The following is a 576,716-nucleotide window of genomic DNA, read 5'->3' as shown; positions in this document are numbered from 1 at the left end:
AAGACTTCACGCCGGCAGGGATGTACCCAGGGACCCTCAGCATCTACCACACCAGCCTGTTGAGGAAGAAACAGAGCTCCCTCTCTCTCCTTCCCACCTGACTTTTCTGGCCTCTTCCTTTCTTGCACATCCACTCATGTCCACAGCCAGAAACCCCTATTTTGCTTTCCTAACACACACCTTCCAATCCCCCAGTCCTGCTCCCTAGCTACAGTGAGGTTTCATCTTAAACTGGCAAGACAAAGCTGTCCAAAGGAAATGAGAAGCAGACTTGTCCTGCTTTCCATGCCCAAGGGGACGCCACGCTTAAAACTCGTCTCCTGCACGCATGTGATAAATGGGATCCACCCAAAATAAAGAAATAAACTCAGAGGCACACCAAAGGGGGCCAAAATCCCTAGGTTATTCCTGTATTACTCAGTCATCTCAAGGAGAGAGCAGCTATCTGCTGGCAGCTGGTTGAATCATCAGCTACCTAATGCTGCTTGGAATGAATATAGATGCTTTGGAATTGCCTTGTGTGAGCACCACAATATAGACAGCTAAAGCAGCTTTGCTATCTCCAGAATGGTGACTGACAAATCCAATCGACAAAGTGACTCTGAAAGCACTCCTGGCAAAGTATGAAAGGGGAATTAGAGGCACTGCAAGCCCCACTGCCCATTGCCTTCGCGTCTTTGCGAGGGAAAAAGACTGGCAGTGCCCTGGCCAGCTCGCCTGCTTTGTTCATTTAACACCTACTAATTCATCACAGCCACTTGCTCTTTTGGTGATTTATTTCATTGCTTTCATTACTCCCAGAGCCTCTATAGCATGTGAGTGTGCCTGTGTAGGGGCAACAGCCCTCTCCATCATATCTAATGGCAAGAGTCTGTCACCAGGGGCCTAGAGGGATGAAAACAGTGGGAAAGACGCATTGGGATGGATTGACCACCAGGAGCATTCATCTTGGCTGTATGCAGGAGGCAGTGAGCCTAGCTTGCAGGGCTGACAGCTAGGGATGGGATTTCTAAGGGGCTCACACAAGACTCTAGCATCCATGGCCCAGTTTTTCCCAGCAGAGACTGAGTGTCTCCAAGGACGGCTGTCCCATGGGAGCCAAGCAGAGCTCTGCCCTCAGGGCTGGGAAGTGCCACTGTAACCACTGGCATGCAGGTGTTATACAGACCATCTTTTTTCTTTGCTCTGTCCCCAGGGAAACAGGACCTGGCTGGTGCTCAGTCTGCAGTGGCTGTGGTTTAAGTGATGGATGACCCTAGCCTGAGCTACAAAATAACGATTACAATGTCTATTGCCAACTCATGGTCTCCTCATGCTTATACTTAACAGGTTTCCAGCCCCAGTGAGTCCGTGTGCAATGAGTATCAGTAACCTGCAAGGAAAACATTCATGCTTAACTTCTCCCCTTCCTCTTCCCACAGTCCCTACTCTCTTGCCTATTCTCTCATTTCATACCAGCCCTGCATGTCATTACACTCTCTCCTCCTTTAGCTCCTCAGGGTGGTTGGGAGGTGTGGACAGCCTCTGTTGAGGGACCATGACTCCTCTCACCAGCCTTGCTTTGCCATCCTCTAGCCAACGGTGCTGGCAGGGCCCACGCATTAGGCTGAAGGACATCTTGTGTGGGAGCCTGCAAGGGGCAGAAGACAACTAGCACATGGTGAACTACCCTTGGATATCAAGCTCAGAGATGCGGTGACAATGTCATCAAGATGTAATAACCTTCATTCCAGTAAATGAAACACGGTGGGGGCTGTTCCCGTGTCTTAGACCAGCTGTCACGGAGTGGCAGCTAGCAAACTTTTTGCTAACAAACTCCCTTGGACTCCAGATCAGGCTGGCTGCAAACACACTGCCTAATGGGAATGGCCAGGGGTAAAATGTTGGTTTTGCTGGAAGAATACCCGAGCATTGCCCAGGGGAGCAACTTCAACTGCAGGTGAAGACCTTCTTTGAGCAGGGCTGTGAGGTGGAAGGAAGTCTTCAGCCCCGTGACCTGCTGCAAAACTACTTGGACTGGTGGCTTGTGGCAGCACGACAACACCAGAGATGTCCTGGCTGGCCAGAGATTTATTACAAGCTGGCATCATGCTGTCCCCAGCATGAGAACAAGTAGGATCTGGGCTCTGGAGCAACAGATGCTTTGGGTGGGAGGGAGCCCAAGACTTTGGCACATAGCAGGAGGGTTTTGGGCACTCGTCCTCAGCTGTAGGAGAGGAGGAGGGGGGTTACAGAGGGGAAGGTTTGGCAGCAGGTGGGAGGGAAAAAGTCTCTTCCTTGCAGGCTGGGAAAGAGGGCTTAAGCATCAGGTTGCCTGGCAATGGGTTTCTAGGCATCAGAAATTGCTCTGATCTCCTCTAATAGTGCGCTGGCTCAGAACAAAGCCCCTCTCTGGCCCTTTAAAGACGGGGAGGAGGTGAAGGCTGGAGATGCATCACCTGGCAACAGGATGCTGCCTCTCCTCTCCCTCCGCACCAAGTTGCACTCAAGATGCTCCAGCATGTGCCAGGCTCAGCCAAACACTTGGACCCCTCTGGGGTGAGGGGGGTCAGGGAAAGCCAGGATGATGGGAGTTGGAGAAGGAGCAGGTGTGGTAAGGAAGGAATCCACTCCTGATGCCCAGGCTGCATTGGCAAGCACCACAGATGGTGGTGCCACCAGAGCTGGGAGGCACCTAGACTTTGAGAGCAGTGACCTGCGTTGGTCGCTGGTGGGGTGAGGCAGCAGGTTGGCTGGGATGGCCTCTGGGGAAACTGGGATTGGGAAATGACCAGGAGTAGGAATTATTAAAATGCTGGGATTGCAGCTGGATGGTCCAGCTTGGTCTTGCCTCTCTGTTTATGTGTAGTCAAGAAAAAAAAGACTGCTTTTCCTACCCAAAGCCCTCACTTGACAGTACTGGAGTCAATAATTTTTCTCAGGTGTCCAGGAAACACACAAGCTGAGCTGACCTGCCCCATATACCCTGCCACAGAGAGCAAGGATTGATCTTCACAGATCTTGTTGACTCCAGCTGCCAGAACGACCTCTCCTTTCCAAGCTCAATTGTACTATTATGATTGTACATTAATCTAGAGCTAATTGCCAGGTAATTAATCCAGTTTTGCTCACTCCATTTCAATCCCCTTATGCTTCTAGCTGAACACTCCTTTGCATCCCACCCCGGATCCTCTTTCAGAACCTTTGCTCTCACCCCTGCTGCTGCCTTTGCAAGTGCATGGGATACCGCAAGGGAAACATTGGTCCTTTTAAAGGAGCAATACCAAGGCACAGCCATCGGTTTGCAGGCAGACAGGGAGAGACCAGGTTCCAGGTGCTTCCAAACCCTTTTATCTTTGGAGACAGAAGGGAATTAAAGCATCTTGAATTATTAGGACAGAGTGTTGGGGATCAGCTTGGCACTCAGTTCAAATCCCTGGCTCTGTCACTGACTTACCATATGTCTTTGAACAAGTCTGCCCCTTGCCTTCCTAGCTGTAAAAAGGGCTAACAGCAGCCCCCTCTTTTGTACGGCTGTGTGGCTTGTTAAACACTGCAGAGGCACTCAGATACTCTGAATTTTAGAGACATTCCCTTAGCTAGATCATCATACTAGAATAATGACTGGAAATATGGTGAAAACAAACCAAATGAAACACTTCTTCACTGAGATTTATCAGAACAGAGAAAGCACCATCTACATACCCAATGTATTTCATAATCCTGTAGGATTTGGGAAAAGTTTTTCTGGGGGACAGGCAGGGAAGGAATAAATCTTTCTGTCCATCATAAAGTGCCTGAATTAGAGTTTGTTGGTTTTTTAAACCCTTTCCTCCCCATTGTTTTAAATGACAGAAGCTACCCTGGCGAAGCCTGCGCTGCGCGAGAAGGAGCAACGGGACACCGGGAAGCCGAGGTGGCAAAACATGGCTTTCAAACAGCACTAATGGGAGTGCAGGGGAGAGCTTGTTTGCGTTCAGGTAGAATGAGTTAACTCTGTGGGGCGTACGGCAGCAGCCGCCTCGGGGAGAGGGATGGAGTTGCAAAGTGCCTGATGACTTTGGCAAGGACAGGTCAGGTGGGGAGAGGATGAGGATGTGCCTCTGCCCCCAGATGTTCATCGAGCTTGGTGCAGAGCCCTCTTTGTCAGCCCGGAGAGCTGCCATGCCAGCCTCATGCTTGCTTCCAGCACAGAGGGCCTCAAGGGGCATGAGGTAATGAATGCATCTTCTGCAGACTACAGGAGCTAATTTCCAGTGGTGGTGAGTGCCTGTCAGACTCACAGAAAGGTTCAGCCTGTTTGGAAATGGTGAGATAATCCCCACAGCATCTTAGTGCAAGGAAAAAGAAGGGCAGGATTAGACCTTTATCTGTGCTAATGCAGAAGGATGTGGTCTCCAAAGAGCTTTCACCTCTGTCAGCTAGCCCCAAGCTATGGTGTGAGACCCAACAGCCCCATCTTCCAGCCTGAGTTTGACTCCAGTGAAGGGTGTGGGGGTTAAAGCCCCTTGGTGTGACAGACCCTAGTGTAGGTTTTGCACGTACATGGAGGGATGAGATCAGGCTGCAAATGAGAAGCAGACCCTTTGAGTGGCAAACAACAGGTTCAGAGCTGGAAGGGAAGAAATAGGAGAGTGGGGCAGGAGGCTGAGATGCCAGGCGTACCCCTCTCTGACCTGGTCCCATCATGCCTGCCCAGCCGCATGCAGATACACTTGCAGACCATGAGGGCTGATGCTACCTTTACCACCCCCTTGCAGATGTCCCGGATAACCTGTCTGCAGTGGCACTAGACACCAACGTTTCAGAAGCTGGATAGAGCCTGGAACACCCTCCTTGAGATCGCCCTGCAACATGGCACGTCAAAGAGTATACATCTCCTGGATCCATGTCAGTGCTTCCATTAAGGGTTGTATAGTTAAGTGATTGGGCAAATTTATGGGTGGAAAAATCCATCCAGGGTTGTTAAATATAAAAGCTCTTTCACAAAAAATCCATGAGTTGTAGCTCACTGGGGGCAGAAAGAGTGTTTTAGAAAGAATCACTCCACACTTTCACATTTTTTTTAGACAATCTCTTGATACCTACTGGTGGCCACTCTTGGCAGCAGGACAATGAGCTGGAGCGATCTTCTGTTTGACCTGCTATGGCTGTCCTTATTCTTTAACTCCTATCGTCTCTGTCATTGCTCCCTCATTAATGTAAGCATTGGCTCTTCTGACAATTTCCTTCTACCCACATCTCCCATCCACAGAGGAAAGCATGGGATCTGCAAGCTTTCCCACCTGCCCGTGGGATTGTGTGAGGGCCTGTGATTGGTACCAGTCTCTAACAGCAAAAGGAGAGCTTTTGGATGGATCTGTATTTGTGAGGCTTGCATGGAGCAGGGTGTGCCTGGCTAAGCAGATGGTGGAGGTACCAAGAATGGAAGAGAGAGTCCAAGATGGTCCAATGGATGAAGAAAGTCCAGAGCACAACCATCATGGAGATGCTCAGCATTCGCAGGGGATCGGGTGGAGGAAAATAACCCATAGCCCGATTGCCATGTTGGTGAGTTGTAAGAGAAGAGTTGCTCTGCTCCTTCAGAACAAGACAAGGGGAATGAAGGAGGCGAATAACGCCAGTGGTAGCACCTGGAAGGGCTGGATGGAGGGTGCCAGGGAGCAGAGGTGCTCATCCTCCATTGTGCAATGTTGGGGGCTACCGGCCTATGAGCATCCCATCGCTTTCCAGTACAAGCTCATCCATGCTATGGACATGCTGAGTCACAGAGCGAGGAAGGCTTTCATGATTTAGGACAGCCCAGAATCCAAAGAGCACCATGAATACTCCGTAGATATAAAGCTAACCTGCATGGCTCACCTCAGCCTGAAGGACTGTGCTTTTCTGTTTTGAGTGAAGGACTTCTCCAAGGAAAGAGAGAAAATATTTTTGCAGGTTGGGAAAAGTTTCATATTTTAAAGAGCAGCTGCAGCATTTATTTGACCCTTCATGGGAGATATTCATTCAGATATTGTATGTGTTAATTCGTTTTCATCTCTGCACTGCGTGAGGCTGCAAATTGAACCATTTTTTGAAAGGGGGAAAGGGAGTTGCAGGTGAATTCATGGTCCTCTGTCCATGCAGCACATGCGTGCTAGGACTGGGGACAGAAACCAGTCCCCTGGGTTTTGGACCTTTGTTCCATCCATGGGAGAACTTTTCCTTCTGTATTCAGAGGACAAAAGTGTTTACACTTAGCATGCCAGGCAGGGCTGCAAATACTCTTACATTCAGGCACAGCATTGGCTCACTGTAGCCACCCCGACTTCATGTTTCATCTGGATGAAGTGTTGAGTGAAACAAAACTGGAACAAGATGGACCCATTCTGGAGTAAGTGTGACATTAACAGGGGTAATTCCAGCTGTAAATGTGCTGCTTCCCAAGGAATAATGCTTAACAAGTCCCTGCGGAGGTTTAGTCAAGATGTGAGCTCATGTTCTTGTCTCAGTCCAGCTGTGCCAGGGTAGGTATCACCCCTAGCCTCTCCCCAAGTTTCTCCCCAACCTCCTTCATAGATTAGCTACAACAATTTAAATAGTACGATCCTGCTGGCCAAGCTTGTTTGGACTGAAATGGTCTGAGCAGTGTTCACCCAACACTTCATGGGTAAGCGTGAAGTTCGCTGGGGTACGTCCAAGCTCACAGGTTGTTGGGCCTGTCTGGTCTACAATGTAGTGTGATTTAGTGACGTGAGCTCAGGATGTTTCTGGTTTTACACCCTCCTGCTGCCAAGCCTTCCCATCTTGCAGTTATGTTGGCACAACTGGTAGGGTCCACAGAGTGGACAAGAGCAGAGAGCGGGCTGGTTTCAGAAAAAGCCACATAGAAAGTCTGCAGAAAAAAACAGATATTTTAGAGGTGGGTGTATTGGGTTTGCGTGGCAAGGTTTTGGTAGCAGGGGTCGGGGGGGGGGCTACAGGGGCAGTTCCTGTGAGAAACTGCTAGAAGCTTCATCTATGTTTGATAGAGCCAATGCCAGCCAGCTCCAAGATGGATCTGCTGCTGACCAAGGCCGAGCCCAGCAGCAACGGTGGCAGTGCCTCTGTGATAACATATTTAAGAAAGGGGAAAAAAAACCTGCTGCGGAGCAGCAGCTGGAGAGAGGAGCGAGAATATGTGAGAGAAACAGCTATGCAGACACCAAGGTCAGCGAAGAAGGAGGGGAAGGAGGTGCTCCAGGCACCGGAGCAGAGATTCCCCTGCAGCCCGTGGTGAAGACCACGGTGAGGCAGGCTGTCCCCTGCAGCCCGTGGAGGTCCACAGTGGAGCAGATATCCACCTGCAGCCCATGGAGGACCCCACGCCAGAGCAGGTAGATGCGCCCAAAGGAGGCTGTGACCCCACGGGAAGCCCCTGCTGGAGCAGGCTCCTGGCAGGACCTGGGACCCCATGGACAGAGGAGCCCACGCTGGAGCAGGGGAAGAGTGTGAGGAGTCCTCCCCTGAGGAGGAAGGAGCGGCAGAGACAACGTGTGATGAACTGACCACAACCCCCATTCCCTGTCCCCCTGTGCTGCTCGGGGGGAGGAGGCAGAGAAAATCGGGAGTGAAGTTGAGCCTGGGAAGAATGGAGGGGTGGGGGAAAGGTGTTTTTAAGATTTGGTTTTATTTCTCATTACCCTACTCTGATTTGACTGGCAATAAACTAAATTAATTTGCCTGAGTTGAGTTTGTTTTGCTCATGACAGTAATTGGTGAGTGATCTCTTCCTGTCCTCATCTTGACCCACGAGCCTTTTGTTATATTTTCTTGCCCCTGTCCAGCTGAGGAGGGCAGTGATAGAGCGGCTTGGTGGGTACCTGACGTCCAGCCAAGGTCAACCCACCACAGTGGGTCAGTTGTCCACTTCACAGCATGGCCCATACACCATTCACTCAGCCCACCTAAGGGATAGGACCAGGCAGGAACAACCAGCAAGAGGAAGGGATACCTAAAGCCGCTTCCATCTCCAAAAACTATGTATCGTCAATCCACAGCCTAAAGGAATAACCAGGGGAAGGTGGGAATACCCTAAACCGGTATTATCCCTGAACACTTTGTGCCATGAATGATTTGCCACCGTTCCCCCGTTCATCACTCCCGCGCCAAGTCAAATACCTTGGAAAACCACGCTGGTGGGCACTGAGCGCTGGCCTGGCAGGTGCTGGGGCTGTGGTGATGGGAAGTGACGCGCAAACGATGAGTTGATTTTCACGGTGTTGAGGCCCGGAGGGGGTGTTAATCTGCACCTGGGAAATGTCACATCCAGTCAGCGAAGCCCTAATGGATTGTTTGCTTTTCAGCAGCGGGGGAGTGGGAAATCTGTAGCTCGCGTAGGCTTGGTTGAGTCAGAAAAGAAACAGCTATTCCCCTGTGCCATCTGGGACAAGCGAGATGCGGTGATTGCGGAGAGGACGGAGGGCCGTATTCAGACACTTGCTATTCGGGATGCTCTGCCTCGTGTCTCCAGGGAGCCAGAGTCTGGCAGCAACTGGCAACAGGACGTCTGAAATGCCTTCTCCTTGCTCGAGCTTAGATGTCCTTGTAGCTGCAAAGATAAAAGTTATCATGAGCCTACCCTACCCCCTCCTGAACAGGCAATCTCTAATGCCTCAGTCTCCCTATGAATCTTTCTGCACAACTGAGAATTTAATCACAATCCATATAGAGATATGTATACACACTCACATGCATGTATATACAGAGAGTAGTAAATTCCCCCCCCCCCCCCCCAAAAAAAAAGGGGGTTGGGAAGAAGTCTGAAATTATTTGTAAATTCACATTGAATTTAATGAATGATTTAGGCTAGGAAAGAAGAGACAAAAGGGAAATTTCAGAAAAATAAAAAAAAAATTGTGCTTGGGCAATGTCAAGATTAATGTTTCAGTTGTTCCAAGTTTTTCTTTCAAAGTAGCATTTTCATTCTAAAAATGACCAAAATTTACTGTGTTTAGCTCTGGGGCCCCCAACATAAGAAGGACATGGACCTGTTGGAGTGAGTCCAGAGGAGGGCCACGAAGATGATCAAAGGGCTGGAGCACCTCCCGTACGAGCACAGGCTGAGAGAGTTGGGGTTGTTCAGCCTGGAGAAGAGAAGGCTACAGGGAGACCTTACAGCAGCCTTCCAGCACCTGAAGGGGCCTACAAGAAAGATGGGGAGGGACTTTTTACAAGGGCATGTAGTGATAGGACAAGGGGTAATGGCTTTAAAATGAAAGAGGGTAGATTTAGATTAGATATAAGGAAGAAATTCTTCACTATGAGGGTGGTGAGGCACTGGAACAGGTTGCCCAGAGAAGTTGTGGATGCCCCCTCCGTGGAAGTGTTCAAGACCAGGTTGGATGGGGCTTTGAGCAACCTGGTCTAGTGGAAGGTGTCCCTGCCCATGGCAGGGGGGTTGGAACTAGATGATCATTAAGGTCCCTTCCAACCCAAACCATTCTATGATTCTATGATTCTAAAAGGAGAAGGACCAAAACTGAAAACATGAAAATGGAAGAAAATTATTTGTTCTGGATTTCCATTGTGTGTGGAATGAAATGTTTTGCTTTTAAACTCAAAATGCAAAAAAACCTGCTTAGTTTCAGGTCAGTGAGTCACAAACACAACTCCATATTTTCTATGTTTATTTCCCTTCTAAAATATTTTTTGGGGGTCAAAAGGAACCAGCTTGCTTTCTCATTTTGGGGACTTTTTTCAGCTTTGATGTAAAGTAAATTACATCACATTTCTTGTGTACCTCCAAAGTCATCAACAGGGATACATTATTTTTTCTCATAATTTCCTGCCTATTACCTTGCTCTTTAGGTCTATCTACACTGGCAGGTATCTGTGGCTGTAAGCCCCTTCTCTATTCAGTTTGACCCATCACCTGTGCTGGTGTGTATTCAGCCCTGTAGCCCACTCAGTATGACTTTCGCCATCAATAGCAGAAGGCTAGTGCACTGGCTTTGTGTAGACCTGACACTGCAGGGTCTCAGGACGGCTCTGGGCTTGCCGTGCCCTCAGCTGCGTGTCCCTGTGATCACAAGTGTCCTGTGGCCAAGGGCCTCGTGCCTGACCTGCCTGAGCTCAGCGCTGGGGACACCCTTCATGGCCAAGGGCTGCCGCCCCGGGCAGGCACTGCCCAACAAACACCAGCCCTTTGTGTGCCCGGGCTGGGCGCTGGGCAGCTCTGCCACTGGCGCTGGGGACCAGGGAAGAGGGAGCAGGTGATGGGGAAAGGGGGAATGAAGATACCCCCGGGGGGACCCAAGAGTGAGGAGGAAGAAACCCCACCATGAACTTCACTTTCCTTCTTGTAAAGACATCAAGGTGGTGACAACTCACAATGTCACCACTTTTCTGTTGGAGGTGACTGCTACCTTCAGTCGTAGGGCCCAGAAGGACACTGCCAGTGTGTGCATCACACCAAGGAAAAAGGGGACACTAAGAAGTTTTTCTTGAATAACCATTTTAGCGTAGAGAAGATGAAATCTAAAGGTGTCCTCCAGGCAGTTTTATTCCAGACTAACAGAGCAGCATGTGTCCTGGGTCAGGATATGGGACCAATTTTGAAGCTTGCAGGTGAAAAAGTTTTGGAGATAGGCATGAATTAAGCCTTGAGTGCCATGCTGAGATGCAAAACAGCATTCCTCATTAGCAGGAAAGGCTCAGGGCCATAACAGCTGCCTGACCACACCACACTGATGGTAGAGCATCCTTCTCAACTACGCTGGGATGAGCCTTAGAGCACTCTGCTAATACCACATCTATATAGGTGGGATATGGTGTTGTGGGCATAGTTTGGCTGTCCCACCTAACCTTGAGATGGTGATCCCAGACATGTCACTGGATCCTGGCAAGGCTGTTAGGTTGCTTTCTGGATTTGGGGCAGTCAAAGGTCAAGCTGTTTACCGAATGCCTACAGAGGACAACATATAGGCCAATCTGGAACTTGTGTACCAAGTGGACCTTGATTTGGGAGAATCTGCATGGAATTTAGATTCATTTTGATTGACGTCATAGCTGGATCTCATTGACAAATCCTCCCTGACACAGAAGCTCTTTATTTTTCATGTCTCCTTCTGACCTACTCAGCTAATTCACTCTGAGCCCCGGGATGTGACCTCTCCATACATTTGCACAAGTGAAAAGTGACATCCTCTTGAAAAAGGTCACTTCCATCATCCCAGCATCTTGGCTTTGAACTTCTGAGCCTCTCAACTTTTACCTATGAGTTTGAAGAAGCAAAGAGGGGTTCCTTTTGGAAGTTGAGAACCTCAGTCTGTGCTGACATCAAACACTTCCCCCTCCACCTGCAGTAAACCCAGATTCCCTCTCCAATCTCCTTGTTGATGTAAACTAGCCATTCTTAGCAAAGATGTCATTTACTGGTGCTTGAAGGCTTAAAAGCTTATAGAGCTGCTTGAATAAGGGAATTTGAAAAGAGAACTTTTTTGTTAATGAGAATTTTTTTAGCAATTACGATGTTTTTAGTTATGTGACATTTTTTATCACAATACCATTGTTTAAAGGACTTACCAAACAGTCAGCAAAGCAAGTTCAGCAGAGCAAGAATATCTGTCAAATTCTTAGCTTAAAGAAATGTCCACTGCAAATCCTTTCTGATGCGATGGTGTTTCAAACTCTTGGCAAGAAAAACAATGTCAGAAAGTTCACTCCAAAAGTTATCCTTTTCCGTACCTTAGCCAGCCCCATTTGTCTCCCTGGTGACTTTGCCCAGGCCCTACAGAGGGCAATGGTGGGTGCACCCTCTCATAACGGGATCCCTTGAGTTAGAGTTGATGCTCCAGCTCAAACACTCTGTGCAATGCAAGTGACACAGCTCTGAAGGTAAAAACTGAAAAAAAGCCTTGCAAAACCCTCCTCTTCTCTGTGAGCTGGTCTTGGTGTCCCACCAGACAGCAAAAAAATTAGGCATTGCTTTTCCTTTCTCTTGTGCAGTGTCAGTGGCCCTTTTCTGAACTAAAGTCCCTTAGGACTGCTGAGAATTTGCCTTCTCCTCCAGTGAATTCATCTGACTTGTTATTTCAGAGCTTCTCCTATTATTTGCTGAAAATTTCTGGAGAGCTGGAACTGGCTTCAACAGCAGCTGTCAATGGTTCTTGTTTAATTACAGGGGAGGGGGAGAGGGGAGGTCCTGGGAGAGTTTGGGGTACACAGGCTTACCAAAATCCGTATCACAGGAAAGAATAAGAGAAACAGGACGTACTGAACTTGGCATGAAGTTGGGCAATAGTTATCCTGGCACAGAGTGTGCCTAAACATTGTAAAGAATTATAGAAGCAGGCTGTTAAACTGTCAGCATGCATTTCTGTGATCCAGGATGATATGAAACATTTCCTTGCAGCCTAGGATTCAAGAGAAAGGAGTATTTGAAGTGCTGAGCAGATCCTTAGAAATCAGAGATTTCCCATCCATTGGGAAATTAATTGTTGCTTAAAGTCACTGTGATTATCTTCAGACAGTGGTATCGCCAAGTGGCCAGTCCCCCCTGAACTTGAGACCCCATCAAAAAGAAGAAACCTGAGTCTCTTTCACTCCAGACCATGGTTCAGCCCCTGCCTGGATCCTGGCTCAGGGTTATATTCCCTGAAATATCCTAGAGGGACCTGGCCTGGGGAATAGCATCTCCAAGCAGACTTGACACTCCTACCTTCTCACCCTGCCACAAAACAGGATCCTTCCTACTGATTTTTAAGCTGTCCCTTTTCCTCAGCAGGACCCAGACCCTGTGCCTGCTACCTCCTCCAGCCTTCCTCCATCTCCATGTGCTCACCCCAAATGCTATCCCAGCACAAGACTCACCACTGCGCTTGGGCGACTTCATTTAGATGTCTCCTGGGGTACTCACCATGACCTAGAGCTCTCCAGAGTCCTGGGGGTGGCCTAGGAGCTCCTGCATGGGCACAATTTAGTTGTACCAACACGCCTGCCATCCCTTCTGGCTTCTCTGATCCCTGAGTACCTCCCTTAGGGTGGGTGAGAACATCCCATTTTGCTTTCCCACATCCCTACAAGAGGGAAAGATACCACTACCACGGTGAAGCTGGAGGAAAAGACCCTTCCCAGGGAAATCCTAACAGCCCAGAGACCCACAGCCCCCAGAGCCGAAGCAGGTAATCATCATGGCACCATGGCACATCAGGGCACCTCCTGCCTCTTTTCCCGTAGACCCTTCAGAACCACACATCCCAGCTGCAAAACTGATTTTTCTCTGTGACATGATCTGCCCCCAGGCCCCTCTGCTGTCCCCTGACCATGCGTAGGGTTTCCAGCATTGTCAGCTGAGACAAGACATGAGGCATCTCTGCAAAATGTATGAGCGTCGGCTGCCTTGTCTATTTAGCCCAAAAGCTCTGTTGGCCTCACATCTCACTCAGTGCTTGTGTAGCACCTAGCACAGGCAGCACGGCTCCGCGTTTGGCGGGGAGTGCTGCCATGCTGCTAATAATTAATAATAATATGGGGCTAAGCACATCACCCTAGCAGAGCATTGACTGCAAAGCCAGCCACACAGCCAAGAATGAAGATTAAAAGGGGGGAAGAAATCTGGCAGAGACTTACTTAATTTAGTACATTTGAAACCCAATAATTATTTCTTTAAAAATAGAATTTGCTGAAGCAACTTCTAGCTTTTCATTCTTTTCTTTTCCTTTTTTTTTAATCACTGCATAATAAAGTAATTAGTAATTTGTGTCACTTCTGTATTTTTTTTTCCTTAGTATAATCACAAGGGGTGACCCATTTCCACAGCACACTTAAAAAAAAAATATAATAAAGAGAGGCAAAAATCAGAGCTGGTGTTTGAACCCTATCAAAGTAAGTAATACACGTTATGCCTCCTCAAAATGATGATTACATCACTGCCGACAATTTATTAATTAGAGAAACCCTGGATGGTGGAGCAGGGCAAACACTCTGCAACAGATTCTGGTCTCAGCTGAACCCAAGGAAATCCAGCGACTTCCCCAGGGTAAGGCAAGCAGATGCATGGCTCCACACTGATAACGGTTTCTGGTCTGTATTTTATCTGGATGTACAAGACACAGCCAAATTGTCCCTGTTGGGCTAGCTGTTGGTGTTTGCAACCAAAGTGAGGAAGGAAGGGAGAAGGAGACAAATGTTTGGAGTGAGAGATGGGGAATGTGACCTCCTCTGCAGAAGACCATGGAGGTGAGCCTCAGCCAGCTGCCTCCTCGTCGCGACCATCCTCGGAGAGCTGCAGACTTCTCTCAATCTAGTGCCTGGCTTGGGGAGATCCATTTGTGTGGCAGAAAAGAGGATCTGCTGCCCACCTTCATTCAACCCATGGCTTAGAAAGACCCTGCTAAGGTCTTAGAGGGATTTTGCAAAAGTTCGGTAAGACTCTCTGTCTTCTCCATGCAAGTCATGCAACCCTCCTATGCATTCTGGTGTCCTCTTAATTCAGTACATATCAGCAGCTGGACAAGGGGCAAGAGGATTTTCTTGTGTGTGACTTTCTGGCCACTCCAGGCATCCTGGTGATTCAGGACTTGCTAATTACTCATCCCCTCTACTTGGGCATATCTACATTGCTTCCTGATGCCCTGCAAAGCCTCAAAGGCAGCTGGAATGAAACTCAGATCTGGACCCTGATTAACTGCTGACACAGATGCAGGTCTGTCAGCCCAGGGTTTGTACTACCCTGCCCTCTCTGCCAAAGAGGGTTTGCAGAGTACCCCCAGGTACACGGCCATTCCCTGGCCTGAGGTGATTATAGGTCCCGTTGCTCCTTTCTCCTAACACGACACCAGGCTGGAGGCTGGTGTGGGACCCTTTTCCACAGGGAGGGACATGGGACCCAAAATCAGATCTGGAGTAATCAGATCTGACTCTGTAACACAGCGGTAAAGCAAGATTCAGTCCTGGCTCCTTTTCCAGACTGTGCTTCTGGTTTTGTCCAATGAATCACTCATGCAAAATGCATAAGCACTGGCTGGAGCAAAGGTGAGCCCTCTGGACTTACCCCTTGCCCCAAAACGGATATGAGACAGACTCCTGAGCACTTAGGAACCAAAATAATGCTGACACTCCTCTCTCTCTCAGCCTGACTTGTCTGCAGACCAAGGCTGGAGTTGTTCAGCGCTGACAGAGTGAGCCAGAAGACAGTAACTGAATTGGTTTGGCACCCTCCCTCAAGAAAAGTCCCATCACATACAGCTTTAGCTGTGGTCTCCACAGCTTTTAGACTGCTTTTGTCTGGCTTAGACCTCCCTGAGCCCCCTTACCCCTGCCAAGGAGGTAAAAATACATAGCTCAATGGCTGGTCTGAGAACCCCTGCCAAAAGGAGGTACCCCTTGCTCCCACCCAGATCAATGCTTATCCCTCCAGTTTCTCTCCATAATGGTCACTGTCCTCCCTTCCCTCTCATCCTGGCATGATTTTAGAAGACAGGGCAATGATATCAACAAACAGACAAACCCCGAGAGACAGCTTTTCTCTCGAGCGATCCAGCTTTTCCAAAAATGTTGGAGCCAGGAGATCATGGAGGAGCAGTGTCCTGCTACATACATACTAATGTTGCCTTTAATCCCTCTCAGCCAGTTTGGAGGAGCTAAGTGGGAACTTTGGTATCCTCAGGCTGAAGTGTTTCTCACTCCTGTCCCTCTCTGCTGACGCCCATGTTCATACTATTGCTTCCAGGTTGCCACTGCTGCCAGACATCTTCAGGTCACCTTCTTGCCCATTCCCTGGCTTGATTTCCTCCTAGCATCATACAACAGCTACCACATTTTCCTTTCATCAGAATCTCAGATGGACAGGTCAGAGACATCATGTTCAAAGACAAATCAAGCCCCATCCACTTTTTTAGGGAAAAAGAAAAGTCTCCTTTTTGAAGCCTCTTTTCCCCAACCTTCTGCAATCCAGGTGTCACCAGAAACTTCAAAATGAAGTCATTAGCCTGCACCCTTCTTGTTTGTGGAGCAAGAGATCATCTGATACTCTCCATATGACTCATAAATGTCCCACTGACACCTGCCAGGAGTGGGCTGGAGGAAGGTGAAATCTGGCAGTGTGGTTCGCACGAGGACAGTGTTAGAATAAGGGACTGATGTCACCTTATCTGGGGTTTACAGGGAAATGTTGGCAACAGCAGGAGCCCAAAATACCATCCGCCCCTTTTCCTCTCCACCTCACTGCCTGGACACATTTCTTTCTCGTCACAGGGAAGGTGGTTTCCTTTGTGCGAGTCTTGCCTGTCATTGCAGATACAAGTTGCATCTTCAGAGGACTTAGGATTTAGGCTGCAGGTGTGCTGAGACATCAACTGACCCATTGGCCCAGCCATTGCCTCTCTTCTTGCCCTCACGATCTTCTTGTTGCCTGTTCCCTTAGACTCTGAAGTCTTTGGGCTCAAGACAAACTGTTTCTTCAGTATTGGTGCCATATCTTTTTCAGATTTCTCCATAGTTTACATCGATACAAATTAGTTAAGGCCAACCAACCAACCAAAACCCAGTTCTTTGGACTGTTGGCTAAGATGCTGCCTGAGATGACTGCGTACCAACTGCCTGTTGAGAATATTCATGGTCAATGTCTATCCTCAAAACATGCCTGGGAATTGCACGGGAGCATGCAAGCTGGCATGGACTAAAACCATTTCAGGAGCCATCCTAACATCAAACCACTGCAAGCACCTCTGTTTCTGTGCCCGGGAACATTCCTGCACTGGTGATTTTCCATGTAAAGGTAGCTGCAGGGTAACATATAGCAGTCATGTTGTGTTAGGTGGATACAAGTTCAGGGCCAGGTCTAAATACCTGCCTGGGACTAATCTAGCTTTATTTATCTATCTCAGAGCTAGGCATCTGTAGGTCTGTTCATGGTAAAGGAAGAGAAAGGTACTGTTAGGGACTGATTAATCTGACCTCTTCTGAGAGAAACTCTCCCTAGAAGTGGTTATTTTTCAGTAGGGTACAAGATGTATGGCACAGAAGTAGTTACAGGCATCAGCTTTTAATGAAGTGAGTTGTCCTGGTTTCGGCAGGGATAGAGTTAATTTCCTTCCTAGTAGCTGGTACAGTGCTGTGTTTTGGATTTAGGAGGAGAACAAAGTTGATAACACACCGATTTTTTAGTTGTTGCTGAGCAGTGTTTACACTAGTCAAGGACTTTTCAGCTCCCCATGCTCTACCGACTGAGAAGGCTGGAGGTGCACAAGGAGCTGGGAGGGGGCACAGCCAGGACAGCTGACCCAAACTGGCCACAGGGACATTCCATACCATGGGACGTCATGCTCAGTACATAAACTGGGGAAAGCTGGCCGGGGGGGGGCACTGCTCGGGGACTGGCTGGGCATCGGACGGCGGGTGGTGAGCAATTGCCCTGTGCATCACTTGCTTTGTATATTCTTTTTTTATTATTATTATTATTGTTATTAATATTATTAATATTATTATTATTATTTCCCCTTCCTTTTCTGTCTTACTAAACTGTCTTTATCTCAACCCATGAATTTTACTTTTTTTTCCCCCGATTCTCTCCCCCATCCCACTGCGGGGGCCGGGGGGGGGGAGTGAGCGAATGGCTGTGTGGTGTTTAGCTGCCTGCCGGGCTAAATTACAACATGAGTGAATCTTCCTTTTCCTTGGTTACCCTAGAGAAGTCACTATGTCTCTGTTCCTCAGCAAAGAAATGAAGCATTTCTCTTTTTTCTCAAAACAACAAAAGTTACGGCAGAGACAGAGGTGGACTAGGTGTCTTGACCCTTCAAGCCAAGTGTGAAGCCAAACCCGTTTTCATACCTAGAGACCTTCATACACAGACACAGGGATCTGGTCACACTCCCAAGCACTGTGAAAAGAAACTCTCTGATGTCCTCCACCCCTCTGTGCACTTTGCATGTGAATACACGCTCCCTCCTGTAGATACGATGGGTAGACTGATGGGTGGTTGCATTCTCCAAAAAGACCTTTAGCTCCCTTTCCTTGGTGGATCTATCTGGTGGGTCTAGGAGAGCTGTGACCACTCTTCATCACCACCACACCCTAATGAGTCAGACTCCTTTCCACCTGTCTCCCCCTAATCACATTGGGGACATACAGTTTGGACATAGGTGACAACCACATGTCGTTGACCCTACATGTTGCGGAGAGCAAGAGAAGCATCTTCCCACCCTCCCTTCTGCCAGAGTCAAGCACATTAGCACTTCACTTCAGCAGCTGTTTCTTGGGTTGTGGTGGGTGCTGCCATTCATATGTAGATCACTTAATAATCCAATGTATGAATGCTTATTCTGAGTGTCAAGGATTATTTCAGAACCAGCCTTGTGGAAAATGGTATCAAAGGAGGAGGGGGAGGGAGGTGGATTGGAGAGAGACACATTGGAACAAGGAACTACAGAAAGGTTGTTTTATTGTTTTTTTTCCATCAAAATTGCTGGAGACAACTGGCTTCGTCCCACCCCGTGAGCTGCCATCACCAGAACTCCCCAGAACTTCAGAAGAGCTTGGGTGGATCTGCACAGAGGCAGGTGCATCTACAGGCTGCAGTTTCAAGTTTCTTTTGGAGATCAGCGCCATTAGCTCCAGCTGCAAGGTAATCCCACAGCAAAGTCCTTTTTTTTGTTGTCCTTACAGTGTTTACTGAGTGAGTATGTTTCTGTGTGAGACTGTCTCACAGTCCTTTGCATTAGAGTGCTTTGAGTTGCTTTCTCACCTTGTTATATCAACAGCCCAAGAACTCCTCTGTCTCCTGGAAGGAACTGTGTGAAAGGCAAAGGGTGCACAACCAGGTTTTGGTACGTGCCCTGCACCCTTACTGCACTCGGCGTGACTTGTCAGCTCAGATGTAAACCAACATTCATCCACTTCACATTTGGGTCAGGCTTTTCTTGAAGACTTCATAGGGGGTTCAGTTTAAAACCCAGGGGAGCATTTTGCTTAGGTACATAAGCAGACAGAGCTCTCCTGGCTTTCCTACCGCAGCATCTCAGCTGTCGGTGCACAGTGCATGCTTCGATGTCCTTTCCCTTTTACAGCCTGTAGTCATGCTCCACAATATGGTATCTGGAGTTTTTCATGGAGGAGCGGAGGTGGAGGAAAGGGAAGTTTCTCTATGCACAAATCATCCACCTCCACCACCAGCCAAGCTTAAGTCCGAGCCAGTTCTGAAATCCAGATGTGTGCAGCACTGGATTGCCTAAAGGCAAGGGCTCCTCAGGCTGGGCAGGGACGGTCAGGCAGGGTCAGGGCTGTCTGTGCCACATCCTAATTGAGTAGCAGATATCCCGAGGTCAGCTTTTGCTCCAACCTCAGGTAGAAACAAAGTGCCAACACAATGAGGACTGAAAGGGCGATGAAGGTAGACAGCTTGAGAGAAAGCACCCACATCTGGGATCCCCTTCACTATGATCTCTTGTACACATTTCCGAACTCAAAGGTAAATGCAGACCAAAAATGGATAATTTAGTTTTGGGGGGCTGCTGGGAGGATGGGGGGGCACTTTGTGTAGCTGATGAAGGAATCTGATGCGTGTTTCTATGCTGTATGAACTTTGTGGCAGAAATCTGAACCATTTCAAACAGAATACTTACTTTCTCCCTACAAGCTTCACTGCCAACAGTTGCCATGGGAACTCAGCCCACGCACCAGCCAATCACGTGAATAGATTTGTTTTGTTAGTAGTAGTAATATTAGCATTATTTTTGGTACAAGAGACCAATCATTGCTACCACTTCTGTTCAAATAACCCTTTACTGTAATATCTTTGATGGGATGTGTGCCTGTGCCCAGTGCTGCCTGGATAAAGAACTGCTGGCAAACGTGCCATTGGTCCAGAGTGGCTAAGAGAAACCTTTCCTTCATTAGAGGATGATCTATATGCCTGTTGCTGTTAGGTCCTGAATCCCTGTGCTAAGAGGGAGGGGAGCGAGCTATGAATCTCAGATTGTCATCTGAGCAAATCCGATACCAGAGCCACAGAAAAGGAAAAACGAGAGCGGTGGGGAGGTGAAAGTGGGAGTGAGCATTGTAATAGCAACAGAGCTAATAGGGAGAGTCAGGGGACTGAGGAGGAGAAGATTAATACTGAAGGGAAGGAGCCTGCACTGAAGTGCAGTTTGTCATGCTGTTTGCAGATCTGGTCATGCAATTTGCAGTTCTGTTCATTGGCCATAATAAATTGAGCATGTAATACATCATATCTGGAAAAGCAGATCCCTTTGCAAGCGACAGCCACAAAGACCCCTTGTTAACAGAGGAGGACTTGAATAAAAAGGCAAGTTGAAGCAAAGGATGATAAACGAACAGTCTCTGAGCAGCAGAATAAAGGTTTATGCCATGTTGGACCGTGTGCTTCCTACAGAGACAGAGAGAGAGGACAGGTGGGTATCTGAGCACTCTCCATCTCTCTAACTATGCTGATATGCTGTCATGGGGGTCACTTCTGTGCATAAAAGATGTGCGCAGTACAGTCTACGTTTACAGGAAAATTAGAGAAAGAACAGCATTTGGGATGAATTCACCTTACAGGGAAGTGCAAACTATTCCAACTTGACAAGTGGTGTCTCTTCCAAAACATCCAGAGGTCTGCAGCAACACGGCAGGGAAAAAGGTTCAGGGATGAGAAGACTGAAATTTATGAGTCTTCTGCATTTTGTAGTCATCAGGATCTGATGTGGTAGACTTGTAATCCACCCTGTGCCTCCCAGGTCTCTTCGGAGAACTTTCCATTTTCACATGGGAAAATCTTCCCCGGTTGTGAGGACCATCTGTATGCGCATGTGGATGAGTGGTATCTGTATATATGGGATGAGACAGAAAGCAAGCACCAGTGATTGACATATGTGCCTTCCCCATCTCTTCTGCCAGTTAGAAAGTGGGAGAGATATATGCTTATTCCAAAGACCTCTATGGTAATAGCGCAGGCAGAGATAAGCTGGTTAGTGGTTGCCAATGATTCCCGAGCTCACGCTCGGGCACAACAGCATGATGTGCTGGGAGATGGGATGTGTTTTCAGGCTTCGTCAAACCAATTATGAGCCTTTTATCCTGCAACAACTTTGCCTGTTGTCTGCAAACCATTTTTGGTGTCATCAGCATGATAGCCATGAAAATAGCATCGCTCATGAAATATGTCTGACTGCTTTGCCAAAGTCTTCCCAAGGAGAATCCCAAGATCTCTTAAAATATTTGTCAGGGCATTAAACCCTGAAAAGGCCACAGATAGATCCCAAATATCCTCTGCTTTTTTACAGAAATAGAATAGTCTGTGGTAGTGATGTGTTGATTCAAAAATTCTGATAGCATCCGTGTTATGGGATACATAAGTTGGTGATTTACCTCCTTTGGATTTTTCCCTTGCACTCGTTAGCCATCACAGCATCATGTTTGTTATTCTCATGCTTGGTAGAGTTCCCAGTGTTGTCAGATTTCCCAGCTGAGATTGAAGCAGCATTGCATATATTCTGCCATCCAGGACAACATGGGATGCTCCAGAAGAACCTCACTTCCAGAAAGACCAGCTGGACCTCTGCACTGCTCCAAGGTAGCTAGCTGTGACTTCAAGGTTACCAGCTGCAGTAAGGGTCTGGGAAAGAGTTTTTGCCAGTAGCTGTTTATAAGGACAGCAGAGGGGATCAAAGACTTGAACATCAACAGCATGAATCCTGCTCTGGATCATGCATCCTGCAATGAGATCATTCAGTTACGCCTTGTTTCAAATTCATATTAGTTCTTCTTAGGGCTTTGCCATAGTTACTAATCAATAGCAATACTAACAAACATCTCCTCTGTCTGACTAAGGAGTATAATGTCTTTGTTTTCCTTTTTTAACCTGCAAGCCAGATTATTAAAGTCTTTTTTTTTTATTTTTATGTAACGGGGGAAATTTTATACATAATTATACCCACTATTCAATTTGTGTCAAATGATATTCCCAGGTATAAATCTCCCTGCATTTGTTCCTGCAGAATAAAAAAGAAAGCTCAGTAGGGTCAATGTGGTGTTGAGCTGTAAAATACAAAATGCTTTGGTTTCCTGGAGGAGCCACTTGTCACGTTTGATGTCGTTGTATTGCTCTCTTTCTAACAGTCTGTTGTTTGATGCAGTTGATTCCTCTGGTAGGAATTTATTCATAGGGAAATGTAGGAACCTGTTCTACTAGAGGCCTTTTGCAGTGCACTATGGAGCAGAAATGTTTTTAAACTAGGCTCCTAAAAACAAAGGTTTTGTGTTCAGCCTGAACGGAAGGATGGAGTTCATCTCAGCTAACTGCAGGTATCTACAGGTGGACATCACCATCTGAACTTGTAATCCAACTCTTCTTCTCCCAAGGGGGAAAAGCTACTTCAAGGACAACATTCATCTGACTTATTCTAGATATCTTCTTTAGAAGACGAGGTCATGCCTGAAGCACCTGTTTCTTTCCATAGACTATAAAGTAATCTAGACCACTAGATCACAAGGAAAGGTCTACTCCGCAGACATCCAACAGCAGATGAAGTGAGTAGCTAATCCAAGAGCAGAGAGGATCATTAATAACTATCTCACTTATTAATAACTATCTTACTTAATCACAGTTTCATCCAATTTGACCTTGATCAACTCTGCTGCAAATCACAACATTTGATTAGACGTTGGCTGCAGTCACACTAGATGAACTTCATCTCCAACCTGGTATGATCGTGTTGTTGGATAGAAATTTGAAAATGCTTGTAGGAGGTAATTTTTTTAATTTAAAAAAAAAGAGAAAAAGCATTGTTTGAGAATGACTGATGAATGCAAGGCTCTTCTAAGTGTTCATCTAGCCAAGTGACAGAGATTACTATTGGCATATGTCAACACATGAAACGATGAACAACTGAAACTGTTACCCATGGAGATGGTCCTAAAGAAGTCATATCTCTTAAACAGGCCGAAAGACAAATAATTATCATCCAGTAAGCCTAACTGGAACCTTCCTTAGGGCAAGGGTGGAGGAGGCTATAGAAACTTATTTAATTAATCAAGTGGTCCACATTATAATTAAACCAAAAGCATAAAAACAATTATCTAGTTAACTACTAGTTAAAGGACATTTCTTTTAATGACTTTGTTCCGTTCCACTTCTAGTTGCGATGCACTAGATGAGATGAGCTAGATATAAGACTTTCCTACGTAATTCTAAGCTAAAGAGTGCTAGATTGTCTCTGCTTAATGGTGAAAATTAGAGAGAGAAAGATGTGTGTGTACAAAGCTGTATTCCCAAATATGCACACTTTTTATTCTCCAACCCCTGCATACACCATTAAAACAAAGTGCTCTGAGTGTAAAACAGTGGAGCATTAAAAAGCCATTAATCATTGCTTTGTATTCCTTGCTGCTAGATGTTAATTTCAATTTACCATCACCTATTCAGTTCCCCTTCAGCAGAGTGGCTGGCTCCGTTCCTAAAGGCCAGGACAATGAGGGAAGGGGGAGAAAGTCACCTCAGACAGAGATGGGGGGACGTGGAGGGCGGAGGGGCTCCCTTGGGACACGATTCTTCTCTTCCCTCTTTTCTCTGTATTTACATCAGGAATTAGATTGTCCAGATGGAGGAGCTTTCGAACTCTACTGAAGGAGACAATGACATTTCCCAGCTGTTCTTAAAAAAAAAAAAAAAAAGAAGAAGGAAGAAGAAAATTGCTGATTAGTCATGTCTGGCCCACGGGGTAACAATTATCATTATGTTAATTGGGGAAGATTCAATAGTGAGGAAATAAGGAGAAGATAGCCTGGTCTCCTGCCAGCCAGTTTGCACCTTCTGTGGAGATGACTCTAGCCAGTTGTGGGGACAGAGCCATGTGCCAGCCATGTAGGGAGGGTCAGGACTGGAGCCACCCCACCAGACTTGCAGGTGAGGGAATGGAGAGTTTCAGTGGGTTGTGCTTTATGTTGGGGCCTACCTTGTCCCTCCTGGGCTGTTGGAAAAGCTGGAAGTGACAATGCTCCTGGTTGAAACACCTCTCTGTGGCGCTTGAAAAGAGCTGGGGTGATGGATCAGGCTGGGTCCATGAGGTGAGGTGTTAACAGATATTTCAGCTTGCTTTCTCCCAATATTCCACATCATGCATATTAAGTCACGGGGTAAGGGTTTGTTACGTCTGGTCATGACATGAAGGAGCTATTGGGCTATAATAGGAAGAAGAAAACACCATCAGATAGTATTTCTTTAATACCAAAGCCCAGTTTTGGTTATTCTTACAGTATCTACAAGTTCTGTTGCCTGTCCCCACTGTCCCTCATTCCTTTAGGGACACTTTGTTTAGAGGGTTCATTTCTTCTTGAAGTTATAGGGTCTTATGATGGGGTTCAGGGTTAGAATCATAGAATCATAGAATCATTGAGGTTGGAAAAGACCTCTAAGATCATTGAGTCCAACCATCCACCCAACACCACCATGCCCACTAAACCATGTCCCTAAGTGCCTCATCTACTCGTCTTTTAAATACCTCCAGGGATGGGGACTCCACCACTTCCCTGGGCAGCCTGTTCCAATGTTTAACCACTCTTTCAGTAAAGACATTTTTCCTCACGTCCAATCTAAACCTCCCCTGCCGCAACTTGAGGCTGTTTCCTCTCGTCCTATCGCTTGTTACTTGGGAGAAGAGACCGACCCCCACCTCGCTACAACCTCCTTTCAGGGAGTTGTAGAGAGCGATGAGGTCTCCCCTCAGCCTCCTCTTCTCCAGGCTAAACAACCCCAGTTCCCTCAGCCGCTCCTCATAAGTTGCCTCAGTTGCCTCAGTTTTCCCAAGGCAGGCATCCTGGTTTTATCTTACACTGTAAGATGAACCCCAGGCTTGCAGGCAGGCAGGAACACATGGAGTTGTATGAGAGCTCCTCTCCATGTTGCTGGTTCCAGCCCAGCCATAGCATGACCATACAGCATCCACTCTGTGTTTAGGAAGGCTTGAACATGGCACTGAGATGTATCCCACTGTCCCCCATCACAGAAGAAGCAAAACCCTTCTAGGTCTTCTGGGATCCCAGAATGTATGGGATCCCATATTAATATATATATATATAAAAATGTATATACACACACATATAAATATATTGAGCACAAATGAGTGAGGTGGATAGCAGCAGGGAGAGATAATGTGTCCTCAGCCTCTTCTACTGTATATGGATTGGTGGGTGTCATCTCAAAAGTGACAGTGACAGTGCAGTGAGCAGGCAGACCAAGGAGGACAAGATCAATGTGTTCAGGGGATATGAGCATCTTCAGAGGGCACATTCCTTTAGGAGGGAAAAAAAAAAAAAAACTTCCCTGTGATCCAGCTCTGGCTTCTGCTGGGCCATGTGTGGGAGTAGCCAGTGACATTGACAAAATATTTGGTCCCAGTGAAGCTATGCTGTTTGGCAGCAAGGTACGTCATGCCCCTCAACGTGTTATTTTCAAAACTTGATGCCAAAATATGTGTTTTATGAGCTGGAGTGTGACAGAAACTTGCCTGAGTGAGCAAGGCTTGTTGGGACATCATTGGACCCAGCTAGTGCAGCATGAGCATTGTGTCTCTCTGGAGGGGATCCCAGTGAAATGGTCCTGTCAGCTTGTCCAGATTTCTGCCTGCAGTGAGCCACTGGTTCACTCTGGAAGGGAGCCCGGGAGCACACGTGTAGGATGGATGCCCAAGAGACCAGGCACTTTGAGAAGTGAGGCAGAGTCCCCACTTGGCTGTGTGCATGCTCTGCTCAAGAAGAAAGAGCTGAAGCAGGTCCCTATCTCCAGGGCCTCCTTCTGTGAGCATCTCTTCAGATCCGGCACATGGGTCCAGCATGGCACAAACCCAATCAGAAATAGCTTTGGCACAGCTGCCCAAGTGATTTCAGACTGTGCCTTCTCTGGCCATGTGGCCAAGCTGGAAGAAGTGTTGGAAAAAGTCAGCTCAGCCTGCAGAGCCAGGATCTCATTAGGCACGGCAGAGAGGAGCATGGAAAACAAATACCTGGCACCACGATTTCTCTTTAGCAAGAAGGGCATAGATTCTGGTCTAGTGGCAAACACAGTATTTGCAACAGATCCTCCCACCTGTCATGCCCTGGTACAGATAGAAGGTCTCATTAAAGTAATCAGCCGTGGAGATGACACTATTTGTGCTCTCAGCGTAGGCTCTGAATTGGTATCAGGGTCTCTGAAATAGGCAGGCTGGTGAGGATGCTGCAGTATGCATGAGCAATAAGAGGGGTCTCCTATTAGCACTGACCTTTGGGGAAATGAAAGTGAAGAGAGCGGAGAAGGAATAAAAAAATATCAAGTCCAAGCCAGTGGAATGTCTCTTGCTTTGCCTGGTTTATTCATTGCTGCCTGCTTCCTTATTTACTGTTTATTTATTTACTTGGAGGCGAGGTGACCTTCAAAGCTGCTGCTTGTCACTAACAGCCTCTTGGTTGCAAGTTGCATGTTAATTTTGGCTTAGACGCTGAAGCTGAATGTCCTAGGCATACTGCGGTGGAATCTGTGCCTCTCATTTTCTATGCTATTTAAAAGCAGGGGTCCGCTTTGGGTAGCCAGGCTGGATTTGCAGGCCTAAATAATAAAAGGCTGTAGGGGACATGTGGGCCTGTTGATGCAATCTCCCCTCATTTTTATTCCACCTCAGCCGACTCGTATAAGGGATGCTATGACTGTCTGCCATAGAGGGATATTTTGCAGGTCTCACAGCAGATGTGGAAATGTTCTCTTCCTCCAAACTCTGTCTTTGCAGGGAGCAATCATCTGTCTCCCACAGATTATTTATCTGTGGGATAGAGTTTATTTTCATTTTTAACAGTCGGTAAAACCAGGCATCTTTCATCCATCCTTTTCCACCTATCAAGGAAGTCCATGCAGGTCTTCAAGGTGGGTTTATAGCCTCCAGAGCGGCAAGGTCACCGCATCGACAACCACAAATGCATCCAAATTGTGTCTGTGGAGAATGATCTACAGAGTGGCTGTACTCACAGTGGCATGATGAAAGGAGGGACTTCCAGGGCAGGAGCCAAAGGAAAATATCAGATGTCTGTGGTATTTGTACCACTGCCAAGATGACAGCAATGATTTGTTGGCAGCCATACACTTTGAGCCAGGACCTTGCAAGCCAGGCATCTCGTGGCAGGGTCTATAGTGCGCCCTCGACACTTCCCATTTGGGACGCTTCCCTCTGTTTCTTTATTATTCCAAATAAATACAGTGCTCTGCTTAGTGTCCTAATTAATGCAGCCTGCTCTGAAGCAGGGGCTGACTCTGGGCTATTCTGAACAAATAATAACATCTCCCTGTGCTGTTAGACAGATGCCATACTTCACCCAGAGACGGAGGTTTTTTCTGGGAGTGAAAACCTATCGACCTGGGTCTCACTTGCACAAACAGAAAATTTTGCTTCTTTGAAAAGCAGAGGAAATGAAGGCAGGCAAAAAAATAAAGGCAGGAAACTAGTTTCTTGAAGGGGAGGGGTGTGAATGGTATAAAGTCTTCCTTTTCTAACCTTAAAAATTAATTATGTTGAAAATTGTCCCAAACAGTGGAAATATTTCATTTAAGATATAGGTCCCCCTTTTGTGAACACTCAACCTTAACTTAGCGAATCCTACCCATAATTGAGGATGAACAACCCTCTAGGAGGAGCTATTTCTTTCCCTTGGCAACAAGGTCTGTTTCAAAGATAAGAACAGACTGATGTAATAAGGAAAAAGGAGCTCTACACCAAACATTAGAAAAATGCGTTACAACAGATGAATGGCAACACAGACACAGGCTGATTTCAGCTAAGCTCTGATTCCTGACCAAGATCTTGAGACCCTACTGCTGATACAGAGGAAGAGGGAATCTCCAACAGAAAATCAGACTATTTTGGGTGTCTCTGCTGACTACAGGACAATCCCAGTGACTGGGCTCCTACCAGAGGCACTTCAGCTCCATGCCTTGAGTTAGCCAGGTGATGCCAGGGCACAGAGAGAGCTCTCTGCAAGGGCTTGCTTTTCTGAATAAAGAAAGCCTGGAGCATGGGCAGGAGGGGGAGAGCCTGTGCTGGAAAACAACAACCCCAAGACAGCCAAGTCGGTCCAATGTTTTAAAGCAAGGTCTTAGAGCACTGCCCTAAATTCACCAGAATTGCTAACGCAGTCCTCAGATGCATGAGCTGGGACATGTTGAGTTAGATGAGGCAAGTCATTTTTTCTCTGGGTATGGAGGAAAGGGGGAGACCCAGTTCTGATGTCCGTGCCTGCAAGGGAACATCCAGTGTTTGGAGAGACATCAGAAGATGTCATCCCCTCACTACAAGAAGGACGTCGAGGTCTTAGAGCGTGTCCAGAGAAGGGCAACGAGGCTGGTGAGGGGTCTGGAGAACAAGTCTTCTGAGGAGCGGCTGAGGGAACTGGGGTTGTTTAGCCTGCAGAAAAGGAGGCTGAGGGGAGACCTCATCGCTCTCTACAACTCCCTGAAAGGAGGTTGTAGCGAGGTGGGGTCGGTCTCTTCTCCCAAGTAACAAGCGATAGGACGAGAGGAAATGGCCTCAAGTTGCGCCAGGGGAGGTTTAGATTGGACATGAGGAAAAATGTCTTTACTGAAAGAGTGGTTAAACATTGGAACAGGCTGCCCAGGGAAGTGGTGGAGTCCCCATCCCTGGAGGTATTTAAAAGACGAGTAGATGAGGCGCTTAGGGACATGGTTTAGTGGGTGGTGATGTTGGGTCGACGGTTGGACTCGATGATCTTAGAGGTCTTTTCCAACCTCAGTGATTCTATGATTCTATGATTCTAAGAGAGTGACAAAAATTACCTAAAAGTCTGGAGGGAAATCTCTGACCAGGAGACATTTCAAACACTTACCCGGTTCAGTTTTTAAGAATGAACTCTGAGAGTTTACCTCTTTGTGGAGATGGGAGAGTTTCAGAGGGGGGAATGAAGAAAAGTGCAACTCAAGCCAGGCTGGAGGAAATAAAGAATAAGGTGAAACAGGGAGAGGATTTAACATGCTGGAACAAGTTCCCAAGGAAACTGGTGGATTTTCAGTCTTTTCAGAACAAACTCTGGAAATTAGGCTTCAGTTCAACACAAGGGACTGGACCCTCAATGAGAGCAGGTAGGGAAAAACAAGTGGGTTATGATATAAAGATAAGATTAAATAAACAAAGTCACTAGTTGCTTTTAAGTATATAAATGTGTGAAATGAAGCTAAGGTTCAGGCCAACAGACCGATGGTGGAGTCCTTTCCAGGTTTTGGAGCAAGATACAAACTGTCTGAGCACATTTAAGGCTCCATCACTCTGCAAAGTTTAATTTTGCAGCCCTACCCTGATAAAACAGGGGATAAATGGCCCAGGCATGCAGAGTGAATAGGACGGAGCAGTAATAGATGCAGAAGTGGAGGAGAGTCCTGGAGACTAAGCTGTGCTGTTACTGCTATCAGGAAGAAGCACAACAGTTGTTTTCCCGGGCACAGCTACAGCGACACCAGGAGTTACCGGTGCCCAAATCTGAGCGAAGGACCTGACTTCCTAGAGCCCTGGCTTGGGCAGTGCAGGCAGTGGTGTGGTTTTCTCTGCTACTCAACTGCCTCCTTCACCTATTCCTAGGGATGGTCCTGACAGTCAAGAGCTGAGCTTAGGTTTCACCCCCTACCTTCCCCAGGTTTCAACTTGGTTTTTTTTAGCCTGGGCCCTCCTACTAATTTTTTTACCAAATCACCAGCTCCCCTTTCTTTCTCACAGATGCATATTCTTCTTCCACCCCCACCATCTTGCAAAGATGTTGTCCTACCTCTGCAGCCCTGCCAGGCTCATCTAAAGCCTCATGATCTGCTGTCAGAAATTATAAAGACGTTCCCAATTTCCAGGCTGAGCAGCCAGGATCACATTTGCAATCAGTTTTAATCACAAGTGTAACTGAGTGGATTGCAAGTGATAAGCCCCGTCTGCAGACAGCTGTGATGTAATGAATATGACAGTTCAGAATTGGGTCTGAAGGTTATTTTGGGGGAAGGCAGATAACCACAAAATTGGGCTGAGAGGAGGGGAAAAAGAGAAAGATAAAAAGGGAGCCAGTGCTTCAAACTCACACCACTAAGAGATCCCCTCCCTGCCATGCAAGACAGGCTTAAATAATCAAAATTAATTTGTGGAGGAAGGCAGCCACTCAAAGAGAAATCAAACAGGTGACCACAGCTGGCATGAAATTTCACAGGATGAGAAGGCAAGAGGGCTGCAATGAAATAGCTACCAGCTGTCCCTACCTTCATCAGTCTGGAGGAGTAGAGACCCCTGTTCTCAAAACACTGATGCTGAATACATGAGAAACAGTCTTTTGGAACAAAGGCTAGGAAAAATCACCTGGGAGCAAACCTGGTGTCTTCAAATGCATTCTTGGCTTTTGCCAAATTCAAGTTATAGGTCAGCCAAGCGGTCGACATGTCGAGTGACCGATACCACAAACTCCTGCCTCATGTTTCTCTTTTCCGTGGCCACAAATCTGCAGAGCAGAGTCCTTGCCATAGTTTCTCTCCTGCTCTGATGGCCACATGCTAGACCCAGCCTGGTCTGCAGTCCACCAGTGCCCTGCATCTTTAGACAGAGAATTATAGAGCAACAGAAGTACAGCAGAGCAGTATGGGGCAGGTGGTGCCTGCTGGGGAGTTTCATACGCTTCACAAGGCTTGGCTCATCCACAGACCTAGTCATCTCACCAGCAGTCCTCCATTGCCCTGCACCAGGGACAATGTTATTCATGAGGCCTGGGGTTATGCAGATGTGCTTTGCTGGAGCAGAGATTGAGGTAACTGGAAGGAGTCGACTGATTTGCAACAGAAGGGAGGAGAGACATTAGTCCATCAATTAAGCACTATCTTCTGGTCATGGAGTCTATGGACTTGGGAAAGGGAGTGGCTTGGTTCATGGTGTCATGAGATCTTACACAATAAATCTGTGATCACATCGCAAGCTAAGGAAGGTTAGTTCAGATTTGTCCCATTGAAATGGGAATGGAAACAGACCAAAGGTTTTTACCGCTGGACCAGGCCATGGGTCTATTTCTCCTGCCCTTGCTGGGTCATTTCAGGCCATTGGTCCATCCATCCAAAACTCTCCTCTTGTCACAATGGATCATGGCATCACCCATTTCTGCATCCCGTGTCTTGGTGTACTGCTGGTGTGCTACCTCCTGGCCTGTCAGATCAAATCACTGGCTTCTCCCGCCTCCAGCCATTGCGAATATTCAATGAGTCAGAAAGGAGCTAAGATCAACTTGACCTTCATCAACAGGATGATGTCACATACTGAAAGAAAGACATGATAAAGGTAAAGGCAAGCAGTCTGATATCCCTCCTGATTTCTGTGTCCAGAATTGTAAACCATGATGAAAGTATCTGTTCCTAACGAAAATACAGCTACCTCTGCTGACCTCAGTCTGCATGCTGCGTGCTTAGAGACAGGTATCAGTCCAGAGAAGAGCAACCTTCTGCATATTCACTCCCTAAGTAAACTCTTCTCTAAAGCTGACGTGGGTGAAGGTCAGTCTGAGTGGAGGAAAGGAGAAAGGTGGCCAACAAATTTCACTCATATAGCCTTTTGTTAAAAATGTGCCTCGTGCGTTTTTGTCCTAAAATCCCAGGAGTCTTTGCACTTGTCGTAGGGAAGTAAATTCGACTGAACTGTTAATGTGGATTAGCTGAACTGCAAGAAAACACAGGTATTTTTATTCAGTTACAGTATCCTTAGTCTGACTCGTCCTGATCCCTTTGGGCAGAGTTATTTTCCCCACAGAAGAAATGCTGTTTGATTAGTCCACCTGTCCACTATATTAACCACAGGTTCTCTCTTCCAAATTTCTGTGTCCAAGCCCAGCTTGTGTGTTGCTTGTGCTGCTCTCCAACCAAGGGCTGGGGGATGCTGTAAGAAGGAAAGACAGGTCTGATCGACTGTCATGCAGGACGTGTGGGTTGAATTTCCACTGGATGAGTGACCTTAAAGTTATTGAATCAACCTGCACCTCCTTGCCCCATGTGTCAAAACACAGCATTGACAACCATCTGTTCTGCCTTCACACCCAACCCACGTGCTTCTAAGATGCTTTTGGCACAAGCCTGGGTGGTGCAGGCTCTCTAGTGCATGTGGCCCCTCATCACCACTGCAGGGCTGAAGAAAAAGAGGGCTTCCAGTGTTATGATGACAGCGTCTTGACTTGCAAATGGACACCGTGAATCCATCATAACAACTGGCCTCTACCTCAGCCAATGTTTCATGTGAGATGGACATAGAGGGAATGAGCTGGGGAATTTGTAGGACACTAAGAAAAAGACATGTCCACAGTCATTCCATGACCCAGTTGGACTACAGGACTTGAGCTCTGGCATATGTATTCACTCAAAAGGGCTCTGCCTTCTTAGTTCATAGAATCATAGAATCATAGAATAGTTTGGGTTGGAAGGGACCTCTAAAGGTCATCCAGCCCAACCCCCCTGCCATGGGCAGGGACATCTTCAACTAGAGCAGGTTGCTCAGAGCCCCGTCCAACCTGACCTTGAGTGTTTCCAGGGATGGGGCATCCACCACCTCTCTGGGCAACCTGTGCCAGTGTTTCACCACCCTCAGCATAAAACATTTCTTCCTTATCTCTAGTCTGAATCTACCCCCCTTTAGTTTAAAGCCGTTCCCCCTTGTCCCGTCACAACAGGCCCTGCTAAAGAGTTTGCCACCATCTTTTTTACAAGCCCCCTTTAAGTACTGAGAGGCTGCAATAAGGTCTCCCCGAAGCCTTCTCTTCCCTAGGCTGAACAACCCCAACTCTCTCAGCCTTTCCTCATAGCAGAGGTGTTCCATCCCCCTGATCATTTTTGTGGCCCTCTTCTGGACCTGCTCCAACAGGTCTGTGTCTTTCTTATGCTGAGGGCTCCAGAGCTGGACGCAGGACTCCAGGTGGGGTCTCCCCAGAGCAGAGTAGAGGGGCAGAATCCCCTCCCTCGACCTGCTGGCCACGCTTCTTGTGATGCAGCCCAGGATACGATTGGCCTCCTGGGCTGTGAGTGCACATTGCCGGCTCATGTCCAGCGTTTCATCCACCAGTACCCCCAAGTCCTTCTCGGCAGGGCTGCTCTCCATCCCTTCATCCCCCAGCCTGGATTGATACCGGGGGTTGCCCTGACCCAGGTGCAGGACCTTGCACTTGGCCTTGTGAAACCTCATGAGGTTCCCACAGGCCCGCTTCTCGAGCTTGTCGAGGTCCCTCTGGATGGCATCCCGTCCCTCTGGCATGTTGACCGCACCACTCAGCTTGGTGTCATCTGCAAACTTGCTGAGGGTGCACTCGATCCCACTGTCTATGTCATTGATGAAGACATTCAACAGTACCGGTCCCAATACAGACCCCTGCGGGATGCCACTCGTCACCAGTCGCCATCTGGACATTGAGCCATTGACCACTACCCTCTGGATGCAACCATCTATCTTCTGCCTTACCAATGAAAATGTCCAGCTCTGTCCTTAGCAGATAAGCTTCCTACTGATTCTTTTTGCCGCTGGATGCCAGTGAAATATTTCTGAATCTTCTGCCTGCCTATATTTCCTTAGACTAGCTCACTAATATCCCACAACTGAGTGCTTTTTTTCCCTAGGTTAAAAGAAAAAAAAAAAGGAAAAACAACTACAATTCTCCTTATGGACTGCAGTATGGAAAAAATGGGGTGGCATCTTTTGAAACATGGCCAGAGCAAGGATGTTTCAGCACCAGGATTTGTGTCTGGTAGCTTTGGGCTAAGTCAGCTGTCCTGGTCCAACTGGCATTTTAAAGACATTTTCAGTGAGTAGGAACAAGTAGTTGACAAAACGTCATCCAGATGCATATATGCCGGGTGAACCCCCGCCTGGCCTCCCTCGCCTTCCCAGTTGCCTTTACACAACAGATATGGGGCCCTGGAACTTGAGGGCCAGGCAAATGAGGATGTAGACAAAGGTCCATCCAGGAGGTTGCCTAGGGTGAGGCAGTCAGCCCCATGCATTATGACTGCCTCTGCTAAGAAAAAAAGGAGGGTAATTGTCATAGGCGATTCCCTTCTGAGGGGAACAGAGGGCCCAATATGCCGACCGGACCCGTCCCACAGGGAAGTCTGCTGAACGGGGAGCTCTTGCTGGGACTCAGGAAAAAAAGGAGAGTTTACCGCTTGTGGAAGAAGGGGCAGGCAACTCAAGAAGAGTACAGGGATCTCGTTAGGTCGTGCAGAGAAGAAATGAGAAAGGCAGAAGCCCAGCTAGAACGCAATCTGGCCGCTGTCGTTAAAGACAACAAAAAAAGTTTTTACAAATATATTAATGACAAGAAGAGAGCCAAGGACAATCTCCATCCTTTATTGGATGCGGGGGGGAACATTGTCACTGAGGATGAGGAAAAGGCTGAGGTACTCAATGCCTTCTTTGCCTCAGTCTTTAACAGGCAGAGCAGTTATCCTCAGGGTACTCGGCCCCCTGAGCTGGAAGACAGGGACGGTGAGCAGGATGAACCCCCCATAATCCAAGAGGAAGCAGTCAATGACCTGCTACGCCACCTGGACGCTCACAAGTCTGTGGGGCCAGATGGGATCCACCCGAGAGTGCTGAGGGAGCTGGCGGAGGAGCTCGCCAAGCCGCTCTCCATCATTTATCAGCAGTCCTGGTTAACGGGGGAGATCCCGGACGACTGGAGGCTTGCCAATGTGACGCCTGTCTACAAGAAGGGCCGGAAGGAGGATCTGGGGAACTACAGGCCTGTCAGCCTGACCTCGGTGCTGGGGAAGATGATGGAGTGGTTCATCTTGAGGGCGCTCACAAGGCATGAGCGGGACAACCGGGGGATCAGGCCCAGCCAGCACGGGTTCATGAGAGGCAGGTCCTGCTTGACCAACCTGATCTCCTTCTATGACCAGGTGACCCACCTAGTGGATGAGGGAAAGGCTGTGGATGTGGTCTACCTGGACTTCAGTAAGGCCTTTGACACCGTCTCCCACAGCATTCTCCTCGAGAAACTGGCGGCTCACGGCTTAGACAGGTGGACTCTGCGCTGGGTCAAAAACTGGCTGGATGGCCGGGCCCAGAGAGTTGTGGTGAATGGAGTTACATCCAGTTGGCGGCCGGTCACGAGCGGTGTTCCCCAGGGCTCAGTTCTGGGGCCAGTCTTGTTCAGTATTTTTATCAATGATCTGGGTGAGGGGATCGAGTGCACCCTCAGTCAGTTTGCAGACGACACCAAGTTGGGCGGGAGTGTTGATCTGCTCGAGGGTAGGAAGGCTCTGCAGAGGGACCTGGACAGGCTGGATCAATGGGCCGAGGCCAACTGTATGAGGTTCAACAAGGCCAAGTGCCGGGTCCTGCACTTTGGCCACAACAACCCCGTGCAACTCTGCAGCTGCCTGGCAGAAAAGGACCTGGGGCTGAACATGAGCCGGCAGTGTGCCCAGGCGGCCAAGAAGGCCAATGGCATCCTGGCCTGTATCAGAAATAGTGTGGCCAGCAGGAGTAGGGAAGTGATTGTGCCCCTGTACTCGGCACTGGTGAGGCCGCACCTCGAATACTGTGTTCAGTTTTGGGCCCCTCACTACCAGAAGGACATTGAGGTGCTGGAGCGTGTCCAGAGAAGGGCAACGAAGCTGGTGAGGGGTCTGGAGAACAAGTCTGATGAGGAGCAGCTGACAGAACTGGAACTGTTTAGCCCGGAGAAGAGGAGGCTGAGGGGAGACCTCATCGCTCTCTACAACTCCCTGAAAGGAGGTTGTAGCGAGGTGGGGGTCCGTCTCTTCTCCCAAGTAACAAGCGATAGGACGAGAGGAAATGGCCTCAAGTTGCGGCAGGGGAGGTTTAGATTGGACATGAGGAAAAATGTCTTTACTGAAAGAGTGGTTAACCATTGGAACAGGCTGCCCAGGGAAGCGGCTGAGTCCCCATCCCTGGAGGTATTTAAAAGACAAGTAGATGAGGCACTTAGGGACATGGTTTAGTGGGCATGGTGGTGTTGGGTGGATGGTTGGACTCGATGATCTTACAGGTCTCTTCCAACCTTAATGATTCTATGATTCTATGATTCTATTCACTGGAAGCTTGTTTATCTTTCAGGGAATAATCTGAGCAAATGCAGATGTCTTCTCTACAAGAACTTAAGAACTGCAGTATGAGGTCACACTGATGGTCTAGCTAGCCTGACTGTCTACCTCAGTGGCTATATGAGAAGCCAGTTAGGAACACATATAAGCCCAGCTATAGTTCATTAGCCCAGCCCATAGTTCATTTCCTTTGTAAATCCCCATCACCAACAGCTGCTGCATTCATGATTTTAGATGCTTTCCCCCTGCTTATCCCATTTATGAGAGTGGCCATGTGAATTGATCATTCCTGGACACATTTGAAACCAATAGAAAAATGTTAATACTTTCAGGACATTTATTTTGGGTTCTTTCTTCTGAAATAGATGCTTTAGGCCAGATGTACTATGCCCTTTTAGTCCACTCTGACCATGAGGGGAGTGCAGGGTAACTAGCTCACATGTTGACAACTACCCTGCAGTTGATCAAACTTTGGTGAGATGTGCCAGTCCCAGCAGAGGTGAGCCTGTTTGCTCCTACTCAGTAACTCATTCACTCTGTAAAGGTGTAAGCTGTTGTTGGATGGAGTGGTGACTGTGCTCCTTAATTAGATGCTTCAATCAAGTGAGAAATGCTAGCCGGGATAAATTAAGAACTTATAGTTGCCTTGACCAGTCCCATTCCAAGTGTTTTTTGCTTCTGAAACCTCTGTTCTCTTGTATTGTGTTTACTCCGGAGGAGTTACAAATCCTCAACAAACCTGGTCCGCATCTGCACAGACAGCTTCAGCTGCTGCCAGATTTCAGAAGGGATCCTAATACCCTTTACACTAGCACACAAAACAGCCTCCAGCTGTTTCCAACCCTCCAAGAATACCCATCTGGAGTCGAAGATCAGAGCCCTGGCATGTCACCCAATAGCATATGGACTTCAAATATAAGGCCTCAAGGCATAAACCAGGTCAACTCCTGAGTGTTCACTTTCATATGAATGCCTGGTCCAGAAGCTGAAGATCTGTCAGCAGATGCTTCCTCCTGCTGTATAGCCAGACTTTGCACATCCACCCAGTGCCATCAGTGATATGCACTGCTCTGCTGTGTGCCTCTGGGTTTCTCCTTCTGTAATCCAGATCACACCCTTTGTGACCCTACCCCCTGGAGACACAACAAATCCCTTTTCAGACCAGTCATCCACCAGATGCTGGTGTTGTGAATTGTCAAAATACTTTGATCTCCACTGATCTCCTGGTAGGACCAAGCTGCTAAGTTTTTTGAACTAGTCTGGGCTGAAACTGAGAGACTATAATGACTGTCCTTGTGGGTATTATTAATATTGCATTTGACGTGTGTGGACGTGAGCCGTACTCAAGCAGAAGTGGTCATGGCATTACCAGTTTTGGCCATCTTTTAGCTCAATTCTCCTGAAAGAGGGACAGCTTCACCATAAATAGGGAAGCTTTGCTATACGTAAGGAAGCTGAAGTACAAAGAGATGCTCTGCCATGGACAAGGTCATACAGAAAAGGCAGCAATGCAGATATCATGCCCTTTGCACTGTGACTTCATGTCTCCTGGAGCCTTACACGATCCCTTGTGGAGTTGAATTCTGGCATGGTCAATACTCTTTTGCACTGTTAAATCCTTTTCCTCTCCTGATCTGACTGTAATACTAAAAGGCAATGTCAACTGCGTAGCACAACTGCAAAGCAGTGAGGTTTGATTCATGGTCATACCTCCAAGAACTTGAGAAAATTTCTAGGGTTTCAAGTCCTGCATAATACCACACAGCAAATGTGAAGCATCAGTGTACACATATCTCTGCAGGAGCCTTGAAGCTGATCCAGAAAAGATGTCAGAGTCCTGCCTTCCTGAAGGGCCCGTACGAATTCCCAAGTCCTTAAACACAAGCATTGAGGTGCCATCGGGAACACAAGGGACACGGCTACAAGGTAATGAAAAAAAGGACACTAGGCAAGCTGTCCTGTATAACAGCCTAGTACAGGATGTGGTGGAGCATCCCAAGAAATTTGTGCTGGAAGGAGGGTGGACATCTCTGGAGGCTGATTTTAATGACTCCGAGATGAGCATGGCTGGGAGAGTGGGGCTGACTGTGCCAAGGACAGAATGAAGTTTCCATCCTTTGAGGAAGCTTGGAAATTAACATGTTGGTGATTAACATAATGCAAGCACTGATAACATCCACGGTGGATGACACTGTAGGTCTACTTAGCCCAGTATAGGGAAGAGTATAAGATCAAGCACGGAATAATGCCTATATTTCTACAGCCTCTAGAGGACCAAATCATAAATATTCCTAAGGTATCTTTGTATTTACTAGGAATTCCATGAATCTTTTTCCCATTAAGTTGTTTAAAATTTTTAGATCAAGTAAACTTTTAGCACTTGCTGTATCCCTTGGCAAGGGGGGATTGACTGCAGATTAACTGCACATTGTGTGAAGCAGGTTCTTTGTTCTGACCTGCTATCATCTCAAGCACCTTTTTTGTCTTTTCAGAGAAACAAAAAATAGTTGGTCTCTTTCATCCTCTTCATGCCACTCAGAATCTGATAGACCATTATTGTACTCTGCTTCAGTCACCTCTTATTCAGATGAAATATTCCTAGAGTACTTCGTCATTCTATACCTTTGATCAGTCTGTTGCCCTTCTACGTATCTTTTCCGGTTCTGCTGCATCCTTTCTGGGAGGGGGAACACCAGAGCTACTCAAAACATTCAAGAAGCAGGCACACATTGAATTTACCCAGGGACATAACAATGCTTTCTATTTTGATCTCTATTCCTTCTCTATTAATTCTTAACATTCAGTTTGCTTTTTGTCACTACCATTGAACACTGAGGTGACATATTCATAGAACTGTCTATTATAAACACCAACTCATTCCTGAGTAAGTAATAGTCCATTCAAGGCTCATAGCTGTATGTAAAGTTAGGATTGCTTTTTCCCCTATGTGTACTGCCCTATACTTATTTCCACAGAATTTCAGCTGCTATTTTATCATAAAATCACTCAGCAGTATGACGTCCCTCTGCAATCCTTCCACATCATCCCTCATCATTACGACCTTGTATAGCATCATCAGAGGATTTAAGTCAGCTCATTACATCACTTAGCACCAACACACCTGAGTTACATCTCCCTTATGGGTATTTGCCTACCTTTCCATCTTGATGACTAGTCTCTGTTGTAAGTAGCAGAAATGAAAACCCCTACAGAGAAAACATGCTTATGCTATTCGTTTCTCTAAGTTCTTGGGTACAGGCAGGTAGCACTGACACAAGTAATGGCTTTACCTTTATCTGTGAGTGCATGTACTGAATTCAGAGCAAGCTGTTTTGAATAGGCTGTGAAATGGGAGCCTCTGCATGTGCGCTTGCCTGTGTATCTTTTCATCTGCTTCTTTTTACTGGTGCACATGTGACTTTGTGTGTGGCCTTCCTCTGAACTTATTTTACTTGCTTTTTGATTGCAATAATAATACTAGTGTTAATAAGAAACCTTCTCCTTCAAATTCCCCAACGCCAAGAAATGAACTTTGAAATATGAAGGTTAGCAAAGACTTTGGGAACAACTTTGAAAGCAGCTAAGCTGTAAGCGATTGCCTTGTCCTTTAATCAGATGCTTGGCTTTGCAGCTCCAGCCATCTTCACGGATTAACTCCCATGAACTTTCTGAACTGCTTTTATGGAAAAGCACATCAAACAGGTGACTCCACTAAGAAGGAATTAATCAATTAAGCAGAAGCAGAGAAGCCTACTCTCTGCTGAGAAACTGGTTTACTGCCACCTTCCCCCTCCCCACCTCCTCCCTTCCACCTTGCTCTAAAACTTGTTTTCTTTATAGTAGGTGAAGGAGATTGAAATTTAGATGTAGGTTCATCCCACACACAGCTTCCCTTCCTGCCATTTTTCTTCTAAAATAAATACATTTTGTCTAGTCTGTAATTGTGAGCTCTGCAGGGACCAGCAGTCTCCAGTTGTGGCAATATCACTGGTGTGCATTTCCTAGTGAGCCAGGATGAATAGACTGAACGATCTTGCCGTGCCTTGGGTGATGAGCATTTGTCTCCCTGTGGTGGAGGGTCGTAGGTTTTCTGCATCTCCAACAGGAGCTATTTAGGATCTGGCATTTCCATAGCTATCTCAGAGGCCAGCTGTATGCTCCAGTAAATCAGTGAGGTGGTAACAGCAGTGTGGCTGGTGCCCCTCAGACTAAGTGGGAACCAGCTGGATGCTTAAGGCGCAGTGCGGTCCCCTAGCAGATTACCAAACTACATGCCTAGGGGAAGACAAAACGAGGTCAGCCATATTGCTGCTGCCAGACACAGGGGGAAGCTACAGGGTAAAGGGATTCACACTCTGCTATGCGACGGCACTGCTTGGGCACCTCCCTGCCAAAGACTGCTAAGTACGTCCTGAAAATCTCAGGGTTTAGCCTCAAGAGGCAGTTATGAGCTCATGTGTTCTCATTTGTGGTGACTGACAAGCTATGAGCATCATTGAAGATGAGCCAGTGGCTGGGGGTCTGAGGTGGGAGCAGCCGGCTGGGATGCAGCTCAGCTCTCCACTTCTGTGCGGTCGTGGGTGAATTGTGTAGGCTTGGATTCAATGTACGGCTTTAGCCAGGTAAAAGGCATCTGGTCTGAGTTGGTCTTCTAGGGGCTTTCTAGTGTCAATGGAGAGAGAGGAATTTCCAAGGAGAAAATTACTCCTTCCTGAATTAAGTGTGCAAATCAGGTAGTATGAAGTGGTCACTGGAGATGTGAAGGAAGGAACCCAAGTCACTTGCCAGCCATCGTGCTCCTACATGCTATCATAAATATCTGTACCTATTTAGGGCACCCACCAATGCTCTAAAATTGGATTCACAGTATTTAGCTCTTCTTTGTATGTCAATATAGAGAAACTAGGGATGCAAGCTCAGATTTCCTTTTTTCTCCCCCAGATCAGGCTTCTTTTGACTTGAAAAGGGATGATCTTTCATGACAGGAAGAGTTATGAAATTACAGTGTTGCTGCAGATGGCACTTAAGGGAGGTTCCTCCCATCTGTTTGCTCTTGAGAGTGTTAAATTCCTGATGTTATAGATTTTTGTAAAAGGCAAAGCATATTTCCAAGAACATGAAGTCTGAGCTACCGTATCAGCCTTCACAGCCACATGGACAACGAGCAGGGGGGCAGTCTGCAGAAATTTGGCTGTATGGCCTCTGTAAAAGCAATTTTGCCTTTTTTCTGCAAGATGAAGTGACCTCCCAGGACAAATCTATCTACAGCTTCAGGAGTACTTGGAGTCCAAGTCACAGCTTTTGTTAACTAGAGAGTTGGAGTTGCTCTTGCATGATCCTTGTAATCTGGACTAGGATATACTGCGTCATCAGGACCTTCTCTCCCTGGTCACGTTCACTCCAACATATCAAGTGATAAGGAGACATCTTAATACTTCTGTTTCTTGTCTGTACTGGTCCTACAGGGAGGCTGATCTACAGGAGATGGTGAGAGTTCTTCTTCTAATTCCCACCCTAAACCAATTCCTGGTCTATTTATCCTCATTTTTACTCATGTTAGCTCTGTCATTTTTCTTAAGTACCTCTTCATCTTCCCTGGTGCTTACCCCAAGTGTATTTAGAAAAGTGCTTTTATAAATGGAAAAGATCTGTTGGTTTTCAGCTTATTTCCAGCTGGATAGGTGTTTGAAGCATGGCTGCACGGGTTTCAGGTGGTAGGAAGACAGAAATGTATCAAAGAACTAGTTAATATCAAAGCAACTCCCTCACAGAGAGATGTCTCCTTCTTCCAAGTACTGCCTCGTTAGATTCTGTATGGTATCTCTTTTTTCTAGATCTCACAAGAATGCCAATGGTCTAATAACTTCTGCTAGCCATGCATGGCTACTTTCCTGCTGTCACCTATCTGGCTCTATGGATGATTCAGCCTTTAGGCTATGGTTTGGGATGTAACTCGTTTTTCAATTCAACCATTCCCCAATTAATATAGAGATGCTGGGACTTCCTTACAAGGCTGATAATCTAACTCCAAACATGGGTGATTTCCATGCTTATGTCCAGTCCTTGGTGTACACTGTGAATGTGACTTTGTGCCACTGTCTCCAAGGCTGCTGGGAAACCAAACACACTCTCCTGATTGGATTTTTTCTTGGTGATTGTCTCAAATGAATAAACTGACATTTGCAGACAAACTGCGCTGTCTGCACAGGTAATTGTGGGCTTCGGGTTAAGAAGAGTGTGAGCATTACTCTTCCACCCCAGAGCCCAGGGCACACAGAGCCTTCCAGCATCAATGGAGGAGGACAGAAGCACAGAACAGATGGAGTTGGCAGCACCTCTGGAGGTCATCTTGTCCAACCATTCTGCTCAAAGCAGGGTCAGCTAGAGCAGGTTGATCAGGTCTTTGGCTGGTTGGGTTTTGAGTATCTCCTGAGATGGAAACTCCACAGCCCCTCAGAGTAACCTCTCCAGTGTTCAACCACCCTCACAAGAAATATGGGGGGTTTATTATTTTAAACATAATTTTTTTGTATTTCTATTTGTGCCCGTTGCCTCTTGTCTGTTCACCAGGCACCGCTGAGAAAAGTCTGGCTCTGTCTTCTTTACACCCTCCCATCAGGCATTTATACACATTGATAATATCCCCTTCTTAAGATGAGCCTTCTCTTCTCCAGGCTGCGGTCCCAGCTCTCTCGGCTTCTCCTCATATACCAGATGCTCCCATCCATTTATCATGTTTGTGGTCCTTTGCTGGACTCTGTCCAGTATGTCCATGTCTCTCTTGTACTGGGGAGCCCAGACTGGAGATAGCCCTCCAGATGTGGCCTCACCAGGCCTGGGTAGAGGGGAAGGGTCATCCCCTTCAACCAGCTGACAACCCTCTTCTTTAAAAAGGTCCTTCTGTTTTCAAAAACCGAGATTTGAAAGCAAATCTGTGCTGTCTGTCTGAGAGTTACAGCACACAGCTGAGTGGTTTCAATGCCCAGCACACTTAGTCCTCAGCTAAGATATTTTTGTAGCAGGGAATTCTGATAAACTTAGGGTATCTGCAGCATTTTTAAGGTTTGTCAAAATCAATCCTGCAGCAGTAAGCACTGATGTAATGGCTTGTGAAGAAATAAAAGGGAGAGGAAAAGGTGCATTTTATTTTTGGATTGAGAGTTAAGACGTTTCAGATAGTTCTATTTCGTGACTTTAATGAGCAGTATTTCTTGATCCAATCTTTTTCATTGCATTTTTGTCCCCCAATCATAGGATTTTTATTTTAAAAGACACAAACCTGCAAACATTGTACCCAGCTCTGCTTGAGCCTTCTGGAAAGTAATATGCCAGTTTTGGAGAGGATTGCAAAGAGTAACTGGCAACAAGACTGGGCCTGTGATTTCTATTTGCTTGTCATTTAGAAAAACAGAAGGTGGCTGATCACAGAGAGGAGGCTCTGCAGGTTCAGTGCTCCTCTGTTTTGTGACCCTCAAAATCTTGACACCAACAAAAAGGACACATTGTATCTGTAGAAAAAAAAAGCCCTCTTATTGTTAGCCTAATTACAGTATTAACAGTTGGTTCAAAATATAAAACATTATTAGGTCACTAATTAGTTACACTAATTATTAGTTACGCTAATACTCACAGTCCAAAGTAGCACAGAAAAGCATCATTAATAATAAAGGTAAAATCATTATGCAAAATAACTTCCCTTTTCTGTGGTGTGATGCTCACCCTGCCAGCATCCCTCCAGACCCTACAGCTGAAGGCACCAGTGTCCTACAGCAGAAGCTTGAGGGCTGTCACTGCAGTCTTCACCGCCCTGAGGTCTTTTCTGGCAGGAGTGTGATGTCCATGGTGGGGTTTCTTCCTCCTCACTCTTGGGTCCCCCCGGGGGTATCTTCATCCCCCCTCTCCCCATCACCTGCTCCCTCTTCCCTGGTCCCCAGCGCCAGTGGCAGAGCTGCCCAGCGCCCAGCCCGGGCACACAAAGGGCTGGTGTTTGCTGGGCAGTGCCTGCCTGGGGTGGCAGCCCTTGGCCATGTGGGGTGTCCCCAGTGCTGAGCTCAGGCAGGTCGGGCACGAGGCCCTTGGCCACGGGACACTTGTGATCACAGGGACACGCAGCTGAGGGCACGGCAAGCCCAGAGCCGTCCTGGGACCTTGTGGTGTTGGGTCAGTGCAAAGTCCATGGTCTCCTGCTAGTGATAGCCAAAATCATACTCAGTGGACTGCAAGTCATTCATGGCTTCTGGGAGGAAGTGGGATTAGGACCTTGGTTATACTGTGCAACAAATCAGATGAAAAGACTTCACTGAAGGAGACTTTCCCATAGCTGCTGGTGTCATAAGTATGCACTGCTACCCAGTATCGATCCATTTCTGCCAGCAGGACAGAGGAGTCTCTACACCACAACTAAGCAAGAGTCTGTGTTGGACCAATCATGGCACTAAAATTGAACACAGAAGGGTCTCAAACAACAATGTGTTTGTCTGGAAAAATCCTCTCTCCCTTCAGGGGGTTGGACTAGATGACCTCTGGAAATCTCTTCCAACCTAAATTATTTTATTATTCTATAAATGAAGCCTTATTATATGGATGTCACCAGTATCTAGAAAGCAGCATGCACATGCCTGGAGTGAGTGGAAAACAGTCACCCCTGTAGGGACCAGTGCCAGGATCTGGACTGCAACATGCAGATCTGATAGGGAAGAGCAGTGGATCTAGAAACAAACACGTGTACACATCTCTAGCATGATCACAAGGCATTGCCGACCTCTGAGCGTGGCGGGCAAGGTACACAACCAGCTTCCCAGGCTGAAGCAGCTCCACTTGAGCCAATCCCATGGACACAGCAAGGGCTCAAGATGGGAAATCCAGGCTCCTGCAGCTCCCAGCACAACAGGTCTGGAAATGAGATATGGGCTTTTTCTGCCTTACGGCTATGCACAAGATGCTAATCAATGTGCTTCGTTGTAATGATGAAGGACAGCACAGCCACATCAGCACATAGTCCACTCTTGTCTCCAGCAGGACCTCAAGTTCTTCTGCATCACCATTCCTTCCATGCCCCACACTGTGGTAGAGGCAAGTTCAGCTATCTTTTCGATGGGACTGAAGAAAGCAGAAAATAGATGAAGATGGATGAAGGCTTCCACTGAGACAAATAGCCGCACTTTAGCATGGCTGTAATGCAGTGGATGGGATCCAGTTGCCTCCATAGACATAAAGTTTCATTTGAGATGCCCCAGGGTGTCCTGCCTGGCCTCTACTACCAGCCCAGAAGGATAAAGCTCTCCAGTTGATCTTGTGCCCTATCTGCCAGCCTCAGACACCCACGGCATCTCAGATGGCACCTGGTGATACATTTAGAAAAGCGCTTCACAACTCCTCTGACCTCCAGGCCAGGTGGGTTGTCTGACATCCACTGCTTCTCTAAATATAGGCAGGTACCAGAGGAGATGTCTGAACTCTGCTGGGGCTGTTGTCTCCAAACTGTTCCAAAGTCAGAAATTAAAGAAGAAAGAATATTTCTCATTAGCTGTCGGGCTCAGAGGCCTGTTCATCTCAGTGTCATGAGAACATAATTGAAAGCCAGGCTGTTTTTCACTTCATTTTGTGTTTAGGCTCATCCCCTTTGCCACAACTTCCCACAGTCCTTTTTAATGATGAGCATAAAAGCCTGTTTTCAAAGAACATCTTTTCCTGTGGTTTTAGTCCTCTGATATCCTAAAGAAAGGAGGCACAGAGTAGCACATAACACATCAGAGTTTGCCACGTGGTAATGGCCTCCTCCTCCTCTTCCTTAGTTTAACATTTTCTTAAGCCTCCTTTCCCTTTCAGATATCTTATAGAAGAAGAACAGTATATAGGATCGGCACTTGCTGTCCTGCTATAAAGCCCAGAGGATGCCCTGTAGAGGTCTATAGTCAATGAGATGTCACGCTAGCTTGGATAGCTGAGGTCTATTACCAAAGCACAACCTGCAGATATTTATCAGTGGGGACTCTACCTCTTAATGGAGGCGCAAGCCTCTGGCACTCGTTTCTGAGCTGGTGGATGGTATAATGCTTTCCCTGCCATCCCTTTCCTGACTGCCCACTTTTACCTGGTGTTTTCAAGCATTTTGACTTGTCTAAATAATTGCAAGGCTGTTCTCATATTCAGATGTTTGGTTTTTTTGTCCTGATCTCACCTCTGACAGTTACAGCTTCCCTCAGCAGCACGGCAGGCAAACGGGAAAGTCCGTCTTGTTCTAAGTGGCTGGGATAAGCTTTGTGCTGAAAATAAAACTACGCTCTAAAACACACTGGCCCCAGAGTGCAATCCCGGACAGACCTTCTGTATCTGTCTCCAGACTGAAATCTGCCTTTTCTGAGTCCACAAATCTTCCTGTGCCTTGCAAACAAAAGTGGTACTGACCCTCCCTGCGTCTGTTAACGTTGATGGCATGTGCTAGTCTGGTTGCTGCTGAAGCACTCACCTGGCTTCTCCACAACAGCCTATTTACACATGAAATGGGAAACCCTGCCTACCTTTACAAGGCTTGTATTTTGACTGGATTAGAAAGGTCTAGTTACAGCATGTTTTACAAATGCCGCTTAGTTCAATGACTTCAGAAACAGAGAGGCAGTATCTGCTGCATCACCTCATCTCTCACTAATGAGCTTTGTTTTGCCTGATGATTTGCAGTGGTCACAGCCATGCTCTCCTGGCTGAAGCGTGGCATACACTGAGACCTGGTGACAAAAAGGCTTCCTCAACACCTGTGTTTAGTAGCATCAAGGCCAAGGACTTGTTGCTTGTTGGCAACTTCTCAGCCTACTCTGAGCTGATGAAGCAACAAGTCGTCATGGTTCAACCAGGGAGTTCCCCCAGCCGTGCTGCACCATCCATCTGCTTAGAGGTAGTGAGAGGGAGAATTACCTGTACCTACTGGCGACCTCTGAAAGCCTGTCACCTGGAGAAGGATATAAGGTGATGGTGTTACTGGTCAGGGCACTTGCACACACAGTGGAGAAGAAGTGGAGAAGAGGGAAGAAGTGGAGGTAAAGTGCCGACGACCCGTACTTTCAGATGGGCCCTCTGCACTGCTGGTTTCTCTAATTTAGGTGTGGATGGATGGAGGCATCTGGGCTGCACCAGGCAGGGAAGGGCACAGCTGTGCATGGGGAGGGTTGTGACACTTTGTGGGACCTTTCTTGAATGATTCATATGTCAGCACGGTGGGCAGAAGCTGGGAGGTCAGTGGAGGCTGCAGGGAAGAGAAACATCCTGCAGTGTAAAAATTAGGAGCAACCTGGTGCTGAGGGATGGGAGTTGTGGGACCTCAGCTCCCTCTCTCAGACCTGAGGGGATGTGACATGACTGCAGCTTGCTGAAGCATTGGTTTAGGAACCAAAAGCACCTCTTTTAACATGTGTTTTATCCCATCTTGAAGCCTTTAAGAAAGCGTTTCTGGTTTTCACTTGCAGGGTATTGCTTCTGGTCTGGTCTCATGCATCTCTCCCTACCTTATCCTCCTGCTGATGGTGCTGCCTGCCCTGTCACGTAGCCCCTCCTCTCACAAGCTGCATTCAGAGGCCATCTCCCAGACCCATATCACTTTCCTGCACCAATGGTCTCTTTATATCCCAGATTTCACCTTAATGGTGGTGGGGTCTATTAGGCAGATTTTATGTGAATGGAGTAGGGACTGATGGGCTTTATTCCCTGATCGATTAACACCTCTCTACCCTTCAGTACCAGTGTAATTGTGAACCACAGACAGTCCGGGAGGAAGGACTGGTGGGTTTGGGTTAATTTTTCCCTTCCCCCTGCTTCTTTCTTATTGTGACAAGAGAAAGAAGGGAACAGCAGAGGGGATGCTCGATTCCTCGTCTGACAGTACCCCTGGAAGGTCATGGGAACACCAAACCTTGTCTCCAGCTCACAGAGATACCTCAGCGGCAGGATCTGAGCAACACCCTTGTCAAGTCTGGACTTCATCATCTCCTACCTCTCACCTAACTTTGGTCCAGTCCTGGACCCTCTCTGCTAGTCTACCAGGCTTTCATCTGAGTGTTTCCTCTCCTTTCCTTTTTTTTTTTTTGGCTGGTGTTAGTTCCCTGCACACTGAGCTGACAGCTACATTAAGAGACCAGAAAATACCATAGCAGAACTAAAGCAATTATTGTAATGTAGCTTTAACAGGGGCTGCAATGAGATAGAATTAAAAACGTGCCAGTCTCATCACAATTTGGTGTTCCCGTGACCTTCCAGGGGTACTGTCACATCTCACACCACAGATTCCCACAAACCTACCTCTGGTCAGAGAAATGGTGGGGTTTTACACTCCACAAGGTCTGGCACAATGGGAAGGGGACACTATAAGTGGCATTTTGCATTTGCTTGCAACGTTTTGAAGCACCCCTCCATACCTGGGCCACTATGGGGCACTCAGTCTAGCAGCCCTCTCTTTGGGGCACCAATATGGGATTAAAGTACCTCTGTGGATTCAGTGCGGGATAGAGATTTACTCACAAGACAGAAACCATGGAAAGGGAGGATTCATCATCCACTCTGGGGTGCTCTCTGAGCTCAGCAGCCCTCCCAGGAGCTGTGCTCTCCATGATTTCAGCCTTGGTCTCTTCTGCAGCCACTCCTGCCTTTTTTGTTGCCATCCTCAGTCAAGTGAACCAGCTGTGGCTGCGCTCTCCAGGCTTGGACTGCCTTAGCCACCCCACAGCCCTTCTCCTTGCAAGCCAGTCAGATTTGCCTCCCAACTCCTCATTCTCCCCCACAGCTGCAGCAACACCCACACCCTGACCCGCAGCTCATCAGCTCCTCGTGCAAACCCTCCCTCCCACCGCAAGAGAAACACATCAACCTCCCCGCCCTCAAAAACGCTGCCCTAACCACTGCTCACTTCAGAAAACCACGAATATGACACAGGCACACCCTTTACAAAGCAGACACTCCTCCCCTCCCATACGACCACGCTGCAGCTGCGGGCAGCAAGCCCTTTGCTTCCAAGCGTGCTTTCCTCCCCACATGTGCTGTGCATTCAGAAGCATGCCCGCCATGAAGACATGCCCCTTTCTCGAACCCACACCCTTCCACACACAACACAAACACACGCTCTCGCACTTTCTCCATTCCCACAGCCATCCCTTATTCATTAAGGTCTCCATAGGAATTTTCAACTTTGTGAAGAATTGTTCATAATTAGTTAAAAAGAAAGAAAAATAAAGTCTCCTAAGCTGTCAGCAATCCTCCAGAAAACCAGCAGCAGATCTGAGCGCCATTTGGTCTAATTAGTCTTGAAATTTCACACAACATATTTCTCAATTTTCGATGGAGAAGAGGATTAAAAAAAAATCCCTCTGAGGAGAACAACAGGAGTATTTTTGCAGTGGGATTTGATGGCAAAGCCAAAGGGAACTCTTAATAAACAAATGTGCATTTATATTTCTTTACTGAATCTTTCACAACAGTTGCTCCATATTCTGCTTCTACAGGCATGTGCAGGACTGGGGTGGGGCCAATCTGCAGCTGGCATGAATCAAAATAGTTCTTCCCTCAATATATATTTCTTAATTTTCCTCTCCTACGGTGAGGTCGAAGGTTATTGGTAATCAGCTTGTACCTCCCATCCCGCAGGATGGTGGTTCTGTTGGTGGAAGGGTGCTGAGATACAAAACAGAAGATCCAGCTGTGTCATGCCCATCTCCGCACCTTCATTGACCTCTGTAGACTGCAGCAAGTGTTGGGCTCTAATGTATCAGAACAAAACTGTACAGAGCAAGTGAAACCTGCCTCCACAGACAGGTACTTCTCAATCCACATATGGCATCTCCAGGGTTCCTCACATACTTGCAGGAGCATTGGTAGAAGGCCATTTTTTGTGGGTGACCAGCTTTAATTGACTCTGGTGATGGTGGTATCCCATGGCTTGAGGCAAATTAACAGGTTGTCTATGTGAGATGTGAAAGAGCAGAGTGTCTACGTCCCCTCTGCAGTCAGTAGAAAGAGGATGGGTGTCCTCATGGTGTGAGGCATCTAAGACGGAGGTGTAGGTGCCAATCTCGTCAGTGATTGTGGAAGGAGTCTAGACAATTATCTAGGGATGGTATCCAATGATTACAATGCAGAATCTGTCTCTGAGCATGTCATCCTCAGCTCTCTTGATCAGAAGAGACAGCCAGTGTGGGCAATGAAATTTAGCGTGATTCGGCAATGAAATTTAGCGTGATTCATCTCTTCCAGAGATGACATCCACTTTTCACTGGTTGAATGACAGCTTAAACTCTACTGATGATATTGACTCAATCTCAATTGTCTGCAAAGAGAGCCAGGACACCTAGCTCAGGTGCAGACTTGTACATTAAAAATACCCGAGGAGGGGAGAAGAATTTAGCTAGGTAAACAAAGACGTTCGATGGCATTTGCGATGCTGTAGACAAGGATGGATATACAAACAGGCCCGCATGTACGTTCAGGAAGCTCTCATCACTAAAGTCAATGAAACCCAGAGCTCACAAAATGCTGGAGTCTACTGTAGGGTGGGATAAAGCGGGTTTTAGTGGGTTTAGGTTTTTGTTGGATTTGGCAAGAGAATGGGCACCCAGATCATGTGGTGACCCATGCCTCACAGACTCCAGAGCTTAGGTGTTTGCATCTGAAGCTGACTCCCACCCTTAAAATTAAGTGAGACAAAGCCCACCCATAGGAGATGCCTAAGTTTTAGATGGAAAGAATCATCTGAGATGACTGAATGTGCAAGACAGAGCACAATGGAGGGTTAGAGTCCGGTGAACTGCAGACCCCAGGTTGTTTAAACGTTGGTCATAGGAATATGATGGATGGTTTAGGAAATTAATTCACAGAGATATGTGAGCACCCAAGGTGTCCTGCTGATAAACATCCTGGCATCCTAAACATCCTAAGGTAACTGACAGTTCTGATGAAGTCTCAGCTAAGAAACTGTATAAGGGTTCCCCCAAAAAACAACCTCTCCTGGAAGTTCAAGTAAGATCTATGGACCTCACAGCTCTTATTCTGACGGCTTCAATAGGATTTAGTTATATTCCCAAAATATATTTAATTGATTTTTCAGTGGGTTTTTTTTAAATGTTAAAAAACCAATCAAACTGTGCTGTTAATCAACTCCTTGGCAGCTCCAGAAAAACTGTGGCATGGGTTATGCTGAACCTGTGCAAACTTGGGAGAAAATCAGTCCTGAGATTAACTCTGCAACTTGAGCCTCTGTAGTATTAGGTCTGAAAGAAGCAATACACCTGCAACTAAGCAATGGGCAGCCTTGGACATAACTGCTGAAAAATAAACCTTTTCTATCCTAGAGGGTTGGTAGGTCTCACAGGACTTTGAAAACAGAAGTAACATGAATTTCTTTCTCCAGACAGAGCAACTGAGGCCCAGAGATGAGAGGCCAGCAGTGAGGAGCGATGTTGATGTCCTCCCATCCCTTGGGCCACCTGATGAGCCCAGTACTTAGCATGCCAGGCTGCAGAAGCAGACTAGCCTGTCAATACCATGGGAGTCCTCTGTTCTCTCATGAAGTAAGCAGTCATGCTGGCACTGGCATAAGGAGTGTATAGAGAAATAAAGTGTGGTCTTCCACCTTCAAGTCAAACCCTGTATCCTGCCTTGGGATCATTGGATACTGCACTTTTTACATGAGAAGTGGAAAAGAGAAAAATTACAAATTGCCGAAGTCACAAGTGTTTTCAGTCCTATTTTTAAACATATGTCAATAGTTGAGAGTGAAGATGGCCGCTTAGTGGTATTTTTAAGGTGTTTATATAGTTTTAAAAATCTCAACCTTAAACTCTTAAGACTTATTATGACCTTAGGACTCCACTGTCTCCTGGTAGACTAATAATCATTAGCTCAAGAAGCAGGGTCACAGAGTGTGTGATGGGGACAAATTTAAAGATTTCCCCATTCAACCTTAAATACAGGAGAGCAAAGAGGAGCTGGCTGTTTTATTCAGAGCGTTCTACATGGCACCGGGGAAAGAGGAGAGGGTCTTCGTGGAAGCAGAGGCATTAGCAGGGGGAGACATTTAGCATCTGGATTGGAACATGACTGTAAGTTTAGCAGCTGTTTTTACCAAATGGGAGTAAACCTCTCCCAGAACAAATCAGCCTTGTCATGTACAATGCTAAATCCTGAAGGAAAAAAAAGAAGAAGATAGGTGAGATCTAAAACTGGCCTTCTCTCACCATCAGTGATACTGCAGGGAATTTTGCAGTCATTGAGAGGTTAATCTGGGTACTGACTGCCCACCTGACTCAGCCTTCCTGCTCCTCTGTGGTGGATATGGTAAATTTTTCCATTTGCTGTCCTCAAGTATGGTGTAGCATAGCTAGGGACCGGTAATGGATCTCAGCAGGAAACAGCTGTGTTCATCTAGAGCTTTGTGGATGAAAAAATATTGCCTAAAATACACAGAAGAAACCTAATCCTTCCTCACTGAAAACCCTTTGTGACCCCCTATGTTTTAGTAACTGTAAGGCAACTTTTCTGGCTCCAGCGGGGAAGACCCTGAGGCTGTAAGAGGAGAGATGGAGCAGCAGAAGAGACATCATACAAACCACTGGCTGTAGGTATCACCCAGAAATGCCATCACCACACTTTTACTCACTCTATCCTTTGGCACAAAAGCCAAAGGAAGTCCCTAAACATCATCTGGTGTTGCTGTCCAATACCAGAGGTGGTAAATGACGCCTCAGAGGGGTAAGTGTCTGGGATGCTCGAGGGGTAGGAAGCAGCATCAACTATCACCTCTGCCTCGGTACTTGGGGTGGCTAAGCCATGGCTACATGCGACTGCGTTAAGCTGCATAGCCTCATCTGCTATCCATTGTTTAGGCCAGTGCTGGAAGGACCATGCCTTTGTGGTTTCTCTGAGACCAGAGAGTGGTTCCTGCTCCCGGCCAGGAGACTCAACAACATGGTTTTGGCCTTGCTGCATTTGGTCTTGAATGGTTCAGGGACATGGAAGAACTGCGGGACTAAAGGCAGGTAGTAGTGCCTCATTTTATTTGCACAGGCACGTGTTTTTGGAGCAGTCCTCTCCAAAGTTGCACTCATAAAACCAAAACTGCTTCCCAGTGCTCCATGCATCTTCAGTGCAACTTCCCTCATCATTAGCTTTGTCTGTGCAGCTCTGAAGCCATATCATCAGCCCATGCTCTCTCATGAAATGGAGTCCACCTGGGTTGGGCCATCATGGTAGCTGAGCTGCACCTCCTTGGAGTTCCTCCTTTGCAGCCTGACAAGCAGCAGGTGCTTGGGAAGCTCTGCAGAGACTTTGCTCTGTCCGGGTGGGATCTTCTGTGTTACAGCTCTAGGTGTGAGAGGGACCAGACAGCATGGCAAAGAAAAGCTCTTCACTTGGTTTCACACCTGCTTCTAGGATTCAGATCTCCTCTACTGGAGCAGAAAGGATGTTTTTATGGTTACATCTATCATTTTGGGCAGCCCAAGCACTAGAGAGGGACATGACACACATTGGATTGGGATGGGCCACAGAAGGCCTGGCTATGGCATGATCAGTCCCTGCTGCAGTCTTGGGAGCCAGTCACAAAAAAAACCACTTGAGCACAGTCGTCGTCGTCGTCGTCGTCGTCTTCTTCTTCTTCTTGTATTATTATTGGTGGTGGTGGTGGTGGTTTTAATTTATCTTATCTTACCTTACTCGTTAAGAACACTTGTTCTTAATAATTGCTGCAGGAAGAAGTTCAGAAACATGTAACAATTAAAAACAGAGATGGGGACCAGGAAGAAGAGAAGAGAAGGTGATGGTGGAGAATGGAGAAGGAGGGAAAAAGAGTCCAGATATTCCCAGGGGAGAATATAAACAAAGAATATTTAATGGTGCTTTTGTAAGTCAGTCTTACACTGCTTTCCAAGAACGTCTGGAAAAGGGAAACATTCATTCTTTTTGGAGAAATTTAAACCCACAGGGTTTGTTGGACAGACACCCCTGCCTGGGGAAGTGAAATTCTGGTGCTAGACTTCCCTGGGGTGCTGGAGGCTGCTTGGGTCTCCTGTAGAGGAGGAATCAAGCAGGAAGGAGATGAGGGTGAGAAGGAGATGTCCCTCCGTGGTGCCCATCTGCTCCCATCTCTCCAGGGACCAGTTGTGCTCCACAGTGGATGGATCCCTGCTGAGGGCACAAAAGTTTCAGGTATTCCAGGCCGGACCTGGTGTAAGCAAAGGGCTGGCAGAGGAAAGGAGTGAGAGCGAGGAGCATGATGCTGATGAAAAGCCATGTTGTCTTCTGGTTTTCTGGTCATCAGGGTCAAACCTCCCTTTGCTGTCCCTTCAGCTCAGGACACATCCCTTCCTCATCTTCAAGGACAGGTTTGCCACACGACATGAGAAAAGGGGTACAATATCTCCTCTACCCACCAGAAACCAGTGCACAACCTGTTAAGGTAATTGCCCATCTCTTCCCACTTTCCACTGGAGCAGTGTCAAGAAACCCAACCTGGGAACTCAGTTTGCGTTTCGTCCGGGTCTGCAGTCGGGTGGCTGTCTACCCACAGCAACACCACGCCGATGGCAGCTGGTGCAGCAGCATCACCCGTGCGCACGGCTCCAGCTCCAAAGAGTTTGGCTGCCGAAGGCAAGCGCAGGAGCGGACAGGGAGGAGGCATGCATCCCACATGGCTGTGGGATGACGTTACCGTCAGGTGAGGAGCAAACATGGTGGGAACAGCCTGGGGCCCCAGGGAGTCTGGAAGGGCTTTTCCACATTTCTGCCACACATCCAGCAGCTATAACCCAATTTATAAAAGGAGACAGATCTCTGACAGAGGCATTTCCTTCTACAGTCATCCAGAACTGTAAAAATCCAAAACCATTGCACTGGGAGAAAGCTCTCTCTCTCTCCACCCCCCCTTCCTTCCTTCCTTCCTTCCTTCCTTCCTCTTTCTTTCTTTCTTTCTTTCTTTCTTTCTTTCTTTCTTTCTTTCTTTCTTTCTTTCTTTCTTTCTTTCTTTCTTTCTTTCTTTCTTTCTTTCTTTCTTTCTTTCTTTCTTTCTTTCTTTCTTTTTCTTTCTTTTTCTTTTTCTTTCTTTCTCTCTTTCTCTCTCTCTTTCTCTCTTTCTCTCTCTTTCTCTCTTTCTCTCTTTCTCTCCCTTTCTCCCTTTCTCCCTTTCTCCCTTTCTCCCTTTCTTTTTCTCTCTCCTCCTTTCCTTTCCTTTCCTTTCCTTTCCTTTCCTTTCCTTTCCTTTCCTTTCCTTTCCTTTCCTTTCCTTTCCTTTCCTTTCCTTTCCTTTCCTTTCCTTTCCTTTCCTTTCCTTTCCTTTCCTTTCCTTTCCTTTCCTTCCCTTCCCTTCCCTTCCCTTCCCTTCCCTTCCCTTCCCTTCCCTTCCCTTCCCTTCCCTTCCCTTCCCTTCCCTTCCCTTCCCTTCCCTTCCCTTCCCTTCCCTTCCCTTCCCTTCCCTTCCCCTCCCTTCCTTTCCCTTTTCCTTTCCCTTTTCCTTTCCCTTTCCCTTTCCCTTTCCCTTTCCCTTTCCCTTTCCCTTTCCCTTTCCCTTTCCCTTTTCCTTTCCCTTTTCCTTTTCCTTTTCCTTTTCCTTTTCCTTTTCCTTTTCCTTTTTTTTTATTACTTTATGTTCTATTTCATCTTTTTCTATTCCCTATCCCCTCTTTTCCCTATTCCTCTTACATGCCCCACGAAGTGTACCCTGCCAGAGGACGTGTCAACAGTCCCAGGGCACACCAGCCTTGGCCTCACCCCAGGATTTACCTACCGCAGGGGCTGTCTGCCTCCAGCACAGCTTCCCGCATCACTGCTGCCTCCTTCCCCGGGAGAGAGCAGGACCGAGCGCTTTATGTGCCCTTGTCACCAGCAGATTAATGAAAGCTGGGAGCACAGAGGGGGGACGCAGCAGACTGAACCGTGACCAGATCCCACTGCCACCCACCCCTCTAACACAGCAATGATTTCTGGCTCAATCTCTCACCCTGCCAAGATGCACAACAAATGGTGGGGAGAGGTGATAAAAATGACCCTGTTCATTAAACAAAGGGCTGTCATAGTCTGTATCCATAAGACGGACTCATCTCCCTGGGTTTTTCCCCGTGATGGGGCTGTGGTGCTGAGAAGGCTGGGTACGGTTTGGGTTTTCCACACCTAATTGTTTAGGCCAGTGCAACCCGGCTTTATTTTGCAGCTCCCATAGTCTTAGAAAATACATCTTCATTTCTAGCAAGACAAGTAGTATACATTTCCTTGCACACAGGCTTCTTGTGCCGTTTGAGGTGCTCTAGGCTAGCACGTGTGACAGCCTGCGAGACTCCCAAACCCTTCAGAAATGGTACTGAGGCCAGGTGGGGAATGGGATGTCTACAATGGTACCCAGCACCTATTTGTAGAAAACCCAAGGGCCTGGCTGTTCCCACGCTCACTCAGCAGGGGCCATGCAAATTCTTCCCTGTGCTGGAAACTCTCCCACCATTTGATTTGCACAATATTGCTTCAGCTTTCGCAGCGCCCTGCTGGAGGGAGATCTGAAGCCAGCCCTGAAAGTCACGACAGCTTTCTTCACTGAAGGAGTGCCACCGCCACGGCTCTTTTCAAGACTTTCTGGCAATGGAGAAATAAAAATGTCAGGGAGCAAGAAGTTATTCTAAATAACTAAGGTCCTTACTGACATGCAAATCGATATAATAATCTAGGATGAAGTTGTAATGCTTGTTCAGGTTCCCTAGCCTCAGTTTTGTGGCATTGCCTACACCTCTTCACCGCATTTTTAGACTCAATCAAAATTTACACAGAAAAACCAATCTGTATTGTGACTTAGTGGAAAAGTGGAGAGAAAGGAGGGAAAAGCTTGACGTTTGGGGATTTGTTTGGGTAAAATGATGCATGTTTGACTTTCCCTTGGAAATCTGCAATTTATTATCTCTGTCCCAGCTGTTGGCTGTCTGGAAACCTGAGAAGGAATTTGCACCTGGGGAACAGGTGGATTTGGGAAAGGACATTGAGGTGACTGAGGTGCTCCCATGACCCAGCCCAGCCTCCCAGGAGCAGCTGATCACACGCTCCAGGACTGAATTTTCCCTGGAGATGGAAGCAGTAAAGGGACTGAAGAATGAGGAATTGCAAAAGAAATTAGATGAGGAGGAGGAAAAAAATAAAATCACCAAAGACATTTCCAATTTGCACATCTGTTAGGAGGGAGTGTGGAAAAGATTATCATGATGATGATGATGATAATAATAATAATAATGGGGATGAGGGGTTTTATTGTGAACCCTTTCCCCCGCACCAAGCAAGGAGGCAGTTACCCAGAGCAGCCAAACAGCTGTGACTTTGTTGCCTACTTGGCTGAGCTGGCGGACGGCATGCGGCTGGCTCGGGGAGCAGAGCAGGCACCAGCGTCCCCACCACTCCTGCTTGCTGGCGGTAACGGGAACGACCCTCCTACCATCTCCTACCTGGCTCTGAATCCCTCCTTTTCACCCTTGTCCCTCTGGCAGGAATAAATCGGCCGATGCTCTGCTCCCTGCCACATCCCAAACTCACTGTAAGGAAGGGAAAGAATCCTGGTGACTCAGAGGTTTGCAGAGCACAGCCAGGGTGACAGATGCAACAGGAAAGTTGAAAGAGAGAAACAATTTGCTCAACAGAGCATCAAAGGCAAATATTCCTTCACCTCTGTGCTGGTTTTGGCTGGGACAGGGTTAGTTTTCTTCACAGTAGCTGGTATGGGGCTGGGTTTGGGATTTGTGCTGGAAACAGGGTTGATAACACAGGGATGTTTTCATTACTGCTGAGCAGTGCTTACACGCAGTCAAGGCCTTGTCTGCTCCTCACCCCACCCCACCAGCGAGCAGGCTGGGGGTGCACAAGGAACTGGGAGGGGGCACAGCCAGGACAGCCGACCCCAACTGCCCAAAGGGATATCCCACACCATATGACGTCATGCTCAGCATATAAAGCCGGGGGAAGAAGAAGGAAGGGGGGGACGTTCGGAGTGATGGCGTTTGTCTTCCCAAGTCACCGTTAGGCATGATGGAGCCCTGCTGTCCTGGAGATGGCTGAACACCTGCCTGCCCATGGGAAGCAGTGAATGAATTCCTTGTTTTGCTTTGCTTGCACACATGGCTTTTGCTTTACCTGTTAAACTGTCTTTTTCTCAACCCACAATTTTCTCACTTTTACCCTTCTGATTCTCTCCCCCATCCCACCATGGGGGGAGTGAGCGAGTGGCTGGGTGGGGCTTAGTTTCTGGCTGGGGTTAAACCACGACAGCCTCTCTCATTGATTCCGCACCTTCTTCAGAAGTTACTTCCCATCGTTTAAGTCACTTCATCCTACTAACCCACCAAAAGCAGGTGAGATCAGGATGGGTTAGCACAGAATTACAAATATATTATTGGGATATTTTCTGTGAAGACAAATAGACCTTAAAGCGTATTAATGTCTAATGCCAGAATGCTGTGCTTAATTAAGCAGCTACAGGGGCCATTTACAAATGTGATTTCTGGATTGATTATCTGTAACTCTCTCTGCAGACCCTATTAACAGCCTCCTGTGAATAGGATTGTTTCCTATAAGTGTCTCATTGAGGAAGATGGGGTGGATGCATTTGCCAGGCATCTTATTCCAAAGGATCAACCTGAAAATATCGACTAATCAGTAACAAGCGTTGATAGGGGCAGAGAAGGAGGTATAAATCTCCTCGGGAGCTTGTGGGGGGAGGATAACAGTGATGAATCTGCAGATTAAAAGGCTGTTGCATTATCATTGAGAAAGGGTATTATGTGTGTGTGTATATTAGGCCAGATCCAAAGCTTGTCCTGTGTGTTTGTGTACAAGGCTTGATAAAAAGCTTGTCCAAAGTAACAGAGTGAGATTTGGGTGCCCTGTTGAAATGGTCAGAGTCGTTAAAGTGTCCAAACGGGAGGCTGAAACAGAGGAAACTGGCAGCGGGAGGACAGGCTGGTTGTAAAACATTTCCCAGGAGGATCTCGGAACAATATGCAACATCTTCTAGAGTAACTTTGCATTGATTTCTATGGAGCTATTCTGCTATAAACCACCTGGTTTCTGCCCTTAAATAATCAAGTTTTATAGCCCCCCTGTGAAGAGGGATAGCCAGGAATAGAGCTTGTTCTTTGACTTTCCATCAGTAACTGCTAGCTACCTCCCGTTACGTACATTTTGAAGAACAAGATTTAGACAAAATTGTGCAAAGGCTTGTTCCCAACATGGCAAGAGCATCCAACCAAAAGGAGAATCCAGCAGGTAAAGCACACAGACACCTGCCCAAAGGACTACAACAGTCACAGTTATGTGGGGATACCAGCAACCTGGTTTTCCGTGGTGCAAGCCGCATTTCCAGAGTTTGCTCATAAATGCACACTAGCTAGCAGGGCGACTGAAGTCCTGAGGTCTTGCAATACAACCTTAGCTGCCACTCTTGCCATGCCAACTCTTCACTCAGCAGCAGTGCACAGTCTGTTCATAGCATGGAGGTGCTGAGCAAGAGAGAGCTGTTAGCAGGGGTGTTGTGACAATGAGGTGCAGCATCAGGTTATATGGCAGAGGCAGACCAGCAGCATTAGGAGAAACTTCACAGCAGTGTGGCATTTGGGCTTCTCTTCCACTCCGAGATCCCACGAGATAGCTCAAACTGGCTTTGTAAAGCGTGTAGGCAAGTGATCGTAGCTTTGCATACATGCCACCCTGCTAACTACAGGATGGCCAGCATCTCTAGCAATGAAAATCTCATGAACCAATGCCTCCAGACCTTCAAAGGCAATTTTCTAGTGGAAAAAGGGGTATATCCTGCTCTGGAAGGAACAGCCTTGTGCCCAGCAAAGGCATCATGTCTCAGCTGAAGGATGGTGCCAGCCCTCTCCCTTGGCTTCCTCCTGGCTGCAGAGCAGGGAGGACCGGGAAGCTGCCTGGGGAGGAGGTCCGCTGCTTCCCAATTCCATGTGTGCCCTGGGGAGGAGGGAGAAACAACAGCACACACACAGACACACAGAAGAAGAAGAAAGGGGAAAAAAAAAAAAAAGAAGAAAAAATAAAAAATATGTCAATAATTTAAGAGACAAAGCTTCTGCCATGAAACCCAATCTATTTCAGGTGCCTGCAGCAGGTTTTGGACACCTTGATTAATCATAACTTGCTACATATTATTTCCCTATAAACAAACTACAATGTTACTCATATAAACAGCTTTATCTTGACAGCTGCAAAATGCCAGGATTTAATGTCGAAAGAACAGAGTTTCACCATATGGTACCACTCCAGGCCTGAGACGTTATAATCCACAGCATATTGCCTTTCGGAAACAGCGATTACAAGGAAGGCTCCTCTCCCCTCTCCTTTTAATTGCATTTGTTGTCTCTAGTTCACATTGTCTCCTCTTTTTCCTGACAGCTTAGAATATATCAGAGTCTCTCGGGGGGGCTTAGGTTGGGTTGTTTTCTTTTCTCAGTTTCTATTCTGGAGAGAGGGGCTTGAGAAGGCACTGAGGGTTTGAGTAGCTCTTCGTAGGGCTCAGGGTTGCGACACCCACCCTAGCTGATCTTATCTCCCAGCCCACTAACCCACAGGCTGACAGATCAGAAAGGGCTTCATGATTATGTCTACATTAACTAGAATTGCCAGATGGCTCATGCACTGGAGACTTCTCATCCCCTACTTGCTAATCCCCTTTTCTTTGATGAAATCACATGAGAAACTAATATTAACTTTCTCTTTTTCCTGCTTTCTGTCAGAAACTAGAGGATCTGAATCAAGTTCTCCACTCCTGGAGACCCTCTGTTTGGGTTTTTCCTGTAAGGAGCTGTGAGGGTAGATGTGAACACAGACAGGGCGGCTAGAAGACAATGCCTGGGTTCAAGAGGATGCAGGCTGTGATGATCTAATGAGAGCTCCGTTCTTTCTTAGGCTCAGGTGAGGAGAAATTGGTTGTTTTACATGTGTCCCTACTGTGGTAAAACTTGTGCCTTGGTTCTCCCAGGCCCAGACTTGTGCTCTCTAAGACCTAGCCCCATTAATGGTGTCAGTTGAAAATGCAGCAGTGCTGCACTCTGATCTTGGACAGGAATCAGACGATACGGGCACCATCTGCTGTGTTGATGGGCAACAAGTGAGGAAAATCCGCTATATCCTTCATTTTTCAGCATCAAGTAAGACAAGCCTGAAATTGTCAGTCAACCCCAGCTCTGAAGCAGCACCCAGGGACTATACCAAAGTGACCCAAGTGGAAACCAGTCAGATAACCACCTTCCATGCGAGACCTCTAGCATGCCTCTGACATGTTCCAGTCCTAGACATTTCCACCTGTACATCTGTATTTGATGTCCCTGGGTTTTGTGCAGGTTTCTGGTGGTCATCCTTTGTGACCAAGGAAGGGGATTTTTTGTAGTTTTGTATTTTTTGCAAGGGTTTTGTTTGTTTGGATGTGTGATTGTCATCGTGGCTGCTGAAAGAAAGTTTTTACAACTAAGCTGTTACAACTCCTCTAGGCTCTCTGAAGATTTGGATGCAGTTTCTGGTTCTGTTGCAGAATTCCTATGTGACCCAACTCATGCAATTTTTATGAGTTTCAGTTTTTCCCATCTGAGAAAGGAAAATAAACAAGATGGTGCCTTTTTTCTCTCTGTTCCATTGCTCTTCATGCATACTTGTGATGGTTCCTACCTATTGCTCTGGCAACAGCAATGTTACATCCCTTTGGGGTGGATATAACCTCAAATTTAGGTCCCTTTCTCTGACAGTGATGTCCACTTTGCAGTCCCTTTTCATGCTATAAAGGTAGGAATCTGCACGGCCGTTGGAGGCAGGGCAGGAAAGTCATGGGGTTAAATTGCAGCAGAGAGATTAGCCTTGATATTAGGAAACACTTGCTAAGCGTAAGGAGAAATGAAGTGGGTAGTTCTGATCCTTGCAGCAATCCTGGTCACTGCTTTGGCAGGGAGCATAACCACCACCCAGAACAGCGCGTGGAAAGGCAGGTGGGAAAATCCATCCCGGTCCCGGCAACTGAGCCAGTGACAGTGGATCAGAGCCAGTCAATAGCTCTTGAGTTTCAGCAGGGAGCACCTTGTTCATGAAACAAAGGCAGACATTGGCAACATGCACAAAATTCAAGGAATCAGTGAGAATAGGGTTGGGCAGGCACCCACAAGGTCATGTAGACCCCTCTTGACTTAAGCCACGTTCTTATCCTTTCTTTTTCCCACTTCTTCCTGGATCTCTGGGGACCTTACCCTGTTCCAGCACCCTGATGCCCTTGTCCTTAACTAGTCTTTCCTCATGGGCTAGATCTCCCCTGCTGCAATTTAACCCTAGACTTTGCTCTCACATCCCCAGTCTCCATGAAAAGGGTCTACATTGCTCCCATGAAAGTGCCTGAGGGCAGACTGATACATGGCACATTTTGGAAGTTGGATCTATGTCATGAGTCAAATGATGGAAAGGCAGATGGTAAGACTTTGGGCTAAATAGTTCACATTAAAGCACTGTTTTGTTACCCTTTTTAGCACATAAATTGATAACAGTGTTGAAAGGGGGAAAAAAGGTAAATTGCCCACTTGCCTAAGTGGAATAGCAATGGGATTAATCTTCTTCCATTTCAGATGTCTAACGGATGTATCCACAATGCAAATACATGTCTTTTATGCAAAGCTATTGCTGCACAGCTCATATTAGGAACATGGACACAAACATAAAGAACTGGAAAACCACTGGGCCCGTTTCCCTGGCTAAGAGGCAATGGCGCCTTGTTATCCTCCTGCCTCTAGATGTGGTGTAATGGCTTTATCTGTGCCTGACGTGTGAGCTGCTGGGGTGGGAGCAGGGTGTAAGTTATGGCAGCTCATAACGTAGTATCTAATCTGCACCACTGATGGGGAGTGACTACTTCAAGACCAGTGAGATACCTCCAGGTCCTGGCACCACAAGGGGAACTGAATGTGCTGATGTCTACTCTGCCACGGGAGCAGCAGAAAGCCAGAAATGGACAAGTAACAGTACAGGTCCCACCAGAGAAACACCTCAGGGGTGAAACAAGGCAGGTTTGTAAGAGCAGCCACACTGAGGTTCAAAACAGCCAACCCCACAGGCTGCAGCCAAGAAATTCATGCTGGGATACAACCAAAACATCAAGTTTATGGATAATCATTACACTGGATTTATAGTTCATCCACAGGATGGTGCATTAGCAACCTGGCTGGACCCTGGTTCAACACTGACATGAAAAGCTTTCAAGCACTACAGCAGCTAGGACCTTCATCACTGAAGAGATAAGTGCCGTTTTTCTCTCAACACTCTTAAAAACGTTGAACAAAGCTGTTCTGCTTGGCTAAAGTCTCCCTACATCACTGTAGTGTTCCTTCCTTCCTCGTCTCTTTTGATCTAATTTACAAAGAGTAATTAAAATCCACAGCCAAAACATGAAATAGTTGGGGCAGGATGACATCCTTCCCATTAGCAGCAAGGGGTGAAAGACAACGAGCGAGGCTGACAGTGCAGATGCGGGACAGCAACGAGTATGGAGCCCAGTCACATCCTGATGAATTGCAGCTTGATGTCTCTGGGCCATCTGGTCTCCTCCTGACACGCTGCAGGATCCCAGGGCCAGAAGGGGAAGGAGAGCTCATCACTGAGAGGCAGTTAAACTGATCCAGGGTTGGTTGAAGTGGCACTGGCATGCAGTGAGACACAAATAAGCACAGGGAGTGAAAACTGCCCTCAAAGTACGGCTATGAATAGCAGATAACCATTCCCACTACAGTGCAAGGAGGCTGCTCTGCGTAGGGATGGAAACTACAGCTCATTTGATGAATCTGGAAAGAAATAACCTCTGTGAACACGAATGAAGTCTAATTGCATGACAGCCACGTGTGCTAGCAGGTAAGAGCAAGAGACCTGAGTGCTCACTGACAGCCACAGCTGATGAGACCACCTTGCCAGTATGCTTTGTAACCCTTGTAGCTCACTCCTTAACCATCCCAATCTACCCAACCCTGGGCAGATACTCCAAAATACTTAGCTTGAAAAGGTGCTGAGCACCTGAACGCCAGCGACGGTCAATGGGACTATAGCTCAGCACCAGGGTAAAGCAAGCCCTGAGTGTGCCTATTGCTGAGCTGCTTGGGGAGCTTCCATTTGCCCATCAGTCCTGGTTTAATTAACAAGTGACCCTTAACAAAGCCAATCCTTGCCTGGTTACTTGGACTACCCTTGTAAGCAGTGGGAGAAAGGAGCACTGCCAGACACCTTTCTTCTCATCCTGCAGTGGCTGCCTCAAGGGGAAATGATGAATTGTGCCTTATATGCTGGAAGGTCTGAGGGTGACTGGTTCAGGCACAGGCTCTACTTTGCGGCCAGATGATGTCTAAGGTTAGACAAAATGAATTCCAGCTGTAATAACCACTCCGGGCTACAACCAGCCTCGGCCACACTCAACACCGGAGCTGCTGCCCAGCTTTGCCAGACAGGTTGCGGATAATTGTCCAGGACTCTTTTCAACAATTTTGCTGCTCTTTTCTCTTTTCCTGGCAATAGGTAAAGTTGTTATCTTAAGCATAACACATTTGCACACAAATGGCGGTCCATGTCATGAGCAACAAATCATGTCTTGGCTTAACAAGAGTAAATATACACACACCTTGTAACTGCTGTCCCTGGGGTATCCACAAATCAACAGCTGCCAGCTATGTAAAAGTGTCTGTATTTGAGCACACTGTGGAAAAAAATACTGCCTGTGACCCACATGTAGGTAATCCTTGTTCAACAGCATGAAACAATGTTCAATAAAGTTCAGCCCCCCCCATTCACTCGCTTTCGAGCAATATACTTCACCGTTATTGAGAATATTAAGAACCGCAGCAGCATACGACCTGTTAAACCTTAATTAAAATTTAAAAAATCATTTTTCTTTGAAATGTATAAAACTCTAAAAGCGGAATCCATAGATGTTATAAATTATACAAAATATTTTGTATCTATGTATGTATATTTAATGGAATCGTTATTATACCCAATTACCTCACAAATCTTTTAATATTTCATTAAACAGGTAAACTATTTATACATTTTATGCATAATATAACATTAATTCAGCATCACCTCAGTCTGCACACATGCCTTCAGATTTGCTTTCATTTGCATATTCTTGAATTCACACAGTAAGTTTTGCTAATTAATTTTTATCAGGAGCCCTATAAAGCAATGCTGTATTCTCACTCCTCCAAGGATGCTTTATGCAGTCGTCTCCTCCCAGGGAATGATTTAATAAGAGAGAGGACTTTTCCTGGGACAGTTAATGGGGCTCACAAATTCAAAGCTAAGAGTCTTCCTTATGGCTTGGGTGGCTTAAACAATGCAAAAGACATTCTCCAGCTTTGACCTAATACAAGGGGTGAATATGTGTCCCTGTAAAGAGCTTCCCGTGAAGAACAGAATCTCACCTGATTTCAAAATCACCGTTACAAAGTCTGAATTTTTGTCCCGGTGTTTGGTAAAGCATTAAAAATAATATCAGTCCAGACAGAGAGGTAAATAAAAAATCCTCCAGGTTCTCTGAATCTTTGTATTGCGTTTGGAAACTCTTCATGTGATTGCAGACTCTCAAGGTTGAATAGTCAAAATAAGTCGCTTGCGTGTTAGCTTGTAGAGGCCAATGTTGTAATCCTGTGGCATTCAGCTTCAAAATCATCATAAAATCTAGGGGAAAAAAATTGCTCTAGCCACCAGAAGAGTTCCCATTATTCTCTTCATTACCAGTTATAATACAGTTATGCAATCGCCTTATACTTTAATGCAAGCTTTTAATAGTAATTTCATCCTTAAAACTTCAGCAAAATCAGCTGAAATCCTTGTAAATCAGAACAGCCCAGCTTTTGGAGAAGCATTCTCCTTCCTTTATGATTGCAGTTAATTAACATAATGCACTTTCTGCCTTCCAAAATGTCAATTTTATCCACCCCCCTGAATTTCACAACAGTTCACCAAAGATTAATCACTAAAAGGAGCATTTCTGTTTAAAACTAAATAAGCCAGTGTCATTACAACTTCCCAAATACTACCGTTAATAGTCAATATGAACTGGTGACTCTTGAGCCGAGTCCCACCATGGGGCACAATTCATAGATGCCTACACGTGGGTAACTTGAGCCAAGCCCTTAATGCCATTACCTCCAGCTGAGCTGAACTCTCCTCTTACAGGCAGTGGAGTAAAAGAAGCACCTGCCTGAATCTTAACTCTGCATTCGGGTGAGATGAATCATGCCCTGGAAGTGCCAGGATCTCTCCAAAGACTACAAAGGGAATCTAGACAACCAACTTATATGTGATCTTCTATAGTACAGATGTCTACATTCAGTCAAATGAATCCCACCCAGGTCTTCAAAGGGTTTGTCCTCATTTGTCCTCATCTTTCTCTATCTGAAATCATGGGAGGACCTACCAATCTTGCAAGATTTGGGCTGGAGATGATGGCCATCCTGGGAGATAATTTTTGAGCAACGTAGTAATGCCATGTTGATGATAGATATGCAACCTTCATGCACAGGGAAGCAAAAAGCTGACCTGTCCCAGTCCCTGATCCAGACAAAGCTGCCTGATGCTCCCTCTGTTGTGCTGTGATCGTGCTGTGAAACACCAGTGTTTTCATTAAGAACAATCTCTGTAGTTGTCAAGCAGCATGAGATAGACACCCTCATGCCCGCTCCTCCTTCCCAAACTCCTCCCTCTAAACTTTGTTCGTTTCCATGCTGTCTGACTGACATTTCTCCTTGGGTGATCACTGATGGGAATTTTGAATTGGAGCTTTTTAACGAAGAGCACTACGGAGCACAGCAGCGAGTGACCCATTTTTGGCTGTGGCGAAACTATGGATAGATGATACTAGAATTAAATTTGGACCAGGAAGCGGGAAGTAAAGGCTATTTCTTTAGGTGTCAGTAAGGAGAATGAATCAGTCACAATTACTTAAGGAACCTCAGGGAGCAGTTCAAACATATGTGATGCATGAAGGCAGATCTAATTGGGGTGATTTTTTTGGGAAGCGGTTCATCAAACGTGCCTGTCTCCATGGTAACTGAACACATAGGAGTGCACTTGGTCCGGCTGATCACTGGACTCCTCGGCATGTGACTGTCCATCTCTTAAATAAAGCCTAATTGGTTGTTTCCAATCTTTTTTCTTAGGCAGGCGTCTGACTCTCTTCTATAAATGTTACACATGAATGATTTCTTCCTCCAAAATGCAAAAAGCCGTGCTTTCCAGAACAGATCCGGTCTGCTGAAAGAAGTGCAGTGGGGGTAGCCTTAGACATTCAACCCCTCGGTCTCTAAAGAAAACTTTATCTCACGTGTTTATCGTGCACTAAATCTTGTCCAGATGTGGTATATTTTCCAGAAATCATTGGACCAACACATACAGGGTATGAAGCAAACAAAGTAATCATGACCTCGCATTGAATCTGAGTACTACATATATGTTTTTCATTAGTTAATTGAATTATATCCCCACATGGACCATGACCATGACTGCATTAGTCTCCATCAATCAGCAAGTCAAAACACACTCAACCAGTATCCTCTGCTCTTTCCAAATGAATGGAAATGGATCAATAGAGAAAGCAAAAGGCTAACTTCGTTTTTGCAGATATTGTTTCCCACTTACTTGTTGTGGACTGGCAAATACAGAAAAGCATGGAAATATAAAAGATGATAAAAATAGTTCTATTGCAGTTTCTAAAAACAAAACTCTTGAAACTTTTTTGTTCTGCAGGAGCCACAGAGGTGCATTGCTGTATTATTCATAGCTCTTCTTATAGATCGCTGGATTGGGACAGTTAATTATTTTTCAAGATTAGCCCATAGATAAAATCATACAGATTTAGAGGACAATGCTTTGTGTATTGCCAACAATGCATTAGTTCGTCTTTCAATTGATAAAATAATTAAGGGCTTGGTTGAAAAGGGCATATTTCTCTCTGTGGCCATTGGTGCCTCAAAGCATGAAATTTCAAAATGTTTCCGATAGTTGTTCACTGAAAGGGGAATAATCCATTTTCTGCCTAATTATTTTCAAGAGAGCAATAAAAACTGTATTAGGAATATTTAAAAATGTAAAAAGTGCACTACATTCAAATGGTTTGAACTTTGGCAATGTACCATCATTTGCAGATGATAATCAAAATGTTAACCTTGGGAGAAACCATTTTGTCTACAAATTAATGACAAATAAGAGGAATATTAGCTTCAGACTAATTGCTAAGTTCATATACTGCTTCATACAGCAAAGTAAGTTATATATAAGTTGTCATTTGGTTCTGCAGGTTATATAACTAAGTTTTAAATCACTTTTCCTCATCTGACAAAGGGTTTCAGAATGACAGAAGGTACTTAATAGCTCTCACTGTAGATTATGAAAACACTGAAGAATGTCACCATTAAATGGATGGCTGTATAACCTAAGTGGGTCTTCAGATGTTTTCCAGTTATTAGAAATTAACTGTTATGGCAGAAGAAGATTGCTCAGTTATAATTTCCAAATTCCTGAAGGATGATGAAGATGGGGATGATACTTTCAGGAACTGAAAACTAACTGGTTTTATTTCCTTTCACAAAAAGTTAAAAGGTTTTTGGGATTGTGGGTTGTTTTTTTGTTTTGTTGTTTTTTTTTTCTTTAATGGCACAGTCATAAAAGTAAAACAATCTGATCTTGTATGAGAAGAAATTTATGATATAATGAGTTCACTGAAGAGTAAAGTTAAAACAAAAAATGGTCAATCCTTTGGTCACACTAGTAACTCCTATCAGAAAACAAACCATGACAAAGTAGAAAATACAGAAAAGGATTTTAGTTCTCTAATGCTTGACTTCACAATTTGATTTCGGCAAGTGAAATCACATTAATCAAGAACCTATCTTTAAATCACATTACTCTGGAACTATTTTCAAATCTCAGTTCTCTCAGTTTCTTAAAAACTAATGGAAATTATGCTGTTCAGTTATATCCTAAATGCAGCATGGAAAGAGCATTTTCTGTGTGCAGAAAGCCCTGCTCTGGGCTTGCCGTGCCCTCAGCTGGGTGTCCCTGTGATCACAAGTGTCCCATGGACAAGGGCCTCGTGCCCGACCTGCCTGAGCTCAGCGCTGGGGACACCCCGCATGGCCAAGGGCTGCCACCCCAGGCAGGCACTGCCCAACAAACACCAGCCCTTTGTGTGCCCGGGCTGGGTGCTGGGCAGCTCTGCCACTGGCGCTGAGGACCAGGGAAGAGGGAGCAGGTGATGGGGAGAGGAGGGATGAAGATACCCCTGGGGTGACCCAAGAGTGAGGAGGAAGAAACCCCACCACGGACATCACACTCCTCCCAGGGAAGACCTCAGGATGGTGACAACTGGAGGTTCTGCTGGAGGTGACCAGCAGAACCATCATCCCTCCAGGGGGTGGAGGAATGGTGGCAGAGTGAACATCATATCAAAGGAAAGAGGAGATATTAGGACATTTTCTAGTATAACAGTTTTAAGTGTGTTTAGGACTTTTCTGTACCACTTTGGACTGTGTTAGTGTCATTGTAACTGGACTAATAATACCTGTTTGTTGCCTTTTGATTAGAGTTTGATTCGACTCTAGTTAGACTAAATACAGGTTCTTGGCTCCAGATGTGTCCTTTTAGCCCATAACAAGATATTGAGCGTAGCACTCCCTGATTCTGCTCTGGACCACTCTGTCTTGCCTTTTGCAAGATTTGCTGTCTCTACCCTACAGGCAATTACCCCTAAGCAATGGGATCCAAACCAGTTGGTGCTACATGTCTAGGGGCAGGAACTGATATTTGGTTGTCTTTTATTTAGAAGGTCTCTGGATAAGCTCATAGGTGCAATGGCACCTCCAAGAAGTAAGGATTGTGTTAGGGAAATGTCTGTCCTTTTGCCAGTTGAGCCATTCAGAGAGAAAGAAGACTTTTCACTTCATTTAAATTCTAGGTAAATTTATGGTTTGTTTTTTTGTTTGATTGGTTGGTTTTTTTTCCCCTGTTCAATTTTTGCTAGCTGTATTGTCTAGTTTTCACATATAAATATTTTTATTTATCTTCTTCTGGAGGTTAGGGTAATTTTAAGATAACATCCCAGCACTCTCTCCTTAGAGATGTTGTAATCCTAAAATTGGGTACAAACTATGAAGGGCCCAAAGCCTTAGCACAAGCAATAAAATACTTCAAGGGATAATAGGATATGCATCCACTTTCTCTGCATGAATGAGCTGGTACTGCAGAGGTCAGAAGAAGGAGAAATGTCTTCTAATAACCAGCAATAAGCAGGAAAGCTCTCTGTCGTGTTGCAAGGTAGACAGGAGCATGCCTAAAATGTTAGGGTGCTGAGAAAAGGCTTGACAGGGAGGTATGAAAGCACGTTTACTCTTCAAGCAGAAAAGGGCAGCAGAAATGGCGCTGTGGGCTGGACTGGACGATGAATTCAATGGCACAGCAAGAGAGAAGCTGACTCATAAAGTTAATTGATAGCTGGTTGGTTTGTCACTTACATTTTTCAGCCAGACCCCCTCATGGAAAAAGAAGGATTCTTTCTTTCATAGGCTTTAAATGATTGTGAGATTAGTGGCCTAGGAATTATGAAGTCCTCCCATTGACTCCCTCTGGCTCTAAGCATTAATCAGATAATTGTCTGGGATGTGAGACACATCTACCTGCTTCTTCCTCCCAAGCCTGAGTACTAAAGCTTACCTCTGCATTGGGCTGACTTCACCCAGGCTGTGTTTTGCTAATGTAGATTTTCTGCCTCCTTTTTTGTGCATATTTACATGGAAGCAGAAGATATAGCGGAGAGAAGAGGAATGGTCTTAGGAACACAAGACCAGGTGAGGTGCCTTGGTCCACTGCTATTAAAAGAACTATGCTATATAATCTCTTAAACAAAGGCATCAAGTTCCATCTAAGTAGTTTGGTTTCTTGTCCTATGTCCTCCTTCGATAGCATACTCTAAACCTTCTGGTTCTGACGGTTTGACTCTTTTTTACTAATTTTCAGTCTAAATGTATTCACGAGCCCTCTGATCTCTCTCATTATGGTCTCTGCATTCCTGCCCTTCCTGTCAGCTGGTTGAAGAGGTTTTGCCACCTTCCCTAGTTTTTATGTAGCCCAGTGAAATTTTTCTGAGTGATAATTTGCTTCAGGAAATGAAATGTGGTGAGTCTCCTCTCCTAAAATAGGCTTTGCTGCTCCTCAATCATCTGATCAGCCCTTAGTTGTGCTTGTTCCAGGATAAGTTAATTTATAGAACATGGGTGTCCCAAATTGCGCGTTGCATTTGCCTCCCTACCAACATGAGACAAAATTGTGCTGACCTTGCAAAGAAACTCAATTTCACATCAGTTATAGAGGAAGAGGCAGCTATCAGGGTGTATATGGGAGTGGAAAACAGGTGGAAGAGATTGGATATTATTCCCGAGATCATGCATAAGACAGGATCCATCACTTCTGATACCATAATGAAACATCGCTAGCACAACTTTAGTTCACAGAAGTTCCTTTTATGGATTTTTTAATCAGCATCGAAACAACTGGCAATCATGACATGTAACATAGCTTAGAGTTAACAACCCCCTGAGATGAGTGAAGACAGCTGTGCCTCAGAGATGTGTATTCATGCCCTCTGCAGATGCCGCTGTCTTTGTTTTCATCTGCTTCGCAATTGCAGGGTTTCTCTGCAACCCCAGCACCTGCCTGGAATTTCTGTGGCTGGATGTGGGCGTCTATGGGACGGGCACCTCTCTTTGAGCTAGTCACCTTTACAGCTGGTGGAGTGAATGAGGCTTCTTGATTTATGACCCAAAAGTGCTTGCTGTTGACTATAAAGAGTGCCAAGGATGAGACGCAGTCACGTGCCCTGGATCTGGCTAAAGACAGGTTGGATGAACCCCGTTGTTATTTTCCTCTTTGAATGAGAGCTAAGAGTGAAATGAAAGGTAGCAACATCCACAGAAAAGGACTGTCTTCCAGAGTCTCGGCAAACGGGACCTGCTGGAGCCCTTATGCTTCACAGCTGCCTTCCTCCATATCCGTGTGTTATCCATAGATCCCAGAAATATTTTATATGCACATGACGTTTCTCACATCTCTCAGGCTTGCATGCCCAGTACAGTGTGGGGAGTAATTTTTCTCATCATTGCTGGTAAGATTTCAGCTCTGACAGTGGGATACACCTTGCTGGATATAATATAAGAAGCGGGAAGAATTTTGAGTGACTTTTTGTCTGCTGAGCAGGTTTTGCAGATGTGTACTGCTACATAAATCAGTTCATCGCTGATTTGTAAACAGAGTGCATTTGAGGAGGAGGAGCTGTAGGATTTTTCAGTGAAGGCTCTTGACAGCTATGTCTGAATGCAGCTGGCAGACAAAGGCAAAATGAGATCCAATGGCAGGAAGGAGAAGGTGGAAGGATTTGAAATGAAAATAAGAAATAGACTTGTAATGCTTTTTTGGTGGGATGGATCATCAGCACAAAAAATCGTCTTGGGGGGCGGGGTAGCTTCTGCCTTTGAGAACTTTATAGGTAGAGTGATCTAAAAACTTTGCCCTGCCTCATGTACTAGCTGCTGGGCTAAGAGTGAGTGGTCAGATTTCTCTGGAGGTCAGACAGGGTCAGAACGGCCCTTCTGGCCTTAATGCCAAGGCATTCTCCCCTTGCAGGGGAGAATTAGCATCCGTGTTTATAAACAGGGGAAGCAAGACAAAGGAGCAGCAAGGGGTGTACTGAGAACTTACTCATCCTGCAGTGCTGGTCACTGCCCCTTTCTAGGCAATGGCTTCTCCCACCGCTTGCTTGGTGTATGGTGATCACAGCCGCCCAGTGGGTGCAGGCTCAGTCCCGCTGCAGGTGTTCAGCCGTGCTCCGATGTCAGTAGGGGCGACGCAAGGAAAGCTCCCTGCTCGCCTGTCAGTGCAGGACTGATGGTGAGCTCACTGTTCGGCTGCAAAATAAAATTATGGTCGGAGGTAGAACACGGGTCCTTCACTCCTGTCCTTGCGTATCTGTCACACTGCGTGAAGCATGCTTCACTGACCCATTTTATACACCAGCCACAGGTCCTGTTGTTCTGATATAACCTTTCTCCTGCTCCTCCACCAGGAAGCTCCAGGTTGGGATGCTCAGAAAGGAGGAATGTTTTTCCCAACCCTCTGATCCACCCATGTGAACTCTGGGACAGAGTTGATGTGTGATTTGAACACATCATATCTCATAAAGAAACTTTCCAGAAAATCTGCAGAACTTTCCAGAGGGGAAAAAAAGAAAAAAAAAAAAAAAAATCCAGCTGACACAGCCCTGGGAATCTGTGACTGTTATCATTACTTGCCTGGTAAGGAGTCGGGACCATGCGGGTATCTGTCACTGCCAGAAGGCTCTTGAACATCTGTTGCAACTGCAGCAGCAGCAGAATGAGGAGGAAAAGATTAATCATGCTCTGGATGTTACTGGCTAATGCATCTTCCCTGCTAGCCTTCAGTCAGTGACAGGGGTGTCCTGAACTATGTTTTGCAATGGGCTCAGCAGGGACACCCAGACAGCTGGGAGGCTCTGGCCTTAAATGGCTTCATTGAAAAGTTGCTCTCTGGTTAGATTGCTTTTAAATGCTGCTAACTTCCCCCTTGTTCTTTCCCCCACAGTCCCAACTTCAAGAGGGAGGATTGAGCCTGGAAGTGGATGCAAACAGGATTTGGAGCTGGGATGAGGCTGGCTTCATCTGAACAAAGCAATCATCACAGCCTGTGGGGCTGCTGTGGCTTTTGGGAACAGAAAAAGGGGATGCAGGTGTGGTTCTGACCCATATAAAAGGTATGTTTAGAAAAAGGTGAAAATAGAAAGCAGTTACAGCAACTACAAACTCTCCCATGGTTGGATCAGCCAGTGAGTGTTCAGGGGGAAACATTTCTAACGTGCTTTCGCCATGCCTTCAGGGGCTATCATGTGGTGGGGAGAGGCTGCCTCTGTGTTCAGTGGTGCAAAGGGCTTCTGCTCACAGCAAACTCTGCTGCTACGTGTCTGCCTCCTCTACGGGTCACGGCCGCTGCCCCAACATCAGTAAAGGAAAATGGAGGGGAATGAACTAGGTCCAGCTGGCAGGGTGCATGTAGGTAAATACCATCGCTATGCTACCCAGGCCACTGGCTGTATGGCTAAGAGCTTTATTGAGCTGTCTTCATAGAAAGCTTTACTGGCTATGGCTAAATTTTCTTTACGGTTCACAGGTCTCTCCTGTTTCTCTTTTTTTAAGATGATGCATTACAGGCTTTCAGTGTCACCTGAAGGTACTGGGGAGTCTTCTGTCGCTCGTGGTAAGTGAAACGGATGGGTGTTTCATGGACCCTTCTATTGAATGGCTGCCGGACACTGTCAGTGATGGCTCCATGAAGCAGAAGACCTCCTACAGACCCAGTCCCATTCTGATAATTCTTATACTGAATCAGAGCAATTGGGTTTCAGTAGACAGGTGTTGCCTGGAAGGCCAAGGTAATCTCCATGGTTTCACCTCACACACATAAGACGCACTCAGTTGCTGGCATCCCTTAAAGACTTCTTTCTGAGTTCTCTGAAGAGGATGCAATTACAAGGGATCAGTCCCAACCCCATGTTAGGAATAACCGATCTGTCCATGCAAGCGAGGAGCAGCAAATACATCTGTGAACACGTCAGGGTAAGTGCCAATAATGATGATTAGATAAACTCCCAGGTGCTGAGATGATGGAGGGCAGAGTCATCGAGCTGAATGCAGGAATAGACTGTGAAGGCAGTACATTTTGGTACCATGGCATTTCACAGTTCCCTCACATTTTTGTTACCTCACAGATTCATGGTGAAAATGGGGTTTTATTCGGTTTTGACAAGATCATTTCTCCCTCTGCAAGACAGGCCATTTAAGAAATAAATGCTGCATAACAGTATTTATCTGAAGGCTGTGGAAGAAGGAAATAAAATAGGAAAGAAAAGAAACTCTTTCTGTCTGGCTGTCTGTGAAGGCAAAGCCACAGGCAGCAAAGACCAGATTCAGCCAGCCAGTCTCTGCTTAGTCTTGTTGGTGTCTCCTACTGCCTTCAGAGGCCTTCAGAGGTGAATAGGCATCCAGAACCAGTGAAGCCTGACCCCAGGGAGAACAGATATTTCCAGATCTAGAGTAAGATCTAGGTGGTTTTATTCCAGGCCTATATGCTATGCTTACCCCCATCTCCTGTGATGAACCAGAGCAGAGAGACTGTCCAGCTGCCTGGCCATTCCACCACTGGAGAAGGGTCTGAGGGGACATGGTCATCCAGTGGAAAGCCCTGGGCTCTGGATAGGAGCATTACCGCAAACCACATCTCTCACGGGGCACACAGGAGAGATTTCAAAGTCATTGGATCTTGGTTGTGAAATGACTGAAGAGCTGTTGGCAGTTTTGCTACCAAGCTCCACCATGGAAAATCTCCTTGCTCCCTTGAACGACCTCCCTCCTTCCTTCACAGAGTGAACTGCAATTAGCATCTGTGTCTGCTCTTTAAAGAAGCTCAGAGCGAGAGCAAGCAGCGCCTCAGGCCATTAGCCCTGGCGCCGTGCCACGAAGCCCTTCCGCAGTGTGTCTGCCACCGTGATGGATGGTGGCAGGTTTCCGAGCTCGGCTTGTTCCCAGCCAGTGACTTACAGTAACTTTCTCTGGGGGTTGAGGGTAGAGGAGGAACAAATGGTGCACGAAGCATACGTGGGGGAAGGAGACGACTCTGGGAGGAAACTCCACCAGTGCAAGGATGTGTACCGTCCCTCCCTGGCCACCCATGGACACCAGCTACCACATATTGTGGAGCTGCGGGAATGATAACTAGAGATGGTAGCCAGGGGAAAGACCATTCCCTGGAGGCTGGAGATACAGGCAGTTGCTAGAGGTGCAGGGCGTGTGGGTGGCATGGGCGAAAGCTGCTGGAGGTGCCGGGATGAAAGGCAGCTGGGGAAGTGCTGCAGCCAGGTGGATGCTGGGGATAGCGCAAGGCAAGAAGAAAAGTGGTACTGAGGTAGCGCTAAAATGATGGGTCTGACCCTACCTCAGCCTCACAGGAGGGAGAGGCAGGCAGGTGAATATCACAGCCTGATAAAAGCCAATTGCTGCAAGGTGCCAATATCTTGCTAAGCCAGAATCCCAAATAAATGCAGCTGCATTTGCAGTGCTGAAGGTATTTGCCCCAGGGAGTGGTGGCCAAGGTGCAGAAAGGTCATGTCCACAACGTTTAGGGAAGCCTTTTCCAGCCCATCACCTGGCATAGCACTTGGCTATGGCACACTGTGGCCTTAAGATAGTATTATTATTTTTACTATGCTTTTTCCGGTTCAAAGTGCCTGACATACCACGTGTAAGTGTGCTTGAGCCTTTTGTGGGATCAAGAGCTGTGGGGACAGTTTAGGACTGTGTGGTGGAGGGAGCCAAACCTGGGGAAATTCTGGGTATAAGAGTTCTCCCGAGTGAACAGCCCTCGGATTCTTCATTTATAAAGAAACTGGGACTGATCTAACACACACACATTGGGGACAGTTTGGAGAACCAGGACCTGGAAATGATCTTAACAAACACAGAAACACAAATGTCTGAAATTGCCTGATGCCAAGCTAACTTACTTAAAGCTGGTCAGGAAAATCCTGTGCTTCTTCAACTGCTTATTAAATAGAGAATGACAAAGTCCTCGTGGTGAGATGTGCTTGCATCACCGCGTGAATCATTTTTCCTTCTCTTTCCTATGAGGCACGCTGTACAAGCAACTGCAGCGCAACAGCAGTCTTGTTGCGCCTCCATTTCGGTGATCTTGATTGTTATTAACGATAATAACAGCACTTACAGGTCCTAATCAGGACCAGCGCTCGATGCCATACACAGGATGGTTCCTGACTGAAACACCATACGAGCAGTATATGCACCTCTTATACCTCCCTGTTCTTTTGTGAAACTGTAGGAAGGCATAATTAGTCTGACATCATCAAGAAAGCTGCTTCTCGTTACTTCCCCAATTTTTTCCTTTTCCAAACAACATGTGAGATTTGCCCTTAATTTTCTGTATGCCATGCATTTCTCTAGAGACCAAAAAGCTGTTACTCCCTTGAAACACTACTAATGCTACTCTGACACCAGAAATTTTGTTTTTGTCAGCTTTTATAAATTGCTACCTAATATTTCAGCACCCACTTGATTTGTGAAATTCTATCAATTTTATTTTAGTTTAAGCCCTGTGAGTTATAAACACAAATGCCTGTGATGTGCTGTAAATTTGAAAGCACATGAAACGTTTGTGCCCAATTTAAGAGCACGATAAAAGATCAAAACAGTTTGCTGCACTGGAAACTCATGAAAGCTGTGCAAAATGCACTCAGTGAAGAAAACTGTAAATGGAGAAAGTACCTATGCATTATAATTCTGCACATTTATGGGGAGGCAGGTTTCAGAGGTAAAGAGGTGCCTTGCAAAATTGTCAGAGGCTATGTGAGTTTATCAAATTGTGAAATTTGGCTGTCGGAGTCCTCTTGGCTACTGAAAATACTGTATAATTCAGCATCTCCAAGCACTGGATGTTGCAGGGAGTGAGGTCCATAGGTATACAACGAACAAGTTAGTGGCCACGAATCCAGTGGAGCCCTTTGCAGCTCCCCTGCTGAGAGATGAGTAGGAAACCTAATGAAGCTGTGTGAAAGATGCTCCCAGGTGGCCAGCAAAAGGAAAACACTCTGGATCCACTGCTAGAAGTGCACTGAACATGAAGTGCCTTCCAATGAGTTTGATTCTGATACCGATATCCAAAAGACCCAGCCTGTAGCACCCAAGAAACTACCGTCTGCCCAGCTAGTGAAAACCATGTGTCATCCCATCACCTGAGCTGTGATTTCACCTTCCTCCCACCCAGCCTTGTCTCTCTCTGCTAGATTGGAGGACTCAAAGCCCACAAGCTCTGCTTCTGTAAGCTGATGTTCCCAAGAGCTAATGAACATGTTTCAAGCAATCAGTCATTATGAGCCTGTTCGCTTCCACTTGTGCTACAGCTGAGTCCGGGGTCCTTGGGGAAACCGTCTCGCTTGATTACCACAGAGTGCACGGGTGTTATGTGACCTTGCTAATATTGTGGATCTACCTAAAAAGTGTATAATCATTCTGCAGGCAAACTTCCTAGGCAATTTCTTAGCAAGCGCTGAAACATTTCTGTGTTGGTCCAAATTGCTTCCTCTCCTTTTCCCATTTGGGAAATAAACAGATTTTTCTGTTTGTGAGGGGAAACCAGTCTTTACTTCTTGAGGCTGAACTGGGAAGCCAAACATACCCTCTTCAGTATTACTGCTGTCATCTTCATTGTCCCCATGGGGCTTCTCTCAGCCGTTACCCATCCCTGGCAATTTTTCTGGACTGTGAGCACTGAGCTAGGACAGATCCCTTAGTACAAGTGCATGCAGTGTTTCCAATATACAAAACACTGCAGTGAGAAAAGTAACAACAGCCCTGCTGCACTGCACATTCCCTGAGCAGAGAGCAAAGCTGTGTGGGAAGCTGAAGGGAGGACATGGCAAAGTTTGAAGCAGAACGTTTTACCACAAGATTTTATGTCCTATAGCCTTCTGGGTCCCATATGCTTTGGTTTTTGTTCTGCTTCCAAAAGGTGCTGTTTGTCCCGTGTCTGTTTCTCAGTGTGCATAGTGCTGAGTATTGTGAACTGTATTTGCCGTCTCCTTTTTTTTGTTGTTTCTTGTTGTAAAGCTGTATTGGGTTTCCATGGCAAGGTTTTGGAGGGGGGGGGGGGGGGGATATAGGGGTGGCTTCTGTGAGAAGCTGCTAGAAGCTTCCCCCATGTCCGATAGAGCCAATGCCAGCCGGCTGCAAGACAGACCCGCCACTGGCCAAGGCTGAGCCCATCAGCGACGGTGGTAGCGCCTCTGGAAGAACATATTTAAGAAGGGAAAAAAGTTGCTGCACAACAGCAATTGCAGCCGGAGAGAGGAGTGAGACTATGTGAGAGAAACAACTGCAGACACCAAGGTCAGTGAAGAAGGAGGGGAAGGAGGTGACCCAGGCACCAGAACAGAGATTACCCTGCAGCCCGTGGTGAAGACCATGGTGAAGCAGGCTGTCCCCCTGCAGCCCATGGAGGTCCACGGTGGAGCAGATATCCACCTGCAGCACATGGAGGACCCCACGCCGGAGCAGGTGGATGCCTGAAGGAGGCTGTGACCCCATGGGAAGCCCACGCTGGAGCAGGCTCCTGGCAGGACCTGTGGCCCCGTGGAGAGAGGAGCCCATGCTGGAGCAGGTTTGCTGGCAGGACTTGTGACCCCGTGGGGGACCCAGGCTGGAGCAGTCTGTTCCTGAAGGACTGCACCCCGTGGAAGGGACCCACGCTGGAGCAGTTTGTGAAGAACTGCAGCCCGTGGGAAGGACTCACGTTGGAGAAGTTCATGGAGGACTGTCTCCCGTGGGAGGGACCCCACGCTGGAGCAGGGGAAGAGTGTGAGGAGTCCTTCCCCTGAGGAGGAAGGAGCGGCAGAGACAACATGTGATGAACTGACCACAACCCCCATTCCCCGTCCCCCTGCGCCTCTGCGGGGGAGGAGGTAGAGAAAATGGGGAATAAAGTTAATGCTGAGAAGAATGGAGGGGTGGGGTGAAGGTGTTTTAAGATTCTGTTTTATTTCTCATTACCCTACTCTGATTTGATTGGTAATAGATTAAACTAATTTCCCCAAGTCGAGTCTGTTTTGCCCATGATGATAATTGGTGAGTGATCTCTCCCTGTCCTTATCTCGACCCACAAGTATTTTGCTACATTTTCTCTCCCCTGTCCAGCTGAGGAGGGGAGTGATAGAGCGGCTTGGTGGGCACCTGACATCCAGCCAGTGTCAACCCACCACAAAAGCCATTCACAGCAGAGGAAGAGAGGGGAGGATAGTTCAACAAGGCCAAGTGCCGGGTCCTGCACTTGGGTCACAACAACCCCGTGCAGCGCTACAGGCTTGGGGAAGAGTGGCTGGAAAGCTGCCCAGCAGAGAAGGACCTGGGGGTGTTGGTCGACAGCCGGCTGAACATGAGCCGGCAGTGTGCCCAGGCGGCCAAGAAGGCCAATGGCATCCTGGCCTGTATCAGCAATAGTGTGGCCAGCAGGAGCAGGGAAGTGATCGTGCCCCTGTACTCGGCACTGGGGAGGCCGCACCTCGAACACTGTGTTCAGTTTTGGGCCCCTCACTACAAGAAGGACGTTGAGGTGCTGGAGCGTGTCCAGAGAAGGGCAACGAGGCTGGTGAGGGGTCTGGAGAACAAGTCTGATGAGGAGCGGCTGAGGGAACTGGGGTTGTTCAGCCTGGAGAAAAGGAGGCTGAGGGGAGACCTCATCGCTCTCTACAACTACCTGAAAGGAGGTTGTAGCGAGGTGGGGTCGGTCTCTTCTCCCAAGTAACAAGCGATAGGACGAGAGGAAATGGCCTCAAGTTGTGCCAGGGGAGGTTTAGATTGGAGATGAGGAAAAATTTCTTCACCAAAAGGGTTGTCAAGCATTGGAACAGGCTGCCCAGGGAAATGGTGGAGTCCCCATCCCTGGAGGTATTTAAAAGACATGTAGACGTGGTGCTTAGGGACATGGTTTAGTGGTGGACTTGGCAGGGCTAAGTTAACGGTTGGACTTGATGATCTTAAAGGTCTTTTCCAACCTAAATGATTCTATGATTCTGTGATACTATAATTCTTGAAATTCACTTGCTAAACCATTTTTAACACCCTGGATTATCTGCCTGGCCTCCAGGTGTGACTGCAGAGAGTAACAGGTTTCTGCTTCATGCGTATCCCATGTCACCTTTACCAACCCTGTGTGGGGCTGTTGGCATTAAAATATCACCATTGAATGCAGCTGATAAATCAGCCTTGCTGATGAATTGAACATCATCACTTCTTGTGTTTGATAGGAGGTGACTGGGGTGTTGAAACAATCTGAGATCTCCTTGTTCATTTGCAAGGGATTTGGCAATAGTGACCCTTCTCTAATACTGTGGAGCAAGAGCAGATAGTTTCAGGAATGCCACAGTGCACCAAGTTGTTGTCCAGCATGGGACATGCAATACCTGACCCTCTGCTTTCAGCATCCAGTGCAAGAGCAAGGGCACACTGCATTTCACTTTATAATGGCGTAGGGAGGCTAGAGAGCTGAGGAGATGGGGCCTCAGCTGGGAGAAAGGGCAAGCAAACAGGAGGGGAAGTCTGAAGCAGAGAAATCCACCAAAGAATGCAGGATAGCATAGGCTGCGTACCAGTGTGCACCATATCCCTTCTCTGCTGGCTTGAGATGGGCTCTGGGAAGGTTAAGATGGCCTTCAGGAGGTGTTATTGGGTGGAGAAAGGACAAGTTTCCACCATTCCAGGATAAATAGCTTGTACTTGTATGCTACAGGCAGCTGGGGGAGTGCAGGCAGGCAGAGAGACCTCGCAGACAGGACAGGCTTGCTTGTGTTCTCAGGGCACTTTGGAGGATGACTGAAAGTAGCTGCAGATGGTGGCTGCGTAATAAGGTGTGCAGGTTCCTCTGAGCCCAACAAAGGATAAAAAAAGCAGTGGAGCAAAGGGATGTGCAACAAGAAGAAAGACTTTCCCTTTACTCTCTTGCTGACCATGCGTCTGAAACTGGTGTGGCTCAGGTACATCTGGGAACAAGGAGAAGGCAGGTCATCTGCCCTACCTGACCTCAAGATGCTGGGTACACCTAGGACCAGCCCAGCCAAGGGAGCACCCCTTTCCCTGGACTGCTGGAGGGGTGTTTTTAATTATCTTCCAGCACCTCATGTATAGGGGCCAGGGGAGAGAGAAGGCATCAGTTTACAAGACAGGGAAGAGGAGAAAAGTGGCATCTCCCAGCATGCTGTGGACTTGAAAGCTTTAGCACAAGGAAAAGTAAGCCCTGGAGCACTACCCTAGCATAAGCTATTCCCACTTCTCTGTTCTTCTTCTTTTCCTAATTTTCTTCCCTTTGATCTTGATTTGCTGTTTCTGAGACTTGAATAATTTCACCCTTGGACAAGTGGAACAGATGCAAACCTTCTCTTTCCTTCCTTAAGACACAACCCGCAGGCACTTTTCTGAATTTGGGTGCCTGTGAACTAGATCTGCCTTCCATCACCAGGTCGCCTCTGGTCTGGGTTTTTCTAGGGTGGACTAAGGAATTTACCTCCAGTGAAGTTGGTCTCGGAGGATTGGCCATGACAAGCACGGTGTGTCCACCCTGTAATTGGTGTGGCCCTAAGTGCCTGCTGCAAGGTAGGCATCCTCTTTACTTCAGAGGCCGTGTGCAGTGCTGTGTCTTTATGACGTTGATGGTTGGCAAGTTTGGACTCCATGGTCAAGTCAGTGTAGACATGGTATCTGAGGTTTAAGGTTCTGTCTCAGCTCCTTTCTCATATTCCCCAAAATATCTGCTGATGTCTTAGAGCAAAGTAATCCATTGAGTTTACCTGGGCTTGAGATGAATTGAAGTTGAAAGGTGTTTCCATGCATTGCTGAGCTCATGGCAGCAAGGAAAGGAGCAGGGCTGAGGTATTTCGGTTCTGCGAGACTCATACTACAGATGACCCACAGTGACTTCCGTAAGACATGTCTGGAGTGATCTCTAGGAAACATTAGTACAGATGGATAAAGGCAGACAACAGGAATTCTTTCCCGGGATCATGCTGTGACTAGAAAAGGAAATATTGCTCCACTAACGCTTATTGTCCTCCCAGTTTTAGAAAGAGTTTCAGGATTTTTCACCTCCTCCAACGTCACTGAGAAAGGGCAGAATGGGACTTTTTTCTGAGCAAGAGGGAGTCAACAGCAGGAGCAGGGAACGATGATTGAGCTGAGCTCTCTTTGCAGTGCCTGAAGGGTTAATGCTGGGCTTAAGCCAACCCATGGATCCCAATAACCTGCTCAGAAAGGCCTATGGGTAACTCCAAAATCTTCTTTGTCTTCAATCTTTTCCTGCCCACAGCATCTCTCCAGATTCATACATTCTCTCTGTGTGCTAGAAGACAGTGGTTTCCTTTCCTTTGATGCCACTATTTTCAGTTACACATTGTCCCCACTCTTCTGAGATGAAGATGTAGAAGGATTCCCACCCCGTCACTGGGAAATACCTGCTGTTCCTAAAGAACCCAGAAGCCAACCCTGAGAAAAGTCTCATCCTTCAAAAACTGCTACCGGCCCCAGGCAGGCTTGAATTCTGTGACTAGGCAGATTGTTTTGGAAGTATAACTCCTCCCACAGACCGAGCATTTGTCATTCTTTCTGTGAATTATGTCGTATTCCTAACAAACTATTTGTTAGTCACACGCTTTCCAGTGCTTCTGTGAACAAGATTTTTAGGCTCTGAATTGCTGGGAAAAGTGAAGACTGTTTGTTCTGCATGTTTTAATTATGAATGTTGTTTCTGTCTCCCAGCTGGACAGACTTTTTTCCTCTTCTCTCTTTGCTGGTTATCAATACTGAAAGATACTGGCCAAGTGGCCGGAGCGGTGAATCCTTTTCTGTTGCAGATATCTATCCTGAAGATAAGTAGCAAAGGAGATATTGGCAATAGTACGGACATTTAAGTTAATGCAGACCCACTCTCAGCCAAGCTGACTAATAAACAAAAGAGAGAGGGGCTTGAATACCAGAAAAATATTTTCAGTGTGAGAATGCCGATTCAGTTACAACAGTGATTGAGGAAATATGATTTTCAAGTCCAAATCTGTCATAAACTGGCCATGTAAGGTGTCTTACTCTCAGCCCATGCCTTAAAAATACACATTTTATTTTCTTCACCACTTTTATCCAGATATAGATTGCAAATGCTGAAAAGAAAAACCTTGGTGGAAAATAGACTATGCGTAGTGTCCTGCAGAGCTGGAGTCCAGGCCTCAAGTTCTAACCTCCTGACAAGTTCTAAGAGTATGTCACAAAACAGCCCCATATATACCCTTCTTCACTGGAGTCAGGGTCTGCACTGGTTTCATCGGTGGTATCAGCCCTTTCTCCTAGAATATTTGCTTCCTGCTGCCAGACCATTTTGGCCGGGTGATGGCATCTTTTACTTTGCATGGCCCAAGCTAATCTGAAGTCATCATCAAGGAGTATTCATGGCTCCCTTGAGTCTCTGGAATAGATTAGCCGGGGCCTTCTCAGCATGTCTCTAACCCCAACGCTGCTGAGGCCACTACACAATTAGCCAGCAATTGTGCCGCAGCGAACAGATTGCACTGAAGATAACCAGATGTGAGCAGATAAAGGGGCCGGTGGAATTCAGGCCATGTGTGTCTTATCTCTGAAAGCCTTCAATAGCTTCTCCAGCCCTGAGTTCAAACAGCAGTCACAGGCCTGCAGTGTCTCATGCCAGGATCTTTATTAGGCATCATTTCTGGTGATCTAAGCCCCCTCAACCTGCCAGGTGAATGAGAAAGGTCAGCAGTTTGAAGGTGAATGCCGAGTTGTGTACTGTCAGATTCTTCTGATCACAGGACATCTGCTCCTGCTCATTCCTCTGAAGGTATCAAGGCACTCATGACGCAGGACCACCAGGGCCTCCAATGAGGATCATAGCAGCCACCTTGGCCAACGCTTGCATGCTCATTTGGCTCTGGTTGCATCAAGTATGGGGGCTGGGAATAGATATGGCACTGCAAGGTAGCGCTGAGCAGGCCCAGACAGACCTTCTCTCAAGTAGATTTTCATTCCTCCCTGCTGAGGGGTGACAACAACACTCTGGCCAGCTGCTCCCTGCTCAGGTGGGTTGGGGCTAAACACATTGTCCCTTCATCCGGGGCTGTGAGGGAGGGGAAACGTAGCTCATGAGAAATGACCCCATCACATCAGTTCCCCCCAGTTTTTTTTATTATTCCTGACACCCTTCACTAGGAAGTATCCATGCTGAAGACCATAAACACATCTTAAACTCGATTCACTACAGACACAGCAATTTCAGGGATATGGTGGTCTATTCCCCAACCTCCCATACACCTAATATCAACAGTAGTACCAGCGATGCAGCACACTTCTGTTCAACTAGCAAGACAAAACCTAGCCTTTCAGTGGAAGGGAATTTCATTGAAGACTAAAATGAAGAGCTGTCCAACGTCATAGAGTTTAGAGGCATCAGGTAGAATCTGAAATCCCATACAAATTTTGAAAACTGTCCTCCTATATCTAGCTATATTCAGTCAGCGTGGATGTGTTGGTGCTTCTAACATCCTTCGCAAGTGAACCATCAGCAGGGCCAGATGCAAAAACGGGGAAGGCTGCCTTACCTTGAAACTCTTGGTTTTTAAGAACCAGAAAAGATCAAATGAACACTCCTGTGTGCTCAGGGCATGGCTGCTCTAGAGCACATCTCAGTGTCCTCTACTCCACGTAGGTTCCTGTAGCTTTCACAGGTCTCTTTCAACGCTTTCATCCCTCTCATGAGTGAAGGTTCAACAAGAAACTCTTTCAGTCATCTGATGAAAACATCTACCAGGCTTAAATGTGGCTACAGACCACACCTAGAAGTTTATCTAGACATTTTCTTAGTCAGATCCAGAAGTTTGGGTGTCCTTAATATACTCTTTTCTTTTATTATCCTTTTTTGCAGTTGAACATAACAATTCAATAAGCAACCTCCTTCCCTCCCCTTTCATTCCCTCTCTGAAAGGCAAACTGATTACTATTTTTTTTTAAAGAGTAATCTAAGCTTTACAGGACCTCTACTGTCAATTTCAGATATTCCATTGACAACTCCCAGCTAGATTTATCTCCAAGGGTATTCAGTGCCTTCTGATAGCATTATCCTTGTGCTAATTCAAATTCTGTCCTAAGGAAGAAAAAGGAAAGATTTCCAAAGGGGGTGAGAAATAACAAGGCAAAAAAATAAACCTAAGCAAGCCTCTGAGGCAATTCCCCAGGCCAGAAATCTGGAACAATGTTTTGTGCCTTCCCCTAACAATCAGCTTCCCAAAGGGGCAGAATTATCAAATATTACATGGGGTAATCTTAGTAATTAAAGAATTTATACATATATATGAAACACCATAATGGTGATCACAGGGCACAATCCAGTTTGCAAAGTATTTTTCTGCTGGGATTCACCCAGACACTTGCTGTTTTATTATGAGTTGGCTTTTTTAAAAGTTTGAGGTGTTTTTAATATATTTTTTCCAGATGTTTCACCTCATAACATTTCTGGTTTTACTATATGGCTCTTATTTTTTTGCCCAATTAATTTCTTTCTCTGTCTCTCTCTTTCCCTGCTCTTTCTCCCTAAATTTTAGCATGTGATTTTTGGAATGTGGTTGCAGCAGAACCCTGCACAGTTATGTCCATGAGACTGCTTGGAAGAACATTGAAGAAGCCTCAAGTGAGGAGCAGGAAGACATTGGAGTTAGTCATGTGAGGCAACTTTCAGAGATGGACAGAAAGCAAAACCCAAACCAACCAACCAACCAAAGAAACAAACAAAAACCAGCCTTCAGGGATTCCATCTGATTAAGAAAGCCATCTGTTCAGATGACAAACCTTGCCATCCTGGTTGGCCAAACTAGGAGAAAAAGTCTGTAGGAGGGTATTTAAAAACAAGCAATCAGAACCTGTCCTTACCTGTTGTTGAAAATCTCCCTTCTCAACGAGCCCCCGCCACTGACTTAAAGCCCCCGTATGACCCTACATGTATTTTTGCATTTTTGCTTGGTGAAACAACCTTCTCAAGTGTGCTAAGATTGCATTATCAGAGAAAATAATGCAAGATACCCTCAGAATTGGCACCGCTTGTCAGGAAAAGCCTTTCCAAGGGTTCTGGAGCTGCTGCCTAAGTCAGAGCAGCATGAACCTTTTGGCCTTTAAGCTTTAAACTCACGTAAGCATGTAAGCCATCTTGGCTTAAATAAACATGACAAGTATGCTACTGATTTTGCTGTGTTTTGACATTGGTACAACTCCCTCCTGACTTAAAGGGAGTTTGTGATCATTTATATCATAAAATATAGGAAGGGTAATGAAAATGACAGATAAGGCATAGAAATCTCTCAGCCAGTGAGAAACGGTGCCCTGCCATTTCCCATGTATGGATGTCCAGCACCTCCAGGTTGTGCTTCTTGATCTATCACATCAAATTCCTAAATTCAGTAAGTTGCAAAGGTTCTGGTGGAAGAAGAGGGGATATTGGTATAATGTAAAGTGCTCAAGTCCATTTTTTTCTTATCTATGCACACTGACCAGCTGGTCTGTTAGAAGAGGTGGTGTGATCTAACACATCACCCAAGATTTGGACCAGCAGGTTCTAGTCCCCGCTTTGTGTCTGACCCTAGAAATTCGCTTCCTTTCTGGAAGATCTAACCTTTGACTCAGCTTTAGTTTCCTCTTTCTGAACTTGTGCTGAGGGTATTTTATGATGCCTGCCAGCTTGAACTTACAAGGGATTTGCAGTTTGGCTGTTTATCAACCATTGAAGGCAAGCTTTGGGAAGCGTGGACCACCTCTGAAGTTCAGGCTGCCCAAAAAGGCCCACAGACAGACCGAGGTTGGAATCACTTAGACTTGTCTAATATGTAATGCTGAAATGTCCCAGACTGGCTTTCTGTTTTGCAGGCTGAATGCCTGCATGAAAATACCAGCAAAAATATAAAGGGGTGGGGTGCCCTTTTATCCCCTAAACCATCAAAGAATGCAATTAAGGGAAACTACCCAGTCTGGCCCAACTTGAAAAGAACAAGGGCAGCCCTTTCATTCAGAAGGTTTAACGTGGGTTAGATGTTTGCAGTATGGTTTGGGCTAGGGAATGGTTTGTGGGTAAAAAGAAGGGAGAAGCAGACTGAGCATTGCTTTTACTCTCCAGGATGAAGGGAAGGGCGTTGGATGTGAGTGGTTGACTGGCAGATTGGTCTGTAAGACAGCGACTGCTTTTATGTTTCTGTTAAGCAGGAAAGGAAGGAGGAAGGAGATGAAAGGAAGAAGATAGGATGGGTGGGGAAAATGAGGAGACCTGGGTGCAGCCTGGAAGCATCATCCTGTGAAGCAGGAGGTGGAAGAATGGCAGGAAAAAGAATGGATTTACAACCTGACACCCCCACAGATGGCTCCTTGCATTTGTCCTTTTGCAGACAAACAGACCCCACTTGAATTATGGGGCTATAATTCTATTTGTGGATGGTGGACGGGAAGAAGGGGGAGGTTGCAAGAGCTGTTTGGTGGTTTATGACCTCCCCAGAAGCCCTTGATGGAATTCCAGCCCCATAACTCACAGCTGCCTCTTCTGGATCTAATTCACTGGAGGTCTCTGATGTGGTAGTTAAGATCGAGTTCGGTGTTGTGTCTTGCCCCTGCTGGGGAGTTAATCAGATTGCCTTTGCTAATCCAAAGCAGGGCAGTTTTATGAGACAGTGTTTCCCTGGCGAGTGCATTCTGGTTTGGCTTGGGTACTGTGAAAGCAGAGAGCAGACTTAGGTACCGTTAACATAATTGGATCAGTGTCTGCAGCCGTATTTCCTTCATAGTCATCCATCAGAAAGAAAGAAGAGCACAGGACCGGAGCCACGGCATGGCCATCAAGGTGACCCTGGTGTCTTGAACCCTAGAGGTTTTCCATTTGGCTCTCCCTAGTGACATCAAGGGGTTGTAAGCTGCCTGCAGGTCTGCCCTGCACTGCAGCTGGTGAGTAAGACCCAAGTCAGGGCCACGAGATATAAATCAGGACATGAGATTTAGCTCGTGTCCATGCCTGTAGACCTGCCACATTACAAAGAAGGACAGGTCCTGACAGTACCTCAGGGTCTGTACTTTGGCACTCTGGTACTCCTCCAGCAAAGGGTTAATCAAACTGGACAGGGCAGCACTTATAGGACCAACTTGGTGCCTGTCAGTAGAGTCTGAGGGACAAAGGTGGGATGCCCTGGGATGCATCACTTGTTCCAGTGGATAGATTTCTCTCTGGCATCATCTCTCTGCCCCCAAAAAGGCTGTGTTTCAAAATTAAAATCTAACTTCAAAGCCAACCACGAGCATTTCTTAGGGCTCAACCTCCTATCCCCATGTACAGCCCTGAACAAGTAAGCATCGCATTCTCACAGTCATAACAGACCGAACCTTTTAAGCAGCTCCTTTTCCAAGATTTTATTACAAACATCTCCTGACCCAGTAGACTCTTTTCCCAATATGTCTTTCTGTGCTCGAGCTCTGTATATTTGGCCCAGTGAAGCAATTGTGTCTAAGAGCATACAGGGCAGAGGGAGCCCGACTGGATGCAGTTTTATCCATGAAGGTAAAAAATCCCTGGTACATACTCTTCCCAAACTGTGCATTGTCTGGGAGAGGGTTAGCTGGCACTGTCCAAAATTGTGCCGGGGAGCATGTTAACAGCTAAGCATCACAGACAATTTCAACATAGTGCTTGATACTCCACCTTGGCCTTCTTTTATTTACTAGCACAGATGTAGCCAGGAAAAACATAATGCCTGCTGGTGTTGTCTGCTTGTCATGTTCCTGCCCATAAAATGTTTGTGTGTCATGAATTGTGACTAACTGGTGATCTGCTTGCCTGTGTTGTAGGAACAAGGGCTGCATCCCATATGGTGTACTGAAAGAAAGCTGGCCTGTGGAGATGTCTTGGCATCACGTTTGGTTTTGGGAGTTATAAGGTCAGTGAGTACATTTACCATTAGAATTTATGAGAAGGCAGGAAATTCAAAGAAGCAAATAAAAATAAAAGTTATTCTCCTTTCAGCTTTTTTTCTTTGAATGTCTTCGCTGAAGGCAAAAGACCAAACTGATTCCTGCTTTCCTCCCGAATGCTTGCTGGGTTGTGGGAACATACGACACGCCACAGAGTTCAGGGCTCTGCTGCATTTACAGCAGGAGACATTCCCTTTCCTAAAACAATTACAGCAAGAAAGGTCAAAGCAGACCCACTGGTGGGATTCATCCCACCTGGCTTTAGAAAGGCGTAGCGTAGCCATCCATAGCTGGGCTAGTTCCCCCCATCCTCCCTAGGGTCAGCAAGAGGAAACAAGCATTTTCCTTTGTCGTTCACTGATCCATTTTAGCCATCGAGGTTGCGATGAGACGAATTGTATCCTGAAAGGACCCATTTTTCACTGGTGGCTGTGCAGGGAGACAGGACAACTAGCACAGATGAAAACACCCACGGCCACTCAGATAACTCCCCAGCATGAGAAGAGGTCATTTTGCAGAGATCCTGCTATGATGGCTCTGAATAAAACCTCACTGATGCCAGAATCATTTTCTCGCCATGCAGTGTGCTGGCACACCTTGATACTGAAGCTAGCAGGTCTCTCCAGGGCAAGTGACTCAGAGTTATGGTCCCCGTCACTCTCACCCCCTCGGTGAGGATGATGAACCTGAGGCTGAACACAAGGAAGGGAGAGTCTGTCAGTTCCCTCGTACAAGTGATATCCAGCCGGCGCGAGAGAGCTGATGCTGGATTTATACTCTGCTGAACCAGAAAAACCTCCAGGAAGGGGACTGGTGGGGGGAACAGCTTAATACAACGCAGGCAGCCGAACCTGTGAAGTGTCAGAAAGCAGGTGAGGGAACCGGGAAATAATAAAGGCAAATTGAATGCTCTCCAGGTTGCTGGAAACAGTCCTTCTCAGCTGACATCTGGGATCGCTTTGGGAAGCTGAGCTGCAGACCAGCTCCTAACTTTCCCCTGAGAGCTGAAGACTGGTTCCTAGCTTTGCCCTGCCCTCCCCCCTGCCAGGTTTTTGATGGGTACTTGGGGGATGTTATTTACACTGGGGATGTCACGGAGATGAGGCAAATGGTCACCATTTCCTCAGTGGAGGAGCTTGAAGGAGGGGTGGATTGAGATGCAAGAAATGGACATCACCTCTCGTGGACAGTAAAAGCAGGAAAGCTCTGAAAATGCCTCTTTTCTGTAGCTTGGGGGTGGGATAATCCAGTATGGACAGAGAAACACCAGAGATCTTAGTGAAGAGATGGTGAGATGGATCCTGCTTGCTTTGTAGATAACTGGTTGGCCTTGAGTATCCAGCTTAGCCCATTTGGGAGCTGAATAGAGTCATTTCAGAGGCTGAAACTGGGAGAAGTGGCTGGTGCTTCCAGCACAGTGTGCTGTATCTGTCATGCACTTGCAAACACAGCCAACAGGACCTGAGTTGAGGTCTCTCAGGATCTCCAGAGTGACCCAGCAGGCACCAGCCTGATGCCCTGTCCTGTTGCAGACATTCATGTCAGAGGTTTTTCTTCTCACTCCTACTCTTGCAGCTCTCATTGAATCAATAGGTAAATTCTCCACTAAGTAGTAGCAAGCCCATGCATGTAATCCCCTTGAAAGCAAATATTTTGAGCTTACAGCTGTCAACAGGGAGTTACCACAAGCCTGGAATCTGTTTGTTTGGCTGTGCTAAGTAATTGCAGCCCCATTTAGTGCTTGGAAGGGTGTTTTTGTGGGAATAGTTGGTGTTGTGTTGTTTCCTGGTCTTGGCACCGAATACAAGAGGAAACTGTGGTTCGGTACGTATCAGATATGAGGTTTAGTTACAGGATCCCAGTGTAGGTCCCAACCATGCCCTAACCTATGGATTCTCACAAATGTGCAATATGCTGCTGGGTCCAATTGCAAAAAGAGTGACTGGGTTGATTGGTACTGGGCAAAAATAGGCTGCAGAGACCCTAGCTTTGCCTCTGAGCCGCTGTGTGATTGCAGGCAACTCATTTCACCTCTTTGTGCCTCAGTTTCCTCCCCACCTCTTCCTTTTCCTGTCTCACTGACATGGAAGCTGTTATTTCTACAGGGATACTCTCGCTGTTTATGCAATGTCTGGCAGAGACTCGGCCTAAAACTACTCTTGGCCAAATGTTAAGTACAACCACTTAGTCTGGAAGGAAGTTTTCATGAGGTATTTTAGTTTAGGTTTAAAAAAGGCCCCAAAAAGCAAAAGCCTTCATAACTCTTTTCTTTAGAGGTTTTTTGCTTTTATTTTTTTTTCCCCTAAATACAGTAATAATTCAGAATAGCTGAAATCTGAAGCACTTCTTTGCACATTATGCTTTTCTAGCATAAGTTCCTGCAACTTATAAGTTCACCCTGCTGCCCAGAGGGGTCTGATGGGTGATACCTATACAGGCAACACACTGTTGTGACTGACTGACCCACTGCTGGAACGTGCTGGCAGACTGATGCGAGTCCTTCTGGGTGACAAGGACTTTTCCTTTGCTGTGTCCCAAGGAGCAGCTGGACAGAGATGTCTCACTTCCATGTCTGGACGTGGTCAGTCTGTCAGTGTACGTATGCTGCTCATCTACAGGTGCCCAGACACTTGTTGAAGCCTATTGCAAAAGCTGTCAGAGCTTCATTTTACCCCTTTCCCTTTTTGAAGCCCACTTTCTTACTTCCTTTCCATGCTCTCCACTGAGCTGAGACTTGCAGATCCAAGTTCAGCCAAAAGGTGTTTGCCTTCCGCAAGCCCTATGTTGGCACCGTGGTCTGCAAATCCCATAAAACCTGCCAGCTGTCTCATTCCTCGGTGGGTGACAGAGGCTTAGCCCTTCGGAGCGTGGCAGGAGTTGCACCAGCTCGAGGTATGCAACCCTGACTCTTTTCCTCTCTGCTGAGTGAAACGGAGGACAGTGGTACAGGGCTGGCTGGGAGAAGGGGAGCAGTGGGAAACACCGGGAGCATACACAGGCAGAAGGGGCTGGTAAGGATGTTGATGCCACTGCCCAGCTCTTGGAATGACAATGAGGATAAGAGCTTTGTCCCTGCTTTGTGGGGAGAGGGAGGTTGGTGGCTACGTGCAGCGCTGGCTGCGAGTCTGCTGTGGGATGCGAGATACAAGGAGGGAGCAGGTACACGGCTCTGACCTCCTCTGCCACATCTCGTTGCTGTGAGAGTGGTGAATTATGAAAGACGGCAGTTTCAGTAGTCCCCACCACCACATCCCCTTTCTGCCTCCAAAGGGACCTGGCTCTGCTTATATCACTTTGGCTTTTCAAGAGCAGGGTCAGTGAAAAGCACCTATGAATCTTTTATCTCCAGTTTGCCTTCAGATGAGATGTTTCAGGTCAAGTTTCCTGTCCTTTGGGGTACATGATGAGGCTGATATGTTAAACCATGCAGACCTGTGTCACGGCAGTGCAAACCCTGCCCAGGCTTGGCCAAGCCTGCCATCAGTCCCAGGGAATCTGACCTCCTTCATTAAAGATTTACCCTTTGCAACAGCCGTTCAAAAGACAGTATCATAAGATAATAACAATAAGATAAGGGGAGCACAGTGGTTGGGGAGCAGATGTGGGAAAGGGAAAATGGATTTTCCCCTCTTGCTTTAAGCTAAGCTTAAAGAAACACTTAGCTTAAGCTTAAAGACACTCTAGAAACTGGAGTGTCCATCAGCTGCTCCTTCTTGCCATGTGTGGGAGGAGAGCAGGGGTAGGAGGCGGGGGGAGGAGGGAGGCTGCATTTCTCACTGCCTGGGGAACATCTTCAGCTTTGAACATACATGCAGGGAAGAGAGACCATGCCTGGCAGCGAGAGGGCTGCAGATCTGCCCACAGGCAGTTGTTCCTTCCCTCCGCCTTGGAGAAACATCCATCTTCTGCCTCCAGCCAAGGATGCAGATGCTGAGGACAGATGATTTCTTCCTATTTGCATGGCCAACCACGAGTGCTGCAAGCAGGGCTTGCCCCAGCAGCAGCCTCAGGCCTGGCATGACATCCTGGGAACAGAGAAGCAAGTGGGCTGGGGTGCTTGCTTGTCCACCTAAGACTACCTATGACTCTTCCAGGCTTGAAACCCCATGTGTTGATTGCTACTCTACTGTAATGGCCAAGGAGTCAGGGGCTCCCACTGAGAACTTTCAAGAGCCATAGGATATGGCTCCTTTAACGGCATCCCTGAATTCATGATCTTGTCAATCATCTTCAGAATGCACAACTGATGACACCCCAAAGGCAGATGGAAAGGAATAACCTGTCTGGATCCCACCTGTCCAAAAAAATTTCAAACAACCCAATAAACGGGTTCTTGTGTGAGAGAGAAAGAAAGAGAGAGAGAAAGGGGGAGAGGTGGGAAGGAGGGAAGATGGAAGGAAGGAAGGGAGGAAGGGAGGAAGGGAGGGAGTGCATTGGTGGAAGAAGGCTTTCCACAGTCATTGGTTGACACAAGCGTGCTGATCCCTAAGCCTTTGCCCTCTCTGTACATATAGCGGGGGTCTGCTCAGCTGGGATCCACTTCCCACCACACTTCACCAGCCCGGCCCATGGGCGTAAGTATGAAGCCAAGCCCCCAATGCCAACATGTGCTGACTCTCTGGAGCACTAAGGAAACTCTGGAGCATGTACTGCGGATAGTGGGGGAGCCTGAACTTGGGAGAGGGCTCCTACGGTGTACATGTGAAGGGGACTTGCTTTGAGCACTTACATGGTCTCCAGTCCCATGCTTCCCTTCACTTGAATTCCCTCTCTCTGGCTCCATTTGGCCACAGGAAGCCGCAATCACAGCCTGGGGCATTTTTATTTCTTTATTTTTTTTAATAAACTTTATTCTATATTACAAATAGGTTTTTTTTCTTTTTTGTTCTGGACTGCAAAATAGGAATGCCTTATATTTACATACACAGGTATACAATTAATTATAACAAAGGTACAGAAGCTTTGCCTTTACCAAGTAACAACGGGATTCCAATTTAAATAGTATAGATTTTATTTATTTTTTAACTAGGATCAATTCAAAAGAAAATCAAACCAACAACAACAACAACCTAAGAAAAAGGATCCCAACCTCCTTTCTAATGCTGTCTTGACATCTCTTTGAGGCTGTTAGTAACACTGTAGTGAAAGGATATGTCTTTACATTGATTTTGTATTTAAGGTGGAAGCTTTAGCAAAACAGAGAATGAGACTTCTGGGCTCATGTGTATGTCCAAGACACAGGGTCAGACACTAGGAAGGGCCTGTCTTGTGATGTTAAATAATCCAGTTGCCTCTCATCTTGCTTCTCTGGGGAAAACACTGGGAGCATTTAGCTAGCACCTAATCTCTCTGCTTCCTTACCCCACTCTGGGCTGGAAAGTGGCTTTGCTCCAGGGACTGGAGGAAGAGCAGCATAGAAATTGTAAATAACACAAAGTTTCTCTTAAGATACTTCCGAAAGGACTGCAAGCTTGGACATGTGCCTTGATTTCTCCAGCTGGCTCTATCGGAAGGTCAACGGCAACCTCTCCTGCTGGGAAATGCTGTCCTTGGAGTCAAGGAGCCACACCAGACCACACTGGCAAGAGAAGGGAATGCTGAAAGAGCCTAAATGTCCTGGTTTTCCCCCTGTTTTCTACACCCAGGTTTGCTTTACTGAGCTTCCCTGCACACTGCTCTCTGCTGCGAGTGTCTTTGAGGTGACTGGCTTCCAAGCAGAAAGAATTTCTTGAGGTAAACTCTCCATCTTTAGAACAGAAGATTAACACAAAAAAAAAAAAAGCCAATGAACAAACAACAACAACAACAACAACAGAAATCACACACGTGACAGGTTGATTAGACTAAGCAGCTTTATATCCTCGCTGGGTTTTTTTTGGTGGTTTTATTTTTTCCAAGTGTAAATCTTTTTTTTTTTCTTTTTTTTTTTTTTTTTTTTGACATCTTTCTACAAATTAATTCGTTGCTGTAAGCCTGTGTCCCCTTGGGTGCTTCTCTAACAGTGTAGTGAACTGAGCCATCCCAAATAAAACATGGTTGACAAGCTCCGTTTTCAAAGCATTCTCTGCAAAACGGTTATCTCCTGTAAGACAACACAACTTTTTTGGAGGAAGGGGCATTGCACAGTGGCAGAGGTGAGGGACTGCAGGACTCCATGGACCAAACAATACTCTGAAATGGCGACAGCATTGGGTGCAAAGCAGGTAAACTCAGGCTGTGAATGGCCAGGAGGCTGAGGTTCACACCATGACATTGAGGTTCATTTGCTTCATCAGTTGCCTGCTCCACAGCATACCAAGTTTGGATGGCAAGAGTCAGAACATCCCAAGACCTCCACCTGCCCTGGAGGACAACTCTTTTACTACTCATCAGATGCACAGAGCAAATTGTCCTGGCATCAGTGAGGCTATGACAATAATTCTCTACCCAACAGCTGTCATGGTGACGCATCTGCCAACATTGAAACGCAATCTACTATGATCATGTAAATGATCATATCTCCCTGGTTTGGAGAAAGAGAGCTCCCTAGTTTTGAGAAAGAGATCCATCCCTGGGCTCCGCTGGTCATCCCAGGAGAGGAGTGTATCAGAGGCTCAGAGGAGTTTAAACAACAACACTGATTTGAAAGCTGGATTTTTATACTGATTTCCTCATTCAAGGGTGGGGGATATGCAAACTGGGCTCCTGGATGCAATTTGTGGTGAGTTACCCCAAACCAACACAAACCTGGTGGGACCACAATGCACGTTTCTATACAGTGCCCTCTGTCTGGCTTCTGTAGCTAAATGCTGAACCAGGGAGAAGAAAGGGACTAAAACCACCTTGTTGGGACTGATGGGGTTCCAGCAAAGTGCTTATCTGGTCACGGCAGCTTCCCACATCAGCAATGGCCACCGCAGAAAGCAACAGATTTCTATGGAGGAGCAAACCTCTTATACACTAGAGCCTGCCTCAGAAGTTTGGGAAGCAGGACCAGTTTTTTTCCTCTGTCTCATTCCTTTTACAGCGCCAAGCAGTATCTCCACACTATCAGATGAATCTACTTCATGAGTAATTCTTCTACAGGCTGCTGGGAAGGGTGAAGCATGACTTGTTTTACTGATGCCTTGCTGATGCGAGAAAGTAGTCCTGGTCACCTCCAGCAGCCCAGACTTTTCTTTTTGGTGTGAGATGGTCCTTGGACTTGAGGGTCCTCTGTGGAGACACAAATGTATGCCCCACTAAGAGGAGCCCTGGGACTCAGTCCTTTCAGGTTTCCAATCTTCCTTTGGAAGAGTCTTCCACATAATAGTGTCTCTTTCCAAAGCACTTCACTAAAGCCTTGGGGAAGGACAGATCTACATTTTGTGTTTTGCCTTACTTTTAAACAATTTTCCTCTTGATATTAGCTAGTTTGTGCTTGGGTTGTTTCATCATAAGAATCCTGGACTTCAGGAAATGTGGAAGGGACGTGTAGTCTTTATGTCAGCTGACTCAACAGTGAGACTGGCCACTGGACTCTTAAAACTCTATCAGTTTTCAATAGCATTATTAAAAATAATGATGACAATTATGTGATTTACTTGGTCTCTCTCCCTTCATGGTAAACACCTTCCTGTGGGCTAATGCACAAGATCTGGAAACTTTGGCAATCACTTTTCAATTAAAGCAAATACCAACCAAAAATCTGCTGGTAAATCTTCTTCATGTCATAACAATTTTTTATGGTCTCCAGTGTCAAAGAAGTATGATAAGACAACTGCAGTGGTAAAACTACAGATGAGAAAATTGGCATAGCCCTCTTACCTAAGGGAGCAAGGCTGGCGTATGGTGGATTGGACCAAACCTTCAGATATGTTCAGGACAGAATGAAGAGTGGGAAGAGAAGGACTGGGGCATGTTGGGAGAGGAAGGTGCCCTTGGCTGGCTGCATTTCTCCTTTTCAGTAGTTCTCCTGTGCTGTCTGTTCAAGCGCTAACAATCTCTAACGCCTTCTTCCAGATAACACGCAACTTTTCCCACAACAGTGTTTACTGGAAGGCTCAGTCTGCAAAAGCACATGACATGATGGATTACACCTCAGATCACTGTGTCATTGATAGGTGAGTACACTCACAGGGAGGACACGATGTGTTTGCAGAGGGACTGTTCACCTTTTGCTCCTCTAACCCAAGCGCAAAATCCCACAGCAAGCTCTGCAGTGAAGAAATAATCTTAGCTCTCTCCGTAGGACCACAGAGAGTCTTCACGAGTTCCCTTTCCCCATTTCTGATGGTGCTGTAAGCATCAGCATTCATTGTCTTGACTGCAGTGTTGTTTGAGAAATACCCATAAAGATCAGCCTATCATCTGGCATTTTCTGGCTATTAGGAGCCTGTCCCTTGACTTCTAGGCACTTTGGCTCCAGTTCTCTCCATGTAGCTTGAAAAACAGTGTGGAATACCACCTATTGGGCATTTTTGGTCAAGTGTGGAAAGGGAGGTGGCGGGAAACAAATCAAAGGAAGAGGAAAAGAATGCATCCATGTTGTAGTAGGGCTCATTCTTCTGCTTGTGTCTTCGTTTTTAGTTGTGTTTTACATGCACTTAAAAAATAGTTAGCTCCACAGGTGAGGCTGGGAAGAAAGATGCCAAGACCTCTCATAGACTGGGGGATGCTGGGACAGTGGTTGGAAATGGGGAGGGCACTGAAGGGGACAGGGGAGGAAGCCCATGCACTTACATCATGATTCTGGCACATTTTCCAAGCGAAAACCAAAACCAGCTCAAACACCAAATAAAAAAAAAACAAAAAGAAAAACAAAAAGAAAAATAAGGAGGAGATGAAAAAGAAGCAAGATACAGATTTTTCTTTCAAATCCTGGGGATGGGGGAAAGAAGAGGATGGAGACAAAACGTAAATGCCTAAATGGGAACTTGGGAAGGGTTAAGACACCAACCTCATGGCGCTTCCCATTTCCCCTAAGTGTTTCATTCTCAGTGTCTCTGAGGCGTTCAAGTTTTTCTTGAAAAATATATATATATTACAGATGAAAAACTCCGTACCAGCAAGAAGAAATAAAATAATAACAATGGAAAACAACCATAATAAAACAAAAACACAGCCCTGAAAACATCAAAAAGAAACAGGGTGAGTCTCAAATTTCCCCTGTGGTGTTTCTCTGACTTCAGTAACAGTGCAGGATTACACCAGTTCACTTTTATACTTTTTTTTTTTTTTAAAACAGCTTCTTCTTCCTTTCATGTGCGCATGTCCAGGCAGTATAGCCCATCACTCATAACCACTTCCCTCCAAGCCAGCTATTCGTCCTTAGACTCCTACCATGCAGCTGTGAGTACAAGGCATGACAATAGGGTCCATGTTTATTTTTTGTGGCACTTTGTTTGTCAAAACCTTTGGTTTCTTCCTTTTTTTTTTTTTTAATTTTCCTTTTTTATGTACTTATAAAAAATATTGTGTTTGTGTTGTTGTTGTAATTTTCTTACCTCTGGCTCTGGTGGGACTTCCACCCCACTTTCACAGCCATAATCAATGGATCTGGAACATGCGCCAACATTACTAAATGGATCAACAAAACCATCGCAGAACCAACCAAGCCCAAATCATCCCCAATGTGCAGGCCTCTTAAAAATGCTGAGATGTCCATAAGGTGCGTGATGAGTCCATCAGCTCAGCAATCAAACAGAAAGCAAGCAAAATTAAAAAGGAAATAACGCACACGCGCACATAGATACACACACACACGCACACGCACAAAATAATAATAATTATAATCAAGATAGAAATGTCTGGGGTTTTAAAACCAAGACGTGTCCCTAAGTTTGCTGTTTCAATATGAATCTTGTGATATTCTCCCCACAGACACATCCAGTTTTGGACTGCTGTTCTTTAAATGGTTTTAGAAAGACTTGCCTACATGTGTATCTGCTTGGCTGAATGAAACCCGCTTGCTGACTGACTCCTGTTGGCACCACATCCCCCGTTAGACGCACTCATGATCCGTTGCTCTGAAGAGGTTCTGGTTTGCTAGCAAGAGGCATGAATAAAACCAAATGCACTCATTCTGTAACCAATTTACACACCCTGTCTTTACCCCTTCCTCCCTCCAGGTGCAAAGTAGATCCAGGCTGTAGCTCTGAGGATGGTGTGAGATGGATGTGGGCTGATTCTCCATGGCATCAAGCCACTCCTCCATCTGCTAGTGAGCTCTGTTCATTTCTGGTGAGATGAATGCAGACCCAGCTCTTGCCTCCATGGTGTACAAGATGCAAGGTTCTCCAGACCCTGAGGGTCTCCCACTACGCTGAACCATGGTGATATCCGGGCTGGCAGCTGTATGAAAAAAATAGCCAAACACAGAAGAGACGCAGGAGCTCACTCCTTTTTAGCTGGCCATGAAACAGGTTGAGATGTTGTTCTGGAGGAGATGAGCAGAGGATAGGACGGGGTAATCACGCACAATTGTCCTGTGGTGACAATGACATCTGAAGGGATAAGGAATGCAAAGAGACAGCACATCCTTCCCAGGCAGCAGCTGTGCCTTCAGCAAGGCCTGTTGTTTCCAGAAATGGAGAAGAGGAAAAGCTGGGAGTTGGCACCAAAAGGCGGATGAGCTTCCAGCGGTTCAGAGACCTCCAGAAGACATGCAGTTCGGCTGGGGGTATCTAGGTAGAAGAATATTTTGCATTGTTTCATTTGGTTTTCCTCAAAGATTTCCTTCCAAAATGTGTGGTGACATTTCCTCTTAGGAGTGGCTTTGAAGGAAGCTTTTACCATCAGTCCTATTCACCACCTTGCTTCATGGCAAGCCCTTCAGTATCCTTCTGATATTCCACCATGAGAAAACAATAGCTTTGTTCCAGTTGAGGAAACAAAACGGAAAGAACTAACAGCTTTAAAAAAAATCCCTCTGGTTGATTTTTGAGGCCAAGCTCCTTGCCTGGAACAAAATGAGACTTGTGGCTCTTGTTTTCCAAGCTGAGGTGGGAACGAGGGAGATGCTGTGCTGTCCATTGCCAGAAGGAACAGAACCACCACCAACAGGATACCACTGAGCAGAGAGAGCATTTTTGCTGCAGTGCTACGACCAACAGGACACAATGGGAAAGACGGAGGGGGACACAGGTCTCTTTGAAAAATAAGAATAACCATATGAAACACATGGGCAGGGGAGTGTCGGTCTCCTCCTCCCCTCTTGACCCTTCCCCTGCCCCAAGAAAGCAGCTACACCACTGTTTGCCCAGGCAGATAAAAGCCACAATGGTCCCACTCTGGACGGAGCTGTGGCATTTTTCGGGGATCCTTGAGGTTCCTCTCCCAGTGGGTCACTACCAAGAGATAGAGTTGCAATGGCTCTGCAGGAGAGGATCTCGATTTGCTCCTGCCCTCCAGGATCCCTGCAGGCAGGCTGCCTTCCCCTTGGGGAGACTTTTAATAATACTGAGTTCATTTCCAAGTCCACTCCAGAGGTTACAGCCCTAGGAGGGCAGTTAAAGCAGCATGACAGAAGTGACCTCCCAATTTCCCATCTGCAGAGTGATGATGTGATGTTGGGGGAAGGTTTGGGGTGGGGCGTTCTGTGTATAATAGTTTTTCTCTAGGGCAAAGGCAGAGGGGAAGCTGTGAAAAGGAGAGCTCCACCTGAATGTCTTGATGTCCCCAGAGCCAAGATTCCTCTGTAGTCTTTTCTTTTAACCCCTGGGGCTTTGTTGCTTTGTCCATAGATTTTGAAAGAGAAAGAAATGAGAGAGAGAGAGAGGAGTGCTGTTCAGGTGACTCTGCTTACAGCCGATCAAAACTTGCACTTGGTAAAGATGATGATCTTGAGTGAGGCACGACTTGGTTTATCCCTCCCAGGGCGTCCCTGGCAGGACAGTTCTCAGCTGTCTATGCTCATGAGGGTTATGACTTGTTCAAGTTTGTAGGCAAGTTTCTGTTTCCCAGCCTGGTCATCTTGATCAAGGGCTCCGAGAATCTGGAAAAAGAGAGAGAAATAAGTTGTAGGGATTTAATTTTTTTTGCCCAAAAGGACTGAGTCGAGCATCTTACAGCAGCAGATGAGGGTCAGCTTTCCCTAAGGTGGGTCGCAGGCTTAGCTTAGATAACACAAAGCAGGTCAGTCAGCAGAGAACTAGGCAGGCAGTTTGGGATAGAGCTGACTAAATGCAGACCTCTACATTGCAACCAATCAAATGGATTCTTATCTTGGAGATCAGTTATTTGGTAGCTTTATTCATCACCTTGCGATGCCACTTGAGATGCCTTAAGGTATTTCACTCGGTCTTCAACACACAGAACCATGCTGGTCACCTTTAAGTCGTGTGTCATGCTTGCCGGACCATTTTAGGGTGGTTTAGGGTTTCTGAAATGGCACTGGGCACATATGCTTAAACAACTTTTGGCCACATGTGATGCAGAGCTCATGTAGGGCTCCTCTGTAGCAAGCTAACATCTGACCGTCCACTACTGCAAGCCAGCTAAATCTGATTGACCGATAATAGGAGACAAAAATAACAGGGATCTAGATGGAAGAGTACTAGGGAGACCAATAATCCCAGGCCCTCCCTTTCCAGACCCCAGGCCTTGCTTTTTGTTCCTTAAATCTATCATGCCCCTATCCAGGATGAAGATAGGTATCTGTGAGACATTCTGGGCCCTGGGAACGGGTGGGCTGTCCCATGGTCCTGCAGAACTGCTCTTCCCCCACCAAGGCTCTTACCTCCTCGCTGTACTTGCCAACGTAGGAGTATATCTCTGAGAGCGCACTCATAGTGTTGAACTCATTCATATGCATGCGAGACTGCTCAGCCAAGTATGCGTTCATGTCCTGGTCACTGATTGCTGGCATTTTGGCGATGTCTGAATAGTACCTGAGAGAGAGAAATACAGGTGTTTCTTGGGGGGAGAAGTAGGGAGTCAAGAGATGAAAGCCATCAACAGTAAGGAGAAAGGACACACTCTCGGGCTCTTCTGGCACATCAATGATATACCTGGTCATGCTATTCTTTTACAGCAAGGGAGATGACTTAGCCAAAAGTGGAAATTACTGAAGCGCTATTCCTGGACACCAGACGTGTTGTATTCACCCAACCCGATTCTGAGACTGAAACGCCAAAGAGCATCCTGCAAACTTTCTCCATGCCATCAAAGAAGTAGGCAGTACCTATTGATGCTGGATTCCTTTGTCAGGCCTTCAAGGGCTTTGAGCCCTACCTCCAGTCCCACAGAAAAGTCCCACTCATCCCACTGAGAGCTCAGGATTTTGCTCCCACAGACAAAAAAAGCTTTGCATGCTTTCTTGCACCGTTCACACTAGTACAGCTGCATCCATTGCTAACAACATCCACCTCCCGCACTGAATCCAGTCTATCCCAGCAACTCCTCTAATGCTCAACATCTCCCTTTTGCCCCAGATTTTAAGCTGGCCTGATGTCACAGTTTGTGGCAACAGGCTTCAAAACACCCCCCATCCCCGCTCTGACTGGGGAGAATCTTCTTCCCTTCGGAGTCAGCGACATTCCCCTTGAGCTCAAGAGGACTGGGGTTTTATCCGTAAGATATGGAGCCCCCTGAACCCTTGCCCATCAGGTTTCATCAGCAGAGTAAGGTCTCTTTAAGGAAGTTGCTATTTTCAATGTCCTTCGTCCCCCGGGTAAGGCAGGTCTTGGAGGACAAGGTTTGCGGAAGGTAATCAGTCACTGTCACTTGCAGCTGTGCTCTGCTGTCAACTGGTTAATTAGACACCATCATTTACATTTTTAATTTCTGCGATTTGACATTCTGTGCACAAGGAAAAAAAAAAAAAAGAAAAAAAGCCCATAGCTGCAGCAATCCACAATTTTATAATTAGGAGGCAGAGGGGACGGGGAGCCAAAAGAGCTGACAGGTGTCCTGTAAACGGCGTTGAGGCACCTGCTGAGATGGAGGCTGTTTTCCACTGCAGAGAAATTGGACACTGAAGTGCTGTATAATAAGGATCCTTCAGACAGACAAGTGGGAAAAGACTCTCTATGGCAGAGCAGGACAAGCAGCTGCCGAAGTCTCCTATGAAAGACAGCACAGTGCAAGAGCATTGGGAGGAAACCCCTCCACACCAGAAGGCTCCAGTTTTGCTGTCTGGTTTTGTGCCCTGCAGTCCCATCCTGATTTACTGCAATGGGTTGGTCTCAGTTGCTATCCTGGCTTTGCAGAATGGGGTTGATGTAACCCTCGGGACAGAAAGGCATAGGAGGCAGAGGTCCTTCTCCCAGCCCTGTGCATAGTTTTCCAGCCTGACTGCTTCCAGAGCTAGACTCCGGCTCATCATAAAATCTTATGCAAACCTCATTAACTTCGCTGCAATTTCCAGTATGCACAACATTACTCTCCCTGGAGTCCTAGCATCTTGTCTTCTGGGCTCAGGACCAGCCAAAAATCCTGGTCTAACTCAGTCCCATGGTCTAAATATTTCCCAGCCCCAGCACTCCAGTGATGATTGGTCTGGGCTTGGTTTTGCTTTACACTTTGCCTAACCCCCAGCCCCCAAGTGGACCTGAACAGATGTCTATAAGGGAAGGAGCCATCTGGAAACCTCATGAGGACCTGTCCTGCAGAACTACCTCCAGGATAAGATGATGAGCAGGATGAATAAATATTTCTAGACCTTTTCCACTCCCAGAAAACTCAAACAAGTCTCAGCATCAACATATGGACCAAATCAGACCAGCGCTGCATGCACTTCTGACAAGAGAAATCATCAGGGACTGGTGGCATCCATGACAATGCTATTGCAGGTTCCTCAGAGCCAAAGCACATTGCTGAGAAACAAGGAGTCTTATGGCCAAAAAACAAGGTGTGCCTTGGCACCCAGAGAAAACTACATCCATGTGCAACCAGCACAGTTCATCGACTTGTGGGGAAAAACAGCCTGCAATGCAGTGAAATTCATTGATTTATGGTGCCTAAGAAGAGCCCATGGAGAAGAGCCCAGCTCCTCATGAATATTGCATAGGCACCCTCCTGCTAGGCGAAATGAAAACTGAAGGGGATTACATCACTGCAAAAATAAATGAGGCCGGTGGAGGAAAGCAGAGGTACTGTGTTGTATTTGCCAGTCTGGCTCTGACAAGCAGTTGAAATGCTCCTTTTCCTCCCTGGTTTGGATGGTCATCAAATGATGGCAGACAGTGGGTGCAGGGCTGGGACACTTCTGAGAAGTGAAACACAGACACACATATCGTCTGCTTCTCCAAGTTTCTCCTGTCTCCCTTTCACCTGGTAGCAACGCTCTCCTGGGTCAGTGACTCACAGGGGTCTAAAAGCTCCTGGGTCCCTTTCCAGCCCTGCAGAGATATTTTCCCAGCAGCATAACACTCCCATGACTCATCTGAACAACGAAAAGCAACACAAAATGCTCCCTGGAGCGAAGGACAGGATGCAAGAATCTGAGTTTCAGGGCTTGGAGGCCTCTCCAGCCACGACAGACTCTCAAGCTGTGATCTCAGTCTTCTGGGTTCATGGGCCATTACCCACCACCATACCAAAGTGTCCTGGTCTCCCCCGGACTCAATTCCCTGGCCATCACACACCTGAGCAGTCATTTCTCATTAAGACTGCAAACCAAGATATTGTGCAAGTGTGTTTCGCGGGGAAAATAAATGAAAAAGAAGGAAAAAAACCCCATGTACCAATAATCAAACCTAGCTGCTAGTCCCAGGAGAAGACATATAATATCCTTCCATCAGAACTCTGCCATGGCCAAGTGACTTATTTATACAGAAGTGTTTCTAATGAAGCCATCATTGCGCTATCTAAAGAAATTATGAATGTGTATATTAAAGCATCCTAGCAGGGAGATGACAACATCCCTGCTGAGTCTTTATTTACCTTCTATTTGAGCCCAGATCCTCAGAGGTACTTAGGGCCTCTCTGCCATTTGCATACCCCTAATGTCTTCAAAACCACTGTGAAGCTGTCACCGAACCCCAGAGGTCCTTACATTTTCACTGCCGACATTTGCAAGGCTACCTGCGTGCTGCTTCCCTTCGCCCCTGCAGCTGACAGCTCTCACACCATAGCTGAACTGTGAGGCAATGCAGGGAGAGCGAGATGCTCTTTCACCACGCTGCTGCTGTGAGCACCCCAAAGCTGAGGGCCACCGGGTCTCACCTGAGTCATGGGCAGATCATTGACTCACACTTCCATAGCCCCAGAGGCTGCATTAGCCAGCATGAGGTTGGGAATGTAAGACTAAGCCAGATTCCCTCTGAATGAGACAGAAAGGCAGCAAAGCAGCAAGTCTAGCTTAGCCTGCCTCCAAAGGTTCAAGACTGAGAGTCCAAAGTAGAAGACGGTGACTACTTGTTCAGATGTGCACCACTCGCTGGCCTGGTGCTGCAGATTTGCTCCTTCTTCTGTACTCCATTTTTGGTTATCATCTCCAGTGGATCCTTTTCCAGCTGTTTCCAGGAGATCCTTAGATGCACATCAAAAGATCCTTTCTTATGTGCTTGAGTTTCCCCTAAATCACAGGAGGAGACTGAGTTCTTACCTCAAGGCTGCTCATTCTCTAATGTGGCAGGAAACTTGTTCGTTAGACATCAGAAGCCCTCGAGAAATTTGTGTAAATCCCTCACTCAGGCACATCAGCAAATAAAATGGAGGATGTGAGGATTACTAGACCATAGGATATGACTTCATAGGTATCACTAACACTGCTCAGCCCAGCCTGGCTTGAACAAGAGAGCCCATGAGACCATCCACTGCCACTATCGTATGGGGAAGGTATTTTGGACACACCAGTATGTAGTAGTGCTCCCTCTTATTCTCAGAGAATAATTGTTCTTGTTGCTTTCACATCCTCCTCTTTCCCTGGGTTGTGTTTGTTTTGTTTTGTTTTGTTTTCCTAAGGAAAGCAATAAAACAGTGACCTGGGAATACATCTTGCCCCCTGTTTAGCCAGGGGTAAATGCTCTTGCCTTCGGTACCAACCAGGAAAGGCTCCTTAGTGGAGCTGCTTCACAAGAATGACTGTGCCTGCTGCCACTCAGTAACTCATTAACTCATCAAAAGAGAAGAGAAAAGCCGTGTTGCCAGTGCTTCCTGAAATTTTCCAGCACGCCGTGGTTTAGGCAGCTTAGCATGGAGCTAATTGCCTTCCAAAAGATCTTTTTGTCATGGCTGTTGTTGTGCCTTCGCTGGGTTGGGACTGCACTCATTAATAATCATTTTAGCATATGAAAAGCTTGTAACGAATCCATGTGCTGCAGACGGCAGACGCAATTACAGCAATAACATAATTAAGGTTATGCAATAGCCGGCTGTATCCAGATCACTGAAGGAGGAAAAGATGTATGAAAGGGATATGGGGGACTGCTACAGCAGAGAAGGGTTGAAGGAAAGCTTGGGAACAACCTAGCGGCCAGCTCTTTTATGGGATGAAGTGAAGCAACGCAAGGGCATGCTGTCAGTTCTTCTGTTGACATGGCATGGCAGTTTTAGCTTCCTGGGAGGCATCTGAGCTGTGAAGTTTGCGTTTGTGCTGATTCAGCTACAGGCAGCCGCAAGACTCTGTTAGCCCAGACTGATCCTATTTTGGAGGGAGGTTCAAGGCCAGGGTGTTGGACACCGATTGGACTTTGGCAGTAAGAGCACGACAGCTAAGCAAAAGGTACCGTCCCCAAAGTTAGCTGAAGATCTGCCAGTTCTTCCAGAGATTTGCCTTGAAGAGCTTGAGGGAACGATCCTGTCTGTGTATGCATCCCCTAGCTGGGGCAATGATTTTTTTTTGCACGTGTATGGCTTTTCCTGCTGCTTTCCATCTCAGAATAAACGGTAGAGAATGGGCGGGCAGCACTGAGTCAATGGCTGAAGAGTGAATCGGTGAACAGGCAGTTTCTCTGGGAAAAGATACCGTCCAGCATCATCTCAGTGCAGAGGATGCGTGGGTCTGAGGTTGTACTCTCTGCATATAGACACATTTTCATCTTGCCTGCCGAAAACTGCACTATGTCAGAGCAGCATGTTACTGTGATGAGAAAATATCAGGAGCTTTTTGGAGACTAAAGGTGAAGAAAGGCAAGCGAACAGTCTTCAGATACACCAAAAGCTGCAGCAAAGAGGCAGGGAATGAGCTGTACCCCATGTCCCTGGGGATGTGATGAGACGACATGGGCTTTAATTACAGCCAGGGAGATTTTGGCTGGCCATCAGGGAAAACACTCTGATGGGAAGGACAGGGAAGCGCAGGAATGGATTGCCTGAGGAGAGCAGAGGCTCTGTTGTTGGAGGCCTTTAAGAAAGGGGTAGACAAGCATCTGTCAGGAAGGCTTTAGACAGAACTGATCCTACCCTGAGGCAGGAGCTGGTTGGGTTGACCTCCTGAGGCCCCTTCCAGCAGCGGTTTTTATTATCTCTACTGACAACACCCCCCTACCTTAACCCTTGGTATGCTATATCTTGAGCCTTCTTTCTGGCAGGGAAAGGAGACACAGAAGACTGCATTTTTTAAAGTAGAGCCAGGATTTGTACCTGTCATTTGATGCTCTCTTTTAAAGCCTTTGGAGTCACCCCAATGTTTCTGTTTAAAACCTCAATAACTTACAATGTTAGGGTGCGTGCAGCTTATAATCTTTATTGTACTAAACTAGTCCAATTTGTCTTTCTTTCTAAAGTTAGCTGCAAAGTGGCCAACAGACATCACAAGCTCTGCACTGGAAGAGACCATCTATTGACTTCAGAGTTCTGGAACCACAGGCTGACAAGTGACGTAGGTTAGATCCCGAATGGGGACAGACTATCCATTCTGCATACTCCAAACATACTCCCACAGCATTTTCTATTAAGCTTAAGACCTCGACATCTAAAGGCTTATGCCATGCAAATCATAGTTGCTCCAGGAAAAGGAAATAGATGAGGTCACGTACCCAGGACCTGGGTACCAACAGCTAGGTCAGGTAACGTTTGTACCCAGGTTAACATAATAAACTGCAGATGTTGTAATTCTGAATCCCACAGATCAGGTCACTTTAAACCTCTTTTAGTCCTGAACTTGGCAAGCCTATTTTGAATGGTCTTCATTAGAAGATTCTCAAGGTGTTAAGAATATTTGCCATGTCTCCATTGACTTTCAGCTTTTCTTTGAGTGGCTATTTTTAATGCACAATAAGCAGCCAAAAGGAGACCAAGTCCTTGCAGGGATGAGAAAAAAAGCACCAGTTCCTCTCCTTGCAGCACTGCAGGTATTTTGGGCACCAGTGTGCAATGGAAAAACTCTCTGGCTTCTGCTTTTTGTGCTCTGCCCCTTTTCAGTTTCCCACAGCCCTGCCTCCGTGCCAGGCTTTGGTAGGGAAACATCGTATTGATTGTGATGCAGGCAATTAAACGGTGTTAATGAAGTTCAAACAAGTGTTATCATAAGCTTGGCAGCATGGAGAGAAATGAAAGGTCAGCCACAGCCCTTTGTCATCTTTTCAGTGTGGTGTTGAATGCTAATGAGACAGTCCCAATTAGAACAGGCTCCCCTTTGTATTGCTTGGGGATTGCATCAAATGCTCCCAAGTTCTCCAGATTTCTAGGCTCAAAGGGGACATTTGAAGTAAACTTGAAAAGATGCAGATCTGAAGCTGCTCTAATGTAAACTCAGCAAAGCCTATGGAGTTTTACTAACAGAAGTCAGATGAGAATCTGGTCTACCATTCCCATTCTTTCCCTCTTTTTTCAATAGACTCAGATAATCATAATTGAAAAGCCTCCACCTTGTTTCAGAACTACAGTCTGACTCTTCATGGCTTCAACAAAAGCCAAATAGTCTGTCCCCATTTCCTGGGTTAATTCTCCCGCCTCAGTCAGGCCTCATCTTCTGCCGCAGGAAACCCAAGTTCTGCACCCCGATACTTTTTAGCCATGCATTTTCACAGCGAAAGAGCCCTGCTTGTGTAACTTGAATGCTGAACCTGGTTTTCCCAAAAGTTGGGGTTTCTCAGTGGGTTTGGTTCAGCGGGCAGAATCCACCTCTGCTTCCAACAGCATTAAAAAAGGGCTGTTGAAATCAAACTCCCAGTTGACTACCATGTGGAGGTAGACCATTGATCAGGCCAGTATCTGTAGCTATTCCCTTCCCAATGTACATTCACACTCTAAAGAGGTAGAAAACTAAACTTTGAAGGATTGGAGCTATGTACTTTCACCCATGCCTGCTTCTTGTGCCAAGGTCATTCCCTGCTTTGAGTTTTGTGAGTCCTAAAGGCACACACCACACTAAGAAACCAGGAGTTGCAAAGGGAAGGCTTGGAGTAACCCAGCTCGGCTACCATTTCAACAGACCTGTTAAAAGACAGGAGCCTGTCTTTACTCCAGAGTGCCTTCAAGTATGGTTACAATCTACAACTGCCTAATTGCCCTCTTACAGATTCTTCTTCATCAAAGAAGTTCATTTGATTTCAGGTTCTTCTGATTTACTCAACTGCTTTTTAAACTCCTCCACTGAAAATCTTTTTATCTTATGATTCACTCTTTGAAGAAGTCTAGTGGGCTTGAAGGATGCCGTCTCCAGCTGATACTGACTACAGAAATAGCTCCAACCAGTACTGGAAGCTATTGGATTTGGAATAACTCTCTCAAAGTACAGTTGCAGAATGGAGAAAAGGAATTCATTAACTCAGGGTAGAATTGAAATTATATTCTATTCATCCTTGATATGTTTTTTCTTTGATCTACCACAGCATCCAGGTGCCACTGCCTTGAGTCTGTGGAATTGACACAGAAAAAATATAAGCAGGGCAGAAACTCTAACCATATTCCAAAACCTCCAGCCTCCCCTTGGGCTTCAGTTCAAGTTGTCAGACATCAGTGCAGATAACAACCCAGCACATGCTGGGCACAGAAATCCAGTGCTGTTTACTAGCAGTAGGAGGTGTTATGTACCTCGTTTGCAAACCCAGTTGTTCGGGAAAACTTCTAGGGAAATGCAGCACCTATTGCTGAAGATCTCTGGGCAATAGGATTTAGCTCCAAAAAGTTGCAAAGTGAAATCAATACTGGGGAAAAAAAAAAGGAAACTGCAGCCTTCTGTTTATCCAGGAAAAAAAGTTGTTGCATGAGGAAACACCCTGTTCTCCACCTTCGTGCCTCCGTTTGTCATTCAAATGTACCGTCTCCAAAGATAAAAAATCAACCAGGATCATAAGTAAAACAAAGTATTTGTCCACAGAAACCAACCACCCACTACATGCGAGGTTGCTAAAGCGTCACTAGAGTATGACACCTTTGGGTCACTGTTGGTGCAAACTTGATTTCTAAATGAATCTCAAACACCTCTTTCCCCCTATCCAGGTCAATCCAGCAATCAACCTCAATACATACTAAGAAACTTGGACACAGTACCAGAAGTAGGTCATAATTAAGCAAGGTAGCTCGTAAGAGCCTTACAGGTTGCCTAGAAACGACATTTGCAGAAGTGTTTAACCACATCTAAAAATAATTGTTCAGACAAATTGGAGGCCAATGGGAGCATTATTGTAAAAAATGTCACCTCATGCCAACTAGGGGACAGAGCTCTTTGATCAGCCGTGCCCTCCTTTCACAAAATGAGAGAAAACCATCCCCACCAGAGGAAATACAGTGGTTTACAGCGCAGTGTGCCTACAGTAGCAGAGGTCTCATATAAGCTGCACGGCGTGGTATCAATTTTAGACAATGCCTATGAAGTCACCCAGGCAAATCATTGCTTAAAACTGGATGGCATTGTACAGGAATGATCTGTAAGATAAACCCATCCTTGTATTTACAGAGTAGTAATCATTCTCCATCTGTGCAGTTCCCAAATCTGTCAATAACACCAGGCAAGCGTAGCATATTGGAAAACAAAGCACAGATCAACTTCTGCAAGGCTTGCTCTGGCAGACACGCTCCTGCTGAATGGCGTGCAAGATGCGCTATTTGCTTGCCCTGCAGAAAATCTTAGAGAAACTGAAGGAATAGTCATCTTGGTTGTATTGCCTGTAGTGTGGCTTTGCCAGACACTGACCTTCAGTGCAGTAGACTGAACAGTCCAGCTACAGGTCTTGCAGATGTGGATAAAATGCTTGGAAAGACCTCTGACCTTTCAGAAAATACCTGCAGAGCTTCAGTCACCAGCCTGTCAATCTTATGGCATCTCATTCAAAGCACAGAAGAGCCTCCAAGGAAAGCTACTGGACTCAGAATAAGGGGAGATAATTGTACGACCTTTGGGATCAAGGCAGCGTGGGGACTGTCACAACGATGCTGAGAACAGCAAACCACTTCTGGTCTGTGTGGAAAGACTTAGAAGCCCACGTACTTCACAGGGCTCAAACACATCACCTCCCCTTCCTTCCTCCCTCTATCACTTCTCAACAGTTTCTTCTCAAGAGAAACAATGATGGCATACACCTTCAGTTCACACCTCTAATTAAATTTCCATCTCTGCTGCAAGGCACGTGGGAATAAAAGGCTAACACGGAGCTTTCTGCTTAGGCAACAACCAAAGAAAAAAAGCCCAGAGGCAGCTACCAAAAGCAATACTGATGATGCCTCCTACCTCCATCCATGAAGCAGGGCCTCGCGGTATAACTTGCTTATGTCATTCCTATTTCTAGAGCTAAAACTCACCTTTCCACCCAGTTCTTGTAGCTGGGGATGTCCTTGGCGTAGAGAAGCTTGTTGGAGGGTGAGTCTTTGCCCAGACGGTGCTCTGAGGTCGAACAGGAGTCCATGAAAGTCTGAGCCACTACAGAGAGGCAGGCATCTGTGATGCTGTTCTTGTGGATGTCGAAGACGAACTGCGGGTTCTTGATCATGTTCACCCAGAACCGTAGCGGCAGGCTGCAAGAGGGGCAGGGGGGGTGGAAGAGGTGAGTCAGTCAGTGCACGGTTCACAGGCTCTGTTGTGTGAGGTTATAATGCTGACTGGTGGATGGGAATCAAAGATCACAGCGTGGAGATAAGGAATCTGGGATAAGCCCTGATATACAATAAATTGGTCCCCTACAGGACTCTAGAGACAGCAGTGGAGTCACCTCGGCAGTAGCTTTTTCCCTGTTATCCTTACAAGCCAGATTTTGTCAGTCTTAAAGTCAGTGCCATCTTATCGAAGATGCACATAAATTAATGGGAGTATAATTGAGGTGATGAAAACGACTCCTATCTTCTCTACGTTAGGGTGCAATGCAAAGTTGTACCTGTTGGCTGCTTCATCAGACAAGGATAGGCATCACATCTGCAAAACTTATGGTAAACACTTGTCATTGGGGGACTTGGCTTTTAGCCCTCTGTCCTGGTTTCGGCTGGGATAGAGTTAATTTCCTTCCTAGTAGCTGGTACAGTGCTGTGTTTTGGATTTAGGGTGAGAACAAAGTTGATAATGCACTGATGTTTTAGTTGTTGCTGAGCAGTGCTTACACTAGTCAAGGACTTTTCAGCTCCCCATGCTCTACCAACTGAGAAGGCTGGAGGTGCACAAGGAGCTGGGAGGGGGCACAGCCAGGACAGCTGACCCCAACTGGCCACAGGGACATTCCATACCATGGGACGTCATGCTCAGTACATAAACTGGGGGAAAGCTGGCCGGGGGGGCCGCTGCTTGGGGACTGGCTGGGCATCGGTTGGCGGGTGGTAAGCAATTGCCCTGTGCATCACTTGCTTTGTATATTATTATTATCACTATTACATTATTATTATTATTATTATTATTATTGTTATCATTATTTTATTTCAATTATTAAACTGTTTTTATCTCAACCCACGAGTTTTTCTCACTTCTATTCTTCCAATTCTCTCCCCCATCGCACCAGGGCACGGGGCGGAGGAGTGAGCGAGCAGCCATGTGGTGCTCTGTTGCCGACTGAGGTTAAACCACGACACCCTCATAGCAACCTTATGGGAAGAGAGGTAGGTAGAGCTCTCAGGCTGAGACTGGGAATGTTAATGGCACACACTGTGTGCTGTGGACACCATGTACTGTCACACTCCACAGCTCAAGCCCAAGACCACGTATGATCCCAGCATACTGGGCATGAAGCAGCCCTTACGTGACAGGGAAAACCCTGTTGCCTCAAGGAAAAAAGGAGAACAAGTGTTGTAACCTTTGAAATGAAAATGTATCTGCCCTAACTAAGGAAATGTTATTCCAATTGCAATCTAAAGCCCTTTTTTCCCCCCTTTTTCTCAAAAGATCAGTTCATTTGTGTGAGATGCCCTGAGGTATCTACCTCCAGCCTTTGCCTCAAGTCTTTCTGTGTCAGGGAAAATGCATTCATACGATCATGGCCTAGGAGCTGAGATGTGTCACTGATCACAGAGTCAAACTCTTGTCTCTCTGTCAGGTAGACTGTTAAGTCTCCCTTCAGTGTCTGCACCTTCCCAAGAGGAGGTTATTCTTCAGCTTAACAAATTCACCTGATGTTCAGGCTAAACTCCCCAGTTCCTCAGTTCCTTCCATTTGCTCATTACCCCCATGTGTTCACAGCACCATAAAAAATTCATCTCCAAGTTCCCATTTTGGGTAACAGCAGGCAGTTTAGCATATCCTCACAGAGAGATGACACCACGTTTTCCTAAACCATTGTACGTTCTCCTGAGCCATCAAAATCACAGAGCAAGTGTAAGAAAAACCTCACACAGGTAATCCTATCTTTGAGTGGTTAAACATTGGAACAGGCTGCCCAGGGAAGTGGTGGAGTCCCCATCCCTGGAGGTATTTAAAAGACGAGTAGATGAGGCACTTAGGGACATGGTTTAGTGGGCATGGTGGTGTTGGGTTGACAGTTGGACTCAATGATCTTAGAGGTCTTTTCCAACTTTAATGATTCTATGATTCTATGATTCTATCAGCCAAGCAGCCTCCGTAGGGGAAGGGGAAGAAGTTCAGGAGAAGGAGGAGATGCTGGCAATGACAGCTGATGGGAGTTGTGGGAGGGAAACATTTTCGGCTGGGAATGGAGGATTCATCTTTTGGGGGATGAGGTGGATGAGTGAACCGTGCAGAACTTCTTCTGCAGGTGTTTGGATGGCAAACACAGCCACAGTGAGGACGAGCAGAGAGTGCATGTATGTGTGCCTGAGTGTTTGTACAAGTGTGGGGAGGGGCTGGGGGGACGATGTCCCTAGCTGGGAATAATGAAGCCTGTGATGTGACTTTGAGTTAATTTAATCTGATTGAACATATTTCTTCACACTGCCCCTTTTCCCACATACATACACACTCTGCCTTCCCCCCTCCCCCTTAAATAAACCTCCTGCTCATTTAGTCTGAGTGGCTGCAATCAGCCTTAGATTAGTGCCGCAGATAATGTTAATAATATGCTAATGTTTCATTAGTTGAAAGCCTCTTTGGTGCATGGGGTTTCTTTTTTTATGTCACTGCGCTGTGACGATCTGCCATCAGCATGGCTGGTAAAAAGAAAAAATGCATGAGCTGGGAGCCCCATGGCTCTCCTCTGCTGTTCCTTTTATAGTCCCTGTATTTGCACAGGAGAAGGGGAGGGAGCGATTCCCCAGAGGACTCTTTCCAACAGGGAGACTCAGCGGAGAGGAGCCGCAGAGACCTTTCCTCTCCACCGATCCTGGCTTTTCCCCGCTGTCCCATTACGTGTACGAAGAGGGGCTGCTGCCTGGCAGAGCAGGGGGCTGAGGTCAGATTTTGTCACTCGCTCTGAAGGAGACTCACATCCAGCTCCAGACCCTTTAAGTGCTTAGTACCATTTGAGATGCTCTCCTGGTCTCCAGCTGCCAGCCCAGGAAGGTACAAGTCTCTTGTGGGTGCTGCACATCCCCTGTGGATGTCTGGGATACCTTAAAATATCTCAGATGGCACTAGATGTCTATGTGTGGGCAAACAAATGGAGCTCTAGCTCCCCTCTGACTATAGTGGGAATTCAAACATCCAGTCTAGATGAAGACAGTGGTGCTGAACCCTCTCCCATGCCTCCCTAGACATTCCTATGGGCCTGGACACTGCAGCAGTTAAATACTTCACCATTTTTCCGCCTATATCCTCATGAGGTCCCTCAGAAATACTGCCATCCCCACGTAATACAGGGCAAACTGGGACCTGTTTAGCCAAAGCGCTCCGTCCTTGAGAGCATCCTTTGGATTCTGGGATCTTCTGACTTCCCCATAGGCTTGGGAAGACTGAGCCTGGTGCTCTGAACCCCACACCAGGCTGCTCAGCTTCCCCAGCAGCCAGATCCCAAACCACATGTCCCTCTCCTCTCCTTCCAGTCCAGGACCTGGTGCCGGACTGTACTGGGGTGTCTCACTCACCAATTGCTTTTCCAGGTGTGCCGCACGTGGGGGTCATGGATGTTGTGCTTGTCAGCCTGCTCATCCAGGAAGTCGAACATGTATTTGATAGCTAGGGGAAGGGCACTGCCACGGTGAGCAGTGCTGAAGATGGTCTCAAAGAGGTCGTCTACAAATTTCTGGAGGGTGCCCTGTTGGGAGAAAGAAGGAAAGAAGAATGTGAGATACCAAGTGAGAAGAGGATGCTGAATTTTGGTACCCCACTGAAAACAGAGTATGTCTGTGGATCAGGCCCAGAAAGTGTGATTGAAAAGTGGGAGCCGTCTAATATCTGTTACATGTGACATGATTTGGAAATTTCAGTACAGATGTCTTTAAGCAGGCATGTGCATCTTCACAATACCCGCTACGTCTGGTTAGCAGCCAGACGTAGTAGGTCAGGATGCTACCTGCCCTCTCCGCTACTAGCACTCCCTGCCAGGGACGGTGGCTGAGCTGTGGCGGGATACCTTGCCCCATCTCAGGTATATGGTGATGGAGAGGCCCGGATATGTTCCCACTGAAATTTCTCTCCTCTGAGTCCTATCCTCAACTGCTTTAGTGCATGTATGAGACAAAAACTAGCCATTTTCTATGCTGGCTTTCATCCAGGGCCAATTCTTAAGCTAGGAATAGAAGTCAGATGGCTGTAGAGCAGAGCAGAAGGTGTCATTGAGGCAAGTGGGACAAGAGTGCTTGTAGAGAGACAGCTGTTTTAAATGTGTGAGTAGTATAATAAATAACACAAACTTCACCTTAATGCCCAAGAAGCCTCCTCATTTCTTACTACCCATTGGCATGGAACTGAGGCAAACCCTAGAAGCAATGCATAGATGTGTCAGGTACTGCTCTGCAGACCTCAGTAATGTCCACTGCAGAGACTGCAGAGGTCTCCTTATGCTCCTCTGGAGGAGAATCCCAGATCCTGTGCTTGGAGAACCACGCTGGACAAGCCGGTGAGGACAGCTGACCTTTAGCAAGAAGGTGAAGAGCTGGAATATCGGAGGGTGACCAGGCTTGGAGAAGGGGACAGTTGAGCTGTGATAACCAGATGAGCTGCAGGCTAGGTTTGGGGGCAAACCAGGCAAGGCACGCTTTCCCTGCTGAATGGGGAGCTCTAGCCCACGTTTGAACCTCTGCTCTGCCACCAGAGCTGCACAGGTATTTATATGTGAACAAATCATACGGCTGCTAAAATAACCAAAAAGCAATCAAATCTCCAAACAAACGTTTCCTGATTTGCAAGACTTCCTCTTCTGAAAAATAAAACCCTCCCCTTTCTCTGCAGACCCAGGAAAGAAATTCTCCTTACTAGAAACGAAGCACCAGGTTCCACCAGGGTGGCTCAAGTTTACATAGTGCTAACAAGTACTTAATTAGAAAGCTGGTGTCTCTTGCTTATTCACCGCTTGATTTATCCTTCGGGAAACAAACAGAGGTACCTTTTGCTTGTATGAACTCCTACAGGGTGAATAAAGCCCTGCAGCACATGTCTGACTCAGAAAGGGCCCCCAAGGGGAAATCTTGTTGGTCTGACATGGAAGAGCTGCCCTCAGGTTCCGTTTCTGGAGGGAATTAGTTCTCTACATGCTCACCCACACAAACACAAAGAAAACCTCTGAGGCTTTTAGGCAAGAGACTCTAGGTCTCAGAGGTCAGGGATTTACCAGAATAAAAGTCATTGTCAGTTTAACTAAGTATTCCCTGGGATTGTATTACCAGCAATTGCTCGCTCTCCTCTTTCCCTCCCTCAAATGGTCATGATGAGAAAAGAAAATTGCTTAGCCCAAGAGGGGAAACAATAAACCCCCAGCCTTTCTACTCTCTGTTGCTGTGCAAGTTTTGCAGCTGCTTTCCTGCCATCTCCACAAAAAAAACCAAAAACCCCAACGTGTTGAGTTTGTGATCCGGAACAGAAAGCAAAAGCGATTCAGTGGTGGGGTAGGGGACGTATCCCCAGACAGAGTAAATCAGCACTGGTCCAATGCTTGTTGGTTTACACCAGCTGGGGCCCAGGCCCTGGGGAGCATCATTTTCTTTTTACGTTGTGTGATCCGTAACAGCATCGTGATGGAGGGAGCTGGGCATGTACAAGAGCTAAAGACAAAGCCACTTTATCTCGAAATCCCACTGCAACATAGACAGCCTGCGCGAGGATGCGGGGAGAGTCAGACACCAGAGGCAAAATGAGTTGAGGAACAAATGTGCAGGTAGAACTGTATGGTAGGACTTAAGCATGTGATGAGACCTGTCTGATGGGCAAACAGACAGCCTTTGCATGAACACATGAAATTGTGTTTGTGCCTATTAACACCCTGACAAGAAAAGATAATAGTCAAAATTTCAGAGAAGGGAGGAAGATTGGGCTGTTTGATCACTCAGAACAGGGTGAGATAACACCGTGATCAGCCACACCTGAGCCACAGCTACCCTACAGTTTCCACTTCTGGGATGCATCGAGATAACTCTCATGTTAGAGAGATTCGGGCACAAAGACGCTCTGTGCTGCAAGAGCATGGCAGAACTGCAAAGGGAGCCTTTCTCTGATTATACTGCCTTCCTCCCCACCTGCCCCAGTCCCTGCTGGGGTGCAAACGAAGATCCTTGCAGCCTCTTCGTTAATGCAGGCTTCTCCAAGGAGACCACCATCCACAGGGTGGAAGAGCAAATAAATGTAAACTCAGACAACTGCTTTTGCCTACGCTTTTGTGGAGCCTTTACAAGTGAGTTAGGTGGAAGATAGTCTCGGTTAGAGATGAAAGAAGGTGAAAGGTTGGAGAGCTTTTGTCAACCCCAGAGCAAGCCAGCTGCAGCAGGAACCGGCCATGTCCTTCGCAGGGAACGGACAGAGTGGTGGTGAGTGACAGCGAGTTCTTTCTGTGCAGTGGCAATTAAGCCACTTTCTGTTGCTGTCGTGGAGCCAAAGTCCACTGCAGGACTTGTCAGCTTGAGTGATCTCCACTTGTGCAAGTGTCCTCCCCATAATGCTGCATCCCCAGTTATGCTAAACACTCACATACTGCCCCACTACAGAAGTTTTGCAGGCTCTGGCAGGCACCCACGCAGGAGGCTTGTTTCCAGCATTTTGGGGAATATGGATTGAGCAGATGAGATCTTACCAACTTCCCAACACCCAAGAAATGTTATTTTGGGAAAGCACAACCAGCCAGATCACAACATAAAGGAGGACTTGGGTCTGCACCACCCCTGGGAGCAAGTCTTCACAGAGCGGGCAGTCCTTGCCCTCCCTGCAGACGTGCCATGGGCCAGGGGTGATGTCTGAGATGTGTCTCGGGACGTCCCTGCTCTGCCTCCACCTGACTTAATGTGTATTTTCTCTTTGGAGACCCTGAGCTTTCCATGCCTCAGCGGGGATGGGCATCTAACTCTGCTTGCTGTCCTTGGAGCTGGCCACCTATTAGCCACATCACAGTCAACTTAACCCCCTGCCAAGTCATCAGCAAAAGAGTCTTTATGGGCCCAGAGGAACGGTGGAGAAGAAGGACTTGTACCACAAAACTCAGGGGTTTGTGTCAGAGGACCCCATTTCAGACTGTGAGGTGTCACACATCCTTGGAACCTGATCTGGGTACATTTACTCCCTGGCTCTTCATTTGCTCAATTTTGGTACAAGCTACAAGCCGGTATAATCGACAACCCCAACACACACCTACCCCTGTGTTGACTTTCTCCACCAGTCTCACGGCCCTGGGTTCTTTACCCCTCATTGCTTGCCAATGTCCCTTTTCCGACTCTGCTTTCTAAACTCGAGCTCCTTCCCTCCATGCTTGGAGCACTCCTCTTGCTCTGTTTTCCTTCTCTCTTTATCCCCCTTTGGCATCCTTTGAGCAGTCTCTCATTTCTTGTAGGAAAGAAGTTCCACTGCAGCCTTTAAAAACCAATTTCTCACCCTCTTTCCCCCCCCACCATGTACCTTGGTGGCAAGTAGCCTTGTCAGGTAGATCTCAGAAACCATCTTGCTGCCCCGGTCACCCTCTTTTTGGTCACCATGCTCGTGGTTCTTCACCAAGTGCCACATCTTGACTCCACTCTCAAGGTCAGGGGTGATCATGGGGGTGCGGGAACGGAGGCTATCCGGGCTGCCTGTGTAACGGATCATGTTTTCTGCAAAGAGAGATGAACGTGTCTCAGCCCTAGTAGCACTCATATTGGGATTAATGGGTTTCACCAAGAAAATATGCTAATGACATGCCACCTAATAGAAGTTTTTTGTCAGACAGGCAAGAAGACCTCTTCTGTCTGGGTTCCGTAGCAGGTACCTCTCCCATTCTGTATGCAGAGTGGGTGCTCATACAGATTCCGGCGTGGGGCTGAGACATTCACAGCTGGTGAGTCCACCCTGGGGAGATGTTAGTTTGGGTCTCCAAAGATGTTAGTTTGGGTCTCCAAAGCGGGAAGGCTTTAGCTATACTGCGACCCTGCTCTCACAAGCTCAGCATTCCGTATTAGTATTAAATAAATTTTCAATTTGTAATCAAATCAATTTGTAACAATAGGCAGCAAGGGCGTATCTCCTGGTGAAATTACAGTGTGAGGCAGAGAAGCCCCCAAAGCAGCTGTATGGACCAGGCCTTATTATCAAAGCATTATCTTATGACCGCGCGATTTGCTCAGCAAAGACAAGGGATGATGCCAAGCCAGACATGATGTCAGTGTCTACACCATTAAATTAAACAAGGTTCAAACACTGACTTTCAGTTGCCCATGCTCTTTACCTCTTATCGTGTTCCCTGGCAAAGCTTTGGTCTGGAACAACCAGCACTGTCAGTGTCAGACACTGCCCAGGACTGGTTCAGGGGATGGTACCAGCTACTCATCGTAACCGGTATGGACAAGTACAACTTGTTTTACCCGTACGGATGTTAGCCAAACCACGCCACGATGCTTGGCATTATGGCCAGAGAGCAGGCCATGGCCTTTTTGCATAGTAATATTGATGTAGCTAAGATGACCTCTTGCCTAACTCCCCATCCCCAGACTTAGGAGGAGCTGCCTCCCCTCCCTCCTTTGGCGTCAAAGCAATCCAATAACTCCTGCCCAGCCATCCTCTTCACTCCCTGCTCCAAAATCTTGTTTTGACAGAAAGTAAACCAGACCCCCAGGTGGGCCTGCACAAATTTCCTCTCCAAGGACACCTTTAGCCTCCACATTTTACCTCCCTGTGCCGCTGAGCGATGGCATGAGGCATTCCCCGCTCCCTGACCTTCCAGCAATGCTGCAGATAGAGTCTTTTCCAACCGTAATTAACCGAAGTGTTGCACCTTTCTGTAGCAAGATCTGAATCAGCCTCATTAATGCATTACCAATCTCTACATATTAATTATCAGATGGAATATCCTTTTTCTCTCTGGATGCTGTTTTCTTAATTGCAATTAACAATCACTTTTGACCCACCACATCTTCTCCTCCCCCTGCATTCTTCCCCACTCCCTCTTCCTGAAAAATCAAATGGCAAAAGAATTAAACAAATCCAACAGAAATTAACCCCCCTCAAGTCTTCCTTTTCAAAGGTCACTGTGTCTTTCAGTAATTGCAACAACATGGCAAAGAGGATGAATATTAATAAGGTCTGGTGGATTGTTTATGTCCTTGGAGAAAGAGGAAGGGGGCTCCTCTGGACATTGAGTAACTCTACTTTCCCTCAAGCTAAAGGGAGTAAGAAGGATCAGAGATGATTTCATAAATTAAAAAATAATAATAAACTGATATGACAGCTGCATCCAGGTCGGAGGGTGGTTTTGCAGCACTCTGGTTGCACATTAGAGATGTTTTGTTTTGCCCTCTGGCATCACCATAGTGAAACACATCCTGGGCTGCCATTCTAGTGCAGGGGAGAAAGGTGTGTGATGGTGTGAGTGAGACTCAGGAGGTCTCTGGTTCTACAGAAGAATTTCCACCTGGTCTCTATTGCACAGCTGTCTCATTCTCAGTTGTCACATGGGTAAAGTGGGAACAACAATCCACGGCCTTGAGATCTACTGATATAAGACCTCAGTAAGACATTTTTATTATTATACCAGGTGCAAATTCCCTTGGGATAGTAAGATAGCTGGGTGGGACACCCAACACTCACACTGAGATATAACTGTAGACAGGCTACGCCCCACGTGGATTGTGGTTGCTCGTAGTCCCAGAGGCCTCTCATCTGTGCCACAGATTTGTCTTCACAACAGGCCATGCTCCAAGGACTTTGCCCACCAGAACGACTGAGCCCATACAGTGTGCCGTGTTTCTCCCTTGCCTCTCCCTGTGCAAACTCTAAGAGTGAGATTCAGTGATCCAAAATGTAGGCAGCTAATTATATAGGTGTCCTGGTTTTGGCAGGGATAGAGTTAATTTCCTTCCTAGGAGCTGGTACAGTGTTTTGGATTTAGGATGAGAACAAAGTTGATAACACACTGATGTTTTAGTTGTTGCTGAGCAGTGCTTACACTAGTCAAGGACTTTTCAGCTCCCCATGCTCTACCGACTGAGAAGGCTGGAGGGGCACAAGGAGCTGGGAGGGGGCACAGCCAGGACAGCTGACCCAAACTGGCCACAGGGACATTCCATACCATGGGACGTCATGCTCAGTACATCAACTGGGGAAAGCTGGCCGGGGGGGGGGGGGCACTGCTCGGGGACTGGCTGGGCATCGGTCAACGGGTGGTGAGCAATTGTACTGTGCATCACTTGCTTTGTGTATTATTATTGTTATCATATTATTATTATTATAATTTTATTTCAATTATTAAACTGTTTTTATCTCAACCCACGAGTTTTTCTCACTTGTGCTCTTGCAATTCTCTCCCCCATCCCACCGGGTGGGGGGGAGTGAGCGAGCGGCTGCGTGGTGCTTAGTTGCCGACTGAGATTAAACCACGACAATAGGCTCCTCCTTTTGTTAATGAGGGAGAAGTACTTCCTAAGAGCAATCCAACCACTTGGATCAGCAGCTTGGACCAGTAGCCTAAGTTTTAGATGTCCTCCTGCCATTCCTCAAGCAATCATATCAACTTATCATTCTCTCTGCTGGTGCTCAGTCTCTTGTAACCACCATGACGTTTGGGATCTCTCCTCCAGTGCTCTCTCAATCCGTATCAGCACACAGGCCCTTACCATACTTGCTGGCTGAGGTCCGGGAGACCGTGGAGTTGTTGACTGCGTTGTAGGCAGTGACTTGCTTGGAGACTAAAGCTACCACAGATCCATCTGGCACCTGTAGAGAAAAAGAGACTTTGTCAATAAGCTTCTGAAAACTGGCTGAGGAGCATGCAAAGGACAGCAGAAATTCAAGCAGCAGAAACTGAGCCATCAACCAGTGTCACTGTAGGCAGGACATTAGTTTTAGCCCAAAGCTTCAAATGTTTTCTTCAGTGGGTCTATTAACAAAAAAGAGAGAAAATCTCCTGTTACACTACTAGAAGCATGCACTTGGGCCAAAGGACAACTGATGACAAAGCAGACTCTGCTCCGTTCAGGTCCTGATTCAAAGCCCAGTGACGACGATGTGAGTCTTCGCATTAACCTCAGTAAAGCTGGCAGTAGGTTCTTCACAAGGAAGCTTTTATGCAGAACAGGAGCATGAGAAGAATAAAATCCTCCGAGCTATTTCAAACATCAAGGACGGGATGTCCCATAAGGATGATAAAACTGATGTGAAATTTTCTATTCCTTCCACCTTGATTGCAGGTGATATCTGGGTACCTAGCTCAGAAATGGATATCTACATTTTCCACTTTGACTGATCCTGTCAACCTCTCCATGCACAGTCTCCCCCTTCCACATGACAAATGCACTGCTGGACTGAAGTGACTACCACAACTTCTTTCTCTTCGCTGTGTCAGAGGGTCTCAGACAGTGGAAAGCAGCAGGTTTGGAGCGGCTGTGCTCCAGGATGTCATGGGATAGTGTTTCAACAGACAACAGAGCTTTCTGAAACGAGCCAGACTTTCCATTTCTACAGCTAGGCAATTCATGTGGGTCCCGTATCAGAAATGTTAACAAGCCAGTGGCTCAAAGGAGCCATATCAGGAATATCTGTTATAAATAAGACATCATAAAAAGGAGATGGGTGAAAAAAAATCCTGCTAACAACGTCTAACTCTTGTCTGTGTAATAATAATAATTAGCACTTGAATAGAGTTTTTCATCTTCAAAGCACTGCAGAGGCTAATTAAATAGCCCTTCAGCAATCATGGAAGGCAATTATTGGCTCTGTGTAGTTTTAGCCCCACACTACAGATGGGGAAACTGAGGCAACAGGAATATCAGTGTCTGTCCTAGCATGCTCCGTGTCTGCCCTCAGGACAGCCAGGGTAAATGATGTAGAGATCAACACCCTGGCAGCTGAGGAACTGTTCTGCCCCAGCTCATCCCTGTAGCTGGGAGCTCGTTGCCTGAAGCAAACAATTGGAAAAAGCATAGAAGGGAAAGAAATTTATGCCTGGTTTGTTGGTGAAATAAAATAGAAAACATCCCTGCTCCCCCTGTAAAAAAAGTGTTCTGGAGTCAGCCAGCAACGTTTCAGTCAATCTGGAGTGAAAAGTTTTGTTTCCTTTTCAAATGATTGCTTGCTGCCTCCTCAGGTCAGCTCTTAAATGAAAAAAAAAAAAAAAATCTTGTTATGAAACATAGATTGCTGAGGTGTGATTGAGGAAATGACAAAATTGTCAGCATCGGATTAAACTTAATGAGGTGCTTTTTTGGGGGTGTTTTGGCAAGGGAGGAAGGAGTGGGGGGAGCTTTTGACCAAAACTCCATTTTTCATTAAATCTACCACTTGTGTAAGATATTTTTGGACATCTTTAGCCCTCTCTTATGTATCTCAAGGTCATGCAGAGATGAAGGGAAACCCTGTCCCAAGGCAGGTCACATAGACCAGGACAGGGATTGAAAACAAGGGTTCCTAGGTCAGTGACAACTCCACTGCACCATGGTCTCCAGTCATGCTGCTTTTCTCCTCCTTCTTCCAGACACTAAGCCTCCTTCTCTTCCATTTTTCTCTCTTCCATCCTTCTGAACTCTGCTAGCATTACAAGGCCTTCGATGCATTGGAAAAAGGGGGATGGAAGGGCTTGTTTTCTGTTTGTCTACATGATAAATGTTAACTCGTGTTCTCCTCATGACTACATCTCCTCTTCACATCCTTCACTCATCCGGGATGTCCCTCCTTTGAGAGAGACAGAGGATTTTTTCTTCCCTTGGCTTCATCTCTAATGTTGTGCAGGGCAATTACCGCAAGGACAGTGGAACAGGATGGATGTACTCAACACAGGGGCTCTGCCCAGTTGTTGCCCACTCAACCATTGTTTACCTCTGCATCTTAGAGAATAACACTTTACCCTTCTCCTTTCTATTTTCTTAGCTGATCTACCTTCTACTCATCCTCTCACACAGTTACCTGATAGTGTGCCAGCGTGTTGAGCCTCTTCCAGTCATTCTCTATCTTGGTTGTGATGTCTTCATCCTGAAGGATCATCCTTGCCCCGCTTGCTTGCCGCCACTCTGCAAGGAGAACAGGGACATTGAACTCTGCTGCGCAGAGCCTCTGAGATAGGGGACAGAGTCCTGGTAATCCCTGCGCCCATGACCCATGTGGTCACACATGTGGAGGCTGCATCCGTGTAGCAGCATGTCAGTCACTGCCTTTATACTCTGTCAGACGCCTCCAATCACGTACAACATACGGAAGTACAAATGTCCAGAGCCCCCTTTCCAGAGGAACAGAGAAGACAGATGAACTATTAAAAGTTCAGGAAGATGGTTCAGGAAAGTATGCAAAAATCATAGCCATATGGCAAAGTTCAGAGTCAAGTCCTAGGTTATCCAGACTGCTTTCTTTACCCTTGATAAAATGATATTGCAATCACAAAACAACTTTTGCACAGGAAACACCCACCCTTTTAAAGAGTGACACCATATAGAGATCAGAATATCTATATATCAGTTGCCTACAGAGATGAGAGGTCCAAGGCTAGGGCACAGCAGCACGCAGTGTTGAGCTCTATACAGATAAATAAAACAGTGGCCAGAGAGCTGTTGATCCATTGGCACAGCTGAACAGAGCAAGGCCTGGTGCTTTAGCACCCTGATTATTCACAGTGCTTAACTCTTAGCTTACTCCCTGGCTCTGTTCTTGCTCCAGCGTGGCTGTTTTGCAAGACCAACCTGTCCTTGCGTACGTTAGCCATCACCATGGGACAGGAGCAAATGAATGTCACTTATGTCAGGGATAGAAATTCATCCTTGGTCCTTCTTCCTTTAGCAGCATAGACACAGCCTTTATCAATACCTGAGATATGTCTAACTGCCGAGACCTAGCCACAGAGAGGGCTCCCCTGGGCAGAGCAGTGTCTTGTTCAGCAGAGCACCAGACCCTGTGCTGGGCTCAGTTCATCTCCATTACTGCTCACACAACGCTTCTTGCTACTCAAATCCAGAAGTGATGGAGAGCCAGAAGCCCTTAGCTTCGGGCACAGTAGAGGCACAACGGGGAGGAGAGCCAGAGGCAGAACCAACACCCTGCTCCGTGGAGCATATAATCTCTACCAGCCTTCAGCAGCGTGCTTGTGGGCAGAAGGGCTCCAGTTTCTGACCACATCCAGTCCTCCAGCCTCCACCCTGAAATGATGAATGCTTCTCTCCTTCTGCAGCACTGGAGCACCCCGTCACTGCCCCAGGGTACCACCTTTTGCTCAAATCTTGAAGGATGCTCCATGTGGAAGATTGTCACAGCTTTCCCCACAGGGGACTCACAGACGTGCCTATAGGCAAGGAACACATAAACATGGCCAAAAGGAGAGAAATGTAGTATCACCTGGTGACACCAGGGAAAACCGTGGCTTAGCCACGGACAACCTGGACCATCCAAAGCTATCTTTTTGGTTGCCATGTCTCAGTCACAGTGACCCAACCACATACAGTTTAGCCAGAGCTAAAGCAGAAAGTCTATTCATTTGCGGGAGTTAATTAAAATGAACTCTTGGATATGGAGACATCACCTGCCACCCCTGCTTATTTCTGCTAATATAAAAATGCAAGGACCATTGCAAATTTCTTTCGGTTTCAGCAGTTTTCTTATCACATAATTAAAATGTATTAGGAAAGCAACCCTTGCCTTTATTATTCATTTAAATTAGCAGGAAGAGGTCAGCTGCTGTGTTTATTGCTGGGTGTTACTTTGGCTGGAGATACTCAGAGAGGAAGCAAAGGTTACGTTGGCTAAGCACTGATCCTGAACTGCCCTTCATTTACTCCAGCTCCTTAGATCCTCGTGATGTCCGAAGGTGATGCTCTCTGCTCATTCCCAACTGGACTGGATTCCTGAAAGCTAGCTGGTCCCAGACATTTCTGGGAAGAGCACAAAACGCTGGAGTTTGGGCTGGGCTGGGAAACGGTGCTCTTATGAAGTGCCCCACAGAGTGCCAAAGCCACTTCTGCTGTCACAGAGTGTGTCTCTTATGTGCCTTCCTCACGGTCTCTTGGGGACGGTGTCTCTGACATCCCTCCTTCAGGGCTCTGCATATTACTATGGTCCTCCTCTCTTCTGACTTATCTTTGGGAAGGGACACACGCTCACGTAGTGTTTCGGGAGGGACGCGCAGGTTCTCAGTGTTGCACTTGGCTCTGATATGAAGGGTAGGCACAGCTTTCCTCATTCTGTGCTTTATTTGTATTCAAGGGCTGGACAGGGTCCTCAGAGCAGCAGAACCTTTCCCTCTGATCCAGGGGAACTGGGGACATCATGGGATGTCCCCTCAAGCCCTTTGTGCTCCTGCACAGACGCAGGGGATTACCAAGCCCTTCCCCTTGGCCTTCCTGCAGAAAGGGGCCACGCGAGGAAGAGGAAGGGCCAGTCTGACTCGGCACAAGAACCACTCCTGAGCAAGACAAGGGGGAAAACACCCTGCAGGGCAGGCTCAGAGCATCTGGCTTCAGTTTTGCAGCCCGTTTGCCCTGTCCAAACACAAATCACTTCATCATGCACCTGAGCAATGACAGGGAAAGGACCCCCAGTTGCGGTCCCCGAACTCTTCCTAGTCTCATAGGAGCACTGCACGCTCCCCTTCTCCATGAGTGCCAGCTGAGGGGGTCACACACCGATCTGCAAGGAAATGCGATAGCTGTGAGCAAGGGAGTGGGAAGGGAGGGTGCAAAGGAGGAAAAGGTGACCCTGACATCCACGTTCACAGCACTAAGTGAAAACTGTTAGCTCTGTCCTCGCTGGCAGCACCCAGTCCCCCCTCTCATCAGATCTGCGCACTTCTCTGCAAGCCGGCACAAAGGAGAGACATACTCCAATCCAATTTGTTACACTTCCACCTTCCAGAGGGAGGGAGGGAGAGAGGGAGGGAGGTAAAAAATCCCATTATCTTTATCAAGCCTTCCAATCAGGAGCAGCAGTAAATGCAAACTCAGGAGACAGCTGCTGTGAAGCCTTTATATTTCATTCAGCAGATAGTGTATCTTTTTATTGCAAGCAGGAATTACTTCTTTTTTTTCTTTTTCTTTTTTTTCCTTTTTTTTTTAAGAAACAACCTTTCTGTTCAGCTTGACTGGGAAAAAGGAAATTCCAGGGGCCTTTGACAAAGAGGTGCTTCTTTGAGCTGTAGCAATGCCTGGCTAGGGAATGACTCTATGGGGAGATGGGAGATGGGGAGATGTCCTCCTGCACCTCAAATCCTACAGAAAATGTTACACCTCCCTCATGCCTTCTCTCTGGTCTGGGTCACCCTGAAGGTGCCCATTGAACAAGGGAGAAAAGTGTAGCAGAGAAAACGTTTTTCAGGGGCAACTGAAATACCCAGATGGATGGAAGACCTGCCAGATCACTCCAAGTGCCTTCATTTGAGCTAGTCATCATCAGTTACACCATCCTTTACAGGCACTTCTAGGTCATGATGCACACAATCCATTTCAGTCAACTGTTCATGCCATATACAGTGCTTCCCACCCTTTTCCTAAAGACCCTAAGTCTCCCATGAAGGGCCATGAAATAGTTTGTAGCTGACTGTGCACAGCAATGGCATGTGGAACAAATGCATGAGGCTTACCCAGGCTCGATGCCTATTTCATGATCACTTGTGCTCATGAAAGATTAGTCTGAAGAGCTGGGGGGCTGCTTTCAGTCCTATGAGTATTTTTTCTCTTCCCAGTAATTTCCACGAGAGAGACAAATTGGCATAGGAATTAGGAGAATAAACCCTTTGTGTGATGCTGTGGGTACCGGTACAACCAGGTGGGTAGGAAACAAAGAAGGGTAAATGTCCAGTATGTGATGACCTCTAGGGAGAGAGGAGAAACTCCGCTCTGCTTCTGGGGTAGAGAAAGGACCACCATGGCTGGGAAAAAAAAAGTTCATATCAGAACGCATAGGTGGAAGATACCTGGGAAATATTTCATCCTGGGTATGCAAGCCATCTGCTTTACTGTAAATATACTACAGTTAGACCCAGTTTAAATGGCTCCTAAAGGTTGAACCCCTCACCTCAGTACTGCACCATCGATGAGGTAGTGAAAGCTTGCCCTGACACGGTCCACAATGAGCCTGAGTCAGCATCACTGAGTGCAAGACAGTCCAACCTAGCAGCTCCCATCACCTCAGCAGTCCATTTCAAAAAGCAGCCGAAACACAGGGAAGAACGAATGCCTCAGCATGGAGCCAAATTCTTGTTTTGTGATCCTCACACCCTAATGCTTTCCCAAAGATGGGGTATTTTATTTGTGGCAAGGGCTTAAAAAAAATAACAATAACAAAAATAGCCACTGCAGAAAGAAGCCTTTACTCGGAGGGCTGCAATTTGGGTTTTGGACTAAAATGTAACCTCAGGGTGTCCAAAGTAAGTGCTTTCAGCTGACAACCACCTCCATGAGTTGTCTGGGTAACTGCAAAACATTATGACATTTGTGACACATACAAGTCACTCTGCCTGCAGCTACCCTGCATTTAACAACTCAGAATAACTCATTAGCTTGTTCGCTTTCTTCCATGTGAGCAATCTGGCCTTAGTATGGACAGAAAGCCCAGAAAATTGTAATGGTAATAGAAAACGGTGTTGCTGTTTAGAAAACCATCGATTTCAAGGCCAGATTACAGTCATCTGCTCTGACCTACTGTTTAGCATGGACTGGCGGGGCTGATCCAGCCGCTTTTGCAGTTCTGAGTATTCAGCCTGGGGCAGGTCGATCCTGAGAGCTCTGTGCTGCTTTCTAACGGCCAGCAGTGCTTTCTGCTCTCTCCTTGCTGCCTTCACTGTCACCAAAGGGTGGCAGGTGCCAACAAACATCTTTTCTTGCAAAGAGGCTGGGCTGGAGCTGTGGCTGGATGTGCCTATCCTCTTGTTCCTGCTTCACTCATGCCAGCCCTGCTCCTCCCACCTTGTTAGCTGCTGTGCTAAAGGAGCCTGCAACTATATTGCTCCTGGCAAGACACTTCTACTAGATGAGGGGGTTTTTTGTGTTTTGCTTTGGGTTTGGTGTCCCCCCCACCAACTGCATCATCAATGCTATCGGCCAAACAGCTGCTCATTAAGCAGTCTCCTGTCAGTATGGACGCCTGTCCTCTGAGGGGTGCACACGCTCATAAATACTTTCTGGAACTTGCTGGTCCTCAGCACCACTCAGCAGGTCAATACTGCTTAAAACAGCAACAGTCCTGGATGCAAAATTGTCAGGCTCCAGCTGGGACCCCGCACACACACACTTCTGTATCTGCCAGTTGTCAGAGCTACAATAAAATCTGCAGACTCCAATTTATCCCTCGTATTTGCAACATGCAGGTAAAATTCCTGCCTCCTGGTATGGATACATCATTCATCCCCACAGCAGAACAAACTACTTTCCTCTCACACTCAGTCTGAGATCCGAACGTAACGGGCTCTGTGGCCACCATCCAGCATCAGAGAGGTCAAGAGATCTGGCTGTAAACCCCAGTCCTCCGGTCTACTGTGCCCTGGCGCCCTGTCCTATCTGCCCCCATGCTCACCTTAGCACTCACCAGTCCCCTGCTGACTCACAGCAGCTCCAAAATCGTCTTGGATCCTTTCTGGATGATGTATATGATCTGTTCTTTATTGTCGCTGGTTTTGGCAGTTTCTTTCGTTATTCTAACTGCCTTTCATGAGCAGGAATCTTGCTGCAATTTCTGTCAGGAATTCCCTCCTCCCCTACACATACGCACACACATATAGACACAACTTTAATCCCTGACTTCTCATTCCTGCCTCCATTACTGCCGTGAATTGTTTCTTGGTGCCAGTCCGTTCCTTCTCCTTTTGATTCCTCTTCTACTTTGCTGGGTTTTATAGACTCCATCATTTTCCACTCAAGTCTCTTTCACTGAAGGTCACTGAGGGCACATTCTGGCAGATACAGCCACAATACCGTCCCCAGCTCCCTATCAGACACCTCAGCAATGTCCTGAGCAGATTTTTCTACATTATTCCGTAGTAGCCTCCAGGTGTAGTATCACATCTGCCTCTGGACCCCAACTTCAGACATCTCACTCCTCCCAGCATCCTTGCTCCAGATTTTGGGCAGAAATAGATTTTGGCTTCAGAGGCACGCCTGCACTGAGCTGTACAGCTCCCTGTGTGCCCCATAGATCAAAAGCACAACTGCCTAGAAACGCAAGTGAAGCTGCTGCAGCTCTTTCCACCCTCCAAGCAGACCAATGCACGAAGGAGCAAACCACTGAAAAAAACCCACATGAATACATTAACAGAGGGACTAATCTTTCCTTAAGACCTCCTAGTCCTCTGCAGAAAGGAAACCTCAGAGCAGCAGCTCCCGGCCCTGCTGGTGGCGGTGGGGCGCTGGCAGGAGAGGGAAGCAGTCAGGGGTGAGATGGATGCAGCCCACTCAACAGAGGATGCTTCATCCCCTTTCCTGTGCCCGCACAACAAGTAATTAATACTGCTTGGGCTGTGACTATCTCAGGAAGAATATATATATAATCCAAACCCTCACTATTCAGGAAAGAGCGAGGAATAAATCTCTGCAGCCTGAACACTGCTGACACCACCACCCTGGGCATTTGGTGCTTTTTCCAGGAGTCTTTGGCAGGACAGCGAGAATCACCCCAGTCATGCCTTTTCCATACCCTTGTCCGAGCTGAATTCTGTGGGCAGAAAAGCAGGATGGCTACCGGTCTTTTTAAGTTCTCAGGGCCAAAGATTTCATAAGCCAGGAGCATATGCCTCAGTTTAATCCTCTTTTCTGCCCTCTCACCATTGCTGCTGCTCTGCCTTGCACAAGCACCAAGGGTACACCCAGTCTGGAGACGTGGCACTTGCCCCAGCAAACAGTGTCTAGATTGCGTTTGGCTGTCTCCCATCTCCGCTCTCCCCCCTGCCTGGGGGCAATCAGGGCCCGTTGTGCACTCACATACCCAGGTCCATATCAGCAGCTTTGGGCCGGTGGGAGCAGGGCACGTTCTTGAAGATGGCATCGAGGATTTTCTCCTTGACCTGCGTGATGGTGTCACAGTTCAGGATCTTCACCGGGATCTCGGGGCTGTTCACGTTGTCGGGGTTCACACAGCTCAGGACCTGAGAGAGATGCAGTCAGACCCACTGTGCATTTCACAGCAGCACGAGTACCCTGTGGCCACCCTTACGCACCCACCTTCTTGCAGGTCCCTGCGTCCTACAAGCCAGAGGGATCTAGAGTGCAATAAGGTGGAAAATGTACACCAAGAGTATTCCTTTCTTTGAGAGGGCACATAGACCTGGTTTCACGCAGGGGGATTGCATCCATCCGTGCCTGTGCTGCTCTCAACCCTTACCACTGTCTGTGCCCAGTGAATTAAAGGTAACTCGGAATTTGGCTCTCAGCTAAGTGCTGTGGGTTCCCAGATGTTTCAGCCAGTGATTTGGGGCTGATGTGAAGGTTTTTCTGAACTTGTGTCTCACGCCACTTGTCTCTGTGAAGTGAAACTACTATATCTGTGGGAACAGCCCCTTACATTTCAGCCTCATCTCCTTGGTGTCTTTGCTATATTAATACCAGAAATCCCATGAGTACCAGCTCAGGTTCTGGTGCTTTCAGTAAAAATGGCATTCACCACATGGTACCAGACAACGGTCATTGACACGCTCTTTTCATAGAAACCATTAAACATGCAGCCAGGCCTGACCCTGGTTGGAGCAGAACTGGTATCCAAAGGGTTCTCCAGAGCTTTCCTTGGCCTCTGATCCATTCCCTGCTCCCTAGAGAGCTGGCAAGGTGACCTAATTCAGTAGTGGCCTCCTTGCATTGCCACCTGACATTGACAATTCAGGTAAAAGTACTCTTTAATCTCTCAAACTTAAGTTTCTCCATCTTCTGCACAGCACAGGACTGACCAAGACCCTTCTCAGAAGAACGCTATTAATTTGAAATGCAGGGCTTCTTAAAAAAAGAAACACAAAATAACAACAACAAAACCTTTTGCTTTCACATAGAGAACAAGAAAATTGACCCAACTAGAGAGGCCTCTCATTTCTCAGAAGGAGAATATCATTTTCTCCAAAGACTCTGCCCAAGAGTAAATGCAAAGCATATGGGGTGGTGAGGGAGGGAGGGGTGCCTTAAACACATACACACAGTGTTTAACAGCAATCTGCCCACTAACTCTTGGCCATGTCTTTGTCGAGCATTCTGCTCTCTCCTGGTTACTGGAGTGTGAAGTCTATAAACTTTTATAAACTTAGCACACCTTTGCACTTGGAAGGAGTGTTCAGTGATGCTCCTGGCTATATACGGTCATTAAATGTTCCTGTGCCACTTTTACAAGTGCAGACATGTTAGTTTTGATGCCTTAGACAAATTCTACCTTGACTGTAAATTCTATTCTGTAGTATGCAATAGGTACTGAACTCTCCATCATTTTCCATCTTAACCTACTAAGATGCAGTGGGATCTCAAAGTGGCTTGAAACTGGGTGAAATCATATCAGTATAATTATATATTGGCTCACCAGGCTTCCTTTGGTGCTGTTACGCTCAACTAAGAGGGACTTGTGAAGATATTGCTTACAAAGAGCTCTGTGATCTTTCCGGATGAAAGGGGAGATGTAAATATGAGATATCGATTAGATCATAATGTTATTATTTATATGTCACTTCCAGAAGTATTGAAGAAGCATCAGTTCAGATAATAATAACAACGGCACAGATTTACAGTTCTGTGGCATCTTTCATCTCAAAGGATCACAGAACTATACATAAAAAGCACTGTTGCAATGCCTCCAGTGTTGAGGTTTTTAGTTGCTCCCTCCCATTGCACATCTGTAGGGAAATGAAGCAGTGACGGCAGGCTAGGACAGCTCTTTTGAGAGTGCTATGAGGGTCACACATGGTTCTGGAGACCAAGTTGCTCTGCAGGTCTCTCTCAGCGATCTGAGCTCAGCTGAGGTGAACTGAGCTGATGCCAGTCAGAGCAAGCTGTGTGGTGTGATTCCTCTCTGATGCAAACAGCTGGGGTTCAGTTCAGTTCCCCACATGAAGGCACTTAGTACTCTTTAACATAATCTGGGCTACCCTGCCAGGCATCTAGCTGCTGGTCCAGAATGGCCAGCATCTCCTGCAGGTGCTGACCAGTGCCCACCACACCAGTACCCACCATGCAAGGTAGACCATCATCCAGCTGGAAGCTGACAAAAGGTGATTTGCTCTTATAACTTGGTTGCCCTTGAACTTCACGGGGTGCCAACTTTGGGAGATGGCAGAAAAACTCTGCCTGGGTGAGCCACGATCATTCATGCCCTGACTACAGTAGCCCTTGCTCTCCTCTTTTCTGGCTCAGTTGGAAGAAGAAGGAGCAGGGAAGGCAATGTTTCAAAGGGCTGTGCAGAGAGAAGTTTGCTCTTAGTGGTCTCAAGCATAGATGGGGGCAGCTGGTAGTACCTGTAAACCCCTGAACTCCAGTGTGTTCATATCAACGACAGTCAAGAGGCTCCTTTCAATATTTTAGGGAATTCAAGCATTGCTTATAGAAAGCAACACCCTTCCCAGAGCACAGTGGCTTTGACATATATGCCCCAGGCTTCACATCAACTCTCAGTTGGTATTTTCCAACTATTCTCTTGTGGAGCACTAAACTTTTCTCAGTACAAAGACCTGGAATTTTGCAGGCTGCACCTGTGTACTGCACGCACTACATGGCTCTTCTTTGGAGATTGTCACGGGCCTTATAGAAGTCATCCTTACACCTCAGATGATTGAAAATCTCTGCTCCCCATCCAACAGACTGAAGCTCCTAATCATAATAAGGTGTCTGCAATGGAGAGAGAGATTCCTACCACTCCTGTGGAAATCCTCCCAAGGGTTTCCTCTGTTGTCCCCCCAGCTTTCTATAGATTGTCCCTGGTAGGAGGTGACCAGGAGAGAAAAAATCTAAGCATTGGCTTTATCCATTTAGCAGAGCTCACATGCTCCAGTCTCACTGGAAGAGTAAGGTTTGCCCTGTGCTTCACCCAGGGCTGTCCTCATAACAACCAATGTAAGACAGAGAACTAATCCCATCGCTCCTGCAGTGCTGCTCAGCTATGTCAATACAATTTCAACGTCAACTGGTGGGGAAGAGATCCCTGAGATGGCCTGTGTTGTATTCCTGCATTAGTCAGTCTGAGGGAAGTTTTGCGATGCTGATCTCCTGAATGCATTCACTGTTACTGCTCCGTCACCCACTACCTGCCTTTGAGCCCTACGGGGCAGAGCTAGCAAGGTGGGTGAAGGGGAGAGGAAACTTCAGTGTCACTCAAGGAGGTGCTGAATGTTTTGTCACTGAGAGGACACCAGCACTTGGCACCACTGTTCCGTCATGCATTGAGGTCTGTGTCAGCATAACATAAGGACGGTGCCAGTTGTGGGGTCAACATGAAAAGGTATGGGACTGGGAGCAAGCGGAGTAGTAACTTCTGAGCCCTGCTCTCCCACTGACTGTGTATGACCTCGGGGCACATCATCTCACTGGATTTGTGTTTATTGACCTTTTTTTACATCCTTGGGCTTTTTTTGTCTGCCAGCCCTTCCAGCCATGAGCTGTCTCTAAGTGTATATACACATGCAATGCCTAGCACAGCTAAGCCCTGATCTCCACTATGGATTACTGGCATTGAAATAATAAAGGCACAGCTTGTGATTACTCATATGGGGACCCTGGCTCTGAGTTCTCTGCGGTGTTTGAGTGGTCTGCCCTGAGACCAGGACATCACTACAGTTTCTGTCCTGGGGACAGACATCTTTCTCTCCCTTCTAGATTGGGCTAAGGAAGGTCCAAGGAGGCTAGCATACAGTGAGGCTTGGCAGTGAGCAAGGAGGAGAAAGACCCCCAAAGAGACCAAGCATGGGAGAGCCTTCTTATATCTCAGTAGTGGCTTCTTCCCTGCCACCAAAATTCCCTGAAAAGCCTTAACCAAAGGCAGCTCAAAGCATCTTTATCCATCCAGAATATGTTGTCAGGAGAGATGATCCAATTAGGCTCTCAGCACTGGAGCCGCCGAGGTGTGCAGGGAGCACGCAGAGCATGCCACTCCTCAAGACATACTGGGCAGCTCTCACCTACCACCCCCAAGCACTAATTAGCCAATACTCTTGATAGCTTTCGATACACATCAAGGTCTTTGCTCTCCTGCATTATTTGTATTAACAGAAATGAAGCTGACACAGGAGACGGATGGTCTTTCATCTCCCAGTGACAGCAGAGCAGTGGCAGTAGGGAGTGAGGTTTTTGCATCTGGACTCTGGTTTGGTGAATGGTTAAAAAATCATGGATTCTGGCAAAGGCAGATGGCAGTCAGCAGGGATGAGATCTTCCTGTCTCTCATAGACAGAATAATCTAGCTGGGTTTTTAATAACACTGCAGACCAGAGATGACGAGCACTGACTGCTAGCGAAGACATTAACACAAGAGAGTGTTTCTTTGAGGAGAAGTAGGGAGAAGACCTAATGGTTAGCTGCAACACATTTATTCTAGTAAATCACACCTGTAACTTGCTCAATTTCTCTGGGACTGAAAAATCCAGTAAGTACAGAAATTGTTATAGACTGCGAAGACCCTAGGCCACGGAGGGCTGCTTCCTGGGAGAACTGTAGGACCTGGCAGATTGGAGCTATCTGGTTTGGAGAGAAATCAGACTGAAACAATCTAAATTTAGTGAATGAGGTGTGTATTGTAAAATCAGTAATTCCAGATGTCTGAAAGTGCTCTGTCTTCTTTCTTCTCCCTGGATATGTCAATTCCTTTGGATCTGCTTTTCACTCAAACCATATTTGAAACCATGACTTAAAATATTTAGTCATGATTAATGAAAGCTAAAGGATAAATGCCTTCCAAAAGAAGCCCTGGCCTTGTCTTCCTGGAATAATGACAATAAACAGCCTGTTTCAATGCGCCATGCTGCTGGAATTGTGATTTAACTCAGTCAAGCCGTCATCTAGCACTCATGAAACATGAACAACCCAATGAATTTTAGCTGCACACACTGCAAACTCACAGTGGTGACCACGTGCATTTGGTAGAGAGCAGGAGACATTGAGGGAATTCCTATATTACAAATACTGAATCAGTTCTTGCTTTATTTTGTTACTATATATTTTTAATAAAAGATGACAGACTGCGTAAGGAAGGTAGAGGAAGGACAAAATAAAACAGAAAAAAAGAGAAACAGAAAGGAAGAACAATGCTATTCATATTCTGCTGCTTCTTAATCTCCTTCACTGAAGCTGATCTCTGTAAATCTGCTGAGATTCCTATCGGGATATATTTGTCTGCTCTTGAGATGTAAGAGGGAGAGCTGATTAACATCAAACGACACAAAGCGAATGGAGGAGAGCTTTGTTCAGGCTGATGTATAATTACTACCCTTTGCTGGCTGCTTTATATCAAGCCTAAAAGGATCGAAGGGATTTCCTTTGGTGAAAGCGATCACTCTGTGTCTGCATTTTTCTTCCTTTTGCTCACTCTCTCCATGTGAGTTCAGGCCTCCAAATTGCTAGACAACCACACGTAATAGAAAAGAAGCACTACGCTGCCGATTTAATAGGAAAGTCACATTTTTAATATGCAAAATAAAATTGTGGTCTTACATAAGAATAAAGTCTACCCCCCCATCAGACTTGTGTTCTATCAAAGCTCACCTCTAGACCGCCTGTAGTTACTGAAGAAAAGCAGGCATTTCTAGCATCAGCCCATCTGAGCTAAGATCTAAGACAGGTCAAGGAACTAATATCGACTGGACACAGCTCTCACAGCTAGCTAAAGTTAAGTGAGATGAAGGTCCCTCATTTGAAAGTGCAAACAAAATAATCTGGTAAGTTCAGAGCATCTTTTGACCATCCTAAAATTTGGGGTTGGGGTTTTCTGAGAACAACGACATGGGAAATAAAGAATTTAGAAGGATCATTGAAGACTTGGAAAGTGTTCTTCATCCCACAGAGACTTAGAAGCTCAGTGGATTTAAAGTATCCAGGAAAAAGTGAAGGCCCACAAACACTTACACTAAGAAGAGATATCTAATGGTCTTTAATTGTTCTTTAATCAAGTGGGAAAAGGGTGTAATCTCAGAGTAGAAGCTAAAGCTGGACATATGCAATGTATATCTTCCACCATGCAGACAATTATATTTTGAAGCAAATGACTCAGTGACAAGGATTAATATTCTTTCCCTTGAAATCTTTAAATCAAGTTCATTTTTCTTTGACTTGTGCTTGCTCAAGAGGAATGGCTGCATCAGCTCTAGAGAAGACCTAATAGGTCCCTCCACTGTGTACCTCTAACATATTCCTTGATGTTGAAATCTTCATTGGAGAAACAGATTTTTTTTTTTTTTTTCTGTTGAGGATTATTCTAGAGAAGACCCTTGCGATACAACCTCATAAAAATTATTTTTGCTGTAACTTGCAGGAGGCCACAGGCTTTGCACTGACCCAACACCACAAGGTCTCAGGATGGCTCTGGGCTTGCCGTGCCCTGAGCTGGGTGTCCCTGTGATCACAAGTGTCCCATGGACAAGGGCCTGAGCTCAGCAGTGGGGACACCCCGCATGGCCAAGGGCTGCCACCCCGGGCAGGCACTGCCCAACAAACACCAGCCCTTTGTGTGCCCGGGCTGGGCGCTGGGCAGCTCTGCCACTGGCACTGGGGACCAGGGAAGAGGAAGCAGGTGATGGGGAGAGGGGGGATCAAAATACCCACAGGTGGTCCCAAGAGAAAGGAGGAAGAAACCCCACCATGAACTTCACACTCCTCCCAGGGAAGAGCTCAGGGTGGTGACAACTTGCAGTGACAACCCCACCTTTCTGCTGTAGGAAGGCTGTTACCTTTGACTTACAACTCAGAGGGATGTTGGAAGGGTGGGCATCATTCCAGGGAAAAGGGGTAGATACTGGGAAGTATTTTGTCTAACAGAACAGAGTAAATTGCCCATATCTATTGTCGTCACATTCACAGACGTATTCATGACACAAGGTTCACACTTGTCTTCCAATGCTGCCGGACCTCACCTAATCCAAGGAATGGTAAAGGATTGGCAATGTCGGCCCGCCCTGCAATGAGTGCAGATGCTTTCAGAGAACAGGCAATGCCTTTGGGGAGCTGGAGGTGCTCTGGGCATGGGGCAGGGCACAATGGAAGTAACTTGGAAGCAGCCGTCTTTGCAAACATGCTCTGCAAGGGGATGCTTCAGCCACAAACCTTGCTGTGTTAGGGGATGCGACTAGTCAGTCTTCAGCAGGGTTACCCTGCTGGGTTGCAACAATAAATTGTCCCAGAGGGTCAGCACGCCCATCACTGGCTTCTTTTCTCTAAATCCCCTTTTGCTAGAAGAGGCTGGACAAGCCCATAGGAAGGTGTGCTCAGAGCACTCACCAGTGTCTTGTAATCAATCTGCTGTCGGATAAGCTTGTCCTCACTCAGAGAGTACCGGGCCTCCCCAGTGATCGAGTCGATGGGACCCTTTTCCATCTGCTGCTTGATGGCACAGAAAAGGGAGAACAGAGGTTCACCAGCACACTCCTGCAGAGGTAAGAGACAACCGTGAGGTGAAACAGGAGGAGCAGAGGTCAGAACCCAACCTACATAGCATCTCAATGACTGCCACGGCTTGCCATCCCCAACCACTTGAGGCAGATGCATCAGTAGAAATCAGTCTATTCCATACAGCCCGGGAATAGAGGTGACCCACCACTTCTACAGAGTGCAACCAGCCCTCTCGAGTGTCCTGTCACGGGACAAAGGTGTCAGTGGTCCCCGGCAATGTTGAGGCTTGCAGAGCCTTGTAGGAGCTGTTCAAGTGATTGCCACCAGGCCAGAGCTTTCCACTGGAGCAGGTGGTGGGATGGGTCCCAGAAGACCTGGAGACAGGTCTGAAAGGGAGATGGACTGCTGGTGACCTGTCCTCGGTGTCTGGGCAGAGTCCACAGTCTCCCTGAGCACTCTCATGCTGGAGGCAAATAGGGATGCTCAGGCAGGAGCAGCTCCATGACCCAGGGGAGATGTGCCCCTGGCTCTGTAAGGTTGCATCAGTGATGTCAGATGTGTGGGGCCCAGCACAGGACAGCAACAAGCAGCCCACAGGCAGGGCCAGCAAAGCACACCTCTCCCTAATTTCTCCTTCCCATCATTCGCACTCACTGCACTCCTATTCCCACACTTTTCCTAGGCTCTCCTCCCTTGCTGCCCTCCCTCTGCGCATCTGCTGCCATGCACCTCTCCTCGTGCTTTCTTCTATTGCCTCCCTTCCCCTTCATATCTCCATCTTTCCTCCTCTCCTCCCCACCTTGCCCTCTCCTCTTGCAGTTTGTCCCAACTCAATGAGCAAGGTCATTTTCCTCTGGTGTAAATCCCAGCAAAAACAAGTTAATAATCTGAAGCAAAGTGGCCCCTTTCTCAGTTCCTACACCTGTCTCCCACTTAATTAGCTTATCTGCCAGCAGCATATTGCTTCTGTGTGCCTGCCTCTTGCCCTTATCAGGCCTCTGTTCAGGCTAAGGCAAGAAGACAAGTAGCTGAGTGGGGTGAAAAAAGCCTATTATAAAAGCAGCTTTTTAGAGGGTCACCTCCTTATATCCTTTCCTTTCAGCTGAAAGCAGGAATCTGATACTGAAGTCACTGAAGTTACCTTCCAGGGACCTTCAAAACTTTCCCATGTATTCATCCTTGGGCTGGTTGTGCCTGGGGAAGGTTCAGGGGAATAGGATTGATTTGTAAAGCCTTGAATTGCCAGGCAGAGGGTGGCTGTTCTGTCCAAACGGGGCTGTAAGGTGTAGGGATTTCTAGCAACTGCATTGGGAGTGGCGGAGAGGTGCAGAGCCCAGCTCCTTCCAAAAAGGCTGGCTCTGAGTTTGGTGCCTTGACAATTAGCGTGCTTGAGGCTCAGTGTGGGTCCCCAAGAGGAAACTGCCATCACACAGCAGTCAGCGGCAGGTCTCAAAGGCTGAAAGCCTCTTTTTTTTACCACACACCACCCCAAGGAGGCCCTCCAGGAGGAACGAGAGGGCTCAGGGGGTGTCTCAAGTCTTTTCGCTGTTTTGCTGATGAGCACCCTGCAAAGCCAACCCTACCTCCCACTGGGATACAAAGCAGCAACGGGCTCAGCCCCTGCTGGGCTCTGGATGCAGCAGTCAGGTTTACATGGTGTATTGCGTCCAGCCCTCTGTACTCAGCGGGTGTATGGCCATGCCCAGGGCAGGCTTGAGGCAGCCTTATGCCAAGAAGAGCTTGGGCTTGGCCCTAAATTAAACTAAGCAGGGATCTGGTTATGGTTTGGGTAGAGCAGGTTAAGTATGATGGAGGCCCTGGGTATGATGGAGGCACTAGGCCTCAGTACTGCCTCTGAATTGGGGTGGTAGGAGATGTCCAGCCACTATACGCTGAAAATATGGGTCATCATGCGATGGAGATCTGAGTCTGCTAGTAAAAGGAGAGCGTTTTCAATACAGGTCTCCACCAGGCTCTGAAATCCTTCATGTTTCAGCACTGACCCTTAGATCCCACCTCCGTACAGGAGTTAGACCAACAGGCTGCCTCTCTAACAAACTGTCCCTCTTTGTTCTCCCTGGATCAGAAAACAGCCCCTCTCCCATTAGGCAGTGAGCTCTCTCCTGAGGATAAAACCCTTTCCCCTTATATCTGGGAAGTTTTTGCCCCAACTAAACCTTGCCAAGAAGAAATGCATTAAAGCAGCTGTTCATCCATGCTCCTCCTCTTACCTTGAGGAACTTGTACAGAAGGAAGGTGAACCAGTTGGTGAGCATTTTCTCAGCCACAGACTCTGTCCTAAAATCAGCCCAGGAGAAAAAGCAAATTGGAAATGAGTTACTCATGCTGGTCATATCAAAGGGCCAGTCAAAAGATTGGCTTTGTCCATCTTACTGCCCAGATCTCTGAGCCCCATGGAAAGTCTGGCATGACACCATCAGGATTAAGCGTGTCCTAGGCTCTCTGTTTTAGCTTTGGATTTAGGAAACCTTCAGGCAAATCCTTACTGCCCTGTCGATTCTCTTGTGACTAGGGAAGTCCCCATCTGTCTGTTTCTCAGTTTCTCCATCAATGAAATGGAGATGACAACATTTGAGGAAACCTTCTCAGAGGAGCTCAGGAAGGATAAATCCATCAAATATGAGGAGCTCAGAGTTAGGCCATATGACAAGTAGGCTATATAAATACTTAAGACAGACAGACAGACAGATCTAAATCACCAGAGAATAGTTATCTGGCACTGATTATCTCCCTGGCATTTGGGAGTGATTATACTCCTCAATGTATCAATATGTGGCACAGTCACAGAGCTCATCCTGTTGCCCTTGAACACTCTGTCCTCAATCAGACAAAAATCCATCTCAAGCCTTCAGGGTGAACTTTTCCTACAGAAGGACCGACTCAGACCTGTAAATGTGGTTTGGGCACCAGGAGCACAGGATAAATCTGTGTTGGCTCCAGTACATGCACTGGTGCTGCTCAAGAAGAAAGCAAGAGTCCCTGCCTGGATGAATTAAAGTGGGTCTTCCTTGTCCTGGCTATCACCAAAGCCACCCAGGGGTTCTCACTTAAGGCTGCAGCTCGCTTTTTAGGTTCCCTAGTCCTTCAGCATAAAGTTGATCTTGCTTCCTCTGGAGCATGGGACTTGCAAGGGGAAAGGTTTGCATCACTGGAGCTGTATGCTTGGAACCAGCCAGCAACCTTGCCTGAAAAGAGTGTCCACCAACACAAAATGATGGTCCCTTCCCTAGCTAAACACAGTTGATCTTTTGCCTGGTGTCCACAGGGATTTCTCTGTTCTCACGGGCACATCTGACTTAAATGGTGGGGATGGTAGGGGAAGGAGTGATAATAGGGGTGTCTGTTGTCAGTCCTCTTCTCTTGCCTGCAACCAAAGAGGTGATATGGTCCCAGTTTGCTACCAGATTAATGCTGTATTTTCTTTGTCTACAGTGATCATTGCTGTGTCTCTGCCTAGAGGTTGCCTCTGTCCAAACCAGCCTGTTTGCCCTTTATTCCCCTTGGTCAAAATCACCTAGCTGCTGTTCTCCAGTGGTCATGGTATGATATTCAATTCCAGCAATCCCCACGCTTATCATGGTCTGAGCTCCTCGTAGGGAATGTCACCCAGAAGAGTGCTCTTTCCGACACTCCCTAGTGTGACACCTAGGACCCCATCACATGGTGCAAACTTAGCATTACCATGAGAAAAAGAACTGCAATCCCATTGTGTTGTTGCTCTCTGCCCTGACAACTTTGATCTCTTTGAGGCTGTAGATGTCATGAGGGATGAACACTGGACACAGGCGAGGTGGGAAAACCATTCCAGCCAGCTCCTTCCTCCTGTCAAATACCCCCCAAAACCAACACTGCAGAAAGGTGTTGGAAGATTCCCTTCCATCCACAGAGTCACAGGGAGGGAGGGGAAGCATCAAGTTGAATCCAGCTGCTCCAACTAATTGTCTGGGGACCTCACACCAACATCTGAATCCCAAGGCACTAAGCTATTCACGTGTTCATTGGCAGACTCTGTTCTGGTGCTGCTCAGTGCAGGACCTCCATCTCAGAGCACAAAACACATCTCTGACTTCTCCTTGTGTTTTTAGAGCTTGGAACAGTGGAGGTGCCTTCTTTGTTCACTGTCTCTCCTTCCAAAGGCCACATTTCATTTCCAACAAAGAGGACTAGAATTAGAAAAGAGCTGGAAGAAGGAGAAAGAAGGAAGATGGGATGCTCAGGACAAGACAGGAATGAACAACCAGGGAAGATAAAGAGATGGAGAAAGGGGAAGAAAAAGGAGAAAATGAAGGGAGGAGACAGTTGGAAGGAGGCAGTGCCACCCAGCATCAGAGGAGAAGCACAGAGAGGAAGCCTGGGGACAGCTGGAGGGAGGTCACCAGCCAGGCTGTAGGGCTTGAATTGCATCAGGGAGTCAACTGACACCAAAGCAAAGTCCAGTCTCTGCCCCTGGCTTTGCTACCCTGAATGCCAGGAAGTGCCTTCTCCTCCTTTTTTTGCTGGCTCTCCATAGTGGGCTGTGTGCCAGATGAAAACCCTCCCAGCAGGCAACACAGATCTCTTCCCTGCCCAAGCTGTCCATCGCAATCAGCTGAGAGCTCCTCAAAGTTGGCTCTGAGCAGTGGCAAAAGCCATCCATCTCCAGTAGACTCCCCCTGATTTTACTTAGGGTCCTGGCTTGAATCAGAAGCATTAGTTCAGACCATGAAAAGGGGCTGAATATGATCCCAAAGGGAGAAGAGGCAGCATTTCCCTAGGCAGAGAAAGCACATTAATTATGAAGCAGTAGATTTCTAATTCAAGGGTTCCCATACAACCCTGGTAGTTAAACCTTAGACCTGGCCAAGAAGCACCAACCCAAACTTGTGCCTGATACGAAACCAGTTCTGTTGTCCTGCTCAGCTCTGGTACTGGCTTCAACAAGCTCCCAGTGCCAATGCTCAGGGAGAGACAGAAGATCCCACAATGCAGCTGAAGAAGAGTCTCCATGTGTCTGTAGTTAACTCATGAACAAGAAACGCAGCAGGGCAGTCCATGTCCCAGGCAGGAGAAGGCAGCAGCTGACTTACCAGGGATATGGTACAGTCTGTGTACCATATCAGCAGAGTGCAGCAGCAGTGTGCCCAGGCAGCCAAGAAGGCCAATGGCATCCTGGCCTGTATCAGCAATAGTGTGGCCAGCAGGAGCAGGGAAGTGATCGTGCCCCTGTACTCGGCACTGGTGAGGCCGCACCTCGAATACTGTGTTCAGTTTTGGGCCCCTCACTACAAGAAGGACGTTGAGGTGCTGGAGCGTGTCCAGAGAAGGGCAACGAGGCTGGTGAGGGGTCTGGAGAACGAGAATGATGAGGAGCGGCTGAGGGAACTGGGGTTGTTTAGCCTGGAGAAGAGGAGGCTGAGGGGAGACCTCATCGCTCTCTACAACTCCCTGAAAGGAGGTTGTAGCGAGGTGGGGGTCGGTCTCTTCTCCCAAGTAACAAGCGATAGGACGAGAGGAAACGGCCTCAAGTTATGCCAGGGGAGGTTTAGATTGGACGTGAGGAAAAATGTCTTTACTGAAAGAGTGGTTAAACATTGGACCAGGCTGCCCAGGGAAGTGGTGGAGTCCCCATCCCTGGAGGTATTTAAAAGACGAGTAGATGAGGCGCTTAGGGACATGGTTTAGTGGGCATGGTGGTGTTGGGTTGACGGTTGGACTCAATGATCTTAGAGGTCTTTTCCAACCTCAATGATTCTATGATTCTATGATTCTATGGTACAGTCTGTTCTATGTGACATACTCATAGGTCCTACACAATGCAATTGGAATTTTCAGGTTAAAAGGAAACATAAGCATAAATGAATGTCTTAAGCACACAAAGAGTCCAAAATAAGGATTAGGAGGCATGGGCTCTTGCTGCCCTTATGAAGCTTTCTGGAAGATCCACATTAAAATCCAGAGGTAGTTCAGTTCTGTAACCTTTAATCGTTGACTACTTTTTGGTTAGGGAGGAGATGGAGCAAGATCTACAGACACACTTGCTGAAAGGAATGCTCTGTCAGGAAGTCTTAAATGACCAGGAAACAAGAAAGGGAGAGCGATACAGTCTTCATTCAGCCCTACTTTCATTATTCACCTTTCTCTGCAAAGAGCTTCGTGCCAGCCCTACGGGGTCACGTGAACTGTGGCTGTATATCATTCTGATTTCACACCCTGCTGCACAAACAAAAATCAAGCCAATTTGCTCCTTTCCTCCAAAGATGACTAGCATGCTTATGTTAGACGGCGGGGCACAGGCTGCCCAGCCCAGCTCACTCCAGCCCCAGGCATCCTTACCTCCGGAGCAGCAGTTTGGGGTGGTTCTTGCTCTCCAGATTTTTGTCTATGAGGTCGGCCAAGAGCTGTTTGAGGACATCAGTAGCGTACTCCAGCTTGCTCTGCAGCACCGTCATGATCAGTGAGGCCACATTACCACGGTCCCTCATGGAGAAGCTGCGCTGGGACTCCAGTGTGCGGATGAAGGACAGTAGGAAAACCTTGTTGTTGATGAGCTGAGCAAAGAGCTTCAGGCCTTTCTCCACCCGTTCCTGCCTATAGCCAGGGACCTGCACAAGAAGAAAGGGATTTTATACCTTTCAGTCACTGCCCTCTGTGAGACCTCTCCCAAATGGGTCACACACTCTTTGCTACCTCTCTGCCCTCATCCCTCCAGCTCCTCCAACTATACACTTTGATATCAAGCAGAAGTCAGTTCTGAGACAGGGAAAAGGGAAAAGCTGCTTCAAACAGCAGAAACAATTAAAAAAAAAAAAAAGTCTTGCATCTAGCAGGCAGGTGAGTCCTTCTTTCTGCATCACAGGATAGTCCTGAAAAAAGGAAGAGAGTCCATATGTCATCTGATGATTAGGAAGCCTGAGAGACCTCCTAGCCACAGCCAGATGATTACTTTCCAACCTTGTGTTTCCCTTCCTGAACAGTACATCAAAAAGAGATTGCTAATGCCTGGATGTGGTACCATACCATATTGTATTTTTATTGTAGTCAGACTGAAGTCTCACTCTATCGCCGCCAAACACCTCTTTTTCATCCTTGCAAGAAACCTGCTTACAGAGATTTGGGGTTCAGCTTTAAGAAGCTGGGAGAGGCAGCAAGAAAGTGAATGGGGGAGAGAGCCTAGGGTCAGGTTTTGACGAGATTAAGAGATGCAGTGAGGCAGTGGCTGAGATGGTGAGCATGCAGCTGGGCCTTGGTTTGAAGAACTAGGTAGATGAAGGTATGAGAAGACACGCTGAGTTAGGACCTGTCTTAGAGGTCCCACTGCGGTAGGACCCCTGGGCTTGGGAGGTGAGATGCTTTGGAGACAGAGAGGTTGATAAGTCTCTAATATTTTTCTCAGCTGTGAGAGGCTGGTGAACTAGTTTTTACATAGAACAATTTAGGACCTCAACACTGGACTCTGGACTCCACAGCCTACAGTGGGCTTTACCCTTTCTGGTCCTTCTGGCTCTAGATGGAAATGGAGCCTAAATAGAGAACCCCAAACTCATTCTTCCATGTTGCTGAAGCTGTTCCAGCCCTTGAAAAGTCTTCCCTTGAAGCTGGAGGGGCTCAACACAGAGCAACACATGTCACTGAGGCATGTATGTATTAATAACCAACCAGATTCGGCACTTTAATCCAAAACAAGCTGGCGTGCTTAAACAACCAACTAATGCAAGGCCCCTTAAAGAGTCATTACTTTTTCATTCTGGAAATTAGAGCTCTTAACTCTTTTTGCATACAGCAAATAAATTACTTGGTAAATAGCTTAAGACAACCAACCAACCAACCAACCACCACCCATCCCGCCAATAATTAATTTTAACTTACTTGCTTGAACATTTAATATTGTCTATCCCCAGGTTATTATGGAGAATTAAAAAATAACAAGAAAAGTATTTTTTACTGCATCTGCAAGCAGTTAATTAGCAAATGAACTGGAAATAAGTAAGACCTGCTCACTGCGGGATCCATGCTGGGGCCTTTTGCAATAAATAGCAACTCCTTCTAGGTGCTACAGAGAAGGGAGCAGAATGGGAACTGCCTTCCCTCATATGTTGGTAGCCAAAGATATTGACACCGAAAGAGCTGTTGAAGCTTTACAGGGGATTAAGGGAAAAAAAAAAAAAGATGAATGAAATGAAAGGAAGAAGAGATCAAAGGTAGCCGATTGAAACATTAGCTCTGTGTCTCTCTGTGTGTATCTGCATATGGGAGTATCCTTCTTAAAACCTCTATAAGGGTCAGATGTTATTCTGTGGTCGGCCGGCTGAGGTTAATGCATATAGGGACTGTAACTGGCTGTGGGTATGATGAAAGTGTTTGTGTATGTGTATACCTATGTGGGAGAGAGATTCATCACCCCTCATCTCTTGTGCTCATTTGTTGAAGCTGCTGAACTACTCTTCCTGAGGGAAAGCAGTTTGAGGCCATTCTACCTGCACCCCAAAGGCGAATATCTACAGTAGTCAATGTGTAACTCAGCCTCCTACCCAATCCCACAAGTCCTCGTTGCTGACAGATCAGGGTTTTTTAATGGTTCTCTCCATATAGTTTGATGAATTTTGGCTCTCCTGACGGGAAGGAGCAAAGATGAGCAGGCATCTCTGATTACACAGCCAGCCAAGCATGGTATTGCCTGCGCCAGCTCCTGTTCCTCCCCTCTGCCAACTAACTCCGGTCTTGGCCTCCAACAATCTCACCAGCCCATGCCAGAGCCTCTCTGAAGCTGAGAGCTTGCCAAAGACTTTGCAGAGAGCTCAGCCAACGACCTCCCTGGCCTTGGCCATGGTGTATCGCCTGCTTCTCTGGCCCAGGTATCCCTAGAGCTGAGCCTGTCCATCTGCAAAAGCCTGAAGGAGTTTTGCGGCATGGGCAGACCTCACCCGGGGTCCCATCAAACTCCTCGTTGCCAGTGAGGTAATGCAGGCTGTGTGCAGACCCCAACAGTGCTGGGCAACATCTCACTGTTCTCCCACCGCTCTCATCCGGAGAGTTGGGGTAGGGGAGGCAGATGTGGGCAGGGTATGGGCAGACTGATGCTGTGGTTTTTCTGACTTCCCTGCAAACCACAGAGCGCAGCAAAGGTGAACTTCCTTCAGTGACTGCAGGTTATTTCTATAGGTGTTACCAGGATAAAAGGCTTCTCGGTAGTGTCAGTGTTGTGCAAAGCTGGAGTGACACAGGCAGCTATGCTGCTCTGCCATACAACTTTTTTTCCTGTCCCCTGCACATCTGTAACTAATAAATCCAGTCTAAAAAACAAACCCCAGCAGGATGAAGACTAAGGAGGAGCTTAATACAGTAGTCCTAACGCACATAGATCTATGAGACTCTTCCAAATACATGAGTGATCAAATAGAATTTAACATTTAAGATAGCAGCAATCATCTTCCCCTTTCAACCTGGCTTTTTAATGAGGTAAAGTTTCATCCCTGGTAGGACACAGCATTATAAGCCATCACGTCCCCACCACTGACACAACATCTCTTGCATTCAGGACAGAACAGGGAGGCATGAGAGGAGCCAGAAGCAGGAGATGTTGATTTCTTACCTCCAGATCCCTCAGGACTGGATGATCTTCAATGCCAGGGAAAAGCACCCTCATGGTGTAGGTTCGGTAATCGAGGAAGGGGATCCCAGCTCCATCCAGATCGCTTGTCAGCTCATGAATATCTGTCTGTAGCTCTGCAAAGGCTGACACAAAAAAGGAACGACTCATGTAGCAATGACAGTCCATATGTCCCTAACTGTGATGGGAAAAGCCCTCAGACCCACGTGCATGAAGACTAAGGTACAAGTGGAGAAGCAACTTGTGGAGAGGAAGAAGAAGGTGGACAAGAGCAGTCTCACCTTTCCTACAACATTGCCTTTTCGCAGGGACATATGCCAAGGCTCTCCCTGGACTGTGAGTTAACAAATACAGCTTGGACAGGGTGAAGGAAGGCTGGACTTAGGGAAAATAGGCAAAGTCAGTTTAGATCCAGGCTTGAGCCAGACCCACAGGGTTCAACATTCCTGTTCCTTGGCGATATTTTGTCTCAAAGCTTTGTGGCTGGATCTCTCTCTTCTACCAAAACTGACACAGCATCAGCCTTCCTTCCTCATCCTACCTTCTTTGCACTCCAGTGCCACCCTGGACTCCAGGTTGTCCATCTGCATCTGCAGACGCTTGAGGGTGAGGTCGCTTTCTCTGGATTTGCGCTTGTACGCAATCAATACAGCCACGATGAAGATGATGAGCAGGCCACCAGCCACCGCAATGCTGACAATAGCTGGCAAGCTGAGAGGGCTGTCTGGAGAGATGTAGACCATCCCTGGGGAGAACTCCATCCCTCCTACACGAGCCTAGAGGGAAGGCAGGAAAAAGTCACATTGAATCTGCAGAACAAGCGGGAACACAGAGAAACTGCATCATCTCCCTGACTAAGGCTGAACGATGATCTCCCCTTGTCTCTCGAGTTAAACAGGGCATGAAGTACTTGGATAGAGAACAGCTAAAAAACACCTGAAACGTCATGTAGAAGCACCTCTGTTGGTAGAGTGACCATGAACCCAACCAACAAAGGACTTCTGGTGAGACAAATCTCACCAGTCCCAATGTCCTGGCTACATAGCAGTTTAGAGTTTATTCTGGGTTTTCCATTCCCTGTCCCAAACAGCTATGTTGTGCTGGACTGCCCTGATGACACTTAGTCCCAAAATGCACACAGGACACACAGCTCATGGGTATGGTCTGATGGGTCCTAACCTCATAACGGAACAGGGGACACCTGACCCAGACAGCTGGCACAGCAGCAGTCAGGACAGTGGGAATGTAGAAATCAGAGTCACGATTTGCTTTTGACTCTTTAAACGGAGAAAACTGTACCTGGAAGCCACTGGGACAGGAAAAAAACCCCACAAAAACCACAGAGCCTGGCCAATGCTCTTTACAGCCCCTCTCCTAGCCACACTTTGGCCGGGTGACTGCAGATCCTCACCAGTGGGACAGGGAGCTGAACACAGCTTTCTGCTCTCTGTGCAGAAGGTTCCCAGGGCTGCCGCCAGTCTCGGGGACAAGCTGCTGTGCGAGGACCTTGTTTTTAACAGACAGAAGGAAACCCTGCGGGTGGTACTGCTGCAAGCCCAACAAAATGCTCTGATGAAGCAGGTCTGTTAGGAGCCCATCTTTACAACATGAACACCACTCCCAACAGTAATCCCACGGGGTACTACTCGCTCAAGGCTACTACAAGGTTGTTCAAGGCTATTTGCAGAGTAGGATAAGTTTGAGTGGCAGGGGGAAAAGCATTGCTGACTAGCTTGAGGTATAAAAAGAAGGCTTCTAGGACTGTGCTGTGGTAGGGGAACACTGGTTATGGATCAACATAAAGCTAGGAAGACGCCATGCAAAGAGCTTGAAGGATCGTGACATGGTGATGAGCCCCATCACTTCACCCCAGCTGAGCTTTGTCACAGAGAGGCACAGCAGGCCCTGCAGAAAGTGCAAAATCTTGCTGCCAGGCAGAAATTCAGTCAAGACCCCAGGGCTACATGCTTCCCCCTCCCACTGCAACTGGGACCATTGCAGCATGTAATTGAATCTTTTTCTTTCTCTTGTATGAGGAGCTCTCCCTCACCTTCCCAGCTCCCACGGCAGCTAGTGAAAACATCCCCCACATCCCAGCCTGGTGGCTAGCCTTGTCCTTCATCCCACTGGCTCTCCGTTAATCCATCTGCCTCCAGCATACACATTAATCCCAGGCCTCCCATGCCTCAGCTCAGGCACTCACTCGGGTTTCCTCTCTAGGTTGCAGGAGGAAGAAACTGGCCCAAGGAGGAAGGGTTGGAGCCAGCAGAAGAGACTACGGAGCAGAGAGTCATGAATTAATGAAAAGTTTTCCAGCTGCTCTCGCTCCTCACCACCACAGCCCTTGCTGGGGACATGAATCTCTGTGACCCCACCATCTCCTAGACATTATTCTGGCCCCAGTTACAACCTCTGAGAGGATGTCTGTTTTGCTCTAGCACCAGCTGTAGGCTGTTCCTCAGTGGCTCCTGGCTAAAGTCACCTGGATGTAACCCTTATGTCTTAGACAGAACAAAAGTGAATATAAGGAAATATCTAATTTCCATCCACAAGGTCCTCTCATGCCCTGAATACTCCTAAGCATTTTGGGATGGGGTCTAGAAAGTTAACAATGTCCACAATGAGAAATGAAACTAAACCTAAGCTCATCTGACCAGGTAAAAAAGTTTCAAGGTGACCATTCCTGTAGCATGACATTGATGACTTGTAGAGCATCTTCAGTGGCCTAGGAACAACCTAGCACCCATGTTAGTTGAGGGCGCAACGGTAACTAGTTTTCCCATCTATTCTAAGAGACAAGGTCCAACTCCCTTATAAAGCCTGCAAAAGGCAGAGATTTGGTCTTGGTATGTGGCATGCTCAACTGAGAAGACAAACTGCCAAACTCACATGCTAATCTAAGCACTGAAAGCTATTGCCTTTTGCCCTAGACCACTGTCCCAAATCCTCCCAGCAAAATTTGCTCACCAGTTTGCACAATTTCCTCCCTCTATAATGAATAGATTCATTATATTTCATTTTCTGTTTCCGACAGTGACCCTTTTCCTCCAAGCCTCGTAGTCAGATGAGTCCAGGCAAGGAGTATCAGACTAGAATCAAACAACCCCGTCCCAATCCCCAGTGCAGGTCTGCGCTCAAAGCTCGCAGAACAGCCCATCTCCATGGGTGGGTTTCCTCTCACCAAACATTCGACATGCACATCTGAGTTAGACATTACAGTATGCTTTCAAAGTCAATACAAAGAAAAAGCACTTTCAGTATGTGATTTATGTGAGCTGCTTTTGACACCTGCTTTGACATTAGGATGAGATGTTTTATTCAGTGGAAGTTCCCATTTCTCTCCATTAACTATAAGGGGATCTAGACTCCTAGAGGTAGGTGTCTAACAAAGTTAGCCCCAGTGCGTTCCTTTCTAAAGGTGGTTTCCTGCACTGGGAAGGTCTCACGGTCCACGAATCAAACCGCCATGATCTGAGGAAATCTGTCTCTTGAAGAAGAAAGCCTGCAAGGCTGCAGTACTATTGTGAGCATTTAAAACAAAAACAAGCAAATATGTAGATATAGCCCTACTTTATTTCTTGGGCCACTGAGTGTTTTTGAAGGAAGCTATTTATACCTTCCAGAAGACTGACCATGAGCCCTCCATATTACCAAACAACAGTTTGGCCACCTGTTAAGCCCATTAATCATGAATTCATTCTAAATGGCACTATGGCAGAGCCTGGTTTTCTTCAGCAAAGTCTTAGGGACCACCTGTAGCACTTCAGTAGTTCCTGTTGTGCAAAACAACTGTGGTAGTATCTTTCCTAGTGCGAGTTTGCCCTGGACTAATATAAGGGTCTACCTTAGGATGAGATGAATTGTGCCCTGAACTTCAGTTGCTATATTTGGCCATCTCTCCCTTCACTATACAAAGAGTCCAGTGTGACTTTCTATATGTAAGTGCCTACAGTAGATACCAGCAAGCCTTCAAATGTACTCCACTTCTTCACTGCAGACCTTCTCCAACATAGTTACTCATGGATCTTCCTCGTGTCTCTTTCTTTTCCTTGGAAAAGAGCTTACCTCTGAGTTTTAGTCAATCTTTTTTAACCATTGCTCAGGCCTTTTAGTTCTTTTCTATTTTTTCAAATATGTAACTCTGTCATTGTATAAAAGATATCTGAACTAGATCAAAAACATGTTGACATCAATGTGTGTCATTGTCATTGTTCCTTCCCTTAGAAATAATCTCAGTGTTGCAATGGTTGATTCAGTCCCATGGTCCCCTCTCAGATCTAGGACACCTCACTTTGCAAGAAAGGGTTTGTTCAGCAGTTTACTCAAGGTCACACAGTAAATCGTTGGCAGAAACAGGAGGAGGACCTGGGAGAGCTACCTGTCAATTATCCTGACCATCAAAGTGACATTCATGCGAAACATGGGGATACATTTTGTACCAACCCAAGCAACAGAGATGCTGTGACATGCTGGAGGAGGCATTTCGCAACCCAGCTGTCCCCCTGGTAAGTTCCAGATGCAAAGTCCATCCTTGAGCACTGGCCTCCATCGCAGGTGACCTTTTGTATTTGGTTTCCAGCCCAGACGCTGGCAAAGGGTTGCCTCAGTGTTGGCAGTTGAACGAGAAATCTGTAACTTGCCCCTAACACTGATGCTCATTAACAGGCTTCAGTGTGATCATTTTCCCACATTTCCAGCAGCATCTCTTGTTTGATCAGCATCCTCAAAAAGGGATTATTTTTTTCTCTGTGGCTTCGCTTAAGCTGTCGCAAGCTGCAGGAGCAGGGGAGTCTTCCCAATTAGTAAGACCTGACCAGATGTTCATCCTCCCTGATCCCCAGGGGTTGTTTATTGCTCACCTGACTTTGAGTTTTCTCTCTCTAGGATTGGCTTTGTCCATCTCTGACTAACCATATGTTTAATTATATTCATGAAATTGACAGGGAACGTATATTGCCTTGTTCAAAAGCTTTGGTATTCACACAGAGAAAATCTCTCACTTCATTATTGCTCCTCTTGGAGTGTCTTAATGTGCTTTACAATGAATCGAGAGCCACAGTATATTTGCATGGCTGAAAAGGATTATTACCTCTATTTTCCAGATGACAAACTTTGGCACAGAGAAGTTAAGTAGCCAGTATGAGGTGTCCCAGCAGCAGTCACAAATGAGACCCAAAATGGTCACCATAAACTCTCTATTTTCTAAAAGTCCCCAGAAAATGCTCTTTTTAAAGAGCTATGCAGTGTGTCTCCATCGACCTCTATGAGTCTCACTGCATTGGAATGAATAAATCTGTGACAGATACAGCTTTGGGAGGGCAACAGAGAGGCGGAAAAAAGCGGATCACAAGGAATGAGTAACATTGATCGTCTGTATGTCTGATGTCAGTTGTTAGCTTTTGTTGCGTTTCTACCCACAGCTCGGTACAACTCAGATGAGTTTGCTGATGTGCTGTTTATCAAGCAACAGCACTGAGGAATGCAAATTACTGCAAGTATTTGGAGTAATTTGAAGGAGTGAATAAACCAATGGTGAGAGGAAGAGAAGCTCCTTCTGAGGTAATCACTAGGTCCATTTTTCACAGGTTCCAGGAAGGATATCCAGGAGTATACTAAGTTGTATAAATGTCAAAACCTCGAAGTCCCGTCACACTAGAGTCCATATTCTGCATTTTTTTTTTTCTCCTCTATAAAGGCAAATTTTAGCCGCCAGCATGTTAGTAATTGCTGGGGACTGTGCTGAATTTAACAAAGTATGTCATGTAGGGAACATGTTACATATATGAACTCACATGAGCATCTAGGGTTCATACAGACTGTACAAAAACAGAAGAGAGGCAAACTTTCCTAAAGGGTTTTGATTATGAAAGGTTTCTCACTGTCCATAAAGATCTCCAGGTTACTCTTCTACTCTTCTACTTCTCCAAGTTACTCTTGATGGGGATATTATATCAAGAAGGGTCCCTGATGTTTATGGGATCTACGGAAGGCACATGGTGATGCAAACTCTTGGGAGATCTCTGCCAGCTCTTCAGCATTGGTGTGCCCTCCCAACTCACCCAGGAGGGAAAGGCTGCTGAGGTTCAAGCACCACTTACCATCACCTTGTGCCGTCCAATGAGGTTTGGGGACTCGCACAGTAGCTGCACGTCTGATACGGTCACCGCACAGGGCTTCTCACCAACCAAAACGGTGTAGTTCAGCTTGGCGTTCCCTCCCGCCACTGGTGGGATCAGGTTCTTGCCCTGGATAGAAAGGAATATCACCCCCCACAAAAAAAAGCATCAGGAAAGAGTTTACCTTCTACCTCTAGTTTGTTCCTGTGACGCAAGAGTTAACATTGCACTTGACATTTGTGGTTCATCATTCGCTAACACAGACAGAAAAAGCCAATTTAGAAAGTCATGCAGAGGACAGCATGGATGGCTACAGAGTGTAATCGGTCAAAACAGCCTGTCCTGCTCCTCTCTCTCGGTAACTAAATGAGAAACACTGCATATAAATCTTGCACAAACAGGCCCTCACAAAACGTATTCAGGCAAGTAAGACAGACCTCTTTCCAAACATGCAAGAAGGTATTCTGCAGGCACAATCATTTCTTTGCATATGCACCATGTACAAGTGCTGATACGGAAATGCTCAGTCATAAAATTCCTTCTCTGTACTGCCGTCCAGGTTACAGAAATGTCAAAGGACTAGTATAGGATTTAACCAGGGGTGAGAGGAATGTCTTGAAAACCCAAGAAAGAAATAGACTTGGGTATTTAATTGCCAGCCCTGTTGCAGTGGTAGAAAACGTTCTTCTCTGGCGAACAGCAGTGGGTACAAATTTAGGCTCTACACAGGTAGCTGCAGCAGGAGTTTATATTTTTTAGTTATGGGTATTGGCAGGTGCTGAGCAGTGATTTGTGTTTGCAGATGGTGACTCTGATATGATGCGATATGTTAGGTGCAATGAGTGGAGAAAATCTCTGGGATGCAATCGGGATGCCACTGTGATTCATGGGGTGCTGGCAGACACAGAGAGGCAATAGGCAGCATGTGTTTGTCCTTCCTCATCCAGGCCTTGGTCCCCATCTCACCTTCAGTATGATGGGACTTCCCGGCTTCAGCTCCAGGATCCCTGAGGGATTGAAAACTTCAAAGATTGGGTTTGGGTAGTAGGTGAAGTTGGTTTTGTTCAGAATCAGCAGGGACTGCACGTTGTCAAGAATGAAGCCAAACTCTTCTGGACGCTCAGCGAGCTCAGACTGGTGATTGGGGTCAACAGCCAGCGCCGGAGCCTGGCAGGTCATCTCCGTGCTGTTCTGCACCTCGCAGTTCTGGAGAAAGAAACCCAACACGAAGGAGTGTTTATGGAAAATGCCCCCAGCCCTCCTGGTGGGCAAATACCTCCCAGTGAAATGCTAGCCTACCTACGGCTGGAGGACAGGGAGGAGCAGACCCCTTTGGTTATCATGAGACAGGCTGGTGCTCCCCTGCTTCAAAACATGCCCCATACCCATCAGACAAGCGAGGCTGGGGAGGAAAGCTTTGCCAGGGCAGATGGGTGGAACAGTTTGCAATGCAACTGGGCATCCTGTGCCTCTTCCCTGAGGGAGCTCAGCCTCTGGGGCTGCCAGTGTCACCATCTTCCCCTAACCTCATTTCCTTCTGGAAATAGAAAGTTCTTCCTTTTTTTGTACAGCAGAGACTAGTCAAAGCCTCACTATTGCCCTGCAATTAGCTCTCACACTCTGGGGATCACTCCAAAAGTGTATGTCCAGTGCATGCTCAGTTGTGCCCAGGATTCCTGTTTGAACATCAGGTTACCTGAAATGAAGCCCAGGAAGCTGGAGTGGTGAAGACAGTGGGGTAGGTCTCAGGAGACCCTGAAGTTGGCTTCCAGCCCTGCCAAAGACCTGCGTCTTTTGTGTATTTGAGAAATGGGTAATATTATCCTGACCCTCATTTTAAACAACTAGGAATTAGATGTCTGGTTGTCCTTCAGGATCTGAGCCTTCATCTTTCTACATCGTGGCTGCTAGCACAATGCATCCTGGTCTCACCAGGAGCCAACAGGCTCTGTGGGGAAACAGCACCAGCTCCATGGGATCCCAGCTGTGCTTGATATGAGAATCTTCTCCAAACTAGTCTGATACCTCCAGCATTGAGAGCACACTCATTATCACAGCTAGCATAGCTCAAGCATTAATATTGCTTTGGCTCAAATCAATCAAGAGATAAGTGACTTGGACCAGCCAGTTTCATATTGCAAAATAAGTCAGATATTCTTTTCTGCAACAGCTCTTACAAGGAAGAAAAGGCAGAGGAGTGCTTCCCAGCACAAAACTGGTGGGCAGTTCTACGTAAGCATGTGTGAGATGATGAATAGGCTTCATCATCTGCACAATGGCATGATTGTTTGAGACCACTGTGTCAGGCAAGAGCTGGAGTCTGCTGGAAGAATAAGATGAAGTCATGTAGGCTTCTAATTCTGCAGGAAAGCTAGCTAAGTGTTTGGCTGTGCTGTACCAGGAAATACAACATGTTACCAAAACGTACCTATGAATACACATAATCAGTTGGATCCGGGTTTTCCCAGAGTTCATGAGGGACTGGAAGACTGCCATTCAAGATTCACATCAGACACAGAAACCGATCTCAACAGATATTTCCTGAATCTGGTGAGGTGTGAGAAGTGACAAAATTGCTTTGGATTTGGCTTTATGCAGGGAGATATTAGTTCATGGCAGAGCTGGGATAAGACCAAGACACAGGTTTCTCAATTTGCCAACTGGAGATGCAAATGAATCTACCCCATATTCCTGCATTTTCTTTTTGGATCTACCACAGTTTCACCATTGTTCATGTGGCAGTAGACAATTTTAACGTCCGCAAAGTGCTTTGAGAACCTTGAGTGGAAAGCCCAAGGATTAATCTTAAAACCTGAGAAATGCAGAGGATCTGGACTTTCTACCCCCACCCCAGTTAGTCCCTCTGTATTTTTTACTTTTTGAGCCTCTTCTTCTGGGATGCTCTTTCACACTTGGTCCCAGGAATTGCCCATACACAGCCAACACCCTTTCAGATGCTGTTGCATGGCCCCATCCTCTAACCTACTGTAGGTACCAGCAGATGCTGCCTGCTCCTGGATTTACTAATTGGAGGTGCTAAACTTGCACATTTTACTCCTCTCTCTGGAGCTGCTCAGCAGCTACTGGTAATTGGCTCCTTCCGAGTGAATTGTCCTCCCAGAGCTTGGCAAAGCTCTGCTGGCCTGAGCTGCTTCTGATTCCTCAGTGGCCACTGAGAGCTGAATTAGGCTGTAAATCTAGCTGGTTAAACCTGGATACACTCTTGCAGGATCCCAAATAGTCCGGGGATTGGACACAATAGTAACAGAGTATTATTCACAGTCCCTTCTGATCCCTGCACACTCAGCCAATAACCTGAATTTGGGTCTACTTATGCACAGGCGTGGCTGATAAATAACGCATGGGCCAAGAGAGAGGACAGGTATCCTTGAGCCAACAGAAGAAACAGGCTCAGCAGAGACCAGGAGACCAGGAGCTGAATGACCCTTCATGACGTCTCTCTCTGTTCTTGCGTCGGTTCAGTGCTCCTTCATGGAGAGGATGGGGTAATCTTTCTGAAAGGAAGTCATGCCCTCTTTTCTGGATGCAACAGGAGATTTCAACCTCCAGAGTTGTTAGCCAGCCCCTATCACCACCTTGGACGTGTCACCTCCTGTGATTGATCCCCAGCTCAGCAGTCATACTCACATTGACATGTTCCCTTCCACCGTGCTTTGCCCGGATCTGAGGGTTTTGGATCAGGTCTAGGTGAGTTCCCCACACTGCGATGGGTGTGTTGCCACTAGAGAAGAAGAAATGAAAGAAGAGCATGAACCCAGCTAATAGATGTCAGGACGGAATGCACCAGCAATGGGTGATGTATAGTCTTAAATGTTGATTGCAAAGTGTCTGACCACATCTCACAGTCCCATAGGAAGGGAAGGAAAAAGAAAGCAAATAATTTTTCATTCATTCATAAGGGGAGAAAGAGGTAAAACCACATGCTTGCTAAAACTGCCACACCAAGCAGCATCTGGGTGTTTTTCATTGTTAAGACTCAGCAACCAGAAGCTTCAGTAATGAGAAGAAGAGCGGGAAATCTAACAGGGGCTCTTCAGAATGGTCCACAGACTACATGTCCTGTATCACTTAAGGAAGGGAGCCCAAAAAACCCTCATAGATACTGTCCTGTGCAAGCAGCTCTTGAGAGTTCAGTGCTACCTTTGTTGAGGGCTGTAGTCCCGTCTTGCATATTAAACCTGCTATAAAAACCTCACCCTGAGTAAGATAATGTCACCTCAGTGAACCCACTTCAGTGCTGCCGGGGAACCCGGTCCAGCAGCATCTAGAAGAAACAGAGCCAAAGTCTTCAGACGTGGTGTGCCTAATGCATTTGCTCAGGTTCCATTCGGTGACCCAGGCAGATAAGCTCTGCAATGTGTGTTAGATCCAACATTTGACAGAAGAGAGATTTTCAGTCATGTTGTCCCTTTGCTCGGGCAAGGACTGATTTCCTGAGAAAGCCGATATGAGCCATGACCCTTCATTTGGTAGATTTTCTTGCTTTTATAACATCTCTCTTAGCCCAGCTTAAGATGGGGAGATGTAGACAGAGCCCTTCTCATTCCCTGCAATCACTGTCACCAGAAGGAAACAGCTGTCAGAAACACCCTTCTTTCCTTTCCCTTGCACCTTCCAGCTGCAGCCAGCAGTGCTGTTTGTGGGACTTTGGGGAGCGGGGGGGAGGGAGGAAGGAAACTGCAAAGGAGCCGATGGGTGGGTTGGTTTTGAACGCCGTGTTGAGGGGAAGGGTTCACCATAGGCAGCTTTGGCCATCCCAAATCAAAACAGCATTGCTCTACCAGGGTGAGCTCTGCCTTTGCAGCGCTGTGGCGGAGGCAACGTGATGCAAGGGCTGAAAGGGTAAGAGTTATCCAAGAAAGCAAAACCTTCAGCTGTCAGGGCTCACACAGCCAGGGCAGGATGAGGAAATGTCATCAACGGACAGCCCCATCTCTGAGGGTTTCCCAGGGTGAGTAGTGCTCTCGGTTTCGGCACCTGCCTCCGTAACTCCCCTTGGAAACTGTCCAGGCTGTAGTTTATTTCCTGGAGCGCTCTGCCGAGAATGGGAGGGGAGGCCATGCGGAAATCGGTGGGATTGGGAAAAGAAAGCTCAGAATCCCTTCCCTGCCTCCAGGTAAACCTACGCATACATGAAAGGTGAAACAAGTGCATTATAAATGAGAAAACACCAGAGAATAAACACACTGTAAGGAAGAAGCCTGTGTTGGCCAACACATCTTCCCCAGTTCTGACCTTTGTTTTCCATGTTCCTCATTTATCTTCCTTTATTAATCAGATGGGGCAGGTAAGAATGAATGCAAATATACGTCTCTGCTCAGCAGTATAGCTGTCAGGTTTCAGTGAGCTGGCCACAGCTAGCTGGGACTGTGCTTCAGTCCCTCTAGTTACACCCACACTGATAAACCAAAGGGCCAGGACACCAGCTCAAACACCGGCTGGTGGCCATAGATGCTGATAAGCTGTTAACAGTAGCCCAGGCAATACCTGGTCATGGTTCAAGGGATAGCAAGGGCCAGGGAGCACTCCCAACTAGCAGGAGAGATGAAGCTAAACTGCCTTTGAAGGAGGAAAGATCATTGGTGGTATGGATGAGGGCTATGCACTCTCGCTGGCTTCAGGACCAAAGAATAGACCTGGATTAGTATTTACTAGTTTAAACATAGCCTGTGTGACCAAGAAGCCTGTAAACTTGAAGTCACGAGCCATGAGCTCTGCCAAAGATCATTGTCACAACCATATCTTTCAGCAGGTGCTCCTGTGACGCTTCTCTGAGAGGTTCCTTATGGTCTTTCATACAAGCAATACCTGTACAGACTGGTCCATGGTTAGGACAACATTTGACCTTGAGTTTTGCAGAGTACCTCACGTTCTTGCTCTCTGAAACCATCAACTGTGATGGGAAATTTCTAATGGGGAATTTTATGGGGCAAAAGAACACTTTACCATTTCCATAAGATCCGCTTGGATGGTTGAGTTCTCTTGAATGCACAGGGGATCTCTTCTGAAGTCACACATCCACTTACAAGAGAGCTCCCCCTTCCTGTCTTACAGAAAAAATTCCTTCTCCCCACAATTCAACTTCACATTAAGTATTCCCGCAATCACCCAGGGAGAGCTAGCTTGCCAGAAACCAGAAGAGAAGTGTATAAACCAAGTTGTTCTTTCTCCACTGTCCTGGTTCTTTTGGATTTGTGGCTGTGGGCCTTTATAATTTTTATTTTTGTTTATTATTATTATTATGACTCTCTGCTGATTCAAACTAGAAGGGATTTTGTATCTTTACTCAGCTGAGATTTTTACATGTTCCAGATGTATCAAATGTGTGCACATATGTACAGATATATGAGTGAGTGTATATATATAGAAATCCTTTTTTATTTAATCAACCAAGTCTGTGCACACAGTTTTAAACCCAGGTGCTAAAAATTCTGTATTTGGTTTGGAAACCGAGCTTGCAGGCTCAGACCACAGTTATTAAGCCCAGCCACAGCACCGGATCAGAGAGGGGCCTTTTCTCTGAAAATAAAGCCAAAGCAGTTGTGTTTGCTGAAGACACAAAATCACCCCAAAACCCTCTCTGGCTTGCAAATCAAGCAAACACAACTGTTGCTTGCCTTTACGTGAAAACCACCAGCCACTGCCTTTTGTGTCTGCAGGTGAATACCTGGTCACGGCCACTTCTCGCCCAGGTTGGATCAGAGCCCAGAGAGATGCTACTGCCCAGCAAAATAACAGAGGTGCCAAGACCTCTAAGCTTTCTTAAGTTAACTCCTTATTGTCCCGAAAGATCTGAGCATAATTTTCTGTCTGCAGACTCAGATAATTGCTGGACGTAACTCAGATCAAACCCAGATCAAAAGTATTAATGGAGCCTCATAAAATTCTAGTTACCTGCCAGCCCAGTGTGACTCTTTTTTTTTTTGGCTATGGGAGTAAATTAGCAGTAATCTTTTCTTTATTGTCTTGGAAAATGGCACTTGAGGTTTTAAGCCAGGCTCCGTACATTCATTCACTAATTTTGCAAAGCTGGTTTAGCAGCAATCATCTATCCCTCAAAACAGCTTAGCCCCACAGCCTGGAGTGATGAATCAGAGAATCGCAGTGGATTTGCTGTAATGAATCATACTGCATAACATATGCTGAGGAACAGCCTCCTCGGTCTGTCTCCAGATCCACGTGTCTTGACTAACTTATTTCTTGCCTGATTCTCAGGACTGGAGTTGGCTGCACTTTCATCCACCTCTGTGTGGAGGCCTTACACTAGTGCTTGTCTCCGTTACGACCTGCTGGACGGAGCTCCACAGCTAACAGTTGTAGTGCTTAAAACTGTCCCCGACACCCTGAACCACAGTGGCCATCCTGGATATTGCATCTTCTCTCTCTGCACCCTCCTCCAAGGTTATGCCCCTTTGGAGTGATTCAAAAGTGCAAAAGAAAGAGGATGAAGGTGGAGGTGGGTAGGTCTGGTTAAAATTAGGCACCTGCTGCCACTCAGGTGGATGCTTTCTGCTTTCAGAGACACCGAAGAGAGCAAAGGGTAGAGGTTGTACCTGAATGATGAGACAGGTAGAGTCCCAGTTATCCATCCTAGCAGCTACACACCCTGCAGCTAAGCTGGCACCCACTATACAAGCACCTCTTCTTAATTTCCTTTATGCTGGGAGGTGGGATGGGAGATCCAAGGCAGCAAGCAACGGGATGCAGAGTCTCTGCACCCCCAGGCTGGGCAAAGCTTTGCCAATACACCTGAAGTATCTCCTTGGCTGCTTCTTCGTCTCTTGCTGGCAGCTTCAGTAGAGAAACCAAAGAGCAAATGGACCCCGGAGAACTTCTCCTCCCACCTCCCAGCCAGACCTGAGGCCAGGTGGAGGAAGGTCCCCATGCTGCAACTTTCCTGGGGATAACGGGGGAATCCACTCTCCTAGGCTGTCAATCTTGCACCTTTCAACCGGCACTGAACGCACTTTAATAAAGAAGGGAGTAAAGCGATTTCTCATTTCACTGATAACCTGAACTCCGACTGAAAATAAAACCCCCAAATGGAAAATCCAGACACTAAAGCTTCAAGCCCAATGTGCAAAGATTCAATCCGGCTAAATCGGTAAATTCCCTCACGGTAATTAAAGGCGCTAATTGATTTGTGAAAACATCTTCTGGATGGGAGCTGAACTGGGGGGATTTACAAGCCCTGCTCCTAATCCCCAGATACTCCAATCAGTCCGGTTTGACAGGGGAGCAGAGAGCTGCCATGGGTGAATGAGGGGAGAGTAAGATTTCTTATTTTGTATCTCTTCAAGGAAATACTAGTGCATTTAATGGCCAATTTCTCTCTTCCCGAAGCCTTTTCTACAGGCTTCTGAGAGCATGTGGGTATCACTTTGATGCTTTCCACAACCAGGGCAAATGCTCTTCTCAGACACCTTCCCCTGAACCCTCTGAATTCACCAAAGCAGCATCAATAGGGTGAAGATAAAAAGGGATGCCTAACGAGGAGGAAGGCCCTTTGATAGGGCAGAGACCAGAGCTCCCTTTGTGCTTCATCTCAGGAGACAGCCCTGGGGCTTTCAGGTGTGGCAGCCAAACAAGCAACGCTTAGTCCTAAGCCAGCAAGTACCTGAAGGCTGTGGGAAAGGTAAGAACTGCTGCTTTCAAACCCAAGGGAGATTCACTTCTCTAAGCACAGTGACGACATTTATGCCTGGGTTTAAGAGATCAGTGACTGGTCCTGCTGCCATGCAAAGCTGTGGAGCCAGCCCAGTGGGGCCCAAAACACGGTCATGACCAGAAATAGTAGGAATTGCAGCTTTTAGGGATACAACTGCATAGTTTAACCAGCCCCAGTGGTCTAATATTACTCAGACAGGGAGCATCCTGGTGCTGGAGATAAACCCCAGGCTGCAGTAACGAGGGAGAAAGCTTCAACACTAGGTTGGAGACCTGCTGCTCCTGCCTTTGTAATTAAAGCATGGAGTCTCCAAGGCAAGCTTCTGGTGAGCATTGGCAGCTGGATTTTGCTGCTTTAAGCCAGGAAGCTTTGCTCTGCTAAGTGAAGACGGGGTGCAGGATCATTTAGACTTGGACCACGCAGGGTTTGTTTGCAGAAAGGACCCTGCTCCTGTCCATCCCTCACTAGACTGTGGAAATTTTGTCCCGGGGTACACCTGAGCACAGACACACATTGAGCATCGAAGGTGTTACACTGAATGCACAATGCACTGCTGGCCTGTTAGGTCTTCCGAGGAGGCAAGTCCACCAGAACTCATGGTTCGTGGGCTCTGGGAAGTAGCTCTACACAAATCTATTTCTTAGTGAACACAATGCTTGGAAAGCACTTTTCTGTATCAAGGACCAACACGAACACACCAGTGCTGCATCAGAAAATTAAGGGCAGGTGGTGGGAGGTGTCCATGGGCTGCTTACCTGAAGATGCTCCACTCAGGCTCAATCCTCAGGATAGTTGGATCCTCCACATATTCATACTGCAATTCCTGATGTATCTTGGCCTTGTCCACTCTCACGGACACCTTCACCTTCTCAAAGCCTTCATCTGAGGCAGTGGTGTTACAGACAATGTGCTTGGTGGATCTCCTGTGAGCAGAAGCAAGTAAATATAACCCGGGTGCTATCAGCAGCAAACCAATGGTGCCAAAAACAGAGCCCAGCTACTTACTCTTATGTCCTGTGACCTTAACCTATGCACTGTGAAGTGGTGAAACACACTGCTACAGCGATATGCTGTGAATCATGTGACACATCTATCCGAGGAAGTGGCATTGCCTTTTCACTAGTTTAAACAAAACCACAAGAGCCACCATTTCTCAGGTCTCAGGGTGAAAACTGAACCCCAAGGGAAGTGCAACGCAGACCTCTCTCCAGGAGTATTTCTGTGATTAAATACTTGATGGATGTTTCCTTCCTGCCTGCAGACAGATGCAGCAGCAGCAGCTGCTCATAAAAAGGGGTGTTTGCACCTCAGCTTTCCAGTCTGGGATAATAAAGCTTACTTTGCATTAGGACTGTAAGCCTCATTTAAGTGCAGTTTGCAGCGTGCCTGGGACCTTTGCATGGAAGGTGCTAATATAGTGGGAAGCATTTTATGATTATACTCAAAGAGGATTCTGCATAAACCTCTCCTTTTGGGCAGGGCTTAAAACCAGCTCCGGGTCTTAATTTTGCAGTGGCCCTTACCTTCCATAAAGAGCCAAAAATCCAGGCTCCAAACACCCTCAATCTCCCCAGTCCTGTGATTTGTGACGCAGCCTCATCTTATACCCCTAGAAAGGATAAAGCAGGGTTCATCCTTCCCTTGCAGCACGGCACTTGCCTTCACTGACTGCACCTCCCAGGTGCTCTCCAAATTCCCCTGAAAGACCACGCTCAATGCCTCCTAAAACTCCCCAGTCTCTTCAGTAAGCATCTCCAAGCAGCTGTGGTTCCCACTTGGCCTTTTAAATCACAAGCTGTGACTTCACCCTCTTGAATTATAGATGCTGAATCACACCACAGTCATGACGGGTGGCTAAACAGGATCCCCACAGCCAGGAGAGGGAAGGGCATTGCCCCAAGAGAATGGTCCCAGGTCTCCTGTGAATGAGCCCTTCTTCTGCCAAGGAGATGCTGGGAGAAATGTGCCAACTTCATCTTCAGCCTCTACCGATATTGGCAGCAAAATGTGTTGCGCTGGGTAGTTTTGAGCTGCGGGAGCCCCTGGGAACGGGATTCAGGCTCATTCTCACAGGGATCAGGGAACATTCAGCAGGTAACACTGACATTAAGCTTCTCTGAACTGCAATTGAACAGGAGCCAACCCAGAGCTGAAATGTTGCAAATCATCCATTTCTTAGCACTACAGGACTATTGTGGGATAAAAGGGAGGTGTTTTAATACTTAGAACCGATGTTGTCAGATTTTCTTTGTCACCTCCACTAAAGCAGGGACATGAAAATGAATCTTTTAAATGATGTACTCCCAGAGCAAGTAGCAAAGCATGGGACCGTGGAGAATTGTAGTGAAATTTGACAAGGGGCCATGGCAAAAAGCACATCAAAACCCAATCAAAACAATGAAATAAATCCTATTCTCCCACCCCGAAACACGCACAGTAAGGTTGCACATGGTGCAGAATGCAAAAATCCCATTGCTGAATAGACGTGGCCACAGGCAAAAGAGGCACATGAGGGACAGGGTGTCTGGGCTGCAGAAGTCTCTTGACTGTAATTGCTCACACCTTTCAGACTCAAGCACATACCGTAGGAAGGACTCATCTGTACCTGTAGAAGAGGCAGGGTTGTCGCCCAAAGGTCACGATGACATTGCTGCCCGCATTAAGGTTGTTGCCTGTAATTGTCACCTGGGTGCCACCCGACACTGGTCCCCGCTTCGGCTTGAGATCAGAGAGTGTCAGAGTCTGTGAAAGCAAAGGGTTGTGTTGAAAACACAGCAGAGGAGCATAAGTACCTTCCTTCTCTCTTTTCAGTGATGGAGAGAGGTAGGCATCCCCAGGGGTTAATCATGTGTTAGCTAGACTTCAGAAGATGACCATATCTTCCGACCAAGAGAGGAGCCTAGAGTGACTCCAATATCATAGACACTCTGCTTGAATGCCAGGTTTGGTGGGATGAGTTCAGACCTAACCCCAGTCTCTTCTCCTCAGCCCTGCAAAATCAGGCCTGCCCTTGTACCCGCTCAGAAATACGCTGTGCTTGCAAAGTCAGTTCCACACCTGGAGCAGCTGGAGCCACAATCTCCCATCTCCGCTGCTTGTCTGACACAGCTCAGGTGTCTTTTTGCCATCATGCAACATCACCTCTGCAAGACAAAGCAGGTCTTGAACTGTCTGATTGGACCTTAATGAGGACCCTCCACCTCCAAACTGTGGAGCTCACAAGTGATGAAAACATTCAGGTCTTCAAAAGATTACTCTATGGATCTGACAAGGGAACAGAACCTGCTGTATAGCTCCAGAGAGATGCCTAAAAACTCCCCCTGTGCTCACGGGCTTTTTCCCTGGGAAAGAGGAGAGCTGAGGTTCAGCAGAGCATCTGAGCTGGTGTCTTGCCTCTCCCACATGCCCACCGCATGACCCCAAATCTTTCTCTTTTTCTTATCGGACATGGATGCTGAGACAGTCTAGTACTGCACCGATACAGCACAGCAGTGCTTATGTTGAAATGTATTCTGAAATACTACAGCCACAAAAGGAGCACTTTCCAGATGAACACCTTTTTCCTTTTTCTGCTGATTTTCCAAGCTTCTTTTCCAAACACAACACCATGCTGTGTTAATATATCAAAAAGGGGCACAATTCCTTTAGGGGCCCCAAATCTCAAACTCCTTTTTCTTACCGTCCTGCTCTCCCTTCTTCCCAAAATCAAGATAAAATACTTGCACTCTGAAGGCACAGATCACCCTGTTACCACAATGCAGAGAGGAGACATCCATTTTCAGGGAGAAATTTGGAGTTACAGTTTATTCTTTCATTTGCATTTTAATAGAAAAACTTTCCACTCAGTCCCAAGTGAAAAGCTACTATATGCATCTAAATGAAGATTATTTTTCCCCCTTCTCTTTAAGAATGATGACACAAATGCTTGAAGCTCTCCTCAGCTCCTCTGAACGAGCAGGTACATCACGCAGTCACTTTATTGAGCTTTGGAGACCATTAATCCATGTTTATAAAACCACCTGACACACACCACAGCTCCCTCTTTCACACACGCAGCGTCTTCTCTGTCCCTGTCCCCCTCTGGTTAATCATTTTGAAAAACAGCGGCGAGGTTTCCACTTTGCTTCTGTTTAAAATGCAGCTACTGCTTGGAGAAAGGGCTGAACATGAAAATCAGACGTACAGCTCTGTAGAAGAATCTATTGTCAGAGCTGGACACTTCTTGTGTTTAAACTTGACTGTTTTTGACATGATGGTTTGGAAACTGTTGCTATACTTTTCTGGGAATACTCTCTAACAGCTATTATTGGGATAAAAGATGCAGGAAGAGTATGTAGATGCAAAAGATGCACTTAGTATGTAGTGCTCCTCTATATTTTTCGGGTACCACCTCAAGCTCTGATGGCAACTCCTCTTTAGAGTCATAGAATCATAGAATCATTGAGGTTGGAAAAGACCTCTAAGATCATCGAGTCCAACCGTCAACCCAACACCACCATGCCCACTAAACCATGTCCCTAAGCGCCTCATCTACTCGTCTTTTAAATACCTCCAGGGATGGGGACTCCACCACTTCCCTGGGCTGCTTCCCTATTCACTTTAATATCTTATTGAAGGCCACCACCACTAGTGCAAATTGCTGCTGACCGTGATGGCTGCTGCTGGGAGGTGACTTCCCACCTGGGAGAAAATGGTTGAGAATGGCCAGCTTGGTGCACATAGCCTACACAACAGCACTGCAACAGCATCTGCTTTACAAACCACAGAGGAACATTTGAGTTAACACCCCAAAGCCCCTTGTCCTGCTCCTCGATGGGTTTCCTGCTCTCTCCTCAGAGGTCGATAAACTAGCCATGCCCTTTTGAGGATCCTCGCAGACCAGAACTACATCAGCAGCGCTCCTTGGCAAAGCCTCGCTGTGTCTCGTGCCGATCTTACAAAAGGGTTTGTGGCTGAGCTTTCAAAGTTGCGATAAACCATTAATTATTCACAGTGGCCTTCATAAATATTGCACAGCATGTTTGCAGTAAAACTCAGCCTTCAGACTATTGACCATTTCCTTGCTGGTGAAAGGTGATGGAAAATGCAAGGGGGTCTGGTGGATCTGTAATAGGCTGAAGTGGACAGTGACAATGAGGGAAAGAGGACGGGAAATCTTCTGTGCCTTTCTGGGCGCTTGCCTACTTTCCTCTGCTCCCCAACCCTTTACTTTCCTCCAGTACCTCCTCCACACAGGCTGTCCACAGAGAAGCTGCCATCAGAGCTGTGTCTAAACTGACCTCATGGTGCATGTCAAGACCTTGGTTCCCACTTCATTCCTCCTGGGGACAAGGGCAGAGCAAGATGTGACTCACACACAGCTTGTGCACCTCGGTTTCCTTTCTATAGGTTCAACAGCAGGAGCAGGATGGGAAAGATGGAAGGGGGACCCGTTGCAAATGCTCTCCCGGGACAAGGAATTTAGGAGCAGGCCCAGAAGAGATACAATCAGAGTAGCCCTCATCACCTGCACTGAGCCATAATATACTCATCCAAAGCCAGAATAAAGGCAAACTTGCTTCAGCGTATGAATTGAAAAGTGAAGGGAACTTTTTTTTGATTGAAAGACTATGGCAATAATCATAGCAACAAAATGAATAACTAAGAAAAAAAAGAAATTATTTTCGTTTAGATCATAATAAATTTCATTTCAGCCTGCAACAAAATGCTTTGTTTCCCTTTTGGCTTATTGTACCTTCTAATGCAATTTGCATTTTTGATCACAGATGAGTTTAAAACAAACTAACAGCTTTTTGAATTTAAAAGTTCTGGTTAGAAATGTGGAGAAGAATTGTTCTAGCATCTCTAAACTAAGCTACCTCTTTTTTAAAACACTGAAATTAGATCCTCTGTTGAGTTCAAAATATCATCTCTTCCAATTCTTGCAGGAGAAGGGAAGGCTGAACCTATTGGCCAAATTTGACCCTGTTTTGCTTCAAACCTTCTGAAAAGCAATTTTCCAGAGGATTTACTATGCATCAGAAAGCGACATTTATCTCCCATGTGATGCCCTTCCTTAGTTTTCAAACATCTTCCTTCCCTTAAAGCTGCCACCCACCGTTGCAGGATGCCAAGGCATGTTGTGATGCCTGCAATAACATCTCTACCCTCCTGGCAAAAGAATCAGAGGAAGACAAGCCGCGCCAACAAACACAGCTCCTGCTATGAAAGCAATGGACACGGGAGAGGGAATATGATGTGCAGGCTGGAGAGCGTCTGTATTTTTTTCTGTCTAGCACAAAGGTATTGAGGTATTCGGCAGAGAAAAACCCTGTTGACTTCATGCTCATGCATGGCTGGGATAGCTGGCAGCCGGAAAGCCAGCAAGCAGAGGGAAAAGCTGTCACAGACGGACACGGATGATCAAAATCAGACACTAATTCCAAGAGTAGCAAAGGTGACACGCTGAAGTGTAATGTCCTGGAAAGAGCCCTTCTGTCTGCCTAGTGGGGGCTATCTCTCAAGGTGTTTCTCTGCCCCCACCACCATAGCACCTGAGTAGCATCGGGAAATACAGAGAACAGAGAAATTTCTGTAGCTCAAGGGGGAAATCTAAGATATTTGCATTCATTACCAGTTCCCTTTACCATAAAAAAAATGCTCGGGCATGTGAACAATTTCAGAAAAGACCCGTTCCCTTGCAGGAGTCGAGAGCTTTTGATGGGAACAAAGAGACACTCTCATCTCAAACCTGCACAGATCTGCAGAGATCAAGGCCAGGCAATGCTTGCATGTCCCCAGCAAGGGGCCTTAGAGGAATAAGCAGGTCTCTTGGACAAGGAGCATCGCCAGAAAGGAGCAAAAAACCAAATCCAGTGTACAACGTGTTTGGCTCTGCTCCTCTCTTCCATGAGGCTTTCACCATGGCAAAGCCACAGTCTCAGGCTGAACTTGCACCAGAAGTAGTGCAGAATCAGGCCCAGAGCCCCTCTGACTGCTTTGCAAGCTGATGTCCCAGACAGACGGTGTAGCAAGCCAATTTGCCAGTCCCAGCAGTCTCTCTAAAAAGAGGAGCGTGGCTGCTCTCTGAGTGCCGTCGGCACACATTGAGTGGAAGCTGTGCATGTGGTCCCACCGCTCACCATCCCTAGGGACTTTTGACTTCATCTCCAAATTCCTCATGGCTAAGTCCTCTCTCCAAACCAACCACCCCTAAAAGCTAACTGAAGTTCAAGCTTGATGGTGTCTATCGTTTCACCACGGAGCATCCAAAACAGTTGCCCACTTGCGCTGAGCCCATCATACTCTACAGCTCACCCGCAGCCTGGCTGGTGAACTGGTCCTTCCTGATCTAGTGCTTCTGGGGTGCAGCACTGCTTCTCCGGGACACCCAGAAGACCACCTAACGCAAACACCCCTCGAATGCTACATCTTGCAGAAGCACCTCCCACTGCTATGGTGAATGCCTGTGGCCCAGTAAATGGGAATTTTTGTCCTTGCTAGCAGAAGGCCATGGGCTTTGCACTGACACAACACCACAGAGTCTCAGGACGTCTTTGGGCTTGCCGTGCCCTCAGCTGGGTGTCCTTGTGATCACAAGAGTCCCATGGCCCAGCCTCATGCCCAACCTGCCTGAGCTCAGCGCTGGGAACACCCTGCATGGCCAAGAGCTGCCTTCCTGGGCAGGCACTGCCCAGCAAACACCAGCCCTTTGTGTGCCCGGGCTGGGCGCTGGGCAGCTCTGCCACTGGCGCTGGGGACCAGGGAGAAGGGAGAAAGTGGTGGGGAGAGGGGGGATAAAGATGCCCCTGGGAACACCCAAGAGTGAGGAGGAAGAAACTCCACCACGGACATCCCACTCTTCCTGCTGAAGACCTCAGGGTGGTAATGACTAGTGGCAACCCCCATGTTTCTCCTGGAGAACCTTGGTGCCTTCAACTGTAGGGCCTGGAGGGATGCTGGCAGGGTGAGCATCACCCCCAGGAAAAGTAAGATACTAGGCAAGTTTTTTTCCTTTTCTTTTTTTTTTCCTTTTCTTTTTTTTTTTCCTTTTTCTTTTTTCTTTCCTGTATAGCTTTTTTAACTATTAATGAGGATTTTCTGTACTAATTTGGACCATGGCTGTATGTAACTGTAAATGGACTAATAATTTGAACTATTATTAGATTGTTAAAACATTAATTAGGCAAGCTATTTTTGCTCATAACAAGATTTTGAAAGGAAATGGAAGGAACAACTTGGTGCACTCAGAACAGCAGTGAAGAGCTCAGAGGCTGAATATGGTCAAGGACAATGGACAGATGCAGCAAAGGGGACCAGGGCCCGAGGACCTCCATGGCCAAGGAGAATTTCTCACAGGAGCTTACCATAAAGTAATAGAGCTGTGAAGACCTGGCCATGAACTCTGGTTTGCACTCGGCCACGCAGATTTCCACGAATCCGGCATGCTGGCTGGGCTTGGCCTCCCCCATCTCACATACTATCCTGTGGAGAAAATATGAACCAGAAGCAAGGTTTGAGGGATGGTTTGGTGGTCTGGGTAAGATGGAATTGGAGCAAACAGCCCACACTTCTGGGGAATGGACTGTAGACTTAACCCATCCTCTTCTTTACAATCCAGGATCCAAACTGCGGACTAAGTTATTTTTAAAGAGTGGTGGCTTTTGGCTGTTGGCACTTGGTGGGACAAATGTTTAGCTGGTGTAAATCAGCATAGCTTCACTTAAATACACAGACAAATGCTGGGCTGAGGTCTGACCCCAGGGCTCCCTCTGTCCTCCAGCCTTGCATGGTGGACAGCTTTGCAGCTGCAAGGCTTAATGATCACTCCTGCACGTGGTAAGCTGCTTCTCAGGACTGCTGCTCCCCAAACTGGAATTGAACACCCTTGTGGTGGCTGTTATGTGAAAAACAGAGGATAACTTCAGGGTATATGCCATGAGGATTATCTAAATATGCAATCCAAATACAGTAATAAACGGATTATTAGCTCCTGACCTGGAAGCGAGGAATGGAAGATGGAAGGTTGAGTGGAATGGACCACTTAGAAGATCCTACAGGTAGCAATGACTGTTATTAGGTGTGCTGTGGCCCACTGTCTGCCACACACCCAACTTACTGCTCTGCTGGGATGTACCCTTCCACCAGCGGTTTGCACTCCACTCCGGCCACTTTGACGTGAGACACAATATCTCTGAACTCCAGCCCCAGATTCTCCCCACGGATGGTCACTTTGGTCCCTCCTTCGCGAGGGCCCGTCACTGGATTGATCTGGAGAAACAAGCCAAGAAAAAGGAGAATAATCAAACCACCTATGTAAAGACATCAGCATCCTCTCAGGTGAAAGAAGAAACGATATCAGGTCTCTTTGTGACCACTACAGACACTCCTAATTATGAATGCTGAACAACTGAGGGAACAAGCCTACTCCAGATACATCACTAGGTCCAGCTCCCATGCAAATATAGATCACACATGCCCCAACCTCAGAGTATACAAAATTTTGCCCCAGATCTCATTTACTCTCTTTTAACTACTTGCAAAACATCCAGAGACGAGTAGGAGATGTTTTCTAGGTAGGAGCAGGGGTTTCTGGTTGTGCAGCTGAGCTCTGCACTTTATAGACATGAGCCATGGAAAGGCAGGAGAGGGGCACAGTCGAAAGAAATGGGAGAAAGAACAAGAAGAGGACACAAACGGCTTCAGCCAATTTAAATCCTAAATTCCCAGCCCAAAGCACATGGAGTTTCTGATCTGTTCTGGAGGTAGGTATTGGTCATGCATCACAAACTCAGCTGAAAATGTCCACCTGAAAAGAAACAGCTGAGACACAACAGAAACAGCGTGTCAGATTATGTACGGAGTAGGTGGACGGTGACTGAGACAGCAGCAGCAGTTGCTGTGTGCCAACACGTATTTCTGAAAGAGCTCCAGCTGCCCTCAAGGTAGAGCTGGGGCCAAGGGAAGGGCAAGCACGGGAGCATGGACAGCTTATTTGTGGTGTGGGAGGCCCCTGAGCCCCAGTGTGAGACGAGTGGCTATCCCAACCATCCTGGTGGCTGGTGGCATGACGTTTGTGTCCCAGTCTGAAGTTTCACCAGACCCTAGCAGGGGTAGGATCACTGTGTCTTGCTCAGCAGTGGCTGCGTTGGGCAGCAGAGCCAAAGCACCACCCAAACTCCAAAGCTCACCTCTTCCTCCCATTGCAGAGCCTCACCCTACAGCCAGAGCTGTCTATCTCTGTGCAACATTTCTGGCCCATGCGAAGGGGGTGTGTACGTGGGAAAGCATTCTGCATCACATCCATCACCCTTGTTCAGAGCCAGGCGGAAATCAGCATTGGAGTTGTCTCCTCAACATTGAAACACCACCGAAATCATGGGGCTGGCCCTTAATTATCTCAGTTCTGCCCTTCCAATTATTCACCGTGCCCAAATGCTTTGCCATACAACTGGCTAGTTGAAAGGGGCTTCAAACGTTGCTTTAAAAGGGTATTCCCTGCTGCCCATTCAGGATGCCACGGCTGCCATCTGCCAGCGTTGGCAAGGCGCTCTCTGCAGTGAGGAAGGGGGAATTCCCTGTCTGAGGTCCGTACCCACCGGCTGATGGCTCTGCCAACTGGGAATCTAGGGCTGGCAGCTAGACCCTTGCGTAGCAGTCGGACTGGCAGGGAAAGTCAAGGCACTGGCACGAGCGGGACCGCTTCCCAGTGCTGAGTCTGGCACCAGGGTTAGCCTAATTTCCACCCAGAGGCCAATTTTTAGAAGGTCCGTCTTTAATAAAAGGAAAGAGACCCTGGCACCTTTAGGGGATATTTTATTTTAGGATATTTAATTTGAGGTGCCGTGAACCACCTCCTGAATGAGTGTGTCTTTGCTCTGACCATACCGGGAACCAATGGAGATTAACAATTTAATAGCACAGATGAGCACAGACAAGTGCTTGGACCTGTAGGGTTGTGCAGCATAGACACAACCTCTGCAGCACAAGATCCCTGCAGCGGCCGGGTCTCAGGTCCAAAAAACAGACAAATACCACTTGAGCCAACAAAATCAGAACCATGGCAGGTTCTGACAGGTGAAATTATTATTTGGGTTGGCTGGAGATTTGACCTTTGGACGGTCTGTGGTGATGAGATTGATAGACAAGTAGAAAATGGATAAAAAAAGAGAGAGAGAGGCATTTGTGGTTATTTTCCAGGAAATTAGGAAAGTATCTTAAAAAAATGAGAATGAAAATGAAATTTTTATTCCAGGAGAAACTAATACTGATTGTCTCAGCTGGGGACTCAACATTGAAAACTTGAACTATTTTCCAAAAATATCAGTTTCAAACTATTTTTATTCTGAATCATTAATAAATATCTATTCAAGCAAAGTTTTCTTTTTGAAATACTTATTTTGCTGACATCAGCTAACCCTCTCCTAATAAAACACTATATGTATGATGCCGGAAGGCTAGAATATATCACCGTACCAAATGCAATCTAGTATGTACTCAAAATGAAAAAAGAAAAACAAACTAAGATTTCCATATTTTATTTTATTTCCTTATGTATTAGACACACTTTGTAAGAGAACTGAGTTCCCCGTGGGATATTTTGGTTCTGTTTTGTGGTATTAAACTTGCCATCAAATGTTTTTTACTTGTTCTAGTAAGGTAGGTGTCTAGTAAGCTAGTTCTGTGGTTAGTTAGGGCTCATCTATGCTTGAAAGAGCTTGCTAGCATGGGCAGTACTTCTCACAGCAGGTCAAAAGAGGATTTTTTTTCTCGTATGACTAATGTCATTACCCTGAATAAAAAAAGGTGTAGTGGTGAAAAGGAACATCTTGCTAGAAAAGTCCTTTTCTTTAGGACTAGGGGTGAGTTTGAGGCAAAAGTTTCACTGCAGGAGCCACACAAAACTCAGTGGAAACATTATCATCCTCCTTCCGTCTCTGTCTGAAGCACGAGATTTTTAAAAATTCTTGCTATGACTCAAAAAGCATCAACAGGGAACTTCGCGGAGTGGAGCCAGCACAGCACCTCTGAGCCCCTCCCTGTGTGATTTTTAATTTGTAAAGGCCAGCTTCAGAACCCACTTATTTCCTTAAAACAGGAGGGCCTGGGATTCTCCCAGGAGCACGTGGGAGATTTTTTAACCCCAACTCATCACACTCCCACAGATACGTACAAGAAGAAGGCGTTACTGCGCTGTTTTCACAACGAGAGAGAAGGAGCCTGTTTCTATCACAGGTGCAAAAGTGTGGAACGAGACCTGTCAGTTTTGGGGAGGAAAATGCAGGCAGGGAAACAAAAGCTGCCAGGAAGCCTCAGCTTTTTCTTGAAAGACCCAGAGCTGCGACACCGCATCACAATTTACGCCCTCCGCTCATATCAGCCTAATGCTGCAGCTTGTCACTCTTAAAGGAGGTTTTGTGGCTCAGCGAGACTGTAAGTCCTTTAATTTCACTGAGTGGCAATATAAATACAAGAGCTAGTAAATAAATACAGGTTATGGGAAGCTCTGTGCTGGGTGCACGCGTGTGCTTGTGCAAGTGTGAGTACACGTGTTGTTTCTCTTCCTTTGCCTGCACAGATACTGCCCTGGCTCCTCACCAGAATACGCACGCTCTTACCAACCGCTCCAGACCTACCATTAGCTGCAATATATATCCAGTCACTTGAGATTACTTCCATGCTAATGGCTCAGAAAAAGACTTTCCAAGAGCTACTTATGATTGCACCAGACAGTTGGAATATTTCATGAGCAAATATTGCAATGATCTGTTTGAGCTGTGGGAGAAGTTGGAGGAAATGCCAGCAGAATTAGAAGTACGTCCCTTCTGGAGCTGTAGGGTGGAAAGTGAGTGCTTTGCACTTCATAAAGAGACTGTAAATGCAGGGTTGGGGTTAAAGCATGGCAGAGAAATGTGGATGGACCTTCAGAACATCATACTACCACATGGTCAGGTCCTTGGGTTTTGGACTTCTGCTTTAGTTGGTCATCCATCACTTTCCCAATACCGAATTCTACGAATCTGTGCAAAGTTTCTGAATCTTTCCCAAGGTTTGAGAATCTGAAAAGATTCAAAAAAGGTTTCATCTATCCCCCTATAATTTTCAAGGCCTTAAAGCTGAACTTTCAGAAGTAGCTGCTCATTCTGGCTATCTCTGGGTTTGGTTTCACAGCTTCAGGTGGTTACGGTGGGCTCAAAATTACCAGTCCCAGATAAATCCAAGTGCGGTGGAGGCCTCCACCTTGGAAACATGTTCAAAGCAGTCCGACTGAGTACTTTGGGGACTGATGGATGGCAGGAAGATGGATTGAAACACAGTAAGAGGGGCTCTTTTCAGTGGCATCTGGGAAAACCAGATTCTATCCAGCCTTTGCTTTCACAGAACTTTCACACATGGACATTGGTTTAGGGCTCGTCCATACCACACACATTTTTTGATTCTTAACTGAATACAATTGAAAAAGCCTTTCTTGCTTTATAGTAAAATAATCCACCTAACGTTTCATATTAAACCGCAACCATGGAAGCTGGGATTTCCTCCTTTGCATTTCCCTTCTCTTCCCTGTCTCACTTTCCTCCTTACTTTTCTCATTTGCAGAATAAGGCCCTAGCCACCCTGAAAAGGGTACTCCTGTTAACAAAGGCACACTGACTGAGAAGTATTTAAGGCCGGAGGCAGTTGGTAAGGATGTAGCCCTCATCGTCAAGGCTCAGATCTGTCCTGCTGCCTGCCCTGTGACCCTGAATATGGTGCCCATCATTATGGCAAAGGCGTCCTAAGACAGCAGGCAAAAATCACTTTAGACTGGAAGCCTGATTTCCCTCCCTTGCCTTCTTTCCCTTTCTCTGCTCCCTCTCTCTATGGTTTTCCTATTGTCTTATCTCCCCTTTGTACCTTTGCCCCAGCTCTTCCTTTGGCCCAGCCAACACATTCAATAGGAAACCTTCTAAAGAACACTGTTATGCTGCAGATCCTTCCCCCCCCAGCCTGGCCCTCATTCTCTCTTTATCACTTAATAAGACAGTTCCAAGCTTTGTTTAGTCCAGGCTTGATCCTGCCTCCTCCTTGAGCCTTCAAAGGGGGAAAGCTGACAACTGTACAGGGCTTTGTTTGCTCTGTGGGGACTTCTTTCACCATGAAAAGTCAGCCAGGCAAACAGAAGAGCGTTACTCTGCTGGAGTCAGTGGAGTCTTGTTTTTTTCTGGACATTGACTTTGTCCATGTCATGCTGCCGGGAAGCGTGAAGTACAACCTCCCCTCTTCCTTGACCTTCTGTCAGCAAAGCTCAAAACACTCTGGGATCTCTCAACATCTCCTTCTCAACCAGGCTGGCCAGAGAGGCTATTTCAAGAGACAGTTGGGCTCATTTGATTACCCTCACACTGTCTATTTGAGATGCCCCAGAGCATCTTCTCTCACCTTCAGCTGCTCCTGAAAGGCTTCATGTCACATCTGCCAACTCTGTGTGGGCAGGTTAGTTGCTCTGGTGTTCCTCAGATTGCACTAGCAGACTGTGTTTGTGCAACTGATTCATGTCCACATTGACTATGGTGGGAACTCTGACACCGTGCTCACCCCTATGTTGTAGGCACCTGAAGATGTGTGCCTACCTTTGAAGGCTACCATGGCCTCCTATCCCCAAGGTTGCCTGGGGCTTTGCCTGACCCAGCAGAGCTCAGCCCTGACCTTCCCCTCACCAACCCAAAGACAAATCAGGAAAATAAACCAAGGAAAGGGTACGAGAGGGAATACCCCAGCTTCTTGCAGATCCATGACTTACATCTGTGATCTTGGGGTTTGTGCATTTGCCCTTGGTGCTGGACAACTCCAGCCACTGGCTGTCCTGAGCTGGGCAGTGCTGCTTCAGTGTGCACTGGTTCTGCCCCTCGCACCAGCCGCATTCGAAGTCCGGGTCGGCTTTCAGGCACAGTCCGCAGCTGTCCCGCATGGCCCCGCACTTGTACAGGTGAACTGGAGGGACAGGAAAAAAGAGAGGACCTGAGAGATGCAGACAGCATGGGAGAGTGGTGGGATGTCAGAGGGCAGAATGAGGAGCAAGAGAGGGGAAGGTGTTCTAGGCTGCTCTTCCCAGAGGCAGGATGGGACCTCTCCAGGGGGGTAAATAATGAGGGAAAAAATGTTTATATCCTTCTTGAAAAAAACTGCACTTGTCAGAGTTCACCCCCCATGAAAGATATTTTTGGAAGTTGAGAGCAGAAGGAAGGATGCTGTCCTCAGTAGAGTGATGGACTGCAAGCAGGAGGTCGGGAGGGAAAGGTTCTTAGGCAGTGACTTGGCCTCAGTCCCTTCCTTTTTCAGAGACTGAATGACATACAGTGCCACCTATAACCAGTCTCAGCCTCAGCTCTTCACCCTAAAATGATTTTCTAGACTTGGCCTACCCACAACTTACTTCAACTTGGGGATTTGCCTGGTGTGAAACTACCCAGAACTGAGTGCTAAGGTAATGTCACTCAGGTTTCCCCCTTAACAGAAGGGGGGAACCTTCTGTTTACTATTATCTCCTAAGAGATAATAGTAAATTCACAATGGTTCACTATGAGGCTGAATCCAGGGATTCACAATCAGCCTTTCCCCCTTCTTCTGCTCCAGAAATTCAGTCTGCTTTACACTGTGGAGTACTAAGTTGATCCTCCTCTAATACAGACAGCAACGATTAATGCTTAGCTCCATCTTGGGCTGCTAAGTGGTTAGAAGCAGTCAAAGCTTTTTCCAAATAAAGCCTAAAAAAGTTGCAGTCCTCCTACAAAATAAGATCATGTTATTTATCCTTATTTTACAGATGTGTAAACTGAGGCCTGGGTTGCACAGGGGGCTGATAGCAAAAGTCTCCTCCCTGAAGATGAAGACAGCAGAATCGAGGCTTTCAGACTTGCTTTTTTTCTGTATTTGTGGACATGTTGGTGGATTGCTTTATAAGATGGGGGATTTTCCCTTTGTGCTTCTGTTTTGCTGTGTCAGTAGGAGACTAAAGTCTTGTCTATGGTTATTACCATACACAATCCCAAAGCTCAAAGGCTTTGGATACGTGTGCTGAAAAGCTCTGGCTGTCTCTCCACACCTGCGCCTCAGAAGTCAGCAAGTATTGACCAATGCAAGGGAAAGCTCAGAAACTTTTTATTTCTCCAGGTTGGGTGCAAGAAAAGTTTACAAAACAGCTGTCAACCACAGTGTGCTACAGGCCTCCTGGGATACAGACCTTTCCTTAATTTTCTGTTGGATTTCCTCAAATTTGCTGAGTTGCTCTGTCTGAGTGCTATCAGTGAGTATCTCTGCAGGCACTTCAGTAGGCTTGGTTTAGTTTAGCCTTTCAGCCTACCAGCCCAGCCCATGCGGTGCTGGCTATGAAAGTAGTGGCATCTTGGTTGCTTGAAGGCAGTGTACCCCAGTGCAACTGCACTTAGAAAGGCACTGGGTCTAATCCTGCCTCTGCCTCTCCCTCTCAGTTTTCCGGAGAAGAAGGTCTGCTTGTTTGCAGCACTGTGCGAAGCCCTGCCAGGGTTTTGTGTTTGCTTGTAGCCACTACATTTATGCTAGTGAATAAAGCTCTCTGTGTCCCCGAGAGCATGTAGTATGCCTCCATGTGGTATATCCATGTGCACATGCCTAAGCTCTCCTCCTGACTCAAAACATGATGGTATCATCCAAGTTACACATTTGGGATAGCCACCAGCCAGTCCCACTTCCCAAATTTTTCCTAGTCATTAGTCATAACCTTTTGGGTTTGAGTAACCCAAGAACTTGTAAGGGACTGTGCTAAAGACTAAGCACCACAGAACTTTCTTGAGTTCATCCCCTGGTCTGGTTTACATGAGCAGCACAGACATGCCTAAAGACACAATCATCATGATTATGAGATTGATTTTACTCCTACATCACCTAGCACAGCTCAGTACTGCCCCAAAAAAGGTTCACACTCTTCGTGTGGACCGTGTTGCATCAGAACGCTCAGCCTATAACGGTATCAGAAAACTAAGCAGGACTGGGGCAAACGCCCAAAACCTGACCTCCAACCCACACTGTTAAAGGCTAGCACAGTCCATGGCTCTGTTTGAGCCTGTGAAAATTCGCACTGTCCTGGTAATGCCTTGGCACAGCTTGGAGAGCAGGAGAGTGGGCAGACAACTTCAGTGTGAAGAGAGGTTGGCAGCGTGAACATGGGCTGTGCCACGCTGCTGGATGCCAGGGCTAGACAAGGGTCTCCAGCCTGTTGTGTTTAGTGAGTGGATTTAACCTTCAAGAGCCACGGTTTTGGGGAGGACAGTGCAGGACCTTTTGCATTCAAACTGGCTATTCAAACCCACCGGCTATTTGAGCCAGCAGAGAAGGATCGCAGAGGTGGGTGCACGGGGAGAAGGACAGGAAGGGGTCATGCCATGGGGAGGAGAGTTGCCCTCTGTATTGCTCTCCAGCTTCAATATGGTGTTGGTGGAAACCTCACCCACCACCCCTCAGCATGAGGGTGCGTGTGAAATGGTGTGAGAGGAGCATGGGAGTACCTGATGGGCAGTGGGACGATGGAGTGGGAGAAGTTGTGGAAAGTGCCCAAGAAAAGAGAAGGTAAAGCAAGGGAGGGAGAAACTTCTGAGAGGTGGTGATGTGAGAAGGAGAGAGTCTGCAGGTTTGAGCTGTAAATGCAGAGCAGCCGAGAGGAGAGGTTGCCTGGGGAAAAGACCTCAGGGTGGCTGAGGGTAATGGACAAGAGGGAAGAAGATGTGAATGGACCATCCATCTCCAGCAAAAATGCCTGCCTCAGGGTCATGGCTGGATGTGCAATATCCCACTGTGGGGGGCACATCAATCCTGTGCCATCGGTGGTAATTAAACAGAGCCAGGCTCTGGGCAGGAGGTGGTTTTTGGTCTTTTGTCATTATCATTTTATTTTGTTCAACCTTTTCCCACTGACAAGCTGCAGCCTTTTTCCTCCCCCTCTCCCTTCCCCTGTTCATTACTACATTGTCTCTGAGCAGAGAGCGCCCGATCTCCTGGCATGTTAACTTGAAGAGCATCACTGCAGGAGAAATAGAGGGGGAGAAAGCTGGAGAAGAAGGGGCATAAAAACAAGACACAAAAATTTGGGGAGAAGCGGGAGGCAAAGATGATGAAGGAAGAGGGAAAGCAACACAAGTGGGAGGGAGATTCGTATTTCTCAGGTGCAAAGAGAGAAGTGGGGGGGGAAACACAAAGCACACAAAAAAAATTGGTAATTTGCAGAGTGCAGAGAACAAGTATGCACCAGACAGCACGGGGAGATGATGGCGGCTTTGTTAAGTGTAGGGAGCGATGTGGCCCGTTGCTAAGGTTACCGCTTCCAAGGACAAGTTGAAATAACTCTTTACCTTTGTTCTGTGCCGGGTTGTCAATGTTGAAATTCCCGTTCCACACGACCGTCAGCTCCACCGGCAGGCTGTTAATCTCCATCCCTTCGTACGAATACTAGAAGTGGGAGAGGAAAAGCAAAAAAAAACCCAAACCCAGACTTACATGGTGTCCAGAGGTGGGGAGGGGATGGGACGAGGCAAGAGGTGGCGCCGCAAGTTGTGAACAAGAGAAATGGAGCTGTTAGCTACCTCCCTAATCACCATTACCTGCCAGAAAGCCACAGGATGCTCTCAAAGTCGTGGTTCTTAACAGAGCAAGCCGTGCCCCTCTCAGTGGCCTACTTAGCTGTTAGGTGAATATTCCGGGATTTAAGGGTATTTGCACGTGATGGGGCTTATCTTGGAAATTTACCTTCTAGGTGTTGAACACAGCTCTGAAGAGTATTTTGCCAACTCTTGGGCGCACCTTTAAGTTGTACATGATGCATTGTGGGTCTACCATCCAAATACACCTCTGCTGTGTACTCCACAGATGCTGAGCGTATATGTAAGGTTATCTACGCTAACTCCTGGAAGCTGAGTGAGGTGTCAGAAAGCAGGGAACAGGCATATCATGGAAATACCTTAAAAAAGGGGAAAAATGGAGGTTCTGTGTAATTATAGACCTGTCAGCCTAACTTGACTTCCCAGAAAGAATGTACATCAAATTATTAAACAATCAATTTATAAGCACCTGCAAGACGATAAGGTGATAAAAATCAGCCAGCATAGATTTGTCAAGAACAAATTGTGTCAACCCAATCTAATTTCCTTTTTTGACAGGCTTAATGGCTTTGTGCATAAAGGGGAGGCAGCAGATGTGATTTATCTTGATTTCAGTAGAGTATTTGCTACTGTCCTACAGGAGATTCCCATAAACAAACTAAGGAAATATGATCTAAAAGAAGCCACCGTAAGGTATATGCAAAAGCTACCAAAAGTAAAAAAAAAAGAAGTCAAATAACTCAATGTCAGGCTGGGAGGGTGTTTCAAATGGAGTATTGTTCTGGGTCTGGCATTATTCAGTATTGTCACTACTAACTTGGATGATAGACTACAGGTTTCGTGAATGACACTGCTCTGGGAGAGGGTGCAAGAACATCCAAAAGTAGGGTTAAGAATTCAAAACAAACTTGACAAATTGTAGAACCGGGCCAAAATCAACAAAGTGAAATTCAATACAGGCAAGTACCGAGTATTCTTCAGTAGGAGAAATCAATGTAAACAAATATGAAATTGGAGTGACTGGCCAGTGCTGCAGGAAAGGGTCTGGGGACTACTAAAGATCACAAACAGATTGTGAATCAACAATGCCATATTGCTGCCAAAAAACCAAGCAAATCTCATTTGGCACATACTTGATAAGAGTTTGTTACATCTGTAAGCCCCAGGAGGCAGTTATTTTTCCCTATTCAGAACCAGAAAGGCTTCAGCTGGAGTAGGAGGTATCCCGTTTCCAGCAAATATGTGTTAAGAAAGCCATAGAAATCTTCTGAGAGAGTTGGACAGAATTAAACAAACACTTGTCAGGCACAGTCAAGGTACACAGATCTGGCCTTAACAAAGGAAATGGAAGCTGATCTCTGGAGACCCTCTCCACTCAGAGCTCTCTGACACATGGTGCTCAGTGTATTATTTCAGCTAGATTTTGGTTTATCATAAGCCAGTTCACACAGGGTTCACCCAGTTGCCCATCAGATCCCACCACCCACCTCCATCAACAGCTTCCATCCAACACTTCACCAAAAGGCAAAAAGCCTCGTAATGGGAGATGAGATGGTTGCTTAAGGGACAGAATGGGAACAAGGCAAGATTTACCCTCCTGAGATCAGGAATCTCCCACTGCACTGGGATCTATAGCGGGACAAACTCCCACTTTTAAAGAAAAAGGTGTTTTCCCCACTAAAGATTAAATACAATACAATAAGCTGTCTGGTTTGGTTGGGTATGTCTTGGAGACCACTAGAGAGTTCCCCATCACTTAAAGTCTCAGCGTGGTTTTCCACAAACATGCCAAAGCTCTGAGCCTTTAAAGGTAGGTTTTTCTGTATCCTTAATTGCCATATAATTGCGGAGTAAATCATATATGGTGATTTCTGTCCATTACGGCAGAGTGAGTGCTAGTTGCACGGTAATTTCTCTTTGGACAAACTAAACACAATTAGCCACTAATCTGCAAGACCCTGTGATTATGATCTAGTTGTAGGGTATTTATGGGTTTAAGCTTTGTGGTTACCATGGAAGTAAAGAGCAGCCGCAGGTTAGCAGAGTCCTTTGCAATAGGGCTGTACCCGCCAGTCTCATTCAGTATTAGCATTTTTATGACATTTCTCGGTGTCACTGCCAGCAAGATGCAAGATGATGCAGAGCCGCTTGGACTCACAACACTGACTTTTCACGGCTTTTTGGAGCTAGGAGCAAGGATGGGGAGACAGGAGTGGGAAGGAGAGCGCCTGAAAAGTAGAGAATAATTAATCTTCTGCCACTCAGGAGCTTTGCAAACGCCTGCTTTGTACAGCACTTTGCAACTGCTGATTGGGAATGAGAAAAAGCATATATACAGAACCACTGGTCACCCTTAAGTCAGAAGTTGAGTCTGTAGGTGCCTGAGAAAGCGCTACTTTCTGCTTCAGCAGAGCCTCATGTGTGTGTGTTGGGATTTAGCTGTTAGCAGAGCCTAGACAGGGCTGCCAAGGGACAGGCAGCTGGAGTCCCCCAGAGCCTTTCATCCCACGGAGGATCCAAGCGCCAGCAGCAGGAGCCCAGCTGGGATTTTAGATCTTACCTGTCTGCGGCGCCGGGGGCAAACACATATTCCACTTGTTAGCTCAGCAGACTTGATCCAGAACTAGAAACGGATGCGAGGGAATAAACAGGATCCCCATGGAAGAGCTCCAAGGATGAAGCTAGCTGGGGGCTGGAACAAGGATGCTCACGCTGCCATGCCCGGCCTGCTCAGAAAGCTCATGGGCTGCACGGCAGCGAAACAGAGCAACTTGCAAAGTAACAGCGAGTAAATGCTCCGTCCTCTTCAGACCACAGGAGCTGCTAACTCACTGTGACCCCTGTTCAAAGCCCACTGAACTCAATAGGAGTCTCTGAAAAGGACTCGCTCAGCTGTAACAATAAGATGGAAATATGTTTCAGAGAAGAAAAAGAAGACGATGTATCAATCTCCAGGACTAACAACAGAGCTTCCCGGATACTCCTGCTAAAGAGCATTCATCCCATTAGGGCTTGTATGTATACATTGCCTTGCACAACTTTCCCCAGCACAGGCAAAACTGCTGAAAAGATGTAAATCTGACCCCTAAGTCTGCAAAAACTGGATTCCCACCATGCAAATCAAATCAAAGCAGAAAATTACGGGCAATTTAGAGGCCCAAACTGAGAAAGAGAGGCTGCCCTTCCGGAAAGGCAGACTGGTTCTCATCAAGAAATGCCAAAAAGCTGCTAGAAGGAGCTGTTGTAATCCACAGGAACAGCACAGTGTGATTTGAACTCCCAGATACCAGCTCTTTGTCTCTTAAACTCTTCACTAGCATCAGATACTCCTGCAACACGGGCTGAGCCCATCACATCACTTGGTCATTTTGCCGTGTTGTTAGTGGCTTAACATATTGTATGCAAGCTACTGTAAACTCATTGACTTTTTGTCTCATGGAAGTTCACTACCCTCAGACCGAGAGGGTGGCTGCAAAATCCCAGCTGTCAGTTCTACAACAGCTATGCAAACATTGGCTGCCTTCATGGAAAGATACTTTGCATTTCAGAAATCTGCAAATTCCTGGCTCTTCCGGGCATCCTGTTACTACAGGCACCCTGCGTTAGAGGAACTCAGCTTCACAGACCTCTGAGCCATGCAGTTTGTGCAAATCCATAGCCATGCTTGACCTCTTGCTGCATCTCGTTGGGATGCTGTATCACCAGGTAAAGCCCTTTGGTAGTTCGGCTTGGGCACGCTTAGGACGATAAACCAAGAGTGGTTACATGATGTTTCCCCCTTGTACCTCAAGCATGTCCAATAGCGGGGAAACATCTGCAGACAAACATCATTTTAGTAGTATTTCAGTGTCAGTCTGTTTTCCCTGACAGCACAAAACCCCACTCTTGTGACTAGAGCTTGGGCCTGGGGATCGATTCCTGTACCTGGTTCTGTCACCAACTTCTTGTGTGATCCTGTGCAAATCATTTAATCCCTCTTAGCATCAATTTTCCAGCCATAAACTATAGGCAGAAAACTTCCTGCCCACAGTCATCCCATCTCCTTGCGCTCTTTGCTTCCCGGAGCTGGGACTGAATTTTTATGTCTGGATATCACCCAGGACAATAGAGCTCACATCATGATTAGGGCTTCTCTGTGATATTTGAATGTAGATAAATAATAATAATAATAATAATAATAATAATAATAATAATAGTGCATCATAATAATAGGGAAGTGTGTGTACGGCTCACAGCCCTGTGCTCGTCTTCCTTTGGCCACCCATAAGTGTGTTTTCCCATGATTTCTGTGAATAGCTCCTCATTTTTCCCCAGCTCTGTTTTTTTTTTATCACTCCCTCCACTGTGTGAGCCACACCACAGAGTCAAATGCCTCTGAGATCTTTCGCTCAAGTGCAATGATGCGATAAATATAACATACTTGTTTTTCCTATCCCTAAGTTACACAGCACTTTCAGCTGTACCGTCTCGGGTCTCACGACACATGGACCTGTGAAGGACTTGAGGCAAATTATCAGCAGGGATTTCGCTGCTAGAAATCAGTGTGTGCTGCCTGTGTGTGCCAAGGCCAGGCAGTGGGCAGGCTCACACAAAGAAAGAATATGTCACTGAAGCAGGTAATGGCAATGATCATGGCATGGTCAGGTGGGTCATCTCTCACCCACCTCCCTGTTTCTCATGCAGAAGGCTGCTAATATTGGGCTGACTGCAAGTGCCGGGGATCCCACTGCTTCCCACTGGAGAAACTGCTCGCTGCCCTAATAGATCTAGCAATTTCAGCCATTTCTGTTGACGTTTTTACTTACTTATTTATATGCCTCCTTAGCTCTCTCCTCCTTTTCATTTCCTTCCATCACTCTGTGTCCAGACTGTCGGCAGAGCTATCGTAAGTGCAATAAGGAATGGCAGGCAGGGTCTCTCTGAGTGATAATTGCATGCCTTGGGTGGTGTGGTAGAGGACAAAGCCCAGAGCTGAGAGTCTCAAACCACTTGACAAGAACGATAATTGTCCCGAAGCGTGCTGCCTGCAGTGACTTATTGCTGTTATCAGATGAAATATCTCCAGGGAAGACAGGGGGAGAGACAGAGCTGGCTATTGACTGGACCGAGCACCTAGGCACCATCAGTGCTGGGTATGACATTGCTGACAGACCGTCAGATAGGCTGGTCCCACCTGGGTGTCCTTATAACATCTCTTAACTGAAGTTGAAGCCACTTAGAAAAGCGCCTGCTTAAGATGGTTCTGATCTCAGCTACCCTGGAATAAATCCTGAGGGACCAGGCAGCGGACAGCAAGAGTTAAGGCTTTTTCCTGATCCTATCCTGTGTGAAAGCAGGAAAACTCCTGCATTTTGCAGAAGTTATTCTGAAAGAGCTGAATCTGAGCTTGTCAGTGCCTAGTGTTTGATGGGAGGGGGTAGATCTTGAGGCTTGTGAAGGAAAACAAGCCAAGAATGATTGCTTAGTCTAGCATGCATCATCAACAGAAAGATCTGCTGGCAGGATAGCATCCCTTCAGGGACACACATCACAACACATCCTCCTACCCTTCTTTGGACCATCTCCAAGCCTGCAATGCAGGTGCTACATTCAGTGTCTCATCCAGCAACTCTGCTGAGTAAAAAGCTCTGTTGAAGGGGGCTGATTCAATTTGCAAACAAGCTCATACGGCTGTTTCTAAAGCCAGGTGACCCTCGGAGCAGAGGCTCATTGTATCGCAGTGGCTCCAGACTGAATGCTAATTCTGGCAGGAAAGGAAATAATCATGATGGAGACATATCTACAGCACTCCTTCCCTATTGTCTGTGTCCTCTGCCACCTGCTCAAACAGAGCGGGGTCTTCTCTGTTCCCTTTTTGTATCTGTGTGAATGTTTCTTTCTTTTGTCTGGCTTTCCCTTCCACAGCTCTTTCTCTCAGTGTCTGGCAAATTCAGAGCAACAATGAAATAACATTTCTCAGGGAAAAAAAAAAAAGCAAACCTCAAATCATAGAGTCAAAGTGCCTTCAAAATAAAAGGGAAGAAAAGGGAAGAAAGGGGAAGAAAAGAGAAGAAAAGAGAAGGGAAGAGAGGGAGAGGGAAAGGGAGAGGGAGAGAGGAGGCAGAAAACAGGATAGGAAAGAGTTGAGTTTATTCCAAAATAAGCCTCTCTCCCTGGAGAAGAAAGAGGTCCACCTGAGCCACCACCAAACATGGGACAGGCGTCCTACAGACACCACACAGCAGCAAGGTCATGGAGTGCCTTGGCATTAGCCTGAGACTCAGCCCTGACACCCTGTGCAGCTCAGGAGTAGCCTTGAGTGTTCTAGCATCAAAATAAACATTAAAATCAACATGGTGCTGTCACAGCACTCAGGCATCCCATGAGCAAATGCATCTGGGGATTCATCAAAGCCCACTTCTCTGGTCCTAGGCACTAGCAACTTCTTGGAGCATGCAGGTAGTATGGGAATAGTAACCATTACCTCTCAAAACCAGGCTCATTTATTGCATACCACAAACTCGGATGCTGAGAGAGACTCTCCAGGACTGCTGAGGCAGTCAGTCCCCCACTCAGCCTAACTTGCTTAAAATCATCCTGAGATACCTCATGCTGATGCCTATGTGCGCCAGAAAATTCATGACTCCAAAGGGTGGCTGCTGTCTTCCCTGCTAAGACTTTTTGGATAGATATATAGACTCTGCCCGTGTCCATATAATACCCTTTAGCCTCAGGCTTTCGCTATTGTAAAAGAAAATTATTATTTTTTTTTAAAGTGCAATGCCTTCTTATGTGAAACCTCAAACCTGGATGCTCACAGGCCACTAACCAGTAATGAAAATCAGGAGGAGGGAGGGAGGCAAAGGAACAAACACGAGAGTGTCATTGGGAAGTTGCTTGTTTGCAACAGATCACAAAATGTGTGAACTGCCTGTAATCTTCAGCATGCTGCTTAATGCAGCAGAGTATGTTGTGACGGATTTTAACAAGCGCTGCCCGGCACGGAGTGGCAGAGCTGCAGTGAAGTGGCTAAAGCCTGTAATTAGCTCTTTGACTAATAAATCATCCTGTAGTAGCAGGAATGAGAATGACTCAAATGCATGTCTGGGAGACATCAGGCTCGTGGAGAAACCTCCGGAGAAGCCGTGCTAGGAGACCACCATTGCACATATGCATGGCTCCTGGCAGATGCCAGTGTTTGACCCCAAGACCGGCATTGCCGCGGTGACACCACCACCGTGACTCACACAGGCTCCCTGGGAGGGGGTTACTGGCCCTGCACTGCAGATGGGGAATGGGAGGTGGGCAGAGGCAAAGGGACTAGCCAAAGGTCATGCTGTGAGTCAATGGCTGGAGGAAGGCTGGACTCAAGCCTTCAGCATCTCACCCTTCTTTGGACCCATTACATGCTGACATCCGTCAGACTGTTTATATGGGGTTTTATATGTCCTGTCACCAAAACCCCACATAATAACCTTAACTCTCAGTGCTGACATGAACACCTGTCCCTCTGGAAACCCTTTTGAATGCACACAAGGATGTGGCACTGTGAGGATATGGGCAGGTTAAGCTGATAGTAATGCCTATGGGTCATGGCTAAGGTGCTCCACCACAGCCAAATGCTGGGATCCAAGGGCAGAAGTAACCACTGTGTGGTGACACCAGCCAGCCTAAAGAGCAAAAAGGGCAGTTTGCAACCTACCAACCAGCCTTTCCTTGACTGTGGCTGGAATTGGGTAGGCAATAAGGTAAAAAGGGCTGCAACACAACCCCAGATCCCATTGGGACAGTGCTGTAGGCACTCCTGGTCCTCCTTGGCCCCTGCATCTCTCCCGCGCATGCAGGACTTGCTCACCGAAGTGTTCTGGCACTGCACGCTGGAGCTGTTGAACCTCAAGGCGGGCACCCGCTGCTCATTGCCCTGGATGTTCAAGATGCACTCGTAGCCTCGCTGGCCCGACTGCGGCTGGGGCAGGTTCTTGGCCTTCAGCGTGATCGGCTTGATCACTTCCACCGGCACCAGGATCTTCTCTGCCTGCAGCAGCTGGGGACAGTCCTAGGGAGAGAGAAGACAACGTGCCAAGTCAGCACATGGGTTTCCCAGCCCCAGGTGGAGTCCTCTGATGCTTCTCAACCTTCTCACTTCACGCTTCGCTTCAACCGATTACAAAGCCTTTGCATCTCCCTGGGCCTCAGCCTATTACAAGGGTATTCAAGGAGCATTGCTGGGAAGGCTTAGATAAACAGGTGAGGAAGGATTTCTTTTACAGACCGTCCTTTCCTATTTCCCTTGTTCACACTATAGACTTTCAACCTTCGGGACCCAAGGAAGCTACCTCTGGTGCTTTTTAATACCTGCTCTGTTAATCAGGTAGTAGGAAAGAAATCATGTCCCTTCCAGGGACGTAGCCCGGTCACAATGCCATGACATGAGAAGTGAATAAAGCAACATCTAAGTGCGCTTTCCTGCCTCCCCAACAGCCAACGAACCATTGTACAAAAGGCACAGCTCCAGCTAGCTCCAGCAAGACATGTTGTAAACTACAGAGTCTGGACTGTTAAAAAGAATTTGTTTTGGCTTAGAAGGGGACAGAATATTTATTGCAGATAAATCCAGCTCCCAAGAAACAACTGTTACATAATGCGTGGGGATTCCTTGGAAAGGCTTGCCACCATTTCACAAAAAGAGCAATGCTAACTGGATGTCGCTAATCCAGTGCCTCTTGGTGGGTCCCTCACACAGGTAGAGGTCTGGGCACACAAAACTGCGATGCAGAAGGCTGTACTCAAAGTCTCATTAATTTACACAGCTTTAGTTAGAATAGCAATGCACTGCTTCTTCACAGTACAATCAGACAACTGCAAGCTGTCAAATTCATGTATTCTAGGAAGCTATCAACTCCTTAGGAAATTAGTGCGGCATTTGCCTGGCTAATCCAAGGCAGTTTGATATAAAATGGGATCCTTTAAAAAAACACTACAACAGGCTACAAAACATAAGCATGCCATATGCACAGACCACGCTGTCTTGATCACTTGTGAGTGCCTGGCTGTCCCCTCTCTTAAGTCTTTTCAACTCCTAGATGCCAAGAGAAAGCCTGTCCCCTCTTTCTCTTCTCTGCGCTGTATTTGGCACAATGCCTGCCCTCTGTAGAGCACCACGGTATCGTGATGGTGCAGCCACCCTGTCCAGTCCAGAGAGCCACACCATTTCAGCCTGTCCTGCCCAACGTTAAAGCCAGGTCCAGTCAGTGCAAGCAGAGACAGGGAACTTACCTAAAGAGGTGCAAGCTTAATCTGTAGGTGTGGGCAAGGGATGGCAGGAGGAAAATGACTGATCCAGGGCTGGAAAATAGGGAAAGGGACCGAAAGGCTCAAAAGTGGAATTTATGGCTTATGAGAGCCTGGGAGCTTGTTAGAGCAGATGGTAGAAGCATCTTACTGAAGTAAATATCTTAGGAAGATAAAGAAATGGATTGGACGTGTAACATCTGCAGTTACACCAACCAGGAATAGAATTACAAGAGCCGTCAGTCATCACACTGCGGGTGTGAGCCGATCCATGGCCAGGGGCAGGAAAAAAATCCAGTAATCACCCAACGCGTCACTGCAGTGAAGTCCAGAAGCCTTCCTCAGTCCCCAAAGAGGGTTTGTCTGTCCCAGCAGGGATGCCAGACTGAAGAGCCCTTTGGGGCAACCTGATTTCTCATCTGCACTTATAGGGTGATGCTAATGGTGTAAGTACCTGACAGCTGCTGATGGACTTCAACTGGCTTTGTCCAGGCTAACACCGGAACCAGGACAGCCAAGCACACAGTCACTGGAGCTGGATGGAGGTGAATCATCTTGGATCTGGTGGCAATTTCTCTGTGCTAATCTGGCACAAGGCCTAGCTTAACATGTGCTACCAAGGACTGAGGCTTTATAGGCCATCACGTCAACCTGGCTGGATGGTGTAAGGATTGGAGGTGGCAAGCCCATGTGGTACTGCATTGCAATGACGAGCTTTACCACTGTGATTCTCCGCGGTCTTGGAGATTCTGGTGCTGAGCAGCACTTCAACAAGCAGACATGTGTGAGGAGGCTCCAGGAAGCTGAGTATATGAGCAGTGGAAGTTGCCCTATGCCCCATCATGCACAAGACGCAGCCAGTGTGGAAAGAGGCTGTGTCTGACCCCCAAGAGTGCCTGAGGAGCTACACCATGTTCCAACACTCTCTGTTATTGCTGTTGTATTGTTCCATGATGAAATGTCCCCAGGGAGCTACTAATGCTGAAATGCAATGGTTAAAGTGTCATAGAAGTGTTTGTCTTGACAAAAGAGCAAGGCTTGACAGTCTAGAAAGTCTTTTCAAACTTGGGTCCAATAGGGTAGGACCCTATCAAGGCACACCAGCATTAAGGCTAGCTGCAGAGTTAAGTAGTTACTCATCATGAGAAAGTGAGGCATAATTTTACCCTGGGTGACTTAGACCTATAAAAACGCAGAGGGCAGGGGTAGGAGGCGGTCTAGGCTATATTAAAACATGAGTAAGAGTTTCCAGTTCTGATCACACCAGCAGATACTGTGTGTAAATACCGTTTGGGACTGCATGGCTTCAACACCTCCTGAATCTTCCCCTTCACTTGCCCAACACGTCCTGAGACCTCTGAATCAGCTCCCTCTCTCCTGGCATAAGAAAAGACCTTGGCAACATATTCTCCATTTTTTTCCCTCCCCAGCTATAGGAGTTGAGAGAGAGATGCATTGGCAGAGTGAATCAGTGGGACAGGAGGATGGGAAAGCCCTATCTGCTGCTGAGCAGCCATTTCCCACGAGTGGGCATTTTGCTTGATGTCTGTCAAATAGAAAAGCCTCTGAAGGGGGCTGGAGGGTGAGGGTTGGAGATAGTCCACTATGTTACCTGCAGGCCAATCCCAGCTCTTCAGGCTGGTCTTTCTTGTCTAGCTTTATCCCGTCCCCCTCCACCACTGGTGCTGTAACCTTTCTGATAACACTTGTTTCAAGTTCATTAACAAGCAGTGATTGCGGCAGCCCCAAAACAGGATTCGTTTGCATATAAAAAGCTTTGCAGTGCTGTGAGGAAGTTCATTATAGATAATTGAAGAGGCAAGCGCCATAAAGAGGAAATCCTCCCAATGTGGCTTTATCTGATTGACCTAATGTTCTTTCTAATTGAAACAGGGAGGGGGGAAAGGCAATTTCATTGGGTGATGTACTGCATAAAACCTCAGAGCTTGGACTAGGCCCTGGGTTCGAATTCAAACATAGTACTCATTTTGCAGCCTGTGTCAAGCTCTGGGTGCCTGGTCGGGTTTGTATTTTTGAGGGCAAAACATCAACCTGCTCAGAGCAGACCCTGCAGCAGGACCCAAGCAGAAGGGTCCTTAAAAAAGAGTTCTCTTGGGCATTTGCCAGTGGAGGCAGTTTCTCTTCAGCCTTCCTCTGCAATGGACATCACTTAGGTTGGAAAAGCATGGTTTTCACATGATGTAGGGGAAATAAAAATATCCACTGCCAACAACTGTACCAAGGAAGGGCACAATCCCATCCCTTTTGGTACATAATAAATTAAGCCTTTCCGCCAACTCTAATAAGGGGAGCTGGTTCAGATTGAAGAGGAGCAAAAAGCTGGTTTAATCTGTACCCGGGCAACACATCTGAAAGCGGACTCTTGTTGATTCATTTTGTGTGTGTAGCTTCATTCTATTCCTTAAATGCTTTCAAATGAGTCAGTCTCTTTAAAATAATATCCTCCACCCTTGCCAATTACTCGTATCAGCAGCAATGCACACCTCAAATCACCAAATTTTGCCAATATCAAGTAAGAGAGCTTTTGCAGTGAAAACACTGCATGAAATGGGCTGTACTCATTGGGTCGATGGTAGTTTAATTTTCTTTATTTATAACTCCTCCTAGAATGCCTGCAAACGCGTTTTGCCGTGGCTTGCAGAAATAATGAAGTCTCAGAAATATAAGAACCCTTTCTCTCCTTTTCTCTCACGTATGTGTTATGGCCCTCATCACAGCTACACCTGAACGAGTCCCCAGTGGGAGCCATCATGAGAATTCTGCTAAAGAGGGCAATGAAACCTCTCTGAGGCTATGTGGTCTTAGCCCTGAACTAATTAGTTTGGTTCCTTTATGGTGCTTCATACATATATAGTTATGATTTCATGGAGATTTCACTGTGCTGTTTTCCAGTATAAGCTGGAGACTGACCAGATACTCTGAGTTATCATCCTCTCCTAGGGATGAAGCACGTAGGGATCTTTCGTAGTCTTGTGACATTGCATGGGTTTTCTTCTAACCTTATTTTGTACAGTTTCACTCTCTGTTACTGTTTATGGCCAGGATCATGAGCCTAAGTCTCATCAGTGTTTTCCATTTTCCAAAAGAAAATGGGTCTGATCTTCTTTGAATGGTAGGCATCCTACATAGGAACAGGTAAAACATCTGTGAAGGTTTAATACAATGACCCATCCACATATCAACAGTCTCCACCTTATATTGGTGTCCCAGTTCACTTCTCTTCCCCTGTGCATCTCTTGTCATCCAGAGCATTCAGGTGAGGGAATCTTTCCTACTTTTCCTTCATACTATTCCCTCATGATCCCTAGCAGCATTGACTGCATCTCCACTTTCTACAGAAGGAAACTAGAGCTCACCTATTGCTGACTGCATTGTAGGCATGTTTGGCAAGATAAACGCAACTCTTGGCAATGGATTTTCACCCTTCCTTTCCCAGGAGAGTAGGAGTCATCTCCATTCAGGACCAGACATAGCCACCACCATCTCAAAGCGTCCAGTTCCCCTTTTCTCCTGCCATCAAAATCCATTTCTTCATCCTCAACTTCAGGGTTTTTTTTAAGACTTTCTTTTCAATATCCCTCATTCAGCAACCATCTTTGTGCCTTATCCAAGCCATCTTGCCTGGAAGGAACATGATCACAAAGTTAATCTAGGAGGGGACCATAACTTACTCCAGCCTTTCGGGACCCCACAAGAAATGATACTCAGATTGTTATTTACTCACATATTATGTAAATACAATACATCTTTTGCTCATATGCTCTGCTGAGCTGCAATGTACCACTTTTCCTGTGTCCCCTATGGCTTTCTCACCCTCCCACTCTGTGCTGTAATCAAGTCAAGAGGGTAAGATTTGAGAGTCAGGGACTGGGTCTTTATAGAGATAGCTAGACCACAGCATCTGGATGCTCTGTTAGTTAGGTTAGATTCAAAAACATTAAAACCAAAACAGAACAGGGAAAGAGAAACAAAAGGAAGGAAAGAAAGGAGAAAAAGGAGAGGGAAAACAGGGGGAAAAAAAAAAGTGTTTGGGTTTTTTTTTTGTCATGGACTTTAGAGGAATCAGATTTCACCTGGATAAAAAGCAGGAAAACAGCAAGTTGGCAGGTGAGAGGCAGCAGGGACTGTCCGGAATATGTTGCCTGAACTTCTCTCTCACACCTCAGCACGGTCACCCTAGGTCAGGGCTGTGACACTACCTGAGCAAAATCAGACGCTTGTTTAGCAGCTACCCTGTACTGCTGCAAACAGAGAGTTTCGGACTCCAGGGCTGACAAGCTGGTTCCTTCGATGAATCACTTTTAAGCTCTTGCACAACTTCCCAGCCCCAGGATAATCTGGAGAACAAAGTGGCAAGAAGCTCAGCATTCCCAGTGCAGGAGGGAAAGGGGTGAGTTACAGTCCACGTTGTGTTTACATTATTACACCACTAATTCTTAGCATCATAAAATTATATTTAAAATTTACACCAACAGTGCCGGCGAATGTTATTAGGTTATAAAGTGGAATCAGGTCAATGCTTTGTAGGCAGGATTCCAAGCTCCATAAATTTCTGGATATACTTCCCCAAAATTTACATCGGCACTAGCAGCAATCAAACCAGCTACAAAAAATCTCACCCGGTCAAAGAATTTTTTAATGCACCATATATTTTATCTGCACTTCCTAAGTTTACAATGTTGTTAGCTTGATTGATGGTGTGCTTATTTATTGGCACAGCAAAAGTAATAATACATGAAGAAAATGCTCAGAACTTTAAAGGCAGCTGATGAAGAGAAAGCAACAGGATTTATGGGAAGTGTAAACATCTGCAGAGACAACAAAGGAATAATTGAGTCCTTGCATCGCTGTCACTTCTGGTGGCTCCTTTCTAGTTAAGAGTTTTCCATGTACTCAGGGGCAAATACCAGCTCTCTTTTGTCAGATATTGCAAGTGATTCTGGTGCCTGGGAAGAGGTGGTTGGCCTGGAGGTTGGCGCTCAGTCTGTGGAAGAGATTTGGCCCTCTTCAAGCTTTGTGCCCTCTAGCAGCTACATACCTCAATGGTGGCTTGCACAGATTAGTGTACAGATACTGCTGCTGGAGGAAGGGAACCAACAGATCAATAACAGATCATTAGCTCAGCTGCCGTAGCCTCTTGGGTCCCTGGCTTCAGTGTTGCGAAGGCTAGAGAGCGATGAGTGTGCTGATCACCAGAAAGTGGATACTCGAAAAGCAGAAGGTAAATGAAGATAACTAACCTCCTCTCACATGGCTCACTGCTGAATCCCGTTGATCAGGAGCAAAGTGACCCCCCCCAAGGCCATGCAGGCAGTGCTGGGAAATGACCCACGTCTGCTGAGAGATGGATTCCAACCTAGGACTATTCTGCCTCTGAAGTCAGTCCACACATCTCTGCTGATCAACATTAATGATTTTACCCTCCTTTAATTCTTTATTAATAGAGACTTTCTCAGCTGGTCCATTATTTCAGAAGGATCAAGGTCAGGCTGTCATAATTATCCAAGCGCCACATTTATCCTTTTTAAATAGAGACAAAATGTTAGCTTTCTTTCAGCCCTTTGCTGCTTTGACACATGCTCAGAAGGAAAAGTAATGATCCAGAGAGCAGGAGCCTTCTGATCACTGGATGAAGGGAGTGGACCAGTGACAAAAATAGTAGATGATTGTGTCATTAGGTACATCTGCTCAAAGGAGAGGGGCTACTGGAGACACGCAAGCAGTCTCAGTTCTGGTGTTTCCCGAGTAACTGCCTGGTTTTGAAACCGTAAGAAATATGAATGTGTGCATTGGGGAAGATGGTGTATGTGCAAGAGACAAGATAACCGTGTACTTACTGGGACAAAGTCTGTCATTTGTTACAGGAAAACCCTGGTTAGGTAAGACAGCCCTTCAGAATAACACACATAGTAAAACTGGATTGTGCAAAGTCATGGAAAGCACAGGGCAGATCACAGGCAGCTTATAAAGCAGTAATGAATTTCTTCTCTCATTATTATTATATAAATCTGCATTATTCTGCCTAGCCAGCCTTCCGTCCTTCTGTAAGGACTTCCATCTGAAGTTCGCAAGACTTTTCACGTCTATCAAAACACTGTACATCCATGCATGGCACCTCAGCAGCCCAGTGAGGCTGCAATGATTGAGCATTGCAGTAGTACCCCTTACAGCTCATCCATGTAGGTACCAATGACACCGGCATGTTGCTCCCCAACAAAGCTGTTTCCGATATATTTGTGCCAACAAACGGGTTTTACATGCATAAGGGACATTCTCCAACCAAGCCTCCCTCAGAAGCGACAGGGAGTCTCATGGCAACACTCTCACACGGGGATTTCTGGTGTCTAACAAGGTTTGAGCCCAAGCTGTAGCGCTTCCTTCCTAAGAGAGGACCAAAAGTCTATTTCTCCTCTAAAGCTGACCATTTTTACAAAGTTAGCAGGAACTTGGTATCTTTGAGAGCTCCAGACTTTGGCCCAACTAGGACAAGAATGGCCAACGGGTTCAGAAGTCAACAGAAGAGGCAGAGTAGCAGATGGACCGGAGGTGCACACGCAGGCCACGTTGACGCAATCCCGCTTCCTTCGGAAACCAGGACTGAAGCCCAGAGAGTCATAACACTTTGGCTTCCACAGTGGGAAGGTCAGGACAATGATATCATGGCTCTTGTCACGCCCCCCTCACTGAGATCCGTGACAGCATGAGATAACACCCAAGCCAAAGCAAATGGACTCATGCGCAAAGACAAGGCGGGGAAGGAGGTTTCTGGGCTCAGCCTCCTGGAGATGCCCCAAGCAGGGCAGGAGACACATTCCAGCGTTACCTCTTATCTGCAGTTTCAACATCCTGAGAATGTTTCTCCTTGGCCAGGTCCCAAAAGCTCACATGTCCCAAAGCAGTGAATGCAGCTGATGCTACAATGGAAAAAAGCAAAATCTTTCTGCTTCAGAGCCGGGCCACCCCGCGCTAAATCTGAATGGGGAATTGTCTTTCCTCTTGAGCAACTACCTTTCCCTCAAATTGCAGGGTGCCACACAGATCCTGGCAGTCCTAACAGATGTCTAGATAGCCAGAAAATCCTGTAGCCGCTCGAGGCATCACAATGGCATTGCGCTGAGCCAGGTTATTAAAACAACATAAGCTCTTCCCGATGTTATTTCAAGGGTGCTGTGTTGGCGGGGACAGACGAATATTACCCTATTGCATTCTGAGATCACTTTGTCCTATGGGATAAATAATCTTGCATTACAGAGATGAGCAGCCCAACTGGTATGAGTAACGTTTAGCAGGGACACGGTATTGAGTGTCAGATGTTTCTTACATCTCCATTCAAACTAATCTCCCTGAGTTGCTCCTAGAAATTACATGAACAAGTCCTTGATTAGTCACTCACAGGGTGGCTGGAGAAGCTAAGCTCTAAGAAAACAAGATGCACATTAAGGTAGGATGAACTGCTCACAGGGAGGCCTTTTTTCATCAGTTCTCAGTTCCCGTTGTGATTTGGTTGGAGGTCTCAACAAGGAGAGACATGATGGAGATGCCCTGCGCCGGGACAGATTTCCTGCAGATCCACAACCGTAGTAATCAGAAATCCTGCTAAAAGTTACCGCAAAAATTGAACAAATTACCACTCTTTTCCCCTGCCAGCTGGATGACTGTGGGGCAGGAAGGCTCAGAGATGACAAAAGGCACCTAAAAATAACAGAAGAAACCACTTCACACACAGGCTTTCCATCTTTTTCTTCACCTCGGTGCAAGTCAGTATGACTTGCAAACAGCAGCAAATTATCTAATTTGCTTGTACATGCTCAAAGACTTCTTGTGAACAGGCCAGGTTCACAGCTCCAGGTGCTAAGTAGTGTACAAGCACCTATTAACAGAAAGTCCTTACCCAAATCAGAAGAGGGTGTGAGAGAAACGGACACAGAAAGGTGAACGTGTACAAGCCAATTCAGAGCCAAGAATAAAACTCTCATCTGCTGAATATATAACCTGTGGCCCCACACACTACCTGATACTGCCTCCGAGCAGTATTTTCATGCTCTAACAGGACTCCATGAACAAGGGGAAAGCTTTCTGCCTGGCCTGCAATTTCTGTGTTTAATTTCCTCTTATTATCTGAAGCACCCCCTCTGAAGAGGGTGTACCCACTAGACAATACATCTCCAGTTCTAGGAAAGGACTGTAATGGTGGATGAGGGCTGAAATGCCACAGCCCGAAATGCCAAACCACCAGGAGCCCTGAGCCACAGCTGGATACAAACCATCCAGCCACAGCTGGATCCAAACCAAACCAAGGAGCGGCTGAGGGAACTGGGACTGTTTAGCCTGGAGAAAAGGAGGCTGAGGGGAGACCTCATCGCTCTCTACAACTCCCTGAAAGGAGGTTGTAGCAAGGTGGGGGTCGGTCTCTTCTCCCAAGTAACAAGCGATAGGACGAGAGGAAACGGCCTCAAGTTGTGCCAGGGGAGGTTTAGATTGGACATGAGGAAAAATGTCTTTACTGAAAGAGTGGTTAAACATTGGACCAGGCTGCCCAGGGAAGTGGTTGAGTCCCCATCCCTGGAGGTATTTAAAAGACGAGTAGATGAGGCACTTAGGGACATGGTTTAGTGGGTGGTGGTGTTGGGTCGACGGTTGGACTCAATGATCTTAGAGGTCTTTTCCAACCTCAATGATTCTATGATTCTATTCTATGATCAGCTACAGCCTCCTCCCAAATTACCCCTGCCTCCCTCTGGACAGGATGCTGACAAGACTGAACTCCATCACACGTGTTTGGAAACACTTCTAAGAGCTAAATAGATGATAAACACCAAACCCCCGTGCTGCTTAAAAGCAGGTGTCATGAAATGCATGCATCACAATGCCAGATCCCATCTGCATGGGGTGGCTGCTGCTGCCTGCAGCAGCTGCCTGTCTAGAGCTGTTCCTGATCCCCTCGCCTCTCCGGCCGGTCCCCCTGCCTGCTCACAGCACTTGAAGGCAGCAGGCTGCCTGTAGTTGCCATAGAAACGACACCTTGCACCCTCCCTTTAATGATAGACAGGTGCCAGGGTAAGTGAGCGGATAATCGACAAGCAGGGAAGGATTCAGCGCTCTGGTATTGGCCTCGCTGCAACTGTCATTAGAGTCTCTGAGAAATGATACATTAATTTGAGCAGAGATGGGTTTTCTCTCCTTCCCGTGCTGATGCTTCCAGCAGCCGCCTCTCTGGCCAGGTTAAGAGAGGCTAGAAACAGGAGCGGGAGGGAAACTGAGCAGTTGCCACAGCAACAGGTGAAGATGCATCACCAGAAGGTTTGTCCATGCAAGGGAGCAAGGAGTTGACCATGCTCACCTGATGGCCCAGCAGGTCCTCTACCCCCTCCCCAGTGCAGCCACCCAGGCATTTACACCGGGGTGCATTTTGGGGAGGAGGTGGGCACCGTGCCTTCCTTCTGCACCTTGCAAAGAGGACAAAGCAGAACATTTGGGGGCCCTGAAACCCTGTCTGCTTTTTGAGACCCTGGGGCAAAGACCTCCCTGAACCAGACTGAGATGCACCGGCAGGGTGGGGAAGGGCGCTGCTGAGTTTACTACAGACAAAGTCCATGATGAAGAGACATGGACGTTATCATTTAGAATAGAACAGAACAGAACAGCACAGAATAGAATAGAACAGACTATTTCAGTTGGAAGGGGCCTACAATGATCATCTAGTCCAACTGCCTGACCACTTCAGGGCTGACCAAAAATTAAAGCATGTTATTTAGGGCATTGTCCAAATGCCTCTTAGATGTCTGCCAGTTCAGGTTGAGCTGTCATTATCAGTCCCTGCCTTATTTTTCCCCCTCCTTTCTTCCCTGTTTCCCAAAAACCCCATCCTCAAGAAGGACGAGCGGCCGGTCAGAGCTAAATCTGTGCACTCCACTGCAGAGGCTGCCGGTACAGCTCTTCGTTCAGCATGAGGCACGAGCAAGCACTGGGCAAAGCAGCGCTCTGCTCCTCAGCAGCTGCTCGCCAGCATGCGGCTCACACGGCTTTCTATCGCTGTTGACGAATTAATATTTGAAGCAGTTGTTTCTTTTATGTGGGCTTTACTGTCATTAGCACGTACAACTTGACATAAAACACTTTGGTGTGAGATCTTTTCTTCTGTTCTCTTTTTAGGCAGCAGATGAAAATCCTTTTAATAAGAAGCTTGTTTGGGGGAGGAAGAAAAACACACGCACACGCAAATTGGCTGAGCATGGAAAGATGAAAACCTCTTTCAAGGTAATTAAATGATTATGTATCTTTTAAACCCAGCGGATAACAGATTTGTTATCTAGGCTTGCTTTTGCCTTTTGCCATTTTTTTTCCCTCTCTTTCCCCCCCACAAAGCTAAAATCCTTGCAAGGCCCAGAACAAGATAGTGTTCATCTTCGAGAAGAAGGCAGCACAAAAGAAGACTTAATCCTTTATCCCATCAAGTAGGCTACCCCAGCTTACCCAGCCCTATACAGTTGTCTGTGAAACACTGACATGAAAACTACCCCGCAGGATCACAGCGGTACAAAGACAAGACGGACGATGCAATCGGGTGTATGGGGTAATAGGTATCAGGAGCGACAGGTGCTGTTTCTGCAGCTCCTATCACACAGGAGACCCTCAGATCGATTGTTTCACTCCTCCGTGCCTCTGTTTCCCTCCACTACTTGTTGACTGTCTTGCCCGTTGACAGAAGAAAATGGCTAAGCTCTCTTACTTGGTGATGGTGTCAAGAAAGTAATGGTTGATTTCACAGTGTGTTAGTCTGCAATGCAATGCTTTGTGGTGCAACGCTAAGCCTGCACTACGACTTTAGCTACGGTCAACAACAAATACCAAAAGCAGAGACAGGATGGCCAAGAAAAAAAATAGAAACTTGGCCTGCTCCCCTCTATCTTTGAGACTAATTCTCTCCACTTTTGCCACCATCTTTGGGAAAAACAACAACAACAATCCACTTCAGTATTAAAATGTCTTTTTTTTCCTCATTCTTTCCCTTCCTGCCTTCAATAGCAATAATATCATCTCCCCTTTATAAAGCAAGAAGTCACTCAGTATATTTCAAGCTAGTGGACCTGGCTTTCAAAAACCTGCTGTAAAGGGAAATTATATGCCAAGGTGAAGTATTTCTGCCGCAAATCATCCGGAGACATCGTCAACCCTATTTGATTGAGTTCAGTACCATAATCATAAATACTCTTGCTTTATGACCATGCTGGAGTTCTTCACCAGGACCAAACATGGGCTTTCCCAAGGCTCCCAAACTAGTTGATTCAGCTCTATTATGGGCAGAGCTGATTCACTGAGCACGTGACAAGTGACAGGTAAGAAGGTCATGGCTCCTTGTTGACAGCGAGGGACGTGACTTTTCTGTCCTTCCTCCATCTCTGGTTTAGTTTTGCCAGGCGGTGGTAGGACAGCTGCCCTGTCCCAGCTTGGGGCTGGCTGATCGCAGCTATCCACCGTGCAATTCAAAGGCGCCCCTGGATGGCAGATCACAGGCTATGCAGTTAGAAACAGCATTTTGCCTTCTGGACAGCGTGGGTCATGGCCAAGACCTTTCTGCTGTCCCACTGCATCAGTCTCAAATTCATCCTGCACTCTACATTAATCAGCAACTCATACTACAAGGAAAAAAAAAAAAGTAAAAAATCCAGGATCCTCTCAGAGCACATGAAGAAGACCTGAAAAGAAGGCAGGTGAGCCCATGGGAATCCAGAAACTTGTGAGATGTGCCAAGGAAATGATGGAGTTGGATGCACACAAGGGCACAAGACTCCCTTCAAAGTGCTCCAGGCTGGTCCAGGGGTGATGGGTACCAGCCCGGTAGGTCCATTTGGAGCCCAGGCCACCTGGAAAGTGGGAAGCCTCAGCCCACACAATGGCAAGATGCTGTACAGGCAAAGAGAGAAAAAAAAATCACCCGGAGGTGGGTGTATCAGCAAAGAGAAGGTAAAGGACATGGTGTGGGGGAGGGAAGCAAGTTTGGCATGCCAGCAATGATGATTACAGAGGGAGGGAGTTTCTGGCACCAGTCCATGTGACAGAGTAACACCAATATTTGTTTGCTTGGCAAAGAGTCTCTTGGTGCAATCAGACCATATGATCCTGGAAGCCGGCCATGCTAATCTGCTCAGCAGACTCATGGAAGGACTGCAAATGGGATGGTCCAACCATCCCATGCTGGTAGTACAGTTTCCCGTCAGTACCTCCTCAAGACTTACTGATTTAGCAGGTCCTCATGCCTGGATGGTAGCAAACACACCCCGTCCTCATCCTCCTGGGGTCCAAGCGCTTGCAGAGGAAAGGTTGGAAAGGAGCATTGCAGATGGAGATGAAAGGCCAGTAAAAATAGGCCCACTCAAGGTGATTGTATGTTTTGAGCACTACTGAAGATGGCATTGGGAAGGCTGGAAATGGACCTCAGGCCTGTCAACCTTTTGAGTCATGTTATGTCATTGGGAACTGGGTGGAAGTCTGGATGAGCAATGAAGAGCCAGGCTTGGCTTCAAGTTACCAAATAGTTTCTATTCTTCAAAGAACCCACTCAATGAATAGGCATGGGTACAAGACAGAAAAGGAAAGAATTAAAGGTGAAAGTTAAAAAATAGACAGTGGAAATTTCGGTGAGAGAGATGAGTCAGTGAGAAGATGGCTTCTCAAGAGAAGCATGGGAGATATATGCAGCATTTGTTCAAAGTGCCTTTTGACAAAACCTTTCTGGCCACAGAGCGAATGTAAATCTGTGTTTGTCAGAATGCACTTGTGATGCCATCCTCCCCCAGCCCTAGTGTCCTCGAGGGCCACAAACACACAGACGGCAATGAGAAGGACCCTGAAGCTACGGGCCATTTCTCACGTTGTTGGGCAGAAAGCTATCTCTGAGAATTTTGGGTTTTGCAAGGCCATTATCCTTGCAGATATTGTCCAGTTGTTCCAGTGCTGAGAAGTGTTTCTTCTGTGCAGCAGACAGCAAAACCAGCTCCTGAGCTGAGCAGCTGACTGCCAGATGTTGTCTCCCATGGGAAAGAGGTTTGTGCCCAGAGATGGTTTTGCTGCAGAAGCCAAGTGGGCTGCTGCCCTCATTAGCAATGACCAATGTAGCATACGTGTGTCGCATGATGCTGTCATTGCCTTGTAGATCAATAGTCGTCTTCTAAGGTCAGGTTTATGTCTCTCCCTGCTGCCATGCAAATCGCACTGAGCAGCTTTGCCAGATCAGAGGGGGAGTATTTGAAGCTCAGCAGGAAATCCTCTGTTAAAGGGGACAGAAGAGAGAAAGAGCAATCTCTACTGAGAATGCCCCCCAGACTGGAGCTGTCTCCTAGTCTGAAGATGATACCTTTCAGAAAGAAACCCAATGAGAGGTGGTAAAGCAGCGATGGAAAAGGTGTGCTAAAATGGGCAGATCTGGAGAGGACAATGAGTCCACCGCCTCCTCCCCAGTTCTGCAGAGCAAGATCTTGGAGGGGATAAAGTAAAGACCAGGGGCTGTGCCATCCCCAGTCCCTTCCCTAAGGAACTGGGATGACACAGAGCTTCTCATGACCACCTTTCTGATGGGAGCAGGTGTCAGAAATACTAGGGGTGTGATAGGGGTTGAGGGAGGAGGAGATACACTGTGATTTGTAGGCCCTTCACTTTGGGCAGGGGGCTGAAGGAGAGAAGAGGTGAGAACAGGGAAGGTGAGTCCTGTGCTTGGCACATGAGACACACCAGAGTAGTCTACCAGAGGAGATAAATGGTGGTGGCGTTGTACAGCAGGAAGCTGAGACAAAGTGTCCCAGGGAATGCTGCCTGAGTAAGAGGTTGAGGTCCTTCCAGTTCCTGAAGTGGAAGGCACAGAGACCTGTGGCCAGCAGGACAGGCCAAGCTCTGCCAGGGCTCCACGCGAGGGAATAGGGCCTGTCTGGTTGAGATAGCCTACCAGAAGGGCTGAACCCTGGGCTGCCTTCCTGCACCACTTCACCAGCGAGCGGAGGGTGTCAAGCCCTCCAGCTCCTCAGCAAGTTTTCCAGCAGGTTTACAGCAAATTTTGAATGAATTCTTCTGAATTCATCTGAATAGACGAAGAACTGGCAACCTCCCTGCTCATGAATATTTATGGCCTGTCCCAATGCCACAGCAGTTCAGGATGTCTGCTCCAGAACACCTCAACCAGCACATATGTGACATCTCAACCAGCACATAAGGAAGGGGTGGGAGGGAACGGGGGATGCCATAGGAGTGGGAAGACACTACACGTGTGTCATTTGGTCCAGTAAACTGGCTTGCCTGGGGCATGGGCTGGGGGTAGCTGGGGGAACACGTTAGAGACACCAGACCCAGCAGGCAGCACAGGGAGCAGTGGGGATTTCGTCTTCCAAATGCAACACACGTTGCTGGAGACTCCAGCAGCCGCTTCTGTGCCAGGTGGTTTAGCAGATATCAGACCTCTTAATGGGTACTGGTCCCTTGGGCCAGGCAAACAACGAGCCATCTCAGGTCATTTACCAGACAGGCCAGGATGCTTTCAGACCGCTCCTGACCAGGAAGTAATTAAGTGGCTTCCTATTTGTATTCTCCCGAGCTCCACTTGTCTGCAAGTGCTCATTAGTTACAATACGAGCCAGACAGCATTTGCAGCACAGCAGCCAGCTCTGTATTAAGCCCCAAGGTCCAGTTCAGCTCAGCGACTGGCAATGAGGCATTCCCCGGCCTCATCTGGAGGCAGTTTGATGCATTAGGCACCAAACCCACGAAGCCACAGAGGTGCTCAAAGTATGGCTGAAATCCACTGACACGGTGGACATGGACCTAAATCCTCCCCAGACCTCAGCAGCCTGGGATATCTGCTTAGACGCAACCTCCTTCTCTCCTGGAGGAGATGCATGCCCAGTGTTTCCCATCCCTCCCAGTCCCTTGGTACTGGGAGCTTGCAGTGGCTTTCCGAGGTAATGCACTCCTTGTATTATATGGGAGGGAGAGGGCAGGTCGCTGGGGGTCTGGCAGAGCAGAGAGGAGAGGAGCTCTCTGCAGAGGGAAAGGTGAGGGTCTCCTGGAGGGTGAGCAGAAGAGAGAGAGGGTGGGACTGGAGGTGGAGAAGGCTTCCTGGACTGTTGGTCTGACCCAGGCCAAAAAGCGACATCAGTCCTGAGCAGCCCACGTACGCGGCGCATGCCCCGTGCCCCTGCCTACCTCGGGCAGCTTGACTCGTCCCTCCTGGAAGGAGCAGGAGCTGGGGTCATGAGTGCAGACGTGGCGGTACTTGCACCAGTGACACCGGTAAGGGCTCTCCACGCATGACAGACACCTGGAGATGGAGAGAAAGAGTAGTAACTTGGCCAGCCGGGCCCCGTCAGCCAAAAGGACAGACCTTGGGGCTGACAGTGTTTCTCAGAAGGAAATATAGCCCAGCAAACATTGCTTTCGCCATCACTAGCAGAAGGCCATGGGCTTTGCACTGACCCAACACTGTCAGGTCTCAGGATGGTGCTGGACTTGCCATGGCCTGAACTGATTGTCACTGTGATCACAAGTGTCTCGTATTAATTAGTTAATTTAGATTGCATTCATATCATTGTAACTAGAGTAATAGTAATTAGTGTCGTATTTTGGTTGCCCTGTTACAACTTTTAATCAGACTATCAACAAGTTCTCGGCTTCATACATAAGAGGCGTTCCCCTTTTTGCACATAACAAAATCGTGAGTGTAACACAAAATACAGGATCAGGGGATGGGTGGAAACTGCTACAGCCTTCTTGCCTCCATGCTGAACTGCACCAGTGCCCTGGGAGCTGCGAACACATCATGGGAAGGTGGCGAAGGGAGGGTGGAGTGGTGCCCATGGAGGGGAGTCCCTGTGCACCAGCAGTCCCAGCTGGCTAATCCTCCCACTCACACCTGATACAGAGCCCAAACACAAACTGGGATGCACCGAGGTCAGAAAGCCAAGGATGAAGCAGGGAATTTTCTCCTCCTGTGTCCCCCGTGCTTATTAGCGTGAGATCTGCCCAGGGTGATGTGACTCCTGCGAACTCTTAACTCCATTCTTCTTTTCTTTGTCTCAGCAGAGAAGGAAAGGCTATTGTAGCAGCTGCCCGGCAAGCAGAGGGCATATTTAGGAAGTGACCTACTCAGGGTGTAGGAAAGAGCCATTCTTTCCATCTTACAAGGTTTTGCTCTCTTATGCCACATGGACCCTGTAGAGTAAGAACTGCAAACACCTCTCCTGGCTGTGTTACAGCACTGACTTATACCTACATCACACTTTTTTTTTTTAAATCTAATACGATGTCTGCTCACCAGCAACCAAACTGAGCCATAACAAGCTCTCTGCACAAAACAAGCAGTGGATGGTAGCAACTCCTGGTCGCTCGCACTGTTGGAGATCTTTGTGCAGCTGCAGGCTCTGAAGTACCTGGACGGGACTTGGGGGGGAAATTTTCCTGGCCCTTAGGTTTTTAATGAGCAGGAGTGAAAAAAATGCCTACAGTCGAGTTTGGCTGAGCCCAAGAGGCAGATGCACACCCTCTCCCCTGTCTCTGTGAAATCTCGCTCAACTCCAATCCACTTTCAGCTCTGGTACAGCGAGCTGTTCTTCAAATTGGTAACAAGTGCTTGCTCTGATACATCAAATTAAAAATGGATAGTGTATTATAGTTTGTCAAGTAAGAAACCAAAACATGCCATAAATATTTAACACCACCATCTCTCCTGCTCTCCCCCCCCAACACTTGCTTTCTGACACTGTTTGTCAAAGCAGCAGGAACACAGAAATAGGATTTGCTTTTCCTTGTGAATTGTTGAGCCGCAGTAATTATCTGCTTTTGGCACTTCTGCTGGCTCAGTGGTGGGGACAGAGCCATTCAGCCTTGCTCAGGGGTGGATCAACCTGCTGGAAGAGCATCTTTCTGCAGGAAAGCTGCAGACCCGCTCTGGTGGGGCAGCTCCTGAGCAGCCCTGGGTGCCAGCTAAACCCCAGAAGAATGGGGTGCAGGGCAGGAAAGGAGCTTGCAGGATGGAAAAGATGGTCTTGAGGGTATCAGCTGGGTGTTCCGTGCTCAGTTCACATTGTGCAGGAACCAGCAACTCCTGTCTTTTCAGATCTGAGGGCCCAAGACCATGCTAACCACCTGGGGCAGGCTCCTACTGGTGGGACTGACAGCATGGACGAGGCTTGGAGGTCTGTACGTGTGGGCAGGGTCCAGCCATCCACAAACTTAATAGGAAGATGAGGGGGCCATTTGCTGAGGTCATGACTCGCTTTTGACTCCCTTCCCTGGCAAACTCCCACTGATGTGATGCTCCTCTGCCCGAGGGACACATGAGGATGTATCACTCCACAAGGCAATGCCTTCCTGCAAAGGACGCTCATCAGCAGAACAAATGGTCACTGTACTACTCTTGGTCTTCCCAGGAGAGACCCCACCATGCTGACCACCACCCAAGCGACCCTGTGTCACACCTTGACCCCTGGTCACCTCCGCACCTAACCAACTTCCTGAGGGACATGTGCCCCAGCCAGCAGTGGGTTCTGTGGCAGATCCAGGGGTGGAATGGAAAGCAGGTATCAAAAGAAATGAACATACGAGTTGTGGACGCTGCAGTTGTAGAAGACGAAGCTGGTACTGGCAAAGGTCATACCCGTTTCCTTGGACTTGAGCTGAAGCTGGACAATGTGATGGTCTCCTGGGGAAAAAATAGATACATCAGCGTGTGACTGCTTTGTTAGCCTAGTTAAGCCCTGTTGGCCATGCCACCAGTCTGAACCTGGAGCTGTCCTACAGTACCTTGGCTAATCTATCCTCAATAGCTGTAGGAAGTGCAATAAAATCCTTCTAAAGCCTCGTTCTCCAACAGGTACATCTCCCCCCTCTTACGGTACTGGCGTGATGGAGTATGTCTTCACCACGGGAAATTATCATACCTGGGAGCAGAGTCTGGGATGGATGATGACGACAACAGGTCTAGAGCATACCTCACTAATTTCAAAGATATGGTGACTGAAGTCATCAAGTAGGAAAGCTAAGCTCAGAGAGAGGACGCAGATGTCTGGAATTAGGAGGCTGTTAAAATGGAGTACTGTCCTTAAAGTTCTTCCTTGCTGCTGGTTCATTTGATGTCCCCAGAAGGAAGGGGCCTGTGGAAGATTTGACTGCTGGACCCAAATATTGGTGGCCTGTGCATACACTGCCTGAAGGATAAACATACCTGCTTTCCTGAGGGGATAAAGAAAATTCTACTTTCTCCTCACCCTCATTATTTAACATCTCTGAATAGGGCCCAATATCCAGGACAACCATGCCTGAAGAAGGCCACCTCCAGATCCTGCCCCCAAAGAGAGGTTATACCTTGATAAAGCAGGATGGAGGAATGAGCAAGGAGGGTAGATACCATAACAGTGAGGACAGGGTAGGGGCTTCCAATCTGCAGCCTGGGAAATGCTGATGAACAGGGAGATTCCCACGTGAACAGTTCCTCCAGGTTCACTCACCCCATTCACCCCAAGGTCCATTCACCCAAGCCTTTGGCTACAAAGAACCCAGCTCAGCGTGAGGGACATCTACAAGCCATTGCACTTCCAGAAGGACTAATCCATTTCCACAGCGGACCCATCCACAGCAAAGCCTGCACCTCAGCTCCTACACACCATCTCCTTATTCCCTTTCCCACTGCTCCCATGCTGGGCAGCCAACTGTCACCTCTTCCCACAATACCAAAAGCCCTATTCAGAGCCCATCAGCTGTGGGTAATGAGTGGGTGCAGTAATTGCAGTAATTTGGTGGGGAAAGGACCCATGTTTAATTCAAGACTTCAACCTGGCTGGCCCTTTCACCTCTATTATTTTCCTCCTCACCTGAAAGATTCATTAATCAATCAGGCCAAAGCAAACTTGACAATTCGTTGCAGCGTGCACCTGCACGCACGCTCACCCACCTACAGGCACGCGCATACACACGCACACAGACGCCACACACTTCACTAAACACGTTTTGCTGCCAGTGCTCGACTCGGCTGCCCATCTGCTGCCGCCGGCTTTGACAGCTCTGTTAACCGCTTCGTATTTAACAACTTTGCCAGCGTCTTGCATATATTTTAAAACAGGATGTGAGGATTGGATGGCTCCAGGGATCAGATGTGCTACAGAGCCGCACATCCTTTGGTTCAAATCCAGCTTCTGGCACTATGCATGGAGGACTTGGTCTTTGCAGAGGTGCGGAGCACCAGCTGCTGAAGTTGATAGAAGCCACAGGTGCCCAGCTTCTCTGGAAACCATGCTTCACGTAAATCTCTCTCTCTTGTCCTGCCTCCAGCTTCCACTGCTATTTTTGTTTGCTGGTTGATTGTAGCCTGGCCTGGGACAGACGTCCATACCAAGGAAATAGTTTCTGGCATCTATCTTGGTAGGCAAACATGACCGATGATAACTTGGTGGGACCTGAAAATGGTAACAGCCTTTTGGGGGCTTGTTTGGGGACTGTAATGGGGACTTTACACTGTAAAGTGCAGCTTGGGGAGAGCAGGGAGATGACGGGGACAGTTTGTGTCACTTCATTTTCTGTGGCCGGAGGATCCTCAGAGACAAACTTTACAGTAAAATTTCACAAGAAGCCAAGGACAAAAATAGCAGCATCGTTTCTGCGCCTCTTGGGGTGATCAGCAGGGTCGACGTTTTTACATTAAGTCCCTGCAAAGAGCTGCAGGTGCTCTTGAAAGTACTTAGAAACGTTGTTAGAAAAGGGAAACAAAAAAGGTCAGGAAGTTGTGGGGGGGGGACCATCCTTGGAGACAAAGTATTTTTCTGTGCTGGACCACTTTGGGAGAGGGAGCCAGTAACAAACCCTGAACAGCTGAAGGCAGTAAAGGCCAGGGACAGAGACAAGGAACTGAGCATACAGATCTGAATCCGGGAGGAGCAGGATGAAATTACAGGCAGGATTGTTCAGGTCTGCAGGACTTTCTGGCTACTGCAGGGGATGGCGTGTGTTGAGAGCACGTACAGCTTCATTCCCTGGGTTGTATGACACCAGCCTGGGCAAAAGGTGAGCGAATATCCCACATCCATCTCTTGTCTTTGCTAGATATATGCAACTGCCACTCGGTGGCAGTCTGAAAACACATACTATCACACATATAAGCACCTTAATGCAGGTACTGGTATTGCAGCACAACGCTTGCACACGTGCACACATAAATACACACACATTCAGACAACTCATGGTATGATGTGCTGCTGCGCAGCTCCACCAGTGAGTACCAGCACAGCGTCCCACCTGCTCCCTGTGCTTTGCATACCCTGTCCTCAGGCTCCCAGGAGCCAAACTCTGCTTTGGGAGAAAGCAGAAGGAGAGACACAGGGGTGTGGGGTGAGGAAAGGAGGGAGAAATGGTGCAGACGGAGGAGCTGTGGGATACCCACCGTTCTCTGTGATGATCTGGGGCACCTCTTTGGCAGCTGGCGAGATGCATTGGATCTGACTGCCCACCACCAAGCCATCCATCTCCGAAAGGTCCTCGAAGGTGCAATTGACTCCTGCTGACAGCTCGGGGACATTGTAGGTCTCCAAGACCAGCTGCAAGCAAAGATGGAGGGAGGGAAGAAGAAAAGATAGAAAAAAAGAAAAGAAAGAATACTAAGCCAAACACCAGAGCTGGGACAGCAGGAGAGAATTACACTGGAGAGGTTGGACAAAGAGCCTCTTGCTAGAGAGAGCATCCTCCTTCAACAGAAAGCAGCGATTGAGGAGAGGGATGTGTGTGCAGAGGGGGAAGGGGATGAGATGCTGATGCCGACACAAGTGGTACGTGGCTATGCAGGGACAACTGCACTGCATCCCAGTGCTGGCTGGGTCAGTGGAGAGGAGGGAGTGCTCGCTATCTGTCATGCAAGTGTAAGGTTAGGCAGGGAGTCTTTGGAGCCAGCTGTGAAGACCAGGGCTTTGGTGGCCCCAAGGCACGCGGTTTCTGAGGAAGGTGACTACTACTCACAAGAGGCACTCTGCAGACTACAGAGAAACTGTAGCGCTCCAGTCTAACTCTCTACGGCCTGCTCTCCTAGCATCAGCAGATGGGGGAGCGCTCTGTCACCAAGTTCCTGTGTAAGGAGAGTCTAGTTACAGCCTTCAGTCCACCACAAAATAACGCTGTCTCTAGAGGCACAGCAAACCTCTCTTGCCCATCCCACCAAAGAAGCAGTTGGCCCTGGGGACATGCTGTATTGGGCTGCCATACATAAAAAAAGCTGTGAAGAAGAAATTGCCCGTGTTTTTAGAGTTCCCAACACCCACTGGCATTGCTATGTCATTGCCCATGGTCATGAAGGAAAGGAATCTCATGGCTGGTTTCCACCATGTTTGTCCTCCGGAGAAGGACCCTCATGCTGCTAACTTCCCAGACCAGCTAAGGTCCTGCACCACTGCTTTCCATCACTGAGGGTCCTGCCCAACCCACTAGACCATGTCTGAACACAGAGAGGCATGTCAGGGTACTTCTGGCACCTGCTGATGACATACTAGTTAGTATAAATTTAGAGGTTTTGTGACCAACCACTAGAGCCAGCCACTTGACGCAGGCACAAATACAGATGCTCTCCACGCTTGCCTCCTCCATGAGCTAGCTGAGGCCCCATCTGAGATGACAGTCACTGAAAGGAGACACAAATGCATGCTGAAGTGTTGTTTCTACCAGCACAAAGAACAGAGGAGGTCAGTCTAGGTGACAAAGCAGGAGAGGACGATAACATAACATAATCCTTATTGCTCCCCCACACTGTGTTTTCCTCACTTAGAGAAGGCTTGGAGCTATTTCTTCACACTAGGCACCATCAGGGAGAAAGGATGAGCAGCCAGGCCTTAGCCCTGGCTGACATAAAGCCTTTGTGAGAGTATGTTCATTTTCAGGCAATGGGAATGGCAATGGGAAAGGCGATTTTTTTTTGGTCTTGGATGGGGAGTAGGAAGAAGCTTTGGTTATTGGGATGGATTTAGCACTCAGGATAAATCCATTCTCCCTGCTCATTAATACACTGCTAGCAATGGAAAAGGGGAAACTATTCTGCTTAATAAATATCTCTCTCTGAGCATGGGCAATGCCGAATGAAGGTGTGCCATGCAGAAGATGACACCAATGGATAGACCAGTAGCGCTTGGCAACAATCGTCATGAGCCAGTGCACACTCTGAACAGACAAAAAGTCCTACATCCCACACGCCTGCTCTGGAGCTGCTGTGATGAGGGAAGAACGGAGCCTTCCCCCAACAAGTATCTCTTCTCAGAGATCCCAGAGCAGCAGCCCTGGACTGAAACAGACTCAGATACAATTTTCCAAGTACCTGCTAGTGCCCAAAGTCTAAAAGATTGTCTGGCCACAGAGATACCTTCTCTGCCTCTGTGGGCAAGAACTCAATATCATTCACCCTTTGCTAGAACCCAAGTGAGACTCAGTAAGGACACCACCAGCCATTCTTTTGTTGGTGCTCCCCTCTTGATTTGCCAAGAGACTATCTGTGGTGACTGTGGATGAGCTGGGACACCAGTCTATCTGGGACTGGGCTCAGACTCCCATGGAAATGTTCGTGCAGATTATTGGGCAACAGTCAGACAATGGCAACTTCTGATCCCAGCAGCTCTGGGTTGACTTGCCCTGCCAGAGTAACCTAGAGGTAAAGGTCTTTTATTCCGTTATCAATTTCAGTCGCCCTGAGCCAGCTAGTCCCCCAGGATTTATTCCAACATGAAAGAATTCAATGACTACTGAGAGAATAAGAAAAAGAAACCTTGAACTCCCAGAAGAACAAAGGACTCAAGATGTCTCAGATCAGTTTTGTTTGAAGCCTAGGAAAGTAAAGTCACAGCAAAGTTAAGAGGCTGAAACAAAGCAGCAATGATTGGACATGCAGGTTTTGAAAGGCTGATCTCATTATCACTGAAGAAACCCTAGCACTCCAAAACCTGTCACCTGAAAGATGTCTGGCAGCTGCACCTTGAGCAACACCATTTAGACCTTTCAGGGTGTGGGGCTAGTGAACAACTCATCCAGAGATTGAGCTCCTGGGCCCTGTGTTATCAGCTCAATTCCAGCCCAATTCCAGTATGGCCAAAAAGACAGAGCCCTAGTAGCCTGAATGAAATAGGTTTCTGCCTCCTTCTCAGCGAGTGTTGGGATCTCACCACATAAGGTACTGTTGTTATGAGTCAGGGGAGAAACCACAAACTGGTTAAATCTTCAACAGAGATTTCTTGCCTCAAGCCCAGAAAAACTACTTGAGTAGCTCGAGGCCATAAAAGCTAAACTTTGTGCTGAGGAAAGTCACAAGAGACCATGAACCTTGGCAGCCTTCGGCTCCTCTGCATAGCATCCTGCCTCTCTCCTCTGCATACTCGGTGCTGGAGCCGCAGCAGGGTGGAGTTCTTGGTGGTTTAAGAAAGACACACTTCCACCCAAGATGACAGAAAATTGGAGCTTATTGAAATAACACATGGTATCCCTCACTTGTCCTTATCCTAGAAGGTCATTTCATTATTTCGTGATGATGTCCCTTGCCTAAAGTCCATGCCCAGCCATACACAAAACCCTCTCCCAAGGAAGTAAACAACTACACTGTATGCACATAACATTTGCAGGGCACAAAGTCCCTTCAGACCTGCCCTCAGCTCCTCACAGCAAACAGGGAAGCCTCTTTCACACTTCTAGACAGGGGATAACCAAGGCCAAAATGTCCTCCCATGGCAAATCTTTCTCTGTGCCAGAAAAGTTGCTGGGGAAATTAATGGACTCTGGAGAACCTCTTGCCTCAAGCTGCCAGCCTTTCCCACTCGTGCTGAACCCAGGTTGCACATACCTGGGACTGTCAGACTGCATGGACAGATTAAACCTGAGGGGGACAAGGATTAACGTTCCTCACCAATACGTTGTACTGGGAGACGGAGATGTTGTTGGGATGCACGGTAAGCCGGACGCACTGCTTCATCTCCGAGGCGAATCTCCGAGGCTCGCTGGAGCGCTCACACCGCTCCTTCCTCGTGCACCTGAGCAAATGGGAACAGAGAGGGACAGAGTTAACACAAAGCCAGGCTGCGAGGGTGAGGACAACCCTGGGACGTGGGAGGAGCAATCATTTTCATTGGGAAGTCAACACTGTACCCTTTGGGACCACACTAGCTGGAAAACCACACTCATGCTCTGGAGCGCTCTGACTCCAGTACTAGCAGCCGTGGGATCGCTCAGCAGGCTGGAGAGTTGCAAGGACACCATGAAAGGAGGAAGGGTGTTGGGTGAAAGCCCCATCCCTTGAGTAGAATGCACAGCTCTAGAGATGCTCTGTCTCTCTACCCACATAGCAGGTGCAGTGTAACCTTCCCCTGGGCAAACCCACAGCCCTCACAACTGTCCTGTCCAAGAGCAGTGGGACATCTTAGGCAGGGATGTCCTCTTAGAGTAGCTGTGCATAGCCCATGCTCTTTGGTCCTGCTGAGGAGACTGCAAATCTGTGGTACATCTGGGCTGCTGGTTCCTCTCTGCTGGGAAGGGGCAGCCCTCCAATCCATTGCTCAGCAACTGCTAAGGAGTCCCTGGCAGATTAAGGGGCTTTTGGCATCTGGTTTGAAAGTGCCTGACTAGAGGTGCCCATAGTTGAATTTTAAAAATTCTGGTGTTCCCAATTAGTGACAGTTCAGTGAAAGTGGTGGGTGCACGGCACCACGAAGTGGTGGCTGCACAAGCCCACAAAGCTTACACCATGCAGTAATTGTTGTCGGTGCTTTCAGCACTGTCACTGTCTCTTGTCCTGTCTGTCCGGTGTAAACACAGCCAGCAATGTGAATTGGTAGCGGTGCGCCCCGTTCCAATCCAGATTTGCATTTGCTAAGCATAAAACACATCTGTATTTTAGTCCACATGCGCTGCCAAGGCCATCGCTTCAAGGAAGATGTCTGCCTAGAAATCCACAGGGTTAATACAAAAGGACAGCTCCAACTGCATGCCAATTACCTTTTGCCATTAAGCTAATGTTATGGACTTGCACAGGGTGTCTTCAATGGATTTTGTTATTAGCAGTGCTATTACCCCCCATTAAAATCAGCTATAAAGACTAATTGTGGATGTTAAACTATTCACCCACTCCCAGGTTTCGGAGTCTTAGTTGTGAGAGCATGCAGGGGCTGCTGGAGGGTTAGCTCCAAGATCACCCCTCAATGTCCTTGCTCCCTAGAGCAGAGATCGTGCCCATATGCACGGGGATTTGCAGATGGGGATCTAAGGCAATACATGCAAAAGCAACCCAATATATGGCTGAGCATGAATATTACAAAACTTGGGGTCTGGCCTAAAACTTTAGGGCTTGGCTTCTCTCTAGTGGCTGACGATAGATAAAATGAGCACCTCAATTTCAAACTCAAATTGCTCCACCTTTCTGGTAGAGGAAAGTTTTGTATTCCCAGCGGCACTAATCATAAAGGGAGATCTCTGCCATTCTCAGCACGCCCTCGGTTTGCCTTGCAGATTTGAGAAAGCAAGAGCAGTATTGCAGCTCCCACTCTCTGTTCCCTAGGAGCCTTCATCCCATTAAGTCTCCTTTAGCACTGCTGCATGCTGGATCAGGAATTTTAAACGTGCAGTCTCCAGAGGGTTGGAGGGATAGCTGATTAACTACTCCCAAAACCGTAAGTCCCCTATCGCGGAACGAAAGCCACGGCAAAATGCTGACCTGAGATTTTTGTAAGCAATTCTATAAAACAAATAGACACAGCAATCCCATCAAAGATCTGCAGGGCGTGGGAACTCGTCTCCTGAGAACAGCTTGGAAGGAAACCCTTTTGGGCTCAGTGTTAAAACACAAGCGCACGAATTCTTCAAGATGTCCCGCTACCTCCCATTTATTTCCTCCAGCTGCAGCGCGACAGAAATGTCTGGATTTTCTAAAATTAAACGGGCAAATACCCAGGCTCAGTTCAAGTGTAAAAGCACAGTAGGTTGCAAACACATGCAGCACATTTGCTCAGGAAGGCAACACATGGGTGTAGGTTAAGCATCTAGGAATGTGGTTTGTATTCCCAGCCCCGCCACTAAGCAGGAATATAATAATCCGCGTCTTATCTTGCTGTTTACTGGTCATACACATATAAGACATGTAACTCTTCAGACCAAAAACTCACTCTGTGTTAGACTGATGTGTCTCGCAGCCTTGATATCTGTTGTAAGGTGTGTTGCCATCCAAATAATGAAATGATGAAAACCCAAACCAAACTAAGCCTGGTTTTAATATAATGTTAAGGTTGCAGTGTCAGGCTCTCAGGAACTAAGTACTGCCAGATTGAAAGTAGCTTCTGCACTCCTAAATCTGCTCCCTGCACTGACACACTGCAAGCCAGACTTTAATTACAGGATCACACATTATCGTTCCTTTTTTCCATGATTGACCTCAATTCCACCACTTCCTAACTTTTGACTTTGTCTGACTTTTTCAATGCAATTTCTCAATTTAAAACAAAGGGGTGAGGGGAACCCCAAAACACCCAGCTGTGCCTGATGCCTGAGTCTGATGATGGGGGAGCTCTGCCAAGCTGAACCAAACCGAGCTGGGGTCTGCGTCACCGGGAGGGTTCAGGCTCTTGAGTCAACATCACAGACCCCTTCCTTGAGCTAACAGCATAATTCATCCCAGGTAACTGATCCCAGCTGCTGCATAAATCAAGACTAAAGGGATCGAGCCACCTGCCAGTGGGTTTTGCAGGTTTGTCCAGGCAGAAAGGAGTGATGGGGGCTCTTCTGCAGAGCCTTTTGGTTTCCCCTATCTCCTGTTCCTTGACCACCTTATCTATCCTGAGCTGGAGCACGTGGAGCATCCTGTGGGTTTACACACCACGCTCTCCCAGGTGTCTGCCCAGCACCTGCAACTGAGGTTCTTCAGAGGCAAAATGTGGTGGATTTTCAGGGTCAAAAGTAACCTTATGACAAGGTTACTTGTCATAAAGTAACCTTCTCCCTCCGGCCTTCCTCTGCACTGCCAAAAATGTTCTGCTCTCCCCCAAGAGTTGGGGGAGAAACAGCAGAGAAAATTGTTTCAGCGTGCGCAGAGCAAAGTATTGCCCCCCAGCATCAGCCTCTCAAATCCCTGAATGGTGTTGGCTGAAACGCAGGAACAAACATGGCAAAGCACCCAGCCGCTGAAGGCAGCTGCCCAGAGGGGACATCGCAGTCCAAAAAGTAAGTTCAGCAAATTGTAAATAAAGGCAAACGGGATTTTTAATAAATAAGTACTTCCAGACACAAGTGCCTGCCTTAGAAAAGTGGTCACCTGGAAGGCAGCTGCCTGCACACGGCAGCTGGACTGTGAAAGGGATAATGAAATATCCCAAGCCCAACTAATCATTTCCGTTGTCTCTGTCGAGAGTCAGCGTGTATTTTGGGCCCTGGGAGATGGCTGTGACTCTGCTGCGCTCTCATCTGGTGCGTCTATTACGGCTTATGCAGAAAAAATACCTTGCGCTGCCAGTAACTGTTTCGCTTCAATAAAATATCAGTAACTCTAACATGCGGGGTCTGTCAATATGCCGAGATCACTTTCCACTGCCATATAACCTGATTCAATGCTATTCATGCTATAATTAGCTGATGCGTAACTCCCACCCAGTGGCATCACATTACACTTAAGACACTTAAAAGAGCATATTCCACTCCTGAACTTATTTGCATAAGATTATGGTGTAGACACGGCACTTCTCTGTACGTCTTAATAACACCTGCTATTTCATTATCCGCTGCATCTTTAACAATTGTAAGAAGTGTCCTGCTTCTGTCCAAACCATTAGTACAAACACTAAGAAACTGGTCCTATCGCTGAACCATGAGGAATGTTATTTCCTCCTCATCTCCCATTAAGAATAAATACCACTAACACTAACCCTCTGTTCACCATCCACTAACCAATTATTTTAATAATGTTAAATTAATGCTTCGTGCTTCTATAGCATCTCTCATCTGAGGATCTCAAAGGGCTTTGTCTGGAGCTAATTAAACTTCACAACACCTCTGTGAGGTTGAAGCATTACCACGTAGAGACAAGAAACTGAGGCATAGACACATGTGTGCCAGAGAGCAGAGCAAAGCCCAGGTCTCCTGAGGATGAGATGAAGGCCCTGGTTTGGGACCCAAAAGATCGTGGTTAAGTCCCAGGTCTGCCATCTGGGATGTAAAGCAACTTGCTGGGGCTACATTCTGCAAACACCAGCTGCAGAGGGGTAAGGTGCTATTCCACCTCTACAACAAGATGCTAAGGGTTCTTCTGCCTTGCTAGGGCTTGGTCAAACCAAGCCCAGACTCACTCCACCACCTCCAGAATTTGTCCCTACGTGTCCAAGGTTAGAAGGGTTAATCTGAAGCCCAGAAATCTTTGGAGAGGCTGAGCACAGACCCACTGCCAGCTGAACATGAGCCAGCAGTGTGCCCAGGTGGCCAAGAAGGCCAATGGCATCCTGGCTTGTATCAGAAATAGTGTGGCCAGCAGGAGCAGGGAAGTGATCGTGCCCCTGTATTCGGCACTGGGGAGGCCGCACCTCGAATACTGTGTTCAGTTTTGGGCCCCTCCCTACAAGAAGGACGTCGAGGTGCTGGAGCGTGTCCAGAGAAGGGCAACGAGGCTGGTGAGGGGTCTGGAGAACAAGTCTGATGAGGAGCGGCTGAGGGAACTGGGGTTGTTCAGCCTGGAGAAAAGGAGGCTGAGGGGAGACCTCATCGCTCTCTACAAGTCCCTGAAAGGAGGTTGTAGCGAGGTGGGGGTCGGTCTCTTCTCCCAAGTAACAAGCGATAGGACGAGAGGAAACGGCCTCGAGTTGCACCGGGGGAGGTTTAGATTGGACATGCGGAAAAATGTCTTTACTGAAAGAGTGGTGAAACATTGGAACAGGCTGCCCAGGGAAGTGGTGGAGTCCCCATCCCTGGAGGTATTTAAAAGACGTGTAGATGAGGCGCTGAGGGACATGGTTTAGTGGGCATGGGGGTGTTGGGTTGATGGTTGGACTCAATGATCTTAGAGGTCTTTTCCAACCTTAATGATTCTATGATTCTATGATTCTATGATGCCAAGAAGTAAGTGCTAACTGAGGCCATCCCTCATGAGAGCAGTGAGGTGGGACAAGTGCCTCCAAGAGGATACCTCTCTGCCCCTCCCACTTCTTGTCCATCTCTCCATCCCACCACTGCCTGAGATGCCTGAGTTTGCTTTGGGTGACTCCTGATTTCTTAGCAGAGGGAAATGAGAAGAAGTTGCTGGTGTGCTCTCCCCTCCCAAGCAGGGTGCTTGGAGGTTGGCAGAGCTGCAGATGCTCTTAGGACCTGAGCCAGAGCACCCCTGCAGCTCTGCAGCTCCCATTTCTTGGACCAGGATGGAGACACATGCTGCACTGAGAGCTCTACAGACCAAGATCTCCAGCCTTCTCTCTGGCCATTCATTAGGGTCAAACTACTTCACAGCCCCATGAGCTACGGGCTTTTCCCTTAGTCATACCTGCCAGCAAGGCAGCCCTTAGTATCACTTGTGGTTAACCATTGGAACAGGCTGCCCAGGGAAGTGGTGGAGTCCCCATCCCTGGAGGTATTTAAAAGACGAGTAGATGAGGCACTTAGGGACATGGTTTAGTGGGCATGGTGGTGTTGGGTTGATGGTTGGGCTCGATGATCTTAGAGGTCTCTTCCAACCTTAATGATTCTATGATTCTATGATTGTGATGGCAAATTAAATACATTTAAAAGGCACGATGGCCCTTGTGCCTGGTCTTTCTAGTGGTAATTATTTTCTAAGACACGCAAAACCCTGATAAGATCATGCAGTGAGTTTCTCTTATAATTTGGACTTGCAGGGTCAGAGGTGCTCAGCTGCTCCACAGACCCACGTGGTGGCCTAGGGCCACAAGGCTTCAGGGAGAGGTGGAAAGTTGTTCTGCTAATTCACACCATTAGGCAGATCTGGTGGTCCCTGCTGGAGACCAAACCAACTGACACTCTGAGTGGACAAAATAGACAGGGACAAATAGTCCTTGGAGAAGAAAGCCAAGGAGGAAGTTTCTGTAAATCATTTTTTCTTCTTTTTTTTTTTTTTTTGTGGGGAGGTGGAAATAGCGGTCAGAAAAACAGCATATAGTCCTGACTGAATGTTTCTTGTTTATATCCATAGCTGTTGAAAAAGGAGAAGATTTTGATTCTCTGCTTTCTTTTTTTTTTCCCTTCATTTTCCCAGAAGCAGACTAAAATATCCAACTTTTCTAATACAAGACAAAAAAAAAAAAGTCAGTTTTCTGGCAATGGAAAAGGTCTTATGTGCAATTTTGTCAATTAAAAACAATTTTCAAGACAAAAGAGTGGTGATTGGATCTGATCAGACGTTGCTACTGAGAACAGAGGGGCTTTTTTTTACAAACGGCAATTAGCACATTATACAATTTTTTTATTCAGGAAAAAAAATAATCTTACCATTAAAAAAAAAATGAATTCCCAGAAATAAAATCGAAACAAATTAATCCTTTTTGGAGAAGCCTCACCATTTGATGCACAGCAGTTTTCTTGTGACTGCTTTTGCATTCCAAGACTCATCATCTGGCCAATGAGATGGGCTCGCAGGGAAGAAGAGGGACATGAAGCATCTGTATTTGATGCCAAAGGTGGGGGGAGCAGCATGAGAGACAGCTTAAAGGTTTGGGTCAGCTCAGCAAACCACAACGACACCCTTCCACCACCTCCAAACAGGTAATTTGCGGGCATCGCTGTTTTGCAAAAGGTTTTGACATTTCAGCTTTCCTTTCTGAGTCCAAACGGTGACATTTCCCACAGGGGACAAATTCACTCAACCTTTGACAGAATAATCACAGCTACCCTTTCCTTACACCTTCCCACCAGTGCTGGTAAACTCGAGGTGGCAGGTGGGAGCCAGTGCACACCCCATTCACACCAGGAAGGACAGGCCACCGGGGCAGGATGGGACATTTTGATGGGACACAGGCTTCTTGTTGTCATCCCCATTTGCCTCCCCAACCTGTTCATTGCTAGGCATTTTGTGGTGGTGTGGGGTCGCTCACACTGGGGTGCTCAGCTTGTGCAAGTTGGAGATGTTGCCCCATCCCATTCCTCACCCCTTCCCAGGTCTGTGTTTTTGTGCTCGGACACAGTTGCCCGTGCTGTTCTCATGTCTCTTCAGCTCTTCCCCTCAAATGCACCCGGTCTTTTGGTCCTGCCTTCTCTTCTTCTCAGGTTGTCTGTCTGTCTCCTTGACTCTTATCACAACAGTTGCCATGTGTCTCCTAATCTCCTCATGCCCAACCAAGAGAAAACAGGATATGGGGAAAGAGAACAGGAGCCTGGGTGGAGCGGGGATGGGGACATGGGGAAAGGGGAGGAAGGTGGGGACAAAGGGTCCAGCAGCCAGCTTGCACGTCCCAGACTCTCTGTGAGGACAGCGATGTGGAGGGCTGGTGTGAACAACCCCATGGTCCGAGCCACAAGCACTCCTACCCCTTCCCATTCTTCACGGTCTGACCTTTCTGCCACCTCCAGTGGTCTCCTTGCCCAGGTGTGTTCGATAGATACATCCGAGGAGAAAGTTCAGGAAAATTCCCATGGAGGAGGGTAGAGGGGATGAAAGGAAAGTTTCAGGGAAATCTTATTTAGGTCTCAATTTGCAGACCCTGAGAAGCTCAGACAGTTCCAGCTGTCCTGGAGCAAGACAGGGCAAGAGACAATGATTTTCCATTTCTTCGATCTCTTCACCTCCGAGGGGAAATCTGAGATTTCCCAGCCCAGCAAGAGCCCATGATGAGGCAGGCTGCACTTGCAGGTGGCTGGCAAGGGTCAAACTGAAGAGGCTCCCCTGTCCCCAGCTCAGCACAGACCAACAAATTGGGAATCTGGAATCTAGCAGGGGGTGCAGGCATGGCCCAATAGCAGCTCTCTTTGCCCCCAAGGGGAAGGGGCACTTCCTCCAAAATGAAATAATGATGAAATAAGGATGGCTGTTCCTCAAAGTCTTTGGTCTTGTACCACACCAGCATTTGCGTCTCGGGCAAAGCTGGGGCAAGCTACAGAGCCTGGGAGGTGACAGGGAGACTTCTGGCATCACTGTGTCACTTGGGTTTTCCTCTCTCTCTACACAAACCCAGGCAGCTTCTGGAAGAGGGTCACTTGATGTCCTACCTGTCTCCCCAGCCTGCCTTCCCAGCACAAACATTTCACAGAGGATCGCCCAAGATGCCCTGTCCCTACTCTGCCCAAAGTCGTTGCTTAGAGGCCGGAGAGGATGTCTACTCAAAGACCAGCCAGGTAGGTCGGCGATGCCTTTTGCAAGGTGGTCAGCAGAGGGAGCTCAGTGGAAGCCAAGAACAAACCCTCCTAATGGCATTTTCAGCCAGGGCTGGGGACAGGAGTCCGGGAAAGGGACTGCAGGACATAGAGAGACATTCATTTCCAGGAGGCTCAATATTCAAGCTATCTGGCTGTGATGGTCTGAATCAGTCTCAGTAGTCTGGTCCCTCTTTCAGGACGAGATGCAATATGACAGCTTCATTTTTTATTGGGGAGAAGTTTTTGGTTTCTCAGTTGGAAAGAAGGACGAGACAGGAACAGAGCAATTGAAGGGATCTGGGGACGTGATAAGAGGTTTGTTTTAGCCAAAGTCTGAGCAATGTGTAGAGCCGGCTTTGTGTCTCCTGAGATGGCTTTATCACAAGGGGGGAGCAAGGCTGGGGAAGGAGGGAGCAGATGAAATTTCCCTATCCCTCTGCTGGAGCCAAAGCAATTCTCTGGCTGGAGTCAGGAAAAGGAAGGAGATTCAGTCCCACTCAGACGTAAAGTTTAACGTCAGTTTTAGCAACGTTTTGAGATTTCCAGGTTCCTTTGGGGTCCTAAGAATAGGAATGCCATAAATGTTGAGACGCAGACATAATTGACCTTAAACTTTACGTGGTGATGTGGCGAACAGCCATCCCTCCCTGTCTACTCTTTCTGGCCTCCAGGTTGCCCTCCATCCCTGTCAGAGGATAGCTGAAATTTAGCTCTCCCTGGCATGAAGGAGTTAAATTTTATCCACTGCCTGGGATACTCCATTCAGGACAGAAAGGCAGGAGATGCTGCAGGAAAAGAAGGACAAATCCAAGCTGAGAACACGCAGGGGATCATTCCTGGGAAACCTGACCTGGCCGTGAGAGGAGGGGAAGCTTTCTCAGCAAATTCATGTGCATCTGAGGAAGGAGTTGGACCCTTGTTTTCATCTTTGGCTCTAACCACAAACAGGCTCGCCTCCCCGAAAAACCTGCTCTTTGGGCATCAAAGTTGAGCATGGGCAAAGATGGGAAAAAGGCCATTGGGGTGGCCTGGGGAAGCCAAAGCAGTGGCATTTTTTAACTGGTGGTATTTTGGAACCCAGAGTTCTGTGGATTCTCTCAAAGAGACATGGAAAAGATAACTCAAGAAAGCTGAAATTCATTGTTTGGAGCTTTGCATCTCCCCAGGGCAATTTTTCAGGACCACAAGCCACAAAAAGTTTCAGACCACTAACCAAAGCTCACTCCCACCCCTGCACTTTTCAATGTCCCAGCGGGGACAGTCCTGGGGTGAAAGACCAGAAGTCCCCTCCATCCTTGGGCTGCAGTTTGGGGAGGGAAACACCGCCCTGCCAATGCTGCCTCTTCCCCGCATGCCTCCTGCCCGCCGCCACCGACCCTGTCACTTCGCCAAACAGAGTGAGGATGCTAATTGCTCTGCCTGCTAATCTATTCTAATGCATGGTAATAGAAGCCAAGTTTCTGCCCTGATAACTCTCCCGGCTTATGCTGCAGAACGGCAATCCCACCGCCCGCCCGTTATCTCTGTCCCCAGGTGGGCTCCTCCCTCTATCGCAGCAATTGAATAAGCCCACCCCCGGAGCCCCGCGGGGCGTGGGTGCAAGGGATTTACTCCTCCATATCCCGCCCTACAAAGCCAGGCACTCCATAAACAACATCCCTCCCCCCTGCTTTTGGGGGATTTCATGTCTCTTCTCCTTCCCCTCACTCCCCCCTCCCCAAGTTTCCAGAGCTGCAGATTGTCTTGTCCGTGCTAATCTTGCCTGGGGGGCCCTGAGTTGGCCCATCAAATGCAACCTGCTCCCCCGCCTGTGAACAAAGGTTCAGAGGTGGCCCAAGGACCACACCAGCTCACGCGCTGCTGGGGTGCAGCCACGGACAATCGATTTGTGTGTACACATGTGTGTGCCTCTGTAGGCAGATCCCTGATGAGCATTTTGATGGCTCATTCAAGCCTGAGATGAATGGGAGCATTTCACATGCAAATCCTTGGAAACTTGGAGCCTTTGTCCGATGAAGAATTGGAAATTGTTTGCTGGCACAGGGGGAGGAGAGTGTGGAAATGAGGGAGGGGGTCTGTGGAAGGTGATGTGGAAATAAACCCCTCACCCGGTCCTGCTCAGCATTACAGAAAGGCTCTGTTCCTCCCGTGACAGCCATCTTGTTCAGAGAGACCTCAAAAAGCCCCAACAAGCTCTGCAGCATCAGTCAACCTCCAGGACTGAACAACTTTGGGGTGAGGAATTGGCTCCAGGTGGATCCCAGCCTCAGGCTGCAGATGATGGTGGCATTTCAGCCTGGGGAATTCTACTTTCACTGTCTTCAGTTTCCAGTGAGACCCGTGCCATGAAGCTAGGCTGCCCTGACGAACAGTGGCATTTGTTGATTCCCACCTGACACTGCAAACTCACCTGAAGCAGTGACTAGCACGAATTGTGCTGGAAACACGCAGGTCCCTGGAAGAAACCTGTTCCCCGCTGTAGAAGCAGTCTGAAAAAAGCCAACACGTGTGTTTGACATATGGGAGGATGGGTATCACCTGCCTTCATCCACTGGCCCTTTCCAACCTCCTGCAAGGGTCAAAGACACAAGGAAAGGACATCTCTGAAGCTGCAGGGTCTCTGCTACGCTGTGCCTTAAATCACAGCCCTATGACACCTTTTGTTGCTGAACTAACCAGGCACAACACAAGCCTGGAAGCTAAAGGCAGGAGGAGAATCTCAGAGCACAAAATCACAAGCAGCAGGCAGAACTCAAGCCGAAGAAAGGCACGCGTATGAACTGCAGTCAGTCCAGAGCACTGAGGTGGTCCACAAGAAAGAAATCACGGGGAATCTGCTTGGAACCATCTTTTGCCATCTGCCCGTAAAAGACTGGGCTTCAAATGAAGACGGAAAAGCCCCTGAAGATTCAGCTGAAGGCTACCTGAGTAATACAAGCTTCTGTCTCTGAGGAGACAGTAAAATAACTTTCCCAGCACTGAATTCATTTACAGTCATTTTAAAGAAAATTAAGAAAGAAGAAAGCGAGAGAAAGGGAACAAGGTTGCTAGATAAGGCAAGTAATTAATGAACAAAATTACTTTTCCCAGAGAGCATCCTATCATGGCGTTTCCTATTCATGCTAATAATATTTGTGAGTGTCTTCCCCAGAACCTGGGTAGATAACACCTACGCTCTCCCGCGCTCCTACATGCTCTCCTCTGCAAGGGCTGATGCAAATACTTTGTTCAAAGGGGATGAAGTTCTCTGTTCATGACCTGATTTAGATGCTTGGGAACATCATCCCTGAATTCTTCATGGGAGCTTCTCTCAAATAACTCCAGAGAAATGTATTTGGTCTTTTCCCTATCACTGTGGCCCAAATGCCAAGTATCTGTTGGTGAAGACGATGCGAGGTGCCCGTGCCTCCAGAAAGATAAAATTTGGAGTGTGTTGCCCAGAGATCAGAGCTAATCCAAATCAGTGGTCCTGAGGTTTCCCCATGAATCGCTGCCAAGACTGCAGCGAGACCCAGGAGTCCTAAAAGATGGGTGGGAGGCTTTGGTGCCACTTCAGCCTCACCTCTGAAAGGACAAACAGGGCAGGAAAACTGCAAACGAGGAGCACAGCATCTGTGTTCAAGGAGGTTTGCAGGGAGGTTTGGGGAGCCATGGGAAGTACACCGTAAGGGGTCCCCCACTTATACAGATACTGAATCACTGCCAGACTCAGCCAGCATGTGATTTAATTGCTCTTTCGCTGTTAGCATCTGCTGTTCTGACTTGGGGAAGCATAGCAAGAAGAGAGAAAAGATTTCTACAGGATAGACTGATCGGGCTTGAACATTGTTTATCGAAATCCCCCACTTCTAGAAATCCCTTGCCCCAGCCAGTTTTACCCAGAAAGGTGCAGGGCATAGGGGACCCCACAGAGTTTCTCAAACCAGGCTCTCCCTCCCCACTGCTCCTTTTGACCTTCATCAATATCTCCTTTTTCACGTCACTCTTCAGCTCCTTCCCTTCCCTCCTCCTGCCTGTGTGCATCCGTCCATCTGCCCATGTCCCCTGGCAACAGAGCCAACAGACAATGACGTGAGCTGTAGCTCCGGTATTTGCTGCTGGCAGAGACAGCTCTTCCCTCCGGGCCCAAACTTTCCCCATGCTTTGCAGCAGTACAATTAGAAACCTGAAAAAAACACAGGATAGCACAGAGAGAATTACACTGAGTCCCCATTACCATGCAGACCTTGAAAGGAAGGTGTCTGGCTGCCTCATGGCTCCAGTTGGAGAGGAGAGGCACTCCAAGTGGAGAGTTAAGCCTCACTGGGGAAAAAATAAGCTGAGGAACCTCTTAGCCCAGGATTGGCTTTCTCCATGTGATGTGAAATCACTGTGATGGGATTTGCTGCCTGAAGAAGACAGGCACCCATGCAGTCTCATCAACCCCACTCAGACCGTGTCTGAAGTTCCCAATCCATCTCTAGGGCATTTGTCTCTTCGGAGCAAGGAAAAAGCACAGGTTGACCTGGATGCCCAGCCTTCAACAGGTGAATTGTCTCATAGGTCATAAGTAAACAATAAAATGTGCTTATGTGGTAGTTTTCAGGCCCTCACATGACTGATGCACAGGCTTTTGGTCAGAGGTAGAGCTTCCCAACTACCTAAGTCAGCATTTCACCCCAACTCCAACACAAATAACAATAAAAACCCTACTCAAAGTATGCCTCATCCTGACTTTCACAGCTCAGCTCCTTCACACTGTGCACTAGGAAAGGGAATCTGGGGGCAGACGAAGAAGAGGAAAAATAGAGCAGGAAGGATTTTAATATTGGTCTTACTGCCCTTCTCTGCCCAAACCTCCTCCAGCCAAAAAGTCAGAGAAGAAGCTCAGTTCCTCTCCTTGTAAGCTTTTTCTCCCTACTGAACACTAAGGGCCACATCAGGCAGCCTGAGCTCCCTCTACAGTGGTTGCCTACCGAGCAAGGAGAGCAAGCTGGCTCTGGAGAGAGGTTTGGAGTTGAGCAAGAGTCCACCCCGAGCCAACCCATAAGAAACAAAAAGACCAGGACTTCAGATGACCCTAGAATTGAACCCTACCTCATCCCTCTGCTGCTTTATCCATTCAGCCAAAAGGAGGTGCTCAGGCATTATTCCCCCAAAACACACAAGGAGCTCCTAGTCCCGTCTGGCACGCCCCACTGAGCCTGCCCCTCACACCGCAAGCCACAAGAAAGCACTCCCTGACCTGCGGCTTTGCTGGGGGTCTCAGCTAATGCTCCAGCTGCAAGGAAAAGGCTGTTGGCACGTGATGTATGAATTTCCCCTCATCCGTGCATGGCTGGAAGGGATGGGTTAAACGCTGAAAAATTGCTGTGGCGCTGTGACTGACCTCCATCAGGCTGGGTTGTCAGATGCACGGCAATAGAGCCATTTATTATACATTCCAGGTGTCCATCTCCCACACAGGTTTTCCTAGTTTCCTTCCCTTTAAAAGCACACTGTTTCTGGAGAAAACTGGCACGGTGCTCCTCTCTGGGCAATTCTGAGACTACTGGGTGTGCAGAATGGCCAGGTTGTATTGGTGGCTGTGATAGGAGTCACCGTGAGAAGGTATTATTTCTTCTGGCTGTGACAGTGCACAGCAATGCTCCGACACAGGCTGTGAAGTTGTGATAGTGTGGATCCAGTGTGGGTAGGTGGTGGGAAAGAGCTGGGGATGCTGAAAGAGACAGGAATTCAAGTGCAGTTTCATGGTGTTGGCTCTCATGCATGATCTACCCGTATGAGACCCATCTTCTCATGTCTTTTGGACATGAGGAAAAATGTCTTTACTGAAAGAGTGGTTAAACATTGGAACAGGCTGCCCAGGGAAGCGGTTGAGTCCCCATCCCTGGAGGTATTTAAAAGACGTTTAGATGAGGCATGTAGGGACATGGTTTAGTGGGCATGGGGGTGTTGGGTCGACGGTTGGACTCGATGATCTTAGAGGTCTTTTCCAACCTTAATGATTCTATGATTCTATGATTCTATTCTCCCAACATGATAATATTTGATGGACAAAAGCCCGACTATACCGGCAAAGAGAAAGAGAGTCCTGCTAGACTTGGCATCCTTCAGGATCAACCCTATAACATCCAATCCAGAATTCTGGATTCAAACCATCCATCTTATGGGTTGGTTGCAGGACTCAGGTTTTTAGTTACATCTGGAAGGGAGACAATAGTCTGGCACTGCGCAGTGAGGAAAAGGCCAGGCAGCAGAAATGGAGCCCATGGTATATTTGTGCTCTCAGATGGGTTGTAAAAACAGGGTGAGGACTCTTTGAGCCTGGTTGGATCTAGAGTCAGGCCTATGTTCTGCATGTAGCAAGATGGTGGCATAAAAAGGTCTAGGTTACATGCTTATGTTGTTAAGGTAAAGGGCAGACCTGGCAATAGGTTGAAGAGCATTAAGCCCCACTTAAATGATCCTACTCCAACCTGCACAACTTGCTGAGGAAAAGTCAGGACATCAGCTGGTGGGACAGGCTGTAGCGTGCTCATCCTCACTCATCCCTGACCCACTGAGACAGCAAAAACCTTCATCACTCAGATACGGTGTGGGCCTAGGCTCCGCTTGTACAGAGAGCTGCCGAGCTCAGGATGCCTCTGCTCCTGACGGTGCAGACGTCTTGGCGTCAGAGGAAGCTTGGACCAGCATTTATCTCAGACTGCAGATGTGTCCTCAGGAGCATGGGTAGGTTGGCAGAGCCAGGAGACAAAGGTGCTTGGTGCAGGCTCCGACCCACCCCTTCGCCTGCCATAGCCGTCCCCGCAGCCCGGGGTATTAAGCATCATTTGAATCTGGTGCAGTGCATGAGGTGAAGGTGTTATTATTCAAGCCACTGGTTCCAATGAGATTATCCAGTCTACTGGAGCAGCTTGTATGGACCTCCTCTGAGCCTGAATTTTCACTGTCAGAGAATCCCCAGTCAAGTGGAAAATTAGAAGGAGAAGGGAAGAGGGGGTTGTGGAGGGGAGAAGGGAGGGGATGATTAAGTTCTCTAGAAATTAATTCATAACTAAAGAAATGGAAATAATAACTCCCCAAGCCGATGGACAATCCCCAGTAAACACATTTCAATTTGGAAGCCAGCTTTGCTGCCGTTGCATCGTTTGCTTCCTGGCTCACGCTGCTTCATTGATTTAATTTTCCACCCAAGGTGTTGACTTTGTCCTCGGATTGTGGCTCCTGCTTTCTTCCTGCCAAGGCTCAAGCAGTTCAGAGCCCCCTCGCTACCCCTGGCCGCCCAACCCGCAGCGCCTGGTGTTGGGCAGGTCCAGTGGAGAGCACTGGCTGGAAGTGAGCATCGAGCTGGAGTAAAGCACTGGGGAAGAGACAAAAGGAAAAGAAAGGGGGGGAAAAGGAAGGGAAGGAAGGAAGGAAGGAAGGAAGGAAGGAAGGAAGGAAGGAAGGAAGGAAGGAAGGAAGGAAGGAAGGAAGGAAGGAAGGAAGGAAGGAAGGAAGGAAGGAAGGAAGGAAGGAAGGAAGGATCTCACTTTTTAGTCCTCTTTAGGTTTTTTCTCAGGAATAGATCCCAGCCCTTGACAGGTTTAGAAGCTCTTGTGCAAAGCACACATGCATGCTCAGTGGAGTTCACAGCCAACACCAGCCTGTTTCACCCTGACAGCAAAACATGCATGTCTCTTCGGTATATTGTGACCCCACACACCATCCAAGGGCAAGACAAGACTTCGCCAAAGACTCTAGACTGTCAAAGCTCCAACAAGCAGTTTGTTGGGTGAAGCAGCTTCTAAACAGAGTTGGATATTCAATTCAGAGACAGCAGGGCTCACCTACATGGCATTATTTAATAGCAGTGCCACATACAGCAGCTTTGTCCCCAGCTGTGAGAGATATCACAGTACAGGTTCATAAACGGTGTCCTATGGCCTGACCCTCAACACACCATGTCCTCAGCCGTCAGAAGCCAGACCTGTTGCCCAACAACTGTGTGGACCCGGGAAATGGCAAAATAGCAATGCGGAGCTTTTGGCCCCGAGACGCCAGGACCATGGGTTCAACTGAATACCAGTTAGTGAACAAAGAGCTTGGAACGTGCAGGCTGAATTGCAGCAGGGAACAGCGGATCTCCAGCAGCTCCGGGTTCCTGAGCACAGTGCTCTGCTCAGCTGCTTGGCAGGGATTGCACACACACGCGCACACAGCCGCCCCGATATGGCCTTGAAATGGGGCTGGAGAGAGTTAACAAGTGTTTACCTGATTCCCCAGTGCAGCTCGGTAAAATGTTACTGCTTCCCAGAGGCAAGAAATATAATTTTGCCTTAAAGGTTAATAGTATTCTACTCACTGAGGAAAGAAACGAGTGCTTGAAAAGCTCTTTCATTAGGATCCCAGCCTGCTGCACTTCAGGTGGTACCCGTGGCTCTGACCACCAAGGGGACCTGGCCTCTCCCTCCCTCCTCCCGCCTGCACAGCCAGCATCAGCAGCTCTGTTTGTAAGAAAGATCTCTTCCCGGGGATTCAGAAGTTTCTAGCATTGAATTTAAATTAAAAGCACTACTCATGACCTTGGGCAAGAGTGAGTCCCTTACTCATGAAACGCAAGTGATATTTCCCTGTGCTTTCTGGGGATTTATTATCCTTACTAAGAATAAATGCACCAAAACAGAGAAAAAAACACCCAATCCTCATGGCAGGGAGAAAGCTGAGAGTCCTCAGCAACCAGAGGCTGCCCAGGAAGAACTGCCCTGAGCAAGCCCAGTCCTCACTGAGTCGCTGACCCTCTCCAAGCACACCCTCAGTAGCATTTGGGGGTACGGTGTCCTCCTGCCGTAGAGCAGAGGATGCACCCACAGCTGCCAGGCAGTTGGTGACTGGAAATCATAGAATCATAGAAACATTAAGGTTGGAAAAGACCTCTAAGATCATCGAGTCCAACCGTCAACCCAACACCACCATGCCCACTAAACCATGTCCCCAAGCACCTCATCTACACATCTTTTAAATACCTCCAGGGATGGGGACTCCACCACTTCCCTGGGCAGCCTGTTCCAATGTTTCACCACTCTTTCAGTAAAGACATTTTTCCTCATGCCCAATCTAAACCTCCCCTGGCACAACTTGAGGCCATTTCCTCTCGTCCTATCACTAGTTGTTTAGCCTGGAGAAAAGGAGCCTGAGGGGAGACCTCATCGCTCTCTACAACTCCCTGAAAGGAGGTTGTAGCGAGGTGGGGGTCGGTCTCTTCTCCCAAGTAACAAGCGATAGGACGAGAGGAAACGGCCTCAAGTTGCGGCAGGGGAGGTTTAGATTGGATGTGAGGAAAAATGTCTTTACTGAAAGAGTGGTTAAACCTTGGAACAGGCTGCCCAGGGAAGTGGTGGAGTCCCCATCCCTGGAGGTATTTAAAAGACGTGTAGATGAGGCGCTTAGGGACATGGTTTAGTGGGCATGGTGGTGTTGGGTCGACGGTTGGACTCGATGATCTTAGAGGTCTTTTCCAACCTCAATGATTCTATGATTCTATTCTATGATTCTAGTTACTTGGGAAAAGAGTAAAGAAGATGCTTCGATGAAGAAGCTGCGACCTTTATGTGCTTTAAGCCTCTCTCAGAAGAGGATGCTGGAAAACAAGGCTGCTCCTGGTTTATGTGTAAATACGCCAGGTGCTATGATCCACTTGCTTTCTGCAACCACAGTGGCTTTAGCCCGGCTCTAGACTGCCTGATCAGAGAGTGTCTGATGAGACAGGTGCTGTCTAGGTCCTTCTGAGGTGTGAGTGTCATTTCACAATGCGTTGCTATTGTCTGTGAAGCCTGTTTCAGGATGGGTTGTTCTGGTCCCTGGCTGAATCAGATTGTGCTGTGCATGGGCTTGCTCACATTCAGTCCTCCCAGGCTGCCTCTGCATGTGAACTGGGGCCAACACTCGGATGCTGAGGGATGATAGGCTCTTGGTGGGTCTCTCTTGACTTTCTTCCAAACACAGACCAGCAGGTCAGCTGTGAGGACATCAGGCTGACCTGAACGGATTCAATATTGTGTTTAATTGCCAGTGTGTGAGTCTGCAACACACACAAGACTCAGAGGCCTTCTGCTTCAGCCTTGCTTCTGGTCTCTGCTGCACATTGCCTCCCAAAGCCCTGGCCTGGGCTTAGCATCGGTCATGAAGCAGGCTGACGGTTGCCCTTTGCCCAATTGTTAGCAATGGACGTAAATGCAGAATAGTCATTTAAATGAATATAAAATACAGGGCTCTTCTCCAAGCTCTGTGTCTCTGAGACTGATGCAGGATGCAATGCCAGCACAGTGTCTCCTGAGCCTCCCAGCAGATCCATCACCTCCCCCAGCGGCTCAGGAGAGGATGTGAGCCACAAAAGGCAGCAGAAAGCTAATCTGTTTGCTATATAAAACAGCCAATAATATGCAGGACATTTCCTATTAACCACCACACATCCAGACAATTACTCTGATTGATTCCAATCAGGTTTTACACCGCGCTTTATCCATCAGCACAAAGCTTCACTGCCTCTTAATATCACGGGGCAAACCATTCTTAATGGAGGCTGCCAAACAGTATAGCGTCAGCATTAGCAGTCACAAGAATTGATGAAGTAAATGCAGCGTTAGGATGGCTGAGGTTTTGCAATCTCTGTATGGAAAGTGCAATAAAAAATCTATTAGAGCATCCACACAACAGCAAGCTCACCAATAACTCTCCCTCTATTCTGAATAAATTTCTAATCTGATGGAAAGGACTGAAGAGATACCTCGAAATATATGTCTTCTACAACCAAGATTATTACGCGTGCATGATACTAATGTGATGGATGGATGGATGGATGGATAGACAGACAGACAGAGAGACAGTTGGACAGACAGACAGATGATCTGGTTCATTCCTTGCCTGCCTTTTATCTGGGACTGGGAACTTTTCCCCTCTCTCAACTTGAGCAGAAAGGCTGTCATCTTTGTGGTTGCTGTTTTTAATATGTTTGCAGTAGGCACAGTGATAAAAAAAAAAGGCTGTTGAAGTTAAGAAACAAGCCCCTGTTGAAGAGGATTGTCCTGGTTTCAGGGGGTTAAACCAAGACAAGGATGAGGAAGGAAAGTCCCCATGGGGGACTCCTCAGAGTGAGAGCAACTGGGACCTTCCTCTGGAGGTCTCCATGAAATTTAGAGACATTAACCACCTATTACCTTCTCAAGAAGGGGATGAAAATTTTCTTGTCACTGTCCCCTGCCCTGATGCAAAAAAAAAAAAAATCACTGTACAGCAGAGAATAAGGGTGCACAGGGAGGATGCTGTGAGCCAGAAGGAGCAAGAACAACTGAACTAGGAGCAAACAGCCATAAAGAGGCTGCGACTCCAGGTATCCCACGGGTGCCTGAAGGAAAGAGAGATCAGTATGGAGATGAAATCACCCACAGAGCTCCTGTTTGCGTCAAAGTGTGTGGATATGCGTTTACATAGCACTTGAATAGAGTTAATGTGTGAGGTTTGTAAATATATGCACACAAGGTATACATGGCTATCTAGACAGAAGTGAATAAACCTTCAAGCCCCAGCGCTAAAACAAGACTCTGCTGAGGAGGGTGAGGAAGGAAAGTCCCCATGGGGGACTCTGCGGGGTGAGGGCAACTGGGATCTTCCTCAGGAGGGAGGAGATGGCCAAGCTGTTCCTCCAACCACCGCCGGAGACACCACTGCCCTTCCCACCCCAGTGAACACAGCCACTTTCTCTCCCTATGAAACCAGCAAATTAATGACACAATAGGTCCAGCCCAAAAGTTTTAGCTGTAAGTGCCCTGAGCACTTACATGGGCACCGTGGGCACCTCCTACTTACTCAACCACAAAATACGGGACTGAGACATATGTCCCAAGTTACTCCCTCTGCTCTGTGTATGTTTTTCAAGCATCTTCTACAGGCTGTTTTCCACTCCTCTTTTACATGCCTTATTGATGTGTTTCTGCCTCTTCTATTAGGAAGAGTACTCCACAAGCAAATGAATTTCCATGTCAGGGATTTTCCTGACGGCAGTCTCAGGTGACAGGCTATTGCCAGTTTACTTCCAATAAGCCACATTGCAGAATCCCTGTCCCACACCGATCCTCCCTCCACTAACCTGTTAATTTCTTTACCTGCAAAATGTGGATTTAGCTACTTTGGCCATAATAATGACACGTTCCTGCATGCACAGCCTGCTATTAAGTAGGACTTTATTCAGACTCATGGGTAAATGGCCAGTAGCTGGGGAGTTGTTCTTGCTCATCCCATGGCTGAATGGGTTCCAGTATGGGTTAAAATCTTGGTAGCACTATATCTGCTTGTATTTTGACATCACTAGAACTACAAATTACCCGCACTACTATAAACTAGATCTTGATCCCCAGTGGACGCTTGCAACTCCCTTTAGAAACTGTCTTCCCCCAACACCAACTTTCTGACTACTTTTTTCCCTGACTTCATCAGTTTTCAGCATCTTTTTTTCTTTCTCAGTAGGAAAAAAAAACCCAGCACTTCCAAAGTGCTATCAATAGCATGCATGCAAAATACCTTTGACCAAAGCCCTGGGTTATTTTATCAGATGTCAAAGAGAAAGAGGAATGGCAAACAGCCCAGAGCACTGATCGGAAAACCTGGTTCAGCTTATTAATTTGAACACCTGGCATTGGCTGTCCTGTGCAGTAAGGTCCATAATATGGATTCCAAATAATTAGAGGAAGGTCATGGGCAGGTGCAGACCTTCTGCCTTCACTGAAGCAGCCAGCTCAGGCACACTGGGTGGGGGATGCTGACCTCAGATATATGTGGAGGCCTCATTTCTAGTCAATGATTCAATATCTAATTAAAGCATGCACAGCACCCATGTAGTGATTTGTTGGCATTGCTCTAAAGAAGCATCAGTTGGACCAGCGCTTTGTGAGAGAGCAAATCCCTGTTCCCACCCAGCAATCTCCTAATCTGCAAACAGCCCCTGAAATAAAAATGCTTTTTCTTGTGTTTCTGTAATAACCTTGAACTGTTCCATCTGATTTCATGGATACACTGATGTTTAGAGGAAAGAATTAGGGATTTCTGTCCGTGGCCTTGCAAAGGAGGAAATAGATGAACTCAGAAGATCAGCGAGACACAGGGAGCCGTAGTTGCTTCCCTAGACACAAGACAGGTACTCTGCAAAATTCAGAGTAGAAATCAGTATATCAGGTGAGTGATAGTGCCAGTTTGCAATGACACATATATGGACCCGGGTGGAGGCAGGGGAGAGAGAGTCAGAGAGCTTCAAAGATATTTAAAAACTTAACTCCTTTGGAGCAATAATCGTGGTGCATCTCGAGAAACACACTCCAGCTAGGGAGCTTTTCTTGTAACACGGGATGAAAGTCTGTGCTGCCAGTTACAGGGACTGTAGGGGGCCGGGTGATGCAGGCAGGCAGTGCCTATTTCTAGCCTGCTACCAGGCTGTTGGTTTTTTTTTTTCTTCCTCAGTCTCAGTTTGTGTTTACTTTACAGATTTCTTTCCTTACTTTCACACACAAATCATTAGTAATTATCACATGCAAAGAAAGGGGATCCTCAGTACCAAGAAGTCCATGTCTGGAGGTAGCTGTGAAAGAGGAGCCAGCAGCAGCAAGTCAGATCCCTCTTTGATACAAGAAACTTATCTTGTTAAAATAACTCTTCTTCTATTCCCAGTCTGACCAGAATGGCTGCCCATCAACTCAACCAGTCTATCCATCCCAGAGCTCACAATGGGCACAGCTCTCACATGTCAAGGTGAGATGCACTAACATCCATATTCAGGTATTTCTCAAATCTAGGAGGAAATAAGTCTCAGATCCAGAAGGATCCATTCAGTAATTCCCTGAAGATTGCATGTAGCTCAGGGATTTCTCCACCCTCCTATCTCTCACGACCTTGTCACAATGACTGGCAGGTTGGATTTTAGACCAGCTCATGGCTGTGACATTGACACACCTCACACTGGAATCGTTTAGATGAGTGGATAAAGTTGTCATTCAAAATCCATCCTTAAAGCATCACCCATCACACATCCAGAGGAAATCAATAAATCCAGTACATGTCCTCCCTGTATGCCTGGAGGAAGGAAAACTTTTGAGTCACCATTTTTTAGAATGGAGAACCTGAGATCTACAGGAGAAAGATCACTTGCCCATCGTGCCTCAGTGGCAGTGTTTGAAACGCAAACCAGGAATCCTGATGCCTGGTCCCCAGGGAAAAGACCACTTCATAATAGACTCACCATGACAACACTGATACAAACTTCATCAGCTGCAATCAAAGGCAGGAAAACAAAGGGCGAGATGGAGGGAGACAGCAAAAACGACTGACTTGAGATGAGCTGAGCACACATTTTAATGGGTATTTGGACTCCCCGCTGCTGCTGCTGAAAGGCTTCCGCAATGATCTTGGCTTCCCCTTCATGCAGTTACTGAGCTAATCAAACACAATTCAGCCCGGCGCTGGACTGCTGTCCAACAAAAGCCGCAGCTGGTGAGAGGGAGATGGAGTTTCTGAGCAGGACCACGGGGTGGCTGAATGGAAGAGAAGCCCCCGCTCCAGGCAGCATGAGGCAATTGCCAAACATTGTCTTGCTCCAACACCACGCCAAAGAGCCGAACCAGCCAACCAGGCCAACACCAGAGCCAAAGCCAACTCCAAGGCACGCTGGGCAGGGTGAAGAGCAGTTTAGCGACTACATGTCTGCAAAGGGCTTCCAGACGCACCCTGGCTGGATGGGCATGACAGAGATACTCATCACACTGCACATCAGCTGCACCGTGATTACTCCGTGTTGCGCTAATAAGGCCGCAGGTAGGTGACCTTTATTTAAAAGCTGTGCAAACTCATGGTGAGAGGCCTTTGAAAACACAGGGACATAGAAACGCCTGCAACAGCTCAGCCCAAATATCCGTATAGCCATTCATTCTGTCTCTGACTTAGCAGATACTTGAGTGGAAAAAAATAATAAAGCAGAGATTACAGAGTGAAACTTCTGGTTTAAAAGCCCAGCTTCCAGCAAGCAATGACATGGGGACTGCCTGACCTGGAGCCTGCAGTGATGTCATTGTATTGAACAGCTCTCAACAGTTCTTTCTTTCATTAATTTGTCTAATTGCTTTCCAGACAGTTGTATTTCTGGCCTCTGTAATGTTCTTCACAATGTTGCACAGATGAATGATACATTATATGAAAATGTCCTTTCTTCTGTTTGTTTTAATATTCCACTTGATAATCTCATATAAAGTTCCCTAGATCTTGTGTTATGAGAAATGGTGAGTAATCATCCCCTATCCACTTTCTTCATTACACTCATGATTGTCTGGATGTATTATAGCCTTCTCAGTCATCTCTCTTTTAAGATGAAAATCGCCACGTCATACAATCTCTCCTTGTATAAAGATCGTTAGAAACCCATGTTCCTGCTTCCCACACTTCCCACCTGGTTCGACTATATTCACTTTGACTCGACATGATCAAAAGCGCCCAGTGTACGCAGCATGGGAGAGCACGACGGATCGCCAGGTAATGACACTCTCCGTTGTGCTCTCCATTCATTTCCAAAACATGCCTCGCATTATACGCATTGTTTGAGGTTTGCAGAGAATTACCCAGGCTGGCTTCACCACCTCCTTCCCTACAGCTGGTCACTGAACACCTGGAGGTACCGCCGCCTGCCACCTCTGTTGGTTAACCCTGCACGCATCAGCCCTGAGCTACACTTGCCCTTTTATTACCCTGACACTCGGTTTTGTATATTCCTTCTACAACTCCTCGCGGACTTTTTTACTGTTGACAACCCTGAAAAACCCTCTATCACCAGTTACCTTTTCTGCTTCACTCGTTACCCATTTTTAGCTCATTTATAAACACACCAAACACACGTGGTCCCATGAGACCCCTCCATGGCGTTCCCTCCCCCCCATCATAACCCTTTATTCCTGATCTTTATTTCCCATCTTTGACCGGGTTACTATTCTATCAGAAGACTCTTCTTCCTGCCCCATGACAGCATAGTTTAAATTCTTCACTGTGGGAAAAGTATTAATTCCTCTGTGTTAACCACATCATCCGTATCACATGGACTTCGACTTATTTAAAGAACAATAATAGACTTGTGACACCCACCCCCCTCCCCCAGCACGTCATATGCTTTTTTTTCAGTCTATTCTTAATCCTGGTTCAACCAAATTGACAGGTAAAAAAAGTCAGATTTCTGGATTCTAGTTCTGGGACCCTTCATGAGTCCAACCGAAAAAAAAAAAATGACACATTTTCCACCTTTCATTCCTTCAGTATCAAGGCCAGTGTAAGTAATGAGGTGTACAACAGATTTAATAACGTGGCAATTTCATATCAGAGTTCCTTAAGGATCTTTCAGTGAATGTCACTTTTATGCTCTAAAAGCATTTTTTACTAAACCTTTAGTGGCAGACACTTCAGACAGCTTGTGCCCTTAAGAAAGTAAACTTCCGGGGGAACCTTGTTAAATTTTAATCATTCATTTTTATGAGGTTAGCAATGTGTTTCCTATGTGGGCTGCCTTACGATTGTTTTGCAATTCACATGGTAATGATATTTTTATTATTTTTTCCTTTGAGTACAACTTCCAGTTTTGAATAGTGTCTCTTTACCTTGCCGTTTAAGCAGGCATTTTTAAATTTCTTTTTCATTCCCTTTTACCGTTTTTCAGATCTTTTTTCATAGGTCATATAACTTCACAATAAATCTCTTATATGATGTCTTTATGCAGTCTCCAGGATATCATGAAGCACTTTACCCTTGCGGCTGCTCCTTTTAACAAGCTTCCTCATTTTTATGTTGTTTCCGCTTTGAAGTTGAACTTCACTGCAATTTTTTTTATCTTGCTTCTACAGGACACTGAATTTGAGTACCATGTGGTCACTCTTACAGAGCGATGCATTGATAGCTGTGCCCTGCAGCACATCCCATAAGTAAATCCTAAGAGTAAATCCAGACTTGTTTCTCTTTTAGTGGGTTTACGGGGTACGAGCTCCAAGTGTTGTGACATTTGCTCGGTGCACATGAGGCCGCTTGCAGTCTCTCATTACCACATTTTCTGCCCTCCCAACCTTTTGGATTTCTCTCAGCATGTCACAGTTACTTTCACCATCTTCAAGTGGTCAATAAACCACCCTTAACACCGTTCCCTTCCCTAGGGATACTGTGTCACTTGTGCACAGATTGACCCTATTTTCTTTCTTTGATTTTACACTTTCTTTAACATAAAAGCCCTTTCTTCACCATCTTGGCCTCTTCTATTGTTCCTGTGTGATTTATGTCACAGATGAGCCTCCTTCTATCAAGGTTTTGGGCTGTGTATCCTATTAGCATCTTCATTTAAAGCAGACTACTAGCATGTGCACAGGAGCAAGTATATATTTAATTTTGTCTGATTACCTGTTTTTGTGTGCCCTGATTAAAAGGGGCATTTGTTGGGATTGATTTTGGCTGTTTCTTACTTAAATTTTATCAAGTTCCAATCCAATCACTTTTCAAGGATAAAGGCATGTGATGACTTCACCTTTAGACAATGAGTTTCAACCTTCAAAACCTCTTTGTCAACTAATTTTTATTTAACTGGCAACAGCCAGGTTCCTTCCTGTGTCGGCACTCGGTTTTTGAAAAGGTTTCCTTATTCCTTATAAACTTTTCCTACTCTGTTTTCTTAACTATGCATTGAAACACGGTCTCTGTGCCTAGTTTTGCATTTGAGAAAATGCTTCTATAAAAGTCTTGATTTTTAGCCTGTTATCTTAACAGCTTGTGTCTTTCCTCCGGGATTTTCCTCCTACTGTCTCCTTGCAATTGGGAGCTGTGGCAACATCCCATTAGTATATTAAACAATTCTAGGAAACATTCTCTGATCCTGGGGCCAAATGACATGGTCTGATCACATTCATGCTATTAAACTCTATTAACTTCCAAAACACCTAGTGGAAATCCTCCCTGACCCATTTAATTCCCAAACATGTCCAGGAATTGTTTGAAGGAGCCATAGCTGGCCCAAGCCAAACTATATTCTAATAACTTTGCAGCATAGGTAGTTGTCTTCCAGTGCTGAATAACGTTCCTTGGAGTTGTTTTATTTACTACTACAAATATACATTATATGCACCAGGACCGCAGGATTCCTCCCGTTGGAGTCTGTCTGGATGCCCCATAGGATCTGTCATGTCTCAACCTAGCAGGCAAATCTCTGATCATTCCTCGTCGTCCTCAGAAAAACAGCTACATGTTTACCTGCTGATCAAACTTCCCACCGTTCAGCTTGTTTCTCTCTGTCACCTGTGATCTCTGCCCCTGAAGAGATGTCCTTGGTGCGAGGGGCCACATGGATATCACCTAGGGGGAGATCTTGTCTGTGTGGTTCTTCATCCTTTCTCCAACTGTTAACCACATGTTACAAGGCGTTCCTTCCTCTTAAATTTGCCATAGGGGAGCATCCCTCCCTCTAACCCGATGGAGGGATTGCTCTATCATGTTGCTCTAAGTCTCATCAGTGAATTTCCCTGTGACCTCAAGTCCTTCCAATCTGACCACCTTGATCCCAAAACCCAACACTTCTCCCTAAGGACCAGGAGATGCCAGTACCATTTGCACCTACATAACATCTGCCCATGGGGCAAAAGCTGATGTTCTGTGCCATGACCCAAAGCCCCACTCTCTTCCTGGAGACCTGGCAAACCAAAGGAGCATTAGGATTGTGATATCAGCTGGAAAATCTGAGGTCCAGAGGTAGCAGGGGTGGGATTAAGATGGTAGATTGAGGGTCTTAAATTTATGTGTCAATCTTTAGGTGTGTGAGGTAGCAGGGGTGGGATTAAATTGGTAGATTGAGGCTCTTAAATTTATGTGTCAATCTTTAGGTGTGTGAGCTGACATCTGATCTGCCTAGACAAGGGATTTATTCAGTACAGTCAGCAGACCCCAGAGAACTGATTCGCCTGCTCTAAGACAAGGGCTCTGTTCTGTTGACGACATACAGGGTATGCAAGACAGCCACCCAGGGTTGGCAACTGTGACATAGGACCTATGGAGGACTTGGTCAAAGCAAAAAATGGCCACCAAATGCCTATGTTTTGGTAACTGAATGGAGCCTCATACCTACTTTAGGGTGAGCTGTGTCTCTCTTTAGACTCCACTGACTGTACTGATGGGGAGCAGGATCTTCCTGGGCTGTAATAGGGTCTCAGCACCCAGCTCATATGGAGACACGTGCATACAGAGACTTGGCAGGTCACAGTCAGAGTCCTAAGCAGAGCTGAAAAGGGAGTCTAGCTCTCCCACACACAAAGCAGAGGTGGAAAGGACCGCCTGATTCACTCAGTGCTCCTGCAGGCAACCCCACCATAGCAGCGTATACAGAATTGTTATCAAGCTTTATCATAAAACCAGCTGTATTTTTAGCACTCACTAATCCCAGTGGAAGATTACTTCAGATACTCATTTGCCTCCCAGCCAGAAACCTTCTTCTACCTTACACACTAAATGCCCAGTTTATAACCATTCCCTCTTGGGCCAAGACTATCCACATCTTAAACACCCTTTCTCTTTCGTAGGCATTTAATCCCTAAATCCACACAAACAGCGGTCCTACCTCTGACCACCTTTGTTTTCTACACTCATTGCGACCCATGCCAGTCTATTCTTGCCCAAGCAGCTCTGCCAGCCGTTATGAAAGCCTCTCCTAGCTCCATTTCTTTCTTTTTCCAACGCAGGCAGAAGAGTTGCAGTGTTCTGGCCTGGTACCTTAGGCAAAACAAACTCCGTAACAGTAACACCATAAAATGTAAATCAAGTCGACGGGGGAAGACACCTCATCCACATTTCCATTCTACAGAGACACGTCTGTCTGTCTACCAATGCAGTGACTCTGTGCCTGCTCTGGCGTCCCTCCAGGGTTGTGCCAATGTAACCCTGATCAGATTTTCTGCTCTGCTTGTGTCCACGCTGTTGGAAAAAGTGAGCTAACCTTCATGCCAAGTATCCCAAGGGGGTAGCTGCAGGAGTGACAGGTGGGCCAACAAATTCCCATCTACTTTCTGAGAGTTGTTTCATCTGCAAATAGCTCTGACATGACAGAGACAAGTTGCTATTTCAGATATTTAAAGATATGGTATAACACTGCTTGGCCTTAATTTTGGGCTTCAGCAAGCTATTGATTTTTTGATTCTTTATATTATGTTAATGATGTCATGATCATATCAGAACAGCAGTGTACTCCCGTAAAGCTCCAGAGTGCAATATTTAATAGATACTGTTAGTATTAATTGATTTTGCTGTAATTCATTCTACGCATATTTTCACTCTTAAGGTTTGGGGTTTTTTTAATTAACGGTAAATTCCCTAAACATCCAGGCAGAGTGAAAAGTCAAAGCATTTACTTCTCCTCTTAGTTTTTAATTTGGGAATGGAGGTAGTGGGGAAGGCTGTCCTCTCCAACTCACCCCAATCGATAGCAGGTTAAGTATAACACTCTGTAACTGTACTGATGTGTTCCTGAGCAGCTCAAGAGGCAGCCAAATGATATTTTGTCAGTTGGCCAGATGAGCTTATGCTATGGGTCTGCTCGCCTTCCTTTCTCACCAACCCCTCCAGATCCTCCATCAGTTAAAGCCGGGAGGGAATCCTCAAGGTCAGTTTTTTGCCTTCAGTCCTTGAGAGCAGAGAGGGGAACAGAGAGCAGAGACTCACTGTTGCCCTAACAGTACTAGTAAGAATTAAGTCCCTACCATGCAGAAAAACACATTCATATCTAGGTATACTGAGACCCTACCCAGAGAGACTGTAGAATTCAGATCCATACCTGACAATAAATTTTGAGACAAGGGGCTTAAGATGGAAAAATCATTCTACTTTCTGGGTTACTCATACACTCAAAGTTACTTGCAAGCTTGTTTGCAGGATTGGGACTGGGTGAAAATGAGGAAGGGATCAGATTGATTTGCTCTGATCCACGTCTGCAGTTTCTCTTCTCCCTGAGAACAGCACAGAGCGAAAGCTGTTGGCAACCGTCCCAACTACATCCTCCTACCATTACTAACCGGCTGGCTCTTTAGAGGCTCTGGGTGGAAAAGGGCCAGGGAAGCCTGCAAGGAGTCGAGAAAAGCCACCTCTAGCTCAGCCACATCTCAGTGGTGGCTCCGACAGAGATGCTCAGCTCTGATAGTGCCTTATCAGGCCAGGCAACCCTTGAAGAGATGAGGAGCAGATAAAATAGGAAAGTGTTATCTGAACTGAATTCCTGCCCCCTTGCCCTGCACAAAATAATCCAGTGTTCATTTGGCAGGGCTGGCTGGCAAAAATGTCCTTTCCAAGCGGGTGTTGGAGGCAGGATGCGTCTGGTTGCCTGTTCCCAGCTCAGGGGGTGCCAAGGGAAAGGACAGCTCATGGGGACTCCCATCTCTCTGCTGCAGACAAAACTTGCACCTCTTTGTGGTGAAGGTCTGGGTCTGCAACAAAACAAAAGGAGTCCAGTCGCCTTGTGGTCATCTCCCTACCTCGGCCCTGAGCCATGAGAGTGGGGCCCCGTTAATACAAGTGAGAGATTCAAGAGACCTCACTTCACCCCCTTTCCTTCTCCATCCAGCTGCAGACAAGGCTGTCTTTCAAATACCTGAAGCATCTTGGCCTCCTCTCTACTCCTGCTACTGAGGATCGGAGGGAGGAGAGAGAGGGTGCAACTGCAACCAGAGGACAGCCTCTTGCGAAGACTCGGTTCCCAAGGTCCACACGGGCTGGTGCCCACCATCTGCTGCCAGGCACTGCAGTACCCCTGCATGGCTTGGTGCATATCCTGGCTGGGTTTTGCATTCCACTCCTACTTGCAAGAGGAGGAGAAGAGGTAAATGGGGTCCTGCCATTAGAAAATGGCTCTACTATTTCCTGACAGCTCCAGCCCTCTGCCCCCCTCTCCAGACATAGAAACGAAATCAAGCAGGGATGGAAACAGGAGAGAAACAGCCACATAACAAACATCCCCACATGCAAAATGTGCACTTAGCATCTGCACCAAGCTAACAAGGGAGAAGCCTTCCAGGCATGGGTGAGCTAGATTGAGATTATTTTCTTAACATGTCTCAATTAAAATGTAGATCTCCTTTACTGCCTGGGGCCAGAGGGGCAGGAGGGAATGAGAATTGGGAATGAGATATGGGAGGGAGAAGCAAGATACAGGGGCGTTTGCTTCATTCTTCGCTGTCCTGCCTGCCTTAACCCTTCTGGTGCCACCTCTGCTCTAACAGCCAGACAAGGGCACAGGGTGATTTGGGTATGTTCATTGGGTTAAGCAAGAAACTACACGTGTGTTTGCACCTTGCCATGTCTACTAAGGCTCCTTCTGCTTTAATTAAACAAACCCAAAACTTACTTGGCCAGTGGTGAGATGAAATTATTATTCTCATGCTTTATAGCCAGTACTGTCTGTGAGCCTGCAGTCATCAAGTCCAGCTCCCTACAGGACTTCTGCAAGCCACTCATCGTCCAAAGTGCTTTAAGGTTTTGGACCTCACAGCCACCTGTGAGGTGAGGAACTGTTACTCCTCTCCTACAAACAAGGGGCTAAAGCACAGGGAAATCAAGGATTGGAGTCACTGTAAGTTGGGCATTGTTTGATACAATCATTTAGGTTTCCCCAATAGCTGCTAAAAGAAACTGGCACTTCCAGAGGGCAATTCACTCCACTGCCTTAAACACCTCAGGGTTACAATGAATGTGTTCAGAAAAAGGCCCTCTCTTCACTGGCTGCTGAGACAAGAAACCTAGTAGTAGATGAGGGAAACCTCATCCTAAGTAACTTGTCCAAAATCATGCAAGGTATCTATAGCAGAGCAGGGAAATTAATACTGCTTTCTCTTGCCTATGGAAAATTCTGTAACCAGTGTATCATGCTGGCATCCCCTTCTAAATGTACCAAGGGGTCCAGAACTTGTTTTTCCCAATCAGAAACTGTCCCAGATCTTGTCTTACAACAGTGTCTCAGACCTTCAGCCCACACCAATTCCCACTTCCTCATGTTATTCACAATCCCTCAAATCCCTTTAGCCAGGTTAGGCAGAATCATCCTCCAGCTCCTCCACTCTGTCCCAGCAGAGCCTTCAGCATTTCTGCTCCTCCTCAATGTATTTCTCGGCCCCCAACTTTCTCCTTACTCTTTGCCCCAAGATAAGCAACAAAAAGACATGCTAATTGCTGGTGCAACTTCCTAGGCAGGGAAGCAGATTGTGAAGGAAAATAATCAGAAACCTGCCCTTCCTTCCATTAGCAGGGGCTGGTGCATGCTGTATTACAAAATACAGCTATGTCTGCTTGCGGTGAGCTTGCCCCATGTCCCCACAGAGCATAAAGAAGCCCATAGCCAGTAGCAGAAGAAATTCACAGCCAACACGTCTGTTCCTCACTGTGAATTTGGCCTCCCCCGCAGAAGTATGGCAAGAAAACATGTTTTCTTTGAATATCCTCGTTTCTTGCATCCAGCCGTTAGTTACTCCGGTCTAGCTCTGGGTCCAGGGATGAGACTCTATTAAAAATGCATCCATTACCCCAGCAGAAATTAATTTGGTCCAATCTATTGGGCATTGGAACAGGAGGCAAGAAATGTTGTTCCATGTCCAGATCTGCCACTCACCTCTTGTATAACCGCAGCCCTGGCGATGTGCTGTTTTTCCCTGCTCTCCTCTGTGGCTGACCTGCGCTGGTGAGCCCAGCGGAGAGCTGCAGCCGACTGACACCCATGCTTGCCCCACTACTGGGGCACTTGGCGGGGTTCATTTGCAAGATGTTTTGCTTGAATGTTGTGTTGTACATGAGGGAGGGAATTCTGTATCTCCCCACAAGGCCAAGCACTCCAGCTGCAGCAGACAGCATGGATGGGCAACTGAATTGAGTTCCTTGTGTAAATAAAAACACCTGTGTTTCAACGTCTCCTTATGTTCTTCATAGATTTGTGTTTAGGCACCTGAATTAAGTCATAGAATCATAGAATCATGGAATCATTGATGTTGGAAAAGACCTCTAAGATCATCAAGTCCAACCATCGACCCAACACCACCATGCCCACTAAACCATGTCCCTAAGTAAGCGCCTCATCTACTCATCTTTTAAATACCTCCAGGGATGGTGACTCAACCACTTCCCTGGGCAGCCTGTTCCAATGTTTAACCACTCTTTCAGTAAAGAAATTTTTCCTTACATCCAATCTAAACCTCCCCTGGCGCAACTTGAGGCCATTATGTTCCTACTCCAGATCTAGGTCTCCTTGCTGGCTCTGTCAACCTCCACTTTATAATGTAAGTAAGTCAGGGTACGCTCCTTCCCTGTGGCAGCCCCTGTAACTTTGCATCTCAGCTCCAGTGCACATCTGACAAGCTTTCTAAGCTGATCAGGGTGGTCATAAAGCTTTCCCCTGTCCCTGTTCCCTCCCTAGCTGTTACCCTAGATAGGTACTGTGGGATATCTAGTTATGCCACCCACCAGTGTGTAGTGTCCCAGAGCAAAGGCGATGCTCAGATGACAAAGGTGTGTCCCCTGTCAGGGAACCAGCATACAGGAGGTCTTCTAGAAGGCCCCCAGGTACCACTGAGCACCATTATCCCTTTCTCATTGCATGTTCTAGCACGAGACACACGTCCTAGCCCATGGCAGACTGTGTGCTGTGTTTCACATCAGAGAAGAAGAAACCCCGGAGATCATTCTCTGCAAAGGCTGAAATTTCTGCAGTGCCAAACCTGAGCTGCTAATGTTTCTCTGATGGAGGCAAATCCCAAGTAGGACACCTAACTCACAGGGCAGCATCAGGAGAAAGCTTCTGCTGGAACCCACTGCACAAACTAATTATCTTCCCACCCCTCCCCACTGCCCTCCAGCAAAATAAGCTAATCAAGGAATAAGGTTGTTATCAAAACACATTTACCACACGCCTGCGTCTTACGATCCACAGTGCCCAGTGCTGTCCCCGAGTTGCCTCAGGCAGGCACGGCCACCAAGATAATCAACCTGTGAAGGGCACAGCTCTGCCGTGCACTGCAAGGTAGACCGGAGCAGCAGAAGTGTTCCCAAAAGGGACATGATGGCATCTAGGGAATGGAAGGACATCAGCAGTGCTGGACGCACAACGTGCAGGTACAGCGATGGGTCGGCTCTCCAGGACTAGCAATCGGCTGTTCCTCTCAAAGGGACAGGGCTGGTTCAGAGAGGTTTATTCAATGTCATCACCCATCTGTAGTGAAATGGGATTCCCAGGAGCCTCCGTTTCACTCGGGGCTTTATCACCATCAATAGGCATGCTCCCTGTCCCAAGAATTTCCTCCTGCTCTCTGGACTAAGAGCCCTGATCTCATTTCAAAAGGCCATTGGAGAGCTGTCACATTTGGGGCTATTTCCTCTGCTCCAAAGGAGAGGCAATGCCTATGTGTGAAATGATGGGTACTTTCGCTATACCTCAGCAGACAGATTAAAGATTATCTAGGCTCAATGCAGAATGCTTAATGGGCTAATGTCACTCTACAGAGCCCCCCTGCTGTGTGCTTCCCTCTGTGCGAGGGCTGAAATGCCGTCTCCAGTTTCGATAACTACCTGAGAAGAAGTGGGAATCACTCTGTGCCAAGGCCAATTGTGGGAAGATGACTCCACTTTCCCTTGCTATCAGATGGAGAGGTTCACAGGCCATGTGCACCGGCTGTCTGAGTGCCAGCTGTGACTGGGGAGGAGTCAAATCAAGCACTGTTTGGAGACAAGGCATCTTGACAGCTGGTTCACTCCTACCTTTGCCACCATTGACTGGCAGTGCTAACACTGCCAATCAACTGATTGGAGACTTTCAAACAAATGAAAAATTTCGAATTTCCAGCAATTATTTTTCCCCCCATCATTTATGCTTTTCTCCCCACTGTGTACCAACAGCATGTATCTGGCAATCTCCTGTTGCAATGAGAAATGCCCCCAAATACCTCAGACACACAGGGGTATTGAACATAGCAATTGAAGTAGCCCTGAGCTTCCCCTCTGATGTGGAAGATCAGCCCAGCCAGCTACAAGTTTCCAAGGCAATGTAGGATTTGAGCTGGAAGCCATTTGCTCTTCGTGTGGCTGATCCACCTTTAGGAAGATTAGGACAACTGTTACGTACCTTTGACATGTAGAGGGTCTCCCAGGTATTTGAGGGCACCAAAGGCTGAGCCATGGCAAGACTATGCTAAGGCAGGAAAGGATACAGAAAGCTTTTCCTATAAAAAAAGGTCCCAACCATGATTGTGAAGACTTCATTGTGCCAGGCAAGTGCAAAACACCTGCAAATTGCTACCTTACTGAAGGCACTGCGGTTGGCACCTTGGGACATAACAGCATGGGGAGTACAAAGCAGGGACATCTGAGGCCCTGGTTTCTTGTAATGGAAGCTGAGGGTCTATAGGATCCCCTGTCCCTGCAGGAATCGGTAAATCGCTCTCTTATCACTATCCGTTAGAGCTCAGAGTGGCACAGGACTGAGTGTGATATTTCACCCTCCCGCACTGCTGGGTCCCTGAAGCCTGAGCCATACAGCCCTTCCAGTGCCCCTTCCCCACGCAGCACTTGACATATCCTCCCTCCCCTGCACAAGTGGAGGAGAAGACTGAGAAGGAAAAGAGAGGAGGTGAAGGGGAAGAGAAAGAAAAAAACTCAGCCTGAAAGACAATCACAGTCTTTCAGACAGTAGAAAGTCAAGCAAGGAAAAGACCCTTCAAAAAAGGTCTTATTGCAGCATCTGTAGGCGGCTTAGGTTACCCGAGACTCTCTAGTGATTCAGAAGACTTTGACCAAGAAAGTTAAAGCCACGGATGATCAATGAGCCTCTGCAAGCAGCATCGCATCGGGTTACCTGCTGAGTGCAGCGGGAGCTACACTTTGTAACTTTCTCTTTTTTTTTCCTGGTCTGGCAATGAGTCTGAGCACGGATAACAAACCTCCCTCCCCCTCCACACTAATCCCTCACTCCCTAGAAAACAGCTTGTTTAAGTGCCTTTTTTCCTCCATATCATGTTAGAAATGAGAACTGTAATTTCTGGATACACAAGTACCCTGCAGCTACAAGGCGGACGGGAAGAGCTGAAGAGCAGGAGGATGTGGAGGGCAACTTCCCGGATTCTGGGGCAAGTGTCTGCTGCCAGAGGACGGCATAAACCCCTTGTGAACAGGGCTGTTCTTTTGCGGGGAAACCAAAAAACTCTCACATGGCTTCTCAAGTGTCTCATAAATACCATCTCCGCTGCTGCAGTTATTCAGTTAATCCATGGTCAGCTCAGACTGAGTAATTGTGCATACCAGATTTTGGTCATCCCTTGACCAACCCGGAGCCCACCAAAGGGATCCAAGAAGGTGGCTGGTATGGCCCATATCTAAAAGCCTTCTGTCATTGCTTCTTCATGGGGTGAGGATGCCTACAGGAGGCCACTGCATCCTATTCCCATGGCTCAGGAGTAGGGGGGCCTCTCCTGGCACGTGCTCTTTAACTGGGGTGCAACTGGGGTGCAAAGCCAACAGAGCCAGCTTGGATCCTTAGGTGAGGTTCTTGGGTGCCAGAAGGACACACAAAGGATGTGTGCAGCTCCTCACAGATGAGCAGAGGAATGCAGAGAGCAGAGCCAACTCCTGGCTCTCCTACCTCCACTGTAGGACAGACTGGGGATGCTTAAACAAACCCTCTTCCCTCCACAGCAAATGTCGGTTCCTCCAAACCAACCATGTTTGTTGACCGCCTGCTTTGCTTTGCCTCTAGAGCTGGTGAAGACTTCTGGGGGAGAAAGAAATCACAGATGCCCAAATGTTTCATTTTAATGGGGGAAAAAAAAAAAGTAATGCTTCGCTTCAGAACGACTTTTTACTTTGAAATTTTAAGCAATTTACTAAACCTGAAATAAGATCCCAAAATAAGAACTTCTGAGGTCTAAAGGAATGATTCTCCAATTACTAAATGGTATCAGCCCCTTCTAAAATGGCTTTCCGGAGCATTTCTTATTAAAAAAAATAAGGCCCACTACAAGCTGGAAAAAAAAGTTTTGAAATATCACAAGTCCTCCCAGAAAATGGGACTATTTTCCTCTCTGATTGCAACTTATGACCTGCCAGCCAAGGAGTCCCCATAACAGCAAGGACGGATCCCAGAGCAGAAGGAGGCTGATGCCATGATGTGCATGTTCAACTATTCACACCAGAATTAGACAGAGGCTACGTGAGGATGAAATGAGGCAGCGCAGCCAAAATCTAGAAGTGGCAGCTAACACAACAGAGCCTGGAACAGGTCCCTTCTGCACCCAGCAAGGTCAGCGTATTTCCCCTTTATAAAGTGTTGCCTCTCCCTATAGGGATGCTGCTGCTCTTCTGCCCCAAATATCCATTCTGCTGGCGGCTGGGGTGTTAGGCACAACCCAGAGATACCGTGCAGGGCTGAAAACATGCGTGGTCACCACGTGCACATGGATCAGTGCTTGTGCACGTCTGCTCTGGAGCTGGTGCTGGGCCAGGAAGGGATAGAAAGGGATCATTCAGCTGCAGAAGGGTTTATCCCTCCTCTGGAGACAAAAAGCATCGCCTATCTCTGCCCCTCTGTATGTGAGGGGGAAAGGAGATAGAGGAAGGTAATAGTTTGGAGACGGATGGAGACAGGAGAAACTTGCCGGGGGTTTGGAGGGGTGGTCAGATATTGGATGGCATCTTTGGACACTGCTGCATCTGACATAGGAGGAAGCTGCAATTCATTTCAGGCTTGGAGAAAACTTTGCTCTGCTCTCATCCCTCTCTGTAGCCCCACGTTCGGGCTGGTGACATTGCTGCGACCTTGCAGCTAGGCACAGAGGCACTCCGTGCCAGCTATTAGCTTTTCAGCCTGGTTCCTCCCCCCCTGCCTTGCTCCCACCCCAGCCCTTCGCCCTTCCCTGGAGACCCATGCAGCAACCGAGCGCCACATTTTCAATTTGCACCAACTAAATGATTCATCGCTGCCTAAAGAGGCCTGAACAGAGCCCAGGAGGGGAGCCAAGCTGTAGCAGGGGAAGGGGGGGGGACAAGATTGGGGCTAAAGATACAGAGACAAAAAGCTCTGGTGACCTGCTCTATATCGGCTCTCCTCTTCTCGGGGCAGAAGCAAATCAATCCTCCCCCCCTCCTTTCTCCTGCAGCCGTCTGTGGGTCTGTCTGTCTCTTTCTCTCTCAGCAGACTCGAGTTTCTCGGTGTAAGGTTAGGACAGTGGAGCCGTGGAAATCGATTCCTGAGCCCTGGCACACTGCCCTCCACGCAGACAGCCCAGCTCCGCTGTGAGACGATGGATGGAGAGCCGTCCCCAGGCATCCCCAGACCTCTCACGTGGCGGGAGCTGAGGATAGCTTGGAAATGGGGGTCTGGGGAAAAGAGTCTGCATCAGCCCTTGAAGTGCAAATCCCAAAATAAGAGAAACCCACATGGGAGAGACAAAAAGATAGATGCTGTACCCCATCTGGCAGTTTTCACCTGTCTCCCAGTCTACCACTGTTCCTCTTGATGGGTTATACTGGAGGAGAAAGATGAGTGAAAGGCATGGCTTTGCCCACAGGCAATCTGGTTTCCAGTACCACTCTACCCCAGGTCTGGCACAGCCCGACTGCCTCCTCCATCCCCTCCACAAAACAGCTCCCACATCAGCATGGCTGGATTCAGCCGTGCACTGGAAAGCCCCTGGGATTCCTGACCGGGAGGGAAGAGGGAAGGGTTAACACTCAGGAGGGGAAATGCTTATGGCACATTTCTGTGTGCAGGAGTCATTGACAATGCATCCCACTTGAGGAAAAGTCTGTTAATGAATCTTAAGGGGTTCTGATGTGCAAAAAGTTCTAATAAGACACTTAGTATTATGGCACTCTTACCCTGAATATCCTGCACAGCCAAACCTTGTTGAATGGGACGTAATTGGCTCCTCTGCTCTCAGGGCTACCTAAAAGGATGAGGAAACTGAGACCCAGAGAGGAACACCTGAGGCTGCACTGAAAACCCCTTCCAAACTAGGACTGGAAATCAGATTTCTTGACTGCAATGGAAACGAGGGGGAAGGAACACACTAGAGTAGGATTTGATAACGTTTGCCTTCCAACTGCTTCAAAAAAATCCACAGGGAATTAATCTCAGTGACCCTGCTGCAAGGTACATAAATAAGAGGTGCGACTCTTTTCCTGATAAGGAAACACAGGTTAAGTGACCAGAGAGAGGAGGACATGGGGATCCTGCAGTCAACGAGGTCCAGACTGCGAGGCCAAACTTCTTCTTGAAGGACTGTGTCTGTATGGGGGTTTCTTGTTCTAACTGAGTCGATACTGTCACCCTCACACATCACCAGCCATCACTTTTCTGACACTCCTTCACAATGAGCTGCTGGGCAATCTGCAGTTGTCTCTGCCCTTTTCCCTCCTTTTGGGGATTTATTGCTGGATATACTGATTGCTTGTTGCCACTGACCCTGGACGGCCGGAGATGAAATATCTAGCATTGCTGTGGTACAAGCAATGGCCAAATTCGTGCTTTCCTATACTGCTTGTACATAGTCTGTGCTGTCCCTCCGTTGACAGCAAAACACACAGTGCTCTGTCGGATGGATGCAGGATAAGATGAGATGGAAACATACTATAGAGCTGTATATCAATTGGAAATATTCTCAGGTCATCAGGGTGAAAGTTCCATGGGTTCATGCCTACCAGACCACAACTCAGGACTGGTTTGCCAAGGATCCCTCGAATGATTCCAGAGCCTGAGTCAAGTTTCTGGACAAGTTTTGGGATGGATTACCTAGACCTGATCTGAAATTAAGCAGACTGTCATGGCTTTGGATGAGGGTCACACAAGCTAAAGAGCATCCACAGAAGGTTGGAATATGGTACAGGTTTGTTCCCTTTTCTTCTGTTCCAGAAAGAAGAGGTAGCAAAGAGGATCATTTCAGCTGGATCACTGTCTCCATCAGGAGAGTTTGCAATGCAACAGGAAGAATTCAGAGGTGAACTCAGCAGGAGAAGACAGACACACTGCAATAGCAGGGTCCATCAGAAAAACCCTTCATCGCTGCCAAGGACACTGTGATACTTGGAGTGACAGCACCCTGCGGACCCACGTCTAGCTGGAGATGCTGGTTAGACAGATCCAATGCACTTTCCAGCCACTGTCTCTGCTGAGAAGTTCTTGGCAAATGAGACCACCCTGCCACTCATAGCCAGGAGCTCAGCCAACCTGACACCTCCCTCTCCACAGCTTTGGCAGAGGGCTCTCTGCAGGAGGAGATCAATGGCAGTGAAGGCTGCAGAGAGAAAACTTCGAGATCAATAGCATCATTAAAAAGCCTACAGAAAACAAAGCCAATGAACTAATCTCCCAGTCCTGAGGACACCTGGATCCAGTGCTCCTTGCAAGGCACTGGATAAGCCAGTACTGTAGAATAATGAAATGGTGAAATGAAGTCCGCTCTTGGCCTGTTATACAGAACCCCAAGAATGTGGATATAGACCAATTTGCTCAGCATCCTGGCCAGATAAGCCAAATGAGCACTTTGGCTCATTTGTGCTCATTTGGCACAGCTGAGTTGACCCACACAGGACAAACGCTCAACTTCAGGGTCAACATTTTCCCACAGTGAGCATACAAACCATAAGGTCCCCTTGAAATCTAACTTGGACTGGACCCCACGATGCTTACAGGGACCTGATTCCTCTCTAAGGACAATGGAGATCATGACAAGTCTAAAAGGGGAGAGGTTCAGGTCAGCAGTGGAAAGTTGGAGGTGCTGAGACAAATGTCTGAGCCAGGCTACCAGAGCCAAACCACCTTAAGCAATGGAAACAAGAAGGTAATTGTCGAGCTGCTGGAGGGTTTGATTCAAAGCGCATCAGGGTAGACAGGTGCTTTCCTGGTGCAGCCAGCAGAGTGTGGATCAGGTGGTTGAGGAGATCTGGCCAGTCTTTACCACCCTTCTCTCCCCTTGTCTTCCAAAAAATGCTTCTCAGTTAAACAAAGTCTCCCCCAGCAAGTCCCAGAGACCTTGCTGGAGGTACCTGGGTGACCCATTGACTCCTCTGGCTCAGCCAGGGACTGAGACAGCATTTTGCATCTCTGCCATATGTTATCACAGCTGTTGAGGGAAGATGGTTGGGGGAAAAGCAGGGCTGGGACGGTGGCAAACACCAGCAGGTACTTACGTGTTGTGAAGAACACACCATCCACAGTGAGGGTCGCCTGAGCCCAAGCACTCGCTGCAGGTCTCGTACTGGCTACACGACTCCACGGGCACCCGAGTGAGCTGCAAGAGGAAAGGGGACAACCTGTCAGGCTTTTCACAGGACTCTGCAATGCCCATAATGACTTGACAGAGGTGCCACCCTCCCTGTCCTCCCAGAGGGACATCCCTGCAGAGCTCGGCAGGCCTGGGGCAGACAGAGGGATGTGGCTGCAGATTGCTCCAGAGTTCAACCTGGTGCAATCCCTGTCCAGATCAGCACTTAACCTGGTGCAACCCCTGTTGAGATCAGCACCTCCCCTGTGGCCTTCCCCTCTTCCCCACGGCCTTTCACACTTCATTGCCAGATCATAGAATCATAGAATCATAGAATCATTGAGGTTGGAAAAGACCTCTAAGATCATCGAGTCCAACCATCGACCCAACACCACCATGCCCACTAATGATGACCTCACTTGCACAGTTTCACAGGGAATCGCCAAATCAGGCAGGCTGTGTGCAGACTGTGGTGACCTGGTACCTTGAGACAATTAAACGACATGTGATCTTCTGCAGCAAGTTAAACTCACTGGATCTCAACGCTCTCCTACACTCTGGTTGTGGACCCTGTTGCTTTCCGGCTTCCTGTAAGAACTGAGGTCTCACGATGTCTTTGTCTCCCTCCCATGACCTCCCGCACCACCACCAGTCCCAGGAGAGCATCAGCTCCACTCCCCATTGCCCGTGTATCTTTCCAACCATCAGTTGTCCCATCCCTGGAGAGGTTGCTCGCAGCAGGAAAAGGACAAAGGCTACCAGCCTGGGTATTGAATGAGCTTGCTGTCACCCTGACTTTGCAGCTCAGAAGGCATTAAAGGTGGACCTGAAACACCCATCTACTGCCAAAATACTGCATTTTATTATCTTTTTATTTTCCTTCATCCTTTTTAATTAAAGTATTTCAGTCAGAGATTTCAAAGACAGAAGGAACTGCCTAGCCTGACCTCCTGTCTAATGGACCGGAGCCTTTTGATTCCTATAGGTTTTGTAAGCCCTTTACTTCTTCTGAAGCCAAACATACAATTTGGGCCCAATGACCTGATAGCCTCTTTTCCATTGAATAAGCTTCAGACAGCTTCTATAATATACAGTCAACTGTCAGTGCCTTCACCCCAGCTCATGTCAGCAGGGAGAGTTTATTCCTTCAAATGATATAGTGTGGTATTATCCTGATGAAACACCGCTGAGAACTACCAACTATAAACTGCAGAACAGTTACTCGTGACAAATGACAAAGGAATACACCTGGATCCTAGTGACAATTTTTTACCTGGTGCAACATTCAAGAGAGTTTGAGCTGTGAAGTGACAGATTAAGATTCATTCCGATTGCATCTGTAAATTAACCAAGAACTGGCTTTTATGTATAAATATATATCAGGCAAAATTCCAGCTATTTATGAAGACCTTTTCTGTTTGTATCAGAAATTGTCTTCCTAACCCCTATACAGACACCCCACATGGTAGTTGATAGTCTATGAGCAAAAGCTGAAAATCTGTATTTTTACCTCTGGCAGGTGGCAGTAGCTTTAGAAAACTTCAGGTAGAAATTTGATTGGATTTATTTACCATTGCACCATTGCCTGTGTCAAGTCACCCAAAGAAACCAACTGCAGCTACTGAAAGCTTTTAATGAAAAAAAGAGAATGTGGGAAAAAAAAAAAACCAACACAAAACCACCTTTCTCAAATTGAATCTATTGCCATGAGCATAAGAACATTATACAGGACAGACCACAGAGCAACAAAAATGGGAAGATTAAATCAGGGAGCGAGTCATTCAAACTTCTGTAAGTATCAAGAAGTTTCAAAGGTAAGATGGCTTGGCCGTGAACGCAATTGTTCCGCCTTCCTTAAGCTTCAGGTCAAGAAGGTATCAGCTGTTCATCAAATATGAATTGTATGCTCCGGGATTTCATCCAATTAGACTTATGTTGAACCCAATAGTCTGTGTTGCATCCAACTTCCAAAAAGACATACAATTTTTTACAAGAAGACATCAAGGGGTGGAGACCTTATAATTTCTTATGTCAGCCATTCTCACCTGCTATTTCCACCTGAGAAAAATATATTGTGAATTATTTTTCCTTGATCACATCTAGCTTGACCGTGTCTGCACTGTAAACATCAGAGTACTTGCAGAAGAGGCAGATAATTCAGTTTTGAAAGACTGTAAATCTGCCATTCCTCAATCCAGATGCAATCGATTGTGTAATCTCCACCTTGTAATTAGAAATTTGTGAACACAGTTGGGATTGGCTATGCAGTTCCTGTCCAAACTGCCCTCAGTTTAACATATGGTGCTGCTCGATTTATCCTCATTAGCTGTAGATAGTTTTTCTGCATCTCAGTTTCTGAGCTAGTTTACATCTGTCTCATAGAAGTGAGCCTTGGTTAAGAAGTTTACATCAGAACATGCACTTTTCCAGCATCTAGTGATGTTGGGTTTGAATGTTCTGAGTCAAAATCCACTTGTGACTATGATATATGTACAAGAAAGAAGTCCTAGAGGACTGAAATTTGCTATTTCTTTGCAAATTGCTACAAAAAGAGTAGATAAAAAGCGGTCTCTGTAGGTTTTATTTATTATTATTAAATTAGCCATCAAAGGATATCCAAGCTCCTTTCAGAGGCAGGAGGAACCTACTGGGAATCCAGATATTCACCCTTGCAGAAATGCTTCCTTTTCAGTGTATTTAGGGTACTCGGTCTCGACAGGATACAGATTGTACGGTGCATAGGAGCACACCTTGCTTGTGTCCCTGTCCCAGAGAGCACAGCTATGCAGTATGAGCTTGCACCAAGCTACGTCCCACATCCTGTCAAGCACACCGGAGTAGTAGGTGTCCTGTGTCACCATTTGCATTGCTATGTGTTATTCCTGCTATATGAGGCCTTCTACGAGTTCACCTCAAGTAGCTTTATTGTGAGATTAATTAAAATTGTATCATGCTGGTAAATGTCTTGGGCTGTAAGTGTCAGACCTTCTAATTAATAAAGAAAGGAACTACAAAAAACAAAGGAGCTGCGACTGAAAGGAAAGCCACCTAGGGGTCATCAGCTGAAAAGAAAAAGAACATCAAGCAAATAAGGCACATCAGAGGTCTTATTTTCCTTTGGAACATAAACTGTAATTAATTCAGCTCAGCTTTCCAAGTTGAAAGTTTTGAGAACTGACCGTGCCCCCCGGGAGCAGTCAGCTTTTTATGCTGCCCCTAAAATATCTGAAAAAGAAAAGTCCATGCAACCTCCCAATTACAGTGCCTTGTCATTATCCACAACGGCGAAGGGACTAGACAGCGCTGAAGGTTGAAATCTCCATTGTAAACCAGACTGTGATTACTCCTTCCACCCCTTCTCCATCCTCGGAAAGTCGAACAAACTTTTCAAGGTCATTTCCCAACCTCGGTGAGGCTCCCTGCTGCTGGTCTTTCATCGGGGCGGAACTTGGATTCAACGTTTTGCAGCAAATATAACCAGGGTTTCATCAGACAGAGGATTAACAGAAGCAAGGTGTCCTTCATTTTGTGGCACTATGAGCCAGGTTAGAGTGATTTATATTCCTGCAGTGGTCACAGCTTAACTGATGTTTTGGCCTCACTGTGCTGGAGCAATATGTGGATGTAAGAAGAGGCTGCTGTTGTTTTAAGGGCTTATATCCCATATGTGATGAAGTACATATCCCCATTTTATCAACGAGGCTGAAAGTGAGGCCTCATGCAGCTGAAGTAGGTGCTATCTAAATCATAGAATCATAGACTAGTTTGGGTTGGAAGGGACCTCTAAAGGTCATCTAGTCCAACCCCCCTGCCCTGGGCAGGGACATCTTCAACTAGAGCAGGTTGCTCAGAGCCCCGTCCAACCTGACCTGGAATGTTTCCAGGGATGGGGCATCCACCACCTCTCTGGGCAACCTGGGCCAGTGCTTCACCACCCTCAGCGTAAAACATTTCTTCCTTATCTCTAGTCTAAATCCACCCCCCTTTAGTTTAAAGCCGTTCCCCCTTGTCCTGTCGCAACAGGCCCTGCTAAAATGTTTGCCACCATCTTTTTTATAAGCCCCCTTTAAGTACTGACAGGCTGCAAGAAGGTCTCCCCAAAGCCTTCTCTTCTCTAGGCTGAACAACCCCAACTCTCTCAGTCTTTCTTCACAGGAGAGGTGTTCCATCCCCCTGATCATTTTTGTGACCCTCCTCTGGACCCACTCCGACAGGTCCGTGTCTTTCTTATGGTGAGGGCTCCAGAGGTGGACGCAGTACTCCAGGTTGGTGAAGATGTGGGCTTAAGCCATCTGAACAAGTTCATGCAGGAAGTCCAGGAAAGAGCTGATTATTGAACACTAAGTTACTACGTACAACATATTTAGACTTTGAGTTCATTGAAATTTTGAAGAAATGAAGGTAAGGTTCCTATGGATCCCTGTCCACACACCTGATGGACATCTAGGAGCTGCTGTGCTTCCAAGGCTCTGTCCATAGCAGACCGGAGGGACAGATGATCTCTGATCATCTCTGAGGTAGGCAACATTTCCCGAGCAGCCAGCGCACCATGGGATTTCCAAGATGACTACCGTGCAGTGGGGAGTGTGAAAGACCCCGGAGCCTCAACACTAGCACTGTGCTTGAACGGTGAGACCAAAGGGTCAGGACCTGTATCCCTCAAGCAGCTTCACCATCTAGACTGTCCTCTACTCACAGCTTTCTGGAGTGAGATGCAATCCCAGAGCCAGGGTTGGGCAAGTGGCAAGTGAATCTGATGTCCTTCTCAAGGGCAGCAAGAAAACGATGAGCAGGTCCAGCTGCCGTAGCTGCAGCAGGATTTGAAAAGATATTTCACTTCATCAACACATTCATTCACAGGTCCCCAAAGAAATCGTTCATGAGTTTCTGGCTCACAAGGACATCTTGAAAAATCTGGCAAGATCTGCAAACTGCTGTACAGTTCAGAGCTCACCTGCTACACACGACTTCAGGGCTTTTCACACAACACCGGGGCTGTCCTCACCTCTGATCCAGCCTAAATTCCAAACTGCAGCTTCTCCAGCTCCCAGCCTCACTTCCACCCTCTATTGCTAGTATGAATGAGTTACAGAAAGTCATTTAAAATGAAATGATTGAGGTTTTTTGATCTGATAGACAGTAACAGCTAATCCTGTTAGAAATTTGGCTCCCGCTTCTGCCATTATAAATTCACAAAAGCCCCTGCTATGTGCTCAGTCATAATTTTCTGGATCCCATTTTTTACTTTTTTATTTCAATATACATTACTTTTTTTTTCCCCTTAAACTGCCAACATTCTGGTCAAAACGTGAATCATTGCTCAATCTCTGCTGTTATAATTGGATGTTAATACAGCGGCGGGATTTATTCAGTCTGATGGAATAAGTTAATTTAAATGTATAAAAAGGCATCTTAAGTAGCCAATTTCTTTCCCAACAGTCAAAAGATACATTTCCAAAACATTGAACAGTGCCTCTGTCAAGCCATGTGGGTTCTGTGAATGCTGCTATCTTTCAAGACTCAGCCAGCCCCGAAAAACTGCAGAAAGATTAAGAGAGAAGCTTATTTGATTTCAAAGCCTTGAATAGAGTGTTCATGATAATACAGTTCATTAAATAGAGCAAGGCAAAAAACACCTAAGAGACCACGGGTGGAACCAGATTCTGCACCCTTAACAGAGTCAGTGAGGATGTTCGGTCACCTGCACGGCATCCCAGGATGCCAATTTTGATTTGGCCTGAATTATGGACAATGGGACCTTGAATTCCTCTGTCACGACTGAGATCCTGTGCCTCATCCACCCGACCTACAAAATCAGCAAAAAGCAGGAACACAGAGAAGAAAAGCTCAGGGAGCTGAAGCACGTCTCAGTTATACTGGTAAGAAACAGTAAGACTCACATGCACGTAGATGCTGTAAAACTAGTGGGAGAGGGGATGCTCCTGCGGGGATAGAGATGAGGATCTGGGTTCGATTCCAGCCTGCCACTCCAGCATGATAAGTAAATAACTTGCCAGTCCTGCTGGGACAGGGAATGTCATTTCTCATCAGACACCCCCAAGCTCTTCCTCTTCATTGTAGCGCTCTTCCCAGTAAATCCATGCTTACATACTTGGAAAACTGGAGGCTTTAATTAAGGAGAGTTAATTGGAAGCAGCAGTAGCTGTCAAGGACAACTGACACAATAATTAAACTGGGGGTCAATGTCCCGCTGTGTAGCAGGGTAAATTACCTGTCCAAATATACTTGTTCACAAAGGGCTTCCTACCTACAGTTGTGTGTGTGCTGCTTCTCCTCCTCTCCCCTTTGCTGCACTGAGCTGTCCTGCACATCTTTGGTGAGAGACGTCTTTACTCTGGCGTTGCCAGAGCAAATCCCCAGCCACACTCACACGCCACTCACATGAACAGAGGTAAAGCAAGGAGAGATATAGAAAGATTTGATGCCCACAGCCTCTGTGCCAATAGCCCCAGAATCCTTTAGGGTAAGAGAGATGTCAGTTCCCATCAGATGCTCTCACAATGAGATTGCTATTGGTGCTCCTACAGCAGCACAATTTTCTTTGCACCCCTGGCAGTGCAGTTCTCTTCTCCATGCCCCCCTTGGCAGGACCCGGCTTTACAGCTGGCTCAGAAAAGCCAAGTTGGGGACTTTGGGAAGGCTTCATTTCTGATCCATCAAGTCTGTAAATCTTGCAGCTTGTGGGGAACAGCTCCGGCATGGGAGGTGTGCAAAGCAAGGATTTTGCCCTCTCACCAAAGTCTGTCTGTAATATCAGAGTCTAAGTCTTAGCTAGAAATCCAGGCTCTGCTGAAGGAGAGACCTTTGGCAGGGCAAGATTTGTCTGCTCTTTGTTTTAGATGTCTACCCAGGGATGAGATAAATCACACCCTGGATGTTCCTATGTCTATCCGCCGAATATAAAGGGGTGTAGACAGCCAGGTCAGATGGAGACATTTATAACGTACACGTTGAATATTGGGTGAAGTGAGTCTCACATCAATGCCATACTTAATTTTCTGCTATTCCTGTAATCTCGCCACTGCAAACAATCCTCAAACACGCTAAGCTCTCCCCTCTTCCTAATTGTAGCACCAGAATAACCAGCCACAATACAAAATGCATTTTCTTTAATCACTGGGAGAGTGGTAGAGGAAATCCACTGTGTTACATAGCTAGAAAACTGTTCCAGGAACTCAAAAGACCTTGCGTGATGACACGGACTGTGTTTGAACAAGTGCCTTTCACCATCTGCTCTGTAAATACAACCCTCATGCTTTGCTGCATCCAAGCTCATTCCTGCTCTCTGTTCTGGCTTTATTTACAAAGGAACAGACACTCAGATAGCAAAGATTATCTCAGTCCTTTTCTCAAAGGCTGGGCAGCTTCCCAGGTTCCCCTTTCACAACTGCTCAGCCTACGCCCTGTGCTGTCCCTTCTTCAAAGAAGTCTACCACGCCGTAATGACTCTTGCCCCAAAAGCATCAATGCACGAGGACAAGCTAGGGACATTCCATCCTGCTACGAGTACGGCTGGCAACCTGGAGATTGAAAAGCGTGTGTCCAGAGGTTTCAGCATTAAATCTCATTCAGCTTTCCTCCAAATTCATTCTTGTTTTTTCCTTACCAAGACTGCAAAACTCTTCCTCAGCTGGGATGGCAACAGTGCATCCCATCGGCATGCTGATGTGCTCTCTACACAAGGCAGGAAATTTATCAGGAATCCTTGATGTAAAAGTCACAGTTCACCAGCTTGGAGGTGTGGAAGGAGTGTCAAGTGATTTTACCCAAGCCTGATGAAACCAGACACCGTCTTACCCACCCTGCAAACCACCAGCTCTGGCCGACTTTCTCTGCCTGTAGTGTTCAATCTGTGTTTCTCCCTGCCAGGTCCAGGTAGCTTCAGATCCCCCCTGTCTTGTTTTACTGCTAAATCTTTATCCCACAGTCAAGTGTTTCAGTCTGTAAACTGTAAAACAAATGAGGTTTGGCTAAATGTTTGTGTTCCAAAGCCTTCAAAATAGAGAGCCTCATGTCACAATTAATGCAGGGCCAGCCCAGGCTTAATGAAAGCCGGTGCCTGTGTGGTTACTGAAGCATGCCTGCCAAGCAAGGGATAGATTGTTACCCAGGCTCTATAAAGACTATATATAGATTTAATTGGGACCTGTAATGAAATTTATGTCACTGCAATGGGCTTCCTCAAAGTCCAGCATCACTTGAAGGCTCCTGGTGGAGGTGTGAACAGTTAAAGCACACAGGGAGAAGCTACTAGTTTTTTCTAATGGTTATGGCTACTTTCCAGGTCACCTTGTTCCACCATCTTTCCAGATGTTCCCATCCTCACCCTCAGTTATCAAGGAGCATCTTCCTGCAGATTCATTCACCTCAGCAGCCCCCTCAGATAGCCTATGGTGTCTCCTTTTTGTCAACTCCCATTGATTTAATCCTATCACCACTCCAAATCCCACCTTTATACCCTCATCATCTCCCTGGGTTGAGATGTCTTCATCCCAGTGCCTGGAGGATCATTGCTTCAGCTCTGTCCCCAGCCACCCTCACTCCCTCTTGGATTTCTAGCTCCACTGCTTGATGAGCCATGCGGTTCATGAAGGATTGATCATGTTGATCTAATTCCCTTGTGCAGGATTATACAACCCCTACAAACATTGTCAAGCTGCAGAAATCATGGCAGACAGACAGTTTGAAAAATGCCCTTTTCTTCAGTTGTGATCAGACTGCGATAGCATATAAAAGCAGCTGTACTGGTTGGGATCAACACTCCACATAACCCAGTTCCTTGTCCTCAGCCATGACCTTGTGGCACTAAGGAAAGCATAAGAACAGGGTAAGCATATATGATAAGTCCCCAGTAGCTGCCCAGCCTTTGGCTATTTTCATTCAGGGGAACTTCTGAATCTTATGTGTCTCTATTCCGTAACCTGAACAGATCTTTCTTTAATTTTCCGGTTTATCCTTGAAATGACATTGACTTTTTTGCATCCACAGCATGTTTTGGCAGGGAGTTCCACAGTTCCAGAGCCCACTGCTTGAAGGAATCACCTCCTCTGGTTTGTTCAGGACTTGATTTTCAACAGTTTAATTTAATGCCTTGTAATTCTTGTATTTGCAGAGGTGGTGAACAGTCACTTCCTATCCACCCCCTTCTGCCATTCATAATTTCACCAATCTGAACCATACACCCCAACTCACCTCTTCCCAAGCTGAGGAGTTCCTGCTTCTTCAGTCACACCCCGCATGGAAACCACTTCATACCTCTGATCATCCTGGTTCCCTTTCTCTTTTGACCATCTATTTACCCTCGTTAGCCAAAAAGCCTCCAAAAGGAGAGGCTACCCGGGGACCTAGGTCATCTCTTTACAGCCTTCTCCACCTCTCTCCTCCCTGGACTCTCAGGCACCGACCACATCACCAAAACCTATTAAGCTACTGCCTTTAACAGGGTGCCACCTCTCAGCTTGAGGCACGTGACCGTGCATATCCTTCAGGCCCATCTCAGCTGCGAAAGAAAACACATCAGCTTAAACCATGATTAGGACTGCTTTATCACAGGCTCAGCAAATGGCAGGTAACTCGTAAAGCTGTGTGCACTCGATTGCTTTTAACGACGTGAGCATACGGTGGTACTGAGCTTCACACAGCTCCTCAGAGGACACGCTTCTTCTTGCCACGAAAAGGGGCATTTGTTTTGTTCCCAGATACCCTCACACGTGCCCCCACCTTCAATCTCTCTCCTCTCATCACTGCCTCCTCTCCTTTTATAAGTCATTCTCCATGCAGTGCCGTCAAATCCCGGCTGACACGAGCTCCGCAGCCTGCCACAGGCAGCATCAATTGAAGTGATAGCATCAGCTGAAGAGTTATGAGGTCACGCTGGTTAATCTGCAAATCAAAAACTTAAGATCTGAGGCAGGGAGAGCCATGATAACAATTGCCTGCAGTTGATCCTGAGCTGCAGCAAACATACACTAACCCAGCCTAGAGACACAAAACTGGGACTTTCCAGGGCTATTATAATACCTCTGCCTCTCCAGAGCACTCACCGCCAACAGCGTTACTGAGTGTTTCAGTCAAGAGTTAACCAAGATCCAGGGAGAAAATGTGAAGCAGGCTCTTCCCAAGCCCTTAAATGTATGTCTCAGTTTATTAAACGAGAGAAAACCAGACAGAGCTTACCGCTCAGCTGACGCCTGTGAGAGCTCGGTGCGTTCTCAAGGTTTGGGTGGTAATTAGTGCTGCCAAAAAGACAACAACCAGGCAGAGATGCAGGCACCTATTTTGGGGCATATCTATTTGCCTTTAGATATCTCTGCTGTTTGTTTCAGCGTGGAATAAGTGAGAAGTTCCTGGCAAAGCCCAGCTCCCTCTCTGCAGCACGTTAAATTGTGGAGGGCTTGAAATGCAGAATTCCTACTGAGTGCAATGAGGGTTGAGCCATCCCAGCCCTCAGTGCCCATATTTCAATGGATTAAGTGCATAACCTAGTGCAGCAAGCACTACACATGTTTTCCCAGCTTTCTCAGACATTCATCTTGCCATAAAATGAAAGTTCAAGGACATTTAATTCAGGGTTCATATAAATGCATAGCATTTAAGGTCAGGAGGGACCATTAGATCATCTGTTCTCACCTCCTGTACATCACAGGCCACTAAATTTTTCCCATCTACCCTTATACTGAACCAAATAATCTGGTTTTAGCTAAAGCATGTTGCCTAGAAATACCTCCCATTTCGACATGAAGATACTAAGAAATGGAGAATCCTCCATTTCACGGGTAGTTTGTTCCAGCGGTTAATCACTCACACCATAGAAAGCTTGTACATGCCTTACTTTTCATGTGAATTCATCTGTCTTTGGCTTCCAACCACTGATTCTTATTCTATTTTTCTTCTCTAGATTGAAGAGCCCTTTAAGCCTGCTGTTTTCCCCATGAGGATGCTCAGACATACGAATTGAGTCATTCCTCAATATTCCTTCTGATAAATTAACAGACTGAGATTCTTTCAATCCCTTTGAGGAAATCATACCTTCCCGCTCCCTACAAATAATTCTTGTGGGTCTTTAGTGCTTCTTTTCCTATATCTCGGTGCTTTTTTACAACAGGAGACTCCAGAGCTGACCGCAGAGCATGACTACTACTTGCCCACTCTCTTGCACTCCTCCAAGGATGCAGGATGGTGTCAGCCTGTTTCTGCTACAGGCTGGACTAGGAGAAACCCTTTGCAAGGATGTGAACAAATGACCCACTCATCCATTTCAGTCATTGCTTTCTAGGATGCATCTCCCACTTTCCACCTGACCTGCATCCCGGCTTACGAGACAGGGAAGTCTGCATTTGCTTTGTTTGAGGGAGCCAAAGTCACCCAACCACTCTGTCCTCGTCATCGTTAACGCTGAGCTAATCATTGCACTACTGAATATTTTATCCACAGGATTCAACATCAACTTCCCACTCATTCATGAAAATTTTCAATAGCTTTGGGCCCAATATTGATCCCTGGAGAATATTACTAGGAAAACCCTCAGGCTGTTTGAGAGCTGCCAAGTATTAAGCCATTTCAGAGATTTTTTTTGCTACTTTTAGCTTTTTTTCTTTTAATGGGAACAGGCTGTGGTGTTGACTCAAGTGTTGTACGGCAAGGTAAAGACAGGGCATCCACACAATAAAACTTCATTTCCTCAAAGAATGAAAAATTTCTTATTTTTCATAAAAATATGCTACCCAACTGCCATTTGGCCCAATTCAGGAGTAAACATCAGGAGCTTCAGATTTATCCAGCGATTTTACTACTTAATATTACCCCTTCTAGCCACCATGAATCACTAAAGCAGGGGTCTCACTGATGCACCTAAATTATTAATATATTCCCTAGGATATTTGATATAGGGCATTTCAGGTCTCAGGTGTGCAAAGTCACCCTCAGAGGGGCCCTGCACTATCCAGTGTCAGCGTATTGTAGCTTTACACCTGTCTAAAATGCCTCGGTGTATAGCCCGAAGTTAGATAGGATCAATCTGGGCACTGGAAACCTGTGGGGCTGTTGGGAGATGTGGTTCCTGAGGCTCAGATGACCCCCAAAATTGTGGTTGCCCTGTGACTACAGGCACCGCAGAGGTGCAGCAGCATTGATACAGCTGGTTTTGCTGGCCTCCAAAAGCATGCACAGGTCATCCTTTCTCCTGACTGCTGGTGATAACTCTGAATTCAGGCCTTTGCGTGGATCCCTAAGCTTGTGCAGCAGCACACGAGGTGCTTCATTCCTCCAAACAGTTTCTCTTTCCCTTGCGCTCCTGTAATTTTTTCATATTTTTGTCCAGCCAAAGCAGAAGGCCGAGACTCCCACTGCGCCTTTCTTTTTATGGAAAGACATACATGGCGCCTGGATTTCTTGGGCAAAAAAAGCTGGCATGAGGATCTGTAGAGAAACAGAACTTTTGTCCCTGTAGATAACTGATTCAAACCTGATTTAAGAGCTTCAACACTCCCCGGTACCTCTTTGGTACCGTATGAAACAGCAAGACCTCATTTCAGCTCCTTGCTGCCAGGCATTGAACTCACAAAAGCCGCTGCTGAGCAGGAGCGCTGCCCGAGGGGGGCAACGACCAGGTCTGGGGGGGGGTGACGGTGTTGGATGACTGCAAGATGAACACTGCCAGCTGGCCTGCACTTAAAGCACGGAGACCCAAAGGGCCCCACAAAGCCTTTGCCAACTCCATCCAGGTGGTTCCCAAACTGGCATCTTGAAAGAGAGCAGGACACTGAAGCATCTTAAAGGAGCCCTCCACCTCGATGATCAAAGCCGCGCTGGTTCCACGGCTCTTATTACACCTGCCTCCCTTGTGGGCATCCCTTACAAAAGCCCGCCATCTGATTTGGACTGGGGGATTTGCTCAGGTGCATTTCACAGTGCACACCACTCCATGCAAAAAAAAAAAAAAAAGAATATCAATCCAAAAATACCCTTTTGTCCCCAGCCACAAAGAAGAAGGGAGGCCCGTTTGGCACATAACGCAAGGGGAAAGAAACGAGAGAAAGGAGCAGGGCCAGGCCCTTGGAGAGCTCCTCTGAAACACAAGCCATGCCGGGCAGCTCAAAGGACTCGCTCCTCCTGTCCACCTCCGGCAGCTGCGACCGTGAAGCCCCCTCAGTCCCAGGGCAGCCCCAGCACCTCCCGGCAGGGCTGGCTCACGTGCACACCACCGGCATTTCAAGCGACACTCGTGCATCTTGGCAGGACCTTGCTGACCCTCCTGGACCCTTTTATCCAGGTCTCCCCCACATCCCCAAAAGAAGCCAGTGGCTTCAAAGAGTTTGGAGCCTCCTTGCAGAGCTCAGTGCATCTGACTTCCCTGTCTCGGTAGCTGTAGCAGTGACCTCCTCATTGCTTTTCTTTACTCTTCCTTTTCTCCAGCTAATGCAAACGTGTGCGCAAAAGGGCCAGCACTCTTCACCTGAGGTCCTCAGAGCCTTTCAGGAAGGGGACGGGGAACAAAGAGCATCAGGGATTAGAAGAAAGTCAGGCATAGCACTGAAGTGGCTGTCCCAAGGCCAAACACACTTATGCCTTTATTGGCATGAGAATTGACACCAGTTTTATTAAAGCAATCTAGCCACTCTCTAAATACCGCTGTGGCCACGCGTATCTTGGTTTAAGAAAAGGCTGACCCTCTGATGCATAGACTGGTCAAAGTGGAGTGAAGCTGAGGTAGCTGAGATCCCCTCTCCTGAGGTCTGTGCACTGGATCTGGCCTCCTTTCAGCCACGACAGGCCCACAGCTCCCATAGGATCAGCAGAGACGGGAGGTATTGATTACCCAGCACCACGCTCCCTCTCACGCGTGCAGACACATGCGTGCACGCTCCCATGCATGCACACACGCGTCCCTGGGAGCCAGCTAATGGCATTTGCAAGTGCTGGCAGATTTATGCCGTACCGAAAGGAGCTGTGGGGAACGTTTTTTTATTTACCGGATTCCATTTCACACCGGTGAACCGTAAAATTATAACTACAGCTTTTCTCCGTCTTTTACTGATCCATGATAGCTGTCTGTCTGTCTCTTACCTATCCACATGCATGCAATGTGGCTGCAATAACGTATGTCCTGAAGGAACAATATCATCTCTGCTTCCCGAGGATTACAGCCTGCCTCTTCCAGAAACAGCAACCCCTGCCCCTGGTTTATTAACTGAACAGCAGGCGTTGAGAAAAACCCTCACCAGCACAATCAGGAGAGTGGTTTTCTCAGCATTTATGGAGAGCAGGAAATTAGGAATGTATAATAAAACCAGAGGACAGCCGAGGATCAGTTTCAAACATCACCAAAATAACAGGTGACGAGGAGAGTTTCCTTCCAGTTGCTTGGGATTTTACCCGAGAAGAGCTGTGTATCTCCTGCTTTAACTTTGTGAGTTATAATATCACCTTTTTGGCTCATGTTTTAAAAAAACACAAGAGCTCATTCTCCTGTTCCTTTATCTTCTCCAAAGGACACAAAGATTTTATAGGTATCTGTCCCAAGGAGGGTGAAGGAAAAGTGATGTTTTGTACTTATTTTATTTCTTGTTTCAGCCATTGCTCCTGAATCAGCATCTCCAAACATCCTTCCCTGTTTGGAGATCTTATTTATACTTTTGGGGACAGAAATAGTCTGTGAAGGAGGGAAGCCCAGCCAGGTAGGAGCACAGCTCAAGTCCCTCCCTGGTCAGAGACCCATATCTGCAGAAGTTATTTAATCTCCAATTCACTTCATCTAGCCAAAGCATCTCTGAAAGGGACATAAACACCATCCAGGACTATCGCCCTCCATTGCTTATGAAGGGAGCCTATATGGGAGGTGGCATGAATCTGGAACACGGTTTTTTTTCCGCAGGCACAGCAAGGGTTAGAGCACATCTGCAGCTCACAAGGATGTTGTGAAGCTCCGGGACTAGGGGATTGCCTGGCGCTAACGGTGGATGTTTAGAAAGGCATGTACTGAATCCCTGGAAACATTTATCTCAGACGGTTTGTTTTCCTAAAAGATATGCAGTGTTGCTGAGCTGGGGGCTCAGAGCAGACATCTCCCTGAGGAGTTCTGTGACCCGAGTTACGCAGATCGCGTTAGACAATCACGCTGGTCTCTTTTGGCTTTCAATTCTATGAATTTATAAGTAGTTGCCAAATAGTTTCAATGATAATTGTCAGCCTGTGCTGCAAAGAGCTTAGCTAAGCATACAGACCTTATGTGAAGTGAAAACTTTTTTTTATTATTATTATTATTATTATTATTATTATTACTACTATTATTGTTGATGGGTTTTGTCTTGCTCAGCTTTAAACTACATTTTCTCTATCAGGCTATAGATTTCAGAAGACAAGTTGCCTGACCCAGCGACCAGGCCTATAATGGGACTGCTACAGTAATTGCCATATTTGCAAGAAAAGTACGAATTGCTACTTCTAGATAAACTACACAGAGAGGGGAGATGAAGTTTATCATCGCCCTAAATGTGTTTTGTTTTCTGCTGATGCATGAATGTTCCAGCAATTAGTTTGCTGTGTTAGAGTCCCCTTTTCCACATATTTTTCCTGAGGTTTTATATTGGAGCTTTTGTGAACTATTGACAGTATAAGTTTTTAAGACAATTCACAGTGAAATGACCATTCCAGCACCCTTAGTTAGTGCATGAATCTGAATTTTCTGCTGTTTTGCAGTGCGTTACAGATTTAGAGCATCTGTGATACTGGCAACACTGGGAAAGAGGAGGATGTTGATTGGTGGTGTAAGAGGTATTTACCAAGTTGAGGTTAAGTAATTGAATTCCCATCTGATTAGACCAGGTAGCAGGGCTTCAAAAAAGCCCCTGATTCTCTCCTATTGATTTGCTCCAAGATATTGGAGAGATGTCCTGGAGATACTTATAAATATCCAGTGATATTTATAAAGAAAGACACCAAGGGGAACGCAAAAAGGAACACGTCAACAAGGCTTCGAACAGAGGACTGATCTTCAAAACCCCAGCTCTGACTGCCATCCACAGAAGAAGTCCATACAACCAAGAGCAAGTCACGTACTCCACTGCCTGCTCTGCCCCAAGTGCAGTGTGTTAATGTGAAGAACAGCACAAGAGGGATTCTCACCTGCACTTCCAGCAACTACGCTAAGAGGTCTGGAAGACAATGAAAGCCAAAGAATTCATAGAATCATAGAATCATAGAATCATAGAATCATTGAGGTTGGAAAAGACCTCTAAGATCATCGAGTCCAACCGTCGACCCAACACCACCACCCACTAAACCATGTCCCTAAGTGCCTCATCTACACGTCTTTTAAATACCTCCAGGGATGGGGACTCCACCACTCCCCTCGGCAGCCTGTTCCAAGGTTTAACCACTCTTTCAGTAAAGACATTTTTCCTCATGTCCAATCTAAACCTCCCCTGGCACAACTTGAGGCCGTTTCCTCTCGTCCTATCGCTTGTTACTTGGGAGAAGAGACCGACCCCCACCTCGCTACAACCTCCTTTCAGGGAGTTGTAGAGAGCGATGAGGTCTCCCCTCAGCCTCCTCTTCTCCAGGCTGAACAACCCCAGTTCCCTCAGCCGCTCCTCATCAGACTTGTTCTCCAGACCCCTCACCAGCCTCGTTGCCCTTCTCTGGACACGCTCCAGCACCTCAACGTCCTTCTTGTAGTGAGGGGCCATGACCTCCTTGCCATTTCAAATGTTGTTCCCTTTCCATTTTTTTTCTATTGCTTTTTTTTTTTTTTTTGCATTATTGCAAATTTTGCAATTTTCCATTACTAATTCCTCAACTAACAAGAATCCAAAACATTCTTATATACGCAATTATGGAAAGGGGGTTCTGTATTTAAATGCCCTGTAGTATCAGTGAGACTATCACTGGTAGTTCCTACTACTTGTCCTCTTCTGAATTCCTAAATTTTAATTCAGAGTATCCCATTAAAATTCATCAAAATTGGTTTTTTGAATCAAAAATTAGATTGACTCAACAGTTCCCCCCCAAACCATGTCTGTTTTCTGCAGAAATCTTAATCCTTTCATAAAAGAATTTCAAGAATTAATTTTTCTATGATTCATAATAGGTCTGATTTACTGGTCTGATCTCAGTAAAATTCCATTTCAACAGAGTATTTAGTCATAGTTTAGTATTAGCTTCTCCGTTTCCTTGGCTTTGTTTGTGATTTTTTTTTATTTTTCGTACAATTTGTCAAGCAGAAGTTGATGCATGGCTCTTCTTGAAAAGGATAGCGTGGAGACCAATTAGTCAACCTAGAAACTGGCAAACTCCTCCTAATACGACTGCATGACTACCACAAAATGGCAGCTAAATAAAGATCTATCTAGCTTTTAAAAATATTAACCTTTTTGTTGACACTGCCATTTATCAGAAGGTTTATTCTCTGAATGACGAGATGGATACAGCAAAAAGCAGAGCTAAAGGCCACCAGCTACCCCATCATCCCACAGATGGGCAGCAAATGCCCAGGGGTGCTTTTAAGCATAAAGACTCACTAAGAAACCATTTTGGCAAAATAACTGAGATTAAAGCATGAGTTAGAAGTTCAGTTTGTGTAAAATGCTTCCTTAATTACTTAGGAATTGACAGACTTAGTAAAACCTAATACCCACCCCTCTCTGTCTCCTATTTCTGCTGTCAAGTTGAGCCAGATGTTTCATAAAAGGTGCAAGCATCCTGCAAAAGGCAGGGCCTTGTGCTATGTATCTCTGTATTCTGTAATACCTAGAGACTGGTTTATAATCTGAAGAACTGCAGTTAAGACTTCTTCTAAGCTTCTAGGTTAATTTATTTTTTTAATTAAAAATCACGTTAAAGCACTAAGCTCCAAACCTTATTTTTTTTTCTTTTCTACCTTTGCTTGCAAATGCATCTCCATTGACGCTGTTTAGAACGAAAGCTTGAGGGGAAAAAAAACCCAAATAACCACCTTATTCATTGCCCTGGGGAAATTCTCTCCCGCAACGGACCTGCAGAGTCACTGTCAGTGCCCACTGCAAGGACTGAACTGCAGGACAGGTTGTGGTTGGGGCTGGCTGGGAAAGCGCCAGCAGAAGGAACTTCCGTGGGGAGATGCTGGTTCACTGAATTCAATTCATCGAGCACTGACAGATTGCAGTGAGCTGTTACTAGGCTCAGCACATCAGAGAGGGAGCAGAAAACTTCCAGTAATTTGCAAGTTGTGCACCTGAACTTAGAAATGCTGAGCTGGTTTTGGAGGAAAAAGAATAATCTTTTCCAAATAAACCTTTCACCAGAAAGGCATTAAAGGATCAGGTGTTATGCTCAAAATACCTGTGGTAGCAGTTTATCTGGGCGAGCCACAGGGGTAGGAGGTGAGCAGGAACTCCGACCCAAAGCACTGAAGATGAAGGGTCTGAGACAGAACCGTCTTCCATAGATCCTCATTTGGATAAACGTATATTGTTGACAAGCATTAATAACCCATTAACGAGCAGAAGTCTGGGAGATCTATCTGCAGCAACAGCTATTCTGTTCCTGCTTGGGAAATCATTGCCTCTATTATAACAGACCACTGAAAGCCAAGACAGCTTCACATTTCCAGTGGCAAAAATGGTGAGGGAGGACAATTAATTTTCACCCTTTGTGAATTCAGGAGGCAAGGAGAAGAAAAGGTGAGATTGAGAGATGCTTTTCAAACTGCCCACCAAAGGGAAGGAAATTAAAACAACATCTACCGGTAGTTAGACAAGCAGTCCCAAGCTTGGTAAACAAAGCTGAATTCCCAGAGCATCCTTTAGCTCCTCTAGCTGCCGGCTGTTGATAAGCCCAGGACAAAACCCACAGACAATCTACTGGGAAAGGAACAGGGTCAGAGTGCAATTCCACCTTTAACAAACTGCTTTTCATTTTTACCTTTTCCACTTTGCTTTCCCCAGGTCCCTTCAATCACTATTTCTTTGTCCAGCAGGACTGGAAACTCGAAGCTCCGCGGCGGTGCTTGTGTTGCAGGAGCTCACCTCCTCTGTGGGAGCTCGTGCTGGGGGGACATGCTAACCACATTCACCCTGCAAACCAGTCCTGCTTGGAAAGCACCACTCTGGCATACCCTATTGCTGCAAAGTGAGGACAACGTCCTCTTCCAGGGACAGAGTGCAGCAGAAAACACTAAGCTAATAAGGCACAGTTGCCACCGGGGCAAGTGACCTATTTGTTTCCATTAAAAATGTCTGGCTGTTTCAGGGGCAGGGTTTAATAGCTCATCTGCAGGAAGGAGCTGGGAAGGACAGGAGATTTGATCATATGAAAGAGGTAGGTCTATCAAACGGCGCTCTGAAGGCACTGTGCAGCCTAATAGCTCTGATGTTATCTACTGACAACTTTGAGAGGCTAAAGAAAATCTCTATGCCTACTTCTCTCCAGTTCCCCTGAGGGTTTCCAAGTTTATAGGCAGCATCAAGAAGAGAATAAACCAATTTCTGCATAGGTGATTGGTCAAGGGAATAAACAGACTGGCAAGAAAAATGAAGCAGCAGAGGTGGGTAGCTTATATGAAATGCAAGGAGTCCATCTCTGCCTCCTGAAGTCCTGAGCCACAGGTTACTGTAAATGGAGAGTGTATCACTGTTTTCTGTCTCTTTTGAAGCTCTCTGCTACTTGTTCATCACTGAGCCTTATCAGAAAAAGTTTTCTGGCCTGGAGACATCTCAGTCTGACCAGTGCAGCCAGGCCAGGCAAGCTGTACCCGGCCCATCTCTGTGCCACTGAAGAAGGAACAGACCAACAGCAGCATCCCTTCCTGGAGATGGAAATCTGAAGGATGGTACGACGAGGGATGGGAGATGAGGAGAGGGAAGACAAAGCCAGCACTGAAGATAGATTTGAAGTTTTAGAGAAAACTGTTAATTTGCCAAGCAGCTTTGCATCGTAGAATCGCCTTGATAGGCAGGATCAGACACCTCTACCAGAGATGGTCCCATCTCAGTGGGAAGCTTCTCTGTTACGTGGTGAGGGGAAGGGATGGCATGGAGAAATTTGTCCGTGGAAGATGTGTGCCTGGGGACCCGGCAAGGGCAGGCTTCCCTCACCAGCACTTGCCTTCTCCCCAGTAACACTGCAGACGAGCTTCTCTGTGTCATAGCTAAGGGTCACTTGGTTTCCATTATGAACCTCATTTTCAGGAGGCCATAATTCACATATTTTATACTGCTTGTAGCTGGAAAAGACACACACACAAAAAAAAGCCCCCCCCCAAAAAACCAAACAAAACCCCAACAAACTCACAAAAAACCCCGCCACAAAAAAAGGACACAAAAAGAACCACAATGATGGCTCCAGCTATCCTAAATTTGTTTCTCCGACATGAAGGCTGGTTTGGGGAGGTGTTGTTTAATCTTTTCTAGGGGTTAAAAACCTAGGCTTCCAGAGGAGGTATTTGCTAGAGAAGCTGTTCTGCTCTTTTCTTTTCTTTTTTTTTTTTTTCAGTTAAACTTTAAGGAAAGGCTGAAGATTGCAAATGTGATATTTGGCTAGGAAGGATTCCAGCATGAGGAATCACCGCTCTTCCTCTTCATTTTAAACGACCAGTCTATTTAAGGTTCAAAAGCATATGTTGCTCCCCGCTTAAATTTCATCCCTTTTGTTGCCTGGCTGCAAGCGAGAGGATGCCACTTTTCTTCATCTGGCTCAAAACCATCGTGTTGCTAGATTGTACATCACGGATTATTCACTAAATCTTGGTTATGTGACGATGTGACATCTCAACAGAACTCCCTGCCAGTACTGTGTGAAAATATTCTCAACCGATCCCACCGTCAGAGACAGAGTCATTTGCATGTGAAACTGCTACTGTCTTTGAAAACAGAAAAAGGGCAAGCAAATAAGCCTCCGCCAACACTGCTGCCTCCTCTGATATTGCCTATTACCTGCTAGTGTCCTCTAAATTTGCACCCACCTTCCCAGGTCAGGTGTATTATGTCTTGGACCTGATGAATCTGAAAAAAATCCCGGACGTCGGTGGCAAGGCCGTCACATTCTGGGGTGCGAGACACCCACTTCTTTGTTCCTTATACCTCCTTACTGACAGTAAGGTCCTTAGCACAAAGCCCCAGATCCTTTGTTCAAGGCTCCCCGTACCTTAATTAAGTCCCATCTCTCCCTGTGCTCATACTCATACTAGAAGCAGCACTACTACTGTCAGTAGGACTTGTACTACTTCATCTCCATTTCTCGCCCATTCTTAATCAAAAAGAGGATTCAGCTGACAAGCGGACGTTAATGGCAACAAAAGCCTTCCACGGCATCGATGCAGACTTGGTGCAGTTAGCCGAACTCCACCAGCTTTGGAGGCAACGAGCGTGCAACTGAGTGAAGTCTTAAGTAATAATATTTTAGCAGTTCTCAGACGACACGGGAGCACCGCAAAAATGTCAAACCTAACACCATTATTCAAAAATAGGAGCATGCGATTAGACAAGCAATTATACAACGAGTAGCTTAACATAAATTGTGGGTAAAAATATCAGAAACAATTTTTCAGGATTTAGTGAGGGAGCACCTTGTAAAGCATAATTGGATTAGAGGAGACAGCCAGCATGGATTTACAAGCAGGAGGTCTTTTGCTTAACTAACTTGTTGGAGTTCTTTGAAGCTACAGTATTACTGCCAAGGTAGGCAAAGGAAATGTAATAGATGTTATGCACTTAGATTTCCCAAAAGCAATTGGTAAGGTTTTACAGTGAGATTATCGGCTAATGGAAGAAGTTGTGCTATGAAAGTGGGCTGGCTTAGAAAAATGGCTCAGAAGCAGAAAACAGCCAGTGCGTGGGCTGGCTTGCCATGTTCGTTCTCAGCCTCAGAAGTGAGTTATTTAAGTGCTTGGCCTGGGGAAGAAGGAGGTGGATGGGTTCAGGCTTGGAGATCTCTTCTGCTCAGATTTGAGAGATCTCCCAAGCCTCTCGCAACGTGCAAATCTCCCACAAGAACTCCGTTTATTAGCCCCGAGGATGAGAACAGCCCATGGACATCATTCCTCCTCCAGAAAGGGGTGCAATTCAAAGGCAGCCTGGCTGCACAGGCTGTGTGATCTGCCATCCCTAAGGCTGCTTGCAGAAGGAAAACAAAACTTTGCTTCCACTGAACAAGTCAGGAAAGTGAGGCACAAGCAGGAAGGAAAATGTGCTTGATCTCACCCAGATCGGTGCCAAAAGGAGTGCAGATACCCCAGGGCCGGGCTTTACCCTCTGGCTTATGCTGCCACGGAGCACATTCAAAGCAGAGGACTTTTTGTACATGGTAAGCACAGCCAACCTCAGCACCACAACACCTAAATTTGCAGGGAAAGGGGAGAGGTTTTGGGAGAGATGGGTGCATCGAGGAGTGGGCAGATGGGGTACTGGCAGCGGGCACAGAGCCCTCCAGCAGGCAGCTGCTGTGCTTTCAGCCCCCCATCTGCAGCCAGCAGACTAATTTCTGTGAATTTACATCAAAAGCAGGCTAAGGAGAAGACCTGAGGGGCCAGATTCATATCACAGTCCCCGAAGCTCTCCCAAGAAGCCAGTTGCTCCTTCTGTTTCTTTTCCACATCATGTCTCAGTAGCCAGCAACATTTTGCTTCCAACTCCAGCTGCTTTTCTTGGCTGGCCTTGGAGCCGCCAGAGCCGATAATGCTGGAATCTGGGTTCAATGTGGCCCCGCTGCCGTCCAACAACAATGGTGACTGGGTCGGGGATCAGCAGTGTTCCCAGGCACCGTGCAAAGCTTTTGCTGGATGACCTGCAGACCCTGCTCCAGCTCGCAGACTGCTGGCCGGCCGCCCCCATAATCTCATCCTACCTCTCTCCTCTGCCAGAGCTGTGGCTGTCGTCCACACCACTCCTCCTGGCATCCCCGTTCCCTTATTCCCCCTTCCCACCCCACCAGAACATGACCCAAGTTTGTCATGGATCAGTGTATTTACAAAGCTTAAGCTGAAAATCAATTTTAATTACCAAAATCAGATTGCCATATCAATAAATCACTGGGGACCTCTCGGAGACACAGACAGAAGGTTGCACTTGGAAGTGGAGGGAGCAAGAGATAATGACTCATTTTCCCATCGGGCCCCTCCTTGCATTCACTGGACAATATTCATGAACGTCGTTATCTTTTGTATTATTGAGGGCATAAAAGGGAGATGAATGGAACTGGAGTCAGTTTTAAACAAATAGCATTGGTTGAAACTTGATTTACCAGTGACATCTTGACAAGAGCTCTTATTTTTTGTATTTAGGATAGTGGTGAGGAAAGTGGCTGGAAAACCTTTCACGATGTCCCCTTTGTCAGGGTAAACGATTGATCAAACTGCATCCTGGAAAGCTATCTAAACCTTCGCAATTGGAATGAAAGGAGACTACACAGAGCATCATTCTTCCTATTGCAACAAGCCTACCTAAATATATGATTATTCGTCGCCATTATTACTAGAGGCACTCTCACTTGGGTGTGTGCTACTTCAGAGAGCTCAATGGTTTGGGTCTGAGAAGAGTCACAGCGATAGCACAGTGCCCTGTTTCTTCTTTCCACCCTTGGGTCAGAGGGCTTGCCATGAACTCCAACATTTTTCAGGACAGGCCCGAAGTCAGAAAAGGGAAGGGGCTGCAACCCAGATGGTGGTGGCATGTAAGACGAGGTTTTGAGCAGGTCCCTGCTCTGCGTGCTGGAGGTACAGTGCATAGGGAAGTCATATTCAAGCTCTCAAAGGCAGAGACAAGACACCCCTCTGCTGTAGCCAGCACTCATGCCAAGAAATAGGATTTCTTAGGTTTCAGACCATCAAAATTGCTGCTGGCCTGGGTACATCCTTCCATTCTCTGCTTCCCCCAGCTCTGCCATGCTGGCCAGAGGGAGCTGACCAAGTCAAAAGCAGGGGAGAAGTCGTGGCAGGTCTAAATTGACATCTTCCACTGCAAAACAGCCAAGCAGCTCCACTGTGCCCAATGCCATTAACTGCAGAGTCATAACTCACTCCCCAACAGATGATGGGGCAGAGATATGTGGATATCCCAGTTTAGGGACAAGACACCAACAGCAAGACATATCCTCAAGTACAGCTGGGTACGGATGGTCACCACTGAGCACAAGTTCCAGATCCAAAAGGTACTTGGCTTCTGTACCATGCTGGATAAACCTTTTTTCAGAAGGAATCCAAGCCCGGCCAAATGCCAAACTTTAGGCACTCTTGGAGAGGCCACCATAGTCAAATCAAGCCCAGTCTGACAGATATTTAGGGACCTTCATGTCCAGATCCACAAAGGGACATAGAGGGTTGCTACCACTGACATCAGAGGGAAGAAAGAGCTTAAATGATCAGAGATGCAGTCCACAGCAAAAAGCCATGATCACACAGACTATCTGAGATAGAAACAAGCATTACACTCTGCTCTTGTCAGCCCCAGACCCTTTCCCTGGTCACTGTTCTACACCACGTGGGACATGGGGCTGAGCCCTCTGAGAATCTACCCCTACGTTATTACTGAGCCAAACCCTGGGGTTTTATGTAGATTTGCCCCTCCTGAGAAAAGTCTAATTCAAATAAAAACCTGGTTTTTGTCTCATTTTCTGATGCATACCTGCCAAGGGCTTGTGTTAGGGACTTTCTGCATCTTCCTTTGCAAACCTAGACCAAGTCTCGCAGGACCAAGCGTGAGAGACAGGTAAAAAATTGTCTTCAGCGAGCTATCCAAAAGCACCTAGGAACAAACGCACACAGTCTTATACATCGAAGTTGTCCTCCCTTGCTCTCGTTCCTCTCTGGTTAATATGTCAGGCAGGATACCAACGAGCAGCCTTTGCACGTAAATTGTAACTCCCACCTTTGACTGCCCAGCAGGGGAAAGATCCAGGAGAAACGTATAGAGCAGTTCCAAAAAGAGAGAGGTTGAGAGATGGTGACTTTGGGAAAAGGATACAGCCCAGAGACACCCTCCATCCACCCTCCTCCATCCTGGTCCAAGTAGCTGCATCCAAACCTGAAGGGGTCAGGACGAGAGGAAATGGCCTCAAGTTGCGCCAGGGGAGGTTTAGATTGGATGTGAGGAAAAATGTCTTTACTGAAAGAGTGGTTAAACATTGGAACAGGCTGCCCAGGGAAGTGGTGGAGTCCCCATCCCTGGAGGTATTTAAAAGACGTGTAGATGAGGCACTTAGGGACATGGTTTAGTGGGCATGGTGGTGTTGGGTCGACAGTTGGACTCGATGATCTTAGAGGTCTTTTCCAACCTCAATGATTCTATGATTCTATGATTCTATGAGTCAGCCAAAATCAGACTCAGATGGAGAAAACAAAGCACTGGCCATCGCCAGTGAAGAATAAGAGCTTCCTTGGCAGTCAACAGAGATACTTCTTGCAAAGGTACTTCTTTTAGCTGCCTGATACATTATGAGCACCCAGATGAATACAAGAAGATGCTGCCAGAGACACAGGGTGAGCAAGGGACGAACCAGACCTTCCCGCTGGAGGTGATAACAGCTCCTTGCTGGAGCTCTGGCAGTTTCTTCTAGTGCTAAATCCTCAGGAGTTATTAGAGGTGATAACTTCCCCCTCACAGTCCATCTATTCATGCTGCGTCTTCCCCTACTCATTCTGCATCTATGACACACAGCTGATCCCTTGGTGGATGCAGTTTCTAGAACCTGTATCATTTTTGCTGTAACCTCAGAAGGCCGACTTATTTCTCTGCTGCTATAAGGCCCAAGGTGTTTGACCAGCTGTGTCTCCATTTGGAGCAGGAGCCTGTGCATATACTCCCTGAGTCAATCGGGACCCCGGAGGACAGGGAAGACCCGATCCTGTGTCAATAAGACCGCACTGGAGACAAGCCAGACCACAGGACCAAGGTGCCTTCTTGGTGTGATGCAATCTCTGGTGGGACCGGTGTTTTCTCCAACACAACTATTCTGCCCTTTTTCGGCTGTGGGTGGGAGCAGGACTGCCAGCTGTTGGAAGTCGTTGTGCTTTACACCCACCCACAGCCCTGCCGTGGCCTCTTACAACGCTTTAGCCCGATACACAAGGAGGATTTTTCCGAGAATTTGCAGCGTACGAGTGGTTGCAAGGAAGGATAACGCTGCTCCTTCACAGATGGTCCCTATTGCCATGGTCCGGTTTCCAGAGGAGCAGAGTGGATTTCTGTGCTCAGTGCCCTTCCAAGATGCTAATGTTAGCCGGGCACTTCTTCCCATGCTTGTCTTGAAAGTTTTATTGTAGGAAAACTGCAGGAAACAGGTAAAGAGTTTGCTAGATTGTTGAAAAGAGCTTTGGACCAGAAATTTGAGCTCTCAAACACTCCTCCCACGCAGTCAAACTCAGGAGTGAGAGCAATTTTCTCTTTTATGTTTCTAATATCCCTAATACCTAGCAAGAGAACAGCAGGCAGAATAACGGGTCTTTTGCTCTGTATTTGAGGAAAGGAAGAGCAGGCGCTCACCTGGGTGGGCAGGTGGGACGTGAAGTCGTTTCCCTTGGTTGTTTTGAATGCCCATCTCTCACCCCACTGAACGAGATGGGGGGAAATAATAAAATTATCTTTCAGGAAGGCACAGGTAACTATCATTGCACCAATAAAACATGTGCAGAAACTCCCACTTATGGTTAGAGTGGGGTTGCAGTGGCATTGGTGACACAGCGGCCACAGCATGAGCAGGGCTAGGTGCAAACGTGTGCCCACACTTGGTGTTAAATGGTACGCGTTTATACAAAGCCGTTTCGTCAGAGAGTTTCCTTTGTGGCAGACACAACGTGGTGGTTGTGTACCAAGGTGGTATCTTGAACATCTCCTTCACAGTATGGACTCAAGGTACCTCCCTGGGGTGTAGGACAACTCTGTGCTTCATACATCCTACCTGTGTCTCCATCCACTGGCAACAAGAGTTGACTTTTACTCTTGGCTCTGAGAGACAAACCTTTTGCTCCAGCAGGATGAATAATGATGCTCATGTGTAAGCACGAGGGACAAATGGTGATACTTTTTCCATGTTTTTAAGTGGAAAAACAGTTTTTCCACACAGAGGGTGGGCTTTATTTTAAAAAAAAAATGCACCTTTGTTTGACTTTTAAAAAGAAAAAGATGGGGTTTGTTTCTTTTGGTAGATAGAAAAAAATCTCATTTCCTTTATTTTTTTTTTTTAATTTAACAAATCTACACACAGAGACACATACTTTTTTCTTACTGGAAAAATAGAGAAAAAGAGCAAAAACTGACATAAAGCTGGTCTCATTATCTTCCCCAAAACAATGACAGTTAATTTTTGTGTATAAATAAAATGTTGATATTAATAGGAAGATGAATGTATTCATGAAAATGTTTGAATGATGTAAAAAAAGTACAGTCGTACCTGTGACCAAAAATACACGCCTTTGTTGGTGTTTCATAGAGACTGCCTTCGCAGTCTCCTTTTGCATATGTATGCTTGTTCCTTTCATATGTAACCCATCACCCAGCAACTGCCTTCTCAGCACATACATGTGCTTTCCTGCACATATTTTTTAAGTGCCTGAACATTTGACCCCAGGATTCATTACGAGAGCAGGGTGGTTGTTTGTTGGGGTTTTTTTTTAAATGATAATGATGCAAAAAGAAAAAAGAAAAAGAAACAGAAAATGGGAAAACACATTTGACTCAAAAGTCAGCTCTTCCATCCTTCTGAGTGAGGTTGTCATCATTGCTGCTGCAGCCAGGTCAGAATAGTCATCCTTGCAGGAAAGGCATCCAAATAATGAGTCCAATTAATTGCTTCTTTCCTCTCTGCTTTTGCCAAAGTTTCAATAGTTCAGTTTCCATTTTGATTTCCTGCTTCTCTTGAAGGATATATCCTAGTTATTTGCTAGGGAAACTTTACTTATGGATGGTATATTTTACCATTTTTAGACCTTTTTCTAATTATCAGCATGGGGACTATGTTTTCCTATCCAGAGGCCAAACCCATGTCTGAACAGCCACGACGTATGGCGGTGTCAGTAAAGCCCTCTCTGCAGAAACCTTAAAACTCCTTTAGGGTTCCTTGATGCAAGATGTCACAGTCTCTGAAATGCTGACCATCCTCTCCAGGACGCCTTTGAATTCAGAGTTTAAACCTTGCTCCAAGAGCTGGCTATCAAGGCAAGAACTGTGCTGGCCTTCCGTGCTCAGGTAGGCATTTTCTAGCCCAGAATGGACAGTTTAATGTGTCACCTCGGTGAAGACACACTTTGCTGTCACTAAAAAGATCTGAGAGTCTCTTACCCTTTGCTCTGTTTCAAAGAGGAGTTAATTCAGGGAAGTGCCCGGTTTAATTTGTGCTTTTTTTGCAGGAGATCAGACAAAGTGATTAGGTGATCACGACAGTCCGCTCTCACCTTGCAGTACTGAAGTCTCATCAGATACTGTGAATCTTCTCGGGAAATAGGGATCACCAGGCTAAGCTGTCTCAACTCGTGTTCAAAAGAAGGTCCTTTCAAACACCTTTCTCTGGTGCATTGCGCATTCAAATCTTGGTGGGATGCACTAGGAAATTAATTCCGCAGAAGTGGATAAATGTAATGCCCACTCGCTTCTGCTTTTACTGACAAGCAGGGGAAAAATAACTGAAATGAAATCTGTTGTGGAGGGACAGAGAGGGGAGATCAATAAGATATGACACTGCGGTCCCAACCAGAAACCCACATCTAGTGTCGCATTGCACATAACTCCCTCTCGCTTGCACGACAGCCATCTTGTCCTTACCCTGGCTCCGTTTTAGTGACAGGTCAGTTAATTTTTACTTCTGGCCATGATCAAAAGCAAGACACAGGCATAGCTGGGCTACAGATCTGATTTGGCAAAGCAATGCCTGTCTTCTTAAAAAAACAGTCCCTCAAGCAGTCTGAGAGCGTCGTGAACAAGCAGGCTGTCTGACAGCTGATGCTATTTTATGCAGTGAGCTATCCTTTCATTCACTAGAAATGTATTACATTAAGATTTATTAAATTACATTTATTAAATTAAGAAATAAACTTTAAGCAGGCTTCCTTCATTTGCATAATGGGAGGCTGTGCAGCAGATGGAGAATGGAGACTGTAGGCAGGCAACATAACACAGGAGCCTGCATGTTTTGTAGATTAATATCCTCCTGAACACTCTCCCAGTTGCCTCTGAATGGAAAATAACCACAATTTCCACGTACTAGATGGTGACAGGGGGGTCAGTGGCAGAGGACAATGAGTAAAACTCCTGGACCCCAGCTGCCTGGTATAACCTTATCTATTCAGCATGTTCATCTGGACCCAACTCATATTCCCAGAAAAACCTTTGGAGGACTTCTGGAAAAGCATAGCAAATACGAACCAATGTAATTTTCCAAGGAGGGCGAGTGCTGCCCAGATATTCACACAACTTTGCATAAATAAGCTGGCAGAGATTTCAGTTCCAATTCAGCTAAGTGAAGGAGAACTGCTTGCCAAAGAAAGTCCTGGATCTTCTTTTAATTCATTTTGATACCTAGACCTTAACCCACCATCCACCTGATCCTTATCTGCCGGTTAAATACCAAAGTCTGGAAGACAAATATGGGAGCAGCAAGGAACGGCTCCTAAGGCAACAGAGAAAGTCAATGAAATGGAGAGCACCTTACAGTTCATAATCCTGCTATATCACACAGTTTCATGCCAGGTAGGGATCCCGCTGCTGGCATGAATTAGTCTGTCTCAACACAGAGGCAAACTCAGCAAGAACTCCAGGAGTCCTAGGCATTAATCAATTTATTACATGATTAACTGATTCCCTGTTAGCTGCATATCAGTTATTCATCATTGATTATTTTTATAGTTTGCTAATACTGTAATGGGTAACTGCCTAGGTTATAAAGGCAATTACACTAAATACCAAATAACAAGTGCTCCGGCATTTAACCAGAAAATGCCTCGTCTGCTTCAAAGAGAAAAAACCTAAAGCCACAAAGATCAGGAGGAACTCATCTGCCATCGGGCCAGCAAGAAAAAGCTTAACTTAGAAGAATGAGTGCACAGATTAAAGGAATTGCTCAAAGCCATCTGGAGAGACAAAGAAAGGCCCCTTACGACACGTTACTTAGAAAAGACATCTGGAAACCCGCTTCTCCTGGATCCATTTCTGTGCAGCTGATCCCATCCCAGAACTCAAGAGGACCAAGCTTAGTGGATTGCTCGTGCTGAGCCATATGTGGGTTATACAGGTAACCTTTAGGTACCGGAGCCAGGAACAGTGGCACAATAAAGAAGGGAAGAAAGGACACTGCAGGAAGAGGGGAAAGAAGAAAGATGAGCATCAAATGAGGGTAAACAGCTTAAGACAGTAATAGCAAAGCCTGAAGACCAGGAGGTCAATGTGGAGGTCGTAGGTAGTGAGGTCCAAGGATGCAAATTAACTATTGACCTGATTTTTTTGCATTTCCACCAAGGTCACTCAGCACATTGGGAAACTGGGCCATGTCTGTTTCACTGACAGTAGGGGTTTTTGTATTTTTGATTTTGTGATGTATGTTTTCTGTGCTAAGTAAAGCTGAAGACTTCCTTCTCTCATGGGAGAAAGAGAGAGTTTTTAACTGTCTTCTACCTATCGCTGATTTCCAGAGCTCACTGATTATTAAACAGCCTTTCCCCCACAAAAAGCTATCCCTTAATGATCTCTAGGAGAAACAAATCTGATCTCGCTCATGGGAGCCAGTTTCCAATACAATTGATTTGACCTGAACCTAAGCTGACCACAAAGCTAGAATGGAGATGAGATGCGGAGAAATGGCCAGACCTACGTCAGCAAATCATCAGTCAAGTGTAGTCAAGTCCTGGACTGGGACAAGTGCAGATCCACAGTGGTGAGAGGCTGCAGAGAACTTCACCCGACACGTCTGTGCCACAGAGGGACACACAGAGCTGATGCCAGGTGGACTACAGAGTTAAAACTCCCAGCCCTGGGCTACGTGCCAGAGCACCTGGTCTGCAGACCTCCCTGGTGCTAACTTCTCAGAGATCAACCTTCATTAGAGAAAATACCTGACAAGTTACAGCTCGTGCGTTCCTTCATTGGAGCTATATATAGATCCCCAGTTTAGCTGTAACCTTATGTTTATTCCCCAAGGAACGTGTTACAGCTAACTCCAAAATGCTGATATGCTCTAGGTGTTGGTGACAAGATATAAAGCAAAAAGGGCTGCTTTTGCAAATGCTCTTTGCAGAAGTGATCGCAACCCCCATCCTAGGACAAACTTTGTTTGCATTTCTTTCCTTTTCATTTATTCATTCTGTTTAATAAAAATACAATAAACCAGTAAAAACAAAGGAAAACTGTGTTCTTCTATGCACTAAATCTCAAACCTCAATTTTCATTGGTTTGTCCTCTTACGACATGGTAGAAATGTTACATTCATCACTAGAGTTTACACAAAATGGGACAAAACTTTAGCGACGTCATTTATTTGAGTAATGCTCATGCAAAAACACTGATGAGCCCACCTTATGTGTCTGCAGAAGAAGCTAAGTTGTAATATTTTGGATTTGTCTACACATGAGAGTTATATGAATTTGAATTATACTAGCATAGTTAAACCAGAGCATTTTGTTTGTGGACTTGTATTTCAGTTTAAAACTTCTTTTTTGTTTTAGCTAAACTAGTACTCTGGATCATCCAACAGCAACTGGACAGATATAGAAGTATGATTAAATAGATATAACAGCATCCACATAAAATGCTGGGCAGATCTAAATACATCAGTTTGAAAATGCACCCTGGAATAAATCCGTATAAGTATCTGGGGATGTCTAGATTTTAGTGTGGCACCAAGGAGCGATTTGAACATCTCTTACTCTACTTTCTCTTCAGAAAATGTTGGAAGACTCAAGTCAACTCTTAGCCAGAGCTGCCTGACACTGGTTCCCTACATAATCAATGGAGACAAGGGGCTGGGAGCCCAAGTTCACCACTATCGTATGTGATTAGACTATTTTCAAATGGATATTGGGCATCAACAGAGGAAGCCAGTTCTTCTATGCCTAAAGGAAAGGACCGGGTAACAGAAGAGACAAGCAAAGCAACATGATCCTTTGGACAAGTCAGGCATCTCTGGCCATACTGGAAGCACTGGCATGTGCATGTTGTCCCTTACTATTAAAATGAAAACCCCAACTTCCAGCATATTTTAATGTATGATTCACCATTTGCCCTATGATTTATTTTTATGGGTTCCCCTTCAGGCTTACAATCTCCGGTTCTGCATAAAACCACCTCCAAGACAAATTATTTTTTTAGGGGCAGCTATTTAAGAAAAAGCAAGGAACGTGCCATAAAACATGAGCTGACATCTGTAACGCATGGCCTTTCCCAGAAAACTAATAAAGGAGAACCAAGCTGACGCCGAGAAGGCGCTTCCTCTGCAGATAGGGGAAAAGAGCCAGCGCTTTCCTTATGCCCAGCCTAACGTGCCCATTCTGTATGTGTGTTGTGCTTGTGATACATATCCATATGTACTGGGCATCTGTTCGTGCGCCTGCCGTAAAAATATGTTATGGATATAGCTTTCTAAATGTACATGCTGTACGAGCGCGTGAGACGCGCATTATGGACGTTTGATGTGCACGTGTAGTGTGTCTCTCCCATCACGTAATGAAGCACACGGCACATTTATGTGTATACAAACAAGTGTCATATTTATGACAAGTCGCATTTCCGTTCAGTCGCTTGTGCATGGATGTGTTTGAAGACAGGATGGTGTTGGTGTGCACCTGTGGACCACGCGTGCACGCGTTCACACGCCGATCACGAGATGCAGAAAGGAGGTGCACACTGTCCTTGTGACGCCCGGTGAGACATAGCTCTGTTAACGTTATGCTTGTATTGCATCTACTGTATTATGCAATCCTGTGTGTGCTGTGTGTTTTGTGGAGCTTATGTACTGTGTATTTTATGAGCATGTGCCCTGTGTCATGCACTCGTCCTCCATCTGTAATTCAGGTCGAGGTGATCCAGATCACATGAATTTTGTAATATTAATGTTCATTACGCACACTGCAGATAGTGCTGTGTATCACACGCTGTGCCATGCATGTGTGCACAGTGTGCTTCAGACCCAACGCAGTGTCCAACATGGGAAGATACAGGGGTACTTGGTAGGAGAGAGTCCCTCAAAATGCTGTCTGGTAAGAAATACCCTATGTAAATATGCCCATGTCACCAGCAGAGACACAGCACGACATTTCCACTGCCTGGAGGGAAAATAATTTATGTAGCTGCACATTAAGTTTGTCAAACAAGTCAGAGAAAGGAAGATCCATCTTGCATCTAATCTCCAGGGTGCGGATGGCAAAAGCAGCAGTCTGGAAAGCTCTGCATGCACAAAACTTGCTGAGCCTTCACTCGTCGTCTCACTCCTTCCAAAAAAATGTTATGAGCAATGTGGGGGGTGGAAGACGAAGAAAAAATGAAGAAAGAGGAAGTTATTATAGAATCATAGAACGGTTTGGATTGGAAGTGACCTTTAAAGGTCATCTAGTCCAACCCCCCTGCCGTGGGCAGGGACATCTTCAACTAGAGCAGGTTGCTCAGAGCCCCGTCCAACCTGACCTTGAGTGTTTCCAGGGATGGGGCACCTACCACTTCTAATGTTGTTATGAATATGAACAAAAGAAAAATAGAAAAAAATATAATTAAATCATGGTTCCCCTTTTAACAAAAGACACAGCTGTGAACGTGATCAGAGCAGCTGCGTGGTCACCCTCCCCTGGCAATGTAGGTTGCCACACTTCTATCTCGTCTCTAACCTCTTGATCGTCTTCGTTTCCTACAGTGACTGAAGAATCAATGCTCTACTGTTAGAAACAGGTACTAACCTTTTTAGCACAGACTACAGGAACCCCCACGGGAACTCAGACTATGTAGGTCCAGCTCCCATCTCAACGACGAGCTCACCAGCCAGTTCCAACCCATTTCTTGCTCCTCTATATCTGTGTCTTTGTGTATAGCATGTTAACAGAATAGAACAGGATGGATCAAATTGCCACCTTTCATCAGTTCAACTCAAAATTGAATAAATCAGGCACAATTTGGGGTCAGACTTGAATATCCAGAGTGTTTCCATTTCTAAATGCATGCCTGTCTTTCCCAGACATATTAGCTGATTATTAGACCTACTACAGGGTGATACTTCTATTTAACTCATTTTCTCTAAACACATGAGCTGACTTGCAGATACAGAAAAATTCCCACACGCTTTCCTGTGGTATGCAGGCTATTTTTTCTGTTTTGCTTAATTATTATTAACTGTAAACACATGCTGCATTGCACTTTAGCATGTGCTGCTAGCATAAGCTTGTCCAGCAATAGCAGAATTAAAACCATTCCATAGGTGCAGCACCAACAGACTTAAGACCACTGTGTTGTGTCAGATCAGCAGTTTCATTGCCCTTTTTAAACCTGACAAGCTCTGGCGAGGGCATGTGGAACATGTCTCTTTTCCTCCGCTGATGCCACCAACTACAAACACTTCAGCCTTGTGCCTTACAGAAGCCCGCCGTACCTCCTTCTGCATCCCATCATGGTGGTATTCGAGGTAAAGGCTGTGGCTCCAGGCAACATACTGGCACCAAGATGAAGACAAATCAGAAATGAAGTAGCCTGTATAGGAACATGCTGGTTCACCCACTACTGTTTATAATGCTTGTGGATGATGCCCTTTGGGCTAGTATAGAGCTGTGGCTCTGAACCTACGGTTCACCGATCACCAATGCTCTGCAAGATGACCCACAGCTGTCCCACAACAGTGTAGCACCTCTCCACTCGAAAGTCACATCATGCAGGGCTGTGGTAACCCATAGCAAAATGCCGAAGCTTGTCAGCACGTGGTGTCCGGAATATTTAAAAGCTACTGGGCAAGAGCAGGGGTCTCTTCTGTAGGGTCTGTCACCGCACATGCCTGTGTTCCAGCAGGATTCCCAGGAGAGGGAAAAAATAGAGGAAGGTAGAAAATGATGACCGAGCACTGAGGATTGTTTCATGCACCTTGTTTGGTAAATGGCGACAATGCAGCCAGGGAAGTTAACTCATGGATATCGCCAGGTATGGCATGGATGGTACTTCATTCGCTAAAATAAGATCATCTTATGGTCTTATGGCATCTTACGGTCCATGATGTAAGTCCATCTTATGGTCTGTGGCATCTCTGCACCACCTTAGAGGGTGGTGGAGCAACTGTAGGATATCAGCCCAACAACTGTGGTGCCTGAGCAACAGTTAGACACCTAACATCCAGCTCGACGAGAGTGATGACCCATTCAGACGGCCTCTTACCCAGGAATGCCAGACTTTGGCTCCCTGTACAGTGAATGGAGAGAAACAGGCATGAAACGTATTCAGCACATGTATATAGTAGGTGGTTTGAAGACAATTCTTACATTTTTCTGCTGGTTGTAGAGGCAACCAGGGTCCAGCAGTGCTGAAGAACGGCAGGCTGGATTGTTTACTGTCCCCTTAAATTTATCACAGTTGGTAAGTCGGATATGGTTTGGGGCTACAGAGGGATTTGAGAAATTCCTGCCGGGTTTGTTCAAGAAAACCGTCTGCCAGCCTGGACAGGTCCTTGCGTCTGTCCAGCACACAGCAAACTGCTCTCTGGGACAGCTGTCCTGCAATGACTTGTGGAAGGCAGAGTTTGTTGGAAAGTGAACCAGGACTGCTCAGCTCGGTGTGAAATCTCTGGCATTATACAACACAGGCGGCACACTCCCTGCTTCTGAAACAGATGGAGTCAATTCCGGGCCAGCGTCTGCTTTGCAAATACTCTCAGGCACGGCCGCCCAGATGAGTAGCACTGCTGCTACGCACTGACTCATCGCAGCATCCAATTACTCCATGGCATGGCCAAGCACAGTGCACTGAGAATGTCCTTGTCCCCCATCCTCACTGGCTCACGGCTGCTTCCCAAAGGGTCAAAGAGCCGAGCCTGTGTGGTGCGTGAGATAAATGCAGCCCTGCTCCTGCACTCAGACTGCCTGAGACCAAAAATGGCCTGGGCCCCCACTCCTGGGAAGATGGTAGGGAAATGATGTTCCTGGCTGTTTATAGCTCTTGGCTATACCCGGTACTTCATGTGCTGCATGAATCCCTCAGCTCTCGGAGGCCAGAGCAACCTTCCTCTAGACAAGATGCAAGACTTCCCTGTAGATCTACCACCCAGCCACATACAAGTGCTTCCAGCCCTCTCCTTCCACCCTGTACCACTTTCACCACTATGTGAGGTCTCCCTGAATCATGACATGGACTAAGCAACCATGACAGCCAACGAAGACATGCCCTGGGAAACTCCCCATCACTCTGAAAGTTATCAGCTCTCACCTGAGGACTCTTTCTTCCACCTCTTCGCTGAGAAGATCAGAGCTTCTCCTCCTTTCTGAAGTGTTTTCTATAGATATAAGATACAGCTCTAGACAACTTCATCACTGCCCATCCCTCCCTGATCAGAGTAAGGCAGTCTGTTGGCTGGAAATTGGACCTTCACGATGATGACAAAAACTAGTCAGGGGCCCAAGCAGTTTGGCTAGAGGAATGAGATTTCATCCTGAAATAGTCTCAGAGTGAGGACGGTTCTCACCCCCACATCATACAGGACAGCTGAAGATGTTAGGTTAAAGTAGGCTCCAAATTGGGCCCTATAGCTTTCCGAAACAACCAGGAAGTCTTAGATTCACCGTCTGATATAATCTGATATCTGCTACTGAAAACATCTGTCCATGCACACCATCATTCATTTTTACTAATGGATTTGCACTGATGAATTTACAGAGAGAGGTAAGTGGGAAAAGTGTTTTTCGCACTACTGTAATCTTCTTTTTAAGCTAGTCTCATCTTTTCTGTCTAAATAGGAGCTTCCATAATTTTTAAAAAAGATTAAAAAAAAAAAAAAATAGCGCTCCAAGCTTGCAGGTGACCAATTGCTCAAAAGTGCAAGACCCTTCGTCCCTTCTTTCCTTTAATTTGACTCAGTTTCTCAAACCTGGGGCTTTTCCTGTCTAGATCTGACCATTTGGCTCTACAGACAAGGTGCTAATAATTCAATTTCAGATCAGAGAAAACCCTGTGGTTAGAGTTTCAGTTGCAGGATATGCTCCCCCCCCCCCCCTTCAGAATAAAATAAAAAAGCATAAGAAATTAAATTATGAATTCCTACCTCAAAGTAAGTGTTGTAACAATTTGCTGCTTAACCAGGTGTCTGTACACACATGCCAACACACAAACACGTGCATGCACACAGATACCCACACTCCTATCCCCTCCAGATCTCTTTCTGCGCCAGTCTTCTGATCAAACACACTTCAGCCATCATCAGTTTCATCTTTCCTCATCTACATCAACCTTTTTTCCCTATTTCCACGATCATTACAGGATCAATACAGGCTTTGTACCTTTTCGCTACCTCTACTTTCCTCTTCAAAGCCAGTCCTTTCATTCCCACTCCATTGTCGTAGATCTCATGACTTTTGCCAAAGAAAAGAGACAAATTTTATTGCAGTTCATCTCATCCCTCTCCAAGACGACCTCCTTTTTCCTCCATATCCACTGGTACATAACCTGGCAGAGCTGGCAGGACCAGAGCAGTACGCGATGCTGCAGGTCAGCACGGAATGCTGCCTGCCCTCCAGTTTGCCTGAGCACTGCACGAAATTAATACAGTTGCCACAGGAGGAACGAAGTGCATAGCTACATCAAGGGAACATTGTAAAAATCAGACATTCAGTTCTTGTTGGAAAATCTGCTTTTCTTTTTTGTGGGAAAATCAGTAGAACTTACAAATGATCCATCCATCCACACAGATATATTTGGAAACTACTATTCACTCCCAAATAAGTCTCTTTGCTGAGCATATAACCACCTGAGGACACACGGTAGTTCGCAATAACCTTATAAATATTAGGTACTTTTGCTTCCTTATCATTATTCATCTCCTGGTGCCAGTAAAGTACATAATAAAAATAACCATAAAAAAAAATCTTAGTGAGAACTTTATTTGGAAGAACGTGGATCATTTAAAAGTATGACCTGTCAATCCAAAGGTGCAGCCAATGAAAACTGGATCAAAAATACAGAGCAAAAGTGTTCAGTGGGCACAGGAAATAATGCCAAAAATGGGGAGAAGGTTGCAGCTGTGCAGGAGTAGAAGTTAGGAGAAAAGCTGATAGTAAACAATTTTTCCCTTGTTATGTCTGCCAGTCCTCAATAAAGGAGTAAATCTATCTACTGGGATCAAACTGAAATTCAGATATTTCTGTTGTTTTTTCCCCTCCCCTTATCAAAATGATATTAAAACAAACAATGAGCATGGTTCAAGTGATCTGTAAGGAAAAAGTTCATTTCATTTTAGTCTCCTGCAAGGAAGGGAAAGGAATGAACAGCTATATATTAGAGAGGGGAAAGACAGCACCCCTCTAACTAATAGTTTGCAATATAAAATATGCATCCAAGATGCAGGAAAATGTCTTTAGAGGGTGGTTGTTCTCCAAAGCAGTTGAAATCCACAAAAACATATACTCTTCCCTTCCAAACTGACTAACAGACCCCTCCAAACAGACCAACTTTGTTTTGTCTGGGATTTTCTCTTTCCAGAATACAATGAAGATCTTCACAGCTTCCCAGGGAGAGCAGAAAAAGGTAGGTTCCACAGAGGGAAAAATCCCTTTTCACCCAAAGACTAGAGCTGATGATTTGCATGCTGGAAGCAGAATGAAGAAGTATTGCAAACTGGACAGGGTTTCTGCTCTTGATTTGTCAACGTTAGCTCTTTTCCATATTCGGGAGTCCCAGGGGACACGTGCAGCAGCAGCAAAGCAAACGCTGAGCCCACGCAGGCCTGAAATCCGTCTGATTAGTCCACCTTTTCAGCTTGCTAATGGTGCTCTCCAAGCTGAATCACAAGCTGGCTTTCCCAGCAGCTAGGCTTTCTGAGGTGACTGCTTTCTCTGCTCTCACCGTCCTTCGTTGGGAGAAAGTCTGGACAGCCCACTTAAAGAAGTGACAAACTTGCTGGACAGATTTGTCCTGGTTACCTAAGTTGAGTCCAGACAGGGGACAAATTAGATCACATTTATCTGTTCCTGCTGCTTGTCAGACCATCATTCCCACTCTCCTGAGCTGGAGATGTCCTCCACATAACCGCACCAAATTAAGAGTTATGGGTAGACTGTACCCCATCGGGATAAGGAGAAATGTGAAAATAAACAGTCATAGAATAATGGGGTTCACCCAGGAAAACGTGAAGCAGCAGCAGCTCTAAGAACGCATCCAGCTGCCCTTGCTTCAGAAATACTTATGCAATGACTTGGTTTTGTTATCTTGGAGCTAGAGACTCAGCAGCAATGTCCACCTGGACCTTTTCTTCTCCATGCTACAAATACACACCTGCAGGCACAGACAGACACAAACACGGACATGCAGTTGTGGATAAAATTTAACGGGTGGAATGCTGATGGCTACATGTAAGCAAGCTGTCTAGGCTCCCTCCTTGGAGAGTGGAGAGACACAGGAACTTCTGGGGAGGGATTTGCCCAATCCTAGTATATACACCTAAATAAGAGAGATGGATCACAGTGTAAAAATTACTCTCTCTCCACTGACTGTCAACGGAGTCTCAGGTCACAAGTCAGATGGAGATTTCTCCGTCGTAAACATAGGTGAGTTGAATGTGGCTTGCTATGCCTCAGTTTCCTGGGAGCTCTCTCCATTTGAGCACAGGGCACTAGAAAAATACCAAAGTCTGAAATTTGCTGATCACCACCAAAATTCCCAAATTTCTTACATAGCTCCAGGCTCTGAGCAAAATGTGGGATGGGTTGATGAATGACCAGTCATTTCTTTGTCGGTTGTTAAGCCTTGACTACGATTCTGGAGGAGATATCCCAGAACATCACCTTAGATATGCAGACACCATGCTGTCAAAACAACACTTGACATGCACACATCCCTATGGTTTCTGAAACTCCATCACAACGTTTCATGCAAGCCCACACTTTCCCACTGAGGGTGTCATCATGGCTTCTGCAAAACCATCTTAACCCTACAAAATTAGTGGACTGAGATCAGGGAAGAACAAAGCTATGAAGACTGATAGATTAGCTCTTCCCATCTGTTTCTGACAGCTCTTTCTGCACATGGCCTTTCTTACATCCAGTTATGGAACAACACCAAATATTTGACAATTTCTGTTGGGTATTGGGGCTTTGCTATAGGCTGAGCAAACACGCCATTTGCAAGTTGTTCTGCAGGCAAGTTTCCAACGTACCTCGCCTGTGTATATTCTCCATTTTGCTCCTAGGGTGAGATTTTTAATCTTTTCCCAAGTGGAGAACACTGTCTACCATCAGTCATCACAACACACATTTCTTTGAAGCTCAAGGGAAGCCTGGGCTGCAGTGACCACAAAATGGTGGAGTTCAAGATCCTGAGGGCACCGAGGAGGGTGCACAGCAAGCTCACTGCCCTGGACTTCAGGAGAGCAGACTTTGGCCTCTTCAGAGATCTGCTTGGTAGAGTGCCATGGATGGGACAAAGGCCTGGAGGGAAGAGGGGCCCAAGAAAGCTAACATTCAAGGATCACCTCCTCCAAGCTCAGGAGCGATGCGTCCCAACAAAGAGGAAGTCAGGCAAAAACGCCAGGAGGCCTGCAGGGATGAACAAGGAGCTCCTGGACACACTCAAACACAAAAAGGAAGCCTACAGAGGGTGGAAGCAAGGACAGGTAGCCTGGGAGGAATACAGAGAAATTGTCCGAGCCACCAGGGACCAGGTTAGGAAAGCTAAAGCCCTGATAGAATTGAATCTGGCCAGGGACGTCAAGGGCAGCAAGAAAAGGTTCTATAGGTACATCGGGGATAAAAGGAAGATGAGGGAAAATGTGGGCCCTCTCTGGAACGAAACGGGAGACCTGGTTACCTGGGATATGGAGAAGGTGGAGGTACTCAATGACTTTTTTGCCTCCATCTTCACCGACAAGTGCTCGAGCCTCACCACCCAAACCACAGAAGGCAAAGGCGGGGACTGGGAGAATGAAGAGCCGCCCACTGTGGGAGAACATCAAGTCTGAGACCGTCTAAGGCACCTGAAGGTGCACAAGTCCATGGGACCCGATGAGATCCATCCACAGGTCCTGAAGGAACTGGTGGATGAAGTTGCTAAGCCACTATCCATTGTATTTGAGAAGTCATGGCAGTGTGGTGAAGTTCCCACTGACTGGAAAAGGGGAAACATAACCCCCATTTTTAAAAAGGGAAAAAAGGAAGACCCGGGGAACTACAGACCAGTCAGTCTCACCTCTGTGCCTGGAAAGACCATGGAAGAGATCCTCCTGGAAGCTATGCTAAGGCACATGGAGGACAGGGAGGTGATTCCACACAGCCAGCATGGCTTCACCAAGGGCAAGTCCTGCCTGACCAACCTAGTGGCCTTCTATGATGGAGTGACTACATCAGTGGACACGGGAAGGGCTACAGATGTCGTCTGTCTGGACCTCTGTAAGGCCTTTGACATGGTCCCCCACAACATCCTTCTCTCTAAACTGGAGAGGGATGGATTTGATGGGTGGACTGTCCGGTGGGTGAGGAATTGGTTGGATGGTCGCATCCAGAGGGTAGTGGCCAACGGCTCAATGTCCAGATGGAGATTGGTGACGAGTGGCATCCCGCAGGGGTCTGTATTGGGACTGATACTGTTTAATATCTTCATCAATGACAGAGACAGTGGGATCGAGTGCACCCTCAGCGAGTTTGCAGATGACACCAAGCTGAGTGGTGCGGTCGACACGCCAGAGGGACGGGATGCCATCCAGAGGGACCTGGACAAGCTCGAGAAGTGGGCCTGAGTGAACCTCATGGGGTTTAACAAGGCCAAGTGCAAGGTCCTGCGCCTGGGTCGGGGCAACCCCCGGTATCAATCCAGGCTGGGGGATGAAGGGGTTGAGAGCAGCCCTGCCGAGAAGGACTTGGGGGTACTGGTGGGTGAAACGCTGGACATGAGCCAGCAATGTGCGCTCGCAGCCCAGAAGGCCAATTGTATCCTGGGCTGCATCCAAAGCAGCGTGGCCAGCAGGTCGAGGGAGGGGATTCTGCCCCTCTGCTCTGCTCTGGGGAGACCCCACCTGGAGCACTGCGTCCAGCTCCGGGGCTCTCAGCATAAGAAAGACACGGACCTGTTGGAGCGGGTCCAGAAGAGGGCCATGAAAATGATCAGGGGGATGGAACACCTCTGCTATGAGGAAAGGCTGAGAGAGTTGGGGCTGTTCATCCTGGAGAAGAGAAGGCTTCGGGGAGACCTTCTTGCAGCCTGTCAGTACTTAAAGGGGGCTTATAAAAAAGATGGCGGCAAACTCTTTAGCAGGGCCTGTTGCGACAGGACAAGGGGGAATGGCTTTAAACTAAAGGGGGGTAGATTCAGACTAGAGATAAGGAAGAAATGTTTTATGCTGAGGGTGGTGAAGCACTGGGACAGGTTGCCCAGAGAGGTGGTGGATGCCCCATCCCTGGAAACATTCCAGGTCAGGTTGGACGGGGCTCTGAGCAACCTGCTCTAGTTGAAGATGTCCCTGCCCAGGGCAGGGGGGTTGGACTAGATGACCTTTAGAGGTCCCTTCCAACCCAAACTATTCTATGATTCTGTGATTCTATGATTGGCTGTGCCTTATTTTATTGAAATTTGGGAATGAGTCCCAAAATTACTGATGGATCAGCAGGAAGAGTCATGCAGAAACTTTGTTTTCTTTCTTAGTTTCCCTTGCTTAAAACTGACAGATTTAACCCAAAATAAGGTACAGGCCAACCAGAAGGCAAGAGACAGCTGATGGAAAGCAGTGATGCCGCATGAGACACAAGGTAACCCTAAGCTAAGGTTGGGTGGAACCAGAACCAGGGCAAGACTCAGGAGCACTGAGCACTAATCAATGCCCAAGTTTCCCCTGAACATCCCATTTAGTCCTGCTGAGGCTGTGAATTGTCAGCCTGTTTGGAAGTCCAAAATTCAAGTACTTAACCTCCTCCCTACGGATTTTCCCGTTCAGGGTGGTACTTCAGTACCTCTTTACATTTAAGCAGGTGCTTAACTGCTCTCCTCAACAGGAGTCTAATTGCATTGTGATTTGTCACCCTAATGCTACAGGTAGCCACATCTCCACGGGTGAGTTTTACTCGGGGATTTGAAGAGCCAGGACTGTTTTAGCTCTATTTCTATTCTACCTATGGAGCCTGGGGATCCATTTGAAGAGGTGAAGCCATTAAAATTACAGGCATTTTAATTCTGTTCTGAGCAATTATATAAGCCCTATCTGCTTGTAGAGAAAGCCTCCCTGTGTCAGAGCTAATATTAATTTTAAATCTCCAACCTTTTCAAATTAATGTGAAACTGTAAGTTTCCACATTCTTTAATTAAACATTCTGCTGTGTAATGACTACTTTATTATTTCCCCCCTCCAAATTACTGATTGTTGTCTTACATCACAGCCTCATCGGTACTTATTAAATTAACAAGACTGTGAAACACTTAATGAATCAAAACTCATCAAGTGTTTCCAAAGTTAATAACTAATCTAAAGATTTTTTTTTTACACTATATCTGAATGTGAAATTTATACATTCCCCACACAATCGCTGAAGTTCAGATGGTCCTAATCTCATGAAAGATTTATTACCGCATAGCTCAGTGATTTATTCAACGTTTGCTGAAGCAACACGTAGCATGTGTCAGGAAGGGAGGAGTGTCTTTATTTATTATTTAATTTCCAAGACTTATTCCAAGTTCTTAGGACTGCTCCGTGTGTGTGTCCGCAGACTTTCGCCAAGTAGCAAATCTGCAGTTGTAAACTGGAAGTGGAAACTGGGGTGCACAAAGGATGGCCTAAATCCAGAGAAGAGCGACTGTGCAATGACAGGGACAAAATAACAGGGAATGTACTATTCCATGTTCGAAAATATAAGACCAAAATGGAAAGAGTTTTTTCAAGATTATGAAAAAGTAGACAAGCCTTCCCGTCAGATGCTAGGAGGAAAATTAATAGATATAGGGGGGATATGGACTGTAGATTGTCAGGAAGGGTATGGAGGTACAGCATGTAACCCAGCAAGAACCAGTGTGACAGCATCCTTATCCCCAGTAAATCCATCCCTGGGAAGGCAGCACCATGCCTTACAACAGCTGTACCCTAATCCAAAAGGGCCCAAGCATCCCTGAAAGCAACTGTTGTGCCCAGATAACATCAGCATGATGACTTTGGGGGTACGTGAGGTAAGACAGGGTGGAGACCCATGCAGGTGCATGTGCAACCACCAGGCCACGGGACCCCGCGTGCTTGTGACACAAGCACAGTGATGACTCCCAGGCTCAGAAAATGCAATTACAACCTCCCTGAGTGAAAGGCTGAGTGCAGGTGGACCTGCAGCCAGCGCTGATGAAGCAGAAGGAGCCCACCGCCGTGGTGAGTGGCATGGAGGGGTTGTCACTGGGACAGCCAGGGAGATAAAAGATGCCCTCCATGGTCTGGGTATAAGCAAAACAAGATCATTTCCAAGGTCTCTGCTGGAGCATGCTATCGACATCGCCCATTGCGACATCTGGGCAGCCATGAAGTCTTTTGAGAGCAATCCCTAGAGCAGAACCTGCTTCAGGTGAATAGGTTGGTGAGGAGAAAGCAGAGGTTTTCCAGTGGATTCAGTAACTCCGGTAGAGATGTCTCACGGTGAGCAGAGCACAGGAAACTGGCCTTCCTGCCCACCTGCACCCCCCTCGACAGAGCTACCCCCCTCGACAGAGCTAGCACCACTGCACAAGCCTGGGAGAGGGGCTGGCTCTTAGGTGGGCAGAACCAAAAGGTGAAAGGGAGGAGGCAATGCAAAAAAAGGCAAGGGGGAGAGCCAGAGAGCTGGCAGGATGACCACGGCAGCACCGTCTCAGGCCCCAGCTTCCAGTATCACAGCAGACCTGGGTGCTCAGCTGCCCCTATGGAGTCTTGTGCAACTCGAACAGGATTTATGCTCCGTCCATATAAATTGCATCTCTCTGCCAAGAGCATGATAAATGTACCCTACAAAGCTCCCTCAGGCCCCACTACCCTTTCCCCCCTGCCCTGCACCATCTCTGTTCTCCGCTACCTTGGGGCAGCTGGATTTGTGATTATCCACTCCAACACGCCATCAATCTTGGGCTCCCTTTTACACGTGTAGGAAGAGATATCTTTCTGTAATGACACTGCTGTTAAACCACAACACACGGAGCCTGAAGTACAGCCTTGTTCGGAAAGAGCTCACAAGCAGCTAGCAGGGCTGTGATGAGAGACCAATGACCAAGCCGAGAGAAGAAATGCAACCCAACCATATGGGGCTGGATGACAAAACCCGTCAGGCGGATACGGGAGAGGAAAAATTCATCCGCAATTTACGCAGCAGCAGCTGAGACCCGAGAGTGGCCTTTTAACTGGATTTTACACCAATTCTCTATGATGCATTGCGAGGAGAGAGACAGGCGCAGAAGGGCCTTGGCTTAGCCCCGGGGGCAATTGTGGAGGAAAATGCAATTACATCTGGCTGCTGAACTTGCCCTTGCCTTCCCCTGGCTGTGTATGTTGTGCTCTCGCCTGGGAAAACTCGTATGCAAAAGAAAGAAATTGGAATAAATGGCCCTGCCATTGCCATCAGTGACCCTGTGCCCCTGCTCCCCGTTCCCTGAAAATATATTCACGCCATCCCAAGCACAGTGTGATTGCAGTCAGGGGAGACGGACCTTGGCCCAACCCTCACTGCCCACCGCACCTTTCCTCATCTTACAGCAGACTCTTGTCCCACTCTTTGGTGGACCCCAGAGACATCCAAGACCGGTTTCTCCATAGACTGCACTGGATTTCCACCCTTCCACTCCTCACTTCTCCTCCATAGCCTGTCTGCTCTCTGTTGCAATGTGTTCCCAGGCTCGGAGGGAGGCTGCAGGAGGTGATCCCGCACCCAGATGTTCATCAAGGTGTGGGGGGATGAACGTCATCTGGCCAGGGTTGTCGTAAGAGCCTCCACTGATGGAGGACAACGCAAAGCAGGGGGAAGATGAATCCCTTACGACAATTCACCCAGCCAGGCTTCCTCCCATAAGAGAAAGGATCTACCTTAGGAGGTGACTGGGACTAAGCTCATCCCCAGGACTTCCCCATGTCTGCAGCACACACTCCCCTTAGTTGGCCATGAAAACTCCCCCTGCCTCTTTTCCCTCTTCGTCGCAATGGTAGTTGTGAGTGTTACGTACCTCATAGTGGGGATGAGTTAATTAATTCATGCATGTGACATCAATTAATATTATGACCTTCCCTAGTCCAGTTATACCTATCGATCCAGAGCATTCACTTGTCTTGAAACACCAAGACCTGGACTGAAACAGGGACAATCTGGAGGTAAGCTACACCTCAGTCATTTATTTCTATTTGCTTATAGATTTCTAAAAAAGAGCAAAGTCCTCATGTGCCCGGCGCTGTATAATTTTATCAAATCATGCCATTTGGTGATTTTCTCAAGGTTATAAAGAAAGTGTCTTTTCTGCCATGCTGCTACAGTGTCCCACTGCTGGTGGGATGTGAAAACAGATGTCCTGACCCCCACGGTGGTGTCTCACCTCAGAGATTAAACCCCTTCAAACCTAAAGCTGTCATACTGAGGGATGAGGAGGAATTTGGACGCGGAGCCTGCCAAAGAGCTAATTTCGAGCCAGAGACCACACGGAGCCCTCCAAAATACCCCAACCTGCCAGCGGTGTCAAGTAGTCCATAAATTATCCCTGAAGCCTTCTGGTTTTTATCAGTCCCACTCCCTGATTACTCTTAGAACGTGACTCCGGGCCCCAACACGGAGTATTTATCTTGCATTAATTAGATTAGAAAAGCAGGGGTATTCGATACACCGACTAATCAAGTCAAGGGATCAATATGGCATGTGGCAGAGCCTTACATTGTCCTCACTCCGCAAGATGACAAGTAATGAATTAGTTCTGGAAGGTGCCCAAAATAACACTTTGTGACCTAAGACAGGGGAAACATGAATTTCATCTGTTTCCCCACTAGAGAAGAAAGAGACGGTGCCAGCATGTATATACCGGTATGTATATACCATTCCTGCAAGGCAGAACTGGTGAGGCTGAGTAGTAAAACACAACTCCAGGTTATTGGCCAATACGGAAAGGTATGCTGGACTTCAGGAACATTAATTACAGCAAACCAAGGCGCACTGTCATCGCACCCTGCTGAACCTGCTCCTGCCATATCAGCTGGGCTCTGTGTCCTTCAGCTGGCTGTCCCACACGTGTTGCTGCTGTGAACAAGCATCCTTGGAGGTGACTGCATTTTAACCTGTCTGCAATCTCAGTTGCATGCATTGTGGTCACACTTTGGCAAAAGGCACAAGGTCAGTTTGGATGGCTTATAAATACCGTCTTCAGACAGAGTTACCTAAACCCTGACGCAGCAAGTCTAGGTCTTGTTGTCAGTGAGGATTTCCTGCGGTCTTTGGTGCTCTGTGGTTTAGTTATTGGGCCATGAGACTAGTGAATTATTTTATGAGTAGTGAAAAAAAAAAAAAAAGATTTGGCAGCAGGCATCAGTAGATGATGAAAGTGCAGACTGCTCTGTTTCAGGCAATGATGACTTATCCATGGAGGAATGGGCTTACTGATCATTTTGGGTCATTGTTTATTGTGTTACAGGGCTGAAGGGGGGAGGAAGTCCTAGCTTGAAAGACAGAAACACAGAGAAAGGTGACCCTGAGTTCACGTCAGCATTAAACTGGGGGCGAGAGTCTGTCTGGTGAAGCTGGACTTATAAGAACAGTCTGCAGAGCTGTTTCCAACCACAAGCTATCCTCTGACCAGGATGAGTAGAGAGGAGCCCCTGAGTTACAAACACAGCTTTACTGCGAAAGACTATCCAAGCAACCTTTTAACCTCCTTCTCACCTCTCCTCCCCTCCAGAGCTTTCCTCTTTAGAAAGTAAGTTGTTACAAAGCCACATACTGTTGTTAAACCAGTAGCCGCTTTCTTGCTATAATACCTCTGATAATCCATATCATATTAAATTGTCCTGTTGGGTAGAGGGTTGCTCCTTATTTATGGCAACAATTAGCTGAGGATGGAGAGCGCTCACCTGATGCTGTCTTATGTTCCTGCACATGCTCTCCACTTGCGGGTTTCACCAGCTCTTATTATTAGTCCAACACGACTTCCCAACCCAGACCACTCATTTTACCAACGAAGCCAATGCTCCTAACCTAACTCAGAGATTACCTAGAGGGGAAATGCATGTGAGGGCGAAGACTCTGCCATGTCCCTCGATAAGATGGGGAGATAGTTTGTTCCCCATACCAGCAATGCTGCGCTCAGCGTCTGGAGGGATGTGGAATTTCTGAGTAATTAGGGTCTTTGTAAAATAATCAATTTTGTTCCTCCTGTTCTGAGCATTTGTCTTACATGAATCCTGAACAAACAGGGTCCATTAAGGGAAGGCACAAGAGCAAGACAATCAGTATGACAAGCCACCTCTGTCTTCTCAGCAGCCATCTCCTCCATCCCCCAGGTTGGACTTCCATCCCGAGACCTGCAGCACTCGTCCTGCAGAGCGGAGGTGCTCCCTTCTCCAGCTCGTCTGTCACGCACAAAAGTTGTGCAGCGCTTCTGCAGATTGGGCTCCTACTCCAGCTAGTTTTCTCTCTCCCTGTGCAGCCTGAAGCAGTTGGAACCTGCACTGAGATGTAATGATCTCCTGGTTTTGTTCTTGTGAGTCAGCCTCTGCTCAGTACAAACCTCTGAGCTAATCCCAGCGTGAACAGCTGTTTCTGGCAAAATGAGGGACAACAGGCAGACAAAGCTGCTCCGAGTATTTCTTTCCTTCTTCTTCGGGAACTAAATCTTCCCAGTTAAAGTTCTTGAGGATGTCCATTAAGTTTATTGAGCTTGCAGGAGGTCTCAACTACAGCTCACTGTTTTGTGCTCAGCTGTTTAGATCAGTGCAGCAAACATTTAACAATTCAACAATCTGGTGGGAGGGCAGAGGCGAGGAATGTGATTGCAATTAGAAGGGTGGGGGTTTTTTTCAGGAGTTATCATTAAACAGCAAATGCTCTGCAACTGGAAACATGGTGAATGTTAGAAAAGCAGTTGCAATAGGCACAGTCATTCCAGGCTCTGTCCCTGCTTGTCTTTAGGAGGGAGGCAGAGGTGGTAGGTACAGTTATTGCAGTCCCAGGAGCTGGTTTCCCGTTTGAGGAGGTCTGGGTGAGGTGTGAAGCTCAGATCCAGTTTGATTACTACCTCTTCTCTCCCGCTGTACCTGGGAGGTGAGATGACCTCTGTGCCCATCACACTCTGAATGCTGTTCACTGAAGCCCTAGGTCCCTCATCCGACCTTAGCTGGTGGGCAAGGCTAGACATGAGCCCCCACCTCTCACAGCGCTCCTGCCAAGCATGGTTTCCTTGCTAAACAAAGACACGAGCCTGTTTCCATTGGCTTCCATGGGAACAGCTTATCAGAAAAAGCTGGATTAACATGATTTGGTGTGCCCAGGGGTTTACAGGCGTTGAGAAAGAAGGTGCTCTTACTGGAGCTCCTTTACAAACACTGTTTCCCTTTACTAACTGTGTGGATCACATTAGTATGCAGGGCTACAGATGAGATGAAAACCCCACAGCTGACACGTTCTTTGCAGTCTGCCTAATGAAAGACTTCTCCTGGTCTGTTCTCAACCTACAGCCTCGGGGAGGAGACACTGAAGGGGTGGAGTGATGTGCCCAAGATCCCCAGCATGTGCGTGCCTAAGGCAGAAATCTCCAGTGCCTCGGTCCCCTCCCTTCTTTACTCTTCCCTGTCAAATTCCCCAAAAAGCAGAAGAAATGCAGACGTTGAGATGGAAGGGATGACGAGGACCATGCACTTGCCAGGGTCACTTCATGGTGTAGCCTTCTAACTCACTCTGTTGTTACTTCATCTTTCCTTCCTGGGAGCAGCTGATTTATCTTTATTATCCTCCTCTGTTGTCACTGTCATTAAATTTTGTTGAGCCAAGAGACTCCACTGTGTGCTTTAGTAATTCGATCAGAAAGGAGGGGAAGCGGAGCTGAGGTAATAGGCAGCGTGAAAGAGGTCAGGAGAAGCAGCCGTGGCACATTAAGGGAAATACAGATCTGGGCTCACTTGGAAATGGTAATCATACGGAGCGTGCCTGAGCAACTGGCAGCAATAATCTAGAGCAACAGCGACCCAGAGCCCTGTTTGTTCCCCTCTTTTTTATTTCCCCTAGCTGTAGTCTCATCTCCCTAAGACCTGATCTTGCAGGGATGTCACATCCCAGGCTCCTTTCTCAGGTTTTAGTCTGTCTTTACCAATGAAAACCAGCTGCTCAATTAGCAAGGGAAGAGCTCAGGCATTGCTCTTTCCAACTCGCTGTTTTACATGCGCCTCTGCGTGAATTTGTGAGTTGTTTCATTTAAGCATCAGCCATTGAACAAGCCCAGTGGCAAAGTAATCATTTATCTGTACTATTTTATTTATATGGCAAGAGTTCCCTGCTGAGAGAAGAATCCCACTGCGTTGTGCCCTGCTGCAGACAAGTAGTAAAAGACATTTTGGTCCAAGTTTAAATGGACAAGAGTGGCAGAAAATGCAGGGAGAAAGGAGCTTCAAGGCATTGGAGATGAAATTCATTGATCTCCTAGAGATCAGAATAACAAAGAGAAAAAAATAGAAATTATTTACCTTGGGGGTCAGCAGCAAAGCCCCATTTCTTAAAGCCTAGGCCAGCACCCTGGTTGCTAATGCATTTGTGCTTGCACTGCATCTCCTGTGTGTAAATCATACACCTGTGAATCATCCCACTGAGGACCGTGGGACCATTTCCATGATCCAAGCCCCAACATCAGGAAGAAACTTCACCGGGATGCAAATACCGATGTTGCCACAGCCTTATCAGCGCTGACAGGAATCGGGCTTCATGAAGAGAGCAAAAAGCCACCTTTAGCTATGGCCACGTGGATCAGAGCCTTATAGCTTAAACCGTGTAACACGGAGCAAGATGTTAGCACATAGGTAACCTTAGCTCCTCAACAGTTACAAGAAGCTGGGAAGATAACCCTGAATGTCACTTTTTTGGTACTTCTAAGACGCGCCCTCAAGAGAGATACACAGAGTCATTATTTTTTCCTTTCCTTCTGTTTTTTTTTCCTAGTGCCTTACTACACCGTGTAACGTAACGCCAGCATAGCCATGTGTCTTGTGGTTAGACACGTATATGTACATACAGCACCCCCCACCCCGTATACTCACCTATATGTGCACGGTAAGCAAAACTGTAATGTGCTAATTATACAAACACACAAACCCATATTATTATGGTCAACTACATAAAACCCGCACGTGTTTACACTGTATGCATAGGTAATACACAAAGAGGGCACAGTTCGTCTGGCGTATTTTAAATGCCTTTCTAGGATGAAGATAAAAGCTCCCCAGGAATTCTGCTGACCACCAGTGACCAGTCCTATTCTGAAGAGAGGTGTCATGAATCCATCATTTGCGTCGCATTATAAAGGGAGCCTGCACATCTAAAACAGAGGGTGAGAGCTCTTTTTTACACACATGCAGAAAGCATGTACAGATAGAAAGAAACCGTGTCTCTCTTATCTTGTTTCTTGCCTTCACGTACACATGATCTCACATGTATGCATATACACACACAGATTTCATAGATTCCCTGAAAAAATTACAGAAATAATGAGAAACAATATAGAGAAGATGTCCAGGATCCCACGTGCTGACTGGGCTAGCTAAGGTCCAGCATGCAGCATAGTAAACAGCAATTTCATTGGAATAAATTATTTATTAGTTTTTGAGGTTTTTTTTTCCTTGAAGCTCATAAAGGCAACAATGAAAAATTACTCCAGAATTTATTCATTCTGCATGCTGGGAGAAACATCGTGTGTCTGAGCATATATACAGATATAAAGCAGACCATGCTGTGATCTTATATTTTTACGAACAGACTGCAAGTTTATGCGCACCACAGAAATAAGCAGAACGCCGTAAAAATTAAAGGAGCAGTGCAGAAATCCAGTATCTTTGTGGGCACATAAAAAGACAGAGGTGTAGTTTGCTTTAGATACTATAGATGGCTGTTCACTTTCCGCTTAACTAAGCTGGAGCTGATCTTTGCCAGATGATCTCTTCCATACCTTCAGGCACCGAGATACCGTGCTAGACTTGGGCCACTGCCCTGGACTGCCACAGCAATGCACACACGTTGTGATTCGGGCTGTCTTGCAAGGTCTCTATGCACTCAGCTTCAGTGAAGACCCCTAGATGTTCTTAATTTTTTACTGCAGTTTCCCTTCTGGCCACAATCCTAATACTGCCCAAAGGCTTCCAGTGGTCCCATGCTGATTGGTAGCAACGCCACACTGGATATGCCAAAATCTCCACCGTTTTGAAGTTATTTTTCATTTTATACTGCTCTCTCACAGTTCTTTGTTATTCCATTCATAGGCTACGCCCAGCCTTTCCATTGTACCTCTGCCAAGACTTGACAGCACCTTTGAGGCTTCAGTCATGATGATACATGTAGATAGATAATCTGCATTTTCTTTTTCTTCAGCCGATAATCGAACTTGAAGTCCATCCTCCACTGTTTCTGAAGCCTTAGCATTTGATCTGGGGCTCTGATTTAAGTTTATCTATCTTCATGCTACATAGAAGAACAACTTTATACATTGAAATACAACTCCAGGGTTCAACAGATCATCCTCCGACATCTAAGGATCAGCGGAGGTTCTGTTGTAGCACAGTCAGTTCTTTGCAAACCCTTTCCTAATATCAGACATTTTTCCGGCTGTCCTGAAATTCAGCACAAAAGTAGTCACTGGGCTTTTAGATCTATTACACCATGCATTTTCTATCCTGATAACACAGACATATTTCTGTGTATTTTCTGTATCAGAAATAGTGTGGCCAGCAGGAGTAGGGATGTGATTGTGCCCCTGTACTCGGCACTGGTGAGGCCGCACCTCAAATACTGTGTTCAGTTTTGGGCCCCTCACTACAAGAAGGACGTCGAGGTGCTGGAGCGTGTCCAGAGAAGGGCAACGAAGCTGGTGAGGGGTCTGGAGAACAAGTCTGATGAGGAGCGGCTGAGGGAACTGGGGTTGTTTAGCCTGGAGAAAAGGAGGCTGAGGGGAGACCTCATGGCTCTCTACAACTCCCTGAAAGGAGGTTGTAGCGAGGTGGGGGTCGGTCTCTTCTCCTAAGTAACAAGCGATAGGACGAGAGGAAATGGCCTCAAGTTGCGCCAGGGGAGGTTTAGATTGGACATGAGGAAAAATGTCTTTACTGAAAGAGTGGTTAAACATTGGCACAGGCTGCCCAGGGAAGTGGTGGAGTCCCCATCCCTGGAGGTATTTAAAAGACGTGTAGATGAGGCGCTGAGGGACATGGTTTAGTGGGCATGGTGGTGTTGGGTCAATGGTTGGACTCGATGATCTTAGAGGTCTTTTCCAACCTCAATGATTCTATGATTCTATGATTCTATGATTCTATGATTCTATGTGCAGTCACACTGCCCAGAAGGTTAGAGGAGAATGTAAATAGCCCAGGAGGTGAATGAAACTTTTGGAGGAGAGTTCTGATCTCTTCTGCAATTTGTCTGTAAGAACCAAACCAAGGAGCTTCCACACCTCAGCTCATCCAGGGAGCCATTTCCACAAATTCATTGTATCTCTACATGCTTGACGCACTCTGAGAAATAGCCCCACAAAATGTCCTTGAAGGACTTTGCCATGGGTCACTGATTTTTCTAATTCCTCTGGAGTTCTTCATCAGCACTTCTGCCTCTGGGATCCCCAGCCACATTTTCTACAACAGTGATACGGGTTTGTTTTTTTGGAGACCCTGAAGTGAGGGCTAAAATACTGTAGCTAGCTTTAATTACTGGAGGATTAGCAGTAGTCATCCTGACACTCCTTGATGTCTGAGCCATGCTACTAACTACAGGTGGGTCATCTCACAGTCTGGGATCTGTGTCCCTGGAAGCGGTGTGGTCTCTCGTTCACCTCCTTTACGGAGTGGCTGGGAGCTCTTGCATAGCCAGAATAGAATAGGGTGACAAGAAAATCTCAGTGGACTCCCTTTGTAAGTGCTGCAGTGATGGAGCTGCTGCTGAGGGTAGTTCATGCTATCCTAACGTTGAACCTGCAGGAAGCCAGGTGTATTTCACCCTGAAAGGGCCAATTTCTCTCTCCCACCAACAACAGGTGTCTGGATGCCTTACCTAGATGCAGACAAACATGCCACGGTAAGTTAAGATGAATACCACCACTTCTGCCTAAATGAGTCTGCTCTACCCACAGGTCATTAGCAGACGAGCCCCCCATTCCAGAAGGAGGGATGCGTTACCAGGAAGCCACGGTGTCCCAGCTGCTCTGTCAGCTGGGTACCAGCAGTGATGGCTGCACCGCGCTCAGCCCCTTTCCAGCCAGTGGTGGGAAGGGCAAGCAAGGAGAAAGAGGAAACTCTTCCTCTTGGGATAGTATCTTCCAATAACGTGGCTTGAAGCTCTTTACAAACAAAAGCTCTGGGCTCCTAAGCTTCTTGGGCCATGGAGCGTCCTTTCTTCCAAGGGAGATAAGGTGAGAATCAAAGAGGACCTTGGAAATTTGGGGGTTGCATGGGCATTTTACAGTGAACAGGTCCCTTGTAATATACATATAACACACAGAGATGAATGTGGTGAGCTTGACCCTGGTGGCCTGTGCTCTGCTGAGTGAGGACAGGAACCACCATGACATGGTTTGCACAAGATCGTGCAAGAAACCTTCAGTAGCCACTACCGCAGTCCATGAACTAAGGGATGTTGTTTAGCACTGTTTTTTATTGTGAGAGGTTAGTTCAGCCCACCTTTCACATTGTGGGAGCCAAGGCATGCAGGGGTAACTGTTTTACCCAACTTGACTTAGAACATGAGTGGCTCAGCAGGGAGTTGGACTCAGAAGAGTGGGCCTCCCCAGCTTCCTCCCTCTTGGGTGGTTTGGATGGTGACAACTTTAGGCAGAGGTTGAAAATACTGCCTGCTGCCCTTTTGGCAGGGAATTCACAGCTGCTGGTCTGTCGTGCTCCCCTCTCATTGATAAAAGGTGTCCCTTCTCAGAGAGCTAAGTGCTTGAGGGATGCCCCTGGTGTGTTTGCAGCTTTGCCCCCGTAGTTTTATGGTTATTGGCTATTGCTCCAGCTTTCTCAAAGGAAGCCAGCATTAAAAGAGCTTTCTATATTCCTTGAGTACCTTCCATCATCCCTTGGCAGCAGTCATCCCTTCACATCCTCTCAATGATGTTACTGGCATCAAGCACAGGGCCCCACCAATCCCAGCTCTCTGAAGCACTTATTAAAGCAGAATCGCTCAATAATTCTGTTGTGCTTTCCTGGGCATCTGGTCATTCACCTCTCATGTGCACAGGCAATTAATTTTTAGGTTGTCAGTATAAAGGGATTGAAACAAGAATTTAATTCCAGCCCAGCGGGAGGAACGAAGGAAGTTTTGCTGGTGTGTGAGTCCACCTGCAGGGCTCTGCCCCAGACGCCGAGTGCCCGCGATGCCTAAAGGCCTCCCAGAGTGTTGAAAGTTGGAAGGGAGGGAAGGTTTTTGAGATAAAACAGTCCCCCCTCCTGCCCAATTCCATTAATATTGTGGATAAATTAATAACCATGTTCCTGCCTGGAAACCTCATCAAAATCAGTGGCCCAGGGTGCTACATAAAAATAAATGCCAGACCCTGCTGCAAGGAGCTGTATGTGGCTGTTAGTGACTTGTGCAGAATTACACAGAGACCACGTAGAAATCTCAACAGCGAAACTCCTTATTCATGGGCTAGGACATTTTCATTAGTTTATTCCCTTTCTCTCAACCTTAAAAAAAGAAGAAAGGCAGTACAGAATCATCATTTTCCCCTGGCATTTATTGAAATGTCATTTGAATGAGACCATACAATGCTTTATGTTCCTTTGGGTAACTGATACGGACAAAAGTCGGTAAGAACAGGAAAATTGCAACTCTGATCCAGTTAATGGATATTAGAAGCACAAAACGCTTTCAAATGCACACAATTATTTTTATCTGCTAATTGAGAGGGTGAAAGCTTCTTTCTAGGAAATATGGTAATATATATTGATCAGAAAAATGAAGCTTCTATACCAAACCCTGAGCACGATGCAAGGTTAAGGGATTTTAATTAATGAAAAAGCTTTTTTATGAAATGATGCCACCACTCAAGCAGAGTATACGCTATGACCTCCAGTTAAGTGGAGACACCTTTTAAATATTACACCGCTCATACGAGCATCACTCACTCTTTTTCTCGGCCAGATAAATATCGAACAGACCTGCTGCCGGACCAGGCTGTCCTATTCTGCCCTGCTTGTGTGGTGGCTATCCACTGCTGGGGTGACCACCACAAAAATCTCAATCCCAGATATGGATGTCTTGGTACTTGCTAGTCATCCTCGCTACTGGAGCAGGAGCAGATCTGTAGATATAAAGGAGCTGGGGACCGAGTGCGCACACTGCGTATGTTTCCAATGCACACATTGCATACCTTTCAGGAGGGTTACTTCAAGCCATACCCAGCTTTGTCCCCTGGACTGAACGTGTATTAGCATTGGCTGTGGTCCTGGAGCATATCTGCTGGTTTTATCCGGTCAAAAAGAGTTTGGGTCATACAGTCTGAGCCATTGTGAGATGAAAAGAAAAGCCAGTAAGCAGGGACAACTGGGAGATTCGTTACAGAACTTCACTCCTGATCTGAACAAATTTAAAACAGCCATGCAGATGTACCCACAAGTCCTGTGCCTTTTACTCCTGAAAACAATTCCTTTGCATTTATTTTAAGTCCAAACTCCTACAGTTATCAGACACCCAAGCTGCCATTGAAATTAAAGGCTTCTACCTCTTCTTGTGCACCTGGATTTATTTTCTAACTCCTACAAGCACAAACAGGAATATAAATTAGCTCTTTCTATCACTTATTTTGAAATCTGCCCGGCTTGCCTTGCAAATGGAAATATAATGAATTTTAACTTCAATCGGAAACAAACACTTTAATTGTTCAGTATATTAGTTCTACATTGTTTACAGGATTATTCTTTTTTAGGAGGCACAGTCAACTTAGACTGAGTCCCAAATGGATGGTAAACTGGCAAAATCTAACCTGCAGCAGTGTTTTTGCTACCTGAAAGGTAATATATTTACTTTCACCCCAGCGGGATTCTTCTGCATCTCAGACCTGTACAGGACAGATGCTAAATTGCCCAAGACAGCAGAATTATCATACCACAGGGGCAGAACGAGTCTTTGCTGCAGGATTTAACTGGTTAGCTTGAGTACAGCAAAGCATCTACACGTGTGTCTTCTAGTAACAATATATGGCTACGGCCCTACCTAAAATCTAACCTGGAGCTTCTTTACCTCATGGGACAGACCAGACGCACTCAAGTCAGCTCGTGATGGAGTGACAAGATCGTTCTGCCATAATCTCCAGTGGGAAGAAAAGCAACACTTGTCATGCAAAATTGCTGATATGTTTGCATTTATTGTGATGTTTCTGCTTCATTCGTCACAGGTGGTGTCTGAGCACCTAAGTTTTAGCTGTACATATTCTTTAGCAGAGTCATGGAAAGCCAAATGGAAAAGGATTGCTCTATGCCAAAAGTGATTGCATCCAGGCTTAGGTACGGGGCTCAGATGCGCAGCTGAGTTGAGAGGGGTGAACCCAGCAGAAAGTCTCATTAAGGCAGGGAGAAGTAGACAACACTTAACAACCCTCCAAAGGGAACGCTTCCTTCTAATCGCATGTTTTTATCTTGCTTCTGATACTGCGCAACGAGTTTGGGAGAGGCCAGCAGAGTCCAATGGAAATTCAGAGAAAAGCAACATTATCCACTGAAACGTCAGGCAAATATCGACTTCTCCACAAAAGGCTTACTCAGACGCCCTTGGAGAGCCAATATTTGGCGGGGAGCATTAAAATTTCACAGGCCCTTGGCCAAGGTGACTTTCTACAAGTAGGACTGATCTCTCTCACAGTAAACCCTCCCACCAAGCCTGCCACGTGTGGGCAGAGGTGGTCCAGCTTTCAGCAACCCCTGGTCTCCCCCTGACTGACAGCAAAGCAACATTCATCTGTCTTTTGCTCTGCTGGAGATGAAAATCCTCCTGCCCGGGGGAGGTGTCTAAGTAACAAGTCCAAGGTCCCAATAAATCCATAGCAAAGGTGGAAAAGAAAGGGCAAGTCCAGACACCATGATGATGGGCACTTCATAAATACAGCTGACAGGTCAGAGAGATTGGTAGGTAGATTTCTGGCATTTTAGCCCATGAACACACGCTCTGTAAAGGCTGGACTCACTTCCAGCTGCAGTAAAAGGGAGATTTCATGCTCTGTGGGAATTGTCAGTCCCCAAAAGCTTTCAGAAGCTCGTGACTGCATTTCCTGTGCATTATATCCCATTATGCAGATGCCTTAAAGTAAATGTAAATCACATCAAGACTAATTGTAAAGGGCTTTTGGTTGTAAGAAGCAAAGTGCTTTGAGATGGCTTCTGACGGTCCAATGGCCATGTGTCTTTGCCCTCTTCCCCTCTCACTCCGCACCCTGCCTCTACTCCTCTACACATCGTGATGTCCTGAGCTCTCATAAACAAGGCCAGCAGGGCTCACTGGGTTAATTAAATCAGCGTCATTTGCTGTCTGGAGCTCAAGTGACAAATGCATTTCCAACCTTGCCCCTTTTGAGGGAAGGGTGGTTTGTGAAGCATGACAGTGGCTCGGGACTCCTGGAGTCTGTGCTCACACGTCTCACCCAGGTGAAGGCATCACGGCCCAGTGATTTGGTTTCCCCTCTCTTGTTCACTGGGACAGAAAGCACCAGCGCTGTGTTAGTGCAGTAAGCACATTTTCACTCTGCTTTAAGACTCCTCCTTTCCTGCTTCCCTTCCTGGGCTGTCACGGGGGAATAAGACGTCAGGAGATGCTTGGGAAGACTGAAAGGGACAGTTCCCCTCCTCCCCACTCAGGCTGTGAATGCGAGGCTAATTCTATTAGCCCAGCCACTCCATTATCCAAATAGCCCCTCGCCAGCCTGCCGGTGCATTTGCAGATGCATTAGTGTAATGGTACCGTGCACTGCCAAACACATGCTGCCTTCCATCCCAGATGTGCTTCACAAGCAGATAAGGTGATTCTTGTATTTTTATATATATATATTTATATGTACTGGAGCACCCCAAGATGTCAGCAACTTCAGAAGCTATTGAGCACACAGAGGGGTTACAGAACAAGGCTCATGTTTTGTAACACCTTTTGAGGTCCTACATAAGCGTGGATATATATGTACAAAATGCTGCATGTTGGTTCATCGTACGACAGTTAGGCTATATGCTTTATCATCTGCAAATGTTTACAGTTAGACAAAAATAAGCCCGATTCCCTGCTTTCTGTCTTCTGTACTTTGAGGTTTGCAGAAATCTGTCTAACTCACTCATGCAGGTGGTGATTTTCTATGTTAGCGCAATATTGCCTCTTCTTTTAAGCTGGAGGGTGAGGGATGTAACTCAGAGGAGTACCGGGCGATGTCTGTGTGACTCAGCTTTTCTCTTGCCCAGTCACCTGGCATGAACAGTACAGCAGATCCACATATATCCAGTAGGTCCAGATTTTCTGTGTGTCCTATACGTGTTCTGCACTGCACATCCCTAGAAGAGATTACAGCCCCACACACGGAGCACTAAATTCAGGGTGACTTTTCACTGTGGGGGGAAGTTAATGCCTTGGAGAGGCAGGATGGCAGAAAAAAACCAAACAAATGCAAGCAAAAAAGAACAAAATTATCCCATTGAAATGCACAGGCCATTTCCAGGGACCTGACCCAGCTGAGCAAGAAAATTTCATCTGCCCAATAGAGAGGCTTGCTATTTTTCTAGGACCCTGGGGCAAAATTGTCGATGCTAAAACCTACAAAGAGTCCCTCTGCTTTAAGAAAAAATTATTCAAAACTGCAGTTCTTTATCACGTGTGAATTCTCCTTCCTTCTCCTAAACAGTTGCGTGGGGAAGCAAAGACACACATAAACTCAAACACATACATCAAATACAAATACTTCAGTATTTAAAAGATCTTTTTGCACCACAACCTGTTGTTGTGGTGTTCCTCTAAGTAGAAAGAATAACACCCCAAAGCTGTCTGGGCCCTGAAGACAGGGACAAGGAGTCAGTGCAAATTGTTGGTTGTGTGAACTTTGTGCCACAATTAGTAGTAGGTGGATTGATTGTCAGTTCAAAAAGTAAGTCTAGAAAAGAGAAAGGGGGGCTGTTTGGCTTGTGTGGGAGCAGGGAGAGACTACGATATTTGCCACAAGCACTTTTATCTGTTTAGCTATGAAAATTAATGAAAATAAATGATCAGAAGGCAATAAATGGATCTGCAGCTACCCTCACGAAGGAATGCTGATACACTGTTTACACATCTAATGTTTGTTTTGAGACTCCGCAATCTCCGCAGGATGCTTCCGTGCATATGGTGTTGTCACTGTATTTCTTTTTCCTTTTTAATTTATTGATCCAGGATATAAAAGTGTCCCTGAAGCCCTGGCTTGGTTTTCGGAGGTTCCCTTTGCTGGGAGGAGGTTTGCACCTCAAGCAAACCAGTCCTGAAGGAGCTTGGATGGACAGTGGTGGGTGAACTGCTGGTACCTAAAGAGCAGCAGGAGACACCAGCGGGTTGTGAAATCCAGGGACCCCCCCATTGACATGTTGATTTCCACTGCATTAGCAAATGGAGAGCCTTCATGGCGTGATAGCTGCAACAGGTTGTTATCCTCCAAGGCTGTGTCCACATTATCAAATAAAACAGGCCAAGGACCCTTCTAAAGCCTTGCTGGCAAACGGCAGAATGTCTACATCCTTAAATTTTCTTTTTTTCCCTTTTTTCCTGAAGATGTGGTTGATGTGTCCCTACTGCCCCGGGGACCAGCCCTGCCCATGGTATTCCCCTGAGCCTTGCTTCGGCACCGCCTGGAGGAGTGCTGCCTGGCACAGGGTAAACCCGCGGCAGGAACCGTGCTAATAATTACGTGGTGCTGATGGTGGTGTTCAGTGTTTGAGCCTGTGCTAGCCCTGTTTACCTGGTGATTTCGGCATAGCTCAGGAGATCAGCACATGGAGGTGGGCGAAGGACAGCCTCCTCCTGTGTCCAACCGCTGTTTGGGCAGCACCACTGACAGGTCGTGAGAACGTCATCAACAAGATGACCTTCCCAGCCCCTCCTAGACCTCTTACTGCACAGAGACTTGTCTAGCATCATGCGAACATGAGGTCCTTGTGGTCAGGCATGTGCTCGAGGTGGCTAACAAGCAGCTATCCCCGAAGCACGGACAAACACCTCCAGGGACGCCCATGCATCCATAGACAGCCTTAACCAGATGATGCTACCAGCTCAGCGACCCCACTACACACAGCAAGGCTGCTCCAGTTGGGCCGTGTGGGCTTTCCCCAAACATGTACCCACTCTTCTCCTCTGCTGCCCCTGTTTCTAAGATAGACATCAGCTCTTAATCAATATTTCAAACATTTAATTAGGAGTACAAGCTAAAAACACTAAATGCTCAAGCTGACAGCTTGCAATAGCTCCTGTCCTGTGGAGTAGTACAGAGACGTTGAACCGACCTACACAAATCACATAACATTGTGTTTGTACTACTCTGTAAAGTTGTATCTGCACCGGTAAATTTAATGTGCCCTGCATTATTCTCTGGTCTTAGGGCCAGCGAGTATAGAATAGCAGATGTACATATCATTAAACTCTCTTAGCCTTCAAATGGAGCAGCTGCAACCGAACTGCCTCTCAGAAACAGTCACTGGCCATGGTCATCCCTGAACCATGTCCAATACTGTCTAGGAGACAGCTCGCCAGCCCCACGGTGACTATGTGCCAAGTGCCATCACACCGGTTTAATGGACAAGACAATCCACCTCCAGTGCCTGGTCATCCTCCCCAGTACTGGTACAGATGTAACCTGTAAAGTCCATGGGGCTACCAGTTCGCTGCTTGCAGGAGTGAGGAAAGCCATGATTAAAAAAAAAAAAAAAAAAAAAAGCAGCAACAGCAGTTGAAGGTAATCCCTCCTCCACTCCCAGGCCATTCCTGGTCCCATGCCACAGAGTACCATCCTCCGAGGTGTGGACACAAGGGGTCCTGAGGTCCCGCCGTGAACCAGGACAGTAAATTGGCCAGCTTTAAGCACAAACCAAAACAAGAAATTAATTTGAAATGTTTTCTTTTTTCAACTGTCATCAGTCTAGAAGCACAAATGCAAGACCTGGGAAGGGATATCACAGATCCATATTGACAGAGGAGATAAGGTATCATCAACCTGCGACCTGAAAAATACGATGTTCTCCCAAACAGGGCCCATACTTGCCCCCTTGGTGGGGCACAAACTGCTGGATTTTTGGATGAGGATCACAGAAGGTGTTTTTCTCTTTGCAAGCACAAGGTTGAGATGGACTGTGCAGAGATTAGGTGGATTTTCCCAAAGGTGCGAGCTCAACCTTGGGAAAGTGCTGAGTACAGGGATAAGTAATTAGTGATGGATAGCATGTTCACCAACTCCATTAGCTGGAAAGAAAAGCAAACCTGCAGGATCTGCAGCTGGAAAGAAAAGCAAACCTACAACATGCTTCACATTCCTTCCCTGCATTTTCCTGCCGCCTGACAGCATCCCGACGACCCCCTCACAGCCCACGCTGCCGCCTGTCAGGGGGTTCCCCTCAGCGCAGCTTCACGTCTCGTTGGGGACTGGCATTTCCAATCAATTAGACATGTCACCGCTGAATTTCTCTGCTAATTACTGGAGTTTATTATGTCTAAAACCAGGTTAAACGCAGAATTCCTGAGGTCAAATGGGGTCACCCAGACAATCAGTTCCACATTTTCCATAGCAAAAGAGACCCCCACAATCAGTCACTGCCAAGTGGTTTGGAATGACCAACCTGCCAGTCAATGGCCTGAGGTGAAAGTCTCGGGGATAGATAATGCTCTCGGAGAGAGAGAAAGGAAAAAAAATCTGAACCAGCAAAGAAAAAGGCCACTTCGGAGGCGATTTTAGCACAGACGTGTGAATCCACAACCCTTTCTTGGTGTCTTAGCGTGGAAGGAGAAGGGTTTCCTTCACACATCAAGCAGCTCACGGAGAGCAAGAAGATTCTTCCTTTGCACTAGTTTCTGGGTCTGACCCAGTTGCCAAATGGTTTCAATAGTGTCAGCTGAGGCCACGATGAAAGCAAAGGTGCTCAGGGGTAAGGACCGATAGGCCATATCCCACGAGTTGCTAAAAAAATGTGCCATGAGGTCTGCTACCTGCTTCTTCACCTCTCCTTGCCTAGCAATGGACGCGGTGGTTGTAAGAGGGTTGCGAGCCAAGGAGAGCCTGGGAGGGCTGTTCATGAAAAACAGAGCACACAGTTCCCTTCAGAAGGAAAAGAAAAACATCTCCCCATCTGTTTTGGAGACGAAAGGGTTTTTCAAATCTCTCTTGGCTCACTTCGACACTGCATCCTGTGGGTGAAAGACGTCCTGTCCCTTACCAGCATTTCGCTCAGAGCTGGCTGTAGCAAAGCATGAAACACTTCAGCCCAGCCAGAGCACATGGGGAGGCTCAAAGTGCTCAGTGTTTGCAGTAGCAGCTGCCTGAAGAGCCTTGCCTAAATGTCAACACTGTTTTCAGAAACAATTATAGGGAATGCAGAAATAGCAATCAGGGAGTTACGTACCTCTTCTCCTTCCAATGGCTGGCAGATGAGTTTATATCATGAGGAAGCCAAAAGAGGATCCTTTTAACTGCTGGCCCTGAAAACTCTCTATACATGGGTTTCCCTTCCCAGGATTAAAGGCTTCAGGATGACCAGTGATGCGGAGGCAAGATTCCCGTTGATCCTCCTACAGCTGGAGAGGTGCTGCAAAGCCCTGAGAGTCCACACTGTCAAATTTTTCATCGTCTCTTGCATGGGTTTGGCTGTCCAAATTGCAGTCTCTCAAACAACGTCCAGGAATGGCTTGGGTTTATTCCCTACACAGTCTGGATGGAGCTACCCTCTTTTGGAAAAGTAAGAGAGCTGAGATCTACGGGCACAGGCCACACTGTGCCATTTGCTCTCAGCACCAGAGAGTGTTCCCTGTTTGATTGCATTTATTGCTATAGCTGCTGGGAAAAAAGGATACTGTGTCCTGATGGAGGCTAGGTCAGGGCAAACGTCTACCTGTCTCCTTTGTGCCAGTGCTCTCTGAATCCAACATCAACTATGTGAACCACCCTGGAGTTGATACTCCATCAAAACACGTTCCTGATGTGATGTTTGGAGGAAACACATGGGTAACCTTTGCTCTTTGGGGCAGAACCTACTGACACATGAACTTCAAAAGTGCTTGGAGGGTTCCTTACAGAGAAAGCTTCTCAAATGATGTCATGGGAGCAAGGACCTTGTACAAACATTGTCTTTCATCCTCAAGAAATCCAAAGGGCTTTACAAGTTCATAAATACATCACAAAGGCATCCATGGATCCAAGCCCTCAGAGGAGGGACACGAGAGCAGGTATTTACGTAGGAGTTCAGAACTAGAGGAAAAGAAGTCAATTCATCAGGTGAATTAAAGGAAAGGTTTTCTAGGGAGTCAGTATGATGTGAATAGTGCTGGGATTGGGATGAGACAGCAGAACTAAGAGTTTAAGGACCATTATTTCAAAAAGTCCCAACCTTAACCTGACTTTTATTCAGGGAATGACACACAGGGCATTTGGGAGAGAAATTGTCCTGTGCCTGTACAACATCCACTGACTGGGCAGGCAAACACCTACTGATCTATCCGCACAACTTTCTGCATTGATTTTTCTGTTCCCTCAAATCTTCCCAACCACCCGAAAAATCCTGGCCTTGCTACATTTATCATATAGACACAACCACAGTTGTGTGGTCAGCACTGGGTGTCTTCCTGGGCTGCACTGTCCATCTACACAGGTGGCTAAGCAGGCCAAGCCTATACTACAAAAATACAGATGTACCCTGTACATCAGAGTATTGACCAAGTGCTCAGTTCACTGGTCCAAAATATCTTTCTAAAGGAATAAAGTAAAGCAAGACAAACCAATTTCAGTCTCAGGGATTCCCATAACTTCCTCATCCAGTTAGGAGATAAAACAAGAAAATAATTTTCAGGGTACTTGAGTACGCTTGTCTTCAATCACAAACTAGAAAATTTCCACAAACTGGAAAATAAAAAACAAAAAGAAAAAAAAAACTGAAAAAAAAATGGAAAAAAAATTCAACATCACAGTATGACGTTAAAGTTATTTTTTAATAGAAATGAACAAAAAAGCCAGTTTGCCTTCCCAGGGCAAGTTCTGGAATGGATTTAATTTTCCTGTTTCTACTACACACATCTATGATGACAATGACTATATCAAGTAATATAAAGTGATGAGAGATATTTAGCAGAATAAGCCAAGGGTGCAGAAGACACAGCAAATTCTGGGGCACTTACTTAGAAAAGTTCTCCCTGAGTCTGAGAACAAAATGCCTATTTATCCCCACTAACAAGGAGCATGCTTAGGAGTTTAGAGTTATCACATGAAAAATAGAAAAGGCATTAGAAAATGATAAGTCTGTGCACTTATGGTGTAAGGAAATGCCCCAAGAGAGCAAATACTTGCTTCAAAGAAAGTCATAAGATACATGAGCCTGCAATGGAAGCAACTTTTGAAGCATATTTAAAATGCAATGATTAAGAGAATGGTCCCTGACAGCCACCGGGCACCGACCTGGGAAAGCACTCAAGCATGTGTTAGACTTAAAAGCTTAAACCCAAGAGGTATGGAAGTGCCTATACCTCTAAGCCAGTGTCTCTGTCTTGCCCAAATCCTCCCTCCCTGGGAGCACTGGTGCCCAGGCTGGGCTGGCGTGGAATACCAAAGCAGGGGGATGATTAACAACTGGTGCTTTCAAGTGACCTGCAAATGTAAGGTCTGTGTGAGGCAGCGGAGAGGAGGAGACCTGGCTGTCAGTGAGATTGGAGGAGACAGATGTTTAATGGAGTCCAGGATTACAGATCTGCCAGGCTTCACATGTAATCACCAGCTTCTTAGGTTTCCTTTCTCTTCTCCCCTTCTTCTGGGTCTATTACAGGGTCAGGGGCTGGGGGAGGGGAGGATGGAGATTTTCAGATTTCCAGCTAAATTCCTTGAGCCGCCCTTAATACTCTGATCTATTCCCAGCTGAAACTACAACCTACCAGTCTGGCGGGACTCAGAGGCGGGAGTGGCTTTTTTGTTTAAAACAAGAGGAGCGATGCATTTAACTCCACGGATCTGCCTCCTTTTCCCCAAACAGCACGGTACCTCTGCTGAGCAGCCTGTGTTTGACTCAGAGAGGCCACACCGCAGAAGAACAGCACCGCAATCAATAGTGCCACATGACCCGCACGCCGTGTGCCGGGCGGCACTGTGCCCCAGGGGACACGTCTGCATGGCTTCCCACCCGTCACCTGCTCCTGAGGATCGATAGTCCCTGTCGCTTCTCACCCGGGGAATGACTCTACAAATGCTTTTTGCATTTATGGGCATTGCTCACTCTTTCCTCCAGTCTTACTCATTTTTTGTCCTCTGTGCAAGGTAGGGGGTAGCTATTACTTTGTGAGAGCAGAGCCCCATGAATTAGAAGGACCAATGTTCCCACTTAAAAACACAGGGGAGAGGAGGAGGGAGACCTAGTTAGACTTAATGACCCATCTCATTTCTCATGTCACGACTCCAGGCAACCCCCTACAATTGTGTCCACCGCATGGATACCTTAAGGCAAGGAGTCCCAAAGACGAATTAAACCATCCTCTACAGGAACACAGCACCTTCGAAAGCCTCTGTGCATCCTCCAGCTCCTCTGCTGCTTCTTTGAGCAGCCTGTGGAGGAAGCACCCTGGCATGGGGATGACTCTTTGGCAAGCTAAGAGATGAATGCTGACATTAGGCATTGCTGAAGTTCAAGCCAAATGCAGATCCACAGATGGCAGTATGAAAGCTGTAGTTCTACCCTCAAACATTGGACACGTAGAAGAGGGCATAACTGTAGAGTTCAGGCACAAATATGCCACCACTGTGACTGAACATAGGTCTTCTAATGAGAAAGACTGTTTCAGGCACTAAATTGTGTTAATGTATCTGTATGGACATAAATGCACCCCAAACGCTGGCCCAGGGTTGATTGGGAGACTCAGCTCTGATGCACGACTCTATCACAGGCATGTGGCATGACCAAGGACGTGTCACTCAGCCCCCTCTGCTCATCAGCTGTAAAATTTCCCCAGCAGTGCCCCGACCCAGAGGGCAGTTATATGAATTCATGTCTTGCCAGCAAGCAGGGTTTAGACTCCGTCCATGGCTAAGATACTTGTATTCAAAGTACTTGAGCAGTTGCACTGATACACTCCCCCCCAGCTGGATCCCGGTGATTAATGCAATGTGCTTGCAGAGAAGTCATTTCTCTGGGGTGGGGCAGGTCTGGAAGTGACAGGGTTCTGGCATGGATAAGCAAGGCCAAGCATGAAACAAAGGGATACCGACCTGCATTTTGCACTAAATCCTTCCCTCCAGTGAAAGACTGTCAAACTGCTCCCAGCTAGTCCCCTCCACACAGCTTGGGCTTGTCAACGTTCCTCTAGATGGGATCAAGAAAGCTATAACTTAGTGTCATCTACAGGATGGTTACAAAGAGGAGAATAATTATTCTCTCAAGAAGCATTTCCCCTCTCTAACACGTGCAGCAGAGCTCAGACTCGATACCTGATGGTAACATAGCAAAAGTCCCTCTGAACTTTAGGATCCAGCAAAGCTTTCCAGCTCTCATCAGGGCACGCACATCAGCCTCAGGTGTCAGGAGGAGGCCTGAGTTTTCAAAAGCCAGTGGCAGGAATTGCAGAGAGCTCCAAAAGAGATCCTGATCTTGGAAATATCTTCTGTACCTTCAGGACACATGGAGTTACAGTGGTTTGCCCACAGCTGTACAAGGACTCTCTGAGCAAGGCAGGGTATGAGTATAGGTCTCCCAAATCCTGGACTGTCTCAACCGCAAAGCTTTTTTCCTTTCCAGTGCACTTAGCATAGTACTCGTTTTAGGGCAAAGTGGGCACTTGAATACAGCATCAAACTGGCTTACAAAAGCATTTCCAAAGCATAAAAGGAGCTTAATTCAAGTGTGAAAAGCCCAAGGCTGAGGGACAGTGGGAGCTGAAATTCCAGATGCCCATGCATCTCATGGGATGGAGACAGCCCACGGCGGAATTTCTTCCCTTGCCATAAATGGCTCATTTGGGACACCTCCAAGACCTTGAATTGGTTCCTCACCTGCTCACCCCAGTTTTCTGAGTTACTTACATCCCCGCTGGAGCACACAACCAACCCAGCAGGAGGTTAAGGGGCTCCCCACTCCCTTAGTTATCTCACAACTGCTTATTGCTAGGATACCCATGTGTTAGCAGCAAACGAGTTAAAATCAAGCTAAACTATGACTTTTTGCAATAATATGCCTTTTGCTGATAAAGAATTATTTCAAAAGAGTCAGCAGCACAATGTGCTGCGGTTTTGCCGGTGGGCCAAACCGCTTTTATCATTCTTGGCTGAGAAACACAGGCTCTCACACACTGTCTTTTCCATCCTTAGCTGAGCATCCATGCAGGATTTTCCATCCATGCAGTCATTTCTCAGAAGGCATCTGTCCTTATTTAACAGGCCCTTAATTAGGTGAAAGCAACTGCAAGGGAGAGCGGAGTTCAGCCTCTGATATTGCTGAGGGTGATGAGTGGTATTTTAGGGGCAGGAAAGAACAGTCAAAGGAACAAAAGTTGTCTTTGCTGCCAACTGGGATTACACTCATTGCTTGCAAGAGGTTGAATGAACTTTAGGAACTGTTCTTCCCTGTTTTGTGCAGGACTGCCCAAGAGCAGGGCAGCTGGACAATGGAATGGGCAGTTTGGAGTCCTCTTCTTTTGAGGATTTAGAGAGAGCCTAATGATACATCTTCGTAAAGAAAGCGTGCATTTCAACTCTTGACTTGGGCCTCTTAGAAGCTCTGATGACCCTGATCTTACCTAGGATGTCAGTCTGGTCTAGGAGCGGCCAATTGCTCCAAGGAAGAAACTATACCGTCAACAGTCTTCCCACCTTCCTGCCTTTCAGTAGTTGAACAGTGGAGTCCTGCAGAAGACCTGAACATTTCCAAAGAGTAGATGTGCACAGAGCGGTCATCTTTCACACTATGCACAGTAGCCCCTTCTACAAGATGACAGTCAATACTCCAAGAGCCTACAAGACAGCAGAGTGAAATTGTAGTAACCTGCAACAGCAATGCCAAAATTTACAGTTTATGGGTGTCTGCTGCTTTTAAATCCCCAGGACAAAAAGTCACTTATTAGACAATCTCAGCTTTCCATTTTCAACCAAGATCATTTCTGTCTTTTCTGGTTCTGGACCAATGATGAAAAACACGGTCTGCACGCAACCTGATGGCTCACAAACAAACAAATGCAAATTAAAAGGAAAAACTCTGGATTTATTTTTAAAACTTGTGATCTTGAGCCAGTGTTTCTGGGGACAGCCTCAAACTGACAATCCCCTGGAAACAGCCACTTCAAACCTAGGAGTTAATGCTAATTGAAATCTTGTGCAAAGACCACATTTGAAGAAATTAAGCTATAACTAAGTAAAGTTATTAATGATTGCTTTAACTAATTGATATGATAACATAAGCAGCAGACAAGATTGTAATCAGTGGTCATGAAATCAGAAGTAAACTAGCCAGTCGCCACCTCTCCCTTTGCAGCTAATTTGCACACAGTAATTCTGTTGCAGATAATGACTCAGCGGCAAAGGGAAGAAGAATAAATCTCAGGAGACAAATAGGTATAAGCCTTCCCCATTTTAATGAGAAACAGACACAGAAAGGCCAAAAAGGCCCTGTCAACATGATTTGTGATTCTGTTACTTAATTTTTACCAAATGTGGTTTCTGCCATGCTTTAGTTGAAGTACATATTTATTTGATATTTCATTGGCACAGTTTAAAAGACCCCCCCAAATACCTATCTGCTTCTGCTACGCATGACCCTACCAGTCTCACCTTCGACATACTGTAGTGGTTTTAGGGAATGATAGCACTGCACAGATGTAATTTATTCTCAGATCATGGATGACTTTCTGCTAGTTTACAGGGAAGAAGCACAACTTTCCGCTGATTCACCTGCACGAAACAAACCTGCCTGCACAGAGAGGGACAGCAAATCTCCTTCCTTGAGTCAAATGTAGGGTTACTCATAAACCATTTGCAGAACAGAGTCTTCCCTAGCCATTAGTAAACCAAAAGTAGGAGGCAGCTCAAAGCCTTGGGATTTTAATAATACGAAGTTGGGCCTCTTGCTGTTTGCCTTCTGGGTTCTGAGCCTTTAAGTTCATTTTCTCTAGCTCTTCCCTTTGATCCCTCTATATCAAAGGGAAGAGCTGAGATTCTCGTGTTTTGGAGTTGCTTCCTGGTGCTGTGTCAGCTTTGCAAAACACACTCAGCACTGGGAGAGACCCAGGAGTCCAACATGCTGAAACAGAGATATTTAGGGGGTGATGGAGGTGACCTTCCAAATACTAGTCCAAAGCCACAACAGCAAAATGAGCATCCTGCACCTCCTGACATGTAGAGCTGGGCTGTGTGTGCATGTCAACACTTAAGCATCAAGGAGGTAAGGTGGCATGGTCAGCCAGTAGCATGGACAGCTGGAAAAAGAGAGACCAAAGGAACAGGAATTCCAGGAGTGGAGTGACGGAAAAACAAGTGCAAACCTGCAAATGAGAGGGCAGAGCCATAAAGAGGGATGGGATCAGAAAGAGAGGCAGGGATAGTGAGAAAGGGATGAAAGAAGCATCTTAACCTCTGCAGAGAGCTCCAGGGAGCTTGAAGGCTCAGCCTTCTCATTTGGGAGGAGAAAGAGAGTCAGAGAAAGGGTTAGAGGAGAAAAAGGGACCTGAGGAGGCATGTGCTTGTGTCATGGGGAGCAAGGAGATGCAGACACACTAAAGACCTCCTTCCCCTGCTCCTCCAGCAGTATTTCCTATCTGCTTCTCATCCCTTTAGATCAATGTGCGAGGCAGAGGGCTCTCTGGTGTCTGTGCACCAGAAACAAGAAGGAAAAAGAAACAGCCCAAGCCTCCAACGTATCGATATCCCTGCAACTCCCAGGGAACATCTCGATGCAGGGACAGTCCCAGTTGACTGCAGGTTAGCAAATGTGATGCCCATCTACAAGAAGGGCCAGAAAGAGGATCCTGGGAACTGCAGGCCTGTCAGCCTGACCTCGGTGCCAGGGAAGGTTATGGAGCAGGTCATCTTGAGCGCCATCATACAGCAAGTACAGGGCAACCAGGTGATTAGGCCCAGCCAGCATGGGTTTAGGAAAGGCAGGTCCTGCTTGACCAACCTGATCTCCTTCTATGACAAGGTGACCGCTTAGTGGATGAGGGAAAGGCTGTGGATGTTGTCTACCTAGACTTTAGTGAAGCCTTTGACAGCATTTCTCACAGCATTCTCCCGGAGAAACTGGCTGCTCATGGCTTGGATGGGCGTACTCTTCTCTGGGTAAAACACTGGCTGGACAGCCGGGCCCAAAGAGATGTGGTGAATGGAGTTACATCCAGTTGGCGGCCGGTCACGAGCGGTGTTCCCCAGGGCTCAGTTTTGGGGCCGGTCTTGTTCAATATTTTTATCGATGATCTGGATGAGGGGATTGAGTGCACCCTCAGTAAGTTTGCAGATGACACCAAGTTGGGTGGGAGTGTTGATCTGCTCGAGGGTAGGAAGGCTCTGCAGAGGGACCTGGACAGGCTGGATCCATGGGCCCAGACCAATTGTATGAGGTTCAACAAGGCCAAGTGCCGGGTCCTGCACTTTGGCCACAACAACCCCATGCAGCGCTACAGGCTTGGGGAAGAGTGGCTGGAAAGCTGCCTGGCGGAAAAGGACCTGGGGGTGCTGGTCGACAGCCGGCTGAACATGAGCCGGCAGTGTGCCCAGGCGGCCAAGAAGGCCAATGGCATCCTGGCCTGTATCAGAAATAGTGTGGCCAGCAGGAGTAGGGAAGTGATCGTGCCCCTGTACTCGGCACTGGTGAGGCCGCACCTCAAATACTGTGTTCAGTTTTGGGCCCCTCACTACAAGAAGGACGTTGAGGTGCTGGAGCGTGTCCAGAGAAGGGCAACGAGGCTGGTGAGGGGTCTGGAGAACAAGTCTGATGAGGAGCGGCTGAGGGAACTGGGGTTGTTTAGCCTGAGAAAAGGAGGCTGAGGGGAGACCTCATCGCTCTCTACAACTACCTGAAAGGAGGTTGTAGCGAGGTGGGGGTCGGTCTCTTCTCCCAAGTAACAAGCGATAGGACGAGAGGAAATGGCCTCAAGTTGCACCGGGAGAGGTTTAGATTGGACATGAGGACAAATTTCTTCACCGAAAGGGTTGTCAAGCATTGGAACAGGCTGCCCAGGGGAGTGGTGGAGTCACCATCCCTGGGCGTATTTAAAAGACATGTAGATGTGGCGCTTAGGGACATGGTTTAGTGGTGGACTTGGCAGTGTTAGGTTAGCGGTTGGACTTGATGATCTTACAGGTCTTTTCCAACCTAAACGATTCTATGATTCTATGATTCAGACAGATAAGTGAGGAAATGACACCCCAGAGCAGCCCTCTCCTTGCCTCCGCTGCACAAGACCCCCGTTCAGTGGGAAACACTGTCCAGCTTGTAACTCCCTCAGAGCCTTTGTGAAGGCTGAGGCTAAATGACAGATCTCCTGATAAATCATGACAGATCCCATGCATGCACCAATCCTTCCCCGCTCTGTCAAGAGGGACTTGAAACACACATTCACACTTGAAACACATCTATATGGCCGCACCTCTGTGAAATGGTGGGACCTTCGTATACCGTGTCTCGTCTCTAGGTTTCAGTGGCAAATATTCCCCTCCCCCTTGTTCGATCAATCTCCCTTTAAAATACGTATTTGTATATAATGGATGGTGATTGCTGCTGCATCCTGCATCTGATGGTGAAAAGCTGCTGCATCCTGCTCCTGAGAGCACAGCATGTCTGATAGGGCTGACAAGTGCCACTGGTCACCTCTCGGCGTTCAGAGGAGCTGCAAGGGAGAACCTGTTCCAGGCACAGACCGCAGGGCAGAGCTGGGTTCCCCATTCCCCTTGGAGCCCAGGGAGTTCAGCTCCAGATGAAAAGCCCCATGTGCAACCCAAGGACCCCCCAGTGCACTGAGGAAAGTGCTCCTATGCAGATGCTGACCTTAAAAAGGGCAGGGGATATATATTTTTTTGGCAGCACGAGAAAGCCTCTTCTTGTAGCCGGGTTTATTGTGGCAGCTCTTTGAAGGTGTTTCAAGTTAAAGGATGCCTTGCTGAGCTGAGTCCTAACACCTCACTGCAGAATAGTTTGGGGCATGGCAAAAGCAATACTTGCTGGGACTGCCAGAGCCACGGTAAGACTAGGACAAGCTGGAGAAACTGGCTTTATCACCGGGGCTTCCATTCTTGTTGAGGACTGGTGAGTGATGAAGCTGAGCCTGGCAAAACTGCTTTTAATGGAGCAGCTACACAGGCAACAGAGCCACCTTTATCTCTGGGGCACAGCTAGGGTTGAGCCCAGCAGACGGAGGGAGGAGAAACCGCCTTCCCCAGGGATAGGACTAGCCCTGGTGCCTGCCTGCCTTTGAAAAGGCCAGGTCAAGACATCACCCTCCTGTCCCTCATCCCCACAGACCTCACAATACCAGGGGATTTCTGTGGGCAGTGAAAACCTCTGATAAGTCAGAGCTTTATCCATTTATGAAAAGAACTGTACGATATGGCTCGCACAGCGGATGGGATACACCCTCCCCAAGGCCAGCCTGCACTCCTCCACGCTGTTCATAGTCCTGCCTCCAGCGAAGGCAAACCCCTGCGCCCACCCTCAGCCGCTGAGGCCCTACAAATGTTAATTCATTCGAGCACTTGAAGTGCGTTATAGCATGAGCACACAGATAGTGACTGTATTGCCGTGGCAGCAGCGCCGTCATTCCCATTGCTTGCTACGTCGCAGATAAAATCAGAGTGTCAAAGGCTTCTGTAGTGTTGAGTGTTTCACGAAATCAGATCAGATTTTAAATAATAATAGCCCATACCCTTTTCACTAACCTCTCTCATACAGACACCCTTGGGCTTCAAAGATGGGTGGGGGGAGATGATCGAATAAATCACAGGGGACTCAGGGCTCCAGGGTTCTCTACGGGGCTCCACCAACAAACTGTGGCCCTAAAAAAGCCTGCCTAAGCTTGTGCTTCAGAATAGCCAACCACAAAATGAGTCTGCTCACGTTGTAATGGTCAGGGAAGTGCAGGTAGTCAACATACCAGCAAGAACATGTTCTTGGAAGTTTCTGGAGGAAAAACAAGTTGCTCCTCTTGTTCCAGATCTCATTTTTTAAGGAAGGGAGTGAGTGAACAGTGCTGTCCCATTGCCCTCTCATAGAGAGAATCGAGACAGCTCCTGGGTGTGTTACGAGACCAACCAGCCCAAAGGAGCCAAATGTCTTTTCTCTGTAAATCTGAAGGGCTGTACAAAGCCGATGGTGGTATCTGAGGTGACCTGTTGCCAAATAGACCTGCACAAAAAAGGACACTGAGCAAATCTGAAATCAGTGGATTGATTGTTGGCACATCATCATGCTTAAGGGCTTTGACCGTGCGAGGAGCCCCATTCTGCTCAAAGGAAAGAAAGGACCCACAGAGTAAAAGGATGAGAAAGAGGAATGGTGCCTTGACCAAAGTCTCGCTGGAGCTCACAAGCGTCGCCTGCCTCCAGCTTCCCACCCCATCCCAACAGGTGACTGGGACTGTTTTCACTTCAGTGCTGGAGGTTACATCCCATTCTTGCCCAGCATGGAGCAGATAAGAAAGCAACCCCAGCTCTGTCATCACATCCTTTGTCCTGAGTTATCATCATCTCGCAGCCTCTTTAATAAAGATGAATGTACAGAGTTGCTCCCCTCCCCACTCTGAATTTGAGGTATAAATATCCATAGCTCAGGGAGAGGGTCGGAGACATTGCAGAGACACAAAACATTTAAAATAAAATTATTCAAGCAGAAGAAATGACAGACATAGATTGGAAACTATAACACCCCCAACCTTGCATGGGAAGAAGGATAGCCAGACTGCCACATCTGAGCTCCTGGACCACAGCAACCCCACAAAACACCTCCCTCCAAAAAACGCATGTATCCCTGCCTTATGGGCCAGGAGAAAACTTCTCCTAGCTTAGGTAAAGGCTAATAGTTTCAGTGTTAGCCACAGCCTGGAAAACAGCCACCTGAAGAGGATATGAGGAGGGTCTATAAAATCATGGCAAGTGAAGAGGGAATTTCATTGTTCCTTTTTTTAAGGCAGTAATTAGTGGCTGGTAAACTGCCACAAGGGTGGGTGAGAGGAGGGGACATTGTGGCCCATCTCCATCCTGGGAGACTGCTGACTGTTGGCCACTGCAGCGCAGTGCTGTCAGAGGGTCGGAGCACAACACACGACTTAGAATCATAGAATCACAGAATAGTTTGGGTTGGAAGGGACCTCTAAAGGTCATCTAGTCCAACCCCCCTGCCCTGGGCAGGGACATCTTCAACTAGAGCAGGTTGCTCAGAGCCCCGTCCAACCTGACCTTGAGTGTTTCCAGGGATGGGGCATCCACCACCTCTCTGGGCAACCTGTCCCAGTGCTTCACCACCCTCAGCGTAAAAAATTTCTTCCTTATCTCTAGTCTAAATCTACCCTCTTTCAGTTTAAAGCCGTTCCCCCTTGTCCTGTCGCAACAGGCCCTGCTAAAAAGTCTGCCACCATCTTTCTTATAAGCCCCCTTTAAGTACTGAGAGGCTGCAATAAGGTCTCCCCAAAGCCTTCTCTTCCCTAGGCTGAACAACCCCAACTCTCTCAGCCTTTCGTCTAAGGGAGATCTTGGTGTTAGGGAACTGGGCGATACTAGGACGAAACCACATTGCTCTGAATGTGCTACAGGAATGTGTGCTCCCAAGCAAGATATCCTCCAGGCAATTCATGAAGGCAATAAGAAGCATATCAAGTGGGTGGTTTATGTTTGGTGCCACTTACACGATCCAAGGTCAGGCAGGTAATACTTGCTCAATGAATCATTGAACCTTAATGTATGGGTGAACATGTCACACTTGGCCTCCAGTTGAACTGAAGCTGCACTGTAGGGCACCTGCCATCACCCTACCAAAATCCTTCATTGCTCCCTTTTGTCTGTGGATCTAAAGCTCCTCATAAGCACTCGTGAATCAACCAGCTACACTATTGCAAGCCCCTGCATGTCCACAAGACTAATTATGTACAATGAATTTCTTCATGCAAAACTATTTCCTCCTCCCACCCCAAGCAGCAAACTTCCTAAGGCCAAGCACTCTGCTGAAATCAGCCAGACTTCCATGTTGAACAACCAGATTGGTCCTTCCCTGGAATCTAGCTGGTAGTATTTTCAATAATAATACTAACAGCACAACAGGAACATCACACTAAACTTGGCCTGCATCCTGGCAGGCAGCGTCCTACACTCTTGATCACTGTGTCTCAAAGAGGCTCCAGCTTCTCCAAATACTCCAGTTGGAGCCAAATGATTCAGCGCTACACTTATCCATATCTGTGGCAGATGTAGCCACAGTTTGATTGGGGCTGGAGAGCAATGTGGTATGCAGCAGATGCGGTCGCAAGTCCTTGTCATGTAGCCAGTAGGACGTGTACTGCATAAGGCAATGCTGGGGGTGGTTTCTGCTCCCTTAGTTCTCTGCCCTGGCCCCTCAAAAACTGCATCAGTGTATAAATGCAATGGTTTCTAAGCAAGAAAAATCATGAGATCAACAACGGAGCACATCTTTGGAGTAACCGTGTTCGCTATCAGAACTTCATGTGCAATTCTGATGTCCATAGCATGATCGAGCTAAAAGCTTTCAAAGCACCATGGACTGACGGAGTTTCTCACCTGCTTCTCAGACATGATGTACAGGTGTTCATGATCCACTGAGAAGGCCATATCCCGTAATATGGGGCCAGTATCCACCACCTGCACAATCTCATACTCCAGTGTGTTCTTGGTGGTGCCATCCACACGGATCTGCAGAGCAAAAACAAAAGCAGGGAGAGCACATAAGTATTTTTCCTCGTTCCATGGAGACTGTAGAATCATAGAATCATAGAATCATAGAATCATTGAGGTTGGAAAAGACCTCTAAGATCATCGAGTCCAACCGTCAACCCAACACCACCATGCCCACTAAACCATGTCCCTAAGTGCCTCATCTACTCGTCTTTTAAATACTTCCAGGGATGGTGACTCAACCACTCCCCTGGGCAGCCTGGTCCAATGCTTGACAACCCTTTCGGTGAAGAAATTTTTCCTCATGTCCAATCTAAACCTCTCCCGGTGCAACTTGAGGCCGTTTCCTCTCATCCTATCGCTTGTTACTTGGGAGAAGAGACCGACCCCCACCTCGCTACAACCTCCTTTCAGGTGGTTGTAGAGAGCGATGAGGTCTCCCCTCAGCCTCCTTTTCTCCAGGCCAAACAAACCCAGTTCCCTCAGCCGCTCCTCATCAGACTTGTTCTCCAAATACTCATCAGAATAATCATTGGAGAAGTGCATTGTGGTCCAGGTCTTTTGGACAACCACCACTGCCATTGCAAAGTGAACTTTTTCCCTGCCTCCTCACTTAAGGGATAAAGCAGGTGTAACTGTTTCTGCTGGTCCCATCAACACAAGAGCACTGTAGAAGAACAATCCAGAGCCTGCTTGCTTTTATCTGGCACTATCACTGTGTTACTGTCATTGCCTGGACAAATCTACCCAGCTGAAAATGATAGCACAAAAGGCAGAATTTATGGTGATGATGAGCAAAAGATAAAAAACCACATGAGTCTGCAGGACTGACTCACTCAGATGCTAGTCAGACAATATTATTGTTCTTATTGCTAATATTCCATGGGGCAATATATTATTGCAGAGTGTACAATACAACACAGACTATTTCTCTTGTTGATTACATATATCAGATATTGAAACCATTCCTGCACAAATATGGCACCTTATGATTCCAGCCACATCTCATAACAGGGTGTCACTTAGGAACATTAATAACTGGAATTATGAGAAGGAACCAGACGCACAGTCCCAGTCTATCCCTGACAGTGACCCAGCGATATGGAAGAAAATGCACAAAACACCAGAGTTTTCTTCACCTGTCTAAAACCAATTTCTAGCGATTGGGCTCAAAAGCAGCTGGAGAAGGTTTGTAATCCCTTTCAATACTATAACCACAATTCAGGATAATCTAGCTATCCACAGGAGTGTCGGGTCCTTCTGGATCTTGTGAGGCTCTGTACTTCAGCAAACCCCATGGCCACGTGGGGTTTCAGAGATGCATCCACATTCCTTACCTCCCTTGCTATGTTTTCAATGTGTTGCCTTTCACTTTCAGAAAATCTTCTATCCTGCAGCAACACAAACATCACAGTACCCTTCCCTAGAAGAAACAAAGTTGTAGTAGATCTGCTTCATGCTCCACATCATGATCTCCACACCTTCCTGACCAAAGGCAGACCAGAGGCTCCCAGTCCCTCGTTTGCACTTGTGCAGTTTGATAGCTGAGCAAAAAGCACCCTTCCCACCCAAAGCAAATAACAAGCTGTAATACTTATGGTATCAAGACCCATTCCCACTGTTCCCTGGCACATTCCATGAGCTCGTTCCTTCCATATCAACCTTTCAGCCAAGAAACTGAGCCTGATTCATCTTCTATAGTAGAAAGGCAAAGAGAAAGGAAGAGAGGGAATGACAAAAGGTCTGGAAAGCCTGTATGAGCAAAGGGCAGCAATGATATACAGATTCTGATCTCTGTCCTTCCTCGATCTCCCCACCTGCTTTATGACAACAAAGAAATCTTATTCCCCCAGGAAAGATAGAGGAAATGAGGCAGAGAGGAGTTAGAGGGGTTCCCTGTGACAGCAAAGGGTGTGTGGGGTGCTCAGGGGTGCTCAGAACCTACATGCTATCCATCATCCTCCACGGAAGTGGATGCACGTGCAGGCATTGGCTGTTGGGCTGGTCAAATGACACGGGAGGGTTTGTAGTTAGTTTGTCATCTTGATGGATCTGGTGATGAGAGCAACACACTCCACAGCATTGACAGACAAAGAGGTCAGGGCCTGAAGCCCAACCCTGAGCATCCGTGCCTCCCGCTGGCTCTGACTGCCTGGGAGGAAAGGGCTCGCTCGTGTCCATGGTCCCTAATGGGTGCATCCAGCTCCTCAGAGTCTCTCTTCTTGAAAGTGGACGCTGATGTGATTCACCCATGAGGTCAAGGGCAAAGAGGCCAATGCGCTCAGGATGAGTCATTCCCCTTAGGACAGTCAGGAGAAAGGAAGGAGACAGAAAGGGCTGCAGGTTGAGAAACACAAGAGTCTCCCTGCTGGGGCTCTGCCCAGGGCAGCTCAAATGCCCCCACAGCAGGAGCCTTTCCTATTTCCCACGGAGACTTTCCTGCACCGAGTTCTCACTCTCAGGGAGCGGTCGCTGAGCTTTGTCTGCTGTTTCAGCTCTGCCTCCCTCCCCACTCCCCTGTGGCTGCTCGTCCCTGTCAAAGGGCTGCAGAAGATCCTCGCGCTCTCTGCTGATCACTGTGCTAAAACCTTACATCTTTGCTGCTTTGACCTTGATTTTTCAGCATCGTCAGGGTCTGATCTGTAGGCCACTAGATATGTAAGCAGCCAATTATCACCCCAGGGCTCAGTCACTGTCCTCAGCCTTTGCCAGGCCCCATTAGAGGAGAAGGAGCTCAGAGATGGAAGAGGCAGGCTGGAGAAACAGTCAGCTGGAGTTAACAAACCGCGCAGACAGGAGGCACAGCCCCCAGGGATCTCCCCTATGCATTTGGTGCAGGTAAAAGATTGCAGAGGTTTCACACCAGGAAAACAGAGATACTCAGAAGTGATTTAACAGCTATTGCTAGCCTAATTGCCTGCAAAATCATTATTTTGCAGAGGGGGAGGGAGGGAGGAACAGGGCTCGTTCCACTGTACATGTGCAAACACACACATGTGCACTCATGCACACGCAACCCAACAACTGTAAGTGCAGAAACCTCTCTCTCTCTCATGAAAGGTAGTAGCTAAGTAAAAAGAAAATTGAGAAGAAGGCCAGAAAGTCTGGCAGACATTCACCCACGCTGCACAGACTGTGCAAGCCCTACGCCAGCAAAGAGGTGATTATCGTAGCTTGCATCCAGAAGTCCGGCCCTTAACTCGAGCCGTCCCTTTACCTGTCTTAACCTCTGGCTTTCTTATGTTCAACCCCAGGCACAGAGCCCAGAGGATTTCCAACTTCCCTGCGCATTCTTCTCACTCCTGAGCATCAAAAACCACAACAGCAATTTCTCTTAGAGAGAGATTTATTCCTGGTTCCCAGGCACCCACTAGCACCAGGGCATTTGGGTTATCAAAAAAATCAAAAGAAGAGCCCGTGAAGGGGAAATGAGAAGACTCTCATCAAAGCCTGCAAGTGATCACCACTAAAGTCAGGGACACAGATACAATCTCTGCTCAGAAAGCTTCCCAAGTTGCCAATTGCAGGGAATTTGAAGCACGCACCAGCAGTTTGCTCTGTTCCTGCTCTCTTTGCCAGCATCAGCCACAAGCCCCACGTGGAGCTGGGGTGCTAGGATAGATAGAGTTTTCTGCTGACTGAAGTATGGGTATTCTTATATTTAAGATGTTCTTATTAGGCTGTGGGATTAGAGCCTGACTGACAGTCCAGTGGGGATTTCTCCTTGAAACTGCCTGTGAACCATGAGCACCTCTGTAAGGCAAGAGGGAGGGGAGCAAGAAGCGATGGAGAGGGCTCCAGGGCCATACACGAGTCTCAAAATGCTCAGTCCACCACAACCACCTCTACCAGATGTGTGCACACTCCTCCACAAACACGCTCATCACTTCCACCACAGGAATACCTGTTCCCGCTGCTTACACACCTGCCCTGGACAGGCACACACTCCTTAGACCACAAGATGCTCTACTCAGCACCCCAAGCCCCCTTGCCCTCCTTTAACCCAGCGCACATGTGCAGAGCTCCTGGGGACCAACGTGCTCAGGCTGCACATTAATCCTGCTTCCCGGAAGGCTGTACTCACTGGGCTTCGTTCTGCAAAGCTGGCTGCTATTAAAACATCAGCATGATGCTTCCCGAAGGTCAACTACCAGGGGACCTATTCTGGCAGCTGTTTGTTTGTTTGTCTGAACATTATCTCGGTCTGGCTGTTTATTTACATCCATTGAAGTATCAGACAATAAATATCCTCTCCCAGTAGCAAACAGATGCTTGCACTCGAATGTTCTGGCTAGCGCTGGCTTCAAAACGATCTTCTTAATGAGCAAACAACACCATTAATCTTTAAAGACACAGGCTCTGGCCTTCCCTGAGCTCCCACCCTGGCCATGGCTAGCCCTAGAGGCATCCTGGCAAGGAGCCCACGAGCCTGATGATAGATGAAAGAAGGTAAAAGATACCTTTCCATCACTCAACTGGTGTTTTTCAGCACTATCTGGGTCTCCCCAGCTGCTGTGGGGTCCACAGGAGGGTGATGCTTGAGCACAGTCTCCCAGGCAAGCTGGTGGCAGATGCCTCAATCACACTTCTAAGAGGGAGATGGGTTTTAGAGATTGGGATCATATGGTTATTGATGAGAGGGAGACAATAAACCCCTCCAAATCATGGGTATGGACTCAAAAGGGTCAAAGAAAAGCAGTGGGGTTGAAGGACAAAGAAGGAATTGGTGCTAGCAAAAACTTAGTCCCATTGCTGGAAGGTAAACCATGATCATGGCAAAAAGCAAATATCTTCAAGCTCACCAGAGCAACAGAAACACCTGCCTTCCAGACTGGAGCACCGATCCTGTCCCGTGGTCGGAGAGGTCAGCATGTTATTCCTCCACTAAGCTGGATGGGGACAGGCTCTTTTGGAAAGCCTCATTGTGCAGATGTGGAGGCTAGGTGAGAAAGAGGTGAATGTGCTAGCAAATGGCATAGTGTAAAAGGAGTTATCTGTAAAGGGACACTGTTTCTTCTAAAATCCAGCATCCACACTAGAGGTACTTCAGGAGCTTTACTTCAGACCCATCAAAGCCTGATCCCGTAGACTGAATCAGTGTTTGGAGCATGTTAACATCATCTAGTTTAGTTTTATCCAAGAAAAATCCAGTTCATACACTTTAAGACTGCTCTGCTATATGAATCATAGCAAATTAAGCACGGACAACTGATTGCCTTCAAAATTGCCTTCAGACTCACTTCAAAAGCACACTCCTGAACCAGGACTCCTGCTGCCACCTCACCTCTATTTTATTGTCCCAACAGCTTGGACTGGTCACTGGCAGGAAAAGAATGGATCGTTTGCATTGTGTCAATTGACCTCAGCTGTTTCCTACTATTTTAAAACCATCACCTCCTGCCCAGAGCATCACTCCTGGCCCAACAGAGTCCAAATGAGACCCCCTCCTTTAACTCCTTTGTATAAAGGACTTGAAACCCATCCAGGACTCCTGAGAGTGTGGTCGGGAGAAGGATCATGATGTCCGGCCAGGTGGACAGCAGGAGCAGACACTGGTTGGATGATAGTAATTACAAATATTTAAATGAATAACTAAGTGGAAGAGGAGCTGGTAAACTGTGGCTCACTCAGCCAACCCTCTCCTCCCGGTCACTCTGCTTTTGTGCAGCATCAGCAGCCCCCCAGCTGATGAAGTTAAAGGGAATTCATCATCGCTGGCCCCAACATTTCCAGCCAGCGCTCCAGCATCTCCCGCTCAAGTCATGCTGGTGGTTTATTTTGGCCATGAAATTGCCCCAGTTCCCAGGGGAGGTGAGTAAGTGGCTGCCAAGAAGATTGCAAGGGTGGATTTCAAAGGCAAAACCCCGCAGGTCACAGAATCCATCCCTGTTGTCTCCTCCTGGGTGCAAGGGAGCGAACACGGCTGTGGCACTGCCTCTGAAAGGAGGAGAAATATTTTTGGGCAGGGAAAGCCAGACGTGGCAAGACAATCTTTGTCCTCTCCGTATCCTGAGGCATCCCTCTTTCATCCTCCCTGCCTCTCCTCCTCCCAGGGCTTCTATCTGAAATCACCGTCATTATTTCTCGCTATTGGTTTAAGAATCTGCAAACCTCATTTCCAGGAGATCCAAACAGCCCTGGAGCCCGGCACATCAATCCAGGCTGCTCTGAGCAGTGCCCAGCCACAGCCTTACGACTGCACAGGGGCCTCTAATACTTCATTGCTTTTCCAATATCAGTTCCTCCCTGTTTTATGAACCTAATGTTCCCCAGCGGATGCTGGGACTGCTGGCTGCTGCTTCTGGCATAGCGAGGGGGCAAAGACACAGCAGACAGCGTATGATCTACTGTCAGGCCATTATGATGATCACCTATTTCTGCTTTTCCATTGATTTGGGCTACATGATGTAGCTCTATTGATCTCGGCAAAGACGGGGAAGGGGCTGGTGACATTCCATGCTCCTCCTATTTCCCTCCGTTTTGGCATGTGCTTTCCAGTCGAATAATCCGTTCTAATTTGCCTAAAGCCTATTAACAGGAGATCAATTTCTAATAAAACATGGCATTTCAATAGCCCCGTCTATCTACCGATCCAAAAGGCCTTTAGAAACACTAATTGAAAAAGCAAGGGGTGAGGCATCTCTTTCTTGTGCCTAATAGTCAGCAGCCAGCAGCCCTCTCTCTTCTCTTGTACAGATGTTTTAAGGTGCTGCTTGCATGGACGATGCCAGCCTGTCCAAATACAGATTGCAGAGCACCTTCAGCCATATGGAGAGCAGGATTCTGGAAAACCAGGTGTTTAGTCTTCTCAACACTCGTGCTTTCAATGCTATCCAGACCCCAATGTCTCATGACAGCAGCCATTCTCATGGCTAGCTGATCTGGAGAGGAGAGGAGAGTAAACCCTAGCCTTTTGCTTCCAAGGGAGACCCACATCCTAAACTTGCAAGTGCCCTCCAGCTTTTACCCTGGCAAGGCTCACCTCTAAAACTCTGTCCCAAGCTCGTCAGCGTCTGTGTGATCACTCATCCAATTATATCCACAGACCAAAAGCTGTACACACAAAAATACCCCTGCAGAAGTCACCTACAGGCACAGTGTGCTCGCTCCATAGAATGCGTATGTATACCTGAGTGCACACATCTGCTCCACACAACAGGAGGGACAGCAAAGCGGGTTGGTCTTGCAATCCCTTCGCGTTCCTAGTTTACATTTCTTTTGTGCAGGAAATCTAAACCTTGTGGTTAGCAAGCAAGCAAGACTTATTTGCTACAGCATTGCAACAGCCAAGGAGAACGGTTCTTCCCCCCTTCTCCATCCACACAGTTCCCAAGGCCTTTTTTCCAAAAAACAAAAATAGGATTTTCAAGAAAACAGCTTTCCTAGAATACCGCCAGCTAATCCCTATCATCTGCAGGCATTGCACTGTAATCCTCCCTCCGCACACCCTCGGCCAGGCTCTGGGAGGGAGCATGGGTGGCTGCACTGGGCAGGGCCACGGGGTCTAATCCCTGCAGAGGAGTCACCCACTGACCTCTCGTGTAATCCAGCCAGGCTGCAAAATTAGGTCAGAGACGTGCCTGACTGCTGGATAGGAGATCTCCCTTGCAGGGAAAGCGCAGCACACCGAGGCAGAGGAGGATTCCTCTTACTTCAGCAGGGCCAGGAGAAAGATGGGACACGATGTTGATGGCCATCTGTTTTCGGTTCATGGCATAGGTGCTTTGGTTTCATGGTGGGTCAGTGTCACAGCAGATCAAGCGTGCAACGATCTGGGCTGTGATGCAATGAACCTTCTGCTTTGAGCCGGAGGGTCCTGCAAGCCAGGAGACGAGCTCCTAGCTGACAGAGGTCCCCTTTTTTTCATAGTCCTCGGTACATGACTACTGTGCCATACCACCATGGTCCCTCACCAACTTTCATAGCAAGAGATACTCCCAGCTGCAATGGATTTACAATCTAAATTAGACATAAATAAAAGACCAGCCTTTCATTCTAGGCTTGGACAGCACCTAGCACAGTGGGTTTATGACCGCTGCTCCCAGTACTATAAAAATAGTAATTACAGCTTGAAGTATGGCCAGCCAGGCTGTACCTGGACTGCAGGGCTCACCCCAAATTGAAACAGCTACAGAGGAAACATGGAAATAGAGAGAAGGGGAAGGAGATGGCCGGGTCCTTCCTCTCCCTCACCAGGGAGAGCATGTCAGGTGTATGCAGCTTTCACATTCATGAGCCAATTGACAGATGACATCATTTTTGAAAGCATGGTTTACACACGCTCCCCTGGTGCTCCCTGATTGATAAATTAGACACTCATGAGCCACGTGCTAATCAATGCAAATCATTAGTTTGTAACAACACAAGGCAAGCTCGGCAGAGCTCATTTTTCAAGGTAATGGCCTGCCAAGTGATCAGTGTTCAGCAACAGCCCTGCCAGGCGATCTATTAACAGGCTGCTGGCACTCACCTATGGCAAGGGGCTGAGGCCTTTGCTGTCCAGTCCCCGCCAAGGATGGGGCTGTGCTGCTCGGTGGAAGAGCCAGAGCCCTGAACCTGCTATTCCTCCTCCTTCCTCTCCACGAGGCATCACAGCTCCTGGCCCTTGCCCAGGCTCTGCTGACAGTGGCCACCTTGGTCCCAGGCATCTGGGGTGCACATGCTCTCGTTGCCCATGAACACTCGTTCTCCACTTACCCCAACCCTGCAACCTAAAATAAAAGTCATTTGAGACTGAAAAATTGCGCTTTGCCCTCTATCAGTGGAAAATGAAGCAGGGCACTCAGTCCTAGGAAACTTCATGCTGACAGCAATGGAATCTCTAAGAGCTGATGTCTGCATCAGGCATGTGTTTGGCCAAACGAGGACATTTGAACACTCTAGCCACCAGATTTTACATCCAAACTTTTGGCTTCAGGCTCTTACAAGTGCTGCCCAGCTTAGTGAGTACTTTGGGAGAATGAAACTACATCAGGGAAAGACCTGCCACCGTTGCCCTTTCTGCCAGAGCAAAGGGAGCGCAGGATCATGGGCCAACTCTGCTCCTTCCCCAAAGAAGCCTGTACAGCCTCTGTGCTGCTTCCCGAGCTTCACAGGATTTCAATCCCTCTGGCAACAGAGCAGAGTCTCTTCATGCACGGGTTGCTTTATCAGGCACATATCCTACCACAGATGCTCTATAGAGCACCTCCAGGTCCTGCACGGAGAATAAGGGTTCTCTATTTGACACTCCCGGAGGTAAAGTTCAGTGCTCACAGACAGGATTCTGTTGCTGGATGCTCGTATTTATGACCCTAGTGGATAATCTCAAAGGTCATCCTAGTGCCACCCCGTTCATGTGCACTACAATGAGGCTTTTGGATCCTGCGGCTGCCTCTCAGCAGCACACCTATGGCTACTCTACAGCAATAAAGTAATGTCCTGCTCCTCACAGCACCCTACTGCATGAGCTGAAAGGGAACCCCCTGGACCTATTAGCTCTCGTAGGTCTTCTGATACGTCGTGGAGTTGTTCCAATTTTCCAGGGTGCAGGAGTTCAGATGTACATAAAGCCACTGGCCATGGCACGAAAGGTAAAGATCTCCAGGCACTTTCGTTTCTCCCAAACTGGTGGAATTTCATTTACATGGCCAACATTTTGGGCAGCGGACAGCTATTTTTTAAACATTTACCCTGTTGCTGCCACCAGTACTGGTTCTTCATAAAGAGAATGTAAATAGATGCTTTCAATCAGAGTGGGGTTTTATTGAGATTAAGGGAACAACAATGAGGAAAAAAAAAAAAGTATGAAAATTAAACTTTTACATACAAGAGCATGGGTGGCTCTTGTGGTGCACAACCCAAAATGCTTGCCTAACTCTGGTCAGCTCTTAAACAGGGATCAAACTATAGATCAAAACATTCAGACAAGTAGCACTACCAGAAAGGCTCAAAGCCCTGCATGCTTTTGGTTCAAAAATACCCAGAAGCACAACGTGCCTGTGAATGGGACTGACCAGGGACAAAGATATCAACATAGTTGGCCTGGAGTAGAAATCCTTACATGGAATTACTCAGAAATTGAGGCAGATAGTAATATGGGAGGGTATGAGGACAGATGGATTGCAACATGGGCTGGATCGTGAATACAAGTCCTTTATAAGTGTCTGTTCATGGAGCTGAGGGACCAGATTCCTCCCAGAGATGAGCTCATCCCGCCATGCCGGGAACGTGGTGACCCGGAGGGCTGGGAGCCCCGCGGCGGGGGGGTGCAGAGCAGCACCACAAAGGGCCCTTTGACTGCAGCTAGACGGGATGAGCTTTGAAACACCCACGGATCCTCACGACACAGTGTCACTTGAGAGGAAGCCAGCTGCCCTCTGGCAACGGGAGGCATGCATGCGTGCGGAGACCCGGGCACCCGCATGGACACATGGGCAGGAGAGCGCGCAGGAGCACACAGATGGGCATGGGCAGCAGAGCACACATCAACACAGTGGCATGCAATAGGGTGGACATATTCAAGCAGGCAGGGGTGTGGAGGCACCCAGCAACACATGCACACATGTGTGCACACACCCTGTCCACCGAGGCTCATCTGCCCAGGCTGAGGATGCACTCACCAACACGCCACCGGGCCTTGGTCATGAGCAAGGGGACGTGGGGTGCTGTAAAGATGAGCGCACGCACACACCGAGTGTATATTCACACCCAGCAGAGTCTGGGGTGGGAGCACACATGGACAGCACAGGCATCTCCGCAAAAGGACCTGCTCCCTGTAGCAGACAACAGGGGAAATCCGATCTGAATACAGGCATTTACACACCCCTCGGGTGGCGCGGTGCCCTGTGCAGCTCCAGCCATCAGCGAGGGCAACAAGCTCAATCATAATCTGTCACATTCAATCTTGGAGATACACAGACGCATTTGCAATTTCCCTTTACAGAGTATCAGCGGCGAACTAAGGCTTCTGCTTTGCTGAGGATTTGGGCACTTTCACTATTTTCTCTAAACCAAACAAATCAAAAATCGTATCCCAGAGATTATATCACTGGTCAAGTAAGACTCTCCGTTCTTGCACTGATATTTGTGTCAGGTACTGGTGCTAAATGACTACAGAGAGATGCAGAGAGTGATGGGCTGTGAGTGCATTACTGAAAACAGAGAAATCTGGGGGCTGGAGCTCTTTGCGTACTCCCTTGCTCAGAGCTATGGGCTGGACGGGTGGATGGAGCTCTGGCTTGGGAACAATTCCTGTCAGCAATGCGGGGACACGTTATCTCCAAGGCCAGGGGAAAGGGAAACCTGAAAGAGAAGCTCTCCAAAGAAATCAGCCAGCCCAGACTCTCTGTCCAGTCCTTTTTGTCAGCTGACATCCCCGGGGCTAAGGTCGAGATAATGAGGTCCCACATATCTCTGGGCCCCAGACCCACTGACAGGGTTGTGCTCTGCAAAGGTTATTGTAATTCAATTGCTGACTCTTTCAGCTCCTGGGCTTCTCAATGCCAAGGTGATCTATTAAGAACTTAATATCAGATAAAAAAACATCCCTTGAAGCCTTTCTAACCTTCATAATCTATGTTTATCCACAGGAAAAAAAAAAAAGGAAAAAAAAAAGAAGAGAGAAAGAGTGAATGCTTATCTTCCAATATTGTGTCAGATAAAAGGGAAGTACCGTCCAGGGACAAAGCTCCACATTTGCCCTTTCTCCCCTTTCATGCAAGCAGCCAGAAAACTGATCCAGCGTTGAAGCAGTGGGTGAGGCCTCTTCCGTTCACCTCCCGTAGACTGATCCTCCACTGAAGGCTGCTCTCATCTGCTGATCCACCAATGGTTCCTCTGCTTTTGTCTCTGATGTCTGACCAAGGGACATGCGGGCCAGCCTCATCACAGACCACCTTTCTCACCAGCCAGTCCCAAATGAGAAGCAGTGGTCCCAGCAAGTGCCACCTCTTCCATCAGCCAACCTCCATCAAGACCAAATCCCTCAGCAGCCATCTTTGCTCAGCTGTGTCTCACTGAGGCCTTCGCCTTCCCAAGGCCTCCTCTCATCTCCCATCAGCCGGTCCCTCATCAGTGACCCAAAGCCATCTCTCATGCTTTTTTTCTTCCAAGGCCACCAGACAATTTGTTGGTCCTCTCCAACATCACTTGGCTGGATTCACCTGCAGCCTCCAGCACTGAGCTACAAGATGTTCCTAGCCACTGCCGAATGGAGAGACAGCCGCCCCTCCAAACTCCTGCAGAAAAGACCACACCAAACACATCCCTGCTCAGTTCCTCCCTCTCCATCTCCTCAGTCCTTCCTGAAAGGACTACCAGCAACCTCAGCTTGTGGCAGCTTCCAAATGGCCCTATGCACTCTAGGCAGCCACTTGGCTTCGTCAGGTCTGTCCCCCTAGGATCCCCAAAACATCCAGCCACCTGTGCTGAGAGCTGCTGCCGTGCCCTCACAGGAACACAGCCACTTCTGAGGATGCCACATGAGCAAACGTGAATGGCGGGAGGGAAGCATTAGCAGCCATGGCCCTTGCTCCACCTCAGCTAAGAGAGTAAAGAGAGGGGGGCACTGGGGCTCTCAGGTCTGGGGCAGGAAGATGAAGGGCACTAGGATATTATGGCCTCAAGTTGCGCCAGGGGAGGTTTAGATTGGATGTAAGGAAAAATTTCTTTACTGAAAGAGTGGTGAAACATTGGAACAGGCTGCCCAGGGAAGTGGTGGAGTCCCCATCCCTGGAGGTATTTAAAAGACGAGTAGATGAGGCACTTAGGGACATGGTTTAGTGGGCATGGTGGTGTTGGGTCGACGGTTGGACTCGATGATCTTAGAGGTCTTTTCCAACCTCAATGATTCTATGATTCTATGATTCTATGATATAGAGGGGACGTGCAATGAAAGAGAAGAAAAATGGTCCCAAGCCCAGAGAGCAAAACCCTGCTTCCCCATGGTGAAAACATGGTGAAAACACGGGGCCAAGTCCAGCATGGTGAATTACATCAGAGGTCACTGGATATGGAGCAGTGGAGCAGTGAATATCAACAGTCCTCCTTCCCAGCAACCTCCTTTGGACAGCCTCTGACTCCAGCCTGAGCTGGTAACACTGAACGCTCTCTGTTCTCCTTCATCCTCTTATTTGGCTCCAGGGTTAGAGCAAGGGACTTAGAAAAATCAAAATCTTAAACCTTTGCTGAGCTATGAACTGGCCAAATGACTTTAGAGATGTCACCTACCCTGTCAGTGCTTCAGTCTCCACATTTTTCATTGAAACACCTACGGATTGGATGATTTTTAGGGGACAGATTCTGCAGCTGCAGGAAAGGTTAAATGGATGTTCCTGAGATATGAAGTACAGACTCAAAAAATACCACCAAAGTAGCACGCACCATCGTGCATCCCTCAGCTCAGAGAGTGACACAGGGGAAAATACCATATTGTATGATCACCCACCCATGGCTCTCAGATCATTATTAGGGGCACCTCCAGAGAGGTCTGGGGAGAGTAAAAATTGGAAGTCTTCAAATGAAAAGTATTGCGGAAGTGAAGTAATTATTACCTCCAATAGCGTAAGAATAGCACGTATCTCCAGACCCTTCATCACAGGGGTTCCTTGTACATCAATCAGAATTATCCAAATGCGTATTCAAAGCCCTTGATTGAATTATCTAAAAGTAACTCAGATGAATTTAAAAATAAGGGCATAGTAGGCACATTTTTAACATGGGTAAATCACCAGCCAGGGTCATCGGTGTAAAGTCTCTGTGCACAAAGAGACACAAGGTGGAATTGCAGCAGTCGAGGACGGCAGGGAGTGATTTCCTCCCAGGCAAGCACACCCCGGAGTCTGCAGAGCATCAACCCAGGTCTACGGGAGCGAAGCTGACCACCCCACGGAGGAAACAGAGCCCTCCGCGCGCACTTAAAAGGATTAGGAGATCTGCTGGGAACTGTCCTAAAGGAGCTGTACAGTGCAGAGGGCAAGGCACAAGGCACGATCAAGAGAGAATTAAGGGAGCCAGAGGGATTTAGCAGGCGAGTGCTGACATATTATTCCACTTAGACAGAGACAGGGGACTCCTGGGAGAGGAGAAAGGCTGCCTGAGCCATTCAGGTTGGGGCCTGGCTGCTGAGCTGGGAATCAGATCCTAGATCAAGCTCTTGGGGAATTTAAGCTGCCCCATCAAAGGAGTTAGAACGGCTTTCATGAGTCTAACATGATCCTGTAGCACTGAACCGGCCCAAAAAACTCTTGCCTGATGGAACCGCAGGTGAAATATGAAATGTAGGGACATTCAGAAAGCAGAGAGCCTGGAAAAGCTGAGTGCAAAGGAGGCCCTGATGGACCATCTCTAGGGATGCTTTGGCTGAGCCAAGTGATGCACAAGGACCACAGCCCAGCAGGGAAGTCAGAGCAGAGCTAAGAAGAGGCACTGTCCTTCCAACAGGCCCAGCTTGCAGGCCTGCCACTCACTCTGCCACATATCTTCCCCCAGACCCTTTATTTACTTTTGTAAGTACCAGAGCAATGTCCTGTCTGAGGCAAGACAGCTGGTTACTTTCCTTCTAATGTTAGAGATGGAGATGTCTGAGCTCTAAAAGTAGCATCCCATAAGGAATTGCAGGAGTCCTCCGTTCTCTAAAGGTCTGTGGCTTGCTATTTACCTACACAGCTCGTTACCTCTGTACAAGCGGCTCATACCTGGCCACATATCAGCGGAGACCAATAAACAGGTCCTGCCTGAAAACTTCTGGGGACAAAGTGCAAGGGTTCCTGGGGTGGTCGCTAGCAGAGTAGAAACCGTAGCCCAGACACTACTGCTGCAGTTGCGTGCTTGGATAGCAGAATTTGGGAAAAAGCCCAGGACTGCTTCCCAGAGATGCTCACTGAAACACTGTTGTGTTTCAGGTCCCTGGGGTGCCCAAACAGGATCTTTCCCCGCTATCTTGAACATGTCAAGCAAGGCAGGGAGCATGCAGCAAGCCCAGCTGAACCTTTGGTGATGGGAAGGTAATGGAAGAATAGCCTGGGCATGATCTTCTCGTGTGTCCATAGCCCTCACCTATCTCCCATGGGCCGGGGAGAGACAGCAAGAGCGTGTCACTCACGGGAGACGAGGGATCACTTTCCTCTGGGACCTCGAGGTAACCCGGGCAATGAAACTCTACCTAAAGCCATTTTGACATAAGGTCGTGGTGCGCGACACAGCAAGGTCAGGAGTTCAGCATCAATACAGCGAGTGCCAGTCATGACACAAAAGACTCGGGGATCAGATATACCTGCCAAGCGCTGCTTGGGAGGGAGGGTATTGAGAGGCATAATTACTCCCCCTTTCATCTGTGCTGCTCTTCCCCTCAGTTGACACAGCTCTCCTGGCTTTGTCCTTGCACAGGTTGCCTCTGAGCAGGGTCCTAGCCGAGGCACCCCTCCATAGCCACACAGCACAGATGGTGGCACAGTACTTGAATGAGGAGGGATGTAAAAGCTTCACCCCCCCCTTTCACTGAAGCAATGGCTCGGGCTTCAGCAGAATCACTCCTAAGAGCAACCATTTATTTCTGTGATCACCCCCAGCTTTGTGCTGGAGTAATTCAATCAGGTTACTCCAGATTTACACAACAGTAGCAGCAGGGACTCCAGAGGAACTAACGTGGACTGGCGACTGCAAGAAAAGAAACAGGACCTCAAGCCTCCAAAGTAGGAGCAACTCCTTTTCCTTGAAGTCCTGCAGAGTGGGTTAGTGCTGGTGTTTCATATTCCCAAAGTTTGGGGTGTTATTTGGTGAAATTCCAAGTCAGGGAGATATGATATGCAAAACCCCATGCCTTTCGAGGTACACACTGATCTTCATCCAAACAACAGCTTGAAACATCTGCAATATTGAGGATTTGCTTGAAAACAGACCCCTTACTGGAATTACCATTTGCCACTCTTTCCCAAAGCCTGATCTCCTTTTGAGGGAAAGCCTTCCATGTTGCCAAGGTTTTGTTGTGGTGAAATTAGATCAGTTTCATGAAACTGAAACAAAACACAGTAACCTCAGGTTTGGAGATCTTCACACTCCCTTGAGGATGCTTCACAGAGCCCTCGGGAAAACAGATTTACAAGTGCCTGGAGCTCACTTGTTTTCTGCTCTCTCTACAGATCCCCCTCGTAAGACAGAAGGGGAGAAAAAAAGGCTTTTTAATAGTTACTTAACCAACCCTTATCAAGTTGCATCCAAGGTTTTCTTGGTCCATGGGAGATGGTGGAAAAAGTAGAAGAGGCGAGCGGCAATGCCTGTGTGTCCATCGCAAAAGGAGGGGGAAGGAGAAGAGGTTGGGGATGGGCTGTCAATTATTTTTGGTCACTTCTAGCCCAAAATGCTCCTTTTTGGCCGAAGCTTCTCTACATGTGCAGCAGATGGCGCAGCTGCAGTAGCTGTCCCACTGTCACCCACTTTCCCCACCACCCCCCACTGTCCCCACGCCAGCCCCAGGGCCATCTGAAAGACCACCACCTCACTGGCTGATGGTCTCATCCTGCCCTTTTTTGGCTGGTTCCTGCACCGTATGGCCCCCAGCACTGGATTTTAGCACTCTCAGAGCAGTTTACAGTGATGAAAGCAGGCCACCAGCTGTCCCAAAGAGGGGGGGACATGTCTGCAAGGGCGTGCAGGAGGCACAGCTCCATGACGCAGAGATGGATGTGCCATAAAACCCCGCATTGGTGCCTCCTGGAACACTGGCATCATTCACAGCCCTGAACTCAGCCTAAGCCCTCCTTGGGACTTTTAAAACAGGGCGAGACAAAGGACAGGCAACAAAATGGGCCATGGGGAGCAATCCTGCATTGGCTCAGGTGCTTCATTTCCACACCAGGAGGGAAGAGCCATGTCCCCGGTGCAGGGCTCGCCTCCGCAGGCGATGCCAGTCTGGGTGATGGAGACCAGAGCCCAACCAGCTGCCCCAGGAGCCAGGAACCGACCTCCTCCTGCCGCCCGCACCCTTCTCGGCCCAGCTGCATTCATCGGAGCAGACTGGCGCTTCTCATCACGGCTGTAATGGTTCCCACTGGACTACTATTTCTGTCCCGGAGTGACAGAGGAAGGCAGTGTGAAGCCTTTATTTTTGGGACTCCAGGCTATCTTTGCAGGCTTTGTGGTTTAAAGGGACATGCCTGCTCCCTTTATGACAATCGGCTGCTTCTTCTCTCATCTTCAAAGGCTAAAGCTAAAACTTACCACACTGCCAATTTTGTCCTGGGCCAACAACTCCCCCCTACCCCTTTGTGTTGAAAAGCAGAGCAGAGATGATCGTGCCTCTCCTTTTTCTTATTTTTTTTTTTCTTTCTCTGCTTTTGTTATGCTCTCTTGGAGGAGGACTAGGTGGTTGCTTTTAAAAGGGAGAAACTTGTGTTTGTACACAGATCTCTTGGCAGTTGGGAAAGAAAATACAGAGGGGAAAATATTATTCTGTGTGGAAGCATCTTGGCAGTTGGTGGCAAACAAACTACGAGGGGAGGGACACCGAGTAGGAAGGGGAAAGAGTTAAAGAAGTTTTTTTGGTGAGGAGGTGGCCGTGTCCTAGATCTTTGTTTGCAGTTGCCTTCCCCCACCCGTCCCCCAAACTGGGAGCTCTTCAAAGCTTCTTGCCCTCAGCCCATGGCCTTGGGAGCAGAGCAGAGACAGCCACAAGCAGGCTGCCAGCCAGCCAGCTGCCACCTTTGTCCCTGCGGTAGCACTAAAAAGCACAGCTGGGAAGCGTCTGGGGGATTTGTTTCCTTTATTTTTTTTTTTTTTTCCTTCCAAGAACAGACGCTTTTTTCTTTTTCCTGGAAGCACATTTTTCAAACCCAAATTTGCCCAACCCTTCTGCGAAAGTCACTGCATTTCATCCCGACAGCCACAGGGTGTCAGCAGCTATATGGAGTGGGTCCCCTACAGGAATCCCAACTCCCTGAGGCGTCCCAGCGCTGGAGCAACGCTTTGGGGTGGGTCTCATCCTGCCCCGTCCCCCCACCAGAGTTTCCAAAGAGCAAAGGAGAACCTTGTCCCACATCTGCTGCCCGGGATTTGCTCCAAGCCCCCAGCACACTGGCACAGGACTTCGGGGATTTTAGTACAGGCAGTGTCAGTTCTACCCCGGTGGAGAAACGATCCAAAATGATCCATGAGCTGCTGGCATGTCCTGGCACAGGAGGGCTTTGAGGGGCAGCTGGGGGTCTGAGAGAGGAAAAAACCCCAAAGGTGACAGGGGTGACAACGAGATGGGCTAAATTCCCAATTCCTGCGTCTCTCAGGGTCTGAAGCCAACTCCTAGGAAATACAAGCAAGGGGACTTCAGTGGGATTGGGGACAGCCGATTCAGACCCCAAAGATCACCTTTACAGCCTCATTAGTGCATTAGCCGAGTGTTCCTGACCAGCAACAAAGAGCTTTGCCATGTCCCACCCATGAGTTAAAAACTCCCCTTTGGCTTTCCAGCTTCCCCCGGGGAGGAAAGCAGCAGTGAGAAGCCCCAAGTCCATGTGCACAGCCTGCCATAATCCCTGGTGTCTGAGAGGAGCATCAGGAGGCGCAGGGGGTCGAGTCCTGTGCCAGTCCCACAAGTGCCCTTTGCTGTCACTCATCCCATTTTGTGCCTCGAGTGTCCCATCTGTAAAATGGGAACAGTGGAATCTCCCTCCCTTGCAAAGTCTGAGCAGCACAGGGAAGGAGTTGCGTTGAGGATGGAGCAACGCGGCAGAAACCCTTCAGATCCTGTGTTTCTCACAGCAGTGTTCCCATCTGCTCCCCAGGCCATGACAAAACGAGGTGCCGCTTCTAGTAACCCAGCTCAAAGCAGGATATTTCGGATGCAAAGGCTGGGGAGGAGCAAACTAAACCAACCTGAAAACAAACGGATGAGGACTGAGCAGCCCCCCTCTGTCTGGCTCCAGAGACATCTTGCTGTCTGCATGCCTTCCAGGCATGCACTAAACGTGGGATTCATCTTGTTTAACATGGTCTTCCCCGAAAAGTATACATCTCGTCTAATGAGTCAGGCAGGCTTCCCCTCTAGTCAATGGAAAGAGACAGGTTTCACCACGGGGCGATTTGTGCCATCCTAAATAGGTGTCTCAGGCAGATGGAGTGAATTGCTTTCTGGAGGTGCCAGTCTCTCTCCATTATCTATAAAAGGTAACTCATTTCGATTCAATGCTGATGACCAGCATTAGGTGAGACAAATTTTAGCCTAAGTGACTGTCTGGCATCTCTCACAGATGGGGCCATCCACGCTTTCCTTGCTGTCCGTGTGGGAAAAGGCGTGTGGATGGTTTATTACAGCAATGCTTAATTTTGAGGGCAGTGTTTGTTTGCTCGACATGTCATATGACAAGAAGAGGGTTGGAGAACTGTACTTCGATCTCTGTCTATCTTGGGCTGCTATGCTATTGCACAATTATGAACGAACTTCTGCAGCGCTAGAAGAGCTGCAGACATAGAGCTGCCTCTTCTTTTAGATGAGCAGGAAACGGACCACTGGGCAGCTTGCAGGTAAGAGCTAACAGAGCTTGCCATTAGCACAGAGCTGACAGTAGGCAACAAAGGATTTGCAACCACCATCCTTGTTACATGCATACCTGCCTTGTCTGACCTGGAGCTTCCCATGAATTCATGGTTTCCCAGTTATATCACACTGCTGCAGTATAGCAAGGTGGCCAATTCGCAGTATATCAAGAGTAAAAAGAGTCTGTTCATCAGTTGGGAGTGGTAAGAGCGCTCATAGACTGCTCAGACAAACCTGTGTTGAGCGTATGCCTTTAACCAGAGAAGTTGTGTCATATACTCTGTACTCTCTAAAATCACCTCCACCTTGTCTGTGTTAAGCTTCAACCATGAGCAGCTGTGGCCAGTACTGAGGCATCTTATTCATATATGATGAAGGATGTAGCCAGCTCCATAGCGTTGGAGTTTGGTCTGTAAAACCATATGGGCTCATCTGTAGCTCGTGAGTCTTTGAATCCCAGTGGGGTCAGTTTTAAAATTTAAACCCATTTGCAGGCCCCCATGACCCTGGTTCCTGCACTTTATGGTTGGAAATAAGAAGCCACAGGCAACTGTAAGCATAGCTTTAGGTGCAAAAGCCCTTTAATCAGCCATGAAGGAACCTGGAAGAACCTGGTTATGGCCAAGTTCCTTGCTGCCTCATTCAACACCAAGTGCTGTACTGTGCTTGGTTAGAAGGTATTTTTGGCAGTGCCTCTTAAAAAGCATTGGGTCTGTCCATCATTTCCCACGAGTCTCTGCTTCATCTACACGTAAGTGCCTTACTCGGGGAGGCTCTGTCCAATTCCCCTTGGGGACCTCTCTCTCCACACTTGTCAATGTTTTTCTCGCCATCAGCATGTACTCAATAACAGTGTGGATCCCCAGTGCAACACTTAGCAATGGGCAAGGGACACCTTTCTGCACCTGACCAGCACTGAGCTCCCCTGTCTCTCTGCAGCAGTCCAAAAAATCCAAGCAAAGCATCCTCTGCTTCACGCTGTCCCATCGAGTTCCTCCTGATGGGGACCTTTTCCAACGTCACTGGCAGAAGCGGCGCATACCAGGCAGCGGGTCGCCTCCCAACATCTGCCATGCAGATTTCCCATCCCCTGCAAGGGGCTTTCAAAGCAACCCTCTGCTGGGATGTTTGTACAAACATGTGTATTTACTGTGTCAACACACATTAGAGAGCAAACACATTAAAAGGAAACGGAAACAGACTATGAGCTGAGGCCTCTCCAAACCTCACTCCACCACAGCTCTTCCCTGGGATCACAGGTTGATGGTGAAAGCCCTCATTCGCAAAATCTCACCCCTCTTTTCCCAGCTCCTGCCTGCCCAGACGGCCACGGGGATCCAGTCTCTCTGGCCAGCAGACATCTTTAAGATGGACACATGCCTGAAGATGGAAAATTGAAGTATCTTTGTGAAAGAAGGCTCCTTGGACTTTTTTGGTTCAAAATCAGGAAATACAGCTGGGGTGGAGCAGGGAATGCAAGGGATACAGTGGTGCAAGGGACAGTGGCAAGCAGAGGATTGCTGCAACAAGCACATTTCTAGTTCAACCCCTAGTCCCAGCCATCTCCAGTGCTGTTCTGCCTTGCCTGCCATAAAGATTAACTTGAAGGCATCCTCCTCATATGAGTCCCATCAGCCCAGACCCTGGGGAACTTTGCCATGATACATGATCCCTAGGCAGGAGACAAGTTCGTACAGGCAGAACCAATATTTAGCAAACTTCCATTTTTCCCAAATAGGCTGAGGATTCCTGGGGTTATTCATTCTTGTGACGCTGCAGCCGGGAAGAGCAGCACTGAGATGTACATAAAAAGATGTTTAAAGAAAAACAATTCCTCCTGACTTGTCACATACTGGATCCAGCTGTTGCTTGCATTCACTGCTTCCTCCTCAGCCTGGCGCACAACTGCACGTGTGTGTGTGCATGAACACACAGACAAGACAGACAGAGGTAATTATAAAGCTGAAGCCACCTAGCACTTCTCAGCTGTCAGTCCCGGAAAAAAAACATCGTGATTTAAATGCAGAGACATTCTGTATTTAAGTAGAAGTAGAATCCCTGTTACAAGATGTGAAGAGAGCAGTTTAAATATATTTTGGAGAGGACAGTGATATAAACGCTTGCTGGTAAGTCCAACAAAACCTTAGACACAAAAAGAAAAAATTTTGAAACCAAAATCATCCAAGTACGTGGGAAAAATCCTGGAAAAATCCAGGTAAAAGCTTTCCTCAGCCCATCCGACAGCATTGATGGCAAAATCATCTGCTAAACTCCGTCCCCTTCCAAGAAATGCCCCCAGGACCATGCACCCAAGCCTGTGCTGGTACGATGCACAGTTAATAGCCAGTGCAGCGGCAGCTTATATGGGGAGCAGGGATCACGCCATTTGCAGGAACCCGAGCCCAATGCAGGTCTCTGCAGCACTTTGCATTGCACAGCCTCAAAATTCCCACGCAAGACTGCCTGTCAGCGGAAAACCTGGCTCCTGGGAGGGGAGCAGCAGGGAGACCTTAAAAGAAAAATCAATGCCAAATGATGCGATTGACACTTCAAAGGGTGTTTGGCACCTTGCTGAGGAAAAGCCTCCATTGCTTTGCAGGACCAAGCGTGCAGGAGAATTCCCTGACCCAGATCCACTTGCCTCTGCTTCAAAACCACCCTGCCGCGCTTGTCCACTGCCTGGCAGATCCTGCTCATGGGGGATACACTCTGCTCAGGACAGAGTCCTGGATGCCATAGGATGCCATAGGATGCTGGTGGTGAGAGGAGTCCTCCCCATAAAGAGATGCAGGGGAAAGCATATGTAGGTGAGCAATCTCCAGGAGATATCGTCCATCTGCTGCCTCTGGGAATTCAATGCCTAATTTTCAGAGCACTAGGTCCAGAGTTACTCCAGAGCAACCTAAGGCAGCCTGAGCTTTTGTAGGGTGCATCAAGCTGCTGGGAGCTGGGGGAAGACATGTGCAAGCCCTTTGGCTAGCATTAGTTGATATTTCCCTGAATGACCAGGACAAAGGAAGAAGCTTGTTAAATCAGGAAAGGCTGTGAGCGCGCTGGAGAGCAGAGCTTGGAACACAAAATGATCTGGTTCAGGAAAAGAAACGGGATTGAACTCAAGGAGGGCAAATACTCTCGGGTGACAATAATTGAGTACACAGAGGCAGACAAAGGGAGCATGGACTCAGCGGCATTGCAGGACTGAGGCAAGGGGGGTAGTGTACACCACGTGCTTAAGTCAGCAGTGCTGGGTTGCTGCAGGAGCTACAGCTCCTTTGCTGCAAGGCACAACAGGCACGTGTGCTTGTGAGCACATGGCACAGTCCAGCTGCCCTGATGGTACTGCTGAGGCCATGAGTGGGGCACTTCAGGAGGCCAGATGAAGAGGACAAGACTCATGGGGGGCCTGGGGAGCCTGAACTTACATGGCAAGGCAGGAGGAACTGGGACTGTTTAGAGAAGGTGGAGGGGAAGCAGGATAACCATCTTCAAATGTGGAGGAGAAAAAAAGGAAGAGAATAAACGTTTCTCCGTGTCTGCTGTGGATAGTCTGTGGATAACAGTAGGGAGGCTGGCTTTAGGCATTGGGGAAACTTTCTAGCCACGAGGGTAAAACAGCCATGGAACAGATTGCCTGGGGAGCCTGGCAGTTTGATGAACAGGCTGAAGATGCTTCTGTCGGAGGGATACAGGTAGAGTTGACAGTGCCTTTCAGGGGGATGGGCTAGACAAGCTCTCAGGTTTCTCCCAACCCTATTTTCCACCATTCGCTGTGAGCACCCCCATGCACAGGGAAGGTTCTGGCTGGGACTGGCTCTGCAGCTGCTGCTTTGGAAGAGAGGAGCTGCTCCCAACCCCGCCAAGCTGGCAGGGGCCCAAAGCCGCCTCCTAGAAATGACAAATCCCTGTTCCTCACCCCTGCTGGCTTCATTCAAACAGTGGATACTGTTCAAATTAGCAGCCACCTGCACTGCCAGGGAGACACAGCGCTCATGAGTGCACGCTGCACTCCCTGATACACGGTGCTACATGCCATTGCTCCAGGCGTGCACCCTGTTTTTCTTAGTGCCACAGCAAAATGAAGGACGCTCTGCTTCTTTCCTCAGACATGATGGGACGTGATGGTTGTGCTTTCCTGTGCACATGGGGGAGAAATGTGGCAAGGTTTTGGAGGGATAATGTGGTGTCATGTTGTCACAGGTTTGGGCTTGGTGTCACAAGTTTCTGCTTCAGCCTTGTCCATCTGCAGCCTGCCTGGCATGATGAAATAGCACCAGCACACCAAAGGATCTTTGTATGTGACAGGGGATGTGAATCAGGTGGAGGACATGAAGCGATGGAGACTAGTTCCTAGAGTCCATCACAAATACCACCACCAGGCCCTTTTCCCAGCAAGGACCAGGACAGCACAATCCATAGACAAGGTAACATCACCTACAAAACCACCCTTTTTGAGGTGTCTGCCCTGCCACCGCACGCTTCTTTTACAGGGACTGCACAACACCACCCTGCAAACGGTTCAACATCTCCTGATCCCCAAACAACACATGGCAGCCACACAAAAGTCCTCCTAGGTCAGGTTGAAGACAGAGTGAATCTATCATCTGGATTAAATTTCACTTCAGAGACTTGGTCTAAGGATGACTGCCCTGGTTAGCCATAAAAGAACCTTGACATACAATGGACCCATCCTGACACAGGAATGGAGAAGGACTGCTGGTATCCAAGCCTACCCCGTACCTCCCAAACCTCCCTGGTGATGGATTACTCTAAGTCAGGTTCATTGTTAATAACTGTACAATTTACCTAACAAATTCAGAGCCTGTAGTAGAGCTTCATTAATATGTTTAATTTATTGTTACATTTCCTTCAGGTTAATGGCTTGAGAGTCCGTCACAGTTTAATCTCTGCAGTTATTATAAAGTGCTTGTTTCTTGTTAAAATGCAAAATGGAGTCAACCAAGGAGATTTATGGATGATAAACCAACCAGAGTAAATCCCTCTCCCAGGTGAGCTGAGGGGGCATGGAAGGGGTGATGAACACTAACCATTTTAAATACTAGAGACACAGATGATCCATGTCAGAAATGAGCAGACCTTCTCAGACTATGCCTTTTGGATAGACAGAAAACCAGAAACAAGACTAGTTTACCCTGAACTCCCATCCTGGACGGAGCAGGCTTAGGCTCCAAGACTTCAAACACGTGAAGATCATACTCCAAAGCATGCCATGGAGGTCACCTTGCTGTGCAACAAGTCCATATCAGAGCATATCCTACCTCTCTAGGCACTGGTCACAAGCCCTGCAAGGACTTGGAGGACCTGGAGGCTGCTCCACATACCATGTGGTCACCAAACACCTCAACGACAACCCAAGGAGGACACCAGAGAAAGAAGGAAGGGAAGTGTGCCCTGATCCTCAGAGCATCTTCCTGCACAGGCCCTTTTCCCTCAGCTGGGAGAAGGGAGGAAAGTTTTGTATTCTGGCAGCAGCTTCTTTGCCCACGTGAAGGAATCTCAGCACCTTCTGTAGATGGAAGAACCAAGGAGCAGCACAGGGAACATGGGTTTTGATCCTCGATGTCTGGGTATAGGACCCAGATGGCCTGACTCTAGGTGGGTATGAGGAATAACTGGCATGCAACAAAGCACCATGGGTTTGTCCAAAATAAGGAACAAATAATCTATTCTTCCTGTGATACAAGTCATGCTGAATGGCCAAGCTTGCACCTGCCTCCACCTGCCCTGAAGAGACCAGTTCTGCAATCCACCATCTCTGTATCATTTGCACTGGTCGTCTTTGATAGTTATTTTCCTCCTCATGGATATTTCCTTCTAGTTGTTGTACAAGGACAACAACAATGCCCATCCCTGTGCACTTTCTCTCCCTCAGCACACAAAGAACATGTTCAGATGAATGAGCCATGCACCTGAGTATGTACAAAATAAATGTATTTAGTGCATCATGAGTCTCAGCTGACATGCACACTCTTTCTAGAAAACAACCAGCACTGTTTAATATCTTCATCAATGACATAGACAGTGGGATCAAGTGCACCCTCAGCAAGTTTGCAGATGACACCAAGCTGAGTGGTGCAGTCGACACGCCAGAAGGACGGGATGCCATCCAGAGGGACCTGGACAAGCTGGAGAAGTGGGCTCTTGTGAACCTCATGGGGATTAACAAGACCAATTGCAAAGTCCTGCACCTGGGTCGGGGCAACCCCCGGTATCAGTACAGGCTGGGGGATGAAGGGGTTGAGAGCAGCCCTGCCGAGAAGGACTTGGGGGTACTGGTGGGTGAAACGCTGGACATGAGCCAGCAATGTGCGCTCGCAGCCCAGAAGGCCAACTGTATCCTGGGCTGCATCCAAAGCAGCGTGGCCAGCAGGTCGAGGGAGGGGATTCTGCCCCTCTGCTCTGCTCTGGGGAGACCCCACCTGCAGTGCTGCGTCCAGCTCTGGGGTCCTCAGCATAAGAAAGACATGGACCTGTTGGAGCGGGTCCAGAAGAGGGTCACAAAAATGATCAGGGGGCTGGAACACCTCTGCTAGGAAGAAAGGCTGAGAGAGTTGGGGTTGTTCAGCCTGGAGAAGAGAAGGCTTCGGGAAGACCCTCTTGCAGCCTGTCAGTACTTAAAAGGGGCTTATAAAAAAGATGGCGGCAAACATTTTAGCAAGGCCTGTTGTGACAGGACAAGGGGGAATGGTTTTAAACTGAAAGAGGGTAGATTTAGACTAGATATAAGGAAGACATTTTTTACGCTGAGGGTGGTGAAGCACTGGCACAGGTTGCCCAGAGAGGTGGTGGATGCCCCATCCCTGGAAACACTCAAGGTCAGGTTGGACGGGGCTCTGAGCAACCTGCTCTAGTTGAAGATGTCCCTGCCCAGGGCAGGGGGGTTGGACTAGATGACCTTTAGAGGTCCCTTCCAACCCAAACTATCCTATGATTCTATAAAATAAATTATTTCAATAAGTGCAAATAAATGGATCCAGGACATACTGGAGTTTCAGCTGGTTTCACTGGCTCAGGAAGACACAAATTCCTGCAGCTGGATGAGTGATGTGAGTGAGGATGTCTCTGTGCTTTCCCTGTTCATACGCTCTATCCACATCTGCTGATGGCCACTTCTAGAGACAGGACACACGCATAGATGAGGCACCTTATGTTTAACCACTATGGCCATTCCTGAGTTCCTGTCTGCAAGGGGTTTTGTAGTTAAGGCAGTGGGAAATGGTTTGCTTCTGTGGGTTACTGTTCCACATGCTCCTGGCATAGGCAAGGCAAAAAGCAATGAGGGCATGGTAGGAAATTAGGACCAATCTTCGTTGGTCATTGGCAATCCTGACTGAGAAATGGAGAAGATTATATTAGTAACCTTGAACATTAACAGCATGAATGTGGACACAGTCTGATCCTGTCAGTATTTGAGGGCATGTGGCACTTTGCAAGAGATGCTTAAGCATTTAATAGGCTCTTGCCCAGACTGAGCCACTGGCAGCTTCAGGAGCAAAACAGTTCCTGAATGCTGAACCCATTATTCCCCATGAAACCCCCCCCACAAGCTATCTCATATTGATGACTTGTCTTTGCAGCAGCAGCAGCAGCAACTCTGTGCTCTTCTGTATCCTCCAAGCCCTGTACAGCCAGATGTCAAGGGGTCAGCCCCATCCATCGCTCCAACACAGGGCTGGAGGACCTGCACCTTGCACGGAGGCAGTGAGTTACACTACAGCTGCTCTGCCCAGGGCCATTCAGAGAAGAAAAAACAATGCCGTATTTCACAGTGCTGAGTATCTATCTGCAGATGCAGCATGAGTTGCAGTTAAATTGCAGCCCGGAGGCACAAGGCCAGTGCATTCCTCTGAAAGGCAAGTGGAGGGTGAAGGAGAGCACGGGGCGGGGATACTTAGTTCATGATAAATTGCAAGAGACTGTAGCTACCCAGAGGTAGAACAAGAGCCAAGAGGCATTTGCAGTAATACCTGCCACTCTCCTAGGGTGAGCACACACATATATAGACACATATTATAAAAGCTCTTTCCCAACTCTTTCCCTAAAGTGTGCTATTTTATGGCAAACTTGAGGGGGAATTTGAGTGAGGATGATTCAGGAAAGATAGTCCCTAGACTAGAGGTCAGGGAGGCTGAATAGGCAGGACAAGGCAGCCTAAGAGTTATGCTGGTCTATATGCTCAAATCGCAGGCTGGATCATGGGATGGAGAAGAGTAGTGATCTTATTTAACCCCTGGTAAATTTAATCCAAAGCAGAAAGTTGGCTGCAACATAGCATGAGCTTAGAGTTGTGGGGTAATAACAGATGCGTGTGGAATCTCCAAATTAGGGCCCCAAATAGACTAGAACAGCATGTTTGAGTTAAGCATACACACATGTCCCACTGCAACGAGTAATGTTCAGTCATGTGTTCAACCACTTTGCCAAAGAAGAGCATCCAGCAGCAAGGCTGGAACAGGTTAACAGAGCCGGGGCAAGTTTGGCATCACTGGGAGTGCAAGAGACATGAACCAGATGGTGCAGACTGAGGGCGTCTTTGGGTCTGGGACAGCTGTGGGGTAGGGAAGGAGAAGGTGCATTGATGGAGTCACGCAGAGGGGAGATGCCGTATCTCAGAGCAGATAAAGATAAGGTGCTTCATCATGTCTCTGTACCAGGTTTTTTCAAAGCCTGCCCTCCCCATGCAGCCAGCCACCAATGCAGACCACCTCAGCCCTGATCTGTCAAAGGTTTGTCTGGCTGAAGCGTTCAAGTTTATGGACACAAGCGTTCAGTATTGGAGCATTATCCCTCTGGGAGGTGGGTCAAGGAAGCTCCTGTAACGCTCTGTGCACAGCAAAGTCAGGATTCTGGCTATGTCACATGCTTCAGCCCAAAGGCTCCTACAGCAGACACTGAATATTTATGAGCGTAAGACAAGGATCAGCACACCTACAAGACACAGGTTGCAACTTGGCAAAAGAAAAGGAAAAAAAAAATAAAAGTGGTTGGAGGAGGGGCAGAATATCAGTCCTGGATTTGCCAGCCTGCAGAGAGCAGGAGACAATCAGAGCCAGGGAGCTGTAAGGCCATTTATCTGTTCCCGAAAAGGCATGCAGTTAGTGGTACACATATGAGCCATAAACTGCTCCTGCTACCACAGCTGTGTGCGATAGGAGGGGCCCCAGGCTGGCGACCCTCCAAAGGGTGTCGCCTCAACCCAGACACAAGGGAGATGTGTTGGCGTTTAACTCCACGCATCTCAAAACTAGTGTTAACAAAGTGCCTTCTCTAGGCTCCCATGCAGTGCAATGGAGACAGAAAGCTCTTGAAGGTGTTTTGTCCCATCAGATCTATGCGCCTACTTTTGAACAGGATGAACCACCTGCTGACCAAAAAATGAGTCCAGCCAACCAACTCAGCCTCAACCCAGAGCTTCTCATCACCACTGATGTTTGCTGTGGGAGGGAAAAATGGACTGGATTTGAAGCACCCCGGTAGAGATGACGGGATGGGAGAGCTCTGGTGTGACCTGTTGGGTTAGAAAATTGCCCCACAGAGCTCCTTAGGAAACCAACTGTGATCCGCTCTGATTTGCAGGTGACTAGGGACATCCCCTGGGGCAGAGCAGGGCTTCAAACCCTACCTCCAACTTGTTTGGGGTGGGATGTGGCTTGCATAGCTATGATGAGTTCACTCTTTTGCCCAGCCTCTCCCAAGAAAGCCAGCATAGGCACAGCCCATGCCGCCTCCAGGTGATTCCTAGCACGTGGAAGCAGGAAGCCTCCCAGCTGCACAGCCACAGAGCCCTCCGTGTGGTGGCCACTTTCCCTGCTTGAACAGCCACCTCGTACATCCCCGTAGCCTCCAACCTTGGCGTCTGCAGGAACTTGGCTGGGCCGGCCAAGATGGGTGCCTTTGCCATCTCAGGCAATGCCGCAGGATGCCGCAGGAGGAGGGGGAATGTGGGAAGGGAGACTTGGCTCCAGCACAAACGCAGCCACCAGCCAGGGAGGGGCTGGCCCCCGTTCCTCCCCCAGGATTCTGCTTTGATTTTGTTCCCTTCTCCCAGCCGACTGGAAATCTCCCACTAGACAGGAAGGTTTGCAGCATCCAAGGGGCACCTGATCCCTCTTCCCCTCTGGGATTTTCAGCTAGGGAAGAGGCAGAGTACTGACAGGTGAGAGTTCAGCCTCCCTCTGAAAGTTGTCAATGTGGCAGGCGGAGCCCTCCCCCCGCCGCTCCCCCCCTCCCTCCACCTTGCATGAAGAGCTGTTTTAAGTCCCACTTGTGGCTGCCTTTGTGATTTCCCGGGCAAAGCCGCCTCCCTGACATCAGAGCAAAACAACAGGCTGCCAGAAACCCTGAGAGCAGGGAGGCACCGTTCCCCTCCCCAGTACCCCCGTGCAGGGGATGGAGCACAGTGACTGTCCCCTACCTGATCCCTGAAGATGATCCCTGCTGCAGGATACAACCCCCCCTCCAAAGACCCAAGAATGTGTCACCAAAGGGTTAGGGGAATAGACTGGACTGAAATGGGTCTCTCTTTGGTGCAGATATCTGCTAGTACACGGTGGTCTCCCATATAGATCACCCGGCTGATATATGGCTTAAACCAATGTTTAGCATCCCAGTGACTCAGCCAGTCTGGGATGCTTTCAGCATCCAAAGAGCCTCGGCCAGTGACAAGGCACCAATTACTGAGATACAGTGTGCTTATCATAGAATCATAGAATCATAGAATCATTAAGGTTGGAAAAGACCTCTAAGATCATCGAGTCCAACCGTCAACCCAACACCACCATGTCCACTAAACCATGTCCCTCAGCGCCTCATCTACACGTCTTTTAAATACCTCCAGGGATGGGGACTCCACCACTTCCCTGGGCAGCCTGTTCCAATGTTTAACCACTCTTTCAGTAAAGAAATTTTTCCTTACATCCAATCTAAACCTCCCCTGGCGCAACTTGAGGCCATTTCCTCTCGTCCTATTGCTTGTTACTTGGGAGAAGAGACCGACCCCCACCTCGCTACAACCTCCTTTCAGGGAGTTGTAGAGAGCGACGAGGTCTCCCCTCAGCCTCCTCTTCTCCAGACTAAACAACCCCAGTTCCCTCAGCCGCTCCTCATGAGACTTGTTCTCCAGATATCTCTAAGTAGCCTAAAAAGTATCTCAACTGGGTGCTTGCTCGGTGTAGTTACAGCCTGAGCCTGGAGAATTGCGAGGCCTGGGTGTTAAACTCCTACAGCACCAAGGAAGCACATTGCTGGAAGGAGCTTCTGGCTCAGCTACTCCATGTCTTGTACTGGCCCCATCAGCAGAGGGGGAAGACGGACCCACCCAGCGAAGCTGTGCTTGTGGGACACAGCCCTGGCTGCTGCAATGCTGAAAATTTAGGCTTAGGCTGCAGTGCTTCGAGCACAATGTGGTACCACTAATTACATCAGTCGCTCTTAGCTTGCAGCTCCCAGCAGCCACCGACCCCTGCCTCTGGCTTGGATCATGGGAGCATGATGGAGAGCCAAATCCCTTCCCCGCAGGGCGTTCTCCAGGGAAACAGCTCTGCTCATTCCTTTGCCACTGCTTGATGTCAGGATGGTCTGGAAAATGTTTGGGCTGATGTCCTTGCCTCTTCCTAAGATCCTCCTCTGAGTGATAACAGGGAAGGAGCAGAAGATGGGCTGGAAGGAGCACTAAACTCACTCCAGAGAGATGCTACCAGTTGGCAAGCTCGGTAGCCCAGGCTTTGGGGGAGCTCTCCTACCAAGGCCTGCCCCGAACCAGCTCTTGAACACACAAGAAAAGAGGTTAAGTAAAGATCTAGCACAAGGTCAGCAGTATAAGAACAAATGGGCCCGAGCCATCTTGGCAAGGAGATGTGCACGGTAGATCCTGGATGCCATAATCATAGGCACAGAGAGCTGGTTCCTCTGGCATGTCATGTCCCGTGAGAAACTCCCCATATTTCAGTTTGACTGTGTAGCATGCAGCAGAAACAAACTCTTGCCGATGCTACCTAACATCGCGTATTGTCAGCCTGTTCCCAGGTTTCTTATAACAAACGATATTTTTTTTTAATCTAAAAGACTACTCTATTTTGAGCCTGCTGGCCAACAGGGAAAGGTCTTACTCTTCCTCATGATATTTCTAGAATTATTGCTTTTCCAAAACATCTGTACCAGTCTCTCGTTCACCCACTGGCAGGTATCTTGTAGGTGGATAAGCCTGATTTAGGATTTCTGCTACAACTAAAGGAACTGCATTTCCCAAAGGCATCCAGGTGGCAGTGCAACTAAGAGGGAGCCCAGGGATTACTGGACAAAATGGCTGGTCTTCCTTGGCATGGATCAGCCATGGGAAAGTTGCTGTATAACAGCCTCATGCATGTACCTCCCCGCTCAGAAAGGTCCTATGTACAATAAAGACAATAAAAGGATAAGGAGAAAGGCAAAGGAAGAAAGAGCTGATGTATGGGCAACCCAAAGATCTGTGGTTGTCACTTGACTTCACACCCCAAATGGTCTTGGAGCCAGTGTTTCAAGGATGCAGTGGCTCACCTTCAAAAGCAGAGCTCCCTGCCACTGCAGATACAGAGGGAATTTGGGGCTCTGAGACACGAGGGACCTGCAGTGCACCTAGGCAGACTTCAAGGACCTTGCATCCTCTTGGTCAGTGTTCATGCCAATGCACAGCTGTGAGAGCCTATGGTCTTCCTACAGAAAAAAGTTGGCACTGACGCCATGAGGGTCTGTCCTGAGGCTCCAGGGCCACAGTCTGACCCAACATCCCACAGCAAATAGCCTTGAATAATCCCTGTTCTCTTCCCAGCCAGATGGCAGCCTAAATCTCATGAGAAATGGCACCTAGGAGAGAAGGGGACTGCATCCAACATTTGGCACCCTTCTTTTTCTGGAAGGTACTGAAATGTCTCAAGGACACAGATAGGAAGAGTAGAGCACATCCATGCACGTTTTAGGATCTTCCACCTTTGTCTTGGCTCTGTGCTTTGCACATAATTATTCTGAAGCACGGCCTGAACTCTCCTGCTGGTTAACAGGGAAAGTCAGAACATCTTGGCAGGATCAGTTTGAGAGAGTCCTATGTTGGGAATGGCTTCTCAAAGCAACAAAACTGCAGAGCTCAAGAGTCAGCACTTCAGATGAGTGATCGAGTGCCGGGAGCTTGACTGAACACCAGGTCCCCAGGAAGCGAATGTAAACATCAGCCAGAGGTTTAGGCCAGAACCACTTATCCAGCATCACTGGTTATCCAGCACCACTGGCAGTCAAAATGCACGCCAAAGAATAACCAGACCCTGGGGTTCATTTCTTGGGTCCTACCTTGGGACATCGCTGCCCGTCTGGTTACCAATTAACATGGGACTTTATCTCTGGGGCCACTCCTTTTTTTGACATCAGCTTCTCCAAGCTGACAACTCTTAGTACCTTTGAATATGTCACTCCTTTCCCAGTGGGATGCAGATGCCCACTGTCAAGTGGTTAGGTCAGAGGCTGTCAGCTTGTGAATGCAGTGGCTCCTGCGTTCATGTGTCCGGGTTTCTGGTTTAATACATAAAGTGGGATGCAACCAGCTCAGGATCACCATCAAGATACATGATACATACTTTTCCACATGTGGAGGACCAACTCCATGATATAACCCTAAACAGAATGATAGCTTGGAAACAATAGAAGCGTTGCACCCTGACTACAGTATCTACATGTCTCCCTGTCTCTGATGGGTCAAATACTGCTGCTGGAGGGCTGGATAATTGTACAGATGGTAAGCCCCAGGTCACTCACATCACTATGATTAAAACCTCATGCTTCACAGTATCAAGTATTATTACAGGTGACAGCAAGATTTGCATAAACGTGCAGCATATGACCACCATACCGCATCTGGTCTCATTCTAAGTGGGTTTTGTTTGTTCCTCCCAAACCTCAGAGACTTTGGTTGTGCTCATGACAGGAACTCAGACAGATTTGCTGATGATGTAGAAAAAGAGGTACAGCCTTCACAGACCAATGGTGACTGTTAGAAAGGCGATGATGAACCTGGAGTAGCTGCACTCTAGGTTCCTTATCTGTAAGGCATATATGAAATGCAAGCACTCATATTCATTGAACCTTGTAACCCAAAGAACTGAGGTTGTGTCCAACATCGGTGATATAACTTTGTAAGATAAACCCAGCACCAGCTGCAGAAGGGACTGCAGACACAAAGCTGCTTCTCGCCTCTGGGTACGACTCGTTTCCATTCTGCTTGGCCTCTCCACACCCTCAGGAGGGGGCAAGAGGCTACTCTGTCCGTCAGGCTGACAGTACTGGCAGTGAAATTTCATGCCTGCCATTGCCCCTCCAGCTCGAGGGCAGTAAGACATAAAAGAGCTGCTGCTGACGTGCTCCCTCCTGCCCACCAACCAGGCAGCAGACAGCAGTGCCTTTGCTCTGCCTGCACGGCCAGGTCTGACATCCCTTCCCCACCATTGTTCAGCTCTGGCACGAGAGCAGGACTTACAGCCCTCCCTTTTTATCTCAGGCTTGCTCACAGACACCAAGGCTGCAGGAAATCCTGCTGCAGCTCACCTGGAAGGGGTCTGGAAAGGCAGCTTTGTCATGCTTGCCTTGAAAAGCCAAGCCTGGCTGAGCATCACACTGATGGCAGGAGGATTGCAGACAGGGAGAGGCTAAATGTGGCTGGGGCTGCAGGAGTTAGGTGGTGAGAATGAGAAAGAGTCTCACAGGGAAAGGATCCACAAGGTGATAAGCAAGAGACCATCACACCTGCCTTTGCTTTCCTGGCTGGGAGCATCTTCACCCCTTCTCTCCACCTGGATGCAGCCTCACCTCCTTTGGGTTTTGTTCATTGGTTGCCCTCCCTCCTGTCTCCAACCACATAGCAAAGCCAGAGGACCACAGTAACTGCAATCCATGTGGCTCCTGGTCTCATGTCCCACCAGGAGCTGGTCCCTCCCAGCTCCAGCCTTGGCTTCTTCTTGGCTAGGGGTTGGTCACTGATTTGTCAGCCAGTTCTGATAGCTGTACATCTGAGCAGCAGCAAGCTAAAAGTCTGGTGATGCATCTGCTCGGCTCTGTGTTGTCTCTGCAATAAGGGAACCAAACTAGCAAACCTCAACAGCTCAGAGCCAGTCCCAGAGGTGGACTTCACACCTCGCTCTCACCTGCTCTGCTCTGTTCCCCTCACACCTATGTGCCTTGCTCCCCATCAGTAGGGCTTTCTGGTCTTTCTTCCCACTTACCACCCTCCTGTCCCTTTTCCTGTTTCGTTCCTGCCCCTCACCACCATGGGAAGGACACGTAAGCAGGTCTTCCCCAACTTGTTCCAACCATACAGATGTTGTGCCTTTGGGCAGGTTGCGAGAAGGGTTGACGAAGGAGAAGACGCCAACATGTTCATTTAGGGCAGGAGACCCACCGCACATCATTTTCACTCTGGAGTGTGGGGGGCAAAGTGCCAACCTCCATAACTCACCCCACCACCCCCATGGCATGGGGGATGTCTGAGCCTTGGGGCTTCCTTCTGGAGGGACTGGCCAAGCCCGTGCCCAGCTGGCAGTGGTGGGAGCTGGGTCCCTTCCCTCATGTGGCAATCGGAGCTGCCCCACGAGCATCCAGTGCTCCTCCACATGTTAATAAGCAGCTTTGTTCTGCATCACCTAACTATATAATAGCAGCAGGAGTTTATACAGCCACAAATTAATAGCGCAGGAGAGCAATCAGCGCAGAATGAGATACGACCTAATGCACTCGCTGGAAGGGGACGGGAAGACGAATGCTGGGGACACTCTGCTTGCTGCAGCCCCTCAACCCTGCCAGCTGAGCTGTGCTGCCACCACTAACAAGTTGCTTCGCCCCGCCAAGGGTAACAGAGCCACTGGCACCTTACCCTATTTCAGATGCAGGGGCACTCTGCTCTTGGCTGCCTCAGGAACCCAAGTCAGGAAGGATGGTTTTGCACTTGTCATTTGTCAAGGAGGGAGGAATGTCTCTCCCAGCTGCTTCAGCTGAAATCCAGTCTTTATGTAATCAAATGTGACCTCTAGCTGCCTGTGTTTAAGGCTGCCATTGCTGCAATATCATTCATATGGTTAGGACTAAGTCATCCATCTCCTCAACTATAAATACCTTATAAACATCCCAAAGGACCTGCAGTACTTCATAGATGAAGATGCCTGGAGAAAAGGGTGGTTCAGCTGTAAATATCACTTCACTCCTGAAATGCAGCTGCCTCTTAGTGTGGAATGTGTAGCAGATTTTTAACAGCTTCCAGTAACTTTGACCGGCAGAAAACCCACAGAAATTGCCAAAAGGATGGAGAGCCACCGCCACCCAACCTGTGGCCAGCACAATGCACTGCGTAAATACAAGCACTTTTGCAGAAACTATGTCCGGGCCAGCTCTGCGTGTTCAGACCACATTGCTCCCTGCTTTGCATGGCGGGAGCAGTGCAAGAGAGGGAAAAAAAACATCCATGCTATTTTAGACAACACCAGCCACTCCTGCCAGGCTCTGGAACGTGAGGTGGAAGAGAGATCAGAGCAGACACAAAGCCCTTGGAATAGGAGGTTTCTGCAAGAAACCCAAACTGACGACTCTTATTTACTCGTGTTACACAGTGTGATGTTAATTTGACAATTAATGCTCAGGCTGATAATGGCTGGTCCCACCTCCTCCGAAGCGTGCACCTGCTCCCCCTCCCAATCCTGCACTCCCCAGGAATCCACAATGAGGTGAGACTGCAGCAGCCGCATTGTGCAGCGGCTCCGCTTTCACAGCCCTGCGTATTCGGGACAGAAATCCCCAAGTTTGGGTGAGATGTGCATTAATACAAGTGCAGTCGCCTCATCTGTAGCGTGTGACAGCAGCTTTACCAATTTGGTTCATTCATAGACATCGCTCTCAGGCGCCAGACACCTCTGCTAACTAGGATCTACTGGCACGTCTTGGCTTGAAAGCAATTGCCTCCTCCTCCTCCTCCCACAACTGCTGGCGGAGCTTTTGAGGACCCTGTGGGAGGGGAAGCGCCTCTCAAGCAGGGAATCTCTGAGCATCCTCCGCCTGCACAGAGGGAGAGGCACAGCGTGCAAGTCATCATCGCCCTCAGCCACCATCGCAATGGGAGGCTGGTTTATTTGTTGGCTAGCTGGCTGGTGGTTTGGGGTTTGGTTTGGTTTGTTTCGTTGGAGGGGAGGAGAGATTGCATTGCGGTAAATAAGTCACATCTCCCTTTTCCTGTGCAGTTGCAAAAAGACCAGACAATTGCAACTGTCCTTCAGGTAGAGCAAACCTGGAGGCCAACCAAAGGGTGCTTTAGCCATCACACTTGACAGAAATGCAAGGACCCTCTTCCAAGGGTGCAACACACCTTTCAAGGGTGTGGATGGACAAGAGGGGCTGGGCTTTTGGCTCATAACAGCGCCCGTCTGCAAAGGTATCTCCACCTTTCCTGTGCCTGAATACAACTTAAACCTTGGACCATAGCATAGTCCAAACCACCTCCTTGGGATACAGGATCCTATGGCATCCTGAGGCACTAGGGAGGTATTGGAGGGGGTGGTGAAGGGAAGATTGGTTCATGATGTCATGTGGTTGAGATTCCAGTAAAACTGGGCTTGGAGACTCCAGCCTTTCCTCACAGGACTCCAACACCATCCCAGGCTTGGGGAAACCCTGAGTGGGACTAGAGAGTGGTGGTCAGGATGAAACCCAGGCAGGACACCGCGTTCTCCCTGGGTTTCCAGATGCAAAGCCAGTGGTTTTACACTTCTACTCTTCCAATTCTCTCCCTCATCCCACCGGGGGGGGTGGGAGGGGAAGAGTGAGCGAGCGGCTGTGTGGTGCTCAGTTGTCGACTGAGGTTAAACCACGACAGGTGGGAACTGCAAGCTGTTGTCCCAGTGGAAGGACGGGTAAGATTTCCCTGCAAGCAGGGTCAGGGCAGGAGGAGACCACCGATAGTAAAAAAAAACCTCAGCTCCACTGATACTGGACAAAACTCCTTCCAGAGAGGAGGAACAGCCCTGTGCACGCCCTCCCTCCCCTAAAAGCCCTCTCTCCAACCTGTTGCAGCTGTAGTACATCTCGCAGGCCCCTGGATGAGCTCTGCTCTCCACTGTCAGCCCCTTCCCCGAAGCCTGTTTAAGGATCAAAGACCCCGGCTAATGAAGGAAACCAGGAAAATCATGTTCTGGCGAAATCATCCTCTGCTCTCCATGCCTTCCTACCAGTTCAACCTCTGTTTCTTTGCATGCAGCTTAATTAGCTTCATTAGCAGTACAAAGGAGAATGCTAATGGCTCTGTTTTGTTGTGAATGATAGTTATTTGCCTCCCTGGGTGTTTGCAGGTTTGGGTAGAGCAGCAGGAGCTGCTTCTGGACCTGTTCAAATTTGCCAAGACCTAAGCAGCTCTGCTTAGGAGCGCTCCAAGGATTTGTCCCGGGCAGCCTGATCTCTGGTCGAGGAGCAAAGGCAGCAGGTCCCCCAGTCCAAGGACAAGCCAAGGAAGGCCGTGAGTCAATCTGCAGCCAGGGAAGGTGGTGAATACCTGCTCATGGCTGTGGTGACTGGCTTACCCACACCTGGGAGACACCGCAGAGAATATGGCAAGAAAAGCTGCCTCTCGCCCTCCACTTTTATACTCTGATAAGAGCTCACAGCAGTCACGATGTTGCAATGCTGGATAATATGCAATGGAAAAGCTGCAGCAGCGTGGCTGCGGGGCACACGGCATTAGCGTTCCTGTCAGGTCCCCGTGGCTCCACCGGGGTTTTCAGTTAAACAGCAAAATAAGGAAAACACACAAGAAACTGCACAGGGAGAATAAAGCTTATTCCCAGCCTGGACCAAGAGACTCACTGCTGTGCACAGCAACGGGCCGGGGCACGGGAGAGCTTGTGTCTATACATATATACAAACTCCTGCTTACAAATGCACGAGACTGAATGCAGCCCTCTGCAAATTCAAGGGTACAAGATTTACAACACCTCGTGTCCACGCACACTCACACATTAAGAATGGCAACAGCATATACTACACACGCACACACAACTGCCCTTAGCATCCTGCTTCTTCTAACCTCTAGTATGCAAAGGTGGACGTAGTGTGCACTCCACACATGTATGCACACATATAATGTGTTTTCATAGGCTCCCTACAAACACTAGCATGCGTAATTGCATACCATTTGAGTTACAGATATGCAGGTATATAAACACCTAAAGTTCTATCTCCCTCCAGCCACTCCTGTCTGCCGTAGCACATAAGTGTATTACTTGCCTTGCCCAGTGAAACCCAAGGCAGCACTACCCACGCAGGCAAAGCACAGACCATGTCTACTTCAGCCTGTCCACAAGTGGACGCATGCACAGAAACAGCCCAAAATATATCCAAAGGTGCTCGATTTCACATGCGGGTGTCCAGGCCTTCACGCCCACAGTGGTTTCCCCTCTGCCCTGGTTAGCTGTGCAGTAGATCACCTTGGTGGTACAGTGTGAAATCAGCTGCTTCTCTAAGGGCCTATGCCTTTCCTTTCACCACCCCTTGATGCTACAGCAGCACATCCTAATCGCAACCTCCTCGTTGTGGGTGTGCACCAGTGCAAAAGAGCCTTTCACACCTGGTTTCTTTTCAAGCCACCCTCATCTAATCCAGATATGTGACCTGATGGGGTTCACAACACAAATAAAGCAAGTCAGTGAGTATTCATTCCCTGGAAGTCACCATCCAGAGCCTGCATGTTATCTGGGTAGAAATCTCCCCATACCACAGAATCAGAGTAGTTGAGGTTGGAGGCACCTCTGGAGATCATCTAGTTCCAACCCCTTGCCCACAGCAGGGTCAACTAGAGCAGGTTGCTCAGGACATTGTGCAGTCAGGTTTGAATATCTCAAACCACGGAGAATCCACAAACACTCTGGTCAACCTGTTACAATGTTCAATCAACCTTACAGTAAAAAAGTTTTACAGTAGGAAAGTTTTTTTGTTGCTAGCGAGGCCCGGACACAGGGGTCAGATGGGGTGAGCCAAGGTGATGATTGATGTACAGATCTAATCAAGAGGAGCCAGATCAAGCGAGCAAATGTAAATGTGCTGGTAAGTTCCCAAATGAGACAGCATTGACTGAAATGACAATGAAAACCAAATGCAGCTACGGTTGGGGAATTATAAATGTTACAACTACATATTCCATATAAGTTTATAGTGAACATCATTAAACTGCTCCAATATTTTCCAGCATGACAAGACTTGAAAGCATCGAGAGCAGCAAGGGAGATGGCCCAGCCACACAGAATGCACAGACCTTGGCAAGACAGGAGAAATAAGTGCTTTCTGTTTGGATGTTTTCCTTTATTCCATGCAGTTAACATGATGAAACACCTTTTAGCACCTAGTGCAGATGCAGTTTAACACCTCCAAGATGGTATTAGCAGGTCACCATACACCCCAGGAGGGAGCAGTATGTGTGGGCACATAAGCGTGTGCACATGTGCCTCTCTGTAAAGCAAGTGCTGCGAGAGGGCTCAGGCAGGAAAAGAAATCTCCGTTTAAGAGGACATTAATGGCATTTATTTCACACTGTCTTAATCCTTTTGTTTCCGTGCCGTCCTGAGGACTGAAGCTGGTGGCCTGAAGATGTGCCTACACCAACATCCCCCAGTTGTCCCCATGTACTGCACATCAGGTCACACCACAGTGCACGTGAGCTGAATCCCTATGAGGCAAAACCTGACCAGAAGAGGGGAACACACCGAATAGGCTCCAACCAACAGCAGGCATTGGTCATCCTTCGCTCAGGGCCACCAAACTGCAGCCACAGTAATATTCCTGTAAAATATAGGGTGAACCTATAGGCAGGGGTGGGGGGAGAAAAGCAACAGTCAGGGTCTGCGTCTCCTCTCCTGCTACCCTGCCCCTTGCCGAGGGGCATGTCTGTCCCGTGACTGTGCATCTGTGCGTGCATCTGTCACGCGAGCCCCGGTCCCTCCTCGCCATGTGGCCCCAGACCTGTCTCACGCGCCGCCTTTGCCCCAGACCAGGGAAGTCTGCTCCGACGGTCTTTGAAGTTCGATGCCACACAGCATTTATCACCATTAAGGGGACCCTCCACGGTGAAAGAAATAAGGGCTGGGGCCATGCTTGTGCCTTGCGGGACCGAGCGCTGTGTTGTCAGCCCTCCTGCCTCATAAATCTGCTCGGGGGGCGTTGTTGCTAGTTTTCTTGTTTGAGGGCAGGCACTCGGTGGGATCTGTGCTGCATGGAGGCATGGGAGCACAGGAGCACTGCTATGCTGTCGAGCAATAAGTCAAACGGCAAATCCTGGCTCCTCTGTTACCTCTCAACTAGCATATAAAATGAGCTACAGACACTTCTGCTGTCACCGAATGGCATGGCATAGCTTGGTTTTATGCTTATATACTCTCTTGCTACCAGACCAGGGTGACTGCCTCAACTCTGCTTACTGAGGATGGTTCTTGGTAGATGTTAACCCTTGAAGCAGGTCTGGGCTTAATCTTGAGACACAACAAATTGGCTCAGGCTGAAACCACAGTGGCAAATGCGTTGGAAATTACAACGTGGTCACTCAAGGGCCAGAGATGGTATTTAGCATCCTACCATAGACATAACCTGCAAACTGCCTGCAGCAGCACACAGCATCCTGGCTCCAGCAATGGAGATGGAGGAGACACGGCAGCCAGAGGCAATGCCAAGAAACATACTCCAGACTTCCAGCTCTCCCATATGGCCGACAGCCCAGAAGATGCTGCAGACCCTCTCTGGAAGCTGGCTGCGGAGTCAGTAAAGCACAGATGAAACTTTGACAGTCTGCCACTTCCCTTCATTATGCACAAAATGCTCCTGCGGGCTGCTGACAGGTCTGGTGATACACAGCATGAACTCCGTGTCGAGCGAGCAGCTCGGCCCCTGTGTCAGCAACCTGGCTGGGATGCTCTGGAGACCTCCTCTGCAGCTACAGAGGGGACCCATGGGGAAAACTCCACTGGCACTGGGACAAGAGATGATGGAAGACTTCATCCAGGGACTGCTGCATGCAACAATCCACGGATAAATGCATGGACGTGCTGGTATCCGGGTCAAACCCTGCTCTTGGCAATGTCAATGATCTCAGGGCTGTGCATCAGATCCCTCATAATTATTATGCTTTAGGGGCATTATACTTGCCCTAAGGAGCCCCAAGAAGAGCCTGTGCCCCACCATGCTGGGTGCTATCCCAACACCAAACCAGAAGGCAGAACCTCTCCCCGGGAGCGCCCAGTTCAGCCCAGCTCCCCTGCCAGGCAGTGCGCTGCTGCTCACTCCTGACTTATCTCAGAACAAGATGAAACCCAATACATTCATTATTTCCTCGAAGCATCTCTTGAAGAGAAACCCTGGCTTGCCGTCCTCCACGACTGACACAGCCACTGAACAGCCAAGGTTTTGCAATGAGTTATCCTTCCATAGCAGCAGAGGTGGTCCCGTGACATTGTCCACCTCATCTGTCAGGAGGGGAACCCCCTTTCTCTACAGCCTCCAGTTGACTTGTGAACCACCTACACCATCCATCAGACCGCGTCTGTCCTCAGCAGTGGTCCCTGCTCAGTGACTTTACTGTTTGAGTGCATTCCACACAATTTTGGTTTCCATACGTCAGGCCACTGCTTAAAATGTCTGCAAGCATTTAAAAGCGGTGTGCAACACTTGGCTTTCAGCTCTGAAAGTGGCACTGATCATAAGCGTGGGGCTGTGATGTGGGCAACATCTGCTAACGCAGCCCTTCACCCAGCCCTTCTCCAAAGCATAATATGCACTTCCAACTGCATAATAAAGTGTGTTGAAGGACGAACAGGATTTTTTACATTTTTAGCCTGTCTCAATGTACCAGTGTTTTGATCCCAGCTGCTGGGTCAAATTAAAAGAACTCCAGAAAGCAGCCGATGCGAAGGTCAGGCTTTACTTCTAACTACTCACAGAACATACTGACATATGGTAAAGAAACAGAAAACACGTATATGCTGGAGTTTTGTGTTTGCATGCTTGCAAAATTTTAGTAATGTTAAGGGAATTAAATGTGGCTTGTTAACTGTTATGTCCTGCAGCCATATAATGGTGTTGGTTGGGGTTTTTTTTAGTTTACCCACAGGCCTTTGCAACAAGCTCAGAGAACCAACTGTTGCTGAGCGAACTTTTGAACCTCTGCGAAAGCAAAATGTGTTAAATTGCTAGAATAGGGGAAAACAAATGATGTTTTGTGACATCCACAATCTGGGAAGCTTCACTTCTTTGGACGTCCCAAGGAGAAGAAAGGGATAACTGAAATATTTTCTGTTTTAAACATTACGAGCCCAGTAATAGATCAAGGCATTAAAGCTAACCGAAAGCCTTCAGTAATGAGTTGTTTAAGAGAGCTATAAAACAGAGTTAATTTAATATGGCCAACTAAAGAAATGATGCTAGGGCCACCCTTGTATGGAAAAGGACTGATCACTAACAAGGACGGGTAGAGAACAATCCCAGCGTAAAGCCCCCAAATGCCCCCAACCCCCCCAGCCCGTTGGGTAGTGTCCTGCACCACTAAGTGAAGCTGCATTGCTTGTCTGTAGCCTGGAGAAGCTTTTGTGCGCTGCTTTCAATAGACTTGAATAACTCCATCGTTTGCCTATTTCACGGGGCAGAGAAAAACCCTCTTAGGCTACGAAGAAAAGCCCCACGCAACATCACCCTGGGGGTGGGGAGACGGGAGGCAAGCGCTTCCCCACGTGGTCTCCCCGGCCTCCCACCCCCACGCCCCCCTTTGCAAACAAACCCACCTCCTCTGACTTTCCAACAGCTGCTCCCAGTCTGCCCAGCTCCTGCATGGCACCAGCCCCCCAGCCTTGCGCGCAGCCCCCGGCACCCTGCCAGCTCCCACCAGTATCGGCATGCCCGCCGCTCCAGTTTGCCGTGTCGCTGCTGGGGTCCTGCTTGCCCGAAGAGGGCGAGGTGGGGGGGGGATGCTTCAACATTTGACTGCTCATGGATTTGTTCCGTCATCGTGACTCCCTCCAAGCCAGATTTTGGAAGAAAAAGATTTGCTTCTCGCTCCCCCCTGGACTGAGAAGGGGAGCAAGCGCTGCACCCTTCAAAGCATCCACGTACCTCCTATCCAGTTCATAAATACATATTTGATCCCTCAAGGTGCTGCTTGCTTTCATCTCCCACTGAATTCAATGCAGGCTTCCCGGCTCGCGAGAAGAGGGGTCCCAGATGGGAAAACAATTTGACAGATGCTTGCAAAGGATGAAGAGTTTCCAGTCACTCAGAGTGGTGCCTGCACTGACAGAGACACGATCAGAAGGAGAAACTGTATTCAAACTAAACTGCAAAACTACCTCCAGTAAGTGGATTATATGAGCGTTATCATCCAACACGAGCCTCCCTCTGCTGTCTTTCCTGGTGGGGACGGTAGGCAATATTACAATAATCTGTGCACCTGGTGCAGCAGCAGCTCTGCAATGAGATTAATGAACCTGCTGACTGGCAAGGAAAACTTTGGGAAACAATTTGCCCTGCTGCTTCTTTCAATTCCCCCTGCTATGACAGGGGCGGGGGAGGGGGGGAAGAATAGGTCTTTCTTAATTCAAGAGGAATTTAGGGCCATGCATCGGTATTTCCCATGCAAAGCAGGAGAAGCTGGAAAGGCTGGGAACCTGCTCAGAAGCACCTAACTCCAGTACTTAACTTCCCTCCCTTGATCCGAGTGCGGTGAGGAGTGTGTCTGTGCACACATATATGTACGGGAATGCAATGGTCGTTCCCAGGCTCAAACGTCCTGGTTGCAAGCCAAGCAAAACGACTCTTGTTGCTCTTAATTTCAGTCGGGGTTAATCCACGCCACTTGTTTCCTGTACTTTTCTTACTGAAATGAAAGATTTGTGAAGGGAAACGGGTCAGGTAAAACGAAACAATTGGCTTGACCTGAAACAAAACATCTTTTTTTTTCCCCTCTTTGCATTGCTCTTTTATTATTATCATCAAAAACAACGTCACTACCATGCCGCTGTTATTCAATAATATTACAGTTGGTTGCTTTATTTCAGTGAATTTTGAAGATAAGCTTGGTTTCAAGAGGAATAATTCAGAAGTTGCATTTCAAAACCCTAAACCCAAAACATTTCCCAAATTCCTACCCATATCTTGTTCGGGCATTGCTTTCATTGAAAAAAATTGCCCTGAATTTGGTACAAGTTTTTTCAGTTAGGGTCACCCTGCATTTTTCGGTGACTAAAATAACGAGGCAAAAGAGCTTGCAGCAGCGCTTCCACGCTCCGTGAAATGAAGTGGGCTCTCCCGACCAGCTCCGCAGGGGGTTGTGCAGAGCACAAGCCCTTCCCAGACGAGTTGGATTTACAGTGCATTGCTGCACAGCTGATCTGTACACGTGTCTGGGAGGTGCCCAGGGTTTCTGGGTGGATGGCAGCCAGACCAAAGATGCCCTGCAGCGGTTCTGCTCGCTCCCGAAGGAGAGAAACCCACGGCAGATTTATACGGAGGAAAAAAAAAAAGAAGAAACCACATATGAAAACCCCAAACCTCAAATACCACCTGGACAATGTTTCCAGGTAGGAAAATGAAAATATATTCCCAGAAACCCAGATGCATCGTAGCCCTAACCTGAAGGCATCTCTCTTAATTCATGACGGCAAATTCATGTGTGCAGCAATTGCGACAGCTCGTGCTGTTACCCACCGGCTGACACACGGCGAGAGGAGAGCTGGCGTTTCAGAAGGTGGCACTATTTTCACTGAGCCGTCACCATCTGGACTGTTGGAAACACTTTTTTGGATCTGTTGTGCTTACCCACGTAGTATCTAAGCGCTAACCAGGTAAATCAATCAGATGCAAAGAGCAAGGTCTCTAGTGGACATTCTCCTTCCTGAGTTTTGTTTTGAGCATTCCTATCTGCTTGGGGTGGGATGAGCTATGAAGGGCAAATCGTGTTTAGTTTGGAGAATGAATGACACCAGGACACTGCTACATAATTAGAAGCGTCTTGAGCAGATGCAAGTGAAGCTAATCAAACACTGCTTCGTAAGTGTTATCATCAGCCTCGTAATTATTATTATTTGATTCCCAGGCAGCAGAGGCAACGGGGCTCCTCCTTCACATGAGGTGTCATACAAAGGCAAATCAAAAATCACAGTCCCTGTACAAAACCGCTTACGGCTCTGGTAGTCTGCTTCATGCCACGTAGTGTCGCCACCACCTCCCACGCACCACCCCAGACGTGGCCACGTCGCCGTCCTGAGCCAGCTCATCCCCGCCTATAGCGTGCGAGCTAATCGCTTGCAGCGGGAAAGCGCCTGGGAATCCTTTCAAATAGCAGGACGACATCAAGGCAAGGTGTTAATAAAGTGTCACTGGCTCCTTCGCCCGCAGCCCCGCGTGGCGTTGCGGCGAAGACGGTTGTGATGTCAAAAGCAGATGGCTGTGTCGTCAGGGGGGAGGTAAGCTGCACAGCAGATGGGCACTTCAGATACAAAGATCCCTTTCATGCAAATTGCCCCCGATGATAATTTAAAAAAAAAAAAAAATAAATTACAGAGACAGAGAACTGGAGAAAACATCTGATGTGTGAGCAGTACAGTCTCTAAATAGAATATTTTCCCATTTTCCCATGAAGCATCAGGAGGTTCTTAAGCTCCAAAGTATTCATTTAACTCCTTGAAGCTCTAGTCTTACATTTCCTTTGCACCATGCTGCCCTAATATACAACACACTCAAAATTGCTGTCTCTCCGAGTTTATTTCTAGAAAGCCAATCGTTTTGCACCTGTTTATGCACAAAACTTAACATAGCATAGATTTTTTTTTTTTTTAATAAATTTCATCCCAAGTGCCTCCAGTGGATTTACAGCCAACATACATACAATGATAGAAATCAACCAGTATGCACCAGTATGCCAGGTTCATAATTCAGATGGGTACATTATAATTTTAAATAGCATAATCAGACTGGTTGCCTCCTGTTGGAGCGCTGTATGGACACGTAGACAGGAAAGTTCAGTAGATACAGGGACAATTCCTCTTGAATACCAAGTTCACACCCAATTTATAGCAGCGTTAAGTGAGGGGAGAACCAAGCATGTATCTGAGAATATCAAGATTGCTATAAATTTGAAATTATAGAAAATCACTTAATCCACTGAAGAAATGCACCTAATTCTGGGGTGAGACACGGCAGCAATTGAAAATTTATTCAGCATCGGAAATTCTCACAGATGTTCCCAGGCTGCCTAAATGAGCAGTGAACACAGGGAAAGTAAGTATGCAAACAAAGCTACGTCTTCATACTGAGTCTACTACAACCACAGAAACACCATCAAAGATATGTCCGGGTGAAGAAGAACAGGTGTATTTAAACATGCATCAAGCAAATAACATGTGGTAAACATATTCCCACATGCTCAGGGAAGGGAAGATCTAAATAATGGATGTGAGATCCCTTCCTCCTGAACTAGAGCAGGTCCCGAATGCTTGGTCCTTCTCCAGCCTGAGGATGCAAACAGGCAAGGCTCGGGAGAGGGCATTTTTAGGGACATCAGAGGCATGCACATGCAGCAGATGAAACGGGGGAGCTGCTATTCCATAAGCACTGGAGCATGGCCCTCCCTACAGGGCTCGGGCAGCCCTGCTCTCTGGAGGTGGTGGTAATTGAAAAGCAGGGATGGGACAGCCTCCCTCTCTCAGAAGAGCCCAGCTGGACAGTAAATCGTCCCAACAATGACAAATACAGGCATTTACTTTGGGCAAGGAACTCCAACCCTCACCGGCACATTTGCTGTGAAAACTGGAGCGATTTGCTTTCCCAGCCCTACCGCCGCTGATGTTTTCGGCTCCTCCATCCACGCGCACGCCCGGCCCCTGTCCCTTCGAACTCCCTCTCTGCTGCGTGCGATGCGCAGTCAGGGATGCTGCCATCCACCTCCTGCCCAGGGCATCGTGTCATCTGCTGTGCTGAACTGGCTTCCCCCGGGACCTGGAAACTACCATCTGAATGGGGTCTGGAGATAATGAACCCTCGGCAATGAGTAAATAAATAGCATCCTGCCCATATGCCCAGCTGCACCCAGGACCCTCGTGACAGCTCGCTGACAAGGGCGACAATGTTTTTTGATCCTTTGCCTGCAAGGTATGGTACCGTCCGGCTCAAAACAGTGGGGAGTCGAAGCTACAAGCGCCAGGGAGCATCCTGTATTCACAGATCCCTTTTATTCCCCTGGACATTAAATTGCTGCCCGCATGGCGGTCTGCACACCCGCTTCTGCCAGCACCAAGGAGGACGAAAGGACTGGAGACTGGGAAGGTATAGGAAGCGAGACGGATAAAAACGTGTCCATCGGGTGATGCTGAGATTTTGGACGTTTTGCTGGCTGAATCGCTTGAGCTGCTGAATGCAGAGGTAAGATCAGCCCTTGGTAAATCCCCACTGGCAAAGAGCCTGGACCATATCAAATGTTACTGACCCGAATCACCACTCATTTCTTTCCCTGCTGGTTCTTTCCCTGCCTCTTCCCGCTGCCATCTCTCTGCCAAATGCAGCCAAATCGATAGCACACCAGGTTGTGGCCAGCAGTAGCGCAGGTGCATCCTACCCAGATGTTATCTATGATAGCTGGTCAAGGGGTTAATGTAAGTTCCGTTAAGCTCGTCGCCCCAGATGAATTAACACGTGAGTGTATAACCACACACAGAGGCCAGCCAATTGATTTAGGATATCACACCAGCCTCCTCAAAGGGAAGGACGAAATCCCCTCCCAGCCCCTGCTGAGCACCTGGTCTCTACCACCATGTCCTTGCTTTGGGCTCACGGTGGCATGGACGGCCACGTGATGAGAATGAAACCATCGCCACTCTATGGCTTCCAATTTGTAGCAGGCTGATGTCCACTTGGCCTGGAGTGTGAACAGGGTGAGGCCAGAGGTGTCTGCAAAAGACGGCAAAGATGCAACCTTCATCTAGCTAGAGCAGGACAATGCAATGGGTCAACCAGTCTGGGTGGACCTCCAGGGCACAGACCCTGTGGAGTCCCTGCACACATATGCTGGCCACCAGTCCAGGCAGAGGTCTCTGCTGCTGTCCCCCTTCACTGTAGCTAAATTCAACTTTTCATGGCAACAATCACACCTTCAAATGTGAATATGCCTGAAGCTGTCTCAAGGGCTGGCTACTCAAGAGAAAATAATAATAGTAGGGACTAAATCTTGGAAGTTCAAGTCACAGACACCAGCAGATTGGTGGCAGTTTGGATGATGGGTTTTGATGCAGGACATCATCTCTGCAGTGGCTAGACAAATAGTCTAGTTCACGGTTGAAAGCTCCTCAAAACTGGAGGACTGGAGATTTTTGGGCTCTGATTTGAATCCATCATAGTTATTATCAAAACCAACACAGAACTTTGGTTCAAACACAAGCTGGTTCTGATAGGAGACCCTGAAAGACTGTATAAATTATGAATTTTTACTTTTCTACACTTTTCTACACTCCACTTCTTTCTCCTTCTGAGATTTGACCATCCCTTTAACAAGAAATGATCCTAACATAGAAAAATGAAATCAAGTTTTTATCTTGGGGGAAAAAAAGAGTTGTCGTTGGCTTTCTTTCACCCCACTGAGCTTTAGACAGTTACTGCGGTGCTGAGTTGGGAATTAAGTCATCTTAGGCTTCCCATCTAGTCAACAGAAAAAAGACAGGCACCTTTACAGAGCAATTCAGATCTGAATTACCTTCTGGAGGTTGCATCAAACTACCACAAAGTAGTTGATGCATTGACTTAACTGGTTATTTTAAAAGCATTTCTAGCAGCTGGGCGAAGGGGAATAATTTCACCTTCATGGGATCCAGCTGTACAGTCTCTTGTCCCTTCTAAAGTGAGAAACTGTTCGTGGGCAGCTGTTCAGTGCTGCTTTCAAACAGGTCATGTTGTAAGTAGACTTAGAGAGGTCATCTACGTAGCCTTCCCCAGTATCCCAGTATCACTAATCATATAGCGGCAGCCCTGTGCCAGCCACCTTTGAAAGTGCTGCTGTGACATTTTACCTAGCATATTAACAATAGCATCACATCTAAAACAAAAATCCACTGAAATGCCTGCTCGGCAGTCTCATGGCAAGGAGTGCGCTCCGAGCATGTCAAGGCAGGGAGAATAGAGCTATTCTTCTTGCCGTTCAAGTATCTGATCTCTCCAAAATTAGCCCTAGAAGCGTGGAGCCAAAAATCACCTACAAACGATTCAAAATTATTTAACCACATTGATAGTGTTTTGGCTTTCTCTTCAGTCATGCCCATCTTATGTCTGGTGTCAACTGCCAGATCTTATTAACAAGAATTTATTTTCACTTATTTTAAGGATGCATCAGAGATGACTTGCACAAAGCAAACTTCACCTGCGTGTCTGCAAAAAGCTACCCCTATAGAAATTTGATCCTGAGAGTTGCCTTTATCCAGTTGCTAATGGATGTTGAGCATGTGAGAATCTGTATCTTCCGAATTTTGAACATAATAAGCTTTCTATGAGCTTTTCATATAAGAGATATCGACTGGAAATAATTGAGAGAAGTTATTCAGCAATCGCTTGGAAAAACAAAAGAGCTTGAAACAGATTTACTGCCAGTTGACGGTCTGCATGCCACACTGGTACAGCTCCCCACTTCTCCAGGAGAACTCCTGACATGCTGGCTGAGCTGGCCTAGCCTACACCATCGAGATACCTTCAGAGAGGTAAAATAACTGTATTTACAACAGAGAAAACCAGCCCAGCCGAACCATCAAACCCAACTATCACGTCTGGAACCAAAAGCCTCGTTTATTTATTAATGCATTTGTAGGACCTTGTATCTCCGTAGGCTGCAGCCATTGATAGGCGACATTCACGCAGCGAAGATGCTCTCAAAATCCAGCCAGGGAAGCCAGCAACACTCATACAGGGACAAACACACTGCAAGATAATTTATGTCTTCTCCCATCATCTGTCGTTGGGATATACACATATTATCCTTCAGGCTTGTTCCCTACATCAGTCAGTGCTCCAGCCACCTCAGTGCAAGATTTGGCTAGTTTTACGCCCTGTGAGGGGTATCTTATTCCAGTATCTGATTCCCTGGCAGCTTTGAAGTGTCACAGTGCACTGGCTACAGCAGTTTTGAGCAGGTGCGGCTTCACTATTTCTTTACAAGGATGCATTTTTTGCCTCTTTGCTCTGTGACTTGGTGCTTCAGATCTGAAGTGCTGGTGGGCTTCTTGCCAGTGTGTTGCTTTCAGACTGGATCCTAGTTTAATGTCCCTTGCTTTCCTGCCTCCTGCCAGCCAGTGCCATTTTTTCTTTTGAAAGTCTCTACTGCAGCAGGTGAAAGAGGGTATAGACTCAGAAAACTATGCATGGGAAAGGGGCGGGGGGGGGGGGGGGAAGTAACAGGGGCTGCTTCCAGTCTCAGCACCTACTTTTTGTGTGAGTTAGAGATCAGAGAAAATAAACCCAACAGAGTGGTTTCATTATCACAGGGGTAGAGGGTAAGGATGGGGAAGATGAGAGCTGGGAGATCCCCTCCTTCACCTCCTGCAGGGCATCTCCTCCACGGCCCCTCATCTGATCTGGAAAACCCTCCTGGTTTAGAGTAGAAGAAAAAGATTTTGTAATGATGGTGTGGCGGAGCAAAGGACCTATATCAAGAGAAGGAAGGAAGGAAAGAAAAAAAGCAGCATCAAAGAGAGGAGGGAGGAATAAAAGCACTCCTTTGCTGATCCACAGCTGAGCTGGGCAAAGCTTATACAAGATAAATAACGCTGACATTACAAAACTATGGTTAATTCATTTTTCTACTTGTCACTACTTCGGATAATTGGCCTACACAACAAACGTGGGGGAAGGAGGTTGGCTTTTTTGTCTTTTTTTTTCCTTTATGAGAGGTACAACTAGGATTAGACAGTGTGCTACACCACTGATAAAAATAAAGAGAATGATCCAAAACCCTCCAACTTTAATCCGGAGGGGTCACTGGTGAATAGCGCAAGTGCTGGAGGATGAAGTGAGACCTGGTTGTCTCTATGGTAACTAAACCATCGCTAGAGCAAGGATTGACCTGGAGCCTTAAAGCAAGTTTGGCTTTGTCCGAGGCACTGCATCGCGTGCACTACTGCCTGCCCACTCTCCCGATTTCAGGGAGATTTTCACAGCAGCTTACAGTTTATTCGGAAATCTCCAGCTTCTGGATTCAAGTGATTAACTTGGAATCCCAACGTTCGCTTATTGGTGTAAAAGGAAGTTCTGAGGCCTCAGGTGGGTGAGCGAAAGCCTGAAAATATGACCTCACATTCTTCAAAATGAGGAGGGACAGTCTTGAAACAGCCACCCATTTTATATATGCTACCAAACATAGAAAACACTGGCTCGGAAGTTTCAGAATACAAGGAGAAACCAAGATAAAAAGAGAGGCTGGAAATCAGGCACAAACACTGAGAAACCATAAGACAATCAAAAAAGTCCAAATTTATAATATCTTTTAAATCTGCTGATTTTTGATGCCTGATTCATGATTTCAGAACCTGAGGGGTTTCACAGCAGATGACCCCAGATAGCCACTGGCTTTCAGTGCTGCTTTATCGTTCCATGAAAGGTTTATAGAGGCAACCATCACTTTGTATAGCTTCCCTCCTATCAACCAGAAAATTGTCTCTAAGTCACCAAGGAAAAAAAACCAACTTCTTTTCTCTCTGATCATGACAAAAGAATCTTTTCTTTAAAAGAAATCATCTTCTACCTGTGAGACCACTCTACCAGCAAATGCTATTTGCTAAGTACCTAATTCCCCTCATTTTATAAATGCCACGGGTCAGTTAAATACAAAGTCTACGGGGAAACCCATTTTTATCAGATAGAGCATTACACTTAAAACCTTGTTGGAGGTTAAAGGACACACCATACGTATGAAGTTAGGAATTTGTTGTTAGCCTAACTAAATCCAAATCCTAATTAGATCCAAAGCCCGCCCCCCAAAAAAGGCATGAGTATTTCTACATTTAGATCATGATTAAATATTCACAGCCCCAAAATTACAAAAATGCACAAAAGCAGGTGAACCAGGCAGTGTTTCCAGGCTGCTTAAGGTGATCAGATCCGTACCAAGTCTCAGCCTTCGCCTCGACTCTGCCTTGCCAGCCATGTCTGTTATAAAATGCTCCAGGAGGAGGAGACGATGAAGTCGTGTTTGGTTTTAAAGGCAATTTCCAGAGGCCAATGAGTAACCCCTCAGGTGTCCATTGGCTGCGGGAAGCCTTCCTGACAAGCCTCCCTCAGTCTAGGAAGGGTTGCCCTGGCTCCACAGGAGAGCAAACAACAGATGGAAAATTATTTCCATTTCAAAACCCTCTAAGGGAAGGACTGGCTTTCAATGAGAGCAGTAGTATGCAATGAGTGCTGTAGGAGCAGAGGTATTTTGGGGGGAAGCTGATGCTGTCATACACCAGTCGAGACAAGGCTCAGAGTGCAACCAACCAAGGTGGATTCAACGCGAACACCCATTTCTGGCAAGCATTGCTATCCACAGGCACCACATGAGAGGTTTCCTCGTGAGATTAGTCTCCCCAGGTCGGAAGGCCATGACCCTTTGCTGGTATAAATCAATGCATTGACTTCAATGTGTTCTTTTCTGCTTTATATCAGCTAAAGATTTGGCCATAGCAGGCAATGCTCTGTTTAATAGTGTGATCACGGTCGTCGCATTGCAGTGTGTTTCACGGGCAGGTCAGCCTTTTGCTGCTGGGCTGCATTCACGGGCCTTGGGGGAAGACGAGGAAATGAGGGATGGAGAAGATACCCAGCATCAGAACTGGGGAAAGGCGGGGTAAAGTGGAAGGGAAAGACCCCAAATCGTGCCCCGGTGCATATCACCTTTCCTCAAGAAAGAGTACCCTAAAGCCCATGCCTGGAACACAGCAGTGCAGGGAAAGTGCACACACACACACACATATACATGAATAGTGGTGCTACACAAAGTTTTAACAACATGAGGATGAGAGTGCACTTTCCTAACACATGAGGCTCTCAGTGCACTGCTTTGGAAATAAAACCATTACCCCCTCTCTTCTCCCATACCTCTATCTTGCCTCCATAAGCCAGAGCCATTTAAGAAACTTTAGAAACCTTTCAGGAAGTTTGTAAAGCAATTTATTGGGGCTAGTATTCTTGTCCTCTATGAAACCAGAAGACTGTCACCCTGGCTTAAATGTGCAGAGCACAGAAGGAGCCATAAGAACCTTGAAAAGAACCCCGAACAGCTTCACTATGCATAAAAAGCTGCAATTTTATATCTATCGTTTATGTGCTTCCAGGATTAGAAATAAATATGACATGTCCTAATGCACACCCAGTCCCTTGGATCAGAGAACTTCCACTTCCTCATCTCCTCGTGTCCCTGGATCTAAAGACATTTTTAGGCCCAAGAAAATTTGGAAACCTGCCTGTCCTGACCTATGGGAAGGATTAGCATGAGAATTGAAACTGCAAACTTGGGGGCAGAGAGGGGAAGTACTACCTTTGGCACATTGATTTTGGTTTTCTTTGTACTTGGCCACTGAGGATGCACAAGAGTTTGGGGTGTCAGAATGAATTCAGGGGGACGGATGAGTAAGAAAGGGTCAGGTGAGCATTCAACGGGCATGAACAGCGGTGCAATTAAACAACGTGTGCTCCTTGAGACCTAGCTTGGTGTTACCATCAACAGGGAAGAGCATTTGGCTTTGGGGTGAAGAAGACGCTAACTGCGTGCCCTTCACCAGCTGACAGCCGCTCTTGCACTGCTCCAGCCTTTTCTTTCCTTGCTGCCTGCCATCTCCCCCTCCCCCCCAATCCCAAATGCCCAATCTCAGGCATCCATCCCCCACCCCTTCGCCTTCTGCCCCCCCATCCCCGACGGATGGGTGAGCTTGCCAGAGCAATCTGGCCCTTGCTGGAGAAACTGCTCAAAGCCGGCAGCCGGAGCGAGCACAGCAATCGATTGGACACGGGACATTACGGATCTGCGAGCGCGGCCGGGGCGAGAAAGTGGCAGCTTTGTGAGGCTGAGCACACGTGAGGATTACGGCATTAACAAAGCTCCCTTAACCGATCAGCCTGCCCCTAGGTAGACGGGGGACCGGGCTGGGGTGGGAAGCGAAAGGGATAAAGAAGTGGCAGCATGAAGTCGTCTTCCCCCCCCAGCTTACAAAAAAGCGGCACGAATAAGAAGTCCCGGAGACACAAACTGCCGCCTGGGACCGTAGAGCCACGGCGTTGCTCGTCAGGGCTCTGGGCCAAATTTCCTGCCAGTGTAAATCCATTTGATGCCAAGAGAGTAACCCAGGGATGAATCGGACCCGGTGGGGAGGGTTTATTGCCTTCAGTTCAGGCAACAGAGCGGAGCTGTGCCAGCTGGGGTGTCAGACTGCGTGACTCAAAAGGACTTAGGCACCTAAATCTATTAGGTACTCCAAAAAAATGTGCTCTCTCTGATTTTAAGGTTGAATCAGTCTTTTTTTTTTTTTCTGAAGGCAGCTTTGAGGACCTTTGTTTACTATTGTTCTTAATCAAAAAATAACGGTAACAACTTGCAAGTACAAAGGGCCTTTTATGTTTCTGCTGAGGCTTTTATCTCAACGCATTTTAGTAAGTGCTATATCAAAATCACTCCGCCCACCACCGAAATTCAGTCATCTCTGGACGGCAGAGCAGCAGCTGTTTAACAGTGTGCAATAAAGCTGAGCAGCAGTTCAGGACAGCGAGTGAAGAAGAGCAGTGTATGCGGCTGAAGCTGACAGCCCCCCTTCAAATCAGGACGCTACCTCATAGCAGATGGGTTGAGCAAATAGTTTAGCAGCAAGAAGCATGCCCAAGCATTTAGCATCTTGGAAAAATGTTCCTGAGACTGCAGGCTGAGCCCGTGCTTTTCTCCCTACTCAGCTGGTCCTGAAGACCCTGGCTGCTGCCCACCATTAGCCTTGCTCATGGGCACAGGCAGCAGCACATCCTTCCCACATGGCCGTGTGCTGTCTCCACGCCTCACGTCTTGGAGAAGATCAGATCCCTGCCCAAACCAGCCTTTCCAAAGCATTTCCACGCTGATCATTGCCTAAGTGTTGCGGTCTTTATACCCTGACACCACCATGCAAGGAAAGGAAGTGTTAACGCTGGAGGAGCAGGAGACTGTGATCTAGCAAGCCTAAAGGACTTAGAGATTTATCTAGTTATCCCAGTAGATGAAGTTCAGAGAACAATTTGTGGGACAATAATGCAGTTGTTTGAGAGGCGTTTTTGAAAACATCCTAAATTTATGGGAAAGCACGAAGATCTTCCAAGCGAGCAATGGCAGAGGGCGTCATGGGCTGCTCCCCAAGATTGCAATGCTGGAATAGTGGGAGGGCAGAGTGAGGTTCAGCGATGGAAACCCTGAAAGAGGACGGGACAGGGGAAGCATAAAGCTAGAGCCATGGACGGAGAGAGGCAACAGCCTGGGGCAGCCATGCACGAGCAACACGAGGCTGCAGCTTTCAGGGACCATGAAGGGGATGGCAGAGTAACTGAGATACAGAGAAATCAAGTTTTAGGTGTGTGGATAGATAGGAAAAGCTGCATCTTGAAACTGTCAGCATCTGCAAAAAAGCTGGCTTGTATTTGCAACCACAGGAGAAGGTCATATCCTGCACTGGGACTCCGTGATGATCAAGGCGATGTCGTTGTCCACATTGACTAAGGAATTTCAGGCACAGAAAACCTGAAAGAGAAACCAGGCACTTTGCAGGCTGGTGTTCACTGCTTTGCATTACAGATCCCAACCTGGGATGTCTTTAGAGAGACTTCCCACGGCCAACAAATGAAGCAACTGGAAAAGAGGCAACCTGCTGAGGTGAGCCGTCTCCTGTCCGTGTTTTGGAGAAAACCTTTTCCTTCCTAAAAAGGGAGCAAGCATGTGGAGCCCCATTAGAAAATAAAAAGGGGCCAATTCCCTCATATTAAGCCTGTTATTAGGCTCAGAATCAAATTAAACCACAGGGCTTTTCACTAGCAAAGTGCTATTTTAAGGCTTATTAGACTATATTAGGATTGGCATAAATTTCCACTGACATAATATAGGCCTTTAATTGGATTTAAGGGCGAGGAGGCTGCATTAAACTAAAATCAGTCCTCGCAGGGGGAAATTGGGTATTCTCCTCACAACTCCTCTGCTTTCCCTTGGCGTGAATCCCAAGCAGCCGAGCAGGCTGGGTAACCCATTCAAATCCAGATGCAATTGCTTATAGCCTCCTATGTCAATCTGATAAGCAAGCTGGCTGCCAAAATGTAACACACTCACCACCGCTTGTTAGCCAAAGCCTCGCTGCCGTGGCCAGAGCTCTGGTTCACTTGCAGCTCAGGCAAAAATGGCATTTTCTCGGACACAGGCTGCCTGCTAGACTTCATATGAAGTATTTGCCCGTGAAAGGTTACAATAACAAAATCTCAAAGCCAAGACCTTGACTTAACCTCCAAAGAGCTGAGAGCATCGGAGCCACAGGCAATAATGAAAACATAACCCCGGTGCTCCTCTTGTGCTGGAAATGCAAGTCAGGAGGCACTCCTACAACCTGGGGCTTTTCACGCGTCCCCTGATTAGACACGGGAGTCTCTCAGAAGCTTGGAGGTCAGGGGCTCTCTCGGCTCTCTCCGTGGCATGGCCACGTGCAATCCCTCCTTTCCCCGAGAAACTGAGACCAGCCCTGAGAAGTGCACAGACAGGTCTTGCACTCATGTCATGAGACGCTGTGAAACATGGTGGGGTTCACGCTCATCAGTCCCCAAGTCACTCTCCACTGAAGAATCACAGCTATTACAGGAACTGGTAATTTTTCTTTTTGTGTCTGTGTGTTTCTCCAATACTGCCTACCCTGTGTGAGACACAGAAGCTTGAGAAGGAGAAAATAAAACCCACTTAAATATTGAGTGGGACACGCTGCACCTCAGGTTTAATAAAGGCAGAGACTGAGTGATCATTCATCCTGCACCTTAAGAGATGTCCCTTATTTGGCACCTAATGGGCCATGACTGGCTTCCAGTAATAAGGCTCTACCAAAAGGCGTCTGAGCTCTTCTGAAGCCCCAGAGACGCAGAGAAACCTTCCACCATGCAAAAGACTGCTTTGTACATCGGTACTTGATGTTATGAGCTTGTCCTCAACCTGTAATATCTTGAGGCAGCTTTGTCGTACAAATACAACCCTTTTCTTACAACACCAACCACTTCACGTCTGGCTGTGTCGGGGATGGGGGTCTCATAATCTAACTCCTGCAAGTGGAAAGCAGTTTAAGTCTAAGTTGAGCCAAGCTTATGGTTTTCCTGAGAAGATGCTTCCAAGGTCCATTCTTCCAAGGTCACGGAGATCCTAGATAAGCTTCAGAGTCTTTTCTCTCCCAACCCACAGTTTCTTAAGTTTTGGGGGATGCTATCAAACCTTCCCTTCTGAACTTGCCCAGTCCCGTAGTCACCAGACACACGTGGTCATCATTAGTGGAATATTAAGAAAAGGAAGGAGTTTGGTGCTACTCTTCGAAGAAATTTCAAAGGATGCTCCCAGGTGGGGATTAACCCTTTCAGAAAGTAGATTTTAGCAGAAATTTTGGTATGGCACGTTCCACATGCGGGTGCACGTGTCCCTGCGTGGGGTGTGCACATAATGTGGTGCACATAATGCATTATGTGAGTGTGTGTGTGGTGAGATCTGCTATGCCACAGCTCTGCAGCTGCACCCCATTAGCACAAACATTTAGCTGCCCAAGATGGTGATATTTTTCATCCGATGAAACACACTTTATTCCTTTCCTGATAGTTTCGGGATTACTTCAAGATGTATCTAGGAAGCTCAGACAGGCCAAATGGGGTTGATGGATTCAGGGTGGCAACGTACCCCAGCAATGCTCCGTGTCTTCCAAGCAGCCACAAACATTGTGCTGTTGCTCTGCTGCCACGTCCCTTGCAAGTGACCTCAATGGGCATGGTGTACCCATGCAGTCCTGGCTCTCTGACACTCACTCAGCCCCATTTGAAGTGATGCCATGCAGTGATGACTCGGTGGCCAAATAAAGCTACAGGAGAGTAGCTGGAACTGGACAAATGACTTTGATTTTACCGAGATCTCAATCTTCATGCAAGGCTTTAACCATATCCATTAGAAAAGCTCAGATGACTTCGTCGTGCAGCCCCCGAGGGAGCATAGCCAAGGGAAAAAAATCAAAGCTGGGAACCCCAAAGTGCTGCTGAGTGTCAGGAGTAAAGCTGGCTTTGCTGGCTGAAAGTCATAATTGTGAACTGACATCTAAAGGTCTCTCTGAGCAAATCTCCCATATTCATTTACCTTGCCTGCAACCGACAAAGCAATCTTTGTAATATAGGTATCATGGAAACCGTGACTTTGCTTCGGGGAGCTATTTTTCAGTGGTTGTAGGAATCTCTTCTACCTTCAATTCAGACTGAGAAAAGCCTGTTTGGGAGGTTTAGGAGTTTTCAGTGACAAGTGCAGCTCTGTAGATGAGCCAACGGATGGACCTGAAATGCTTTAAAGCAGTTTCTGCAGTAACTGCACTCTGACACAGGCCCTTTTGGAAACACACCATCATGAAAGTGCTGCTCTGCCTCCAGCCTCAGCCCTGGAAGGTCCCACATCCATTTGACCCCGTGAGAAACAGGTGATCAAAATAGGAAGAGCGAGCACAAAACTTGAAGCAAGCAGGAGCTGGCTCCTCAGGGCATTCCTATTTTAAACACTCCACGTGATTCTGCACTTTCTGGCTCCAGATGGGACCCAAATACCGGCGGATCAGGAAAAATGCTGTCCTCATGGTATTTCTGAAGTAGCCGAAGCCAGGGAAATTCTAGACAGAAGATGGATTTTCCAGCTGTAGAGAAACTAGGTCAAACGTTTGAACTTTTGGATGCTTGGCTTCACTAAACTTCCTCCAGTGCTCTGCTGTTGCGTACAGCTAGTTATTGCCAGCTGTGCCAGGACTGGTCCAATCCTGCCAGAAAGCTAAACCAAGAGGAGGGAGATGATTTTCCAGTCCTGCTGCATTAACAGACAGCTTTAGAGATGCCTTACAAACGCGTTTCTCCCCTCCTCTGCCCTTGGATATGATCTCAAGACCTTTCTCAAGACTATTCTGCAGCAGCTGACTTCTGCCTTAGCAAGAAAATACAGGCTGAATATCAAGACACATTTCTGTTAGTCTGTGAGCAGATCTCTCCCGGGACATAGGAGAAGTCCCATTGCTTGAGGCATTCGGAGTTAGACTGGCCAAGGCTCCTGGGAGTCTCTATGGGGAGACAATCTCGCCCCCGTCTCTGGAGAGCGGAACAGACCTAATAAGCCTTCTCTCTGTCTGATTTCTCTGATCCTCTGATTAAAGTATGTTCATATCATTTGCATTTGAATTTGCTTTTATCCACCCCCCCGATGCCAAAACGTGTAGGCAGGCAATTCAGGAGATGATGTGTTTATGTAACTGTAAACTAGGTTTATAGCAGTTTAATTAGTAATATTAATAATGTCACCTAAGCTTAATGATACCAATTATAACACAGTAAATATTTCTTATTGGATTACAAGTAGCAATATTGAAAGATGAACTTTCATGCTCGGTCAAACTTTCTAAACATATTATTTAAAAAGAGAGATAAGACAGTTTGCTTTTCACATGTGGATAGCTCTTTTAATCTCAAAAAGGGATAATTATTGCATATAAATATTTGCAGATGGGAAACACTGCCCCATTTGACGTATCAGCACCTCTCCTCTCCCCGCTTTTGCTTCTATGCATTGAGATGGTAGAGTGGGTTGCCCAATTGCACCAAGTGAAAAACACCTTTTTGATGCCCCAGAGAGGTGATCACGAGCTGCTGTGATGCACAGAGGAAGAGAAAGGGTCAGACATCTGCAAGAGAGGAAGGCCAAGGTTACATTAATCTGCTTATGATGTACTGTATCCTTTGAGGAACTGCAGATGCAGAGGAGACAGAGTTAGGAAAGACCCGTTGGGTCATCTGGGACAGGTCTTTCATAAGACTTCCACTTTGGCCCCAAGGCATCTTTTGGAGGTGGCAGATGGAAACAGTTAAGACAACTGAGAGATGTTTAAAATCCTATCACTAACGCAGCCCCCCTCTCTCCCCCTACCATGTAGGATTATCCTTGGCAGCGTCTTGCCTCTCAGGACTGCGCAGGCCCTGCTTGGTATTTTCTGAGCCTGGTGAATTTGTCACACTTCTCATTCCTATGCCTAGTTGACCAATACAGTCTGGATTTCCTTCATTTGAGTACTGGCAATGATCAAAATTAAAATCTCTGGAATAGAATCCTTATTCTACAAAACGATATAATAGAAGCAGATTTGCTGCATCCTGACTATGCTTCCTCAGTCTTCTCTTCCTAAACTTGGATTTACTAGGACTGCCTACAAAAGAAAAAAATAACTTCAGTTTCCAGCAAGGAGGAATTCTTCAGACTTGCTCCAGAATCATCTGGAGCATCTTCCTCCTGTCGCTTTGGTCCTTTTCCCATCACTTCCCTTCTCCAGGAGCTTTCATATCCGCTCTTCTTGCCTTAATCAACACTTCACAAGGTACCCAGTGAAGCAACAGGAGCAGACTTCACTTGCACTTGTCATATGGAAACTGGGAGTACTTCAACAGCAGTTCAATGAAACTGCCCCCCAGGAGGGGTGAGGAGGGAAGGGGATTCCTACGTGAGGTCTGTTGCCAGTGTAGTTATTAGAGCACTGGGGAACCAACAGCTTATGGGCCTAGCTGGAAACCATGTCTTCAGACCACTGTTTAAGATGAGGTATTGTACATCACCCTCAGGAAGTGCCATTGATCACAGAGAAAGCTGAGGTTACTGCTGTGCAAAAGATGACAGTTTTTAGAGGTCTAAAATATGGGGATGGGAATCCCAGCCTTAATACCACCACTATGAAAGCCAGCAGGTCCTGCAAAGAAACCAAGGGATGAGCAGACCTCCCAGGTCTGACTTCTCATGGCAATGCCTCCACTATATACCTGACATTTTTCTCTCTCTGATTACTGGATTTTTTTATCTTGCCTGCACAAAGGTATGCAATGAGGGAAGAACAAGAGGAGCAAAAAGGTCTGTGGAGGAGAAGGAAGGGCTAAGGAAGAAGAGGGAGTAAATATGCCTCTACCCACAGCCTCACCACATAATTTACAAGAAGGGGCAACTCATTGTAAATAACCCAAAGCTACTGGGAACAGTGACCTAATCAAGATGTATAATTGCATGCCTTATCTAAATGAAAGCATCATTTCAGAAATGATAATGTGCATCACCGTGGATTCAATTGCTATAGAGTTCAGCACTGAAGGGTAATTATAATGTTTAACAAATATATTCCCTTTGGGGGCCTGCAGTTAAAGATATCATGTCCCGATTTCCCCTCATGATGCACGTCTACTACCAAAGTATGAGGGTTTCTTCTCTTATGCAGTTTCTCATTGATTTACCAAAAATGGTTTTCTTTTGTCCTGTCCAGAGTGGCTTTTATCATAGAATAATAGAATCACAGAATCATAGAATCGTTTAGGTTGGTAAAAACCCTTAAGATCATCAAGTCCAACCACAGACCTAACACTGCCAAGTCCACCACTGAACCATGTCCCTAAGCACCACGTCTACACGTCTTTTAGATACCTCCAGGGATGGGGACTCCACCACTCCCCTGGGCAGCCTGGTCCAATGTTTAACCACTCTTTCAGTAAAGACATTTTTCCTCATGTCCAATCTAAACCTCCCCTGGCGCAACTTGAGGCCATTTCCTCTCGTCCTGTCGCTTGTTACTTGGGAGAAGAGACCGACCCCCACCTCGCTACAACCTCCTTTCAGGTGGTTGTAGAGAGCGATGAGGTCTCCCCTCAGCCTCCTCTTCTCCAGGCTAAACAACCCCAGTTCCCTCAGCCGCTCCTCATCAGACTTGTTCTCCAGACCCCTCACCAGCCTCGTTGCCCTTCTCTGGACACGCTCCAGCACCTCAACGTCCTTCTTGTAGTGAGGGGCCCAAAACTGAACACAGTATTCGAGGTGCGGCCTCACCAGTGCCGAGTACAGGGGCACGATCACTTCCCTACTCCTGCTGGCCACACTATTTCCGATACAAGGAAGGCAAGTGGCAGAGATTACAAAAAAAAAAAAGTTACCTAAAAAATGAACCAAGGAAAAAAGTAGGTCCTAAGAGAGAAGAAGAAATCAACCCACCTGACTGCTTGCTTGGCATCAACCTGCACAGCAAGCACCGCAGAGATCTGACAAACTTGGGTTAAAGACTGTGACCGAACTCCTACCACCCTGCAAGGAAGGATGTTCTCCCCTCTCACAGACCCTGCTGCCTGGATATTTGACACGATTCTTCAAAATCCTTTTTGTTAATTTTCTCCTCTTCCTTCTACTCATATCCGTCTGGATAATGCCTGTCCCTTATAGGAGAAAACACGCGTCAGATAGCTCCAGGTTGTTACCATGCATAATTGATGTGCTACACTCAGCACGAGGGAAGGTCTAACACAAACAGGTATGTATCCTATATTTATGCAGAAGGAGGGCATAAAATAAGCAGAAGTACAAAACAGCTCCAGAAAAGGAGATACTAAACAGACCAGTAGCTTTTAGCCTGAAGAAGAGACAAACAATGAGGTGTCTATAAAATCACAGATCAGAGAAGGGGAAGAGCAAATGGCTGTTCCCTTCCCAGCACGCAGGAGCGAGCGATCGGGCAGCAGCATTAGCAGGCAGCAGGTTGAAGACAAAAGAAGGGAAGTACTTTTTCATGCAGTGTATAATTAAATTAGAGAACTGGTCGGGGCAGGATGTCAGGCAGGCCAAAAAATATGGTTGAAGTAAAAAAAAATTTAAAAATCAGATGACTTGTAGGAGGATGGGTCTATTAAGGGCTATTAAACACTATTCAGGATATTACCTTCACCTTGGGAAGTCCCTACACTGCTATCTGCTGGAAGATCAGAGGATATTCAGGACAAGGATTACTCAGCACATGCTGTTTTCCATGTGCATCTCCAGCTCCAGCCAGCACACTGCTCCAGGGACCATAGTACGTGGTACAGTTTATGCACATCAGCTGCTCAACAGCAACATGTTTTGGCCTCTTCAGAACAAGGTGCAATTGCTAAGAGAGGTGCAGAGCGATAGCACAAGGCACTCGGGGAGAGCACACTGAGACTGCTGCCCAAGTTTGCTCCAGTTCTCACCCAGAGGCATAAGCAAGACCAGTTGCTCCACGGAGATGTCTTAGAAAATATCCTGCAAGCAGACTGCCCCTGAGCCCCCGCTCTGCCCTGGATGCAGCAGCCAAGCATGAAAGCAACCCCAAAAAGTGTGTGCTATTGCAGTGGTGTCCTGGTAATGCCATGCTGGGAGTGGCCTTGTCACGGCATGGATGAGATCAGGTCACCGCTACTGTAAGGAGTGATGAGCCCGTGGAAAAGAAATATATTTTTATTCCTTTTTTTTTTTTTTTTTTGCCATGCATGATGGATGAATTTAGCAGGAAAGACAATCTAGTTTAGAGACAGATCTGTCAGCTGCAAAATAGCTGATCCCGCTTTGGGTTATTAGCTGGGAAAACAAAATTGAGCCAGAACTGTATTTTGAGAATCTTTTTTAAACCCACATTAATAAAAAAAGAGAGACAGAAAAACAGAGAGAAAGAGAGTGAGAGGGGAATTTGGTTAGATGAATAATTTTTATGTCGTCTCCAACACTGTGATTAAAGCCGTGGTGCCTAAATCAAAGATACCAACAGCAACTTTAAAAGAAGACTGAAAACAATTTTGTGTGCTGCCATTTTTCCCTCTGCCTGTGTTTCATTATATATAAAGTTTTATTTTGTTCTCTTTTGATCTTTGAAAGTAAAGAAGCAAGAGGGAGATAGGAAAAAATAAGCCACAAAAAAAATTGACACCAATCTTCTTTGCTTCCTTCTACTCGCCTGCATCGATAACTCAATGGGATGAGAAGTGAAGCGCCAGCAGAAATGAACAGAGCACAGCCACCAAATGAAAACCAAATGCTGGATTGCAAAAGCAATATTTCCAATAACATGAAATTACTGGGCTGACTTTCCTTCCTTCCCCCAAAACATCGCAGCCAGGCTGCTGTGGCGACCAGTGCAAACTTTTTCTGCTTACAGAGGGTACGGGGATACTCTGCCTCTAAGCATCCCTGAAGCTGCATTTATTGGCGAGAGAACAGCATCTGCTGTGGGAGACGGAAGCAATTTATGCAGAACGTAAAGCTTCAATCACAGACTGCCTGGCGTGTGTGGAAGAAGTATAGGTGCACGAGTCCACTTGCATTCCCAGCTCTGCTACCACACGTGTTGGACAAGTCACAGCACTTTTCTCCACGTACTTCTCTACCCACAAAGTAGGGACCGTGACACCCACTTCCCTTTATTAAACCTTCAGAAACCAATGTGCATGCTGCTTAATAGTGGGAATTTTGAAAGTATTTATCCCAAACCCTAAAAAAAAAAACCAAACAGGGGGAGACTTCTGCTTTCAAAAGCCCTCTCTTTGCTACCCGTAGTGCCCGGTGATGGGTGGCATGGTAGATCCTCATGAGAGATTGGCTTCTCAAAACCAAGGTGTCTAACTAAAAACACATCAACTCACTGCAACTCATCTGCCCTTTGAGTAGGGCTCCCTGCCCTGGTAGCAGAGCTGTGCTGGGACAAGGGTCACTGATGAGACACACAGGAGGATGAAGGTGATCCTTCACCCCAACCCCATCCTCCCATGGCTGCTGTCATCTCTCCTCTCTCCTGCTTGAAGAGCTCCCCTCCCAAGATACGTGGTAGCTATCTTGTGTCTCCCAGCCATCCAGCAACCCTAATTCTAGAGATACATGGCGCACAAGTAAGTCCACCTCTTGTCTAAACTTTGAATCACAAATTGAAGGCTAAAATCCAAAGGGGAGGACCTTCTTACACACCCAAGCACCTGCCTATCTACGGGACTGTGTGAACATGCACTGTGGGCTAATGCCTTCCTGAGTCTGGGTTTCCTATTTCAGGCAGATGAGCAACCATAAACGCAAAGCTAAACACCATGGTAGCAGAATAAGAGTCTGTATTTCCCCAACCATGCACATCTTCCATCAATTACCACTGCACTTGCAGGCCACAGTGAACAAAGAGTGGCCCGGTGCAGAAGACGATTCACAGCCCATCATACCACCTGCCCAGGCCTCCAGTGACAGAACCCCCTCATGATCCATCGAAGTCCAGCAGCAGAACCACAAGCTTCTGACATGTTTGTTTTCATGTGGCCCAAGGTCTGAAATAGCAGCCACCACTTCCACGTACGAGGCGAGGGGGTGTCCTTGCGTTTTTACTTCTGTTAGTGATCCAGCACATGGATTATCCTACCCAAAGCCCACCCCACAGTGCTCACAGCAGGCCCACAGTTTGCACGTGGCAATACTGTGTGTCACTGGGGCCTGTGTACTTGTCAGGCTTGGAACTGGAAGGACTGGAGCAATTAAAATTTGGACGACGATGCAGCGATTTTTCCCTCCTAGGCGGTGCTGGGTTCGCGTAATGCCTGGGCAATATGTCTGCGTGTGGGTTGTGAATTGTTTGAGTGTGCGTATGTGGAGGGAGGGACACCAGTGGGAGGAATTCATTAGCATTTCGGTTGTTACATATTTATGCTCCGAAATGAGCACGTGGAACAAAGAGAAGACACATCGGGGAGCCCTGCTTTCCAAAAAGCCCTCTGACATTCGCAGCTGTTCAGTACGCTGGTGGCCAAAACCAGCCAAACTCCCATTGCTTAGGACATACCAGGCCATATCATGAGAAACTCTTCACCTGCCTTTCTACGAGCCTTTCTGCAGCTCATCACCCATACGCTGCTGCCACCCCAGGTGTTTTTCCCACTGCTTGAAGAACACCTTTGCTGCTATTTGATTCTCTGATTTCTCACCCCATCCCAAGTGGGCGCAGGCAGTGGATGACTCCTTTCCTCCATGCAGCTCCTGCCGATGTGCACAGGGATGGCCTGCTGTCTCATCCCTGGACATCTCTGAGCAACCCAGGTTCTTCCAACCTGTCCTCAGGTGGTCACATTTTGAAGAAGACCCAGCCAAGCTCCACAGGGAAAGGGATGCAAACAAGAAAACACACCAGAACACAGCATCCATCTCTAACACCAAGAGTTCACCACCCATTTGTGTTTTCTTAGGGACAGAAGGGCCATGGGATAACAGCCCAAGAGACTGGGGCATGGGAGGTGCAGAAGGGAGGATCAGAATAGCACAGATCCACTAGAAGCATGGTGATATATTCTCCCCACCTTTTCACCTCTGGTCTGTTAGGAAGTTCGTTAGAAAGGAAAAGGACATGACCTTACAACCAAATAAGGTCTTATGGACCATGCAAGGGAGCACTGAGGTCTCTACAGGAGCTCTAGCATAGGAAGAGGCAACTGTCTCATTAGTTTCAGTTGCATGTTTGTTTTTCTGACCACTGCTGCTCCTTTCAACTCTCATCTTCCCCTCAGGCAAAAATCAGTTGCACAGGCTGTATTATGCTTTCCACTAAGCCTCCTCTTTGATTACAATTCCCAGCAAACCACCAGGGTGCAAGAAACATAATTAAATACCTTGCTTACTCTGTAAACAGGCGATCCCCAGAGAAGGCAACTCATGACTCCCCAGATGGGCTACCCAGAAAAAGTCTCCCCAGCTTCAAGGTGAGACTAGCAAAGCCCTAACAGTTGCATTTCTGTCCCTGAGACATTATCTCAACAAGCCATGCAAAATGCCAGTAGTGGAGTAACCCAGAGAAGGATAAAAGAAATCGTTGAAGTGATAACCCCCATTTTTAAAATGGGAAAAAGGAAGACCCAGGGAACTACAGACCAGTCAGTCTCACCCCTGTGCCTGGGAAGATCATGGAGCAGATCCTCCTGGAAGCTATGCTAAGGCACATGGAGGACAGGGAGGTGATTCCACACAGCCAACATGGCTTCACCAAGGGCAAGTCCTGCCTGACCAACCTAGTGGCCTTCTATGATGGAGTGACTACATCAGTGGACACGGGAAGGGCTACAGATGTCGTCTGTCTGGACCTCTGTAAGGCCTTTGACACGGTCCCCCACAACATCCTTCTCTCTAAACTGGAGAGGGATGGATTTGATGGGTGGACTGTCCGGTGGGTGAGGAATTGGTCAGATGGTCGCATCCAAGGGTGGTGGTCAACGGCTCAATGTCCAGATGGAGATTGGTGACGAGTGGTATCCCGCAGGGGTCTGTACTGGGACCGATACTGTTTGATATCTTCATGAATGACATAGACAGTGGGATCAAGTGCACCCTCAGCAAGTTTGCAGATGACACCAAGCTGAGTGGTGCAGTCAACACGCCAGAGGGACGGGATGCCATCCAGAGGGACCTGGACAAGCTGGAGAAGTGGGCCCTTGTGAACCTCATGGGGATTAACAAGACCAAGTGCAAGGTCCTGCACCTGGGTCGGGGCAACCCCCGGTATCCATACAGGCTGGGGGATGAAGGGATTGAGAGCAGCCCTGCCGAGAAGGACTTGGGGTACTGGTGGGTGAAACGCTGGACATGAGCCAGCAATGTGCGCTCGCAGCCCAGAAGGCCAATTGTATCCTGGGCTGCATCCAAAGCAGCGTGGCCAGCAGGTCGAGGGAGGGGATTCTGCCCCTCTGCTCTGCTCTGGTGAGACCCCACCTGCAGTGCTGTGTCCAGCCCTGGAGCCCTCAGCATAAGAAAGACACGGACCTGTTGGAGCGGGTCCAGAAGAGGGCCACAAAAATGATCAGGGGGATGGAACACCTCTGCTATGAAGAAAGGCTGAGAGAGTTGGGGTTGTTCAGCCTAGAGAAGAGAAGGCTTCGGGGAGACCTTCTTGCAGCCTGTCAGTACATAAAAGGGGCTTATAAAAAAGATGGCGGCAAACTCTTTAGCAGAGGCTGTTGCGACAGGACAAGGGGAAACGGCTTTAAACTAAAGGGGGGTAGATTTAGACTAGAGATAAGGAAGAAACGTTTTATGCTGAGGGTGGTGAAGCACTGGCCCAGGTTGCCCAGAGAGGTGGTGGATGCCCCATCCCTGGAAACATTCCAGGTCAGGTTGGACGGGGCTCTGAGCAACCTGCTCCAGTTGAAGATGTCCCTGCCCACGGCAGGGGGGTTGGACTAGATGACCTTCCGAGGTCCCTTCCAACCCAAACTATTCTATGATTCTATAAGTGACTTGGACTGATAAAAAGTAATAACTGTGCAAAGTGTATAGCCAATGCATGTTCCCTGCCCCGAATGCATTGCTCTGAACATAAAGCTCATCAAAAGCATTTAGTTTTCATATAATTTCTTCAGAATGCCAAATCTGATGTCTAATCCGTCCATGGCAAAGCCCTGGGAATGGTCTAAGAAGAAGCATAGATGTAGTCCAGTAACGCTATGAAAACCTTCCTTGCTAGAAGAAATAGAGAACAATATTTATTAGCAAATCCTCTTGCAGCCTTCACCTGTCTGGAATACTATCTGGGAATGCCAGGGGTTTCCCTGCCTCTGTCTCCAGAGAGTCTTCGCACAGCTCCTCGCTAACACGTGGCTCTCAGGAGTATAATTAAAGCAACAGTCTCGGGGCAGAGTGACGCATGTATCAGAGCGCCTATGAGAAGTGCTGGAGGGATGTCCTCTGAGGAAGGGTGAGGAGGGTCTCCAAAGACAGAGGTGATGAAGTACATGGTTTTCAGTGAATTTTGGTGACTTCCATAATTACACAAGTGAAGGAGATAAAAGGGAGGCGGGGGGAAGGCGGAGACAGAAAAACCCTCAAGCTTCAGGAAGGAAGTTCACCAGGGAATTTTGTATCATGCTGTTGGGAAGATGAATTATGGAGGTTTTTCACTTCCATCTACAACTTTTGACAGGGTCAGTGACCCTGTTTGGGTCACTGACGGTTTGGCCAGTGCAGAACAGGACACTCAGCTGTGATCATGAACATCTGACTGCATGGAGGTATGGAAGAGTGGAAATCTAAAGCTCCCTCCGTGAAGCATATGACCCCTTCAGCTCCAACACACTTGCGTGATGAGGCTTGCTCAGCCTACCAGCAAAGTACCTCTTTGTGCTTTCAGAGCAAATCAGCAGAGGGGCACAGCAAGCCTGGTTGACCCTGAAGCCCAGGTGCCCACTGGCTCCTTCAAAACTTGCAAAAGTCTTACTGAGCAACATCTTCAAAGATATGAAAATGTGAAAGCAGAAGGAATTCAGCCACAACACACAAGATCAGCCGTTCTTCTTGACGTACAAACCCGCTTTGCTCTCCCACATGGCATCTTCTTCCCTCTTGGAAGGTGGATTGCATGACCCATCAGGTGCTTGGGATGCCAGTGGGAATCTTTGATGCCATTGAGGTAACTTAAAAAGTCTATGGGGCCTTCATTAAACAACAAAATATTTTGGATGATTTTCTTATTAATTGTGTTGCCTTTTTAGCTGTTGCATTAAATAACTAGACACCCATATGGAATTGGGGGAGGGGGAAGCCACAGTAGCATAAAGGAAAGGAAACCAGGGAAATGTGAAACTTTCATGTGAGATAAGAACCTCATAACACTGTTATTATATCCCCCTGCAGTCAGGCGGTCTCCTGGTTTTAATAAAATCTCATTTTCCTTAAATTTTCCCATGTGGCCAACGTATTATGTGTGGAGTTTAATGTAGCAGGATATGATCTAAACTTAGACTCAGGTGGTCTGGGCCCTCTGGAACAGACGGGGTGGATTGTCAAGCCCTGGACGGGGGGATAAAAACAGCAAAAGAAAACGCTTCCCTTTTTTTTTTTTTCCTTTTCCAAGATCTGAAAAGACCTTACTATATTCAATTAATGAGCCAGCCAGCCAGCCCAAATCAGAGAGACATGCATGCAGCCGTGAAGGGGCAAGGGGTGAAGGGGAGAATACAATCAACACTCATTTTCCTTTGTTGGAAGTAACAAAGAAATGATAATAAAAATAATGTTTCAAGATTTTGCATGTGATTGATTTGTGTGCTTTGGTTGGTTTTTTTAAATTATTTTTTATTTTGCAAGGGTATCTGTTTTTGTAAACTACTCCAGGTCTATTCCCTACAGAACTCCTTAAGGTTTTCATTAGGATAGGGGTATCACGTTCATTAGGATGACTGGTCCTGATGAACTAATTTTTGTTGTCACATACAATTACATAAGTGGAGTTCACTTATAGTTCCAAGGGTGATCCTCTGTCACGCAGCATCAGTCAACAGATATTTAAGAAGGAAATATTCCTGAAATGGGATCTATTTCAGTATAGAGAAACATTCTCTGCGATAGCTCCACTCGAGAGCATTGGGGCTTTTTGGGTTTTTTGTTTGCTTGTTTTTTAATTAAAGAGGTACACCATTAAATTGCATGTTCCTAAGAGCATCAAGAGGCATTTCCAGAGCTGATGCAGCACCGAAGCAAATTCTTTGTTCTGGTTGTAAAGCTCAGTCCAGCCAACTTCTTATTTTATTTGCAACGTTCCCTGCCCTGTGCTATTTCCCCATGCATTTCCAGAAGGCATAGTCAGGTGGCTGCTGCAGAAGCGAGAACATAGGGGGCAGTTAAACAAGACATAATGGAGCTGTGGCGCCCTGCTGAGCATTGATTTAGCAATTTCTGTCCGTGGCTGCAGGCTTCCAAATATAGGATCTCACAGTCAGAGATGACCAGGATTAACTGGCAGGACTTCCTGGATCTGTATTGACCGGTCATCCCAGACAATGTCAAAACAGCCCCCTTCACTGCTTACGCACCGGGACAGACTGCTAAATGGGAAAGGAGCCCACCCAGAGCCCAGACTGTGTGTTTGGGGAGGTTAGTGTGCAATCATTCGGATCAGGTTGATGAATATGGGCACAAAGGAAATACCCAAGCGGGTTAGTTTAGGCTGCAAAGGAAGGCGAGAAATCCTGAGCACCCAGCTGTGCCCCACCTACTCTGATCACAAAGCATCTGACAAACCTGAGGGAACTTCAACCTCCTCTATAAAGCCGGCAAGACCCTGTCCTGCATGTGAAGGTGGGGAAGTTGAGGCAGAGCAGGGTTAAATGTCAGGGTCTTTGGCAGAGGACCCAGAAGGTCTTGCTTTCCTGCTCTCAGTGTTACTTTGCAATAAGGTATGGAGGCTTGTGGAGGGAGCAGGTCTCCACTGGAAATACAAGGTGCGTTTTCCCCGGTGCCTCCTTCAGTAGCAAGGCCAACTTGAAAGCTCCCTACCTCCAGTTGCTTGGTCCTGAGCCTCCCTCCTGTCCTGGAAAAAAACACCACCTCCATCAGTGTGCCGCTCCACGCAACTGCAAGAAGGGGAACCCAGATGGTGCAGAAAAAAACAGCCTTAAACATTCTTCTTCAGTAATTTCCAAAAGCAGAACCACAGCCTTAATAAGCAACTGTGACTGCCATATATCTCGTAGTGTTTTGAAGATACCAAGTGGGCAAATGTGCAAAGAGGGAAGGACTATCTCATGTCACAGATAGGTGACAACGGTCTCAACCGTGAAAGCCCAATGCACTCATTCTGCTCCTTGCAGAGTTGTAATAATTATGGCAAAACAGAAACCCTCTGGTTTGAGCTAGTTTACACCCATGTTGCACTTCTGTAAAAGGTCCTGGCCAGCAACACATAGGACCTTTGGGGACATATCAAAAGCTATGGATATTTTACATCAGAGCTGGGAACTGCACCTTGATCTCCTAAATTGCAGCCCAAAGCCTTAACCAGGGGCTCATCCTCATATTAAAACAGTGGAAGCATTGCCTCCCTAAGGATTTGTCCTCTGGAAAAACTCACTCCCTTTAAATTCACACTCTGTTATACTCTGGAAGAACATTCATGTGTCAACAGCTAAGCAAAATGATTAAAAAGAACTCTTTTCTATTCCCCTGATTTAAAAAAAAATCTTATCAGACAGAGACAACCTTAAAATCCTTTTTTCCATTTCCTGGATCTATAGACACAATGGGGTATCCCAAGCCCACAGCATCACCCATCAACCTGCTGAAACAACTCATTCAGACTTTGCTCTGGTTTCAAAATACGTCTGGAAGGAAGGAAGTCTTTTTGAATTAGTACCTTTCAAGCCGTGTCAAGTGAACACAGGCTTTATAACCGAAAGGGCGTTGAGCAAGATGCAACTCATCAAGACTCAGAATTGCATTGGTTAGATCTGAGGCCCGGGAGGCAGTTGCCTTCCTGATACAATGCTCCAAAGGTTTCGATCAATCTCAGATAACGCTGAACCCCAAGAGGGAAAATTAGTAAAAACTGGTCAACTGATATCCCAGTCTAGCAACAGCGTAAGAGCTAATCTCCCTTAATCTAATTCAATGGACTCTACTTAACATCCCCTGCCCTTTCATTCCTCATACGGGAATAGCAAAGGATGAAATCAACTCCTTTCCGCTCTCTGATTCTGCAGCAGGTCGTGCAGACCTTACATTACCCCCCTCCTCTCCCACCCACAAAGCGAAGTCCTACCCCAAGACACTGTTCTTCCACTGCCATCTAAGATTTCTCCCCAAAGCCTAATGCTGCCCACCTGATAAATAGGAATCGCATGTCTCGTACCCCTGCTATTGCACCCCATGCTTTGAAGTTTCCAGGAGCTAATTATATCACTTGATTTGAGCAGGAAGAGTGGAATACAGCCTAGAGCAGTGTTTGCTTACGGAGCAACTCGTCCTGCCTGCATGCTTGCTCTTCATCAAACATGAATGTCAACAAAACCTCACTTTCCTCTTTCATGAATTTTGAAAGAGCTCTTTCTGGTTTCTGGGTTTTTTTTTCTTTCTTTTCTTTCTTCATTTCTTCCTCCTCTTCCCCTGGGATTGTCAGAAGGGAAATGGTAGAGTTTTATTACAGAGGTCATTCCATAAGGCCTGTGAGTTTGATGGTCCACAGCCTTCCTCATTGCCATTTGACCCCATATAAAATTATTATAAAAGCCTTCCATGTGAGACCAATCATATAACAACCCCCCACGGCAGAATATGAGCAGCGTCTGCATCCAGACCTCAAATGCAGCAAAGAAAAGGAGATATACCAATTCCTGGGAAGGCGAAAAGGGCACATTTCACTTCCAGAGACTAGGAACACACAGCTCACGTTAAACCCGTGGATGAGGACATCACTTGGACAAGGCACTCTCTAAATCACACTCTAATGAGCCATAAATGATGAGAAAGTTGCAAACAACAAGGCTGTGAAATTGCAAGTTTTGCATCTGAATTTACCCTATCTGCAGTGCTGGAATTGAGTTTCTTTCTGCACTTTGTTCTGCAGGGACGATAAGACGAGGCTGGCCGATTTCAGCTAGTTGCAGGGTCTTATTCTGATTGATCTGAGCTGTACTATTGTGAGAGTTTTCCAGACCTGCAGAGGAACATTTTAATTCCAAATAAGAAAAAAAAAAGGGTGGGGAAGACTTGGGAGACTTTATAAAATCATGACTTTTCTTTAAATCATGCCCAAGTAGGTTTTTACCTTAAAACTATCTGACAGCACTGAGATAATATTTTTAATGCACACAAAGCCCTCATTAGGAGAACTTTTACACTTAAGAATTAGGCTCTTGCTTATTATTGCTTTTTAATGTTTCTTTACTAAAAATGATCTTGTCTTTATTCTTCATTTATAATGCCCTTTCATGACAAATGTCAGTGGAGTGGCTCCCCCTACACACACATTTCTCCCGTTACCCCTTTGTTTCTATTGCACTTTCTCTATTTATTGATTACAGCAAGAGTCAATCTATTTTTTTCTTTTTTTCTTTTTTTTTTCTTTTTTTTTTTTGTTAAATGGATATATATCACTGAGCCTTACAGCCACAAAGAACAGGCATTTTGAAACTGGCCTGAGCTCCACATGCTCAGTGGGCCAACAAGGATTTAATTTGAAGGCTCCTAGAATCAATACTAGCCTTTGACTTGTCCTTATTTTATCCTTCTTGATGGTTGATGTCTGTTGTCAAAACTCCTGGAAGGCGTCTGCTGTGATTTGCTACACTGGCTATGGAGACTTTAATGAGCGGAGTCGTTCTTATATTCGAGATCACCTTCAAAATCCATTACCTAGTCTCACTAGAGAGGTCTTGGAAATCTTCCACATGGAGAAGCAGCCAAACACCTCCTGTTGCACTGTTTTCTCTTTTACCGTTGGACTTGGCCACTTTGCAGCCCACAGCTCTCATGACCTGTCTTACCAGCCCAGGGCTTGCTCCCCACCACAGCAGCAGCAGGGTTTGACGACACCCAGCCTCCTTCATCCCTCAGGTTCCCAAGACAAGCTGGTTGGCCACAGCTGCCGTAATGTTTCCCATTTGTCTAGCAGTTTTTACAGGAATATTTCAAAGAGCATCCCAAGCTGACAAGGAGCCATTATCCTCATTGCTCTACCCAGGAGAGGAATCAAAGGGAAAGATTTGCCCCAGGAAACATCCATCAGTTAGTCACACCAGCCACAAAACCCCATTCCCAGCTCCTGGTCTAGCAGCCACATCATGCTCCACATGAGCTCATGTGAAGCAAGAGGACTTACATCCTCCCTTTAAAGAGCTCACTAAACCCAGTCCCAAATCTTCCTTTATCTGGACTGAACAGCTCGACCTCTGATAAAAGCCCAAGATGAGACTGGATCTTTACCACCCTATTTTGGCCTGTAGCTCTAAGAAACTGAGAAACCACATCCTTCCTGGCAGCCGTTGCCCTGTTTCAACTGAGCCATACAAACTGTCACAGCAGCCCTGTCCACGAGCCGCCCTGCTTTGTGGAATGGGTGCGTTTCATGTAATTTACCTTCTGCTTAATCGTTCTCATGCACACGTTAATTGTTCCCCTACATGAGCAGGATACTAATCGGAGCTCAGATAACCTCTCTATCCTACTTTACATGCTGGTTCACGCTTTCCTTTATTTTAACTGGAGCCGTTTTTAATTCCAGTTAGGAAATTGATTATTCACACTTTTATTTGCCTTCTTTAAGAAGAAAGCACAAGGAGCACGAGAGGAATTGTAAATGCCTAGGTTAAGACCAGAAATGGAAATCTTGCATGTCAATGTGTGCGCGTGTACGTGTCATGCGCACGAACGGCCAGGCAGGAAAGTGTCCTCATCATGTTCCCGATCAATACTTGGGAAGCTTTTTGCAGCAAAGGTGCTGAGGCCAGGTCACCAGGGCACGGAGGATATAAGTCTTTTTAGGCTGGCAGAAGGGCTGAATGCGGACCGCAGGCAATCAGAGGAAAAAGTCTTAACCCAGCACTAAAGCCTTGACAACGTCAGGGTCTGCCTTGTTTCTATGTGCAAAGCCTCTGTCTGAAATTTAGGATAGCAGCTCAGCTTGGGACCACGGAGGCGGAAGAGGAAATGGAAGTGGAGATGTGCGCCAGGTGGGTCAATGGAAATGGGCCCCTGGCCTTGGGTCACGAGCAGGAAAGTGTGAGGCTGGTTTGTTCTCAGCTTTTGCTGGTGGTTTGCTTACGAGCAAGTGGGCGTTAAAGTAGGTATGCTGGTCCCAAAGCCCCCAGTGACCACATCAGACCTCTTAGCTACGTCTAGCAACACTAAACTCAGACTCCACTGTGCATTTCTTCATCCGAGCCAGTTGCTCAGTTCCCTCAACAGGCAACAGAGAAATGGGCAATTTCTGGGCACCATCCACCTGAGCTCTTTTAGATGCCGACACTGGGATGAGACGATTTGCTGTTCAGAACTTCCCGTTCCTCTCCATGGACTGCAAAGGTGTGGGATGACTGAGCCCTTGTGGAGACACCACAAGGCTTTCAGAGACAATCTAGGCTTCATGGGACTTCTCCCAGGGCATTGCAATTTTTATAAGGGGGTTACAGAAAGCAGAGGGAGGCAAAAGGATTTGCTGAAAAACACACAGCAAGAACAGATTTCAGCTATGGCAAGCTGAAAGATGCTAGGGACATGGTAGGGAGGCAAATGTCCAGAGAAATCCCCCAAACAAACTCACTATCCTGAGTTTCCATGCCCCTGTGCAGCCTAAGGTCTCCAGATGAACACTATCCCTCATGATACATCACATGAGTGGTAGGGAACACTGCATCGTGTCATTCTCTGGCAAATGGAGAAAGAGTTTATTGGGGGTTGATGTTCCCAGAGTAAAGGAGGACACGCAACCAAACCACAGCAATCACCATTCTCAGCTGGTATTTCTTCATTTTCAGTATTCTCCTCCTCCTTTTTTTCTTCCTTTTTTTTTTTTTACTTTTGATAGAAATACCAGAAATCTCTGCATAGTCCACATTCTTTTGAGAATAAAAACCGTTCAGTAAAAAAGCTGGCTTTGTGCTAAAAACGATAATAATAATGAACAAAGCTACTTTAGACAGATAATATTTGACTGACTCTTATCAAAACCTCGAGGAAGGACACAGAGTCTGATTCTGTGTTCACATACATGGACAGTCTTAGCTTTCTCTTGCACACTTGATTCCACTGAGGTCAAATCAACTAGTCAGGTTGGTTATATGATGTGGCCAAACTTCTTAACTTTGGGTTAAGAGCACACACACAAAAATTAACTTTTCTTTCCTTTAAGAAAGGAAGACTTAGAAACAGTCCGGCAGCTATAGGAGTTAGAAGCTAGCACAATGCATTAGCCCGGTATCCAGCTATTTAATCTCTGGCCAGACATGCTCCGATGAATTAACAACAGCAGCAGAGGCCAGATGCATTCAAGATAGGCTGTGTGCCCCCGTGCGTAATGTAGCGAACCAACTCACCAAGCCTGGCAGAGGCAGGTAGCATCTTTATTTCAATCTGGTTTCTACTTTTCCAGTCGAACGCATCAGGAAGCTCCATTATCAGTCGTAAAAGGTTTGGTGCTGCTGAACTGGAACTGTGTTTCCAGTATGATCGACCGTTAGGAACCAGGCTTTGCTTACGATTTCTCAGGCACCTTCAGGTCTCTATTAAGCAAGAGCAGACTACAACTGGCAAAACTCCTGGAAGCTGTGGGGATTTGACTGCTGGCAACAGAGCTCCTGCGGTCCAGCAGCCAGGGGAGAGCAGTCCTTCCCTGAGTATTTGCAGTACGCTTTAAGCTCCAGTTCTAGTAACTTGATTTTTCAAGCAAACTAGATGGGGACCTGCCTGATGCTCTTTCCTCAAAGCTCTCAGCAAGCAGCAGTGCCAGGGCTATTACCTGCCCCTCCTGTCCTTCCACTCCCGTCCTCCCAGGTCGTGCATTGCCAAACCCCAGCAGGACGCAATTGCTCGGACGTGGGCTAAAAACTCAGAAACACTGAGAATCAGATCTGTTTTCTCCAAATTGCTGCCATTTGGAAACACCAAAGCCCAACTGCGTTTTCCTCTCCTCCCCAGACTGCAAGCTGACCGGCAGGCACGGAGCTACTCTGATAAAAGTGGCGACAGCAGGATTGGGTCCATAAAAACAACATCTGCCCTAAAACCTCCCTCAAAGTAACAGATATTTTAGATGCTCTCTGCATACAATGACCCTCTCTAAAGCACATCTGCTCTGGTGAACATCAGTTATAAGTTTGCCTCCTGGAAGCCTCTATAAATAATAACACACTGAGGGTTGAGTGAAACCTCATTAAATTTAGCAAGCCTGAGGACTGCTCTTTGCTCAGGACCCAGGCAGGGGAGGAAAAGAGAAGAAGCAATAGAAGGCAATGCCCAAAACCAAGTCCATGTGCAGAGTCAGTCAGGAGTAGGAGCCCCAGGGGCACAGCCCCATTGCAAGGCACATGGATTCAAACGCTGGGGATTTGATGAAGTGCCAGAGACAAACATAAAGAAATCAGGCTGGAGTCCCCATAGACAGCTGGAAGGGTGGAGGGAAAGTTTTTAGGCAAAGTGCTAACTAGAAAAAGGAACCACAAGCAAGCTCACTCCCGTTGTTTGATCACCAGATATATTCAGGGAACAGAACTTTATGCATCCTTTATACGAGAGTGGGATTTCATCAAAGGGATAATAACTGCATCATCAATTTCTCCTTCAAAATGAAACCCAAACATTGCCTGAATGCAGAAGCCAACAGCAGTTGCAATGACATTGCTAGAAAGAACTCTGTAATTGCAATGCCATAAACCATAATCTTTGTTTTAGAAATAACACACCTGCTCTCCAAGTGACTTACTCCCTGTTGTACCACCTCTAGAAACTCCCTGCAAACAGTGTCAGCCAGCTTAGGAGCTCATATAAAAAGCTCAAGCACACCCGCTTCGTGAAAACATATTAACTAAATGGAGCTGCAGGCTTCATTCCCCTTTGCTAGAAGATGATTCCTGCCTCCAGCTCCACTCCTCATAATTTATTTTCCCTTTTTAAGTGCTGATATGCACTCTCCTACAAAAAAAGAAATGCCCTTCTGATTACACTGGCAGAGAGAAGGCTGCAGAGCTGCTTGCTGCTCTGCATGGGAAACTTTAGTTCACTTTTCTCCAATGCAGATTTCTTTTTTTATCTCCTTTGGGTGTTTTCTTTTTTGGCTGGGCTGGTTTTGTGTTGGGTTGGGGTTTTTTTGGAAGTGCAGACATACTTATTATCCTCTCCATCAAGAAACCTCACAGCTGCAAAAGTGAGGGAAAAGCCATTACCCCAAAGAGTATTTAAAGCAAGGAGGCAAGAGGGTTTGTGCAGCTCACTGGGGAGAGGACAGGGGATGGAGTAAGTGACCTGTCTGAAGGGGGCCAGATGGATTTCGTGCCACTCCATGGTTCAGGGCAAAGTGAACCAAGGGCTTGTGAAAGCTACCGGCTTGATGGTCTGAGCTGAAAAGGGAAAGCTGCTTTACCCGCTCGTCATTCATCTACCTGTGTCCATCAGGGAAATGTAATTGCCTTTTTAATCAGGAACACGATAAATCAAGGGCCTCTGCCTGAATTCACACTGTGAAGGGGTGCAACCCCCGTTCAGCCCCCAGAGACTTTCTATTCCTCTTCCCTTCTTGCCAGAGCTGCCCGTGGGAACCACCATCCTCTCCTCATCCAGGTGCTGAACGCTTCACCGAGAAGACTTGGGTGTAAGGGCTGAATTTCTTTCTCACCGTTTTCCCCTGTGGGGTCTGCCAACCAATTTCTTATCAATCACAAAGCCTAAAATTGTGTGTTTGGAACCCCCCCTGCGGGTACCATTGGGGGAAATTTGAGACTTTAATAGGACTCACATGGCCAATATGAAAGAGGGAGCGAAAGGCACTGCGGGAGAAGGAGCGAGCGATAGGTGGATGCGGGCCTTCGCAGGAGGAGGGGATGCTTTCTGGGATCGAAATAAAACTCACCCAATGTTGCTGCAAGAAAATTACTCTGCGTATTGCCTGGACCCTCCCGAAGTAACAGAAGTTTCCCACTGACTTCAAAGGGCTGTAGACAAAGCCCACAAAGAGATTTTCACTTCCCTGTGCTGACAGACAACTGAAAATTGCAGGAATTGAAGCAAATCTTTTCTCCTCCTTTTGTGATATACAGGGATTCCCCAGATGGGCTGTTCCTACATGATACGATTTAGTCCTTAGGAGAGGCACCAGGATAATCGGTTTGAAAGGAAATTTTCAGTTTATCCACAGAGCACGTAAAGCAAAGTAGAGGTGAGTCTGGAGCCACTAACAGGATCCAGGCTTAAGACTTAGGGTAAAAGTCTGGACCCCCTCCCTCCCCTGACTTATTCTACGCTTGCCTTTGGGTAGCATCAGCAATTCAGGAGGACAGAGTCAAGCTCAACAGCCAAAACCGCGATGTAAAACAGACACAGGAAGCCTTTCCCCTCCTGAGGATGGAATAACAGCTTTGGCAAACTTCACATTCACGTACACCCCAGCACCATCCATTAACGCTAGATACTGACGTGAGCAGTGCTGGGTCCTATGAAACACAGAGTCACAGAACAGAATCATAGAATCATTTAGGTTGGAAAAGGCCCTTCAGATTATTGAGTCTAACCATTAACCTAACACTGCTAAGCCCACCACTAAACCACGTCCTATGAAACAAAAGCATCTGACTGTCTGGTCCAAGGGCAGAAGGTTTCCTGCCCTGATGTAAAGGATCGAGTCCAACGGTGCAACCTGGTACTCTCGCTACCCACGGGGTTACACCACCAACCCCAAAGTCTTAACTCCAGCTTTCTCCTCCTCCTCCCACAGAGTTGACAAAACTGATGTGGCCTTTATTTGCCTCCAGACCCAGGGCTCTTTTCCCAGCTTTATCCGCGGGACTTTTGTTCTTCCCAACAAAGGGAGATGCTCTGTTCCCCAGCCAGGGAGCTCCCTTACCATCTGAGTCTTGATGAAAGGAGCGACACTTGAAACCAACCCGGATGCCTCGTGCCCTGTTTCTAATTAGCACATCGTCTGCTTGCTTCTAAAAACAGCCGCCTGCATGTGTGCCTGGAAGGAGAGTCGCTTGATACAGCACCTCGCTCTCCAAGCGGTCTGGAGTCAGGCCGGCAGGGCCACCTGGCCACGCTCCAGGGGATGTGCCGCAACGTTACAGCGAGCAGGGAGGTTGGTACCCCAACCCAACCCCAGCGGAGGAATTCAGACCACGGGACATTCAGCAAAGCAACGCAGGGTGTTTTCCCCAAGGGCAAGCTGAAGGGGAAGCAGCTGAGCTGGCAGTCTCCTTGTCCCCTCCACCCCGGGAGCTCTTCATACCATCAAGTCTCCTTGAGTTTCTTCTCTTCATGCTTCAAGCCTCATGCTGGGGCACCCAGATGCTGTCTGGATACTCCAAATTAACATCTAAACCGTTTGTTACAGAGGGCCCAGGCACACAAATAAGCAAACTGGAATGGGGTTTTATGGTGTGATTCATAGCTGGAGGTAACTGTCTAGGTGCAGGTTGTCTCCCCATTTTGATCCATTTCTCGTCTGTACAGTGATGCACTGAACCTTTCTTTCTTTCTTATTTTTTTCCTTTTTTTCTTTTTGCTTTTTGCTTTTTTCTTTTTTCCTTTGTTTCTTGTTTTCTTTTTTTTTTACTTTTTTTTTTTTTTTTTAATTCATTAGGCAGCACAGCAGGAGTTTAGCCACTGAGAAACTTTCTGCAATGCAAAAATCATGTGCAAGCTCAGGGAACAGATATGTGTGGGAGAGAGGTAATTACAGCTCTCCCTATCTGTCTTTAGCCCTGAAATTAATCCATTGAGAGCGCTGAATTAACTTAAGACCAGGGAGATCTGAGGATTGTTTCTGGCAGTTTGTCCCACTGATGTCGGACCTGGTGCGAGTCTTTGGACAACAGCCAATGCTGACTGCAAGCCAAAGAGAGGACTGCAGACATGGCAGGTCCTGCAGGAATAGACGGCCAGTCTGTGCTGGGAATGCACACAAGAAATGAAGGAAGATTCACTGTCCTAACCACCTCCCAGATGGTAAGGAAGCCAACAGTCAGCGATGCTGCGTGTTAAAGATCTGTTCTTAAATCTCTCATAGTAAGGGAGAAAAGGGCAATTAGGAAAACACCAGGAGGGAGGGAAGAGTCAGGACCAGGTCAGCAAGGAAGGGTGTAGGACCAAGAAAAGGATGGTATTCCCTCCAGCCTGGCTCCTGTTTCAGATGTGAGCCCAGTCTAACCCAGCCTCTTCTGAGCTTCAGCTCTGCAACAATTTCTCTCACTTCAATTCTGAAGTGAGAGAGACGTTTATATTTTTTTTTACGGTGAAACAGCCACTGTGCCCAGCGAAATCTCTGTGGCTCTGTCTGGAGTGAAGCAGGAAGGGGACCCCAGATTGAAAAAGAAGCAGACTCAAAAAAAGGACAGAGGGTGGATGGTGAAATTCAGGATTCAGAGCCTGTTGTCTCTCCAAAGCTTGGGTCTTTCCTACATCGAGGAATTAGAGATGGGAAGCATAAGCCTGTATCTATATTACACCTTTAGGTATAGTCTTAATTGAATGATTGCGTCAACCCTAGACTTCAGGGCTGTCAGATAAATATTAGATCTGCTCCAGCCTGGATGCAGCTTCTACAGACAGAAAGGGCAGGCTTGGAGCTTAGGCAAGGCTCTACACTTTGCTTATCACTTCTCCAAATTTCATGCAAGTCTAAATCGGAGTTCAGCTCACAATAGAAGACATATAATCCCGATCCATTCCTGGTCCAGGCTTCATACCTCCCACTCAGCAGCATTCAGATTTGTTTGGTCTATCCCTTTTTAAATGTCCCTCCTCCTCTGTCAATGTGAGATGCTCCACATACCCGGAGAGGTTGGCTGGGTATATTCAAGGCATGCTAGTCAGCTCTGCCAGCTTGCCCACATGACACGACCGTGGCACCCTCAAAAGGTATCGGGGTTTTGCAAGCTGTGGGATTTCCTTTCTGAGCACAGCTTGTCAAAGACCAAAATGTGATTTCTCTGAAGCTTTGCCCAACCAATCTCTAGCTTGCTGCAAACCCCTGAGGTATTCAGCTAAACGTGGTCCAGATGGCACTGGAAGGCACAAGACATCAACAAGTCACATCCAGGCTAAGACAGTGATGTCTTTACAGAGGCTGCCCAAGCCCAGACGACGAGAAGTAAAATCAGAGCTGACCCGAAAAGCAAACTGAGCTTTCCCTCCCCACAACGCTGCCTCTGCTTTGCGAGATTGTTTTTAAACCGATCCATTATCTTGCTTTTCCTTTCACAGTTTCTTCACAGCTCCATCTCAGCCAGAAGTTGAGCCATCTGAGCACACGAGAAAGACTTTTCAGATGTGAAATCTGGCTCAGTGGGAGACCTAAAAATCTCAGAGGCAAACTGGACACATTAGATTCACCAGCAAATATCCCAAAGGCTTGGGTGTCACCAGAGAAGAGCTGAGTCTTGAACACTTAATGAACCCTCTGAGATTTGCCCATCATGGCTCAAAACCACATCATAGCTGCCCTCCCTAAAACTGTGTTAAAAGTCTCTCCCTTATAAACTAAATTTTCTGTTCTCCCTGTTTACAATTCATCTGGCAGTGCCAGCTTGGGAGGATTCAGTTCATACAAAAGGATCTCATGGCACTTTCCAAACATTCATGAGCACCCTTGAGAAAAAGGGATACAGTAAACAGACTCCCTCATATGTCCGGAGAATTAATGCAGAGTAAACTACACTAATTGACCTTCCCCACATACCAAGAGACCATGGCAGCATCTAGCGCACAAGCTTCACCTCCCAGAGCCTGATATAGATGCTAAACAGCTCTGTCTCCACGTGACAGTACAGTAGGCACTGACTGAAACCCCTCGGCATGAAATGCCCTGGCATCACCTCCGAGCACTGCTGACATCCCTCAGTCTGCTTCATGCTGGAAAGAATCTGCTGTATCAGTTTGCAGCTATTAGTCATCAGGAGAACTGGGAGTCACCTTCGAAATGCTTCCCTCCCAGCATCCCCGTCCCCTGCCCTGAATGTAAACACAGTCCATAGCTAGAGATTGGTTCCACAACTGTATCTACCGGGCTATTTATATCCCTGGTTCTCTCTGCAGAAACAAAATCAGTAACTTATACCTCGCAGTGGCAACTGTGCCTACGATTATTGATCGGAGAGCCCTGGGTATGAGTTCTCAGTGACAAAAGCAGGGAAATACCGTCAAGTGTTCACATCTGCACCCCGCGAGATCTGCACCTCGGTTTTCCTTCTCTAACAAGGGTGATCGCTCACCACCCGGGGATTGTGAACCAAGGGATTTGGAAAGGCTTATGCATGGAAGGGAGATTAACACGGACTTGAGCTGTCTGGCTGGAAAGCATGGGAGGCATGATAGTGGTATTCACAGCAAGGAACTGTTCAGTCCAGACAGGGCGGTCACTGCCTTTCTTCCCACCGTCTACATGGAGAGCTAAGCAAATTTTTTACATGCACTTTCTTTAGATTTAGTCTTTTGGGGTCTTTTTTTTTTCTTTTTTTTTTTTTTTTATTTTCAGCTGGACCACAAGTGGATGATGATTTCCATGGAGGGGTGGCCCTGCAGCCTGCTGGAAGGAGGGTGGTTATGGTCCCTCCCCAGCTGGGGAGAGAACCGCTCGGAGGGATTACTTGTTCCCTAAGCCAGGTGAATAGAGGATGCTGTATTGTTGGGGCCCCACAGATCTAGATTAGCCCCCCCACCCTTGTGACAGGCTCCCTGTGTGACCTTGAACATGTTGCTTAGAGGTTCATCTCAGAGCCGATTAGGGGATTTAAAATAATTTTCCTTCAAACTAGCAGGAGGGGTTTGCCTGGGTTTTTTTTCCATTTCTCTTAAATCTGTTAGGTGGCTTGGAATATCTCAACCATAATCTCCCTGGGTTGCAGATGCAACCATCCAGCAGATGCAACGGCTATACACACAGCAATAATTAATGAACTCCAGGCTCTTTTGACTGAGTGCATGGTCCCCATCTTATAATTTCTCTGTCTGACCAGATTAACTGACCTTTCAGAGGCCAGTCTCGTGGTAAAAATGAACATGAACTGCAGTATCTGAAAAAAATCCTCTGTAGGAGCGCTGCGTCCTACGGGAAAAAATCTTTTGTGGTAGTCTCCAAACAGGGCAAATAGAAATGAGGTGCGAACACCCGAGCAGCATGTCCCTTCACATGCATTCACACCAATCATCCTGCTTTGCAGGACCCAGAGACCTCAGATGACCTGGAAGTGGACAAGCCTTACCAGTTCTCCCAGGTCCTCCCATGGGGCCAGAGCTAAATGACCTACGAGATCTCTTCTGGGCTCCTCCAAAGGGAGCAATATGAGTGCAGGGAAGAATAGAAGCCATGCAATCAGATGGCCAACAGCTATATTTAATTCTTGTCTCTTAATATTCATGTCTCTACTGCGCCCAAATTAAACCACAGGATTTTGCAATACTCGGGTGTGAATTCGTATCTGGTACAGAGATAAAGTGAAACAGAGCTGTATGAGATCTCATAAGATAAAATTCTGTCTTATTCCTGATCACTCCAGCTGTGACATTTTTGCCCTCTAGCTACAGGGACGGGGTGAGCATAAACTTTATTGCAGCACTGCAAGAACGGAGTTTAGATCTCCTGTTGCATTGTGGATGCTTGTTTTGCTCTCATGTTAGAGGAATGCTCCAGAGAGAATACTCATCAATGATCCTGAAGAAAAAGGATACCACCTTACATGAACCTTACTGTGTGACCTCCCTGGAGAATGCTATGTTCTCAAGTTCAGATACTGTTAATATCCTCCGTCAGCAGAGGAAAACACAGCAGCTGATCTTGTGAGACTGACTACAGAAAAAAAGCTCCCAGCTATGGCTTCAGTGGCAAGGAAACAGGGAGAGAGAAATGGTATTAGTCCAAACCACCTCAAGGTTTTGGTGGGAGGTGGATGAATTTCATCCTGTTTCTTCTAAGTTCTGCCAATTCAGGAATATAAAAGCACAATGACAGAGATGAGCGAAGCAGGCTCTCAAAGTCAGTATTTAACACCAGGACGCCTCTGATGCAAGTGTTTTGGGTTTTGAGATAGTTTGGAAACTGCAATTTGTTTTCAAAGACCACTAGAAAAACAGGGAGAAGAAGAACAGAAACAATGAGCTACGTCTGCACTGTGAGGTGAAGCAGGTTTGGGAACGGCATGAAGCAATGCAAGCCATGCAGCTTGCACGCTGTCGCACTGCCCTGGTGTTTTTTAGCTCAAGTGCACTGTATTTATGCACAGATACACCATGAACTCCACAACGCCTTGCGACAGCCATCGGGAAGCCCTTCTAGGAGTGGTTGCGAGCCACCTGCACTGTGGCACGCTGAGACCATATGGAGGCACATGCTTCATCCAGCCACAGGAGAGACCGAGCTTGGATCCACATGAAAGTATTAAGTGTGCACTGCTCTGGCAAACTTGTTTAGACTGTTACGCCTACGTACCCTGCATTTTCAGTGGGGATGGTGAGCAGTGCTGGGCTCAAGAACGGACTGATAATAGAGACAGCCCCCCCAGAGACAGAATAAGAGGGAATAACCATCTTGAAAAAATAGAAGAACCAACCACCAATGCCTTTGACAGCACCCAGGATTTCCTTTATGCGGAATCCAGCACACCATCCCCATCATCTTCTATAAGACCTCACTAGTGCTCCTAAATTTGGCAGCTGTCATCTACAGGAGTTACGTGATCTGGAGCTAATGCAATTAGCTGTGACTTTGAAGGCACACAGCAGCTTCTCATCATTCTCAGAAGAGCCTTAGACAACTTGGGGACAGCAGCCAAGCTCAAAATGACTGCCAGGAGAGTCATGTGCTGTTCCAGAGCTGAGATAGTGTCTGCAAGAGGAACGGAGCTTTGAACAGATTGGGGGAAGGATGTGGGAGGGAAGAATCATAGAATCACAGAATCATAAAATAGACAAGAATGAATGAAGACAAAGAGGGATCAACATCAGAGAAGGGATGGCCACACGTTACAGGGTCAGAGTGCAAAGGGAAGTGAAGGAAAGGGGAAGGATGGTGGGGATGGGGGAAGATGGGACAGAGTATATAGGGGAGGGAAGGACAAGAAAAAAAATAATCAAGTGGATTAAACAGGGGGAGCTGGGAGAAAGCATATACATTGAGAGGGGGAAAGCCAGTGCATCGAGACTGGGAAGCTTGGTTTAGTTTGTAGTAATTATCAGGGCCAGTGCTCAGGGTTTCATCAGTATCATCTATACAGCATCAGCACTGGAAACTCAAAGGAGACATTTGAGGCCAGGTGCTCAGCTCCGGATACAGGACATGGCCTTGATGGTCTGTTAATGCCGCCCCATCGGTACAATTTAACCCTTGCCCAGCAGGTACCACCCAGAACCTCTTTCATCCAGCACACTTGAACATTTCTGCCAGTATCCACAATGCTCGGCACTCAATCACTGACTGAGGACAAGCTTTTCAACTGCCGCCACTGATGGGTTATGATTAAACATGGCCTGGCAAAAAAGGTGAGAGGATTAAAGTGCCATCAAAGGCAGAAAAGAGAGGCTGGCTTGCAGGAGATCAAGCAAATAAGTCAAGAAATAGTCTCTGCTGGCCCATAAAGCGGCTCCTGTTCGTGTGGTTGGGTCTTTTATTAGTCTTGATGTATTGTAAAAAGTTACAATAACTACTCCCAAAGATCAGATTTTCTGCTAGAGGCTCTTAGAGGGCATGGCCCATTCACTTCTTTCATCTTATTGCCAGGGAGGCACCGTTTGTGAGAGACATCTTTACCAAGGAGACCCCACCACTCACGGTTGGAGGAGCAGGGTCCCAGACAGACCGTGCTGGTGTGTTTATGGGCTTGCGTGTCTTCTCCATTGTATGCCTGTGGGCCGCGGGGAGAGGGAGTATTTAGGCACAGCTACACAGGCAGGAGCTCTTCTGGATAGCAAGGGTCAGAAAGGGTTGTGACATTATAGCAAGCCATAGTGGCATTTCTTAGGATTTCCAACTCTCATGCCAGCATCAACATATCTGTCAAGCCGGTGGGACTTCTAGATTCCCATTTTGACCCCAAGGCACATATATGTTTTCTAGGCTGATCTAGGTCACTCCTTAAGCATCCCACAACGCCCAGTGTGGCTATGAGTTACGCGTGCAACCTGTGCACACACACAGATCTGACTTACTGTGCCTGCCGTGGGCAGCCACCACGCGCATACGCTGCGGACATCTGGGTTTCTTGGCCATACAACAGCCCTTGATGGGAAGTCTGTGCTTGCAGACAGTTAGTGTATGGCACCTGCAAAGGAGACACAGTCGGAGCCTTTCATCGTGGAGAAGCCTGCCAGAATCCAGGAGCCACAGATAAATGCAGGACTGCCTCCAGCTCTACACAGGAAAGAACATGCCTTCGTATGCTCCCTGTATATGAAAGTTATATGCAGGTGTCTTAACAGATTTCTGCCCTGAGAAAGAGTTGGTCGTTAGAGGCTGCAGCTCGACAGCCCATTGAGCTCTACACAGAGAAGGTCCCATGTGTTATTCTGGGCTCCACAATAAGGTACGTGTGAATTCCCATGTGTTTGTTTTCAAGAATATAATGGTGATACAATGCGTGCAAGGACAAACGCAGCCTGAAAACAGATGATAACCCAACCAGCATAGCCTGTTTTCTGCAGCTTAGAAAGAAGATGTGCCTGAGCACTGAGCTATCCCTGGGCAGTGTCACGGCCCCACTATCTGGACAATATTCCACCTTGAAGCGTCCCTGATTTTACAAAGCAAAAGAAAACCCCAGCCTGGAGGTTCACACCTTCCAGAAAAATGAATGCATTAAAATGAGTAGCTCCTTCAAGGCTAGAGGGCCTGTGGGAGGAGAGTGGTGTAATTATAAATCAACCCAGCAGCATGCTTAGACCTCATAACCGCTCTAACAGCCCAGCTTCTCCACCCCTGCCAGTCCACACACCTCAGTGCATGCCATGGTAACCAAGAGCAGATGCTGAGAAGCGATTGCAAACAGATGCCGATCTAATGAACGTGTCGAGGTTGGGGCAACTGGGCATAGAAAGATAAGCAGGTGTCAACATCGCATCACCTATGACACCATCTATCATGCTGTCAGGCTGAGGCAGGCTGCCTCCAGATGGCATCTAATCCAGCAGCGCGGGACGCCAGGCCAACAAAAGGGGTTGTGTCAACGTGCACCACAGTGGTGCCAGCCACGTGAATCTGAAAAGGAGTGATAGGGGTGGGAGAGAAAGGCATCTTTCTGTGGTTTGCAAGAAAAGTCTGCCTCTCTTCCTGCAGTGGCTCGAGGAGGCAGCCTGGATGAGCACGAAAAGAGACAGGCGGCCGCTTGAGATGTTCTGGAGAGACATGTGGTTCACCGATGGTACAGAACTTCCTCTCCCAGAGCAGCTCAGGTAATAAAAGCTGCACAAACACCGCCTGCGGTGCAAGGGGACTGGGAAGTTAATCATTTGGCAGGGGGAAGCTTAGAAAGAAAAAGAAAGCTTGGGAGTAAACATATTTTCTCCCCAGAGCGGCATCCTGTATCTCGCTGGAAGAAGATGATAGCTCTGAGCCCAATCCTGCGCTGCATCAGGGAGAGATTGTAGCCAGGGCACCTCGGTGAGTGGTACCCACCCTCATATAACTTAGATGGGAAGGGATGGAAAAATTGAAGTTACTATTTCCAGAATAGCCAGGACTTGGAGGTTATTAACCCCTATTTTCTCATTAAATTCTCGCTTAGGCAAACCCTTTTCACTCATCTAATGTAACCCAGCGAGATAAGTCACTTCTCCTTCCCGTCCACAGCTGTCAAGAGTACAGCTGGGCTCTTACCCCGTTGCAGGGAGAGCAGCTTTTCTCTCCTGGGTGTAGCAATGTATGGTAGACCAGAGCCCTCCCCTGTGCCCTTTCTCAGTCTTGGTTGTTCAGCCCCGTCCCCGCGCCACCTTTTCCTTGTGTCAGCACAAATCTGTGCCCACAAGTGCCATGCAGCAAACTTGATCCAGCTGGAAACTGAATTAGCAAAAAATATGTGTATTATTTCAGTCCCTGCATTTTTTTCACACCCGTTGATGACCTGGCTGCACAAGTAGCACAAGGGGGGTGCCATGATCTGAGAACAAGTGGCCAGGAGGTTGGGGTCAGTTTTTTCTGTAGTGGGTCATGCTGCTTGGACCACACACAAAATCAGAGCACGCCAGCGCAGGGATGCTGCAGGTATAGACTCAGCAGAGCCAAGGACCATCCCACCACCACCACGAACAAAAACTTCCATTTTAATCCTAAAAAACATCAGAAAAGATCACGTTGGTCACATCCAGCTCCCTGTCACCACAGGCACCTTTAATGCAGGGGGTCTGCGGAGCATCTACTACATGCACCATGACACATGGTCACTGCAAAGTGTTTCCCAAGATCTACAGTATGAGGCTAAGAGCTGCAAAATGCAATATGCCACAGGAGGAGGGAGAGAAGGGCATTGCCAACACGGGCTCCTTGCAATAGCCAGTTAATTTGTCATGTAGTAACTCATTAGGTCTTAATACATAGGGTGGTTTTAGAGCAATGGGAACTTAACACTCAATGTACACGTTCTGTGACGTGCCAGCAACAAGGTACTCTCTAGACAGCCGCAGATTTGTTACGTTAATACCCCCATCTCCTTCTGAGATTATCAAAAGGCAGGTGCTGTCGCACAGCAAAAAAATTACAGTTGGGGACGGATGGATGTGACTGGTGCTTATTGCTGATGCACTATTGGGAAGGCGCTCAAAAGAACACTGAAAAATTAAGAAAAAAAAAGGATTCTACTATTTTCTTTCTGATCCATTTATGAAACCTCCCCCAGCTGCGACTCTGGACCAGATTCTTCCTCCAAGAATACGCTGGCGTAACGTCATGGATTTCTACAGAGTGCCTCCAGCCCAGGGTGGAGTAAAGACGGTGGGAGTCTGACCTTCCCTCTTTAACGTAGGCTGCCCTCAAAAGCTGCAAGCCCCAGGGAACAGGGCAGTGTGGGAGTGCTTCTCAGCCTGCAGGCAGAGCCTATGGTCCTAGACAGGCTTCAGGAAGAGCTGCTTTAGTTTTCAAGCTCCTAATTGAACTAATTGAGCTTCTGCAATTTGCCGGAGTTAACCCTCCCCTCGCCCACCGCAGGAGGCCAAAACCTTGCTGCCGATTTGCTTTCGCAGGGCACCCGTGCCTGCGTTTTCCACAATAAAGGGGAGACGGAAACTGTTGTTGCTCCCGGACCTCTCAGGGTCTCCCTTTGATTGTTGTATTTCCTACCAGTGTCAGCACTTGTGATATTAATGATCTAGACAACGGGTCATTAAAAACCATTCGGGAGGGGGACTGCAGCCACATAAGGAAGGATTAGAGCCCCGTTGCTATTAAAGAGTGAATATTCACCCCATCCAATTAAAAGGATCTTTGTCTAATAGCAGGAACACCGCTCCTCCAACTCCCCTCTGGCAGGAAGGCTGTGGAATAATTTTATCACCCTCCCGAATAAAGCCAAGGAGATATCTGACAAAGAAGCTGTTTTTCTGCATCTGAGGTGCCCACTCCAAAACATAAAAGTGACGCCGCTCAAGGAATCGCGGGCTACAGTCTGATGAGGTTCACAGAGATAATTCAGCCGAGGGGGACTGGTGGTTACGGCAAGGGGGACCTCCAATTTCAGTGTCCTTTCATTTTCTTTTAATGTTAATTGGATTAAAATTTCAGTTGGTTGGAGGAGTATTTTTGCATGTGCGAGATAAAGGTGCCTAAATACGAGCGCCGTTGATGGAAGGGTAAATGGAAAAAGAGGAGGATGAAGAGGCCGCATTGGCTGAAAGAGCAGTCACACCCACGGCTTCTTCCCTGGGCTTGGGGAAAGCAAGATCTCTTTACTCAGAGCTGTGAACCTGATCTTAGCCCAGGGTCTGGAGCAGTGGGAAATCCCTTTTCTTTGTCAAGAAACACCATTAATACGAAGACAAAACAGCAATGAGCTGTGAAGCAGCCAAAGAGGAGTTTGGCGAAATGAGTCCTGTGCAAGCAGCTCCATTTCTCATGCCCGTGCTACCTACGGGGAAACTTAGAGGTGAAGGAAAAAAAGCTACAATGACCATAGTCCTCACTGCCCCCTCAGCACGCCCTCCACCAGAGCTGCTCCCAATTTACAGCATCTTCTAGTATTGCCAGTCCAAGTGGTCAATAACCATCAGTCTTTCCCCTGGAGATGGTGCACAAAGAAAATAGATTCCAGCTCATTGTCTCTTGCATCCTGCAGCCTTTGCTCTCCTGGCCTCCAAAATGACCCTGCTTCACTTAATTGGACCCCCATCCGACCTCCGAGCCCACCTTCACCTGCAGAGCTTAGAGCAACCTGCATTCTCCAAATGAATTCCCTGGCAATGGGGGTCCCAAAATCTGCTCCCAGCTCACGTACTGCTCTGCCGGTCGCCAAGCTCCTGACTCACCTTACCCAACCATTAAAAGAGAGTACCTCTCCCTACCCTCTCCAGGTTATTGGCTGTAATCTCCTTGAATGAAAATCACAATGAAAAAATACGATATTATTATGGCTACTTTCCCCACTGGAGCTGAATTTAAGGAAGGTAAATAATTGGCATAAAAGAGGCTTTTGAAAAGCAGGCCTCTGTACCCATTTGTTTGTGGATTTCTAGCAAATGCATCACCAGGCTCTCTACAGCGAACTACATCACCACCACATGGAGAGAGAGATTAAAAAAAAAAAGCTTCTATTTATTATAAAACTTTAATTGGCTTTAAAGAGTGACTGTCGTGCTGTCTGACACTTTAAAGTGTTTTGTACAGTAGGAGACATAAAACATGAATCATTGCACTTGTTTTTCATCATCTTTCCTGCCACATTTGCTAATTATTTAATCTCCCATGTCAGAAGTGGGACTTTTGCTCCTTTTACTGCCCAGATTTTTCCTTCCAATTTTCTCTCGCACTAGAATATGGCACAGGTATTGCCCTGGTGATGCTTGGGCGCGGATGGCACAGATCTGGCCAAGGAGAGGGAGGGATTCAGAAAGGGGTTAAACACATGCACAGGTGGGAGATCGTCCACAGCAATTCAACATGACAGTCCCAGCACAACTTCTTGCATGAATTCTTCATCTTTTTCTTGATGGAAGCTGAGGGTTTAGGCACCAGGTCCACTCTCTGCTCTTATCCCATTCCCATGAGCATCTCCTACCGACCGTGTTGGATATGGGATACTTGCCCCAAGCTGGGAGAGCCTCTCATTACTCTGCCTGTTAAAATCTAGTCAACTCTACGCTCACAGATCATGATGCCTACATGGGCCCTGTTCACAAGTGACCAAAAGGGCCAAGAGATGTTTGTGGAACAACTCCCTGGAGCACCAGAGAAGTGCTGCTTTGTTGGGACAGGGCAGCTGCTCCTCTCCATTCGGAAGAAAGGGGGTTCTCCCTGCAGAATAGGGGGAGCAACATCTTTGCGCAGCACTTTCTACTGCATCCATCACCATCTGAAGACACATACACTCTTCTCTTCATCCCTGTGACAGTGTTCGCCCCATGGAGAGAAAACAGCTGAAAATCCTGCATCCACTAGAAATGCTTAGAAGATTTCAGAGAGAAAAAATGTAATTTTTCTAGTCTGCAGCACTGAAACAGAGGTCCTAAAAAAAAATGCAAGATATCCTGGGGATAAGCCACAGAGAAAAGCCCAGACAGACAGATGGACAGAAGTCACAGTCACGTCCTTACACACTGTAAAAGATTACTAACAAAATCCTCCAAAAGCCAAAAACCCCAGACTTTCAGCTAGAAGCTGTGGATGCTGATGTGGGATCTGTCTTTTGGACAGAGAACAGAGAAATTACACCAGCCCCTCGCAGGAAACTGTGGCTCAGCGGTGCCTCTGCTGCACCGCACCGGGCTCTGCGGCATGGTGCCCACTTCCAGCGGGTAAGTGTCCTCCTCGGCAAACCCAGTCCTTAAATAACAGAAATAAGAGAGTGAAGGACCACAGCAAGCCAGCAAGACCTCATCCACCTTCCCACACTTCAGGCCAGGACCTGCAGGGTACGGACCGCTTTCCAGTTGACCTGGAAAATTGGGCTTTCTCCCCTGTCTCTAGCGACCAGCTGCCAAGGGCTGGCATCCCAGGGGGACGCTCCCCTCTGCCAGCCTGCATGCCCACGCTGTGATTTATCTCTTGGCAGCAGAGCTACGTGGCACAGTGGCTTCTGATACACACATCGCCCTCCTGGAGAGATGCGTCTTGGAAGGGGACAAGAATGCATCCCCTGGGATGCTCACCTGTGGTTTGGGGCCTTGAATGGTGCCTCTGATTGCGGGTTCCTGAAAGCTGCCACCATTTTCAAACACAGGAGTGGGGGGGGGATGAAGAAAAGTCTCAGATGTTTGCGGAAAACAAATAATAATACCACTAATAAGGCTGCATAATTTTATGGTGCTTGCTTCCCCATCTTCAAAGGGCATCCCACAGCTTTTGGCAAGCCCCTGTGAAGCAGAAGCTAGTCACCAGCCCGATGCCAGCTCAGAGTTTAGCATTAGCGGGATTTAAGGTGACTGTTGATATCTTTAATATGAACATTAGAACACAAATGCCGGCTGCCAACCGGCAGGGAGAGCATGGGCCCAGGGACTGCCCACCTTCCATGCAAGGAACAGCCCTAATTCTGTGTGCTTTGGAGGCAGAGGAAGAGATTTGCTCCCCAGGCTGGCATCACTTCAGGTAATAACCGAGCACCTTGCAACGAGAGTGTCCTGGTTTCGGCAGGGATAGAGTTAATTTCCTTTCTAGTAGCTGGTACAGTGTTTTGGATTTAGGATGAGAACAAAGTTGATAATGCACCGATGTTTTAGTTGTTGCTAGGTAATGCTTACACTAGCCAAGGACTTTTCAGCTTCCCATGCTCTACTGACGGAGAAGGCTGGAGGTGCACAAGAAGCTGGGAGGGGGCACAGCCAAACTGGCCACAGGGACATTCCATACCATGTGACATCATGCTCAGTACATAAACTGGGGAAAGCTGGCCGGGGGGGCCGCTGCTCGGGAACTGGCTGGGCATCGGTCGGCAGGTGGTGAGCAATTGTACTGTGCATCACTTGTTTTGTGTATTATTATTATGATCATATTATTTTTATCATTTTATTTCAATTATTAAACTGTTTTTATCTCAACCCACGACTTTTTCTAACTTGTGCTCTTCCAATTCTCTCCCCCATCCCACCGGGTGGGGGGCAGTGAGCGAGCGGCTGCGTGGTGCTTAGTTGCCGACTGAGATTAAACCATGACAGAGAGTGACCCAAGTAAACTGCTTAGCTTCACGTCAGATGGTGGTAGAGCATCGCCTGTATCCTGCTCCCCAGCGTGTGACGGCAGCTTTGTTGCCCTCTGTTCCCCTCCACTGACTCCCTGTGCCTCCCTTTCAGCCATCAGAGGGTGCAGCCCAGCTCTCGCCCAGGTGAGAGCTTCAGGTTCAACAAGCCAAAAGCCCCAGGTCCTCTCTTCACTGAGTGAAGCCTGAGCTGAGGTTCCCCAGTCTCTCCATCACCCGTCCCAGGACTTCAGGGGCTGGGGGTGCTTCTGTGCAGCAAGAAACTGGCCACGCATGGGACCTTCACAAGGCGGTCTCTTGTAATTGCAGCCCTAAGGTGTGTTCAACTTGACACTCAAAGGCATCTGAAGAAGGGAATTCTGCACCCGTGAAGCCTCTCCAGGTATTGCAGCCCTCCCCAGACACCTCATGAACTAACAGTACTATAAAAATAATGTGCAAAGCATTATTGGAGAGGGGCTGCTGGGACAACTTACTGACCCATACAGGCAATCAGCTTATGATATGAGGGATGGGATCATGTCGGCTGAGCAGGCACAGCTGCTAATGTTATTCTTGTTCATCAGAATACTTAATCCGAATTTTTTTTTTTTTTTTTAATAAAAATAAATCCTCAATGACTATTTGCCTGAGGCTTTAGTTAGAGCAGCTAATGGGGCGGTCACGTGAACTGAACCCTCCGTATGGAGTAGTGAACAGTATCAAGACAGAACTCAAGTAGGGAAGGCAGGAGGAGCCCAAATGTTGGAGAAATAATACATGCAAAATGCTCTACTGTGAATACACAGGGGTATGAAACCTCTGGATGAATGGGTGTGAGAAGGTCTCATATACCCATATGCAAGCCTGCGCAGGGAGAAGTCAGGAATTGCTACAACCCTTCGAAAAATCCCAAACAAATGTCAGGGTCAAAAGCCCCGGGGATGGGAAACGTGGCAGGTTGGAGTTAGATGGGAGCAGAGCCCAAATGAGCAAGCTGCCAGGCAAAAGAGGAGGCATGGCTCTCCTCTCCTGCCTCCGTGAGGCAGATCACAGTTCACAGTTGTGGGTCACCCCCCACAAAGCCAGGTACCTCAGCCAGCCCCAAAGCCTGCAATGGTGCTGGGACGTGGTGCGGAGACAACGTGCAACTGCTTCGTGCCCCCGACACGCGCATGCCAGGTCCTGGCATGCAGCAGCAAACCTTATTCAGGAGACAGCAAGGAGCACGTGCAGCCCCGCACCGGTGCCAGGAGGTGAGTGCTGGCACCGTCCCACTCTGCAAAGATGCGTCCTGGCACCTGCCGGGCTGCCCGCACCCTCCCGACTTTGCGGGGAGCCACATGCCGGGGGAGCCCGGCCGGGGCAGCCACTCCAGCCAGCCCCATCATCTGCACTCCACCAGCAGCCACCAGCCAAAGGAACCACGGAGAGCCTTGAAAAGGGTTTAAAAGGTTTAAAACCTCAGCCAGCTAATGTTCCCAAGGAGAGACCTTGGGAAGAGGAATGCCAGAGGGGCAGTTCCAACCCTGAGCAGGAGGCGTTACCATGCAATTCTTTTTGTAGCCTTTTTTCTTTAGTTTTGTTTACAGTCCCAAATTATCCTCCTCTTCTGAGCAGCCAGAGCAGCTCACACCCGCTTTTCTCTGGGCACAGCATCCCTCTGAGCCAAGTCCTGAGCCCATCCATCAGTGCCACACAAGTCCTGCAGCCAACAAGTTTCCAAGACACGCATGGCATACAAAGGAAAGAAAAGAAATGCCAGAAGATTAGACCCTGAGCTGAAACTAATTGTTCAATAAGCCATGAACAATATAGCGTTCGTGCGGTTTGCTTCTCTGCCTTTCATCTGTGAGAAGGAAAAATAAACAGTACGGGGAGAAGGGCGAGAGGTGCCAAGAGCCAGGATGGGGTTAGAGGTGGGGGCACAAGCAGGAGAGCCAGCGTCTGAACCAGGACGGGGCTACGATGCTCTCTCCTAGTCCCATAACAACACAGCCTGCTCTCACAAGTGAGTTACTTCACCGAGGCTGTCAGTGCTTTGGTCAAGGAGGACTTGATTCAGCTCGGAGTAAATCAGCAGCATGATTCCCGGGCCAACAACATCGGAGTCCAGTCCACAAAGCAGATGAGAAATAAGACCTTACATTCAAGGCTATTATTCTGGGAACAGCAGCGTCTCATTCAGATTAGATTAATTGACAGGAATAAAAAAGAATATGTTGATAACTCCAGACATACAGAACAATTTTATTCATGCTGGAAAGAAGCCCAGATGTAATAGACTTGCACAGACACCCCCCGTCTCTCCCCCCTCCTCAGTGCAGTAGGTACCAGCAGCAATTTCTGTCCTGATCCTTAATAAACTAAAGGCAGGACGGGATCTGGGGCACCCAGTAAGACAGCATCCCAGCAGCCTCAGCACGAGGCAGATTGCTGGTCTTTGCCCGACTGCAAAAATTAACCATCTACCCAACATATGGGTCCCAGAGAGTCTCCTGCAGAGCCCACTCCTCCCTCCACCCCCACCCCCCCAGCAGGATAATCCCCTTATTGTTATTTAGAGACACAGAGATGGGTCTGATCCACAACCCCAAAATCCCCATGTCTGGAAAGGGCTGAGGAAGAGGAGATTAGAAATTCATCTCCCATGAAGAAGAAGAGCTGAAGAGTCAGACCCAGACCACCCTGAAATCTGTGAGCATCTGAAATTTGGATCCAGACCCAAATTTCTCAGATGCAGCCCGGCTCCATCAGCACGTTGTGTGCCCGTACGATGGGCTTGCTGCAACCTAGCAACTAACAGCTGACTGCCTCGATGAGCTTGAAGCTTAAGGAAGAAAAAAGAGGATCAACTTCAAAACAAGGACAACCACCGAACAAACACCGAAGAGTTCAGGCACGTGAAACCTAGATGTAAGGAAGAAATGTTTTACGCTGAGGGTGGTGAAGCACTGGGACAGGTTGCCCAGAGAGGTGGTGGATGCCCCATCCCTGGAAACATTCCAGGTCAGGTTGGACGGGGCTCTGAGCAACCTGCTCTAGTTGAAGATGTCCCTGCCCAGGGCAGGGGGGTTGGACTAGATGACCTTTAGAGGTCCCTTCCAACCCAAACTATTCTGTGATTCTGTGGAATGTAGCAGTGCAAAATGTCCCTGAGCAGTGCCTGGAAAGCTCCAGTGGTTCTCCCTTCTCTGGCTTTGAGTTACCAACCCTGAGGGTCCTGCATGGGTTGGTAACGCAAATTTAAAGGTGAAGCTTCCTGCTCTGGACCTGAATTGGGGTGCACGGCTTTTCTCTGCGAGTAAATGCATAGCACAATCCAGAGCAAGTGAAATCATTGCAAGCGTTTGGCATTCAGAGAAGCTTCCCGGTGAACAGCAGGGAGGTAACAACATGGCTTTACACAAGCACGTGGGCAATGGGATTGCCTGCACCAGATCCCACAGTATCATCAGACACGATGCTGCCCGACTGGATGGAGTTCAGTCAGGGCAACTGGAAGGAGATGTCACTGATGGAGCGGTCACAGAGATAAACAGGACCAGCATCTTTAAGTCAAGATTGCCAAACGTTTTCTCTCCAAACACAATCCCAACTCCACTGCCCGCTCATGTGGCATGGAGAAGAAGGAACCCTTGAGCATAGGACCCAAAGATGGGCTACACCAGACTGGTGCAATCCTGCTCTCTCTCCTGCTTCGTGACTCGGTGTGCTAGACACGTCCAGGAGGCAAATCCCAGCTCAGATCAACGAGCTGGGGCCTGGCAGGGAAGCAGGGGAGATCTGCAGTGCTGCAGCATGTACCTGTATGAGGTACTTCATCACCTGAAAAGAAACCCACAGGCAACTTGATCAGCTCTAAGCAGGAGAGAGATGGCCATGATATGCTGAGACTGGATGGGGCACCAGCTGACCTTCCAAAGGTCCCATCATTTGGGACGTTTTACTGCAGAACAGACAGGCTCTCAAATGCTGTCTCCCACAAAATTAATCTCTCTTCCTTTCATACATGGTCTCAGTGCCACCATACAAGGTCCAGGCAAAGAAAAACACCTTTCATTCCTTCTCAGAACCTGTCATTCCTGAAAAACAAGAAATCCTGGATTGCTTTGCTCATACTCCAAAATCAGTGCAAGGTCAGATCCAGAGGGAACTGAAATCCGATGAAAACTTTCTTTCTGTTTTCCCACCTAGAAATGATCAGAATGTCCGACAATGTGCCCAAAAGCAGCCAGGAATAGCTGGGAGGGAGACAAGAGGTTGGGGCTGGGGGGCCTTTGGGGAATATCTTGCAGCTTTTTGGAAGTGGGATGCCAATGCGCTGCCATGTGCTGTCCCTGATTCAGTGCCCAAACCTATTCTGAAGAACACATACTCCTTGCTGGAGTTAAATTTCCACCTTTTTCCAACACTCCCGGGACTGCACAGCTGAGGCAAACCCAACTCTTCTGTCTTCCCAGATGCCATGCTGTATCCCCAAACTCTTCCATGAATCAGCAGGGAACCTTATCGACGTGCTTGTTGTGGCGGCAGAATTAACTGCTGGGGTGATTTTACCAGAGCAACATGTCAATCCCATTTTCTATTATTAGGCGTCTGTGCGTTATGTTCATTGATCCTGGGCACTAAATTTCCTCAGGGGTTAACAATACTTTCAACACACGGACAAAAATCCATGCAAGCTTAAAGAATACTCAAGCGCAAGATTCCCAGAGGTCCCTGGGGCCCGTATTTTCTTCAGTTTACACAGACATATCAATATATCTCCTTAATTTCATTTCATTATTCCTCCTGTACAGTATGTATGTTACCCCTAGATTGACTTGAGGGAGCTTTTTTATGACAGGTAGGAAGATACATTGCCCCACTCATTAGGTGTACCTTGTGTTTTGTGAGCTTGATGGTCAGACTTCAAGACCAGAGTGAAAACATGTCTAATTCCTTTGGTTTCCACAGGAATAAAATGTAAGTATTAAGGCCTCTTGCGGATGCAACGTGCGATTCCAAAGGGATCCTATTATAAAAGTCTAATTAATGTCCTATTACAAAATGAGATCCGATGAATATCTCCATTAGCTAAGCAAAGATGGGCAGAGATTTTAATATGCAAAATCAACAGTGAATAGGGAAATGGAGTCTAAATGAACGGTCCAGGGTAGATGAGAAGAGCAGACAGATACCAGGTAGAGGGATGGGAGATCTCCTGGAGATAGAAAGAGGCATACAGTAGCTTGGCACAACAGGTGGATGATTGATGGATGTGTCATCAGACGGAGAATGGACATTGACAGCAATTGCACTATGTGCAACCTAGACCTGTCCTGGCTCTTAATCCCTCGGCACTCCCCTACAAAGGGCACCTGAACACCAGATCAGGCTCGCAAGAAGAGGCTGGGCAAAAAAGGAAAGAAACAGCTAGAGGAGTGAAGGTGCTTCCCCAGAAATGGACACCATCCCAGTCATGATCCTGATGTCTTAAAACCTAGCCCTGGGATCACACTCATCTACCAATGTCCTGTAGAGAAGCTTTAAACGGGCAGTGAACAGTGTATCAGTGGTGAGGGCCCAATTTTGCTGCCACAGTTTGCGGCTAAACCCAGAAGAGTTTCTCTTACTCCTGCAAAGTTACACCAGAACATACAAAATCAAAATCCGGCCCATTAGAGCTCACATTTACCTTCTGTGCAGAATGCAATTTTCTTACATCTGTTCTAGCTAACAAGCAGATAGAAAGGGTGAGACACTGAAGGCAGAAAAGACAGGAACAGTAGCTAAATGATGGCTAATGGGCAGCTGATCGAGTAGAAGGACAGATGCAGAGAGAGATGAATAGAATAGATAAACAGGCATCAGACCCCAATCTCCCAGCAATTACAGTCTGCTCTGGAAATCCTAATCTTCTGCAGTGTCACTCTCCAACAATTCCAGTTAAATTAGTTACTATCCCTCATTTGTGTTTGTCCCTGGAATTATTCTGGTGGCATGGATCAAAGAAACACCACGGGCTTTAATGCGTCGTGTGCTTTTAAAAAGTCAAAGCATTAGAAAGTGCTCCCCACTCTAATGCATTCTCATCTCGTGCTGGAAAGTGGATCTTTAACTTCTAATTAGCGCATCTCAGGATCTGTCCAAACAACCCTGCCATGTCTCACCTTGCAAACACAAACAGATGAGGTTCCCCAGGGGCTCGGAGCCAGCTCGACACCTATGAGGGGTAGCAGTGCTATCACAATTAATAAAGCATGAGCAGGCACTAAACAATGCTGAATCCAGCTCTGTAACTGCAACCCAGTTGTTTGTACTCTATTTTCCCTTTCCCACCTGATTCACTAAAAAAGTCCCTCCTGCAACTGTACGCAAAAAAAAAAAAAAAAAAAGGATGACGAGGGAAAAAAAGATCTTATTACACGTTTAATTTAAAACTCTGACAGTGATTAGGGTATTTTATGGACTGGTCACCTGCCAAACATTATGGTTTAAATCAAAGCTGCTCCGGAGTTCTGCACGAGCCATAAAGGAGATACAGGGTTTGTTTTTTTTTTTCCTCTGCTTTGGAAACAGTCACTGGCTCAGACATTGTGCTGTGAATGGCCAGGAAAGCAGTGAACAAGGAAACGATGGCGAGATGGATACAGGAGAGAGGGTCTGACAGAATGAGGGGCTTAAATCTTTGGCTGGAGGGAGTTCCCCCAGCGGACTTGGAGATCCACGGTGATCAGCACGTGCAAAGCAACCAGCACTTATTTATACATACCAACGAAGTGAAGCAAACAGAAATGTGCAGGGGCATTCACCAGCATCAGCTGCTGGTTGTGGATGTGCAAATGGGATGAGTCCCGTCATTGCATCACACGCAACAGCTGGGACAACTGAAATGCAAGGAGACGGTGCTGGGATCATAGAATCATAGAATCATTGAGGTTGGAAAAGACCTCTAAGATCATCGAGTCCAACCGTCGACCCAACACCACCATGCCCACTAAACCATGTCCCTAAGCGCCTCATCTACTCGTCTTTTAAATACCTCCAGGGATGGGGACTCCACCACTTCCCTGGGCAGCCTGTTCCAATGTTTCACCACTCTGTCAGTAAAGAAATTTTTCCTCACGTCCAATCTAAACCTCCCCTGGCACAACTTGAGGCCGTTTCCTCTCATCCTATCACTAGTTACTTGGGATACTTGGAGATGGGACTTGGGATGGGACTTGGGACTTGGGATGTTTTCCTTATCAACCAAACTGCAGGATTGCAGGGCCAAGAGAGGCACCTGTGGCAAAGGGATCCCCCAAAAAAGGAGAGGGGGAACAACAGCAGCCCTGAGATCCCGAGGAAGAGCCATTTCATCCACAAGAATGGCAACCTCCCCTTCCACCCACCTACCCCCAAAAACATATTAGCAGCAATAAGGGCGATGCCTTTCAATCCCAAAACTCAAAGCAAAACACAGCTTTATGGATGGAATGGCATCAACTGCCAGAGAGGGTGATTTGGGGACAGAAGGTAGGTTTGTCAGCTGTGAGGATGTGGCTAAAACGCTGGTGCCACTCGAACTGGAGAGGACCACACATAGCAACGTGGCCAGACATCTGCTGTGCCCAGTCTGACCGAGTGAGCTGGCAGGGCTAACTACACATTTTCTTCTAATTTCAAAGCTTAATTTAGGAGACCAAACTATATTCAGGTCCTAGACCATAGCAGGAAGGTCTGACTGGGAAGCTGGAGCCAAACACCCTACGCTTCCCACCTTGCCTGGATTTGAGACCAGACTAGCCAGACCTGGAGGAACCTCTAGACCTTCAATGTCCTCATGCAAGGACAGCTTGGATTCCTGGATCTATTTTAGGGTTGCCACTTTAAAGACCCAAAAAGTTAAAACTAGTCTTGAACAAACGGCCTCTTCACATTCAGAATAAGTTTGCGTGGAGCTCGGTAGCTCCAGCAAACCCAGAGGCCCCAGTGCAACTGGCCAGGCTATCAGGAATTGCCCAGGGGACAGCCATAATCTGCTTTCTGACATGCAGAAGGCCCATAAACAAATGATTACGCTTCTGTGCCTGAGTTTCCCTAATTTGCAAAACGTTGATAATCATCGGGGCTAATTGAAAATTTCCCATCAAGCATTATTAGGATGGGGAACAGGGATTTTGAATTAACCATTTGCAAAAAGCCCAATTCCCCCCATACATCTGATTTTTGACAGTAAAACAAGCAAACAAAAAAAACCCAAAACCATCTTAAGTCTTTGGATAAAAGGACAAAATTTTCCATAGAAAACACCTACTATTTTCTGGATAATTCAATGACCTCACAGACTTCATAAGGCTTCTGAGGCTTCTTTTATTGCTCTTTTAAATACTTACAGATGCTTTAATGGGAGGCTCAGTAGAGCAAGCTTTATTTTAAGTGTACATACAATGCAACAGACCTCTGGCTAAGTCTGAGTTAAGTCTCAGACAACGATGTAGGGAGAGGGCACTTCATTCACTAATGAGAGGGACATCCAGATGATGAAGAAACTGCACAAGAATGGCCAAACCCTGTGTTTTTTACATCTGATCCCAGCAGGTTTTTGAATAGCAGTTGCTGGCAGGGAGAAGGGCAGGTCTAGACCCTTCTGCCACTGTGTTTTCATGAGGACTGGGTGGCTACATCTGTAGATAAGCAAATAAATCAGATCAGAGCTTATTCCCTTGCCCCCTATAACGGTTCATATCCACACTCCTACCAGCATGGGGGCTGCATCTAAACTGCTGACTGGGGAGGAACTCCAGCCCAAGCTACCCCAAACCTTGCCTGGGCATCAGCTGAGAGCTGGGAATTAAACTCTGGGGACAGCCATGGGCCAGAACTTATGCCTGGTGGACCTTCTGTCCCTGACATAGCCTGGAAAGCCGAGCCAGGCTGGTGGCCGGGACATCTATCCAGCCATCAGCACGGGTGGGAGACCTCAGCAATCCATCAGCAACCTCAAATTTGGAGGTCGGTGCACTTAAGCACCCACCTAAAGTGACTGCGGCTGCTGCACCTGCCTTGATCTTCTGCCCAGCCAGGACTGGCCTTTGTTACGGTTTAATTGCAGAGGCGACCAGAGGGCCTGGGGCCAGCGGTGTCGCTTCCATTAAGCAGATTGCCATGTCCCTTTATAGCCTCTGCTTTGCCCGGCAGAGCAGGGCCAGCGAGAAACACGGAGGGCAGGACACAGCAGTTGGCTGCTTCATTGGACTAACAAACACACACACATAATGACACACAGCAATGTTACCAAGCAATTAATATTGGAGAATAATTATCAGATGCATGAGCAGAAACACACTGAAGGTGATGGGAAGACTTCTATCAACATGAGGAGACATTTTGGATCAGACACCAAGAGACACATTCATATATTAATGAGTTTTAGACACCTACATCCTTCCCTGCAGTATGCCTTCAAGCCTGGCCTCTAGTTTTTTTGTAGCCTAAAAGGAGCAGAGAAGCTGGAAAATCCAAGAGAAGAAATGTCGCTGACAAGGGTTGAGATTTCAAGGAAAATTTGCTCCCGCAGGACTGGATTTGCTGTTGCCTGAGAACTCAGGATCCTCCTGTCAAGGACAGACCCGATCTGAAATCCAAGCTCCCACCTGAGTCGCAGGAAAGTTTAGGTCTGAAACCCCAAGCTCTGCAGCTGGAAATCAGAGTTATGTGGGACCCCGACGTCTGATTCACAGCAAAACCCACAAATTTGGGTTTCTGCTTGTGTTTGCTCAACTGGATAAAATGTCATGTTTGGAAATTTCCTGCGAGTGAGACTAGGAGGCTTGTTTAGTGTCAGTGGGGAGGTTTTGCTTTGATTGTCTTTTAAATGAGCATGGCAGAAAAAACACTCCTTGCAAGGCAAAAATTCATTTAAAAAGTCAAACTACATGATCCTGATTGAAGACAAAGCAGTTGCTACCTTTCTCTTCTTTAGCATGAAAGCCCCGCATCAAAATCAATAAGCCCTCACGGAAAGTTTTGACATGGAAACATGTTGCTTTGTTTCAAAAAAAGAAGCCACTGAAAAATTATGGATCTGCTCAAAAACACGGTGCCAGCGTGTGCCCAAGGCTAAAAGGAGGTTTTGAAAATGTTACGGAGCAGCCACTCTCTGCTCCGGCATCTGTGTCCTGTTGGAAACCCAGCAAACGTGCTGCGGACTTGTGTCTCCCTCGCCTTAGATGATGCTTTTATTTGGAGAAGAGGAGGAGAAAGCGGGATGCTTCTTTCTGTCGGCTGTTGTTGCTTTCCTTACACTGAAAAAAACCTCTTTCAGATGAGAAACTCTGCAGGATTGGATCTGGAGGTCCACCAGAGACCCCTCAAACCTCATTTTTTCTGTGATCTGTGGAGGTCCCAGTATATGAATATAAAGCCCCCTCCTCCAAAAAGTTCACAGCATCGCAGTGCTCATCAGCACACTGCAGGGACTGGCAAAGGGGTGTCTATCCCCATCCACACTGCCATCCAGGAGCTGTTGGTTACTGATCATCATTTGTGCAATGCACAGTTGTATAATACAAGCGGCCGAGCAGGATTCGTCCCCCCCAGCACAGGTCACCTGCAAATCTGGAGAATTACAGGACAGATTTGCCATTGCAGAAGAAATTACCAGGCAAACTTAAAAGAAGATGTGAAATTTGTAGAGGGGAAAGGAGAGGAAAGGGGGAAAATCAGTCGCCGAACAGAAAGGCAGAGGGGAGGAGGAGAGCGGAGAGGTGAGCTGTGCCGTGGAAAGGGATTAGCTGCAGTGCACGGCCCGCCGGGGCAGGCAGAAAGCCTGCTGGAGCCTGATCCGCCGCACTGCGACCTTCGCAAATCAATTTGGCGCTCCTGCTTTGCCTGCCTTGAAGAGAAAAGGACATGCTTCCTCCTCTTCCCACCCTGCCTGCACCCCCAGTCCCACATCGCGTGCTCTGGATGGCATTTCAGACAGCCATAAGGGACCCCCTTTTCAGGAGGAGAGCAGGGGAAGCTTCCTATCGCGGCCAAGCTGCAAGCACGAGGTTAACGCTTGGCGATGCATTTGTCATGGACATCAAGCCCTGCAGGAACAGAGTCACAAGGCCCAGAGATTTGAAGGGGTTTGCAGTGGTTTGGTGGGTTCCCATAGGTGTTCTGTGGAAGCCAAATGGAAAGAGCTAGAAGCACAGGGGAGATGGAATGAGTACCCGGGATGAGTACAGCCGCTCTCCAGGAACCTCCCGCTCATCACGTGTCCCTTCCCAACCATCCCTTCCAGGCAATCAGAGCTGGCCTCAGCCTTGGCATCCCAAAAACCCTTGCAAGGCTGTACCGGGATGCTGGGAGCATGACAGCCACGGGAAGAGAGATGCGTGTTGCAGGGGTGGAAAGGTAAGTTCAGCCAGAGCTCCTCTCCATGACTGGAGGGCTCTGGCGGTCTGTGAGCTACAATTTCAAAGTAAAGGCTCTGCTTATTGCTGTCTGCAGAGACCAGAAGTCAACACCCTGTATTGCTCAGCTCTAATGCTCCCAAAGCGGAGCAGAATCAGGAGCAGATGGTGTCCCTCTGTGAATCGCAGGCAGCACCACTACCAAATACAGCATAGGGAAACTGAGGCACAGCTCGAGAGACTTGCACTGCAGCTCCCACTCTGTTCCCCTTACCATCGCTTGGCACATCCCATTAAACTGTGAGTCCCCCTAACGCTGTCCTCCAAGTCCCCCTGCTTTCTGCCTGTAAAACCAGCTCCAACAGGAAGCGGCATTGCCACGTTCCCAGCAGGACAAGAGAGCTGTCGGCGTCCCGGAGGAATCACCCCTGCCAGCCAGGATAAAGGAAAAAGCAACATCCCATCCCATCCTTGGAGAGAGAGACTCAGCTGCTGTTGATGTCCATGCATCGCTCCCCTAGCTGGCCAGACCCTATGGGCTGGGACAGAGCGGGGGTCCCCACACTCAAGACTTTCATTTTAAAAAAAAAAACATTTAAAGTCAGTTCCCCTGACTCTCTGGAGAAGGACTCATAAACTCTCCCAGTAATTCAAGGGCTTTGCAGACCTCATCTCCTCCTGCTGCACGTGCAAAGGGAATTTCTCGGTCCCTGCCTTCCCAAGCATGAACAGCTGGCCACACATATATTAAATAAATACCTCGGCGTGCAGCTTAGCTTATAAAGCCTGCTTCCTTGTGCAGTTCACTCAGCACACATCTTCCTGCCAGCCCCACGTCAAGCAGTCTCTCTGGTGTCCTGCAACGTGGTTGCACTCACGCTGAGCTTTGCCCTAAGTGACAGCACCAATTTGACTCTCTCCCCTGTACTCGGCCACCTGCTTCCATAAAACTCACGTGAACTGAAATTCTTGGAGCCCCTTCCCTCCTGTCAGACCTGGTTGAAATAGAGATGATTTCCTAGTGCCTCTTCATGCAAAGAGCAGCCACTGGTCCATTGACTGCAGCCACTGGAAACTTTGCTGGCAGAGGGGTGGGAGATGCTGGAAGCCGGGGTGCACCAAGACTCCTTCCAGCCAGACATCACGCCTCTGGCAGGGCTTCATGCTGATGCTTTAGGAAAAAGCAGCTCAACCAAAACATATCACACCTGGCCAATTGATCTGTGCTTTGCAGGGAAGTAGGAGAGGGTGAGATTTCAGTTGCCTTTCAGATGATCAGCTGAGGTTGGTAAGCCTTGTCATCCAAGGAGAAGACAGACTGTGAGGGTCCTGAGTCAGGTCTCAGTGCGATGCATGAAAAGCAGCTTCTGCTGGTGGCAGAACTGGCTCACCCTCACCAGCACTGGGAAAAGGGACACCTTTAACATCAGCTATCTACACAGAACAAGCTTACACTGATTGCACCAGAGCAGAAACCAAATCAGGTGGGATCAAATCCTCAGTTTGGTAGCAACACCCTGTGTGATAACTCCAGAAAGGTCTCTTGTGCCTCTTACAGTCCAAACCCCAAGCACTGCAACACAAGGATCCAGAGCTGGTTCCTCCAGCATGAAAGCACAAAGGACACAAACAGTATTTGATAGAGGCAGATCAGGGCTGGAGGAGGGATGTGAAAAGCTTCCGCAACTGAGCTGAAGTTGACCCGCATGGTAAACAGTAGAAGACAGTACCGGCTGCCAGGAGTAGAGTGGGGTGGTGACCATCAGTAAACTTGATATCATGCACTTGATCTCACCAACTGAAGCCCTCGGGGTGCTCAGGAGAGAGTGACAGTAAAATGATCCTCATTGCCAAAACCGGGGAAAGTAAGAGAAGAAGGACCCTTCCAACATCTCCAAGCAAGACAGGATTGCTCCAGGACAGCGTTCATTCATTAGGCAGTGCTGCCCTTCCTACCAACCCACTGCAACCTCTGGATTCATAGGCCCTGAGAGTATGGTATGGTTCCCTTTACTCAGACCAGGTGGGATTTGCAAATTAACTCTTGTAGGGGTATTGCAGACTTAGTCCAGACACTCCTCCCTGTGGTTAGTCCGTGAGCTCTGATAGCTGTGCTGAGTAGAAAGGCCTGAACTCTAAAGGGCTCTTAACAGTGCAAGACTAAACAGCATCTAAAACCTAGATGCAAGTTTGCGAAACAATCATTATTGAAAATAATTATGATCGTATTATTTAAAAATAAACATTGGAGTTTCCTAACCAAAAAGCTGCTTAATAGAAATCACTCTATGTTTTAACTCCGAGACTTGAAACCTCGTATAAAGAGCACATTGTCATTCTTGCAGCTAAAGTGTAGGCCTGTTTCTCTTTAATAGAATAAGATCTTCCTTGGAGAAGACTGTATGTTGCTGATAGTTATCTGATGACATGCTGAGGTTTAGCAGATGGATTAATTTCGTTTTACATTGTGTTATTAGTGCCACTGAAGGGGTGTGTGGCTGCATCCTTTTGGGTATTAAGCTAAGGAGTTTGTAGGATACTTTACAGATAGTGGCAACTGCTGGGCTAAAAACACGCCTCCACTGGCTTTTTAGGAAAAGGTGTTTGCAGAACACTGTGGGTCATATGCTGTCACGCCAGTCATAGGGAAAGGCCAAACTCAGCCTGTTAACTGAAGATGAAGGATGCTCCAGGTGTCCAGGTCCCAGCCTGAGTCTCAAGAGACCTAGATGTGATATCAAACTGTGCAGCAAACATAGATGCCAATACGATACCAGCTGATTATTGTGAGATGCAACGTCCTTGAAGGCTTCCTCCCACCTGCAGCACTGGGAGCAGGGCAACTTTCTGCCCTCTGCAGCACTTGCTGCCAAACAACTCAGACCTCTTGGTCCACAAGAGCAATTTTCCGTGCACTCTGCTGCGGTCTGTACGTACAGTAAATCAAATGACTCTATCCACCACGTAGAGTGCATGCTTCTTTTAAAGATACCTCCCGATCTCTCCACCCCTGCTTCCCAGAAGAGTTATTATACACAGGCACGTGCAACTGGGGAACCAAAAGGCTGCTGCTCTCAGAATATTAAGCAAATAAATTGGTTGCCCTCTAACACACCTTTTTTCTCTCAAGACGACCCAGGCTACTGAAAAGCTAATCCAGCTTTCTACAGACTGGAAAAAGAGTGTGTGGAGTTCAATAGGGCTCAGCTACTGAGCTCAGCTCAGACAAGCAGCAAAGGTGGAAGACAGGAGAACGAAATAACTCTAAAGAAGGATATTGACTGATTATCATGTGGGATCCCTGGAAGAAACTTGAGCGGTATCTACAGAAAATATACTGAAAATAGCACCTATTACACTCTGAAACGCTCTCCAAGTGGGGGAAAGAGGGGAAACGCCATTACCCTCAGCAGGAACAGTCAGGTTGCACAAAATAACCTTGCAGTGAAGAAATAACCTGGCATTGACTTACACTACTGTTCCCTCGGCAAGGTTCCCAGCCTTGCCTCGCTGCGATGGGACTCCAGGGAACTAAGTGGAGTTCGGAGATTGCTGCCACTCTGAGAGGTTGGGACCAGGGTCATGGGGGAGAGGCAAAGGTGGCTTTGATATGATTTTATGCCCTTCTAATACCAGCCTGCTCTAACACAACGACCAGAGGCTGCTCTAACACTCCCAGGTTTTATAACCTCTCTATACAACCATGAGACAAGCCACACCAGGAGCAGAACAAGGCTGTTTCGATAGGGAGTATCCCCACTTGTTTGGATGCATTTTGGAGGACGTGGGCCGTGCTGTCAGACCCAACATGGCTGGAAGAAAGCAAGCTGCTGGGTTTGCAGCTGATGGTGCTTCAGGAGACCCTGGCTGCCACTGCTGCTCCCTCCCAGCCACAGCAGCTGAGGAGCAGCATCGTTACATGGTGTAGCATGTAGCTGGGACTCTCTAATCCCTGGGTCATTGCTTGCACACAGAGCCACCCTCTTGGGCAGCCCTGGTTAAAAATATACATGCTTTTTGTTTCCTTATCTATAACCTAGAGCTGGCTGGGGCAAGGCAGAAAAATCCAGCAGGCTAGTGCAGCAAATTTTGGAGGCAAGGACAAGGTGTTTAGCCATGCTGTAGCAGCTCTCCATATGGCAGCTCCTTTCCTGCTTCATCTTAAAGTTCCCAGGAGCTCAGCTGGACCTCGCTGGACCTGCTCCCCAGCCCCTCTTGGCACGTGGAGTCTGGGAGGCGTTCAAGCATTGCTCTTGAAAAACATGACAGGCCCCGGGGCCCAGGCTTGCAATGAGAAATGGTTCTCATTTTTGTGAGTGCAGCAAGTTCAGCCAAGGTCGATGATAGCGGCACCGAGGGAAAGCCACCGGAAAATGTAACTAACTTTCCCATCACTCACCCCCGTCCTTCCTCAGCAGGCTCTGGGCTTGCTGGAGAAAACCGAGCAGAGCCAGGTGAGTGGCCAGGCTCTGTCCTAGGGGCAGCCTAGGTTTGGGCTGGGGGACTTGGGCTCCTCTTCAGCCAAGGGCATACCCACCAAGTGCACATGCTGCCAAAGACACCAATACTCCAAGCCACAACACACATCAGCAAGGACGTATCCCCTCCAAGCCCAGCTCATCTCAAACAACTGCCTGCGAGTCACCACACAAGCTTTATAGATGCCACAAAACATATATTCACCACAGCAACGACATAGTGCTGCCTGTACCCTCCGATTGCACCAGGCAGAGATGCTCTGCCTGGGCATGCACCTGCACTCATGCTCAGACGGAGTGCATGCTCCTCCCTTGAGTTTCTGACCCCCTAAAAAAGAGCATCTCTTTGAAGCAAGGTGAGAAACCTGTGCTGATCCCGGAACAGAGCCCCCAGTGTCATAGGTGGCAAAGTATTTGGGCAGGTCACCTGTCTCGGGGACCGCCAGGGTGAACTTGTGGAACCGGAACTAGCTCAGAGCAGAAATGTTTTCACTGCAGAGCCTACTTATTTTAATGAAACGCACACCCCCATCCCCCCTCAAAAAAAGTTCTCCTGCCGTTGTGTGTTTTTACGTTAATAATAGAGGGGAATTGATGAGCATGATGACCGCAGAGTGAAGTTAATTGGATTTGCCAGAATGGTTCATTGCTGCTGCCCCGCAGCCCCTAGTTACAGATGACTTTTAGCTGCAGAGAGCTCATCCCCGAGCTGTGGCACCTCGGCTTCTTGGGCTCCTCTAACTTCTGGTTAGAAGGACTTGGCAAGGTGCAGGTCTGGGCAAGGCGGTCTGCTCACCTGGGGTGGGATGTCCTGGCGGTCTGTCCTGAAACACTACAGGGAAAGAGGGAAAGGGGAACAGGGATTGTTGCCAAAAGAAGCATGACAAAAGCCAGTCTCAGAAATCTGGTCCCATGTTGAAGACTAACCTTAATTCTGTGAGCAAGTAACTCGGGCTCTACATTGGCTTTGCTTTGATTTCTTTATACAATCCATTTGCTGCAATAAGAGAGACCATCACTAATACACTGCAATCAGGTTGATTTTTTAGCTGTGGGATCCCAATTCAGTGCAAAGATTTCCCTTTTGCATCAGTGATCTCAGCATCAGGACTTAGGATTACACCTCTTACTTGTGCTTCTGCTGCATCAAGGAGAATATCCCATTTTTTAGGGCTGCTGGGGTCACATCTTTAGCTCAGGCAACATGACTTCAGTGCTGAAGGTGCTCTGCTCCTCCAGGATGGCCGTTACACCCACCCCCAGCATTAATTCAAACCATGTGTGGGGGTTGGCTTGCACATGTGGAGGCAACATTGATTATATTTTATAGGAGTTATGTATTAAACTTTAGTCCCCAAACTCCTATCATTTTCCTAACAAGTTACCACCCTGTACTCACGCAATGCAGCAGGACTTCTGAAAGGAATATGCTGGGCTTTGACATGAAACTACAGCAGCGCAACAAGAAGACAGACAGCCCATCCTTTGCTGTCCAAAATCTCCCCACGGGGAGAATACCCCTCTATTAACACTAACCCTTCAGTGACATTTTACCTGGCTGCATAAACCTCCCGCCACATTTCTGGCAAGCCCGTGTCACCCTTTCTCATCATCGGCTCCTCTCTGATGGTATAATTCAGGAGGAGCAGCGCTGGGTCCTGGCCAGGTAGACTTGGCACTCAGTGCCTGGCAGAGATGCAGGCTGAGCTGCCCGCTGCCTTCCCCGGCTCCAGCCTCGCCGCGAATGGAAATAAAAAGCAATCCAACACCCATCACGGCTGCATCCGCGTATTGTGTTGTACGGTTTCGTGTCACTGTTTAAAGGTTGACACGTTTGGTATCGGGAGGAGCTGCAATTAAGTGGTGCGCTTCTCTTTTTTTCCCCTCTCATTTCACTGAGCTGGAAACCCAGCAGTTAAACTCCAGCCCTGGTGAAGTTAATGGTGAAACTCCGACGGGGTTCAAGCAAAACTTCCCCCAAGATGTCAAGAAACAAAGGGAAGAGTGAGCATACTCCAACTCCACTTTCCCCTCCAGCCATCCATCTACCTAGACATTTATTTGATCTTCTGTCACTACAATATCCAAGTGTTTACAGCACACCGCCATTCATGCCAAAGCTGAATGAAAATCCTTAATGGCGCTTACGTGCTGTGATGCCGCACTGGCGCTTGTGGTCACCTCCGGCGCATACGAATGAAAAAGAGGGATCCTCTCGTCCCTTGCGCTGACAATGCACATGGGGAAAGAGATTTGCTGAGGGCTCCCTGGGTACAGATTTGTGACCTCAGATGAATAATGGCTTAGTTTATTGGAAATTCGCTTTTCATTTTACTTCAATTAAGTGACCAGTGAAATCAATCACATACCTTCTGCAAACACTAAATCTTTCAGAGGGAAAATATTTATCAAGTCCCGAGCCACCAGCTTTAGCCCCCTTATCCCTCTAGCTCTCTGGACTCGCTTCGCAACGTAGAGGAAAAAAAAAAAGGAAAAAAAAAAAGCCAACTTGACAAACTGGAACTTCAGAGGATAAAAAGCAGATTTTGAAGCAGCAATGAGAGTGCTCAATACAGAAACATCCTGTGGACCTTAGCAGAGACAAAACCAGGTGGTTATAAGCATGCATCCAAGTGTCACTGACTCGACATAGCTGAGGATGAGCCCCTCTGCAGAGAGTTGCTATATTTAGTTATTTTTTAACATCCCCTGAGACCTCTACTGTAGGCATGAAACCCCTCAGGCCAGAAGATGGTTAAAATGAGAAATTTGCTGTTTAATTCTGCAAGACTCTTCCGTATGGCACCAGTAGGAATCTGCCATCAGGGAGCTGAAGCAGAGATGCAACATCTTTGGCAGACTTGAAATAAACTGGGTTTGTCTCAAGCATCAGGTCATGGCAAAGTCTCATCTCATTATACCTCGCTGAGCCTAGCTCACAGTACAGTGGTCAGGGATGGACAGGTTGTCTTTGGCAATACCCACATCAGTATTACTGAGGATTTACACGTCTGTGCTGCCATTTCATCCCAAAGCTATTGCTTTTGCAAACCACAGGGATCCAGTTCCCATTCCACTTGCAGTTCTCATTTTCTGAGTATTGAGACGCTGCAGGACCGTCACCCACAACCCAAACTGAGCTAAGTGGGGAATTTGCAGTTGCATCCTCATCCACAGCCAGATTTCCTTAAAGTGGGATGGAGAGAGATCTGGCTTTCCTCTTCAGGCCCATGTCTAGCTATCCTTGCTCACATAGTCCGGGATTTTCTGCTGGATTTGGAAATGCCACCCATGAAACTGGTCCTCAGGAAAGTGTAGTGACTGCAGTCATCTGCCTGCTGGCAGAAGATAGCGGACTTCGGCTATCCTGCAACTCAGTCCCTGGAAGGAGCTCTGAGGTATGTAAAGGTCAGAGGAAGGCCCTCCAAACTCCCTAGCACACTGGGGCTTAGATCCCCACTGCTAGCACCCAGGAAAGCAGCTGATTTATAATAATCCAGACACTGGAGATCCTTTTAAGGAGCTGCTGCTTCGCCAGCTGGTTTTGCACCCTCCTCCCAAAGGTGCACCAAGAGACACCGTTGAGTAACTTCTTGGCTGCATGGCAAAGGACAAAAACCTGAGCTGCAGACCTTGTCCTAAATGAGGCAAGTGCTTTACCTTGGCTTCCCAGGCACAGCGGTGGCATTGCAAGGTGAAAGTAGGAGTAGACTGCTCAGCAGAACCAGGGTCCCTCCTAGGACCACCAGGACTGTGCCACAACGGAGGGATCTTCTGTGTCAAATCCTCCAAAAAAGTCTTTCGAGAACAGAGACATTTTGGTGAGGGAAGTCTTTCCTAGCAGCTATATAACAGCCTCTAATCAAATACAGCTGAGAGAAAATGGAAACATTTGGGGAGACTAGTGTGGACGAAGCAGAAGCATTAAAAAATAGCTGTCTCAGGAAACACCATGTGCAAACAACACCCAATTGTCCCATTGACCAATCCACAGGAGATCTGAGTGAAAACACAGTTCCCATCTCATAGGCAGAGATAGGCTGACTCCTACAAGAAATCCTCCGCTAGGGACTTGACCCAAGGCATGGAAAGTCAGAGGGAGGTTGTCCTTCAATTTTAATTGGCCTTAGGCTGGTTGCCATGCAGTCACTGTGTTAGACTGCTCACAAAGAGCTGGGGAGCACAGACCTGACCTGGGATACCCATCACGTGCCATGGTTCCTCCTGTTTCTCCCAACTGACCCATTCCTGGGATGGGGGATGGAAATGGTCAAGCAGAAAAGATCAGAGCCCTGGGAGGGACCAGCAGCCACCACCAGACAACACGCAGGCACCAAAGCTGTTTAGACGTGATGGGACAGAGGCTGAATAAATCAATCCAAAACTGACTAGGAGAAGCTTGAGGGCAGGAACATGAGTTTAAAATGCTGCTCAGTGATCAGAAAGGGATTTCAGACAGGCAGAAATCAGCAGTACAGTATCAGAGAGAGCTGAAATGTTTTGTTACACGTGAGAAGACAAGGGAGCCCAGTCCTACCAGAGCTCCTGACCCAAGGTTGCAGCCTTCTGCAGCCCCACATTCCCATGGGGTCTAAGTGACTCTCCTCTTGCTTGCTTTGTCCTAAGTTTAATGCCCCATCTCCATCCTTCCGCCCCCCACAACAAACCACTCTCATGGTGATTCCGTGCTTCATATGCCAGTGTGTAACAACCATATCCTCGTTCCCCATCTCATAACACCCCTGAATCTATTTTCCTGATGCTAACACAAAGCTTTTTTCTCTCTAAGCTGCACTGTTCACCCAGCATTCCTTAACCCTTACTGCCTTCCCAAACTTCAGCCTGCCCATGCAACCTCCAGTACCACCTGGGAAACAAAGATGGTTCTGCATCTCCTCTTAAATTATTAAAACCTAATCTTGAGCCATTGGCATTAATATGTCAATCACAATTATGATGCCAGATGACAACCACTGGGCTAGATCCTCAAGAAATGAAAGCCCAAAAGCCACTCATAGAATCCTACCCCAAAATAGCCAGCTGACTCTGAGAGCATCTATCATGTCATGGCAAGTTTTCCACACAAACAGATTTTTGCTTTTTGGGTGCAGCCATTGCAAATGTCTTCTCTAAAACTGCTGGTAATGCACCCGCCAACTGCTTTCCACCCATGGTGAGATCCATCCAGGACTGTCCGTGACCGCAAGCTTCCCCGCCACACTGATCTAGACCCTGTGGAAGTCCACGCAAGTCTCCACGTAAGATTCAGAGTAGATTTGATGTTATTGGGAAACAGTGAACACCTAGACTATATTCAACTGTGCACGTTATTTTTGCCTCCACTCTTTCCACCTCTCTTTTCCCTTCCCACAGCTTTGTCCTAACTCTTCCCTTCACAGAGATGGATATTAAAGTGCAGGGACAGAAAAAAGGGGTCACTTAGTGAAGATCCTAGTCTAAACCTCCTAAAAGTATAGTGAATCTCAGCCCTAGTTCACATGAGGACAAACCCAAATTCTCCCAAAGAGGTTTCCACAGATGGTCTTAAAGACCTTCACAACATTTCTATATGCTCCACTTAACACTCCTTCGTACACAACAGCTGAAGCACTGGAGAATATTATGACCCAGTGTTTTTCAGTCTGGTCCATGGGCAGCTTCTATAGCTGCACAAAAAGATGACAAAGAAAAATAGATTCATACATAGATACTATAGGGAAATCTTTGTGTATGACATTCCTAATGAGAAAATGGTCAGGGTCCATAAATCCAAGAACTTTGAAAATGCCTACAGAGCAGTTAATACCACTCAAGCTGTTTTGAAAACCTAAGCTGGATTTGGCCAGGATGCTGAGTTTCATAACCTCAGTCTGCTGGCTTGGGCTGTGGGGCACTACTGATTTAAAACAACCATAAAGAGGTCAGGACTAATATTTTAACGGCTCTTGCTTAACATCATGCCAAAACACTAGTGCAATCCAGACTGCCTCACTCTGAGAAGCAAATGCCATCCACCCAGCTCTTGCACAATTCCAACTTCTTCCACTTTGGGGTTTTAAGGCTCCTGTTCAAATACTAACCTAGTCCAAACACTCTTAGCTTAAAGGTTACAGCAAAATTAATGCTTTGGGATCCCTGACTTCAGCTAAGTACACTGCTTCCAGCAAAACGGCTTGACTGAGGACCAAATAAATCCCTTGCACAACTCCACTAAAGCAATTCCAATGGGCAGAAAGACTTTAGAGAGTTATCTGGTTTCAGAACAAGGTCACCTTTTCATGCAAAAATCAGCAACTTTCTTGTGAATCTCATTTAAGTAGCAAGAGATTAACAATTCATTTCAGTTCTTTATGGATCTTCATTCATTGTTTCCTGCAGACAGAGGTTCCGCCAGGCGTGTCCAGTTATGTGTTTTTATCGATGGTTATTGAGGTTTTTCAATTACTTCTGTGACACTTTTTGAAATACATTTGTATGTGGAAAGCACACGATATAATCCCATCCCAGCACTTTCCAGGCTGGTATCCTCTTATTGCGGAGCTGAGCTCACATCTCGGCAGTTTGTACAGCAGCTCTTCACTGCTCAGTCAACACACCCCTTAGTGCCATCCCATGGACGTGGTTATTGCTAGAATAACTCCAGATCTCTCTGCAGATGCAACATAGGTTTGGATCAGAGATCTCAAAAGCATCCCTATGCAGTGACATCTTCTCTAAATGCCTTCGGAATCTTTATATTCATGTCCTTGTATTAGGACCCTTGCAATAATATTCCCAGGTGTGGTTATTCTGCCTCTTAACCCCTCCCTCCAATATTTTTTCTTTCCCAGCCTTTACTGCTTATTCTTTTTACGAGTTTCTGAGACTGCAATTGTATTTTCTTTGAACAATCACACTACAGTACTAAAAGAAATCTCCTAGCATCTCTACACTTCTTGCTGCCAAGTGTTATCCCATGCTGGAATTTATGCAGAGAATATTAAATAATTAAAAGCTGTGTTGAACAAAGGCCTTGCCTTGAAAGCAATGTTCCCACAATCTGTGCCCCCAGCTTCCAAGCAGCCCGGTAGTCTAGCCAAAGTGATCACTTCTTCCATCAAACTTTCTGCACACCAAGAAATGACAAATGAAACCAGACCTTGGCACTTTCCATTTTGCCTTGTTTCTCTGGGAAGAAACTCAAAATCTGCTGTAACTGCTCTACAAGATATCCGTACAAACCCCTGGATCCTATGCATGATCATTCCAAAACACAGTGCATTTCGTCCAAAGAACCAAATGTCCTCATGGAAACGACACAGCTAGCACAAACCCACAACTCTACCACAAAATGAACTAAAACAGATCACAAACTGAACTGATGGGAGGAACATTTTTCACAGAAAAGAATCCTTCTCTGATTTTTCATTCCTGACTCTTACTGTAAATTTATGAAGTATCTTCAAAACCAATTTGGGGAACTAAAATCCCTGGTTCCACCGAAATTAAAGACCATGAACTACACAGAGCCATTGGTTTTATGGCCATCTACAGCTATGCAGATGGCATCTCCCTTCTGCACTGGTACTAAAAACATTTTTTCTCTCTCTCCCACTATGTCTGCGGACCTGCCTCCTCCACTAGTTCTACCACCCTTCTCGGCTTTTCAGATGCTAATTGCTTTTCTCACTAAATTGAAGGCTTAATTAGATTAAACGAAGAACAATAATTGTGTCTAACTAGTATTTAACTGGGATTTTGCTGTTTCTTTTGAGATCTCATGAAGAGATTTCTATACAAAACTGGGTGCCCATTTCTTCTCAGTTCTATCTGTTGATTCAGTAGAAGATACTTTACTTCTTCTTGCAGACCTGACACACTCATATCCTTCCATCAGTCTGGATATAGCATCACCACAGCTAAATCCACATTAGTCATTTAAAAGGTCATACATATATTGTTACTGTACCCACCACTTTTGTCTTTGGGTTGTTTTATATACAATGGAAGTGGACACAACTAAATAATAAATTAGACACTTAATTGTCATTATCGCATTCAATATTTTACGGCACTTGTCACTGATGGGCACCCAAAGGTCCATCAGAGGGATTTCCTTAGCAATATCAGTGAATTAAGGTTATTCTCCAATAAATTGAACGCAAACACTAGTGGCAGAAGGGTTACTGGTGAAACAGCCAAACCCTGAAGGTCAAAACAGCCGTGTTCCTGAGCAGACCAGTTCAAATAGCTTCACCCCTCACCTCCATGTTCAATGTCTGGATGCAGAAGGTACCTCAGACATTTATACAGCTGAGATGCATGCTGGCTGCAGCAGTTTTTCTAGGTAAGCCACAGCAGTCCTGGCCTTGGCAAAGCCTGGCAGAAGCTAGAAGCTACTTTCTGACTCAGACAGAGACAGCCACACCCCTCTTTGATGCTGCCTCAAATTTTAATTGTTAATAAGGAAACCAGCAGCTGGCTGAGGTCCTTCCTGACTCTCCTTTCCCCTCCCACTTCTGCGTACTTAGGACTATACTGAACTTGGCAAGAGCCCCTTGAGGGAGGAATAGACATTGTTTAGGATCTTCCTTTAAGAAATCTGCAGGGATTAAAGGTGGTACTCTGAACAATGCAGTACATCAACAAGATGCCAGTGCTTCTCCCAAACAAAAAAGCCATGGGGGGGGCTTTTTCTTTGCAGAAGAAGTCCACCATACTTCTGTGTTTGGTCTGTAACACTCTGCCTAACGCCTTCCAACAAATAGTTCTAGAAATGGGATACTGTGGAGAACCTGTTTTCTGCCAGAAGGGTTTGCTGGGGAGTATGAGTGAAAGGAGATAGGAGTATTATTCAGGCAAGCTGAAACAGGAGCTGAAGAAGTTTAAAACCTCTGGATAATCAAAATTAGATTAAATTCTTGGTGTAGGACCTGATTTAAAAAAATTGTAATTATAATGAAATGCTATACAGAAAAAGCATTTTCTTACAGGGCTCTTTTATCTTGAAAGATCCCCAAGTCACAAGTGGCATGTGGTTTTCTCCAGTATGGGGTGCAGTGAATGCATGATAAACCTTGCACATAAGACAGATTATTTTCTATCTGGAAAGAGGGAAAGCAGGAAGCAGAACAAGGAGAAAGAGACTGCAGTTTGGCTGGGACACGCGGGCTTATCTTTCCCTGCTCTCAGTGCCTACAGATCAAATCACCAGGTAGCTCCACAGTATCTTGAGCAAATGTATGAGAGTCAAAGAGAAATCATCACAACTATATATAATGTACCCTGCCCACAGGGCAATATACCTGCCTGGCAAATTTAACCTCTTGCTACCTCTAGAGGTTTTTATAGGAAGGCAGCTGGACAGATATCAAACACACCTGACTTTGGTCAGCTATGAGACCAGACAGGGAAAACAGTGACTCCAATTCACACTAAAGCCGCCTTACTCTGCCCAGCGCTCTAAAATAGATATAAAAAAGATGTAAATATGATGAACATCCATCCCAGTCAATCTCTGTCCTGTTATCCAGAACAGGGTAAGGTGGCCTCAGTGCAATAAGGGATGGGACACTCAAAACCGAGAAGAATTCCCTGAGCAAAACTCTCATCGTCTCTTTCTCTACTTGTTTTGTACTTACACATCTTGTCAGCTTTTTGTTCAACTAACTCACAGCGAGGCCCCTGGTCCTCACACTGGCCCAGAGGACATCTGCCTTTCCAAGACAGACCGATGGACTGGGAGACGGATGGTGTGCCTACATGAAAGCAGGTCTCAGCAAAGCCATTTTAGGAGGCTGTGCTCCACACTGGTTTCCTCCACAGGACAAACCAGACTTGCCACCTCTCCCTCCTGTGGTCTGGAGCAGCCAGTACTTGTTTACAAAGTTTGTGCAGTTTTGCTTAATTTAGAGCAGGCTCTTCTGGTGAGTGTCACCAGTTCCACTTGGCTGGCTTTGATGAGTGCAATGTGACTGCTGGGAACTGAGACAACCCTTTCAGAGCACTGTTTCTTTCTCTCCCTGAAGCATCTTTCGGGTAGAAGGAGGAGAGAGGAGAAAATGCTGTCAGATCGAACAGTACACGGTCATTTGCAAACTGGCGTCAGGAATGGGTCACTGCCCGAGGCCTGACTGACCAGAGGCATTCAAGTCCTTGCTTGACAACAAATAGCTTAAAGAAAAGAACATTTTCATCTTCAGAGAAATCAGTGATAACTCCAAGTCAGATGCTTCCAGAGACAGCAATACTCCCTGTCCCTAGGACAGTTAAAACAAAAGTTTCATCTTCCCTGTTTAAAGTCTGTTTGAACCAAGGCACAGAAAATGAAAAGATTTTCCCCTAAACCCCACAGACTTGGTAACCAACACTCAAACAGAAACCCCATCTCCTACTGTCTGCCTTATCCCTCACTGTTTCACATGCCTCTTTTTACATTGTCTTTATAAAGGCACCATCATGCTAAACGTTTGACGTGTTGGCACTGGCAAGGTCAATGGCTCCAAATCTCATGTCTCGCATGTTCTTTACACTTGTCCTTAAAGAGGAAAGGCAAGAAACTCAGCTAAAAGCAAGGATGCAAATCTTTCTTACATTCAACACAGTGAGCGGTAACAACCCACATGCCTCTCTCTTCCCTGGCTATCTGTGGTGTGCTGCAGCCATGCCCTGCCTATAGAAACACAGATTGTTGCTCCGCTGTGGCACTCGTATGTCCTGTACTTGCAGCATCAACTGCAGACTCCCTTTGCTCTGGGATCCCATGGATCCCATCTGGCCAACCAGATGGATCCACCCGGCTGGCCAGGTCTTTGTCCTGCTGCCCAGATTAGACCAGTACATGGGGCCCCAGTGTGAACAACAGGTCGTGCTACCCTCCTACGACAAAGCAGTGTCTGGGCTCTGTAGGGTCTCTCAGTCAATCCTCCACCACAGGAGCTCAGGCACAGCCTCATCGCATGACCATGTTTGGTCTCCTGGTCTGAAAGAGAAGAAACTTCAGAGGTTTGCAAGAGTCAATAGCTGGAAACTGCATGATATGAGCCAACTTAGGGACAAGTCTCCATGAGAACAGCTCATGGAAGCAGTGGTGTGGAAGGGAAGGATGCTGGCAGGAGATATCAGCAGCCCCCTGAAGATCGAGGGAGCGCTAATGAAGAGAAGAAATATGTCAAGAGCCAAAGTAAAAAAAGCATCAGAGCCCACAGCTGTAGGCTGGGGATCTATTTTGTTTTGAAAATCTGTCCACCTCTGCTGGCTTCATTAAGGAGTATTAATTAGCCAAGTGGAGAGCACCAGTGAATGTACTGACCAAGGTTTGACTATCATCTACAGAAGAACAAAACCTGATATGAATGCTTTGGGAAAAAGGGGATACAGCTGGAAACCAACATAGTCCTGCCCTGTGGCACTTGTCTGTCTCCCTCTCTCCCTCTTCCTCTCACCAAATACTTAAGAAAACCTCAGAAAACTGGTCTCCTTCTCTGCCCTCTGGCAGACTGTATTTCCTCTTTATTCACAATGACCATAATTGTATTATTTCCATAACAACAGACTGTGAGATCAGAGAGCTGCAGATGATGGGTTGGAAAAGGAAATCAGCCGGGTAGACGGTCTTAACCTCTCTGTGTTTCTTGCATGATGGATGGGACTTCTCAGGAGAAGCAACACCTAAACTACTAATGTCACTGGAGCCACACCAATATACTCCAGTCGAGACCCCAGCTCATGCTCACAAATACCTAAGGAAGGAGTGGGACAATATACAGCCTTTCTGCAGCTGATGACAGGGCTAGATGAGGAGGTGGACTCTGCCATATACAAAGGCTATTGTTTATCAAACCCTTTCTGCATGCACCAAACATTAAGCACACTCTGATTTGTGTCACAGTGAAGTCCATTGTCCTTATGTAAAAGGTGGAGCAGGTCAGCATCTCCCCAGAAAGTAGCAAAGAGCCTCTTTCTCTGGAGTGGCAGGGCAGGATTTGTGGTGCATGCAGGCGGGGAGAGCGTACAGCCCCTGAGCAGGAGCGTCCACCCCAGCTCGACGGGTTGCAGAGCATCAGTGGTCTTTAAGGGAATGGTAAGTGACAGGAGAGGATGTCACCTTGCAAAGCGAAAGCAGCCTCAGTCCTCTCCTGCTATCATTTTGTCCCTTTCTATTCAAGGCTTTGAAACAGCTTTACATTGCCACTGGGGGAGAAGGGAAGCGGGGAGAAGAGATACTGGCAAGAGCAATCACCAGCCCCTAGAAGAGGCAAGGAGCACTAATGAACAGAGGAGAAAATGCCAAGAGCTGAACTAAAAAGCATCAGAGTTCATAGCCAGAGGGAGGGGAGCTATTTTGTTGTGAGAAGCTGTCCACCTCCGCTGGAGCGAGCAGAAACAGTTGTCACTGGCTCCACGAGCAGAGACGGGAGGCGCTGAGGGCTATTTCCTGACTTGTCCGCAGTCACGCAGGACAGACACATGTAGGAAGCACAGACCATGTTGGCTATGTCCCCCCTTCACCTTCATACTGAACGTGGACAGAAAGAGGACACCCCGAGGACAGATAGGTCAGGTGGAGCAGCCTGGCTGACAAGGTGTCACTAAACCAAGTGTGGATATGGCTCTAAAAACCAGTGGTCATGGCAGCAAATGCTCCTGGCTCTAAGGTGCAACCACATGATACCAGCATCCACGTAGCAGGGACCGGGCTCACAGGGCACCTTGGGACTTCAACCAAGGTGGCTCCCCATGACATTGGCCAGCAGAGAGCCACGGATTGCTCACGAGCGAGTTAGTCGTAGTGTTAGGTTAACGGTTGGACTCGATGATCTTAAGGGTCTTTTCCAACCTAAATGATTCTATGATTCATGCAACGGGCTGTGGCTCTGCTTAACACTTATGCAGAAGCAGAATAGACCGTTTTTCATCCTAATGCATTCCCAGTCAGAGTTTTCCCCAGCAAATACCAAACAGTCACAATTAGCTTGAAAAGAAAAATATCTCTAAGATGCATCCGGTCAGAGAGATGACTGGCTATTTTGTGGCTTTCATTTAGGGACTGGGCAAGGGGGAGGGGATGAGGGATGTTTTTAATAGCTAATTAGATAGCTTTCTCAAGCAGTCATTAAAATCTGCTAATTATCCCATGGTCTGAGTAAGAAGAAGAAATTCTCTCCCTCTGGATTATTCCAGCGCTGGTGAAAAATCTTCAAGGCCAACAACTTGTCACTTTCAAACTTTGAAATTAAATCCAAGGAATTAACCTCACATTGGGATTTTCACTGCATCGTTTCTGCCTTGCAAATGCTTCCTAAGCAATCAGAGGTGAGCGGGCTTCCCGATGAGCTACACCTGAAACAGACGCTTTTAAATGGCAAAGTGATGAAGGTTATAAGGGTTACTGGTCTTTGGGTCAGAGTTTAATATGGGTCTGGAAGAGCAGACGAAAGAACAGGCATTGTGATGGACCTTGGCAGCATTTGCACTAGCACCAGCAGCATCTGCTGGAGATGTGACTATCAGCTCAGCCCATTTGAGCTGTGTTTCTGCAATACAGGAGATACTCAACTGAGTGGTTTGATTCAGGGGTCAATCTTGTCCCAGCAAGATCCAAGAAGATGGATACCCTGCACCTCTGCTCTGGTAGGCAGCCCTTAGCCACAGACAGCTTGACAACAATCTTGAATAATCTATCATTTTGTGTTAGTGCTTAACATCTGACAGCACGGATACAGCTTAGTCCCTCTCATGTAGTGCTCGTGGTAGTATTGACCTGTGCAGACTAGTTAAAGCCAGAAAAACTCAGGCTCCTTGGAAATATTGGCGCAGAGCCTCTTGGAAGTTGGTTCTGAGCCCTCACTTTAAATCAAATTAGTCATTCAATATATCTTAATCACATGAAGGATTTCCCTTTTGAGCTCTGTGTTGTTTATAAAACTCCATACCCTAATGCTTACAGCACTTCTGTGAGACAAGACAACAGCTGAGCATCAGGAAGTTCATGCCAGCATTTGCAGAAGAGCCTCATTCACTGCCCTGGATTTTGGATCATCAGGAGCCATATATGATGTCATATATGATGTCAGCTGAAATCCCTTTTGACTCTGGAGAAAAGAAACATCCCCATGTGGGAACCCCCAGAGTAGGGAGCCCTCCTCAAAGCTCTCCTGATGTCCTTCAGACACAGAGGATGGCATCACTGAGCTAGCGCAGGGTTGGCTCAAGTCTCCTTATCAGCTCATGCAAAAATTAACTCTGTCCCAATGAGGAGCGGGGCTTGGTGACAAACCCTGGTGAATGTATTGCCTCATTAGCTTACACCTACAGACAGCTCTGAAAGCTCATTTTAAAGGTTGCAACCTATTTGCCAGCAGTTTCAATGACATGGTAAGGAGAGACATAGAAGAAGGGAGTCACTACTGGCTAAGGAATCCCCATTTGGATTTGCAGGATGGAGTTGAGAGCAGCCTACGAGGGTTGCAGGACCACTAGCAACCAGACTGGAGCCACAGAAGCAAAGCACAGAGTATTTGATGGGTTGTTAGAATCTTTCACAAGGACAAACTGAGCCAGCAAAGCTTATTCATCACAAAAAAATAGTGTATTGACTTAGACTCCCCAAAGAGAAAGGCATTAAAACAAGCAAACAAATAAAAACATTGCTCCTGAAAAAAAACTTAGGATTTGTACTGTGTAAAATGAGTTGCAAATCCCCAGACAGCTGGGGAATTCAGGTAAACAGAACAAAAACAAGGTCCTACTTAGGAACCTAGCTGGAAGAGTGGAGCTGGAATTTCCCAATTCTGAAGAAAATTACTCTGTATTTTTTTATGAGCAGAAGCTGAGACACTGATCTTTCTCACAGCCGAGGACTGATTCTTCCCATATCCTCCATAGCCTCTGTTTGCTGCACTGAGGCAGAGAAGGAACAAGTATCAGCTCGTTAGCACCTTCTTCTTGCAGCACCCATGAGTTCCATTTGACTGCTCAGCTCAGGAAACCTGAGGAGATCATGACATGAGGGGGTATGGCTGCAGGCCGGAGACGGCTTCATCACCTGAGAGGCAGAGCAAGAACGGTACTCCCTCACAGACAACGAATCCAGACAAAAGGTAGAGTGAGGGTATCTCTGGGAGCAGCAAAGCAAATGCAGAGCCAACCCCAGAGAAGGCTTCCAAGGCAAAGCACAAAAAGGCTTTGAGCAGCCATCACGTGGATCACCTGGGGCAGAAGAGAGTGCAGGTCAATGCTCTGTGAGACCATGGCTGCTCATCTTGCCTCCTCTCCTTCAAGCTCCCCAGCAGAACCAGGGGAGCTGCAGGAGGGGCTCCAGGCTGTCCCCAAGCAGTGTGACCAGCAGCCCTGCCAGCATCTCCGAACAGGCATTTGGGGACATCATTTAGAATGCTCCAGCCCCGGGCTTCAAATGGTCCATCTGTTTGTTTGCAGTCAACGTGCAATGGTCCTCAGAGCAGACCAGGAGGAGAAATCAGCTTTGGTGCTGCCTTCTGCAGAAGGAAATAAGGTCTGCAGGGAGCAGGGGCCCAGGGGGACAAGGGACCTGGAGGAGCTTTAACTGTGAAAGACATAGAAGAACCCAGCCATAAAGCAAGGAGAGGGATGGAGGGACAGCAGACCAGTGGAGTGGTGCAAGGGCACCTAAACATGGGTGCTGATGCAGGTGAGCTGGTTTCTGTTTAAATCTTTTTATTCAAGGCTGAGCCTGGAGTGTAATTCAACCTCCTTCATTACTGTCTGTGACCAATTCAGCACACTTCTGAAACGTGGATGACCCAGGAGAGTTCTTGTAGGCCCACGGACTTTCTAAAACAGGCTGGTAAGAGGAGGAAGGGAGAGAGCTTGTTGAATTCTCTCTCTCTCTTTTTTTAAATACTCGATCAACCTGCAGGCTGAGAAAACAATAAAAAAAAATAGACTCCATTAAGCTACTTAGAAGAAAAATCACTGCCTCTGGATCATTGAAGCCTGCCAATTTTCTGCCAGTCGCACTGTATTTGTTCTAGTCTGAGAAAGAAAGGAGGAGAAAGGGGAAAAAAAAAAAGACTAAAACCAGAAGAAAAACAACTGTGTGAAGCACACCGAAATAACATGAGTTGCTCTGATTGGTTTTCCCGGCAGCTAGTCCTTGGATTGTGTTCTGCAGAAGAGAGAAGAACGTAATGCAAATATGTAATGAAAGCAAAGCAAATACGCACTTCACAAACACCCCCCCCCCAAAAAAAAAAAAATCCTGGACATGGAGGGAGAATAATTTGTCTCTTCATGAGGTACATGTCCCCGGAGGCAGTGTTTGCAGCTGGGAAGGAGGTGAGATTTCCTCCCAGTTCACACCAGCTCCCTCCACTGCTGTGGCAGGTGAGGATTCTTCCAACGTCCTCATGTTGACACCAGCCTCTGCATCCCAGTGCCATGTGTGGCTGAGGTCCTGGCTTAACCCTGGCTTAGTGGTTGGTGTAGGGGAAAAACATCTCCCTTAGCATCACATTTTCTAGTAGAACATCCACCAATGACTTCTCTGAGGATGGTCTTCTGCAATACAGTGTGAGGTGGTCTTCCTTGTTTGTCTGAGAGACGGGACCTTCTGACAGTGTCTGAAGTACCACGGACATGCCACTGTGGACAGAATTGCCACCCACCCCAGAAGGCAATGGTATGCCTAAAGATAGTCCAGAGAACTGTGACAAGAATGATCAAGGTCATGGCAAAAATTTGCTCATGAAGAGGGATTAGCAAGGGCTCCGAGACCGTACATTTCAGAGAGGAGATGAATGTGAAGGGATGATAAAGGTACATTAGAAAATGATAGAGGGATCTTTTGTTCTTTCTGCCTCATAACACAAGAAAAAGAACAATTCCACAAGAAAAATTGAATTAAAAATGGGGAAATATAAAGCTGATACAAGGAACTGCTTTTCCCCTGTGCTGTACCATCATGGGAACTTTTGGGGCAAAGAGCCTACGGAGCCAAAGGAAGAAGCTGATGTATTTATGCAGCCTACAACAACAGCCACTGCTAGGGGAATAGCCAGTAGGTCACCCTACATGAAAATACCTGCCAGCCACCTAGTTGTGTGCCTGCCAGCACCAAGCAAATCCAAGATACGTTCAGAAGATAGCAAAGGGTGCTTCTTCAGCCTTTGACAAAACTGAGTCGCACTCTTCAGGTTCATGCAAAAGCAAATCCTTTGCCCAGACCCACAGCAGCAGCTCATGGTGGTGCACGTCTGGGAGAGTGGCACACAGGGAGGCATTTGCTAGGAGCTGTGATTCATCTGTTTGCCATTCCCTCACCCCTGGTACCACCAGAGCTGCAGAGATTATAGGAGATAAGGCCAGAGAGGACTGTGCCAGGGGCCACATCCAGCCTGCAAATCACCCACCAAACCATTCCCTAATGCATGGTATAGCTCTCAGATGGGACCAAATCACAGTCTGTACGTGACACCATATTTCCCGAACTTTCTCCTGCCTCTTGGTGTGTTCCCAGCACAGAAGAAAAGAGCCCATCTCCCTCTGTGAGCCAGTGGGGACAGTGACTGCCGGCATCACGCACCAGAAAGCATGCGATGAGTTGTACAGTGCTACAAAGGAAGCAGGGCTGCAACAGGGTAAGGTCTGCAACCTTGGATGGAGATCGGTATACACTCGAGAGAAGAGTCAGCTGCCATTAATGTCTATCTTTTGGCTGATGCAATGACAGCTGGGTTTTTTGTTGTCCGTTTTTTCCCACCTTAGTTATACTGGGTACAGCCTCCTCTGGTAGAAAAGGACAGTGGCAGGCAGGACCGGAGGAGATAACAGCACTGACAGGTCCGAAACACCTGGGCTGCAAACCACCACTCTAAGATATTTCCTTCTAGCTCTATCCAGGCAGATTGCTTTTGCAATTTGGAAACAGATCACTGCAGTGACCTGTCCCTCCTGTAACGTGTCACCATGGGGGTTCACACTTTGCCTACCCTCCTAGCCCTCAGCCCCTATTTACCTCCAGGCATGGACTGGATGATTTCTCCCAGGAACCAGGAGGAACCAAAGACAGAGGTAGGTGGCCACCCTTCTTTCATCTCTAAACTTCCACTGCTTTCCAGCTGCTCCTTCTGGCTATTTCTCATCCACTCCTGCCCAGAGGTGGCTGGAGATTGCCACAGCTCAAAACCCTCCAATTCCTGCACAAGCCAGAGATGAACCACACTGCCTGCAGCCTCCAGCTCCTGGTCCTTACAGCCCCATCTCCTCAACCCCACTCACCCCACAGCAGTAAGAAAACCTGTGACCCGATTCTGAGGGCAAGCCTCAGGCAGCATTTCTCCTCTCCATCCCGGAGAGCTGCGCACAGAAGCCAGAGAGGCTGGCCAGCTGGGACGGTGCTGGCAGCGGCAGCGTGCAGGCATGCAGAGAAGTCAGTGGTGATGGAAAAACAGCAGAACAGCACTGGGTTTGGAGGAGGAGAGGACAGCTCTGATAAATTCCTCCTCCCCCCTCGACTGCCCCTGCTTGGTCAGCGACTTGCCGAGCTCCCAGCTGACAGCGCTGTCGGAACATGGGGCCCCAGATAGAGATTAAGCACCCGGAGACTGGGATGAGGATGGCAAGTCAGCGCCAGCATCCAGGGGAGACCCAAATCCTCCTCCAGTGCCTGGCGCTGATCCCCCATGGATGAACGGGGTCTGCTTTCTGTAGGGGTGCCTCCCGTCCCCAAAGCTAGCACTGCTCATCGCAGGGGTCGTGATGCTGCCGTTTGGGGGTCACACCCTGTGGGATGCACGTCACCCCACAGACATCTGTTCTCTCCCCCTGCCATGGGAAACTGATGCTCAGACTTTATGCCTGGAACATCAGGGCTTGTTTTGGCCTTCTCTAGACAAAAATAATAGCAGCAGTCCTACGCTCCCCCCTTCCCACTGTGCTGGCAAAAGAGGACTGTCAGTGAAAGAAGAGCAGAGGGTTATTAGACCGGCTCTCTGCTGGATCCCCAAATACCTCCGTGATGCACATCATTGCAAAAAACCCTCACCCACATGGGGAGAGTGCCGTGGGTGAAGAGCAGCAGACATTTGCAGAGAAAATGAGTCAACATAACAACAACTGGCTTCTGGGGAGCTGCACCCTGCAGTTCCCCTGAAACCAGCTGCCAAATATGAAGAAATCTCATTGCGATACCTCACCCCCAGGCCCCTCCTTCTGCCCTGCGCAGTCACCCCCAAATGCAACAAGCTGAACTTCCCCCCTTTTTCTTTTATTTCTCCCCCCCCGCAAGCAAACAAACAACTCAGTGCCAGGGGAAGAAGACCACAGTGTCTCCCGGCGACGGGCAAAGCCCCCCCCGTGAGGGTTCAACCTGCGTCATTCGAGTACTGGAAAAGAGGAAAACAGCAAAGCTCTCGGGGAGGAGAGGTGTGCCGGGGATGGGGGAAGGCTTGAAATTTCTTGAATGTAATACAGATCACATATGCATGAGCCCGAGTGAGACATCCCCTGCCAGCGCCTCCCAGCCTGGCAGTGGTTCAGGTGTCCCCTCGATTCAGGTCCTGGCATCCAAGTCTCCACCGTGGATTTTTTTTTTTTTTTTCCCTTTCTTTTTCCTTCCCTTCTCCCTCTCCCTTTCTGGAAAGCGTTGTACTACGCTGGCAGCCTGCCATGTTCATGTCTGCCTCCCACTTCATCCCCGTCTGCCATTGTTTCCAATCAGTTTAGGAAACAGCTCTGAGAACAATTAGAAAAGATAACGAGGAAGAATTACATAATTACAGGCCACCGCATCCAAAGCATTTTCGCAGGCTGAGCTCTGCCTGAGGGAGGGAGAGGGACTTAATCACACTCTGTCTTTGCCTTAACTTGACTGTCTTACCATCATCATCACAAGATACCTGGAGAGAGGTCCCTTCTGCAGCTGGACTCTGCAAGCTGCCACAAGAAAGGGTTTCACCCAAAAAGATAGCTGTCCTGGGCTTGGGAGAGAGGAATATCTTTCTTTCTCCCATGCCTTATCTCTCTGGGGGAGGTTTCAGACTCAGCCCTGCCCAGCTGTCTCCCTGGATCACATCTGAGCAGCAGACTTCACGGACGGCAAGAAGGAAGATGCTCAAGGAATTAATCTGCTCTCGAGGTCCCCAGTGAGGCTTATGCAATAGTCCCCAGCTAAGTGAGGCTCCGATGTGCCAGCAGAAAGATATCACGAAACTACAAGCAAGCGAAGACACCGAGAGCAGCTCCGCACACTGGAACAAATCTGTGCCCACAGTACATGCACTCCCCTACCGAAACCCCTGTCCCTCCGACCAGACCTCCTCGCTGCAAGGAGCTGCAGTTCTGGTTCTGTGCACACATCTGTAGCTAACACGGGCTATACACCTGAGCTCTCCTCTACCCCTCTCGTCAAAGTCCTGCTTGATATTTCACCCGTGTGGCCCAGGCCACCCATTATTTCAGTATTTTTCCAAATTACCTGCACAGCGCTCTTGTGACACCGGAGTCCAGGTTTCTCCGGGTGGCTCGGAGATGAGGCCAGGAAACCCAGCGCTGAATGACTGCTGTTTGCGTTGCTAAACACCTGCCTAATTTCACTGATCCGATTCCCTCACCCCTCCCCGTACAACAGGTTCACCACCTGCCACCTCTTGCGTTAGAGCTACCAGAGAATATAATGATGGGAAAGGAGACATTTACCCAGGAGAGCACTGTCTTGAATGCTTTTCTTCGGAGGATTTCAAAGCGATTCTCCTATCATCATCCTCGTGTGGCTGGAGGCAGGGACCGCTATGTGATCTGATATTTGATCTGGCTTCAGAGAAGCTCTAAGCTCACTGCATCTTCCTTACCATACATGCCGGGGTTGATTTGCTGCTCAGCCATTATTTCTGGGAGCAGAGAAGCATCTTCAAATTTAAGAATCCACTTATTTGGCCGTAAGCGACTCTTAACAAACATCAGAGTAATTAAAAATCTCCCAAAAGCATGAGATCTGGGAAATGCCTTTGATATTTGCTCTGACTACGAATGCTCTCTCATCCTGACTCAGTGTGTCACAGATGTTAACTGTGAATTCCCCTTCATTCTTTAACCTCCTGAGCTCAGCAAATTCACCATTACCACGTCCTTCCTGATCTAGGTGTAATTCAGAGCTTTTGAAATTAAACCCCTTTCATGACACCTTTGATTGAGACATTCCTGCAGAAGGACTCTAGGGCTTCTCCATTCCCTTTTAAGATGCAATGAAAGTGAGAAACTGTCCAAGCTTTGCAGGAGGGCTTGAAATTTGAAAATCAGGCATGGGAAATAGCACACAACGCATGGATGTACAGGCGTTCATACGAACTCGGAATAGGAGCAAAGGGGCTGGAGCAGCAGCTTCTTGGAGGTTCCTTCTCCAGGTTGGCTGATGGCCTCCTGCGCTCCCCACTTACCAGGTCTTGCTGGGCAGGTGAAGCCTTAAGAGATCCTTGTACAAAAATACCCATTCGATCATTTAAAATAAATCAGACAGTGCAACCCAAGCTTGGGGAATTACACAGATAAGTGACACAGACATTTCCAAATTAACTCATCTGAGATTCATCATCACAGTGAGTATTCAGGCCTGGATTCATATCACATAAATTTAAGGTAACTTAGGAAATTAGTCACCCGATGTTGCTGCATCAGGCAATGAGATGAAGAAGGCACCTTTGGAGAGCAATTCAGATCTAACATAGAGACAGACCACCTCTGGACATGCTAATGGCTCTGCATTGCCAGTGAAAGCCCAAGGGTGGCCAGGCAGCTCACTTAGGTATCTAAAGTAGGTGGGACTATGTTTCTTGAGGATGTGGTTCTCAACCATTGCAATGATCAATATGCAGGGATTTGCAGTATGCTTAACCGGGAGGGGACCAGTCCTGCTGAGGAAGTCTGGACTGGGACACAAGATGCATTACTCAGTGAGTGAAATTATCAGCATCTCCATGTTTTTTAGATAGTCCGTGGAAGGTTAGCATGGATCTCAGAGAGGGCCTAAACAACATCTCGGTCTGGACACTCCGCTTTGAAATGATGACATTAACCAGCCTGTTTTGCTACGTTCCCATCCAGAAACAAAACTTGAGTAGTCACACACGTTTGGAGATGCTGTTAGGAAGAACTTTAGAACAGGACTGAATGGACAGCCTGTGTTTAGGGTTCCCCGGGCCAACTCCAGATGCAATAACATGCTCAAGCTCTTGCAGGGAAGGGTTTCACATGCAGAATTTGAAGCACTTGGGATGGGTCTGGGAAAGAGCCACGGGACTTCCCAGGGAGGGAACAAAAGCAAAAGTGGATGAAACACACACAGGGAAGAGTCTCTGTTTATGAATATGCCTCTGATTGAAAAGAAAACACAAAACAAAACAAACCAGGAGGACGGTAAAAATCAAAAAAACAATGTATAAATGTGGGCTGAATGTTCTGTGAGGACAATGTTCCTCAAAGCTTTGCACCAGTCATACAGCTCTTTAACATAGCTGCATATTAACAACTATCACAGGGGCAGGGTTTTTTTGCATGCACTTGAGCAAAGTGAAAGCCCCGCTCCCAAGGAAGGGAGGCCCGGGAGGGGTGGGGGAAGGAGGAGGGGGTCCATTTTTGTCTCTCAGAGGCACTCCTATGGCACTCACTTGATTTCCCACTGTTCAAAAGATGGCTTCCCATCATTGCCGCCTTTCCCAAGTGTAGGGAGGTGATGGGGACAGAGTCGTTAGATTAGATGAACGCCCCATGGAGGGACCCCCCTGGTGCGGAGCCCTTCAGACGCTAAGAGCATCCCAGTCAGGTACCTTTGGGAGGAGGGTTTCCCTGGGACATTCTCCACTGCTCCCTTTGGTGACCAGTACCCTGCCAACATTGTGACCCGCCAGGGTCCATCCAGACCCCACTCTGCCGGGATCCCTACAAGCTCTGCCCTATTGCTGGACCATCGGGGAGGGCCTCCCACTTGAACAGCCCTCCCTGAGCTGAGCAGTTCCTCTTGGCGCCTTCCTGGTCTCAAGGGCCCATCTGCACCGCATCACCCCAGGAGAGCAAATCTCCAACAAAACAAGAGCAAAAAAAGAAACATTGAAGGGGGGAGAGGAGGGAAAAATGGTTTCAAAACCTGGACACATCAAGAGACTGTTTCCATGGCAACCTCTCGTTCCTACAGCAGCTCAAGCCTGTTTTAATCAGTGGCAGCATTTGCCAATAAAGTCTCCTGGGGTCCGCACTTCCTTCCTGTGTATCTGCACCGGGATGGATGGGGCCATGCATCCCCAGCGGCAGGGGACACCTTTGGGAAATGATGGTGATTATTTTTTTCCATGGGGCTTCGGTAGCTGGAGCCTGCTGTGATACGCACCCCGTGCCAGGGAGGGGATGCAGGGCAGTGCTCTGGGCACGCACACCTCTGCAACCATCCTTACACTCGCTTCCCCTTCTAGGAAATCTCAATCCAAGCAGTTTCACAGCCTTCTCGACCTGCTGTCAGCAAGCTTAGCCCTTGGTGGCTTGCAAAGCTGCCCCAAAACCTGTGAGCTGCCAGTGCTGCCTGCAGACATCAAACCATGGTGGAGGTAGGAGCGGTGGGAAAGGTCCAGAGGCAGCTGCTGTGGTCGGTACCATACGGTGTGTCAACCAGGGCTGCGCGGAGGTGACCCACGGAGGAGGTGAATAGCTCAATCCTCAACAGCAGACGCAGGGGATCTTGTTTTTAAAAAATGGTTATTTCCACTGGTCTAGTTCAAGTGCACTTTGTTCTTTGCTACCTGGAGCCTGCAAGGTGCCAAATTGCAAGATGATACCTCACGGCAGTTTTCATGTTGTTTGTAATGCTGTTATCTCCAAAGGGTCCAAGAAGAAAATGTTTAAATTCAGTTCTGGTTCAACTCCAGAACAGCAGGTCTGGTTTAGATGGCTTAAATCAGCTTCCAGTTCAAGTTCACCTCAACTCCCCCGGGATTTCGCAGTGCAAATTTCAATAGTGTAACCCAAGCAATCAAAACTGCCTAACGCCCCTGGCCTCAGATCTGAAGCAGCTCTGCAAAAAAATTCCTTGAGCAGAAAGTGCCACAAATCTTTTTTTCAAAAATCTTCATGCTCACTATTTATACAGCATCTGTCACATTGGGATGTGGATTAAAACTGGGCAGAGATTTTGACTTGTATACAGTTGTCATCAATCAACAGAGGGGAAGCATTACCTACAGCAAAAAAACTTCTCAACAGTTTTGAAAAGTTTGAGAAGTTTCTTTGTAAAATTTCAAAATTAAAGATGTTGATATTTTATTTTTGAAGGAATTTTTAATTGATTTTAAAAATTACAAAAATTAGAAAATATCGAAGTGAGGAAAAAATATTTCATTAAGCTTCAAATATTTAACTGGGCCTGTGCTGAAGCAGTACATTCTTTTGTTGCTTTATTTAATGCCTTTATTTCAACAGAAAACTGGAAGAAAATGTTTTAGGTCAACCAAAAGATTTTTCAATGTGTTTTTGCTTTCAGCCAGTGAACCTAAAATCTTTTATTTGTACATGTTTAGCTCCGATCCATGACTAGGACTTCTCCAGTAATTCAAATAAACACAAATTGACAGTAATTTCACTTTGTTTGGGTTTGCTTTCTGCAGATGTTCTAACGGACTAGTTTAGCACCAGGAAATTTTGCAAGCATAAACATGGAGCAATTTTCAGGGACTGTCTCTGGAGAATGAATTTTGAACACATTTACCCATCCTCCTTCTAGGAAGTATCTACGACATACCACCTAAACAAGTGGTCTGTCACATTGGACCACCACAGCCCAGATTTCATGGGCTTGCAATGAAGTGCCTGACAGAGCTCACTGCTTTTTCCAACAGGGATCACCCCGTGGAGCTGATGGGTGGTGGGCTTAAAATGATGGGGACTATTTCTTTGCACGACGTGCTGTCAAACCATGAAGCTCCCTGCCTCGATGCTCAAGGTCTGCTCGGCTTCGAAAAGCAGGCAGGCAGATTTGGGGAAGAAAAATCCACCACAGGCATTAAATACAGTAGCAGCACATAAACCATCCCAACCACTCCTCGTGAATGCCCCTTCCCCGCTGGCAAACTCTGTCCCCAATGCCGCTCTGCACCTTCACTGCAGCTTCTGCTCCCCGTAAATATTTAACAAAGCTTGCTCTCTCCAGAGACCCCCTCCTCAACGCCGCCTCGGCTGAACACTGTGCATCTGAACACCAGCCAAGGTTAACAAATTTGAGTGAAATGTCATGGCTTAGCCCCTTCCTTCCTTCTCTGGCACCCTCCAGAGTGTAGATTCATGCTTCACAAGCCACAGGGTGTTGTTGCATTTGTTTTTTCTTGCAGGGAGCTATTCCCATTTAATGCTTTGCCTGACAGCTGCTGTGATTAATAGGTGGTGTGCCAAAAGCCACATACTATTATTATTATTATGGGCAACATTTAGAGGTCATAACCAAGAGCAGGGTCCCATTGTGGCAGGCACTGTACACTGTTGGAAGTGGTCCCTGACTGAGAAAACCTCCACCTAAGTAGGCATTTCTGGGAATGGAGGGAAAAAATGTACAAAAGTCTAAGTGCTGTGGGGGTTTTTTTCTACAGTATCAGGCACAAGGTAAGAAGTAAAAGAGAATAACTCCGTCCCCCAACACCCTGACACCCAATGTGCTAGACCATGCTGTCCACCAGCTGGGGATTAACCTTCATGCATAATCATTCTACCATTGTACAGGGTCCATGCATGGGTACAAGGTTTTTGGTCAGTGTGTTAGATTGCATCTGCAAGGTTAGACTAGCGCATTCGTGAGAAACAAACAAACAAAAAAAAAATCCCCAAAAACAAGCAAAAAAGCCCAAAATTTTGTTAGTCAGTGTTAGAAAGCTCCTGGAGAGCTCAACCTTTCCTCTTCGTGACATGCATGTTAACGGAACAAACTGCCTTATTTTCTAAAAAGATGAACCTAAACACCAGGTCAAGTGATTTGACCAAGGTTTTGGAGCAATTTGGTGGCAAAGGCACAAATAAAACCCTGAAGTCATAACAGCTTGTCCAGTGTGTTGTCACATAGATCCCACACCCATCTCTGGAAGATGCAACATCCCTCAGCTCCCTGTACCATGGGACCTTACTGGAAGTCTGCTGGACTCCAAGGTGGAGACTACAGCTCCTGCTTGACTTTTGTCAACTGGTGAGAAATGGAGATTCTGATGCTCAGTTAGAGTAGAGGAAATATTATGTGGCCTACAACCACGGAGATGAAATCCCAAATTCATTCAGTTGCATAACAGGGCTGGGTAATACGCTGTCTCCAGCTATTTGCTTGTCTTTGAATTCAGGTGTCATTCCATCCCCAGTAAGACATTGTTGTTTAGGGGGAGAGAAACAACAACTAAAAGGATGAAAAATACAGGAGCGGAAACACAGGCATAAATTATTATTTAAAAGATGCAGTTCCCTGCAAGCTATAAGCTCCTCGTCATCCCAAAGTATTTGATTTGCAGGCCTTGTTCAGGTTTGTGCCCAGGGGCTGAAATCTGAACCCTGATATCTGCCCATATCCACTTTTCAGCACTATTGCAGAACTGATGGACTTTTCAAGTCTGCATGGACACCTCTGTTGCCAGCATTGGGAAATGTAAAAATAAGACACAAAACCCGGCTACCAACCAGACACCCTCTTAGCCGGACCGAGACTGGGCAGAAAAAGACCTGGATACCTGAGGACGTGGCAGATCAGTTTTAGGATTGGTCCTGCTTTCTCCTTCAAGGAAACCACCTGGTGAAAATGGGCAGAGGAACGTTCTGCCTCTGAATCCATGAATCCAACCTAGAGGGAGCTCATAGTCTTTCTCCAAAGCCCTCCACAGCAGCAGAGACCATGCACCCCACCCAGAACTAGTCCAAAAGCTCAAGAGGGTGTGCTCTGAATTTCTTCATTTGATTTACCTTTTTAAGTCCTACCTCTTATACACCAGTCCATGCAGAAGCTGTTTTGCTCCCGAGTGCTTTTAGAGGATGATTCATTCATAACGAACATGAGCCCCTTTCTGCTCTCTCAGCCTTGAATCTCTACTGGCAAAGGATCGACAAGTGCAGCTCTGCCACCTCCTATCCTCTCTCACCATCCTCTGCCCTTCCGACCTCATGATGGCCAAGACCAGCTCCTGATCCCATTAGCTCGCTGTTATCCACCTGGAGGTCTAAGGTCTCACGTGATCCTCACGTCATCTCATCTGCTCCCAGGAGCAAGCAGCTTTTGTCTTCATGTGCAAGGCGGGAGCACAGTCGGATCCAGGGTAAACCCCCTACCCAGGGTTATTTCCAATCCCACGCAAAGGAAAAATAACTGAAAAGAGTGAAACAGGGAAGGATTTCTGAAAATGCATATTGCAGCACATGAATGACTGGTATGTTGCTATTGACTGGTGCTCCTTTCTGTACCCAACAGGAATAAATCCTCCACTATCACACAGCACTGGGATTCCAGTATGTTTTTTTATTAAGTAAGAGCCACCTTCACTTCAAAATAGAATAAATTAGTAAATAAGAGTGAGTGCCACTACAGAAAAGCTGCCTTGGATCCTGGTGGCATATTACATTTGTCTGGGCCTGTCAAACCACGTAAGCTTGACTCTGCATAGGAAATTACGTTATGATACACAACGGCCAACTCCGGAAAGAAAGAAAGTTGTCCCCCAATAAAACCCAATTGGCCTTCTTTTTGCAGTGCTGTCTCTGAACTAACCAGCCTGAAACTGCCTAAAAAGAGTCTTACATGTAATTTATACTATGGTGGAGGATAATAATGTCACTTAAAGAGGAGAGATTGTCAACTGAATCAGAAAATAGTTATACCTGTGGAAGACAAGTTTAATATGATAACAGTTCTGGCAGAATGAAATAAGTAATTCTCCCTTATATATTTCTACTTTAAAAAAAAACCAACCAAACAAAAAAAAAACCAAACCCACCACAACTCCCTGCAATGCTACTGCATGGAATCAATCAAATATCTCCCGCATGGACAATTATTAACTGTCCCTTGTTTGTGCAAAGGGCTATCAAATAAGAGCTGGGCCTTGGAAGTACTTCTGAGTTATTGGCTTTTCCACGCTCATGAAAAAGTCATCATGTTTATCTCTGTAGAAGAAAAAACCTCTTCTTTAAAAAAAAAAAAAAAAAGAAGAAAAAGGAAAAAAACCCGACAGCTTGAAGGCAAGAGCCACATAGCATGGTAGAGGAGAGGAGGAAACGGCATGCAGAGCACAAAGCCATCCCCAGCAGAACTCCAGCTAGCAACATCCCGTGGAAATCCTTTCCCTTTATTACAGATGCCGCTAAATAGCATTGAAAGAAAATGAAAACCAACAAGAAGCAGGGATGGTTTTATCAAACCTCCACAAAAGTTGAACTGCTCCTGGGAGGTGGTTTTTTTTTTCCCTTCTGAGCAATTCAGCAGCGACAGAAAGGATGATTTCTCCCGTGCACACCACCCATAATTCCATCGTCGGATTTGATGCTTCAAAAAGGAGCTTCAATACCCATGAATAAAAGCAACTCTTTGAAAGAGATTATTCATCTGCTGTGTAACCTAGACAGGAGAGAGCTGACAGCTCACAGCGAGTTTGTGACAGGCCAGCCTTTACGCCTCCAAGTCTAGATTCAAGCAGAGACATCAGTAATGAATTTTCACCAACTGCTGATAGGAAAGAAGGTATCTTCAGCTCTTCCTTCTCTTTGTGTCCTTCTCACATCTTGAGTAGTAACTACAACCTGCACCGTCCCTTTCTCCTATGGCTGATATGTTTTTGCTTTTTCTGAAAGAGCAAAAAAGACATTTGACTTTAGGGGGAGCCTTGTTTTTTTCACTCCTGCACATGACTCTCCAAAGGCAGGGCTCCATCTCATGGTTATTGGAGGCCTCGTAACTCTCCTCCCCCTTAGATCCAAGGCTGTTTGTTGCCTGCTCTGAGCTTCCTTCACATTCTCCCTGCTACTTGACTTTCCCCCAGTTACCTGTGTTACAGACCTTGGAAAGCGACAAGTGAGTGACAACCTTGGAGATAACTCTAGGGTTTTCATCTACCGGGAGAAGAGAATAGCTTTAAATAAAAATGGAAATTTAAAGTAGAAGGAGGACAAGAGGTGATAACAACACCCATGTCCTGCTGTCAAATAGCTTAATGTAGCATTTACCCTTCATATAAACCCATGAAATAGTCAAGGGCTTTTTTATCTTGAAAAGAGTCAGCAATGAATCCAGCTTCAGCCCATCTATTTTGCTGGTGCTCTCCGAAACATGAGTGATGGAAACAATTCATTGCCATCAGCAAATTCCTGCCTTCCCATTTTCCCTCCAGACAGCCCTACTCAAGTCGCTCACTTCACCCTGCTTTCCTCCCTCCTCTCTGGGCTAGCAGGTCTCCTTTTTGGTCCCAGGGATGATGCAAGGAAGCATGGAGAAAAGAAAGGAAGAGAGCAGTTCCCACTTCCATCTTCCCAGGATATTAGCAGCCACCTCCATGCACCTAAGGATGCTAAGAAACCACAGCAGCCCCTCATGAAAAAAAGAGGAAAAAAACCCAAAAATTGCACTGAGTGAGAACCAGAATTAAGATAATGGGCCTTAGAAGACGCTTTGCCAAAAGCAGAGCTAGCACTGCACTTTGCACAAGGAAGTGGTTCATCCCCATTGCACTAAAATAATGATAACACCCTGGACTAGTCCCATGATGTGGTATCCACCCCAAACCATAGAAAGCATTTCAGAAGAGGGAACAAAACCTTCACTGTGGACCACGTAAAAAATTCACTGTGGAAATTAACGATCTAAGACCGGCCTCCAACCTGAAGAGCAAAGTTTAAAATTCCCCTCAAAACTTTTCCTTACAACACACACTAATGGAAGCTGGCCCATATTCTTACCCTTCCCCAGGCTTCTGCTCACTGTTGGGATAGCACAGTGGGTTAGACTGGTCTTACAATTGACCCAGGTGGGCAGCACTTACAGCAACTGTGTGGAGATGAAAGGCAACGCTAGCTGTTATTGAATCTGTCTCAGTCCAGATGATGAGGATCCCCAAGCACCTGGAATAGCACAACTTCCAGCGTAGATGAGAGAAGCTGTGCTTTACCGTAAGTTCAGCTTACTTTAGCCTGAAATCAGAGCTTGTTCCACAAGCTTTTTGGTTCCCGTGAGTGGAAGCAGAGGAAATCCCCAGGATAGCATGTGTATCTGAAGTGTCTAGCTAAAGGGGAGATCGGGATTCCCTTGATACGCAAGAGTTTGTCTTCCTGAGTTGTTTTTTTTTTTCTCCTGTGTTTTTTCCATACGTGTTCTTTGTCATGGAGTCTGTCTCCGTTGTCCTCTTGAGCCTAATATCCAATATATCTAGGCTAGAAATACACATTTTGTTGTGTGCATTTACAGAAGCAACAGGGAAAAGAGAAAATGGAAGAAGCTGAAAGCACTGGGAAAAGGAGATAGAGGGTGAAAGAAAAAGATTAATAAAGAGGAAAGAGAAAAAAATGACAGCTGGGGGGGGGAGCAATATAATTAGCAGAAACCTGCCCTGACACGATTTAGTCCTGCTCTTCTAGGCAGCTTCCCAGGGAGAGAAGAAGGGTCAGGGAACCCAATTTCCTGCCCTCCTTCGATGGAGCTTTCCAGTGCCAAGCGAGCAGAGTGTAAGTTCAATTGTGGAGATTCACAATGCCCACACACCCCTAAACACCGAATTTTGCCTTCCATGTTGGTCATTGCCTGGGAAAGCTGGAGGGAGCCCTGGGAAAAAGCTGCTTAGTGCAACTGGCACTGCTCTTCTTTCTCTTTTTCTGAGCCAGGCATGAAAGTCTTGGGAGAAATTCAGGAATCCATGAAACTTGCTTTGAGAGAAAATGCAGCTGGCTCTCGTATGGGGAGGGGAGAGAGCCACCTTCTCTGACGCTAAACAAGTTTTAGAGTCCACAAAGTTTTCCCATCATCCCAACCTATAGTTAATGACAGATACACATATTTGCATGTCGAAGGAAAGTGAAGACTACAGATGTTCTGGGCCAGTTCTGCAAGGAGTTTGTCATTCTGCTACCCAACGGTCCTTTCAGGAAGAAAGCAATGGACGTCCTTCTGGACCTGGAGTCAAAATGAGTAGACATGTGATGGTATATCATTCCAGCACTTCAGACCTGTATTCTGGTATTGTTTACACACCAGTTGTGGGATAGACTGCACAGCAGGACTTCTGTCCTATTACACTGTACAACTGCCAGTCTGACTATCACTGTAGATGTGAGCACCTTTCCATTCACAGGAAATACCTTACTTGTATCCTTCCTTGAGGATGTATATCATATTGCAGCAATTTTTGAGCAACTTGTATCATGGCCTAGATAGATGAAACTCCAGAAGAGGCAGAAGCCAGATCACCAACAACCTTAGTGCTCAGAACCAGCTTGTTCCTCGTGACAGCACTTTTCCCAGAAAGAGCACAAATCACAGGTAATCCTTGGGGTCACCTGGCTCATAAGTTTTATTCAGATCCCCAACAGGTCATCCTACATCACCTGTTCTCCTATGGCACCCTAATTGCTTTGTTCTGACTTGGTGGAGGATCTAGGTCTTACTTCTCCTTGGTATTACTGAGAAATGAACGGTTTGGAAATAATTAAAAGCTCCCATTCTGTCTTCTTTATCCAGAGGTGACAATTTGTCTCCTTTCCAGCCAACAGCCTGAGGAAAGGTGCCCACACCCATCTTTTGGGACCGAAAACCTGAGATTCAGCCCCATCCAATGACCGACAAACCCAGCAACTTCCGTCAGCTTTGGCTCAATCTTAACTTTATAGAAAAAGGATGATTAATTTTGTAGGAATGCAGCATCCCCTTTCTCATTGCTCTTGAAAGCATATCCAGATACATCCTGAACCTGAAGAAGACAACTTACAGTCATACAGCCTGGACAGTCCCATTGCATTTGAGTAGAAGTTGCAAGCTGTCTGCTTATACAACCTTTAGTGCGGAGGGAGAAGACAACCCTGGATTTTAAGACAGTAAGAACGGCTTTGCTGGGTCCAGTCAAAGATCCAGCTAGCAAATAGCTGCCTCTGGCAGCGGCCAACAGCAGATGCCAAGGGAAGGGCAGAGGAAAAGGGTAAACGTACAGCAATATGTGCCCAAAATACTCTTTCCAAGAGTTTTAGGCTGAAGGATGTCCCAAGCCAAAAGTAGAAACTTTACAGCTAATGTACCTCCATTGATTACTTTGCTACAGATTTGTCTGGCTGCTTTTTTGAGCCCAGAATATGTCCTGCAGCAGAAGTTCTACCAGTCAATTTGATTTTGTGAGCAGAGAGATGAATTTTTTTCCCCCAGAACAAGTTTCCGTTTGCTTTGAACCTGACATCTGCTAGTTCCATGAGAAAGTCCCTGGTTCTTACCTTGGAAAAGACGATGAACAAGTGATCCCTGTCCACTTTCCATGGAAATTACTGTCCCCAACCCCTCAAAAAAACCACCAAAAACCACCAAAAAAATCAAACAGTGCTAGAAGCTGGATTTCTCACCAGGAAAAGAAAATAGAGGAATAACGCTGGGGCATTATCTCCTCTCTATTAGGAGACCTGTCTCAGTTTTTAGATCATTTTTAATCCATTCAGGCTTTATATCATGCTTCCATGCTCGCTATTTTTACAAAACAGTTGACACCTCCATAACAACAACTGCTTCTTTATCAAAACCTCTTCTCCCCTGGCAAAAATATACATCTTTCACTGCCAGGCTCTCCCAGGACTTTATGGATGACAGATCCATCCCGGCTATACCAGAACACTTTCAAATTTCAGCAGCAAAACCTAGATTCAGATCCCCCCTCTCCTCACTAGCACAGATACCTTGTCTCTCTCCCTCTTGGTTCTGCACATCTATTATGCGCATTTTCATTAGGAGCATTTTGCAAGAGATCTGTTGATTCATTGTATTAGAATTGCAAACAAATGGTATCATTTTCCCTGCACGCTCTTCTCTGAGAATTCAGCATTGATTTCCCAGCATTGTCGGGCTACTTGACTGACACTTCTGGTTGATTTGAACCCTTTAAGATTTCTCACTGAAACCACTCCTGCTCATCAGTTCTTCTGCTAGGACTCAAGAGCTTGCAGGAGCTCAGGCACCTGTATTAGTTTACACAGGCCCCACATTTCCCTATTCTAGATATGATTTATAATGCTTTGCCTTGAAATCGTAACGTGACAGCGGGAAGTGGGGAGCAAGGGGCCAAATTCAAATCTATCCCTGAGGTAATTCTATTCACTTCAATGATTGCTGTGGGTCAGATGGTCATGTGCATTTTATAGAATCATAGAATCATAGAATCATTGAGGTTGGAAAAGACCTCCAAGATCATCGAGTCCAACCGTCGACCCAACACCACCATGCCCACTAAACCATGTCCCTAAGCGCCTCATCTACACGTCTTTTAAATACCTCCAGGGATGGGGACTCCACCACTTCCCTGGGCAGCCTGTTCCAATGTTTCACCACTCTTTCAGTAAAGACATTTTTCCTTACATCCAATCTAAACCTCCCCTGGCGCAACTTGAGGCCATTTCCTCTCGTCCTAAATTTTCATCACATCCAGACCTTCAAAGGGCCCTTGATGCTCTAGACAGTCAATGCACTATTTAATCCTTCAAGTGCTGGGATTCTTTCTTTTTCCTGTGTGTTTTTGTCTTTTTAATAGACAAATGCGAATTTGCCACAGCTGCTGTTATACCTGAAACCACAACAGAATACTTTCAAATGCTGCCATACTCTTTACTTGCACAGAGACCCATATTAATGGGTCTCACACAGCTTGACAAATATTCATGGATCCTGACATATCTGGCTTGCATAGCGAGGTTTAGGATCTTCCAGAGGAAAACAGAGAGACAGCAGTAGTAAATAATTTGCCCACACGGTTGCAGGGTCTCTCTGATTGCAGAGATCAATCCCAACAAAATGATCCATGTAAACGTGGCACTTTCAAAAGTCTAACTATCTTCTCATTAGAGAAGAAAACAGGATAAAAAGCCCATTCAGGAGCTGTACAGCTCCCACAGAAATCAGCAGGAATTTTTGCACTGCCTTCAGCGGGAGCTGCATCCTGCTGTAAGGTTCTCAGGACATTTCAGCGTATTCTGCCTTAGAAGAATGAGGTGTTGGCACCTTCAGTAGTTAAGTGCCTTCACACCCCTATGAACCTGGACCATAATGTCAGAGATCAACTCTCCTTGCAAACAACCAATTTGGGATGCCAAGATCAAATCCAGCTACTAATCCAAGACTTTAAAACAAAGCACCAGAGCATCAAGGCCATCTGCACTCACTACCAGTGCAGAATTAAGACATCTGGTGGGGAAAAGGGCCTTTGGATGTCCAAGGTTCAGGATGTTAGGCAGGAAGCACAAGGAAAGATCTTTTAGTGCAGGAAGCAATCTCTTCAAGGCAAGTGAAATGATTTTGGACCTTTAAAACCAAATTGTGCAAAGCCCTGGAAAGCGCACTGATTTGGTGCTTACTATGAGGTCTTGAAGAGGAGTTGATTGACAAACCCTTCCAAATGTTCTCCCTTTGCTGACTGGGTAACTGAGCCTTCATTCAGCTGGACTCAAAGTGGTCTCGTGCAGAGACCTGAGGGCATCTCAGCGCAGGAATGCGAGCCTCTCTCTGCTCATCTGCCTCCCACACAGATCATCAAAAGCCTGGCCCAGTGCCATTAATAATGATATCTCCTGGGTGTGTTTCTCTTCCGACTGGCTGATTGATTTTATTGCTGTGGCAGAGAATTGCAAATATGAAGTGCTCAGTGTACCAAAATGACATTTGTGTAACTTATATTGTAAATACCTTCTGACACGCTGACGTCGTTGTTAATGTAAGAATGTTAAGAGGCTATTAATTTCATTATTGCTTAATCAGCAGTGAGCACTACTGTTCTCCTCTCCAGCCCAGCTGCTTGGCTGGTGAGGTGTCCTCCGGAGAGGAGACTGGGAATGCAGGACAGTGTTGATGATGCCAAATGCTGGTGCACAGTGGGGCACAACTCCACACAACATCTGTGCACATCTGGAGCCTAGATGGAATAGCTGCCTTTATGAGCCTCAAATGGATAGGGTGTCTGGAAGATTTCAGTGGTGTCCCAGCCTTGAACTGAATCTACATGGAGAAAGGGCCTTCAGCCTTTTCTTGGTTCCTCAAATGAGCATCAGAAGTGATCTTTCTTGTTTTGTTTTTCCTGCCTTCCCTTTCCTGTCTCTTCTCATCCTTAGAAAATCCTGCTACAAATCTGAGAAACTATTTCTCAGCACCAGAATAACTCAGCCTTTCCCTATGCCCCCAAAAGTCATGGACATCCAGGACAGAAAAGACCCTGTTTCACCCCTTCTTGGATACGATTCTCAAATTTATGAGAACATCTAAACCTGTGGGATTTATGAACACCGATGTCTTCATTGTTTATTTTATCAAATCTATTCTTTTATACACTCTGCCAGAGTTCATCGTAGGTCAGATCCAGAATCTCTCAGAATCCAAGAAGTTAGAACAGGAGGGGAGAAAAAGACCTGTAAAGTCATATAATCTGACCCTCTTTTAGTGCAAGAAGAAAGAGGTTCCCTTGGGGAGACCGGGGAGAAAGGATACAGAGAGACAGCTCTTGTAATGGGAAAACTATTAGCCCAATGAGTTGAAAAAGTGACAGACTGATAAGAAGTAGCCTGAGTATAAGGAATAACTTCCTGACAGCAAGATCTATCAGACTGCAGGAGAGAGGCCCAGGGGAAATGTGAGGAGGACCAGCATTCAAGCCACTTAAAACAGAACAAAAGATATTTGGAAGCAAACCTGCAAGACCAGGAGACGAAACTAGCTGCAACCTCTTAGCAATAAGTCTTTTCCATAGCTAATAATTCACGAGGAGATATTAGGAGGTACAAACAATGTCCAAAGAGGAATGCAGTTGACTTACCCAACTTCACTGAATGAGCGTACAACTGCTACAGTTTATATGTCCCCTGGGACCTGGTGCGGCTGAACTAGGCTGATCAGAAAGATTTGCAAAATGGCTAGAATGCAAATCCCTACCCAGGACTGGCCAAAAGCAGCAGCAATGCAAGATTCACCACCACACCAGTTCTTACAGACAGAAACGTTGCAGCACTTCAGGCTGCAGGACTTCTAATCTCCAGGTGACCCCAGGAAGGCAGTGAGTATCATCCAGCGGGTATTTAAAATTAAGCACCGGTCTTTATCAGCAGAAAACCATGCAGGAAAGCCTCTGCCTGACCCCTTCCCACAACTTTCACCTAGGATATCGAGTGACAACACAGCCAATTAGAAGCCATTCATCACCACAACTATCCCCTGGGAGTTGACCCATCAAGGCCGATGTACTCATCAGCAGCCTCATGCAGGTCATGCTGATTCCAAGGATCAACCAGAGATGGTTGGGAGCACGTTACCCACTCCCAGGGTTGCACCCCTCCTGCAGAAACAACTGGGTTAGGAGATGCTGGGACATCAGACCTGGAAAGATTGAGTGCATCTAGCCCGGGAGGTTAAAGAAGTGAGGACTACTTGTGTACACCGTAGCCCCTGAATCAAGGCTCATATTCATTCACCGGTTCTGCCTCTGACTCACTGTCTGACCTTGAGAAAGTCATTTAATCTCTCTGTGCCTCAGGATCTGCATAAAAATAATTATTATAGCTGATGTTTTATGGGAAAGGACTGCTACCATATAAAACATCGTTCTAAAATGCCCTTTTCAAATCCTTCACTAGAAAAAAAATTCTATAGGGGGGCAGAATTTCAGAATCTTATTAAGCCTTTCCCAGCATCTCAGTGCGTTTGACTAACTCTCAATACACGCTATGCTAGATTTAGATCGGAATTTGAGACTACGAATTGTTCATAAAAATCTTCTAACTTATTCCAGTGGCAGCTTCAAGTTCTGATGATGAATTGTATCTAATTAGTTATTTTGTCATTTGCAAAGATAGCTGGATAATAAATCACTATTTCCAGCTAGAAAACTTTGACTTAGCATCTCCCCTCCTTCTTAATCAACTTTTGAGCCATTCATTAGGTTTTCATCCAGAAATCCTTTTTCAAACAATTGTCAAGCAACGAACATTTTTCAGGTTCAAATGAAGCTGGAGATTGGGCAGTTATTTTCTTATTTAAGGAAAAGAATTCCCTGATTACTGTCAGCCAAAAAAAATATATATATTCAGCTTAAAGCTTATCTTCTGTAAAATAAACATTGCTACAATTTTTCACCCTGTTCCAAGCCCTCCAGCCAGAGAGCAAAGGCAGGGTTTTGTTGACAGCACTGTTTGTAAGAACAGCTTTCCTCTCTCTGTTTCAGGTCTCTGGGGAAGATGGTAAGAAAAAGGGGGAGTTTCTGAACCTTCTTCATACCAGCATCCTTCTTCAGCTGGCCATGCATGGTCCCTCCAAGAGGAATAATCTTTAGCATCCCAACATAGAGGGCAGAAGAAAACGAAGGAAGAGACTGATCTGTTCAGAGGGCTCCACTCTGTCCTACCATACTATTTTTTCCTCTCTCCTGGCACAAATTATTAAGCAGTTCTTTAGCTGCCACTCGTTCCAACTGCAGAGACAAAAGTCTCTTCTGCATGAAGCCACCACAGCTCCATCAGTGTCACGCTGCCGCCTGTCACTCACGTATTACCCACTTCATTCATATTAAAGACCTCCTCAGATCTGAGGCTGTACAACTCCTTGGCATCATACGCTTCTCACACAGAAATAACAAAAGAAAGAGAGGGCTCTGTTTCATTTGGTTGTTTTGGAAGCTGCATATGACAGCAGTGGTGGTTGCCGGTATTTAGTGGATAAAAGATTTGTTGCTGTACAGGACAAAAAAAAAAAGGTGGTTTTTTTGCATGAGTTATACCTCCAGTTATTTAAAACCAAAATACTGATGTAAAGGCTTTCTGATCACAGCTTGGATTTCTTTCACTGATTTTCCAGCAGGATCTTCTCTCCTGCAGCACTGGAGGGTTTCTGAAGCTCTGCTCTCACCTCCAAGCAAGCGCCTGTGTAGGACAGCCAACACCCAGGCTTGGATGAAGGGCCACCCCTGTGCCCTACGCTGCAGAAAATGTCAAGGTGACCAGCTTTATTAGAAACTCAACTTCAGCAGGATCAAGGAAAGTCACCGCAGTGCTGGATGTAACGACCCTTGCAGTGAGCTCCGTCATCCGATGGCAAGAGGATATTCCACCTTCAACCCAACATCTGCCTAATAAGACCAGAGATGTCAGAGGGAGCACGGAGAAATCCAGCATTAGTGTCCAGAGAGTGCAGAACATGCCGCTAAATCCCAGTGGCCTGATAGGGAGGGAAAGTCACGGCTGGGGTCATCCTTAGTGACTACATGAGGTCCCCGGGCACCCGGCGGGGAGGGAAACCCCACATTGAAGGCAGGTGCATTTACGAACTGTTGCGCTCTGTATGCTCAGCTCCGTTTCCCTGTGCTGGTCCTGAGTCTAACCATGATAAATTAACTCAGGTGACAGAGCCCCAGGGCAACAAATGAAGACAGAAGCACCCTGCCAAATTCTTCAAACACTCTTCCTCAGGATAATTAATTGCAGGATGCAAGGTTACCTTTAGGAGAAGGCTTGACGCTTTTCTCATTGCTCTCTATGCAATAGCCCCCTCAGCATTAGGGATTTAGAAATGCATGTGGACACCGCCACCACTATGCAGCCACTTTTTTCAAGGAGACTGATACTCTGCAACAGGCAGAGGCAATAAGGTCGCAGCAAGCCTACCCTGTTTTTCCAAGTTCAAAATGAGCTCTGGATTCATCCATATGCACTTAAAGCCTGGCATCTTTAACATGCCTAAAGGCTTTACCGTCTTCTGAGATTTCCATTTGAATTACAGCAGCAGTGGGAAAAGACTGAATGAGTCACAGTCTGGAGCTCTGTTCTCCTCCCATCCCGTTGAATCACACACAGATAACCTGATGCGAGGTTGTGCATCAGAGAGCACAAGGCAGCTGTGATTTGAAACGCGCCCCATGTCCAATACCAACAACTCAACATTCAGAGCAGTGGGAGGAAAATTCAGATACATCTCAGGCACAAGTCTAGCCCTGTTTTCTGCTCTCTGGTCCTGAGAGAGTTCATGCCACGCTTGCAAGAGAACAGAAGGACACTGCAATCTAGTTATTCCCAGGGAGGGAAGCTACCAATGGGTCTTCTACATGAAGGGCAGGATCATGGGGTAGTAGAGTGTCCTGGTTTCGGCAGGGATAGAGTTAATTTCCTTCCTAGTAGCTGGTACAGTGTTTTGGATTTAGGATGAGAACAAAGTTGATAACGCACCGATGTTTTAGTTGTTGCTAGGTAATGCTTACACTAGCCAAGGACTTTTCAGCTCCCCATGCTCTACCGACTGAGAAGGCTGGAGGTGCACAAGGAGCTGGGAGGGGGCACAGCCAGGACAGCTGACCCAAACTGGCCACAGGGACATTCCATACCATGTGACATCATGCTCAGTACATAAACTGGGGAAAGCTGGCCGGGGGGGCCGCTGCTCGGGGACTGGCTGGGCATCGGTCGGCGGGTGGTGAGCAATTGTACTGTGCATCACTTGTTTTGTGTATTATTATTATTATCATAATATTATTATCATCATTTTATTTCAATTATTAAACTGTTTTTATCTCAACCCACGACTTTTTCTAACTTGTGCTCTTCCAATTCTCTCCCCCATCCCACCGGGTGGGGGGGAGTGAGCGAGCGGCTGCGTGGTGCTTAGTTGCCGACTGAAATTAAACCACGACATAGAGGAACATGTGCAGTCTTGGATGGTCCTGAATCCCATGGAAACATCCCATGGACTACCTCACTCCCAGCCCATGGACTCCCTTACTCATCCTCCATAGCTTCAGCTATGAGAACATTAACTGTCGAAAATAAAGAGTCTAATACCAAGCTGGAGGTCTGCAAGGGACATACAGCTTCATGGTTCAAGGCGTAAGCCAACCCTATATAGACGGGTCTGTTGTGGTTTAACCTGGCAGGCAGCTAAACACCACACAGCCATTTGCTTATTTCCCCACAGTGGGATGGGGAAGGCAGTAGGAAAAAAAAAAGGTAAAACACATGGGTTGAGATAAAGACAATTTAATAGGACAGAAAAGGAAGGGAAAATAATAATGATAAAAGAATATACAAAACAAGTGATGAACAATGCAATTGCTCACCACCCACTGACCGATGCCCAGCCAGTTCCCAAGCAGCAGACCCCTAGTTTATATGCTGCGCATGACGTCATATGGTGTGGAATATCCCTTTGGCCAGTTGGGGTCAGCTGTCCCAGCCGTGTCCCCTCCCAATTTCTTGTGCACTCCCAGCCTGCTCGCTGGTGGGGTGGGGTGAGAAGCAGGAAAAGGCCTTGACTCTGTGTAAGCACTGCTCAGCAATAACTAAAACATCAGTGTTTTATCAACATTAATCTCATGCTAAATCCAAAACACAGCACTGTACCAGCTACTAGAAAGAAAATTAACTATCCCAGCTGAAAACAGGACAGTATCCACCCCCTTATTCTATACCATCTACGTCAGGCCCAGGTCCCACACTTTCCAATCCATCCCAATTAATCACCACCACCTTTCCTGTCTTTTGATATATACACACAGATATGATTCCCTTCATCTATGGGCCACCCCTATAAAACGTTTGTTGAGTTCATTTAGTCCATGACTTTGGGCTCCATCTGTCGTAACAGCCCTTCAGGGCAGGAGAGATGGTGTGTGGTGTTGGATTGTTGCATGCTGAAGCCAGTTCTGGTTCCATCACCGCTGCACTTGTCCGGTTCTATCACCATTGCACTTTGCTCAGCTTCATCAAAATTCATTCTTCATTAATCTGGGTGATTCTGACTGTAATACCGTTGATATGGTATATATCAACCATAGTAGTGATGACATACAGTATTATAGAGCAATTAACATCATACAATTCAAATCATTGGCTATTCTCACCCAAAATCAAATCCCCTTGAGGCACACATCGGACTTCCCCATCCCCCTGCATCACCCACCAAGTGCACCCAGGTCCTTGAGCAAAAGCAATCCCACGGACAGGTTTGCCTTTGCCTGAGGCAGGAATAACCCAGGGCCCCTCTAGTCCTGGTCATAGTATTCGTTACTCACTTCTTGCAAATGCGAATCAGAAGTGCCTTTATTAAGATCAGGAGTAAGATCAGCCCTTCTGTTCTGTCTGGGGAAATGCCCACTGGAAACTGGAGCAGCAATTTTCCTGGAAGAACCCCCTTTTGTGATTGATTGGTTTTCCTTGCAACTCACGTACCTGTGCCTTTAGGGTAGATTTTCCATCCCACTTCCTCAAGTCTTCTCAGTGGTCACATAGATAAAACCATAGGGTGCCCCGTGGTGTGTACCCACTATATCTTCTCTCTTGAGTAGAGCAACGCTTACTCCTAATAGCTGAGATGATACTGGTCTGTACAGGTGGGGAGTAGGACATACCCTCTCTGAGTTGCTGGAACTCCTGGGACAGTTTCTCCATGGCCGAGATGGAGGCCCGTAGGGAAGAAGAGAGACTTTCTTCATATTGCTGGAGTTGGCCAGCCAATTCATCCACTGTTTGTCCTTCTCCATCTTTCCAGGTCATTACTGCCAATGAGTTGGCATACAATGATGGCGCACTCCGTACCAACTTCCACCACATGGGTCGTGTGCACTTGACTTCGTTTAGATCTTTGGATAACTGCTCATCGTTCGGGTCATCATAAATCACCTCCAGCATGGCTAATTCCCTCAGGTACTGGATACCTCTTCCCATGGTAATCCACTTACCTGGGTGACATATAACGTCTTCCTTGAAGGGATACCTTTCCTTCACACCTGACAGGAGTCACCTCCAGATGCTGAGGACGTGTGCCCCTTTTCCAATCAGTTTGTCAATGCCCCCTTCCCTGGAAAGGGATCCCAGCTGCTTGGCTTCCCTACCCTCCAATTCCAGGCTACTGGCCCCGTTATCCCAGCATTGGAGCAGCCAGGTGACAACGTGCTCGCCTAGACGATGGCTGAAATGTTTTTGCATATCTCACAGCTTACTCAGGGACAGGGATCGGGTCGTCACCACCTCGTTTATGAGTTCTGTGTCTTCCTCCTCCTGTTCTCGTGATGGCCCTGCTTTGGAGTAGCCTGCCCCGGCCACTTCTTCCCTTAGTAGGGGAAGAGTTTCTTCCCTTACTAAACGAGCTGACTTTTGCTTCCAGCATTTCTTCTTGTGTACAGGGGCGACTGATACCGGCACGGGCTGGTTCTCTGGTTCAACCGCAGTGCCTGTCGCGGGGGCTGGAGTAGCCGCAGGGCCTGTCGTTCTGTCATCAGATCCAGAGACCTTCTCTTCCCCTTGAGGGCACTGAACAGTGTTGAACAGGGCTCGGTAGCCATGGGCCAGGCCCCAGCACGGTGTGGTGATTTGTGTCTCTCTGGAGTTGCCAGGGTGACAGCATATTTTTTCCAAATATTTTACTAGTTTTTCAGGATTCTGCACTCGTTCGGGGGTGAAGTTCCAAAACATTGGAGGTGCCCACTGTCCCAGGTACTTGCCCATGCTATCACACTATCCCACACACCCTGCCACTCATAACTATCCAGCCTCAGGGCAGATCTCTGGGTGGTATTCTTAAATCCAAAACACAGCACTATACCAGCTACCAGAAAGAAAATGAACTCTATCCCAGCTGAAACCAGGACAGGGTCCAACCTAATATAGACAGGTCAAGGGGAAATATTCCCACAGGTTGGAATATCTCGTAACGCCTTTCTGACAGCTTTCCTGCACCTTCTTCTGAAATGAAGGCCAGAAAAACACCAGATGAACTGGACTTCAGATCCGCTCTGATCCTCTATTTGGTCAGCAATGATTTCCACCCCGTGAAGCACTCAGGTGTCATCTTTATAATGGGAATTTTGGTCAGGGAGATGGGGAGCGGAGAGAAAGCAAGAAGCTGACACTTCTACATGCACCACAGTCTAATTGGGGTCAACGTATGCAACAGTTGGAGAGCAGCAAGTTATTTTCTGCATCACTGGCCTGTCAAAGTATGTTTCTACTCAGATATAAGGAAGGAAAAGGACAAGGTCCAGGAACAGCTCCATGTCAAGTCAGTTCTAGGAAATGTGGAATGCCAGCAGCTGCCACCCTGAGCTGAGCTCAGCAAGGTGCTTCATATTCTTTATCCTGGAGATGGCATGGAGCTACGAAGGTTGACAGAGAACCTCAACCAGCCAAAAAAGAAGGAGGAAGGGCATTTGAGGCAAAATCGTCCAGAAACCATGGGTAGCTTTGTCCATGAGGTAATATGATCCACCTGTTGACATTTGGTGGACTTTGACTTACCAAGTACATTTACCCAGCTCCCGAGGACATCAGGGGTGAAAGCTCACCTTTGCACAGCCAGGCAAGTTTCCCAAGGCCCAGAAAATTCAACCTCACGCAAGTACAAAACCAAAGCAGTTCCCTCCCTACCCAGCTCACCCCAAGAGAAAGATTGTGAGCCAGAATCCTCACTATATGTCTGGAAAGCTAAAGACCCATGTTCCAGCTTGTCGAATGGTATGAGCCCAAATCCTCAGGTGGAAAAGGCTTTTTCTGATGAAGGGAACAGATAGAACTGCTACAGACTCAATGTGGATGTGGAAGAAGAAGAGCACGAAGAGCTCTTGTGATGATCATATCCAGCTCTGGCTGGAGGGTATGACCAGATCCCATCCTTCACCTGATGTGTCCCCCAAGCGTGTCCATACCAGCTAAACAAACCAAGCAATTATACATATCTTCACCCAGCAAGAGTGGGACCCCTGCCCAAAGCTGCAGCCAGCACAGCAGTGCTGGCTTACTCAAGGCAAATCACCCCATCAAGGGGCTTCCCTATGAGGACTGGGGGTCTGAAGGGCAGGAAGCAAGCAGGGACAGAAAGCTAAAATCCATGAGAGGCAGAATATAGTCCTGTAAGAAGTCCATGAAAAAGCATTTCTTTCATCAGATAGCTTGCTGGAAAGACAAAGAAAATTCGGGGCTATTATTCAAGTGCACATGGAAGTGAGGAGAGGGGCTGAACTGGTGATTCCAGAGAGAGATAAGCCTGCGCGCCCCCATGAAGGACACCTGCACTGCACTGCCCTAACAATGTGGTTTAGATTTGATCCAGAAACATCACATCTGATGCTAAAAGCACAGCTCAGTGTTTGGTCAGGCTCCTCTGCTGACATTGCCACTAAACAAGCACCCCAGTCTGATGCCCTCCCCATCCCAGGAGACACCCAGGTCCCCACCACGGGCCAGGAGACATCACAAGCACAGTACCCAGCTAGAAACAAACTCTACCCTTAGCACAGCACACACAGAGATGTTCCTTGTGTACAGCTCTTTATAAGCTTCCCTTCCTCATAAATGAATGATGAGGCCCCTTTAATTGAATTAATTCTAAATGCTGATCTTGGGATGAATTATCAATGTAAAACAGCAGCGCAAGCACAGGGCGTTTGCACAGCGCTGCCAGCCACAGCGGCTCGCTCGCTGCTCACAAATGTTTTCAAACAATGGTATGTGAAGAGAGGGAGGGAAGGGCCAGGACCCAAGGGCTTCCCAGACGGGATCCTCAGGAGCTCCTGCTACACTGCCTCTCACCTGCTCGAAGCCCCCAGCACCATCCAGGACAGGTCCAGGAGGTTCTTTGGATGCAAAAAGTCCCTTAAGACTGTGTATTAATGTATCACTTGTATAAGGTCGAAATAAAACCAGCTGTATGCGAGTCAGAAAGATGCTGCTGCTGTCCAAAGAGACATCCAGCCACCCCAACCCATCCCGTCACCCCAAGCAGGTGATGAGATAATGAAGGACCAAGCGTGGCCGAGAGTTTGATCACAGAGGTGTGGGGCAGGACAAGCTCAGAGCTTCCCTGGCTCAGTCCTATATCTGACCTGCAGAAACACCTACCCTCCACGGACCAGCACTGAAAACAGTGTTCAAGCAGCCAGTTCAAGCAGCAGCCCCTGAAACACTAAATCAAGGCTCCTCCTGTCCCATCACCCTGTCTCAACGCAAAGGATCTTCCCTGTCTCGCATCAACATGCCACCTCGGAGGGCTCGGAGTGGGATCACGTTGCAGGAGCACAGAAAGCCAAGCAGCAAGCAAAGCTGTTCCCACATCTGCTCTTCCCAGCAGGTAGGTGCGAGAAGCCCAGCCATGCAGGAGGAGAGCTGCAGACAGAAATGTGTCAGGCCATGCTTTATTTCCTCAGGACCCAGCACAGTTGGTGGGGAGGAGTTCGAAGGGAAAAAAAACACCGCAGTGGAGATAACTGAGATGTGAGCAGTGGTGCAGAAAGCACAGTGGAAGCAGGTGAGAAAGAAAGATCCATACCCCTCCCCCCACAAACAGTCTCCCAAAAAAAGGTGCTTTACTCCTCTGCCACAACCTGCAAACCACCTCTTTCCCAGCGTGCGCAGACATCCCCAGTGCTGTTCGCTCCGACACCGATTTCAACGGGAGCAGGATTCTACCCGTTCGGTTAAAACAAACAAACACAACTGCTACATGCAGCCCAGACGCATCCAACATAAACAGCTCCGTTGTGAAGGTATTGGCACCTCAGCAGCTAAATCCCTCACTTTGAGACGGGCTCTCCGTCCCGCCAATTCAGGCTATCCCACCCGTTGGCTTGGGATTACCTTCCCTCCCCAGTTAATCGTTGGCACAGCCATCAGCTCCTCCACGGGCTCATCCCCCTCCCCATGCACGCGCTCCATCCCTGGCAGTATTTCTCAAAGACATTGCCTGGATTTCCCTACGGCGAGCAGTCGCTCGGCTCTGGCCCTCTGTGGCCTACCAAATTTTCTCCAAACAAGAGTCTAAATAAATAAAACTGAAGCAATTATCTCAGCTGACGTTTTAGGGTAAGTTTTTGGTCCAAGGCTTGTGTCCTGTCACCAAAAGCAATCAGAACTGGGTTTTTACGGCACAAGGAGCAGGGTAAGTGCAGACTGATTTTTCCTCCAGGGCATTCCAGGTCCAGGCAATAAGCTTGGGAAAATCTCAGCAGGCACATAACAACCTAACACAACAGTAACAAGAATGGGAATAGACGATACAGTCTTATAAATCAAAGCTAAAGGCACCGGCAGAGCTGGTCAAGGTGGTATCAGTGAAAAATGGGTGGGTCATGCCTTATAAAAAGAGTCCTGTAGTTATACTGCACTTACTAGGAATTTAACCCCGCATCAAAGACACTTCGATACAACTACTGCCGTCTGATCTTTTTTTACACAGCTGCCATTAATTCATATAATCAGAACATTAGTGACAAGACTATTTTCCCAGTCCTTGCACCCTTACTGTGCTTAATACCACTGCTACTGGAGGGTGGATTTATTTACTGCATCCAGTTTACGACGTGTTTATTCACATCTGTGCCATGACCTTTCCGGTTGGAAAATTAGCAGTTATTAGAGGTAGCTAAAATAAAATAAGATAAAATAAAATAAAATTGCCGCAGCATAATTAAACTCTAATTATTATTGAAATGTGACCTAAAAGAGATTCCATCTGTGTGATACCCTTTCTTTAAATACACAGATATATAGAATTTAAAAACAAATACAGACAGATCTCTTCCTCTGTAGGTGTAATTATACAGCTACATCATTTATACACAGCCACACTGTATGTATATTCCACAATGTAGATACAGTAGGCGGTATATGCATGAGAAGAACGTTATAAACTATATTTGAAACATGATCATTACTCAGAGTATTTGACACTTCAAGTATCAAGAGATACATTTGCACTGAAATCACATTCTGTTTGCTGATCACTCAAACGCAAGTTTCCTATGAGCTTCCCCTCCTCGACAGCAGGGTCCCAGCAACAGACTTGGCTATCTAAAAAGTCCAAGAAACATTTCCTGCTTGTCAATTAATAGCAAAGCAGAACTGGCTGTGCTCAAAATAATAAACAAAACCAGTGCAAATTCCTCTGAGCAGCGGCTGGGTGCTAAACTGCTGAATCAGCTCCTCCGTAGCACAGAGCAAAATGTAAAGCAGCCATCAGAAAAGCACTTAAAAAAACCAAACCAAAACAAAACAAAAAACCTAACCCTCGCCTTCAGAACGAAATCAGAGGAGGCAGCAGCAGGAGCACGTATCGTAGCGTCTCCGCTAACAAATCCCTTCATCAAATTTGTGTGGTTTGTGCATGTGTGTGAGGTGAGCATACGTCTCTATCAAATATTTCTGGCAGAGGCATTTATAGGCGAGACACGCTTAATGCCCAGTTTTCGCTGCCCTTTATGAAGCGGCCAGAGGAGAGGCAATTTTGAAGTGCTGTTAGCGGCGTGCTGCTTCGTGAGCCCTGGTAGTCACACGTCACTCCCAGGCTGGAGTCACTTCCCATTGCAGCAAACCCCGTGGGCTTTGGGGCTGTTATTTGCAGCCCCCTCTGAGGCTGTATTACTGTCAAACAGGCAGCTGCATCACCCAGACACCTTGCAAAAAGCAGCCTTTGGTGATCCTGGTCTCACCAGCTTTGTGCTGACAGATGCAATGTGGTCTGCTCGCTTGCTTGGGATGACCTGCTCTCCCCACGCAGAGCAGAAAAGTCCCTTTGGCCCAACTTCTAGGATGTCACCTCCGTGCTCCAGCAAGGACGCAAGCTGCTGGAGGAGGCACGTTTCTAGGTCCACCCCAGGCCGGTCCTTAGCTCAGCTGGGGTGTTGCTGGGGTAACTCTGTCCTCAGTTTAGCATCCAGCTCAGCCCCAGTCGCTCCCATGCACCAGCTACAGCCCTGTGAGACCACCAGCCTGTCCGTCCCACCAGCAGTGACAAACCCTGGGGCTGGGCATGTAGAAGCAGCAAATGAAGGTGAGGATGGAGCTTGCAAAGCTTGCAAACGGAATCACACAATGTGATGCCAGCAATGGCAGAGGCTTGGATTTGACCTAAGACGTCCCTTCCAGTCCTACACTTCTTTGCAGCACGGCACGGCTCTGCTCTCTGGCCCTTCAACAAGTCCTGATGTAGCAGTATGGGGCCAGAAAAGTAATTCTGATGTGGAGCATGGCACATTTTGGAGAGGACACTGATGTACCTTCTTCCCTGACCTGCTTTGATTGGAAATGAAGCCAAAGAAGAAATCAGGAGCTAATCCAGCAGCTCTGGAAATGAAGCAGATAGATAGATAGTTCTGTTTTTCATTACAAAGTCCCAGCTGTGCAAAAATAACTGCAGAGAGGTGACTGGCAATGACCCTCTGGGGATAGCATAAATGAAATCATGGTGACAAGGGACTCTGAAAGCCATACAGGAAGAATGGGATAGGGGGAGTCATGACTGCAAAAAGGATGAAAAAGATCCCACTGACACACCAGAGGCTGAGAGCAGAGAAAAGTGTGGCTGTCCATCAGCACAGAGACAGCCCTGAGATCAAGAAACCTTGGTCTTCAGAAATCAAAAAACACAAGTACGTGAGTAGGAGGAGAGCAGAGACGTTCCGAGAAAGGGAAAGGTGGCTCCTCATTTGAGCAATTCTTTTGCAAAGATGATTTTAGGAAAAGCAAAGAGGGAAATTTCATCTCAACCTTGCAGATTTTGCATCTCCTGGGAAAATCACTACTCTTAAGAAACAGAAATAGTCACAGGGCCATGCACATTGGGTGCACGTGGTTCAGGCAGTGAGATGAGATGACCACACTGTCCACTCTGGCCTTTAAAAATGTCTGTCTTGTAGTGGGAGAACCAGAGACTCCAGGAGGAGCCTTGGGCAATGGGATGCCGCGATGGCAAAAGCATTGAGGAGACACAAAACTGTGTCACAAGCTCTCTGGGTCGAGGATGTTGTTTTTGAGGCAAGAGATCTCTTAGACATGGGACTGTCAAGATGGCACACCAAAATGATCATAGGTGATGCCAGAGAGAATTGCAGACCACTTGTCTGAAGCCAGCCATGACTACAGAAACACAGGACGGGTGAAGGCTCATGAAGATGTGAAAGGTCCAATTCTCAACCAATATGGCATGTAAAGAGGGTATAAAAACACCACTGCACAGGCACTCGAGTGGCTGTTTGAGCACCAAGCCTGCTTTCTCTGCCTGCATATGCTCTGAGCACCGAGTACAGCTTTTCTTCTAACTTATTCATGATGTTCTGGCAGTCTCGCCAAATTCACCCCAACTCAGCTCATACAAAAAACAAAAGCTTGGAGCGTTACAAAGGGCATTTCACCAGCGTGGCGGAGGGAAGAGGCAGTTCACAGCGGTAACACTGCTCTTCCAGAGAGCGATACAGCCTCAGGAGCTGCAAGGGGGAGGGAGAGAAGGTTATGAACTCAGGCCAGCTTGTAGCTGCCTCTTCTGGGAAGTCAGGGCCTCCCACCGGGACGCAGAGTCAGCTACAAGCAGAAGGGTTTGAAGCAGAGCCACTGCGGGGAGCTGTTTCCAATTGATACTCAATAAGCACAGAAAGGGATCGTGTAATCAAGCTGCAGCCCTTCTACCTCCGTTACCCCTGCACATCCCTCCTCACATGCATGCTCAGGCTGAAAAGAAAGAAATGTGCTCTCAGCAGCCTCCCTTGCAGAAAAAGTTCATCTGTTTTTCCGTACTAATCTGGCCACTGGCCTCTGGTTGTTGCCAGCGGTGCTAATGCACGTGATCGGAGTTTGCATCCTCCAGATGAGCAGATATTCATGCAACAGGGAGGAGTGTGGTCACCTTCGCCATTCTTACTGCTCCAGGACACAGCGGAGCTGATGTTCAGACTGGAAAGGAAAGAGTCACGGAGACTCACGCGTTGGGGTTTTGCTAATTTCCTACTTTTTATCCTGTCGACAGCCCTGGGAGATGTCCTCTCATGTCAGCACTGCAAGGAGGAGATATAATAAATGTGATAATGCCAGATGCTGCTGATAAGGGATGGAAAAGAAGCAGGTAGGACCGCTTGCTCCCCCCCAGGGAGAATAAGTGAGATAAAACTGCCAGCTCAGAGCAGCCCGCTACCCTCACCATGAGGACCCTGTTTCCATTTAGCTGAGATCCTCTCGTCCTACTGTTCGGGGATGCTTAGCACTTATCTACAGCACCCCCAAAAGATCTGCTGGATCTTCAAGAGGGTAACCCAGTGCCCACCCCAAAGAGGCCCTGCTCCTGCCCAGACATGACGCATATTTTTAACATTATTAACAATAAATGTTTTTGGCTTAAGGTAAACACAAAAGGAAGAGAAGTACAAAATTGCCTTTTAGAGTATTGCCTTTAGTCCTTACAGAGAGCATCCTACAGGATATACTTCAGGGCCTTGCTGCATTTCATTCCCTGCAGACTCTGCCCTGAGGGGAAAAGCGAGGACGAGGACAGTGCCCCACGGCCAGGGGCAGCAACGGTTCAGGGTCACCACCCCACCCCAGTCTGTAATCCAGCCCTGCTGCACCCTCCGATGCAGCAAAGGGGAACCGGGAAAGGATCAGGTGATGGTAACCCAACACTGGCTCCAGCTGCCCGTCTGCAGGCAGGCGATCGGCAGGCTGTTATAAATAACATAATCAGTGGCTCTCATGTAAAGCTGATGGAACAAACACATACATTGGTCTGGAAGCAGGGGGTGGATGCATGGACTGAGACGTGGTTCGGGGCAGATCGAGTCCAAGACAAATCCAAATCCAATGAAACTCATTCTAGCTCTTGGCCAGGCTGCTGGGAATTATAATCCTTGAACCTTTTTTTCTGCAGGGAATGCGCCACGATCTTAACCTGGCTCTACAAATTATTTAACTCCTTTGCATCTCCAGCCAGGGGAACGGACACGTCGTTTCCTGGCTTTGGCAAAGAGCTGAGAGATCCAACGAGGAAAGCACCCTCGAAACGCAGAGCATGTGTGTGCATACAAGTGCACACGCACAGCCACCTGCCCGCAATAATGGCTGGCAAACGCTGACCAACCTAAAAATCAGGGAGGGAAGGGTGTGAATTTTGGAGCTTCAAACTTATCTGCCTTCTGCTTGTTAACCCAGCTCTGCCAGGACTACCCCTAACATGCCCCTAACAGCAAGGTTCAGCACAGCTGCATTTTAAAATAAGTCTCCTCACACAATTTAAAAATACCCCATACTCATGCCAGCAATAACTTTCTACCACACCACAATAACTCTGTATTTATAGCTATGATTTCTTCATGCCACACACCCGGGTATTGCCCCCAGCAGCAGATCCAAGAATGCCCATCCCCATAAAAAGTGAATTTGTTATTTTAACAAGGTGCGGTGAAACCCATTTCTGCTCAGGAGTGAGTTTCAGCCACGCTACCACAGATCCACGTCAGCACGGCCAATGCAGGATTTCTCCCCCTGCTCCTCGCTAGAGATGACAGGGCAAAGTCTCCCGAGGGTTAACACAAAGCTACAACCACTTCCATTTGAGCCGTAATTGAAAATCAATAGGATCGGTAGTTTGAATGCTCATGTGCTTAAAGCAGAGGTCTAGGAGTCAGAAGCAGGAGTGATTTCTTCTCCTGGCCGTGATCTGAAACAGGGATTTTTTTGAGTTCTCTGGGCTTGTGATCCAGCACCAATAAAATGGACATAATCCACTCTTGGGTTGTAATTCACTAGAGCTTAAAAAGTGCTGAGGCACAGGGGTGCATGGGACGCACTCCCGGAGAGCAAGGTATTATTAAATATATTGTAGTGAGAGGCAGCGAGGGATGCCGAATCTTCCTTTTTTATTATTTTTTTAAAGGAACATCAAGGAAGACCCTGCATCAGCGATCCTTACTCCACTTGACTAATACCAAGAAGCAGCAGTGCCAGGACACCCAAACTGAGATCAGCATCCGACTGTGTAAGGTGCTGTGCAAGACACGTGGTCCAAGCAGGCAACAAAGACTTTATCATTCCTGTGGGGGTGAGGCTGGTTCTCAAGGAGATGCTGCTGACAGCATGCTGGGTGGAAGGGGCTGTCCATGCTCCCCTCGCCAATGTGTATCTAAACCTCTCCAGCTCCACTGACCAACAGGGGTCTTCTCGCCCAACAGCAAGCAAATTGCAACCTCTAGCTCACTCCCTCCACCTTTTTCCTGCTCACTTCTTGTTGCTGCATGACCTTGAAGGTCCAGAGGGGGAGGAACAGCATGGACGGCTGTCAGAGGCATATCCCACAGTGCTCAGAGCATCAGGAACACCCATCGGGAGGGAGCCCACCTCTGCTGTCAAAATAATGGACCTTGCTATGTTACCTGACCTCTGCCCTGTGCTGCCTGGACCTACAGGAATGGCACTTTCTCATTATGTATATTGCGGGCAGGCTCTGGAATGGAGAGATTCATTTCACTAAAGGGGTGAAAGACCGTAGTGAAGGTGAGGGGGGAGGAAGGTGGAATTACTGATCTGTCCTAAATCAGGATTCATGACAAGAGGAAAGGATAGAGGTGCCACCAGTTGCACCTCCTATCTCCCTTTTCAGCTGCAGGGAATAGCTCCATGCACTGCTCCCCAATCACCCATCAACAAGAAGGGGGTTATAACCAAACCAGTACCCCACTGTGAGCAGAGTTACACCGGATTAGGAGGACTTATTGCAGCATGACACATTGTCCCTCTGCCATGGGAACTGCTGTACTGGTAAAAGCACTTTAATAACACCAGCAAACAGCAGGGAGAACATCTTGCTTCTTTATTACAGCCCAAGCAGCACAACTCCTGTGGCCGTCAAGGTTTGTGCCATGCTGCCTGAGCTGGCTCACATCTGGCCTTCAGCTCCAGCTGCCGAGCAGCTCCGAAGCAGCTGCCCAGTTCCTATCATCCGATCCAAACTTCCGCAAATCTGGAGCGGTAACACAAACCTTGTGTTCCCAGGCACAGGCAGCCTCAGTAGAAAGCCTCATTTTGCCCAGCCCAGTTCACGGCACAGCTTGGAGGTGTCATTAAGAATCCAATCAATGTGACGTCATGGGTGTAATTGAATTATATGTATGCTCAGCAGACCCTTTCCACTTGGTATCCCCATTGGCTAATGTTGAATTATGATGGATCATACACAGGGATATATGAAACATGCATGAATAACCCAAGCATGCATTTTTAATGATGCAATCCTGATAACTTCCCCCTCCTAACGAAATCAAAATGAATTAAACACAAGTAGCTGTCAGTGGCATAAAAAAAAAAAAAAGAAAGAAAAAAACCCCATCATTTAAATGGCAACATGAAATGTTCGCCTGAATTGCAGTGTGACTAGGACCGTTTGTTGTAATGATACCAATTAACATATCTATCCATTTAAAGTTTCCACTGTAAAAAGAAAGAGCAGCTTGGGTGATATTAATGGTGGAGAAGAAAGGTGATGATAATGGATCGCAGGGAGTGAATAGGACTGAACTGAATGGGGTAATTCAGATGAATTGTCTGACAATGGCTGGACAATCTCCCAGAAGAGCATGTCCTCAGATACAGGATAGAGCTCGCAGGCTTGTGACGTTCATTAAAATAAAATACAGGCAAAACCTGCAAAGCCAACAGCCAGAAATGATCCAAGTCAGGCAGAGACGACGACTCCAGGGGTCTTCCTTGAGACACTACGATCACCAAGTTAACCTGGACATCCCAGATGAATGGTTTAGCTACAGTGGCTTTTCTTTGGGGTAGAGGGGATTGACAGACTTCTTGAGGTCACTTCCATACCTGTATTCTCTGATTTAACTGATCATGAGCAAAGAAGAGGGAATCATTTGCAGGGCTGGCCTTGCATCTTGGATTTGCAGACTGCATCGCTACTGACCTCTTACAGATACAGTACAAGAGTTATCTTGGACAAGTAGGCAACATGGGCCCACATCTGTGTGTCTCCATCTATCATCACAGACATCCAGGTACTCTTCTTTTGCCTTCTACCCTGTCAATATATCAATATCAATTACTTAACACAGCCTCGTAAGCACTCTGTCCAGGGTTATAGCTTCAACTACCTGGGCTAACATCGTTCTGATTTCTAAATCCCTAGAAAAATGGGCAGCAGCTCCGTTAAAAAGAAAAGAAAAAAAAAAAGGAAAAAACCCTCCAATTTTGAAAAGTAAGTCCCTGGGGACTTCTAAAGAATTCAAGTCATAAAGAAGAAAAATTTGTTCTTACTCTGCGGATCGTGAGTTTCTGCTATGTTCAGTGAAAATCAGACATCTTTGTCTTGTTTCAGATTTAGTATAAAGCACAATGTCACAGACCTTGTTCCTAATTGCAGACAGGCTGGACACAGTGGCAAAGGATAGAGCCGCTAGACATACCAGTGTATGTCTCATAACAAGCTCATTAGCTCTAACACCAGACCCCATGTTCCTCAAAAGCTATCCCAGAGCCCCTCTCAGGATTTATGCCGAGCATGCTTAAGCAGCAAGTCTCTTGGAAGACCTGCAGAGAGGAAGTCAATATGCTTCATAACAGATGAGCAAAGGGTCATCCTTTGCAATTAATAAATAAATGCACCTTAATTGCAGTTAAATAAATAAATGAGAGATTGTTTACCTTCCCTGAGTGGGTGGCTACCATGCCTTACTTGCCTTTCTGGAAGAATTTGGCACGTCAAGCACTATCAGCAGATTTTGAAGATGGTGGGATCTGTGTACAACCGTACCAGGGGTAAAACACAATTCAGGGTGGCAACAGGGTCAGAGAAAAGCCCTTCTTTCCCAAGTGCAGCAGGATAACTTATTAAGGGAATAATCTTGTTGTCATCCTAGAGACCCTGAGGTTCACCCCTGTCCTGTGCCACAACTCGTGTAGTTTGTGCAAGTTCAGACTTTCTGCTGCAATGTCTCTCATGGAGTCACATACCCCTGCAAGCACGTCTGCACCGGCAGGGCATTTCATGACTCTCCCCTTAAGCGTTTGAGTTATTTGTACAGAAAATAGGTGTGTAGCTATATCCAGGGAGTAGTGTAAGTGATGCTTTGAACTCTGCTGCCTATATACACAAGGACATCCTGGCTAGGAGGTGATCTGGATCACTTTCTTAAATATCTACCTCTTTTCCAGGTAAACCCACTTCAGGCATCCAAGTACATAGCCTGAATAGTTTTGCTTTCTCTGCAACTCAGGGACAGTACCACTTCCATATCTGTCAGCAGAGCTGGGAGGATAAATACATTATGGATTTCATCTGCTGGGCAGCCAAATCCTACGGCTGGAGAATCTCTGAGTGGCACATTAAGCAGCATCCACAACACCCAGCAGAGACGACCGTAGCCTTGTTTGGAGCACCAAGACTTCACTTCCCTTTAAAAAACAGCCAAGATTTTTTAAGGAACAGGTATTCATCAGGAGAGGAGGACTGGGAGAAGACACCTGAAAAGGTTCTTAATTTCTAAGGATCCTCATGGCACGCTTGCTAAAATGCCAGCCTTTCTGACACAGTAAAAGCTCAGCATCCAAAGTCACATCCCAGTTTTCATGATCATGGCTTTTCACAACAGACAGTAGGTTTGTGAGAGAGTGGAAGCACTCTCCCTTGAAGGGCTCAGTGGTGACCAGAGCTGTGAACTGTTCTTTACAGACAAATCATCCCCACCGTGTGCATGCCTGCGTCCCTTAGAAGAGCATTACACTGGAAGATTTCAAGTTAGGTGGGGTTTTTTCCCCTTTCCCTTTTTGCTTTGCACCGACTTCTCTGTCGTATGTAAGTGATAAATCATGGCATAATTCAGAGACGGGTTTGTTTATCTTAAAGAGAGTCAATTCATCTTTCTTGAAGAAAAACAAAAAAAAAGAGAAAAAAAAGATGCTTCAGCATTATTAAATTTCAAAAATAAAATCACTTCATAAAAGCTGCTCAAAGATGGCACATGACTGGGAGATATTTAAAATGCAGGCAGTGGGTTTTTAACTGTTCCCGAGAAACACTCCTGTCGAACAGAATGAGGGCCATGAGGTTAAAACACAGCCATCATAACCTTTATTGCTTCATTTTTGTGAAGCCATTAACCGCAGGAGGACCACAGATGTGCCACAGCTCCAGCAGCTGGAGTGAAATTCAATACCCACATCAGAACCTAATTTATGATCAACCTGTTGGGAGGGGGCAGGGAGGCCAAAGTACGGCATTCCTGCGTACCGCACGGCGGGGAAATCAGAGGCGCACGAGGGTCTAAGAAAAAGTCGGATGTTGAAAGAGCTCAGCCAAAGCCTTTGCACAAACGCACAAGCACGTGTCATGTGGAAGGAGCCAGCACTCGCACCAGCAGTGAAGTCTTGCAAGTGGACGTTTTGCATCTGAAAGCAGCTGAACCCCAACAACATCCAGCTTTGAACTAACGGTTCAGCTGACTGTGAAGCCTCAAGACGAAATCAAAGTGCCACTGTGCTTGGTGCAGGATGTGCTCACTGCAAGTGACAGTCCCTTCCCTGAAGAACTCGCAGGCTATGTAGAGAAGAGCGTAGGATGCACGTAGAGAGGAAAGCGTTTTGCCAGAGGTCATGCTGCAATCAGCAACAGAGCCAGGAATAGATCAAGGGTTCCTGCTCTGCCGTTATGTCATACCGAGTTTTTTCTGACTACTCTTCGTGCCCTCATGTTCTCTATATCGCCCCCAATCTGATCTGGCCTTTCCCATCAACCACCTGCTCCGCTTCATTCAGATCCTTCTAAGGAACTTGCTCCTTTCCACACTTTCCCCTTTCGGTGTCTGCCTGCTCGCTACTTGTGCCCTTCTGATTGCAAGTTCCTGGGTATAAGGACCTCCTGCAACAGGAATCATTCACCTAAGTACTTTTGAAAGCATCTTGATTGCATCTTTGCATGCCTAAATATTTCCTCTCTTCTTTAATCCATCCCATCCTACTAACTTGAGTCTCCAAATCACATGGAAGTATGTTGGGCATTCCAAAATATGTTGTTGAAGTGTGCCCATCACCCAGAGCATCATGTGGCGCTGGTGCATGGCGATGTGATGCCCTGCCCATGTGCAGCAGCAGAATTCACCGGGATAACATCAGAGCCAGCCCCAGGATCGCTGCGACTGTCAGATGTGTGATCCCAGTGAGAGACCAGCCTGCTCATCCACTCGTAACTCTCTGAATTTGCTGGCAGTGCCCCCGGTCACTGCAGATGCCATAAATTCTGCAGGCTCCCCTTCCCTTTCAAATGAGCCTAAAGGGTTTTTTTCCTAAGCTTTTAGCAGTATAGGGAGCATTTGTAACAACATCAAAAAGAGTCAATCACTTAGGGGTGCGCATGTGCTGGGTCTGTTGGCAGCCCCTCTTGTCGCCTAAACCATATGAGTTGATGTTGCAGCCCAGCGTCCCCACTCTCAAGCCATCTTCCGTATATTCTTTGCAACCTTTAGGTGTATGGGCCACTGCCTGGCCAGGTAAGAGCATCTGAGCTTCACAGAAGAGGTTGGATAAGTCACCTGCATTAGAATGAAGAAAATACAGGACACTACCAAGGACCAAAAGAAATGCCCCCATCTGAGCACGTTAATCAAATTTCAGCGGGAAAATCAGGCATAAGATAACCCTACACTGAGCTTTTCTATTATCATAATGCCGGAGCACCTCACAACTGCTAATTGTTCACAAGATTCCTGACGAAGCAGGGAAACACCATTACTGTCACATACTGACAAGGAACAGCGATATAAGGGGTGTTTACATCTGAACAAGTTGCCCTCAGCTCCCTTTATTGTTAATGGAGAGAAAGAGACATTTTTAGAACACAATTCATCTGACCTAATAGAGGCAGTTTCTGTCTCCTGCAGGATGAGATGTCTCCTAAACGGTCTGATTTCTCTCGCTGGACTGGAAAGGGAGTTGACGATACCTCCTGTGGATGGGGATATCTACACTTAATGAGATGAATCCCCACCCTCCAAAAGGTGGGTTCATCAGAGTCAGTAGCAGAGCAGAAAACTGAACTCAGGTTTCTTACGTTTAGTCTGATGCTCAGATCAAACCGTAGATGGACATCCAAGATGAACAAGGCTAAAGGGCCAGCCAGCAGTAACAAAACTGTGGAGGTTTGAAGGAAGCTACTTATGGGTAAGGAATGAAGGAGGTGGAAGAGGGAAACATGAAATACCCTAAAGGGCAAGGTCAAAGGACAGTCAGGCAAGGTAGCTATTGGAAGAAGGGAACCAGATGACAAGACAGCGGAAGAAATGGGGTCACACACTGTCCACAAGATGCAGCAGATGTGAGGAAGATCCAGGAGCAACATACGCTGCCTATCCCAGCAAATGTATATGGGGCAAACCTCGCCGAGACCCCATCCCCAGTCCAGACAGTGTTCAAGGAGGAACTCAGTCCTTTCCCAAACACCCTCTTCCCACTCCCCTCTCCTTCTTTTACAGCAGGAGAAATAGGGAGATTGGACAGATGAGTCCAAGATCACCCAGAGAGCTGGTGGCACACAGGGAACATAACTGAGAGCCCCCCCAAATCTCACCACAGCACACTAGACTGAAACCCTGGAACTGAACTTTCTGGGAATTCGACTCCAATTCCAAACTTTGCAACTCTATCCGAAAAAGAAATAATTCAAAAAATACAGAAGTAAGTTTGGAAACCGGGTGACAAAGCTGATGTGTGCATCTTGGAGGAGGGAACTGCAAAGAGGCCGCCAGCACGTGTTTCCATCAGGAGAGTGAAAACAACAAAAATAATAGCCAGGCTCTCTGCAAGCAATTGAAGAGCGGTGAATGAAATCACCTGCCACCGACAGAATTAACAAAACATAGAAAATAAGTCACGTCAGAATCTGCCCGAGTATCCCTGGCATGGACAAGGGGCCTGATGGCTGGTGTATATTTAGTGCCAGTGATATCATCTTTCCTAGCAGGGCTTGCCTTCTGCAGCGAGGAGAAGGGCAGCACTTCCATGACAATGTCAGCGTGAGCTTTAAGAGGAAAGCGCCTGAGATTTCCTTAACAGGGAAGAAAGCAGCACGGCGGTAGCCTGGGCGACAGAGCAGGAGACAGGCAGGGGCTTCAACGCATGATCAAGATGAAAACCCAGGGGGGTAAAAAAAACCCATAATATCCATGCTGATATCTTAAGCACTGGCAGGTGATAGTGTAATGAGTTTGTGGTTATTCAGGTCCTGTTGACCGTTGCCCCATCGTAACCTGGGACTGCTCGGAGCTTTGCAGGACGGGTAGAGCTCAGATCCCCCCTAGCAGGTTCCCCTAAAGACAAATCCTTTTTGGCACAGTAGGGCATATAACACCTTGGTGAACGGTCCTGCATCTGCACATACATGCATTATGCCGACAATTTTTTAAAGGCAGAGCATTGGAATACTACTTGCAACAGGTCTTTTAATCTCTTGCCCCCCACCACTGCTTCGCAACACCACCAATCCCCTCAAAAAGTCAGATTCCCCTAAAAATGAGAGACTGGCTTAAAAATCATGAATTAACAATCAATGCTCAGCTTTAATTTGCTGTTATAGTTACTAACAATTAGTGTTAGGATGCATTTGGGACTTTCAGCATTTAGGTGTTACATTTACCTGCATTCCCCCAGCCCAAGCAGCCCTCTTCCCTCAAAATAAGAATATCTCAGTCGTGCGGCCCACATCTCTAAGTGAACAGATGTAATACACCAGGGTAGCCCCGCACTACTCACCATCCTAAAATCTTTTCTTTTCCCACTATGTTATGATAATTTATTTCACTACTGGGGCTCCCCGGTGAGTTCAATGCTCCAGATTCCAAGCAGACAAAAATGCTAACCCGGTAGAAGAAGTTTAACAAAGAGCCTAAATGCAGCAGTCTCCTAAGATCTTGCACCTGTCCATATATCGCACGCTAAGATCGACGTGCAAGCAAAACAGAGAGATACAAATTTGGAAACGTTTTCTTTTTCTCCATGAATAGTAAATTAGCTAAAAATTCAGAATTTAGGTGGGATTTGGGGAATTAATTTACATCATCACAAGGGGGAGAAGGGGCTTGAAAGCATCAAAAGATTTTGACTTTTCCATCTCACAGTAGAAGTACCTGTAAGAAGAGAGCTAATTAAACGAAAAAATAAAGGAGAAAAGGGGAGGTGAGGCGGTCAAATAATCATAAGTGGTTGTTTCATAGACCATAAAACTTTCAGAGCTTTGGAGGTTTGTTTGTTTTGTTGAAAAAGAGGAGGGAGAAGCAATCAGTTTTGATTTGGCAAAGGTCTGGGGTGGGGGTGTTATTTATTCTTTTTGTAAAATTTTCTCCATTCTGTAAGAAAACAACAAAATGAGTTATTCTCATTGTAAGAGACAGACAAATACTCAAACCTAACAGGATGCCAAGGTCCCATCTCTTACTAACACAGAGATGCTGTCTGAAGGGCAGGAGAAATGCATTAGCATGCACGACATGTCCTTATCTCTCAGGTTATCTCTATCATCAATATGTTCCCTTAGACCCCAAGGAGATAAATCGATTACGTATGAAATCCGAGAGAAACCCACAGAAACTTGTAAGCAGTGGGGAAAAGATCGCAGCGCCTGTAGTGTGCGAAACCACATCCACCCCAGCAGATATCACAAGTCATAAACTCCCCCTGATAACCCAGCCTTAATCAACCATATGACAAATGAGGCAAACACAGGGAGATTTGCACAGTGCCGGTCGCGATGTTTAATTAGATTTCATCAGAACAGTTCTGAAAAATTAATATGACGAGGTCTCTGCCAGTCTCAGTGATAACCTTTTCCCTGACATTGCCGGAATTTATTGCCAGCCTCAGTTAAAAAAACAAAAAGTTACAAGAAGATAAAAGGAAGGATGACTCCAGACCACAGCCATGAGCATCCCAGCAGGGTGGGATACCAGCACGGCTGGCAGTAGAAACAGCGGTCTGCATTTTCAGGATGCCGTAGATACAACAGTGTGCTGGGGTCCTTTGCCAACGTACCACATCAGCTAGAAAAACAACCAGCAGCAAAGCTTCCAAAACCCACCGAAGTCCCTTAGGAGTTCATTTTCTGTTATCCAAAGTGACCCAGCCCTGTGAATCATCACCAGAACATGTTCAGCACGGCAGAGTGTAACCAGAGCTGAAACCCACAGATGACTGGCTCCCAACTTTCCTCTCTAGACTTTGCTTCTCTTGGCACCCCCAGGGTCCCAACCCATCTCCCGTTGGAGCCTGGGAGTGCTCGACTTGTTTCCAACACACACTTCCAGGCTCACTGCACCAAGGGGGATCCCAGCTTGGAGGCATTGGCGCATACTTGATGCAATGCTGCTGATATATAAGAACAACTCTTACCAGGAGTGATCTTCTATGGTATGTGGCCCATGGAAGCGGTATCTCCGTTAACACAGTCCTGCTGTCTCTAGTCAAGTACGGATGCCATCCCAGCTAGCACATCTATTTCCTTTTGGGGTCTTGCATTGAAATACCACTCCAACTCATCTCCTTTTAAATTTAGGAGATGAATGATCATCCTTGGGGTCATAGCTGGTAGAACACTGGCCAGTACGAAGAAAGCCAAGCAATGACAGAGTCAAGTTCATGAAAAAGCCATTATTGACATTAACCTTGATTTCACACTATCAGGTTACAGTCAAATCTACAGGGTTAGCTGCTGCTATCACAGCTAGCAAGATGCTTTCTGGTCACCCTGGGCACAGCATCCCAGGGGGACTTTGCTGGAGCCACAGCTTTGATAAACTGTCCTGGTCTAGCCTTCAGTCCATATTTCTACCCCTCACTCAGCAACGATAGCTTTTTCTAATTTCAGAAAGGGCCAAGGATCTGCAGGTCTTCCATATGGTTTCATTTAGGAGAGGTGAAAGGCTACTGACAGGGTTTTGGAGAAAAAAAAAACCAAACACAAAAGTGTCAGACCAAGCAGGAACAGATCCCTGAATCCTGCATAGCAACACACGTCTTCACTCCTGCAGACACCATATGGGTTGGGGTCTACAAAAACCAGCACAACCCTCCCATGCTTCCCCCCAAGCTTCACACACGTGAGTCTAACAACCAGCAATCCATCAAAGTTTGATTGCTCTCAAGCCAGGCTGCCACCAAGACGAAATGAGAGAGAGATGATGAAGCACAGCAAGCCAAAGTCGTTAAACCAAAATGAAAGAAGCACGAAGGGAAGAGATCAAGTTGGAGAGGAACAGGGGGGAATTTATTTCTGCTTTCCTTCTCATTGGCTTCACAAATACCACCAGCAGCATTCATAAGTGGTGGATATGCAGATGGCATTAAAGCCCCCTAACACGGGTTTGCAACCACCATGCTGATGCCGAGGGGCTGCCACACACTGGGGAGTCTGTGTGTGAGCAGGGGAGACGTGGAGAGAGGCTCTTCAAATTAGCTCAAGCCAAAAGTTGCTTATCCTAATGAAGGGAGGCATATTCCTTTTTGCCTTTTAATTAAGAGCTGGCTCATAAATCAAACCTCTTGTTCTTATGCTTCAGATATCAGCTGAGGGAAAGGCTCTTTTTGAATAACCAAGGCCCCCTTATGCAAGCTGCGGTCCCTCCTCCAACTCCAGTAACACGGCTAATTACACTACTCTTGTTTGTTGTTACGAACCCACCCTGCCTTTGCCACCCCAGGAATTGGGCCTCTGATCACCCCCAGAAATGCCCAGCTATGGGTCACAAACTGAGCAAAGCTTCCCCCAGTTTAAGCATCCGCGGTGGGGAGGAGGATTACAGTTAAACTGAGCATCTCCCTAAGTTCCCTCGGGGGTCCCCACGACTTATTTTAAATTGAAGGGTTCCTAGAGATGGGCTGGGAAAACTATTTAAGGCAAATTGTTTTCACAGAGCAGTAGCCAGAGAACAAAACCTGAAAGGTATGAGTTTAAACTTTTAAGCAATATTTTTTGCATGAACACACACACATAGATATGCACATTTTAAAATAAGTTTCAAATTTCAGGGAAAAAATATGGATCTTCGTCCACGGCTATTGTGTATCCCACTCTGACCTTACTCTACTGTCTCTGCACAGCAGTCATTTCTAGCACCTGGGAGGTGAGCTAAAGATGCCAGTCCAGACTGCAGCAAATACTTGCAGCAAATAGTCCAGCTGAGACTCCCAACAAAGCCTTGGACAATGTAATGAACGAACAGTGGGAACAAGCAGGTTTCATGCAACACGTACCCCGAGGGCACAATGGGATCCTGTGAAGGGCTTCAGAGAGAGCAGGGAACTGAAGCTGGACCTCATTGTCATGGTTTACATCTTCACCAGCGCTCGGTTCCCATCCTCTGCACCCTTTCTGCTTCCTTCCTAAAGACAGGAGCTGTCAAAATTGTGATGTCTACATCAGTGCCTATCTGCAGCTGAACCAGAGATCAGTCATCTGGCCAAGGGGAGAAGGCGGAGGTGAGGCAGACTGGAGAGGTGATTTTGGGCACAGATACGGCTGCAGGATGGTGAGGGGGATAGAGTGGAGGATGGTGAAAGGGAGAGACGGATGCACAGTGCCTTTTATCAGGGACTTGCTGTTCTTTCAACTGGCTCCCTGATAACATATGGAGCTTAATCAAATATGCAAATGATGTCCTATCTAGAGACAAGGGAAATAGAGAATTAAACCCAGAGACCATGCATGAAAACAAGCCGATAAAATGAGGGAGTGGGTAGAAGGTTTCCTCTTTTTGATAAAATTATTTCAAAAGATTAAATTAAAGCAAAACTAATTAGGAGAACCACACTTAAGCCGACTTCCCGTAAGAAGGGTCAGCAGGCAAGAGGCATTCAAATCAAAGGCAGATGCAAGAGGCACTTCAAGGGCTCCCTGAAAAGTCATTATCCCAGTCAAAAGGGAAGGGGATAGAGAGGAGGAAGGAATGACAAGAGCCATTTTGGCTGGGCATCCGTCCGGGCATTAGATGGAGTGTATGGGGAGTTAAATAGCCTCTCTTTGTCACCCTGGAGAGCAGAAGTAGCAGGTGAAGGCTAAAGCTGACCACCTAATGTCCCATCCAGAGCACTTCTCGGAGAATAGAGGGACGAAGACAAACAGAAGTACATAGACCGGGGGGGATGACAAGGACGTATCTGCTTTTCCTTGTATCCCAACCCTGCATGGTTTGAATCAACAGCGCAGCCACGCCAGGTACTGCAGCCTGAATACTCCACATGTCTTGCACAGAGCTACTGACAGCATGCAGAAAATCACCTGCCACGACAAGGCAAGTGACAACCAGCATCACTGCAAACTGTCCTCTGGGAGGCTGCAGGACCCATGGATTTCAGCAAGGTAACCTGCAGCAGGACATTGTTATCTGTCCCTTTGTGTCTGTTTTTGTCACTAACATCCCCCTGCCCGCACAGCGTGCATCCTCAGCCCACTGCAGGGAAATCCAGCTCAGCTGCTTTGGGACTGGAAACCTGTCAAATTCAAGCTGCAGCTTCTTAGAGGAAAAGTTTGAAGAGATGATGGTACAGCCTGCTGCCTTCCCTGCTGCAACGGGTCCACTGGAGCTCACTATTTCTCCTGGAGTCAGAAATAAAGCACCACCGATGCTTTATTTTATTAGCAGCCAGCAAGCGCCTCTGGATGTTGAAGTACAGACTGTATCTGGAGGGATTAGACAGTCATTTGCAAATCTTCTTGCATGGTCACAAGATCCCATCTCTGACAAGACTCTGAGGCACTGTTATACAAGAACCTCCAAAAAAAAAGAGCAGCACTCAACACATGTATGCAAGGCACCCAGCAGAAGCACAGCTCAGCCAAACCCTGCACACCAGCGCGGAGATTGCTGAGTAGTCAGAAAGCAGAGAGAGGTACTTGAGGGAGCGACACGGAAAATTAATTGCTCTCTGCCAAAAAGCAGGCTCTAACTCTTGCTGGGAACAGCAACCTTCCTAGCAGAAAAAAGGGAGTTTTCCTACTGCAGTTATATACTGCAAGGAGCAAGGAGCTAACTGCAGTGTGCTACACCGACAAGTTGTAGCTGGATCTCCCAAGGCAATGGAAATGAGGGGTGTGCGAGGCCAAGCACCCGCCTGCAGTGACAGAGCAATTAGTAGGTATTTAAAACAAGTGTCAGCTGCACCAGTTCAGCAGCAGAGTCTGGACACAGGCCCTCTGATGTGGTTTAGGGTCTGGGGTTTTGCAGCGGAGGATGGATCACAGGATAGCCCAGGCTGGAAGACACCTCAGGAGATCTCTAGCTCAACCTCCTGTTAAAAGCAGGGTCAGCTGCGAGATCAGACCAGGTTGTTTTGTCCATTCAGGCCTTGAAAACCTCCAAGGATGGAAACTGCACAACCTCCATGGGCAACTTGCTCCAATGCTTGCCTGTCCTCATGGGAAAAAGCTTTTCCTTATATCCAGTTGGAAAGGCTCTATCGTCAGCTTACGCCTGCTGTCTCACACCCTCCCACCACTCATCAATGTGAAGAGCCTGTCTCCATCTTCTCAATAACCTGTTAGGTCCCTCCAAGTTATATATATAATGCTGCTGTTAGGTCCTTCCAAGTTTTCTCTTCCCCAGCCTGAATAAGCTCATTTCTCTCATCCTCTCCTCCCAGGGCAGGTTCTCCAGCTCCTGGCCAATCTCTTCATCCTCTCCTGAGCTTGCTCTGGTTGATCAACATCTTTTTTGTACTGGGGAGCCTAAAACTGGGCACGGTATCTAGATATGGTCTAGCAACTGAGTTCAGGGAGATGATCACCTTCTCCTCAATCGACTAGCAGTGCCCCTGTTCATATAACTGAGGATGTTGGCCTCCTTCGCCGCCAACAGGCACACTGCTGGCTTATGTGCAGCTTGCTGTCTACTGGGATCCCCAGGTCCTTTTCAGGAGAGCTGCTCCCCAGCCGGGCAGTCCTCAGCCTGAATCTTTGCAAGAGGTCGCTCCTTTCCAGGTGCAGGTCTTCACACTTCTCCTTCTTAAATGAGTTCCTGTCGACCCCACTGCTCCACCCCGTCTAGGTCCCTCCGGATGGCAGCCCTGCTGTTCAGCCAGATCCTCCCAACTGACTGCAGCTCTGGGATGAACAGATGCACAGGGGAACCTGCTTCCCACCCAATTTGACCTCTAGCTGGTGAAAGATGAAGTGCAACAGAAAGATGCCCACCCACAAGGCTTCAGAGAAGCAGGGAAAGAGAGACAGCACAGCACAGCAGCCTACGACTGGGATGCACAAGTCCTGCATCTTTGATTTCACCTGTGGAGATAGCATCTGATCACCCAGCACTTTTAGGTCATGTTGGACTCCAGTATCACCAGCCAATGACTTTTACGTGACCCAGTACAAATGGGTGCCACTGGCCAATGTCCACATAGATTCCCATCACCACCCCTTTCAGGGCTGCCTGCTGGTACACCCAACACGAGCATCAAGTGCAGAGTACACCACAGCTACCAAATCACAGCTTTCCTGATGCTACGGCCAGAAAACTGAACTACTCTTCAGGCATCTAAGCTGACAACGACCTCTCAAAGAGGTACTGCATATGAATGTAGGACACGGACAACTGCAGCCTTCACAGACGTCAAATACAGATGGGAAGCAGTATCGCTCCATCACAAGTGAGTGAAGCACTCGGACTCCCGCTGATTTAGGAAGCTGTGAGGAGAGGCCAGGGCGAACAAGCCCCTCTTGCAGAAAGCAGCTTCCCAGCAGGAGCCAGAGCCTCTACAGCATGTTTTCAGAGCAGTCAAGTCCACTTGCCAAACAGTTGGGAAAAAAAATAAAATTTAAAAAACCCTGACTCTTTCAAAGCAGCAGAGGGAAGGAGAAGGAAGCCGAGTTTCCCTGCTGACATTCTCACAGAGCTGTCAGCAGCCGAATATCCTCCAGGGAACATCAAAACCGAGCAGAGTTTCTCGTCTTGTGCGTATTCAGAAACCCCCTTGTCTGGAGGAACAGTGGGGATCTCTGTCTTTTCCTGCAGTTATCACGAGACTGTAAACCTGTGCATGGCAAAACCAGGGCTCTCTCATTAGCTTCAGCTCCTTGGATGGGAGGTGAGGTATCAGAGGAGAAAAGGAAGATACTCCTCTCCATGTGGGTACGTCATAGTATCACCAACCCACCCAGAGCTCTATCGCCTGTGGGTCTCTGCCCATCTCTTGCACCCTTTTACCTTGCTCAATTTTTTTTGCATGAAAAACTCCATTTCATTCCTCTGTTGCCCATTCGTGGCACTTGAGAGCAATCCAGCTTTGTGGAAGGACCTGACATGCTGCTAGTCCCACCAGGATTCAGCTGCTCTCTCCTGCTAAATGGGATGAACCCTACTCTGGGAAGGGATCTCGCCCCACATGTGAGGGGGCAATGACCGTAGCAAGGGGACCCATCATAGCAATCAGCGGTGACAATAATTGAGCTGCAGGTTTGGGTGTCCTTCAGGGTTACCTTACTGAAGCAGTCCTGACACTACTGTAGACCGAAGTGCATCTTCTCCAAGCCACAGGCTGACTCCTTCAATAGCTGTCAGCGGTTCCCCCTCCCTCTTCGAGGCAGGCGGCCTGTAAACAGCACTGTAGCATCCAACCGGGAGAGCTGTCGGCCAGCTGATGGGCCAGGGTAGCCACAGCTACGTGGCCAAAAACCGGCAGGAGCTCAGACTTGCATGTGCTTTCCAATCCAATTATCTATCCGAGAAAGCCAGCCTTCCCCAACGCAGCTGTGAGATGGGCCAAAATGAGAATTGCAAATCTGACCTCTCAGATCTAAAAATCTCCCTATGGTGTTTTGTTTCTGGATCCAAAGAAAGCAGGGTCTCGAGGGTTCAGGGTAATCCCGAAGGTGGTTCATGAAACTGGTTGATACTGAGAATTTTCGACTAAATAGAGGCGATACCTGGTAGGAAGCGCTGGCCAGATTTCAGAGCTGTCTGATCTGAATGAAAACCTTCACCCCAAGTGGCAGTCCAAATCTAAAAAGCCCTTCAAAGACCTCAAACTGACGGGATTTTATGAAGAATGAAATACAGGCCACAGAGTGAAAGAATTGGTTTTTAAGCCAAATTTCTTTCTCTGCCAGGAATTTAGCACAGAAAAGGCTTTGAGTGAAATATTTTGATGGAATAAAAAAAATATTTCTTATGGGGAAGTTTCAAATAAATGCAAATTACTACTACTCCATTTTCAAATGAACATTTCAAAATGGACAAAGAGCTTTGTTTTGTTAGAAGTGCAATTCCTAGGGCTGTTCCCAGGTTGACATTTGTAAACTTAAATTGCCCTTTACACCTGCATCTACACACAGAATAATTGCAGGTAAGTTGTATTTCTTTGACTGGAAACTATCTGCACAAAAGCAGTGACCCATAAATTAAATGCCTAGGGAAGGAATACAAGGAATACTGAATACTGCTACGCTCCCTTAGTGATGACAGGTATTAGTGGCACGTAATTTGGCCAGACACACCGGAAAAAAAATTCAAAACAAGCATACAAAACCGTGCAAAGCATCTCCATGGGTACATCTCTAGCTTTCTCCTGCCACCGGAGTGAAGAGCTAAGCGTGTAATGAGAGAGCATGCAAAGGAAAAGAAAGCCCGCGGATTTCGGTACCTGGCTGTTTTACAGCAAAATGGTTTGTAGGAAGCACATACCCAGGAATAACTCCCATTCCCGATGGTTGCCTGCGCTGCTGTTTGCAGAGTGACAAAACAGACCTTCGTTAAACTCAAGTGAGGCTTTCGTACCTCCTGAAAAAAATCACTAAACATTCGCAGGGGTGCCTACTGACTTTCAGCCACGGGTTTTGTTCGAAGGACTTCCCATCGTACATAGGAGCTCACTCTGCCAACGAAGCCCACCAGGCATCCTGGGGTATACTAAAGCTGTGGCAACGCTTACCAACGTGGTATGGAAGCACAGGGAACACCACGGGCTGGCCAGCACAGGAGATAATTACAGATACTGGGATCTGACCAAAGCACTGCAAGATGAAATATTTCTCATTAAAAAGTACCGCAGGATCTTTAATGCCCACAAGTGGTCAGGAGCTGGTTTTCCATCCCATCTGATTTGTCTAGTTTAGCTGTTTGATACAATCACACACCTCACAACCTTCAGTACATTAATTTTCTCCAACATCCCTTTGAGCAAGCAAAACATTTCCTACCCTTTGCAGGAGAGAAAATGAGGTACGGAGGTGCACCAGAAGTTTCTGGCAGAGCAAAGAACTGAACCAGCTGTCTCCCAACTCACTCATTCCTGGACCACTCTTCTCCATCCCCAAGATGCCACCAGCACCCGTCAGGCCTTTAATCCAAGGCTGCTGATTTCTATACATGAGATACGGACAGGGGGAATTTTTCTTTCCTGTAAGTCTGCATTTTTATCCTATTTATATCTTCATTCTGCAGGGCCAGGCTGTGCTGTGGACAAGCCAGCAGAATTGGAGGGCATATTTCTACAGCACATTATTCAGTGCCTTCCCGTTGGTCTGCACATGTAGCTATGTGAATGAGCGAGGGTTGCAAAATGTATTTTGCCTGGGGCAGTGAAATAGCTGGGGCCAACCTTGTCATTCTGTTTCACTCACTCTTTTCCTACCCTATCTCTATCTTGGATTTTCCTTTTCTTTTTCTCTTTGTTGTCTTGGTTACATGGGCAGATTCCTGATATGCTGCTAGTTTTCATTTTAATGATATGTTCCTGTAAAGCACAATATTTTACTTCAGTTGTGTGTGCCACTGGATAAATTCCTTTGACATATGTGACATTTGTATATCAACTAACAGATACTGCTTTATGACTGTGGGTATTTTGCAGAGCATTCACGGATTGCATACATCAAAATCTGATATACAGTCTGCCACTTTTGTATAAAAATACACACACAGAGAAGACGACTGAAACTGCAGGAAAAATAAGGAAAGTTTCTCCAAAACCATCTTGTAATTACTTGCAGCGAGTCTTCCAACAACTGAGTAGATACTGCTATCTTGATGATAATCTCTTAACTCCTCTCTTCGCGCTATCCAAAATACTTCACTGTAGCTTGACCGAGTAGCTGCACTGCACCAGGAGAAAGAGCAGTATGCACCGTGCATGGTAGGACCCAGAAAGCAGAAAGAAAAAGACAGCTCCGGGGCTTTGTCCACTGGTACATGGAGTTTCAGCTAATCCTACAAAGCTTATTCCAATTTACCCATAGGCATTTTTTTTTAAAACATAAATCAAACTTCATGCTGACATAATGGATTATGCAGGAGTTGCAATACCAATGCAGTATTTCCCTTGTTTTCTATTCAAAAGCACCTGATTGATAAGCCAAGATGGAAAACAAAGCTTCAAAAGGCCCATGAAGTCTTGGCAGGGGCCAAGGAGTGTCAAGTGAAAATCCTGAGTGCCAAACTGGGCTTGTGTGGCACCCAAAGGGGAAAACAGGCTGGTGTCCTGAGCTCAGATACCCTCAGGAGCCCTGGAGGAGGGCAGTGTGTGGAGGAGAGTCAGTGATTGCAGAAGTCATAGCAAGGATGGGGCTGAACCTGCAGGAACTGAAGGTTTCCAGGAGCCTGGATCAACTGGTCCAAAACAACCATACGTGTTCAGGAGAACCCCGGTTTGCTTTGCATTCTGCCTCTCTGGTGGAGACATATCCCGCTGAGGAAGATCTCAGCCCGAGACTCCACCTCTGCTCCGACACACGGACCCAATGCAGTAACTACCGCAGGCAGAATATTCAGCACATTAGGAAAAAGGGAATAAAATGAAGCTTTCTCAAATTACATCAGCCAGTTCAGCTCCCCTCTTCTCATTCTTTACCCTATAAGGCTGTCCCTGCTCTCTACCACACTTCGTAAAGCGCTAAAAGCTTTCTCTCCTATTTTCCCCTATTAAAAGGAATCAGATCTTGGATTCTGTAATGTGACCTGCAAAGGCAAAGACAGAGCTATGTCTGAGTTTGCTTCTCCTGAAGCCAAGAGAAAAATCAAAAGCTTGCGAGTGCAGGGAAGCAGCAGTCATTCTTAACTGTTTAGGTCTTTTGGATATTTACCATTCCGATCTCAGTTACCCCATTTTTCCCCCCTCAGGAGACTGACTGGAGAACTAAACAGTTTATTATGATATCACAGATGACAGGGAAGCAAAACCTAATTAGTCAGGGGAGGAGATTATTTTTATTACAACTGTTTAAAAAACAATTTGGCTCCTTCTCCACATGCCTGAATAGACTGTTAAAAAAAAAAAAAAAAATTCTCCTTTCAAAAGCATCAGCAGCCTTTCCTCTGTTGAACAAAGCCAGAGACATTTGCCAGTGGGCAGGATCCTGTTCCCCTTGCAGACCTTCCTTAGCACGGGGGCAATGCCATCTGAATTTACAACCCTGATTTTCTTTTTAAGTGAAGAAACAGGTAGAGGAACAAAAACGGAGATTTCAGACCTTCCTTAAGCATCCGTGAACAAATGACTCCCTTCCCTCGTCTGCTCTGTCCATCCTATACAAAAGCCATAGTGAGCCACCTTTTCACAGCACCTTCCTCTCCCCACCTTGGGAGTTTTTATTTGCAAAAGTAATTCAAAGAGGAATCAACACACAACCCAACCCCCAAGGCTCTGCCCAACCTCCCTTCCCAGCTTCTCACCCACCTCTATTATGGCAAAGCCACAATCTCCTTGCACGTACAGTATTTTGCAACACTCCTGGGCTGAGCATTCAGACTAACATTGTCAGACTGGCACACAGGGGTTGAAATGGAGGCGGTGCCCATCATTAGGATGAGAAGGTCACTTCTAATACTTCTTCTTGCCTTGAGAAAGCCACAGGTAGATGATTGCCAGCTTCCACCTCTCAAGCCTCTCTACTATTGCCTTACATGGCAAACTACAGAGCTACAGCCATGCAGCAGGCACATTTTTAGTGAGAATGCACAGTGAGGAACATAAATACACTCTTTATTGTATTTGGGTTTACGTGGCGTCAACCATAAACATAATGCTCATTACCGTTCAAGACACAACTTTCTTTTGATGAAAACGCTCTTCCTTCAGTACAAGCACCCAGCCTGACCTAAACAGAGCAACTGCTGATCCCATGCTGGGCTCGTGGTGAAATCACAGCCCAGTCACATTGCTCTGAGGAAAGATCTCCAGGGCAGGAATCCTGTTTCTCAACAAACTTAGCTGCAGTCATTATTTCTCCAGCAGGCACAGATACCCTGTGGTCAACTACTTAATTAGAGACGGTCTGAACACAAAAAAATCTGTCAGATGTAAACTGTATCATGTCTGTCTGTGGCTGGGCCTGTGGTTTGACTTCAGAAACATTCATTTGCTGATGAACGATGATTTGGAAGAAGGATTTTCTTTTCTCACTCTATCCCTCAAGGGTGAAACACAGTTTTTTGTCAACCGAAACGTTTTCTATCCTCAAAGTAGGTGATGCAACTTAGGATAAGGACTGAACTCACACTCAATGCAACACTGCAAATCTCCATAAGAACATGAAAATCTGAGTTAAGTCTTACCTTCTTGAGCTTCCCACTCTTGGTGCCCACAAAAGCCAGGGAGTGGTTCTTGTAGACGTAGGCAATCACAGATGTCATTCTGTCTCCATCCTCGGTGAAAATGGGGAGCCCTCGCACCATGGATGATACTCCCAAGGGGGCATTCATATCCAGGCCACAGAAATTGTCATCAATTGTTAACAGCTACAAACAAAAAGACAGAGAGTGTTAAAAAATGAAGCTACCGATTCTTTAGCCATTTGGGAAGTATCCATCCAAGCAGGGACACCATTGCATAACATGCCTATAATTTATGCAGGCTGACAAATCAATGACAAAGGCAGGACTGGAGAAATACAGAGGTGGAAAAAATTTGTCCAAAGTTGCATGATGAGTTACAGACAGAAGGAGAACTGGAAACTTGCTTCTCTTGAATGACAGCCCAGCAGGATACATTACGTTAAGCCTTTTTCCTACTGCTTTACCAGTCAGTTTTACCAGTCAAGACCTAGCAATCAAAGACAAAGTCTGCTGCAAATGTCTTAAACATATCCAGTTCTGTCAAAAAAAAGTATGCACATCATTCCCATGGGATCCAGAATAAGAACCACTGAGCTAAATCTGCATTGGCAAATCAAATAGACCCTGGCCTGCCCTCTGGCCCTGAGACCCAATAGTAACATCTATGAAACCTAAATAACCACTCCCCTACCACCTCCAAACCCTGTAGCATCACTCACGCTACATCTCGGAAATTATAGTCCCCCAAGGCATGTCCAGGCATCGTCTGGGAGAGAGCTGGTCAGCCCAGGCCAAATCTGCAGTAGGGACCATGCTAAGGATTAAACACCATAGACGGTGACTGCACACGCTCCCCATTCCTGGGGTTAGTTTAATCATGTAGTCCTGGGACCTTCTCTTGCACTGTTTGGCCTGGGCACTTCATCCTCCTGGGTCTCCATTTCTTCCCCATGAAATGAAGATTATCCACATTTATCCATCTTACTGGGGTACTGTAACTCACTGAAGTTCTTTGGAGAGAAGGGAAGGTTTCACAGCTATTATGGGAGCTTTCCAGCGTTTCTCGGAGATACCCATGAACTCCTAACAACCAGAGAAAAGGCCCTGTTCATCAAAGCTGCTGCCTAGGCTCTAACACCTATTGCATTTGAACTCAACAGGCTTGTCATCAGACAGATGCTCCACTGGGATCCTTGCATATGAATGCATGTAGTGTCTACTTATCTCTGAGGGTGTTTCTTTGGGCTTCAGGGAGTTACAGAATCATAGAATAGTTTGGGTTGGAAGGGACCTCTAAAGGTCATCTAGTCCAACCCCCCTGCCGTGGGCAGGGACATCTGCAACTAGAGCAGGTTGCCCAGAGCCCCGTCCAACCTGACCTGGAATGTTTCCAGGGATGGGGCATCCACCACCTCTCTGGGCAACCTGGGCCAGTGCTTCACCACCCTCAGTGTAAAAAATTTCTTCCTTATCTCTAGTCTGAATCTACCCCCCTTTAGTTTAAAGCCATTCCCCCTTGTCCTGTCACAACAGGCCCTGCTCAAAAGTTTGCCACCATCTTTTTTATAAGCCCCCTTTAGAAGTGCAGCAGCAGAACAATACCGACAACTCTTCTACCTTAAGGCACCATCTGGACAGTAGGTGAGGCTAATACAGGTTGCCAATATGAAGATCTCCACAGAATAAGTCAAATAAAGATGAAGCTCCAAAAATCACAGTACACAATTGCCAAAGCAGTTAGACTTTATTAACTTCACTGGGACCACTCACAGATTTGAAGTTAAGCATCCGCTTAAAATGTTTTGCTGGACTAAGGCCTAGAAAGGCAATAATTAATTGTACAGGAAGGTTGCCTAGTTTTCACGTATCAGTAATAAAGGACCATGACAATTTTCTTTGTCTGAGCTCACATCTTCCAGGAAGCATGGCTAGAATACGTGCTGCTCCTTGCTTGAGTTCACGAGCAGTAAAAGCCTGATAGTTGATTCATTTTATCCTCACCCAGCAATTACAGGGAATAATTACAGGTGGCTTTACTGAATGGAAGAATAATGTGTCCTAAATGTATTCATAAACACATAAAACCTATGAGGAATTCAAACAACTATTAGTAAGGAACAGCTAGCCTGAGCTCTGGCCTGCAAGAGTCATTAGTGTTTGTGGACTGCCCTTTCAGAGCTAACACACCAGCTCAAAGAGCAATTACAGATCAGATCAACAGCCTCCATGAGCAGCAGACAGGATGTTGCTAGTCTACAATGCCAGCAGAAAGTGTAAGATAAATCTGCATCCCAGATCCAAAGGCCAAATTCATCCGAGGTCTAGTACCACCAAGCTGATGACCACACTTCAGAGAGGCAAGACACTCCCGCTGACAGCATGACTTGTGAAAACTGAGTGTTTTTGTGGATAAGGAGAACATGTACAGCTTCCTTACATAGGTCAGGATGGGAAAACTGCAGCTTGATTACTCAGGAAGCACAAACGTGTTTGAAGCAGCGACTCTACCCAGATCTTTCTACGAGACATGAGACACTGACTGTCAGAGATGAGCTAATGAGAGGAGCAGTGTGTTGGTCTGATGCAGTGCGACAAGCCTTCTGTTCACCAATTCACTACCCGACACGTCACCTGGCGTGGAATGCATCTCACCTAGCTTTAGCCATGTGAAATCTTAGTAAGTAGCCTACAGTGGTCACCTAAACTACCTCCATAATCAATGGAGGAAAGGAGGTATGTCAGAGAACAAACCAACCAATCAGCCTTGTAATGCACTGGATCACCTTCCGATAGAGCCAATTGATTGCAAAAGGACTCCAGAGGATTCACTTAGCCTAAGCATCTAACATCAAGATGTATCATCCTTTGAACAGAAGGCTGGACTATATGATCTCTTGAGGTCCCTTCCAACGCAAATCATCCTACGGATGTAGGAACTGAGAGGAATCCAGGTCTTGAAGTCAGGCCCACTTTCATGGGAAACTCTTAAGCTCTCAAATTAACATGACCTGTGTTTCAAGGCTATAATAAAACTGTGTATGTGTCTCACTCAAACTGATGGCCTAACAGGCTGAGAGAAGAATTGTTTCAGACTGAAAGCACGAAATTTGCAAACCTTCTACAAATGGCAGAAAGAGGGGCAAGGGAGGAAAGTCCTGTTTTGTCATGGTTTTAAAGGAAAACAAGAAATGGGAAACAGCTTTTTTCACCACCAAGAGGATGAAAAAAACTCAATAGGGCCAGCAGACTTCTTACCAGTGGATGAAACTCCATCTCAAACAACAAGAAATTACACTGACAAGCAGTGAAACAATAGCAATCAAGCAGAGCTGACACAGTCCGAGGCATCCTCCTTGCTGTAGCACAGCCTCCCACACGCTCCCCTCCCTGCAGCACAGCCAAAACCAACTACTCCAGCTGAAGCACGTGGAGACCAGAAAGGACCCATGCAACAGAATGATAGAATCATAGAATAGTTTGGGTTGGAAGGGACCTCTAAAGGTCATCTAGTCCAACCCCCCTGCTGTGGGCAGGGACATCTTCAACTAGAGCAGGTTGCTCAGAGCCCCGTCCAACCTGACCTGGAATGTTTCCAGGGATGGGGCATCCACCACCTCTCTGCCTTCCTGCATGACCTAGGACCTTGAATGTCAGGCAGGAGCTGCCTGTGCTGTTTTGCAGGGAGATATAAGCTACTTTTGTTTGCTCTCCAACCAGGTCTGAGTCTGCATGGCTGTGAGGATACAGCTCTGAGCCCTCTATAACCCACTTTATCAACAGCCAGGATGTGTTAGCGAGAGTATATAATTGCTGTAGATGTATATCAGAGCTCACATAGCCATAGCAGAACCCTAAGAGAATATAGACCCAGAGATCCCAGCATCAAGCACAACAACCTGTGGCTGATCTGCAGCACATCTCCAACCTGTTGAGACTTAATTAATCCAATTACCACAGGTTACTTCCTCCCTCATCAGATTGAGCCCAGCTCCAGCTGAACTCAGACCTTCTCTTAATGGGGCTGATATCATGGGTTTCCCCCATACAGACACAAAACTAAATTTAAGCCCACTTATTTCATCTTATTTCCCTGAGATTATTTACAGAAGGACACACCCTTATAAGAAGGACTTATAAGAAAGATGGGGACAAACTTTTTAGTAGGGCCTGTAGTGATAGGACAAGGTGGAATGGTTTTAAACTAAAAGAAGGTAGATTCAGACTAGATATAAGGAAGAAATTTTTTACACTGAGGGTGGTGAGACACTGGCCCAGGTTGCCCAGAGAGGTGGTGGATGCCCCATCCCTGGAAACATTCCAGGTCAGGTTGGACGGGGCTCTGAGCAACCTGATCTAGTTGAAGATGTCCCTGCCCAGGGCAGGGGGGTTGGACTAGATGACCTTTAGAGGTCCCTTCCAACCCAAACCATTCTATGATCCAAGCACCAGGGCGAGGTTGAAGAGTGAAATCAGCACTGTCTCTTACATGACACAGTTCAGATGAGATCTAGGACCATCACAGCCCACCCTAGCCTCTGAGACACTCAAAGTGGTGTGTGAGGGCAGATAAGGCCGTGATGTTCACTCACATGCTGTTGCACGGGTGCCAGAGAAGCAATTGCAGAGTTGTGGTTTGCGATGTGGACAACCGTCCCCCAAGAATAGGAGCAAGGCCAGCAAGCCACACACCACATGAAAACTGTTTTCATTTAACACATTTGGGTTATTTTCTCTGGGGATTATCTGCAAAAAAATGCCAGCAAGCGAAACCCTACAAATAAACATCACCCAGCTTCTGTGCAGCTGTGGCTCTCAGCTGCACACATGCCTTTGTAAAGACAGAAATACAGTCATCTTCTTCAGCAAAGAGAAACACGTAAGGAAGTTTGGATTTATGATGAAAGGGTCAGGAGCTGCAAGCACAGGTTTATTTTCAATTCCAGACACTCCTAGCAGCAATATAAAGTAGCCACGTTAAACTCTCTGGAGCTTCTCTGCTTGGCAATTTCACGTTAACGACTTTCCAGAATGAAAGCAGAGGTGAGGACATGAATTCACTCTGCTTGCAACACTGCTGCCGCACCAGCTGGGATATCAGAGAGGGGCAAAGGGAAGATCTAAAGAGGCAGGGATAGGATCAGCAATTCTTGCATCCTGAGCAGTTAAAATCTAACACAGAAATTCACAGCAGTCTGTAGGTAACTCAGAAGGGAAGGGGGACCTTGCGGTCGAGACGCTGGACTGGAGTCAATCAGTTCATCAATCCACACCAGATTCCCACCTGCAAAAGAGGGAATATTACTCACCACCCCTCTGCCCCAGGGAAGCTGCTAAACACAGGTTTATAAGGTGCTCTACATATCCGAAATATCTTCATATGAGAATGATTGGCAGCTCCCAGGGCATAAATGCCCTCCCGAGTCCCACCAGCTGCCTCTCCATCTTGGGCTGATATGCAGGGGGGAGCCAGCTGGTGAGAGGCGGCAGTCTGCTCCTGCCGCCGCTCCCTGCATCGGCAACCAGAGGGTTCATCTGCAGCCGTGACACCGTGGCCAAGTGTCACATTCACCAGTGAAATAGGAAGGATGTGCAAAAGAATGGGCCTGATTTACAGGTGGATTCTGGCAGGCATTTGCCTTCTCCAGGATTAAGCCTATCAAATAAATAATTAACACATCCAAGCCCTCCTGGAGAGGATGGTTTTACAAGGCTGGTGCTGGCTCAGTCCCCTAGGGATTCGCTGAGCCCCAAAAACTCCCAAACTCAGCAGAAGGGTTAGAGCTCCGATTACAACACCTCCTTCCCCATCCTCATCTGATTGCCCAGCAGAAGCGAGCACTTTGGCATTGCACGAATGGTTGAAGTACCAGATATTTGGGGGGCCAGTGCAAACAGTGCTCATAATAAACTGCAATTGTCCCTTAAACATCTGTTTTAGCTATTTGCCTCTGAAACAGCCCCTGATCATCAAATACAGCCTAATCCATATTTCGGGAAAAGCTTCGATAAAGGATTAGCCATCCCTCGTTCCTCCTTGCTTTCACTCTGGCGAAATCTTCCTGCCCAATCAAAGCACCGGGGCCTTTTTCCAGATATCTCAGCAGGCTCCAAAGCAATTCCACAGACTCACTGGAGATAGAGGCTGTCCCAACGGCCAAGTCTCGCCTTTGATTTACAGCTAATACCTAACAGCCCTGTCTTCATACGGTGGCAGGTACTTGGCTTCTCACTCTTGTTATCTCAGGCTTGGCTACGCCAGACGACGGAGGGAACGCATACATTACGGCTGTCTGTGCTGCCAGCAGGGCCAGGGAGCCAACAGCAACAAGAAATCAACAGTAATATGCATCTGAGTCTTTGCAAGGAGATATCCAAGGTCTTTTCCATCACCTGACTGCAAGATCTTCCTTCCTTCCTGACTGCAAGGACTGAGTGAGGGTGAGGGTGGGCATGTATCCTACTCAACAGGATAGTTAAAAATCTAGAGAGATGGAAGCCCTATGAAAATCTGTCACCAGGAACTTCACGGTACCTGAAGTGATACAAGCTAAGAAAGTTAGGGTCTAGATCACTGGGTGCAGGGGTGAAGCATAAAGCTCCACCCAGAGGAGCTGCAAATGATGGAAACCATCTCCCAGCAAACCACCGGTCTTTAAACTCCAACAGCAGCAGTATGGTACCCAAGGCTTGTGCTTCTCTTGTTTGCCCGTGCATGTCCTCTTGATGGTATCAGCATGGACTTCACTGCTTGGTGAACTTCTGGTTAGATGCTGGTTTGCCCTACCCCGGCATTAGTACCTTGCCTTCCTTAAGCTGGATCGGCTCTGCCTCTGACCTCCTGCAGTATCTCTGCTTCTGGCCATGCTGCATCCGAGTCTCTCTTCCGACTCCTCTGAGACCAGTGGACTTTGGTTCATCTGACCTTCTCCCCACGATCTGTGCTGTGAACTTCGGCAGAACCATCACGTTTCAGCCCATTGGCTGTGTCTAGCTATGAGGTCCTAGTGCAAGATGGAGACAGCCCCTCTGACTTTCACCTCATGCCACATCATTCACATAATTTGATGCCTGTTACTGCCCTCCCCATCACATGCATTCCCGACAGTGGGTCAGGAAAAGGCTGCAGGCTTCCCCAGCGAGCATCAACGACTGTAGACCTTTGCCATCTGCAATTCAAAGCCACGGGGAAATTTTGTGGACAAAAAGATGGGAACCCTGGGCCACCAACCAAAGAGAGCATAGATCACCAACCAACCCACTCTTCAGCAGTTAGCCTACGGTCTGATGACATACAAAAATATCCAGTACCGTTTCCACAGGGTGCTCTGTGATATAATGGCAGCTGGATAAAGAGCCAGCATTTGGAAATACATTATAATTGCACACTGCTTTTCACTTGTGCAACCACAGCAATGGTTACCATGCAATTACATGTCACCATATACAAATGACAGTGCAGTTACAGTAACTTTACCAATTACAGGGAAATTGTACCCACTATGCTACGAGGTTTTCATTCAAACATAATTCAGGAACGCAAGAACAGGGGGGAAAGGTACTCAAATTGACTAGAACTGGTACAGGCGTTTGGTTTTTAGGTCTGTAGTTTAAGCATCAGTTCAAGGACTGGTGTCAAGTTTCCAGAGTGCTGCAGAATCTTAATGTAGTACAGACTTTTTATGCCTGCATTTATGTTCCTGCTATATTGTGAGCCTAAGGCTTCCCAACGGTCTATACCATGTACCTCCACGTCGTAAAATTTGCAATTTCCTGAAGAGGAGGCTGCCTTTCTTACAGAGACCAACAAGTTTCTTTAGTCTTCAGGCCTTTTGCTCAGCAGAGCTGGCTGATTATTAGTAAGAAGTAATTGTTGTTATAAATTTAGCATCCTCTAAGTATCGACTTTCTGAATGATTAGTGTGCCAAAAGATGTGTGCAATGTACATTGGTTAGTGAACCCCTAAAAATTCTCTAGACCCCACTAGTACAAAATTTAAGCAATACTGGCAGTACGTTTGCTTTTCTTATTTCCTGCTGCAGACCCTGGAGATGCAGACCACAGCTTTCAGGGCCTGCTGACTCTGTGTCACAGCCACAGAGCAGCAACTGCAAATGCTTTTCAGCCCACGGCTTGTTCTCAAACTCTTGTTCTCACTTTTGCTATGCACGTTGCCTTACTACTGGCACGGGACTGGTCAGCAGCAACATTTCTGCTCTGGAAGCAGCACTGGGCTATCAGAGGGAAACAGTTCATTCTCCCATGAAGGAAGGTCCACGACTGACTATCCAGAGAAGCATATCATAGATACCAAGTGTGCAATACCGCCCTCAGCAAAACAACATACTTGCTTCTTGGTCACTTGCATAGAAGACATTCCTACCATTACAAATGAAGATGCAATTAAGGATCCAGCCTGAAACACCAGGAGGTTAATGAATCCACATCACTGGCAGATGGTGTACTGATACCAGCTTCACCACATCCCTCAGCTCCTATGTCAACTCCAAGCATCTGCCAGGAGAAACAGTCGCACTATGTCGTGATAAACAAGACAAGGTGCAGAACAGACTCAGATACCTGGGAATATTTTTCAGTGGGATATTTACACTCTCTGTGTTTGGATATTGTAACTCAAGTGATATTTCAAGTGCCTTGGTTAGAGCCCAAGGGTCTGATATAGGCAGGGAAGACGGACAGTACCTCTAGCAGCAACGCAGAGTGTCAGGCCGAGATAGTAGAAACACTCTTATTTATGGAGGCCTTCACATCCCACATCCCAAACACTACCGCTGTGTCAGCCAAATCTCCCTTTTGCATAGGTCATTTCCACCTCCTCGAAAAATCCTGACATTTCGATTCCAAATCTCAGCATTAGCACACCAAGCCATGTAGCTGGGGTGAAAATCAGATCCCTGAGGTGTGTGGTCACTGAGGTTCATCCCCTCACAGGTGGCAACTGTACCCACAAACAAGAAGGATGGGTGGGACCTGAAGAGCAGCAAATGTGACTGTAAAAGGAAGCTGAGTTCTTCTGCAGTCCCATAAACTTCCCTCTACTGGCTCAGAGACTGGAGGGTCATATGGATGAGGCACTGAAGGATAAACAGAGGAATATGATCTCTGTGGCTCTCAGCTCAGTGCTTTCCATGAGCTTTAAAAAATTCACTTAAAATTTTTCACACCCCAAAAAAAAGAGATTATTGAGTGTGGAGACTCTGCCTTTGAAACCGCCATGGTCTATTGGGTCAATAAGCATTTAGGGATTTTTCAAAAGTGAAATATTGATCAAATAAGCTGCTAGAGCTCTTCTGTAAGAACATATTCCAGCAGCAAAGCTGTGTTACGCACCTGAAACACAGTAGTACTGACTTCCCCTGGTGCTGCTGTAGCTGAGATGGGGAGTAAGAGTCCCAGGGAGAGAAAATCTTAGGTGAAAAGGGTTTTCTGTGTAGGCAGAAAGACACCTTTGAGAGAAGGAGAAGTGCTCGCCAGCTGCTGAATTTTATCCTAAAGGATGTCACATTTCCATGATTGGTCAAAGGTTGTCTACATAACAAATTCCTGGAAACATCAACTGAGATGATGAAAGAGGCGTAAGAAGAGACTGGAGCTCTGTCCTCTGTCAGCTGTGCCCTGTAATCCTGAGCATGCTTGCCGTAACATGGGTTTCTCTCAGGCACGTCCACCCAACAGAGACACCTAACAAAGAGACGTTCCCTTCCCCAAGTTACAAGCTCTCATGTCCATCTTCACCAGATGGACACAACAGCCACACCGCAGGGCTCTTCTAAGGTCTCCACAACAATATCGTTGCTGTCTGTTGCATGCAAGGGTATAGGAGCCCTCTCTTGCTGACCTGTCCTCCCTTTCATAGACAACGTGCCTGGCCCATTATCTCCCAACACTTGCTGGCAGCAGAACGGTTAAACCAGCATCTCTGGAGCATTTCTGGCAGCTGCCAGGCACCCTTCATTCCTATTCGAGTGACGCACACCAGCACCTTGCCGGATAGAGTCCAGCTGCCTCCCCTATGCCGGCACCACCAGAGATTCTCCACTGAATCACAATTACTATAATTATTATTTTGTTACACAGACAAAATTATCATTTGGGCTGCAAAGTGCCACGCGCACCAACAGCACTATATAAATTAAAAAAACAACGCTGCTTTGCATGCAAGCAACACCTTTGCCTGGAGATCCCAGAGCTGCTTAAAAGCATTAATTAAGCCTCACCGCAGTCCTGCAAAGGTAAGCTAAGTGTTGTAATGAACAACATGTATGTGCTGTTGCTCTTCAGCACGGGGAAATTGAGAGAGCTCAGCTGGGTACGAGAGGCCCCGGCTTGCTCACCAAATAACAGAGAGTTGTACCGAGCTCCAGGGCTGCGCATCTGTATCAGGGAGAACCGAATTGTGTCTGGTCCTATCATCTCAGAGAAAATGAATTTAAAGAAGCCTCGTTATCAGCTTAAACAACAAACTAAAGCACTTGAGCCCTGAAAAGAAAAATCTCCCACTTGCGGCGTCTATCTGTGCAGATCTCGGTACTTGAGGAATTCAGAGCACTTGTGTCAGCCGAGTATAAATTCACTCAAGCCATCAAGCTCAAACTCCTCCTGCATCTGAAAGCGGGACCGTGCAAGCGGAAGGCTGCAGCCGGCCCTCAGAAGCAGGGACACCATTACAATTACAGCCCTGTGTTTCTTGGCGCAGGATCCCGACCAATAGCCCCAACCCATTGATAAGTGCTGGGTCATTCCCTCATTAGGAGGAGTATGTTTTTATTATTCCCTTCTGCAGGCTCCCTCACTCTGCCTCTCCCACTCTCCCTGTGTGTCTAAATACGTGCCTGGCTAATATTGCTTGTTTACATGATAAATCAGCTGAACAAATCCTATTATATTTTGGAACACTGACAATGACGGGGTAATGACATTGAAACAGGGAAAATACGATGTTGTTCCTACTGATCTAATGTCACCCACATGCTCTATCAGCTATGCCAGCTCCAATACTGCATGGCAGAAACAGAGGTCTCTGTCTTTCTGCAGTGCTACCATTTGGTTGCATGCATCTCTGGGTCTCTTGCCTCTCCTGCGTTTCAAGTACTTCTTTAAATATTTTAAATATTATTATAATCTGCACCATAAAGCAGAAAACACTGGGGCTGCAATGTTTACCAGCTCCTAAATTGAAGGAACTGGGTGCTGGTGGCACAGGGAAGATGTTGGGTCCTACGTATTGTGTAGTTATCTGCAAGAGAAAGATGCAACAAAGGTCTGCATTTCAGCAAGCCACATTCATCCACTTACTGACATTTATCTGTGCAACAAAGCAGAGCTGAAGAGAAGGACGGTTCGGAGGTTGATGTGTGCTGCACACCCAGCTCCCCAGCTCTATCCTGGACTTGGACATACCTACCCAGCCAGGTCCACGCTGGCTCTGCAAACGCTGCATTTTGTCCCAAAGCTGTTGTCGTGTTACCCGAAGACCGGGCCAGTGCTAATAAAATGCCTCTCAAGCAAACTCACAGCAAAACCATATCCCACACTAGCACAGTCAGGCAGATGCCAGGCTCGGAGCGTCTGGGGCAGAAACATGGTCAGATGAGATTTGGACATCTCTCTGTAGGTACAACAGCCTTTCTCATCTCCATCTTCACACTGGCCAGTCTTCAGGATGGACACTTCCAACATCTGTATTATCCTACCTGGTATAATGGGGACCCATGTTTCCATGCAATTTAGATAGAGAAACATTCTTATTTCAGGGGGAAAAAAAAATAGGTCTTACGTTATGTGTGTGCTGGAATATAACATAAATAGACATGCACATCAGATTGTTCCCAGAGGCTAAACATCTTCACTGATTCTCCGAGTACTAAGACAGACCCTGCACTGTTTTTCACCCCAACAGCTACACTTGCATCAGGCAGGCGAGAAAGGGTCTGTGCAGGATTTGGCCCAGAAAGCAATGCTGAATCCAGCATACCCTCGACCCTCTCTTCAACAGAACGGTTATTGTACAAACTCCCACGCTCGGCTGCCCCCAGTCCGGAGGTGCTTTAAATAGCATCGGGCTCACGAAGGGAGCTGGAGTCACTTTGCTTCTGGCTCTTCCAGGATGGCTGGGTTTTGCTTGCTGCTTTTTTAAAAAAAAAAAACCTGTTGCACAATCATTCCCATTGGCCCGCAAGGCGACCTCCTGGCGAGGCAATACGAGGTCAGGTTTGCGAAGTAGCTGATCTCCCAGCATGGAAGAGAATGCGAGGAGATCATATGGAGCCCTCCAAAAAGGCAAGGCTGAGCCACGGGCGACCACAGGGCTCGACCACAGAAGAAAACAGCCTGGCTTGCTGGCAGGGGAAGCAGCAAAGATCAGTTCCCAGAAAAAAATCTAATTGTCCATGTGGGGAAAGGCGCAGGCAAATGGCACAAGCAGTGATGGAGAAGCTGGCACTTTCCTCGGCTGCAGAAGCAGCAACTGGGGGACCACCAGGAGCTGGGGCTGATGCTGAGAGATGCTGAGCTGCTCAGGCAGAGCCAACGTGGTCCAGAGATGGGGCTGATCGTGGGGGAGGGAGCTGCGCCTGAAATATCTCAGACACAACAGCAACTCAGCAGCCTTGGGCCCTGCTCTGTCCTCAATGAACATTTTGTGTGAGCGGGGTCAACCAGACGCGAGGAGCCGGGAGAGAACAGCAGTGTGCATGGGTTTGGCACCCGGCCACTTAAAGGCACAGGGTTTCCTCTTGCTTTATGCTTGGGAAGCAAATAAATGGTTTTGAGAAGGAGGTTGTTTCCAAAGCATGCTTCCCCTGCCCCGGACAAACAATGAGGGTTCTGGAAGGAGAGGTTGCAGGGTGGGGGTGTGATGAGAAGGTAATTATTTACCGCCAGCAGTATTTCTACATGCACACTGATCTGGAAGTATCCTTTCAAGGACAGGTGTTTAATACTGAGGAACATACTTAATACCTCAAATGCAATTATCCTCTCCGTGCAATTAGGCCCTGGTTTACAGCCCTTAAGTGCAAGCTTCAGTTGATGTAGGTGCTTAAGAGTTTTTGCTTTTCTCTCCCCCAGGGGCCTCCAAAGCCACTTTTTTTCCTGCCCGGAGTGCAGAGCACTTTACAGAGGCAGGGGAGTGTCCTTACCCCTGCTGGCTGAAAGCAGAGAGGTGGCACATGGGAGGAAGGACCGCCACGGAGAAAAAAGTAAAGATGAACCCACGTGGTGCCTGAGAAGCCCCTGCAAATGAGCTCTCACCAGGTTAGCATATGCATACCCACCTGAATAAGCAGTGGGCTTTTGAGGATGTCCAGAGGACCGGGACGTTGCCAGCAGCTATGCCCAGGCTGAACTAAGAGCTTATGCAGGCGCTGGAGAAGTCCTGTAGTGCTCACCCAGCGCTGCTCAGCCATAGGCACGTACATCGATGGAAAAACCAGGAGGGTCTCGTTCCTGCAACTCCGTTAGACCCCAACTGTCATGTCCCTAGCATGAACACTAGGCATGCTAATCAATGAATTAGTGCTAATTAGTTAATGAGCCTGATGATCACCTCATAGAGGAAGAGGTGGCGAGATTTTCCTAATTCCAGCTACAGAGGGGCCAGGACCTTGCTCGGAGCGGTGGAGATTTGAACTCGGCTGCTCTCCATTAGCCTGAGGAGCACGGCCCCAGACATCTCTGGTCACTTCCACCACTGACAATAATCATGAGAAACACCAGCCACGTCGCTGGAGAGAGCTCCCTGATCCGCTTTCACCTGAGCTGCCTCATGTAGCAAGTTAATATGACATTTCTCTCTGATGAAGTATCTTTCACCCCGGAGCACAGCCAGCTTCACAGGGGAGATGATGGTCAGGCCTGCTGGAGATGGAGAAATGAGGACTGGGAAGGTGCATGGGGGAGATTTGCAAATCACAGAGCTGAGCTGCAGAAACCCTAAGCCAGTGCCCTACCCCTTGTCCATGTTGCCTCCTCAGTTAAGCCCTTCATCCACTCCAGCTCCCAGCATCAGCACGAGGACGCTTGTCGCCTCTTATCAAAGTTGCTGGGCTCAGCAAGTCCCTCCGACAATACGCTCCGCACACATGCACACACACTCCCATCCAACATAAACTGATGTGACCAATTATACAAACACAGATCTGGCAGTAATAAGCCTGTTTGCTCCGTCTCTGAGTCTCCAGTGAGCATTCCCAGAGAGGCATTACCATATTTCTGAGGCTACTGCCTTTGCACAGACTGCACTCTGTCATTTTTTTTTTTGGTTCCTGCTTTTCTCTGCATCTTCAGAGGAAGAAGAAGAAAGCACTGTTAAAAGTTGACCAAGAACTGCCCTCAGCTGACCATGAACCCTTTGGATCAGAAACATGAGTCTGTATAATTTGGGCTAAAGACATGTATGCAAAACTTTTGTGCGTGGTCTATCCGGTAGATATGAACAAAAAGCCCTATTGTGCAAGCACGAGGGACATTGCCCCCCTGCAGAGATTTACTTAGGATAGCCCTACTAGCAAGCAGTGACACTACGAGGTCTAATGAAACCAATAGCTCGTTCCTGTGACTGTGAGTCATTCCCCTGGGAAAGCAGCAGGCTCACGTACGGGCCAGCCCAGCCGGGAGAAACGGGCAGGGGCTGTGTGTGCAAAATGTCAAAGCAGCAGTATTGCGTGGACCTCCTTCCACGCATTCCTCTTCCCAAGGGCTAAGTGAAAGTTAACACTCCCTTTCACCCCAACCTTTCCCTTTTAAGGGAAAATGATGGGGGAAATGACAGATAGAGATGATAATTCCTGCTTTTTAGTTTGTAAAGTGATTTTTCTCCCTGAAATGCCCCTTCTTTCCAGCAGCTCCAGCCCATGTCCTTCTTTCTAAATGACCCTGTTTTCCTGTCCCCCATGCTAGACAGGAACACAATAGCAAGGATAATATTCCCTCTTCCTGCAACAGTTGAGAACATTGGGCACAGCACTAAGATCCAGGAGTCCCTGAGCTGCAACTGCACCGCAAGTTATGTTTTACCGTGCCTTAGCTAACCCTCCTGTAAAACAGGGGTAATGCTGCTCCCCAGCTTGGCGTCTCAGAGGGGCTCTGTCAGACCCGTGTCCTGTTAACACCAGTGACGACAAATGCAAGCCCTGGGAGGAAGAGGAAAATCATGAAATAGGATGTTCATAGGAAAATCGTGGTCACCCCATCACCAACAGTGGCCCTGCCAGGAGTCAAATTGACTGTCCCATACCTTACACAAAGCCCTTCTACCACCTGAGCTAGAAATGGCCCTTCCTAACCTGGTGGCATGGAGCAGAAGAGAGCCCATGGGTCAGCCCCAAGGACCAAGCAGCATTTATCCTGGGGTGAGGTGCTTATGCTGCCAAAGCAAAATGCCTGTGCACCCAACTGGCATCCAGACATGCCTTACAGCCATTCATGGAAGGACTAATCAGGAATACGCCCTCCACAGCCTCCTCCTGCATTCAGCTAAACCCAATGAGTACAGCAGTGCTTGCTTGGTGGGTGTCAAGCATCGAGGATGGCCAGGGGGGATGCAGGGAAAGCAGGAGGGAGCAAGAGAGCAGAGTCCACTTGAGGAACAGATGTATGGAGGAGATGCGGGACTCTTAGGGATCTAGGCACCGGTATCTGCAAAGATATTTTGGGGAGTTACTGACTTAGGTTTGCCTTGAAGCATCAAAAGCACAGGAAGCCTTTATAGCCAAGTCACTCGTCAGACAATGGCTCGGGTCCCAAACATCCACCTCGCCTGCCCTCTGTTAGCAAAGTGTTGGAAAAATATTGCCCAGCTCTTTACACAAGGCCTTTTGTCGGCTGGTCAGCTTCGAAAACATTTCTTTTCTCCCCCAAGTGACAGCGCTGCCATGAAAAACAGGAAGAGATTGAATACAGTTATTTAAACAGTTAAACTCCATTTCCTGCCAAAAGGAAAAGAAAACACCAGCAAAAGGCAGAAGCCAGGCGATAGTTTGGGACAGACACTTTGATTATCTTGGACAGATATTTGTGCTGTGTATCTGGTAAAAGCTACAGCGACGGAGGTGACACCTTTTCATTTCAGGGACTGGAGTCTGTTTGGCTGCAGAGCGGCAGGTGATGCTGTGAGGCAGACGAGGCTGATGAGGAGACCAGGACCTCCCAGGATAGCCACCCTGGGCTGCAACCAGCGCCTAAGCTCACAGCCGGGTTCGCATGCCAACAACACAACGTGTTTGGGACTTCATTGCAAGCCAAAGCTCCAGCAAGGATCCCCATTCCTCTTGTATCTCCCCAGCAGGCCCTGGCACCCTCATGCTGCTTTGGGGTCAGTCTCCAATACCCTCCTCTTCTTCATCCATGCTTGTATGTCCCACACAGCAGTTCACCTGCTTGTTCCCCAAGGTAGAGGGGAAGGCTCCCCTGCCTCCACTACTGAGCATCCCAGTAGTGCAATTGTCACTGGGCTTCAAAATGCACCTACTGTTAATCCTATTCCATAGCAATGAAAATCAACAAATCTCCCAACGATCAAGTCCTGTACTGAAATGGCCCATTTACATCTCCCTCCTCCCAAACTGCCTTTTTTTTTTTTTCTTTTAAAGAAATCCAGCATTTCCCAACTGTATCAACAGTTAATGACAACGTTTATTAAGCATATTTAAACCACGGCCTTCTTTATCCAATATGAAGATTGTCTTCTGTTTTAAGAAGCCTATTTTTTCCCTCCAGAACAGCCCTTCCTTCTGCCAACACCCTGCGTGTCCATACAGCCTGGCTCCCTCTGCTCCGTACATTGATGTACCACACTGCACCACAGAAGTGGTCCCGTTGTGGTGACCCACAACGCTCTTGCCAGATAGCCAAAGGGGATGAAGGTGCTCTCTGTGGCTATATAAGTAGGAATGCCTTCAGTATCAGGAAAGGAGATTTAGATTAGGCATGAGGGAAAGCTTCCTCGCAGCAAAGACAGATCATGTAGGGAGAGAGAGGAATCTCCATGGCTGGAGGTTAAGAACAGGTGAGACAAACATCTGTCAGAAAAGTTATAAGTAGGGCAGAAGGGCAAATCAGATGACCTCATAAGACTCTTTTTTTTCCCCAGCCTCATTTTTCTCTGATTATATGAATTTCTAAGCATTTGGGGTCAAGTGTACTGTTTAAATATAAGCTGTTATCCTGTATTTGCAAGGAGGAAAACCAGAGAGGTATTACCTGGAACTGTTCATCACCTGAGTGAACATCGCCAATTTGCAAATCAACTGCCCAGACATAAAAATCCATCATTTTTTCCTGATTTATGCAGAAGATTAATAGTAGGAGAGCTATAACACAGGGACAGGGGAGGAATGAACATTGAGGATCCTTCATTCATATCTGGACTTTTATATTTCCCATTCTGGAAATTCTTCTATCACACTGCTAACATCTGCAACATGCACACGCGGTTGGCACGAGAGAAGCGCAGACTCATTACACAGTTGGGTCTCTGTCCTTTGCCTTCACATTGGGTTTGCAAACCAGATCAGGGCAAGTCTCCAGGACATCCAACCCTGCAGGACATCTGGAGACCCAATGCCTCCCACTGCATGTTGACCGTGAGACCCAGGGCGTCCAGCCCAGCTTGCTGCCAGGTCCTACCTGACCTCAACTTCCCAAGCTCCAGCTGCACCAGCAAAGCTGCCTGACCAGAGAAGCTGCAGAATCTGCACTGTATGGTTCTGGCCAAGTGCACCGTTCCCCCACCTCCCTGTGATTATTTGTGTGCATACTACAGGTTAGGAGAGCTGTGCTGGGAATGGTCCCTGTCCTGGTTTCGGCCAGAGAGACTTCTCTTGCCCTGAAGTGGCCTTGAGCGAGCATTACACCAAGGCAGGAACAGAAGCGTCGTAACATGTGGATCCCCTTTTGAGTCAGTTATTGCCCTATTAGAAAAATATTTGTTACCAAAAGTCAGACCTGACCATGCACCAAGATGCGAGGACGGTGCGGTGAGCCCAGCTCCACAATCCATGGTCCTACCGTTAATACCACAAAGAAGGGCTGCAATATGTCTTCCAATAGTGTTTCTCTGCAATGCTTGGTGAGGGTTTCCCACGGCTCATCTCTACCCATCTGCTCAATGCCAGGTACATCATCTGTATCTGTTCACATGCAGGATTTCGGCTGCTGAAGGCAGGGCAGCAGAGCTGAAGTTCAGGTGCGGCCTCGATCGCAGGCAGGTTAAGCCTCTATTTGCCTCAACAGAGAAATATTTGACATCCACACAAAACCAGGGGAAGTCTCACTGATGGCTTTGTAATTGGTTTTAGAGCTGCTAAGAGGCAGAGCAGCAGTGCTGGTGGATGGCTGGCAAGCAGGACATCAGCAAAGGAGGCGAGGCCCTCACAGACATATATCCAGGCTCCAAAATACTTCACCAACCATCAAATATTTTCCAAGCTTAGCGGCTGGACTCTGCAACCCTTGCAGCAGCCAAGTCACTAATACCTCTTCCCTCGGGCAGCACAGCTGATCTCAGACAGGGCTTGCCAGCAGCTCTAAGTAGACTCATTTAAGGAAAGGACAGCCCACTTAGTTACACTTTTCAGACTCCTGTTTTTTCTTCAAGGATCTCCAGGCTCTTTCTCCAGCTGGGAAGCATTAGCATCTCTGATTCACAGTGAAGAAATGCAGTCACAAATAGGCTTTAACAGTTTTTCCCACTGTGTCACCCAGTCCCTGGCTCCTTGTCCTCTCCCCAACCTCTGCAGTCCTGTCCCTCCAAATTCGGTCTGATATATCAGTCTTCTTGGTCCGGGACTCACACCAAGGGACACAAGAAAGCTGTTGGCCTTTTTGCTCCTGTCTAAAGCCACAGAAGCCAGGTGACCGAAAGGTTTCAAACCTCCTGATTTGAGAGGTCCAGTATTGCAAACGTTCGTATGGAGCACAAGCAGAGCAGATTTGCAAATGCATGGAGAGGCTTAACAGCCCAGGAAAGAAACTCCAGTGGGAAGCTCCCAGCTTAAATCTAAAGGCAGCTCTTTGAATGTGCAGAGGCCTTGAGGCTAAACAAAAAAATCAAAGACAGATTTGGGCGCAGCCTTTCTCCCTGTGCAATACTCCATAGGGAGCTTTGCAGGTCTAGGCAGAAGAGATCCCAACTAAAATGAAGGACTTGTCCCTCCACTTGTTTGGTGCGGGAGTATGAGAGCAATGCAAAGTCAAGCAACGATGCTGAGGGCACTGGTGTAAAGGGGAATTAGGGCAGAGTAAGGCAGGATCAGACTCCCTGCAATGAAATTTCCATCTGCGTTCCTCTTGGTCTGTCCTTGTCCTGCAAAGGAACAACAGCAGGGATCCCCCAGCAAAGGAGGCTTGAGTACAAAGGAAAGCTGGAGCAATCCCATATCCCGAGCCCTGACTGCCTTGAGATTATAGGGCAGGAAAGCGCTCTGGTGTTTCTCCATATTCCCTTTGCTCAGACTTGAACTTGCCTCTCACTTGAAAGAGCTAATTAAGGACGGGAATCAAAGCCCAGAGAAGCGGCTATTACAGCAGCCTGGGTGCAGCGCTGGCTGTAATGCTGATTTCTGTGCATGGTATCAAAGCCAGCCGTACGCTGGCGGGGCTGACGCAGATTTCTGCAATGACACTTTAGTGAACCGACAGAATAAACTAAGACAATTTCTTAAGACCATTTGTAGGTCAGGTAGACCAGCCTCTTCCCCAGTCCTGCCCTTAAATCTTGTGGCATTTAATCCTTGATCTGCAGACAGATCTTAATTTTTCAGTGCAGAGGCAACGCAGAGCTCGCTGGAAATGGGAAGATGAGGGACTTTGATGGTTAATGACCAGTGCTTCTCACCCCTAGAAGAAACGAAGCCCTGTCTTCAGAAAACTCCCTGAACAAATCCTGCTGTGACTCCAGCCCAGGGAAATAAAATTACACCAGCAGAGACAGAAACCAGCACAAGCCATTGACATTATCTAGGTCCTGTTTTGGTTTAGGTTTGAGCCAAGACTGCACAAGGAAATGTGATTTCACCCCTAACAAATTGCACAGTGAAGTAACTACAACAAGGCAAATTCCTCCTAAAGATTTCAAGGCCCCTTGGCTTAGTTCATCAGCAAACATAGCATGCCTGAGGAGGTCAGAAAGTGATACCTTCCTCAGCACGTCCATGAGTAAACTGAGGTATGAGCTGGTTAAATTAGGTGGTGTGGTGAGCTGGAGGCAGAGTCATGACTGGGACGAGGCAGTCTCAGTTCCTTGGTCCCTGTTCTAATCGTTAAGCCATGCTCTAAGATCTGTGAGCACATGAGGAGGTTAAGGTTGGGTGCTTAGGGGCTTCACTTACCGCACTGCTACAGGGAATGTCCTTGACTTTGAGCCAGGCCAGATCTAACGTCCCCTCTCCCCTGTAGCAGGACTGCAGTCTGTCCTTGATGCGATCATTGATCTTTTTCAGGACAAAGATGCAAAGAGCGGACTCATCCAAGGACTTCATCTTCCTTTTCTGCCCCTTGGAGAAGACTGTGAAGAGGATGTCATCCTCAGGGCCAACACCCAAAGACCTTGCTAAGATGGCTCCAGCCTTAGACAAGTAGGCTGCCTGGAGCAACCGGTACTCCACCCCATTCTTCTCACAGCCAATGGGCACCTCAACATAGGAGTTAAAGGCTGTGTCCTCCTTACAAAGCCGGACCAGCTTGGAGGTATAAACCTGCTCCTTCGTGGTGGAGCCAGGCGGTGAGATCATCTCAGGCTGCAGAGTCAGGAAATAGACAAAGTTACCACTGCTGAAGCCATAAATGTAGTAGATATCAAAGTCAGGGATGATGGTAAAGGTGTCTGAGGGGATCTTGATCATAGAGGCCACAAACTCATCATGAAAGACATATGCAAACATCCCATCTGCCTCGGAGTTCTTGGTGAGCTTTCTGCTGGAAATAGTGGGGAAATACTCAGGTTTGCCATCCACGGCAGTGGCAATGAACAACTTGTCATCCATGTTGCTGTAAGAAACAATGACTCCAAAAACAGAGCCACTCTCATTCACCCCAGAGAGATAATGCTCCTTCTTGTGGAAGGGCTCTCCCAGCTTGAAGAGGTCATCCAGCCTCAAAAGCTTGCAGATGCCCTGGTAAAGACTCCCACAGGCTATCAATCTATTCTCCTTGTAGTCTATGAGGAGCATTTTGTTTATGTTGTTAGTGGGCGTCAAGGGTTCGTTGCAGGTTTGGACTATCCTGGGAGGGTAACACTTGGGATTATCTTCATCAGGACCAGTCTGGTGGGTCACCAGGACCTTCAGGTCAGTGGAGAGTTTGTAGATCCTGTTGACAGCTCCCAAGTAAATGTGCCCAGTTCTTTCATCAACCACCAAGTGGTTGAAGTTTCCCTCTGCTTGGTCTCCAGTGAAAGTGATGAAGGGCCTCTTTGGATGGAGTGGCTGCTGCCTACCAAGAGGTGACACTGTGATGGATAGCAGGAGGTGAGAAACGAGGCAAGTCCATTTCCACATGGCCGGTGACATGATTAGAAAGGTTTGTATTCCCAAGGAACGAGGATTAAAAGCTGCAAGAGTCTTCAAAACACCAATTCCCTGGGAGATTTTGTCCTACAAGCAAAGAAAAAAGAAAACAAAAGTACATTACTATGGAGTATTCCTTCCTCCTCCCTCCTTCACAACCATGCCATCATCAGAGCGTATTTAATTGCTAATCCTCCCTTTCTCGTCTCTGAGCTCTCTACTTAAAACCAGCACAAAGGGAGCCCTCCTGAAAGAAAAGATGCTGGTAGAAAGAGCAGAAATCACATAGCAGAATAACAAAGCAGCACCTTTTTACTCTCCATTACACAAACACATGCCCCATGGTGCAGCACAAAAATTCACTGGAAGCCAGAGCAGTGCGGAAGGCTAACGGTAGAAACATCAAGCAGTATTGCTGTTCGCACTGCCAACTTTGACCCAGTTGTGTATTTGCTATCTAAGAAGACAGGACAGGAGAAGGATTATTATCCTGCTCTTCTGGATGAGGGACTGAAGCCTAGAGAAGGTCAGGGACCTGCCTGCAGGGACAGGTCCAGATGGCTGCCGAGCTCTTTTGCAACCCTTGAAGTTTGCCAGGAAGAAGCCAGCTCTGGTCTGACATTAACATCCTTTCAGGGAGACCTCGGTCCAGAACGGGCCTGTTTGAACAGGCTCTCTGTGGCTTCCAGATCAAAGCTGCCTCATGCCGGTCCAGCTTGGAGTACGGACGTAGGAGTTGTGGTGTGCCAGCCTTCAGAGCCACATCTACAAAGGGCATGAAGCCAAGCACGGAGCAAACAGAGCACCAGGTCTCCTCCCTCCCGTGGGCTCTCACCACAAGACTGCTCTCCACCCACTGCACGGCCAAGAAAATATTGTCTAAAAGAGAAATACAGTTCCCCTGGGCATCTCAGAGGACTGAGGAGGAAGGGGTTGCCTAACTATTAACAGTAAAAGTCTAAAGGCCCATGAAGTAGGAAAACTAACAACCCAGGGACCAGCCTGGTGACTTTCCAAAGAGAGGGAAGGGGGCTTCCTTGCACCACTCAGAATCTTAAAATCTCCCAGGTTTTAACCAGGGTGGTGGGAGCAGTATGGAGTTCAAACAGCTTCTGTAATTTGGTGAGCACATCACCAAGCCCCATCCCCATGCCATGGAAATGCATCTTCCTACTCAACACATACATCTACTCCCTGCTTCTCCACCTTTTCATAGCTGTTTCTGTACCAAGAGCAGCTTTGCCCCCTTATGACCCCACAGAACATGTGGGAGATGGAGACCTACCAGCTCAGGTCTCACCAGCCAAGCGCCTTGCTGAGTGCTGACCGTACAACCCTTGTTGCTGGCGCCCAGGCTGAGGCACACAAGTCTTTCCTCCCTCCATCCCTCTTTAACATCCAGATCAGAATTTCATGAAACTGTTCTTGATTTTAAAAAGGACACAAGCCAAACCCCAGCTCCACTGCTGCAGGCCAGTGTCCTACCACCTCTCTCGCAGAGTGGCTTTGCTGAAATCAGGGGTGTAACTAGCTGAGCAAAGGTGATGACAGCCAGCCCCGCGCAAGCAGGAGGCAAGGGAAAATCGATGTTTGCAGATCCCAGCAGGGAGGAAGATGTGGCAGGTCTGGATTCGCAGCTTTTTCAAGTCTGTGCAACTCTGCTAATGCCAGTGGAACTGAAAAATTTCCTTCAAGAAATAATAAAGAGAGTAAAACCTGTCTTCTTTTGACCTGTAGACTGATTAGATCTGATAGTGGAAAGGGTAAGTCTGAGCTTGCAGAGCATCTACCACTTTTATGCCACCCCAAATATTTCAAAATTCTCACAGTTGCCAGAATTTCAAAGCTGTTGTATGATCACCTTCACCTCCCACTGCCCTCCCTACCGCAGCAGCCGCAGGCGTTGGATAGATGACGGACAAAGGTCATTTCACATTTACTTTAGGCATGTTTACCCTGTTCTGCTTTGCCTTTCTGGTCAAGCAAATATTTAATAAAATCAAGCTTATACTGCAGAGTTTGCAAGACTGTCTTGCGAGCGGGAGAGGATTCACTCTGCAGGGATACGGAGGCTGGTCACGTAGGCTTTTAATAACCTTTATTATGATAGATAGAGCGGCGGTGGGATGAGCTCTCCCTGCACAACCATTCCTCTTTCAAAAGAGGCCATCCTTGAGAGAGCAGCAGAAGAGGGAAGCTGTCCCTGTTTGAGTCCTGTGTTCAGAAACATCACGTGGCGACCCTGAACACCAGCTCCCGTCACTTATGAGTTATGAACCATATTTCTAACAGACACTGGTTTGATCGGGCACTAGACAGATCTAGGAAGAAATTATTCTTTTCAAGTACTAAAAAGATATCTATTTTACCCCTGTATTTTGCTATATTTTGCTCCTCTTAGCCCTGCAGAGTCAGCACAGCTGCAGGACAGGGAAATGGGAACTGCTGCGGCCCGGAGACTGAAGAGGTAACGAACAGCCCCTCTTCTGCAACAGGAGCCATCTGCCCGAAGGTCATCACAACACCCAGGAGTAGATTTGCAACACCAGGAGGAAATCTGCCGATTAAAATAAGTGGTCAGCACAACATAAGAGGAGATGATACACTCCAGACGTGAAATCTTTGAGGCCCAAGCAGGAGAGAATCGTGGTTGACTTTGAGGTGAGACTGTCACTTGTAGAGGGAAGGGGTGGCGAGGGGAACCTTCCTCCAGGCAAAGACAGCAAATTTGGTCTGGAAACCAGAGAGACCTCAATGAGAAACTCCAGGAAGGCTGGATGAGGAGTGCCTTCTGCAGCAGGCAAGGGCGCTTCAAAAATAGTGAACCTCATGGGGGCAGATGCTCACCTGCAGAGGAACGAGCCTCAACAGTCTGCCAGCACCGATAGCCACCAAGCAAGCACAGGAGCAGCCTTTTGGGAAAAGGCAGGGAGAGCAGGAGCCTGGGGCTATCTTGCCACCTTCCATCAGCCATCTGAGTGACCCTAGGAGCAGGATTTTCTCTCTGTACACTGCTGGCACTCACTCCTTCCCTCCCATCTGTTCATGTTGTTTGCCCTGAACCCTCTGGCCTGGAGTCCCAATCAGTACTTGAGCCTCTAAGGGCTATAATTTATAATTTGGCTTAATTAATAAATAACAGCAGAGGGCAGAGGCAAGGAGGACTGGTTGTTTAGCTTGCAGAATAGAGCGGGGTTTGTACTACCCCTCAGAGGATGCACCAAGGAGAAGGGGGTTACGCATGTCTTTTTATTACCCATGCCTGGATAGCAGAAATGATAGCAGCTGGGAAGACAAATAATACAGCGACATAGACATACCCCGTCTCAGGCTGCTCGGCCTGCAAGAGACTAATTATACTATAAGAAAAAAACAAATAAATGAAAGGCCAAAGTGAGCAGGCAGTGAGGTCTGGGCTTAGGCTCTGAGCTGGCTATTTCCAAAATAAACCCAAACCGCCTTCCCACAATGGCCAGGCTCACTCGCCTTTCCCCTTAGAGACGTGGCCAGCAGCAACACCGTGACCCAGCGTGCAGGACTCCTGTGCAAGACCAGACTGTCCCTCTAAGCAGCTCTACGTGGTTCCTGCCACAACAGCCTCTTCACCAGCACATTCAAGGTCCCTGGGAAGGTCACGCAGCCTCTACAGCCCCAGGGATCTGTAGGGAAAGAACTTTTGGTAGAAAGCAGCCCTTCTTTTTCTCCCTCTATCAGGAACAGCTGCCCCTTTGCTCTGCTGCACCCTTCACATGCAGTGGTCGTACTGAGGGGATGCCACAGGTCATAACAATACTCTAAAAGCTTTTCTTTGAGACTGGATCTCTTGGGTGAGTCTCTTCATCGCCCCACAGCATGAAAGTGCTGAGACCCTGCCTACCTCCTTCTCTGACCATGGTTAGGCTGTGGTGCTACACAACCTTCATGACATGCAGCAATCCCAAAGGAAGATATCATTCTTCTTCTAGAACTGGAGCTACACCAGATTTGAACCTAGTCTGGACATGAAAACGGAGCAGAGGAAGCCGCCTCGCAAATCTAGCTGTTTCAGACAGGGTTCCACTGACGGCCAGAGGAAGGTCTCAGAGTCATCTCCTACATAAGGTCTCACATCACAATCCTGCCTGTGGAACTAGGGTCTTGTCTCTAACACAATAACACATTCCCCATAAGACTTCTTGAATCCACACAGTATGGTTTAAGGACTCATTTCCTCCTGAAGGACAGCAAGTTGTGATGCTACTGTACAGCATGGTCACTTGTTTACTCTTGTTGACCATTTCCCGCAAAGGTTAGAGACCACTGAGTTGGAGGATGCAGCTTGGTTCTGCTCTGGGCTCTCCAGGAAACGATCCCAAGACTCTAAAACATGCAACCCTATGGCCAAGAGATGGGGCCCTGGACAAGAAAAGTTTGGATGCAAAAAAGCCTAAGATGAAGAAACTTTCTTAACTTCTTTTAACTCAGATGGTGGCTGTTATTAGATGGGAAAGCTAAGGAATGCTGAATACATCCCCAAAACCCAGCAAGTTTCAAGGGGAGAAAGTCAAGAAGGATGCGCTACGGCTGAGGAAGTAGGAATAAATCAGGAATAAAGAAGACACGAAGGACTGGTCTGTGAATTGAGAGGGAGGGAAGGACTTGGGAGGAAGTGTACAGGGAGAGGGGAAAGAGAGAGCTGGGGCATTCGGTTTTGACTGACAATCTCACAAAATCCACGGTCGCGTCCCTGTACTGGAGACTGGCACAAATCCACCCCACAGCTCCTGAAAGGAACATGTCACTAGGTGAACGTGGGAGACGACCGCATCTCCCCGTTTGGCTCACACACACACAACCCTCCTACCATCAAAGGTGGTAGACAGATTCACGTCACCTGGTCCCCTGCCACAGCCACGTGTTGGCAGCAGGGACACTGCCAGGTCAGCGGCAAGAGGAGTCATGCGTGAGAGCCTGGCTGCAAAGAGCCATGGAAGCAAACCTGCCCTGGGTCCAGCTCCAGCCAGGGGCTCAGAGCAAAAGTACATGTTAAAATCTAGAACAGGACCAAAACGTGCCGAAAAACAGCACTGGGAGGGAGAGCAAATCCACCACCTCCTCCTGCAGAGCAGGTCTGGCACCACCCCGGGGTCCCAGTGCCTGGTGGGATGGGCTCAGTGAGTTCTCCACCAGACAGCACCTGCCTGGGAGGAAGCCAACAGCACCCAGGGCTCCTGGGCAATGCCAATGGCACGGGCTGGGTGGTTAAAGAAGCCCAGCGTTAATCAGGCGGCACGCTCCTCTGTTTACTTTTGCTCCACTCAGGCACGGCTATTTATTTCCCGGGATGCGGGAGGCCGGGCACAGATGCTGACGAGGCAGACGCCCAGCGACAGAGCCAGCACACAGCGATTCAGCACCAAGTGCAGCTACACAATCCCTTTAATCTCAGCTAAAGATTTTTTTTTCCTGGCTTCCTTTAATAAACCCTGATTACCATGGATAGAAGCTTTTCTTTGGGAGCCAACATGGCGAGAAAACTCATACAGAGACATTGTCGACAGCTCCCCCAACAAAGACCGGCTTCTAACTTCAGCTAAATCCTTTCTCCCTGAACTTACAACCTGCCCAACGCCTGACGGAAACTGAAGGCAAGTCTCTCTTTGAGTGCATCCCATGCCAGACCACCTTTTCTTTGGAGCTTGCTGCAATGAACAGATCCCAGCACAAGCTGCAGCTTGTCCCAAATAAAGAGATTAATTTCAGGAGTGGTTTGTTTGCAAGGCGCTTAAGCTAAGGCAGGAAAACATAGCCTTCCCTCGTCACACAGATTATTCTATTCAGGCACTCAGACGGTGCCCATCACCTTGTTACCTGTGCATCTGCCAGAAGCGTATTAAGTGATGGGATTAACACTTGCCATGAGTAGGACTTTCTTCCTTTTTTCCTGATTCCCCTGTGTGATAAAACTGCATGTGGATGGTGTCTCTGCTTGCATTTCAGACTTGGTTTCCTATCAGCAAAAGCAGGTCAGAGCTGTGCTCCTTTGTGCTCGGGAGGGAGAGCAGAGAGGTTTGTAATGGTTTCTCAGTTCCTCCAGGAATTTGCTACACAGAGACTCAAAGGAAAGAACACAAATATTTAGTGCCACAGAAACAAGAATGGAGTTTTGAGATCATGGAAATAACCTACAAATCCAGAGACAGGGGTTAAACTCTCTTTTCTGGAGCAGACTCACCCATGAGTCTCCATGGCTGAGTGCCACCCTCCACGATGCAGGTAACAGTATTTCCCAGTCTCCTGAAAGTATTCTGAGGATAAATCTATTAAAATTATTCCTTATCACAGTAACTGGGGAAATGTAAACCCCCAGACAAACAAACTATTGTAGCAAGAGCACGGAAGAGTGCACAAGGTCATTGATTTTAAGCAAACCATGTCACAACAGTGCCTAACGTTGTTGATCCTACCTCAAGGAACGTGTGTATGAGACCATATAGGTCCAAAGCACTGAGAAAAGTGAAGAATTGCCAAAAGCCAGAGTGTCAGGTTGACTTCTGTTTCAAAGTCTCGTTCTTGTCCCCTACAAGCCATTGTACGCTCCTGGGGCTCTGTTCTCCTCACTACAAAATGTTTCTCTACTGTATTTCACTGAGGTGCAACTCTCACGGGGTTGGCAAAGTTGGCCAAGAAATTAAAAGGCACTTCCCAGGTAAGGAGACCCTGATCAGGCCTAGACACAAAGAAGAATAAACACAGCCTCTGCCCCTAAAGGAATGATGAATATTGGAAAGAAAATGAACTGGGTTTCATCCCAGCAGGTCTCCCCATCTCGTATATCAATTACAGCATTTTAGGACAGCCTTGAGGAAAATGGCGTTTCCTTCCTCAGAAGTCAAGCTTATGCTCACAGATTCCCTTCAAGGCTTCGGGGGCTCTGAAGAGTACCCAAATAAAGTCTTTAAATATTCTGGACCTGGTTCAGATGGGAGCCCTAAAACACCACTTTGATCCTCAAACAGCAAGGAAGGGGCTCTGACCCCAGGTTTCCCCGTGAGTCAGCAGGCAGCTATTTTCTTGTTGGCTGAGGCTGTATAGCACAGTTTATGTTGCATTGAATGCCAGTGGGTGGATGTTTCCCCCTGTTTTGCAAGCTTAGGAAGATCTGTGAGACACAAGTCCTCTCTCTCAGGCTGAAGTCTTGTAATTAGCACTGTATAAATCCATGAAGAGCCAAATCTCATAAGACAGAGACCATACTTCAGCTGTCTCCTGAAAGCCTGGCACAGAGAGTAACTCCGTATTCACAGTGACTTTGTGATCACTGGCTATTTCACTCTCAAGAACTACATGAGACACCAGCAAGGATAAAACATGGGACTTAAAGGAAAAAACAAAACCTTTAGACCTCCATTTACTGGTTGTTGGAGCACCGAGATCTATATTTGGAGGTGGGGAAACCGCTTGCAAAGAAGCCAGGAGAGAATCCCCAGTCTTCAAAGTCTGAGATTTCACTACATATTCAAAAGGGAGCTGGAGCAGAGAAGTCTGAGAGACACAGGGTAAAAGCAACAGGTCTGGGAAAATCAGAGATGATACCAGGATGGGGAATAAGGTTTGGAAATATAGCTTCAGAGGGACATAGAGCCGGTGGATTTGCTGCACAGGACCAGGCTATCGGCAAACCAGATGAGCTTCAGTTACCAGTGACCAGCACTTAACGGTTCAGAGAGTACGGGAAGTTCTCTTAAATGAAGAGTGTATAACTGGCCAGCCCAATGTGATTAATGCAGAGCACAGCTCTGTATTCACAGAGATCCAGGATCCTCTAGAGTAAGGACCATCAATCCTGCAACTATACCAAACTTACAGTCGGAAATAGGCTGAACACGCAGCAGGAGTAGGAACATAAAGAAAATGCTGTTAACAGTACTGTATTACTGGGAGGAAAGAGACAGACAGAGGTGTGATGATTTCTCTTCAGTGATGCAGGGTTTGCGGCAGAGGCGAGAACAGTCTCCCTTTATGCTTTATTCAGCATAAAATTTCCTCCTTTCATTTATGGCAGGTATCCAACCCATTTTGGAGCACCAACCACCAGCCCTGGATGGGGCCAGTGAAAAGATCTGACACAGCAAATCCTTCATCTTCAGCTTCCCACGTGAGTGGCTAAAGAGAGCAGACGAGCGAGTACAGTCCCATAAAACAGGGATGGCTGAACCATCTCAAATCTTAGCCAGATCCTGAGTCCAACACGCACATTATCACTAGCAGGAAGGAGTAGTGCTGACTGGCATTTGCTCTCCCAAACCTAAATGAAAGCTTCAGTTTACTGCAACCATTAGCAATATTTTTATAGTGACATCTGTACTGGAGATTATGGAAAAAAAATTAGACATCTCCTTGTTTCATTTTCTCTGCATTTAGTAACTCTGACCAAATTCCTAAATGCTTCTGGGTGGGTCTTTATGCACCTTTATGAACCTGCTGGGCAGACACATGCCCTTTATTTTATCACCCTGCCTTTTACGTGACAGCTCTTCCAGCAACTGGCCTCTATCTTTCAGCCCTTGAGCAGGTCAGGTGAGGGACAGTCTTCTTCCATGTTTCTGTAGCACCTAGGGCAATTAGGTCCCAATCTGGTGCGTTCATAACTTGCATGTGTTAGCTGAAGTAATCTATTTCTGGCTGACTCCACGGGCTTGAAAAGAGATCTTTAAGAGATGTCAGAAGGCTGACTAGGCCATACTTCTGCCCCAAAGTTCACCAGCCCCAAATTCCAGGCGTCTTCTGCACGATCTCTTCTTTAGAAATGAAACAATACAGCACAAAACAGACATTTTTTGAGCAATACTAATCTACTGCATGCCTTACTTGGCTTTCCCTTACAAATACAATAAAAATGGCATTAAAATTGTTTATAAATTTTAACCATTCTGGCATAAAAGTACTTTTTGTCAAGTTCAAAATGAAGCAGGGCTCAGTGCAGCTGCTGTGTTCAGAGAGAGATTCCCCCTGAGAAAAAATACCCAAGATCAGACCAAACAAGAGATGTCCTCTTCAGAGGACTTCCATTTGAGAACGCTTTGGCTAAAACCTCCTGTCCCCACTTGAATTGGATTTTTTTAACAGCCTGAAGGGTGGTTGAGATGCCACCCGATCCAAAAGTCAAATGAAGCTCTCTGATGGAGAGCCCCACGCTTGCACTAGCAGAGACGTCCAGCTGAGACACAATTTCAAGCCCAGCAGCAGCAAGGGGGATTGACTCTACTCATTCTGCTGATAGCTGTAATGAGGCAGTGTGGACACAGCCCTGATATAAGCAGTGGCTTTGCAAGCATTTCAGGGGTGAAGGAAAAAAAAAAAAAAGCACTCTGACATCTATCCCACCACAGTCCCATGATGTCCCATTTTACAGACGACGCAGGAAGACCACAACAGGTACTTTCAGCAGAGAATCAGCAGCAAAACTCAACCCCCCCTTCCAGAAAAATACCTGGATAAACTATTGCTAATTTGCTACTAATTTTCTCTTCCAGTGGCTTCGTCACCACGAGGCAGAGGACAAGCCTAGCTGCTGCCAACACATACAAAGGCCAATGGCAAGTTATTCTTAGAGCCCTGCCCAGCTATTGCTGGGGGATAACTAGCTCCAAATCATGCCTGACAGTCTCAAGATATCGCTGAGCTAGACAGGACACCTATGGCCAGGATCGGATACAGACAAGAGACAGAATTGTGCTAATGTGGGTAAAAAGATAATCACGTTATGTTTGATAACAGGAAGATTAGAAGAGAGCTGATGTTGTATACACACACAGAGGCTGCATTTGCAAGGAGATACGCAAATCTATCCTGTACAGCATACAGACACATTTATTTTTGCACAAAATTATGCAATTCCTATACTCCCGGTGCAGGGCAGTGTGTGCATGCATAATTACAGCGAGCATTAGCAGCAACACCTATAGCTCAGGTTGTCTGACATGTTCTGTACTAAGACTCGGTTTTAAGGTCCTCATTACTTTGACAGACCTGAACCGCTCAGGGGACAATTTCCTCAGCTTGGTGTCTGCCTCGGGCTAACGTCGCCGTAGAAAGTTGCATTCGGAATGGCTTGGGCAATTCTGAGAACTAAATTAGGAGAAAAGTTTTTGCAAGTTATTGATTTTATTTTTTTTTTTTTCTGTGTTTGACCTTGGTTATATTCTTTCCACTGTCTTACTGAAAAGCTTCCATGCTTCAGAGCAGGTAGTAAAAATTGGGAAGGTCCTCCCCTGCTGTCATGGGGATCTTCTGGCCATGCCTGAAAGTCTGTCTAAATTTGACCAGCTTAAAGCATCTAAATAATACATACATTGCAAGTAAAGACTTTGCCTTTTCCACCACCCCCAGGATGGGTCAGACAGCGCTTGGGCTATCACCACAAAAGGTGTAAAACATCCTCAACGTCAGGGATGAAGGGACTAAGCAGGTTTTCCCCAGGCTTATTCTCTGCATGAGCTGGAGGCTGTTGTGGTGCTAGGCACGGCTGCTGAGGAAAACTCTTCTGTGCTCCCTGATGGACTTACGCTGCAGCTCAGCTTAATTAACCCAGTCGGAAAGCAAAAGAGGAGGATGCTCTGCCTCAAGGAAGGGAAGGCTTGGAAAGTGGAGGAGGGGGAGAAAACTGGGCAGAGACAATTTAAGAAAAGGGATATGAGCAGAGACTGGGAAATGTGGGCAGATTGCAGATTTGCAAGTTCTGTAACCACTGAAACATCCCCTCCTCATGAATGGGCTATTGATCCCACAGCTCCTGAGTCTCCCAGTTCCCCTAAGGTGGGCTTCCTCCAGCTGCTGACAAATCTGGAGGTCAAATCAGTTACGTAAGGTTAAAGTTCTGGGGAGACATTTCCATTTTTGCCTTGCTCAAGAGCTTAGAAAATGCATATCAAAGCAAAAAATGCCACTGCAGAAAGGAAAAGAAGGAAAAAAAGAGCAGGTAGTTGCTGAACGATTGCAGACTTAGCCAGCATCCTCCCTAGCCCTTCTATGTGCATTGAGAAGAGGTTGCAGGGGGCCTTCCTGAGCAAAGGACAACACTATCCCCTTCCAATTCCTTCTCAACACCAATATTTAATGTCAAGCCTGGAGTGAGTTACCAAATTATGAGACTTAATAGAATTGGAGCAGCAGCCCTCATTTACAGACTAGTCCTATGTATGCTAAAACCACATGAATGACATGGGAGGATGGGGTGGCACAGAGCCTGATGACACGAGGCTGCTGTTATTTTGCCATCCCCCTGCAGCTCACACCAGCACATCACACCTTGTCCTGAAGTGCCTTTCCAGCTCCCCCCAGTAAAACAACGCATTGCTGCTTGCAAGGGCAACCAGCGGCTCTAATCAAGACGTTCCCACTAAGAGCACATCCCCACCTCCAGAAGTTTCAGTCTAGAAACACCTCAGGGAGCCAGAGGTCCAGGAAGATGAAGACTTGGCCAAGGTCACACAGAGTCAGCATGGCTGAAACAGAGATACAGCCCATGTGTTTAATCCCCAGCTCAGTGCCACAGCGACAAGACAACTATTCTGCAGAGCCACACATCCAGCACCAGGGGAACCTCCTTTATAGCTGATTTTCTCTATTATCGACTCCTTTGGTGCATGTTTTAGGAACACACACACACACACACACACCCTAATGGCTCTGGAGCAGTAAATTCCCATCAGTCTTAAACCCATCCACTCCACCAGCACTTTGCCAGCATCAGCAGAATAGGTGCATTACACGCCCGAGTGTCATTGTTGAAGCTACTTTAAATAGTTCAGCGATCACCGTGTTCGGCTGTGAGTCTGCATGGATGCATCCAGGGCGTCCTGAAAAGATACAGCGCAGAGTCCTGCTGCTGCTGGCACCCAGCCTACGGAGCTGAGGCGGGGAAGGGAGGAGGTGTCTGCTCCGGCTACTCTGCTGCTAAAGCTTTCTGCAATTTATACGTCTGCTTCCCCATACTGACAAACCTCGAGAGGAGACACTGTCAGGCTGCCATCAGCAATGGCACTTTGTAGACAGCTTGCTGCTGCTGCAAAGCACACCTGCAAAAGCAAAATCTCTCTTTCTCCTTCCATAAATATCTTCCCTGGGCCAGACACTCAGACATGGACGGGAGCTGCAAGTGCTCTGCACTTTGCAGGATGTGACCCTTCGTTTCCACGAACAAATGCCTAGTCCTATCAACGAATCAACAAATCGCTCTACAGCAGCCACAAGGAAGGTGATGCAATTGTTCTAGCTATTTGCACAGCCTCATAATTGCAGACCCATCATCACAAAGCATTAGCTGTGTTAGGACAGGTGTTACAGAGAAAACCCAGTACCAGAAACAGGCATATGAGCCCATTCAGTCTGCAAAAGATAGTTTATGGGTTTGCAATAACCAGTGGTTTCAGATCCGGGTTGTACTACCCAGAAGAAAGTTACTTGTTCGCTTAGAGTCAGCTGCAAGCAAAATGTCACCCCAAACTGATTTAATCCAGATCCAAACACCATCTGCTTTGTTCATCTCTGCTCGCACAGTCGAAAGGCACCTGTGTCTGAGATGAGGGGCATTTTTAATGTGGGGGCATGGGAAGGTCACCTCTGTTCATAAAATCCCGCTCATTAGAAATGGAGACCTTGATAACACAGGCTCTAAGACCTGAAGAAACGCTACAAAACAGATGCACAGACACTGAAAGAGTAAGACCCACAGAGGACTGTTTTCCACATGCCCTCCACCCCGCCCCCGAGCTGCATTGCGGAGAGCAAGCCTGCCCTCCTTTTCCCACTGCCTCCATCTCTCCGCTCATACCTCTTGCCAAAACAGGACTTGGTTGATCTCTTCCCTCATCCCACAGGATCCCACAGCTGCACTTTGAGTGCTGCACAAGTCTCAAATACTGCAAAAAGCATGCAAGCCTGTGTCCATGTACCTCTGCCCTTTGGGGATGCAGTCACAACTGCTTCGACTCGAGGCAGGAGCCTCCCCGCTGCTCGTGGAGAGCATCATCTGTGCTCCAGCCCCCGGGGGCCTCAGGTAAGGGCCTGGAGTACGCGGTGCCTTGCCCTGGCTCCTGCATGGCTGGGACACGCAACTCGGGGCCGGCTGGGGAGGCTTGGGCGGCTGCAGATGGATTTTAATGACATGAGGCATCCACTCAGATGGGAGGCTGGGCTGAAATTTGCCCTCGCTTCAAAAGTTAGGGGCTGTAAATCTTTTGCTTTGACTAGAGGAAAATGGCAGGGGGGAGAGGAAGGGAAATGCAAGTTTGGGTCGTCGGTGGTGGTGTTCGGTCGAATGCAGCATTGGTTTGTACTAGGTGCTGTTGAGCTTATCCGGACAGACCTGGGGAGCGCATCCAGGTGCCACTTCTGGGCTTATTTGGTTTTTTTACTTAATAAAAACAAAAACATAGCGGTAAGTAGAGACACAGACTTCTCCAAAAAGCAGCAAGCCCATCTAGCAACTCCCTTTGCCAGACTGACCCTTGCTAGGTCAGTGTCAGTAACCACACTCAGGAAACACGGAACTTGCCGTGTGAACCAAACCATGCTCCAGCAAGTCCATGGCCATGGCTCAACACCATGGGGCCCATCAAATTCCAAATTGTCCTCTGTCTCTGCAGTAAATAGGAAATCCCCATCAGCTGCCTGCAGAAGGGAGCCCACAGCTCACAGCTGTGGTCCTGCCAGACGCCGGAGAGCCAGGATAAAAACTGTAGGCAGCATACACAGGTGTAAAAATGCTATTGCAATTCAATGGGTTATTAATAATGAGATATTTCTCCTCTGCAGCCATCTGCATCCCATACACCCCCACAAATCCAGCACTTTCCTCTTCCAGCTACAACACTCTCTCTCTCATTCAGGGCAGATAATTCCCTTTTTTTCTTTCCCTTCAAATCATGCACGAAGGTAACGCTCAACAGGCGGTTTCTTTGGTACGGTCCATGCAGACTAACATTGTGCCAAGCACCATGAACTCAGAACAGAGGTTTTTCTACCAAGGTGCCAGAAATAATACAAATAAACTCTTCTTCTCTCCCTGGCTTTATATCTACAGCTCCCACACGTCACTACCAGCAGGGCTTTAAAACTAAAACAGACTGGGCCTACGTGGCTTGAATTTATTCTGGAAGTTTATCTCTTCTTGATGAAAGCTCTGTGTTTGCTTGATCTTCCTGCCTTCCAAGTCCTACAAGTGCCACATGTTGCACAGCTGGATTCCTGACAGAGAAAGAAAACAGGAGGGAAGAGAGAACAGATTATATATATATATACACACACAGGAATGCAATGGCCAAGGTTTTCAAAAGTCGCCTGTGAACTTCAGCATAGTAGCTTCAGATATCTCCAAGGGACCTATGTGCAGGAAACACAGAGCTCTTGAGCTTCCAAAAAATCTGCTCTCTGCGGGCAGAAGAGGAAGGAAAAGGAAACAGGGGGCTCCGAAGGACTTGCTGCTCTGAAGATGCTCAAGACCAGCTCTTGCAGGAAAGGATTTGCAGAAAAAGCTGCATCAGGGAAGGCTGGAGACCAGGCAGCCAGGAGGAAGGATAGATCTGTGTGGCAGTAAGGGAAATGCTGACTACTTTTAATTCTCAAACTTGCTGGGGTGTGACTACTAAAATAATAATGTGTTTGTCCAGCTCCAGGAGAATTTGTTCACCCCCAGCAGCTGTGACAGGGGAATATCCCCGGGCTCCAGCACAGCTAATGGTCCCACACAGACATGGGCAGCAGCATCCACTTCCAGCGTACCAAACCAACTATAAAGCAAGAAAAGCTAAGGGGAAGAAAGCCTGTTCATCTTGAGCAGCATTTTTAAAAAATCACACCAAAGGAGAAAATGAAGAAAATGTTATTTGCTGCGAAATGAAGTATTGCACTCTGCAACAGGAGGGGGGAAAAAAAAATCAAAAACAGAGCAAACTAGACATTCAGTTCATAAATACAGGAGAAGGTCAGCTTCCTCCTCACCAATAACTCGGTCCCGCAGGAATCGAGCATGGTATTTGATATAGGGCAGATATTTGATTCCTTCCTCTGCGTGGGAAGGCTGACACACATATCCTCCACCCCTCCGTCCACCTTCCCCACCACGTAACGGCACCGCCGCGGGCCAGTTTAGGTCCCTTCTGCCAACCACCTGGCGTCAGCAGCAACATAAAACAGTTTAAAATCTGCTCCCTCTTAACACTGAGCTGAGGAAGGGATTATTTTTTCTGTGTTTGAGAATAGGCAGTTGCTGTAAAACCTTCTGCCTCAGCCCAGCAACAACGAGACCTTGGAAGAAGCTAATTATGGGTGGCGAAGTAAGTCACCCACTGGCAGAAAGCAGTGGAGAAGAGACAGGCGAGCACAAACCTGCACCTGGAGACCTTTTTGCTTATTATAAAATGAAGCTGTTTCTGCTGCCTGCATTAGTGGGGAAGGAGAAGCAAGACAGGAGAGAAGACAACCACCAAGTGAAACTGCTGCATGGAAGGGGCCGTGTTTTTATCTTCCAACTCATTATTGCATGTCTAAGGAGCACAGCCTTCAAGCACCACACTGTAGCTTTTGCATATCCTCGTGCAGGTATGGAGAGGCCTCAAAATTATCCTACGCACACATACCCAGGAGGGGAGGCAGAGCAGGAAAGCACCTGCATGGACACGTAGGCTGCTGCTGGGGAGAAATGTGGTTCGACGCACCCCATGCATCGACCAGCGGGAGCCACGGAGATGTCTACACGAGCACGAGTGTGTGAACGACCAAGGACTGAGAAAGCAGATCGTCACCGAGTCGCAATCTGCTTGGAATCTCCTCCAGGCTCGTGGCACCTTGTGCTGCCCTGCTTGAGTGCTGATGGCCAAGGTCCAGCCAAGCCACTTGGAGGGATGAGAAGTCGTGCACAACCTTTATCCTCTACCCCTGACAGCCCCTCAGTGACCCCCTTTGCAATCGGCAGAGCCTGGACCGGCACCTCCTGAAAAGCACTAAAGCAACCGAGCTCACAGGAAGCCGCATTCCCAGACACAAAGGTTTTTCCAAGATTGCACCATTTATTCCCAGTTCTGCGGTGGAGCAAAACCTCAAACTTTTCCCTCCCTTCCCTCTCCTCCCTACAAGCTAGAAAAATACCCTCTCCCACCAGTGCCTGATCAAGGGATGTTGGAGGAAAAAGGAGAACTGGGCTTGCCCTAAATCCCACCTAAAATCTGGCTGTGCATCAAGACTGCTCTTCCTTCTCCAGAAATCTCATCCTGCACCTGCAAGACCTTTCCTGAACTGTGGGAAAAATTAGCAACGATCTGTGAAAAGCGCAGGGTGAACAGAATGGCATTTCTAACCATGTGTATTTTGCAGTTGCGTGTAGAAATGTACATATAAATGTGTATTTTTATGTATATGTATAAAACACACACACATATATATATGCATGCATGTAGTTGTATGTAAGGAAAAAGGGACCCCCAACTTCAACTACAAATGAATGAGAGCTGGGCACATGCTGGTAGTACAACGCAACCCCAATCTCTTTCCTACACCGTAGGACAATCAAGACTTCTTCTCTGAAATGAATGCAAAAAAGGGCCCAAACAGCTGGGAAAAGGGTGATGCATGTGAGAAACTGCCTCTTCTCTGGCTCATGTATAAGAGAGAGAGAGAGAGAGAGAGAGAGCTGCGGATGAGTCAAAGTCTGAGGGCTGCCTTGTGTCAGCCATTGACTGCGCCAATGACAGCAGTTCCCGACAGCCTTTAATAACACCACTTACAGGCTCCGGAGCAGGGGGGGCAGGCGAGGCGGGAGGCAAGCGCTTCTCCTGCAGGCTGGTGCAAAAGCCATCCCGCATCCTTGCCAAAACGTGTTACAGGCACCCGCTGACGGCTCTGTAATTGCAGCCCATGCTGCGATGTGTTATCCGAAGAGGTAACAGAGGGTAAAGCCGGGAGAACAACCTTGGGTACACGGGAGCAAAGCGGTGGGTCCCACAGCCAGGAGGACACAGGGACATGCTGGGGTGAGGTAGGGGTGGACCAGGCTTGGGGGGACTCAGCCCTACCGCACTTCCCAGTGCAGCACAAGGTACCTTCGTGGGTTCACATTGCAAACATCCAAGTTTACACTGGGAAGCAATCAGGAGACAAGGAGTTACCTCTATTTCCATGCAGAATAGGTAAAACAGAGAGAAATATGTGCAGACAAGCAGGTCACAATGAGAAGACACAAGCCCTGCTGCCCACCTGCACCTTGGTTCCCCAGTGTGAAGGTGGGAAATAAGTCCCTACCAGGTCTCACAGATGCTGGAAAGCTCAGACTTGTGAAGATGCTAAAAATCCTCAGCTTAGTCCAGATTTGGAAAGCTTTGGGAAGAGCTTTGGAGCGCATCGTGTTCTGATTATTTACTTCTCCAAGCTAAGGAGAGACCTACTTCACACACTGCCTCCTGGAGAGGCAGAAAAATCAGGCATGTAAAATAAGAAGGAAATGAAAATCAGCTTGATAGCTCCTTCCCCTTCCTAATGGGTAATACTTACCTAATTATGCCCGCTTGCCATTTCCTTTTCCTGTTTTCTTTGAGATATTATGCAGAGAGGAATTTATCCTAAAAGTTGTTACTTTCATTCAGAGGCATCCCTTTGAGCTGCTTGCCTTGCTAAGGCAGGCAAGGGCAGCAACTCCATTATAAGGGAGGAAAAAAAAAACCTCCTGAATGGCTCTGACACGCGTTGGTTTTAGCATCCAGCTCCTGCTGCACATGGCTCATCTCTCTCGCCTCTCTTCTCCAGCCCTCACCCAGGCAGAGGGGTGCAGCTCCAAGGATGCCTCATGCCTCCTGCCCTTGCTTGGCCAAGGTGAGCAGCTCCTGGTCTCTTGGAGCCACCGTGGAGACCAGGCAGGGAAAGACAGAAGCTGCAAAGGTGCCCTGAGTCCAGCAGCCAAAATGACTCTGCCCTCAGCAGGGATTTGGAGAGAAACCTGAGACTTGACGGTCTCATGGCTGGTGGGCTCCAAGGGGGCATGCCACACCAGGCCCGAGTCCATGCCACCCCTTGGATGACTTCCCCCCAAATGCATCAGTGTCACAGCCCCGTATCCAAGCAGCTGGTTGCAGCTCAGGATGGAGAAAAAGGGGTCACAGAAGCAAAACATGATCCCTCCGGGCCCACATCAACATGAGTGACCCTACCAAAAGCTTCCCTCCTTTAGGGGAGGTGCCATTTAGTCCTGTGCTTCATTGCACCAGGAGTAGGGGAGGAGCTGGCACATGCAGGAGCATCTCCCACCCCAGCAGGTCGCTCCCAACCGTTGATACAACAGCGACAGGCTGGATGTCACCCTACACTACCGACCGAACACCGCACTTGCGGGATGGGTTGCAGGGGTTTCTGGCAGAGTGCGGGGTGAGCATTCAGCCCTCTAGACCCCCACAGTGGACACCCCCCCCCCCATCCGCCCCTCCACCTCCAACCCACACTTCCTAGGAAGGCCCCGCCGAGCCCTGCTCTTGCACCCGGGGTGTTTTTCTCTCTTCTCCGCAGGGAGCACAGCTTCCAAGAAGGAAAATACAAAGCCCAAAGGAATTGACTTCAAGCGATGAAACAAGCTCTGCAAAGGAAGGTGGTTTATTCCTGCTCGAGGAGGTGCTTTAAAGAGACTCCTTTTGTTTCCTCAAAGCCTGGGAAGGATGTTTCCCAGTCCCAGCCTGGCAGGCTGGGGAAGGTGGAGACCAGGAGGAATTCAGGGAACTTCAAGGGCCACATTCTGCAAGCAACAGCAGAGATTTCCCCACGCCCAAATCCCTCCACATCCAGCGTCCTGCACTAGTCCAGCCGTTCCTGCATCCCTGCCCACCCCGCAGGGGCTCGTTCCCCCAGAGGAGCATCTGCAGCAGCTGCATGGAGAGCCCAGCCCTGCACCTGCAGCAACCGTGCAGGGCGTGCGAGGAGGGGTTGAACCATCCCCTCTGCAGCTACACCGACCAGCCCTGAAACTTCTTTTAATTCTGCAGCAAGAAAAGCTGTGTCGTTTTCCTTTTTTTTCTTTTTTCTTTCTTTTTTTTTCCCACCAGGCATTTTCCAGGGAGTCTTTTAGATCTTGGAGGGGAAGAAGGAAGAACTGCACAGCTAACCCCTGCTGCAAGCAAAGCCAAGCCCTCTACCTCCAGGCTACATTGCACCCACCCCAGCCAGAGAGGGAAAGCAGCCCCGCTCCTCCTAGTGCCTCCAGACATCCCTCCATCCTCCCAGCCATTCATCTCCTGGCCCCACCAAGCCACCCCTCCGCAGCGGCTGCAGCATCCTCAGGGCTGCCGGGGTGTGAAGGACAGCAGGGTGGAGGGAGGTTTCCTTGCAGAGCCACCTCTGCAGCGCTGCCGGCTTTGAGGGGAAGCCGTGAACCTGATGGCTGCAGGCAGGGGACCCAAGCACTTGGCTTTGCACCCCTGCTGTACCTCCCTGTGCATGCTGTGCATTCCCAAAACCAACGGATGTGTCCGGAGAGATGTATAAATGGGCTCCTTGCAGGATCCCCTGCGGCAACTCTCAGCCAGAGCATTCCCCAGCACCCAACCTACAGAAGATACCTGCTCCTACCCCTCGCACCCATTCCTGGGGAGCAAGAGGAGCCCCCAAAGCAGGCTTTGTCCCACCCACAGCAGCTGGAAAGCGATAGTTAGGGCAGGCAGAGCGATACCCTTAGCACCGCTTGCTCCGCTTGGCATCTCGCAGGCTGCAGCCAGCCCTGGAGGGGCCTCCCCTGTGCAGCCTGGCCGGGTGCCCAGCTGCAGGGGGGCTCAGGCAGAGCAGGAGCCCGGGACAGAAGCACCGGAGGAGCTTCCCCGCCTCCCAGCGCGGAGGGATGGGTTTGCAGAGAGGGGGGGGGACTTCAGCAAACAACAAGGAGCCGCGCATGCAAAGAGATAAGAGAAGGTATTTACCAGGCAATCACTACAAGGTCCTGTGAATATAGTATTTGTGATGGATGAATAGACATATTATTACAGAACTTAATGCAAACCCTTTGCACCAAATGGTGACATGCGATTACTAGTTTGGAAATAACTAAGCTCATTATAATGAAACGCTTCACTCAAATCCCCCTCCAAAGGATGGATCTGACGAAGGAAGGAACCTGTGACGGGAACATACTGGGGGGATTTGTTTAACCAGATCAGCCCGCTGGGCCAGCACAGCACGGTTGCTTGCCTCCAGTATGGCTAAAGCCTGGCTCGCCGGGAAGCATAACCCACCAACCTGTGTGGACAGGGTGGGCAGTAACCCACACCCAGCATCAGGCTCTTCCTAGAACGACTCTGCGCTTAAGAGATGAAAAGCAGCACCTTTCAATAATAAATAATAATGCTAACTATGTGTTTCTATAGCAACTCATCACCATAGCAGCTAAGCACAGAAGGAAAACTCAGAGCTCATCCTGCCGTCTTCAGGGTGAAGAGGCAATTGCCCTCCTGGAGGTGGCTTTGGTGATGGCAGAGCTGGGACTTAAACCGACAAGTCACCCTCCAGGTTGCCCCTGAGCACTGCCCTCCCCAAGGTAGCTGTCTGGGAGGGGGCTGGATGCTCTGGAGAGGTGGAGCCTGGGGTCCAAGGGGTGATAGGGGTATGCAGCCTCAAAAGCAGCAGGCATTGAGGTCATTGCAACCCTCCAAATGAGTCCTGGGGCTCCAGGGTGGCTGGAAGGAAAGGGGACTGTGGCAGGGGACAACCCCCCCATCCAGCCAGGAGGACACCACGAAGGGGAGAGTACAAAGGGTGAGACACGACCAAAAAGAAGAAATGCCCAAAATTAGCCGTGCAAATACCCCACCCCCCAAACACATACACAGCTCAGGGTAACAGCTTACAAAACTCTGCGTGTTGCTCTGCTTTTAGCAAGAACCAGAAATTTGCACCAAAACCCTGACAAATAAAAGGGGTTTCCCAAAACAGCCCAGAAACTCACTTTTTTTAAGCTAGCAAGTCAAGTCAAGCAGGCATACCCATCCTAATTTGGGTGTGGAGCTTGCAGTTGTTTTTTTTTCCCTAAATTGCCCATTAAAGAAAAATCCAAGCAAAAGCCTTTGATTAGCTCCACAACTGGCGTGGTCGTATTCCCAGCTCACCTCCTCTCCCCACCAGGGCCATGGTGACAGAGTCTTTTCTTCCAGTGTAGAACAGCCTTCTGCCCCTCACCACCTCTGAAAGCCTCTTCCCAGCCAGCAGAAGAAGGTGACGCTGCCCGGGGATGGGACAGTGGCCGTTAGTGACTATTAACCGTGTACGTGATGCTATTCCTCAGGCTGGTGAGTGAGTTCCCAACCAGAACCTCCCTGGTTTTATCATCTCACTTGTGAAAAGTGAGTCATTTGTAAAGGTCATTAGAGCAAAACGACTGTTAGATGATGGCTAAAGGGACAGTCGCTTCCACAAGACCACCCCCATTTGATAGATGGGGAAACAAGAAGCCAAGGGACTTGCTCAGGGCCATGGGGCAGCTCTCCGGCAAATCAAAGTCTCCCTCTGGCAGCCCAGAATAAGTTTCCCTAAAGTAAAATAAAGCTGTGCTGCACACCAAGCACTTGCTATTCCATCAATAGGCAATTGTAACAGGATACACCTCCTTAGTCTCTAAATGAGTTTTCTTTCCAGTGCTACTTTATAGACAAATCCCCGGTCACAAAAAACAAATAAATCCCTTTTCACAATCAAATATGCTTTAACCAAGTCAAACAGGGCCACGCGCACGTGCAGCGAATCTGCAAACCTTTTCCCAACTTCCCAGCACAACCATCTTCCCTTTGGGGGGGCGGGGGGAAGGCAAAAAGGAAAGAAAAGAAAGAACATTTGATAGAAGAAATGAAGTGGCAATTTCCCAGTTCAGCTGGGGATCAATACGTGGGCTCCTCGTGGTTTCTGTTTCAAAGGGGCTGAGCTCTCGCCACCGAAGCCCAGACTGACACAACGCCAGTGCTTGACTTATGAGTACTTCATCTCGGCAAGATATTTTTAATTTAGATCTTGCCGCAGTTGGGTACGGAGCCATTCGGGTTTTGATTTACTGCTAATTCGCCACTCCGATTCCTATAACTCTAAACTCAAGTCACCAAACAGTTTAACGCCGAGACACTCACCAGCAAGGCTCCTTATGAATGAGCGTCGGGGGGCTGCTGGTGGCAAGTGCACCTTCCTCACTTCAGAAGGAACAAGAAGTATATAAATATTAACCATCTACACGCAGTCGCCGAGTCCAGCATCACTTCACTGTTTCAAAGGAAAACAATCTGGGATTAAAAAAACTCCACCACCCTCACCTTTCCTCTCCCATGTAGTGTTTTATGCTCAAGGAGAAATAACAAGCGGGTCGGGGTGGCTCATTTTGCAAACATTTACATGCAGTTGGTGCAGCGTTGGCTGCGAGGGTTCACCAAGCGTCAAGATTTATTCCTCTGGCCCTTGCACGAGCTCAGAGGAGGGGGAAGTGTGTGAGTATATATCATGCAAATGCCTGTAATGGAAACCTATCCCATATTATCTGCATTAGATCCACACATTCGTCCTGTCAGAAGGACAAGGCAAATTCAAGTGCCAGTCAGCTCCCGTAAATTTATTGCCGACGGCTTGGCGGGAAAGCCCCGGCAGACCACTCGTGTATGGATAATATAGCTGGAAGGAAACTCAGAGATCAGGCATGAAAGCCGAGAGAGATGACAACGCAAGGTCTCCCTTCTGGGTCACCAGTGCAAATCCAGCCACGCTCAGCGGCAGTTTGTGTTTATTCCTATGCAAAAGAAGCCCGTGAATTTCAGCCTCGTGACTTTTGGGTCTGTTTCATGTTTCACGGCATGCAGTATTTAAAAAACACTGGAAAGCCTTCTAGGCAGCAAAGCCTGAAGTAAAAGCAAGTCACAGAGTCTGCAAATGACCTCTCTCTTTCTAGTGAAACCCCCCCCAGGTAAGGTCAAAGCCACCTGCTGATGGGCAGCATAGTGGGGATGGAGGTTTCGACCCAACCACTGATCCTGCTGAGGTCTTCAGGCTCTCCTCCAGCCCTGAGAACTTGGTGTCTTCTACAGACATTAGTATTTGAGATAGAAACAGCTGGGAACATTACACTTCAGCAAAGAGTTGGCTTCCTCCATGGCTCCAGGAATCACCTTTGAAGAGCGCGTGTCCCCAGCAAGGTTCACGTTAGCTGGAGCACTGACCTGCGCGGACTAGAGGTGCCTAAAATGAAATGACCATTGGATTTCCGAACCAAAGGGTGCCCGTTCAAAGCCTTCAGAGCATCTCTAAGGCCTCACAGAGGGGTTTTTTTTTGCAATGGAAAGGGTTGCAGGACAGATGCCACACTACACTGGCTCCCATAGCAGGGGATGCAGGGCAGAGACTTGGCACCTCTTACCTGGGTGGCTGCTCACCACCTTACGAGATGCAACCAAGCAAGGACGAGGCTAACTTAGCAGAGCACATGCACCAACGAAGAACAAAGAAAACCAGACAGTTCCAGCGGGATGAGTCAAAAAAAACCCCAAAGAGGAATGCCAAGCCCAGAAAATTGCCACGCGGACTGTCGGTATCACAACACATCTAATTTTTGCAATGATCTCTCCATTCCCAAAGGTCATTAAAAACATTTTGTACCCCATTTTAAAGATACAGGAACCAAGGTTCATGAGAGCACAGCTGCCCCCTGGCCAATGCACTAACCCCAGGTGATATTTTCTCATTTTAAAGCACCCAACTGTCATTTTAACTGGAAAAATTTCAATCTTGAAAGTGTCCTGTTCTGACCAAGCACTGCTCGTGGCTGTTGAAGCACAGGCTCAAGGGCAGGGGGCCGCTCACTGCTCTCATCTCCAAGTACCACTTGGGTTTCAGTTTGTATCTCACGGCGGTGAGTGAGGATTCCCATCAATAGATGAGGAACTGAGCCTTATGCCTCCCCGTGCCTCAGTTTCCCAATCTGCACCAGGGGAATGAGAACACTTTCTCAGTGTTTTAAAATACTTCAGAGTCTGAGTGAAAAAAATCTGGGGAGCCCTGTGTATTTATCTCTGTACTTTTTGTCACAGGCTCCTTGAGAGCTCAAACCGAAGGGATATGAAGTGCTTTTCAGCCGAAGACAGTCATGCAGGGAAGCACGCTCATCACTGATACCCTGCAGTAAGTCAGTGGGTTGCCCAGACTCTCTGCACAGATGGGAAGTCTCGTTGCCTTGGGCGCCTGGAGCAGTTGGTGTCCGTTAACTTGAGTCTTGCAAGCAAGAAGGAAGGAGTAAGAAAGAGCCCTCTGAAGCCTTTCGTCACACTGGTGGGGACCAGAAAGGGCTTTTTATTTGAGCATCAAGCGGTTTGAGGGCTTTACTACGGGAAACAGTCATCATCCAAATTGCATCGCTAGCCGGGGAGGGGGAATTCATGGGCAGGACATGAGACTTTTGAGTCCCAGCACTGCAGCTGCAAAGGGGTGACGTTGGGTCTCAGTCTCAGCTACGTGGGACCTCACTTTAAGGAGGTATTGTGAATAATAAATCAAGAAGAGCCAAGTGACTCCCAGGACAGCATGCCATTTTGCTCGACAACACCTGTAGGCAATGCCAAGCAGCAAACTTTGGCACTGTTGACTCCAAAACTCAAAAGCCCTACCTCTAACACCCTCCTCACGTAGGATCCCAACGTGATAGTGAGCGGAGCATGAGCCTACCGTGCCAGCGTCATTCTCAGCTTTTTAGGAAGCTTTTCAGAGTTCCCTTCCAAACAATAAATTAATTCCTACGCAGCGTTAACCCTCAGCACACCTGAGTATCGTAAGACCTTGCAAGGCTTTTCACCCTGGGGCGTGTGAGCGCGCAAACCGAACCCTGGCACTCCGGGAAGGAGGTAGGTTTTATTGCATACCGCTCAACATCAAGGAAATTGGGAGACAGAGACAAAGCAATTCAATAAAAGGAAAAAGATGCAACACAAAAGGGGCTCCAGCATCCCTCCTCCCCTCCTCACCCTGCAAAAACAGAGGAGTCGACACAAAACCGGCTCCGGCAATCCACTGCCCCCCGGGATCTGGCTGCCAAAGACGGTTTCTGCCTCCTCGGCGGCGGATCTCAGCCACGCTCATGCCTGTGCTGAGCCCTTTGCTTTGCCACATCTACAGGCTGTCTAGCACCAGGCTCACTGCGGGTGCGGAGAAGGGATGCTGGCAGGTGAATGCATGAGGAAAGGCTCGAATATTTCCTCTCACAGTGGAGAAGTTCAGCATCTCTCTTAGGATTTGCAATAGCACTCATCCCTCCGCTAGCCAGGTGCCGGATTGCACACTGAACAGATTTAACACCAGTCTTCAGCGCCTACAAGGCAGTTACGATCATCAAGCAAAAGCTTCCCAACAGCACCGTGATTGATCATCAGCCTGTATTTTAAAACACCCGTCTTGGACATAAACAACACTTAGATCATGCGGCTGTCATTTATTTTGCATCTTATTGATATCGCCGAGCGCCGCGCATTTAAGATGGGACAGAAAGGAAAAGCCTTGGACTGGTCCTTTAGGAAAGGAGACCCCCCATGGAGGATGGGTCTGGGCAGAGGAGGGAAGAAAATCCCAGGCTTTTGTGACGGGGCTGGGGTTGCATGTTTAAACCTGGCTGCACACGAAAAGCAGACGCACATCTGTTGCACCGCTTGAAGCCCAGCTCTAGTGAAGGGTCCCACACACAAACAAACAAACATGCACTTCCCGAGGCAATTAAACCACAAACGAAACGCTGCTCGCATCCCCGAGACCTTAAGACAGTGGCTTAGCCAGGGGGAGGAAGCACCTAATCTCACACTGGGAGGCACACGCTGTAATTAAAATCACAGAGACGGCGAAGGCAAAGCAACCCCACGCTCCACTGGTCGTACCCGCTCGCAGATTTAACAAGCTTCTATAAACAAGACCCGGGTGAAACAGAGGACAGATAAAGATAAAGTTAGCACGCTTTATGCCTTCCAAAATATTTGTGCAGGGCTGGTGCGTGCTCAAGATAAGTCCCTAGAAGGCTGTGAGCGGTTGCATCGGCTGTAAAAATCCGCTGACACCATCATTGCTGCCCCGGAATAAGAGCATCCCCCGGCAGTCTCAGGGGTCCCGGTCCAAACCTTCCCTCTCTGCACTGCTCACCCCCGCGACCTGGGAAGCCTCAGCCCCCCCTTTGCTTTCCCCAAAACCTGGCATCCCAGGCATTGCATCCCGGTGGCGGAGGGAAGCCATGAAAAATCAGGTGCGTTTCCAGCGAGCTCTTTGGCACGGCTGCCCGGCGGCAGGGCTGGAAAGCAAAGCGGAGCAGACGCGGGGTGGAAGTTTTACGGGAGAGGAGCGCGGCCACACGCTTTCCACCTGGTCCCTTCCACGAAGGCGAGTCCTGCAGGTCCTACACCCGAATCCAACACGGCGAAGGCTGCATCCCTTCCCGGTACGGGGAGCAGATGGGGACCCAGGAGGAGGGTTTCCTCTGGGCTGGGTATGTAGCAGCCACATGCAGCCACTACAAACCCAAACAGCACTTAGCCCTGCTGGGGCTGAGCAAGCGGGTTTGTTTATCTGGGAGGAACTCATCTGCTGCTGGAGTATTATATTTCCACCAAAACCATGTGCGGCTCGGTGTTTAGATCACTTCTCCCTGTCTACATAATTTAAGGGCATATGTCTGATAAACGAAGAGCATCAATAACGCAGGTTTCGGTTGCAGCACACACATGCACGGAGGGAGGGAGGGAGGTTTATCAGCACCGACTCCGCAGCCGGGATTTGGGCAGTCAAACTCTCCAGCACCTTGCAGGAAGGGAAACGACGGGGGTCCTCCCTTCCCGCCTAGGTGTTCCCCGCCGGGGGTAGCCCCTGTCCCCATCCACCGGTCACCCGGGAGGGGCTGATCCTCCCCGGGAAAAGGGCTCTGCCTGCAGCCCCGTCCAGCTGCAACCTCGTCGGGAGCAGGAAAAGTTTGCAAATGCCTCCAACCCCTCGCCCGGCGAAGGCACTGGGGCACCGAGGGAGGGAAAATACCGCCCGAGGGGAGGAAAATCCGCAGCCGGCGATGGCCGGGGGATGATGAGGGACAGGCTGCGACGCTGGAGCCGCTACCTCCGGGGAGAAAAGTTGAGCCTTGTGCATGGGGAAAAAGCCACCGAGGACCCGGGGGGGTACAACGGGCACCCCGTCCACTCCGCACTGGGGATGTGAAGGGCGGGGGGGACACGGATGCCGGGGGTCCCCGCTGCAACCCCCCCCCCCCCCCAGCATCCTCCCGAGCCGGCCCGGGAGGGGCGGAGGGGCCGTGCCCGGCCACCCCCGTCTCAACCCGCTGCCCGCGGGGGTCCCTGCCCGCCAGCCCCCACCCGGGGGTAGGCAGAAGCGGCGGGGGGGGGGGGGGGGGGCGCCTCCTAGCCCCCCCCCCCCCCCCGCCTCCACTCCTGCCAGGTGTGGAGGGCAGGTACCGCTGCAGCCCCGCCGGCCCTCCCGGGGCATCCTCCGGGGCATCCTCCCGCCAGCCCCCGCTGCCCGGGCGGGGCGGGGGGCTCCTTACCTGGGAAGGCTCCTCGCTTGCTTTGGGTGGGTTTTGGTATATATATATATTTTTTTTTTTTTCCTCCTCTCCTTTACCCCCACTTCAGTCTTCAGAGCAGGCGCCGCATTGACACTGCAGATGGTCTCTGTGTGTGTGTGTGTGTGTGTGTGCGCGCGTGTGTGTCTCTCTCCAATCCCAAATACTCCACGGAGGCGGAACACGGAGCCCCTCTCTCTGCACTGGGCAAACCGTGTCTGGCTCGCCCAGAGCCGGGGGGGGCGGGGGGGGGGGACACGACACACACACACGCAGCTCCAGTTTTCACTCCCCCCCCCAAATCGCCCCTTCCCTCCCTCCCCCAGCCCTTCCCCCCCCGCCTCTAAATCAGCAAGGGGGGGCGGGGGGGGGGGGGGGGGGGAGAGAAGACAGGCAGCCGAGCTGGCAGGCGGGGTGCGGGCAGGGGATGCGCTACGGGGCCATGCCCGGCTCCGCGCCCCGGCTCCGCGGCCGCCGCGCCGCTGCCTGCCCGCCGGGGAGGGCTCGCACTGCGGCTGTCTCGCCAGCCCTTCCTCCCCAGCCCTCCTCTCCAATGGTGGCTGCGGAGCGGGCTTTGACACCCAGGCTCTTTTGCAAACACAGGCACACGCAGAGACACACACACACACACACCCCTCTTCCAAAAAAAAAAAAAAAAGCCGGGGAGGTGTGGAAGTGCGGTGGCAACGCGAGCCCAGCACGCCAGGGAGGGATAATAATAATAATAATTAAAAAAATAAAAACGAAAATAAAAATCCCTTTCTGTTCTTTCTTTCCTTTTTTTTTTTTTTTTGCAAAAAGAGTGGCCAGTTGCTCCTCCTTTCGCCAGCCCACCCACCTCTGGGAGAGGGGAGAAGGCGGAGGGGCGCAGGTTGTCTCTGGAGGGGGACCCCCAAACCGCTTTTCGTCGTCCCAAAGTTTGCAGGGGACGGGGACGGGGACGGGGATGGGGACGGGGATGGGGACGGGGCCGCCGCCTCCGAGCGCGCCCGGGGCTGCGAGCGCCGCCGCCGCCGCTCTCCCACGGCTGCAACTCCCGCTGCCTCGATTTCTCCTCCGGGTGCCTTCCCTCGCTCCGACTCACTACTGACACCTAGGTTCTCCAGCCTTATTGGGCTAATTGGGAAATGTCGCTGCCCAAAAAAAAAAAAAAAAAAAAAAAAAAAAAAGAGAAAGAGAAGGAAAAAATCCCCCAACCCTCAAGGAGTCAAACGCATCTTGCTGGCTCCCTCCATCACCTCCCCAGAAAAGCCCTTCCCGGCATCGAAGCTCTGGCTGGCATCTGCCTCCCCCTTCCCTCTCCAGCGTGTGCCCTGCCGCTCTCCTCCGGCTAAGACAAAATGAGGAGGGGAGCGGACCAGAGCGGGTGTAGGGAGGAAGATCAATCTCTCAGCTTGGGTGAGCAGTAATCCTAGAGAGCGGCTGCAAGCTGCTCTGCTCTCCAGGTCTTCATTTAATTCCTGGCAGCCGCAGGAATAATACTATTTTTTAAAAGCTGTTAGTGCTTATTGCCCGAGTTTTGTGTCCAGCAGGCTGCCGGCCTGGCTGGCCGGGCTGCCCCACGGAGCAGACCCCGCTCTGGAAGTTCGTTCCCCCCACCCCAGTGCAGAGACCTGAACTCCTCTCTGCAGGTAGTATCTGGGCTCTCCTCGAGCCGAAAGCAGAGCAGGCAGCAGATGGTGGGAAGGAAAGCGGTGCTCTTGGGGTGTTGATAGCGGCACGTAGCAACAGGGCTGCCTCCCCAGAGAGAGGGGGGAGCCCTGACGCCGCGAGGCTGGGCGCCTTGCAGAGGTCTGGGGAAGAGGGGAAGCGAAGGGGAAGCAACTGGGGAGACCTCCTCTGTTTCCAGGGGTGTTGGCTGTCAGGGCAGGGAAGGGAAAACCTTGGGGGTCATCCTGCAGCTTCCCCCTACCCCATGCAAGACGAAGGCATCCAGCAGCGATGCAGGGGGGGGCTGGTAAAGGGGGTCCCACCGCTCGCGGCGAGCAATAGCCATGATCAGAGGCAGGGATTGCCTCTCAGCAGGTACGTTGTACAGCACCAAGCACAGCAGGACTCCCCCCTCCTCCCCACAGCCTCTACCATTCACAGAAAATCAGGCTTAATCCAAGCTTTGTATTTTTAATTATCTTAAATTTATGCCACAAAACACGGGGGCCGGGGGCTGTCTATTTGCATCCTCCACGATATTTATTTTTAAACAATATCATGTTTTCCTTAAAACAAGTTTTATCTCCCCGGCGCGTGCCTATGTGCGCGTGTGTGTTTCGCCTGAGCTCTGGTTTACATTTCCTGACGGATGGATGGGGATTCAGAGCCCTTTTTTAAGGTGGTGCATAAAATGTATTTATTATACTTTATCTCCTGCCTCTTGCAAGGAGTCATTTGTTTTCATTCAGAGAAATGAATACTATGTGAAGCCTGAAGAGTAATAACACAGCAAAATGACAACGGAAGAGAGAGACAGAAATCTGAGAGATACAATGGCAGGTTAGTAACCTCTAAAGATCACTGCTGTTGTGAGCAGTACAGTATTATTTAATGTCCAGTCTGGCTTGCAGCTCCATTTAATAAAACATATGAAAATCTCTGGGAAATTTGGTCTTGCTTTTAAAACCAGGCTGTTCTGCTAAAAAGGGATAATCTGGATACGCCGAGATTACTTCCCGCTATCTGGCGGGGAGGAAGAAATTAATAGGAATTCTTTCTGCTTCTTAAAACAATGGCATGAGTCAATATATCCCTGTGCTGTTTGGGTTCATAAAGGAGTGAGTGACAAATGAGACTTTATTTATAGGCCTTTTCATGAACTAGGCAGTGGGGGCGGAAAAGGGTTAGGGCTGGAAAACCCAAATGACCTCCCCTGACCTGTGAATAGCTGCAGTAAAAGGGCCCAAGGACATGGAGGGCTCAGGCTCACCCTGTTGTCATCAAGTGGATATTTTGCCCCCGGTTGCGGTGACAGCGAAGATCATGGGTCCCTCCGGAGAGGCGCTGGGCACTCCAGCTGCCCCACTCCCGGGGGAAAAACCGACCGGGGCTCAGCACCAAACAGCACCAAAGCTGCTTTCAAGCATCATCTGGGAAGAGGCAAAATCACGCTGCCTCCATCCAAACAACCTCCCATGCCTGATTTCCCCCCGCTGCCCCAAAACACCCCCTTTGGTCCCCGCTGCTTGTGAAGTCCTGGACGCCGACAGCATCGCTGCAGCCCTCTGCGGTTCCTTCCCTGCCGGCGAGCGGGATGGTGGCGAACAGCGCACGCAGCCTTTCATTTCATGCCTTGTTATCTGAGCTACACACAGGGATCATTTCCAACAACACCCAAAGAAGAGAAAACACCTATTTTTCCAGGGACGTACATCTGTACGCTTTAAGACTCCAATAACAAAGCGGGAGAGCCAATTTAAAAAAGAAAAAAAAAAAAAAAAATAGAAGGGGGAATCTAAGAAGTTGGGTTGGGTTTTGGGCGGTTTTTTAGTATTTTTTCCCCCGCCATTTTACAAGTTTGTTAAACCAAGCTGGTGTATTTAAGTTGCTAAAAGCCGGAGCCGCTTGTTACAGCTCCGGGCTTGTGCCGAGCGCAGGCACCGCTAAAAACCTACATTGCAGCGCCACCTGCAGCGGCCGCGCTTGGTGGCAGCTCTGGAAATCCCTAAAACCGGGTGAAATCTTAAAAAAAAAAAAAAAAAGCCCGGGGGGAGAGGGCTGCTAGCTTATGAGCTTGTTCCTCCAGGTGTCTTTTTCACTCCCTTCTTCCCTCCAGTCTTTCAGGTGTTGGGAGTTTAAACAACTTGCCCCGCTCTGCTGAGACCCGAAAGAAAATTGGCCTCTCCTGGGTAGCTGTCACCGTCCCCGCCGCTGACAAAGGATGTCTTTATCATGCCTTTGGAGGGTGGAAAAATTCATTGCGAGCTCTTTTAAAGCTAGTCCAGGGCTCTGCGTTGTCAGTCCTGACACCCTGGGGAGGAACAGCACGAGCTCTGCCCCTAAGGGCAGTTTTCGGTCTGGGTGCTGGCTGCCGGGGTTGCCGTGCTATCAGCTTTTTGGCAGTTTTACCGGCTTCAGGAAAGGACAGGTTGACAGAAAATGAGACAAAAGTGCTACGAAAAAAACCTGCAGGAGAAGAAGTTTTTAGGGAAGAGCAGGATTGTGTCACTTGGTCACCAGCCACTGCCTTCCCCTTTGGTCAGAGCCTCTTTGCAACCAATTTCTAATGGCAGGTGGACAAAAAACCTTTGAGAGGATCCATCCAAACCGTCCTCCATTTCTCCTCTGTCCAGCATGTCTATGGCGTCTCAGGGGTTTGCACACTGGGGACACCCGGCGTGTCCCGGCATGGATCAGAGCTGTGCAAGGTGCCCTTTCTCCTCTGTCACCGATTTGCTGCACAACTTCTGGCAACTCCCTTAACTTCCCGGCCAGTCCTCGCAGGTGTACTTTTTTCAGTAGATTTCTTAGTAGGACATTTATTAAATAACATTTGCATGAGTTATCTAAAGTCCCCCCCTTCTGCTAGCCCTTTAGCAGCTACGATGCAGTGTCAACCAGAGGTGAGGCTTGCCCTCATTTTTTTTACCGCTTGTTTGGATGTTTTTCTCAGGAAGCAAAATCTCCCTTCACGCTGTCCCAGGGAACAAACCCAGCAACTGGCAGGAGCCACAGACCTGCAGGATCCAAGTGTCCCCTCCTTTGGCTTTATCCCCAGGGCTCCTTCCCATCAGTATATACTCCAGCCCGTGTTAGCATCTGGATTCAAGCACTAGGTCACCAACCCCAGTTGAGTAACAGGAAGCTTTCCAGAGTTATTCAGCCCAAATTTCCCCTCTTTGTTGTAATTTCAATACACTTGCCTCCCTTCCCGTTCCTTCTTCTCTGTCCCCCTGCTCCAATTTATCCCTCCCCGTCTCCACCTCACCACCAAGGTGCCCGTGCCAGGTAGAGCCTGTCCTTCCAAGCAGACCCAGGGATGAGAGAGATGCTCATTCCACATCCCCTGTCCACCCGGAGGGGATTTATGATTTACTCAGGCCAACAGCATCATCTGCACGTCTTCCCAACCCTTCCGCCCTCTCCCTGTCCCAGCCTCCCCCCACCAAATCAGGAGCCGTCCCTCCACTCACCCCCTGTCCTCCCCCTTGAAACTCCCCAATGAACAATTTTTCTCCTTCTCCCTTCAAATATTTGTCGACCATTATCGCTGCCGGTCACACCCAGGCTGTCATTTGTCCAAACAAAACAGAAGGGGGACGGCCGCAGAAGAGGGGCAGATGGACGGAGGCAGGGTGAAATGAGAGCCAGGGGAGCTGTCAGGCCATAATGATAAGGAGAGTATAAAACACAGGCTGGGGCTGTCGAATTAAATGAGGGGACGCCTGAGAGGGGCTACTTCAAACCGCAGGAGACGAGCGAAAGGGAATAATATTGGAAGCAGGCAGGTGGAGCGATAAGATACAACCGGAGAAAGTCAGACAAATTCATTGTTTTTTCATTTCGGAGGACAATGCAAGTGGGAAGAGCAATCAATCCCTGCTCGGGAGGGCTGGAGGGCACCGGGGTGAGATAAGGAGCGGGGAGGTTTCGGAGGTGGAAGGATGAGATGCAGAAATGGGTAGAGAGGCAGAGGAAAGCGGGCCAGAGACCTGCAGAAGGAGCTGGAGTCTGTCTGGAAGGAGAGAGGGGAAGGTTGGATGCCAACACTGGAGGCAGACGGCATTGAAAGAGGCTGCTGGATTCGGCTAAGGAGAAGCAACGCTCAGATCAGAAGAAATCCAAAGGAAAATAGGACAGCCGAAAGAGGGGAAGGGCCTAATCCAGAGATTAGGGCTTTATTTTGGGATTTGAGAGCCTGGGTCAGACTTGCTGCTGTGATGCAACTCCTGGGTGATGCTCCAGTAGGTTCCACAAATGCAGGAGAGAGGTTAGGAGCCAGGCTGGACCTGTAGGGATTTTCCCAGGAAGACCCAGAACTGCTCAGCCCTTGCAATTGGTAATAAATCTGGAAAGATGTTTCGGGAAGTTCGCCTCCCTCAGATAGCGGGAAAAGGAAATGCAAAATACACTTTACAGCCTACCAAATCTCGCAGCTAATTGCGGATGTCAATCACGGCTACTTCTGAATAGGGGGTGTTTATAAAGCCTCTTTCCTACGCAGCTTTGGCATTTTCCTCACTCAGAGAACATCTACCCAGCCATCTCCTTCCGCAAAACTTTTAGGAACAAGATCATCTCGCTGCCTGTCAAACGTGGCTGAAATCAGCAGTGGGCACCGGTAGATAGCACAGTGGCAAAAGGTTTGTTTTGTTCGAACACTAGGCTAAACGAAAAAATAGAAAAAGAAGCAAACCAAGCCCAACATTTATGATTCTTTTTTTTTTGTTGTTTCAACTCATGATTTTTAAGCCAATTGCATGGAAATAGGAGGGAGGGAGAAGGGGGATGGCTAGCCCATATTTTTTAGCATGTGGGGTTGGCAGCACGCGTAGAGTTACAAACTTAGTGAACACGGGAGACAGAGAGGGGGAGAAGCATAAGCTCATCTAGGGATGTTGCGGGAACCCCACTGAAGAATAGCTATTCTTACATGTCAGCTTCATCACCATGGTATCAGAGAGGAAGAACAGAAGGAGAAATGACAGAAAACGGGAGGGAGTGGAGCCAGGCGGCTGAAGAAAGAGAAACAGGAAGGGGATGCGAAAGCCGTTTCCCCGATGAACAGTATCACTTGTTAAATAATCAGGACACGATCACTCCGGTACCCTGTGTTTACAGACAGAGCGATGCTGCTAGGCCCTTTATGCAGCACCCCTTAAAATGCTCCCATATTCACAAGAGCATGTCCTCTCCGTAACACTGAAGTGGGGCTTATTCAACCAGCTTTTCCTAAAAGCTTCAAAAATATATATATATGCATGTATAAAAACAGGACAGCTGCCTTCTCTGCTTTGTTTACTGGTAGGACCTATACAAAATGGCCATTGATTTGCTTTCTTGTTATCCTGCACCAGGCGGATTCATCTGTGGTGAAAACGGACCGCGCTGGAGGGCAGCTTCAAAGAGCTGCGACCCCTTTGCAGTGCTGTAAACCGATGGTGCGACACCTCAAGAGTGTAAATTCTAACCGGTTTTCTTCTAAAACTAAGTTTTTTGACCTTCTTTCATCTCTGAGTGTATAAAAATTGCCAAGCAAATCAGGATAATGGTCTGTGAAGGCTGAAATTCAGCCTTTGACTATAGCCACTGAGGATGCTTGGAGCCACCACCCACACTCGCATGAGCAAAATCTGGGACAAGAGGTTTTCCCTCAATAGGGGAACACCCACGTACTTTCCATGTGACTCCTATGGATGTTCCCATCACCAATATTTGTTTAGTTTTCAAATCACACTGAGATCTTCATCTCTGCTCTCTCTAGCAGCGAGCTCTGCAGGCTATCGAGGTTCCATGGAAATCAGCTGGAAGAAAACACCTTTTTAGGTTTGCTCCCTCCCAACTTCACGGGAAGGTCTCCTTCATTCAGGTGCAGCAAAAAGGGGCACGGCTGATCTTTCTTGCACCCCTGATTATTTCAGTTACCTTCCACCCCTCTCCCAAACCATCACGTGCTCCTTTTGGGAGTCTGTTCATCCCAAATTCCTCCCACGTTTCTGGTCATGTGCAACACCTACTTCTTCCCCATTTCTGCTTCCACCCAGACAAAGCTCTCCAGACGCAGGGGCTATCTCGCGTTGCGAAGTTGCTCAGCACTTCAGTCAAGGCCTTTGAATAAAATGACCCAACATTATCTCTTTAAACCCGGGTCATTTTGTACAACTCCTGGCACCAATGTCTCCGTTAGGGCCTTTGAATTAAATAGCTCCACTCCGCCTCTTTGAAGCCAGTTGACTTCTCACCCAAGCAACTTGGCAGCAGCATCCCTCCCCCCTCCCTCTCCACCTCCTAACACCTTTTGTGCAAATCCCCGCCGAAGAAATAAAAGCCGCTGGAGGTGTAAGCCCGCCAAGCATGTTGTAACCCTTTATTATCTGGGGACCCTCACTCAAATGTACAGAGAGATAATGTTAATAATAGAGTGACGCATTTTGTCTGATCTGGAGCTGTCTCTGAAAGATAAATGCTGAGGCAAAGCAGAAGCATTTAATCAAAAATAAACCACCTCAACATGTTGTGTAGGGTTTTTTTTTTTTTCCTAAAGAAGCAAACCTTGGTCCTGTCGCAGCATATTATTTTGCCAGCATTATCTCTGTTATTTCTAAATAATTCCATTTAGTGCTGGTGATGGGTAGGAGGGCTGACATACAAAATCAAATTAATTAGAGTGACCCAAAAAACTTGTGTTTGCACTGTGAGATTCAACATGGCAGCAAATCTCACTGAGAACAAATTGCATTCAAATTAATTTATGGAAAATAATTTGGGACATATCAGGTTTATTTAGGATCAATTTTAATAAGCTAAAATAAAGTCAAGGCGGTGGGTGATACCATCAGCCAGTCAAAAGCCAACTTTGATAGAGGTTTATACAGCTGAATGACAGCTACTTTCGAAGCCATTATTAGAAAAGCTGCTTTTTGGAGTGGTTCGGACAATTAAAAGAGCACCTCAATTACAGCTGCTGGAAATATTAGTAATGAATAAATTATCCAGCAGGTTTGACCTTCCCTTCCTTCACATAATTTCCAAATAATTCTGAGACATTGTATTAAATTCACCTGCCGCAGAGGATCAGTGAAAGAGGTCAGCTCTGCTTCATCCATTCGACTGGTGCAAAAAGCAGCGTCGCATGCTCTGATAGACCAGGCATGAGGTTTTTGGAGGTTTCCAAAACAGGGTTATATTTCACAAGCATTTTCCTGGCATGTCCCTGACGTCCAGTCCAAGTGCCGAGTCCTGCACTTGGGCCACAACAACCCCATGCAGCGCTACAGGCTTGGGGAAGAGTGGCTGGAAAGCTGCCTGTCGGAAAAGGACCTGGGGGTGCTGGTCGACAGCCGGCTGAACATGAGCCGGCAGTGTGCCCAGGCGGCCAAGAAGGCCAATGGCATCCTGGCCTGTATCAGCAATAGTGTGGCCAGCAGGAGCAGGGAAGTGATCGTGCCCCTGTACTTGGCCCTGGTGAGGCCGCACCTCGAATACTGTGTTCAGTTTTGGGCCCCTCACTACAAGAAGGACGTTGAGGTGCTGGAGCGTGTCCAGAGAAGGGCAACGAGGCTGGTGAGGGGTCTGGAGAACAAGTCTGATGAGGAGCGGCTGAGGGAACTGGGGTTGTTTAGCCTGGAGAAAAGGAGGCTGAGGGGAGACCTCATCGCTCTCTACAACTCCCTGAAAGGAGGTTGTAGCGAGGTGGGGGTCGGTCTCTTCTCCCAAGTGACAAGCGACAGGACGAGAGGAAACGGCCTCAAGTTGCACCAGGGGAGGTTTAGATTGGACGTGAGGAAAAATGTCTTTACTGAAAGAGTGGTTAAACATTGGAACAGGCTGCCCAGGGAAGTGGTGGAGTCCCCATCCCTGGAGGTATTTAAAAGACGTGTAGATGAGGCACTTAGGGACATGGTTTAGTGGGCATGGTGGTGTTGGGTCGATGGTTGGACTCGATGATCTTAGAGGTCTTTTCCAACCTTAATGATTCTATGACCCAGTGCTCTTGCACAGGCTAGATATGCTGCATGCACATAGCAGGACCAGATCCTGGAAGTATAAATCTTCATGCCCAGAGAGGCATCTATTCCAGAACATCAGGAATAGATTCATGGCAGGCTAAATCAGCAGGAGAGGTT

General features: G+C 47.4%; 1 protein-coding gene across 2 annotated transcripts; it reads right to left on the bottom strand.

Moving 5' to 3' along the window:
- Positions 1 to 94,537: 94,537 nt before the first annotated feature.
- Positions 94,538 to 567,151, bottom strand: PLXNA4 (plexin A4). 2 transcript variants are annotated; one of them, XM_076346806.1, is made up of 32 exons: positions 566,923 to 567,151; positions 538,200 to 539,462; positions 517,854 to 518,036; positions 334,013 to 334,144; positions 256,744 to 256,844; positions 216,113 to 216,236; positions 212,630 to 212,783; positions 209,800 to 209,899; positions 207,406 to 207,520; positions 190,760 to 190,960; positions 182,680 to 182,776; positions 179,100 to 179,290; positions 173,439 to 173,590; positions 172,687 to 172,804; positions 166,947 to 167,083; positions 165,097 to 165,264; positions 159,301 to 159,394; positions 156,619 to 156,858; positions 155,635 to 155,781; positions 150,078 to 150,312; positions 149,519 to 149,661; positions 146,263 to 146,531; positions 142,161 to 142,227; positions 139,819 to 139,965; positions 132,359 to 132,518; positions 125,372 to 125,475; positions 123,088 to 123,187; positions 119,903 to 120,093; positions 115,951 to 116,120; positions 112,300 to 112,512; positions 102,410 to 102,560; positions 94,538 to 101,665 (listed from the first exon to the last, which is right to left on the bottom strand). In XM_076346806.1, the coding sequence occupies exons 2-32, from the start codon at positions 539,376 to 539,378 to the stop codon at positions 101,570 to 101,572; spliced, it is 5,679 nt and encodes a 1,892-aa protein (XP_076202921.1). In that variant the 5' UTR covers positions 539,379 to 539,462; positions 566,923 to 567,151; the 3' UTR covers positions 94,538 to 101,569. The 2 variants fall into 2 exon arrangements, with proteins under 2 accessions (XP_076202921.1, XP_076203015.1); XM_076346900.1 differs by lacking the exon at positions 566,923 to 567,151 and adding an exon at positions 565,737 to 565,769.
- Positions 567,152 to 576,716: the final 9,565 nt, after the last annotated feature.

This window comes from Aptenodytes patagonicus, chromosome 1, assembly GCF_965638725.1.
Source record: "Aptenodytes patagonicus chromosome 1, bAptPat1.pri.cur, whole genome shotgun sequence".
NCBI classification, from domain to species: domain Eukaryota; kingdom Metazoa; phylum Chordata; class Aves; order Sphenisciformes; family Spheniscidae; genus Aptenodytes; species Aptenodytes patagonicus.
The sequence above is the reverse complement of the archived record's forward strand: the minus strand, read 5'-3'. Positions and strand labels throughout refer to the sequence as shown.

Bases quoted from the DNA above. Each gene is read 5' to 3' on its own strand.
- PLXNA4 (XM_076346806.1), bottom strand. From the start codon at position 539,378: ATGTCACCGGCCATGTGGAAATGGACTTGCCTCGTTTCTCACCTCCTG. The intron at 256,845-334,012 runs GTGAGAAACTCC...TTCCTCTTGCAG, and splicing joins ACATCATGTCTGAGAAGCAG to CTCACTCGGGTGCCCGTGGA. The intron at 146,532-149,518 runs GTAAGAAATCAA...CTTCTTGTGCAG, and splicing joins CAGTCCTGAGGGATCTGGAG to GTCCCTGGCTATAGGCAGGA.